The sequence below is a fragment of the Miniopterus schreibersii genome (genome assembly GCF_964146895.1).
Source record: "Miniopterus schreibersii genome assembly, chromosome: 6".
Lineage (NCBI taxonomy): Eukaryota > Metazoa > Chordata > Mammalia > Chiroptera > Miniopteridae > Miniopterus > Miniopterus schreibersii.
In genome coordinates this window covers 77,396,348-77,932,483 of record NC_138107.1, presented here as the reverse complement: position 1 = coordinate 77,932,483, position 536,136 = coordinate 77,396,348, and the positions used below count along the sequence as shown (strand labels likewise).

General features: G+C 42.5%; 8 protein-coding genes and 2 long non-coding RNA genes across 25 annotated transcripts; 3 read left to right on the top strand and 7 right to left on the bottom strand.

Annotated features, from left to right (window-relative positions):
• Positions 1 to 277: 277 nt before the first annotated feature.
• STX11 (syntaxin 11) lies at positions 278 to 30,040 on the bottom strand. The gene is made up of 2 exons (XM_081141494.1): positions 29,901 to 30,040; positions 278 to 3,459 (listed from the first exon to the last, which is right to left on the bottom strand). The coding sequence occupies exon 2, from the start codon at positions 3,452 to 3,454 to the stop codon at positions 2,591 to 2,593; it is 864 nt and encodes a 287-aa protein (XP_080997620.1). The 5' UTR covers positions 3,455 to 3,459; positions 29,901 to 30,040; the 3' UTR covers positions 278 to 2,590.
• Positions 30,041 to 36,397: 6,357 nt separating this feature from the next.
• LOC308559177 lies at positions 36,398 to 36,940 on the bottom strand. The gene is made up of 3 exons (XR_013999106.1): positions 36,859 to 36,940; positions 36,584 to 36,774; positions 36,398 to 36,498 (listed from the first exon to the last, which is right to left on the bottom strand). It is a non-coding gene; the product is annotated as an uncharacterized lncRNA (long non-coding RNA).
• Positions 36,941 to 52,243: 15,303 nt separating this feature from the next.
• On the top strand, positions 52,244 to 52,922 carry SF3B5 (splicing factor 3b subunit 5). The gene has a single exon (XM_081140587.1). The coding sequence runs from the start codon at positions 52,372 to 52,374 to the stop codon at positions 52,630 to 52,632; it is 261 nt and encodes an 86-aa protein (XP_080996713.1). The 5' UTR covers positions 52,244 to 52,371; the 3' UTR covers positions 52,633 to 52,922.
• Positions 52,923 to 72,439: 19,517 nt separating this feature from the next.
• On the top strand, positions 72,440 to 151,856 carry PLAGL1 (PLAG1 like zinc finger 1). Of its 6 annotated transcripts, none has more exons than XM_081141235.1 (10): positions 72,440 to 72,518; positions 83,014 to 83,410; positions 115,270 to 115,340; positions 122,178 to 122,219; positions 130,251 to 130,323; positions 133,526 to 133,557; positions 136,758 to 137,392; positions 146,914 to 147,051; positions 147,182 to 147,378; positions 150,150 to 151,856. In XM_081141235.1, exons 9-10 carry the CDS (start codon positions 147,227 to 147,229, stop codon positions 151,372 to 151,374), a joined length of 1,377 nt encoding a protein of 458 aa, XP_080997361.1. In that variant the 5' UTR covers positions 72,440 to 72,518; positions 83,014 to 83,410; positions 115,270 to 115,340; positions 122,178 to 122,219; positions 130,251 to 130,323; positions 133,526 to 133,557; positions 136,758 to 137,392; positions 146,914 to 147,051; positions 147,182 to 147,226; the 3' UTR covers positions 151,375 to 151,856. The 6 variants fall into 6 exon arrangements, with proteins under 6 accessions (XP_080997361.1, XP_080997362.1, XP_080997363.1 ...); XM_081141232.1 differs by lacking the exons at positions 72,440 to 72,518; positions 83,014 to 83,410 and adding an exon at positions 110,674 to 111,008 and having other exon boundaries at positions 136,758 to 136,800; positions 137,318 to 137,392; XM_081141234.1 differs by lacking the exons at positions 72,440 to 72,518; positions 83,014 to 83,410 and adding an exon at positions 110,674 to 111,008 and having other exon boundaries at positions 137,318 to 137,392.
• Positions 151,857 to 154,399: 2,543 nt separating this feature from the next.
• ZC2HC1B (zinc finger C2HC-type containing 1B) lies at positions 154,400 to 177,799 on the bottom strand. The gene is made up of 8 exons (XM_081140635.1): positions 177,745 to 177,799; positions 176,904 to 176,965; positions 174,454 to 174,573; positions 173,774 to 173,912; positions 164,650 to 164,789; positions 161,061 to 161,169; positions 155,162 to 155,247; positions 154,400 to 154,707 (listed from the first exon to the last, which is right to left on the bottom strand). Exons 1-7 carry the CDS (start codon positions 177,773 to 177,775, stop codon positions 155,177 to 155,179), a joined length of 672 nt encoding a protein of 223 aa, XP_080996761.1. The 5' UTR covers positions 177,776 to 177,799; the 3' UTR covers positions 154,400 to 154,707; positions 155,162 to 155,176.
• A 9,952-nt stretch (positions 177,800 to 187,751) lies between these two features.
• Positions 187,752 to 201,106, bottom strand: LTV1 (LTV1 ribosome biogenesis factor). The gene is made up of 11 exons (XM_081140230.1): positions 200,592 to 201,106; positions 199,492 to 199,623; positions 198,086 to 198,259; positions 193,960 to 194,047; positions 191,688 to 191,829; positions 191,087 to 191,342; positions 190,022 to 190,149; positions 188,963 to 189,102; positions 188,664 to 188,716; positions 188,271 to 188,471; positions 187,752 to 188,144 (listed from the first exon to the last, which is right to left on the bottom strand). The coding sequence occupies exons 1-11, from the start codon at positions 200,592 to 200,594 to the stop codon at positions 188,034 to 188,036; spliced, it is 1,428 nt and encodes a 475-aa protein (XP_080996356.1). The 5' UTR covers positions 200,595 to 201,106; the 3' UTR covers positions 187,752 to 188,033.
• Positions 201,107 to 215,005: 13,899 nt separating this feature from the next.
• On the bottom strand, positions 215,006 to 412,925 carry PHACTR2 (phosphatase and actin regulator 2; the record flags this gene model as incomplete). Of its 8 annotated transcripts, none has more annotated exons than XM_081141277.1 (13): positions 215,006 to 215,903; positions 223,412 to 223,488; positions 226,750 to 226,887; positions 229,563 to 229,624; positions 234,637 to 234,692; positions 237,129 to 237,285; positions 238,719 to 238,921; positions 244,099 to 244,633; positions 248,362 to 248,601; positions 254,022 to 254,180; positions 258,537 to 258,617; positions 280,579 to 280,746; positions 355,605 to 356,056. In XM_081141277.1, the coding sequence occupies 13 exons, from the start codon at positions 355,615 to 355,617 to the stop codon at positions 215,888 to 215,890; spliced, it is 1,905 nt and encodes a 634-aa protein (XP_080997403.1). The 8 variants fall into 8 exon arrangements, with proteins under 8 accessions (XP_080997403.1, XP_080997401.1, XP_080997407.1 ...); XM_081141275.1 differs by lacking the exon at positions 355,605 to 356,056 and adding an exon at positions 309,037 to 309,294; XM_081141281.1 differs by lacking the exon at positions 248,362 to 248,601 and having other exon boundaries at positions 355,605 to 356,064.
• A 3,039-nt stretch (positions 412,926 to 415,964) lies between these two features.
• On the bottom strand, positions 415,965 to 425,154 carry LOC308558503. The gene is made up of 3 exons (XR_013999021.1): positions 425,024 to 425,154; positions 424,274 to 424,477; positions 415,965 to 418,750 (listed from the first exon to the last, which is right to left on the bottom strand). It is a non-coding gene; the product is annotated as an uncharacterized lncRNA (long non-coding RNA).
• Positions 425,155 to 428,841: 3,687 nt separating this feature from the next.
• On the top strand, positions 428,842 to 443,092 carry FUCA2 (alpha-L-fucosidase 2). Of its 4 annotated transcripts, XM_081140520.1 has the most exons (8): positions 428,842 to 429,122; positions 431,926 to 432,113; positions 434,803 to 435,142; positions 436,676 to 436,886; positions 437,126 to 437,316; positions 439,264 to 439,372; positions 440,869 to 440,968; positions 441,749 to 442,024. In XM_081140520.1, exons 1-8 carry the CDS (start codon positions 428,899 to 428,901, stop codon positions 441,880 to 441,882), a joined length of 1,497 nt encoding a protein of 498 aa, XP_080996646.1. In that variant the 5' UTR covers positions 428,842 to 428,898; the 3' UTR covers positions 441,883 to 442,024. The 4 variants fall into 4 exon arrangements, with proteins under 4 accessions (XP_080996646.1, XP_080996649.1, XP_080996647.1 ...); XM_081140523.1 differs by lacking the exons at positions 440,869 to 440,968; positions 441,749 to 442,024 and adding an exon at positions 442,860 to 443,092; XM_081140521.1 differs by having other exon boundaries at positions 440,869 to 442,024.
• A 1,282-nt stretch (positions 443,093 to 444,374) lies between these two features.
• On the bottom strand, positions 444,375 to 470,373 carry PEX3 (peroxisomal biogenesis factor 3). The gene is made up of 12 exons (XM_081140519.1): positions 469,850 to 470,373; positions 461,939 to 462,070; positions 457,469 to 457,550; positions 454,797 to 454,840; positions 453,203 to 453,327; positions 452,841 to 452,907; positions 452,684 to 452,738; positions 451,980 to 452,148; positions 450,119 to 450,189; positions 448,066 to 448,188; positions 447,023 to 447,119; positions 444,375 to 446,198 (listed from the first exon to the last, which is right to left on the bottom strand). Exons 1-12 carry the CDS (start codon positions 470,364 to 470,366, stop codon positions 446,115 to 446,117), a joined length of 1,566 nt encoding a protein of 521 aa, XP_080996645.1. The 5' UTR covers positions 470,367 to 470,373; the 3' UTR covers positions 444,375 to 446,114.
• Between the last annotated feature and the right edge of the window lie 65,763 nt (positions 470,374 to 536,136).

Genomic DNA, 536,136 nt, shown 5'->3' with positions numbered 1-536,136 from the left:
GGGAAAACAGAGCAGGATATGGGAAAAGCCAACCACCTATTGTGTCCGGGCCTCCACAGCTGAACTCCTTCTGGGCTTTGTGACTCACAGCTTGGGAAGAATCGGGGGAAAGCACTTGCCAAATTGAGCAGAACAGCTGCTTCCTGCTTAACGTTTTTGAATGGAACATTTAATTTCTTTTCCAGAACATGTTTGGATATAAGAAGGAATAGAAATGACACCGTGAAAAATAGTTTTTTTCATTATAGAAAAAAAAGCCCTCATAGTCAAAGAAAATAGGGTCTTGGTTTCTTTATTCCACTTTATGAAAGACTTAACAGAACAGTGTTTATTTTTCCTCAGAAGTTAATAACTACTCATTTACTCAAGTCAGTAACAACTCTGTCTACGAGAAGGTTATTTAATAACAATAACAAACACATAAGCGCTGAGCATATGCCAGGCGCTTTCTAAGGGCTTTTATAGATTTAGTCATTTACTTCTTAAAACCTATGAGGTAGGTCCTAGTATATCCATTTTACAGATGAGGAAACTGAGGCACAGAGAGGTTAAGGAGCATCCCAAGTCATACAGCTAGCAAGAGAGTGGGGCCCTGAATCTGTGTTCTTAGCCACTGCCACTCCCAGGTGGTTACTAAAAAGCAGAAAGAAAAATTCTCTCCTTTTCCTAGGCAAGAGTTAATCTCTTAGTATATTAAAGTGCAGTTTTTACCTAATTCTTCAATGTGAAATATGGGAAATTCAAAAATACACAGAGCCTGCAAACTCGTTCACTTTTATGAATGGTTCTAAGCAAAGAAAATGCTTTATGGGCGTAAGCAAGTCAAATGCATGATTTATTCTCTCTAGTGGAAACTAGCTGGTGGTCTGTATGTACAGTATCTCTTCTCTTCTATGAAAGACATAGCAACGGAGCTGTATGAAGACTTATTTTGGGGGGAAAGGGAATTAGGCCAACTTAGGTCAAAGGTGAAACATCCCTGGAGTGAGCTGAGAAAGAAATCGGGAGAAATATGAGAAGAACCCGATGGGACTTGGTTTCCACAATTCTCATATTTAACCATGAAATTAAAATTAGGTGCAGGGCTAGGTTTTCACGGTCCTAAGCAGTTTAGTCAGTGAGTTACAGAGTTCACACACTGTTCTTTCTACTCCTTTTAAAACTTCACTGTCTGAAGGACCTGAGAATTATGACAGCCGAATACATTCTCATTTATTAAATAATGAGTAGAAAGAGTTCAGAGTTGACTCCGGAGAAAGACAGGAAACATGGTAAATGTGGGTAAGGACATTCCAGCGTTTTCCATTGAAAGCAAATCTCTAAAGCATGATGATTTTGCTAAACTATTGTAACTCAGGAGAGAAAGGAAGACACACCCCCATGTGAATTCTTTTTCATTTTTTTTCTTTGCTATCCAGATGTTGCAACTTTCAGCAGCTAGAATTATTTTTAACACAATTGAAAAAGTAAACTAAGACAAATACATAAAAGGGGTATTTATAATGCAATATTTATTAAACTACCTTAAAAAGAATTATTTTAATTTAAATTACATTGTTTAAATACATGAAAGGAATGGTCCACAGTAAAAACAAAAGTAATATTTGCAAGGATGTTATTTTATTATCTCTACTTCTGCATGCACTTCCAGCTGTTGACATCTGTCTTTATCACCATAACTGACACAGAGTTGCTCAAGATAAAATTTCAATCCAAACTGGACTGGAAATGCAGATGGAAGTGAGATTAAAGTCAAGACAACCAACACCAATAACCAGGAAACGTGTTTTTCTTGATATTTATAGTCTACATTTACAAAAGTAAAGTGAAAACCAATTAGTCATTATATGTATGCATTAGTGAACATTAATCCTTCACATTGACATGTGTGTCCGTGCATGTGTAACAATCAAGTAAAAAAGATACATTTAAATTATTTTTATTTATGAAAAATATATAAACTGTGACTGACAACACACCTCCAGTTGAGTACCCTGTTCAATACTCAGTGCTTAAAAATATTTGGGGAAAAACCCCCAAACTCTATCCCGACGGAAGAGAGAAAAGAGCGAGTGTTCGACGTGATTTTAACAAGCGCGGCGGTGAGCGGAGCGGACGCGCCTGGGCGGGGAGCGCACGGCCTGTGCGGGACGGAGCCTCAGAAACGAGCGGCTGGGGATCGAGCGGAACCAAGGGACTGCGGGGCAGGGTCAGAAACGAGTTTGCTTCATGAGTTCAGGCCCTTAGCCAATGCGGGGCTGACTTCCCCCTGCGGTTTCACTGCAAAACACGGCTGGGGACACGGACCCTACAACACCCTGCAGCGGTCGGCGCCTGACTCGGCTTCCGTGGGGGGGGGGGGGCCCGGCGGCAGCGCGCCCCGCGAAGCCCTCGCACAGCTGCGGGGGCCTCCTCTGCGCTCCCCGAAGAAACATCGACGGCACCGCCGACCGCCCCCGCATGGGCTGGGCTGGAAGTCTGGGACCTCGAGTTTCCTCTTCCTCTAAAGACCGAGGTCCCCCAGCGTTGGGGCGGCTCGGCCCCGGGGGGGGGGGGGGGCGAGCTTGGCCAGCGCGCTCCCGCGGCGAGGCTAGTTGAGGCAGGGACAGCAGCAGCAGCAGACGGCCCTGCAGGGGTTCTTCTTCTTGTACTGCACGGCCTTGCGCACCTGCGCCTTGGCCTGGCCCGTGTAGTCCAGCGTCTTCTCCACGTTGAGCTCGATGACGTTCAGGGTGTCGGCCTGCTCCTCCACCAGCAGGGCCATCTGCAGGAAGAGCTCGTGCACGTCGCGGATGCGGCTCTCCAGCCGCAGCAGCTCGCGGTGGCGGCTCTCAATCTCGTTGAGCGCCGCCCGCGCGCCCTTCACGTCGGCCAGCAGGTTCTCGGAGAACACGTCCCACTTGCCCTGCTCGAACATGTCCTCGATCTGGTCGCCCGAGACGTCCTTGCCCATGATCTCCAGCTGGCGCTGGATGCGGATCTTGCAGTTGTCGCGCTGCTTCATCTCGGCCAGGTTGTACTCGTGCATGGCGCGCTGGAAGCCGCGCGTGAGCGCGCTGTACTGCGCGCGCGAGATGCGCGCCACCGCCGAGTCGGGGCCGTGCTGCGCCTCGGCCGCCTCGCTCAGCGCCTTCATGGCGCGCAGCTTGCGGTGGACGCTCTCGCCGCGGGCCTTGATGTCCTTGGCGATGGAGTTGGTGTCGCGCTTGATGCTGCTGAGGCGCCGCATGGACGTGAGGAAGCGGGCGTTCTGCTTGCCCAGGCGCTTCACGTCCACCATCAGCTGCTGGTTCTCGTCCTGGAGAACCCTGATGTCTCGGTACAAGGACTCCAGGATGTGGTCCATCTCGAACACGATGTCCTCGTGGGGCGAGTCGAAGTCATCGTCCCCGTCTGGGAACTGCTGGTCGTACTGCTTGGTTACCTCCAGAAGCTCTGCCAGCCGGTCCTTCATTTTGCCTGCAAGTAGAGACACCGGCGTTAAATTCCTGTAGTGAGGGGCGAATGTGCGCACCCACGGAGCTGGAGCTGAAAGGCAAGCAGCGTCCTGCCCGGCCGCTGGGGCTCAGTCGCTGGGCGTCATCCCCTGCACGGAGAGGTGGCCGCTGGATTCCCAGGAAGGGCACAGGCCACGGTTGCACCGATGCTTCTCCCTTCCTCTCTCTCTAAAACTCAATTTAAAAAACCTTTTAAAAAAAATAAACGAACATTCTGCCCAGCACTCCCAATGCTTTATTCCTGGGTATAATACATGCGCTAGAAGGAGCTAAAAGTTCTGTGACATTTTGCTTACAAGTAAAGGATTAATGTGCCTGAGTCACGAACACGGTTGTATTTTAGAGCCTGCAGGCCTCAGTATTACAGGTGCCCAGGATTCAATCAGCATTGAAAACTGTAGATTTCATTTGGAACCAGTATTGTTCTTGATTTTAAGTTCTCCAATAATGGCAAATCAAAACAAACACAGAAAAAGGAAAAATAGGAGGGAAATACTTGCAAAGATCCTGATTTTTAATAAAGAGAGTCAATTTACAAGATTTTGGGGCCAAGTCTAAATGTCTACTTCGTGTCCATTTCAGCACCAGCTAGCATCTCAGTCCTGTGCATCATAACAATTCTTCAAACAGTGACCATATAAATCATGGCTTAAATATGTTTTTCTTTTAAAAATGTTGTAAAAGTAAAACGTGCCTTAAGTAAAAAAACAGCAAAATAGACAAAGACAAAAATCTAATAAGGAAGTAAAAACTTTGGAAGTTGCCATTTCCTTGTCCCTCTGTCCAATGTCATTGACACATACTTCAGTTTGTGTGCCTGTTCAATACCCAGTGCTTACAAATGTCTGAGGCAGAAAACCAAGATATATTCTAGTGGAAGATATTAAAAGTAAAGGAGCTAAGGAAATAGTTAAGTGTTTAATGTGATTTTAATTAGTAGGAGAGGTGAGCAGAAATAAGATATCTATTTAGGCAGGAATCACATAGCACAAGCCACATAAAGAATCAGTAATGAAAGACGAATGGTTTTCCCCAAGGTCTCTAGTAGTAAGCATCATTAACAAAGCTGCTTTATTTTTTAAAAGTACATGGAACATGGAAAATTTCAATCATACACAAGCTTAGTAGCAATAATAAAACCTATTCCCATTTATCAATCACGCAGCAGCAACATTTGCCCATTTCTAATGGCTTTTTGAAACAAGTTGGCAGCTCAAGTAGCATTTCCATGTTTTTATAAGGGTGGTTGTGAGCATTTCCCTGCTTGGCAAGGCAAAATAATCTTCTCTATGTCCATATTTGTTCCATTAGAATATCAGGTGCTTACATGGGGCCAGTAAACAATTTCTAGGCACTTTTCGTGTGACACCCTCTTTAATCTTCATAGAGACTCCATGAAGTAGGCATTGTCATCATCAGAGCTGGTAAACTGAGCACAGGATGATTAAAGACCTTACCCAAGGTCACCAGTAGGTGAACATTCGGGCTCCAGAGTACCCCACTTAACCACCATACGCAACTATCTTCAGCAAATGTACCAAAGGTGAGTCATGAAAGACTATACTATTAAACAAGGAAATGTTCCATCTGGAGCCTCTTGGGAGGGGCTCCAGTGTAGGCTGAGGCTGGGCCCCTTGTGGTTGCGCTTGGAACCGCTTGGTGGGAGCTACAAAGCAAGCCGAGGCCAGCTGCCACATGTACCAGGCTTGTGGCTGCTTGGGAAAGGCCACAGTTTGAGCTGCGGCTGGCTGCCACTTGTGTTGGCCATGGAGCTGCTTGGGAAAGACTGTGCTGTGAGCCAAGGCTGGCCTCCGCCTATGTGGAGGGTGAGTAGCGTACTTGGTGTTAACTCTGGCCAGGGCAAGCAGGTTGGGCAGGGGAGGACCACTGAAGAATGCCATGCCAGGACAAATGGTGTTAGCTAGCTAGTATGCAGTTGAGCTGTATCCACCTGTTTAAGTTAGCATCCAATTTATTCTACTATGCAAGGGGCAGATGGGAGAGAGAATGGGTAAATGTTGATGAACAAGGCAAGAAAAGGTGATACATGCCTTCCTTGCATCTTGGCCAAGACTTAGGAGGCACTACAATGGAAGGAAATGGGTAGTTAAGAGACAGTGCCACACACCAGAACATTAGGGATCTGCTTATTGATCTTCCACTAGTCTTAACAGCTCCCATGCTCTGTATTTCTCTCCTAAAGCCATGAATCGTCTCATTCATAACATGAAGAGCAAAGCATACTTCAATCATATAGAAAATGGCCTTGGGTGATGTTCAGAGACAGTCGTTCTTTCTCAAGACCTAACAACCATAAAGTCATGGGTCCTAAATAAGGTGAAGGCCTAAACATATTTGAAGGCACATTCCATAACCTGGTAAGGAGAGAGAAAGGAGCAGTGTGTGGAATTAAAGATTCTCTATGGAGGTGTAGGTAAGAAAGTAGCTTTCACCTTGCCTTCCTGGCCACCTTTCCTGGCCCAGTCCAGCCCCAGATGAGTTGGTCCCATTGACCTAGAAAGTCTCCTGGTTGCCAAGAAGCAAGCATTAGGGAAACTACAACACAAAGTCAGCCAAGAGGCTGCTGTTTCTAAGAATGTCCCCCGAAAGAGTCAGATATATTCCTTGCTGCAGCTATATCAAAATATAGAAGTAGGCAGAGAAAGAACATCAAATTAACCTACACAACCTGTAGGTTCACTCTGCACGGTGAGATTCTAAAATGGGAACTATGATAACTTAGAAAAATTGAACAATTCTATTGACCTTCCTATCTCACTGTGATAAAGAGTAATGTAATAAACTTGAGTAAACTGTGTTCATAAAGTTGCTAAAATAAACCCCGCTTTGATTCACACAGAGATGAATATTCAAAAGAAAATTTAGAACCAACTACCAGAAATCTGCCTCTGCTTTCCAATTCCCTTTTCAGGCATGCATGTCGTCTGTCCTGACAACTAGACCCCGCAGGGAAGGAAGGGCACACTGCACGGCCCTTCTCTCATTGGGCAATGAGATTTCCTGTAAGAGAAAATGTAAAAACAGACAAATGGTGGTAGCTCGTGGCTCTCAGACTTCAGGAAGCAACAGCATCTTCTGGGCAGCTGCAAACATTACAGATGTCTGGGCCCTTTAGAGCTTCTGATTCAGTGGGTCTAGGATGATCTCCTGGTGATTCAAATGCACACCGAAATTTGTGACCCACTTCACAGATACTTATTGTGGCAGCTTCTTATTTACAAACACCATGCAGTTCCAGACAACTGATAGTAGTCCCCAGGTTAGGGCCAACTTGATGAGCAAACAATTGACAGGGGAAGATTCACAAAGATAGGGAAAGAGAGGTTCAGAAAGCAGCTTTGTACCTACTTCAGAAGACCAATGAGTGGGGGTGATAACTACATAAATAACCCAAACCTGGGTCGATCTTTATTTACAAAGATCGACCATGAAAGTCACTGTTCCCTAATTGTTTCCAAGGGAACCAGGTATAAACACAATACATAGACATATCTCTGATCATAAGAGAGGCTTTGCACCTCTGTACCTTAAGGCAAACAAGGAAAAAATGTAAATATAGTTATGAACTGAATTGTACCCCTCACCCCCCAAATTCATGTTGAAGCCCTAACCCCAGTAACTCAGAATGTAATGGTGTTTAGAGATAAAATCTTTGAAGAGAGAATTAAATTAAAAGGAGTTCTTTATATAATGCATACATTAATATGCATTAAGCAATAGATGCCTTAAGCGAGTTTTTCCTACTACCAGGAAACAAAACCTTTCCCTTGTTTCACAGCAACATATTAAAGTATTTTTACAAGTCATAAGAAACTTCAGACATGGGGATACACAATGCAGAGCAGGGCAATGTGTAAGTCACGTGAAGTTTCTTATAGAGATGAACTTATAGAATTACAAGAGGGAAACAAATCCAAAAACATGGAAGGGCCTTCTTTTTGTAGTTAGGACAAAGAAATCTATTGGAGACTACTCCTCTGTAATATGAGTTCAGAAGGCTTAAGACTTTTGTTTCCTTTAGGAAATAAAGTACACATTTACACACACACACACACACACACACCATTAGTGAAACTAAAGAGATCTTGCTCCAAGATATACTCTCCCCGTGAGGACTTTCGAGCAATGTCTCCCCTACCTCAGTAATGAAGTTACCATGTTCTGATTTTCAGATTTTATCATCTATCTCTCCTATGTCCTGATTTTGTTCCAATTTTTAAAGTCTTGTTAAAAGAAAATGATGATTACAAATCAGAATGTCTTTATGCCCAGGTTCACCACTGGTCCATCTGGCACCTTAATGAGCCTTTGTCTAGGGGCCATATGACATCTTTGTGAAAGCCAGAGGGCTGGGTGGATGCACTCCTGCACAGAGCCTGGTGAACTGGGCCTAGATGGCTCTCCAGACCCTCTCAGCCATGCGGCCAGGCACCCTTGTGCTGGCACAACATGCACAGCCCCCTGTAGTCACCCTGAATACACCTTTCTCCACCACCTCATCCAGTCCCTGTGGCCCAACCATCACCACAAATATCTGGTAGGGGCCAGGAAATCCCCACAGGTTCCGTGTCACAATAATTAAGTGGTTACTTTTTAGGACATGCCATAGTAATACAACCTTTAAAGGGCAAGTGTACTTTCCCCAACAGTTGGATTCTGGTCCATAAATAAATGACAAATTTCATTCAACTGAGTAAAATCTGGTGATCTCCATTTTGTGATTTTAAAAAATGACACATCTAAAAGGAAAAAAAGCATTCTTTGAATCTCTAAAAATTATAGGCTAAAAAAAAGGTCTTTTCTTGCTGCTCTATAGTGAATTAAAAACCAAAACCAAAAACTTGTGTTGGATCTAAAGTGTGTTGGCAAGAACACATATAATAGTTTAATTTCTTGGGGTTTACTCAAAATGCAACTTGAGAATTTGAAGAGTGTTCATTGAGGTGGATTGTAATTATAAAAGCACGAAGACAGAAGGAATAATTTTTAAAAATGTGTCTTGTTTCCTCTCTCTTCTAAAGCAAAAAGCAGGAAGAAGGTCCTCCAAAGCATTTGGGGGAGCACCTAATCTAAGAGCAGCCTCCACTTTTCAATCCCTTTTACTCATTTGTTGCTCCCTGACACTTTCACTTTTCGGCCCCCTCAATCAGAATTTTCTGCCAATGTCTCAAAAGAAGAAGGAAGTTCAATACCCATAGTTAATAAACAGCCAGTGGGCAGCCGGGATTTTACTTATAGCAACATGCTTTTGGATGCATTCTGCAGAAATGCACTATAAATCGAAGCAGCTGTTCCAGTACTTGACCCATACATTCTGCTCTACAGCTAAGTGCCGTGCAGCCCCTATTTGGGAAATTAGCCTCATGTCATTTTATAGGTGAGGACATTTGAGGCCTAATGAGTTTAAACAACTTGCCTAAAGTCCCACAGTTAATAAATGTGAAGCTGAGCTGTGAATCCAGAAAGTCTAATGTGAGAGCCCATCTGTAAATCACAAAGCTATGCTAGCTTCTTTTCCTGAACCTTCCTAAAAAAAGGTTCCTGAAGTCTTTCATCTTACAGGGAACTTATTACCGTCTAAGTCCATTCAAGCTGCTGTAACAACATACCACAGATCGGGCAGCTTAGAAACAGAAATTTATTTCTCACATTTCTTGAGGCTGGAAGTCTGAGATCAAGGGTGCCGGCATGGTCAGGTTCTGTGTCACCTAGTGAGGACCCGCTTCCTGGTTCATAAATGTCCATCTTCTTCACGTGTCCTCACGTGGCAGAAGAGGCAAGCAAGCTCTTGGGGCCTCTTTTATAAGGACACTAATCCCACTTGGGAGGGCTCTACCCTCATGACCTATCATTTCCCAAAGACCCTACCTCCCGATACCATCACCTGGGGGGTTGGGGTGGCTGTGGACCAGTGGTTGCTATTTGTATCCTGTCCATGTGCCTTTGTTTCACATATTTTAGTTATCGTTGCCCTATTTCACAATTTATGTTGAGTGTGTGTGAGAGCATTTATTTCTAGTCCACTGTCTCAGGATGAAGAGGCTGCACATCTAAAGAGCTGTGTCTGAGGTGTCCCATCTGGATCCAGAATGATGCAAATCATGGATAAGCCTCTGGACTTAGAGGCTGATCCCATGACGGGATAGGACGAGACTTCTGGGAACACTAGGATGAGGGTCAGCATATTTTTCTTATAAGAGAAATGTGAATAAATTTTGCCAGAGGCAGAGTATACTTGATTACAAAAAGAATAACCAGAAATTCTTAGTAGTACCTCTGATCAACAAGTTGTGCCAGTTACCCTACCCTTTGACGCTGGGTTTGGCCATGAGACTTGCTTTGACCAAGAGGATGGTAGCAAACATGATACAAGCAGAGGCTTGAACAGCACCAGCACATCTGGGCTTGCCCTCTCTTCCTAGTGGGAACACTGGAACTGCGACGGGAGGAAGCTCAGGCCAGCCTCCTGGGGGGTGACAGCCACAGGCGAAGAGAGGCCAGCACCCAAGCGACCCACCGCTGCAGCTGTTTGACTGAGCCCAGAGGAACCGAGAGAAAGGACCGCCCGGCGTTTACTCTCTGCCGCATACTGTTGTAGAAGCTCCATATGAATTATCTCACTTAATCCTCATGACCAGGAGAAATAACATCATGACTTGGGGGGGGTTTGTTATACTGACAAAGCTGATACACCCCCTTGAGGTTAGGTTACTGTATTCCCCATACTGTGTGTTCTTTAAGGAGAACCTAGGAGAATGGCTTGGGTCATGGATAAATCATAATTTTGGAAAGTAAACAAAAGTTAATTGCTACAATCTTAAAACACAAACATAAGCAGCATATGTGTCACCCACTTTATGATCACAGCCTAATCACAGATCTTGATTCTGATGCAGTGTTATGTTTACAGTCCCCTACCCATGTTGTACACAAATGTTACAATAAAGCATACACAGAAAGGGAGCCTCTGTTTCTTAACAGGTCTGAGGACAGCCTTCCTTTCCTTTTGAGGATTGTGGTCATAACCAAGGCAAGAAATAAAAAAAGACGCTCTCACAGCCAGGCAGGCGCTGCAGGGGCTCTGCAGACAGTGTTAGAGAAAGCAGTGTGCAAAGCAGTGTGCGAAACAGGAGGCCTTGGGCAGCGGGGCAGGACAGCACAGAGACACCGGCAGCTTCAACCTTGGCTGAGTTTCAGTCTGATAAAGCTTCTGAAAACTGGAAGAGCCAGTTTTGAAGTGAAGGTGGATAGTTCTAAGTGTATCACAAGTCTACAGTTCAGATCCCCAAAATAAAGAACACCAGGCTAGCGAAATGCAACTTCCAAACACCGCTCCACTGCCAGGCTCCAAACCTTCCTTCGTCATCCAAGACCGGACCGCGCCTGTTTCTTGCTACTATTCTAAAGAGAATACGAATTAGTGGAATGTGAATTAAGTTGCTAAGAAGTTGATTATGGCCCTTTTAATCGTTCAGAAAGTGAAAGGCAAGCAGGATACTTCTTATCAGAGTCGTAGACTCCGCTCAGAATTCCCCATCTACTCAGGGAACTGGAAGAGAGTGGCCAAGTGCTGAGTCCGGGGAGATACTCAAATCCCAGCTCTGCCGCCCCGGACCCGGCCTGGGCTTCCTCGCTGGTTTCAGGGTTCCACAGTCAGAGAGGCCAGTTCCTAATGGATGAGTGCTTTTCAAACCTCTGCTTGTCACACTTCTCTGTAATCACCTTCTCTGCCCTTCCTCTTCCCCATGTATAATACCTACCGCTTAGGATGGGGGAGAGAATTCAGTGAGATAATCCACGCGGAGCTCTTAGAACAGTGCCCGACAGAGCAAGCGCTCTGTATACACGGCCCATCACCGTCTGTTCTGGGATTCTCACTCGCTCAGAAGACTAATGCGGATCCAGGAACTATTGTATAAATAGCGCATTTGCTAATTAATATACTACTAGCAGTTTATTACCCGTCTCATCTACAAGCACAAGTGAACACTAACACCTGTGCATTACTATATTATTTGGGGTTTTAAATTACTTTTGTTCTAATTCTGTTACTGTAAAATCTCTCTTTTGCTGAGTATGAAAGCAACCCATGATCTCTGGAAAAAAATAAAAAGGAGGGAGAAGAAGATGAAATTAAATGATACAGAATGGTTTTACATAAAAAGCAAAAATTTCACATGATCTAATACTACTATATACATTAACTATGTAAATTAACCAATGACCACGTCTGTTATATATTCTTCTGGATGCTTTTCTATCCTAAGGTTTGTGAATTCTTAAGAGACAGTATTCAGAAGGCCTGACCCTGATAACGTGAAATATAGAACGTTTCCTGGTAAACCACAGGAGTTCTCTGGCATTTCTCCTGGTAGGGGCATCTCAGGGATGCGGGGCCATGGGACAGGTCCCCTGTACTTTCCCACCACCGACATTTGTGCGCAGGTGAAATCAGGTACCAGGGAGCATCAGAGGGAACCTGGAATGCGAAAGGGAATTTTAAACTGGAAGGGAATCTTCGTGTTTTACTTTTATGTTTAAGGATCTCAAGGTGGTTTCCCCAATTCCACATGTCCCAGGGATTGTGAGAGTCTGGAGGTCCCTAGGCCAGCCTGAGGACAGCTGTCTTCAAGGCTTAGTGTTTATAAAGTCAGTGCCTAGGGTTTCTCTGGGGAGCAGGTTGACAATTTTAATTCAATAAGCACCCGTTGAACATTTCCCTCATCAATGTCTCACAAAGGTAAGCCCCATTCCCCACCCCACCCCACTAGTTAGATTTTGCTGTTGGGGGGGGGGAGGGTTGTTTTGTTTTCTAGTCAGACACAGGGAGATACAGGGAAGAAGTCTTGCTCCTCAGTTAACTGACATGGTTCCCAAAAGCAAACCTGGTGCCGGAAAAGGTGCTGTCACTCAAGAACCACGTGCAGATCATAGGATCTAAAATGACCCTGAAAACCAAACAACTATTCTACGGTCAGCTTCTACCTTATTCCTGTAACTCAAGGGACAGAATACTAATGCCCTATATTCACTCAGAACCTCAGGAAAGCATGAGTTGTTAATGCCTTGTATTTACTCTATAAAAGAGGGCCTCTGCTTGTCACACTTCTCTGTAATCACCTTCTCTGTCCCTTCTCTTCCCCATGTATAATACCTACTGCTTTGGATGGGGGAGAGAATTCATAATGAATTCTCATAATGAAAATTATCATAATGAAAATTTTTATTTCAAAGTGAATATCTCATGAATGTGGTTTGGTGATGCAGGAAGATCCTGAAGCCCCCCCCCCCACACACACCCCAAATCTACAACTACACATGAATCAGTTCCATCTGAAAAAGACCTGACAGCTATCTGAACAGCTCCCCTCCAACATAGGATAAAAGGGCCACAATGACATGTGTAGGTGAGGCAGAGATGTGGTCTTGCCCACCCCACCCCCCATGGGATGACCCACAATTAAGGAGGGCCCTCAAAACACCCAGCTTTGAAAAGCAACGGGGCTTACAGCCAGGAGACCCAGAAGGCGGTGGGGAATGGAAATTCCTCCCTCCAAGGGTTGGCACACAGACTCACTCAGGCCAGGACCCGTGCAAAAGCAGCAGTTTAAAAAGAGCCTAGATAGGGGAAGGAAATTCATTAGCTGATCTTTTGGTTTTGTGCATTTTATTTAAAGATTCAGGCCACGGAATATCTGTAACTTAAATCCCTTGCATCTACTATATGCATGTATCCCAGAGGAAACAGGAAGTAGTGCTAGACAGAAAATGCGTTTTCGTGACTTCCTTAAAAAATCCTCAGTTATCTCCTCTTTTTTACATTAGGGTTGTAGCTAAAGAGATCATCAACAGGAGACGCTCCTGTGGCCTGTTGACTTGGCACCTCCACTTCCCGCCTTATTCTATATTCTGTATTCTTTCGAGCACAGCGGGCTATTACTCTGATCCTCCGATGACCTGTGGAAGTCTTCCCACTCCAGGAAATGGGACCTTTCTGAGTTTCTTGAAAGTCTTCAGTCGACTATGACCGTCATGTACACTGGGTGCACTTCTGGAGGCAGGGTTACTGCCCACCAGTGATCACCCAGCCCTGGAGGCGGCTCACCATCCTGCAGCCTGGCACTGTTACATGGCTCTTCTTTAGTTAACTAGAGTAATTCTTTCTTGATCTCACATTTCTTCCCAATTTCATTTTCTTGAGATATTTCTTTATTTTCTGGTATTGTTTCATCATTAAAAGAGCCATTTGTTACTATATCCAATCTGGGCATTTTTCTGATTCTGACTTCTTTATCCAACAAGTATTTAGTGAGTACCTACTATGTTCCCAGCAATACAAGAGGATGACATTAGCTCAGTGAGCAAAGCGGACATGGTCTCAGTCCCTCAAAATATATTAGTTAGATAAGGAAAAAAAAAAGCTTATAGAGAGCATTTTTAAAGAAAGAAATGAAAATTTCAGAAATGTGAAAGAATTCTGAAATATTTAAAACAGAGACATAGCTAAAACCAAAACTGACTTATGCAGCTTCCTGATCTCAACACACTTAAAGACAAAACTATCAAGAAAATAAGGGAACTACACCTTCAGTTTTCTGTGTAATTACAAAAATTTCTTAATTTTAGTAACTGGTGTCACCTATGACACAAAGACATAATAACTTAGTGTTTAAAAGAGGCTGCAAAGCCGAATAAACCTGCACTGGGCTCCCAGCTCTGAGCAAACTGGAGTAACCGTCAACCGCAAGGGTGCTGGGCCAGGTGCCTGGCGCAGAGGGAGTGAATTCTCAACCCCCGCAACCCTCCTGATTTTACTCACGGTGGTAAACAGACACACGCTCCGTAACATCAGCGAGGAAATCTGCAGGTGATGGTTATTCCCTTTTTACTTACTGCCCTCAGTCTGTCCTGGCCGCAATAAACGCCACCATGGCCATCCTATCCTGCCTTCCTCCCAGACACACCCTCCAACCAGACATGCCTCAGCCTCCCCGACCACACTCAGGCTTGCCCAAATTCAGACATCCCAGTGCTGTGGTCCAGCCTCTGCTTTTTAAGGCAGCACATTTCAGCGAGTATGTGTACTCTTATATGCTGGTAGCCTAAGATACTACTCAATCCAGAAAACACACTTGTGGCAAAGTGAACATTACTTTTGCTCCCTTTCAAAATCCCACTAGAGGAACTTTCAAAAAGGCATGTGCGGGTAAGGACAAAGAACAGGAGACAAGAGAGCGGCAACGAAATTGTGGAAGCTGTAAAGCAAATGGACAAATGATAATTAGCCTGCAGAGATAAGAAAGCTGAATCCTAAGCGAACAGTGGAAAAGGCCAAGAAACAACCTAAGTTGCATCATAAAATAAATACCCAAAGGCTCTGAAATCAGAGATGAAGGCTGAGTACCTACGGAAAAGAAGGTGATAGTGGGGTGACAACAAATAGGATTTGGTTAGAAGCCTTTTTTTTTCAAATTTTTATTGTTGAAAGTATTACATATGTCCCTTTTTCCCCCTGTTAATCTCCTCCATCCCGCATCCACTCCACCCCCAGGCCTTCCCCATACCAATGTCTGTGTCCATAGGTTATGCATGTAAGTTCTTTGATTAATCTCTCCCCACCCACTCCCCCATCCCCACCCTCCCTCTGAGATCCCTCAAAAGCTGTGGGACATTTACACCATGGAATACTATGCAGCTGTAAAAAAGAAGGATCTCTTACCCTTTGGGACAGCTTGGAGGGGACTGGAGAGTATTATGCTAAGCAAAATAAGCCAGTCAGAGAAAGACAAGCACCACATGATCTCACTCATACGTGGAATGTAATAAACAAAATAAACTCATGAACAAAACAGATCCAAGGACATAGAAGCATGGAGAAGCCGCTTAAGAAGCCTTTTTAAGAAGTGAGAATATCCACCATCCCCTGTCCTACCCTGGCAGGAGGGTAGAGAGGCTAGACTCTGAATCTAGACTGGGCTAGAGATACCCAACTGAAAGGGGTTGGGTTAAGTGAATGATTTTAAGGAATGCTGGGCCTCCAAGCCCTCTTCCTTCATCTACTGTCCAACACACTGACCTATATCCTATAGGCAGGAGAATGGACGATCTTTTTCCATAAAGTAGAATGGAAAAAAGAAAGAAAAGAGAGTCAAAAATAACAGAAAATGTAAGAAACTTAGAGGTCTAGTCCTTTAAGTTCAAATTCTGAATAACAGGAATTCCTGTTATTCAGAGGGAGGACATCATAGAAGCTTAGAGAGAGAGAGAGACAGAGACAGAGAAGAAAGGGAAGAGAGACAGAGAGACAGAGGAGAGACATATCACCTACAGAGCACAGGCAAACTCTTTGGACTTCTAAATAGCAACAGTGGATGTGGGGGAAGCCCCAGCAGACATGAACACTTATCATAAGACAATAATTAAAAGATTGATATTTTTAGAAACATAAAAATTAGATAAATGGACATTAATAAAATACTGAGAAACAGAGCAATTCTATATAAAATGTTAGTATATGAAGAAGCAGCCAATAAAAAATAATAGGGGAGAAAAAAATTTAAGTGACCAGGCTGGTACAAGCAAATAGACAAATTCTAATTTATCTCTAATCCTTACCGTAGATCCCATAATATGCCTCAGGGATATCAAAGAATTAAAACTGAAAAATGAATAACAGAAACACTAATTGAAAGTAAAGCTAAATAGTTATCAGTACTCTAGGATAATGGTAACTTTCTATGAGATTTTAGACTGGAAAATTTTCAAAGGAAAGATAACCAAATTTGAGTAAATAAGATTTGAAATCTCTGTGCAATAAGAAGAATAACAAATATTAAGAATTAAAGCAAGGCACTGGAAGAAAATTTTTTCACAAAACATAACAGACATTATATAGGCACTCAAAATGATGTGAAGAAACAATCCAACTGATAAGACAACATGACCATAAATTACTGAGCAAAATATATAGAAAGACAATTCATGGGAGACAAAATATGCTCAATAAAAATATAAAACAATACCCACTGTCTGCTATTTAGCAAAAAATATGAACTTAAAATAATACTTTTTAGGCTTATTAACTTAGCTAAAATGAGGGGGAAGTCAGATTTATCTATCCTTTAGTTACTAGACTAAATGGAAAGAACAAAGATTAAAATACTTATTGTGTGTTTATGCTGATATCTAGATATGTGACTTCTTAGATACAGTCAGAAAGGAGAAAATGTCCATAGCATTCCAAGTTTCAGCAAAGGAGTGATTAACAACTTGACAAATTTTCCAATTAAACAACAACAAAAACATGCTGATGAAACTGGATTTTCCTCTATCAACTCTTGATCTTTTCACATGAATTGACACTATTATCATTTTGATTCTTTAGGGAACAAGCTTCATCCTCTAAGGGGTTCCACAATTTTTAAAAGAAAACATTTCACTTAACCACCATAGCCTTTTATTAAAAATTCCAATTCTTAATGAAAATATAAAAGTTGAACTAACTTACAATTAACAAAATATTCAGCCGCATTCACAGTGGCTAAACTCATTACCTCAGTAATAAACCAAGCTCAAACTACACGAAATAGAGTGTATCCAGAGTTATTTCCCTTGCCATTCATATATTCCTTATATACAATATTTACAGTAAAAGCAAGACAAAAAAAATTGAACATAAATTAAGTTATACTTGAAATAAACCAAGGAACATGACAAAGCAAACAAGGAAAGATGCAATAAAACATGACAAATAGTCATTTGAAGACATCACATGTCTACTCAAAGTCACACTTCAAGCCTGAGTTTTATTTTCACTTGTACTATAATTTTTAATTCCACTTTTTTAGTATCAGTGTTGCTTTAAGATGCTGTATGGTGCTGACGTGTTTAAGTTGACTTGAATGAGACGCAGCAGAACACTGTATGCCTCCATCTACATCTAATACTTGCTGCTCCCTAATGACTTAACCCACCTTCCTGGAATCAGCCAAATAGGTGGTATTCTTAGTAACTAAAATAGACTTTTACAGGTTAAATATGTACATGTTAGCGCTTGGCATATTTGCCTTGTGATGTCAGGTTAAACAAGAAATAGGTTCTCAATAGAGAACCAAATGAATCACTTTCTCAGCCCAAGAATTGCCTCGTAATTCAGATACTATATGCCAGGTTATTTATGTAATAAGTGTAAATAAATTGCCGTAGAAGAGCTGCAGGAGATTCCAATATTAAAAATCAAGAAAACACAATACCTGCTCTCAACCAGCTTACAACTTAGAGGGAGAAATGAGCAGATACTGAAATAATAAAAGAGCAAGAACTGGCCAGAAAAAGAGAAAGAGGAATCCAGCATGAGCTTCTAGGCAGGGTGGAAGCTGCAAACCACCACCTAGTGCTCTGTCCTCTCGCACCCGGGCCACCAGAGAGAAGCGGAAAGGTGGGAAGTACAGACACTCACCTCTGAGCAAATGGGCTTCAAACTTGGACTGCAACAACGTAAAAGCAAATCTGCCAACACCCCCCTATGCCAGGATCATCAGATTCTTAAAATTCACTTTTAAAAAGCTGTGAGATCATCTCATGATTTTCAGAGCTTTAAGTTTATCTTCTTTTGCTGTTCATTACATATTATAACATGAACAAAGTAACTTTTAGCAATGGCACATTGAAGGAGACGCACAGAAATTTCCTGTTCCTTGCTATTTATTTTAATCAGTAAATGAAGAAGTCATTTTCTGGTCCTGTCTTCGCCAATGCATGTGCTCACACACTGGAGGCGTGTGTGCGCAGGCACACACATACACGCACACACACGCACACGCACGCACACACAGGATTGGTTAGTTTTGAACTGAACAGACCAAAAGATCTTCCTTCATTACAAAGTGGTCCAATGTCTTGTAACCAAAGCCAGCCTTCTAGCTTCTATTTTTATATAAATTATGTTTCATGAGAATGGGTAACTTTCTCTGACCTTATACTCACACTTTCCAGTGCTTTCTCTCTCCAAATACTCACCATATTCTATCAATTGCTTTACTGCCTGTCTTCTCTGTTTGCCCATAAACTCCATGGGGTCAGGTTCTGTACTTGTTTGTCATGCATCCCGGAGCATCCAGGATATAGGGAGCCTCGAATAAATATTTGTTGAATAACTATGTTTACCACAATGATTATTTCTTGCAATCATTTTTTATGAGCTAGGTCTCCTGTACTCAAAGATGAAAAAGATGGTCCTGGCCCTCAAGGCGCCCAACAGGCTGGTAGAGTTAAAAATGATAATACGTATAACAATAGAGAGACACAGGAGAGTACTTTCTGAGTCCAGTGGAGGGTGGTGAACTCAATCTGGGAGAGGGGAGGGAAGGCTTCTTAGAGAAGATAGTGTGTGAGCTGATTCTAAATAGTTTAACAGGAGTTAGATGAGCAAGGGGGGGGGAAGGTAAAACAAATATAGACACCCGAGCAAAGGCACAAAGCATTGCAGGAACTACAGAAATCTGATGTTTAAGGCAGGAACAAAAACATAACAAAAGGTCCTAGGAGTTTATCAGATCATTCTTTTTTTTTAATTAATTAATTTTTATTTTTTTAAATATGTCTTTATTGATTTCAGAGAGAGGAAGGGAGAGAGAGAGAGAGAAACATCAATGATGAGAGAGTCATTGATCGGCTGCCTCCTGCACAACACCCCCTACTGGGGATCGAGCCTGCAACCCGGGCATGTGCCCTGAACGGGAATAGAACCCCGATCTCCTGGATCCTAGGTCGATGCTCAACCGCTGAGCCACGCCAGCTGGGCTATTAGATTGTTCTTTAGGTGACTAGTATTTCCTGCAATGACCTGACTCAAAATCGGTAAGTTTAAAGTACTTTTCCTTTTAAAGAAAGAAAGTATTCCCTGTGTCAATAAATCAAATAACACATTTTCCGGTCATAGTTCTCTCTTTCACCCTGTTGGATGGTCATTTAAGATTTTAAGGCAGCACCTCAAAACTTCATCTGGCATAAGATTTCCTGACACCTAGAAAATGTACTGATTCCTATAATTCTCTGATTCCCCATCCCCCTAACTCCCCTTATCTAAAACTATTCAAGGTATTTGGCATCTCTCACCCAGGTATCTAAGTTATTAAAGGGCCCAGCCAGAGATATCTCCCTCTCTCTCCAGGAATCTTGGTCAGAAGCCAGCCAAGGAATTCAGGCTGGGCTCTCTATTGGCCACACCAGGGAAGTGCTATGAAAGATAAGGGACGAATGTCACTGTGTCAAGCCTGCTGGGATTAAGGCTGAGGTATTACTGGGTTGTCCCATGGTTCCCATGGCTTCTTGCTAATTTGAAAATCCCAGCAGGCTTGGTCACCACTGAGGGCATAACAGTTTAGGGCAATGGTTCTGGAACTCTGGCACGTATCAAAATCATCTAGGGAAAATTAGTAAAAATGTCAATTCATGGGCTCCACTCCTAAAGATTCTGTTCCAGTAGTTCCTGAATATGGGCCTGGACTTTCCTTTCTGTTTTCTTTGTTGTTGTTGGGGGAGGGGAGGGGTTTTAAATATCCCAGTTAATTCTGATGCGTATAATCTACAGGCTTTAGTGAGATTCAATAAACTGGTTTGGGGCCTTTCAAAGGCGTAAGAAGACAAGAAAGAAGAAGGGAGAAAAGAGAGAAAAAATGTAGCCTAATATCACAAAACTGTTTACAATTTAATAATGTTAAACTCTAGAATTATAGTGAAGACCAGTATGCATTACACTTTAGTTATCTGGACAGCCGAGGGTATTAGTCTTGTCTATTACACACCACCACTCCACTTGTCCTGGTCTACCCTCTCCTGGTTCTTCTGCTCCTAGTCTTCCTAGGGTTAAGATTACCGTCTTCTTGCTGTCTGGTCAGCTATTCTAAATTCTTAAGGACCTTGGACAAAATGGCAACTTTCTGGCTCCACCCAGCAGGGTGATTGTTTAGGTTGGAAATACACAAGCAAGTTCTTGCAAAGGAAAATGCTCTCTTCCACATGAATGTTGTGGATGATGTGATTCTCAGATCCCCTTTAAGACCAAGGCTCTCTTTTCCCCAGTTGCCAGAAATATTGGTTGCCAAGGGCTCTAGCTCCAGGAATTGCCCTTGACTGAAGGAAGCTGTTAACCCAAGATTATGCCTTCAGCTTGGGTGTAGCCACATCCCAGTTGAGGGATACAATGACCAGCTCCCTTGCTTTCAGGTGACAGAATAATTTAGAAGGGCCACCCCAGCTCCAAAGTTCCCTTCTGTTGAGGCCACCATGGTACATGCACTATGGTTCAATTTCTCCCTCTGGGTAAACCTGCTGACTCCTCTCACTGCCAACTGTTGTTCCCAGAGCATCTACCAAGAAACTTCCTGTACGAAAATCTCAGAGTCTATTTCCAGGGAACATCATTGACCTATGGAGCTGAACTTGCCTCCTTCAGTCAAGTACTGACAACACAGTGTAGTCGGCCTCTGCACCTTACTTCTTGGGTAATATTGGGTGGTCACTCAATCTTTCCAAGTCTCTCCTTCATCTATAAAATTCTAATGCAGACAACAACAATAATAATACTTATTATTTCTATTTTATGAGGCTTTTATAGGAATTAAAAGAGAAAATATGAGGGGATCCAAGATGGCAGTGTAGTAGGTAGAAGTTACACTCACCTCCTCCCAGGACTAAATTGGAATTACAACTAAAATATAGAACAATCAACCTGAATAACCAACTGAAGACTGGCTGAACAGAGAGAAGACTTATAACCAAGGATTTACACAAGAAGCCACATAGAGACTGGTAGGAAGGGTGAAGATGTGAAAAGGGCTGGCCTTGCACCCATGTGCAGTGGCTGAGCATCTGGAGGGCTATCTCAGCAGCAAAGGTTCCACCTGAGGAGCATGGGGTCTCAACCCCATGCCAGGCTCCCCAGCCCAGGTCACTAGAGCCAGGTAGAGGAGCCCATATAACATCAGGCAGTGAAAGTCAGCAGGGATTCTGTCCACCAGGGACAGAGAGGGGTGTGCTAGAAACCCAGGTGCCCTCTTAAAGTTCCGGCACACACAATCTCATTCACAGCTACTTACCCTGGGCCCTGGCAGGGGGAGGGTGGCTCAGAGCAGACTAGAGTCGTGTGAGGAGACACTGGTTTGTGTGGCTCTGGAAAGAGAGCTGAAGGAACAGCCACCAGAGCCACTGTGCTGAGTCCCTCTACCACACCACAGATGCCATCTTTCCTGGGTGGAACATTCCCTTCCGTAAATCACCAGTTTGGGGAAATGCAATAGCCCCACCTTCTCAACTCCCTGTAGCCCCGCCCTGTGGCAGTCACACGCTATGAAAGAGTCAGCTGTCTGGCCCCAGGGTGTAGAGGTCCAGGCAGACTCAGAAGTTGTCAGAGACTGATTTGTGTGCCTCTGGGAAAGGAGGCCATTCCCCACAACTTCCCAGGAGTCTGATCGGTTCTGTCCCCCTTAACACAGGAGATCCGCTAGCTCCATCCACCCAACTCCAGGTACCCCAACCCCATTCTGAGTTCAGGATCTCCAAGAGGTGCTGGTAGAATCCAACACAAACTGAGTTGTGTGGCTCTAGGGAGGGGGACATTTTCCCCTTACACGCCTGACTGGTACCACCGTTCCTGTGCAAAACCCTCTCTTCACACGACAAATCTTGGTCTGTTTGGGTCTGATGAACTCTGATGGCTCACCCAGATGACTGCCTGAGACCCCGCCCCACTACAAAGGTCTGCGGGCACCCGCATTGGCTCTGAGTTTGAATCTGTATCAGTCTGGTGAATACCACTCGCCCCTACCTGGTGACTCATTGAGAACCTACCTCACACAATTCATGTACCGCCAGAGGCTCTTTCAGTGACCAAGCCTAATAGGCAACCAGCATGTGGAGGCAGGAAGAGGTGGATCTCAGGGTACTTTGGGCCTTTTGCTGACCTCCCCTGGGGCTCAGCGTTGGTGGAAGCCAGCCTTGGTGTGCAGCTTGGCCCTTAACATGCACACCCAGGCCTAGTAGAGGAAGCCATAAATTGTGATTTGCTTTATAGCTCCAAACAGGTTGCCCAGGGCAATTCACAAGTAGTACCTGACATTGACCTGCAGTGCAGTACCTCCCAAGAGGCCCCAGAGCCAACACATCCAGCGGCCAGCTTCAGATAAATACCAGAGCGGGATTCAATTAGCTCTACAAGTGGCACATCCAAAGGGAGATCTTGACAGGTACCAGACCCTACTGAAGTAAATTCTACTTTGTGTAGTCAGCACCCACACAGAAGTTTATACACTGTGGTTGGGGACAATCCTCACAGTCAGCCAGCCTGAGGGTTGACTCACGCATGAATAGACCAACAGCAATAAATTACAACAGAAAGGCTCACATAACCCACACAAGGGACATTCCTGGAGCACCCAGCTCAGGGGATCAAGGAGACTATGCCAATGGGTCTCACAGGACACCTTCTACGTAAGCCCAAGACTGGGAAACATAGCAAATCTATCTAACCAAAAGAAACAAACACAGAGAGGCAGCCAAAATGGGGAGACAGAAAAACATGCCCCAAATGAAAGAAGAAGAGAAATATCCAGAAAAAGAACTACATGAAATAGAGGCAAGCAATCTACCAGATACAGCATTCAAAAAAATGGTTATAAGAAAGCTCAAGAAACTTAGCAAGAACTTCAACAGCAGGAAAAAGAACACAGAAATCCTAAAAAGGAACCAGTCACAAATGAAGAACACGATATCTGAAATGAACACACTAGAAGAAATAAACAGTAGGTAAGATGAAGTAGAGGATCAAAGCAGTGATTTGGAAGACAAGGTCGCAGAAAACACCGAATCAGAGAAGCAAAATGAAAAAAACCAATATTTTAACAATGAGAATAGTTAAGGGACCTTTGGGACAATGCGAAGCATAAAAACATCCTCACCAAAGGGGTACCAGAAGACTAGAAAGGGCAAGGCACTGAGAACCTATCTGAGGAAATAATAACTGAAAATTCCCCTAGCCTGGTAAAGGAAAAAGACACACAAGTCCTGGAAGCGTAGAGAATCCCAAACAAAATGAACCCAAAGAGGCCAACACCAATACACACCACAATTAAAATGGCAAAGGTTAAAGACAAAGAGAGAATCTTAAAAGCAACAAGAGAAGGACAGTTAGTTACCTACAAGGGAGCTCCTATAAGACTATAAACTGATTTCTCAAAAGAAACATTTTAGGTCAGAAGGGATTGGCACAAAATATTCAAAATGATGAAAAGCAAGGACCTACAACCAAGGTGACTTTACCCAACAAGGTTATCATTTAAAATTGAAAGAGAAATAAAAAGCTTCCAGATCAAAAGGGGAAAAAAAGCTAAATGGGTTCAAGGAGTTCATTACTACCAAACCAGTATTACGAGAAATGATAAAGGGTCTTCTTTACGAAGAAGAAAGAAGAAAAAAGAGAATATAGTTATAAAGAATGAAATGGCAAAGGAAACCATCAACAAAATGAAAAGACAGCCCACTGAATGAAAACATGTTTGCCAATGATGCATCTGATACGGGTTTAATATCCAAAACTTATAAAGAACTCATACAACTCAACACGAAAAAAACAAACAACTCAGTTAAAAAATGGGCAGTGGACCTGAAGAGACACTTCTCCAAAGAGGACATACACATGGCCAAGAGACATATGGAAAAATACTCAACATCACTAATCATCAGAGAGATGCAAAATAAAACCACAACGAGCTATCACCTCACACGTGTAAGAATGGCCGTCATCAATAAATCAACAAATAACTGTTGGAGAGAATGTAGAGAAAAGGGATACCTTGTGTACTGTTGGTGGGAATACAGATTGGTGCAGCCACTATAGAAAACAGTATGGAGGTTCCTAAAAAAATTAAAAATGGAACTGCCTTATGACCCAGCGATTCCACTTCTGGGTATATATCTGAAGAAACCTAAAACAATAATTAAAAAGAACATATGCATCCTAAGTTCACTGCAGCATTATTTACAATAGCCAAGCTATAGAAACAACCCAAGTGCCCATCAATAGATGAGTGGATAATAGAGCTGTGGAACATGTATACAATGGAATATTATTCAGCCATAAAAAAGAATGAAATTCTTATCATTTGTGGCAGCATGTATGGACCTAAAGGCTATTATGCTAAGTGAAATAAGTCAGTCAGAGAAAGACAAATACCATATGATTTCACTTACATGTGGAATCCAAAGAACAATATAAAAGAACAAACAAAAGAGAAACAGGCTCATAGGTAGAGAACAGACTGGTGGTTCCCAGAGGGGAGGGGGTTTGGGAGATTGAGGGAAAAAGGCAAAGGGATTGAGAAATACGGATTGGTAGTTACAAAGTAGTCATGGGGATGTAAAGTACAGCATAGGAAATGTAGTCAATAATATTGTAATAACTCTGTATGGTGCCAGGTGGGTACTGGAAACATCAGGGGGAACACTTTGTGAATATGATTGTCTAACCACTATGCCATACACCTGAAACTAATACAAAATAATATTGAATGTAAGCCGTAATTTTAAAAAATTTAAAATTTTTAAAAAGAGAAAATATACATGAGATACTTTGTAAATAACAAAGAGCTATATCACATTGTCAGTTAATCATACTATACTTTGGTTTATCCTGCATAATCAGAGAAAAGGGGAAGAGGAAGTGGGATATGTAATGATATTATACAATTTGGCTTACACATTGTGTTCTAATTTATCTCAAGTCAACAGGCTTGTGTCACTAATCAAGACAGGCATGCACATAATAGAAAATTAGAAATAAAATCAGGAGGTGAGATGTGCATTGCTACAATGCTGAAACTGAAACAAGACAGAACAATATTTGTTCACTGTTTCCATCTGAAGATAGCAACAGAGCAATTTCCACTACTCTGTAAAGTCAGAATTCACATTATTACTCAACAAGTCAAGCAATGAGTAATGGAATGTCATTTTGAACAGAGAAACAAGTAAAATGGTTATATAAAATGAGGCTGACTTTTGTGGGCAATTTAGTATTTTCTGGATTACCTTGATACTGTATCCACTGAAAAGAGAAAAAGAAATAGCACACAAGTGAAGTTGAAAACATTTGATTAGATCAAGATGGAATACTTGGAAACTGCCAATTCTAAAACTCTGTTTCATATTAAAATTACCAAATTGTTAAGCCTTACGAAGAACTTGAATGAGATATGCAAATAACATCCGGTATCCACAGACCCAGAAGGAGTGACCAACAAATGACCTGCTCTGACAGATGGTTTCATTATCAGTAAAAGTCATAAAATGGTTAGAACTGTGAGGGCCTTAGAGACCTACCAGAGCCCCCAACTCTGCTCTCTGCCCTCAGGAAAATCACAAATAGAAGAGGCAAGACAAACCCACATGAAATAGTAACCAAAACCTTTCCCTTCCTCATTATCTGGGCAGTGAATGAATTATCAGGCAGGGGTATAGGAATTCAGACCCGAGGGTCAACATGTGAGCTGGATCATCCCAGAAGGCTTCATGTCAGTCTCAAATAATGGGAAACTATAAAGAAATATCTTGATTTCCTAATAAAGCTGAAGAAATGCTGAATGAAACATATTCACGTGTGGAGAAAACATGTAAGAACTTCAAGTTTTAGACATTTGACCATTTTAAAACTTCACACTTAAAATGAGGTTGCTGATTCAGTTTAGGCACAACATTCATTCAGTGCTTACAATCTGTAAGTGGTCCAAAGTAGAGGCCTCTAAGGAAAAGGTAATTAGACCCTGCTTGCTGAACAAAAATCAGAGTCAAAGTAGGCTGAGTCATGAGACCATGAGAACAGTGAAGAGTTGGGGCCAGTTTTGGGGGGAAAAAGGAGGTGGGGTTGTGAGTTAAAAATACCTTTATCAGGACCAAAGGAATCTTCCTGTAGCTGCAAACAGAAAGCCGGGCCTAAACCCAGGGAGCCTGAGCCATTTGGCCCAGTCAAACTCAAGAGGACAGAGGACACAGCAGGCCAGCTTCCCTTAATAAGATTCTGGAAGTTAAAGGCAGGAGGCGGCAGGTAAGCACCTGCTTTAGGGTAAAGCGAGAACAAAATAGGACCCAGAAGGCAGGTCACAAACCAAGAGTGTAAGATCTGGACTTGTTACGGACCTGCCTGCATTTGTTAGTGATTCTTCCACCATCGGGCCATGCTCTATTAATTAATTCCCTCAGGCCAGCCTTTCTGCTTCCCCTCAGGAGGGATATGACAGGTCTTAGCAACAATACTTTGAGTGCCTGTAAGAAACACAAAGCACTCAACTTCAGTGCTTGAGATGCGAGGTAACCAAGGCAGGTCTAAGGACACAGTTGTTGAAACTCTGGGAACCTTCAGTCACTGTGAGTCTCCATTAAAATGTTTAAAATTCCCAGGAGAAATTTTCTAATTATTCTAGGCTCATGCCTAGATCAACCAGGTATAGCTTGGGGTGGAGGGAGGGGCAGGGTGGCCATGCAGTACAGTAGGGTCACTGGGGGCCCATCTTATGTACTGGGCTATTCCTGGATGAGGGAGAATTGCTGGGATCAGAACAGTAACTCCAGTTTGAGTTTACCACAGTGTCCAAGAGTTCGTTCGTTCATTCATTCATTCATTCATTCATTCATTCATTCATTCATTCATGGAGTTGGCATATCATAGCACTATGGTTCAGAATACAAGCTCTGGAGCCAAGTGTTTGGGATCAATTTCTAGCTTTATCTATTACTAACACTGCATTTTCTTCACCTGTGAAAAGCAGTCCGTTTTAGTACCTACTTCATAAGATTCACGTAATGAGCCTAGAATAGTGCCTGGCACTATTAAGCACTGAATAGATTTTAGCTGTTATTATTATTCATTCACCAAAAATTGTTAATGAATACTGATTATGTGTGAAGCTCTGTATGTGGCCCTCACTACCTGCAGCTCATTACCCCACTCTTCAACGTGTGTTCCTACTTAGTCCGTAACTAGGAACGCGGGGTCATCCTAAACTCCTCCCTTGCCCTCACTGACGGCTTCGAAAGAGGGCCAGGTTCTACCTGTTAAACACCCGTCAGCTCTTTTCTGTTCCTCACTATCACTGCCTGACTCAAGCCTTCTTTAATTTCTCTTCTCAAACACGATCGTCATCTCCTCCGCGTCTCCCTAAGGGGAGTGTCACTCTCACCCAATCTACTCTCCATCTTGATTCTAAACTGCCTTCTGAAAACACGTATCTGGCAACTTCATTCACTAGCTTAAAGTCCTCTATTGAAAAACTCACAGCTCCTGCCTGGCACACAGGCCTTTGTGATCTGGCCCGGCCTGTCTCTCCAGCCCTTTCTCTAGCCCTCACCCTGTGCCCATGCTAAACAGGTTGGAGTCCCTGATTGCTGCTGCTGATCCTGCTGCTGAGCCGTCTGTCCTTCCCCGCATCACAGCCCCTTCTCTTACATTAAGGTTCATTCCTCAATCAATAAATACTTCCTAACACTTACCCGGAGTAAAGTCTGTGCCTAGTTCAGGGACTGTGATGATGAAGAACACACTCAACCCTTTATTCCTCATAGAAAAAGTGACTCTGAGGCTCTCGAGGGGGAAATGAAGTATGAGAAGTCAGGTAAAGTTGTCTCATATTTAACGCTGCTACTCTCACCTGTTGGGACTCTTACAGAATTAGAGAAATTGAATAGGTTTAGGCATCAAGTCCAAAAGTACTTCAGCAGATTTCAATCCCAACAGTAAAGTGACGCAGTGGATGTACTCATTTTGACACATACATACAGCCATAAGACAAGCAGATGATTAAACTCACAACCTTCCTCATTTTTCCAGCCATGACGACCCAGTTCATTCAAAATCCCAGACCTGCAGAGATGTCAGTCACATTGGAACAGAAGCCCTGCTCTGGGCATAGATTTGTCACAGTGCTCATCTCCTTCTATTGAACTTCCCAGTGCATTTCCAACCTTCCACACTAGTCCTTAGGGCCCTCGTGGGCAGGATCTTGTGTTATTCATGAGCTCAGGGAAGAGTCTGGCACAGACAGGGCACCCAGTAACTATGTGCTGGGCGGCCTCAGCTCAGCTCAGCTCCAACAGAGATGCTGTTCCCTCCTCTGCTGTCTTTTGAGATAATGCACAGTCCTTCCTCAGGGCTACTACCCAGCTGCAACAAGGCCTATCAGTTCCAACACTTTAATTTCTCGGCTCCAACTGGTACCCACCTTCTTCAACAATTTTCACGTGGTTTTAACACTAATTTGCTAAAGACAAACCATCTAAATACTTTGATGCAGAGAGTGACACACCATCACGACGTACAATGACCGTTCTCTGCCATACCATACCAGCGAAAGTAATGACAACTCGGCTACTGAATTATGAAATTAATATTCTGTTTGGCGTCTGGGGCAAAGCATGTGATTTAAATGGTTATCTTACATCAGCCTAGTGACCCTAGCTGGGACCATTTTCAGTTTCAGGAAACTGAACACTTGAACTGTTACTTCCTACACCACCTGCCCCGGTTGCAGTGTAACCATTTCACACCTTAGTCTGACTTCATACACAGCCCGAAGCAAACCTCACTTCTCAAAAGTTCATTAACAAAGTCTCACAGTTAAAAGAGCTGCCCTGTGAGTCATTTTTGGATATTTGTGTGGAAGTAACAGCTCCTCCCTTTGCTGAGAAATGGCTTCAGCAGTGTGTGAGAGCCGCAGGAAGTCAGGCGGATCAGCTGGTGGCGGTGGGCCCTAGAATTCCCTCTGGGACGGTGCGGTCCACTAGGCGCTGCCCCCACTTCTTGTCTTCAGGCTTCTGAAAAAAGTCTCCTGTGGGCTCAGGCGCTGTTTCAAAGCCCTATCAAGGTGCCTGTATTTCCTGGCTCCTGACTTTTATATGGTGAAATCAGAAAGTAACCACTCTGGTATTTCTGAGCAAGTGTAACCTAATAGGAAGTGAAGAGGTGATGAAACCGACGTAACGCCCCCCCACACACACACACACATTAAACAAAAACCAGAATACTCCAGCCTGTGGACTTCAAGCAAAAGTAGCATTAGGCGAATCCTTGTCTTAGGGAAGCCTGTCAACAGGTGCCTCTGGAATAATTTCTAGAAGCCCTAGATGCGCAGTCCCTTGCCCACTGGGAGGAAAACAAAAATCACTCTATTCTGTATGAGAAACCCAGTGCCCCGTTCCCGGAGGGGCCAAGAGGCGGCGGGAGCCCCGGGGTCCGGCGCGATAGGCCCCCCCCCCCCGCGCATCCCTCGCGTCCCCGCGCCAGGCGGTCCCCACCCCCCGCGGAGGTCTAAGGAGAGAGAAAGAAAAAAAACAACGAACCAGGACCGGGCCGGAGCGTGCGACCCGAGACGCCCTGTCCCGCGCGGACCGCCGTCCCGCGCGGGGCGCAGCCGGAGCGAGGGAACCTGCTGCGCCTCCCGGCGCCGCCCCGCGCCTCCCGCGCCTCCTGCGCCGCCGCATCGGGCGCCGCCCGCCGGGCCCTCGGCGTCGGAAGCGCCCACAGCTGGGGCGCAGGCCCCGCCCCGGGGGACAGCGCCGGGCCCCGCGCGCGTCCGCGCCCCGCCCGGAGTCGGTGCGCCCCTGCCCGCGGAGCGCGCGCCCCCCGCCCGCGCGCTCGGGGCTGCCCCGGAGGCGCCTCCCCCCTCCCCACTTCCCCGTTTCCGCGCCCCCAGGGCGGGAAGGTGACCTGGAGGCGCTGGACTTTCCGTGGGAATCCCCGCTGCGCCGGTGACGTTGGCGCGTCCGTGGATTTCCCGCGGCGCGGACGCCTGCCGCCGGCCTCTGTCTCGGCGTGGGCGTGAGCGCGCGGGGCTGGGCGGCCCTGCACCTGCCGCGACTCGGGCACAGGAAGGGAGGGTGCGGGTCACGGGAGGCTGGGCGCCGGCTTCCCAGCGCCCGCCCGGCGCGCGCCCTCGGGGGCCTGACACCAGCCGGGGTTCATTCATTCGCTGCCAGCTGAGCGTCCCCCCAGCACCGAGGCCACTGCCCTCGAGGACCCGGCGTGCCAGCGGGAATGAGAAACAGATAAAGTGCATGTCATGGGAGGTGTGATATGCCAGGTGTATTATGTGGTACCCTGGAGAATAAGGCTGAGGCTTAGAAGTTGTAAGTGCTCGGAGAAGAAAAAACCAGCCCTGACGTCAAGGAAATGCAGGAGCCCCCAAAGGCCAAATCTGAAACAATCTGAGCTACAAAATAAATAAAGTAGTGTTGGATTGCACCCCAAAGTAAATAAAGAAAGAAGTCCACAGGTTCATCATGTTATAAATAAATAGTTAAACAAATAAATAAATGGTGGGGAAGAGAGAAATCTCCCCTGCGGAAGAATTCCTGGTAGTTTTTGTGCAGTGTCCACCTCAGGGAGCAAACCTTCCCTCTCCTTCAGCATGGTTTGCCCACACCCGCTTTCTTCCCGAAAGTACGTGGCGAGGGAAAACAGTAGCTTTACAACAGACACCTGAAGAACACGACCTCGGCCAGGTGACCCACGTCAACATTAAGTCGGAAATCATGCTGATAGTGTGTCCTCTTGATGGGACGCGATAAAAATGGCTCTTTTCCTTTGGGGTCTTCCTCTCCCCAGACCCATAACCCTAGTCTCACCATGGGAAGAACATCAGACAAATTCCAACCGTGCGCCATTCTATGAAACACCAGGCCAGCACTCCCCAAAGCTGTCAGCATCCTCAAAAACAAGGGAAGTCTGAAAAACCCTTAGCCCAGCGGAGCCCAAGGAGACAGGACAGTTCATCGTAATGTGGCATCTGGGGCAGGAGCCTGGCACAGAAAAAGGAAATCTGATTCCTGAGTTGTGATGATGTACCTACTGCACTACTGTAAGATAGTAATGGGGGGGATGGGAATGGGGTTTATGGGAACTCTCTACAGTATCTTTGCAATTTTTATGTAAATCTAATACTATTCCCAAAAAAAAGCTTTGTTTTTAAAATAAAGCAAAATAAAATGGATGAGGGATTAGAATAAATTTATATATATGTACGTCTATTACAAAGTCTTCTAAGGTAAGAAAACACTTGAGGGAGGAGACAATGTGGCTCTTCAGGTTCAGGCCATTTCAAGCTGAAGGGTCTGGGAGGTAAAGGCCCTGAGGCAAGGGCAAGCCTGGCTTCTTGGGGGAATATCTGTGCGGGCGGGACAGGATGAGTCCAGGAGGAGCGATGTGCGGTGGTGGGGTGAGGGGCAGGCAACACTTTTTAGCTGAGGAGTCGTATGATGTGGCTTTTTTCCTTCTTTGGTCAACGGTTGTGTGGAGGGTAGATTAGGGGACAAAGATGGAGCAGGCCAACCAGTGAGGAAGCTGTGATGGTTAATTTCCTGTGTCAGCCGGCCGGGGCCGTGGGGTTCCAGGGGCTTTGTCCAACCTTACTCTGGATGTGTCCGTAAAGGCTCTTCTGGCTGAGATTAAAGTTGAGTGGGTAGGCTGAGTAAAACAGGTTGCCCTCCCAGTGTGGGTGGGCCTCATCTACCAAAAGCCTGAAGAGAGCAAAAGGCAAGGTAGCAGGCAGGGGAGAAGTTTTTCTCCCTTGGCTTGACTGTCTTTCATCTGGGACATCAGTTTGCTCCTGCTTTTGACTTGCCTTCCAACTGGAACTTAGACCATTTGCTCTCCTGCTTCTCAGGCCTTCAGACTCAGACTGGAACTGGATCACCAATTTTCCTAGGTCCCCAGTTTGCCAACTGCAGATCTTGGGACTTCTCGGCCTCCACAATTGAGTGAGCCAACCCCATGTAATTCCCTCTCTCTCTTTCTCTCTCCCCCTCCCTCCGTATTTATTTACTGACTGGTGGATAGAAATACATCCTATTGGCTCTGTTTCTCTGGAGATGCCTGACTGATACAAAGACATAGCAATGGAGCTGGTGAGAAGTGGGCAGGTTCTGTGTTCACAAGGAAGGTCTGACAGGACTGGCTGATTCATTGGCTGTAGGGTGTGAGAAAAAGAGAAATCAAGGATAAGCCAAGGTGTTTATGCAGAGCAACTACAAGGAAAGAGGTTCCTCATGCTGAGATGGGGAAGACTGCCTGAGAAGCAAGTTGTAGAGGGGTGAGGGAGGGTTGCTTGGGAGTAAGAGTTCCCTTTTGGACACTAGGTTTGGAGTTGTCAGGCTGTGGGATGGATGAACCTGGGGTGATGATATCAATCTGGAAGTCTTTAGCATATGGATGGTTTGCAGATAGAATTTAGATGTTTGCAGATAGAATGTGGAGCTCTGGGGTTACTCCAAAGTTCAGAAATCGGGAAGATCTATCAAGAAAGGAAACAAGAATGAATAATTGGTGAGATAGGTGAACTAACAAGGATGGGGTTCCAGAAGCCCAATGAAAAGTGTTTCAATTATGATCAGCTATCAAATGCTGCTAAAGTGGATAAAACCGGGACCCAAACTTGAACAATGGTCTGGACCATGTGGGGGTCAGTGGAGAACTTGATAAGGAGAGTTTTGGTGGCATGGGGTGATCACAGCCTCTTTGGAGTGGGCCCAAACAGAACACAAAGAGAGTAAATATTCAGAGAAATGTGACCATAGCTGGGAAGTAATGTATGGTCAAGGAAGAGATTTGTTTTTTAATTAGAAGATATACATATTTGCATCCTACAGGAATGAACAGAAAGGAAAGGAAGAAGTGATGACGCAGGAGAGAAAAAGGGAACATGGCTGGAACAATGCTCTTGAGTAGGTGAGCAAGAGTGGGATCCAATGCACAAATGGAAAGTTGGGGTGAAGTAAGACATAGACTTCTTCCCTCGTAACAACAGGAGGGGAGGCAGAATGTATGAACGCAGAGGCTGGTGAATGTACAGGAATGTGACGTATCATCGACTGGGCCAGGCCATCAGCTGTGAGGGGCAGAGGAAGTTTGAGAAGAGAGGACAAGGTATGAAATAGCATCTAGGGGCAGTGAGAGATTAAATGGACTTGAAAATATATTCAAATTGTTGGTTAGGACTAAGGGTTCATTTGAAGTCAGGAATCATGAATATAATGGGAGGCCAGTAAGTACAGTTGTTTGTTTTCACCAACCTCCTTTGCCTATGTGGTGCAAATAAAACTAGGCCAAGGTCCAGAGATAACCAGATGTTGGAGTTTCCTGGTGGATGTGCTGGAAGGGAGGGAGACAAGCACACTGAGGGTCTTTGCAAGGGAATGATTATAAAGAAGGAGCATGGCATCTGAACCAATAAGGAGAGGGGAGAGAACATGAATGGTGTTGAGGCCAAGTAAAAGGTGTTAGGTAAACGGATTGGAGGCACCAGCACACCAAGAAAATGTTGCATTTAAGTGGTTAGAGAGGTTCCATTAAAAAGAAAATACACGTCGGTTGTCAGAGAATGGGACCTTTGAGACTTGGATTAGGAAAGGATGCAGATCCAGGTAATGGCAAGGTCTAGATCGACATTGGTTCTCTGCAACTGATCTGCCCACCTTCACTTACACTCCCTAGTAGGTCCTCTATGTTTTATACATCTTTCTGGAGAGGTTGGCCCCCACGTCCAGTCTGGGTTTTTTGAGCCATGAGGACTTAGGAGGACTTTAAGGGAAAACCCAGGTAAAGCAGGGTGAGCATTTGGAGATGGGCACATAAAAATGTATCCCCTTGTAGACATTTGTATACCACTTGTATACCACTGCCATCCCTAACGTGAAGGGCTCATAAGCCCATTGAGTCTCAGCGTTGGAAGGTCATCTGGCCCAGCCGCCCCTCCCAGGTGCAACCGTCCATCACCCTCAGCTAGTCACTGTATATCCCCACACAAGGTAGTAGTCGCCAGCCACTCTCTCTCTTTCCCACACTAGTCTGCGAACTGCTTGAGGACATGTGTCTACCTTATCATTTTTAATTGTGATAAAATATATGTGACACAAAATTCACCATTGTAACCACTTTATAGCATAAAGTTCAGCTGCATTAAGTACATTCACACCGTAGTGCAGCCATCACCATCCATTTCCAGAATTTTCCCATCTTCCCCAAACGACAACTCTGTACCCACTGAACACTAACTCCATTTCCCCTTCCCCAGCCCCTGGCGACCGCGGTTCTACTTTCTGTCTCTGTGAATTTGACTACTCTAGATACCTTATATAAGTGGAATCGTACAATATTTGTCTTTTTGTAACTCATTTCACTCAGCATTATGGCTTCGAGGTTTCCCCATGTTATACATAGCATGTGTCAGATATCCTTCCTTTTTAAGGCTGGAAAATATTCCTCTTTCAGTCGCTGCTTTTATTTTTCTGGGATGTATACCCAGAAGTGGAATTGCTGGATCACACTGTAATTCTATGTGTAATTTTCTGTGGTATCACCATACCGTTTTCCACAGCGGCTGCACCGTTTTATATTATACCAGCAACACACAAGCGTTCCAGTTTCTCCACCTCCTTGCCAACACTTGCCATTTTCATATAACCTATCTTTGATCTACTCTATTGGACACCTTGCTGGGCACATGCTTTTGTTGTGTGAGTGGATGAATAGCTGTTATCAACCCTACCAAACGGGAAATGAGGTTAAATCAACTTGTACTCAGCAAGCTCCACCTTGTACCCCTTGCTCTGCATCTGCACTGTCTGTTACTGTAACCACATGTGGCTATATTTAAATTTAGACTAATTAAAATTAAACAAAATTTTAAATGCAGTTCCTCAGTCTCACTAGTGACATTTCAGGTGCATCATAGGCCCCATAACTAATGGTTATCAGTGGGCCACTGTCCTATTTCCACCTGCCGGTTTTTCTTTTTGTACCAGCTGCGACGTTTTCACAACATGTTCCTGCTCTTTTGCCACTGCCTCTGATTTAACCTCTGACCACACTGACTAACTCGGGCAGGTGTCTGGCCAGATGCCTGTTGAGGAGACACTGATCGTCTCATTACAGGTGTGCCATGGGCTATGGAAACAGGACAGAGGCTGGCATCACAGTAGGGATTGTCTGAATAACTACCTTGGAGTGGTTGCTGTTGTTGGACTAGTGCTGGTTATGAAGTAAGCTTAGAAATTTTACTTTAAAAAAAAATCCAATGCAACAGATAACTCTTATACAAAAGCAAATTTCTTGATCTTCTGTAGGCTTATTTTTCCGTGTCTGGTACACTTGGAGGGGCAGAAATCAAGTGGTGGAAATTGCATTATTTTCCCTGCCTATAATTCCTTAAATGACACTGTTATATTCTTATTTTAACCCAAATTGCAATTAAGTGAAAACTTTCCTCTGATATACTGGCATACTTGTAAGAGGCCTGAAGTTTAGCACGTATTGCCTGTTATATGCATACAACCAAAGAGAATGAGCTTAAAAATTCTGGTCTAGAGTTAGGAGGGCTGATCTACTGAATAGCTCTTAAGGGAAACCAATTTTTCTGCAACTGTGATTTTGCATAACATGTTGCAAAAGTATTTTAAGATGAGGCTGTTACTCAACAGTCATTTCTGGTAAAAACCCCTTTTGCACCATGGCCCTGTCCTGCGGAACTAATAAAAGTGAAACAAAGGGAAAAACAAAACAACAAATAAGCCATGCCTTTTCTAGACAACAGTTTAGTCATAAGCCTTTAAATATTGGTTTTGAGTTTGATAATTAAGTTAGTTCTCAGCAAATGTAATTTTCACAAATAGGCTAAACATTTTTACATCCATATTTTGTTCACTGGCATGAATTTGTGCCGTCTGTTTAGAAACGATGTATTTCTACACCACAAAGCCTTACTGTGGGGCTGAGAGGCGGGCTTCTTCCCTTCTCCCTCCTCTTCATCCAGCTCAGCCCCTTGCTGCAGCTCCATGTCGTTACCAGTCTTCCTTTAACGCACCTTCAGATGGACCGATTCCTTCCTTCTGGATGGTTTATAATTTCTCTGAGTTCATGGATCGTAGCCAGCATCCCTTTGTAACCCTAAAGAAAATTGTAAAGTATAATATTGGCACCACACAAAACAAAGATGTTTCAGAAGATGAATATGTTTTAAAGATGAACTTACCAGCCCGGCCCTCGTGGCTCAACGGTTGTGCATCAGCCAATGAACCAGGAGATCATGGTTCGATTCCCAGTCAGGGCATGTGCCCGGGTTGCGGGTTCGATCCCCAGTCGGGGGCGTGCAGAAGGCAGCTGGTCAATGACTCTCTCATCATTGATGTTTCGATCTCTCTGTCTCCCTCTCCCTTCCTTGCTCTGAAATCAATAAAGACACTTAAAAAAAACGAATTTACTAAAAGTAATAGTGAAAACAGATTGAAATCTGAGCAGTGAACTCACAAATTCAGGGGGCAAAGTCTTTCCTTGAGAATCCCTGCCTTTGGGGTGATGATCTTGGGGAGACCTTGGAGAAGCTGACAGATGTTCCTCTCGGTCGGCAGCTCCTTACCGTGCTGTGCAACCCGAAGGTGAGGAGGGACCTTTGGTAGGCTGACATGGCCTTGCATCACTCGCTCAGGGTGTTGAAAGCAGGCCACTCCAGCTAATTTCTTTAAACCCTATTTTCTACAGGTTGGTGATGGGCAAAAGTGATTTATGAAACAGGAACTTTTGCCACAACTCTATATCCCTAGTCACAAAGAAACAGTTACAAAACAAATGCCCCCATGCAAATCGGAATTGATTACAACGAAAATGTAAGTGGGGGACGTACACTATTCATGCCTTGTTTCATGGTCCTGGTACATCATCTCTCCAACTTAAGTAATGAGTAGACCCTTCTTCAGGGAAAGGAATCTATGGCACCCAGTGTTGATGGATTATTTCTACTCCAATGTTACCCAAATATAAATACTATAAATACAATGTTACTTACATAAATATGGTATAAATTCCTATGGCTACAGACTATAAACTCCAAACCAATCTACACATTAAAAGTATAAAATTAATAATATTAAAATAAACATTGACTTAATGTTGTTTTGAAGAAGTGAAACCAAAAATGTGTGTTCTAAAAGTAGAAAAGTGCATTGGGATATTTTGTATTTCACTTGTTATCTATATGATTCTCTTTATTTTTAAGACAAAAATTAATGGCATTTGTCAACACCAGTGGAAAAAAGCAAGTTTGACAAAAATGTAAACCCTACACCAGATTATCTATCTCCGTAACTATTTCAGGCTCTTTGGTAAAATGTTAGGAAGTTTGGCTGAATTAGATACCATTAGTTCTTCATCGTGTGTCCTGCCAGATCCATCTTCAGCCTTTCTACCCACTGCTCTGAGCCTCAGGAGGCTTTGGCAGGATGAGGCCGGGTCTGAGTATTTCTTCTCAACTCCTTGCAGGTGACACCGAGGCCCTGACAGTAGTCGCGTCCCTCACCACCACAGCTCCCATGGGTGTGGGAAGGAAAGGCTTCCTGCCGCTGCTTGCTCTGCATGCCTCAGTTTCCCTTTTTGGTTCTCTTCACCCTACCTTCACTATGTTATTTTAATAGATTCTCATCAAAATCCCACCATAAAGGGACTTGTGTTCTGCTGGGGCCTACTCGGATATATTCTCCATGAAGCAAAGTTTATGAAACTCTTCTGGAGTGTGGGCCCCGCAGTAAACTAGATCTCAACCTACCAACATGCATGCTGCTTTTTCCAGGTGATTTTCAGACATCTTCATCACCAGGTCCACTTCATTAAAATATTGCTAAAATAAACTGAACTGTCCCATGTGGTGGCGAGGCTCAATTCTGTTCCCAGAACGCCTCTTCCTGTATGTTTCTAATTAGGAAGGTTCCACGGGCGATCATCTTGAGTGAGATTTGGAGAAAACTTTTGTAGCTCACACCGTTGTTGTTGATCTGTGGGATGACCCTGTTGGTGTGAGGCATAGCCAGGCCTCCCAGCACTCCAGCTGACCCAGTATCCCCTTTTCCAACTCTTGAGCCAAGCAAGCGTGATTAGTTCTTTCATGAGGGGCCTCAGATTCTGCAGGACCCTCACCCCCTCAAGATCTGAGGCAATGGGAATGGACAGGTGTTCCAGCCTGTCCTTGTAAGCTCCAGCTTGTTCTCACTCTCCCCTACTTTCCATCCATCTTCCTGTCCTGTCTGCCTGTCCTCTGACCTCAAGCTCCAGCATCAGCCCTACAGAGTTTGCATAACCAGCAATCCAATTGTGTAAGGTCAACTCCGTGTGCTCGCGTGTGTGTGTGTGTAGGTAGATACATGAAAATTAAAATGTTCATTATTCCTTTTGTGCCTTCCCTTTCAGTACTTTAAACTCTGAATTTAATATTCTTTTCTTCTAAGCTCTTTTTAAGATTTTTCTTTGTATCACTAACTCTCAATAGGTTGATTATGATGGCAAGAAATTCTTAGATAGGACCCCAGTCATGAGCCATAAAAGAGGAAATGAATGAATTACAAAAATTAAAAGCATTTTTCCTGTTGAAGGCCTTTCAAAGAGAATGCAGGATTTGCAAGCCATGTCTCTGGCAAAGGCCTTATATCTCAAATATATAAAGAACTCTCAAAGCTCAACTGTAAACAACCCAGTTACAAAACAGGCAAAGGACATGAACAACTATTTCACCAAAAAGGAGTATTAGGATTTAATATGTGAATCTTGGGGGGACAAACATTCAGTCTATAGCATCACATTCTCACCATGGAAAGGAGAAACCCCTTCCTTCAATATCATTCGCAGAAGCTGCACAGGCTGTTTCCACTTACACCTGTTGGCCAAACCTTAAACGCATGCCCCCGTCTCACCGCAAGGAAGACAGGGATTAATCTTGACTCAAAGGCAGGGGGGAAATGGGTACTGGAAGACAACAAGCTGTCCTTGTCACGAGTGCCTAACATCCCAAGGCTCCTCAAAACTGGACCTTGTCGTTGGCCTAGATTATCATCACAGCCTAACTAGTCCATCTGTCTCCACTTTCAAATTCTCCTGAGTCACTGTCATTAGTCATCAATCCAAAGCCCCGGTTTAATTAAACGACTCCCTTGTCCCATACTGGTCAGGGTGTCCCTATTACTTACAGATCAAGTTCAAACCCTCTTACTCACCATGAGATGAGTGTCCCCCACAATACCTTCCTTCTCCCCCCAACTGGACATTACCCGAATGCACTGTGAACTTTCAGCTCTCTTGATGTCTCCCCAGCAGACCCTCTACCAGGACCATCTTCCTAAAAGCCCATCACCAACTTTTGAAACACAGCACAGGCTTCCAAACCTATCCCCAATGGAACTTCTTTTACCAACTCATTTTTCATCGTTTCTATTAAAAATAACCTACCCATTCTTTGAATAGTCACTTTCTTACATTATTAATAAATTGTAAATTTTCTTATTTGTGACCATGACTATATTGCAAATTACATACTATTATTCACCTTTATAGCCCTGGGAGCCCCTAGTCTCTGACTTTTTACCTAACAGCTGCATAACACATATTTGTTCAATGGGATTGTTACATAAGCGCTGAATTTATCGAAGGAAAGAGAAAAACTTCAGGTCAGCTCTCTTTAGACAAAGGCCTCATTTAAATGCTTTATCCACAACTAGTATTATTCATTATGTAATTCTCTGAGTCTATACGTACTCGTTTGGGATTGTTCTGAGTGATCTGTGTTACATACAGAACTTCACATGGACTTGCATCAGGACTTGTAAGAGCTATTTTCAGCTCTAACAAGGAAGTGACAGTGACCGTTAGCAGAAGTGTTACAACTTATCTCCGTCGAACACTGCTAGGTCATTTCGTGCGTCACTTATATTACTTTACTCTCTTTTATTAACCCTCAGGCCTATTCAGAAATAATAAAAGAAAATTCTGGTTTTGCTTGCTGCTAATTTTCTTGTGACCGAAGGTAGAAATAAAAGTAGTTTCAACATTGAATTGTCTGTGTGTTAAAATATGACAAGATCTATTTCATATTAATCTTGTCCATGTTGGCCAATTTCATTAGCTCTTTATTAGGTTCAGGCAGGAAAAGTACGGCTATAGAATTTGAAGTAAACAACAAATTTGTAATTATGATTAATAAATTATTTAAAAATCAACCCCACATTAGACTTAAAAGGACACCTGGTCCTAAAATATAGGTTTTCATGTTAACCTTTTTGTAATTTTATATTATTTGTCCCTCTGTGCCCTCTCTGGCCTCTTTTTGTGTTCATAGTTATCATTTCTGATCTGATTAAAACTATTTCGTGCACTTTGTATTAACCCTGGTCGTATGGGAAGAATTGGGACACCGACCAGAGCTCAGGAGCACACATCACTCCAGCTAAAAGAAGACTTAGGGAAGCATATGGGTGGGCCGAAAATAAACTATAAGGCTAATACTTTTCTTTCTGACTCCATATCCAATGCTGAGTCATTTTTTAATACAAGAAGACACAGTTAGCTTTCTAGGGCAGGAGAAGACAAAAGAAAAGACAAATCATTCGGGTGGTGACTCATGGACTCATTCAGGTGCAGTGAGTGCTGCTGAGCTCCCCCAGGATCAGGCTGAAGCGCACCTCCCACTGAGCCCACACCCTTGCTTAGCCCTTCCCCTGCCCTGTCCACCTGTCCTCACTCCCTTTCTGCTGAGAGCACTCTTTCAATACATCACTTGCAGGAGAGTCCTAGTCTGAAGCTCTGGTACTAGGAATCTCAACCTAAGACGACTGGTCCTGGAATTAATTCTAAGGAGATTCTGGAATGAGTTTCCGGAGTTGATTCACTTGCTGGCCAGATAGCAGCAAGAACCCCATTGCTAGTTGTAGGAGGAGTGCTGTCGGCTCCTGGCATGCCGTAGAGATGAGATTGCTGAGGCTTTCACCTGTGGTGAATTTGATGGCCTGTGAAAGGACAGAGGTACAACAGCTAGTGCACTGTCTCTGTAGTATGAGATTCCTGGGGGAAACAAACAGTAACTATAAACTCTGGAATCGGGAGCCTGTTGCTAAGTGACACTGATACACTGCAGAGAGAAAATAGCAGGTCTAATATATTAATCAGCAATTTAGAGCAAAGCGTGAACTTCAGAGGCCCTCCTTGGCAGCATTTAGAGAGATCTTCACCTGCAATCAGAAAAAAGTTCAGAGAAGGCTGAATTCACAGCCTGGTCCAGTCTCCTACTCCAGACTCAGGGTCCTCATCAGAGAGGAACAGGACCCTGAGACTCAGGATGGAGATTTCTGGGTGGCCTCCCTCAAGTTCCTTGAGCCCCTAAACCCTCCTGAACTCTCTGGACCTCTAGAAGTGGGCAACTGCACTTGGCTGGAAGATAGAGGTCATCTCTTGAAGATTTTGCAAATGCCTCAAGAAAGACAGGTACCTTATAAGACAATGCTTGCACTCCCTCAGGGTCTGTACCCACCTGTCTTTCTGTTCACCAAACTGATAACTAGGGCCACATTTCAGCATGACCTCACTGGAGTGCAGAGCCTGCTAGGGAAGGAGAGGGCTTACACACCCAAGTCACTGCACAATCTTACTAACATGTGCTGCCAGGAGCCTGTGGAGGATGCCTTAAAGTAATTAGAGGGTCCTGGATCAAGGAGGCAGAATAAAAGGGAAAATTTATCAACATGGAGGCACTCTCCCTTGATACAGGATTCAATATCCTTGTATGGGCCCCCAGAGATGGTTCTAAGGCATAACTGGGATTATCTCTGGGAGATCTGAAAAGCAGTGAGATCACATAGAGATGCCAGAACTGTCAGACCATGTAGGAAGGGATTGAAAGGTCAAGACATGTGGGCATGCTAAAGGGGGTCTACTATATGAGACTGGAAAACTTGCAGATAACTAAGATCATTGAAAGAGCATAAACGGCTCTATGTATCGAGCAATAAGAAAATTACCGCAGGAAGGGGGCACCAGTGCCATTGAAAAGCTCCTTGGTGACTCTCCTCTGTAGGCCCGAGTTGATGATGAGAGATGCCGCTACCTAATTAGGACTCCTAATAACCCTGGAGATGATAGGATCCCAGAATAACAGAAGCTATTTACTACCCAACTCAACACAGGTATAATTTCAATAATGAGCACGAAGTTTGCATTTTTAAAATGTTCTCAGTTGCCCAGCTGGGCGTGGCTCAGCGGTTGAGCATCGACATAGGATCCAGGAGATGGTGATTCAATTCCCGGTCAGGGCACATGCCCCGGTTGTGGGTTTGATCCCCAGTCAGGGGCGTGCAGGACACAGCCAATCAATGACAATGCTCTCATCATTGATGTTACTGTCTCTCTATCTCCTTCTCCCTTCCTCTCTCTGAAATCAATAAAGATGTATATTAAAAATTAATTAATTAATTAAATGTTCTCAGGTGATGCTGCTGCTGTTGATCCAGGCACCTACTTTGAGAACCACTTCTCTGAAGGACGTCTCCAGGAGTGGGAGTGGAACTGCTTGGACGCAGGGCATGGCTATTTTTAACTTAGATAATCCCAACTGTCTTCCTAAGTGGCTGTACAAGTTATAGTATGTGCCCACCAAAAATTAGAACTCCTCTCCAATGTGTAGTATTATAAAACTTTTAAAAGTTTGCTCATGTGGTGGGCATGCAGTGGCATCTGATTATTTTCATTATCATTTCTGTGCTTACTAATTGTGTTGAGAACATTTCCAGGTTTACTGGTCATCTGGGTTTCCTCGACTGTGAAATGCGTAAGGCTGTCAGTCTTGGGCGTGGGCTCTGCCCCTGGGCCTGGTCTGCTCTCTTCAGCCACTGCAGCTTTCCTGTCTGATTTTGGGTCTTCTCCTTCATGACCCTTTTTTTTTTTGGGTGTCACAAGGGTGAAGTGGCAGAGACTGGGGACCCAAAACATCACCGGTCTTCCCACCAGGTGGGTTCAGATGTCACTGATTTGTAAGAGATACTATTTCCTCTCCCTCTGGGGAATTTGTCCTTTGAGGTATGTCTGAGGTACTTCAGTTGGTTTAAAAAGAGTAGATGCCATCCTATTGGGCCTGCTTGAAGAAACAGCTTCTTCTGGACTTAAAATGACCCTGGAACTAGCCCTTGAAGTGTTGCCTGCTGCTGGGAGCCTTCCTCAGCTCTCCTAATCTTTACTTTTTGGTTAGTGCATTTTGGGTCTCATTTAAGAAACCCTTCTCTGTTGCAAAGTCATAAAGATATTCTATATTAATCACCGAGTGGCTTTATAATTAGATGTCATATCCACCTGGAACTGACTGTTGTGTATAATGTGAATTAGGAATCCAATTTCATTATTTCCACACGGTGCACAGTTGTCCTGGCTCCCCTTATTGGAAGGATTGTCTTTCCTCCCCCTTCCCTGCAGTATGTATGCCTCTGTCATGTATCAAGTATCAGTTTGTGTGTGGGCCTTTTTTTTTTCTTGTTGCTGGGATATAGAAATACCATTATTGTTTTTATATTGATTTTGTATCCAACAACCTCCCATAAGTATTTTAAACTGCGTTAGTGGGTTTAATATGTTTAATTTTAAGCATTTCAAATGCCTGACCAAGCAAGTCCATGTTCCTAGTAAGAAAAAGCTTCCAAAGCATCTCAAAGGCTCTTGTAAACCTAATTTTAACTTATAAATCAGGTAAATCCATTTCCCTTAAATATTAGAATACCACTCACACACTTGCTCACATTCTTACTTCTTTTCATTTGAAATTACAGGTCAATTACAAATTTTAAATAAACAGAATCACAACATTAATCTATCCAGTAGACTAAAATGTCCAAATATTTTAAGTATTACAAACACCTTAAATAACATACATAAGTAGATTATTCCTAAACCTCAAGTGAAACTTGAGGTTTAATACTAATGGTGTGATTTAACTTATCACCTTCATATTTAATTATAAATCTTCCTGTGATTGAAAAGTCACTCACCCTTTAAATAAAGCAGCTTTAATATGAAGGTGATCAAAATTTCCATTTCAGGATAACTGAGGTTACTACCCAGAACAAGCCATTATTACTACTTATATATAGTTTATGACTTTAAGATTACTTACCAGTAAGAAATTTGAGACTGGATGGGGACTTGGGGGGAATTTAAGAACAGGGTAACCTTTTTTGGGTGCTTCTAAATATCATTTCTAAGTTAAGAGCATCCTCCAAGCCCAACCTCTTCATCTGGAATTTCTCAACCTGCCTCTCTGAGTTCACGAGGTAAGCACCAGCCAGGGCCGTTCCTTGGGCACCCGGCAGGCCCGGGGGGGGGGGGGGGTGCACATCAGCAGCAAGGTCAGCTCTGGGAGGGCAGACCCAGGAAAGAAGCCTGCACAGGCCCCGGAAGTGGGCTTGGGGCCCACTGTACTTAGAATTTGTGTTTCAAAGCTCAGTCTGTCTGTGTTTGAGCCAGCAGTTGGGGGAGTGGGAGCATGGATGGGTATGTCTCCTTGACCCATGAACTTTCCAGCTCGTGGGAGGGTGTAGCTAGTGGGGAGACATAGCAGGACCTTCTAAAGTGAGGGGGCCCAGGGCAAGGTCCACTCATGTCTTGGTCTAGGGGCAAAATTGCACTAAAACTAAGAACAAGTGCTTTTCTTACATCTTTAAATAAAGTAATTAAGCCAAATATAAAGATTATCCTAGCAAATTAAGGGACACAAAGTAGAGATGAGAGGGTATGCCAACAGCATTTTGCTATCTTGAGGGCCCCATAGATGGAACTTTAACTGGAATATTTTTTATAGCTCTACAGAACAGATCAGTTCCTCAAACAACTAAAGCAGTTAACTCGCTGAAATTTATTATTGAAGCAATCCTCAGCAGCCGTCATGCTAGAATTTCTTTATGAGAGAGACTTAGAGGCAGGTTATCTCGTTGGAAATGGGGAGACTTGAAACTGCATTTGCACAGTGGTTTAAGTAAGCTGAAGAAAATGTGGGAAAAACAGGTGGGAGATGGCACCATTGGTACTTTGCCACGGCTATGTGTGCCAGTCTGTTCCACCCCCAAATTCTTTTTCTGCCTGAAACAATCATAAACAAATTAACAGCATTAAAATTATTAGGTCTGCTTCTGTGTCATTTTCTTTGGGGGCCACTATGCACAGCATATCAACACAGATGCTTCGTGTTTCCTAACCTTTAAGTTCACCTGTGACTTCTACTCTAGGTAGACCACATGGCTCATTCGATGCTTGAAATGTTGCATAGAAGGCGAGTCCCATCCATTTCACTTCTTGTTTTTAGATTTCATTTTCTAACCTGTAATTGCTGATGTGATCCACATCTCTTAGGCTTAGGGTAAAAGGTGGTCATGACTTTGAGGTGGCCAGTTCCAACTACTGGGGGATGCTCTAAGATGCTGGCTATCTCCCCGCCTAATCCAGTGTGAGAACAATATTCTAATTCAGCAAGTATTTATTGAGTGCTGATGATGGGTAAGTCATTATGCTAAATTAATAAAGAAAAAAGTTACATATTTCAAAGGAACTTACGTTCAAACGAGATATGCCATATAGAGCTAGATTACATGGTAATTTATGTAATTACTTCTTTATCGTTGGCACTAAAGTTGTTTCCAATCCTTCATTATCACTCAAGATGCTATCAGGGAAACATTTATTCATTTATTCAATAACTATTTAGGACCTATGATATGTCAATCATTCATCTTAGTGCTGCAAGATTTCATATCACTGTAACAAATGGAACATGTTTATAATACTTCAAAGCTCCTTTGTGAAATTTCTCCTGTGAGAAATCTTTTTTCAACAATTGGACAGGCTTGTGATTTAATGTTATCTCTAAAGGACAGAGACGGACCAGCTTACTTAACCTCAAATGAGTTGTAGAATGCATGCCTGTGACAATCATACCTGCCCTGGGAGAGATTATAAAAGGTGCAGAACCCTTTGTTCTTTTGAAGTATATGCCCAATTGGAGGCAAGTTCCTCCAAAAATTGAGGATTCTAGATCTGCTCAGAGATATGAAACTCATGATGGATGGGAAAACACTGAAGCTGAAGATATTTTTAACCACAGAAAAATGACATGTGTAGCAAACATTTTTAAAATAAGTTCCCTAAATTTAATATCACCTAAATTCCACAGCACTGCTGAAGCTAACTAAATATAAAACCCCAAAATATAAAATTTATATTGAAAAGGGAAAGGTTGTTTGCTTTTCTCCTAACTTAGAAAAGTCTTAATTTCTCTTCAAGGCGCCTAATTAGAAAACGTTCTCAACCACTTGTGTATTCGTTGGTGTTAAATACTGTTTGGGCGACCTCTAGTGTGAAACATGGTACCAGTACCTGTAATGTAGAAAATCCTTTTAATATTTTAAAACTTGTTTACAGACAAAAGTGGCATCTAAAATAATATTTCACCAAAGGAAATGTAACTTTAGCTCACTTCAGCTTGGAGTTCATCTTTTTCTGCAATTATAATAAATTTTAAACATAATTTCTGGATGCACAGGCATTTGACAATCAACAGGAGGGTGGACAGTAGAGAGTATGCTACACCTATGCAATGGAATATTACACGGCTGTAAAACAGGACACAAAATGAGGAAGCTCTTCACGTACTCATATGGGATCATCTCTATTATATGTCAAAGAAAACCTAGTAGAAAACTACTGAGCATTTGGCTGCTATCTGAATTTTAGAAGGCGTAAAATATCACATATATTTGTATTAGCTCATTCATCCATGAAGTATCTCTTCAAGAATACGCAAGATACATGTAGCAATGGGATGGGAATGAACAGATGTCAGGCACTGCATTCCTTTGTATACTTTTGTATTTTGAAAGGTGCTTTGGCTACTCAAAAATATTAAATGACTTTTTAAAAAAAGTTAAAGACAGCAGCAGCACAAGAAAGAGAGAAAATGTTGCCTTGCATTTCCAGACTTAAAAAACAGACTAGACAATATACAATTTTCTGTCTAAAACACACTTTTCATTATAAATCTTTAATTCTGTATCTTTTCCCATGGAATCTTTTCTTGCATATTTTTTTCTTACTCAAATGCCAAGCAGGGAGGCAGCATCTGATAGTTACGCAGAAGCAGCCCAACGGACAGGATTAACTTGAGGGTATATCTTGGAGCAGGAAACCGTAACAGCTGCTCTGGCATGTCTTGATAGCACGTCCGCTGGTTCCAGACTGAAATTCTTTATTGTCCATAGTGTAAAGAATTGTGATATTTCTTACTAGGTCACAATTTAAGACTCATAAGGAGTATCTTTAAGTAACCAGGGTTGTAAAAAAGTAGGCTTACAATTGTTCGTAAGGAAAATCATACAATAATTAATAAATAATAATACAAGAGTAAACTCTGTTTTGTGTACTCACAACTGTAAATCTACTTTTGCCCCGCGCTGTACATAGCAGATACCCAGGAATAAATCTAAGAGAAGATGTGAAAGACCCATATGAAAACTATACAAGCTTTATTTAAAGTCAAAAAGGTAGATGTAAGTAAATGGAAATACATGCTATGTGCGTAGGTGAGAAATGTCAATATAGTTAAGATGACAATTCTCCCCAAAAGGCCTATAAATTCAATGTAATTACAATTGAAATTGAAGCAGTCTGCTGTTGTTGCTGGGTGGTTTGTTTTGTTTTGCTTTGTTTTTTGGTGCCTTTGAGTATCACTTTGGGGGAATCATTTGAAGGAATGCAGAAAGTACTATTCATAGATTTATTTATGGTTGTAAAATTAATATTCAATTTATTAAAGTTATAAATCGAAAAACTGCCTCTCTCCTTAAGCTTTTAAGTTCAGTTAAAAATCCTACACTGTAAATCTAGCACATTTTCACAATCACTTTTAAGGGGCCTTTGGGTAAAATTTAGTTCTACTCCCAATTTCAACTCTTAAACATTTAAAATCACACTTGTTAATGTAATATATTACATTTTCTTGTAAATATTGGGATTGTCTGTTTTAACAAATAAAATCCTTTTGCATACCTAAATTATTTTTACAAAGCTAATTAATAAAATTTAAATTTTGTAAAAAGAAACAAGTTATCATATATTCCACAGCTGAACTATGTCACCTCACAATCCATATGTTGAAGTCCTGACCACCAGTAACTCAAAATGTGACTACATTTGGAGATAAGAGAAGGCTAAGACATAGACACACACAGAGGAAAAGCCATGTGAAGATGCAGAGAAAAAATGGCCATCAGGAAGCCAAGGAGACAGGTCTCAAAATAAAATCAACCCCACCCTGACCTTGATTTTGTACTTCTAGCAGCCTCTAGAACTGTGAGGAAATAAATTTCTGTTGAAGCCACTCTGTGTGACAGTTTGTTTTGGAAGCACAAACAAACTAATACACCTTGGCTCTTAATTAATACACATATATGTATTGCTTTGAATTTGAGGAATTCGCTCATATCCTTAGAATCATTTGTAATGATATGGAAATAATATTAATTTTCATGGCTTTGTTTAACTGGTCAATCTCAATTTCCATAAGAACTTTACTGAAAATTCTAAATTCACGTAGAAGAGCAAAGAATCAAAAATGTTAAAACATTTATGAAAGAAGAAAACTGTATAGGCTTTCACCCTGTCGGATATCGAGACCTATTATAAAGGTACAATAATTAAGAAGTTAAGGTCCTGGGGTACTACTGGGGGCGCAGACTAAGAAACTAATGAAACAGAATGCCCAGAGACAGGCCTATCCCTAAACAACAGAAGCCGAAAGGATGAGTAGGGAAAGGATGTACCGTCTAGTGAATGACTGGTTATCACTGGACTAGTTAACCATAGAGGGAAGTATTAAAAAATTAGATTCCTGCAGCAGCAATTTTCAACCTTTTTCATCTCCTGGCACACATAAACTAATCACTAAAATTCTATGGGACACCAAAAAAATATTTTTTGCTGTTCTGAAAAAAAAAAAAGGTGTAATTTTGATTCATTCTCACCAGATGGCTATTGTTGTGCTGGCTGTTGTCATTTTTTTATTTAACAATCTAAGGGAAAAGAGGTCAGTGCCCCTGACTAAATAGTCAGGTACTGCATGTGTTAAAAATTCCTGCCAGTGTTCCGGCTGAAAATAGCTGCCCTAAAGCAAAACAAAGCAAAACAAGAACTTATAGGTGGATTAAAACAATAAATATTTAAAAAAAAACCAAAATTGTAGAACTTTTAGAAGACAATGAAAAAACTCTTTTTTATGGCCCAAGGATAGAAAAGAGTTTTACTTGATTTCATTTTTTAAAACAAATGCAAAAAGCACAAAACATAAAGGCTGATACATTTGACTCCTTTAAAGTTAACTTCTGTACAACAGATGATGCCACAAAAAAAGGGACAGATGACCCACTGATTGGAAAATTATTTTCATATAGGCCATTTCAAAGAGTCTGTGGAATCAAAACCAGGAGCTCTGAACGCTGTGACCTAAGACTGAAGTTCTCTGTAAGCTGTAATAGACACTCATTAGAGCTCAGTTTCCTAAGGAGATAGAAGCTTTATAAATAAATAAATAAATAAATATTTTCATTGCATTATAACTGATAACCCAAGTGTCTTGAATATATAAATATCTTCTTTAAAAATTACTAAAAAAAATTCCCAATAAGAAAATGAGCAAAGGATACGAATATGCAATTCACAGAGTAGAAATATAATAGGTCAATTAGCACATAAAAAAGATACTCCCTAGTAAGCAGAGATATGCAAATTAAAGGCACAATGAAATTCCATTCACTCATCTGATCTAAAAACTTTTAAAATGTCTCAGGACACCAAGTTTTGAGAGGGATATGGATCAAAATGAATTCTCATTTCGCTGGTGGGAGAGCCAACTGGTGGAATTGGAGAGCAATTTGGCAATATCTAGCAAAGCCTGAAGACACTCATCCTTGAATCTCAACTTTATTCGTTTATATATTCTCCAAAGAAACTTCTTCACATGTATAAGATACATATAGAAGAATATTTCTTACAACATTGTTTCTTACCATAAAAATGTAAAATTAAATGTCCATTTTTGAGAAAATGGGCGTGCAACGGTAAGCTAATTCAGCAGCATACTACACAAAGGTAAAAATGAACTAAAGCTACATATATCAACATGGATACAATGAGGGGAAAAAATAACTTTCATAACAATACATACAGGATGTCATTTATATAAAGCTTTAAAACGTGCATAACACCAACACTATTGTTTATGGATGCATAAACTATCAGCAATCAATCAACAGGCTCAGGAATGATTAACTCTCAATTCAAGGTAGTATCCTGAAGTGAATAATTTAGGGAGGGGAACACAGAGAACTTCAAGTTTGTTTCCATAGTTTTATTTCTTTAAAAAGCCCAAAACAAAAAAACAAAGTTGAAAACAAAAATGGGAAGATGGCAAGGTCTGCCATGTCTGGATGGTGAATCCACAGGTATGCCTCATTAACAGTCTCTACGTTTTAGGAATGAAACGTTTCTTATAACAAGGTTTGACAATCCGAAGGATAAAAACCTTTTCATTTTTGGTACAGGCATTTGATCTCATAAAGAATATTTTTGTTTTCTTTTTTTGATCTCTTTTTAAAATAAAAACTTTATATTTAAAGTGTCCAACATAATGAAATGATTACTACTACAGTCAAGGTAATTAGTACATCCATTTCCTCACATAATTACCTTTTTGTGTGTGTCTACTTAGAAAATTTCGTTTTCAATACAGTATTAACTATAATCTGCACCTTTGTCTCAGAATAAAACTATTTTAAAGTTATCTTTCTCCCAGTAAAGAGTTCTTTCTGTTTGGCTGTCATACAGTTGTTCATCCATTCATCGGATGTTTTTCGCGAATCCGATCTCTGCTAGGCCACGAGGAGATCATAAAAGCAGCATATGATAAAAGCTATCAAAAAAGTAAACTTTCTCAAGTAGTTTGCATTCGCGTGAGAAAGTTGTTAAACCAAGAAAAGAGGGGGTGGGGGCGTGTAAAGCGATCAAAATGAAGAGATGACATACATGTTGCAAAGAGGAAGGAGAATTTACATCTGCCTGGGGCAGCCAAAGCCGATTTCAAGGAGATGCTTTAGAGCTGACATCAAGGGCGCGGCCTGCCGAGGGTGGTCCACAGGCGCTCCCGGCCCGGGAGCGGCGCTGGGGGGAGGGCGAGCGCGAGCCTTCGGAAGCGCGGGCCGGGCGGCCGGAGGCGGGGCCTCCCGCTCGGAGGCTCCCGAGGAAGGAGGCGCTAGAGGCGGGAGCGCGGCCGCGCGGGAACGGGTACCCGTTAGGTCGGCAGGCAGGGCACGGCCCCGCACGCGACTAGCAAGCACCGGAACCCGAGCCCGCCGACTTCAGGGTGACCTACCGCCCACTGGGAAGGGGCTACCGTGCAGCCACGTCAGCCCCGACATCAAAACTATAGCGAGTTCCTTTTCCAAGTTGCCCGTGGTGTCCCACTAGAGTTTCCCCTTTCCTGTCGGCCCCACACCGCCTATGGACATTACCCGCCGCCCTGACACCCCCTCCGTTAGGCCGCCCGAGGCCTCTTACAACGAGGCCAGGGCTCCCGGGAGCTCGTACGCAGGAGGCTTCGGAGACCACAAGTCCCAGCATGCAACCCTTCCTGTGAGAAAAAGGGCCGCTAAGTGGACCATCATGCAACGCTCTCCGGAAGGGGGCGGGGCTCACGATAGGGGCCGCCGACTTATAGCGTCGCCTAGGCAGCTCCAATTAGGTGACAGAATACACTTCCGCTTCCGTCTCTGAATCCTCGAACCGCGAGGAGGTGGCGGTGACGTCATTCGCCAGCGACTCTGCCGGTCCGGAGGTTCGGCGGCGCGGTGCCCCTGCAGCTTTACTCTCCAGAGCCGGCTCCTTCTCGGCCGCGGCCCCTGACCCGAGCGCTGCGAGGCAAGCGGCGACATGACGGACCGCTACACCATCCACAGCCAGCTGGAGCACCTGCAGTCCAAGTACATCGGCACGGGCCACGCCGACACCACCAAGTGGGAGTGGCTGGTGAACCAGCACCGCGACTCCTACTGCTCCTACATGGGCCACTTCGACCTTCTCAACTACTTCGCCATTGCGGAGAATGAGAGCAAAGCTCGAGTGCGCTTCAACTTGATGGAGAAGATGCTGCAGCCGTGCGGCCCGCCGGCCGACAAGCCCGAGGAGAACTGAGATCCGGCCGCGTCGGCGCCGTGCGGGAGAGCCGCGGTGCCGCCCCGCGTGCCTGCAGCTTGCCGGCGTTCCCGCGTGCCCCCGACCCGGTGGACCGGTTCTCCGCGGCTCCGGGCTCTCGTGTGTCCCTGCGCAGAAGTGCTTCGTCCGGGGGCCTCTCCCGACCTGCCGTCACGTGGACCCTTGGAGCACAGCGCTGGGGAGATGACCAGGACCCCTGAGAACTGTGACCGTGGCGACCCTAAAACACTGTCGTTGTTGATTTTTCCATAAAGTTTAGAAAATTTTCAGTCTCTTGGTGTGGGCTACTTGTGTTCGGGTGGAGGGGTTCAGGGAGGGTTCTGGGGAGTCCGAACAGGAAACCGGGGTGGGCGCGGGCCAGCGTCCTTTGCCTGACACATCCTCCCTGCACAACCTTAAAATATTCTCCCCCCTGACTTCTCCCAAGAGCCTTTTCAGGTCCATGATGCCTTCAGTACTGAAGTTTGTGATCATTGCATCCCAGTTTCTTTTTCTCCCATTCAAAAAATCTGTTCATCGTTGCCCTCCCCTCGCTCTGAAATTGCATCCTTTCTTTCTCTTGGGACTTTGTGGACATGCCATGAGGAATGACAAGCTGTCAAAATAGTTTTTTCATTAACATTCAACAAATAAAGGGTATTCCCCCAAAATGTATACACACACTTTGAATAATTATAAAGGCAGTGTTTATTAAAATACATTTCATTTTCAAAATTCAGCTACCAGCTGTTAAAGTGTGTATACATTTTGAGGGGGGGCACCCTGTATTCACTGGGCCCTACGTGGTAGGCACTTTTTCAGACTTTGGGTGGGGGGATTATACTGGTGAGGGGAGAGGGAGGCCATACAAACTGTAGACATAAGCAAATGTTAGAAGATGCTCTAGAGGATAGAAGTAGGTAGGGTTGCGATTTTAAATAGGATGCTCATGTTAGATTATTGAGATGGTGACATTTGAGCAATGACTTTAAGGAAGTGAGGGTAATAGCCATATAGAAAACTGGGGAATTTGCTTTCCAGGCAAAGGGAACTGCTGGTGTAATGGTCCTAACACGGGTTGTGTCTGTTTGTTGCAGGAACAGCAAAGAGGCGAGTATGGCTGGAGGGAATGAGCAAGAGAAAGAGTGGAGGGACAAGTAATAGAAAGGAAACAGGTTAGTCTGGTAGGCCAACATAAGGACTTCTTGCTTTTACCCGAGGGCGGTTGACAGCCATTGAAAGGTTATTAAGTGATCTGTCATGATTTAGATCAGTGGTTCTCAAACCTATTTAGGCCTTGGGATTCAATTACATTCTTACAAAAAAATTTGTATAGGTTTTCATTGATTTTTAGAGAGAGAGAAACATTGATCCGTTCCCTCCCATACACACACCTACTGTGCCCTCACCAGTGACCGAACCCACAACCTGGGCATGTTCCCTGACCAGGAATTGAACTGGTGGCCTTTCAGTACACCAGAAGACAACCAGCTGAGCCATGTCTGTGGGCCAGGGCTTACAAATTTTTGAAGACCCCAAAGAGCCTTTGTTTATGAGGTTTGTAGCTGTTGAGATTCACCAAATTAGAAGTTAAAACTGAGAAAATTTAAAAATATGTAGTAATTTATTTAAAATAACAGCAATAAACCCATTAGATGCTAGCAAAAACTAACTTTTTTTAAAACAATTTTACAGATGTCTTCAATGTCTAACTTAGTAGAAATTTGGATTCTCCTATCTGCTGCACTCGAACTATTGGGATATGAAGTTCTAGTTGAAGTATGAAAAAATCTACTCATAAATATGTAGTAAGGGAGAAATATTTTAATAACCATTTCAAATAACTGGATAGTCTTTGATACTCCAGCAAAACCCAACAAGTAGTAATTTCTTAAAACTTGGTTACGAAATGGAATTTGATCACCGAACTTTTCATTCTCTATTACATTAAAATCCATTCATCTATCGTAAACTTTGGGTCTTTGACCCATACATTATTTTGCAACACCATGCATCAGTCATTTGTAAAGTATTGGCTCACTGAGTTATACAGGCTTTCCAAATGTTCACATTATGCATATCAAGTCACATTTATTAATATCACCACTGGTCTCCTCAGGGAAGTATTGGGAAGCTGAAAAATTACAATGAAAGTATAAGTTTTTCACAATTTTAAGTTTTTTGTTGATAGCCTAAATTCTATCACTGGTAGCAAATATAGTAAGCCCTCAATTTTCTGGAGTTCAGATTTAACAGACAAAATTTCCAATCTGTATGTGAAAATTAACACCCTGTTAATTTTTAAATGCTTTTAACAAATATTTGCTTATATTAAATTAACAGGTTACTTTTTGTTATGAATTCACTGTTATTTTTAACAAATTTTAGCGAATAGGTCATATGTTGGAAAAAACACTTTAGTAATTTCTCTGACATAAAAAAAGATTACATATCTACAACTATAGTCTATATTGAAATCCAAGAGTCACCACCCATAATGTTTGGGGAACGATCACACCGCATCACTTGCGGTAATTGGTTCTGCTGTCTTGTGGCATGACTTTATTTAGCAGTTTCACCAACGTGCAGGCTGGTTTTCTGATGTGCTAAGCCACACCCCAGCCACTGCATTTGTTTACTCATGGTGGTGACTGGTGAATGCACGCATTTACTAGAATCATTCAGTATAAATTTAAAATTACAGTTCATAATTTTAAGTACACAAATGTGTCTACATAAATAAAAACAGGTAAACCAATTTGTCAATTTTTTAACAGACGCATGTGGATAAACCACTTTGTTCTATAACGGACTTTCAGCTTTAACAGGTACTCCCTCACCTCAATTAGTCCATTATTTTGAGGTTTTAGTGTACTGTCTGTTTTCCTTAGTATGACAGTGAGCCCCTGTCCCTGATTGGGGGCTGCAGCAGTAGACTAGGAGAGATTACCACCTGCACTGGAGATAGAGAGGAAGGCACTGGATATATAGTATGGGGCCGCTCATATAAAGAATCAAGAGAGAAACATGGACAGTAAGAACTGCAAGACTTTAAAAGGAAGTTGGTATCTTAGAGAAAGACCCCCATGGACTGGCTAGGATTTATATTATGTTTCACAAAGGCAAGGATTTTGGTCTGTTTTATTACCTGAACTTAATCCAGAGACTATGCTGGGCCCATGCTAATTCATGTTCTTAGGCAGTCTTCATCTTCACCAAAATAGGTAATACCAGAGAAAAGATATATTTCAAAACATGCTTCCTAAGTAGTAATACTAGGTAACATTGATAGCTTTTATGGTGTGCTACGTGTTTATCTTATGTGATGTTTGGGAGGTATTAACTTTGTTTTACAAATGCTATAGGTACAGAAAAGTAATTTGCTCAAGATCACACGATTACTATGTGACTAAGCCAGGATTTGAACCAGGTCTTTCCAGTTCTGAAGTACAAAGTCTTATATATTCTGTTGCCCAAATGTAAAAATATGTAAAAATCATATTAGAATAAGTTGAAATCAGTTATTGTCTCAGATAAAAATAGAAATATTAAAAGTTTAGTAAATTATACTAAAGGAATATCAGACCAATATGAAAGTTCTTATATAACTAAGTAAACATATAACTTGAAATATTTTAAATGAAGATGATTTTAATGGGAAGACTATTAATTTGTGTGGGGGAAAAATTGATTTAAGGACCTGAAAGTAAACAAAATTAGTCCAAATAAATTTAATTGAGCCAGTTATTCTTTTTTGTTCTGATCTAAAATTATATTTGTGTCAAACACAGGAGGGCAGCAGATGATGCTCTCATAGAATTTACTTTTGGAAAGAGCTCTAAACAGATTTTTGCTAACTTGGGAGAAAATCAACTCTATATTTATGTACAGTGATGTTGTAATTAGAAAGCCCCTTTGTGAACTCTAAAGTGACAAACATGGGATAAGATGTGGACCCTACCCTAGAAGGATGCTAGCTAGGGAAATAAACACAGCAGCACATAAATAACTCTGATCTGTAGGTAGTGAGTGGTAAGTGCTAAAGAAAAAAGGCTCTAGAGTTTACATGAGGAGATTACTGCAAACTGCCAGTGACGGTGTGCATGAGGACATGGTTGAGAAAGAGTCTTTTGAGCAGGACCATGAGTGATAAGTAGGATTTATAAGTGTTAAGATAAGGGCAAGGCAGAATGAGCCTTGGGAGTATTACCAGCTGCCCTAGGACAGGCAGGGGAATTCAAACCACTCATTCCTGTTTAAAACCTTCCCATCATTTGCAATGACTTATGGTTTGGAGGGTCCTCCACTCTCTCGCTCCTGCTTCCTTCATGAAGCTGGAAAAGCAAGTTAAGGTCTAAATCCTAAGAGTGTTAACTCAGTCTTCACAACTCTGGGAAGGTTATTAGCTCATTCTACCAATAAGCAAACAGACATATGAAAAATTAAGTGGTGGTGGTGGTTTTAATATCACTCAGTTTGTAAGTAGTAACACAGGGACTTACGCTCAGGTCTGATTTCAGCATCCAGGCTCTTTGTAGGGTTGGTCGGGGATTCCCAAACTGTCCCATGGGATTCTAATTCCATGAAAAGTTCTAGGTGGGCTTTTGAGGGGGAAGGTGGGTAATGGTGGTTGGAGGGGAATAAGGGTAAGGGACTATCTTGATTTAAAAAGTTTCAGAAATGCCCCACACCTTGGAAATTCATGCTTCAGGTTATTTTTTTTAAAGTTCAGCAGTAAGAAATTTTGCTTAATTCATTTCCTAAACTTATTTAATCTTGGAGTTCCTTTTCTCAAGAAATACCAAGATAATTTTGAGAATTTTTGGGGGGGGAGGGGGGTTGGATACTGCTATTGGCAATGAAAGAAATTTGAATAGAGAAATCATGTATTCAACCCTGAGCTTGAGGAAAATGAATTTGATGTCAGTGTGTAGGTGGAACCCATAACCACAGATGATTTTTCTGTCTCCTGAGACTAATGCTTTCAGCTGAAAATGAAAACCTTTGCAAGCGGAGAGTTCTTTGTTCCCAGTTTCGATTGTTTCCATCTCTCCAAGGCTAGTTACTTGAAGATATTATAAAGAAAAGAGACAATTATATTTTGCAAATTAGTTGTGAAGCTGAGGCTCGTTCTTTTCCAGGGCAAGGGCATGAAAACAACAACAACAACAAAACAACGTTATTGAGGGATTTGGACTTTTTTGTTCACTGAGTGTATCAGTGTCTGGCGTGATCAGTAGTGAATGATCTGGCAGGCCAACCAACCATTGGCCTACTCCAGAGAGATGACAATTTGTTCTTAATGTAACTGGCTTCTTAACTCATATCCCAAATTCTTTCCAGGCCCCCCGTGTCCTTCATTTTCCTTACCTGCAATACACACATCACACCTAACTGCTCACTCCCTGAAACAGTGAAAACCGGGAAAGGGTGAGGGGTGCTGGTAGGAACTCAAGAACTGGAAGAATCCATCTCCTCTCTCACGCTCTGCAAAGTGTGTGTCTGCTACAAATGACCCTTTGAAGCTCTGTCTCTTTGCTCGGTGTTAGCTCAGAACCCTCTGGCATCTCCATTTCTTATTCCTTCCCGCTGCTCCCAGCTGCTCACCTCAGGCCCCAGCTTCTCTTGTCGCTCTATCCTGCAGCTTGAAGGAACTGTATCCTTAATACCTCCATGTCTCCTCACAAATGCAGTGACCTTCAAATCAGAAATGTCTCATACCATTAAAAATGGGGGGGGGGGGGAATGTGGGGGGTTGTGGTTCGTAGCATAGAACAGTCCACCAGGTCACCTCCTCAGGCCCCCTCCCCTGTTCAAGCTCTCAGCTGGCAGACCAGTCTCTAGCTCTGGTTCAACATCGTCTCTCTCACAATCCTGCCCTTTACAATGAGGGTGTTATAGTCCTACCTCCATGAATTTTGCTATGAGGATCATTTTTTTAGGAAAAAAAAAAAAAGTACATATATATTTACTCTCCTGGTTGTAAGCTGACTTGCTGTTCATTTTTTCCCCAGCTCTTCAGTAATCTCTCTGGCTTTTCTTCTATCTCCCTTCCCTTTTATCTCCTTTTGATTCTTGCTGTGCTAAGAAATTTAACATTTTTCTATTTAAATTTAAATTTTTCTAATTAAAAAAAATTTTAAAGGTACAAAGAATACTATAACATGGGATATTCCACTTCAAATGAACAAATTTTGCTTCCCCCTTTCCTATTTTTAAAATAATTTTCCAAATAAGGAAGATCCTTACTTATTCCATCCCATCTTTTAAAAAGTATATGACCTAGAAGAAATTTTTCTAAAAATTAGTTTAAAAGAAAGCAAAATGTATATTTTCCCCGATGAAATTTAGGACTTGAACATCCCTTATTAATAGGTTAATCCGAACTTTAGATGATAAAGTGTTATTAAGCGAGGACAATGATTTGAGCTGATGTCCATCATGCAGCTTACATTCAACACACTATCAATGTTTTAAAATATTTGTTGTCTAACAACCCTAGTAGGGCCTATTATTTGACCATGTAAAGCACTGAAGAGATACAAAATGGTAATAAAAAAATAAATAAAGTAAGATCACAATTAACAAGGAAGACATAGTATAACAATGGAGCTCCAGATTCTGTGATAGTGGGCCCTCAATAGCTGTATTTGTTGACAGATGAATAGGTGATAAATGAACAAATGAGCAAACAAATACATAAGAAGCAATGGGGATTGGGTCAAGTTGAGATGGGCATGAAAAATGCTGATCATAGATTGATTAGGGATCTTTCTATCCCTAGGTTCAAAACAAAACTCTGATGTTTTGTAAAGTGTTAAAAAACCTCGCTGAAGTGATTTCAACCCTATCAAGTGCAATATGCACATAGATTTTTTTTAACCCCAAAGAAATGCACACTTGTTTTTATCCTTTGTCACATTAATAAGCGATGTGGAAAATATCAAATACCCAAATAACTGGACAAGTTCACTTAAAATGAAAGTTTCAAGCTAGGTAAATCTCAAAATATATTTCTGACTGAATAAGCAATTTCACAATATTCATTTTTATATGGTCACATGGGAGTTCTTAGTTTCTCCAGAAAGGATATTTTGCTAAAAACAAGATTCTCTCCTATATGCACAAGAAAATAATTATTGATATGGAAAATGAAACCTGAGATAAATACATTCAGTAAGGACCTAATTTGGGGAGGATGACTATAACGTGGTAGCACAGGGCAAAACCTGTCCCTTGTTTTGCATTAATTTCAATGGTCCTGTAATTATTGGAGTATAAACTGTGAAAAGCAATATATTTACTCTCCTGGTTGTAAGCTGACTTGCTGTTCCTTTTTTTCCCAGCTCTTCAGTAATCTCTCTGGCTTTTCTTCTATCTCCCTTCCCTTTTATCTCCTTTTGATTCTTGCTGTGCTAAGAAATTTAACAGATAATTGGTGTAGTGACGTCAATACATCTTTAAGCTTTTCTCTGAGCCCTCCAGCAACTTTAGAATTCGCATATCAAGGCATGTCATGCTAATTAAGTTTTCCATACCCTGAAGTCTGCGTCATAGAGACATGAATTTTTAAGGTAGTAGATAAGGAGTATTTGTGTGAAGGGTTCCATAGTTTGACAGCATGCATTTATTTTTGTAAAATAAGTGTTGTTAATGGAATTAAATGCTAAATAATATTTATATATTTTATGAGTGTGTGCAGTAGAAGAAAGTCGTGGGGATTATTCATGTGTAGGGAGCACCTGAGTATGTTAAATGTTCTCAGTATATGTGAGCCAGTTATTCATGCTTCTGTATAAAATCTCTGAAAAAATGTAAGGGTGATGAATTTATTTAACAAAAGTATTTTCATAATGAGACCATAGCTATGAGTTTATTCACTATTTAAGCCAGTAACTTTGCTCACTACAAATTCTATAGTGAGATGCAAACTGCAGCTCTACCCAGGCCAGGACTCTTGGAAATGTTTCTAGTGGGGAGGCAGGTGAGACGGTCTGGACACTGTTACCTGAGACCCATCTAAAGGGCATATCTTTCCAATAGCATCATATGCAACACGAAAGGCCAGTATTGTATTCTAATAGTCGCAGTTTATAGTCAAAGTTTGGGGGTAGTGGTTGTTGTTTCTGTACTTCTGAAAGGACTGTTTTAATTCTTAGAATATATCTATTTCTTGGTAGGTAAAAATAGAAACAGATATACAATTGTTCCTTGAGCAACATGGGGGTTAGGGGCACTGAACCCCATACAGTGGAAAATCTGAATAACTTTTGAGTCCCCCAAAACTTAACTACTAATAGCCTATACTCCGAAAGCCTCACTGACAACATAGTCAATCAACACATATTTTGTATGTTGTATGTATATCATATACTTTATTCTTACAATAAAGTAAGCTAGTAAAAAGAAAATGTTATTAAGAAAATACATTTACAGTATTTATTGAAAAAAATCCATGTATAAGTGGACTCACTCAGTTTAAACCTGCGTTGTTCAAGAGTCAACTGTAGATACAAAAATAGATACAGATAGCACCATACAGAAAGTCTCTTTGATATTAAAAGCCTGTAAAATTATCTCAGACTTTTTCTTTGACCTATTAGGTTGCTTCATGCCTTCATGAAAGTTATATTTGTAGGTATTCAACTGACCCTTACTCTATCAATGAGGACTCTGCCCTATATCTGAGTAATTTTAAAGATATTTAAGGTCCCTTTCCATTCTAATGTATCAGTTCTAGTTTATACAAAAGCCTACTTTTGCCTCAGACACAAGATCCTAGGCAATTACCAAGCTAAAAATTGGCTCTCGCTCTTTGTACATGTCCATTTTTAAGTTTCGAATAATAATATAATGCATGTATAGATTTCTGTGCTTCCACTTAGCCTTTGATTTTTAAAATTCCAATTAGCATTAATAACAACTAGTTCATTTTTTCCAAGTATACATAGGATAATTCTGATTTTTATGAGCTTTCAGTAGTATAACTTCTTCAGACCAGCTCTACATTGATGAAATCTTTCAATGTGAGACTATTTGTGGGAATGCTAGAATGCAGTTTTGTATGCCCAGCACCTTAATAATCAACACTAGTATCTCTGCCATGTCAAGCACTGAAGTGAATGCGGCATTTACTTGTACCCCAAGTGCTGTACCCAGAATGGCACACTTTTCTTTGTTCTTTGGCCTAATCTGCTGAATATTTTCTGTTTCAGATTTCCACTGAACCTTGAATATCAGCAGTGCACGGCACATAAACCTTAAAAAGCATTTAATTCAAACTACCCTCTGATTTCTACGTGGGTATCTCTCGTAACAGCTTCCTTGAAACAGCACTGCTGTTTCGGGAGATAATGTTAAGTTTATGCTCGAAATTGGTGTCATGGCTTAATTTTTTATAATAAGAGATTATGGTTTTCAAAGGGATAGAGTTTACCACAAATATGTGGTTAATAAACTCCAAACAGGATCTGTTACAGTGTACTTACAGAAATCCCTCCTGACGAAGCCACTTGCGTGAAATCTGTGTTTAGCGTGTTCGGGGTGGACACAGGGTCCAGGGAGAATGCCAAGCTGACCTGGGCGAGGCCAGTGGAGAACTCTCCCTTCCTGCTTAAGAGAAGATTGAAGGGAGAGACTATTTTACTCATTTTTTTTAGCACAGTGCTGGTACACGTAGGCACGCCACAAATATTTGTTGAATGTGTCTTTATGCCCAGGGCGGGTTGTCTTCTTTATCCTAAGCCTGGATTATATCAATTGCAAAACAAAAAAAAATAGCAAAGCTATTGAGGTCCACCACCCTGTCTGGTTCATGTCACTGACTAGTCCAAGGGCTTCGTGCTTCGCTCTTGGTGCGTCACGATCCAGGACTCAGATATGTGACCCCAGCTTTGTTTCTCTCTTTCTTCATTCCTTAAATCTGACTCCTCAGTGTTGCCCCCCTTCCTGAAGGCTGCCAATGGCTCCATGGGCTTTATACCTCCAGGTTCAAATTCCAGACTTTCCCTGAACCCATCTTTCTAGCTGGGGATAATAATAAATGGGCTATTTAGCCTTGGGTACGTGTTCCATCCCTGGGTTGCAAATGGAGTCAATGCCTCCAGGGGTACCTAACCCCTCACTAGGCAAGGGGGTGGGCCCATTGAGGTAAGAGGCAGATGGTTATCAGGAGAAGATCGAATGGACAAGAAATGACAAGTGTTGGCCAGGATGTGGAGAAAAGGGAACCCTGGTGCACTGTTGGTGGGAATGTAAATTGGTGCAGCCACTGTGGAGTTTCCTCCAAAAATAAAAGAATAAAGTTTTATTGTGTAAGCCCTCCAGTTTGTGGTAGTTACAGCAGGCCTAGGAAACAAATACAAACAGTTTTAACCTCAGTCTTCTAGATTGTGTAGCAGAGCTGCAGATACATAAAAGGGCTTCTGCAATAAAACAAAACAAAGCCCAACCAAAGCAATTGCAACTTTAATGCTTCTTTTTATTCTAGAAAGGCTTTTAAAAAACAAACAAACAGAAGTCTTTGAAGATCTAAAGTGAAGTATTCAGCATGAGAGATAAAAAGGCATGTGTGACAAGCAACTTTTCATGTAAGTCTGTTCCCTCAGAACTGATCTGCTGCATGCAGACCCCACTCCCTCAGTGCTCTTGGAGGCCATGGGGGATCAAGGCAGTGTGGCCTGACCCAGACTAGGTCTGCGTTCCTCCAAAGGCACATATATGCACTCTGTCCTGACCTCCTGCAGTCTCTGTAAACTAACTCTGACTAGTTCTGTCAGAAGAGACAGGAAGGTGTAGTAGGCAGTTAGATAGGCATGAGCAGAGCAGGAACGGTGGGCCAGGTACAGAAGGTCACCAGGGGGGAGAGCCCCGGGTGCCTAGCAATGGGCAAAACTACAAACCCTTGCATGACCACTCCCTTAAGCATTAACCCCTGGAGATGACATCTAGGCCTCAGCTGTGTTTCAGCTCCAGGCCCAAAGCAGCAGCAAAACCAGGCAAAGCGATGCCATGGCTGACATCAGGACCCCTGCCCTGGTGGAGACCACAACCCAGAGGAAACACACTGGGAAAGCTGGTGAGTATTCTATTGAGACCCTCCCCTGAGACCTCAGATAAAAGCCCTCAGGATGAAGGACCCAGAGCTGCTCTCTCTACGGAGTCTACTCTCCCCTTTCCCCAGGGCACATGCCTGCTCTCCCACACACCTCAAGCATGCCTGCACCTCTCCCCCCTCTTTGTCTCTCAAGGTCTCTCTCTCTCTCTTTCTCTCTCTCTCCTAACTCCCAAGGGCCCTTCTTTTGCTGTAACTTGTTTCCTGAGCCCATTTCTTCTACAGCTCACTTCTTCTACCTCTGTGACTTTCTAAAATAAACTTTCTCTTATAATTTGAGTCTTGGCTCTGAATTTTTCTCTTAGCCAGAACTCAAGGACTGAGGTTGCTGAACCGAGGTTAACTCCTGGTGCCATTTTTCTGCTGCTAACAAAGGGAAATTGCTGGAGTCTTTGAAATCTCTCAATGGCTAGGGACTTCTACTGCTCTTCAACAGTATTTTCAGATCCATCAAACTCTGCCTTACTTGGATGGGGATTCCCTGAATCCCCTGTGAAACAGGAGAAGTCCCCCGGAGCCATGAGGGAAGTGGGCTCAGGCCTGCACAGACTGAGAACTAATTAGTGACTTCCGCCTCACTGCCAGCTTAGACCCTGTTAATACGGGCTTCGCACAGCGTGGAGGTGAAGGATCTAAGGCTCAGGCTCAGGCCTCTAAGGATCAGGGGTTAAGCTGCCTAGATTTAAATCCTGTCTCTGCCACTTAGTGGCTGTAAGAAAAACCTTGGAAAAGCAACCTAATTGGTTTGGGCATCTGATTCCTCATTCATTAAATAGGAATAATTCTAGAACCTGTTTATAGGGTAGTTGCAAAGTTTAAATGGTTTATTACACATAAAGAGTGAAAATGAATAGCTGGCACATCGTAGGTGCACAATAAATGTAAATAATTATAATTGTGTCATAGCCTGTATAAAGCTTCCATAACACTGATAAATTGTCAATCTAGAGACTTGAGATATATATATATCTTTATGACAAAATATATGGTCTATCTTAGAGATATTATGGGTTTAGCTCCAGACCACCACAGTAAATTGACTATTGCAATAAACCGAGTCACACAAATGTTTTGGTTTCCCAATGCATATAAAAGTTCTGTATATACCATACTGTAGTCTATTTAGTGTGCAATAGCATTATGTTTTTAAAAAAAGTGTACATACCTTAATTTTAAAATATCGCTAAAAATTCTAGCCATCATCTGATCCTTTAGCAAGTTGTAACCTTTGTGCTGGTGGAGGGCCTTACCTTCAATTTGTAAAAACTGCGATATCTGTGAAACACAATAAAATGAAGCGCAGTAAAACAAGGTGTGTCTGATAACAATAATATCTACATAGACATGGCATAGACACTTCACCTCCCCTAGCTCTGGTTATTAATCTGTAAAACACAAGATTCTCCACATACTAAGAATAGCATATTTGCACACACATAAGCGAAATCCCTCCTATTATTTAAAAATAATTGCTTCTATACATCTATAAACTTCAACACCCAGCCCTCATAGTCAAGAAAGGTAATCGATGTGTGGTTGTATTTTGTTTCTTTTGAAATGGATAATTTTTTTTTTTTTTGCTTTGAATTATTTTTCTATCTTTTCGTGTTGGTGAAATTCACATAATATACAATTAACCATCCAGCGGGCGTGGTTCAGCAGTTGAGCATTGACCTATGGTCCAGGAGATCGGGGTTCGATTCCTGGTCAGGGCACATGCCCAGGTTGTGGGCTGCAGCCGATCAGTGACTCTCTCATCATTGATGTTTATATCTCTCCCTCTCCCTCTCCCTTCCTCTCTCTGAAATCAATAAAGATATATTTAAAAAAAAACAAAAAAAAGCATACAATTAACCACTTTAAAGTGTACAGTTCAGTGACAATTAGTGGGTTGAATTTTTGTAATTATTACTTTACTTCATTAATATTTTTCAGGTGTGCAAAGTTGTAATTCAATATCTGTACACACTACAGTGTGCTCACTACCAAAACACTAGTTTTTATCTGTCACAATACAGTTTACACATTTTGCCCTCTCCACATTTCAAATCCCTCTGTTAACTACCAATTTTTTGTCCGCATCTATGAGTTTGTGTTCATTTGTTATGTTTCTTTTATATTCCACATGAGTGAAATCACACATTTGTCTTTCTTCATCTGACTTATTTCACTTAGCATAATACCTTCAAGGTCTACCCATGTAGTTGGAAATGGCAAGATTTGATGGCTCAGTAGTAGTCCGTTGTAATACATACCACATCTTTATCCATTCATTCATTCACTGATGGACAGAGTTGGTAGAAAGAAAAAATGAAATATTAAAGCAGCAGATTAAATTACTAACAGATGAAACCTCCTTGGCCAGGTAGACTAAAATACTGCCCCAGGCTTTAATACATTTCAGTGATCAACCAGTGTAGCCCGTTGCCCCATATGCGGGACTGGGAACCCCTGATGAGACACCAAACACCATACAGGTATGGAAACAGCTATTGCCCCAGCTCTCATCATGGATCAGCTCCTGCTGTGCTGCTGAGAACACCAATCCCCATCATGCCTGGGAAAGTTAAGTTGTCCAGTGGAATTTGCAATGACATATCCCACCAGGATGGGTTTGCACCCCAGGGTGAGGGCGAACTACTCAATCTCCACTGGGGTCCCTCTGTCCTGCTGCAATCCAGACCTGCTGAAATGAACCATGCCTGGAATGGACCATGCACAACTGAAAGAGGGGAAAAGGTCAGGGTCCTGGTCTGGCATATTCCACCCCCAGTCCATCTGTTTTCCTCTGGTACAATCATTTGCCAGTGTCTTTGCCCCTCCACTGGCCGGGAAAACATTACAGCACAGGTAGAAGCCCTGACTAAATTCACTCAATGAGCCTTAAACGAGAGCCCGCAAAGCCTGTCTTTACTGAACACTGACATGTCTCTGATGAGAAAAGCTGTCCTCCAAAGCAGGATGGCCGTGGCCATTATTACTGCCTCAAAAGGAGGCACCTGTGCCATTAGCCAAGCAGACTGCATGTGTTCATACCTAATGGGTCTGCTAATGTGTCATTTTTTAAATCACAAGATGGCACAAGTGAACTCCCTGAGTGACCTTACCCCACCTCTACCTCCCCCCAGCCCAGGGTCTTAATCAGTGGTTCAGATCACAGAGCTCTCAGGGGAAAACATTTGTTTGGGGGATCATTATCTTAATCTGTTTTTTCTTGTTCGTGCCTGTATTGTGGTATCTGTCCTTAATGCAGCCAAATAGCTGCTAAACAAGACACTTCCATGCTAGAGAAAGCCCTTGCTGACCGCTCAGGTCACACTGGGGAGAGAGGAGTGGGCAAGATTTTAAGAGCCAGTCACAGGGGTGGAGTGTTGGGAGAGGTCATTTAGACATGACTGTTGGCTGCCCCTCAAGCTGGATCCAGTCAGTACGAAACTCCTTCCTCCTCTCCATCCTTGGAACATATACCCTGCCCACCAATCCCATAGTGGGAGCCATTTTCAAGGACATAGCATTGAGACAGTCAGGTGTTGTTAAGACCATCTGGACTGTGTACACGACTGAACCCAGGTAAGGACTCTAGGGTGCTCGCGGGCAGGTGCGAAGATCTACTCACCATGTAGTCACCCAAGACAAGCCTCATAAGTAAGTGCCCTTGCACATTAAAACTGCCGCCTACCAATCTGAAGTGGTCTGCCCCTTTCTTTTGTTTCTCCTTGCCCTCTGTGTATGGGCGTCAGTTTACAAACCAACTCCGCCGCAGTAGGAGATATCAACAGAATCTCTTTAAATTACTGTTGGGTTAAGCAGACAAAAATAGTAAGGATAGGAGAGGTTTGAAAAACATAACTGACAAGCTTGATCTATCAGACATACATAAAATAAAATAGAGCAAATTCATTCTCCCATCCCAGATTGAGAGTACAGCTCTCCTTAGTACACAACTAGTTAGGAAAACCCTTATATCCAAATTTCACTGGCACATCCAGCAGTCCTCAACTTGCAAATATAGTATTTTAGTTGTGAACAGTCTGGACAGTTGTACACTCTGCATTAATGCCCACCTACCCCACATGCATTTCATACACCAAATTCCATTCTGCACCATCATCTGCTAAGAGAGAACATCAGCTACTGAGTGCTGGGTGGTACTGGTCAGCTGCTACGAAAAAGTCTGTACTGTGAGTTATCCTGGGGGCTTGTGGCCCCAATGTGCATCACCCCATACGAAACAATGGTGTTTTAAGTAAATGACTCTCCAAAACCTTGAATCTTCATTTGTGGCAGCTTGAGCCCTACTATTTTTGCAAAAAGGCATGCTAAACTCTTCCATTTATTATTCTGCTCTTCCATCTTGGCTACCTGAAGCTAGCAGATTAGTGGACAACGGGACATCATTTCTAACCTCAGCTCTTCTTCCAATGTTCTAACTCAAGCTTCAGCCTCTAACTGGGCATCAGTGGCCAGCTGAACTGCGCACAGTAAACAAGGCCGCTGCAGCAGCCATTTCTTCCCTTTCTTTGCCACAGTGCGCTATGTGTAGTTTCTCAAACAAATACATTACAGCAGTCAGCATTTTCAGGGCGCCCCTATATTCACATGTCAATCCACAAACATCTGACATACAGCCCACTCCCCATGTAGAGGTGGATGGCCAACACAGGATCTCCCATGTGGGGATGCCTCTTTCCTAAGGCCCATTTCTCCAGTCTCCTGGCCAGCTTGCCAATTGTTCACTAACCCCAGGAGCTTAGTGTGTGTGATCTGAAACTGGCCCCCCATACTCACAGAGAACAGAGAGAGAGACAGGAGAAAGAGGCAGGCCACTCCAGAATTGGTAGGTGGCAGCTTTAATAAGCAAGAGGCTTGTTTGGGGCACCTGCTGCCAGAATCTGAAAAGTTTATATAGAATTCTTAACTGGGTTCAATCATGTACACCGTCCAGGTGGTCTCAACAACACCTTACTCTCTCAAGACCATGTCCTTGAAAAGGGCTCCCACAACAGGAACGGTGGGCAGAGCATATATTCCAAGGACAGGGGAGGCTGAGGAGCCTGGGATTGCCGGAGTCCAGCTCACGAATCAACCAGCAGTCACATCTCTCGATGACCTCCTGCAAGTAATGGATTTTTCAACTTTTCCTTAAATTCCCACCATTTCTGCATTTTACATTTTGATATGATTTTAAGAGTTCTTTGATAATTTTGACATAAAAAAGTTATGATACTTCAAGGTATATTGTATTATGACCCTTCCTCTTGAAATCGGTAAGTAGAAACAAGTATTCTTTGTAATTAATTAATCTTTCTTTCTTTTTCAGTAACACATTTATTCTTTGGCTTTGTTAGAGAATTATATAATAAGCAAGTGATATGTTATTAATGTATTAAAATACAAGAAGAATAATTGGAAAAATATGGTATTTCAATTGCTGGGCATCAAAGCTGATCTTGTGTGCAGAGGAAAAATGGAAAACAAGTTATTAGTTGGTCTCAATCTGCTTAATTTTATTCATTTGTGAGCTAATGCATACATTATGATAAAAATGGTAGGTTAAAAATACTAAATATTTATTGAATAGAAGTTGAATGAGTTAAGTCAATTCTATATGTTTGTTTTTTTATAAGAGATGATTCTGATTGGAGTTCAGCCAACATATTCATTCACTTAACAGTTTAGTTTTCTGTTTTGTTTGTTTTTACCTCTGACTCCTTTCACCCATTTCCTTAAACTTTAGGCTCAAGAATCTCACACCTTCTGCAGGTCATCTAAGAAAGCACCAGTTACTATGTATTGCCCAGCCTGCAAGAGCCAGATCAAAAGTTTTAACTTGCTCTACTTAGAAGTGCTTGACAGCGCGGGCTGAAGAGCACGGGTGCTGGAGCCAGCTGGCCTGGATAAACATTAAAATGTTAGCTATGATTCCCTTTATTACATCCCCCCTTGAAATATCTGAAAAATCACCTATTCCTTGAAAATTGCATGTGTGCCTCCCCCCTCGCTTCCTTCACTGAATTTGTCTTTGAAAGCTTTGCAAGCTCACTTCCTGCACGAGCGCTTGTGCGCCTCCGGGAGAGGCGGTGAACTCGCCTCCTCGATCTGAACGCGCCACCGCCCAGCCCCACCCCAGCCCAGCCGCAGAGCAGGCGCACGTGGCTGGGACGCACGTGTAATTTCTGCCGTAACAAAGTATTGCTGTTTTCACACTAATACAATAAAAACAAAACTATGGCTTCAACTTCACAATTTAGGTATTAGAGTTATCGCACTTTTGAATTTCTTTTTCATGTTTTTTACAGATGCAAAATATTTTCTGAGAACCAGGCAAGGGAAAGGATCTTCTTTCTCATTCCCCCTTCCCCTCCCTGGCTTGCCTATGGTCCTTTTACTAGTCTCTGCTCTTTCCTTCTTCCCTTTGCTCCCTATTAAAAATTGATTTGCCCATTTTATTGGCCGATAGGGACCCAAGAGTAGATACAGTGAGAAAAAATAGGTCAAAAAACCTTCTTTGCTATACTGTCATTTTACAAGAATTGCATGTATTGAAAGGTAACATTTAACTAATTCTTTTATGAATTAACTCATTTATTCAACATATAAACTGTTGTGTACCTGGCACTATACTAGGCACTCTTCCGTCCTTACTTTAGAAAACCAAGTTTTGGGTGTAAGCTTTAAGTTTAGTTCTTCTGCTATAGAAACTTAAGAAAATAACTACTAAAATTTAGTATCTTCTTTCCCCCCGCTTTGCCAGAGATAAATGACTTCACGTACTTTTGCTAGTTTCTTCTTTTCTAACCAAGGTGTGGAAAAGAATGCCAAGGTTTAGGATCCAAGCAAAATTGGGTTTAAATCCTGGCAGTAGGTGTGAATTTAGACAACTTGATATACTTTTGAGGGTGGGCCTGGAGCTCGATGAGGTTGGGGAGGGGAAGGTAGAATTAGAAGATCGGGTGATGTTGGAGTAGGATTTATCTTGGTGACTTTAGGATGCTGGGTCCATTGTCAGTATAATTATGCAAAGCTAAGAATCTAGGAAATAATAGAAAGAGAAGGAATTAAAAAAAAAAGATTTTAACTGAAAGTACCCACCTTGATCCTGAAAGAAGACAAGCCAACAGCAACAGCAGCAATTGAGCAGAGTGTTGAGCATAGAAACCCAAGCACAACTCACTAAAGTCAGTGTGAACAAAGTTGAGGTCAACTATGTAAAACACTGTATGTACCATAAGAAGGCTTTCAATCAAGTAAATAAAGTATGTGTAAGTTGTAAAGAACAGATTGTAGATATAGCTTTCATCAGTTAATGGAGGGTAACTAGCTACAGCAAAGATGTGGCGATTCAATGGGAAAAGCGGGTCAGGTACCTTACACAAGGAGCGTTCCTTTCATTATGTTTGTCTTAGTTTATCAGCCCTTTGGGGATAAATTATAAACCCATTAACCTAAATTGCAGTAGTATCGATAGCCTATAGAAAAAATAAACACGTAGGGCTGGCAGAGCAAGCAAATGTGTAACCTAAACACATATAAAGAAGTTTGTTGATTTTGCGATCTGGTAATTCACATACAGGGGGTGTAGTTTCAAGGCCAATCCATTCGCTGTTCTGAGCTGGGGAAATTTTGCAGTGAAAATTCAGAAATGCAGGTATTTCTGGTGCACTTTGATCTCTCATGGGGAATTTTTTGTCTTTTCTTGCTTAAACAACCAGTCATAGTAATAATATATTTTACACATTATTATTTGTAAGGTGGCTTGTGGGAAAAACGCGTACTTGCAATGTGGCAGAACTGAGTTCTGTGTGACCATGAGCAAGACATATGACTTCTCCGCTTCTATGGTTGATGTTTTTAAAATTTTAAAATATTTATTGTTGCCCCGCGTCCACCTGGCTCCCGCCCCACCCATGGGCTATGCCTATGGGAGAACATATTCACCAATGATACATCTGATAAGGGGTTCATTTCCAAAATATATAAAGAACTCATACAACTCAACAAAAGGAAGACAGGCAATCCAATTACAAATGGGCAAAGGACCCGAACAGACACTTCTCCAAAGGCCGCACAGAGACGGCCTTCCGTTGGCTTCTGAGCTGTCCAATTGGCATAACCTTTGCGCGTGAAGTAAGTTCAAGCGGTATCTAAAGCACCCGGCACGGAATTGAACCCATGTTCTTTCCTCCCCCCACCCCGTGTCCACCTAACCTGTCACAAGGACATCACCCCCATGGACAACACCTGTTGAGTCTGCCGGGCCCCACTCTGGAAGGTTCCCAGGTTCACCGGGCTTAATGCTCGGGGCAGCCTTGGGCAGAGCTCGCAGCGGCCCTCGACGCTTAAAGCTCCAGTTTCCGCCTCAGGCCTCTGTCCTGGAACGAGCCCCTCGCGAGGCCCTGCATCTAATTTTGTACTTTCCTTTAAGAGGCCCGCCCCCTGCCCATTTCAGGTTTCAGGCCCCACAAAACCTGGGTGCGCGCAGGATGGGTACCGGCCTTCCCTGCACTTCACAGAGATGGGGAGACAGGCCGCCCCGCCTACACCCCCGTTCGCGCAGCAGCGCGGGAGCCCAGCGGTCTGACCCTCCCCAGCCCCTGGTATTAGAAGGGACGGCGCGGCGCGGTGGGGAGGCGGGCACGGCTGGGGTCGCAGGGGGTCGCCCGCCGGGACTCCCCGCCCCTTCCTCCCCTGCCCCTTCCCCTTTTCCACCGCGGCCGCCGGGACTGGCCCGCTCCCCCCGGGACGGGCGCGGGAACCTTCCAGGGAGGACCAGGTGAGGCGCGCGGCGGGCGGGATGCGGGGGAGGCCGGGGCACGCGGGGCGGGGCCGCACCGGGAGGCGGGCGCCGGGCGGGGCGGGGCCGTCGCGGGGTGACCGCCCCTCGCCCAGGCCGGCTCACGTGCTGCGTGCGCGCCGGCCGCCCCGTGCGCTGCGGGCGCGCTTCCCCTTCCTCTGCCGTCGGGCGCTCCGCGCTCCCCGCTCCCGCGCGGGGCGGGGCGGGCGACGGTGACAAAGGACTGGGGGACCCGCTACCTCCCGCCCGCCCGGCGGCCCCCGGCCCGGGGGCGTGTCCCCCCTGACCCGGGGTCCGTGCGCACAGAGGCTGGGGAGCGGGGGGCGCAGGGCCCTCTGCGTTTACCGCAAAGTAACTTCGGAACCGCTCCAAACGTGTCAATCTCAAGTCCGAGCATAGCGCGTCCCGAGTGGTGGCGGGGGAGTCCCTGCAGGCTTCAGGGAGCAAAGGGACCCGGGACCGTGACGCCCCAAGGACCCTAGGGGACGCACAGAGAAGAGTCACGGGGGCAGGGTGCCCTTTTTCAGCTGTGGCCGCGGTGGCAGGCGCGCAGCTGTGTTGTTTTGGTGTCAGCGCGCGTTGTGTGGGTGCTGGGAGGGGAGGGGCCTCGCCGAGGACGAGCGACCCCCTGGGGCTGAGTTTTGTTTACGGAGTGTGAACAGGCCCACCGTTCGGCCGCTTTGAATGGAAAAGAAACGACTCCAACGTGTTCAAGGGAGGCACACGGCGTTACAAGACGCATGTCCTGTGGTTCGGGCTCCCTAACCTGAGGAGCCTCCCAGAAGCATCAGGAATTTTTCAAAGTACACCTGTGGGGCCCACCCAAAGGTCCTGAATCCGGAGTGCTAGGGCTGCCGCCTGGCCTGAGCATTTTTGTAAAAGCTTCCTCTGGGGATTTTGCTGGGGGCTCCTATTAAGGAAAAGCAGGTAGGAGAACTGGGCTCTACTCAGGGTGACCGCCGCACAAATTCTAAGCAGTTTCCTCACCTGTACACTGGCCCCTAAGAACTTGTTAGAAAGATCAGCTAGGATGTGTGGAAGTGTGTTGAAAAGGCAGAAATTGGTTCAGTGGCAACAAAGGACAGCCTGCTTTGGTTCTGCAAGTGATGTTTGGATTAAGGGAGAAGGAATTGGGAGAGAACCTGGCCAGGGAAAAGGGAAGGAGGGCTTGTTTTCAGGTGATCGATCATCCCTGTAACAGTGTTGGCGTAAACTGTAACTCAGAAAATCAGTATCATCTGGATGGAAAGGAAGCTGGCTGCAGACCAACCCGGCTGGGATGGTTTGGAAAATGCACCATTTGTATTTCCTCTTCTCAAGTACCAAAGGCTTTAGATTACTTTCATTTAGGCAAATCAGCAGCGGTCATCGTCCGTGTGCCCTGTGTTGTAACCCTAGTCCATTTGAAGGCTGCATGTTTTCCTGCTAAATGTGAATTTTTGTTCCATTGTTCAACAGAAGTGTCTTGAGGATCTTGATGTACTGGGCATCCTTGAAATACAAAGATGAATACAAGGCTGGGTTTTGCCCTAGCCGTCTCTGTCTCGTGGAGGAGATGGACGTGAAAACAGGCCGCAATATGACCTGGCTGTGATGATAGTAAGGGTAGAGAAGGAACAAAGTACCATGTGGCCTAGAGGACAGAGCAGCTGCATCAGCCTCAGGGGAAGGCCATCCTCGAAAGTGACCTAGGAGCTGGGTAAACAGCGCCCTTCTGTAAAAAGCTTCGAGAATCTAGGATTCTGTGTGAAGTCAAACTGGGTTCCTATTTTTAAATCTGGTAAAATTCTAGTGTAAGCATATACTGACAGCCTAAAGCAGAAATGACTTTTGGTTTCATGATGATGCTTAAAAATTTACTAGGCTTTCTGTCACCTCATTTTTGTAAAATATCTGAAGTTAATTTAAGAAAGGGGTTGTCAAGAAGAACCAGAAGAAAAATTTTACATGTCCTGAATTCTTACTGAATATTTAGTTCCATGTAAATATAATATTCAGGTAGACAGTCTTTTAATTACATGCACTTTCAAAAGTGGTGCTATTTTTGATGGCCTCATCATGTTTCTTATGAAACAAAGTGATTTAATAGAGGAGCGGGGCACACGGGGAAAATTGTAAGAGGAATGAGAAAGGACTATCTAGAAGAGGGAGATGGGGGGAGAAAGGAGTTCGATAAGGTTGGTGTTGGAAAGGAGCAGAAGTAAGTGCTTTTTGGTGCTGACCTAAAAATAAAAGGCTTATCAAGAGGCAACAAGCGTTTACTGAGATCAGTAAGAATAGCTATTCGGGAGTCATTCGAGAGTCATTCAGGCAAGAAGCACAAATAAAGTTCCCACTAGGAAACAAAGGCAGTGAGTACAAAGAAGGGAAGGGCAACAGTGATGTCACCAGAAGGAAGGCATTTTTGATGGTGCAGATAACATAACCTAGTGCTGTTCATTCTAAACAATTTTTTTTTTTTTTTTAAATTTTCAGTCCGGTCATCTTCAGTTCAGTAGTCATAATAATTGCTGTCCTGTTATCTTTGCAAACAGTTCTTCAGGAAACAAGGTTACTTAGGCCCAGTCCAAAGGTCATTTTGCCCCATCTTAACATTCCAAAGTTTGAGACATAGGACATGCAAGACAGTCGTGGCGTAGCAGCTCCGGCTCCGTTTTAAAGGGGCTCTGTTTATATTGCTTACCTCGGGAAGGAAGAGAAATGAGACGTGGGTGAATCAAACAGGGCTGCCAGCTTCAGGGGCCTGTTGTCTTTTACACATTGTGATTAAACTCGTACGTAGACTCTCTTCTAAGTTATTTCAAACCTATTTAGAAGGAGGCAGTTACAGCATGGGCTCAGCAGCCCTGCATTGGAATAGATTCCAGCTGGTGACTTTGGGCGAGGGTCTTAACTAGCTGTGTCTGCTCATTTGTGAAATGAGGATGCTGTCTCCAGGAGACCTGTGAGGAATAACTGCTATGAGGCTTAGGAGGCACCTGGTAATGATAAACCCTCAATCAGGAGAGGCCTCTGCTCCGGTTCTTATCTGACGTTACTAGATCCTGGGGAAGCACTGGTGAGCTGTCAGATAGCACTGACTTCTTGGGACTGGGAGAGGCTGACTTGCTAAGGTCCTATAGCTAATAGGTGACTGACCTGAAGTGAGAAGCTATGACTTTGGCAGCTCAGTCCTGTGAATTTCTCCTGCTCCACGCACACACTTGCTGGTCTGTTAGGACTGAGGTGGACTCTCCCCGGAGTTTAAAGGGGCAAAACTATAATCATGGGTGTCTGTTACAACTGTTCCACTCAGAATCATTCAGTGAATCCATTTCTCGTTGTTGATTTCTATGAAAATTACATTTTTATTTCTGAGGATTATGGGTGGGAGTCGATTTCTGCTAGGGGTGGGGATGGGGAGACAGTGGGAAAGCCATAAGGAAGCCATGTATGGGAGAGCTTTAAAGGGGGAAATGCCTCTTTCCAACTTCTAGTAATGTGTTATAATGTTACTTGAAAAATAATCAGCTCTATTGCTCAGCAACTTAACTGCTTTTATCTGCAGCTGATGGTTCTGGTCAAGAATTAATATTTTCTAGCATGTCCCCTTTCACACATATGTGTGGTCCCTGGAGAGGGGGGAAGGGGATCATGGCTCTACCTACTGACAACTCATGGATGTTGGTCAGATCTAAATTAGAATGTTGATTGGAAATTTGCAATGAAAAAGCCTGACCACGAATCTCTTCATTGTAAAACAAGTGTATAAAGGAAGAATGTTTTGAGAGTAGCCCCCAATTTTGGTTGTTTTTTATTATGAAGGATCATCCTTAGTCTTCTTAGATCACCTATCTACTTCTACATGTGGACAGTCCCAATTTTATATCTTTCAGTTCAGCATTTTTCACCTCAGTCAAGCAATCAAAAAATGCATGTGTCCAGGATTGTATTAGGTGCTACAGGTGATACTTGAAGGTAGAAAGTCAACATTTAGCCTAGGGAATAATGGATTTAAATGCTAGATGGGTGTGGCACAGCCTCCTGAAAGAAAGAAATCAGAAGGCTCTCAAAAGGTTTGAGAAAACTTCCTAGAGGAGGGAAGGGGACACACCCTTGCTGCAGGGGTGAGAGTGGCCTTTCAAAACTTGTTCACCTGGGGTTGCAGGAACCCTTGGTGGCCTTAGCATTAGAGATGAAAGCGTAAAGGAACAAATAACTGGGACCTTGAGGCTGATCCCCCAGAATTTCCCCAAGTATCCCAAAAGACTAAAGCAGGTTTGCTTGATGGGCAAGCTTCTGGGACCCGGATGATGCCTCTTGTCAGGCTCCCTGAAATTCACAAGACAACAGAAGATTTAGTGAGTGGCTATAGTAGGCGGTATCTGTTTGTTGAATACATTTGCTATATACAGGGTGGGGCAAAAGTAGATTTACAGTCGTTTGTATGGAAAATAATACAATAATTAATAAAACATAATACAAGAATAAACTGTGTTTTGCATACTCACAACTGTAAGCCTACTTTTGCCCCACTCTATATATCAAAAAATACCTGAGAAAATTAAGGTTAGAGTTAAGATTAAGGATGTGGATAATATTTCTCAAAATGTAAGTGATTTTTCTATATTACCAAGAAAGGGGGTTAGAGATCAAGAAGACACAAGGTGCCCAGGAAAGGGAACTGAAGTGGAAGCAACTGGAGATACTTTAATTGGGATAGTTGTTGATTGGACACAAACAAAGGTCCTTGAGTCCTGCCCAGATGTTGGGTGTGAGCCTTAGAAGGACCTGTGGGTCTGAGTCACACTAAGTAAACTCATCAAAATCTGTCTAAGTACCCCATTTCAGATTATCAGTTTATATCTGGAAGACAAAAGTGCCTAGCATACCCATCTACTTGTTTGGATAGCAGGTTTAGGCATTTTCATCAGGACAGGGGAATCCAGTTAAAGGCTGGAGGGCTACTTGTTTAGAAAACAGAGCAAAAGAGTTGACTGTCAGTGAAAACCTCACAAAGCACTGGGAGCCTGTGAAATGCCCTTCACCAGTCAACGAGCAGAGATGCCCTTGCTGGCAGACAGACCAGGCTCTCCCTGGCACACTGACTGATAAAATGCTCCTCTTAGGTTTCACTTTCCCAGATGCCCAGATCACCACCGGACTTTGGTTATATTTTTCAACCATATGTCAGATGTGCATGCTTTTGATTTACTTAGTTATGATCATTTCTCCCAAATTAGAGGTCATTTGTCTTAGGAGAAATTCTAAGAACTCAATTTACTTTTGAGTACTTATTTTGACAACACAGATTTTAGCTTCATTGTAGGTATGTGAATTTGGAGTCACTCTTACTAGAAATAATCAGGCATTGGCTCAGCCTAAGCTTGGGTTGACATCTGGCTAAAGATACAGCTGTAATAATAATAGGTTCCTTTGGGCATTAATTTGTATTAGTCCTGAAGACTTTGAGTTGAAGGAAGAGAGAAGAAACATCTAGAAGTAAAACAAATGGAGGGGAGTGGGGTGGAGGGGATGAAATGGGAGAGCACCCCCCGTTGCTATCCCCAACAACCCCTTACCCCAAGGGCCCAATTACCTAGACTGGGTTTTTGGGGAGAGGCGCTAAAAGCATGAACTGATGAAGCAAAGTTTTGTGGCATTTTTGTTGGAGGATCGAAAGAAATATAGTGTCTTTTAGCAGCTTGAAGGGTTGGACCTGAGGGTGCATTGAGAGGAAGCATCCAGCTCAGGGAAAGGGTACAAATCTCTGGAGCACTGTGAGCAGCGTGCTTGATGAAACGGGCCTGTGCTCCTCCAGCCCGGGACACAGGTGGGCTATCTCAGCTGCAGAGGTCCCCCCTGAGGAGTGACGGGTACATCAGCTCCACACCAGGCACCCTAGCCTAGGGTTCCAGTGCCAGGAAGAGAAGTCCCCAAAACTTCTGGTATAAAAGCCAGTGGGGATTGAGGCCAAGGGAGATGGAGGGCCTCTGGAGTCCCAGGCATTTCCTCTTAAAGGGCCCATAAATGGACTTGGACTCCCTCCCTCTGAGCTCCAGAGCTGGGGCAGCAGCTTGAAAGGCACCAGAGACATGCAGGGAGAAACTGAATTATCTGGCATCAGGGCAAGAGCTGAGGGGTCAGCTTTCTCTCAGACAGAAGTTCTGACAGAGGCCCCTGTTCCCTTGATGAACCCCCCTCCCCACATGCACAACCAGCAGGTGGGCACCATGCCTGAGTCTTTCCGTCAGCCTGTCTCACACTGTTTCCCTGTCCTGTGATTCCCTGCGGCATCACCCCACCCAGCTTTCACCCCACTCAAGCTGTTTCCAGTGTCTTTTCCATAGGAATGGCTTACCGTGGCTCATGCTTCAGATTTTTCTAAAATCTCTCAAACAAGCAGAATCTGGCCTCAGCGTGCAGCGTACCTCTTGCTATGTGGCCCCAGACCTGGTGGTGGCTGGTCACAGCCAGTCCTTGCAGCTGATCAGACTGGGGGTAAGCCCCTCCCATTCACGTGCCAGCAGCAATCAAGGCTCAACTATAAGAGGAGGGTGTGCACAGCCCGTAGAGGGGGTGCACCTCAAGTGCTCAGCTTGGGTGATGAGGGGGGGCTGTGCCACTGGACCCTACAGAACATACTACATTGGGCAACTCTACCAAGCCTGGGAGACACAGCAGCTCTACCCAATACATAGAAACAAACAGAGGGAGGCTGCCCAAATGAGGAGACAAAGAAACGTGTCCCAAATGAAAGGACAGAACAAAACTCCAGAAAAAGAATTAAACGAAACGGAGACAAGCAATCTACCGGATGCAGAGTTCAAAACACTGGTTACAAGGATGCTCAGTGAACTTGGCGAGACCCTCACAGGGTAAAAAAGGACCTGTCATAAGTGAGGGGTACACTAACTGATAGGAAGAATAGTTTACAGGGAATCAGGGGTAGAGGAGATGGGGCCAAGAATCAGATCAGCAGTTTGGAACATAAGGAAGCAAAACACACCCAATCAGAACAGCGAAAACCCAAAATCCAAAAGAAAAAAGATAGCGTAAGGAGCCTCTGGGACAACGTCAAGCATACCAAGAGCAAGAAATTGAAAACCTATTTGAAAAAATAATGACAGAAAAATTCCCTAACTTGGTGAAGGAAAGAGACTTACAAACCCAGGAAGTGCCGAGAGTCACCACTGGGGTGAACCCAAAGAGGCTGACACCAGGACGCACCATGAGCAAGACGCAAAAGGTTACAGACAAAGAGAATCTGAAGAGCATCAAGAGAACAACTGTCATTTAGAATCAAAGGGCATAGAAAGAGCTTCCCAGACCAGAGAAAGGTAAAGAAGTTCGTCACCACCAAACCAGTATTATATGAAATGTTAAAGGGTCTTCTTTAAAAAGAAGGAAAAAAAAGATTTAAAAAAATGAACAATAAAATGGCAATAAATACATGTCTGTCAACAACTGAATCTAAAATACAAAATAAAAAAAACAAGCAGAATAGAAAAAGACTCTTAGATACAGAGAATATTTTGACGGTTGCCAGCTGAGGGGGGAATGGGAGGGATGGGTGAAAAGGTGAAGGGATTAAGAAGTACAAATTGGTTGTTTCAGAACAGTCACGGGGATGTAAAATACAGCATAGGGAATATAGTCAGTAATACTCTAATAACTATGTATGGTGACAGATGGGTCAGGGTTTATTGGGATGATCACTTAATAAGTTATGTAATGGCTAATCACTGGGGTGTACCCCTGAAACTAATGTAATAATGTATGTCAACTGTAATTGAAAAAATAAAAGTGATTTAAAAATGAGCCCTGGCCCTGTAGCTCAGTTGATTAGAGCATAGTCCCCATTACACCAAGGCTGTGGAGTTTCAACCCCCATCAAGGCACATATGAGAATCAATGTCTCTCTCCCCCTTCTCTCTCTCTAAAATCAATCGATAAATAAAAATTTAATGATTTAAAAATGGAAAAAAACATTATCCAATGCAAAAATTGTCAATGTAAAAAAGTCCAAACCTGTAGAGAATTTTTATGAGTTTGAGTCAAACTGGCAACATATGCTAGGGAGCAAGATCTCCCGTGCTCCGGAGAATAAAAGTTCTGCAATTTCTTTTATGCACTTGGAATCAAGGGGACTTAAAGAAGATTACATTAAGGTGGGAGAAAGCAAGGCAGGGATTAGATTACAGGGTAGTTAACGAGATTAGGTACTCTCTGGAGGGTGGTTATGGTTTATTGCCAAGGTGTTTTAACCTAGATGCACAGAAACAACGGGTGGGGCTTACATAAGGCAAAGATTAACCTTTTACTGAAGAAGTTCTGTGCTGGAGGTGTGACTACCCACCGTGACCTGCCCGGTTAGGCATTTATGATCAGATCATCCTGTGAGGTTACTTTTCATAGAACTCCCCTTTTTTTGGTCTGCAATATTTATAAATAGCTATTGTTTCAGAAAAATAAGAGTATGAAGTTTTTAGCAAGCAAGAGATAATAGGACGCCCATTATTATCAACTTGCAATATGTAAAATGTCAGTTACCCTGTCTTTATATAGGTGTTGAAATTATTTAATAAAGATAAATGTGTCAAAATATATAAAGTAGTTCAAACTGATTCAGTGGGGTTCTAGGGCTCCTCAGGGATGCCCAAAGCTGGGTGCAGGCTGGGAAAAGGGGTAGAGGAAAAGTAAAGTGAATTTTGTTTTTTATCAGCTGCCGCTTCAACGCGTCTGTTGTGTTTTTATCTGTTTTATATTTGAGTTTCTGATATGGCATTGTGAAAAAGAGTGCATCTACTTTCAGAAGTAAGAGCACCACTGTTATACAAGCTTTCAAAGGTAAATTTTTAGCCCGAATTATAGGGCTGCCAAACATTTATTTGGAACATGAATATGTCTCTGTGAATGTGGTGCTCAAATCAAGACACTGCTTATGTAATCTTTTGTGGCGATCAAATTCCGTGTCCCAGGCCTCGTTACCATTAATAATGGAAATGTACCTTTGGTTTTCCTCACCGCACCTATGCTTACGATTTATCTCTCTGACAACCGTGGCTCCAGTCTGGAGATGGGTATGTTCACGTTTCACTTTTCTGAGCCTCAGGACTTTGCTAACCATGAATATGAATAGCAGGCCTCTGGGCAGAGAGCAGATGGGCCTGCAGGAGGGTCACCCATGAACAAGATTGTAGAATCCAGCCTGGAGCAGGGAGAAAGGATCACAGGCTTGAGGGTAGCTGGGGGTCCTGGGATGCAGGCACCCAGGCTGAGAAGCAAGATTTGGGGACAAAGGCAATTGTTTTTAAGCCTTATAAAGCCTCATCTCTATAATGCAATTCCTCGTGCTAGAGTGCCGGAGCAGTGTGGTTTTGTGTAGCAAACACAGAAAGAGACGTGGGTTGTGGCTGTGGCACTGTCTCTGTTCTTGGCCCTGTGACCTTTGAGTCGCTTCCTTATATGTAATACGAAAGCCTTCTGCTAAGTGTCCTGCAAACTTCCTTCTGTGATAAACAACTCGACTCGGGGCAGGTGTGTTTTCATGAATATCTATGGATATGAATATCTATGGATGTTCCTGCCAGAGCTCACCTCTCATATTTCTCATTTAACAAGAAATTAGATATTTCTTTTTAAATATATGTAAGTACCACCATATGGTCAGGATTTTATTTTATTTTTTCTTCAGTAGAAAGGTTTATTTCTTGACCTTCAAACATTTGGGGTGAATCTTTCATTATAACAATTCATGGTGAAAAGGTCGTTGTGATAATGCATCTTTCCCTTGTTTTATTTTGACACTGAGCTGTGTTAGATGCAAAATAAAATGGCATTAAAACAAAATAAAATGGCATTAAATTTTGCATTATCAGTCATCTATTATTTAAATAGTGTATTTCATTTATAAATTTGAAGTTTGCTAGAAATATTTTGGTAAAGAATGTAGCTCACGCATGAACACACATACCTTTCCTTTTTTTTTTTAAAACATAGCCATAAAATAATTTTTATTTTATTTTTTATTTTTAATCCTCACCTGAGGATATTTTTTCCATTGCTTTTTAGAGAGAGTGGAAGGGAGAGAGAGAGGGAGAGAAGCATCGATGTGAGAGAGACACATCGATTGGTTACCTCCTGCACATGCCTGACTGGGGCTGGGGATCGAACCTACAACCGAGGTACATGCCCTTGGCCAGAATCGAACCCGGGACCCTTCAGTCCAAAAGCCAGTGCTCTAACCACTGAGCCAAACAGGCTAGGGCCACACCTTTGTTTTTTATTATATAAATATAAAGAAAGTTTGGGAGGACATTTGCCAAAAATAATCATGGCTACCTCAGAATGGACTACCTCAGCGCTGCCTGTAAATGACCAATGTTTACAATGTTACAGTAAACATATATTAATTTTTATAATTTTATGTATGTGATATGTTACAGAATGATCCTTCATTATTATAAAGTATCTTATTTTATTGGATTTGTAGGTACAATCACCATTGGATAATAGTAATTTGAGACCTGAAGTTCAGGAGTGGCATTTTCTTAGACCACATAGAGAAACAAGTGCCTCTTCCTTGATGGACTTTGGAGTTGAAGGTGTTCTCTTTGGTGTGTGTACAGACGGGACTCATGGGATAGTTAATGTCAACAAAGACTTTTCTCCAACCACCTAAGAGGCTTGAGCACAGAGATGAAAAATAAGCTCCATCGTCTTTGATTATGGCTTCCTAGAGGGATGTGCGAGAAGGATCTCAAGGTCCCGTCTGTTCAGTGGGCAAGAGTACCAAGATCAGTAATGGCCTGACATCGGTACCAAGAGTGAGGACGATGGCTGACCACTTGCCTTGTGTTTGCCATCCTTGAAATCCAGAATTCTAGGCGGTAAGTTTCTTTTCTCTTTTTGTCCAAATCTCTTAAGGACTGTACTGTTTATTATACTTAATCAGATAACATTTTGCATAGTTAGTGGACATTTTAGTGATAAATCATGCTAAGATTGCAAGGACTGGAATCTTTTGTGTTCCTCATAAAGCTGGCATGATGCAATACCTGAAAGAACTACTCAGGAATTAATGACTAATGAAATAAATGACAAATTCATTTCTTTTCGCACTGTGAGGTTATAAGTAATAAACCAATACTACTGAGCATAGACTAAAATAAATGTATCCTTATTGGTCAAAATATAGATGTTAAGCTGAACAGCTGGGTACTATGACTTGTGATTTCTTTCTGTTGCCCTCTTTAATCATCTCAGTTGATGAAACCAAGAAAGAGTTAAATGGCTTACACGCATGAAGGAGCAGCTTAAATTTTACATTTGTGGTTTTAAAGGGCACCAGTGTGGCATATATCCTGGACATGGAGGGAAGGGTGCACATACTCTTTACTTTCATAAGGGCTAGCTGTTGGAGAGGAAAATTACAGAAAGCCCCCCCTTCCTTTTTCTCTTGGGAAAAAAAAAAAAAAGAGAGAGAAAAGCACTTAATCACAGGGTAATAGGAAGCTGCCAGCATATTGGGTCTCCAATGAAACAGGCTGAATTTTAAAACAAAGTCATGCATTTGGATGATGTCCCTCTTGCAGCCATATGGACAAGATGCTTATTCATCCACTCGCGCTGAGCACTGTTCCAGATTTGGGGAACAGCGTGGTGGACAAGACAGAGCCCCGCCCCATGGTATTCGGTACAGATGAGAAAATCCATTCTCTACAGGATGTCTTGACCAACATGGTAGAACCGGGACTCAATTCTAAATTCAGTGTTCTATCCTCCCTACCAAGTAATTTTGGAGGACCCTGGTTGAATGTCAGCAGGATGGTTCTGCCTGCCTTTTCTTTGCTCTTAGGACGCTCCTGCCTGCCTTTTCTTTGCTCTTCCCTTGGTACTTTTTTCCATCCTATGCAGAGTGGCATGGATACTGTCCATGAGGTTCACTTACACCTTTTTCTGGTCCTAGGGCAAGTCATATTCCATTTCTAAAAAGCAATCTAGGGTCATGTTATTAAAAATAATATGTGAGTAAAAGCAGTATTTTCCCAAAATCTTGAGTTTTAATTTGGTAGAATGAAACCAGCGTTTAACAAAATAGAAACAGAAGCATGGATACACGGGACAGACTGGCAGCCGTCAGAAGGGAGAGGGGCAGGAGGACTGGATGAAAGAAGGTGGTGGGATTAGCCAGAGAACATCTGTGCTTAACCCATGGACTCAGCGGTGTGGTGAGGGCCAGAGGGCAGGGGTGGCGGGGGCTTGGCGGGGGCTGGGCGGAGGCGTGCAAAGGGGGGGGGAATGGGGGACTTCTGTAATAGTGTCAACAATAAAAATAAAGATAAAAGGATAAAAAATGTAGAGTGCACCATGATTAGTAAGGTAAATATTATGTAAAACTTTTATTCCATGAATATATCTTTGTATTAGGTTGCAACATGAAGATTTCCCTTACTGTTGGTTGTGGTCAAAAACTTTTGAAACATATTGGTTTAAAGAGCATCAGGGAAGATATGGTTTGTGACAAAAATAGGGGTATATCTTTAGCTTTCATTTGCGTGTGTGTGTTGCTTACCTAAAGGGTTCATAGCAATAAAGTAGAATTTGTGTGATGAAAGTTCTACAAGTTATTTGTCATCTGAATATGTTCCTGAACATATTTTTTTTTTCACTAAACACTCACGTTGCAGTTACTGGTTTCCTTGTGTCCTATACTTTTGTTTATTGTGGTTTCCTGTATCGAGTGGCTTCATTATTTTTTGAAATATATTTATTTTGTAATTTAATTGCATGGTATATAGAGAAATTTGGGGAAATAAAGTATCTAATCACAACAATATCCTTTACATTATTTGATTATGATAAAGTCTACAGCTGATGAGACTTTAATGTAAGTTGTTAAATATTATGTAACTTATTTTAAAACTGATTTAATATATTATTTTTCATTTAATTTCTAAATGTCAGTGGATTTTGCCTGAAGATATGATTTATAATACAAGAATAACATACAGTTTTCTAAGTTGCAGTTTTTCATACACTGTAGGAAAACATCATTAATTTGGTGTTTGGGACAAGTTGGACTAATACTTTGGAAAGATGAGAGCTTGTTGCTAAAAAACAAACAAACTGCAAGTAGATTTTAAGAATTTAAAATCTGTGCAAAAATACATTTTTGGAAGCACATAAAAAATCTACTTTTGTATGTTATAATTTTTTTCAGAGATATATGTAGAATCTCAATTATTGAGATGGCCAGGACACACAGAGATATGTTTAAAATGTTATATGCTTATTCTTTGCAAGGCAAGAACTTGCTCCCTAGTATAAGTTTGTAATCTAATTACGGAGACAAGAAATGTAAAAGAAAGGCCATCCTTGAAAGACCATAGAGATCTTTCTTTCGACAGACAGACAGAGGACAGGAGAACATACAAAAGATAAAATTTCCTTGCAAAGGGCTGTGGGCAGGAAAGCCGAGCGAGCTCTGGCTGCTGGTATCAAAGACCTTACAATGGAAATGCGCTGCCAGCACATTTAACTTGCTTGAGTTCAAACAGTCAAGGTCAAGAGAAGGAAAGACAAGGACAAGCCAGCAGCGGCCAGTTAGAGGGGCCCCTGGCATTTGCCTGCGCGGTTGGCCATAGGTCCTGGAAGGGTGTGTGGCCTGGGGAATGTGAAGCTCCTTTCTCCAGCCGGTCTCAGTTCCACTCAACTCTCACCAGGCACCCCTTTGCTCAAGCCAGCCGGCACCCCACTTACTCTGGGCAAACAGCCTGACTTCCTACAAACACAGAGCGGCCGCTGTCCATTGTGAGCCGCTTCCTTCCCACTCGGCCTTCCCCTCCCTGCCAGCGACGCCCTGTCCCAGCCTCAGAGCTATGTCCCTTAGTCAGACCGGCCTCTCTCCTCCGGGACTTGGCTCCCTCAGTTCTGCTCTCGCTCTCATAGCACAGAGTTTAGATTAAAGTCCTGGCCGTGGCGCCCTGGCCGGTGTGGCTCAGCTGGTGGGGCCTTGTCCTGGGCCTTGTCCTGGGCCCTGCCAGGTTGCCCATCCCATTCCGGGGAGGGGGCACGTGCAGGAGGCAGCCAGTCAATGTTTCTCTCTCACATCGATGTTTCTCTCCCTCTCCCTTCCTCTGGCTCTAAAAATCAATTTAAAAAAATATATTTTTAAAAATCCTGGCTGTGGAACCAGAGCCTGCCAAGTTGGAATACAGCTTCCTACTATATTCGGAGGCAGCCAATCGATGTTTCTCTCTCACCGATGTTTCGCTCTCTCTATCCCTCCCCCTTCCTTTCTCTCTAAAAAAGAAAAAAAAAAATCAATAAAAACATCTTTTAAACAGGTTTGCTATGAAGATTCTCATACATATATCTTGGCACACACATACAGAAGATTTTCTAGGATACATACCTAGGAATGGAATTGCTGGGGCATTTAGTATATACCCCTTTATATTTGCTGTACATTAAAAATTGGTAGTCAAAGTGGTTATGCTATTTGACTCCCATCAAAAATGTAAACCCTCTGGTCAGACTTTTTAATTTTGGACAGTGAAATGGTATCTGACATTTTAAAATTACATTGTCTGATTACTGATGAAATGAACCATCTTTTCATTTGCCCCTTGGCCATATTTTGGTCTCTCCTTCAGGGAAGTGTCTCTTTATATGTTCTGCTGTTTTCTTTCAGGTTGTTTCTCGCTCTCTATTTATAGCCGTTCTTTATAACTGTGGGATAATAAGCCTGTCTCCAAATTTGTAGATTGTTCTTTGACTCTCTTTATGTCCTTTCTCCTTCCCCAGCTGCTTTTGGAATATGTTTGCTCGTTACCGGTTCCCAGCAGTTTGATTATGATGTGCCTCGATGTGGTTTTCTTCTCTTAAAAAAAACACACAGCTACTTACGGAGACATAATTCATATACCATCCGATTTACTCAAAGTATATAGTTCTATGGCATTTAGTATATTCGTAGTGGTGTGTATCTATCACCATAATCAATTCTAGAATATTTTCACTACCTGATAAAGAAACATCATTTCCCTTAGTCATCACCCCTAAGCCTTCCACCTCCCCAGCCCTAGGCAACCACTAATCTGCTTTCTGTCTCTCTCTGTTTACCAGTTCTGGGCATTCCATAGAAACAGAATCATATAATGCTTGGCCCTTTGTGACTGATTTTTTCCCCCATAGCATAATGTTTTCAAAGGCCATCCATGTTGTAGTATGTATCAATACTTTATTGCTTTTTGCTGCCAAGTAATATTTCTTTATAAGGCTATATCATATTTTATTTATTCATTTATTGAAACGACTGTTTGTTCCCCTATTGTATTGTTTTGCCACTCTTGTGAAAAATCATCTGGCCACAGATGTATAGGTTCATTTTGGACTTTTAGGTCTATTCCATTGGTCTAGATCTAGTCTTACACGAGTACCACATTGTCTTGATTACAGTAGCTTTGTATTAAGTTTTGAAATTGGGAAGGCTGAGCCCTCCAAGTTTGATCTTGTTTCTCGGGTTTACTTTCAATGTCCTGTTTCCCTTGACTTTCAGGAGTAGCTTCTCAATTTCTGCAAAGAGGTTAGCAGGGATTTTGATCCAGATTGGGTTGTACTTATAGATGAAGTTCAAGCGTGGCTTTCTTTATTTCCGGTAACATGGTCCTCATTTCCCTGAGTCCTCACTGGTAGCACTTTTAGTGTCCAAATTTCTATTAGCAGTCTGTTTAAGGAAATCTGGGCTTTTTCTATCATGTTTCTCAAAAACCCTTCCAGCCTTCACACACTGCTCAATTCTAAGGCAGCAAAGTTTATATTCATTTTCTATTGCTGCCATAACAAATTAACATAAACTTAGTGGCTTGAAACACTTATTTTATCACATCACAGTCTGTAGGTCAAGTCTGAGCTGACCCTTCAGTAGCTCTTCTGTATTATCTCTCACTATTTTTTGTGTATTCTAGGCTCTAGTGATAACACACACACACACACACACACACACACACACACACACACAAACTGCTGGTAGGGGTCTGTAGATATCAAGCTATTTACATATCTGTGCACTTCTTGTGGTCTCCCCTTTATCTAGTATTTGAGTCAGTTTGGGCTGTTGTAACAGAAAACCAAAGATGGGTGGCTTAAACGAACATTTATTTCTCACAGTTCTAGAGGCTGGACATCCAAGATGAGGGTACCAGCATGGTTGGGATCTTGATGAGAAGCCTCTTACTATGTCCTCACATAGTCTTTCCTTAGGACTTGCATCCAGAGAACAAGAGAGCTCTAGTCACTTTTTCTCTCTATAATTTTTTTTATATTCCTATCATCAGGGCTCTACCCTCAGGACCTCATCTAAATCTAATTATTTCCCAAAGATCCTCCCTTCAAATATCATCGCATTTGGGGTTGGGACTTTAACATGTGAATTTTGAGAGGACTGAAATATTCAGTACATAGCATTTTGCCCCTGGCCCCCCAAAAGTCATGTCCTTCTCGCATGCAAAATACATTCATTCCATCCCAACAGTTCCAAGAGTCTTAACTCATTCCAGGATCAACCTTAAAGTCAAAGCCTTATCTAAATATCATCTGAATAACCTGTGGGTGAGACTCGAAGTGTGATTCATCCTGAGGCAAAATTCCTCTCCAGCTGTCAGCCTGAGAAACTAGACAAGTTATGTGCTTTCAAACTGCAATGGTGGACAGACATACGATAAACATTCCCATTCCAAAAGGGAGAAATGGGAAAGTTGGAAGAGATGTTGGGCCTCAGTTAAGTCCATAACCTAACAAGGCAAACTCCCTTAGACTTTAAGATTCAAGGATAATCTTCTTTTTTGCTGGATGTTCTGCCTTAGGGACCCCCTGGGGCAATGGTCTTGACCCTTGGAAGGGGTTGTGTCTCCACTTTTCTGGGTGGCCCTACCCACATATGTCTATTGGGCAGTGGTCCCACCCTTTGAAACCAATGTTGGGGCAGCCTTGTCCCCACCCCGGGACCCATGCACTCTGGGTCTGGTGGGAGTGGCATTGCTGATCATCTCTGAACCGCTGAATCTTTGGTGTAATTCTTCCTTTGTCTTGAAGAATAGCTCATGTTCACAACTGAATAACTTCATGGTCTGGCCCTGTAGGATCTGAGAAGTCCAACAGCCTTCCTTCACTTTGTCCCATCTGTGCTCCCTTTAGTTCAAACTAGCAGTGTTCCTGCTGGAGTGGCTGATTTGGTTCATAATTCATGCTAATCTCCTTATCAAGTGGTTGGACAGCCCAGCCCTGGTGGTCTCTTCTGAACATGTTTTGTAATATGGATAAGCTGAATATTTTCTAAATCTTTAAGTTCTGGTTCCTTTTATGCTTAACATTCCTTCTTTAATTCATTTATCTCTTTTGCATTTTACTATAAGCCATTGGGAGGAACCAAATAGCTCCTTCAAAACTGCTTAGAAATCTCCTCAGATAAATATCCTCTTTTATTGCTTGAAAGTTCTACTTTCCACAAAACACTAGAACACAAACACAATTGAGCCAGGTTCTTTGCCACGTTATAACAAGGATGGCCTTTCTGTGGTCCAACAGCATGTTCCTCATGTTCATCTTAGACCTCATCAGAGTGGTGTTTACCATGTTCCTACCAACATTCTGTACATGATTACTTAGGTATTTTTTAAGCAGCTGGACAAAGGCTTCTCTACAGTTCTCTTTTCTTTCTGAACTCTCACCAAAATCTCCTTTAAAAGTGTCTTCACAGTAATATCAGCTTTTGTAGCATGCACCTCAAAATGTTTCTGGCCTCTCCCCATTCCGCAGTTCCAAAGCCCCTTCTGCATTTTTCAGCTATTTGTTCCATATTTTTAGGTATTTGTGATGGCAGCACCCCACTTCTCAATACCAATTTCTGCTTAGCCATTTGGGCTTCCATGAACGAATGCAATAGACTATGCGGCTTAAAAAACAAATTATTTCTCACAGTTGTGGAGACTGGAAGTCCGAGATCAGAGTGCCAGCATGGCCAGGTTTGTAGAGAGTTCTCTCTTCCTGCTTATGTCCTCACATTGCCTTTCCTTGGTGTGTGCAGGTGGACACAGAGGGACAGAGGGAGAGGAGAAGAGAGTGTGCTCTTGAGCTCTGGTTTCGTCATATCCTCACAAGGGCCCATCATGGAGGCTCCTCTCTCAGGACCTAATCTAAACCTAGTTATCTCCCAAAGACCCCATCTCCAAATACCATCATATTGGGGATCAGGGCTTCAACATATGAATATTGGGGGGACACAAACATTCCGTTCATAGCATCTAGCATGCTCATCCCATGCTAGGGATTGTTGACTAATATCTTTATTTTCTAAATTAATCTATAGAATAATTTCTTCTAAAAAAATTGGACTCTGCTGCAAGTTAGGCTAAGTGGCCTGACTGTGTGTGTCCATAATAGCACATGGTCCTTCATCTTCACTCACCAGGTTGTGTCAGAATTACCTATCACATGCATGCCAGCTACCCCTAATAGACTGTGTCTCTCAACTCTGTACTCCCAGGGCTTAATCACTGCCTGGTACATTGTAGTAACCAAAGAATGCTTGGAGCTAAAATAGGCTGAGGAAGTTGTAACTATCATTGACCATACAAAAAGTTAAACTTCTGTCAAATGGCTGAAAATCAAAAGACAGATAAAAACTGGTTTTTGAAAAGTTCTCTCTCCCCCGCCTTCCCCCCTCTGTAAAACAGAGAGAAGGTTGATATATGGTATAACATATTTTAGGGAAAGCATTGTCCCCAATAAATCTAAGGGAAGAGGTCATGACTAGGCATGTTACGAGTGGTTAAATACAAAGAGCTTTCAAAATGTGAAAAATGTTCCAACTGACTAGTAATCAAGATAAGCCAGTCAAAATGATGCTGTTTTTCTAATCACTTTATCAAACAGAAAGATCTTGCGTTGCCTATAATGCCTGTGAAAGGTACTCACAAACTGCTACCGCAATAGAATTTGGGAAATCCTTTGGGAAAGCAGTTCCACAGTGAACAGTCCTACAGTGTTTAGACTCTGACTGGATGACTCTACTTCTAGTTGGAAGTAGATATATTTTAGATACTTATCCTAGAGGAAAAATATAAATTTTATTTCTCTAGTTGGAATACATTAAAATGATTTTCAATTCAAAAGGCACTAAAGGGCCCTGGCCAGTGTGGCTCAGTTGGTTGAAGTGTCATCCCATGCATCATAAGGTCATGGGTTCGATTTCTGGTCAGGGCACATACATCAGTTGCAGGTTCGATCCCTGGTTGGAGCACGTATGGGAGGCAACTGATCATTGTAGCTCTCTCACATTGATGTTTCTCTCTCTCTCTCTCTCTCCCTTCCTCCCTCTCTAAAATAAAAAAAGAAGGCACTAAAGGGTATGTAATGAGTGATGAATCTTAGGTAGAGCTGCTGTGGAGGGACTGACATCCCAACAGATTGACTGTGAGGACTGGCTGTGACTACAGTGGAGCCATAGTACAGGAGCCAACCCTCCGGACCAGGACTTGCTTCAGTGGGCTTTGCTGCTCCCTGAGTCTTCCCCTTGAGTGTGTCACTCGTGGAGGTGATAGGATTGTAATCTGGCATGGTCTGAAGCTGTCCACCCAGGTGTACTGGCACTGGGGTCTCCTGGGAGGTGCAAGGTCAGCCACCGCCTGTGCCCTGCTTGACACCGTGGAACATGAACTACAGAGAGATCTGCAGATGGCTGCTACTTGTGCTGGGCTTGGAGGTGCCCAGGAGAGGCCAAGCTGCAAACCAAGGCCAGCTGCTGCTAGGGCCTGGCCTGGGGCCACTTAGCAAGAGACATAGGTACACACAGGCCAGATGCTGCTTGTTTGAGAGATTTTAGGAAACTGAAGCATGAGGCAAGAGAGGCCATTTGTATAGAAAACCCACTGGAAACAGCTTGGGTGAACCCATAAGTTGGGTGGGGCAGGATCTCAAGGAATCACCACAGTGGTGTGAACAGTGTGAGCCAAATTGATGGAGACTCCCACAAGGCTCTGTGTTGTTGTTTTTTTGGGTGGGGGTCTCAGAAAAAGAACAATGGCCTCTGCCAGCACTTTTGTCTGGCAGAAAGCTTCCTTCCCAGCGCTCGTCCTGATGCCGGACGATTCAGTTCCTCCCCATGTATCCCTGGTTCCTTTCAAGCTGCTGTCTCAGGGCTGGAGTTCAGAGGGAGTGAGTCCGAGTCAGTCCACGCACGGGCCCTTTAAGAGGCATGCCTGGGGCCCCAGCAGCCTCCCTCTCACTCAGCCGCGGTCCTTGCTGGTTTTTACAGCCAGAATTTATGGGGACTTCTCTTCCTGACTCTGGAACCTGGGCTGGAGGCCCGGCGAGGGGCTGGAATCCCTCGCTCCTCAGTGGGGAACCTCCGCAGCAGAGCGATCCCTTCCAGTTTTTACGTGGCACATCGGGTGTGGGACCAGCCGGGCCTGGGCCTCTGCCCTGCCTACCCGTCTCGATGTGGCTGCTTTAAATCAGCTAGATTTCAGGCGGTTCCGAACGACGGCTGCTCTGTAGATTAGTTGTAATTTTGATGTGCTTGTGGGAGGGTTTGCGTACTGCATTTACCTGTGTCACCGACCTCACTGGCAGTGTTTGCTGATTTTTCTGTTGAGTTGTTGGTCTTTTCCTTACTGATCTGTAGAAGGCCTCTCCATATTAAGGAAATTAGCCCTTTGTCATGAGTCACAGTTCGTTTCCCTAGCCCCCTTTGTTGTCTTTTAACTGTGCTTATAGTGTGTTTTGTTATGCAGAAAATTTGATTTTGTTATATGGTTGAATTGATAAGTTTGTTTTCTTTTATGGTGCTTCAAGTTTGTGTCAAACTTAAGAGTACTTTCCTTACCTCAGGAAATAATTTTAAATATGTCGAAAGCTTTATATGTAAAGGTGCTTATTGCATTCTTTGTAAGTTAAAAAAATTGATGACAACATAGAAGTTCAATAATTGTTGAATGGTTGCTTTAATTGTGATATAACTACATCATGGATTTCCATGCAACCTGTATAGATAATAGGTACAGGAAGTTCCTCATATGTTTACAAATGAATGTCATGAAAAATGTTTGTGTTCAGGCTGAGACCGGAATCAAGACCATATTTATTTCAGATCATTGCAATAACAAACAATGGAGAGGCAAAAAGCGCAAGACATATTAATAATTATAATTGGATAGTGAGGTGATGATTTTCTTTTCTTTATTATTTTCTTTATTTTTTGATGGTGATTTTAAATGTCCTCCAGCTCTTTGTAAACTTCTAAAAAAACAAGCATGTCGTTTTATAACAAGGAAAAATTTACAACGTGGATGGTCTGTAGTTTCAGTTGTATCATATACTATGTGCTTTGTAGGATTCACTTGTTTTGAGTACTTGACATTCTCCACACCCTCAGCAACCCAGAAGCTGGGCAAAGAAAACAGATTGTTGTTTGTGTAGAATAGAGCTAGTTTATCCAGATTTTCTTCTTTTTTTCCTTCTGTTGTTGGATATTAGGATCTCAGGGAATGTTCTCTTTTATGTATTTCACTGTAGAGAAGGTGCAGCTCAAATTACAATGGTACCCTAAAATCAGCACGTAATTGTGAATTTTTATTTCTCACTTTTAAGGTCTTCCTCCTAAAGTGGCCTGGCTCTCTTTTTTTAAATTAAGCCTCTTTTTTCTTTTCTTTTTGCCCTCTATATCCTCATAACATATGGTAGAGTCTCCCCCCCCCCCCCCCGCTCATTGGTTCTGTTGAGTTATAATTTCCAAACAGTAAAATGCAAACAATCTCAATGTGCAGCTTGAGTTTTGACAAATGTGTTAGCCCTTAGAGCTGTCACCACAATTGAGATAGAACATTTGCGTCAGGAGACTACAGAGACCTGACATAGTAAAAATATAATTTAAAAGATAAGATGTGGTTTATACTAATATATTTTGGAACAGTTACAAGAGTAACAGTTAATTTCAGATAGAGGATTCAAAAGAGGTAAAGATCTTGAAAAGTTAATGGTTTATACAGTAACTGTATATAGTTCAATAATTAACTTCACAAAGGAATTCTGCTTTGGTTATGGCATAAAATTGTAATAATTAAACGTGGTAAAGGACCGTATGAACCACTGGTTGAGTTCCTCCAGGTGCTGAGGCTTTAAAGGAACAGCCGTTTGCATCTTTGGAGTTTCGGTTCTTGACGTTTCCTTCCCTTGAAATGCTGGGAGACATTTGTTTGTTCTCATATCACAGTGATAGGAGCCACTGGGGATCAGCAGCAAGATCCTTTCTTTCGGATCTCATCCTATGTGAGCGTGTACACATATCAGCCACACCGGAGACACTGCGACCGCTAGAGTGGATATGTGACAGCAAATTGAGCAAACATGGTGCAGATTTCCCCAACACAGCCAAGTTTCCCAGCAAAGGGACTGTTTTCACTGTCCACCCGCATCTCCAAAGAGGAACCCTCACAGAAGCTTTCATCTGTGGGAGCAAGAGGTTATGTTGGTGGAAATCCAACCGCTGCACAACCTCAAGCTGAGTGTGAGACTTTTCTAGATTCTCTGCAGCGTGAGCAGCTCATGCCGGAGCTCGGTGGGAGCGGGCATTGGCGCGGCCACGTGGGCTGTTCTCCTTTCATTCCCTCGCGTTTGAGTGGTTTGTGCACCCTCCTGTCTGTCTCACCCACTCGCTGCTTCTCCCCTATTCCTTCCAAACAATAAAATGCCTGTTCTTGTACCCTGTTTTCTCTTCCCCCCTTGCCTCTTTTCTGGAAAACGTGGAAGAAACCAAAAGGAGGCTCTCGCTCACAGTATCACTTTTTAGCCTGGATCCTCAGATTTCACTTCTTAAAAAATACTTTGTGCCTCAGACCGTTTTATTCTTATGCTTAATTTGCATTTGGGAAGCCTAAGGTGAACTGGTCCAACCTGGAGCTCTTAAATTGAAAAGTTACTTTTTCAGTCTTTAGATAGAAAATTTCCCATCCTCTTGCCCATAGTTATAATGCTTTGCAGGCCTCCAAAGGCTTAAATGGTAATTGATCTTAGCATTGCTCTGGGCTTGTGGAAGTGATCTAGAGATGAGAAATGTGTGTATATTCAAATTCAAAATAACAGCTAAATAAGCTTAGTAAGCTGACCAGAAGCTTGGGTCTAATTGAGTTATTGGAAATATGGTTGTTTGGATTTCCATAAAAATATACCATCACATTTTTTAGTCCATTGGTAGAGAAAATTTGTACAGCAATTGACTGTTAAGTCCCTAAATTTCATAGCCTAGATGACTCTCTCAGCCAGTTAGCTGCCTTAAACTCCTTTTGGAAGTTAGTGGTGTGTTTGTAGGGCTACCCTAACAAAATACCATAGACTGGGTGGCTTAAACAGAAATTTATTTTCTCATAGTCTGGAGGCTGGAAGTCCAAGATTAAGGTGCTGTCAGGGTTGGTGTTTGGTCGGACCTCTCTTCTTCGCTTGTAGATGGCAGCATTCTCACTGTACCCTCCCATGGCCTTGTCTCTGTGGGTGTGGAGAGAGAGCTCCAGGGTCTCCTCCTCTTTCTATAAGGACAACAGTTCTGTCAGATTAGGGACCTAGCTTTAGGACCACATTTAGCCTTAATTACCTCCGTAAAAGCCCTGTTTGCAAACACAGTCACATTTGGAGTTAAGGCTTCACTATATGAGTTTGGAAGGGAACACATTTTAGTCAATAACAGGTGGAATGAGTGATAAATAATTATAAATATGCAGTGATGCTACTTTGGTTAAGATTGTGTGAACTGGTTAGCGCTGTCCTTTTTTTGTATGAGTCACAGAACACAGTTTCATTATGCTATAGTTAAAAAAAATCTTTTCTTCAAGATTTACTTGTCTCTTTTCTTCCACAAAAGGAGCATAACTTCATACAGTAACTTTCAAGTTTTTTTTACTTTAACTTACGTTAAGAAATTCATTTTCTGTCATAATCCAAGACGAGCCTATACATACTCAAAATAAGTTCCCAAACCAAGACCTTATTATGTAAATTGCATTTAGATATTTTCTTTTATCTTTTCATTTCGGTAGGGAAAAATGCTGGTTAGGACCCATTAGGTCAATTTGATGACCCACCGATGGTTCATGACCAACTGGAAAACTGTTGCTTAGGTTGTGATCGACGGTAGCTCGTAGAGTTCCCAGCACATGGTAGGCCTTCTGGAAGGGCTTATCAAATATACGACTGGTTGAGTTGGGTGTATGCTAAGGAGCTGAGTAGATTGGAGAAATTCTTTAGAGGTAGATTTGTTCCTTACTTGTTGACACTACTTAGTATTCCTGTTAGCTTCTACTCATGGCGGCATTCCTGAGCTTACAATCAAATCTCCTCAGCTGGAGCTCAGGCAACTGGGTTTTATTCTTTTAATACACTTTGTATTTTAGAGCCATTTTAGATTTACAAAAAAGTTGCAAAGGTAGTGGAGCCAGTTCCCAGATACCGAGCACCCAGTTCTTCCCACTTTTATCAAGCTTACATTTCTATTGTGTCTTTGTCATAATTAATGAGCCAATCCTGACATATTACTATTATTAACTAAACTCCATACTTTATTCAGATTTTATTATTTTTCACCTAATGGTCTTTTTTCTGTTGAGAATCCCATCCAGGAGAGCACGTTACATTTAGTCTCTCTAGGGACCTTGTTGGGGTGACTGCATCTCACAGCTTCCTTTTGGAGATCACCTTGACAGTTTCCAAAAGTGCTGGCTAGTTTTTTTGTGCAGAGACCCTCAATTTGGGTTTCTCTAATGTTTTTCTCATGGTTAACTGGAATTTGGGGGCAGAAGACCATAGAGGTAAAGGAAAAGGGTACATGATATGAATATGACTTAGCACTTGTTGATGTTCACCTCGATCACCTGGCTGAGTGAGGTTGTGTTCATCAGGTTTCCCCAGCGTGACGTGACCCTTTCCATAAGGTACCCTTTGGAAGAAAGTCACCGTGTGCAGCCATGCCCGGAGGTGGGGAGTTAGCTCTGGCTCACCTTCCTCAGGGCACAGTATCCGCACGGATTATTTGGAATTCTTCTGCACTGGATTTGTCTTTATTTATTTATTGAATCATTTACACAAGTCCGTGCTGATGTAAATACTGATATTTATTGTATACCTTGGCTTGGTTTATGGGAACTCTTTCAGGCTAGCTCCTGTGTTCCTTGGACACGCCACCCTTACTGTTTTGTTTCTGAGCACGTCCCTCCTTCCTGGCATTACGAGATGCTCTGGGTTGATCGTGTGTATTCTCCACCCCAGCCCTGGAATTAGCAGTTTCTCCCAGGGGGCTGATTCCTTTTATCGGAGAATGGTATTAGAAACAAAGATCAGAGGGCTGGCTGTGCGCATTGCTATGGGGTGTCATCGCATCTGGTTCTTCTCAACAGACAGAGCTGGGAAATGTGAACCTGCATATGACACAAACCTAGAACTATTTCTCTATCCATCTGCGTTGTTCTTAAAGCTAAACGAGCTCATAATGATGTCTTTGACTCTAACCCAGTAATACGTGTCTTATTCTAGCCTTTCCTTCTTTTTTGTCAGTAACTTCCATCCCCCAAAGTGAAAGAAACCTGGCTCCCACCATGGATTTTACTAAGATTTCATTTCCAGTATCATGGACAGTGGTTTCATAGCTGTTAACTAAATGGACCCCCATGGAAACAACTTTACCGACTGGAGTGCAGTGCTTACGTACAGTTCCTTTTTTCTTCAGTCATTTCCAAAGTTACTTAGGTCAGCACCCTTTTGCTCCCACCCCCTTCATTGAGATTATACCATACATTAATGAAACTTAGATTCTCTTGTCACGGTCTGCATTACATGATCTCCTGGTAGATTTTTTTTTTTTAAAGTTTGCATACATTATTTCCTTTTTATGCTGTATAATTCTGTGGGCTTTGTCAAATGCATAGTTATGTATCCACTATTACATTACAATACAGAATAGTTTCTCTGTCCTAAAAATTCTCTTGTGCTTCACCTACTCAGTGTTCTTCTCTCCCAAAACGGATGAGTTTAATCCATTTTTTTAAGTATACTTTTTTTAAAGAATTTTTAAATTGATTTTTAGAGAGAGAGGAAGGGAGAGAGATATAGAAACATTGATGAGAAAGAAACATAGATCGGCTGCCTCCTGCACACCCCCTACCAGGGATCAGGCCTGCAACCTGAGCCTGCCCTAACTGGGAGTCAAACTTACAACCTTTTGATAGATGGGATGTTGCCCAACCAACTGAGCCATGCTGGCCAGGGCTAATCTGTTTTTTTAAATCTCTACAGTGTTCCCTTTTCCAAAATGCTATGTGAATGGAATCATACAGTTTGTAGTCTTTTGAAACTGTACACTTTTACTTAGCAGTATGCATTTAAGACTCTTCCATGTTGCTGCATGAACTAGTAATTCATTTCTTTTGATTGCTGAACAATATTCCATAGTATGGATGTATCATCGCTTGTTCATCCATTAATCTATTGAAGGCTATCTTGGTTGCTCGCAGAGTTTGGTGATTAGGAACATGACAGTCCTAAACATTTATGTGGGGGTTTCTGTGTAGATATGTTTTCCAGTCAGTTGGGTAAATACCAAAGATGGAAATGGCTGGGTGGTATGCTATGTCTGTGTTTAAAAGCTTTGTAATAAACTGCCCAACTGTATTTCAAAGCGGCTGCTGCATTTTGCATTCCTGGCAATGATGGACTATTGTTCTGCATCCTGGCCAGAATTTGGTATTGTCAGAATGTTGGATTTTTGCCATTCCAATAAATTTATGGTGCTATTGTCTTCATCTACATTTCCCTGGTGACAAATAATGCTGAACATCTTTTCATATGCTTTTGTGCCATCTGTATGTGTCCTTTGATGAGTGGTCTGTTTGGATCTTTTCCCCATTTTTTTAATTGGGTTTTTTGTTTTCTTGTTGTTTCGTTTTAAGTACTCTTTGTATATCAAAATACAAGTCCTTTATCAGATATGTGATTTGCAAATATTTTCTCCCAGTCTGTGGCTTGTGGTGGGCATGTGGGTTTTTTAATTTTGGGGGGTGATTCTAAACCTCGGGTTCCAAGCCCCAGATCTGACTGAGATGGGAGAGTTGGATCACCCTACCTTCTCCTCTCCCTTTCCATTTCTCACTAGTCAGCCTCTCTGGCTCTTGATGGCCTCGTCTGTAAAATGACGAATATTAAGTTACCTTCCAGAGAGCAGGTATCTTTCAATTTTCAGTTCTATGATTCCGTGACCATCTGACCTTTTGAAACCCTCCTGGAAGGCTACCAATATGCAGTTAGATCCCCTTACCTTCCTAATTGCTTTCACAAAGGAAAAGAACAGCATGATCCAGACATCGAGAGTCTTTAATTTCTTTGTAGAATTTTATTACCCCCACTGCCTGAAAGCTCAACCGTTATGATGACATGCCAGGGTGCAATATATCTGTCAGTAACTTTAAAATGACAATAGGACAAAAATCCACTGGATCGTGCCTCAGGGGTGCAGCTCACAGCAGTGACCTCCATGCTTCCCATGGGTTACAAACTCTACGTTTATAGGCAGGTGAGAAAACAATTGGGCAGTTTAGAGTTTCTCGACATCCTTCCTCTGTGCAGTTACTACATCCTTAAAAAGCAGACCCCATTTTCTATAAAACTTGTTTGTGTTTGTTTTTTTTATCTGCAAGAATGTCCCTGGAATGGCAGAACAGGAAAGCGACTAGAAGCTGTGAGAAAGATTCACAAAGAGCGAGGGTCTAGGGCCTTGAGGATGGAACCATTTTAGAGAAGATATTAATAAACCTTAGGACAGTAACGCAAAAATAGTAATCATCACTAAAATTTCCTAACGAAATAGACTTGTAGAGGCTCTTACCCCGTCCTGTGTTGTTCTTAAATGAATGCAGAACGTGAGGCCCGTTTTCAACTCCAGTTTCGGCGTCACGCAGGCCTCACAGTCACCATGTCCTGGTGCCCGTTTACTTTCTCCTTCTGTGTTCTGCCGTTATGCTGATGTTAGAGTAATGATTTTGTGGGAATTTCATGGCACAGTCTCTGGAATCAAAGAGAGAGAGTTTCACGCTTTATTACTTACTAACAGAGATGGTTGATAAGTTCCTTACCTCCCTAAACTTTGTTTCCTCCTGTGTCCCACGTAGATAATAATAGTGGCACCTACTTGGATTGCTGTGCCAAAGAAACTAACAAAACTTAAAGGGTGCCTAGTGCCATGCCTGGCATATATTTGCTGCTGCTGCTACCACTGGTTTAGATGTTTTGAATGAGAAGGCCAGAGGGCCAAGGCCATTTCAATAGCCTGTAAAAAAGAATGTTGAAACTCTCTGGCAAAACAGTCTTGGTGGAGACTCTTACTCTACCCAGGAGGCTTGGAAAGGATGGTCGAGTAGTAAGAGAAAAGCCCGGAGAGCAGGGTCCCATTGACACTAAGGGGGGGTGTCCTTCTGCGCAGGAAAGAGTGAGGAATAGCACCAGATGCTGCAGAGAGATCCCGGATGATCAACTGCCCATTGGCTTTCCAGTTACAGACTCGAGTCAGGGGAGCAGCGAGGGAGACAGAGAGCCGACACCCGGGCCCCAGGCTTAGGCATGAATGATGCTGAAGATGTTGGGAGCCCAGGTGGAAGTTACCCTCAAGGAGCTTGGAGGGGAAGCAGAATTATAAAATGGAGCTGGAGGAGAGCTCAGGTTTGGGTTTTCAGTTTTTTTCAGGCTGGGAGAAACTTTAGTAATGTTTGTTTGTAGAGGAGAAAGAGCCAGTGGGGAGTGCAGGAGGGGAGTTTGAGGCGATAGAGGGGTGTGGGCTGATGGATCATGTGTTTTGAAGAGCTGGCAGGGCATGAGAACTCACAGGGCACCTGGAGGAATTAGCTTTGGGGCAAGAGGGGCAGGATGGGTGAGAAAGACCAGCTCACAGGTAGGGCGTCAGGAGTTTATTCTTGATATTCTCAGCTCTCTAGGAAGTAGGGACACGGGAAGGGGTTTGCGACAGTTTGAGGAGAGGCATGAAGGTTTAGAAAAGCTATCCAGCAAATGGGGTGCGAGCCGACGAGGCAATATCAGGGATAGTTTGGTGTTCATGAACGTTTTCGCTTGATGTTTTTAACAGCCTGAATATGGGAGTGTCCTAATCATATGGTGGAATCCAATTTGGAGTTTACTTTATGAATTTCTTGTGGTTTTAAGGCTTTTCAAAATAAAAAGTTGAAAGAGTAAACTCCCCTACACCCTTCGTGTAGATTTACTGACTGTTAATATTTTCCACATTTGCTTTATCACTTTCATATAACCCATATTTATGTTGTTGAGCCACTTGAGAATAAGTTCGACTTTGATGGTCTAATCTGAAATACTCCAGCCTTTATCTCCCAGGAACAGTGATATTTTTCCACATAACCACAGTACAGTGATTATATGCAATAAATTTGAGATCAACACAGCACTGTTGTTGAATGTATAGTGCCTATTCAGGTTTCCTCAATGGTCTCAATATCTTTATAACTTTTTTAAAATCCAGCACTCTTAGGGTCAAGCATTGCATTCAGTGCAGTGTTTTTAATCTTACTGAATCTGGAAGTTTTTCAGCCTTTGTCTTTCCTAACACTAATGTTTTTGAAGCACACAGTCTAGTAATTTTTTGAATGTTCATCAGTTTTCGTTTGTCTCATTGCTTCCTCATTGTAAAACTTGAGCTCTGTGTTTTTAGCAGGAACACTTCATACGTAATGTTGTGTCTTTATCGATGAATTACATCAAGAGGCACATGTCGATTTGTCCCATTCTTGGTGATATTAACTTTGGTCAGTTGGTTGAGGGACTTATCTGCTAGTTTCTTCACTTTAAAGTTACTGTTTTCACCTTTTTAATTAATAAGTGATTTGTGGGGAGATAGATGCGTAGAAACAATGGAGATTATGTAAATACCCTTTTCTTTCACTTTCACCCAGTGGTTTTCGCATCCATCGGTGGTTCTTGCGTGTGTCGATTATTACGATGGTTACAATATGCAGCGTTTCTGAAGTATCCCTTCTTTGCTTATGAGTTTTCTGAGCTGGGGCTTTGTGGGAAATTAGTTGCCCATATATGTGTCGGCCTCGTTCAGTTTTTGGATGCTCACGAATTCTCCTGTCTAATCCTCTTAGCGATGGGTATGAGTCTGTATCTCTCTCAGTTCAGTTTATCCAGATATTAACTCTCTGGCTTCCCTTGGGGTGGAGGAGGCGTGCTTGCCTGACTACCTAGGGTTCCAGAAGGGACCTGGTCACCCCGTTGGTCTGTATGCAAAATAAAGCCTCTCGCTGACACTTTGCACTGAGAGCCCTGCACGTGGACTCCTTGCCCTCTGGTACTGCTGAGTGTCTAGCTCCTAGGAGGGCTCTTCCCTACTCTTAAGTCAGTTAGCACTCCTGCATTTGCTTTTGGTCTTTCAAAACCCACTGAACTCTCTCAAGCGTGCTCATGTCTCTCCTCTGATGTCCTTGTTTTGGTGGAGGCCCGGAAAGGAAAGGACATGGATAGGTGCAGTCAGCCTGCCATAGCCCTTTGCTTTAACAGGAGTGGCTGGTACTCCCAAGTTATGAAAAGCCCCTACCACCTTCCTTTTCTCTTGAATCTCCTAGCCTAGTGCTGTCGATTTTTATGATGAAATTTTAATTATAGTAGAGTGACCAATAGAATATCAGTATTTTGCATTTGCACACTGCTTTTATATATATATATCTTTATTGATTTCAGAGTGAGGAAGGGAGAGGGAGAGCCTCTCAACATCAATGATGAGTCATCATTGATCGGCCACCTCCTACATGCCGCTGACTGGGGATCGAGCCCGCAACCCGGGCATGTGCCCTGACCAGGAATTGAACTGTGATCTCCTGGATCCTAGGTCGATGCTCAACCCCTGAGCCACACTGGCCGGGCTGCACACTGCTTTTATTTCTTTGCTCCAAAGGCCAGCTTTTGGTCAATCGTTGTCAGCTTCTTTTTGTTTTTTTTTTTTTCATGCCACATGAAACAGGAATGAACATGGATGACACTAATTCTATTTTACATCACTTCTGACTGGTTCAGGTGGCTTATGTATAAAAGGAAAAAGTTTGGGGGTTCTTCCCCCACATTTGATGTGGTATTTTCATTGCAAGCTAGACACTGAATTTTTCTACTTAAAAATTTAAAATTCATATCCACACTTTATCATTTGAATTGCTTTAGTACATTTTACTCAAAACAAAACAAAAAACAGAAAGCACACAGCTGCTTAAGCCAATGGGCCATCCTCACTAACTTCTTTGGGAGCCACAAACGGCTTTTCCATCTCACAAGACCACTTTGACCCTTGGTGTATGGCCAAGCTACATGATTGTTTTGAATGTATATATTATATGATCATATATTATTTATATACTTTCCAACATGCACGTGACAGGAAAACTTTACCACGTAATGTAAAAAGTGTCGGCAGAGGAACTATGTACCAAACATCGCCTTGTAAGTTTACCGTGTTCCCCAAATGTCAGTTGAAGATAGAAAATGGACATCAGTCAGTCTTTCTTTAGGGGAAAAAAATGTTCTCATGGGAGGCCTTTTTGGGGAAGTGATACCTGGATGGAGAAGTCATTTAAATAGTGACAAGAGTGGGGAAGAGGGGAAGAATCCTGTGAGCCAAGAATTATAATCTCTAAAAGAAAAGGGACCTGGAGCTTGAGGGAGGCCAGTGTAAGTCCTGAAAGAAGCAGCCTGGCTAGAAGCCATGGTTGGCCTCAAAAGAACTATATGTTTATATATGTTTTAAAGCGTTACTTATATTTTGGTTAGAGAAAGTTAAACCTAGGCACTTATGGGATACTTGTTGAGTTGAATTCACTAAAAGATTTTTTCAAGTTGTTACGGTTGAAATCTGTTAAGCAGGATGTAAACTGTGTAAGGCGATTGCTGCCCATGGCTGGCGGTGAACTTGTGAAAAAACACCAGGTTAGGAGCCAGAGGCAAGACTTGGGTTTGAGTTCCCTCTCGGCCACCTAACCCGTCCCCAGTGAAAATGGCTTTGATAATGTACAAGAGATGCTAATGGAAAAGCTCACAGTGAGTCAAAACCCTGCTTAGTGGGGAACTGAGTCGGGCGCGGCTTCGGAGAAGCAGGCGGTCGTGGGGTAGTGGGAGGCCCAGGCGTGGGCATGTTAGCAGAGGATTGATTGTCTGGTAAGAGGAGGGGACTGTGCTTTGCTTTCAGACCCTCCAAGAAAAAGGAAGGAAGAAAAGAAAGGAAGGGGGGGAGGGAGGGAGAGAGGGAGGAAGGAAGGGGGGAAGTTAACAATGAAAAAGCAGAAGGTAAATTCTAATTCAAACTGTGGATAAAGATGAAAAATCTCAAATAATTTATTTCTCCCCCCTTCCATGCCAGTAAAAATGGAAACATTTTAATGAACTTCATTGAGGTTTTGTTTACATGTAACCAAATGTACTTATTTTAAGTGTATAATTCATTGAGGTATGACAAATATAAATAAAATCTGTGCAATCATTTAGATGATCAGGAAATAGACTATTTCCATTACCTTACAAAGTTCCCTCATGCTCCCCCTCCATCCATTCCAGGAAACCACTGATCTGCTCTTTGTCACTATAGACTTTTTCCCCCCTAAAATAAATATAGTATGTTTTCTTTTATGTATGGCTTCTTTTACTCGGCATAATGGTTTTTAGATTTATCTATGAGATAATCAAAAGTTTGCTCATTTTATTACTGACATTCGAGTTGTTTCCAGTTTGAGGCTATTAGGAATATTTGCGTGGAAGTCTTTGCAGAGACATGTTATTGTTTCTTTCGGATCAGTACCTAGGGGGATTGCTGGGTCATAGAGTAAGCGTATGTTTCGCATTGTAAGAAATCTCTGTTTTTCAGAGTGGCTGTACTATTTTATAGTCCCACCAACAGTGTATGAGAGTTCTAATCTTCCCACAGAGCTGGCAACACTTGGCATTACCCTTCTTTTAAACTTTATCCATTCCAGTGGGTATGTAGTGCTTTGCTTTCAGACCCTTCAAGAAAAAGGAAGGAAGAAAGGAGGGAAGAGAGGGAGGGAAGGGGGGGGAAGGGAGGGAAGAAAGGATTGTGATCCTTCATTGTGATTTTAATTTGCATTGGGGAATGATGCTGGGATAATTCATTCATTTACTTATTGGCCATTCATATCATCTTTGGTGAAGCGTTGTTTGTCTTTGTCCATTTTTATTGGCGTTATTTATCATGTTATTGAGTGCTATGCGTTCTCTAAATATTCTGATTCAAGTCCTATATCAGATATATGTATTATGAATACTTTTCCCCCAATATGTGGCTTGACTTTTCAATTCCTTAATGGTTTCTTTTGGAGGACAGGAGGTTTTGTTTTTGGTAAAAATCCAATCGCCAACTTATTCTTTTATAGTCATTGCTCTTTGTGTCCTACCCAAGCAATCTTGGCCTATTCCTAGGTTTTCTTTTAGAATAGAAATATGGGGTGTGTAAAAGTAGGTTGATAGTTGTTCATATGGAAAATAGTAGAATAATAAATTAATATAAGAATAAACTCTGTTTTGTGTACTCACAACTGTCAGCCTACTTTTGCCCACCCCATATTATGTCAGCCACATATGTAACTTTTTATAGTAGCTACACTAAAAAGTAAAAAAAAAAAGTTGAAATTAAATTACATATTCTATTTAAATCAATATATCCCAAATATTAACATTTCAACATGCAATCAATATAAAAATTATTACATTCCTTTTTTAACTGAAGTCTTTGAAACCTGGAGTATAGTTTATACTGGAGCAGGTTGCAATTTGGAGTAGACACATTTCAAGTGCTCAATAGCCTGGCTAGTGGCTACCATATTGGACAGGGCAGTTCTAAAAGTTTTATAGTTCCTGATTTTTATTTAGGTCTATGATCTAATTTGATTTAATTTTTGTAATGTGGAGTACAAATTTTTTTTTTTCCTCCTTCTAGATAACCAGCTCCCCCACCATTTATCTTTTTCCAATGGAATTACATTGTACCTTTGTCCAAAATCAGTAGATCATATATGTGGGTCTATTTCTGAACTCACTATATCGTTCCATTTATCCTTATGCCAGTACCATCGTGACTTGATTATGGTAGCTTTATAGTAGGCCTTATAATCAGGTAACGTAAGTCTTCCAACGTAGTTTCTCTTTTTCATTGTTGCTCTTCTAGGTTCTTTTCATTTTTATATAAAATTTAGCATCCGCTTGTCAATTTCCACAACAAAGCTGCCTGGGATTTTCTCCAGTATAGAGGGTTAAAGGATGTCCCACCCAAATACATGTCCATGTCCTAATCCCTAAAGCTGTGAATGTTACCTTATTTGGAATAAAGGGTCTTTGCAGACGCATTTAAGTTAAGGACCTTGAGATGGGGAGATCATCTTGAGTTATTCAGGTGTGTCCTAAATCCAATGACAAGTGTCCTTATAAGTTAAACACACAGAGGAGGAAGCGACTTAAAAATGAAGGCAGAGTTTGGAGTGATGTGGCCAGAAGCCAAGGAAGCCAAAGAAGCCAAAGAAGCCAAAGAATGAATGCCCCCAGCCACCAAAAGCTGGAAGAGGAAGGGAGGATTTTCCAACAGAGCCACTAGAGGGAGTGAAGCCCCACTAATGTGGAGCTTTCGGGCGCCTGGCCTCCAGGATCGTGAGAGAGGAGCTATCTTGTGTTAGCCACACGGTTATGGTAATTTATTGTAGCAACCATAGGAAACAGAAACGCCCATTATCAGGTTGAGGAAGTTTCACTTTTCCTAGTTTTTTATTTTTTCCAAGAACGGGTGTTGGATCTTTTCAGATGCCTTTTCTGCATCAATTGAAAAATATTTTCTCCACATATTTTGTTAATGTGGTCATAATCTGTATAGGCTCTGTGCTCACATGGTATTAATTTTTAGCTCGCTCCCATGGCCACTACCCCTAGTAACACCTGTTCGTGAAAGTGTCGGCTCCTGACACGTATCAAATGGTAAATATGTCAGCATGAATCTTCTTGCTTTATATGTGCTAAAGTCATTTTAAGAAGTCATCGAGAAGTCTGCAGAACAAAACTGTATCTCAAAATACAAGAGAAAAACAGCGATCAGGGAACATATCCTGAGGGGTTCTCTATCATGGGTATCACACTGGTCACCCTTGGGCCCAGTTTGGCCTTGAGAGAGACTTCATTTGGCTTCTGTAGTGTTTCCAGGATTAGGAAATTTTATATTGAAATACTAGATAGCATGCCTTCCCGGAAAATTATACAGATTTGGCAACACTGCCCTGAATTCCAACATGGCAGCAGTTGGCCCGAGCTGCACAGCATCTGCTCCTTTCACAAGCAATGTTCTTTTCGCTTTACCATAATTTCATTCCTCATTGCTTTAAACCTCAGAGAGATTTGGGTTTGCAACTGCTGTTCTAGAACGTTTGCGGGGTACCTCATGACGCCAAGCATGTGCTACTGGGGGAAGGCTCAGGGAAAAGGAGAGCATCGCATCGCAGTTACCAAGTCAGCGTATTCATGGTTGTGGAGAACTTTGTGGAAATAACCCAAAGACGAAGAAGGGTTTTCACATAATTCATTATCAACCAGAGTGATAGACAGTCTGATCGGCTAACTTATGGGTAAAGAAGCACTAAAATATCAAAAATAAACCCCTAACCCACTCGAAGAAAAGAAAAAAGAAGTTCAACCTTATAATGTAAAATGTGAGAAGTGACGGTAAAGATACCAAAGATTCTGTTGAGGCCCTGGCCCGGGAACTCAGCTGGTTAGAGAGTCGTCCCTGTACGGCAAGGTTGTGGGTTCCATCCCTGGTCAGGGCACATACAAGTATTAACCAGTGAATGTATAAATAAGTGGAACAACAGATCTCTGTCTCTTTCTCTCAAATCAATTTTAAAAATAGATTCTGTTGATAGGTGATGTGCCTACAAACCTCCACCCCACCTCCCAATTATACCCAATCTCTGCTGCAAGACATACTGAGGAAAAAGATGAACAGACCAAATCCTGAGAATTTTCACAAATGTCCTCCAGCTGGGAAAGAAGTCGGTCTGAAACTCCAAGGAACCTTTACGTACCACTGGATCTTGCCAGGAGCAGCAGAGTTTGCCTCCTCCTAGGGCACTGTGCAGACGTGTGCAAATGAGCTGAAGCTCAGAGGCGTGCCCTCATCCTGAAACCTTCAGGTCACAGAAAAAGTAGCAACAACACTCAGCCCCAAACTGAAGCTCAGGGCGGGGAAGACAGACACGCCTCAGGAGTTCATTTGCAGTATATTAGCTCAAATACAAGGTCTGATTTTAACTTGTAAATACAAGTAAAGGTACAATACACGACAAGCAAGATTGCTGTTGTGCAAACGTCCTATCACATGGGAGGTGGGAGTGTAAAGCAAGGAAAATACCATGCAGAAAACAGATGAAGAACCAAGCGTGGAAGGAAACATAACCGAGGAACAGAAATGTATGTTCCTTCTATGTGGTTCACTCTGCAGAAAAAGAGAAAATAGAGCGGGGTCCTCAGAGTAGTGCAACGACAATATAAGAGGAAAGTGTGATGAAAAAGGACATTGCAGAGCTAAGAAAATTGAGATTCTAAACAATGTGACTTTAAAATCCAGTAACCTTGGGAAAAACAATGAACAGGATACGGAAAGGAGATGGATGCTGAAGAAAAAGACCAGGTATAAGGATAAATGGTGACTCTGAAGTAGAAAACCCAGCCAGTGAAAGACAAACTCATTCAGATATGATGTGAATAGGGCGCTGGGGGAAGAATGGAACCCGTAGGTTGGAAGATGATGCTATATACTTGGGGGGGGGGGGCTGATACAGAGTAGCTGACGCTGAGCCATAGCCCAGGTACGGATACAAAATGTACGTTAGTGGTAAAGAATTCAAGGCATCCCAGCAGAAAAACCAAATCGCTCCGTAGGGAAGATCACATCGTATCCGATCTCGCCACAGAAATGTGTCGAAAATCAGTGAGTCAGTTGCCTTCCAGTTCTGTTATGTTTTGAAGGCAGGTGTCAATCCAAAATATTTACCCTGCGCCGTTTTTATTTAGGTATAGAGATAAAAACACACACGCAGCTGAAATGTTAACCTATTCTATAGCCCTCCTTAAGGAAAGTGCTTGAAAAAGAGAGCAGCCCTCCAAAAATAAAGGAAAAAGACAGACTTTAGGAATGGATACTTTGTGATGAACCTTGAACTCATCTAAATATGGAATTGAGGCTGGCTGGCTGGGAGAGGCAGGGGCAGAGCCCTGGTCAACGTTGCAAGTACCGGGAAGCCCAAAGTAACAGGCAGGGGAAACGGGGGGCTGCCGCGTCCACGGCTGGGAGCGGAGGGGGCTGCTAGCCTCCTGTTTCAAAGCTGAGAGGCTCTGAAATATGCAGTGAATTCCTTATCTTTCTAAATCTTCTTACTGAAAGTTTATAGGGCTCTTAGGAATGTATATCGGTGACGAAGAAAGCAGCCGCTGGAGATCTGCTTTACTTTCTTTTTCTTAAATTCAGAAACATGGAAAACTTTGAAATTACTTAAAGCATAACCTAGTAAGGTAGCATAACTATTAAAGCCTTTCCCTCCGGTCTCTCCGTGCCTTCGTGGCGCCCTGTGTCAGACGGGAAAGCAGTGTTTCTCAGAGGGGTGCCGCGAGGGGCACGGCTGTCGGCCGCGGCGCGCTCAGAACAGCGCCCGGCGCGCAGCGAGCGGTCCCAGCGAAGCTGCCATTATCTGCACGCCCACGGCCGCGAGTCCGCCGGGCCCGGCCGCGCGCCCCGAACGCCGGCCGCGCTCCTCTCGCCGGGTTTGGCTCCGGGCGGCACATCCTGGCGCGGGCTGCAGCGCCCAGGCTCGGGCACCGCACGCCGCTCGGGGCCACCTGCGCCAGCCCAGCACCTGGGCGACCTTGGCTTTGCCCGCTCGGATGACTCGATCGATCGGGATCAGGCGTCCGGGCGCCCCTCCACTTCCTCCGCCCAGGCCGCCGACCCCCCGGCTCCCCAGCGGGGCCTCCTGGTGCCACGTGACGCCCCCGCCGGGGGGCCCCAGCGCCCTCCTCGCGGACGCGCCGTTCCGGCTCCCGGGCCCCGCCCGTGCGCGGCCTCCTCGCGCTGCCGAGGGCGGCAAATCCCACGGCATCTGCCATTTGTCACTCAGCCCGTCGGCACCGCCCCGAGCCTTGATTTATACGGGGCCGGGGCGGATTCTGGCCTCACTCTCCGGGCGGACGGCTGGACGCACGGACGGGGCGGCTCTCCACCCCGCGCAGCGGACACCCCGCGGGCCTTGGCGCGGGCGCTTCCCCTGGTCGCCGTCATGGCCGCGGAGGCGGCGCGCCCGGGCTGCCTCGCCTGAGTTCCAGGGCTCTCCACCCCGCAGGGTACGTGGTCGGGGGCCCGTGGCCGGGCTCCGTGGCCGTGGGGCCCCCGGGGCCAGGGGCGGCGGGCGGCGGGCGGCGGCATTGCCGCGCAGCGGGCTCGGTGCCGCGCCGGGAGGGTGTGTCGGTGTCGGTGCCGCGCGCCGCGTACGTGACGGCTCGGGCTCCTCGCGACCAAGTGTGAAACTCCGACAGATTGTCACCAGGCGCCGCCGACTTGCCCGAGTGAGCCGAGTGCCACTCTGCAGCGTTCGCGTTTGTTGGACATGCAGTAAGTAGACTCGATTCTTGAAACCTGGCACTCGAGGCTCGCCATCCCCCCCCCCCCCCAAAGTCTGTTAAAAGTAATAACGTAACTGAGCACGAAGTGTTTGCACGTTTGTAAATGCGCCGTGGAAAATGTGATTCTCTTAATGCTTCGCTCTTTTGGACCCGCTCCGACTGACTTGTAAAACTATTGTAAAATGTGGGCTCCTAGAGTTTTCCTAGATCGGGATCCCTGATAATGCAACTTTGGTTATGTAGCCTCAGCATCAGACTTGAGGGACGCTGGTGGAGATCCTTCCTTCTTAATAAATATTCTCCTGTAATTTTGACTCTCCCCCCCCCCCCCGCCCCTCCTAACAAATGTGTTACTTTTATGTTTTAGGAAACCAATAAAAATTAAAAATAGAAACACTCAGCTTAGGTCCTCCTTCTTCCAGGAACCCTTCCCTAACCCCTCCCTCTCCAGGCAGATCTGAGGCCCCTCCTGCGAGCTTTCTGGGGCCTCGCTGAGGTCCGGGTCCCCAAGCCCCCCCCCCCCCATTAACCCATCAATCTCTCGCTCCCAGCCCTGTGGATCCTCTGCACATGGTAAGTGATTAATACTGTTTAATGACCCAAGGAAGCGATAAAACCGCCTTAGGCTTCCCGGCTTTAGCTGCAGAATTGAAGAGTGGTAAAACTAGGTGAGAACATCCGTTTAGAAGTTAGGGGTCTGGACTAGCTGAGGACGCCCGGTGGCCCCGCTGGCGGCCTGGCGCCCCTCCCAGGTACTGCTCCTCGGGAGCGATGCTTCCCAGCGCCTGGAGCCCACGGTAGTGGGCTGCGGGACCGCGAAGTGGGTCAGGATCAGGATGTGTACAAGAATGGACAGAGCGCAGAAAAACGTCGGACCGCGGATCGGGGGCACAGGGCATTTACTTCATCAAACTTTTTTTCCCCCCCTCTCAGTTTTATACACACACAGATCTGTGTCACGATGTAAAACGTCATTCCTTAGTATGAGTCATGGTCAAAAAAGTTGGAAAGCCACTGCCCTAGATGAGTTTTCACACATAGGCACCCGCAGACCTGTGCAGGAAGGTGGGCTGCAGTGTCCTTAGGAATAACCCCCCCAGCTGGAAGCAACCGCCCCCCATCTGACAGGCGAAAGGGACACTGTCCTCCAGTCCTAAAGTGAAACCCACCCAGGACAGTGGGGAGTGAAGTAGTTCTGCATTTTAACACAGATGAGTCTCAATGTTGAGCCAAAAACCAAAACGAAAAAAAGCGAAAACTAGTTGCAGAAGAATACGGTATGACATCATCTATGTGAAATCCAGAGCCTGGTGACATAAAGCCGTCGTCAGGATGCATGCATAGGCATTAAAGGTAGTAAAGAAATGAAGACCATGAAAGTCGAGTTAGCAGTCATCTCCTGGGGGAGTGAAGGGGGGCTGCGAATGGGAGGGGACACACTGAACGCTTTGGGGTGCTGGAAATGTTCTATCCCCTGACCTGGGCAATGGTTACATGGGTGTTTTAGCTTTATAACTCTTTGTTAAATGATACATATGTCTGTATATTAAGTTTCCTCCCAAATATATTAAAATATGGGCATCTCAAAATGAAGAAACCTGAAGCCAGGGTTCTAGTCTATTATTCATATTTTCCAGCTGCTCTTAAAAAAAAAAAAAAAGTCATGATTAGGGAGAGGTATCTAGGGAATTTAATATCAGTAATATTTTATTTCATATATATCAGGTTCATTAAATTTTTTAGTGTTTTTCTGTCCTAAATAACATAATATTTTAAAATATTTAGAATAAAATGAAAAGCACTCACAGATGATATGAACATTTTGATGTGTTTGTTTTCTAAAATGTGATTTTTGTGTATCTTACAAAACGGAAATTCTATTTTATATGGTAATTTAAACTAAAATAAAATCATTTTATAAAAAATTATATACTGAAAAACATATAAAAACAACAGACTTTCATCAGGGATTTTAAAATGCTAACATGCTGTCACACTTCAAAAATTTCAGTTCCTCAGTCACTCTAAGCCACATTTTCAGTGCTCAGTAGCCAAGTGTGACTAGTGGCTATTATATTTTATGATATTTTATACTATACTATATTGTTTAACAGAACATTTCCGTCATTGCAGAAATTTGTATTGGAACACATTGTTCAAGATACAAACCCTTTGTTGGTTATATAAACTAAAGACAATCTTTCCTTTGTGCTTTTGTGTCTTAAGATATTCTCTACTATTAAGGTAATATATTTTGAAATTTTTTCCTAAAAAATTTTCAAGTTTCTAGCTTTTACATATTTAGATCTTTAATTTTTCTGACACATATATGCATATATGTATATGTCAATGTATAGTTTTTATTTATGTTGTGTGATTAAGATTAATCTGTTTTCTTTTTCCGGTGTGGAGCAGTCCTGGGACCAGTGGTCTGCAGTGCCACCTCCGTCATAAACATATTCACACATATGCTTGGGCTCGTTTCTCGGCTCTTTACACTGGTCATTGATCTGTCTCTGCTAATTCTACAGATTTTTTTTTTTACTGTTGCTTTATATTTAGTATATTTTTCAGTTCTAGGAATTAAAACTTTTTTCATTATATTTTTTCTTTTTTTATGAGATTTTTTAGAAATATTTTTTAGTTCCAAACATGGAAGTTTTTATGAGTTCTTCTTTTGTTACTGGTTTCTTACTTTGCATTGTAGTCAGCAGATGAGGGCTCTATGCTACCGATTCTTTGAAATTTGAGAATAGCTTTATGGCCTCATGGTGACTTTTTCAATTGCTCCTTGAATAATTTAGAAGAATATGTATTCACAGACTTTTGGGGCGAGATAGGTATGTGTATACACACACACACACACACACATATATACATGTATATATACACATATCCATATATACACATATATGTCTTAGATCAAGCATAAGAATTGTGGCTCTCAAATCTTTTTAACCTTACTAGTATTTTGCTTTGTTTGATCTATCAATTACTGAGATGGGTGTAATAAAAAAACCACAATAAAATAATATATTTTCTCAATTTCTTCTTTTAATTCTCTCACCTTTGCTTTGTAAAAGTTGAAAATATATGCAAGTTTGGAATTGCTGTATATTCTCTGTGAATTGGAGCTTTTGTCATTCTATAGCTGCCTCTCCCAAATGCCTTTTACCTTAAATCTGTTTTGTTTTATAATAGTGTAGTCACACCCTTTTTCTTAGTTAGCATTAGCTTAGACTGTCTCTTTCAAATAGGTAAAACCTGATTGTTTTTCTAATCCACACTGACAATCTTTGTGCTTTAACTGGAGCTCTCAGTCTAATTAAGTTTAATCTAATTATTGATATATTTAGAATTAAAGTTAGCATTCTATCTTATGGTTGTTTTTATCCTGCCTTCTTTGTGTGTGTGTTTTTCCTTTCTTTGCCACCTTTTGGATTTTTTATTATTCCATTTTCCTTCCTCTCAGCTAATATGAAAATTATATGTTTGATTTCTTTCTTTTAGTTTTCTTTAAAATTTTAATGAATAAACTTAACATACTCTAAAGTTTAATTCTATTCTTCTTCCAGATAACTCAAGAAACCTAGTTTGCTTTGACTCCAGTTAATTTCCTGGCTCACATATTATTGTCATCAGAGTTTTAATTCCATCTTGATTTTTTTTCTCCTATAAATTTGACTTTCTTTTTATGGATCCTTTGCTTGTCATTCCTTCTTGCATCTCAGGTCTTTTTTTCTTCATCAAGTATATATTTTACATGTTTGTTTAGTAAGAGGCTGTTGATAGCAAACTTTATCTGAAAGTCTTTTATTTTCGTTCTTGAATAATGGTTTTGTTTGGTATATATTTCTCAGCCCTTTAGAAGTATGATGCCATTGACTTTGACTTCAGTGTTAGAGTTCAAATAACTGCTATTTGTTGGTAACCTTTTTTTTTTTGCCTGATTTTAAGATCTCTTTTCTCTTGTGTTCTACAGTTCTACGACGGAGTGAGTCCAGGTGTGGACATTTCATCTGTCCTGGATTGATTGTGTTTCCTGAGTCTAAGGTTAGTCTTTCATCAGTTCTCGAAAGTTTTATTTTATCTTTCCGTTTGTTCTTCCCCCATTTTTTCTTTTCATTCCTTTAGGAACTCTGATTTGACTTCTGTCAGGCTTTCCCATTCTGTCATCCATGTCTTTTCATTATAATCTAGCTCTTACATATTTTTATCCATGTTGAATTCTAAGTAATTTTAGACCTGGATTGTGATCTTTGTCTAATTTTTGTTTTCTTCTCCAAAATGAGCTATAATCTACATTCAATAAAGGCAAAAATAAAATGTGTGTCTTAATGAAATTTATTCCTGTGTGAACACCACCAGATAAAGATTTTCATCCCTGCAAAAGTTCCCTCCTGTTCCTTCCTATCAGTAGAGCCATTTCTCTCCCCCAGTCAAGTACTCTCCTGACTTTGATCACCATGGGTGATTTTCAGGTATTGTTGAACTTCATATAAATGGAATCATATAGTTTATTCTTCTTGTGTTACTATCTTCTATTCAAAGGATATTTTTGAGATTCATCCATGTTGCAAATATAAGGAGGTTTTATGGTTTTTGCTTTATAACAAGGGGTGGCAAACTATGGCCTGTCGGCCCAGTCCGGCCCAGAACATATTTTATTAAAATTTTATTGGACATAGCCATTTCCGTTCATCAGAGTTGAGTAGCTATAACAGAGACCATATGTCCCATGAAGCCTAAACTATTTTCTCTTGGACCATTTACAGAAAGTGTTTGGTTTATATGGATATACACAGTTTATTTATCATTTCTCTTGTTGATGAACACACATGAGCTGTTTTTAGTTTTGGGCCATTATAAATAAAATTACTATAGATGTTCATGACACTGCCATTGGTAAGTAGATAGTCTTATTTCTTGAATATATACCAAGGAGCTGAACTGGTGGTCCTGGGTAAGTTGGTTGCATTTCTGTGAATATTAATAATGTTAAACATCTTTTTATATCTTTATTGACCATTCAGACTTTTTTTGTGAAGTACCTGTTTAAATCTTTTGCCCACTTTTTTATTAGGTTATCTTTTTGTTAGTGATTTTTAGTTCTTTATATACTCTGATCATGAAACCTTTATCATATTTGTGAACATTTTCTACATGTCTGAAATTTGCCTGTTCTCTTAATGGTGCCTTGGGGTGACCGAATTTATTTTTATGAATAAATAAACCCAATTTATCAGTATTTGGTGGTGGGGGGGTGGTGAGGTGTTAGTGCTGTTTTGCACCCTGCCCACAATATTTTCTCTCAACCTCATTTTTGCCCTCCTTCAAACTCCTAAAGACATTTGCCTATGGTTTCCTCTAGAAGCTTTATCATTTTAGTCTTCACAGTTGGGTCTCTGATTTATCACTGGTTGATTTTTATATATGGTGTGAGGTAGGGGTCAAGATTTATTTTCCATATGGACATCCAACTGCTCTACAGATTTATTGAAAAGACCTTTCTTTTTCTATCAAATTGCAGTGGGGTATTTGTTAAAAATGAATGATCATATTTTGGATCCTTTTCTGGACTGTTCTGTTCCACTTGAGGTATTGATCAATTTTCCATCAATACCACAATTTCTTAATTACTGTAGTTTATAGTAAGTCCTGACATACAGTACTGCAAAGCCTCCAATTTTGTTCTTCTTAAGGACTGTTTTAGCTATTTAAGTGCTCTGTATTTCTATATAAATTTTAGAATGAGCTCATTAATGTCTATTAAAAAAAAAGTACCAGACTTCTGATTGTGATTGCATTGACTCTACAGAATAAATTTTGGAGAATGGATATCTTAACAGAATCTTCCAATTTATGAACATGGTATATCTCTCCATTGAATAAGTTTTTCAGTTATTTCTAGCATTTTTTGTGTGTTTTTTTAGTGTAGAGAACTTACACATTATTAAATTTATTTCTAGGCATTTAATTTTTTGATGCTATTGTAAATATCCTTTTCTTAATTTTATTTTCCAGCCATCTTGCTAGTATATAGAAATACAATTGATTTTTGTATATCGAGCTTATATTTTGTGGCCTTGCTAAATTCACTTTTCAGTTCTAGTAGCTTGTAGGTTGTTGGGGATTTTATAAATGCACAATCACATCATCTGCAAAAAAAAAAAATTAATTTGCCTGTCCAATCTTTATTTTTTCTTTTTCTTGCCTTATTGCATTAGTTGGGAACACTGGCAGAATATTTAACAGAAATGTTTAAAATGGATGTCCTTGCTTTTTTCTAAACTTAAGGGAAGATAAATCAATATTTCATTATTAAGGATAATGTTTACTGTATTTTTTTGTAGATGCCTTTTACCAGATTGAGGAATTTTTTTCTGTTTCTGGTTTCTAGAGATTTGTTTTCACTAATGGGTATTAAATTAAAAAAACTTTTTATTATTAAATAATTTTAGATTTATGGAGAGTTGCAAAGATAGTATAGTGTTCCTACATACCTTCACCCACCTTCCTCTATGTTAACATCTTACATAACATGGTGCATTTACCAAAATTAAGAAATTAACATTGGTATAGTGCTATTAACTAAATGACAGACTTTATTCAGGCTCCCCCCCTTTTTCCACCAATGTTCTTTTTCTGTTCCAGGATCTAATCCATATACTACATTGCATTAAGTTGTCATGTCTCCCTAATCTACTCCAATTTGTGACAGTTTTTTAGTTTTTACTTGTTTTTCATGACCTTGCCACTTTTGAAGAGTCCTGGTCATGTATTTTGTACAGTGTCCCTCAGTTTGGGTTTGTCTGGTGTTTCCTTACTATTAGACTGAGGTTATGGACTTTGGAGGAAGAATACCACAGAGATGTGCCCTTCTGTTGCATCCTGTCTAGGGGAACATGATATCCACATCAGCATGTTTACCTTGATCACGGAGCTTAGATGGTGTCTGCCAGATTTCTCCATTGTAACATTACTATTCACTTTCTATCTATTCTGTTAGAAGCAAGTCCACAGTCATGGGGAGGAGAGGGGAAAGTATCAAATGATTTGTGGATATATGTTAAAACTACCACAGTCACTAGTAAAAATTTTGAGGGAGAATTTTGAGGGTTTGCACATGTCTTGTTTCTCCTTTAAGTTTGCTCCCTAATTTTAGCATTCAGCTTATCTTGCCTGCAATACTTACTGTTATGGTATTCTAATGGTTATTTTCCATTTCCTTCTTTCTTTCTACATTTATTAACTGGAATTCTGACTCTGGAGCCAGATTGCCTGGGTTGAATTCCTAGTTCTGCCTCTTCTTACTCTACAGTGTAAAATTGGACAATTACTTGACTTCACTATATTTCAGTTTTCTCATCTATAAAATGTAGGTAAAGGTGCCTACCAAGAAGGTTGTTGAGCTAATTAATTGAGCTTATACTTAGCAAGGGCTAAGAATTGTGCTTAGTCCCTAAGGATGTACTTATATTTCTTAATGTGGTAGATTATTTTAATTTTAATTATTTTAATATATAATTATTAAGTCATCTTGTACTCCTGGATAAACCTTGCATATATTTATATGATCTGGATTTAACTTACTGTTTATCTTTTTTCATATAATATTTATGAGTCATACAGTGGCTCTTCTCTTGCCATAGCACAAGATGCAATGAATGATACAGATTCCTTAAAAAAAGATTACACAAGAGCTTAGCAACTGAGGTGGCAACATTCCCAGCTTTCTAGAGCGATTTGTATCTGAGTCTTTGGGTAGAGATAGAGATCAAGATAGCTCTTGCAAATGAGTCTTTTTCAGTATTGAATTGAGCAAATTCAAAACTTGGCATATACTGTGAAAAATGGCCCCTCGACAGGAAGGAAAACGATCTTAACTTTTCCACATGTTTTACCTTGCACGTTTCACTGTAGAGGTTTCAATATTTGGAATACTCTAAAGAATTCATTTGCCAGCAATAAATATTGAGCACTTTCCAAGTGCCAGGCAATGAGTTTTGCTGGTGTGGGACTCTTTGCTCTTGAGCGTGTGGGCCATGTCAGGATCATTCCAAAAGCTGAAGGCTGGCCTCCTCGAGTCATTCGAGGAAACTCAGTATCTGTTCAGTGTTTTAAAAGTGGGCAACACTAACTCTAATACCTTTTCTCTCTTTTTCTTTCACTCATCTGAGCATCTTGGATTAGGCCCTTACCATCCTATGTTTATTTCTCTCTCTGTTGATGTTTTCCTCGCCTTTCTAGCATGGCTGATGACCACTGGGGTCAGTTCCCTGAAAAAAATCCTTCAGTGACAACCCAGGACTTAAGAAAACAGGTCTTTGACTTTTTGGCCTGACAATGGTCCCCCTTTGTCTAGTCCCGACTTGTTTTACCAGCCTCATAGTCTTCTCAGAATTAGTCCAGTGGCACAGTTGATCTTATCCACTCATCAGAATTTGAAGTCACTGTACTGTGTTGGAGGCTCTGCTTTTAGCCATTTCCTGTGCCTTAAGTGGGTTTCCAAAAATTTCCCAGGTTCTGTTCAGAGGATACTCACTGCAACCCTACTAGCTAGATAGGAACCCTATAACTTGTAATCTGTAGCCCTTGTCAAATTCTTATCTTTCAACACCAATCTTTATATCTAAACATCATTTCCAGTTGGTCAGGTTCTTAGAAATAGGGTTCCAGTACCTACCATGATAGTTTGCATACAAAGAGCTATTGCTAAATAGCTGCCATTCTTAAGTACCTACTATAATTGTACCACAATTTTGCAAAGTAAGTAGTATTGTCCCTGTTTTAAATTGTGAAGAAACTTAGTATCAAAGAGATTAAGAAATGTACCCAACACCATATAGTAAGTTGCAGAACTGGTTTGTCCGATTCAAAAGCTCTTGCTATTTCTTCTATGCCGTATTACGTTGGTACTAAAAATAAATAGTTAAATAAAACTATTTAATAGACGCATTTATGGTAAAAACACACTACTGAAATTACTTTGCTTACATTGTCAGTATGCTACTTGGAGTCTCAAGTACAAAAGCCTTCTTTTATTTTATCCCATCTAGGTTCCCTTTGGTCCAAATTGGCAGCATCTCTGTTGGTATAATCCCAACTCTATTCCTGGCTTTTGCCTACTTGGCTGATTAATTCCAAGGGTAATCTCACTGTGGAATGATTATCCAGCCACACCCTCTCCTGGACATGCTTTCTCTTTTTTTGCAGTACGCGTAGATCGAGGATTTTTCCAGATCTTCCAAGTTCTCCTTGCTTTTTGCTTAGGGATTTCTTCATCTGTGTCCTCTTACATTTTACAGCACATCGTAGGGAGAAGCCAGGCCACACCTTCAACACTTTGATTAGAAATCTCATCCACTAAATATTTAATTTCATCATTTCTAAGTTCTTTCTTCCACGAAACACTAGAATACAATTCAGCCAAATTCTTGGCCAGTTTATATCAATGTTCACCTTCCTTCCAGTTTCCAGTAGCATGTTCTTCATTTCCACTCCCCTTCTCACCAGAATCACCTTTACCGTTCACATTTCTACCAACAGGCCCTCCAAGGCCATCTAGACCTCGAAACTGTTTCAGCTTCTGCCTATTAATCACCCAGTGCCAAAGCCACTTCCACACTTTCAGGCACTTGTTAGAGCAGCACCTCACTCCATGGTACCGACTCTGAATTAGCTCGCGTAGGCGGTCATTAACAGAATACCACAGATTGGGTGGTTCAAACGACGTACACTTATTTTCTCCCAATTCTGGAGGCTAGAAGTCCAAGATCAAGGAACCAGCAAGTTCCGTTTCTGATGAGACCTCTCTTCCTGGCGTAGGGAAGACTGCTCTCACTGTGTTTTCATTGCAAAGTTTTCCTTTGTGCACTCTTGGAGAGAATGGCCTCTGGTGTCTCTTTCTTCTTATAAGGGCACCAGTCCTATTGGATTAGGACTCTACCCTTGACCTCATTTAGCCTTAATTACCTCCCTAAAGGACCTCTAGTCACATTGGGGGTTAGGGCTTCACCATATGAGTTCTGAGAGACCCAATTCAGTCCGTAACAATGGGTCTCGTAGAAATGCATGTAGCAGTCAAGTATTGGGGCTGAATACAGGCTACTTTAGCGTTCCTGCTACTCTCATTATGCCATGTTTTTTAAGCATAATATTAGCATTTATAATGCAACTAGTTTAGTTTAGCTCCCGCTGGAGATTTTGAGAGCTTGTGTGAAGTAGAGCTATTATGTTAATTCTCTCTGCACTTCTCTGAAGCATGAAGTCAGTGTCATACGTTTTAAGGGTAAAACCGTGTCTCATTCAAAGAGGTGCTTGAAACTGCAATCTAGAAAATTGCTTTTAAACAGCTGGGGGAAGATGTTCATAGTCTCAGAGGACATGATTTAGAAAATGATTCACCATGAGGTTTTGAAAAATCTACATTATATAGGAAAATTGTTGATTTTTCTGACACCTTTCTGGGAATATTAATATAATACAGATCCATACATAGTCTTTGGATATTGTAAATTATATTCCCAGTTTACTTTAGGGTTTTTTTTTTTTTTGGTTTGTGTTAATTCTAGTTTTTCCTCACAATGTTGGAGGAATAAATAATAGAAAATATTCTAATTTTAGAGCATAAACATATTACTCAGATTTCTAAATCTTAGAGTAGGTGGTATCTGTGTGTGTCTCTAAAACAAGAAGGAACAGCATTTTTTTTCTATTAGGTATCATGAAATGATACCTTTGGGCAGAAACTGAGTAAAGGGTACTCAAGATCCCTCTTAAAACCCCATATGAATCTGCAGCTATCTTAATGAAATTCAATTTAAAAATGAGTGTGAAACTATTATATAAAACTAATAACTTTGTATTTTAAATCTATTTTATTTTTAGGTTGTTCCTGCCTGGTTGGTAACATAATCACCATTGGCTTTTGTAAGTTGATACTTTAATTTTTTACCCCCCTGACACTTGCATTTTCTGATTACATGAGAATTCTTTTCTAGAGAACCTGGAGCCAAAATTAGAGCAAAACTATTCTGTTATGTGGTTCTTATAATATTTTTAGGTCTGTTTTACTTTTTATAAATGCCATTAGGTGATAAATAGTTGTTTTGAGGAAGTTTGAATCACACATCTTGAGCTGGGGCCAATTGTTTCTTTGGAGTGACTTCCTATCAGGGTTATGATCAGCAGAAGCAAAGTGCTGCCTGTGGAGCTGAAATTGTATGTGTATCCATTCTTCTGGACATCAGAGTCTTCACTGAGACATCTTTGTGACAGATGATAGGGACACAACTCCCTGGGAGAAGGCCACTAGTGTGAACAGTTTGACTAGTGAGGCAAAAGGAATTTGGTTTCATTTACTTGTGAAAATCTGGCAATTAGGTGATTGGGAGACTTTAGCTTTAATTCCCATTTTATCATTGGGAGTAGCAATATTTCTGTTCCATAACTTTTTCTTTTAGTATATTGAAAAATAATTAGAAATCCTGTTTTAGTAATTGTGTTTTTGTGTGTGTGTGTTTTGTTTTTTTCAATTCAGTGAAATCCAAACATTTGAAATAGGGAAACTTGAATAAACATTTTAACCTAATGAATTATTCACTGTATCACTGAAAACATTTATTGTATTAAGTGGGTTTTATTTGGTTATCTCTTAGAATAGAGACTGCATTACCAATATGGAAAAATAAGGTTATGAACCATAATATGCAGCCAGTAGTTTTGATTTATATGTCATAAATTTGATGGAGAAGAATTGAAATATGTTAAACTAATTTTAAAGACCTCTACAAGAAATATTGACTGAAGTTGGCTTTGTTTTTCATCATGTTAGCAATAATTGGAAACTTAAGATAATAGGTTCACTTCTTATGGCTAGAAAGGAACTAACATATTAAGAATAACTGAAAGAAGAAATGTGTATTTCAGGAATTTCTACACTAAATATATACAGCACTGTTACCAAAAAATAAACAATAAGATCTTAAGCAAGCAGAAAGTGTTTTTAATGTTTAGATGTAAGAAAGATCTGCTGAAGCTCAAGTTCAGCAGAATTTTGTCAGTTGTAGGCTTTCCCAGATTACTCAATAAGGAAGTCTGAATGCCTGATTTGAGAACTTTAATTATATTACACATGATTAAAAAGATACTCAAATCTCAATCACCTATATATTTCTATATACTTCATTTTCTTTTTCGTTGCTTGTTTGATTAGAAGTTTTTTGGTTTAAAAAAAAAAGAATAGGTCTTGATACTTTTAATAAGTGGTAGTCGTTCCTAATGCCATTTTGTTATTGAGGACTTGGAGTGTTCTATCAAAGTTTAGCTCCAGAAGCTCTCTTTTTAAGAGATATAAATTAGGGAGCAGATAGCATGTTGGAGAGAGAAAATTTTAGAACCAAACACAGCCTGGCTTGAATTCTGGCTGTTATGCCAGTAACTACATGGTTATGAACAATTTAATGAACTTTTCTTAGCCACAGTTTGTTATTTATAAATTTGAAATAATAATAGCTGTGAGATTTATGAGGATTAACTAAGGTGATAGACCTGGCCATTAGCAGCATTCAGTAACTATTAATCTTTTAACTAATTCTGTATTTCTAAGTACTGTAAGCTTGAGATACTAGTCATAAATAATTTTACAATATACTTTATAGAGAAGACAATATTTTATTACTTATTATATATAGTGAATTTTGAAAAATTATATATTTTTATAGAAGAGAAAATGACTAGGAGACATGGGCTGATCTGTAATGGACCTAACAAGTCACTTTTTGCATTTTTTTTTTAGCTTTAATGTAATCTCTACATCTTATCAAAGTAGACAAAAAGAAATGAGGTAATGTAGATATGTCAGTACTGTACTTACTTGTAAATATAAAGCACTAATGGAAATGTAAGGAAGTGGAACTTCATAATGAGGGGATTTCCACCATGACTTCCAGCCATGATGTAGTAACACGAACTGGATTTATTCTCTTGCCTGAGCAGCCAAGAAAAAGAACCCCATAAAATATATGAAAAAAAAGGTTTTCAGACACTGGACAAAGAATGTCAGAGTAGATTTTTTTCTTTTTTTTTTTAAAAAAAGCATTAACTATATACTGCCTACAAAAAATGTACTTCACGTATGTAAAGATACAAATAGTTTGTAAGTTAAAGGATGGAAAACAGTATTTTGAATTGAAATGAAAACATATTTCCAGATAACTAGGATGCAGCTATAGCAGTGCTTAGAGGAAAATTCATAGCCTTGTGTTCCTATATTATAAAAGAGGAACATTCTCGAAATAAGGGTTCAATATAAGGGATTGTTAAAGTCTCAAATATCAGAATGTCTTTTACTTGAAAATATGCTTGTTTCATGTTACTGAAGAAGACAATTATGGGTGGTTATAAGAGGGCAGCTCTTAGCTCTTCATAGGAAAGAAATAACCATCAGACTTCCCCAGCTATGTTCCCCTAGGTATCCTTACAATTTCTTTCCACCTATTTCTGAGATAAATGGTAGTAAAGGAAAAATATATTTTGCAATGTTAAGAGGCTATAGATTTATATACACACTTAAAACAATGTATTAAAGGTAGATAATGCAATATAAGAATGAGCAGTATTTTTAAATCACAGAACTATAGAATTAGAAGTACCCTTAAGTGGTGTTTAGTCAAACAAAAGTGGACTGAACTCCTTGCCTTTTTCGTATTTAAAGCCTTGAATTAAAAAAAAAACTTTTAAAGGGGGATTTATTTCCCAAGTTTGAAAACCAGCAAAAGCATTGAAGGAGAACTGAATCACATGAAGTGAGATATCTGTTAATTCTTTAAAAACTTTAAAGCACTAGCTGTATGCAATAAATATCTCTAATATGTATTTTTCTCTTCGTGTGGCAACAGTCTATGACTTTCTGCCTAGCACCAATGCATTTGAGGGATTTGCCTCAATTTGCTTTTTAAAAGACAGTTCAATTACTGTTTCTACATTGTATAGTAGCATATCTTTTATGACAGTTTGACGTTGGTTGGTTTATTAGTTGGGCCCATAAATTCCTCAACTTGAGTGCTAAATATTTAGCTCTGAGGGGAATCATGTAATCCAGAAGCTGAAAATTAAATTTTATGTCTTTTATTGAAAAGGAAGCATTTTCCCCATTTTAACAAGTTTTACATTGGTTTGATTTTCAACATCAATGGTAGTAGCTACCCTGATTAAGCACAAAGAGAAAAATACATATTGTGCTAACAGAGTTCGAGGTGCTTTATACAAGTTGCCTAATTTGATCTTTAACAGACCCTATGAGAAAAGACATTATTCCTTTTTTACAGATGAGGAAACTGAGGTTGTAAAATATTGTTAATTGCTTAATTTATGAAACTACGAAAAGGCGACACTATACTTTAAATATGGATCTATCTGATATCAGAGTGCAAACACTACCTTCTTGAATGAGCGATGCAGCACATTGGGTTTAGATAGATGACAACTTATTTCCTATAGCGATGGTGGGAGAAATCAGTGAATAATTACATGCGTACATGGTAGCTAGGTACAGTGGAAACAGCATGAGGTTTAGAAACAGAGTACTGCAAGTTCTAACCCTGCCTTTGGTAAATCAGTTTATTGCTTCTAAGCCTGTTTTCCTCATTCAAAAGTAGAAATTAATAAAACCGTCCATCTCGGTTGACTGTGGGGAAGATCACATGGATATTTCTAAATGCTCTGTAAATGCTCTTGAAAGGCACACAAATGAATCGATGAGTGCGTTTTGTCATTTGCTGTAGCCTTTAAGTAGTACATTTTTGAGTGCTTTTAAAAAATGATTTGCTTTATAGAAACTTAATGAATTTCCAGAACAGCTCTCTTAGATTTAGAATGATCTGTTATGTGAGGAGTTTCTACTCAAAAGACCAGCTTTTTTCAATGAGATATCTTTTTTGAGATATATAATTATTTCACAATACCTGGTAAGGGAGTTCTTGATGTTTCTGCCTTTCCTAAGTTCATCTCTGTCCCAACTTGAGTCAGTGAAAGTCTCCCTGAGGGCACCCTGTACGAAATGGAGAAATGGCACCTTTCAGTCAAAGGAGGAATCGTGACAGATCAGCCCTGAAGCTCCAAAGATGGGCATGTGGGAAGGTTATGCTCTGTCAAGGAATGAGTTCTCCATCCCTTCCATTCCAATGTTGTTTATTTTCTTTTTAGGCTAGGAATTTTGAAACTTAATTTATCCCTTCCCATGTTCACTCAGGATTAGTGACAGCAATGGAAAGGAGCTCAGTAAAAGTGGACACATTTTGTTACAGGTTTTCATGAAGGCTTTGTCAAAGGAGCAGTTCAGAATTCAGCGGAGACCTTGGCAACCTTTTAATTATATCTGCTCAGTGTAGGTAACCAATCAGGGTAGTCCGCGTCCTCTCCTAGGCCCGCCTCACTCCCGCAAACACACACACAGCTCATTCACACACAGACTGTCATTTAGGAGCTTGGGTTACCAGTTTGGATGATTCCCCAGCTCAAATCAAAAAGCTAACTGTTCTGTCGCCGTTCACGGTTTTGTTTTGCAAACAGAATTTACGCAAACGGACTCCTTTAGGTCTAGCGGTGTTTGCGGGAGGGCGGCCACGAGGGAAGCCCTGGGGACTGCGGCTCTAAATTCATCATCTGTCATGGCTCACTGGGTCCCCGCCAATAATAAGAGCTGCGCCTAGGGCCGGACTCCGGTCATCGGTAGAGCCATTGATTGAGAATAAAGTGTCCCCGTCGTTTGGGGACAGTGACACGAAAGAAATTGCAGATTAAGTGAGAACATCACTTGTAGGATAGCAAGATGGAAGAAGAAAGGGAGAGTGAGCGGGCGACGTTTATTTATGGACTGTCAGGGGCCACTGAGGCTCCGCAGGCCCCAGCAGCGCAGGACTTCCCTCGGTGCGGGTTTTCTCCCCCTGACCTTGGATGAACTAGCGCGCAGTATATTATGCCTGGCGATTGTGCTGGTTTGTCATGGTTAGCATTCTGGACTGTCACTGGAATGTAGGAAACGGATGAATCTGAATTGAACCATGAGGTGGTCTCGGGGCCTTCTCCCTTGTCTCGAGGAAACCTGTCGCTGTTTGTCTGGGCCTGGCCTAATGAAAGCAATGGAGGGAAAGAGAGGTGGGCCTTTGATCTCTTTGTTGCAGCTGCTCCCTGGGAACTCGCTGAAATCAATGCCCTGTTTTCCTGAAGGAGTGAATGGCTCTGCCTAACTAGCTTTGTGAAGCCGTGGGGGAATTCAGTGCCTCTGTTTATTGACAGCTGAAAAGGAGCACATGGGGTGGAATGGACCTTCTTGTGAAAACCAGGCACAAGGAAAATTAGAGCTCAATTTAACACAGAGGAATTTGGAAATTCACCCCGAAGGAGACGGTGGTTTCTCATGCTTGCATTAGGATTACTCAAGGTTGGGGCTAGTGTGTGACGAACAGTGGGGGTTCTGTCACAACTACGTGATAAGTGGGAATATGGGATACGTAATAAACGATGCTCAGCAGAAGTTGAGCCAACACACCCCTCTTCTTTTTTTAAACACAGAAGTAGGGAAAGACAAATATTAACCATGATATAATCAGGTGATTATTTTTGCCTGAAGAAAAAAAAGTGATGTTTAACGTAGGCATTACTAATGTAATACGAAGTCTCTAGAGTGTGTCTTCTGTTCATTTATGTTCCAGAACACCTTTGAACTTTGTATCTAACTTCCACGAATGCTACCTATTCATGCCATTCTGGATTTTGTGTGTCAGAGGGGAATCTTAAACACATGTATTTTTAAAAACTTGTATTTTGGGGATCTTTTAACTGAGAGTCTGACTCTGTCGCAGGGAAACCGCCATACCTTCTTTTTACGTCTCCCCACTTGCTTGATTTCCCAGGAAGAATTTATGGCTTCTTCCCTCGGCCTCCAGCCCTTTGTGCACACCTCTATTATAGCACTTAACACAGTGCCCTGTAGATCTTTGTTTAGGTGTTTTCTTTTAGCTGGAAGTAAAGCAGCTGTGCCGAATTCGTTTTTTTACCTCCAGGCCTCGCTAAACTCTTGGCTCGTGAATGCCTGCTGAATGAATGGGGATTGATAGCTCCCCTTACGTTACTTTGAATGTAATTGCTTATCCAGGCTTCCACTGCAAATACTACATTTTAAGAAAACCTGATTGATCTATTGTTACCTGATGGGGGCTATAGTCTTTTAAAGTCTTTCCCTTATGGAGAAATGTTAAACAGTTGTTCTGATTTGGCAGGTTTTCGGGGCAGTCCACCAGCCTCTGGTAAAAAGTGCATGGCACTCTCCTTTTCAAAGCCAAGATCTCTTCTCTAATAGTCTTTCCCAAAAATAAATCCCTGCACGGCATTTAGACATTTTCAGTATGAAGATGGAAAAGCTTTTAATTTAGAGTTGTGTAGAGTTTCACCTAACCAGATTCAGGATTGAGGTGGATAAAGCTTCCGTTTTACATGATTTAATTCTGTGATGTAATGTTAAATGATGCAAAACAAGACATCCTTGGACAATATCTTTAACCAGATTTGTTACCACTGTGTGTTATGAGCCCCCGTATCAAAGAAAGCAGACACCTTCACCTCTTGGTGAAAAGTGTGAGGGAAGTTCTGATTCTAAGGACCTTCTGCTATGATTTCACAGGGCCCCAGAACAAGCCCGACTTCTGAGCTATTCTCAAGTGAAAACCTATTTCTTTTTAAACCAGAGCTTTAAGTGGGAAATAGTTGTCAACATTCTTTGGGAAAATAACATCTTAAAATTATAATGGAAAATTTTAGAAATGATCAGGGTTTGGGGGGGTGACTATAGTTAAAAATTACGTTCTTGCTATGTAGAATCAGATAACTTCAACTACATGGTCCTACATCAGAGAGACTCTGTTTTCCTCAGGACTGAAGACTGCTACAGTATCCAAGAAGTAGTAATTTAAAAGAGTCAAGCCCACAAAATAGGTTTGGGGATCAACATATACTAGTCTGTATGTGTGTGTGCATTTATTTCCATAAACAAACCTCCTAGTAGACAGATATTTCCTTCTTAGATGGCTTCCCATCCATCCAGACTGACCAAAAAGAGCAGCCCCAATAGGGAGACATCTCCTTACTGTTAGATTGAATGGCAAGAAATACTATTCTGATATGTAGCATTATTAAAAATTACCTTTACTGGGTATGCTTACTGTCAACAAGTTTTGCCCTCTGGCTTCTCTAGTAGGAGCCTTGTCTTTGAAGAACAGAACTGGAGTTAAGCAAAGGTGCTTTTTGCTTCGGAGTTTTTGTCGTCTGTCTGCCTTTTAGTGGCCTTTCCTTGCTCCTTAGAATCCCATCCCCTCACTCCACTTCACCTTCAGCCCTGCTCATGGACCTGTTTCCTTTTCCCAAAGATTAGTGTAAGAACACTTTTTTCAGAAAGGTTTGTCATCTGATTTCTGCTCAAGGCTGTGAGGTACTTTTACTGAATTGGGGTCTCTGGAAAATAATCTCAAATGCATGAGGGCTCCTTGCTTATCATTTGGTGTTAAGCACTTTGCTCAGATGAATCATTTATTCCTCAAAAGGCTCTTGTGCCATAGCTACGATGATTGTTTCCATTTTACAGGGAAGGAAGCAAAGGCAGGGAGAGACTAAACAGAATGCATGGGGTTTCTGAGTGGCCCCAGGTGGCACCTGGATTCGGACCCAGGCATGCCGGCACCATAGCCCCCGGCGGAACCACATCACCGCATTCCCTCTTGAAAACTAAAAATCCTTTAAGGCGCAAAGGTGTGCCTCGGGAGCGTGGGAATTTGCCCCTGTGGCGTGTTGACGGGAGGCATTTTTGACCCCCACCCGTTTGCCATACGTTAATGTCTCCTTACGCAGGCCCAGGAGGGTTTTCCAATGCCTTTTTTTAACCTTTTGATTGTCCCCCCACCCCTCTAGGATTGCCCTCCATTTGATGTGGCCTGTGCTTCGTGTCACATCTGTAACTCCGCTGTGCCTCCGCCTTAGCAAGGTAAGGCCGCCTCTGCCAGGCCGCCCGCTCCTGCCGCGGCCTCGCCTTCTCTGCCTCACGGTGCGCACCCAGCTCTGCCTCCTTGCCAGTGGAAGGGCTTTTCTACGCTTGGGTTTTATTTATCATGACTTGTTTACTAGAAACTTTACGACCTCCCTCCCTTACATTTTAAAAAGATGTTTTAACATTGTTTTATCTCACAAAAAACAAATGCATACCAGGACAAAACTGGGGGTGTTACCCTCCACTTAGGGTCACATTTAGTATGTTGCATATGTTACAGTTCCGTTTCTAAATCATGCTCCTAAGATCGTAACGTGAGGTGATTCTCAGTTTGCATACGTTCTGTCCAAATTTCCTAAAGTTGTGAAAGACGTGTTAGGAAATAAGTGCCCCTAAATCCAGTGTTTATTTGAGGGAACTCGTGGCTGGCACGATCCATAGTTTTTATCTCCTATCGTTCCCCATACATCTGGAGATTACGATTTGTATTAAACACCTATTTCAAAATAATCATTCCTGCCTTAAATGTCATACTCAGCATTTTGGTTGTTTTTCCCATGTAACATACATTCTGTTCTCTGTTTAAGCCCGTTGCCTTTTTCACCCTAAAGCAACCCTCCCCCTGTTTTGCAGCTTTAGCGCTAACAGTGTTGCTTAACCATAACGCTTGGCCTCTCTCCAAACATTTTTTTACAAAATGTCCTTGACTGCAATATGCCATAATTTTTTTTAGTTGCTGTGTTCTTTGTAAGTTTTCTTATATTTCATCTTACACTTGCATTTTTGTTTTCCCTAAATCTCTCACTAGATAAACCACTTCCAAATTTATTTTACTCTTGGGGCTGACTTCTAGAAAAGCTATCCACAGCTGCTCCAGTTGGAAGCCAAAGTGGACAGAAAGTTAGATGGGTGTGTTTAAATTCCTGTTCTCCAGATAATTCTAGTTGAAACTAGTCCACTTCCCCACTAACGCATACAAAAGGAAAATTCTAGCAATATCCAAAAATGCCAGAATCACTTCTATATATCATTTGGGTAACTTTACAACACTGGCAAGACCAGTTCATGCCAGGCCCATCTTTAATTGTTTTCTTTAGTTAAACATGCTATTGCCATTAAAAACACAGCTGATAAGATTACACTACTTGATAATTTAGAAATCTTTCAAATGTACAACATATAAAACTTAAAGCACATAGGAAATTAGAAATTTCTTTTATAAGTACGTGTTAGGAAATGGAATTGTATCGTGATGGTCCAAATTAAGAAAGACTGCTGAAGCGAATCAGGGATGTCCCCTCTTTCTTTTCTACTGTATTCTGAAACACGTTATTAATGCTTTTTTTCTAATTGTGAACTTAACCCAGTTTGTAAAATCGTTCTTGAGACTTATTAACAGAGCACATCTACTTTGTGCATATACTTTAGACTCTGTACCAGTCAGTGGGCCTCTGTTTGTACATATGTAATGTATAATCTTTTAACAGCCCTGCAAGGTAGAGAGCTGTCACGGTGAAGAGAGGTTAGGAACTGGCCTCAGGTTACACACCTGGCAACTGCAAAGCCAGTGTTCAGACCTAGAGCCAGCTCCCTGCAAAGCCAGTGCTCTTCCTCCTCTACCAGCCCATCTTCCGTAGGCTGCACAGGCACTTTCTATTTTTTTTTTGGGGGGGGGGCAGTTTTTTGTTTTGTTTTTCCCCAAGGAAATTACCACTTCACTGATTTTAAGGTATAAAATGGATAAACCCAGGAACATAATCTGAATGTCTCCTGCCTAAGGTCGCTTTCTGTAGCACAAGCCTGAGCATATCGCTCTCCTGATGAAAACCTTTCAGTGACCTCGATTATTTAGGACTCTCGGTTGCAGTTGACAGAAACGAATGGGACTGTTAAAGAATTCCATACAGCCAGGTGACAGGAGCATATTTGCATGCTAGCAGGATCACTCCAACAGTAGGTGGTGGTTAGGATGAAGGAGAGTCAGTCTTCCATATGTGGAAATGTCCCTGCACACTGCCCTAATGAGACTCCAAGCTCTTGATTCACTGGGCTGGTAGGAGGTTTAAAGCAAGCCACGTGAAAACTGAGTTTTGGCCGATAGAGTGGGCTGGCCCTCCATTCTCCAGCATGCCTTCCCACAGTCCCCCATCCCCACCCCCATCAAGTTTTGGGGCACTACAGGTTAGAAAGCAATGTCCTGTACAAGGTTGCCCACTTTAGGGGATGGGCCTTGTGCATGTTCATTAGCTGCCCTCTTCCCTCCTGGGCCCCACGTGTCTGGTGTGAGGAGGGAGGCGAGTGTCAACAGAGGCCAAATTCCTGTGAGGACTGAGTGGCCCCATGCTCTGGTTGCTCTGGTTTTCTAAACATCTGCCTGCTTGCTTTTAACACACCCTCGCTTCCACGTTCCCTGCTTGCAAGTTCTCTTCTTGGGTGCAGTTTAATACAAACGTCTCAGCTTCCTAAAAACCAAAGCGGAGAGGGCAGTCTTGGCACACTTTGCCTTCGCAACAGGGCCCATGGTCCCCAGGCCAGTCCTCGTCTCCCAGGTCCATCTTCCGCCCGCACGTGCACCCCACATGCCGGGCAGACTTAGTGGGCGCCTATGTGGCAGGAAGATGGGATGGGGATCCCTGGTCACTGATTTTTGTACATCTGAAGCTCTCCCTGCCCAACTTCTGTTCTAAGAGTTTTCTTTGAACAGTGGCTCCCATGTCTTGAGTCCTCTCGTTTCCAGCAGGGCCTTTGTAAGCCTCGTCTGAAGGTCTCTGACATTCCGCCACAGAGCTGAAGTGGGATTTGCTTTGAGGACATGCCTGGCCTCAAAATCTGGACAGCCTTAGCCATTTCATTTGGTGCCACATGTACCTACCAACACTGCCACATCTTTGAATCAACAAATATGCCACATTAAGGACTTGTATTCCTTCTCCTGGGGTGGGAACCACCCCCCTCCTAAGCCGCCTCAGTTTCCAGAACACGGTCATTTCCATCTGCTGGGAGTCCACAGCCCCACTCCCCGTCCCTGCATGCGGGTCCCCAAGCTCGGGGAGCAGGGCTGCCCTTGCCTTGGCACCGGAGCACTGCCTTCTCTCTTTCCTTATTGACTTCCCTTTTTTTTCTTTTTATTTGGTTTAAAGCAATTTGGAGTTTAAGATAAAGTCCTTAAAGATAACTTTCTCTGCCTTTCCCTTTCTAGGTATTTGCATAGGAGTCAGAGGAGTTAATCCTGTGAGTAAAGCCTTAACATCTGCTTGTTTCTGTCCTCTGTCTGTCCCCCGGGGTCCTGAAGCACAGGCCGGACTCCAGCGCCTTTGCAGAGTCCAAGCTCCTTTGCAGTGTCCAAGCTCCCTCTGCAACAGGGCGGGGGCCTTCTTGGCACAGGAGTCTGGCTCCGGTGACGGTAGTTGCAGCCAGCCTGTAGCACAGATGTGCACTGGCCTAAGTCTTAGCGCCTGGTTGAGGCACCCGAAGTCTGCATCTCGCTCCATAGCTTCAAGTATGCAGGAAGTATCCCCTTTTCTTCCCCATAACTACCTTAATTCACACTCCAGCCCCCACCTGGCCAACCTTGAGGGAAAGTTCATGGCTGTCATTTTCAGGTGTCTTCCCTTCTCTCATGGGGTATGTCCTAGAACCTGGAGATTTTCACGTACCTGGTAGGTGAGGGACTTGCCTCTGGCCTTTGGCACATCACAGTAGTGGTCTCTTGAAGCCTCAGAGCCACCAGTGGAGGCTGGCGATGTCTTGCTCAGGTCTGGCTTCCCTGAGCGCACCCCACACATGTCCTCTGGAGGGTTCTGCGCTGCCTTGCGAGCATCCAGAACATGTTAGCTGTTGTTACTAGTTGGTGCCAGTGGCTAAAACCTGTAATTCTGGAAGAGCAGCAGCGATTCGAGTTAGCTGCCTGGAGCCGCTGCTTTAGAACAGGTGACCTTCAGGGGGCACTGCGAGACATCAAGGTAAGAGGCAGGTAGATGGGTTCAGGGCTCTGGAATTTGAAAGTTTAGGGTTGTAGATAGATATTTGGGAGACCTGTGACCTCAAGAAGTAGTTGAAACTTTGAGTTATGAAGAAGGTCCCCCAGGGATTGTGAGAAAAAGTAGAGGGCCAGGTGCCAGGCTCCAAATCTATTCATATCTCTGGTGACCCTTCACAACATGTCCCTCTGTGTCGTATGAGTATAAATAACCGTTTAGGGCCTTCACTTCAGAGGTATAGTCTTATTGTTCACCGTGGTCCATAGATTTCGTTGTCTGTAATTTACTGTATTGGGTGGGCTCCTTTCCATGTGCAATTACGGACTTTAGGAAGTAAAATTAAAAACTTAGTTGAGAAGCTTTTCAGAAACAAGCCTTGTCCATCTTCTTTCTAGAGAAGTCCTTCACTGGAAACCAAGGCAGAATTCCCAGTGTGTGGGGCTTGCCCAGTTCCTCCCCACCCCAATCACTAGAAATAAAGAGCAAAGTCAGTCTGAAGAATTGACTGAAGCAGAATCAGGAGTAGCTAGAAGTGAATGAGCTGAAACTGGAGGGAAATCCCTTTGTTCAATTTGGGTTTCAGTGAATGCTCAGCGGGCGGCTAACCCAGTTCATTAACAGAAAAGACATGGTCTTAAACGCTGCTCTCAGAAGTAAATGCCCAGAAAAACACATCACGACAACCAAAACACGCATTCCAGAAATCGTATGCTCTAGATTCGTGAAACTTTAGTTTTTGTCATCAATGAAGAAGCAGATCATTTCCCCCCAAATATTTCCCCACGTATTTAAAATCATTAACCTAGAACAAATCTGTCTGCAGTGTGCCAGCCCTCATTCCTAGAAAAATGTGATTTTTCTTGCTCTTCAGGAGCTCAGACACATTTGTATTTAGGGAGGTTGATGTTATAGGGCCATTTTTTACCATGTACATTTTTTTAATATAATTAACACAGTAAAACCCTTCTCTCTGATTTTGAAATCTAAATTCAGACCTGAGAAGCAGCCTGCAAGTCGCATCCTGCCAGACTCAGATGTGTTCTTTTTCTGAACTGTCTCTCCTCTGCTGTGCTAAGGTGCCCTCCACCGCACAGGATTTCCCCCAGGGCCATGCGAGCTTTCAGGTTCTCTGTGGCATTGTTAACTCTTTAAGCGTTAGACTGGTGCCCTGGTGGCAGGTGGGAAAGGCCGGGGACTTGATCTCCTCCCGGCCAGGGTTCTCCTCTTTCACTGGCGCTGCTCACATTGAACAGCTTAAGAATGAGCTCCTGTGTGAGCCCTCGAAGCCCAGGCGCATTGTTGAATTCAGAAAGGAATCGCTTTCTTGTAGTGACAATTTGAATATTTTGACAATGAAGCTAAGCTATTGCACTGCCTGGTTTGCGTACTTCATGTCATGTGCTCCCTCCCTAGTGGGGCGGAGAGCCGCCTCCTCTCTGAATTCATACGTTGGCACTGTCTGTGGGCGAGATGGGCAGGAGCAAGGGAAGAGTCATCCAGAATTTCACTCTCTTGCTTTAATGCTTTTTAAAGCCCTTTAAAAATATATATTTAAGCCAGGGCTTTGGAGAAACAGATAAATGTTGAGCATTTTGAGAAGAGAGCTGGACCGTGAAGATGATTTGTGAAGTGTTTATACATGCAAAGTGAGGGGTACACTTAAAACAAATTCTCTGGATGATTCAGACGACCTGCTCACCTCCAGGTTTTTCCTGACTTGTGACGGGTTATTTTAAAGATTTAGTTGTCTAAAATGGCCTTAGTTTTTCCCATTTTAACCTACAAGGATGTTCTTGTGCAAAATAAACAGACATAGCCTTTTTGGATCAAATTAAGAAGAGAGGCAGCCAAGTGAAAAAAATCCCTTAGATAGCTCTAATTGGCTTTGTTTTGCAATAGATTTACCTTTGTACTGGGTAAGGAAATCCTGAAAAGCTTCTCACCTAAGAGGATCAACTGGTTGGAATAGTCTTAGTTGGAAGAAGCCAAGCTTTTTAATTAATGGGTGAACAGAGATACCGGTTTCCGAATGCTTACCAGGGATCAGTAGTGCAAAGCCGGCTGCAGGCTCGGCCCTGAAGACTTGGTGAAAACGTAAATCCCAGGCCCCAGTGACGCTGTGTCAACCTGTGCCAAGGATTTCCCTGGCATTCTGACACACAGCCAGCGTTGGTGACCACTGAATTCGGAGCCTTCAGCCTTTCCACCCTGCCCATTTGATAAATCTATATGTCTATACAAAGCTTTTGTTGAAAACAAATGCCTGCTAGTTATTACTGACTTTTTTCAATTCGTCATTTCAGGTTTTGTTGTTGCCTAGATTTGCATGCCTGTTTTATGGTATTCTAATACTGTTGACTTAAAAAAAAAAACATCGTTTCCTCTGACTGCTATTTTGAATATTTTATGTAAGCAATTGCATGGGTTTTTTGTTTTTTTTTCTTTTTCTAGTTGCAGAACGCAGGGGAAATTTTCAGGTTTTTCTAATCCAGTTGTAAGTAGGACAAAGGATATAATGGAAATACTTAAAGGCCTTCTTGGGCAAGAGTATATGAAATACTGAAAATCGTCTAAGTTACAACATTATGAACTTTATGACACCTTTTAAATATATCAGATGGCCCACATGGTTTAAGGCTTTCGCCATATGGTATTTCCGAGACTTTTAAAAAATTTATCTTTATTGTTGGAAGTATTACAGGTGTCCCCCTTTTTCCCCCATTGACCCCCCCCCCTCCACTCTCGTCCCCTCCCTGGGCCTTCCCCGCAGTATTGTCTGTTCGTGCTGAGCTATTTTAAAGTTAAGGGCGGTAGGTCTGTTGAGGTATTGAGGATTTTAAAGTTTAAAATTAATCTGTCACTTGTTAAAACGCATGGAAAGCAGTAGAAAATGTCCCCTGTACCTTATCAGTGGAGTGTGTGGGCTCCGGAGGGGAAGCCCCTGGCAGCGGGCTGGGGGGAATGTTTTCCCAGCTGCATTCACTGACGACCTGCGAGATCTCTTCTTACAGGTGTGAATCCCCAGACACACTTCGGAGGAGACTCCCGTGACCGCTTGAAAGCTGACGTTTCCTGTCACCCAGTAGGTATGCAAGTGACAGTCTCTTTTTAAAATTATTTCTGACCGTGCATGCTTATGAATAGCTGCTTGGACACGCATAGTAAAAGTAGTCAAGGGTGAGTGGGAGGTGCAAGGAACTTCACAAAGGTTCTGGTAGAAAATAAGAAGATATTTCTCTCTCGTCGCAAAAATACCTTAGAACAGAATTCTTAACCTTTAGGAAAAAAAAAAGCGTCCGTACACTCTGCAGCTCAGGGAATCGGAGATGCCATTGGCAATTTCCACATCCCCTGCTGCACCCCCGCCCCAGCCCCCATAGCATCTGCAGATCCATGGACTTTTCTGCTGACAACCCTGTCAGTTCAGAAGCTTTGAGGCTGCCCTGACTACACCCCCAACTTGTATACATAGGGGGATGCCCTCCCCTTTGTGGGAGATGTTGACTGATAACACTGAGGAAGATGCTGGTCACATACCGGTGGCACTAGGGAATCCACCTGCAGATTCCGAGGCTTTATTTGGGGGCACTACAGTAAAAGCTCCTCGTGCAGACAGCTCAGCTAAGGGTGCAGGTGGGAGCAGTGCTCAGCTTAACTCAGACCCCCTGGGCTGGCCTCTGGGCTCCATCGTGGTCGTAAGGATGTTCATGGAAGCGAACATTTGGGGCACTGCTTGTGTGCTAGACGCTTTGCTTAGTACAGTTCATTACTTGTAGAATCGTATTCATCAGTGCCTATGGGTGAAGATCTTAAGTCTCTGAACCTCAGTTTCCTCATCTGTTAGATGGGGATAACAATGCTTTTGCCTCTCCCTGGCTGGCAGATGGAAATTATTAGACAAAATAGCACGAGAGGGCTTTATGGGTTCAACTGAAATATATTACTGTTTTACTACGTATTACTTTGGTTCCCTTTGAAATACAATGTTCTTACGAAAGAATATTTTGATCTGTTGGCCAAGAGATTGAAATTCATCCCAACATGCCAGCATATCTACTAGCAGCCGCGAAAGGCGCTGGCATTTCTAATGAGGCGGGGGCGGGGAACCTTGCATTGTATCTGTTTCCCTGTGATTGACATGAGCAGACAGGGCGCGATAGCCGGTAGGGTCCTGGGATGTGTCTGCCCAGTTAGTTGGTGGTGAGTCTGTGGGCTGAGGACAGGTAGGGGGTGGCTAACGCACCAGGCCGAGACACAGGAGCAGAGTGGACAGTGCAGTCACCAGGGAAGCAGGAAAGGCAGCCTGCGGGGAGACATCGCTATAGGCTACTGGGAAGGAGCAGCAAGCATGCGGCGGCGGGAAGTGGGGGCTTTTTGCAGCAAGGTGCCGGCCTCCAGGGCGACTGGACCCCTGCGGATGGGCTGTGGCATGGACCACACATGTGGACGGCGAGGACAGCTCCTTGGAGTGCACATTCCTGCCCATTGAGCTGGGTTTAATTGTAATGGTTTGTTAAACAAACAAAGGACCCAGAGCTGTGAATAGGGGAGAGAAAAGACTTCAGGTGAAAAGGAGAGGAGGCCCTGCTCGCTAGCGTCCCGCTCTTTTTAAGCATCTCCCCCATTTCCGTGACATTCCTCTCTTCCTTTCAGAGAAGCCAGCGCAGGAACTTGGAAAAGTGGCCTTGTGTCTCTAATGTCATTTCCTTTGAAGATGGAAACCTGATGAAATGTTTACCACCTTCAAAAGAAAAAAATTAAAAACTGGGGTCATCCTGAAGGATAAATATTTACATTTAAGTCCTAAATATAAACCTTTTTATATTTCAAACTAAGTATTTCTGGATGAACTCTTTGCGTCATTTGAACTTACATACGTGACATGGGACCGCAAAGAGAACATTCCCACTGAGGCATCGGTAGTACTGTGTCTAATAAACGAGGCCTGTGGCCTCCGAGGACGGCTTCGGAGGAAGGGGAGTGAGCGGGGGACCTGGGCAGCAACTTCACTTTCCCTTCTTAACTGTACACAGCTTATAGTAAAGTTAGTTCCGGATGCTCATCCATTGGCAGAGCTTGAAAAGCAATAAATAGTGTTAAGTTGTCATTTAAAACTGCCAGTTACATTTGTGTCCACTTGGGTAATCAGATTTGGTCTCAGGCTTGTCAAAAAAGACCATTTAGAGTTTCAGAGTAGTCCTTTCCGCTGGGCTGTGCCCTGGGGCAATGAAGCTGTCCACGGGGGAGGGGTAAGCGATTCCTTGAGCTGTTTTCTTGTGTAAAGCAATCTGTCGATGAACTGTCCTCACTTTCACTGGCTCCCGATTCCCTATAGGTAACCCCAGATTCCTCTCCTGGGGCGTGGGGCCTTGTGGGTTCGGGGCACAGCCCCCTCTCCACGCTTCCCTGTACTCACACCTGCGGTCCAGCCAGACTGGACCCCGAGATCCCTGTTGCCCTGTGCTTTGTGTCTCTGCTTTTTTATGTTCTTCCGTCTGCCTGAAATGCACGCCCATCCACCTGGTGCACTCCTAGGCTCAGCCTAAGTTCTCATTGTCAAAACTTAGAAAATACAGAGAGTCAAAAAGGAAACACAGAGAGAAGTTATCTCTAACTTCACCCCGAGATACTTCGTTGACTGTATTTTTCTCTGCACTTTCAGGCCTTGTTTTGTTTGTTTAGAGGCACTGTTGTTTTAGGATCAAACAGCCCACCTTTGAGTTTTTAAATTTCCTTCGAGAGATGTTTGACTCACGAATCTGGCTTCCCGTCTCCGATGAGACTGGTCTGCTTTTCTTGTTACTTTTCTCAGCTGAGCCTTTACCCTCACACACTTCCTGGGAAGGACCCGGGCCTTTCTTTTCCCTAGAATGCTAACCGTATTAGGACAATGGGCCCTGCTGCTAATTAGGTAGTTTTGGTTCCTCCGTGCCCTACTCTTAGAGTCCCAGGAAAAGAGATCACGGCTGTCAGCTATAGAAGCCTCCCCTAAAAGAGCCCAAAGGCCAGTGGCTGAGGATTTGTTGGGAGGGAGGAGGGGGATCTATTTTCAGATGTCACAAAGGAATAGTCCCCATCACTGACTTTAATGACTAGAAAATCTTCTCCTAATTCCAAAGGCTCTTGTCTGGGTTTCGGCTCGCTGCCCCTCACCCCCACCGTGCTACCTAGAGTTCATTAATAGTCTCCTTACAGCAAGGTCCTTTCCATTTCAGCAGACCCAGCTCTGGGCTCCACACACGCTTCGTTTGCTTGTTTGTGGACATTTGATATTCCTTCCTAAATGTTTATATTTGAAAATATAGTGTGTGTGGTGGGGAGAGGAGGCCTGTGGAAGATTTAAGAATCTATAAAGAGGCCTGCCCTCCCCTGCCTTTCTCTCTCCCCCACTCTCCCCCCCAGAGCACGCCCCCTAAAATCTTTTCCAGTGTACTTTCCTAAGCTCCAGGGACCCTTCTTTTGCCTCTGTTACTTGCTGCTTTAGCCCATTTCTTCTATGGCTCACTCTTACTACCTCTGTAACTTTGTAAATAAACTTTCTCTTATAATTTGAAAAAAATCTGTAAATATGCTTCCTTCCCTCCTTTCTGCAGGGTGGGGTTAATGCCAACCAACCCATCCTGTGGAAGCCCTCTGGTGGCCCTCTCCGGGGATCCAGCTGTGCAGACCCCCTGCTTCCACTCTGTGTGGAGGGAAGGGCTGGGAGCTTAGGGACCTCTTTCAGTAAAGGCCCCTGCCGTGAAGGGTCCTGGCTCCGGCGTCCTTCCACATTGGTAGTGTTGACTTCTGTCTGCTGTGGCTCTTTGAGGCTCACGTGCCTGGGCTTCTGCCTTTTCCATTGCTTCTGAGGGCTTCCTCCCATTCCAGTTCTGTTGTTACACTCCACCTACTTCTACCTCTTCCCTTCCCACCTTCCTTGTTTCCCCTCCATGTAGACTGGAGTGGCGAGCGTGGCTATTAAATAGGTTAAGTATCATCTTCAGTCGGCTCAACATATTCGAACAAAGAAAGGCTCCCACCTGTCAAAAGCCCACCTTCTTTCAGTAGATTTTGAGCTGTTGGGGTCTTGCTGTGTACTCTCACCAGTTAGAAATTAGTTTGGAACATCTTATCAAGTTTTTTTTTTAGTGCAAACTTAATTCTCATTTTTGTGTTTTTTTTTTAAATCACCATTAACTTGTTGCTACACTGTCTTACCCAAGAGGAACTGGGGGAATTTGGAGGCGAAGGCTTCTCCTGTCCTTGGGGCCTCTGAGACTTGCATGTCCCCACAGGCCTGCTTCCACCCTGTTCCACAATGCAGTGTAGATATCCTAAGGGAGGACCAGTCTAGCTGCAGCCTGCCGTAAAGAAAACAAATTCCTCCTTCCCCCAGGACAGCCCACTTTACAAACCACTCTGGGTTGATCATGTGAGCTTGCTGACAGGGTCTGAGGCCACCCATGTAGGGCTCAGTACTTTATAGAGTCCCTTACAGAAGCAAGTGACATCTACTCCCCTGAAGCGAGACAGCATGAGAGCATCGGTTGCTCTGTTGGGCTACAAGAGTCAGCTCGTCCATGCTGTAGGCCTCCCCGCTGGCCCGGGGGCCCCTTAGGCACCGGGACACTCAACATATCCAAAGGGGAACTTTGAACTCCAAGGCCGTGCTGGATTGTTCTTCTGGCTCTCATCCTTCCCTTCCCTGTCGGCCATCCTGTCACCTCTTTTCTCTAACCTAAGCCAAGTTCTAATCTAACTACTCTGTTTACTACTCTGTCATTTCAGCCTGCTCTCTAGGCCTGCTTTTCAGGCCACTGTTAATTCTTCCGAGATACGGCAGAAGCCAAAATGCTCTCCCTCCCCCTGGTCCCACCGCTCTCCAGTGTAGCTTATACGTCGCTGCCATAATTATTGTTAAAAAGTAGAATCTGACAAGTCTGTTGCTTATCATGGGCTCTGTCGCCTGGCCCCCTGGTCATCGGTGTTCGGTCGTCCTTGCCCCTTGTGACCTGGCTCCTCTCTCTTCTGGTTCTGTGGGGCTTAGAGCCCTGTGCTCACGCCTTTCCCGCTGCTGATCTTTCCCGTTGCGACAGTGTTTTGTGGGCTCCCCACCTGCCTCACTCCACCTCCACATAAATGCCGGGTTAGTGGTTCGTAGGTTAGTCATCTCCTAAAGCATTACAACAACCCCCCCTCCTCCTTCTCCTAGTGGGATGGAGCCAGACATCCCTAACCCTTCGTGACCGGCCTCTGCCTCTCTCTCCAGCCTGTTTGTCCGCACTGTCCCCATACTTGCGCCCTGTCCAGGTCATGCCCAACTCCTTATTGTCAGGAGCCCTGTGTTGGTTCATTCCCTTGGCCCGAAAGACCACTTCTCCCTCGAAAACCGGCCAAACTCGCAGGCTCAGCTGTGACTCTGGATTCCCCCATGAAACCTCTCTTGATGTCTCAAGCAAGAGGTGGTCACTCCTTATACAACCGCATTTTTACCTTTCTAGGCGTACCTGTCTATAGAGCAATTGAAAGGAGTCATGTCTGTAACTTCCTGAGGAAGCGCGTCCTTGAAGGCACATGTCCTGTCCCTGACTCTAGTCCTATGTGTGGCCTCTTTCCCTTTGTTGGTTTTGCCTGACTTTCTATTTTTGCCAAGCTAGTTGGTTTAAAAATTGAATTTTATTGCAGTGTGTTCGGGTGGTGGGGTGTGTGAAAGAAAACAGAAAATGTCAGATGTAGTAAGCGTGTGACAAAAAGGGAAAAAAAGCAGGGAAAGGGGACATGGGAGTGCCAGGGGTAGGAGTTGGGTTGGTCTGGGACTGAAGAGGCTAATGAGGGCTGGAGTCTCGCCAGCCAAGCACAATGCCGAGGGAAGGCCCACAGAGTACAAGCACAAGGGCTGAGATTTTAATGATGGACCCAGAACTCTGCCTCTCTCTAGGATATTAATGATCGTTGGTTTGAAGTTTTCTCAATAGAGGCCTTTTTAATTCTCTCCTTTAGCCTAGTTGCTTTTTTGTATTTGTTCTGTGTCAGTTTTTCTCCTGCTTTCTGGTGATCCTGGGCTGCCTACTGATTGAGGAGAGCGGAGCCATTAAAAAGCTGACGTCAGCTTTGTGTTCTTAGACGGGGCTAGTTGGCAAGGGCTTTGCTGTGGGCAGGGCAGGTAAATCCTGGGGACGCCGTTTGTCCTTGGCGGTAGCTCCTTTCTCTTGGGCTGGTCAACTTTCCAGAGAAGACTCCGTCAGGCTCCTGAGCTGCTTCAATCATAGGAGGGGTAACGTCTCCCAGGCTGTTGAGTAAATTGCTCTGGAGGGAACATAGAAGAGCCTTTTGTGGAGGCAGGGTCTCACCAAACACATTTTCTAATTTCCCCATGGTTGTAGTGATCTCAGAAACCGAACTGCCATTGTGTCAGTGGGGACAATGGAAATAGAAGCCAGAAGTCATGGTTTATTTTGAGGTTGCTGTAAAACATTTGTCCCCCCGTTAGATGATTGGGGACGCCCTGGAACTACAGCTGTGCTCTGGCCCCTCCCTCTCCCATCGTATACTCTCAGCCCGCAGGGAACACAGTCCTTCCTGGCTGTTGCCATATATATATGTTCTTATTCCAATCTGATCCTCTCTCCTCCCTAAAATAATCAGCACGAACAGAATGAAGCAGATGGCACAAGCCTTCTTTGGCATCCTGGCAGATCTGCATCACTCAGTCAGTATTTTTAGAATCAAGGGGATTGAAAATCATGTCCTGAGATGTTTTGGGGGAAGACTTACTATCTCTCTGTGGCGACAGGTGTTGAATGTTACTGTACTGAAGACTCATACGCATTCTGTGCGTCGAGTCACAGAACAGGCTGATTATGGTCAGGACCGTCCCTTTGTCAGTTCCCCGCTAGGATTGTTGGTGGTTTGCCAGATAATAGAAAGTTAATCACAAGTCTGTTTTAAAGATGTGGCCACAAAGCGCGTCAGGTTTCAACCAAAGATTGGAATCAGCAGCAGCCAGCCAGCTCGCTCTGGTCAAGTACGTGGTGATGGGAGATGTTGTATTACCCTCACGGTTTGTTTTTTAAAAATAGCTGGGCTTTGATCCTTGGCCACAGTGAATTTATAGTCTGTTGGGAAAGATTATCTTTGTAGAAGTTTGTGATTATATCAGGAAAATCATACAAATATTTAGATTTGAAGGTCCGTATTAATGAAATACACAGTTACAGTGCATGAGATAACTCTTTGTGAATTTTAATTCGTCATGTAAAAAAGACTTCCTGAAAAAATTAACGTTTACTATCATATAATTAATTCAGTTCAACATCTGAGGTGTATTTAACACACAGATCTAAAACTCAGAAAGATAAAGTCTTGGGAAAAGACATTTATGAAGTTAAATAATTTAACTGACTTGACTTTCTGTAGTTCTTTGGGTGAGAGTTAAGTGGGGGAGAAAGTTGGAGGGAATGCGCCTCCCATGTAAGTAAAATGTGGCCATGTCTGAAACTCCCTGGGTATGGATTTGCCATCATTGAAGGCCCCAGAGAAATGTAGGTAGTGCTATCCATGACTGTTGGACTCTAGGAAAGTGGCTGGAGATTGGATCTGGGAAAACTTTATTAATGCCAAAGGGCAGGCACCTCTTATTTTAATCAAACAATCTTCTGGGTGACTAGTGCTATTTTGGGTTCAGCCATGGAGACAAGGAGATGAGTTTCACACTTCAGACTGTGTGTACATTTTGATCATTTTGACAGACCTGGGAAGAACCCAGAGCGGTTTCGAGTGAATGAGCTGAGCATATTTCAGGGTGATCATCAGCTCTCTGCCTTTTATAGCCGGGCCCGTCTGAGCCAGACTTAGGCTGGAGGAGTAGACGCATCATGAGACCTGGCAGCAAGAACTCGGCCACACAGGGTAGGATTCCTGGAAGGAATTACTTTGTGGCCAGCGTTGTTGGGGATGCTTCAAAGCAGGGCCTCAGGCACGAACTCGGTTACTGGGAGGGAACGGAGTTGGGGAGAGGGATCTGGGCAGAGCCAGGACAGGGGTTCAGCTCCAGTCCCCACACTTAGACCAGAGGAACAGGGTGTGCGAGCTGCCCTCAGAAGGCTTGGTGCCAGGATGCTGGCTGAGCGCGTATGCCTGGCTTTGGATCGGGGCCGAGCTCCGGGTCGGAGTGTGCGCGTCAGTCCTGAAGGTTGCCGCAGGTGGGCGGGACCGCGAGGGTGTCTGCCCGGTGCCGGCTCCTGTGAACTCGGTCCAGACACTAAACCTCTGAGCTGGCGGGGGGAGAACACAGAAGTTCGCTGCAGCTTTTGCAGGCTGACATAGCTAAAGATGCTTGAACTATCATTATAAAGTTTCATCGAGTTAGGCTCCAGCGTTCCCATCTGAAAGTACCTGAAAACGTAAGGAAAGATGAACTTTCCACAACGCAGAGCAACTCAGACTTGGCAGTAAACGCACAGCCGCAGGGCACAGACTCCTCGAAGACCTGCTGTGATTGTTCCCTTGGCCATGAGTGCGCTGAGTCCTTGACAAAGTACAGAGAGGGCTGGCCTGTGTACAAAAGCTCCTCCAGTGTGTTTAATGTAAGCATATAGTACGCTAATTGGCACTTGAGAGGTTAGCGTCCCCTGCCTGGGAATCTCTCTCTCTGGAACAGCGCAGGGCTCCAGGTAGCCAGGCTTATGCTAAGTGTTGTTCGTGACGCCACCCCAGACTCTTAAGGCTCCTCAGATGATGGTCAGTTGGTAGAAAAAGAAGAGCCAGGTTTTCAGGGACTTTGCCTGGGCTGGAAGGGTGGTAATAATTTGGGTTTGAGACAGTTGAGGTTGAAAAGTCAGCAGGCCCACCTCCTAGAAGTGGCCGGCCAGCAGGAGCCGTGGTCCTCCGGGGTGGGGCTGGGGAATGAGGAAATGCCTCCACAAACAACAGGGGGCGAGGTTACTAAAAACAGTTTACTAGAGGATGGTACCTACACGTTTCAGGGCAGCCGGAGCTGTCTCCCAAACCGCCGTCAGTTTTGTTTCCCTGGGAGTATGTTGTCTCCCCTCCAGAGGCGCAGGGGTGTATTAAACTGGCCTTTTTCGCATTTTGTTTACATCATAGAGCTGAGCTCTTCTGCATGGTAAACTTACAAGCAAATGAACTTAGACGTATACAAATGATTTCGTCTCAGCCCCTGGAAGTTTAAACAGGTGTGATGAACAACATACGTGATGCTGACAGTGAGTGGAGAGGAATAGCCCCTGGTTTGAATAAGCAGGGATGACTGGGTTCTGTACCAGTGAAGCACTCAAACACCAGTTTGTTTCCGTTGGTCAGCTGAGCCTCACACTGACCTGAGCTCGTGGTCTGAAGCGGAGTCTGTGGAAATAGCCGCCTCTCTCACAAGGAGAGTGTGCGCGACTCCTTGCCACCCAGGAGCAGCACAGACAGGTGCATTTCTATGCAGAAGGGCCTCTTAAAGCGCCTGGGGAGGAGCGGGAGGAGCGGGAGGAGCGGGAGGAGAGCTGCCTTGGAGCCCTCCAGAGGATCACACAGAGTCTGGGTGGCTGGTTCTGAAGAGGGGGAGGAAAAGCATTGCTTTCCAACAGCTAATGCAAGAAAACGGTTTCTCTTCTCTCCACAGAGTCTGGTGACCCAGGACTAGCCCTGGCTCCAGTGATACAGATTTCCTTTCTCCTGGAATCTCATCTGCGCCCGATACCGCTCTTAAACTAGGCTGTGGGACAGCAGGAAGCAGAGCTAGTGACCCAGAGAGGCCCAGGTCAGAGTAGAGCCGGGCCCAGGACACCGCCTTTGCCCGGGGCTGGGGCTGGGGCTGGGGCTGGGGTTCCGCGGGGTGGCTCTGCCGATGGGCTCAGCACTAACCTCCCCCTTGTGCTTAAATGGCTCAGCATTTTGTCAGTGCGTCCGAGAAGGAAGGCGTGAGAACAGCACCCATGGCTGCCTACCCCTGCCAGGTGTGTGGCCAGACGTTCCTTACGCTGGAGAAGTTCACTATCCACAGTTACTCCCACACCAGGGAGCGACCCTTCAAGTGCCTGCATCCAGAGTGCGGCAAGGCTTTTGTTTCCAGATATAAATTGATGAGGTGAGAGGCTTTAGAATCGAGTATGTGCTTTTACGTGGCTTTGCTGGTCCTCAGACCAAACACTGCAGGGGAAAAGGGACACAGAACGCGGGTATATCACAGCCTGAACGCGGTCTCCAGGGATGACTGTAGCTGAATGGGCAGCTTTGCCAGGCCGGCTCAGTTCATGCTTTCAACAAGTGTGTCTTGTGCTCCTGGAACAATATGCCCCATCTGAGAACAGAAAGACCCACGGCTGGGGAGACAGTGCACACACAGACTCCTCGAGTTAAAATGCAGTGAACATTCCCCCTGCCTGGGGAGATCCCGGGAGGCTTCTCAGAGGGGCACCACGTTAAGCCGGGACCTGAAGAATGAACAGGAGGCAGACGGCGGGGAGGTTCTGGGAAAGCCCTGAGCCTTGGCCCTGAAGCCCACGTGTGCAGAGGGTGAAGGAGGAACAGGGTGAGGCTCACAGTGGAGGCAAGAAGGAAGCAGCTCCCAGCAGGCCCGGCCGTGCACTGTTCCCGAGGCTTGGTTTTATTCTGATGAGTCTAAGCGGCGAAGAGCATGATTTGATTAGGACGCTGGAGTCACGGCTCTGGCAGCCATTTGGAGAATAGAGAAGAGGCAAGTAGGCTGACTTGAAATCTGTCATAATGGTCCAGGTACGGGCACTTGGAGGCTTGTCCCGGTCCAGACACTGAGGATGCAGAGGAGGGAGCACCTCCGAGCATAAGGTTTCGGAGCAGTTACTCCACTCGGGTCTGAAAGCCACCCTAACCACTGGAAATCTGTGGGGTACGCAGACGTGGAGTGTGTCCACTAGTCAGACTTTCGAAAGCATCCACGATGCAGTGAGGGATAAAAACCACTGTTTTAGCAGGTTTTTTTTTAAATAGTACGTTTTGTTTAAATTATTTCCTGAGTGCCTGTTAAGAAAGAGGAGATGGACATAGGAGATGTAGCTTCTGCCTCCAAAGGGTTCTTACACCGTAGGAAAGACAAAACACAATGTCGGTGGGAGCTGCTCAGCACCCGTCAACCGTGACTGCTGCGTGCCGCTCCCACCGACGGGCGCTTCCCCCGATGCCTGTCACAGATCGCGTAATTACAATAAGCTAACATTTAAAATGAGGTTATAAATGCTTACGTTTTTAAAAATTCAGATGTGTTCTGGACCTAGGCCACTCTCCCTTGCCATAGGTGTAAGTCTTGAGCACCTACTGTGTGCACCTACTTTGCTGCCGAGGCTTCCCGTTTCGCGACAGGCCCCTCCCGTCCTCGCTCAGACGCGGGAAGCGGCGCCGGCTCCGCCACGCCACAGGGAGGGCACTGTGACCGTGGGCAGGGACGCGTGTAGGAGATGGAGCTAGCAGACTACAGGAACGACAGGAATTAGGCGGGATTACCGTGGTAAACCGCACTGAAGAGGCGTCTTAAGCAGTATTGAGGAGGTGGTGGTTCTCAACAAGGGAAACAGCTTGTTGGGTTGAGAGTGAAGTGAGCTGGAAAAGGGAAGCAGGGTCCCCGGTGCAGGGTCCGCCTCTCCGGCCCGAAGCAGCGGCCCGAGAGCAGAGCCGCGGTGGACGGCAGCCGCTGTGGGGTTGGCTCGGTAATGGCAGCTTTCCATCCCGCTTCCCTCCGCCGCAGCACACGCTCCATTTTCTAAGCAGAGGCTGAGGGAGAAAATAACTGACTCGCTTACGAGAAACGACAACATGGGTCCCAGTACGGCAGACGGTGAAAGCAGTTAGAGGCATGACAGCTGTGAAAACGAGCCTCTCTGAAATTTTAAAGATGACAAACTCAGGGTTCCCTTATAGCACTGAGTTTTTTAAAACCAAGAGTTTAAGTTTTAGGAATTCAGCGGAACTATGATGGAAATGAAATTGTGGTCGTTTTCCAAACCTGACGTGTGCTTTACAAGTACAAATATAAAATAGCTGCTTGGAAATTCCAGCTTGCCTGGGATGACTGTGGTTTGTCCCTGAAGCTGTTAAAGAAACATGTACAACCGCTGCGAGGAGTAGCACCGTGGCCCTAGAGAAAGTCCTTTGGGATGTTGCCAGTGAAATTACCAGGGATCTTCAGGGACCGGTTGAAGGGCTGTACCGGGGGTCTTGAGGAAGTGGAGACGGGCTGGGAGAGAGCCGATAGGAAAGTAGCGATAGAGGAAACCAAGACGAAAGCGTGACGCTCTCCCGGGAGGCGCGGGGTCCAGGGCACAGGTGCTAGGGCTGGCATTCTGGGGCCAGTTCCACGCTCTCTCTGAGGTTAAGGATAGACTTTTTAGTTTATGTCTATGGCCTGACCTTCTTGTCCAAATCAATACAGACCAAGCAGGAATTGTATTAGAAAGAAGAACCTAAGAGTGGGGGGTCCTGGGGTTCTGCTACCAGGCAAATCGAGTCACTTTGGAGATTCAGGAATTTTCAGTGCACAGAATACCCGTTTAACCCCTTTCTGAGAAATATTTTTCATGATCATATATTTTTAAATACTTGTATATGCTTAGCAGTCTCTTTGCACACATTAGGAAAATATGTACCCAAACCATGTTCTTACAGGTGCGAAACTGCATCCTGTCCTCAGTAGCGCCTGTTTCTCTATTATGACATTTTATGTATGTGTAGAGTCTGGAAACTTCAGAAGATTATTTTTTTAAAACTGAAAACAATTTCTTATACCGCCACCTAGAGAAAGCTGCTACTGACATTTTAATAGTTTCTATACCCCCCTTCGGCTCTTAAAACCCGAGTCCATTGTGCAATTCTCCCTTCTGCCCCTAGACACATGGCTACCCACTCGCCCCAGAAGTCTCACCAGTGCGCCCAGTGCGAGAAGACCTTCAACCGCAAAGACCACCTGAAGAACCACCTCCAAACCCACGACCCCAACAAAGTGGCCCACGTGTGTGAGGAGTGTGGTAAGAAGTACCACACCGTGCTGGGCTACAAGAGGCACCTGGCCCTGCACAAGGCCAACAGCGGCGACCTGGCCTGCGGGGTCTGCTCCCTGGAGCTGGCGAGCACCGAGGTGCTGCTGGAGCACCTCAAGTCGCACGCCGATGAAAAGCCCCCTGCGGCGACCAAGCTGAAGAAGCACCGCTGCGACCACTGCGAGAGATGCTTCTACACCCGGAAGGATGTCCGGCGCCACATGGTGGTCCACACAGGCTGCAAGGACTTCCTGTGTCAGTTTTGCGCCCAGAGATTCGGGCGCAAAGACCACCTCACCCGCCACACCAAGAAGACGCACTCGCAGGAGCTGATGAAGGAGAGCCTGCAGGCCGGAGAGTTCCTGAACGCCTTCCACACCATCGCTCCCCAGTTTCAGCTGAAGGCGGCCGCTCTCGCTCCGTATGCTCTAGGAGTAGGGGCTCCTGTGCAGAATGGGCTTGTAGGGAGCTTGCCAGCTGAGGTACACGGCCTCAATCCTGCAGAGCCACCCTGCCAGGCTGTCCCACCACTGCCAGAGCCCCTGGTGCCTCTGCACCCCATGGCACCTCCGAGCTCTCCCCCTCAGCCCCTCCAGAATCACAAGTATGCCACTTCTACCTCATACCCCCTGGCAAACCTGCCTATCAAAGCAGAAGGATTCTGCAACATCAATTTGCTGGAGGACTTGCCTCTGCAAGAGCCTCAGTCACCTCCCAAGCTGAACCCAGGCTTTGACCTGGCTAAGGGCAGCGCTGGTAAAATAAACCTGCCCAAGGAGCTGCCCATAGATGCTGTGAACATAGCAATACCCGCCTCTCTGGATCTTTCCCCTCTGCTGGGCTTCTGGCAGCTGCCACCGCCGCCTGCCCAGAACGCCTTTGGGAACAGCCCCCTGGGCCTGGGGCCCGGGGAGCCCCTGCCGCACCGGCTGGGCTGCCTGGGGCCGCAGCAGCAGGACCCCCCGCTGGCCGTGAGCACCATGAGCCTGGGCCAGCTGGCACTGCCTCCGCTGCCGCATGTTTTCCCCGCGGGCACTGGTTCCATCCTGCCCCACTTCCACCATGCGTTCAGATGAACGGCTTATAAAGCCCACTTTTCTTATTCTGGAGGGTGACTTCAGGAGCATTTTAAGGTTTTAAGGAGCATTTTAAGGTTTTAAGGAGCATTTAAAGTTTTAAAAAGCATTTTAAACGTCAGTTATAATACAAGGAAAGATTTGGAGAGCAGGCCTGGGATTGGGGCTTATTCAGTAGCGATGGCTGGCTTGATAAGAGTTGTAGAACCGCGTGTATCGTGCCAATCTGCCCTGAGTATTCACGCTTTGTACCAAATGTAATCAGCAAGTATTCTTTAATGGAACTGCAACTAGCTAGTGTCATAATCGACATCCACACGAGGGCCGCTGTGTATCGTCGTTTGTCCAATCGAGTTGAATCGTAAGCCATGATCGTAACGATGTTAATGAAAGAACTTTATGTGGCTCTGCCTAGTGAGGGAACTATGGAAAGTTTGGATTTCTCCAGAATGGGAGAATTTCTTTTTCTTTTTTTTTTAAAATACGAAAATAACCTTTATATTGCATATTATACTAGTCTGTGTATCTTCTTTCAGGGATCTTTCTACCTTTCGGGGTTGGGTGTAGTTTAGTGACTATTGCCATAGCCAACCTGTAGTTTTATAGAAACAATTACTTGTGGAATAGTAGACGCCTCATTTTAAACAAGCATTTTAAATGTAGTTTGAATATTTTCCACAAGATGCTACAATGTGAGTTATCGCTTCATTTATCTTAAAGACTAAACTGATTGTCAGTTATGTCTGACAGAAAAAAATCAAAAAAAAAAATCACTGTGTAACCAAGTTAAATGGTAAAATAATCCAGCGTCAGTCAAAATAAGCATTTTGCTGACTTTAATGTTGATTATATTTTTAACAGGAATTTAAGAAATATTACTGGAATTTTTAAAGATATATATCTATATTAAACAAGAATTTTCTTTACTCTCTTTGGCTTAAAGTACTACTCTGCTTAAGTATATTTTTAATCACCAATAAATAGAAGCATTTAAAGATTTATCATGTTAAGTCAATATTAGTTTTATTCAGAAAGAATAACATTTTGCAATGTAACTATAATCTATGTAATCTCTCTCTTGAATTTGATATCTAATGAGTTTTGAGAATATGCAACCTAATCTTTTTTAAAAGCTTTGTCTTTTGTGTTTAGAGGCTTTCTATATGAAGATATATCTTACATATAATAAACTTTACATATCCTGACAATGGCGTGTTTGATTTGTTACAGCTACACCGCCTAACCACCCCGACCTAGACACACATTCCCAGCTCCCTCGCTGGCTCCCTCATGCCCCCTCCTGGCCATTGCTTCCCCACAGAAACTACTAGTCTGACCTCTATTCAGCATCTACTAGAAACCAACTTTTTTGAGTAGAATTATGACTTAAGATAGAAGCTTGCGTGCGTTGGCTAAATTCACAACACTAAGAGCTTATTTCTAAAAATTACTGTATAAGATTCTGAATCCTTCTATGTTACAAACTTATTTCTGATATACAGGTCAGAATACTAGCTACTGAAGTTGAGTCTGCCCTGGGCCAGTTCTACAGTGGTGGTTACCATTCATTTCTAGCGTGAGTTAGAAATTTATTTATTCCTTAGTGCGATTTCTTCACAAAGTATTCCTCACCCCGAAATCCAACAAGCCTGTTTATTTTTGTTTGTTTTACCTCTAAATAAGCGGCGGTGGGGGGGAGGGGGGTAGAGAAAGGGAAGCCTTGAGTTCATTTGCTCATCAAAGAAGCCCAAGTACCACATGATCTCACTCCTATGTGGAATCGAATGCACAAAATAAACTGACAAACGAAATAGATCCAGACACATGGAAGCATGGAACAGACGGACGAATCTCGGAGGGAAGGAGGGGGGCAGAGTTTAACCAGAGAATTTAAATGCATATATGCGTAACCCATGGACACACACAACAGTGGGGTGAAGGCCTGGGGAGGGGCGGGAATGGGGAGGGGGGAGTCAATGGGGGGGGGAGAAGGGGGACATCCATAATACTTTCAACAATAAAGATAAATGAAAAATAAATAAAAGAAGCCTATTAGCCAAATGTGACAAACCTTGGCTTCCAGCCCTTGCCAGTGCTGGACAGTAAAGGGCCAGAGGCGTCTCAGGAAAGCTACCTGGGATGGGGCTGTCACTGTGGAACGGTTTAACCTGGGGGCAGGAAATAAGACAAAGGGACGCCGGTTACCTTGTCGGTGGAATTCCAGGCTCTGGGACGTTAAGTCAGCTCCCAGAGCCCCTCACCTCTCCGAGGAAGGCAATCTCCTGGAGCGAGAGGGAGAGGAGCGGCTCACCTCGGCTAAATCCCCTCAAGATCTATTTACAGAAGTGTCCACAAATACTTTCACCTGGCCCAGCAGTCCTCAGTTCCAGGACATACACCTGGGTTTCCTGAGCATGAAACATAGTATCTGACCCCCAAACACTGATCCCGGGCATTTCAGATGTGCTGTGTTTGCTGCATTACCCGTGGGAGTAGCTTGGGGGTTCTCCTACTTAAATTTAGGCAGGAAACGTGGCTTTTGGTTCCTAATTAAAATCCCCGAGTTTAAGAAGAAATAAAAATTATTAGATTAAAATGCACGAGTTAGGTATAAATGACTCTACAAAAAGAGTTTATTAAGCCCCAAGGCAACAAAGAAAAATAGTTGGGATACCACCTCCCCACAGAGCTGCCTACACCAGCGGGGAGATGAACAGCTGGCTTCTGATTGGGCCACGCTCGATCCGTGGCTTGAGGCGGCAGACACGCTTCCCACCGGGTGGGACGGTTACTGTAACCCGTTCCCGCCACTGCAGTGTCCCCCCAAAGCAGCTGTGTGCCCTGGTGTATGAGACAATTCTACACGGTATAGAGACGGACGTTAAAAACAGGAGTTGCTACTAATTCCAGTTTCATGCTTATTAGAAGCAAATATCAAAGCTAGGATTTCACAGCTATTAAGTAGAACGAAGCTGGGCAAAAACCAATTTTCCTAGGAAGTAAATAATGCTAATACTCAAAGACTGTTTCACTAAAAGTTTTAATATCAAAGCAACATTTTTGAAAAAGCCTATTATATGTCCCGTTAAAAAAAAATGCTTCAAGTGAATCTTTAAATCAAGTATTATCATACAGATTAATGCATTGTTTAATGATTTGGTTTTGAATATTTTGAAGGGAGCAAATAAGAAAATTGGAGGCTAGTTTTCCCGTGTTCTACATGATGTCTCCAGAGGAATCACAGGCATCTAAACAGACCTCTGCGGTTCCTTCCTTTTAGGTGGCATTCCGGGGACCCCAGCTGTCCATGCTGAGGAGGTTTAGGGAGCCAGTCTGAAAGCAGAAAGAAAAGGCCTTTCCTGCAACTCCGTTGCTTCCACACTGAGAAAGTTAAATAATATAAGCCTCTCTAAAGTTTCAATTGTGTTTAACAATTCACGGTATTGAAAATGTCTCCAACTTCATCCGAATCCTACTTCGTGTCAGTCTCAGGCACTGTCTTTTTTGAGGGGCTATGTGTCTGGAAAAGGGCCCAGGCAGTCGCCGTCCAGCTGAAAATGAAGAACCGCTACCCTTTAAGTCAAGAATCAAACTGAGTATCATTTCCAACTATAGGTTTAACAGAAGAGTGTGCTTCAAGAGCGTACATTTTGTTAACCTAACTCAGGGCTTGCCCATATTTCTCTTTGGTCTGCCTGCCACGGGGTCATTTCCCTTAAGGCCCACTCACTGTATCCTGCACGTTAGATGACCAACACCTGGATTAGCGTTTGTTTGTTTTTCTTACCTGGCCTCTAGGGAGTTAATCTTTTTTAGAAGATTTAGTAAATCCTTGTTTGAGTTTTGCTCCAGAAGCAGGGTCCATGGCTAATCCTTTACAGACATAAACAGATTTGTTATTATGTAAAAGCAAACATTAGCAAGGAAAAAAGAGGAATGATTGTGAAATCCGCGCACCGGCTCAAAGTCTTGTTTTGCTCTTGTAGCTATAGACAAATACTCAGTCTCTATCCTGGGCCAAATAACAGGGAAGACCAGGGGCTGTCTCAGGAGCCTTCTGCCCCCTGCCCCTAGCCCTTCACTTACCCATGGGTGGGCCCTTTGCACGGCCACCTCAGGTGGCCCACCATTTACACAAGCTGACTCCCAACACCTCTCCCCACCGCTGCTCTGACTCTCAGAATGTACCTTGAGTGGTCCCTGCCTCAGTTCTTTATCTGCTCTCATGCTAGAAAGGGTCTGAGAAGCCTTACGGAAGCATGGGGTGCCTCCTGCCCCCCACCCTACCCCCTCACCCGGATATTTTACGTAGCAATGGACTCACTTCACAAACAGGACTATTTTCCTTTGTGTCCAGCAGCTCTGTTAGGTATGGAGAGGTCGGTTTATGGATACAGGCACACCATAGTCTGTTTTAGATCACATGGTATGGGGCAGGATTCTCAGAGAAACCATTTTTTTTTGCAAAAGGGAATAAATCCCCTCTGTCCTAGAGGCCTCCCGTGTTGTATGAAGGGGGAGTAACCAAACAACCCAAGGAAACCGTGAATCAAACTATCAACGGACACAGGAATAGAAAGAGCTTTAGTGTTCATTTTACCCAAAGGGCTGCAAGTTTTATTTCTTCCAAAGGATCAGCAACGGCCCCTCTGACGCTCATTACATTTGCTGAACGGTGAAGCTAGATAAGGAGAGGAGGCTGGCACAGGGAAGGTGCTCAACTTGATCAAACCCACTGGCCCCAGAAACAAAAACGGAGCCCACCCAACAGAGTTAAAAAACGCGATTCACTAAATATAGGAAGCAGCACAGCTCTCGAACCCAGAACTACATCTTCGCAGTGACCCGCGTCTCTCTGTGTAAAGATACCGGAGGTGCAGATGCTCAGAGGCACCTTCCCAGCAAATCAGTTGCTCTTATGTCAAAAGCCCTGGAGAAAACGGCCACCAGTAGATACCTGCTGACTAGGCTATAAACTTGTTTAGCATCCGAACTTTAAACTCTTTGTGAAAGTACATGAAGAGCCAGAACTTAATGTCTATATTTTTTGACCCAGTTTTCCCCAAGCAAAGATTTGTTTGGCTCTACCACTTCCTATGTGCTTCTCTCATCTATAAACTGGGGATATGAATAGTACATTTACCCTCTTGTGGGGATTAAAGGAGGATTGATATGTGAAGTGCTTACAAGAGTGTACAGTTAAGTGTGCACTACTGTCCACGAAGAAGGGAGTTATTTAGTGTAGCAGAAAGCAGACACGACTGAGCTGTTCCACACCAGGAAAGCAGCTAAATAAGTCACATTGTATTCTTGTGACATGTTTTTAAAGATACTCTTTTGCCACAGGGAAATGTTCAAAATTTGTTAGTGAAAAATATCAGGATGTCACGGACTATGATCCTAATTTTGATAAAAAGAAAACAGAAAAAAGGAAGATTATAAATGGAAAAAGAAATTGAAAGACATATCAATGCTAACAATGGTCAGCCATGTCAGGATGTGCATTTTGGATGATTTTTTCCTTTATATAATTTTTTCTCCATTTTCCAATACTTTTTACAGTAAGCATTAATATCCGACAGGATAATTTTTGAAAATGCTCTTTCTCAAAATACGTTTTTGCAGGCTAAAATTAAAGTGGCTAGAAATGAAAAGTTCCTGGGCCATCCTAATTGCCTAACTTACAGTGTCAGCATGAATCACATATAGCCTGGGCGCCCGGCCGAGCCACCTCGGCCCTCCTGGCTCCAGGGCCAGCCTTCCACTCTAACCTTAATTTCTAGTCACACCCCTACTCCTCTCTGTGCTTTGGCCAAGTGGGCCATTCGTTTCCACAGTTTGTCCTCTGCAATCTCATTTTCATATCTTTGTTCAATCTTTTTGCAACTCTTCTCCACCGGTTAAAATCTAGCTCATCCTGAAAGCTCATCTCAAATGCCTCCACCTCCAGGGAGCTTCCTCTCTCAGGCTGTCGCCTCCTCCATAAAGCCTCCTGGGCAGAGTCGATCTCTCTCTTGTGTCCGCTTAGGACCTTTACATCCCATTGCTAAATATTAGTTTACATCCCACTGTTAAATATTGACTGCTATCCCCCTAGACTTTTAAGAACCCAGGGGCATAAGAAACAACTATGCATAATAATTATGTGTTGAATGAATCTTCTTAAACATCCCTGGCAGCTGTGTATCGGCTTCATCACATGCTCTCTCCTATCAGACTCTCCTGTACACGCACATCTTCTCCGAAGACTCCGGGTGGGTAAGGATTTTGACTCACACACATGTATCTCCCTTGACTGTGGATTTAGAACAAAATGTTATACCTGGGAGATACTAGATGCTTCTTTTACTCAAGAGAGTTGAAGAGTGAAAAGCCAGAGTTTTAGGGGGTTAGCTACCACCTAGATGAAAAGACATAGGACTTACGTGGAAGGCAAGTGACAATAAGTGGCCTAAACTACTGATTGTCACTCGAGGTATAGCAAAACTCAACAACAACAAGCTTTAGAGGACCCTCATCGATACTGCCGATAGAGGAGTCCTGACCAGAGCAAATACAGTGGACAGCACATGGGGATCCCATTCACACACTGGCCTGTTGACATTAGCAGAAGGCACTCAGCGCTTTTCTCCAAGCCTTCAACATTTTTGAGAATTCACTCCCTCCTCACCACCCAATATATTTCTGCTTCCTTCCCAGGCCCTGAATGAAATGTGCCCAATTTAAAAACACACCGACTCTGGTGATTTTTGTTTTAAATGTAAGCAGGTGAGGCTACAGGAAAGGACAAGAAATTAAATTGAAAATGCATCTTAAGTCCACCTGTCTTCTGCACAAAGTCAACCATCATTGCAAACTCTTCTAGCCATGCCTGGTGGTTCAAGCGAAAACACTGAATACACAGTCTCTAGTCAGTGCATTCAAATCAACAAATTCACCCCGACCCAACCATTCTCAAATGTATTCCTCAGGGTTTTCTTTTTATCCAATAAAAATTGTCAAAATCTTGAAAAAAAATAGGAAAATGTATCTTAAGCCTGAAATAAATCAAAATGCTATCTCTTAAAGCTAATTAACATGGTAATTCTATGCATAGGCCAATAACTTAAGTGAGAAATTACAGACTCAAGATACCTACTTTTTACCATACATTTCATTCAGAAAGTATTACTCAACACCTCACATGTGCCATGAACAATTCTAACAGGTAGGGATGTGGCAGGACTGTGCAAAATAGGCAGAGTACACAGATCCCTGCCTTCCTAAAAGTTACATTCCTTTTTTTGAGGGAGGGGGGACAAGCACATGAACACTGAATATTAGATGGTGAAAAATGCTATTTTTATAAAACTATCGAGGGATTAATTAATTTAAAAAAGCTACAGTGGTTGGGGGGCTTTACTGGGAGGTGACACTCAGCAAAGAACTGGAGGGAGCGAGGGGGTGAGCAGTGCAGATTAGTGGGGGAGTGTTTTGGTTCTCAGCAGCTGCAGCAGACAGTGCAAAGGCCCTGGACCTGGAATAGGCAGGCCTGTGATGCTTAAGGAACAACACAGAAGCCACAGGCGATGGATCAGTAGGAAAATGACGGGTGAGGTCAGGTGGTGGGATAGAACCCAGTGTGGGCCGTGTTAAAAACTTCGCCTTTTACTTAGCAACATCACAGTGGTTATCAACCACCATTACCTAGTCAAAAGCAAATACAATACCATTTTGCTTAGATCTACTGGCCTACTAATCTATTTTCTAGTGTATCTGAATGGCGTCTTTATAATGTTCTGCTTAATTTACTGAGACACAGGACTTCTGAGTTCTCACTTAGGCCTTGCTGCTGATTTTTTAAAAATTACTTAGTTCAAGGAAGGAAACTCTTTTCTTATTTTCAACACTGCACCTGGCTTGCTGTCCTCTCCCATTCCCAATCTCTTTCCAAGTTTACTAGGCCAGGGAACAGAGGTCTGAGACTCTGTTGCTGTACTTGGACTTGACTTTGCACGTTGTCAGAGTTCCCTAATCCTGATGAATTAAGAAATATTCCCTCTTGGCAAATAAGCTTTGACCTCAAACTCAAAGGAGTGCTTTTTACTGGAAAGGAAGCATTATAACATATTCTTGGAAAAACTAAGAAAAGCAACCATAATATAAAGAAACTGTCTTTTCTGAAGGACATTAATCATTATACTTTAGGGAAAAAAAAACTTGTTAGTGAAAGTTTTACCAAACAAATACATATATAATTTGATTTCTTTGTGGGTGTGTGAAAACTAAAACCTACCTCATTGTTAAGTTTTCACAGATCAGGAAAAAACTAGCAGCCTGGATTTACAGGTCTATGGGGAAATGTTAAGATATTAACTCAATTTTTAGCCCATGATAAGCAACTCATAAGGAATTTAAAAACTAATAATCAACTTTCTTGTGCTGTTTGTGAACTGTGAGACTGGCAGTTCTTACTCTGGTTCTGATAATACCTGAAAAATAAGACTCCTGATCAGAGGTGCCACGTGGCCATGAATTAATTCATCTTGCCTTCCCAGTGCATGCTTATCATAAATAAAGAAGCATGCCACATTTATTACAGCAGCTCGAAGAAGAAGGAGAGCACAGTAGAGATTTAACCCAGCTCTGCTGTTTACCAGTGTGTGCTTAGAACAAAGAACCTATCCTCCGAGCCTGTTTCTCTGTTCACAAGTGAAAACATTTGGGGGACTATGGTGAAGACTTCATGAAGTGGTCTAGCTTCTACGTAAGTCCTGTTGACGGGGTTATGCCTGCCTGTTGCTTTGAAGAAATTATTTAGTCCTGGAAAGGAAATTCTTCCCCTTTTCTTTTCCTTCTTCCAGCTTTCTTGAGAGATAACTGAATATGCATTGTGTAAGTTTAAGGGGTAGAGTGTGATGATTTGAGATATGAAGATACTGCGAAATGATTACCACAATGAAGTTAGTTAGCACCCATCAGGTCACATAGTTAACTTTTGTGTGAGATTTGCTCTCTTTGCAGCTTTCAAGTATGCGATACAGTATTGCTAACTAGAGTCACCATGCTGTCCATCAGATCCCCAGAACTTACTCATCTTGTAACTGGAAGATTGTATCCTTTGACCAACATCTCCCCATTTCCCCCACCCCACCCCCAGCCATGGCAACCATCATTCTATTCTCTGTTTTATAAGTTTGTTTAGCATAAAGTCCTCAATGTCCACCCACGTTGTCAGGGAAGACAGGACTTCCTTTTTACGGCTGACTATACCTCGTTGTGTATACTATGTGCCATATCTTTATCCATTCATTCGTCAGTGGACACTTAGGTTGTTTCTGTATCTTGGCTACTTGAAAAACGCTGCAGTGAACATGGGCGTACAGATATCTCTCCGAGATGGTCTTCCCTTATTTTCAATACATCTGATAAGCTGTCATCTCTCATTCTTCATCTCTTTTCAATTTTACTCATCAGAGAATGATGGTTCTAGACCCTGCTGCTGCTGTAATCAGATCGAAACCTGACAGTTTAGGAATTGTTCCCTCTTGGCAAATAAGCTTTAACCTCAAACCAACCCACGTATCTTTATATCCAAAAGCAAGCTTGGATATCACAGCTTTTGCCGACTGCCCACGAACCCCAAAGCCAACGGCGGTGGCCTCTGACCCTGTCCTTGGAGAGCTGAAGCGCTCACTCTGACTTACCTGGCCTCGCGGGGTTCACTCTCAGGGCCTCAAGGGCCCTGTTCTGTAGCAGGGTTCCCACGGCACTGGTAACGGTCGGTCCTTTTTTTGGACTCATCTGAGCCCTGCCCTACAGAGAGAGAGAGGGAACAGGTCTAGAACCTCAGGTAGCACACAGGAGTAAAGCTCCCCACGTACCCAGCAGCCGACCGGAGTCATCTCCGGGGACCTGCTGCACCCCGGGGAGGGGGCACACACACCCTGTGCCTTAGTCAGCCTGGCTCCTAACCTCCCTGCTGGCGCTCAAAGCCACGTCAGGGTCTAGGAGCTTTCGCTCCATAACCGAGCCTTTCGGGGAACTTCGATGCATTAACCCTGTACAAATAGTTGTATGCAGACAAGAAATCACTCATGTCGATAAGGACAGTAATGGGACATTTCAGTTCTTCATTACACTCGAAGATGCGTTTGTTTTTAAATACACGAACAGAGAAGAAAAACAGACACTGGCAGGCAGCAAGTGTTTTAAACATGGAATTCCAGCATCGCCGCACCACGCCCTCCCTGCTGGGCCGCGGCGGCAGAGTAGCTGCATTAACGCAGAGCGCGGACCAGGGGTTCCTTGGTCGCCCCTTGGTACCTCCCCACCCATCCCACCACCATCTCCATGGAAACTGCATAAAGATAACCTGTTACTCAAGTGAGAATTCTCGCTTAGGCAAGGCCAGCTATGAGAGGAGAGCAGGCAGTTCATCCCCATGCAAACAAACAGGGCTATTTTCAGAGGGTATAACACTTTTTTTTTTAAAAGTTGATTTTATTTAAAATAGAAACACATTTCAGCTGTGCTGTTAACAGCCCTTCAGAACTGAAACGGCCCCTCCCTCTCTGCCCCACTTCTGAATAGGCTCCACTATGAGGCAGGGCCCCAGCGTGGCGAGGCTGGCATGGGGAAGACAAGCCCTGCTGTTCAGACACACTCGACAGTGAGTTTACTCAGAAAGCAGGCAATTTTTCTTCTGTGTTCCCAATCACCACTTAGCTCTGGAAAACAAGGCGCGGAACGGGGCCAAGTCACTGGTTACAGTCAGGACGGCCAGCTGGCCTCCTTCAGGAATAAAAAGCACTTCCGTTGCTGCTTCCCAGTGCTCCCTTTGGCCCCACCAAACCCCAGCTCACTTCGTGGACTGGCCAGAAGAACCATTCGAAGAAATGGGCCGCACCCTTTAGTGCTTTAGAAAGCGGAGGGAGAGTTATACTGAGAAATCCTTTCCAAAATGAAGTTGAATTGAAGCCCAAAGCAATCATATCCCCTCAAAATCGGGGTGTCTATCCCACCCACAGGAAAGGACTCCCAGAGGGGGGAAGGAGGGTGGGGTGGTGGGGAAAGAGGAGAGTGGGAGGACCCCTACTTGTGTTATCCATAATCCTCCCAACAACTCAGGAAGGTACAGATGCAAGTGAGTCTCAAATAAATTTTTTTTAAATTTTAAATTGATTTTGGGGGGGGGGGGCAAGGGAGGGAGAGGGAGAGAGAGAGAGAGACAGAGAGAGATACACTGACCGGTTGCCTCCTGCATGTGCCCCAACCGGGGACCAAACCCACAACCCAGGTATGTGCCCTGACCAGGAATCGAACCCATCACCCCTTTGGTGTATGAGATAACGCCCCAACCAACTGAGCCACACCGGCCAGAGCCAGTCTCACCGAGTTTAACTTGACCGAGTTTACCTGCAGATAGTGAATTATAGGACTGAGATGCAAACCCCGAGTGCAGGATCTGGGCTCTTTCTACACGGCACAGCCTCCCATCCTATGTCAGGTGTAAAGATTGAATCTCTACAACTATATTTATCATAACCACCCTGCCTGCTCCCATCAACACACCCACCCCTCCCTCCTGTGTCCTTTATTTCGATGTACAGTATTACTTATCTGCCTAGGCTCTGGGGCTGAAAACCTTCTTGTCAATCCTGGTCCTCTTACCCTATGTCCGATCACCTTCGCAGTCCCATCAATTATTTCTTAAATTCTCCCCCCACCCGTCACCCCCATTAGTCCTCTCACTCCAGCCCTTAACCCTTTCCCTGTGGCCGTGGCTTTTAACCGTTCTCCTGCCAGTCCACCCTGACCACTAATCCCAAGGGTAGTCTTTCTGAAAAACCAATTCCATGTCACTCCCGCCGACGCTGTTCAACCAGCCAACACTGCCTATGAGGCTGACAATAGACAACTAGCCAGAAAAGCCAAGAAAGTCAGAAAGGAGAGAGAGCAGAAGCATAGTAGGAAGAAGTGGCGGCAAGAGGTCAAGGAGGACTCCTCGGGCCCCCGGGGACCTCACCGTGCCCGCCTCCTGGCCCTCGGGCTGGCTGGCCTCAGACTTGGGGCGCCTCTCCACTCCATTCCTCTCCTCCTCTCTGAACCGGCTTGACTCAAAGCCCTTGACTTAAAGCCCTTGACCTAAAGCCCTTGACTCAAAGCCCTTGACCTAAACCCTTCCAGACCCGAGGCCGGCCCGGCCTGTCCCATCCCATCCCTCACACACTGGGCTCCCAGGCCACAAGCCGGGTGTTTGGGCATAACGCCCTTCTCGACCTGACTCTAGGCCGGCAAACCCATTTGACATTGTAGGGGGACATGTCTGCTCCTCTCTGAAGCCGCCATGAATCCCCGTGACCTCTTTCTCGGCTGTGCTCCTATACTTGTCAACTGCCACATCTCCCTACTGCACTGTTCCCAAGTCCCCCTCTTCCCTTGAATCAGCCAGCACCCAGCACCCAGCACCCAGCACCCAGCACCCAGCACAGGGCCAGGCTCAGAGCAGATACTCATAACTGTCTAATATGTGCGCACTAGAGCGCGCACTCCTTAGCCATGGGCTGAGCTAAGGTTGGGGAGTCCCACTCCCATGAGGTACTGGATTTCATGGAAATCTTTCTGAACATATTTCATACTCTAAGTATTCAGACCAAGTTAATCTTTCCTGGTGTCTGAGCCATGTTTATGACTAACAGTTTTCATGCGAGACTGTAAGTGATGTCCCTGGGACCTGTGATGTGTACGGAGCTCTCCGCTGGCTCCGGTTCTGTTTTTATAAATCTATTGTCTTCCTGGTCAAGTTGTGATTTTACTCATTTGTCTCTATGACAGTGGCTGCCATTTCTCCACTTTGACTTGCTGATTCTGTGGCCTTTAACACCTTCCTCTAAAGAGCAACACGCTCGGCCTGTGGGACTGGTCTCCTGTGGTGGCTCCCGTCACTCGGGCCTGCTCCACTTTAGGTTCCCAATTCTTTTCCACGGGGTGAGGGCTGATAACCACTGCTGGACAGGCAGAGCTTTACCATAATACTATAGAAATATTACTTATATATTCAAGCCTTCATCCAAAGAAGCTGCAAACACCATAGAAATATTTTTTTTCTATAACAGCCAAAGGTATGGTAAGCTGGGAACTCAAAAGGAGCCCAGACCCATAAGGACAAGCGACAGTGATCAGCTATGGCGATGCTGACATTTCCCAGGATGGGTAACAGGTTCCCCACCAAACTACCTGCCTGCCCCTGGCATGCAAGGGCACCTGAGCCGGCCCCTGGGGAGAGCCATTTACCTGCGCTCTGGACGCCAGTTTGGCCGCCGTCTGGGCTGCGTCAAAGACTCGGCGAGAAGACTGATCCTTGCAGAAATTAATATGTCGACTGGCTGCATTTTCATTAAACCTCCTCAAACAATATGGGCATTGGATATAATCTGAATGTGAAGATAACAGCAAAAGGCAATTAGCGTTTCAAAAACAACTCTGAACCAGGCTAGAGGAAATGAAATAAATAGGATATGAACCCTGCTCCCTCATGAAAGAACAAGGTCCCAAACCCTGGTGTGAGGCCCCCTTCTCTGGGGGCAGGCAGCGAGGGCTCGAACGACAGACGGGGGAGAATGTTCCCCTGCGCACTTCCTCCAATTAAGAGTGCACCCTTAAACGTTTGCATAAATTATACTTAGGAACTTCCCAATTAAGTGAATTATTGAGTGGATCTTCATGTAAAAGGTAGTCGTGGAGTCACAGGATGTTAGTATCGATGGTTCGAAAGGACACAGAAGCTGCAAGAGCCCAGGCTGTGGTGCTGGGCGTGGCAGACACACAGGCAAGAGCTTATGGGGCTACGAGGGAGATAAGATGTCCCGGAATGTGGGTTTCGGGGACGGGATTTGAAACCAATGTCACGGGCAGAAAGACACTGACTCTGCAGTGAGAGATTTTTTTCACTGAACTCTGGAGAGAGGGGGTAAAGGAAGGAGGTTGTAAAAGGAGAAAATATGGGGATTCAAAAAAAGAGGAAAGGATAGGAGGCGTGATTGGAAGGTGGCCCCGGAACAGCTTCCGTTTCCAGGGCTAGAATGTCGCAGGCAGGGGGGCGGGGGAGGTGGGGGACGGGAAGGGGGATACCTGGTGATGGAAGGAGACATGACTTGGGGTGGTGAACACACAATACATTACACAGATGATGAATTATAGAATTGTCCACCTGAAACCTGCATAATTTTATTAACCAATGTCACCCCAATAAATTCAATAAAAAAGAAAAAAACAACAACGTCGCAGGCAGCTCTGTGGCGCCAGGTCCTGGGCGGGTCTGTGGCATACCCAGTCATCCCAACCTGGCTCTCATCTGCATCACTAGACAGCGAGAGGAACGGGAAGTGAGAACGGTCCACGGTCTTCTTAGAATGTGGAGATGCTCACGGCAAAGCCAGATTGGAGCCTACCCCTCCCTAAAGCAAGCAGAGGGAGATGCGGCGCTTGTTTTGTTTTGTTTTAGGTGCCTCTCCTTAAGGGAAGACAAAGCCGATATGAGCCACACGAGAGGAGGCTTCCCCCCAGGAAGAGTCTGAGACAGCACTGACTAGAACTCTGCATGGAGGTTTGGGTCAGTCAAGATTCCTGCATGTGTGATGTCAGGACACAAAACAAATATCCACAAGTTCAAGAAGACTGAAATCATATCAAGCGTCTCCTTGGACAGCTCCACTATGGAATACTATGCAGCTGTAATAAAGAACGATCTCGTACCCTACAAGACAGCACCGTGGCTCCTGGAGAGTATTATGCTAAGTGAAATAAGCCAGCCAGAGAAAGACAAGTACCACATGATCTCACTCATATGTGGAATCTAATGAACAAAATAAACCGATGAACAAAACAGATCCAGAGACATAAAAGCATGGAACAGACGGACGAATCTCAGAGGGAAGGCAGGGGTGGGTGAGTGGGGGGATGGGGAGAGAGTAACCTAAGAACTTACATGCACATATGCATAACCCATGGACACAGACAATAGTGTGGTGAAGGCCTGGAGGGGGGGGTGTGGGGTGGAGGGAATCAATGAGGGGGGAAGGGGGACATTTGTAATACTTTCAACAATAAAGATAAATTTAAAAAAATATATGATTCCTACATGTGTGGATGGATATTTAAGGCAGTGATGTCTTCAAAGTTAAGTCTTTTGAAAACGACTTGTAAAGCACTTTGGGGAGCTTTCCATTTTAACAAATCATTTCCTAAAGTGAACATTCATAAAATGTAAGGGTTGGAAGAAATTGGGAAGAAATAAGAGATTAGCGCTCACCCTAACCTTTTATTCACTCTGGAAGGCAGTGCTTCATGATTAACCCAATACATACTGAACACCTATTCTGCGCCAGGTGATACATACGATGTCTCTGTAACCAAGGCCTAGGCATTCCAATACAGACACACCATTTTCCCACAGTGATAAATTCCTTGAAAAAAATAAAATAGGGCAGCATTGGGAAACGGTGGAGGCTCTGACGCCTGCCCGACTGGTTTTCAGCCCCAGCTCTTCACTTGCTGTGTGTGAACTTGGGCAAGTTACTCAACCTCCTTAAGCTTCGATTTCCCCAGTACCCACATATCACCTACCTCATCGGGCTGTTGTGAAAGGTCACTAAAATAACCCCACCAGGGCTGGCACAGCGGGCGGGGGCGAGCACACCATTGCTGTCAGGAAACAGGCCCAGCGAGCTTGTGTTTCCAACTATCCAGCAAGAGTGAAACTACTTAGAAAAAGTAAAGCCCAAGGTGTCATTATCCTGCAGAACTCACAGCGGCGTGGGAAACCATCCAGAACTCGGCCCGTGGCTGGGTGGGTATTTCTTCAGTTTTACCGGCTGGAAAGTCAAGGCTTCCATCAGAAACGCTGCCACCATAGACCCGGCTGAGCGCAGGCAGAGAGGGGACTATGGCCACGACGGCGTCGCTTGTTCGCTCGTTCATTGCTGCCCGTCTGTGCGTGTGGCACTAGATGCCACCACGGAGACAAGACAGGGGAAGTGCATTTCCCGGCCAGTAGACTCAGAGGGGACTGAGGACGCGGTGAAGGAGCGGACAGTCACCGTCTGCGAGGTAGGCTGTAAAAGGAGGCGGCGCTGGGTCCCCCAGGAGCCCTAACTTAGGGGGCAGAGAAAGGGAGCCTCAACCACTCTGAGGACGGAAAGGGATTTTTCAGCAACAATAATCTGAACACAGCGTGACTGAGCTACACGCTCTACTCTCATCTCTGCCTGAGCCATCTCTGCCTCTATCAGTCACAATGTCATAAAAATCACTTTGGGCTATTGATTTCAATAGATGGTGGTTTTAAAAGTCTGATTACAGCCTGGCACGGTGTGGCTCAGTGGTTGAGCGTCGACCCAGGAATCAGGAGATCGGGGTTCGATTCCTGATCAGGGCACATGGCTGAGTTTCGGGTTCAATCCCCTGTAGGGGGCGTGCAGGAGGCAGCCGATGGATGATTCTATTCTCTCTCATCATTGATGTTTCTATCTCTCCCTTCCTCTCTCTGAAAGCAATAAAAACATATTTAAATTAAAAAGTCTGACTACAGATGGATTCTTATAAGGACTATGGGGAGGATGGTCAGATCTCATTAAAAATAAGTGAAAGTAGAAAAGCAAGCATCATTTTAAAATGCAAGCATTTTGTTGAGTACACATGTCTATGTAGCCCTGTGACAATGGTGACCCAATGTCCCAGGCCTCAGAGAAAATCCCACTTATAAATATTCAATATCATTGTCCCCATAAACTCTTATGACATCTGGGAAAGTTGAATGATTGGCAGACCTACTTAACTCAGTAAGAATTAGAATAAATATATACATGTCACAAAAACTGAGTCATGAAAAAGGGAATCATGCTGGGGAAAAAAAAAAAAAGGAAATTACTTGCAAACTTGTGCATCCTAGGCTATATAATATGTAACTCTAGTGATGGCTCCATACATTGCCTACTATTTAAGCCTGAGAATATATGAGCTAATATAAAGTCCCCAAACAATCAAAACTGAACGGTAATTAAAATGTGCTATTGTATATAATAATTTTGTTTGGCGCATACAAGTATAGTAAGGACACAGGAAACAATTACAACACTATATTTTAGCATGAAACTGTAAAGGGCAGAGAAATAAATTGTATGTTTGATTAGGCCTTACATAGGGAATTATTTATTTAAGAAAATAATCCCTGCATTTTAAATTCAATGTGAAAATGACAGAAATTCACACAGTGGGACATCTGACATGGTTTCACTTATTCAACTAACGAATCATAAGCAGTCGCCCAACCCTAGAGCTTCTGCTATTAAAATAAAGTATTTCTCATAAAAGTTGTTTTGTTATGTGAAGCTTGTTGCCAAATCGTTATCAAAATCATGGCCGTAGCTCTTTTACTGAACATCTTAAGACAACACATTATTTTAACTGCATTCTCATTAGCACCCAGCAAAAGTGAAGCACTTGCTAAAATTATTATCTGGTAAAGATATTCAAATGACTTATTTTTCAGATGATTTTTATAGCATGATTATACAGGAGTTTTTTGAACTTTAAAAAATAAATTTTGAGAAATAATTTACATGCAATAAAATGCACCTATTTTGAATGTACAGTTGAATGAATTCTAACAAATGTTTATATTTGTGTAACTACCCCAATTAAATATAGAACAATTCCATCACCTGAGAAAGCTTTCTTGTACCCTTTCAGGCAATACTGCCCCAAACCCAGTCTCAGGGAACCAAAGATCTATTTTAGACATTAAAGATGCTATAATTTCATATAGTAGAACATCCATGCTGCTGCATGTATAGTAGCAATTTCTTCTTACTGTTGAATTGTGTTCCACTTTGTAAATATTCCACAATTTGTTTATCCATTCCCTTGTTGATTGACATTTTTAGTCTGTTCCAGTTTATGCTATATAATGTTATGAATATTAATTTTTTAAAGAGGTGTTTTCATTTTTTTGCATAAATAACCAGGATTGGAGTTGCTATAGAGTTAAGTCTATGTTTAAGAAAATACCAGTTCAGCCCAGCTGGTATGGCTCAGTGGTTGAGCATCCAGGAAATCTTGGTAATTGATTTAAACTTTTTCCTTTTCTAATATAAACATTTAAAGCTATAAAATTCCTTCAAGGTGCTGCTTTAACTAAATCCCACCAATTTTGATATTTTTTTTATTACCATTCAATTCAAGATATTTTCTCATTTCTCTAGTGATTTCTTCTTAGATCCATGGGTTATTTATAAATGAGTTGCTAATTTCGTAAAAATTTCTAATTTAATTCTAATGTGGTCAAATAACATAGTCTGTATGATTTTAATCCTTTTAGATTTAATACTTGTAGACCCACTTTGTGGTCCTGCATGTGGTCTATGGGTGAAAATTCTGTATGCACTTGAAGAGAAAGAATTATAGTCTGTTCTTGCTGTGTGTCACAGTATAGTCACAGATACCAATTAGGTCAAACTGGTTGATACTGTTGTTCAAGTTTTCTATATCCCTGATTTTCCTGCTGCTTATTTCATCAGTTACTAAGAGAGGAATGATAAAATCTTCTAATATAATTGTGAATTTTCCTACTTCTCCTTCCAGTTTTATCAGTTTTGTTTCATTTTCTTTGAAGCTCTGTCACTAGGTACATAAACGTTTAGGACTGATAGATCTTCTTGATGAATATATCTTTTAATCACGATCTCTGCTAACCATACTTGCCTGAAGTTTACTTTGCCTGATATTACTATTAGCCACTGCAGTTTTATGATTATTATTGGATGTGTATCTTTTCCCATGCTTTAAACATGCTAGTCAACAGTCGTTTTGACATTGCTGGTGTTTATTTCTCTTTTTACCTTTTTATCTGAGAGGAAAGGCACAATTCATCAGTGCATGGCTCTGTGAAATGTTCACAAACCACACACACCCATGCGACCAGCCCAGATAAGACACAATGTCCCCAGCAATCCCCCGTGTGTTCCCTCCTGGTCCTTCTCACCCTCCAAGAAAACCAGCATTTTACTTCTAACCTGAGATTCAACCTTGAGGATTCTAAAGAGTTTCTATTTATAAATCAGGAAATCTGCATTTCTGCCATCCTCTGAGAAGTTAGATCTGGCAGCCTTGGGTGTGCGCTGCTTTGAGGCAGTGGCTGCTAGCTGTCCCTTAGGAAGGGCCTTGCCTCTCCTGGCCCATGGGGCCACCAATTCATCTGCCTGGCCCACTTATTTGTGTCTTTATATTTAAAGTGTGTTTCTTGTAGAAAGAATACAATTGGACCTTGCTTTTTTATTTAGTTTGACAATCTGCGCCTTTTATCTGAAGTTTTAGGTCATTTCCATACAATTGTCCATAGAATTAGTTCGAAGTCTACCATCCTGCTATTTTTCTTTGTCCCATCTGTCCTTTGTTCCATTTTCCTATTTTTCTGTCTTCTTTTGGAATGAGGTTGGTGGTTTTTTTTTTTTCATTTTATCTCCACTCCATATATTGTCTTATTAGCTATATGTCAATATTTTGGGGTGTTTACTCTAGGGTTTATAATAGGCATCTTTACAATATAATACTCTATCATCCAATAATACTATACCTATTCCTGTATAATGTGGACCTTTCAACAAGGTGTGTCCATTTTCCTCAACCTTGTCCTACTGGTTTCATACATTTCACTTCCACATGTTATAATCCCCACAATATGCTATTATTTATGCTTAAATAGTCAGTTATAACCCTCAGCTAACATTATTCTCCGTGGAAAACAAGACAAGAATGTCTTCTTTTGCTAGTGCTATTCAACATAGTATTGGAAGTTCCGGCCAGAAGATTTAGACACAAGAAATGAGAGGCATACAAATTAGAGAGGGAGAAGTGAAATTATCTCTCTTTGCAAATGATGTAATCATATATGTAGAAAACCATAAAGATTCCACACCAAAAAACAACTGGTGGAGCTAATAAAATTCAGCAAAGTTGCAGTATACAAAATCAATACACAAAAGTCAGTTGTATTTCTATACACTAACAATGAAAAATCTGAAAAGAAAGTTAATAATTCCATTTACAATAACATCAAAAAGAGTGAAATACTTAGGAATAAATTTAACCAAGGATGGGAAAGACTCTCATACATTGAAAACTATAAAATGTTGCTAACAGAAATTAAAGAAGACATAAATAAATGGAAAGACATCTCATGTTCATGGATTGGAAGACAATACCTAAACAATGAACAGATTCAATGCAGTCCCTATCAAAACTCCAATGTCACTTTCAGGAATTAAAAAAAAAAATTCTAAAAATTCATATGAAAACTCAAAGTTCCCCAAGTAGCCAAAACAATCTTGGGGAACTCGCACTTCTTGCTTTCAAAACTTACTACCAAAGCTATGCTAATCAAAACAGCGTTGTACTAGCATTAGGAAAGAGGGACATATAGACAAATGGAATAGAAGAGAGAGCCCAGAAATAAACCGTCTCACATATGGTCAATTGACATTTGATATGGTACCAGAACATTTCAATGGGGAAAGAACAGCCTTTTCAAAAAATTGTGCCGAGAAAACTAGATAACCACATGTAAAGCTAGATATCCACCTTCCAATGAAGTTTGGATCTTACTTTACACCACATACAAAAATTAACTCAACCTGGATCAAAGACCTAAGTGTAAGAGCTAAAACCATAAAACTGTTAAAAGAAAACATGGGGAAAAGGCTTTACAATACTGAATTTTGCAATAATTGGGGGGGGGGGGTGACATCAAAAGCTAGGAAACAACAATAAGAAAGATAAGTTGGACTTTTTCAAAATTTAAAACATTATTGTATCAAAAGATACCATCAAGAGAGTGAAAAGATAGTTCACAAAAATGGGAGAAAATATTTGAAAATCCTGTATGTGGTAAGGGATTAATATTAATATTAACCTATTGAGCATCTAGCTCTAATTTCCAATTTATGGAGAGATGGAGGACAGAAGAACAAGTTAAACACTCACATGACAAAAACAAAAACCCAGACAAATCCAGAACATGAGAAATTCTAAAAGGTAATCGGCCAGGTCGGGGTGTTGTGCAGGATTAAAAGAGACTAAATAAACAAAAAAAGACAATGCATAGACCTTGAATGAATCTTGGATTGTGGCTGGGGGATCAGAAGAGAGCTTTAAAAGACATTCTTAAGAAAATTGGGAAAATATGAGTCTATATGTTAAGTGCAATAATCATATTGTGGTATGCAGGAAAATGCACTTATACTTAGCAAATGCATACTGAAATAGTGTCATAAATTTTGAAAGTTACTATTAAATAGTTCTGCCGAGCCCTGGCCGGGTGGCTCAGTTGGTTGGAGCGTCATTCTGTGCACCAAAAGGTTGCAGGTTTGGTTCCCGGGCAGGGCACATACCTAGGTTGGGGGTTCAGTCCCTGGTCGGGTACAGGAGGCAACTGATCGATGTTTTTTCTCTCTCTCTCTGTTTCCTTTCCTCTGTCTCTCAAATCAGTCATAAAAAAACATATCCTCAGGTGAGGATTAAAAAAATATATTTAAATAGTTCTGCCAAAAAAAAAAAAGAAAAAAGAAAGAGAGACAATATGACAACAATGTCAACAACTGTCCAATTTCAGTGGAAGGTATATTGAGTGATCATTCCTTCCTCTTTTCTGTAGATTTGAAAATTTTCAAAATAAAAAGTTTAGGGTAAAAAAATCCGTAGGCCACTAAAGTATACAACTTACAATGGTTAGCCCTAGCCGGGTTGCTCAGTGGTTAGAGCATCGGCCCAGGGACTGAAGTGTCCCGAGTTAGATTCCGTCCAAGGACACATGCCTTGGTGGCAGGCTTGACCCCCAGCGCTGGTCCGGGGTGAGAGCGGGAAGCAACCCATCGATGTGTGTCTCTCTCACACCAATCGATGTTTCTCTCTCTCTCTCCCTCCCTTCCACTCTCTCTGAAAAGCAATGGAAAAAATATCCTCAGGTGAGGATGAAAAAAAGGTCAATATGGTGAAGTTTATATTATGAGAGTTGTATCTCAAAAAGTAAAAAAGAGCTGTAGGTATCTGACACTGGGGAGCTATTGTGCAACTGCTTCAATTGCTCTGCCCAGCTCCATCCTCATGAACCACGATGCAAACGGCGCCCCCTGGAGTGAGGCAATGCCATGACACTGGTACAGGGTTAGAAAGAATCTTTAGGCAGAATTGAAAAAAAAAAAGACAAGATCAATTGTGTGATAAAATTACTTTTATATAATTTAATTCCTAGTGCTACTTTTAGAGTAAATAGGAGGAGGCAAGGCATGATAATTTGGCCAAAAATTAAGCAGAGCCTCAAGTGGTTAAGAGTGAATGTCAAAAGCAACTCAAACTGGCCACACACCTGGGTTGATGGACGCAGGGGGAGGAGGCGGGAGAGGCCGCCCTTCTTTCATGGCAAGGGTACACTCCTTTGCTGATCGAATTGTATTAATAAAGTCTTCATGTTGTTGTCTCCAGTTAGCTTTTCTCACAGGCTGAGGCTATAAAAAAATAAAACCAACATATACTAACCTAGACTATATATCTCTCCATTATAATTTTCTTTTTTCTTTTGCAGCTGGGATTTGAATTTACAGGAAACAGGACTGTGAGATTTGGAGAGGGAAGGTGAATTTGTTTTTCAAAAGTACTAAAAGAGGTTTGGAAAATACAGTAATAAAACTTACAAGTCACAGTAGTGAAGGAAAACACAAAATAACAATCAGAAAACAAAGTAACTACAAAACTTTAAAGGAAGACTTAAATGTAAGATTAAAAGTGACTTTCTTCCAAGTTAATTGCCAGATTTAATGCTACTCTAATGAAAGTATAAACAAGATTCTTTTTTGCCACATCTGGAAAGTATCTGAAATACATTTGGAAATCTCAGTGAGCGTGATTAAAAAGAAAACAGTAAAGGTGGATTATACTTACATGACTTTACATTGCTCTATCGAGCAGGAATGAAACCAGAGAGCCAGAAAGAGGCTTTAATGTACTTAAGGCTGTAATCAAGAACAGTAAGGAAGATACTGCTAATACCTTGGATTGAGGAGACATCCTCACAGTGGGAATGTCAGTGCCCTGTAATCTTTGCTTCAAGGAATTGAAAGGATTACGCTTTTTGTTGAAGATTTTTTTACATATTGGTCCATGCCTTTCCTAGAAAAGAAAGAGTGGGGATTAATTTTTTTTAAATGTACAAATCACCAAGTTTGTAATGCTGCAGTGTACTCAGCCAGCTCCCACTACAGTGACTGAGTTGCACCTTCAGAGCCAAGTTCATTCTCCAACTCTCAAATCACAGCAGAGCAAATCCATCTGGCTCCCCCCACCCATGTTACACATAACTAGATATTATGTTTGGTCAAGGTCAATAAAAGGTCTCTACAGCTAGAGAGACTTACTTCAAATTTGGTTTTACACATTTAACTCTACCACTTGGGCTGTTTGAATGGTTCTTGTAAGCATTCACTAATGTTGAAAAGACAAACTTTGTAGCTGAAACTGAAATAAATATTTCTGACCGTTGAGCCATTTTCAGGTACTCACGGAAACCAATGAAGTTTTGCTGATTACTTCTTCCATTGTCTCCTGCCTTCAAAAGCAAGCTATCCAGTAATAGAACAGGAAATCTGAATCCCAACAACCTTAATATTCGGTTTTATCATCTTTTTGAATTAGCCCTTTGCACACCGCAAGGGGAAACATAGTTTCCTACCAATAGAACTTTCTCAGAAAAACACTTTTTCCCACTCAGCATTTCAAAATTGAGTTTAAATGGGCCACTTTTCCGCATACAGCAAATTAAACCACTTAACTCCTGAATAGGAGCGGAGAGGTTTCAGAGAAATAGTTGAGAACATCTGCAAAAGACAACTGGAACCACCACACAAATGCATGAAGACACACTGATTCTGTTTAAGTGATAAAAACGCTTTCCTTGAATTCACCCGAACGTTCCACATGATTAGGGAAGTCATTCAGTTTCCGAGCAAATCTAAGCTGATCATATTCAATTTAAAACTGTTACAGTATTTCCAAGACGATCGGCAGGGAAAACATTCTTTCTCCATCCGGCAGTCCTCAGGTTTTCTGGTACTGAGAGCAGGGAACCAACACACTGAGCCCTGCCCCTGCACCATCTTTACAGAGTCTGTTACGGCACCACTGTGAGGTTCTACCAACATCTTCGCCTTCTGCTCTAAATCGTCTTCCTTGGTGGCTGTGTAACTCATAAGAGCTGTCACTTACATAGCTGCTTTGTCCAGACCCAACAAAACACAGACCCATGGGAAAGCACTGCACCTGTCCATAAACAAGCCATACCATTTGAAACTAAAGGAGAGAGACAGAAAGACCAGATCAGTTGATCCGATGCTCTCTGTAGTCTAGAGATAGGCTAGGAAATAAAACTTGAGGGCACCCGAGACGTACTTGACATTTAGTGGTCCCCCTTCAAAGGGTACCTCCTAGGTCTCAAACCCCTTCCCGTGGCGGGGTGGCCCGGGCTGGCCAAGGCCAAGGCCAAGGCCAAGGCCAAGGCCAAGGCAGCACTCTGGTGGGTGACAGGCCACAAGAGGCCCTGGAGCGCCCCTTCTAGATTCAGGAAGCTCTAACGGCACTTAATTAAAAGAACAGATACTTCATGTTTTTAATTCCCCAGAGAAATAAAACTTACGAAACTCATTTTGTCGTCTTTTGCCTCAAACGTAGTCAGGCTTATAGTCCAAACCCTTGTAGTTCAGTGTAAGTCTCCTTGATCTAAAATGTCCCAACTAACAAGTGCATTATCATCTTAATTTTTTAAATCATTTTTTTTCTTGGGAGTCTTTTCATAATGTTGGGGTCTAAATGCCTGCTTGATCCCCTAACTTTGAACTAAATCAAGTTTTATTCCACCTTACAGGCATCCGTCGGGAAACGTGATATGCAGTTCGCTTGAAATTAGTTTAACAATTCAATCTTGAGAAAGGCCTTACGTTCATTTTGTTCAAATTACATTAAGGCCCCTGAAATCGGAGGGCTGTCTTCATACGTGGCAAAGCAGGGAACAGAGGGGAGTTAAAGGACTTGTCAGAATTAGTGACAAATTTGAAGCTTAAAGCCAAGTTTCCAGATGCTCCAAATTCAATGTTCATTCCTCTCGACTAGCTAATTTCCCTGGTGCTTTGGGCCTTAAAAATTTGGATTTCTGATGCTTATAGAAAAGGAGAAACAGCCAAAACCTCTCATGAGACACTCAGCTGTGCCAAGATACTTTTTCTGGCATCCTTTCCGTTAGAGAACCAGGTTTAATAAGTTCCCCTTCGGATGGGGCAGCATCGGGCAGCCTCAGTGTCCCCCGGTCTTGCCAGCCGCGGGTTCTGTGCTCCTCTCCCCTCGCTTTCCCTCCACATCTGTCTTCAATCTTTGCCACTGCGGCCTCCTCACTAACTTGACAGTTCATTTAACTCCAGTGAAACACATCTACAAAATGTCTTTATGTTTACCAGAACATCTGCTGCAAAGCGTCTTCCACAGACTTCACAGGGAAATAACTCCTGATTGCCATCTGTATAGGATCCAAGAGCACATTATGTTAGTTTCATGGAATTGCCTGCCTGAGAAGAAATGACTAACTGGAGACCTCAAGAGCTCGAGATCCTCACTCTTCTTTCCCTCCCCACCGACGGCTTCTCTCTCCTAGAAAGATCCTCTGTAAACTCACCTGTGTTTTCCTCTCGTGTCACTAGACAGGTAAACTCCATAACCTTCAGGCCACCAGTGTGTCATTATTTAATGGATCCTTAAACAATCTGCCTGATAGCTTTGCTTTAGACAGAAGCACAAAGTTAGTACCTTCGTATGGAGTCATAACTAATCCAATGGGAATGTCCTGAGGGTTCCTACTAGAATGGAAGGGCTACGGGTGTGCTCAGCGAAGGCATGCCAGTGTGTCAGGGGCCACAGGGAAAAGGTCCGCTCATCACTGAATGTGAGGCAGACCTTCCTGAGAATGGCTTCCTCTCTCCCGATAAACAATCTTTACTGGAAAATAATTCCTACCTGAGAAGAAGGAAATGGAAGAGACTGGTGGACGTTGGTGGAAACCTGGAGAGAGGGGCCCTTACAGTGAAGAAGCCTGTGAGAGTGGTGACCACCGTCCTAGGGGTCGCGTTCAGCATCAGACCTCCTGATGGGGCCAGTGAGTAACGCGCTCTGCTGGCATTTTATACGCAGCGGTGAATGAGCGAAGGGTTATAATCATCAAATGTTCACTGCCTGCTATTGCTTTTATTTTAATACTTAACCAGAGCAGTATTTTAAAAGTTAAATGAAGAATAAACTCACCCTGGCAGGGTGGCTCAGTGGGCAGGAACATCGAGCCGTACACCAAAAGGTTGTGGGTTTGATTCCCAGTCAGGGCCCATGCCCAGGTTGTGGGTTCGATCCCCAGTTGGGGTGAGTACAGGAGGCAACTGACAGATGTTTCTTTCTCACATCAGTGTTTCTCTTTCTCTCTCTCTCTTTTTCTCTCTCTCTCTCTCTCTCTCCCTTCCTCTCCCTCTCAAATCAATAAAAACATATTCTTGGGTGAGGGTTACAAAAAAAAAAAGGGTAAACTTAAATGTAAAAGAAAAAAACAAGCTGAAACTGGGCCCGCTATGTCCCAATGCCTCAAAGTACCTGACCCATAGAAAAGTGCTCAATAAATACTTGTTGAATGTATGGGCCAAACAAGAATTGAGTTTCCACCACAGGACCAATCACTCATTCCATAAATATCTGCTACATGCAACGCTGTGGGAATATTGAGAAAAACCATACGTGGGTCCGGCCTAGAAAAGAACAGTATGCACATAAATTAAGTGAAGTTAGCAAAGTGTCACGAGAAAAGGAAAACGTTATGGAATTCTAAAAACAGAGTTTCACTTCATAGTACTTCCTTTCTGTTCATCTGGGGTTGTGTACGTAAAGATTTAAAAAGCAGTTTGATCATGGGGAAGATTTCATATTAGAGTTAGATTATTATCTGGGCTTTTTTTCTACAAACCAGGGGAGCGATCAAGAACACGGGTTAGGAAAACCCTTAACTGTGGAAGATTTCATGCGACAGAGGGAGGAAAGATGAATGGATGGTGGGGAGGAAAGGTAGGATTTTAGTTAAAAAGCTGAAGTCATAGCCCTGGCCGGTGTGGCTCAGTTGGTGGGGCACCGTCCTGTGCACCGAAAGGTTGCTGGCTTGATTCCTGGTCAGGGCACATGTCTTGGTTGCAGCTCCATCCCGGGTAGGGGTGTGCTGGAGGCAGTTGATCGATGTTCTGCTCTCACATTGATGTTTCTGTCTCTGTCTCTGTTTCTGTCTCTCCCTCTCCCTTCCTCTCTCCCTAAAAATCAATAAAAATCTTAAAAAAAAAGAAAGCTAAAGTTGTAGGCCTGCAATGGAAAGGAAAGAGGAAATGGAAGACACTGTGGTCAGAGACTCGCCAGCGTGACTAGATTTGGGGGGAGCTGGGTGATAGCAAAGAGAGAAAGATGCCCAAGGATGGAGAAGATGGGTAGAGCTGTACATAGAGATGGAGAATTTGAAAAATAGGGCCATCTTAGTAAGAAAAATGACCTCAGCTTTGGAAATACTGAGTTTGAAAGAGAGTCAGCCAGCCAGCAGGATGGAAACGAGGGAGGTCAGGGCTGGAGACACAGATGCAGGCTTTGTTTGGAGAGTGATGTAAAGGCATGATATTGCCAGGGAAGAGGTCATGGAAAGAGAAGCACAGCGATGATCCCGAGGGAACTCCGTACTTAAGGGCCAAGAAGATGATGCTGATAAGCCAGAAAGAGAAGCAGGAGAGAACGGGGCCATGGAAACCGAGGGAAGACAGTTTAAAAAGGAAGGCTTGATTAACAGGAATCAGATGGCAGCTCATTACACACATTGTTGACTTAAATGATTTCTTCTCACATCTGCCAGATGGTATTGTATTTGCAACACAGGTCATCCATTACAGCACACAGAAACCCACTCATCCTCTGTTCTTTTGGCCTTCTAACTCTGCAAAACAGGGTCTTCATTTTTTTTTTTCCAGCAAAGATATCCCACCCCTCCACATACTTACCTGTTAATCAAAACTACTCCTTGTACTTATAAAACTGCTGCTTTTTCTAAAACATCAATGAAGGTTTATTTGTATAAATGTTACTTTAACATTTGTATATCGTTTTCCTGTTCCCCAAACACTTTTCCTATGTGATCTCACTTGCTCCTCATAGTAATCCTATGAGGCAGGGTTATTATTACTATTATTATTTACTGATAAGAAAATGCAGATTCAAGGTTAGGTGACTTCTCTAAGACCATAGGTAATAAGTGGTAACACTGACACTTGAACCTGATAAAAGTATTAAGGCTGTTTATTCAACTGTCACCATAAATATAGATATATTAAGTCAGGACTAACCTGCAAAGCAAATGGAAGTCTCAGCAGAAACAACAGCCTTTAGTTTAAATCAATGAGTTTTTAAATAATGACAGTGAATTTAAAATAATGACAGATACAATAGGATTCGACTGAACAACTGAAATATATGGACCATTACATTCTGAATGACATTCACCTTGGAAACTTGAATGCAAGGAGAGAAGGGAATACCTGCCCAAGTCAGTTGACCCAAACATGGAGACCAATGAGGTCTACAGTGTTTGTTACAGAATATGCTGAATCAGATGGGATATGCAAGCCCTAGGACCTTAAAAGAATTCTTTGAAATAACCAAAACAACCTTCAATAGGTGAGTGAGTGGTTAAGTAACCTGTTACATCCATACCCTGGAATACTGCTCATCAATAGAAAGGAAAACTGTTGATACGTGCAACAACCTGGATGGATCTCAGCACTGAGTGAAAGCAGTCAATCTCAAAAGGTCACATACTGGATGACTCCACTTGTATAACATTCTCAAAATGACAAAATCATAGAGATGGAAATTAGACGAGTGACTGCCAAGAGGTAGGGATGGTTGGGGGGGAGTGGGTTGTGGCTATACAGGGGTAGAAAGAAGAAGGCCCGGAGGGGATGGAATAGTTCTGTGTGTTGTGGTGGGTACACATGTATAAAATGGTACAGAACTCTAAACACACATATATTTCTTGGTGCTGCTATTGCACTGTAGTTACTGGGTCAAGGGTGCATGGGCTCTCTTGTACTATTTTGAAACTTTGTGAACTATAATTATGTCAAAATTTAAAGTTTTTAAAAATATCTAGGAGCTGGCAAGTTGTGGCCCATGGGCCAAATCTGGGGCTGCATGTTTTTGTAAATAAATTTGTCTTGGTAAACAGTTCATGCCCATTCGTTTGTTTATATAATATAGATTGCTGCTTTCACATGACAGTAGCAGAGCTGAGTAGCTGTAACAGAGACCATATGGCTTGCAAAGCCAAAAATTATACTTTCTGGCCTTTACAGAAAAAGGTTACCAACCAGCAAATGAGAATGTAGTAATTAAAAATTATTTTGGGAGAATAGCATGGAAAATGTTAATGATACATTAACTATACAGATCTCTCCCTCTCTCTCTCTATATATATATATGTATGTGTGTGTGTGTATGTGTGTGTATATATATATATGCGGTAATTACCTCTGAGTGGTAAGAGTAAAGGTGATTATTTCTTTTTCCTACATTTTCAATTTTTCTATAAGGATTATACATCACTCTTAAAAACCAGAACAAAATGTTTAACAAAACCCTTTGAACCTCTTTTCCCAGCTGTCAGTAAGGTGCTTGGTCCTTCCGAGGAAGCCAAGGCCACACGGGGGTGAGGCCTTCACTACATCCGGCCACGAGCACCGTGCCTGGCAGCACCCGCTCAGCACTCGCCCACGGCGTGGCCTGTGAGTCGCCCGCGTGTACTCGGACCATACCCCACATGACAATGAGGTGACCACAATGAGGTGACCGGGACGGAGGATAAGTTCAACGCCCTCATTAAACCACCTGGTGTAAATGTTGAACCTTTCTGTCCAGGCTTGTTTGCTAATGTCCTGGCCAATGTCAACATGGGGAGCCTCATCTACAAAGGAGGAGCTGGTGGACTGCCCCCTCCAAAAACTGCTGCCCCAGCAAAGAAGGAAGACTCTGAGGAGTTGGATGATGACACGGGCTTTGGTCTTTCTGATTAAACCTCTTTTGTAACACGTTCAATAAAAAGCTGAACTCTAAAAACCCCCAAAAAGCCCAACCCTTTTGATAGAGGATTCTAAAACTAGGAGTATCGATTTAGCTATTTCTCTTTACCCTCTCTCATTAGAGTCTTACTTAGTAGATTATTAAAGTGGCTATTACTTTTATACATTGGCTTTTAATCTTAGACAATTTTTAAAACGAGGAAAGAAAAGTGATCTGTAAGTGATGGACAGTTTTGTTTAGCACGTTAACAGTGAAAAATAAGCATGACACAGCTCTCAGTTCAAAAATTTTATAAGAAGCCTGGAGAGGATTATGGTGGTAATAAAATTAGGGGGGGGGGGGAACATTCTACTTCTGACTAGACACTCTTTCTGAGCTGGAAAAATGCTTTGTAAAAACACCTACTAATTCACATTTCCTTATAAAGGCATGAAAAAGAGATAAAAAAAAGATGTTTTCTCATTCCCTTGTTAGCAAGTCAAATAACTCTTAAATCCTTTACAATCCGGAACATGCAAACATTTAGCAATTTCGACATTTCCCAAGGCCATATGGCGAAGGTGGTGTGACCACAACTTATTAACTTATCTCAGGAACATGCCTCGTGAACAAGAAACGGAACGAGCCTGACAGAGAGAACACCCCATCAATATTTGCTTTCTCCCCAGGACCTAAAATACTAGAGTAAACGGACACAAGGACATGAGAGGTACAGAAAAACACAAGGACAGGGGGAAAAAGACAACATTAAAAAAAAAAAAAAAATTGGAATCTGGAAAGCTGATGGGCCTGGTAACCAACTTGGAGGACTTAGAGCTACATCAAAATCTACTTCCCAGGCAGCCAGGAGGGAAAACAGAGAACCCTCCAGATTTGCTCCGCAGAACCTGTCAAAGTCATAGGAGCCCCCGGGGCAGCACATCCCTCTGTAACTGAAACAGGGTCAGCGAGGAGGGGAAGAGACTGCTGAAGTATGGGGGATCAAGAGTCCTAAAAAGAAGTTAAGATCCCTTCCCAGATCACCTCCCTCACCGCACGCCCAGGGGACTGCCCCTCCCCAACTCCAGCACAGGTCTGCCCTCCAGAAGCGTGAAAGAGGTGGTCTGTGCAGGCGTCAGCATGGGCACAGTGGAAGGTGTGTGCACATCCATATAGACACACACACATACGGCTGATTCTCAGTATTTGTGGAGGTTACGTTCCATAAAGTCTCTGTGAGCACTAAGTGAGCAAACACTGGCCTTATTATTCTGAGGGGAAATACAGGGTTAGATTCCTGTGAGCCTCTGGTCAGAAATTGTTATCAATCTATCAATACATACCTTGTTTTATGTACTTCTGTTTAAAGAGAACTTATTTAAACAAATATTGTTGCTTCAATAACACTGACTCGCAGCCAACACTATAACTCATGCCCAAATGAAGTTTACCTAACAGACATATTTTCTCCGTAAGGCACATCAGGGCCTTCCTGTGCTTAGAAACACAAGATAACACTTCAGCGCTACACTGGGGAACCATTTTCAACGGTGAAATCACCAAGAGAAAGTGCAAAAACATGAAAAATGTGGCACTCCATGGACCGTGAAAAGGACACTTGTTTACAGCATGGGCTGAAACTAGGTTTGTTCTGCCTCAGCTGGGAATGAGCACGTCAGGCAACTCCACCGTTTAACTGCTACATGCACGTCTGTGAGTGAACTATGGAAGCACCATGAGTTTTTATTTTAGGGTTACAAACTTTGCGAGCAGGCAAATTTGCAAATAGGGACTCTCTGATTAATGAGGATTAACTGTATATGTATTTATATGTGCATATGTACACACACACATATATGTATGTATATAATCTAGTGATTAATCTCATGAATAGTGTTGCTGAGGGCAGAGAATACTCCACATGTACCTTCCTCTACTTGGCTCACAGAACTCTGCCTGCTAGTCCCTTACTCCCAAAGCAGAATAAAAACTTCTCTGGGAATATAACTTTTCCATGAGGAAGGAGCGAAGATGCTGACATTGGGGAGAGTCCCAAACAGCTCATCCAGATCACCCTACAATAAAGCTCAAAATCATAAATAAATGCTACTCATCCCCTTAGAGTTGCCAGTGTTTTTTCCCTCCAATCTTAATCATGGACAGACAGACATAACTCTCCAAAGATCTGCAGAAAGTCTCTAGCACATAAGCCCAAAACAAACAAAAAAGGAATTTAAAGGAAAATTAAAGCTCTTGGCAATTAAAAGACTTACAGACGACATTACAAACTCAATAAAAGGTTGGGAGATAAAATTAGGAAGATCTCCCAGAAAGCAAAGTAAAATGACATAGAAATGGGAGAGACATATAAGCCAATTAGAGTACCTGTCCAGAAGGTCCTACTCCAAATAACAGGGATTCAGGAGAGAAAATGAGAAAACACGAGGAATGAAATAAAAATAATTTTTAAACATTTCCAGACGTGAAAGGACATGAGCCCCCTGGTTGAAAGCATGGAAATAGGTCAACATCATTGTAAAACTTTAGAACACTGGAGGCTAGAAATTCTATGGATTTAGAGAAAAAAACAAAACAAAACACAGTATCATACGAAGTGTCAGGGACTAGAATGGCTTCAGGTTCCAAACAGTAAAAATGGAAATAAATGAGACAAATCCTTTAAACTTCAGAAGGAAAATAACCTACAACTCAAAATTTATACCCAGCCAAACCATCAATCAAATATGCAGGTAGAATAAATACATTTCCAGACATGCAAGGTCTCAAGTATACCCTGACTCAAGTATTACTGGAGGACGTGCTCCACAACAAGGTGAGCGAATGGGCAATTCAACACAGGAGGGAGAGAAGGAAACTCCCAGGACAACAGCGAGGCACCGAAACGAGAGAGCGACCAGTCCAGGGTGGAGGTGTGTGATTCAAGACACCAACATGCCCAGCCGGGCGTGGCTCAGTGGTTGAGCGTCGACCTAGGATCCAGGCGATCAGGGTTTGATTCCCGGTCAGGGCACATGCCCGGGTTGCGGGCTCGATCGATGGCTTTTTCATCATTGATGTTTCTATCTCTCTCTCTCCTTTCCTCTCTCTGAAATCAATAAAGATATATTTAAAAAAAAAAGAAAAAAAAAGACACCAACATGTTGAAGACTATCACGACCAAGATATTCACTGCCTTTGTAACCTGAGAACAGTTATGTCCTAGTATATCTGGCTCCCATTGTGCTATACTTGACTTGTTTGAACATGTCCCAATGAAATGCCTGCTCTCCCCTTCACATTCTGATGTCCAGATCAACTGAGGATACTCCACTCCATGGGAAGGTGCTGCACTGATCTTGAGAGATGGAGGTAGGTGAGCCTAGCAGCAGAAAATATAAAACAAGCATACGACGTTTAAGGATATTTGTACAGGAGATCCAAGATGCTCCATCAGACTCAGAGGCTATTCAACCCATCTTCTCAAGGATGTCTTCATCAAATGGTGGCAAATATTGCCTTCGCAGAGCTAGTTACACTTCTCAGTTCAAAACTAAACAAAATTCTGTGTTTAGGGATACCATACAGGTGATGAAATCTGTATAGTACATAAGAGGACAGTGGAATGAAACTGAAGATGGGCCCACAGGTGGCCCATAGGTTCTATTCCTTAACTTGAATAGTGAGTATGTTTATTATAAATTCTCCTGTTACGCTTCACAATTAAATTAAGAGGCCACTAGAATTTTTAACTTCTCCTGCATTAACTGGAACAGACAAGCTGGCCAAAACATACTAACATCAACACAGGAAGAAGGAACATGAAAGTATTGATAATGCATCAGTAAAGTTACAAGACGCTAGAGTTCTGTCCTTCACCTGAGGTGACTTGATGACATCACAATGGAGGTGTGGATACAATGTACCACAGGCCATATACCCAAATGTAATAGTTTCTGGTAGTTTGATTTGTAACATAACAGTTCTAAAATAACTGAAAAAGTGACTTTATACCACTCATGGACAGAATTTAAACAAAATAGGTCCTTAAGATAAAGCAGGCAAGTTCTTCATGATTTTGCCCCCTACCTGGGATGCCCTGGGCCTTCTTTTTCCTTGCAAATATTAAGGCTGTTTCTCATTGTTTCCTTCAAGTTTAAGCAATTCTTTTCAGGAAAGTCTTTCCTAACTACTATCCATTCATTTATATACTTAGTGATCATTTACCAAAAGCTAGGCCCTATTCTAGACCCTGGGAATAAAGTGGTAAACAAATTCCCTGCCTTGTTTTAGTGAGGGGAGAGTGAAAAATCACTCAGATGCCAATAGGTGCTATGAACATAAAGCAGGGAAGGAGCATAAATACAGGGTAGGCCCTGGCTGGGTGGGTCAGTTGGTTGGAGTGTCATCCTGTACACCAAAAGGTTGCCGGTTTGATTCCTAGTCAGTGCATACGTAGGTTGCGGGTTCGATCCCTGATCAAGGCAACCATCAATCTTTCTCTCTCTCCCTTCCTTTCTCTCTAGAATCAATAAACATCTCCTCCGGTGAGGGGAGGGATGTATGTGCTATTTTGAAGTACATGGTTAGGGAGAAGTTTATGGGAAGGTGACAATTCAGCACAGCCTTGAAAAGGTTTATTTGCAGTAAGAGCACTTTAGGGGGAACAGCACATATCCAGATCCTTTCAAGTAGTACTTTATCAGGGATTTGGCACTGCTAGTCCTATTTTGCTGCACACACCCTGCCTCCTCAGATGGTGCAGTCCTTGAAGGCAAATCCCCCTTTATCACTTTGGACTCCCAACACTTAGCATGGAGCTTATGTTAAGTTCCCAAGCATTGTTTATAGATGACTCAAATCATAAATATTCCAAAATGTTATGAAATCATTCAAAATACTGTGTAAGCATAAAATTAAAATCTTTAAGTTTGGAGGATAATCCACATAAATCACATTATGTTTCACCAAGACTCGTGGCTTATAGTCACATTCTCCAAATTGCAAAATATGTGTTGTGCTGATTTAAACCCTCTGGGGGAGGTACAGTGAAACTAGCAGCTCCTAAGATGGAATCTGAACAGCACCAAGCAAAGTAACTTTCCATGTCTATAAGATTCGTGCTGGTTTTGGGAACCTTCAATGGCAATAGCTACCAAAGTAAAAGGTCAATTCTTTTACGATTTAATACAGTCCCAATACATCACCTGGCCCTTTGCTTCTTCAGATTGGCATTTAAAAATATACGCCAGCATCCCGCTTTTGTAACAAGCTCTTCAGCCAAGTTTTTTGTATTGATGTTGGTAGAGTACCTAAAGCTATTGTTTTTCACAACTCTTTTAAAAATCCTACAGTAACTGTTTAGATTTAAAATTGGTAACATAGAGAACAAGATAATACCAACTTTGGAAAAGACAAAATGAAATGAAGTACAAAGACACATTCCAGTAACTTAGACATCAAATGCAGCTCACCTGCTAGAAATGGTTCTGCCGTAGCCATTCTGTTCCCAACTCAGATCAACAGTGTCCACAGATTTCTTTTCCAGAACGGTCCAGATAACACATTAGTCATGGACACATGAACAAGGGGCACTGACAACTTGTCTATTGCAAGGAAGTCAAAGTTTACCAAATAATTAACAATTGTGATGGTGTCATTGCTTTAGCCTTAAAATGTTTGAAGAAATTAAAGAACCACCACCACCCAACTCATTGAAAAGCAGGGAGTTTTCAACTATGTATTTTCATCAAGTATAAATAGTTCCAAGCATTAAATAATGTTTAAAAGACAAACTTTCTAGTTTAAATTGAGTATTTCTGGTTTTGAGCCAGGTACTCACTGAAGCCAAGGAAGTTTTCTTGATTATTTCTTCTTCTGTTTCCTGTCTTCACTGTTCCTGAATTCCAAAAGCAAGTCATCCAGTCACTGAGTCTCAACCACATTAATACTCAGTTTACCATCCTTTTGAAATAACTTTTGCACCAGCTTCCTACCAGTGGAACCTCCTCAGAAAACCTCTTCTTCCCACTCAGCATTTCAAAATTAGTTTAAATTGGCCACTTTTCCACATACAGCAAATTAAACCACTTAACTCCTGAAAAGGAGTGGAACGGTTTCAAAGAAATAGCTGAGAACATCTGCAAAAGGCAACTGGGACAACCATACAAATAAATGAAGAACACACGATACCATTTAAATTATGAAGACATTTTTATTTAATTTATCCAAACATTTCACATTCATGAAATCATTTATTTCAGAACAAACCTAAGCTTATCATATTAAATTTAAAAACATTACAGTATTTACAAACTTGCTGGTATGGTATAAATACAAATAGTGTGCTGTTTTCTTTTCAACACCAGCCAGGAAAAATGGCAGATCAGTCTGGTCTCGCTGAAGATGCTTGTTCACCCTTGAATGCAACGAGCAACCCCAAGGGGAGTGCACCTCACCCAAATGTCCCACCGTCACAGCTTCAGACCCTCGACATTCCTCTTCAGGTTCAGCAGCTCCTTTTCCTGCCTTCTTTTCTCCAGTTTGAAGGCTAATTTGTTAGCTTTCTTCTCTACTCTCCGTTCCTGTACAAGAATACATTCATGTTATTCAAATCTTCAAACTGGTGCAGACCAATTTTAGAAAAGAAAATTCCCATGACCTCCTGCCACCAGCTCTCTGAACTCTCACGGCTGAGGAAGGTCCTTTACCTTGCGCTCTTCCTTTACAGCTTGCTTTCTTGCTCGTTTATCTTCTTTGCTTTCATTTTTAGAGCGTGGCTGGGTTGACACCTTGGGCAGATCACCATCATTGATCATCTGCATTCGTTCAACTTGCTTTGCGGTGAAGCCTTTCTGAGGTAAGACATGGAGAGGTATTCCTGTCTTAGCAGATATTCGGATTTGTTTGGGCTGAAATAAGAATACAATGGCATTAGGGTTATTTCCCATTCCTAGTAAAAAATAGCTCACGTACGACACATTGTTGTTGCTTTTCCTAATGGTGCTGGCAGCCACTAGAGATAAGGCCACTGTGAGAAAATAACTTGTACACTTCCTCTCCTGCACTGTGTACTTCAAACAGGTCAGGACATCAAAACTTACCTTTGGTTCATACTTGATAAGCTGTGGATGGTTATACAAATTTGAATATGTACCTAAAAAAAAAAAGTCATGTATTACTAAGTATACTTCCAGTTCAGCAAAACATTGCCGAGTTCCTACTATATTTCCAGGTTTAGTGCTTTCACAGTTCAAATGAATACTGGAGTCTCTCTTACAAATGTTTTTATATTGTTTATAACTTAGAAATATTTCTTTTCCCCAATTATTTCCACAACATACATACTTTTTCAAAATGCTGATGTACTTCACAGCAGTAAAATGGACACTAAAACACTTACTGCAAATGGATTCGCAATCCCACTTCTCTCTGACGTCTTCAAGAACTACAGTAACCACCTCTTCCTCCTCAGACCCATCAAGTTCATTCACGGGCTGGTCCTGATCCTCGCAGGATTCAAGAGTACTCAGTTTTACACAACTTTTGGTTAAGTTTTCAAAAATGAAGACAGGAGGAGAAAAAAGAACACCACCCATGTTACTGTATGTTACTCAACTTGCACTTAAAGAGCTAGGGAAACAACAGCATTTTTAAAAATCCACACACTCAGGTGTCCTGTTTGTCATTTCCTGTCTCAATTAGTTTTATGTTGCCCTGCCTCTCGCTTCCAGCAGGTTCTGGACATTCATTCTGCTGACAGGAAGGAAACACCTATCTGCATCTTTGCAAGGATGTAACATATTACACATAACATCAGCTCTTCTAAACTATAATCTTTTTGAAAGCCTCAAAAAGCACTAGCCCATCTGTCTCCCCAAAGTATTCAAATAACTCACTCCAAGTATGCAGCTCTTACCCTGCAGCAGGATCTGTGTGACCACAATCATGGAACATCAGACCTGTCTGGCCCATGTAAACACCCCATTAGTTTCTCAGAGAAATCACCTAATGCGGGTGCTGATTCACCAAATATGTGGCTGGAAAGTTCTACTAATCCAGCTGGAGAAATACACTCTTATCTTTCTGTGAGCCATAAATATTTACTTTTCAGACGCCTGGCATTGCAGCAGGATGGAGAGCGGAAGTCAACTCACTCTCCAACCAGAGGCTGTAAGCACCTCTCTCACTCTCATTCTCTCTCATTCTCAAGAGGCTTGCGGCCCAGTCAACATCCCATAACCCTCAGTTAGGATCATTACTCTCAGGACAAGTTACAGAGAAACTGGTTCTCAGAATGGCCCCACTCACTGTTATGTTCAGCCTCAGAACTCTTAATGCCAAAGGTTATGGAAAATGTACCATCTTCATATGGATTCTGACTGGGTGATTTTCGATTCACGTGCCAATTACTTTACTTGAAAATGAATAAAAAGCAGGTAAACAAGGAAAAGTCCCATACTTCTCTGCTTTCTCTTTATAGTAGTCATTCACAACTTCCTCTAAGCGACTGCTGTCTATTTGAATGGAACCTTCCAATTCAGCATTATCCAGAGCTCCAATTTCATCATCATCATATTGCTCATAAAACTTGAATATAAAGAGAAAAGATACCATGAAAATGAATGTATTCAGGAAGAATACAGCATTTAAATGTCATTTTTACATTGATTTTATTCCTACACAATATAAGCACTACCATGAGATCACAACTACCATGAAAATATTAGCAGAGATTCAGCACCATAACAGTATGATGTGGAAGACATCCTACCCAGCACCTTAAGACTGCAAATAGGCTACTATTTAATATGACAATGACAACAGTTACTCCATTGGAGAGCACAATGCTAGGCAGAAATCTTTACCTCGGGATATTTTACAGATACTTTCAAATGCATTAATTATACAAACTAATGTATAAATTCATCCCTTTTTTAGAAGATGTTTACTATATCAGTGCTGTTCACACTATCAAACTTTGTAAAAGTAAGCAGGGGGGTGGTGTAGCTCCTGAAGTGAGGTTGTTTCTAGTCACAGTTCGCCTATTTCTTTGAGAGAGGAGGGAAACCAGTGCTTACTGAAATGCAGTGAAGTTAGAATCTTTATCTGAGGAAGCCACCCACCTATCCACCCACCATTTACTGAGCCGGTCAAAGTTTAAACTGCCACATGCCAGATACCACGTTAGGCCTTGGGATATATCAGTGAGCAAAAACACACACACAAAAATTACGGAATTTCGTTTATGCTCAGGCCAATGCTTGAGGAAATAGTATATCTCAGGAATTGTGACTGAGGAGTTTGGAATCAAAATGTCACCATTCTAAGAGCAAAGTCAGAAGGCGTAATTGCTATCTTTTGACCTACATGCATTCTTTCCAGAATTAAAATTAGGGTGGCTTTATGGTCTGTTTTAACAGAGGTTATAGACTGTTTCCAATGCTGAAAGTTCTAGCTTTAGGTTCCAGTGTCATATGTAATGTACTAGGAACTAATATGAAAAGGCCCTTAATTGGGACCTTACCTTCTCAAACCTTTCATCATGTAGGGTCAGCTGTTCATTTCTCCTCATGACTGAGGATGTCATAGAATACTCAGTAAAGCGACTTTTTGTCTCCTCTTCCCAGAACAAGTGGTGTTCTAGGGACCCCGGAGGCTTCCCACGGGCAGACACTCCCTCATCTGAGAACGAGCCTGCAGAGCCATAGTCATTGTCACCACTGCCTCCGACCTCATCGTCCGTATCTTCCCACTCACTGCCATCTTCAGCCTCAGCTTTCCTAGAGCCAGAGTCATAAATTAACTGTCAAAACAACCTGAACAACAACAGATTCCAGTCACTTTACCCAGTCAAACTTGAGACTGCTTCAGGGAGGATTCTTGTTTAGAGAACAGCTGTGCTGCCTGACCAGTCTGGCAGGGTTGGGAAAGGAATGAATTAACTATCAGGCAGCTTAGGCTTTAGCCCCACCTACTGATGGTTTGTAAAGAATTCACAGTGCACATTGTCTGCTGAAATACAGAATTCAGACTGAAGTTCCGAAGGTCTCCTTCAGTTATAATGTTCTACTGTTGTTATCCTATTAAAGCAACAGTCATCCTGTTTTGGAACAAGCTACACATACCATACATCCATTCCCTCTTCTTCTTCTGTTGGCTTATTGGCCTGAAGAATAAAATCATCTTCAAGTAGATTAGCTGGATCATCAAAGTCAAAATCATCATCAAGAGCTGCGACAATGTCAGGATCAAAATCCAGCCGAGGCCCTAGACAAAAAATAAAAATTAAATAATAATTCCCAAGAAAGTATCATTCCTTCCTTTAACTAACATAATCTGAGTACCTATTATATGCCAGAGCATAAAAGAATGATTAAGAACTCTAAGAAATTCAGTCTAGTGAGAGAAATAGAGCTGATGACTGCAAGGAAATAAAAAAAGGGGGAAAAAACCCTTCCATTATAGATCTACACTATTACACTGTCTATTAAGCAAAATTCAAAGCTTTGGCCTGCAAGAAGAAACTGGACTTTAAATTTACCTGTCAGAAATAACTCTAACCTGTTAGAAGTAACTCAAATTAAGTATCTGTAGTCTATTAAACCTAGTCTTTTCAGACGAGATTTTAGTAAATCCCAACCTGTTTCTTTATCTCCTATAATTAAAAAAAGTACAAAGCTCAAGAAAAAGTTTCAAGTCCAAACCTATAAACTGACATGGCTTCCTCACAACATGGCTTCTGCTTGGTTCTCCAGCCTCCTTTCATAGTGATCCTGACCCCTCATTCCAGGCCTGCTAATTGTGTGCAGTTTCCTCTACTCGAGTTGTCCTGTCTTTGCACACAGACCTTCTTCGGTCTGGAATATCCTCTCCTTTCCTCCCCACCCTGCCCTCCTTCATCTACCTCTTAATTTAGCCCCAAGAAATCAACTTGGACATGACTTCCTCTGGGATGCCTCACCCAACGCCCCCAGACCTGTTTGGTACTTTACCATTTACTCATTTGTACTGTAATCATAACTGCCCATTCACTGTCATCTTCCACAACTGACGGTAAATTCCCTGTGCTCAGGGATTATGCTTTATTCTGGTTTAACCCAAGACTGTCAAACAGTTGCAACTCAAAATCCTATAGAATGAATTAATAAATAAAGGCTACATGGCAAGGTTACTCAGTATGGGTTAGGGGGCTGGGTGAAAAAGTGAGGGGATTAAGGACAAATTGGCAGTTATAGAACAGTCACGGGGATGTAAAGTACAACACAGGGAATGCAGTAAATAATACTGTTGTAACTAGGCATGGTGTCAGATGGGTGGGTACTCGACATATTGGGCTGATCCCTTAGTAATGCCCAATCACTGGGTTATACACCTGAAACTAATATCATATTGTATGTCAATTGTAATTGAAAAATTAAAAATTATTTAAAATAAATTAAAAAAATAGTTCTCACCACAAAAAAATGTTGTAACTATATATGGTGATGATGTTAATTCACTATACTTATTGTGGTAGTCATTTCACAACATATACAAATATCGATTATGTCGTATACCTGAAACTAATGTAATGTTACATGTCAATTATATCTCAATAAAATATATTAACCATTGAAAAAAAATCTAAGGCAATTTAGGAGAAAATTCCAAACACTACCTCTGTGAACTTCTGTGTTTGTTCTAAAATATAATGTTAGTACTCACAAAAAAACCCCCACAGACATGACAATTTTCCAGTGTATGTGAAACTGATGGATAAATGGGACTTCTATATAATAATACTTCCATACTCTTGGGAGAACTTTTTTTCTTTTAATCCTCACCTAGGAATTTTGTTTTTTATTTCTTAAAATCCTTACCTGAAGATGTTTATTGATTTTAGAGAGAGAGGGAGAGAGAAACAGTGATCTGTTGCCTCCCATACACGCCCTGACTGGGGATCGAACCTGAAACCTAGGTATGTACCCTAACCAGGAACTGAACCCGCAGCCTTTTTTGGTGTACAGGACAATGCTCCAACTGAGCCACCTGGCCAGGGCTTGGGAGGACTTTTAAAAGCTAACTTATTAAGTATTTTCAAGATTACACTATATGTATGTAAGGCTAATTGAATATCACTTTCCTTTGTAAGAGGTTAGGTCAAGATTAAATTCCCCCACTAGATCACCAAAAAAAATCTTCCCACTTTCCTCTCTAAATAGGAACTTCAAAGACTAAGAATTGGATGACAATAAAAGAACAGAAGGAGGATCACACTCATCCCTTCTTAATGATCTCTAATCTAAATCAGACACATCTCTATTGTTTCAACACTTTATCAGTAGCAAAACTACACAGAAATTTCTTTTTGTAAAACAAAACTCTATCCACTTGAAAAAATAAAGAAACTGAACACACCTGAAACAGGAGCGGCTTTATTTAACAATCCGACATCTTCCTCAAACTCTGATGCAAACACTGATGAAGGCAACTTAATTCCAGTGGTCTTGAAAAAAGAAATTACACAATGGTCAAGTTTATTCAGCGATACTTCTGGTTGAAAAGTGTTCTCTCAATATTCATGTCCACCCAGAAACTCAGAATGTGACCTTACTGGCAAACAGGATCCTTGCAGGGGTAATCAGTTAAGATGAGGTGATAATGGAGTATGGTGGGCCTTATCCAATGACTGGTATGTCCTTACAAGAAGGCCATGTGAACATAGGAAGACACATGGGAGAACGCCATGTGAAGATGGAAGACTGGAGTGACACATCTTCTAGCCAAGGAACACTAAGGATTGCCAGCAAACACCAGAAGCTAGGAGATAGTCATGGAACAGATTCTTCCTGAGCCTCAAAGAAGGAACCAACCCTGCCGAAAGCTGAATTTCAGACTTCTGGCCTCTACAATTATGAGAGAGTAAATTTCTGTTGTCTTAAGCCACCCAGTGGTAATTTGTGGTAATTTGTCACAACAGTCCTAGGAAACTAATGCAACCACATTCTGAATTCTTTTACTTGTGCTTCAGTTACACACATTATACATGTATATTCCATCATCAGCTCCAAAGCAACTTCCCTGCAAAACTTCACAAAGTTTTCTCTATTATATTATTCCATTTAAGCATCACAACCCCTTGAGGAATCAACATGTTTTAGTGAAACAAAAGCTAAGAGGAATTAAATGGCATGCCTCCCTGAACTGAAACTGGTTAACTGAGGTTCTGGGATCCACAATACTATCTCTTGTGCCTTACTTCTGATTGGAATTTTCCTTCCTCTCTCTTCAATGGAACCCACCCATTAGTGGCCAGCTCAGTTCCTCCTACCTCCACAAAGCCCGATTCCTGTCCTAGAACTTCCTACTGTGAACTCATCTTCGCACACCATACAATCTACTTCAGTATGTGCTGGCACACATTTCCTGACTAGTCCTTATGCTTCAGTTTCATCTTTTAAACCAGTGGATAATGTGAGGGTCACCACCACGTTATCTGTATCCATGTACCTCACCACCCACTCTGTCCTCAGCTGAGCAGCAGGCATGAAGCTGAGATGCACACTGTCACTGGCTCACAGATAGCATGCTGAACTAGAAACCTCAGAAGAGCATGAGCAAAGGCTACATACAGTAGCACATATCTAGCAAGCTGTTATTGTTATGGCTTCCAAAGTGAGTTTCTCTATGGCATCAATTGGGCAAAGATCTGGTTTTCTGCTGTAGAATCTTTTTTAATGTAATTTATTTTATTTTTTAATTGATTTTAGAGGGGGGGAAGGGCAAGAAAGAAACATCTATTTGTTGTTCCACTTATTTATGCATTCAGTGGTTGCTTCTTGTATGTGTCCTGACCGGGGATCAAACCTGCAACCTTGGTGTATCAGGACGATGTTCTAATCAACTAAGCTACCTGGCTAGGGCTGTAGAGTCCTTTTTTAAAAAATAGACTTACTAGCCCGGCCAGGTGTGGCTCAGCAATTGAGCCTCAACCTAGGATCCAGGAGATCTCGGTTCAACTCCTGGTCAGGGCACATGCCTGGGTTGTGGGCTCGATCCCCAGTCAGGGGCGTGCAGGAGGCAGTGGATCAATGACAACTCTCTCATCATTGATGTTTCTCTCTCTCTCTCTGCTTTCCTCTCTCTGAAATCAATAAAGATATATTTTAAAAACAAACAACAAAAAAAACCCAGGTTTACTAGATATAATTCACATACCATACAATTCACCCATTTAAAGCCCACAATGTAATGATTTTTTTAAAAACTGCGATAAAGCGCAGCCAGTATATGTCTCAGTGGTTGAGTGTCGACCCATGAACCAGATCCCAGTCAGGACACATGCCCGAGCTGTGGGCCTGATTCCCCAGTAGGGGGCGTGCAGGAGGCAGCTGATCAATGATTCTCTCTCATCATTGATGTTTCTCTCTCTCTCTCCCCCTTTCCCTTCCTCTCTAAAATCAATAAAAACATATTTTAAAAATATAAATAAATAAAATAAAAATTGTGGTAAAAAATGTATGTGGTCTTTTAAAAGGTTATTTTGTGTTTATTAATCCTTGGAATTGAGGGGTTAAAAAAAGGGAGGGTCACCTTGTTTTTAGTGAATTTACTTTTGGAGATGTTTCCAAATCTTGAGAAACAGTCAAAGAATCATATACACAATTAGAGTTTAAATAGTGATTTAAAAGAGGAGTGGAATTCTTTTTATTGGCTGCAATAGTTCCTAAATACAAGGTGGGCAAAAGTAGGTTAAATTACCAGCCATCATTACCTAAAAGATAAATCATAAGTAAGGATACAAAATAACAATAAGTAACACAAATATTACTATATGGTGTACTCAGAACTGTAAGCCTACTTTTGCCCACCCCTCCCTGTATAATGAGTTTGCACAGCTGCTTTCTACCATGGCAGCACCAGCTTTCCCTCACGTGAAAATCAGGGGCTGCCCAAGCAGCACTAATTTTTGTACTGCCTTTCTTTCTGTTTGTACGGCTTATTCAAGATTTCTGGTTTATTTAATTTTGGTGGTTTGTTACAGATTACTTTATGGTTAAAACAGCTCATGGGACTTATCTACATTTTTGCACCATGGTACAGAAAACCAATGGCCATTCTGTTTCTAAACATAATGCACTCATCCTTGTAAACATCACTGAAGTGTCCATTTAAGAGCCTTATTCTGTTGAAAGTGAAATAAACCAGTCAGAGAAAGATAAATACCATATGTTCTCGCTTATGCGTGGAAGCTAATGAACAAAATAAAAACTGAACAAAATAGAAACCGAGGCATAGATACACAGAACAGATTGACAGATGTTGGGGGTGGGGAGAACTGAACTAAAGGTGAAGGGATTAGCCAAAAAACATATACATAACACACAGACACAGACAACAGTGTGGTGATAGCCAGAGGGAAAGGGGGTGGGAGCTAGGTGGAGGTGAGCAAAGGGGGATGAGGGCAGAAAGAGACTCTGCTTGGGGAGATGGGCGCACGATGCAGTGCACAGATGATGTTTATGGAGCTGTACACTTGAAACCTGTATGGTTTTGTGAACCAATGTCAGCCCCCCCCCCCGACCCCTGCCAAAAAGATGTCAATTAGATGGTGATTCTTTTTACACACCACGAATTAGGGAATAAAAGTTAATCTTGTAGTGGTCAATACATTCAGCCAGAAGAATGTCAGGACTTTTCTCTGTAAGATAAAGAGGCTGAACCACTACTAGACACCCCCCACCCCTGAATGGTTTATAGCAGGAAATCAGTAAGTACCCTACTACTTATATAAGAGCCTTGGGGAAGAAGGGAGAGGTAAGCTGGTTTAGCGATGTGGTCATGGGGTGTGTGACCTTACAAGAGAGCCATGACCTAGTGAGTGAATGAACAGCTGCAGTTACTACCTCTTCTTTGGATGATACCCTGAAATCTAACCTTTTTAACTCTCTTTAGGCAAGAAGCTATGGACTGAAGAAGCTATGATCACATCTTTCCTAGAAAAAATGCACTGATCATGCAAGGGTTAGAGAATGAGAAGCAGGAGAAACTGATGCCCTCTTTTATCTCTTCCCTTTTGTCAATAACCTAATTAATAAATGTCTTATTTTTTAAGTGCCAAGTGATACAAGTTTCACAGAGAAAGTTATACTAATACAAAATGCAAATACCAAAGCCATGCAACACGGGCATCCTTAACATAAAGAGGGGAAAAAAGAACTTAATTTGGTAGCACTAATTTCATACAAATATGTGCTGTCACTTATGCTTAAAAGATGAAGTATTAAAGTGCTAACTAACATGACCACAACTATCAAAAGTTCTAATCCTGCCAAAGGCTGCCACTTCTAACAGGTGCCACCAGAGAAGAGGCAGCCTACTCTCACTTGATTGTACAAAATACAACATGTACACACACATACCACTTTCAGTGAGAGCACGGCCTGCCACATTTCTTGCCCCAAAGTTATATTTATTTAAAAATGGTTTTTTCCCCACTCACCCCCACATAGTCTCTCATATTTAAAATGCTGAAAAGTCTTACTGAAATTATTGAAGTTTCTTCATTTTCACTTCTCCTGTTGGGTACACTGACGGTACTTGTGGGAATAAGCTCCGAGGGCCCAGATGGTTCCTTCAGGTGCTGCAGGTAGTCATAGTTGTCATCAAAGAATACTCCATACTTCCTCTGTTCTGCGCGTCTCTCTTCATCATTTATCTAGGATAATAAACAAAATGGAACTAGAACCTCTTCCAAGATTAAGGAACAAGAACCTACCTTAATGAGCACAGCTTTCAGAACAGGAGGCAGATGGCACATGGACACTTGGCTTATAGGAATGAGACAACGAATTCTTGACAAATTCAGGAAACAGAGCTTCTAAACCATGTGCCACATAAAATTAAAATGGAATGGAATAATTCCTTTCACTAGACATCTCTCTGCAACAATGAAAGCAGAGAAACGCGCACACACAGTAATTTATCATGTACCTGGAGGATTAGAAAAAAAGACTAGGGGGCCTTGAAAGGTTAAGTACAACTTCTTGTATTTGTATGAAAAGAAACTTCTCAATATACAACACAAACTGGCTTTACTGAAAAGCTAAATAGGCCCAATGTTCCCCAATACTTCCTTTCACATTACACACACTTAACAAGCATACTGACTGGTAATTACCAAATCAACCTTTCTAAGCAGGGGTGGGGGCTGTATATGGCCCTCAAAATGATTTGGTCTGGCCCTGCCAAGGCAACTACAGGCGGAACTCAAAATTCAATAATGTTAGCAGCTTTTTTCATAATTTTTAAGTTGATAATTTTGTATGGCCCGCGAATGACGTTTTAAATATTCAAATGGCCCTTGGCAGATAAAAAGTTTCCCATCCCTGTTTTAAAGGCTCCCTGGCATTTTCTAAAGCTAACTTATGAGTTTCAATGTTTTACATTTCATGAGATGAGTGACCAGGAGGCAAAATGCAGTTCGTGGTTATGAAATGAAAGGATGTCAGGGAAAGCAGAGACTGAGCATTTGGTTGTGCCCTAAATAACATCATGCAGTATTATAGCTGATGGCTTAGTAACTATAGGGTGTCCCAAAAAAGCGTATACACACATTTTGAATAATTATCAAGGCAGTGTTCATTAAAACACATTTCATTTCCAAAACTGAGCTATCAGCTGTTAAAGTGTGCATACATTTTTTTGGGGACACCCTGTATTTATCACAACTCTGTAGGATTTGCTCATTGAACGTCACAAATGAGGATGCTTTATCGTCTCAATCAAAATGAATATGCCTGATGTAAAAATTGGCACATTTACTGAAAATTAAGTCACAGATTTGGTTTCCTTCAAGATCAGTTATATGCATAGGAGCTGGCTAAAATAATTTATTAAAAACTGCCAACAGTCCACCTACAAACTCGTTGGCTGAAGAACAGCACCTACTTTCTGTGTAGGCAACAGAACCCTCTGGGGTGCAGTCTCATCTGCTGCTAAAGGATCTCGTTGGCTCCGATGGACCAGGTGGAAAGACACAGCTTTCTTCTTTTCTATAAAGGGCTTTTTCTTCCTGTGAGGCTTCAAAGGACAGAATCAGAACAAGTCATTAAAACAGAACCAAAACACGAGTGAACAGTACCATAGTCCACATAGGCATCTTCAATAAGTTATGTGAAGGATCAACAGATTTTTGAAACCTACACTTCTAGGAAGGCAACATCAACTGTGTTCTATAAAATCTACACTTACCTTTCTCCAGTACACATGTTGGCACCTACTCTGTAAGCAGATCTTGTTATGGACACTAGGGATACAGCAATGGGAAAGCCCGACAAGCCCCTATTCTTCTCAAGTAAATCATCAGGAACAATGATTTCAGGTAAAGAAAAGAAAACACAGTGATGTGCAAATGACCGAAGAGTTACTTTCGACTGGGTGCCCACAGAAAGTCCCTGACAGGCTGAACCAAAATGACAGCGAGGTTGCCACAAGAAAATCTGGGGAAGGCAGTTGCAAGCGGGGTACACACTTCATGTACCAACTATTACGTAAACCCAAGACACAACAGATGAAGTTCAGGAAGGCTCATCAGACATTTCTACATTTTTATTTCGCTACCCAGCCTTGATTTTCTAAGCTGAGAAAGCATCATCCAGTTGAGCAAGCCTCCTTGCTTCGGGCGGAACCTTAGACTCTCCCACAAGCTCCCCTCCCCAGAGCAAACCATGGGCAGACACGCCCCTCTCCGCCCGACCCCGCGGAACACGGGGTGGTGCGTTTGTGCCTGTGTCACCAAGGTTTTCAGGCCCTTCGGGGTGAAGGGGAGGCCACTGTCTAACGTCCATTCCCCAGGGAGGGGCTTGGCCATGGGAAACCCACTCTAAACTGCACAGTACGCCCGGGGTGGAGAGGGTGGCCCCCACTGGGCCCGTCGCTGCCGCCCTCCAGCCCCAGGGCGCGGCGGGCACCGGCACTCCAGGAACCGGCCCGGCTTCCGCAAACCCAGGGCGCCACGCCCCCCCGCCCCGCCAACCGGGCTCACTCACCATGTTGCAGCCGCACGGCGCTCGCACCGAAGAGCGGCGACTACACGCTCCGAGCCCCGAGGAGGTGACAGCTACGCCCCGGACGCCGCGGAGGCCCGGCTCCAGGCGGCGTCTTTAGCCCTAACTACACGTGCAAGCGCCGACAGGAAGTCAGGCAGCCGGCCCCGGCAACCGACCAATCGCTGGAGAGCTGAAGTCCCGCGGCCCGTAGTTGCGCGGAGCTCACTCCGTTCCAAAGATCGCGAGAAGCTCTTGGGAGGAGGGCTGTTCCCACTCCCCGGGGGCGGGGCTGTTCCGGCCCGAAGGGAGTGAGCGGAGGCGCGGGAACCGCCGGCGTCCGGGTGGCCGAGAGGCGCGAGGGGCCTTCGGTTTGGGGAGCGCTCCCCTCTCTAGCGCTCTCTGCGGAAAACAGAGGCGACGAGTCTGGCATCGCCACGGACAGCTGTAGGCCCTGCCCAGTTCCAACCGTAAAAAACAAAACCAAAAGCCCTGGGCTCAGACGGGGGCTCCCTGCCGCGTACCCCAGGTTTCCGGTTCCTCTCTTTTGGGCTGGCGCGGAGTTAGTTGCCTTAGCAACCGAGGATGCCCGGGCCTTGCAGTTATCCTTCTCGGCTGCACCAGGCTTCATCAGGTCTTTATTTTACTCCATTTAGTCAACTGTTAAAACATCCAGTTAAACCCCCAAGACTGTTGGCCGTAGCGGCATTTGAATTAATAACACATATTCATCATCTCTTGAGTACTTGCACAGTTTACAAAGTAGAAACACTAGTTTATGCTCTTTCGAGGCCTTGCTCCAATGTGTTCACGTGGGTTAAGCCAATAGGCCGGAGGCGCCCCTGCCGGGCGGGGGTCGGGAGGGCGTCGGGCACGTGCCGGGCGCAGGGCGGGGGTCGGGCACGTGCTGGGCGCCGGGCGGGGGTCGGGAGGGCGTCGGGCACGTGCCGGGCTCCGGGCGGGGGTCGGGCACGTGCCGGGCGCCGGGCGGGGGTCGGGCACGTGCTGGGCAGCGGGAACGGGTCGGGCACGTGCTGGGCGCAGGGCGGGGTTCGGGCACGTGCCGGGCGCCGGGAGGGCGTCGGGCACGTGCTGGGCTCCGGGCGGGGGTCGGGAGGGCGTCGGGCACGTGCTGGGCTCCGGGCACGTGCCGGGCGCAGGGCGGGGGTCGGGCACGTGCTGGGCAGCGGGAACGGGTCGGGCACGTGCTGGGCGCAGGGCGGGCGTCGGGCACGTGCTGGGCTCCGGGCGGGGGTCGGGAGGGCGTCGGGCACGTGCTGGGCTCCGGGCGGGGGTCGGGCACGTGCCGGGCGCCGGGCGGGGGTCGGGCACGTGCTGGGCAGCGGGAACGGGTCGGGCACGTGCTGGGCGCAGGGAGGGCGTCGGGCACGTGCTGGGCTCCGGGCGGGGGTCGGGAGGGCGTCGGGCACATGCTGGGCTCCGGGCGGGGGTCGGGCACGTGCCGGGCGCAGGGCGGGGGTCGGGCACGTGCTGGGCTCCGGGCGGGGGTCGGGCACGTGCTGGGTGCCGCGAGGCTTTTCTGGGCAAAGGGGCGGGTGATGCGCTCGGTTTTACCGGCTACTTTTTCTCAAATGTGTTTCCCCTCCCCGGTTCCCGGAGTCTTTCCCATGTCTCAGTTATCTTGGACTGCATCTTTATGTCCTGTTACCATTATATATATATTTATGGGATTTTATTTTTGTATTACAGTGAAAATTATAGAAACAATTTAGATTAGCACCACAGAACTTGTCTTGAGAAAATACTTTGTAATAGAAATAACACACTTGTATGTGCCAGGCATTCATCATCATTAAGCTTCATGAGGGCAGGTTTAATTTTGGCTTGATCTGTTTTATTTACTACTTTGTCTATTCTCGGGGCCTAGAATAGTGCCGGGCGCATATACTCAATAAATACTATTTGTGTACGTGAGTTAATGTTCTGGTACTTTACCTGAATTATTTCATGCCTTCCTTACCACAACGCTATGAGAGAGGTGCTGTTATCTTCATTATTTTACAAACGCTAACACTCAGGCATGAGAAAGTTAAGTGATCTTCTCAAAGGCACACAACTAGTCAAATGGCAGAGCAGGGATTTAAACTCAAGCTTAACCACTTAACCACATTGCTTGCTTGTTTTTTCTTTTTTAGTAATATTCTGTTACTTTATATATATGTATGTCTAATACTAACACGAAACACACTGTGCTATGCACTTTGGATTCGTTCTGTCCTTCAGTTCCTTTGATAAGCCTGCGAAGTGCATGCAGGTAGATAACAGTAAACCAATCTGACGGATGCAGAGTCTGAGAAATGAAGTGGCTCCCTAAGGTCATGTAGTAAGTGGAAGAGCGCAGATGTGTAGCCCATCCGTGTAGTTCAGAAAGGCCACACTCCTTTTTGTTTATTTGTTTTGTTAATCGTCACCCAAGGATATTTTTCCATTGATTTTTTTAGAGAGAGTGGAAGGGAGGGAGGGGGGAGGAGAGAGAGAGAGAGAGAAACACTGATGTGACAAAGACACATCGATTGGTTGCCTCCCCCATTCGCACGACCTACCATACCAGGGCTGGGGATCGAACGTGCAACCAACCAGGGTATGTGCCCTTGACAGGAAATCAAACCTGAGATCCTTTGTTGCGCCGGGCAAAACTCTAACCACTGAGCACACTCACCAGGGGAAAAAGGCCACACTCTTAAGCATATGCTACACTGCCTCCCTAAGGCAGTCAGCCAGCAATTTTTGTCGATTCTGCCTCCTAAATATCCAAAGGCATCACTTCATTGCCCCTTTTATCAAATTTATCATTTTAAATACTCTAATCCAATCAGGCAATTTTTCTGTATGGAGCTTTCAATATCCACCCTCTGGCCTCAGGATAAAGTCCAAGCCCCTTTGCATGGCAGCCGAGACTATGTCATCTGACCTCTATCCATCAATACAGCATCGTGTCCCCTTATTCCCTGACATACCGCTCTGTGACCCAGCCCTATCAAACTGTCTGCAGTTCTCAAATGCACCGGAAAGACACAGTATAGTAAGGACTCAATCATTACGGTGTTCAAACACTTTCATACATTTACTCATTAGACTCCTACAAGGATTTAAGGATATTCACTATTTTTGTCCCTTTATTTTACAGATTAGAAATTGAGGAACAGAAAGTCAAGTGACTTTTGCCCAAGGCCATGAAGCCAACATTTGAATCCAGGTGTAGCTAGAGAATCACAACCCCCTTAACCATTGCAATGCACCCCATTTCAAAAAGCCGGCTTACAGGTGTCAGACACTGTTCTGGGTTCTGTATATATGTTAGCTCATTTAATACTTGTTGAATATAATATCTAACACAATGCGTTCATTAAAATGGTTATATACAAACTCTGGCTTGTCTTAACACAGTGTTATTTCCTACCATTAAAATGTTATTTCCTGCCATTCAAAACTGAAATATCATAGCAATGATAATAAATCCAAGCCATACTTCTACTCTTATTAGTATGCTCTAATTAATGGCATCTATTTCAAAATGATTAAACAGAATTTTCAGCTTAGTTTAGGCTTTGAAAATGTTATTTTTTTCATCTGAAATCAGCTTGCCTATTGAAATTGTGTTTATCAGCTTAGCTCAATTATATCCCATTCAGGGGAGGTTCTCCATCAGCATCACTCAAGGATCCCAAAGCATCAGGAAGCTAGTACCCTAAAGTGGAGAAAAGTTGCCAGACCCTGAAGCAGTAACTTTAGGAATTATAAATTACATGCTTGACAATATTAATAGAGCTTATGGAGGTACTTAATTTATAAAAAGGGGAGGTGCATCAGAATGGATGTAATAGGATGGTTACTGTAGCTCCGTTTGTAATAGAGAAGGTAACTGAAATTCCATTAGTAAGGGATTAATTGAAAAAAACAAAAAATATTTATACTGCATTCTACTGTGAAGCTGTTCTAAGGAAGAGGCAGGTCCATAGCAGCAGCCACTTATTAAGTTGGGAAAAAAGCAGGTTGCAGAACATCACAGTAGATGTCATTTTCTGTTAAAAAAATATAAATAGAAAAACATTTTACACAGAAATATCATAGTGCAAGCACAGAAAAATATCTGGTTGACTAAGCTGCCCACAGCAATTCTCTAGGATGAGCTGGATTGCAGGCAAGTTTCAATTTCTATTTAGATATTTCTTCATTGTTTACATGGTTGCAGTGACAATTTGAAGTATTACATTTGTATAAAAAAAAGTAAAGATACTTAAATACAAAAACCAAAGAGGGGACAGGTTAGATACTAATATAATCTACTTTAGTAAATATTGTTAAAGGATATTTTTAAAATTGTAAAATCATGAGTCATATGTATATTTATATGTATATAAAGCGAGCACATGTTCAAGATTTTATGTAATACATCATTAGGAGGGAACTGGTAAGATGTTTCAATTAGTTCAGAAGGCAATACAAAGAACAGAAACATCAATAGAGCAGGAATATTGAAAAAAATGTGCAAAAGGAGACAAAATTGGCTTCTTTCCCAGTTATCTAGGGAAGGCAGCTGAGCCTTCACTGGACAGAATGTATGTACTTGTCTAGAGACAAGAATTATTTTCATTACTGTCAACTTTCTATGAATTACAAAACTGTAGAAATTATAGCTCAAAGGCAAGGAAAGGTGCAAAGCCACATAAAGTCAGAATTTGGAGTGCTTATCTAAAAAGTGCATCACTTTTCACCGAAGCACAAATTTTTCCCTATAATATTGAATAACAACAGTAGTATGCCTGGTATGCTGCCTGGAATTAGCTTCTGGTGTTTATTTCACTCTCATTGTATAACCGGGGCAGGGGAGCTTCGTTTACTCACCTCAGTGTAGAATGGGAGTGATAATGTTATTAATACTTATCTCACAGGGTGTGTTGAATTAAATGAGAGATTGTGTTCCGTGCTTGCATTGTTGCCTCAGGATGGCCATCTCCCCAAACCAGGGCCTCCTCCAGCATCTGGGACTTGTCAGGAAACACATGCTTTGCCTCAAATCAGGTTCTCATCACGGGAATCTGTTAGCTTGCATCTTGGTCCAACTTTCAGCTTCCCAGGATCCCAATCCTTTTGTTTTCCCTCAATTCCTGGTGCCTTTCATGTTCTTTATATTACATGCTTAGATTCCTTTACTTGTTTCCAGCCCCTAGTAATTTGTATGTTCTTTAAAACCCTTTCTAACTACACAAACTCTTGAAATTGGTTGGCTTTCTGTTTACTGACTCCTGTTCTTAGAGTCAAAAGTACATTTCATTTGTGAATACTCTTTGGAAATATTAATCCAAATTAATTTTCTTTACCGTGCTTTTAAATTATAAAATGAATTTAGATTCTTCGGTATGTTTTGGTCACATTCATTTTAGCTTTAGGCTATAAAAAGCTCACAAATCACTATCAGTCCCCTTTCTTTTAAGTGACAAAGAAACAGATGAAAACTTCTTACAGATATGGGGTAGTTAGATCAGGCATGCGTTTAATTATAAATTTAACTCTATGTTTACAGAAAAGGGGAGACGACTATTACTACTATTGCGGGATTGCATTACTATTGAGTGATTCTGCCTGTCACTCCGTCAATGTGCACGTTACCGCCTTTCCCTCCATCACTCTTTGCTCTGCGCTTACAGTGTCAGCATCTCACAGTGCCGAGTGTAATTCTTATGCTTAAAGTAAGGTGTGCGTGTGTTTAAACACAATAGAGCACCTAAATGTAAACTAACTTCTTAATCTGTGGCTTAAGTAAAGAACCAACCAAACATTCCATTGATAAAGTTAAAAAAAAAAAAAGGCTATGTTGGGCTTATTGAGATAATTTGCCCTTATATTTGGGGCAACATAAGGTATTTTCAAATATAATTCTTCCTTTACAACTTAACCCCCTCCATAAGGTGCCACTCCATTTTATTTAAAATTAAGCTAACCAGTAAGACCCAGTTAAATTAAAAAATATGTATATCATCTGAAGCACTCAGAGGATCTGTAAATGAAGTAATTTTACGATTTAGAGACAAACTCAGGCAACAAAAGTATAGCTCATTCAATTTTCTTTGTAGTAATTTCTTCGCAGTCTGCAGCTACATTGTTAAGGAGTTTGCCCGTTGCCACAGCTTCCGTTGCAAGTGCTGATGGTTCTCAACGTCCTCTCAGTAGACGTTTTCTTCGACCTTCAGACTCATTCAGTGGACTGTTCTCATGCGGATGTCCCAACAGGCAGGCAATTGAAACAAGCTGAATTACATGTACAAAATTGAATATTTCCCCTCTCCACACCTTGTACCCACTTCTCCCCCTTTTGCCCCCCCCACTTCCATCTTATAACAACATTACCTCTGCTGTTTGCTATCTCAGCAAGTGGCATTACCATCCTCCACCTAGTTGCCCAAGCCAGACACGTGGGTATCGTCTTTAATAAGATATTTGTCTTATTTCCATGTGCAAAAATCACTTCAACTGTCCCTTGATTATGTTTCTTCATTCCAATAGTTAATACCTTGGTTGAGGCCATCACCCCCCAGCAAAATTATAGCAACAGTAATGGTCTCCACTATGGTGTCAGATGAGTACTAGGCTTATCAGGAGGGATCACTCCATAAGTTATATAAATGTTTGACCACTATGTGGTATACCTTAAACTAATATAATATTAAATGTCAACTGTGAATGAAAAAATTTTAAAAAAGTAATGGTCTTCGCACTTCCAATATTGCTTCTCCTAATCCAGTCTCTACATTGTGGCCAGAATAAATTAGGGGAAATCTGAGAATGTTATCTGGGTTTAAAATACTTAGGTGGGCCCCTCTTGTCTTAAGGATAAATTCCAATCTCCTTTAGAAGGTTTACAAGGACTTTCAAGGTTTAACCATTGTTAAGCTCTAGTTTTCCATGCCTTTAGTCACTTTCTTCACCTCATTTTTCATAATTGATTGTGCCATCCTGAGCACAATGATAGCGTTCTGGCCTCAGGGACAAAGAAGACTGGACATTTAAATAGAATTGGGACAAACCAAATTGGATGTCCTTTAAATGAGTTGGGTCAAGTCAGAAAGAATATAGAAAAAAATGCAATAGCTGGAGAAGACGTCTGAATCCTTCCTAGAAAGATGGGTGGGATGTTAATAGAATTCCAGTTGGAGGAAAAGATGTGAAAACAGTTGTAATGTTGGAAGAAGGCATAGTTGGAAGAGGGAACAATGAGTTTCACTTGATTTGGCCCAAGTGAGGAAGAAAAGGAGAGTCGTTTGGAGCTGTGGTCTGTGGTGAAACTGCAGAAGACCTTGAGGCTAGATTAAGTACCGGGGAGTTTTTCAGTGGGCAGAGGAGACTCACTGGAAAATTCTGAGTTGGAATAACATGCGAGTTGCCCGTCAGGAAGGATAATGTGGTGGCAGGGTGAAGATGAACTGGTTGGGGAAGACTCGGAGAGGCACCTACCAGGACTTCAGGGGTAACTGGGGACGGAACTGAAGACATGACAAACTTTGGGGGGAAAGATGGTGGACACTTAAGTGTGAACTGCTGAGTGTGCCCACCTGAACTAGTAGGGGCAAATTTTCCCCAACGTCAAGTGCTGTTTACTCCAGATTGTCTCACATGGGCCAACCAAAGTCAAAAGTCCATCCAGGAACAAAGTCTTGGTCAATAAGTATGGAAAATGCCAATTCTCTCCTCCCTAGGATATTTGTCTAATTATAAAAAGCACATGCCAGGTTTTTTTCTCCTTAAAATCTCTAGAAATGGTACCCTTCTTAAGCAAAGGAGCAGGAAACGTCACATGAACTTTAGGTTATTAGCCTTTCTCTAGAAGTTTGTCTGTTCACGATAGCGACCATGTTTTAAAGGGCAGAGTTCAGAACTAAACTGAGCAGCACTTGTCCTGCCCGTGGACGGCAGAGCAGGAGCAGCATCTCCGCGTAGCTGTCGGAGCTGAGGTCCCGTGACGCGCTTCATTCAATCGCAATAAATGCTACACCACCGAACACTGTCCATTTCTTACCTCCATTGGGTTCTAGAAAGTAACGTTTCAATGTAATTTTTAATAGCATACTTGGGGCCAGCTTTTCAAAGGTACTTTTTAATTTTTTGGTCCTAATCTTCTCATCATATGTCATAAGTCGAGAATAATGGTACACAGATTGCTTTTCAATACCCCCTCTACCTCTGTTCTTGCCCTGGAGTTGAGGGAGCATAAGTTACCATTTGTTACCCCTGTTGAAAAATATGAAAAGTATACTCCAACTCTTTTTCTGGTCAAAATATGTTCCCAACCTTTTTCCTTGCTTATAATACATTAAATAGTAAGCATAATGAGGAAGTTTTATTTATTTTCTATATTATAAACTCTAAAGGGACTACCTTTTATTTTTATACATAATAGTGTCAAGAAAAACATCAATATCAAATATCCTCAGATATAAAAAGACAGCAAGTTTAAAAAATACACTGTAAGTTGCTGTTTAAAGCAGTAATTCTTAGATATTTTAAATAAAAAATACAAATCACAAGGCCTTCTATAAAAATTTTTTCAGTTAGGTGGAGCTGAAATAACAGGCAATTAGAAAGGCCGTCTTATTCTTGCTTGACAGGTGAGAACTCTGCACACTTTTAATTTGAAAAGACTGAGCACTGTCTGAATACAACAGAAATTGGAACAAAGTAGAGCTGGGGATTTCCCAACGATTTTATTGAGGTAACTTTTCCCAATTTTATACATATATGCATTTTTATATACTTAAGAAAGCTAAACAATGTTCTAAGGCACTTGGAATTGTGCACAGCAAGGTATCCTATAATATAATACAACTAAATAGAGCATAACTTTGCTTTTTAAATAACACAAACACCAGTACAGAATAAAAAAGATAATACATAGTCTTTCTTTCAGGTTACAATAGTAGAATACATATACATATGTGTGTATACTTGGAGATATTTATACCCACATACTATAATACAGTACAGATCAAGAACAACAGCAACAAAAAAGAGAAACTGTCATGTTAATTGGTGTACAGTTCCAGTTATTTACACTCATAGATAGTACACCTGTGCAACATGTAGGATCAGATCACTCACTGGAAATCAGGAGTCAGTCAGTCAGTCTGATAGTGGTCACAGCTTCCCACCCATATCACTTTAACCAAAGCTTCAAATAGTCAAAGAACGACTATGTCCTTTATTTTAAAATGACTGTCACATAGACAAAAAAAAAAAAAAAAAAAAAAAAAGTTTTTGGTAGGTACTAAATCTGGTGAAGTCGGTTCAGAATGTTGTGAACACATTGGCACATTTCTAAGCCACAGAATATTTAAAAATATATAAAAAATATTAGTGCCTATATTTTAAGTCATGAAAGTGGTTTGACCCTAGATTCATGCAGATTGTTTTTGAACCCTTGTTAGCATTGCAATGGCGACTTCTCCTTGTGGAGGCTCCCTAAGCGATGTAATGGTATAGTCAAACTATAACAGAAGCATCCAGTAAGGGAAAAGCACCCCAACCCCCGAAATTGGCAAGTGGCACAAATATTATTGGCATTTTACATACCATAAAATTGACCTGAGGGTGGAGTGGCATTCTGCCTCATTTAGTCCCTTCAACTTATTCTAAAAAAAAAAAATACTGGTATTTAACAAGGTACAAATTCTTAAGCACCAACTAAAAGTTCACAATATAACCACCTTTATCGACTCTGAGTTGCTCTTTCTCAAAAAAGATTTTTAGAAATTTGAATATTTAAAGAAATTATAGTGGCTAAATTAATTCCATTCTATTAGCTACAATTCATCCAAATCTATTCAAGACACATTTACCATTCAGGTTTGGTCATAAAAAGCAACAAAGAGAATAAGTACATTTAGGTATTGGTAGTGCAGTGTAATGTTTCACCTAGGTAAAACTCATCCTGTTTCGGGCACGATCGCCACTGAAGTATAAACAATGTAGATGCAATCCACGTTTCCTTCGTAAGTCAATGTTCACAAATTTTGGAAAAGTTGAACCACATGACTACATGTGCACAGGGGGAATGTGAACACCTGCATGTGGATTGAATACTTCTTTAACAGGATAAACAGGCGATTGTTTTGGAATTCATGGGATGCAGCTTCCCAGGTAACATCTCATGGTGAAGCTCAGAGACCACAGGTTTTGTTTACGTGGACTGTCAGCCACCATGTTCGTGGTTAGGCCATGCAAGGGTCCTCGTGACATCAACAAGGGTTATGGGCAACAGCATAGTTCTGAAGTAAAACTGGTCAAAAAATGAGCAAGTCTGCTTCATGTGAAATCTCTCCGTTAAGTCCATCCAGGGACCACCCAGGTGAAGATGCCCCTGAGAACTGCCAGGCCTGCCCAGTAACGTCCTCCCCAAAGAACTGGCAAATGAAAGCTGAATCGAAGCAGAAGGTTTGAGAAATGAAGGGAGATGAAACCATTCAGGATCCAAAGAAATGCAAGGCAGTCGAGACAACGTTTAGGGACAGAAACTTCTTCCTGTGTGCCCTAAATTGTAGTAGACAGTGGTATTCAAGGGAGGGACAACCACTGTCCTAGGGGGTGATCTGACCACGGGGGAAAGCTTTGTACGTTTGGTTTTTACAGTGACTGAGCATGCTACTGGCATTTAGTCAGCAGGGGTCTGGGATAGCATACAGCTTACAAGGTGTGAGGCACTGCTGTGCAAGCTCCAAATGCCAACAGCACCCCCACTGAGAAACACTGACCCAGGGTGCTTTGCTCATATGCACAGCTATGCTAGCAACACTAGCAAAATGACTGTGTGTGTGTGTGTGTGTGTGTACAGCAAATCCTAGCATAGCTCAAAATGACCCTTGCCTGTAGGGTTGGCTTTCAGCAGGAATAACTGCCATAGGAGTCTCCTTTTAGTGTGTGCCAGAAACCTTACAGTATATACAATGGGATTTGTTAATTTGGGATGACACTGTCTTTGAAAAAGCTTAAGTGGACTATGTTTCTGTTGTTTTCTAGAAATACTAATGGTGGTGCACATTTCCATACAAAGCTAAAGCTTAATGATTACCAAAAAAGTGAGAATGGTTTGAAACTATTCTACCTTTGTTCCCACCACCCTTTGGTCACTGCCAAATTATAGCAGAGCCCCATGGTACTCTTTGAAACTTGGGTTTGAATTATCTGGAGAGGTGCTTTTTCTCAGAAAGATGGTCCTGTGAATCTGATGGTTACTTTTCCCCTCTAGGATATATTTCAGTACTGGAAGTTCATTCTGCTTTGTCAAATAAAACAAAGTGATACAGCCAACCCACAGTAGAGAGCAAATACTCAGTAGTGGAAGATGAACTATTTCAAGAGGCCAAGAGAGAACTTTGTAATGAATTGCATCTAAGGTTCCTTAGTGTTCACAGCACACTCTAATGATGTGAAGAAATCCATTTTTGTTTCAAAATACATACTTTTACTAGTAAGGTTAGGCTTAAAAATATGACTGAAATTTAGGAATGCTCGAGCTACCATACTGATGAAATGACATAAATTTATATGTCATGTACGAATTTGATTCCCTCTCACCTGTTCTGAAAGAGATTTCTCACTGTGAAATGTGCTGCTGAGACCACTTAAAAAATATTAACACTGAAGAAAATGTTGAGCAAGAAAGAAAGAGAGAAAAGAAATCCTTCCTGTTTAAATGTGGGCATACTACTAGGCGGTAGACAAGGTTGCCCTTTTCTATTGTGAAGATAGTACAATTTTTGAAAGTTGTGTCTGTCTCACTCCATTAAGTATAAATGCAATGCCTGTTATGTGTTAAAATGTGGTACTTATCAGGATAGGCGTGTTAATGAAGACTTTTCTCTCTTATAAGTGCAAGCTACTGTATTTTTTTTAAAGTGCCAGCGCAGCACTGAATTAACTGCAGCATGTAAAACCTGAATTATGGGTGTGAAGAGCTTACCTCTCATTTTCAATATTGGATCATTTTTGAAGGGCGTATTCAATGCCTCTGCTTCCTTAAACAGATCTTCACTTAAATTTCAGAACTTTCTACTTACAGAATATATTTACTAACAACAGAAAAAGATTAAGTGAAAAATCACTGTGCTAATAAAGGATATAAAAATGAAACCAGAAAGTCAGTTTTTCTGGGTAAATCAAAGAGAGAGACGAGTTTGTCTTTTCCTGTATGTAAAACAGTTATTGAAATACCCAAAATGGTTCTCTGAATATTATAGATTTAATGTAAATAATTTAAGGAATTAACACAAGGGTGAACTATTTGACCATAAAAATGCAAGACATTTCACATACACAGGAAACCATCAGGCAGGGTCGCCTTAAATTAATGCTGCTCACCAGAGGTCTAATTTGTCAGACTGATTGGTCATGGCCACGAAAATGCTGATAAGCCCAGGGAGTCTTCTTACTACCTCAATGTCAATGTTCCTTTTCTCCATGTTAAGAATAATGGAAATGGCCACTTACAGTCTGTCTAGTTCTTTCCTACCTGGGACCATCCTGGAGATGGGTTTTTTGGGGACTCAGGAAAACCCACACACTTCCTCTACATCAGCCTAATGTCGTGGTTTAAATAGGGAAAAAGATTCACACACACACTTATTTTCTTGCTAGAACTATAGCTTATGGGTTGGATTGTAGAACTGCTGAAATTGCAGAAATGCTCTGGCAGAGGCATCAATATATGGGGGGGCGGGGTTCACAAGACCTCTGGGTGGGCTGTCGGGGTGGATATGCAGTGTTTCTGCATTTTAGTTAGCTATTAAAATAGAGCCTATTCTGCACAGTATAGCTTACTTCACAATCTTTTGATTCTTTCCACAGCTTTTTATTTAAAGAATCAATCTAAGAAGTAACTGGTGGTTCCAATTCTTATATATTGGACTAGCAGCGGTTAGTTTTTTTGACTTTTAAATTTGTGTTGTTTAAACTTTTCTCTAAGCACGTAAATCAGTATGGAGAAAAAAAGTGAGTAGGTTCCTCAATCTGACCTATCATACAAGAAAATATATCGAGGCACCAGATTCTCATTTTTGTCTGGGTGCACCTCAGAGTAGGAATAAAAAAATTGCATTACATGCACCACTAGAGGGGAAAGAACTGTTCCTTTTATCAGCTAAATAGGGACTTTCTATGACATGTATATTGAGTGACAAAATAGTGATGTCTTATAGTTATCGTTTTTATGGAGGTGAGGCTTTGTGATTTGTTCAAAAATCCTAAGTATAGATAATTAAAGTAACATTACATTCCTTGGTACTTTTCCCAAGACAATAAACTAATAATACAATAATGTAAGGAAGAGGGTGACTTCAGCCAAAAATTAGGACATAGGTAATGTTATGTCTATGGCTGGATTGAAACCCTATGAAATGGACTAAACCTCAGCCAGAGAAAGACACCCAGGCATCAGAAACATTTTCCAGAGCAAAACTATGTCTTACCCTGTTAGTGAAATGATAGCAGTGCAGAAATCTATGTTTGTTTCATTAATGCACGTGGCTAGTGTGGCAAGAGGTGCAACAGTGCTGGTCACTCTTCTTAGTTATAAATGGTCCTGTTTTTTTTGTAATAGACTAATTGGGGCCAAATATTTTTACTTTTAAGCAAAATCATCTAATTTCAAGTGGTTTTTTAAAATATCAATAAATGGCAGGATCCAAATTTATCTACCAGATGAAATGTTTGCTTTTTGGTTGAAATTGAAAATTACAGTCTTCCACATTATGAACCAGAATCATTTCAGAAAATTCTTGTCCAAGCTCTGAGAATAAAATGAAGTCTATTTAGGTCTTGTCTTATTATACAAATCATGTGTTTTTAATAAAAGGGGCACAAAACAATTGTGAAAAACAATTAAGTGCAAGGTAGTATTTACATGTGGTCGTATGTGTCTGGGCGCAGAAGCCATGCTGTGCCTGTGACTCCATGGAAAATGCAAGATGACAACAGAGGGTTTATTAATGTAAACAATACAGACTGTAGGCGCAGAGGGACACCTTCCATAATTTTAAAGTCACCTATTTTTTTTGCAGTGAAAGTCAATGTTATATTTATGGATGCAATCTGCACACTCATAAAACACAAAATGAGATTCTCCTCACTCTCGACTTAGCAACAATTTTCTGTGTTCCTTTATGTCTTTGGGTGAGTATTTCTTTGATCCCTGTGCTTTATCTTTTTAATAGCAGCGATCCAACTGAATGCAGCACTGGAAATAAGTAGTCCTTTGCAGTCCCGCTCAAAGCTAACTGCTGGCAGAACACTTGCATTTTGCTTAAGTTTTAATTTTGGATTCAGATTTTTTTTAAAAAAGATGTGATTGTCGATATTATCTTCCTTATATCAAGTATGGTTGTTTCCACCTTGGAGATAATCAAGCGAGGGAAAGACCAAAAGATTTATTTCTAAAGCTTGCTACAGATGAATAGGGTCACATCCTGTGTGACTTCATTCCCAGTCTTGTTATCCTTCTAGAAGGTTGGTCATTAGGAAAAGAGTATAAAAAAAGTGAAGTGTGTATAGTTATGCTACTTAAAGCATGCAACAGAATTTGGGTAAGCATGCTTGCTAAGAGTACATAAAAGCCTCTTGCATTTAAGAAAAAGATGCATGAAAACACTCAGACTTATTTGTGGCAATTGGATTCACTGGCACAACATAAAATAACGGTACTATACTGTACCAACATAATGGTGAAAGAATATTCTTCTAGGATCAGGTCTGTAAGAATCCACAGCGGGTGATTAGATCCCCCAATCCCTTAATAAGTTCTCAGCTATCAAAAGCCTACTTCAAAAATACATTTAAGCTTCAATTTTCTCTTTTTCATTAACATAATGAAAAATTTCTCTTTCTGTTTTTCAACCCCCACCCCTTGCCAGTGCCCAGCCATTCCATTCTCCACTTTTTTAAAACCCGCACTTTAAAATTTGGCTTTCTGGTAATAGGGAGCCAGCGATTGTCTTCTGCTCATCTTCTTTGATTAAAACCCCTGATGAAGAACAACTCATGTAACCATTGTGTCCCTTACCATCAATACATATGCTGAACAGCAGGGTCACTATACCTGTCCCTTTGCTTGTTGGCCACATGTGGGCTGTACAGGCGGGGAGCACTTTCTATGCGCTTCCACTTTCCACACGCTTCCTTCACCACAAGGTACACGGAAACACACACAATCAAATCCCAGTGCAATATCAGGTGTTCGGGGAGCCAGGCTTCCCCCAAAGATGATCAGTCTATTTTCCAAAGGGTCTCGCACCTCATTACGGACGATGGAACCTGAAATAAGAAAATGGAATCACTGAGTCTATGGTACAGAAGCAGAGTCTGCATTCAGTGAGCTGAATAAGGAACGGGAATGTCTGTAGTTAGAGGTGGCTCCAGACATCCCCCAATGAATCACTGTTATAAATTACGGTCGTAACAGAACACTGCTACACACGTTCGGTTGGAATGCTGGGCAGCCCTGCACAGAAGACGCCGGTTATATCATCCAGGATGCAGAGCGATCAAGAAACAAAACACCACTAGCCTCGTGGATCATGCTCTAACCTTTATTGAGCAAAAGGAGATGTTTCATAAGGGTTTTGGTTACCCCCGGATTGTGGTTATACAAGGAAAACATCAACAAACAGGGACTATTTCATTAACTTCATCCCCTCATCACCTCCCGTGCAGGACTCCAAATCTACTTTCTACACCTGAATTTCCAAATGCCTGTTGGGAATTTCCCTCCAAACATTCTATAGGCAGCATACTAAGCATGTGCACAGCGGCACAGATTATCTTTTCTTTTAAACCTGCCCTTGTACTTTCTAACTCATTAAACATTCTACCTTTTAAAATCCTTTTAGTCTAAAACCTCATGCTGGCAACTCAGATCTCTGGGCCCTACACAAACTTCTTGCAATGACTAGAAAAGCACGTCCAGCAATGTCCCTGGGTTTGAAACAAGAGCATCACTCCCTCCGTGCAGGAAACACAGCCCTGTCCATACCACACGGAGGGGGGAGCCTGGGGTCCCTGTCGATACAGACAAATACACTGTCCCTGCAGCGTGTCTATACCACGAGCTACCAAAGGTCCCTCCCTGTTAGGTCCAGCTTTTCCAGGAATTACAGACTCATGTAACTTAGCATTTATTTTAGGCCTCTCCTTATTTGCTGGGCTTCATACACCAAACACCCCACAGTGTCTTAATCTTCATTTGGTCCTGGATTCAAAGGCCAAGTTTGGGGAAACATGACATGAGGAGCTTTCTCTTCCCATCAGTAATGTCTGTGGGATGAAGTAGGTAAATAAAAATTTGGGAAGGGTAACAAGGTGAGTAGTCAGTGGACCAGGAGAGATTTAGAGCCTTCCAAAGCCCAGCATTTTTCCTGGAAAGTATCCTGTAAAAACATTTCTAAAATTTGGCAGGATACTATAAGGTTGACACTGTAAGGTTTTTTGTTTTTTCCGCAGACACAATTTGCCCATGGGTCCCATTAGAGAGTGAGTCCCACAGTCTGGGTTGCATGGAAGATCACAGGCCATCAGCATAGCTTCAAGGGCTGGCTAAGAAGGGAAGGTGACCAGCTAATGTGTGATCGCAATAATATGCTCACAAAGCCCAGGGTCAGAAATGTGGGCTCTCTTCATATGGGCTGAAAGGTCTGGTAAAAAAACCAAAACAACTCACATATTTTCCCACACTATCCAATCAGAAAAGGGCATTTACACTGTGTTTAAATTAAGCATCTTATCTTCAAACTAAGCTCTAAAATTTTATGCTAGAGGTACTGAAATGCAAAGCTTTCTTAAGTTAGTTACTATTCAGTGGTTTGCATCCATTTTGACACATAAGAAGTTCAGCTTTGCCTCCTGAGAAGTTCGCCTACCTGGCAGAATGACAGTTTTGGCTCTAGGCTTCAAGCCGATGGAGCAATAAATACATCTACTGTGCCCTAAGGATACTTAAGTTTTCCTGACTGCTCTTTTTTTTCCAGAACTTTCCAGAGATTCAAATTTGAAATTATCTATATTTTATCTTCTTCTTAAAATTGCAATACATTTTTCTTATTTCCATACTGTTGAGAGGGAGTAAACTGGCGGAAAAGCTATTTTTAAATCATGGAATTCAGGAAAAAAATAATTCTTTTCCATAAAAAAATAATTTGTTTCCATATGGTTCCTTCATAATCTATTTTTTAAAATGTACTCCTGTATATTCGTTCATAAAATATAAAATATAAAATCACTCACAAATGTAAAATATGAACTTTCCTATGCTTCCTATTTGTGATATACAGAAATCCTGAATAATTCATTTCCCCTTTATTTAAGAGCGTTTACTTGTCCCGGCCCACACACTTATGTTAAACAAATGAGGAGGTTCTCCTAAACCACAGCTCCTTGCTTTGCCCGAGAAAACAGACCACAGGTTGGGTGGGATTTTATTACTTCGAAAGCTGAGCCATGATTTCAGCTCTGGTGGTCATAGCAGCATTTTGCAACCCTTTTAAGTTTCTGTTCAGGTAGCAAGTAAATGGCGCGCCCATGAAAGAAAGCGCCACTGCAGAAGCACCCTTCTCCTTCCTCGGGGCAGGATTCTTAATTAAGCTGAAAGAGGGGTTTATTTTATCTGTAAACACACCTAAGATAGTGATACCACAAGATGGCACAGAATGAGATAATTAAACACACACGCACACTCAACATAACCACATCAAGAAAATTTGAAAAGTAGAGAAATGAAAAAAAAAAAATATCCCTACTCTTAAACCAGTAAGAGTTTTTTATATCATTTCCTAATTTTTTTCTATGCATCTGAATTTTAAATAGAACATACCACTGCTGTATGTACATTTAGTTAGTATCCTGATTTTTCCACTTTATATTATGCCAACGATCCCTCAAGGCTCGTTTTCATTCTCAGAGCATCAATTCAATGGTTTCATAATATCCCTTAATGGAAATACTACATTGCACACTCTAAAATTGTTCCTATTTACAAGATTCAAAGTTTTTAAAAAAAATAATACTCTCTTGATTATAAATCTGATACACATTGAAACTTAAAAAAATTGGAAAGCAGAACTTTCAGAAGAAAAATATGATTATCCCTAATCTTAACACTCAGTTGTAACCATTTTAAAATTTAGTTTTTAAATAAAATTTGACCTTTCATACAATTTGCCTTTATGGTTTCGAGAATTATTTTAAATGGTAGAAATTCCATTTACTATGGAAAGGGAAGTGGCTTTCCTTTGCCATGGAGATCTCCTTCCAGAACGCAATGGCTCTGCAAATGGTCTTGGGAATTGGAACAGTGGTGTGGGAGGACAGCTGCTGCTGGGAGAAGATACAGGAGGTGGCCGGGTAAGCAGCAAGTGTTCTAAGGGACAAGGTTAGGGCTTGGTACCTAACAGGCCACAGAATAAATTCTCAGAGGGCCCACTAGTCCTCACACTTGTTACATGCCCCTAGGGTGCATTCCAATTCCAGACAGCTACCTGTAAATACTGGGAGAAACTTGGGGAATTGGGTGAAAGAGGGGATCACTACAATTCTTCCCCCCTACAGATCAAGCATGTCCCAGAATGTATTCATGATGGGGGTTTCCAAGGTGTCTTCTTGGTATACCAATAGCAAGAGTGTCACATGATGACTACTCAAGAAAAGTCATCGTGCTGAAATTCTCATTTACAAAAAGAGTAGGGAATAGATCCTTTATTTAAATTTTTTTTTTTTCCTGATTAGGGAATAAATTCTGATGTTTCACAAATTCAAAAGGTTCAAAGAGTAGTGAAAAGAATCCCTCCCATGCCAGCACCTAGTCACTCAATTCCCCTTCCCAGAGACAACCAATGTCATCAGCTTTTTGCGTCTCTCTCCACAGATACAGAAGCAAAAAAACACAAAAAACCCCACAAGGCTACATATGGGAACGGGTCCTTCCAGTGTTGACCGATACATCACTGTGTGGGAGATTATCTCCAGATAACGAGGGGCCCGGGCAGAGGGAACAGGGCCGCCTCAACCCTTTTAACACCCCCAAATGCCCCGGGAGTTAATAGATTTACGTTTTACAGGAAAAGTTTAATTGATGTAAGGAGATAATGTCTGACACTAATAAGAAGAGCTAATAAGTGAGCTGCCCCGTATCCAGGTGGCACTGGAGAGGCTGGGTAATGATCGACAGCGTGTTTATTCCCTCTGAGGGTGGCTGGCACTAAGAACACCGCAATCTTCTACATGAGCAATTTTCTAAATGTAAAACATTATCGTATATTTGGATTATTTGGATTAGACACAGCAGTGTTTACCAAAACTTGTTCCTCCTGAAAGAAACACTGAAAACAATTTGATAATCATACACAGGATTTTTGTAAGTCTCAGAGCCAAAATGTTTCTGTACTGAAAGGCAAGTCTGATAATGTAATATAAATGAATGGAAAAACAGCAGATCTCTGCTTTACTGCCAAGTTTTTAAGAATACTTAAGCAAGGCATATTCATCTTAGTGATATGAATATTTAATTTTTTTTCTTATCAGGAAAGACATTTGAAAGAGTGTTAATCAATATTGTTTTTGAAAAACTTTTAAAGCTTATCCTCAATATCAGCTGTTATCCTCCAAAAAGTCTGTAATTTTCTTTTGAAATACAGCTCAACCTTATTTACATCCATTAATATTTACTTAAACAATGAAGATATTAATAGACTATTTATGGAACACAACAAGCATACTCTAAGTTTCTATAGATGAGTAAATACAGAAAAATAGCCAACAGAATTTTCAAGGTGAGAAAATACCCTACCAGATATAAAAATATACTACGAACCTATTCTAATGAAACAGTAAGACACAGCGCAAGGCTAGACAATAGAGCACACTAAAGAATCTGAAAACTGACCCACGTGTACATTAAAGGAAGAATTTCACATTGAGGGGGAAAGGAGTGGCAGTGGGAGAACTGACTACTGATTTAGAACAAAGTTAAGTGTTTACTCTCTTGAATCACACACTCAAAGAAAAGCACAATGGATGAAAGATCTAAGTGTAAAAAAAAAAGGCATGTATAAAATTAAAGTAATACTTTCATAATCTTGACCTTCCTCCATAGGACACAAAACAATGAATTAAAAAACGACAATACAGACAAATTTAAGTATGCAAACATTTAAACAAAGGACCATAAAAAAGTTAAAACGCTAGCAGTAAACTGGGGAAAGTATTGTGACATGCAGTTAAGGACGGGTATCCACAATATTTGAATTTTTACTAATCCATAAGGAAAAGACAAACAACCCAAAAGAAAATTGGTCAAGACAAATCAAAGAATAAAAAATAACTGGTTAATAAAGGTATGAAAAGATGTTCAACTGTACAGAAATCAGTGAACTAGGATATTAATGTTCATCCTTTATTTTTTTTATTTTTTATTTTTTTAAAAAATATACCTTTATTGATTTCAGAGAGAAGAAAGGGGAGAGAGAGAGAGAGAGAGAGAGAGAGAGAGACAGAAACATCAATGATGAGAGAGTCATTGATCGAGCCCACAACCTGGGCATGTGCCCTGACCGGGAATCAAACCCTGATCGCCTGGATCCTAGGTCAATGCTCAACCACTGAGCCACGCCTGGCCCGCCAATGTTCACTGTTTAGACTATAGACCCCCCTCTCCCCCATCATCACCCCCAAAGCTGATAAAGGTGAACAGACCAGGTATGCTTCACAAACTGTAGGTCCCAGAATAGTGTCTTCCAAAGCATAAAAAATATATACCCAGCGACCTAGCAAATCCACTTCTGTGACTAATACATAAATACCGGTGTGTGTGCACAAAGACATATTTATAAAGAAAGTCAAGGCAACATTGTTTCACTAACGAAAAACTAAAAATTCCATAAACATCAACCAAACGGTCCAATAATTTACAGCATATAATCTATGAAATACCAGAGTCATTCAGATGAATGAGGTCTATACTAATATGGAAAGATTTTCTAGATGCTGTTTTGTGTGTGACTGAGAAGGTGCACATATATGCAGATGTATACACACACACACACATTTGTAAGTGCACAGAAAAAATGTCTAGAAGGATCTACACCAAACTTTCACCAGTGGTTACCGGTGAGAATGGGAATGAAACTGGGGAAAGGGTGAAGGGGGTTTTCATTTTTACTTGATACATTTTCATACTGTTTGAATGCTTATTTAGACTCTATTATTTGTTTTCACTAAAAATACACATATAAAAAAGAAATGACCTTTACATTCCCATGCATCCTATTTTCTTTTTACTTGTTTATAGTGCACAACAGAAGAGAAAGACCTTCTTTTGGGTATAAATGCTTACTTTTCATAAAATGAGGACTTCCACAGAAAGGCATTTTAAATTTTTAATTATTTTTTATTGTCATTTATTCTTTATATAATGCCATCAAATGAAATGAGAGGTCCAATTACTACAATTTCTAGGAGAAATACGGAGAAGTAAAATTATCCTGAATGACAAAGACTGGGTTGATGCAGTCACTACGTTCAGGGGCCAGGTCTCAACGACAAAAACATGCCACCTTCCCAGTTGCCTGGCGGTCCCAGCCAGCTCGAAGTCACCATAAATATCCAGCCACCTTATTATGATCAATTTTACTAGAGAAGTATGACCACAGGTGTCAGATATTAGCATGAACTTCTCCTGACTCTAGAAGTAGGAGGGAGAAAAAGAGAGGACTCTCAGGTCTGGCTTGATATTGGCATGGGATGGGTCTATGTGTAGATTATGATAGGACGAAGCCTTCAAACTGAGAAAAGCCCTATACACTCAGGATGTCTGAAAGCCCTACATGCATTCACACACACACACACACACAAATAATAAATAAATCAACATGACATTGGAGAAAACAAAACAAGAAACATCACTAGGAGAAAGGGGAGTTTCTTCTGCACACCAGACCTTACTATAGGAGCAACAGGCTCCATGCACTGCAGGGAAGAGGTTTGCTATTAAATCTACTTCTATCATGTGACATGCTCCCGAGCAGGGACACCACCGTCAACAAGGGCCTCTGCAGAAGCAGTGGCACCCTGATGTACGGCTGCCCTCCAGAGGCTGTTTCTAGCCTAGGGGGTCAGTACATGTTCTCCAGATAGAAGTCTTCATTTAATCATGTCTTGGTATATATTTAACAATTCAATTTTTAAGTTTTGATTGGCATGCAAATTTTTAGGAACACACCTGTTATATAAAGCAAAGTATGTAGATAGAAACATATAGAACACCTGTGAATTGTGGGGTCAGACACGATCACTCAGGGATTATAAAACTGAAGGTGCTGGGAGGAAAAATGGTAGGATTATAGTGAGCTTCTGTGGCACCAGTAAAAATTGGATTGCTATTTTAAGTGACAGACTCTGAAAACTGAGTTTCTCTCCTCTCTAAGTATGTCTACTGTGAGTCCAAAGCAGACACATATGTGCCCACACCAGCTCCCACCAGCATCTGTTCTGGGCATAAAACTTTAACTGAGTCTCTTCAAAAGCAGAGGAAACGATACTGGAGCTTGTCTTAGGCCCAGAAAATAAAGCTAAAAAGAAACCAAAATGTAGCCCTTTAGAATGACTCAAACTTCTCTGAAAGAAAACCTTAATTTTAGAAATGTTCATTAGATGGTATTATGTTAAACTGTGTTTTTTGTGTTTTTTTAAAAATTTAATTGTGGTAAAATCCACATAACATAAAATTTACCATGTTAAACCTTTTTAATATGCTAAAGTGAATTTTGTCTACCTACCTTGTAAACTGTCGACTCTCTTCGTGAACTTCCATTTCTGTGCTTTTAAATTCATTTAGTTCTTTCCTTATTGCTGCCTAAATAGGAAAAAATAAAGATATACAGAATTGTTACTTAGGTCGCATTTCCTCGGCATGTACTGCATCAACTAAGCAGATCTGCTAAGGAATGTCCTCAAGAAAGGGATTCCTAATTCCTACCAGGTAAAGGTGCGAGAGACGCTCAAGTCTGTCAGGTCGAAAAGCTGAAATGCTCATTGTTAACATCAGTGATCTATTAACAATAGTGGCTGGATCATGGATGGTTTTCACTTTGTGTTTATCTTTATAGCCTAATTTTTCTACAAATAGTTTCCTCATGTAAATTTAAAAATACTAATAAAAACAGCACCAAAATCTCTTTGAAAAATGGACACTTCAGCCAAAACATAGGATGACGTTACAAACCAGAGAGAGTAAGTTTACCGGCAGATAAGGAAAACTACGAGGCGGGAAAATGATGACTATTAGAAAAGGGAAGTGACAGAAGAAAACCCTGAGGCCTCTCTCTGGCTTTCTCCTGTCGCTGTCACTCTGCAATCTACAAGTTTTTCTCCCAACGCCCCTTTCAATGTGGTATTTAAATCCTGTTGTCTCAGCTTGCCTTTTCTCCTCTCAAATATATTCCTCAGCCCCTATAGGTTCTATCGGGAGCCTGTGGCTGGGAAGCGATTGCAGGGATGGTTTTTTTCTTTGAAAAGCAATTCTTGCTACTGATTTTTGGAAGAGATGAAGTAAGCAGAAAGATTTGTGGGCCTGGGTCCCCTGTGACAAGAGTATACATCTTGCTGTACAAGTGAGGTAGACTGTGAGGATACTTTGTTTTAATCACTATAAACCTTGGTACCTGGAACTGAAATAGTCGAGCTGTTCCATACTAATCGCCAATTAACATCTATCAAAAAGTCTTCCTTAAAAGGAGGTATTTTAACATGGATAGTGGCATAAAATCCTGTCTCTATGTTCATTTAAAATTTCCCCTTTGAACATTCAAGTTTCGGTGGAGGAAGTGGAAAGTAGTCCACTCGGAGTCAGAAGTCATGGGTTCTAATCTAGTCTTACCTACGCCTTCAATAGCAGTGTGACCCTTAGTGAGTTACTTTGCTCCAAATCTGTTTTCTCATCTGGAAAATGGGGATAAGAATACCTCACAATATTATGAGAATCAATTAAGAGCATATTTGAAAGTGCTTTGTACACTGTAAATATTCAATAAAATGTCATTACCGTGATACTTTCAAAAAATGAATTACATTTTAGTTTGTGATTGTGACTACTAATCCTCTCATTTTCATGTATAGAGAGTCTACTATGTGCAAGAAGATAATGTCACTCAAGGAGCCTTGGAAACAAGGCAAAATCCTCATTCTCAATGGTAGGTTGGCTATGATCTAAGAGTCTGGCAAAAATCAATTAAAACACTCTTTGAGAATCAACCGGGATGTGGAATCTACAAAAAGAGTACTGTATGGTTTATATTTAATTGTAAATTGTGTGTTACCCATTCTTTATATTAGTAACACAACTCACTTATGACCATATACGTAGACAGCCAACTCAAGACACATCCCACATGCTCATCTGCACTGTGACCTTGCCATTCCCTCATCAAGAGGTGGAGTCTACCTCTCCAGCCTTGGACCTCAGTGAGACCTATAACTGCTTTGAACAACAGAACACGGCAGAGGTGAGGCTGTGCCAGTTCAGGATGTAGCCCTTAACTGGCCTACCAACTTCTGCTTCCTTCTTCTTGCAAGCCAGCTGCCATGTAAAAAAAATGTGCCCACCCTCAGGAAACCACACTGCGAGGAACCCAAGGCTCAAGCAGAGGCTCCAGAGATGCCCGGTGGATACAGAGAGAGAGCAAGGAGCAATAAGGCAAAGATGTGCTAGTGAAGAAGCTATCCCAGAAGTGGACTCTGTAAGCCCAGGCACCACCCTACTTGACGCCACATGGGTCAGAAACAAACTGCCGAGCTGAGCCCTTCCGGAATTCCTAGCTCACAAAATTGTGAACAAAAGAAGATGGCTGTTTTAAGTCACCAAGTTTTGGGGTGGTTTGTTACAAAGCAGTTGATAACCTGAACACTGTTTCAAGACTTTCATCTCACAGATGATGAAATGGAGACCAAGTGACCTTCTAGATATCAAATGGGCATTAAGGTACAAAGATGGGGCTCAGGCATCAGCCTTCTTACTTTGAGTCCTCCACTCTTTCCAATAAAAAGAGCTTCAGAGCCTACGTCATCCAGATAATAGCCTCAGATCTCCGCGCTGTGTGTGCTGGTTTGTAATTAGAAATGATGAGTCAGTTACAGGCAATGAATGTGAAGTGAAATGATAGGAACTGGTTGCTTGAAAAAGTATGTCAGCAAGTTGTTATTATAGCCAATTAAAGAAATGTAATACCTATTTTAAAAAAATTCACTAAAGAATGACCACAGTTTTATTCCAAGAGTTACTTCCTCTTAGTATCTAAAGAGATTTCCTGAGATTGTTAAGAGAGGGAAACAAGTTCCCCCCCCTCTCAAATGTTATGTTAGTGAGACACATGTACAATAATCTTAACTCTCTTCTACTCAAAGAAGAACCAAAGTTTAGGCCTAATAACTCTTCATGTAAGTGTAAATGGGGCTGATTTTGTTGACAGATACAGGACAGAAAGAAGTAGGTTGATGTAGTGGGATTGGAGCCCTAATGGTACTGTGTTGGACCAACAATGGGAAGTAATTGAGCTGAAACTAGGTATTTCTAAGATTGAAACAAAACAGGCCGCCAAGAGATAGCACTGAGAATACATAGTATTTTTTATTATTATCATTTAAATCTTCACCCGAGGGTATGTTTTTATTGATAGTTAGAGAGAGAGGAAGGGGGGAAGAAAGAGAGAGAGAAAGAAAGAGAAACATTCATTGATGTGAGAGATAAACACTGATTGGCTGCCTCCCACACACGCCCCAACCGGGGATCAAACCCACAACCCAGGTATGTGCTCTGACTGGGAACGGAACCCGTAACCCTTTGGTGGATGGGGCGATGCTCCAACCAATGAACCACCTGGCGAGTATTTTTGATACCATGAGAATTACAGTTTTTTCCTGAGGCTTAGTTGAAAGAACTTCATTAATATTACTAAATATATCACATAAGTGGCTTAAATAATCAAAGGTAGAAAATTATTGGGATAATTGGTAATATCTAGCTTCCTAAGATGGCTGAGAGGGGATCAGTGGGCGCTTTTAGAAAAGCAATAAAATCATAAATAAGTGAAATCATGGCTAAAGTCACTGGAGTTCTTGCCTTGTCTGCAGGTGTCAACCTGGCCCAGGGCTTGTCTGCCCGGCGATCGTAGTCGGGAGAATCGGTGACTTCTACATACTCGTTAAACCGCAGGATCCTTCGAGCCTGTAGCTCTGCCACCGTGGGTCTCAGGCTGAGCTGCAGGAGAACAGGGACAAAGGACCAGTTCAGTAAACCATTTACAGCCTCGTGGTGGCAAGTTTTCCATAGAGAACTTCAAAGTTGAGGTTAAATAAGGTCACTTTCAGTTATCAAAAGAAAAAAAGGAGGCAGCAGCATCTTGGGAGTTTCTAATAAGAACTAGAAAGCAGAGTGCCCTAATTCTGAGACTATAAAAATCATCATTTTTAGATAGGTCACAGTCTTTGGTAAGTGTCTGCATTATGCTGTTTTTTCCAACTTGCCAGGCATTGTGATAAAGGGGCCTGTCGTCGCTGACACAGGGAACATGAAGCCACACAGATACGACAAAACTCCAGATACAGGATGGCTGGTTTGGGGACTGAATTATGTATCAAGACAAAAAGTCCTGCAATTTTTAGAAATGAGAATAAAAATCCTGATTCCTACTTTTATTAAACCTGTACACTCAGAAATGCACAAAGTTATGACAAAGAAATGGTCCAGTGAAGGGTCTGTCCATGGCCTTCTTCCATGGGAGGCTAAGGCCCCAGGCCCACATCTGACATTGACTCTTGGCCACAAAAGCTGATATGCAGGAGGGGGACCTTCTGAAGAACTGCACTTCAGTGGGGCCCTAACTGCTTAAAATCAGCTGCAACCTTAATTTAAGACACTTCTAATACCGTGGATTCCTCTTGTGGTCTTTGTCAAATTTGAATTTATAGTCTTATTTAATCTACCCAGCCCTTGTGTGTATGTGCTTTCCTCTCTTGGTCGTTTCCCAAGCCCAAGATTAAGGCAGAGATGGTTCTGAGACTAAAGAAACATGCCCGCCTGGTCGACAGGCATCACCTACTCTCTGCTATTGGGGTCCATGCTTCTGTGGTCTTTCTCGCTTGGGAGGTGTCACTGTATTGTCACACAGGTAAACCCAGGCCTCTGTTTTTTTCTATGGGGTCCATTTTCAGTGTCTTTTCTGTCCATATATGCACTCTGTACATAGCCAGACTACCCACTGTCTAAGTAGTCCTCTGTGGAAGTGTTCCTTATTTACATAGGCTCAATGTTTGGAAAAATTAAGCACAATCACAAAAAAATGTTTTTGTGGTTAAAAACATCCCCTTTCCAGGGCCTTGGTTTCCTCTTAAGTAAAACCAGAAGCTGAACTCAGTCAACACTCTAACCTTCAAGGCATTCAAAGACTCTTAGAAGGCTTGGGTCTGCACCCTGAGCCCACCTGAGCTGGGATATGACCATTTCAGTTCCTTCCAGGTTCGTGAAGCTCTGGTGGGCAACGGACAAAGGAAGGAGTAATCTAAGTGGTTCTGTTGTGCTCTCAGTGACAGTCTAATCTATACTGCTAGATTCTCACTGCCTCTCCAGGACAGGTGGGGTTACGGAGGTTTCCCTTGCCTCTGAGGACTGCCCAAAAGGCCAGTGACCAAGGGTCACACAGGTCAGAAATTCTCCATCCACCTTGCCCTTCAGGACCAGTGCTGGTGACAGTGACATGAACTGTCCTGCACCTACGGCAGGGAGCTCTGTATGGAGGAAGCAAATGGGGACAGGAGGTAAGGCAGGCTCTGCTGCCTCCTGGAAGGGCCCAACTGGATTAAGAAGACTATACGCGTGTCAGGGGTGAGCCTGGAGCAATGAGGAGAGGCTACATCTTATCTGTAGCTGGAACTTAATGGCCACTGAATGCCCGAAGAGCCATCTCTAGAAATTCAGTTTGCAGAGTCTTTCTCAGCTTGATCACTATTTGACATTTAGGGTCTTTAAGAAGAACACAGATGAATAAATGAACTTTTCCCCTAAAAAAAAAAACCAAAACCTCTCAAAGTACAGTCTCTGACTTTTCCAAGGGAAAGGAGTGTTTCTTCTACCTGCCTTAGAATGCTTCCACGTGGACTCCCCGGCCAGCCCGATAAACGTGGGTCAGGCCACAACCTCACTGCAGAAGTCATGTCTTGCTTTACTCATCTTGCCTTGTCCAAAGGTGAAAGGTATATCTGAACAATTACTGAGCAAAGATTTATGATGAAATATAAGCTCTGATAGTGCTTAATTTTTCCAGACTGTTACTATTTTAACACAGAAAAAAGTGATAGCTCTGGCGTCAGATTTATATTTTCATAAATGGTGGAAACAATTGTCTGAGTTACGCCATTTGTCAACTTGGGTAGCACTGCAGTAGGCAGGCTAAGATCAAGTTCACTTAAAAAATTACTCACGTGGCCCCGATACAGAATAGTGGCAAAACTTCAGTGGTAACAAAATATTTATTTAATATTTCCAAGACTACGTGGAAACCGTGAGCATTTTAAAAAACTAAACATTGAAATATTAATAATGGATACCTCTAAATGGGAGAAGTCTGTGTGATATTTTTTTTCTTCTTTTAATTCCCTTTTGCATTAAAAAATTTTTTTACACAGACTGTGTTATTTTCATAATCATCAAATGTACTTTAAAACTTTCGATTGCTAATGTCAAAATCAATATATGTAATTATCCACATAAACATAGCTCATGATGTATTCATTACAATGATTTTAGTTTCTGTCATTATTTGGTAGACAAACAGGAGTAATTATTTTTAAATTCAGATTTACATGGAGAGAGTTGATCTGCATTTAAACATGAAGTTTATCTCAAGACACACACGCTCGGTAACACTGTTTCCTCACCTTTCTGCTGAGTCTGCGTTTAAGTTCCATTTTTGCTTCCTGTTCTTCCTCTTCATTCTTCTCTGTTTGTCAGTGGGGGGGAGACATGAAGACTTAGTTACTATAAGTGATTCCATAATCGGAAAAGTAGATCAGGCACAATTATTTGACTGTAACGGATATTGATTAAAACCCCAACACCTTTATAAAGCTGTCAAAAGATTCTGCAGATAAGTCAATCATGAATTTACATATGTCTATGTACCATTAATTTATATATGTATATATACACATGTATTATTTTTTCCTTATATGACCACCTTATTTACCAATTGTAAACCTCTTTGCTTCCCAGCTTCTTGTTCTATTTGGGAAAAACCACAAGAGTGTCCATATTCTGGTGACAGCCTTGCACTGCTGATCATCTCACGGGCTTACAAGCGCAGATTATCAGAATTCAGAGAACAATTTACTTCTGGATCTGGCTGCCATGTGAAAATCCGAGACATATCAAAAGAACAAATTAGAACCATCTGATGCACGTCTGAGTTGCTGGTCTCCATTCAAATCCAACTAAAATACTTGATGTGTCTGCTTTGGTTTCCATAGAAGCAGAATGTAAGCATTTCTTTGGACTTTGCTTTTGAGCCAGAATGTTCTGAATGGGGTTATGGTGTACTTTTGGTGGAGATGATTTATTTTCTTATGACTGTGACTTTCCAAAGTCTTCTCTTGCCTCTAGTACTTCACCAAGTAGTACAATTTAATGGCCAATGTAAATGAATGCTGCCCAACAGATGGGATTAAGAGAAAAATGTCCAGGACTTTTAAAGAAATAAACATCCCTTCGGGTTTAATGGTTGCTTACTTGATGAATTTTTCTCTGTTGCTTCCTGTAGCTCATCATTTGTTCAATAAATGAGCACCGATTTTACTCATTGGGTATTAATACTTACAGGAGATTATCTTTTAGAAAGTGCTGTTATGAATTCTATTGAAGGAAAAATCACACTGTATAAAAGCTCAGCTAAAAGGGTGAACAAGAAGTCTCCTCTCTGAAAAGATAATTATATTTTTAAAATTCAAATAGACTTCTTACCACTAAGATTATTTTTATCATTAATAAAATATTAGCATTCAATATTTGCAACATCTGAATTTGTTACTCGAACATGCTAAATCTCTAATAATTTTCCTTATCTCGACAGGGAAAAGACTCTACAGTCTTCTGAAACACTCATGTTAATTTATAAAAAAGAGAATGATTAGTCTGGTTTTTCGACAAAGAGTGAACGTAAACTGAAATCATCCTGCAAGAAACCAACTAGTTAGTATGCTTTTATTAAGTGTAAAAAAAATTTGGTTATGATTCAGATTTCTTCCCACGAAACGACTATAGGTATCCTTAAAATACATCCTTAGGGTCAAATAATTACCGTTTGTGAGTTGGATAAGGCATGTGGATTGTACAATCCAAACACCAAACTTATGGTTCAAGCCATTCAAATTAGGGTTTTACAAGATCAATCCTCTGCTGACATTATTAATAAAAAGAAAATTATCACCCTTAAAACATTTTAGTCAATTCTTCCTATACAGTGATTATGCTATGTTTTTAAAGGTACTTTTCAAAGACAAAAAAAATGGATAGCCAATATACTCAAAACTAATGCTCCAATTTTCATGAAATACACAAAATGTCACTTCTTAGGGAATATTAGATAATTTTGCCTTATTAAGCATATTGTACATCTACGTGACAGCCAGTTAAGTTTTAAAAAAAGAAGGGCCTATTGCAGTTAGGGAAGTGAAATAAACACCATTATACCATTTGGGAATTCTTTTTTAGCATCAGAAGCTGCCTTCCTTACATTCCCCATATTTGAAATTATGCTTCTAACAAGTTAGGGGAAGAGGGTTAGAGGTGGAGGGAAGCCAACATCACTGTTCTTCTGAATCTTATTAAATAGTCACTGTAAAATCTCTTACAAAGAGTCAAGGTTAAACTAGTAAACTTAGTTTTAAAAAATTCACTGAGTTTTTAAATATTTATTTATTAGAGGGCTAATTATAAAGTCGGACGTAAACCTTTCTGGTCCCTTGAAACAGACTGGAGGAATATTCATGAAGGAAGTGATGCGGCCCATTGACAAATCTTGCGCTCAGTAACTTTCATCAGAGCAGAGGGGGCGGATATTTCAGAATAGCCACAGGAAGCATTGGCCATAAACACAAGCAACACAGGAGGCCTGGGAGGAGGGAGGGCACTACAGGAAAGCTGCCTAGCTAGTGTGTGTTGCCCAGAACATTTGTGGATGAGCTAAAACAACGGAGACAAACACGGAAATACCAGCAACTGGAGTATTATATTCTTGAGTCATCAATTAAGATAAAATGGGATTTAAAAAGGCCAAATATTTTTGTGGATTTGTTTCTCTTTTTGCTGTTTTACATGTTTCTGTATGGGAGTTTTTAAGAAATGAAAATACATTTCTAAACCTACTTGAAATGCCCCCCTTCCAAAAGAGATGGATCAATGGATGAACAGATATGTGATAAAGCAAGATGTGATAAAGTAGATGTTAATGGTAGAATATAAGTGGTAGATATATAGGTGTTTACTGTAAAATGGTTTCGACTTTTCTGTATGATTAAAAAATTTCATATAAAGTGTTATATGCAGAACTCAAAGCCTTAATATATTTATTCCCTATAGAAGACACAAATGGAATTACAGTCACAGCTAAAGAGTATGAGATGATTTTTATCTTTTATCCCTGCCCTGAAAAGATGTTCCATATATATCACTTTTTTCTGATAAGCAAAAGTTGACCTTTTAAGCACCAAAACGTGCTTTCCATTTTAACAATTTTAAGGAACTGGTTCAAAAATGTACAACTAAATATAACTTTGTATGTATTTTAAAATGCTAGATGCACTGAAATAGCAAAGAAATAAAATAGGTTATGATAGCAGGAATGAAACGAAGAAATAAAATTTGTCCTGTGTTCCAATTAGAGTTATCATCTGACTCATGTTTACTAAACAATTAGAGCTATCATCTGACTCATGTTTACTAAACTAGTGGACTTGGATCTGAGAACTGCTGAATGTTTTATTCTGTAAATTCGTTCCTTAATTTGTCAAGAAAAAGTGACCTAGTTAAAATAAATGTCCTTAAAAACCACACCATGTCACGCATAGACTTTTCTTCAAATAGACAATCATACTGCTTTTGAACAAAAGCTAGTGAGGAAACATCAAACAAGAGCCATCTACGTGGAAGAACCGAGAGGCAAGCAGGGGCAGAAGAAAGTGTCACACGTATGCTCTAGATGACCTCCACCAGTCCTCTTTTCTGCTTCCCTTGGCCATACAACATTATGTCAGGAGACCATAGGCCAATTATCTGCCTCTCCGGACTGCAAATGTGTCTTTTGTTTCCAGAAAAAGCATGCTTAACCAAACTGAAAAGGAAGTAAATAAGGGCTGAAGTCAGATCTGAAGTTGACTTTGGCGTTTCACTCTTTTCCGAACCTCCAGGAAAATGGGGGATAAGAGCCAACACAGCACTTAAGATCAATGTGGGATAAATTTCTAGATCTATGACACAGTTCGTCAAATAACTGAACACCAACGTGGTCTGGCACTATTTGTCTCCCAGGAGCAGGAAAAAATTGCCCACAATTCGCTCTTCCTTTTTTTCTAGGTATTGCATCAGGCATCCAATAAGAAATAATCTGTGTGTTAGGAGCTCAAGATCTGCATTTGAGCTTATCTAAAAGGCAATTCAAACAAAAAGCCAGGAGCCTTTCTGGTGTTGTTTTGTCTAAATTAGACATCGCTCTTCTCCTATTTTAGAAAGCTAAGGCCTTTTCTTTTTTTTCTGGCCATGACTTTTTCCCTCTCCAAACTGGCTCTTATATACATTGATGGTCATTTAAGTCCTTTCTTGGGTTCTATCCCAGTAATACTCACAAAGAGCCAGGAAAAAAACACAAAACTTTCCAAGGGAGAAAATCCCACAGACTGGCAATTCCTCTCTCTCTTCAGCCCTCACTGATGAACTGTCTTAGTAATAGTAACTGTAGTATAACTCTGCTATTAAAACCCTTCTTTCCTTCAAGAAAGCAAACAATTCAGATTGGAGAATGGGGGTCACCCGGACAGGCCAACTTGACCCTAAAAGCTTGGTTGAAAAAGATGCAGCGCATGCCAGTGGCTCGTTACTATGGTAGCACTATCCGGAGTTTGGCCCATCCCTGCTTTTTGATATTTCATACAACAAAAAGCTCTTTGGAAACTGGGCTAATAATATATAAAACTACAAGCTGAATTTTAAAATATCCATTACTTAACTCACTGTAGTTAGTAACCACATTGATACACTATAGGACGACAAACTGCTTCCATTCGTTATATAGCTTTAACATATGAACTTTAATACTTTAAATATGACTGGACTCATGAGTGAAAAGTCGAGTCAAAGAAAATAGAGAAAAAAAATGAAATGAGAAAATAAAGTTGGAAAATGGAAGGAGAGCTCCATAAGTGCTGAGAAATCATAAATAACTCAAGAGGGAAACAGTTATCATAACAAGGGAAGATGAAATGCATTGAAATGAAATGGATTGAAAAATTGTTTTTACCAGGATTCTGTTTTAAATAGAATCATCTGTTAAACCTGGCAACAAATTGTATTATTAATAATAATATAGGAAGGTTTGATTCATTTCCTTGTGGATTCTCTGGCCTTCTCTTTGACATGTATTTGCAAGCTGACCAGAGGATTTTCTTTTATTTAATTGTTGAGTGAAAGAATACATGGACTATATTTCATCTTTCTTAAAAACAACTGTCACAACCATGACTCTGGTCTGGGGGATGTCAGGCTGAAAGCCACAAAATGAAATACAAATTTCAAGAAATTATTTTTTAAATTATGTAAACGATGACACATAAATGTGACATGATTGGGCCATTTCAATCCTTTGTGAATAAATATACTAAGGTTTCCTATTGATAAATGGGTCATGTCTAGAGTGAGCTTGTTAATGGTTAGTCAAGGGATCACTGTATAGTACAGGATACTCACGTTTCAGGATATTTCTTTGCTCTAATTCCTCAGTTGTGGGCCTCTGGCTAAGTCTCCTATGATGACAAAAAGGATATATTGCAGGTTACAAACAAGGCCCCCTTAGTGGGAGACACAGAATAAAACAAAGCTATAGTTTTTCATGTTTTGTGAAACAAAAATCAATTTTTAAACTGACAAAAGTTTGGAGACTAGAGATTGTGGCTGAGACTGCTAACTACCCCCAATTACCCATTCTCTCTCTTCCTTTCAGAAACGGAATCCCCCGAGCTTTAGCGGTGACCCCCTCCCTCCGGCCCCCATCCACCCCAGCTACAGACTTCTGTCTCCTGAGCAGCAAGGTGTGGCTATAAGACCAAGTTCTTGCAATGGGATGTGAGCAGAAATGGTGTCTGTAATTTCTACTTTTTACCCTTAAAAAGATGGTGTGTGTATGTTCTCTACCTTCCTTCTTCCACAGGCTGGAACTTAAACATGGTCAATGAGCCAGCTAGGATCATGTAGACAAGAGTACCCATGGGGATGGCAGAGCAACAAGACAGAAGGAACCTGGGTACCTGGCTGGACTAGAAGGAGCAATGCTTCCAGCCATGCTGAACAGCCCACCTACCTTTGGACTTTTATGTGAAAAAGAATAAACTTGTGGAAGTGTGTGTTTGGGCCACTGCACATTTTGGTCTCTTAAAACAGCTTAGCTTTTTGGCTAATTCACACACAGTCATTCACATCTACAAAAGGCTGCTGCTTGAGAGTTCATATCAACTTGGGAGAAGATCCAATCTACACCACATAGTGTTTTAAATGAAACTGTGCTTTTTTGAGCTCAAATGAATTCCATTATATATAGTTCTCTTGAGATACCTAGGCCCTTCTCATATGCCTTCAAGACAAGCCAGGCTTACTTGTGATTAGTAGCTAACTATTTGTTAGCTGAAAGTCTTGTGAACCCTTTCTAACTTTGTTTTTGGTCTTGTTTACATTACTAATTTGTTGTTAATCACAGACAAAACCTTTCTCTAAATGTAGGCTGAGTTTGTGTGCAAATTAAACTAATATACACGACAGGTAATTTTAATATAGATACTATCAATTCTAAATTTTTATGGCTGTGACAGAAATTGTATTAAGAATTAAAATCAGTATTTTAAATAACTCATCAAAAATTTTGTTAAAGTTTAATCTTCCTCAGAGCTTCCTCGAAATTAACTTAAGTAATTGAGCCCACAAAAAAACAAGCGACCATCTATGCCAGCCTGATGTGCCATCTGTGCATCCATGTATCCTGTATGACATATCCATACTATGTCACCCCCCAAACACACCATCCTTTGATTATTTTTGTTTTTTAAATATGTCTTTATTGATTTCAGAGAGAGGAAAGGAGAAGGGGAGAGAGAGATAGAAACATCAATGATGAGAGAGTCATTGATTGGCTGCCTCCTGCATGTCCCCTCCTGCATGTGGGGACTGAGGCTGAAGCCCCAGCATGTGCCCTGACCAGGAATCGAACCGCAATCTCCTGGATCCTAGATCGATGCTCAACCGCTGAGCCACGCCCGGCTGGGCCCTTCCTTTGTTTATGGAGTTTCCTCCCTCTAGAATGACCTTTTCTCTTTCTCCAACTACTGATATTTTATAAATAATTAAAATAGTAACTTGAAGGTAGGTGTTGGACTTCTCCCAAAAGTGAGAATTAAAGGCTCCTGGTTCTTTGCCCCTATACAGCAGTTATACAAATCCTGCTCTGGTCTTCCGGAATGTTCCCTTCTCCCAATTTACCCACCCTGCTGCTTATGCAGAGTGAGAGAAGTCAGAAAAATAACTAATACTTAAACAGGCTTGGACTGATAATAAAAAAGAGAGCTTCACTGCTCATTTCTATTAAAACAACCAGTTCAATGGATTTCCAAAGTCACTAGTGGCAAAAATAAAAATCATACAAGAGCTGGAGGCAGGAAGAGAAGTCAGATGATCACTTATTTGAAGTTAAAAGAGGGAACTTTCGATATCGGGGCTGTGGTTACCTGTCTTGGACGGAGCTGACCACTGAAGCTAACTACTATTTTCACAGTCTCAGTGCCCACAGGCCCGAGCTGCCTGGAAACCATGGAACACTGCTGAGTCCATGAACTAGGCCTGCCTCTTATTTTGATCAATAACGTTACAGTGGAATACAGCCACACTCATTTGTTTATATACTCTTTACGGCTGCTTTTGTTGAGCAGCTGCAACTGAGGCCTTCTGGCCAGCAAAGCCTAAAATATTTACAAACTGGTCCTTTATAGGAAAAGTTTGTCAACACTTGGATCAGGCTTTGGCCACCTCAATGCCACTGATGAGCTGGACTGAAGTGCAGGTTCTCTGAGTGGTTCACCATCCAGGACCAACTTTCAAAGACCGGATAGGCCAGGTATGCCCAAGGAATTCATAATGACCTCAGGTTGGGGGAAAGCATGCATTAGTCAGTGCAGCACTAAAATTTCAGCCATTACCTGACTAGCTTGGTTCCAATTTGCTGTCGGATTTCCTGCCTCTCTTCTTCAGATGTCCGCTGCAAGATGTTCTTGTCCTCTAATTCTTTTTTGGACGGTCTGTTGCCAAGTTTGATAGCAAGGGTATCCCTTCGACGGATTTTACTTGCCAAAGCACCTGAGGATTAGAAAAGGCAGAAATGCAGAGAAAGAGGCCCTTAGCAGGTGGCACTCAGGTTACAGGTGGCATGGACTTCAAACTGAGTCCAGACCTAATTCTTTGTCCACATGCAAGAGTGGAATTTTAATTAGCTTAAGGGGAGGAAAAGTTTTTAGTCGAATGTAGTTCATTTTGGAAAACTGGAGAACTATTTTTTAAAATGTTCTGAAAAATGTTGAGCCACCATGAAAAACTTGGAAGCATCACCTCATCATTTGGAAAGTGATATGTGAAGTTTATTTTGCTGAGATGGTGCATCATGGAAACCACTGATTGCATAATGCCTTTTCTTTCTTTTCTTTTTCAAGTTTTATAAACTTAGCCCCTTTACTTACACTGTACAGGAAATCCTTGTCTTCCCTCTTCCTCTACTCAGCAACCACTCTGGCAAAAGTCCACATCTGATACTAAAGTTTTAATCCTAAATTACCCAGAGAACCCTGACATCCCTATAGGTGATAGTTAATATCACATGGATAATAATCTGTTGTTGTTGTTCAGTACAAACTGAAGGAAATCTGACAAACTGATGTTTAATCATTAATATGCCAATAACTTTTCATAATCTAGAAACTTAACTCTACAGTGAATCCCTCCCAAGTGATCCTGCTTAGAAGACTAAAAAAAAAAAAAGGCCCTTCCCAGTTCCCTAAGTTACACATAAATGGTTAGCTTTCTCTACTTTACTTTTATTCCTTCCTAGAAGGCATACATTTTTTTTTTTTTTTTTAAATATTTATTGGTTTCAGAGAGAGGAAGGGAGAGGGGGAGAGAGAGAGAAACATCAATGATGAGAGAGTCACTGATCGGCCGCCTCCTGCACGCCCCCGACTGGGGATCGAGCCCGCAACGCGGGCATGTGCCCTGACCTGGAATCGAACCTCGATCTCCCGGATTCTAGGTTGATGCTCAGCCGCTGAGCCACGCGGGCCGGGCGGCATACAATCATCTACTGTGGATGAATGACTGTTTTTAATTCTTAAAAGATATGTGTCATTTTTGACTCATTCCTCCCTCCCCTCTCCTTAAACCGCAGCATAAAAATAAGTGAAACTCTCCAATAGTTCCCACGAGTAACCCAGGGGATCCTGCAGTGATTCAAGAAAGGTCCCCAGGAAGGGCTGTCTGATCGTCCTGAGAAAGGCCTCCGTCCTCAGAAAGCTTTGCCTCTCCGGACAGACACAAATGTGCGATGTGCCCAACAGACGCCACCCGCCCCTCATGGACCCGTCCTCAGGAAAGGCCTGGCACCGAAAGCTAAAGCTAAGGCCGCACTCGTCTCTAACCCGAGGACGGAATAGCAGGGGAAGGGCACATCAGATGTCTGGTTCCCGATGCGGCTTTTGCTCTGTCCGCCACCCACCTCCCTCCCTCCTGGGAGCCAGTCTTACTTTCTCCACTGCCGTCCTCGCCCTCCTCGTCGTCGTCGTCGTCGTCGGTGTACAGGATGGGCCCATCGGAGTCCGAGTCGGTGGCCCGGGACTCCCTGTGGCCTTCGTCCTCTGGGGCACTGAAGGATTCGGAAGAGTCCCCCATCAGCCCAGGAGCCAGCAGCTGAGGCGCTGCCTTTCTCAGCTCGTCTTTGGCTGCGAAACTGTTAAGGGCACAGAAACACAGGGGTGGCGTGATGCTCGGAGCGACCCTGGGGGACGCCCCGCCCTAAGGAGTGCTGGCTGTGTGAGCACCTTCGGGCTGGCGAAGGCAAAAGCACAGCGGCCGCTGTCACTGCCGCGGGCGAGCAGCGTGCCCGGTGCTCAGAGTGCTAGACTCCTCATCTGCAACGGGAAGGCGACCGACTAGCTGGGTCTGACGCAGTCACACGTGAGTACAGTACAACTATATTTTGCATTAGTCCTTCCGTAGCGACGGGGGTTCCGTGGGAAGAACAAGGGGCTAGAAGTTCCCGAGCACCTGACCTCCTTTCTCCCTTCTCTCACGGTGGCCTGAGGACAACCCCGCTGCAGCACTCGGCACGGTGCACCTCAGTCACCACTTACTGGCCTTCCCCACCCCCAGGGGGCCTGGACAAGCAGGACTCACCGCCTGGAAATGGAGTGACACGCAAAAGTACATCTTTCACTGACACATGAATTAAGCCTATTTTCATCACAGCCAGTGTGTCAACAGAAAAAAAAAAAATAATGCATCCTCTCTGAGCCTAGCTTTTCCATTTGTAAACTTGCCTGTCTTAGGACTATATTAAAAACGTGGGGTGGAAAGCGTGGGAGTTAAACGGACTTTTTAGAAGAAGTTTATGTGTAAGGATGCAATCATTTCTATTACCGAATTTGGTAAGAGTCTCTGGTTTAAAGCACATATGTACAATGGAATATTACTCGGCCATAAAAAGAATGAAATCTTACTGTCTGCAACATGGATGGACCTAGAGGGTGTTATGCTAAGTAAAATAAGTCAGGCAGAGAGAGACAGATATCATACGATTTCACTTATATGTGGAATCTGAAAAACAAAATAAATGAACAAACAAAACAGAAACAGACTCATAGATACAGAGAGGAGGGAAGTAGGGGGACTAGGTGAAAAGCGAAGGGATTAAGAAGTACAAACTGGTAGCTACAAATAGTCCTGGGGATGTAGAGTACAGCACAGGGAACATAGTAATATTGCATAACTACGTATGGTGTCAGATGGGTACAAGAAATATCGGGGGACCATTTTGTAAAGCATAGGATTGTCTAACCACTATCCTGTACACCTGAAATGAATATAATACTGAATATCAACTGTAGTTTAAAAATAAAATATAAAGTTACTATAAATATACAAAGCTTTCCAGTCTTCATCAACTAGAGTAAAAAATATATACTTTACATAAAAAATATATTGAAAACAACGTAATCTTCATTTTAAGACGGAGAAGATCCTCAAATCGCTTTCTGATATAAATAAAAGAATCCAAATTTGGGTGTCACACTTCTGAAAAAACGTTTAGTGGGAAACATGTGCTTGCTGTCCTCATTAACTACAAAAAGCCAAAACCAGTTCTCTGTATAATAAAAACAAACTTTGCCCAAATCTGAGGTATTGAAAATTCTTTGTGGTTACAGGCCCAAGTGCTTTCAAAAGTCTCATTTTTCACATATTCGAAAAATTCAACAGCCAGGATACTTGTTTTCAAAGGGGGAGATATAAAATTTCATTTATTGTGTAAGATATACATTTTATTATGTAAAAAATGGCATAACATTTAACCATTTTTAAGTGCACAGTTCAGTTGCACCAAGTATATTCACACTGCTGTAAAACTGTCACCACCATCTTCCCCATTAGATAATAACCTCCTATTCCTCCCCTCCAGCCCCTGGCAGCTGCCATTCTTTCTGTCTTTATGAATTTTACTGTTCTAGGTGCTTTGTATAATTAGAATTATGCATTTGCCCCGTTGTGTCTGGTTTATTTCACTTAGTATATCTTCAAGGTTCATCCATGTTGTAGCATGTGTCAAAATTTCCTTCCTTTTTAGGGTTGAATAATATTCCATTTTATGTATAGGCCACATTTTGTTTATCCATTCATCAGTTGACAAACATTTGGGTTGTTTCTACCTTTTGGTTATTGTGAATGATGCTGCTGTGAACATCAGTGTACAAATATCTGTTTGAGTACCTCCTTTCAAATTTTTGGCAATGTACACAGGAGTTACAGGATCATATGGTAATTCTATGTTTAGTTTTTTTGAGAAACCACCATACAGTTTCCATAGTGTGAAATCTCATTTGAAATGAGAGGAGATCTATTTTATGGGAAATCTTTTCCACAGTCCGGATTTCTAGCCGATTGCCACTGGAGGCCATTCTTGTCTGCCCCTGTGGATGACCACAGCACAGTGAAAAGATGTGCCAATTAGTAACACATTCTGAAGAGCAGAACAGAAGATACTTTAGAGTTAAGCCCTGGTATTTGCTCATGTCATGATTCAGTAATTTATTATGTTATCGATTACTATTTTAACCTTATTTGTATTTTATGTTTTACAGTTTTCAAAGACTTCTGCATACATTTATAACTTATAATTGTCCTATAGTATAAGGAATGCCATGTGTGAGTTGCCCAACCATGGAAGCAAATCCAGTCTAGAATCCAGACTTCAGTCTCTTAGTCTACCTATTAAATGTTATGCTATATTATATTTTATTTACACTTGATATTATAAGTTATGTTAATATATTATGGGTTATATTTACTGTTAAATATTACACTCCACATTTATATCAGTTAACTCATGGCTTGGTTCTTACATTTCTCGAAGGTTCCCGGGCACACTGGACAATACAGTGCACTCCACCAATGTTTGTGGAAATGAACTGAACAGATTCAAGTCCCTTTTGAGTATGGGCTCCAGACGGGCTTATTAGCTTCTGCCTTCAATTACACCAGACACACACGGTACTCACAAAGCTGCCAACGGACAGAAATCTACCAAACAGTTACTACCCTGCAACGTGTGAACAGAGGTGGGTATTTTTACACATGGCCACTTGTCTTCTTTAAAGTCCTGATATTTGTGTTCCAAACAGAAGCCCCTTCATAAGACGACAGGATTTTCACACACTCGTTGACTAAACATAACTGGGGAGAGTTCTAAGTAAAGCAAGTGACTAAGCGCCAGGAATTCTAATTCAGATATCCGCTTCAAAACACAAGAAAGAATTTGGAAGGAAATTTGGGAGACTGCTTATTCCAGGCTCATTAACTCGAGAGCAAACGCAAACCATCCCTGTGGGATGAACTGCAATTTAACTTTTTTATTTTGAAGAATATATGAAGAAAATCTCTCTGCCCTCTTCTAGGAAAGCATGGTGGTTACCCTGAGCGACAGGAAAATCTATTATACAAACCTCGATGTCTAATTATGTCCTAAGCTCGCTCTCTCTGATCACAGTCCCAGTGGAAATGCAGAACAGATGCTCAGCCCTTTTGCCTGACAGTCCTGCGAATACTTGGGCTGAAGCCTGACATTAGGCCCCAGCGCGCAGCCTGGAGCTTAGTGCAATACAGTGTCCTCCCTCAGTGTGTGTGGCAGTGGACTGGCCACCTTTGGATACGGGCCCCCTCACGTACGCTGGATATTATTTTGGTAAGAAATAGTGTTAACTATAATGCCTTGCTTACTTGTGTATCTTTGGTGCTTGGTACACTGCCCAGCACACAGAAGGCAAGCAAAAATATATGCTGAACGAGTGGCTGTTTAGGTCTAAAGGTTGGAATTGATTTTGAAGCTGGAAAACACTCACTATAAATAAAGACATTTGCTAAGTGCTGGAAGTATGAGGGATACCATAACCATTCATTTCAGTATCTGCTTTTCCCATAGCATTTATTAACATGGCAAACAAATAATTTGCAATTTAACATTTATTTATCATCCCTTGGCTTTCCTTTGAATGATGGTGCTCAAGATGATAAAAACAAACAAAAACAAACAACAAGAAATGAACACACACATACACAAAATAGCAGAAGAAGTGAAAGCAACTACTTCGGAAACTTCTAAAATTACTTAGGGCATGGAATCTGCTGTGCAACTCTAGGTCTGCGTTCTGGCTCTGCCACTTGCTACCTGGGTAATTTCGGGCAAAATTTACTTCTCTCAGCATCAGTTTTTTCACCTATTAAACAGAAATATTTCAAGGAAGTCCTATGTGAATTTAATAACTGAGAGTTCCTGACATTAAATAGGTATTCAATAAATGAAGATTATTATCAGTATTTGAATAAACTTAGTATTTTAGTCTATTGGTACAAATCAATTTAAATCAATGTACTAATTTCTGTTTTAACACAACTAAAATTTTCTTGGAAGAAGAAACATTAAATTAAATGAGTTGAAGTGTGAACTTGATTTTATTCTTAAAAACAAGAGAAAAGAGGCTGGATTTAAGATGTCCCAGCCTTCCCTAGACAGAATTGGTTATGGCATCTACTATACACTGTGACAGCCCTCCCTTCTTACCTGTGGGACAGGAGAGCTAACATGGCTTATTTACCTTTAAGTAGAAAATTCAGAGGACTTGGTGAATAATTAGGTGCAGTGAACAAAGGAGACTGAGGACCCTAGGATGAATTCCAGGTTTCTGGCTTGGGCATGCCTATGGCATACCAGCTTCTGTACTGGCTGCTGGGGAAACAGAGGTAAGTAAGACATGTTGGTTCATTCTGTCCCTCAGGTAGGAAAAAGTGCTGTCAGGGTAGAGTAGATGCAATAACCAATTCTGTCTGGACAAGCATCGCAAGGCTCCACAGAGGAGATAACATTTAGTTGGGTGGGGAATTAAAGAAGCAAGAAATGGAGCCACTCTGACGCTGGAGAAGGAGCTGGAATTTGATAGGGTTCTTTCCTGATGGTTTTTATTTTCCTGGAGAGGGAGGAGGCTGAATAACTTGTTGAAATGAAGGTAGCAGGAGTGGATGAGCAACCGAGACAAGTGGTAAAGATTTAACATAACCACGGCAAGGAAAGAGAAGGGAACTGCTTAATGAAAGGAAAAAGGACTGCTGAGCAGTGACCAGGCAGCTCTAAACGTCCTTCAAAGGCCCAGGTCACTGTTTCCAGCAGCCTGTGGCATTCCTGGAGCAGGGCCATGAAAAACCAATGGTTGGATGACCTGTGTATTGATCTAACAATCACTAGATTAAACTACAAAAGAAATCAAAGTAGGTTCCTTGTTTCCAGCAGAATGCTTTAGTGATCTTTAGTACTCAGCTTCGTAGGGAGCACAGAGGGAATAAGGGGCTGGGGCCCCGACTCACCATTTTGCATTTTCTCTGCTAACACTTAAGCCAGGGCCTGCGTGGACAGTGGTTCTGTTGGTCGACTCTTCAGTCCAGAGAAGCTGACTTGGGTCTAAGGCGGGGACGGGCACGTCGGCTCCATCGCTGACCAGGACAACAGGAGTGTCAGAGGCAAAATCGCAATGATCTTCCAGAACAAGGTGAGGGGCGGGCGGAGGAGGCGGAGGGGCCCCCGGGGGCGGGGGGACTTCAGACTTGGATTTGCCTGTGCTCGGCTCCTCGGCCCCAGGGCCAGGCTGCTCGCTTTTGAGGCTCTCCACCTTGGTCTCCGAAGGCTCTCCTTTAAGGTCGGACGTCCCAGAAGTGGTTGCATCTGTGGATGGCCGAGACGTGGGCCGCTTGCCAGTTTTTTTCTTGCCCTTTGTGGTTCCCACCGTCCCTGTTTTGCTAGAAACTATCTCCTTTGAAGTTTTGAGAAAAGATGAAGTGGAGGAAGTAGATGGTGAAGCTGATGCTTTGGAGCCCGTTGTTTTTTTTGAATGAGAGGAACCAGCTAAAATAGAGAGATTTTGCATTAAAAGTCAAAGAAGACAACACCTTCAAATAAACTAAGCAAGTTGCAATCAGCAATGACAACATTCCCTTTAAAATTTTAAAATGTGTTGAGTAAATGACTGAAAGAAAATAGGCCAATATGATAATGGTTTTGTTTTCTGCCCCCTCCCTGAGTCCAATCAAGGAAGGAGCAAGTGATGCTTTTGTTTTCTCCCTCCTCTAGTATTTACCTGGGTCAGCCAAAGGGAAAATCCTCAACTCCTTGTCCTTTGGGTCCCCTGAAAGAGTCCCTGAATGATCCAAAGGAGGGAAATCATCGTGTGTAGGGGACAGACAAGGGCGACTGTCTGGGGACAGCAGAAGGTTGAGCTCATCACAAGTTACACAAGTTCTATGGTGACACAAGTCCTGGGACCGGCGTGGTCCACATCCAGAAGAGGCTGTGGTACAGAACACCAGCTACTTCCGTGCCAAGAGCCAACGCTCTCATCTCACTAAACCAGCTCTCCACGCGGCTCCAGAGGGAAGCCTGCCACGCTGGCCTGGGTCTCTGTGGGCAACGCTCATGGGCAGAGGGAAAGCTTATGGCCACGTATGAAAGACAAGTCCCCTGCAAATGATCAAAAGGCAGAAAAAATTCTTCTCTACAAAAAAGCCTAAGTGGGTACTATTTGAATAATTTGAAGGAAAAGAATATCATTCTCGGATCTTCCGATAACTGCTTATGTTCCTCGAGGGACTTCGTCAGTGGTGTGTTTGCCTACTTCTGGATAGGGCTGCCTTTAACCAAACAAAAAGGTTAGCTATCTTTTTCTTTATACCATTTTAGGAAATATATTTAAACTCCTATGAGAACATACTTTTATTTCATGACCTTTATAACCTATAAATTTCTCATTGCTTTTTCTGTTATAATGCTGTATGTTTCTTCTTTTTCATGAGGGGTTAAACTGTCTTCCACAGAGCTATCAGGGAGTATCTGGTTAGTACTGTGAAGCCAATCTGCACTGCATACAGATGTTATTGTAACTTACCTCTGGTTATAACCTTATTGAAGTCAGTCGGGAGGGTCATGAGATGAAGAACAGATAAAGGAACAGACAATGAGATGGAAGACTTCACCAACTCTGATACACTACAAGCCAGTCTCACTCAGTGACAAGATCCAGGCTTAGAAGAAGTCTATAGCTTGGGGCTTTATTATTTTAGATATACATAACTAGAATTCCCCTCCTCCAAGTCTGGGCCTGTCAATACTATTTTTTTCATAGTTAGTTCTCTCTTTATAGACTCTGGTTTGTTGAACAGGTTGCCTGCAGCCGGCCAGCCACAGTTAATACTACGTTTTGAAGTTAACAATCTTCACTTGCTTATAAGACAAACATATTAAGCATAAGCCTACTACCTAAGTCCATTCTAAATTTATTTTCCACAACAAAGATGCTAAGGATCTGATGTCTAGACATGTTCAATTATTTTCTTAGATAAATTGAACATAATCCCTTCCACATATCAATTCTAATAAAAAAAAAAATCTTTAAAGAAAATGTTTTCTTTTTTAAGAGCAAAGTTAACTTTAGTCTGGCTTAAGGAAAACGACTTTTTTCCCCAATGCCTGGAGAGCAGACCCAAGTCATATTATATTTTTTCCTCCTAAAGTGACAGGACTTTGCTGAGATCAACCATGTTGCTTAAGTCATCTTGAGTGAAGACCATGACTAAAAAGAAAAGCCACCTCTCCCCAGTTAGCTACTTTTGTTGTTAACACAGTGCATAACACTGATGAGAAAGAATAAAAACTGGGAGAGTTTGTCTTATTTCACTGGCAAAGCAGCTTACTGTGCCAAACAGCTACCTGGTCACCTGGAGGTGTACACTAATTAAGTAACAGAGGAAGAGTCTTAACTGATATCTTTTTTAGGAACTTAAAACATCTGACTGCAAACCAAGAGCAGCATTTTAAGAAACTTCCCAAAAGGTCAACATTTTTCAAATTAAATGTTACGGTGTAGACAGCTGTAATAGTTACAAGTGGAATATCAGTTGGATTCTGATGGGGTGTTATCAGTATTTGAAAAAAGCATCCCTGTACGATGGGCTTGTTAGTACATTGCAGTGCGACCCATTTCTTGGTGGCAGTCCCACGAGTAGCAACATCCTTACATACACTGTGGACCAGTCGAGCCTCTTGTAATACAATGGATAACACGACTGTACTATTCTCTTAGGAACATGAGTCTGTAAATAAATCAAGTAAAATATCTGGAAATAACCAAAAAATATTTCATGGAAGCTGCCCACTGCCCTGCATTAACCAGCTTTCTTATGAGAAGGAAGGTGGAGTCTAAGCGAGGCACCAGCCAGCTGCTACCATGTGGGCATGAGGAAGCGGGAAGGTTTGTGTGAGACGGGCTTTAATTCCCAAGGAGAGGCAGACAGGTGGGGGCTTTTCTTCAAGAGGTGGATCTGAGCCCACCTTACGTCAAGCACTGATCCCAGGGTGCGGCAGGCAGTCTGGGGAAAACGCAGACGCCAACAAGGATGGACTCTGACGTGAGGGCAGCTGGTCCCTGAGGAAACGGCCTGAACGCATTGTTGGCATGGGATTCCGAGACATTTCACTTTAACACCCTTATGAGAAGAGACCCAGACGCTCAAGGCCAAAGGCAGAAGACGGGGACACAGGGAGAGAGACACCTATCTACACTCAGGGGTTTGACATACTGTCAACCAAGCCATTCTCTGAATCTGAGCATTATGCGTATGAATTACAAAGGGAAAAAGGTGAATACGAGGCAAATCCTGGTGGCCAATTTCGAGGACGTTGCTGCTGATTTTGGGATAAGGTTTGCTATAACAGGAGGATTTTTATGCATGTGCTAAAGGAAAAAAGCCACCTAGCACACGTACTTGAATGTCTTTTAAAAAGGCTAGATGGCATGGTAGCCTTCCTCATTCCCGTTCTCTAGAAGATGGGAGCTCCCTTTGGGTTAAGCATATCTGAATTGAAAGGAGAGCTGGATATACATCACTTACAGATATTGTAGGTCACCAAAACATCCCCTGGGGATTTGCAATAGTGATTTGTAACCACACCACTAGGATGCTTTCCTTCTAACAAATTGAAGTCTTTTGTTTGGGGAAGGGGAAGCACTGAGCATGTAACTTTTGACTCTGCTGAAACAGTAGACTCAATACAGAGTGGTGGGCTGAACCAACCTTGGTCACTTATGAATAGAGAAATGACTAGCTATGTGGACAGACTCAAGACATTACAATACAGCAAATATGTCAAAGATGCACGTGTCATATTCTCATGTGCAAACTTAAGACATCTTGAAAGAAAATCCAAGCCAAAAATCCACCCATAAACTCAAACAGGCAGAGGCCAGTTGATGTCTAAATAATGTCATCTCAGAGCATCGCCATTCACCAGGCACACTGCTCCCTGTTTCCTTCTAATGGTTCTCATGTAGACCGTGGCCACTCAGGATGAAAGAGGTGTATTCACCCCCAAACTAATGAGGTCAACTAATCAACTGGTTGACTTTCTTTTGATAGAGATAGCAGCAAAGGAATCTCCTGGGCATTCTTGGTGTCAAAGCTGAATCCATTGGTGTTACATCCTAAGATACCAGACATCCAAAAGGCCATGATTCTTAGAAGCAATTAGCCCCACCCCAGAGCCGAGTACCCTAGACTCAACCCCACCGGGGGCATACTCACCGGCCTCTCGGGTCGTGTTTCGGCTTGTTGGCTTGGGTGGAGGGATGGGGGCCTGCTTACCAGAAGCCTTGGTATTTTTTTTAATAGGAGGCACTTCGTCACCCTTGGGGCTGGCCCCAGCAGCAGCCCCTTTTGGAGGCACGGGTGTTTTTTGGGGCTTAGGTTTGGGTTTAGGCTTAGGAAGAGTTGAAGGAGGTGGAGCAGGAGCTGCCGGTGTTTCAGAGTGGTTTTCAGTGTTCTCTACAAACGAGAAAGTGAACAGAAGCAGACTGATACAGACACACACCATATAAATAGAAGGAACAAGACATACGGCGACAGGGATACAAACATGTGGCTGCTTGGCCCTTGGGAAACAGGGTGGCATTCTGCACCAGGGAGAGCGTCATTTGAGGTCAAAACAAAGGCCAAAGCAGGGCACATTGTCCGGGTATGCTAATCATTCCTGTGATGACACAGGGTTGCTCAAGTTACATTGATGAAGTTATGTTGAAGATGAATATAAATGTCCACTCTCAGGGGCCAACACCAGGCTTGAATTGGACGTTGCTGGATGCTTATGTGAGCATGATTGCTACACTGAATTTCACAAAACTGAAGGGCTCCGGAGAGGGACTGACCAGCACATTACAGATACTGCCATGGGGTGAGGATTGACTACACAGAGATGGCTGGACTCACAGTTACCTTTGTCCCCTCCACAGAGGGACTTGCTCTCAGGAGAACTCAAGCCCCATCAACCAGAAAGGGACTTGTGCTCTGCCTCATTGTGGTCAAAACCCAACAATTTCTAAGCTAAGGGAACCTCTGTGGAACCCTTTACAGGAAGCACAATACACAGAACGAACTGTTTTCTACTATTTAAGTTTTCTCAAGCTCTCCCGGTGCAGTTGGGCAGCTTCCTGTTTTATAACAACTTCCTCTGGCCTTTCCTAATGGTGCCACAACTACAGGTACAGAATCCAAAAAAATACCAAACTTGTATTGTGATGTAAACACAAGTAACAATTTTGAAAAGACAAAGGTTAAAATTTATTTAAAAAAATTCATACCTAAGAAAACGAAACTCTCACAAGGTTTGGCCTAACTGAAGGAGAAATAATATTTGTCTCTCATTACTGAGAGTGAAGATACTGAATGTTCATTCATATAGTCGCATCTGTACTTTCCCTAATAGTGGTCAACTGAAATTAAAATACAGTTCTGGTCCAAAGAGCTAAGCAGCATTTCTTTATAAATGGAGCACAATAAAAAAACATAAGACAGTGTTAAGACAAGTCTAAGCCTTCACTAGATATAGCCTCCCATTATTGAATGACAGAGAATGGGTTGAATATTAGAATGCATCCAGTTTATTATTTCCTTTGTTTCATTTCTTATCCTAGTCTGAATGAAGTGAGGACTTCACCCTCCTCTTTATTCTACATCCCCATCAACCTACATATATAACCACCATAAAAATGACTCAAGTGATGGTAGGTAATCAGCACAACTTTTCTTTTACCCTGCCTCAGCCGTGAAGCCCACTCGGTCACTGTAGCCCAAGTTGACCCCTCCTGCATCGAATTTCATCGTAGCTACTGATTCAACATTTATCAAAGGCCACTTTTTGTATGTGCCTTTCTATTTATACATCATATCTCCCCAAAGGAGCAGTGGCTCTCCTAACCTACCTGGTCTGAACCTAGAGGACACTTAGTCACAGAAGTCAGTTAGGGTTGAGAACAACCTAAGTTAATGCGCACCTACAACATTTTACATACAACGTATATAGACGTTGACTTGCCAGCCTTTTGACACTGGACAGAGCCTAGTCTTTTAAAATCCTTAGAAGATTAGCTCCTAGCATAATACCATGCATGGAAATTAAGCCCAATAATACTGTCTGGTGAGAGCCAGCGAAAAGGACCGGCAACCCTTCCTCTCTATTTTCCTTCACACCTCGAGCCCTCACAACCTTTCCCTCTGCCTTCCTGGCAGATCACTGAGGGCTCTTTTTCCTTTCTGCCTAAGGTTTTAAATTCTGAAGTTATACCCCAAGGAATCCAGCTTCTGGGTTTGGGAAGGAGGAGATGATTGGCTCGATGGCATCTAAAAATGACAATCCCTCCTGGGTGAGAATGAACACGGTGCGTGCAAGCTCTGGGCCGGCTCTTCGAGAAGCACGGTCCACTCCTCCCTGTGGGCTCCACCAATTGCCGGTGTGTGTTTGCCACATGGCCAGTGTTTATGTTTAGTCTGTGGGGATGCCTGGGGGGGAGTGGTGCACACACACAAACAGCATGCTTTTCTGACTAAGTTATAAACGCCTTTTGTCTAAAATTTCTTATCCCATTAAGCGTAACACTTTAAACACAGTGTCTATTCAACGAATGTGACTGATTGGCAGACAGTTATTAACAACACACATTAGTAGAAGACAAACTCCTCCTTTTATCTGGGAGATAATGAATTCAGTCAAGTTATATTATTGTCCTATGATCTGAAGACATGGTTAAACTGATGGTGTCCATGAGTATTCTCTTTTCCAGAGGAGGTTAATTAATAAAGGGCTGCCGTTCACTCTGGCTTGACAAGGACAAGGCTCCACGAGACAGTCTGGAGGACGGCTGTTTATGTTTGGCTCCTCCCACCACATGGAGAGTTTAGTTCAACAACACGGGGTAAACCTGAGAACTGCATGCATCTCTGCCTTGCCTAGAATACACCTCTGCCCCCATTTCTCTCCTTCACCAGGCCGCCTCTTTTGTGTCTCTTTCAAATCTTAGTTAGAAGTATCTTCCTCTGAGGACCAATTTTGGTCCCCGTTGAGAGCTCCCCTGACTTGCAGCACCCAGGCCTTCCAGAGTACTTGGCACCTTGTATTGCATGCTGGGCTCCTCATAGGCCATGATCTGCTTGCAGGCAAAGGCCATTTCTCATTCACTGCTCTCTGCCTGGTCCCCAGCAGAGTCCTACCCATGGCAGGCCTTCATTACTGTGTTGGCATAAATGCATGAAATCATTTGTTACTTCATTGAAAGTCTTCTATAACTCAACAGAAATACATCAAACAATTTTCAGATTTCTCATAGTTAATTCCAAGCTACACTTAACAAACTGCAGATCAGTTTTTCTGCCTCTTTTATGTTTAAAGGCACTTGTTGAGAGACTAAGCCCTGAAGGTCTTAAGGGGAAAGTCTTCAGTGTTGGGCATAGGGGGCCCAAGACCACTGTATCAACTTCAGAATCAGGAGCCTTTGGGAGCCTCAGGAACACCCGTGTGTCTTAGGTGAAACCTACCCACAGAGCAGTGTGAAGACCACTTGTTATTTGTCTTTTTTGACACTGATGTTTTAAATACTAAAGTACAGACGTACTGTCTTAAAAAGAGATGTAAGCGTCTGGAACTTTAAAGGCACAGGACGTGGTTTTACGAACATAACCAATTAATAGATGAAATTATGCTCTCGGATAAGCTGCATAAATAATGTTCTTGCAAAAGGAAAGGGAGTGCTGCACCCCAAAATAAAGGGGGAATTAAGAACATGGGATGGTGGATTTGCAAGGTAGTAAGCTCAAACAGGAAGTGAGATCAGAACTGAAGATGTAAAAGTGAATCTTGGGGTGTTTTTAGAATTAAACAGTATCTTTACAGAGAATTAAGTGGTAACCTTTGTTCACAAGGCATTTCCTAGCAAGTTAATGCTATGTAATGCGCACTATGAGTGACCTTCACTTTACTCCTGGAAGTGGCTTCCGTAGCGCATGCTTCCTCTCACTGAGTGGCTCTGGTGCCCCAGCCGGGTGCACCGGGGAGGGAGGCTATGTGTCTGATGAGCGGTGTGGTGGCATGTCCAGCATTTCATCTCCTTATGTACAGACCAGCCAAGCAAGATGCTATCTCGGACCTTATTTGACCAAAAGGAACTGAATGTACCAATTCTGAGAAAAGAGCAAGCAAACAAAAACATCTCTCAAATACCCACGGACCCACGAGGCCTGCCATGGTCTTTCTAGAACATCAAGGCCTGCTGGTTTAATTAACATAAAACTGTCAGCAACTTTTTATTAAGGTGATAAGGGACACGAATCCTTTGAAGTCTGGCCAGTCCACTGACTGACACCCCACATGGACCAAGAGAGCACCAGAGACGGCGCTGTTACACAATAAAGGATGTGACTTCTCAATGCGCAAAGGCTGTTCAAGGCACACACCACAGATGGATTTGAAATGTAACAGTTTGGTGAAACAGGACAGTTGGAATAAAAAAATAAAAATAAAAGAAATCACTATTTGAGTTAACGCTTTCAACTGAATCCCCTTAAAATCTATTTAGGTCTGTTTCTCTTTATGTTCCAGGAATAGATAGCATCATGGAAAACTTTAGTTAATTTCTCATCATCAGTATTCATAAGCTTAGGCAGAGTCCTTCAATGAAACAAGACTTAAGAGTCCTATACTATACTTAATATTGAACAAAGAAAAATAATAAACTTCTAACAGATGATTAACAGAGGCTTCTAAAAATTTTAAAGGCTAATTTACATGCAAATAAAAGGGGGGATGGACTTTCAGAGTAGTTGATTTTTAAGTTAGGTCTGTAAGATGCTCTTTTGTTCTCTTTGTCTTTGAAGGATTTGGATCAAGAACAGAAGAGAAGTTTGCTTCCAGCAGATTCTAAGAGTTCCCAAAATGCCTACAGAACCTAAACTAAGTTTGACAAACCTTTTGCCATCTGCCAACTGAGAAGCAGACATTGTAGAACAGGAAATAGCCCATTTCCTGAGGATTCATTTTTATGCTGCATGGAATCATCTAGAACCTCCCAACAAAGCCTTACTTGTGGGAGTTTCAGTTCATGTTTACATAAGTATGAGGCTTGGAGGTGTTTGCCCATAAAAGCGGTGGTATGGGGAGGTGATCAATCATTGGCCATGAACTTGTGAATGTTCTGGGGGTTCTTGATAGACATGTATTTTGCAGTCATGCAACTTAGCATTGCATAGTCACTCTAGAAAGTGGGGTCTCTAAAGAAGCTTTTGGGGAATGGCATAATTGCCTCTGGCATATTTTGAAATTTCCAACTGCATAGACAAATCACTGAGTAGAGGCTATGTTCAGTACAGCAACCCAAATCCCAGCATCTCTGGGGACTCTTCCTGGGTCTTAGAATAGTCTAGAACCTGGTCTAGAACCTGCGGTATTGGGTGTGTGGATGCACCAGCCAAGCTCCCACTGCTGGAGGAGAGTCAGTGCTGGGCTGAAAGAGCCACCTGTTTGATAGTCCTCTGAGCTGAGCTGCTCACAGGGGCCACTTCTAACCAGCAGAGAATGATGCTCTGACTGCTGGCACTTTTGTTTCCAAAGAAGGTACTGAGAAAAAGCTCCTGAGGAAAAGAGAATAGTCCCAGACATCTCTAATGACGGAAGAGGCCATCCCATCTGATTCTTAACGGTAATTAGCCCTCTTTAATAAAAAGTTAAATGACGTGCTTATAAAATGGATGTGTCTCCTTGAGGAAATGATCCAACCTTTCTTCACCAGTTATCATTTCTCTCTTCTTTGTGTTTGTAAATTTCCTCTCTACTGGTCTTAAGGTCACTCTGGAGCCTAAGACCTGATTCTCGCCCTTGAGCTACAGTGAAGTAAAAGAATAAGGGGTTCTCTTGGTTTTACCTGTCTTCTCTTCTGCTTTTTCCTCCAGAGGTGGCGCTTTTTCAGCGACAGAGCCATTACCTTCTTCAGATTTTACTACATTTTCCTCTCGGGTAGACTCCTCTCCGATGGGTATCATGTGCCCGTTTGAATTTTCAAAGTTAACTGTTACATCTCCATCTAAAATAGGGAAAGAAACACCTAGATGTCTAATTGGATGGCTTTCTTAAAACCCAGTTTTCCAGTTACTAGGACTGTAGGGTTCAGGTTTCAGGCCCTGGGAACCAAATACATCCTGTACTGTTTCACTGTATTTTACTAAATAATTCATTCAAGTGAAAGAACTACAAAATCTTAGTCTTGGGGGAATGCAGCTATGGAGGGGCATCTCGGTGCCACTTCAAGACAGTAGGAATGATTATTCTAATAATAAAATCCCCCCGGGCAGCAGAGTCCCTCTCTTCTTGAGCTTAGGTTTTGTTGAAGTCAACACTAGGAGTTTCTTTGTCATTCAGAAACGGAATCTAAAAGGAGTAACCTGAAAAATGGAACAAACATTTTAACAAGCACCAAAAACACAGGGTGGATGCAAATACACAAGTAACATGAAATGTAGTTACACACACAAACAATTAGTGGGAGGATATGGAATTTTACCTCTATGATATGTTAACTTTATGCAATAATACAATTGCTACTTTTATATTCAAGGAATGATGGTAGCATGGCTAACTGTATTTTCATTTTCCTATTTATGAAAATATTAACATGAACTCACATAATTTATTATATATAACTGATCAAAGAGTCTTTAAGTTGGCCAAACAATAACCTGAAAACATTAGGGGTAAAAAATGTGAAAAAAGGTAATTATAGAAGAAGTTTTAAAAATCCCAACTGAAAATAATATTTCTAATACATTATATAAGTAATAAATAACCAATTTTAACCCCTGAGTTTCACAATCCCTCGGAGTTTCTAAAGTGGAAGAGATTTTGCAGAAAACTCTTAATTCAGCAACCAAAATGCTTGAAAAGATTAACCCTAGTTCCTACTTGGAAAATTTTAAGAGGTTTTGCTACCACTGTAAAAGAAAAATTAATGAACTGACATTTTTACTTAGGAAACTTGAAATGCATAATTACAGCTGATTTATGCAATTTTGATTAATCTTATTTTGGCAACCATTATAAAACAGAGACCATCTTCCAAATTTTCATTAAATATGACTGAATGGCCTTAGCTCCACAATAAAACCTACTGGCCTTATTGACAAAAACAAGCAGGACATTTCAACAAGTAAAAAATATATATCATAAAATTATATCACGTTCAAAATGCAAAAGTGGTTGTTGCTTAGTCGTGTAACTTCCAAGCACCTCTAATCCGACTCGTGTGTAATAATAAAAGAGACATAATGGAAGGCAATGTCATTGCTAGTAAATCTTAACTATTCCAATAAAATTAAGGCAATACATTTTTAAAGAGTATGTGTCAAACCAAAACAAACCCAAAAGATTTTTTGTTATTATTACAAGAAGAAATTGGATTATCACAATAGAGAGAAATCGTTGACAATGTGAAGGGATACTTACTTTGAGATATGAAATAAAGCTAGTGATTATTAAAAAAAAAACTATAGAAAAAGGAAACATGTCTGTAATAAATGTGGAAGTTAAGAATAAAACAGAGGAAAACTGAAGTTACTAACAATTGGTGTATGATTGAGAAGGTTTTCTAGTTTTGTATATTATTTTGGAATTAAAACAAGTTAAGTCTTTCATATAGTTTATGTATGTCCGTAAAATACAAGCTCTGCAAAAGAAGTCAAAAGAAGATGCTGAGCCAGACTGCAAGTTACAGTAAGAGGCCCACACCAAGTCTTAGAGGAGCATTTATATGCAAAGAAAAGAGAAAACGCAGGAAAGAGTTGTGAGATTAAAATAAACCAAGAGCTACAGCAGACATGGAAATAAGTGGTTAAGGAAGGAGTGTGAGAGGGTCTGAGGGCTTTTCCCTCCTTCTGGTAAACAAGTGTACGTGAGATAGTTACTGCAGGAACACAGACCAGGAGGAAGTCATGTCCGAACAAAGGTGAGTGACCCTTTAGAAGGTTAGAGATGCGCCATGAGAGAAAAGGAAGGAGGCTGGCAGGCAGGCAAAAACATCTACTGCCCTCCTGTTAAGGGAGAGGACGGAAGGAAAGACCAGAAGATGAGAACTGAGCCTGCACTAGACCACGAACTTCTCAGGAGAGAAGACCAGTCGCTGAGCTTTTAGACTGAAGGTAGATCTTGGTGTAAAAACGATAATTTAAAAGGGGTAATACTAACAGCTGAGAGGGAGGGTAAGGAGTGGGATGGGGCAAGGTCAAAGCCAGGGTAGCCGGAGAGATTTAAAAAGTCTATCTGGCTCACTGAATAAAGGGCATAATTGACAAGCACTGTCAAGAGCTAAAGCAAGGTCAAGAAGATCAAGGCAAAACACGAATCCTCACTGGCAGAAAACAGGCGGCTGTCACCAAGCACAGCAGCTTCCAGTCTCTGGCTAGGGCTGAAAACAGAATGAAATTCTCAAGATAATTGTTTATGGGGAAATGACAAGAATTTCTTTTTTCCAGCTCTTGGCAGAAAAGGGGGAAAGACTCTATTTCCAATAGGCATCACTGGGAATGTCCAAGTATATTAGGTAATTTCTATAGCTGTGTACAGGGACTGTGCAAAAGGTGGGAAGTAAAATTCAGTAATTTATGACTTCCCAAACATTAAAACCTATCACACTACGTTAGGTTAAAAACTGTTTTGTTCTTCCATGGTTTAAACCTTTTAATGTTCAGTCTGCAAAAGTTAAATAGAAAGGGCAAATAGGTCAGATTTTGGGGGAAATAAGTATATGCAATTGTAATCGGCCATAATGTAACAGGCAAATAATGTAACAGGTTAGAAGACTAAAAAGGAAGCAATACAAAGCATTTATTTAGATTGACAGTTGCCACTTGTTTTTAGGAAAAGTAAATTCTTTCCTAGCTATAGTTTTTAACTGGATGAAAAAACGGGGTCTTTAATCAGATCTTTAATATCCAGTAACGGTTTCAATCATAAATTTTCCCTCCTTTAAAATAGAGGTGACTGTAGCATTCAGCTGTTAGTGGATCTGTAAATCCTCTCCTGCCTCCAGAGATTTTACTAGAGAGGAGACAAATTTTGATACTGTAAGCCAACCTTCAAGGGAAAAAACATTTAGGGATGTGCATTTTTTATTTTTAAAAGTCCCAGGCAGGAAATAAATAGCTTCAAGGTAATAGAAAATTAGGGGAGACAAAATTCATTCATAAAATGGAGTGAAAAAAGCGTAACAGGCCAGAAATCAAAGTAAAATACCTAAAACTGTGAGGACTTAAAAAAAACACAAAAGAAAAGGTAGTATTCACTCCAAAGAAAAGGTAGTATTCACTCCAGACTGCCCTGTTTCCTTTGAAGCAGGAATAAAATAGTAAAGCATTTCCTAGTTCCGCTCGGATTATTCAGACTTTGGAAAAAGAGTGTCATTTGGATTTATAAATAGCGAATGCCAAAAGGTGTTCTTTGCAAGGACATAGATCCAAGTATATTAAGAAAAGAGAAGTACTACTATTTCAATTCCAATTTAATAGCTTTTTATTTGTTCCCATAAAAGTCTGATAATAATAATTTACCCCAGTAAATGTTGGGGGTGGGTAGGGCGAGGAAGGCAGGAGGTAAATCAATGATGTTACAACAGAAACTTTCTTAAGTTTCATTAGTAATGGGAACAATAAAATTTTTAAGTATTATTTCCTTGGAGCAATAACCGATCTTGGTGTCTTCTTCTGCGGGTCTATCTCAGTTTCCGTCTAATCTTTGTCTTTTTTAGTAAGATTCCCCCTTGTGAGGATAGAGGGGAAAGGGAAGCAGATAGAGGCAGAAAAAAATACTTGGAAATAATCGTTAGTGAAGAGGTGAGAGACTGAGAAAATTACTTGAGAGAATGCGAAAGCAAATTAATTTAATGTGCCCATTCCCGCCTTATTGATTATACATTTGAGTGCATGTCAAAGGACAAGAGAGGTGTGTTTTTCATCTCTTTTTCTCTTTTCTTTTACAGGTAGACTTAAGAAACCAAAGTCATGAGCCAAGCGAAAGCTCAGCATTTACCCAAACAGTGGAGTTAATTTGTATGGAAAGGTTGTAGCTCAAGAGCAGAGAGGAGAAGCAGCCGTGCAAGCATTTGTATCTTATCTGTACCTGCAGCTACAGGTACCTTTGTAGAGCTGCAGGCTTAGAGTGACACCTGGTGAAGGACTCACCAAAAAGGTCACTGAATTTCTCTTCTTTTCTAGGAGACCTTGGGTTCTCTGCAGCCCACAGAGGCATTCTGAATTCAAGCAAGATTCTCGGAGTGAGGGCTCACTGCTTTAGCTCCCAAAGACCACGGTCATCTTAGGTTTCAAAAGCAAATGAAAGAAAGACCAAAGGACGAAGGATCAGCTTATTTAAAATGTACGATTAATGTCCTCACCTTGATCAGGCAACTCCTTAAGAACTCCCCTTCTTATCAGCTCCTCTCTACTTTGTCTTGTGGATATCTTCCTTTCTAACACTTTTAAAAAGAATAAGCACAAGTGAGAATCAAGTCATTGCTTAAAACAATTACTAAAAGCATTCCAAGTAGAACTGACACATTCATTCCCTTCACGTGAGGGCCCAAACCCCAGCTTTCCTTGGGGTCTAGCAAAACATGTGACTGGCGTCAGCCTAATTAGGACGAAGGGCCACGACCACAGGCCATGGTCTGAAACCCAGCCACGGTGCCTGGTCTTTCAAATGAGGGTGAGGGGCCAAGAAGCCACCTGGTCTTTCAAATGAGGGTGAGGGGCCAAGAAGCCAGACAAATCACTTCAGATCCACGACTTCTCACTTGGGAATATCCCTTTCTTTAGCAATGATGCACTCTAAAACATAGGTCTCTGTGAACATGCAATGTATATAGAGAATATATATGTTTACAGTAAGAAACAACAACAAAAAATAAACAAACTTTCAGTAAATAGGTAACCCTTGTCACACTCAAAAATTCTAGAGTGTTCTCCTATCCCCCGACGCATCCCAAGTCTTATAAAGATGAAGTCAAATCATGTAAAGGGATGGGAATTTCCACACCGCTTCTTTCTTCTTCTGGAAGAATCAAAATTCCAGTTACGACGTCAGGAACGAGCTTAGGAGCTCACAGTGCCACTTCAGTCCTCCCCCCGTAAGTGTCTAATACTAGTTCCTGAACCCTCCATGACACGGAACCACAAACTTCATTCCCCACTTTCAGGGCCCACGAAGGTGTATAAAATCAGTACATGGTCATGCCATCTACTGATCCTTTGAGCTAACAGTCCCCAAAGTGTATTCCACAGAACTCTCTTCCCTCTGGATGCCCTGTTCAAAAAAGCACCTCGACGCAGCAAAAAAGGGCCAGAGGAGGGGCTTGGGGCTTGGGGCTCTGTGGGAGAGGGGCAGGGACAGTGGTGGAGGCAGGGTAGCCACGGCAGGACCAGCTTCCGACCCTCCCTGCAATTCCGACTCCTGTCCTTGTGGTCTGCAAATCCTAGAGACACCTGGACAACACAATTTCATCACCCAAGCTAAACCCCTTATCCCAAGCCACGCACTGACACACACAAACAGAGCCAATGATAACACTAAGAACATGTGGGGTTTTTTAGGAGGGGTGCTCCAGGTGGCCTGAAGCAAGGACACTTGGAAGAGAGAGGAGGGAGGGAGGGGTGTTCTTGAGCTGGGAGCTTTGTATTAAGCACTGGAAAGTTCTAAGTGTTTAGTAACGCCACGAGCCCCAGAATAGCAACACTTAGTCTCTCTTGAAGAAATTGGAATTTTTCCCCCTTGCTGATAACTAGGATTTGTTTATTTCTTTTTTATTCTGGTTGCCAGAAAGGCCAGAGTAAAAGTTGATATTTAACACAGATTTCATAGGTCAATTCACGGGTGAAAAGTTTCCCCCTCCTCAGCGACCTGACTTCATGTCTATTCTATTGACTGCGTATATGCTCTTTGCTCTAGGTTTTGTCAAACTTTCTTTGGATAGAATCAGAATACAGATCAACAAGAAAACGAATGAACAAGTGAATGAGGGAACAGTGACAAAAACAATAATTGACAGCTTATTTGTTCAAATGGAGACACGCAAGAACAGTCTCCCCTTCCTTCAGGTTACCCACCCCCCCACTCTCTGCCCCCTGCCGCAAGGAAGTAACAGCAGCTCACTGAAATGCTGGCAGTTTTAATGAACAAAGTTATCTGGGAGTGGGCGGCCAGCAGGAGCTGTTCTTTCATGGGAGTTCTTTTATGTAAAAAGAGTGCTGTTATTTAAATATAACTTTAATTTGTTTAGGCTTTTGTCAAAGAGGAGGGAACCGGTCAGCACAGGAAGCCAAACAACACCCACTGTGACACTGTGGGACGCTGCTGAGAGGGCGCAGGTGGCTAGAAGGCCCCTGACCACAGCAGTCTCCCCAGGACCCCACACACCCGTTCAAGCTTGACTGGGGTCTGAGGGGAGGCAGGCCTCTTACAGCCAGGTCTCAACCCCACTGCTGAGGCCGGGAAGAGACTCCAGGCTGTGCTGCTAAGTCTGAGGACTCAAGGGGCCACATTCAATTGTCTGCTGCTTCTATAAAGTGGTCGAAAACACAAAATGGTTGTCAGGAGTCCTGCACTCTAACGCCACAACTTCCACAACTGGTTGTGTGACATCGGGCAGTCTCTGCAAGTTCCAGGGCTTCTGATCCGTTATCTGTAAACCAGGGGACGAGATTCGATGATCCCCAAAGGACGCCCCACCCAGCTCGAATGCTGTGTGATCCTGTATCATGAATCAAGGCCATTCTGTGATCTCTGCTTTAAGCACCTTTTCATTCTTGCCCTGAAAAACCATCTGAGAGCCCAGAACGCGTCTGCCTTTCCATCATGGAGTCCAGAGCATGCTTTAATTTCAGCTTTAAGTTTTCTATTCTAACTTCATCTCAGCTAAAAAATTCCCCCCTTCTTCCTTGTAAATCCTGGAGCTTTGAAGCAGCAGCTTGGCCTCCTGCCAAGACTCAAAACCAACAGCTTTGTTTCTTGGCTCTACCTCCTACCAACCGGAGCTGATAGGAAAATGCCTTTAGCTATTTGTTTGGTCTTTGGCTGAGCACATTTTTAACGCATAAAGCAGATAGCTGTGTTCGGGGCCAATGAGAACAGACTGCAGGCGACTGAGCGTGGAAGGTATGCTGTTAGGGCACCAAGTTCCAACCACTGCCCTCCCAGAAGAACAAGTATTTCACTCTTCATCTTGTAAAATATTTGCCTCCTGTTTATATAGTGTCTGTATGTTTGCAGAGCACATTCACTGAACACTTTTCATAGGCTCCGAAGGGTTTTGCATTGGAATGAATCAGAGAGTTCATTCTAGTCCAACAGGCACACAAAGCAAGAGTCATTTCATTTCAGGAACATTCCTGAGATGTGCTACCTGCGTGCAGACATTCAGAGGCAGGATGGGCGCTATGGTGTAGCCCACTCTATTATCCATCGCCCTCATTTTTAGGAAGATAGTTCTCCTAAGGAGTCGAAATCACCTTAACCAAGCCCATGCTCCTCGTAGCTCTAGGCTAGACAAAGTCATCTGTGCAGGGAAAACAGCCTGAGTTAGCTCCAGGTTCCCCGAGAGCAAAGTGGGTTACTGAAGCCTCCTAGAATGATTCTTAGCATCCCACCAGCTGCTCTTGGACTCTGAAGCCCACACTAATCTTTGCAAGAACAGCAGTAATGTTGGGAGCCTCACTCACAACTCTAGCATAACCACAATGCAGCCAGAGAAGAGACTTCACATGACGCTCATCCCTGGCGGTGGCAGCCAGGTCTGTCCAGGAAAAGTACTCCCACCAGTTGAGTAAATGGCTCACGGTTACTCACTTCTGTCCTCATTTAAAAAGCATGTGTGATTTTTACACCAACGTCAAGCCAAGCTAGCGGTTCTGTTTCACGCTCTGCCCCGGGTGAATTAAAGTTCTGACAGTCCAATCCTGATGACAACAGCACTCATTCCTTTTCTCTCAGACGTGAAGGGTGTGTGGTCCCTGTTATCCTGACTTTATGCTCAGACTCTGGTTTTTCAAGTATTTCAAAAGGATCAACCTTCCCAAAACGTCCAATGGCTGTCCATCTCCTTTTCAATAGCATCTCAGCTCCTTGGCATGGTCTCTAGATGAGCCCTAGGCTAGTCCTCCCCCATGTGTCTCCTCTCCTTACTACTCCCTTCTGGCTCTCTCTACTCCAGCCCCTCCACCCCCCACTGGGCTGCTTCTCACCTGAGACGTGCCCCTGCATGGTGGCCTCTGTCTTTACTTGAGATGCAATTTCCCCAGAACCCGCATGGCTTGCGCTATCACTTTCTTCAAGTCTCTTCCCAAAGGTCCCCGTAGTAGAAATCCATTTCTGCACACCTGGTGTGGAATAGCTTGTTGCCCTTCCTGCCTTTATCCATTCTCTCACCCTGCAAAATATGTCATCACCTCCTGATATAGGGCCTACTACTTTGTGTCAGTGTAGTCTCAAGAATCAAAACCTTGTTTTGTTTACTGCTTTATCCCCAACAGTGCCTTGCAGGTAGCTGACACTCAGAAAATACTATGTGTACTTGTTGAATATATGAATAAAAGAAAATAGGCAAATAATGATCATGGTCTTAGAGAATTTCTGCTCCTTCCCTTCCTCCGATCTAGGAGAAAGCAGGTGAGGCCTGTGGCAAAACTCAAAGAACAAGGGTCTTCTGTCTTCTCCTTCCTCTGCTCCTTGGCTGGGCCCGCCAAGGGGAAAATCCTCAGCTCTCTGTCCTATGGCGCATCTGAAAAGGCCCCTGTATGGTCTGGAGAAGGGCGGTCATGGTGTGTACAGGACACCGGCCAACCAGCAGGGTGTAACACACGACTGGGCTCATCATAAATTACATGTGATTTATGATGTCCTCCGGGCGCGGAGCCTGCATTCAGGAGGGGAAACTGGGGCCTATGGCACCAGCTCCTCTCTGCAGACGCATGGCCAGGATTTTCTACTCCTCTGGAAGTATCTGTGTGAGTAAACGTTTCAGTCCACAAGCCACTTGTGTTTTCTTTTGGCCAGAAAAAGAGAGTCCTAATTTTCAATTCTAACACCGTTTAATGACGGAACAAAATAGGAGAGTAAATAGAAAATGAGTAAATGAGCGTGCCATGCTATCTTCTTGGTTCCCGGCGCTGAATGGCCTTACTGTAACACTGTCACGGGAACAGAGAGCTGCTTGTCTTGTGCTGAAAGTGTTCTATAAGCCAGGCTTGGCTTTACCTCTCAACAGCAGTGACAGAAAACAGAATGTCAAGAAATGGCCTCCTTTTTCAAAGACCCTTCACTAAGGCATAGCTAAGTCGTTTAAAGAAACAAACACCAAAATGCCACCCAACAGGACATTTGCAAGAACCTTCTGAAACATCTCAAGAATGCGAGGCAGAGAAATAAAGCCAACATCCCCACCTAGAAACGCTCCGGGGTCTGGCCCTTTTCTTGTTTATCGGCGCCGCTCCCCGCCTGCCAGCCCTACAGCCCACGCTGGGGCCCACTCGGCACAGCAGCCGGGCTTTACACCTGGTCCCCACCAGCCCGGCTTCCTCTCCCTTTTCATCTTTCCTTTTCGCGAGCCCGATGTTCAAGTCAAACTTCACTTCTTGCCATTTCCTAAACATCGCCTGCACCCCATTGGCTCCGTTCCTTCTTTTCTTATTTCTTCCTCCTAGAATGAGACTGTCTCTCCAGCCACCTAGCGTGAAATTTTCCCCAGATATTCCATAGTTTCTTCCAACAGCGCCCCCCTGTGTCGGATCTCACTACCTGTCCCGGCAAGAACGAACAGCTCTACACTCCTCACGTACTTCTAAGGAACTTCTGTGCCTCAGCTTCCTATCTACAAAACAGAATAAGAGCTGCTATCTTTCTGGCTCTTTTGGAGATTGAATGAGTGAAAGCAAGGAAAGAGCTTAGACTAGCACCTAGACTCTAGAAAGCATTCAATAATGCTAGCGATTACTATTATTTCTGTTACTTCACTTTTACATTTTCATTGCTACAGGTGTACATAGTTGCATAGTCACACGACTCTAGTCTAAGTCCTATGAGGGATGTCTTGTCTATTATTCCATCCTCATAATACCAAAAATAATTTGTTTCAGAGTAGGCATTGTGCACTTAAGTGTATTTGGGGTGGGAGAGCTTTGGGGGGGAATGCATGCCTTGTGTTCTTTTCTACTTCTTTTAGAAACAGTCCTGAGTTTTAGCCTTTGAGGAACCACCTTCCCCCTCTCTTGGTCCATGTCATTGGTGTGAGGCGAACCCCATCACTGGGCTCTAGGGCTCCCGGGCTTATCCAATCAGAGCCCAGTTATTTCCCTGCCACTGGTGCTTAGTTTAGAGACGGGTGTGTGCCAAGTGGAACTCATGAGATCCTGGCCCAAGAATTTTGCTGGAACAATAGGAAAGGAAGACTTTCTCTTTCTTCTGGAGCTATTAAAACTAGCTGAATATAAGCTTAGAGTTTCTAGTAGTCACTTTGCACCCACAAAGGGAGAGCCCAGCTTAACACACACACACACACACACACACACACACACAAATACAGAGGAACACAGGCTGAAAAGAAAGACACAGATTCTTAATCATAGTTTCTAAGCACCTGGATTCAGTCACACTTAATGGTGGTTTGTCCCCGGCTTTTCAGTTACATGAACCAATAAATTCCCTATTTGCTAAGCCTGTTATCATTCATTGGAAGTGAAAAGCTCTGACTAATCAAAAACGGTGTTCGATGCTTTTTAAAAACTGAATATTTTTCCAGTACAGGCTAAAGGTTCTGTAGGTACTCAAGGCAGAAATATGAAAGAAGAACCACACAGGCCCTCTTCCCCCCTCGAACATCTGAAACTTGACCAGGCCTTAAGCAAGAGGAAGGTGGAGAGATCTATGTTCTTCTCTTGCAAAATCAGCGTCGCAACTTCCTCTAGAAGCCTGACAGCAATCATCATTTACTTGGTGCTAAGATAGCATTTTAATATTTATTTTCTCCTCAACCCTCCCATTATTCCTGAAAGATAAGCTAGGCAATTACTTCTATTTCCTTAGAATAGATAAGAATATTGAGATTTAAAGAGGCTAAACACATTTTCCAGTCACGTATTTAGAATCTGGTTGAACCCAGATGTGTATGACCAAAAGCCCACCACGTGCATTCTCGTCTGAGATGATTATTACAAAGACTTCAACTTTCCCATGAGACGTACAGTGCTTTCCAATTTTCCTTCAAGATGTGAGACAGAAGGACAGCTTTTAACTGTTTATTTTGAGTGCCCAATTTTTAGATGGTAGGCCATTCTCATAGTTCAAATTATAAAAGGCTACGGTAAAAATTCTCACTCTCCCTTTGCCCCCCACTGGCTCTCACCCTGTCCCCCACCTATTCAGATTGAATCTCACCCTTACTCCACAAGCAGATAACCACTTTTATTTGTGTCTTGTTAATCCTTCCAGAATTATTTTTTAAATCCTCACCCAAGGATTTGTTTTTTTAATTGATTTTAAAAAGAGAGGAAGGGGGAGAGAAAGAGAGAAACATTAATCAGTTGCCTCCTGTACAAGCCCCAACCAGGGATCAAACCTGCAACCTAGGTATGTGCCCTGATCAGGAATCAAACCCACAGCCTTTTACTATACAGGGCGATTCTCCAACTAGCTGAGCCACCCAACCAGGGCAAGAGGTGATGATCTCTGTCCCATGCAAACAGCAGCAGCTGAAATCCCTGTATTTCCAGACGGGGTGAGCTGGGAACAGCCATGGCAAATCAGCCCACGGGACTCACGATTATTGCTCCCAAAGGTTGTTCAGGGTGAGAACAATGGGCAGGCCCCTGATCCCAGATGGGCCAGGAAGTACAAGTAATCCCAGGAGAGTGATCAGAGGACAGGATTTGTGAGCTACGTGAAACACTGTGCGTCCTTCCTTCTAGTCTGACTCCTATAAACTCATGAGAAACACAAATGCATAAGACAGGTGCTTTCAGATTTATCCAGTGGGATGAAAAGTTTCCATTTCTCGCCCTGCCGGGCGTGGCTCAGCGGTTGAGCGTCGACCTAGGATCCAGGCGATAGGGGTTCGATTCCCGGTCAGGGCACATGCCCGGGTTGTGGGCTTGATCAATGACTCTCTCATCATTGATGTTTCTGTCTCTCTCTCTCCCTCTCCTTTCCTCTCTCTGAAATCAATAAAGATATATTTGAAAGAAAAAAAAAGTAAACCCACCCTGGAGGTGTGGCTCAATGGTTAGAGTGTTGGCCTGCATACCAAAGGGTCCAGGGTTTGATTCCCGGTCAAGGGCACATACCTGGGTGCAGGTTTGATGTTTCTTTCTCTTCTCTCCTCCCTCCTTTCCATTCTCTCTTAAAATCAATGTAAAAAATATCCTCAGGTGAGGGTTAACAACAACAACAAAAAAGACAGCAAACCCAAGACAGGATGAGCCCACAAAAGGGACGGAGGTTTAAAATTAAGATAACGACAATTTTTTCAGGTGGTTAATGTAGAATCTTTAACAGTCTATTTTATTTAGTTATCCTATGAACAATACATATTAAAACATCACCACTCAAACTAAGAGGTGTGAGTAACCAGTTTTAGTTAGTAAGATGACTAGGTGGCAGTTTCCAAATCTATATTTCACATACACATCTAATCAGAACAGGTTCCTTAAGATAATTAAAAAGCTTGTTTTCTTGCCCTGGCTGGTTTGGCTCCATGGCTAGAGTATTGGCCTGTGGACTGAAGGGTCCCGGGTTCTATTCCACCCAAGGGCACGTACATCGGTTGCAGGCTTGATCCCCAGCACTGGTCAGGGCGCATGCATGGGAAGCAACCAATCAATGTGTCTCTTTCACATCGATGTTTCTCTCTCTCTCCCGTCCACTCTCTCTGAAAGGCAATGGAAAAAATATCCTCGGGTGAGGATTTAAAAGAAAAGCCTGTTTTCTTGAGCATTTTTAACATTCCCCTCCTTTACCTACCGTCTTGCCCACACAAGAGAATATACAGCATTTGTAAAAAAACCAGTATTTCTCTGGTAAAACGGGTCCAGGCCAAGACTAAATCAGGAGGGATAATCAACCCAATTCCTGCTTGACCCTGAGCCAAGGGTAACTTCAACTAAGGGTTATATCTTCCAAGACAAAACACCAAAAACGTGTTTGGGAAAAGCACTTGTTCTTCATACCTGCAACTGGAATGTGTACGGAGTGAGCGCAATGCTAACTTCCCACTTTGACATAATGCCCTTCCCCGACTCTGTTTCAAAATCCCTGGTTATTAAGGTGCTATCAGGGCCTCATAATTCTTCTTGAAGATTGAAAAAGCTGGAAAATAGAAACTCGATGAGGAAGTACACAGTCTAGCCCTTTTTTCTTTTTTTAAATCTTTATTGATTTCAGAGGGGGGAGGGAGAGGGGGAGAGAGAGAGAGAGAAACATCAGTGATGACACAGTCATTGATCGGCTGCCTCCTGCAGCCCCCAACTGGGGATGGAGCCCACAACCCGGGCATGTGCCCTGACTGCGAATCGAACCACAATCTCCTGGATCCTGGGTGGATGCTCAACTGCTGAGCCACACCCGGCCAGGCAATCTAGCCTTTTTAAGAATATGGCTTGAGTTCAAACCCAGACCTTGCAGCTTATTAGCAGTGACCATAGGCAAGCTGCTAACCTCCTCCCTGTCTCTCAAATGAAAACAGAGGCAGTAAAACCTAACCTGGATGGACATTAGGGTGATTAAAACATCTTGCAAAGGTGGTGGGCACACAGAGCAATGTACAGATCTTGTAACATAGAAACCCACACCCGAAACCTGTATGTTCACATTGACCATTGTCACCCCAATAAATTTAATAAAAAACATCTTGTACAGTGTTTGATACAAAGCAGGGGCCGCACAAATGTGAGTCTTTTCCTCCCCAACTTTCCATTTTCTCTTATCTATATGTGTATATATCCCTTTGATAATATTCTGTTGATAATTTTCATCTAGATATGCTACGGATCTAGAAGGCAGCATAGTACAAGCGTTAAGAATGAAGGCTCAAGCCAGGCTTCTGAGGTTCAAAGATGGGCTATGATGCTCCTAAGCCCTGGGATTTAGGGTAAGTCATTTAACTTCTGTGCCTCCCTTTACCCATTAGTGACTCGGGGTGATAACAACAACCTACCTCATAGAGCAACTGGGGAGATTACAAGCAGCATCTGGCACATTACTGTTAACATCCACATATCTTATTCTGATTTTAAGTTTAATCCCAAATAAAACTTCAAATGAGTAACAGAAATAACTGTTTTTTTAACTTTATTTTTCAAAAAAACCCACTTTACTTCATAGGTTTACATGTAGCAGATTACGGAAAGTATTCAAAGGGAACATTTTCAAACCTCCTGGGGTACTAACTAAATTGAACTTTTTAGCACTGAACTGAGAAGCCCCGCAGACAGAAAGGGCTACCTAATGCCGGCAGTATGTCAACGTCAGATTTAAATAGGTGATTAAGTCTTAGTTGGTGTCACTAATGTTTTATACTTGATTTACTTGAGGTTTTCTTTAAAAACAAATGAAAGCTCTGGCAGGGAGAGGAAATGGGGGCTGCTGTTAGGTTTTTCAAGATGAAAAGTCCTGGAAATGGGCTGCAGTTCAGAAGACACTTAAAAATGGTGAGGATGATAAATTTTATGTTACGTGTTTTCTACCACAGTTTAAAAATAAATAAAACTTTAAGATATTTTTGGGCTATGTTAATGCTGAGAGCCATATACCTAAGATGGAAAATAGATCACAGGAATTTTCGACGAATTTTAACCACACTAATGTGCAATGTGTGCTCCCTATTTTCCAATATCCAGTCTTCTCTCTAACCTTGCCTTTTATTCTCTTATATTTCCCACACAGCCTCTCATGTCCTGTCTTATGAAAGGTATAAAGGAAACACTTATGCTTCGGAATAAAGGAAACTTCAAGAGTATCCGTTTCAAAACCTAGAGAGTCTGGGTCTGGGAAAGCAGTTGAAGAACCCCACCCAGGCTGAAAAAATGTTGTAAGCCTAGAGGTGCAAATTCCTTTCACCTAACAAAAGAAATCAGAATTAAAACTACAATTTACACTCCAAGTGGAAAACAAATCAGGAAAATGTCTAAGCCAAAAAGCAGTCACTTTCCAGGACTGAACCCTTAGTGATAAAGACCGGATTCGTATCACAGGATGAAAAAAACCAAAACAAAGCCACCAAGGGAAATAATAGGCAAAGGAAATAAAATAATGGACTTTCCTGACATGAGCTCTCTGACCCCGGCCAGAAGGAATTCTGTAGTACCTTTAAAAGTGTTTAAAAGTGGCACCACTCCAAAGGAAAATGAATTTAGGAAATTATCCACCCAAGTAAGGCGTATAAACAATCAGATCCTCTCTTAAAGCAATACAGGCTCACACGGTCCCATCCCAGTCAAAGCCCTTTTTGTTAAGAGATTGATGAGAACATTGTTCCTTTGCTCCATATTCCACTTAGGAATTAAATGTGGCAAACAAACAAAAAAAGAAACTCGAGTTCACAATTCTACATTTCAATACAGTGGGTGTGATTCTTTATTAAAAAAAAAAAAAAAAGGTCACTTAAAATCAGAAATCAGCAGAGTCTATAGCATCATGGCTCCTTTGAGAATATTTTCATAGACCACTCAGTGAAAATGCCCTGCTTCTCTGAGCCCACTTGCCCCAGGAGAACCTAACTCACCCGGGGCAGGGTGGAGGCCTGAGGTTCTAGTCAGCTCTCCAGCTCCACACATTTCAACCTAAAGCGCAGCGTGAATGACACACCCACCACCGTGTTTTCTAGAACATACAGGAAGCAAGGGAGTCTCCATTTGGAAATCAGACTCTATGGTTTATATTTATCTGTAGAAGGTGGGTCTTGATGGTGTGGCCGTTCATGGTGCAGTTGGCTATTTTAAACCAGTGATGGAAGGTTTTGATATTTATGAAACCACTAATTTCAATTATGACAAATATACAAAAAGTTAATACTCTGATCATTCTTTCCCATGAATGGGTTTTCCCCCTATGGTGGATAATAAATGCTCCATAAATAAAATAGTGGGCCATAATGATTCTTTCTATCCACCTGTGTGTGCAAAGATTGAACCAAGAAAAAAAATCCATTCTCCTGGGGCAAGAGACTGAGGAGGGTTTACCTCCTTCATACCTGACGCACAGAGAGGAGGTGTGTTTCAATGCCATCGTGTATACTTGGGAAAAGAATAAGAGAATTTAAGAATGTACGTATGATAAAATCATTATAGTTTATCTCTCTAGCCACAGAATTTCTAATGCTCATTTGGGCTGATTAGGCTCAGTAATAAAACACACAGGTATGAAAATGGTTGAACTGAACACAACGCCTATCTGCCTCCTTTTTGTGTCAATGATGCCTCCACATTGACCTTGAAAACACTGCTATATACAGGGCAGACAGTAAGTTACTTAAGTTCATTATCCATTCATGAGGGAATGGGCCACCACCCTGTCCATTATATTTGGTGAAATATTCATTTTGTCTATTTTGGCTTTTCAAGATTCCTTAAGGCTCTTAAGCAGCTCTCAATGATATGAACACAAAGGACAAATTAAAAATACATATTGTCTTTCCCTTACCCCCCAAAATTCCAGCATTTTTCAAATCAGAAACACTTGCGAAACACCCAGTATATGGGATGGGATAAGGCTCATCCAACGCCTTTCATTAATGCATTCATTCTACAAACTGAATGTTTAACATAAGCCAGGTACTATTTATTCTAGTTGCTTTGGGATTTTTATCAGAGAGGAAAACAAAAATCCCTGTTCTCAAGGAATTTATAATCTAGTAGGAAGGGGGACCAGATAATAAACAATAGACATAATTTATAACTGTTAGAAGGTAAAATGTACTATGGAAATTTAAAAAGGCAGAAAAAGAGGAACCAAGAGTGCCGGGGGCCCTACTTTATACCTGCCAGGATGGCAATAATAAAAAAGACAGATAATAACAAGTGTTGCCCAGAGTGTAGAGAAATCGGAACCCTCACACACTGTTGGTGGGAATGTAAAATTGTGCAGCTGCTTGGGAAAACCGCCTTGGCAATTCCCCAAAATGTTAAACACTGAGTTACCATGTGACTCAGCAATTCCATTTCTAGATATATAACCAAGAGAAGTAAAAACACGTGCCCACACAAAAACTTGCACGCAAATGTGCACAGCAGCATCCTTCATGATAGCCCGAAGTAGGAACGACCCAAATGTCCATCAACTGACGGACAGATAAATAAAGTGGGGCACATTCATACAACAGAATATTATTCACCAATAAATGAACTTAAGTACTGATGCAAGTTACATGAATGAACCTGGAAAATATGCCAAATGAGAGGGGCCAGTCACAAAAGACCACATATTTATTATATGAATTTATTTACAAGAAACAGAGAGAACAGGCAAACCTACAGAGAGAGAAAATAGAACCGGGGAAAGCGGGGAGTGATGGCTACTGGGATGGAGTTTCTTTTTAGGAAGATGGAAGTGTTCAAAGTTGATACTGGTAATGATTGCAGAGTTGTGATAACACTTAAAACCACTGAATTACACACATTAACCGGGTGAATTGTATGGTATATAAATTATATCTTAACAAAGCTGTTATAAAAAGAGTGCTGGGGAAGAGACAGGATGATCAGGTTACACCTAAAAATGGCACTAACCTACGGTGAAAACAGGGATGCACAGAGAAACACAGATGCCCCCAGACTCGGCCAAAGCGATGGGGCTTGATGCCAGGATGCTGAGTGCGGTTCCCGGGGAAGGGGCCTCGGGGGCCACGCTCACTGCCTCCGTAGCAGCTGCTGCAAAACAAATGCCGAACGCTATTTCTGCTTTTTGCCTTCCGAAAGGCCTAATGTAGGCCCTTTGTAAAAGTAAAGTGATGTAAAGCGAGTTACTCAAAAGCGGGGGTGCCTGCATGTGCATACAGTGAAATACTATGCAGAATGATAAAGGAAGGACACGCCTTCCTGTGCTTCTGCGGGAACGAACCTGAGGGCGTCATGCTAAGGGAAACCAAACAGTCATCGTAGGGCGACTGCCGTAGGACTCCACTTACATGAAGTGTCCTATACGGTCAAATCCATAGGCGCAGGAAGTAGAGTGGTGATCACCAGGGACCGGGGAGTTGTCTGTAAGATGAAGAAGTTCTGGAGACCTTCACTACAATGTAAATACGCTTCACACCACGATGCGGTACACTGACAGATGATTAAGACAGTAAATCTTAAGATAAGTGTGTTTTTACCACAACAGTTAAAAAACTCATGACAATATCAAGTGCTGACAAGAATGTACAGCAACAGGCACAGGAGTATCACCCGGCAGGAACGCAAAGCTCTGGGAAACAGTTTGGTGGGCGCTTACAAGGTTAAACATTTAATGTATGACTCAAAGATCACCCTCCTGCATCTTTCCCCCAGAGAAACGAAAACTTTTATTCACACAGAAACCTTTCCATGAGTGTTTATAGCCGCTCTCTTCCTAATTACCCCAAGCTGGAAACCACCCATACGTCCTTCAACAGGTGAATGGATAAACAAACGGGCACATCCCTGCCACAGAACCCGACCTAACAATCAACCTCAGACGTGCTACGCTGGGTCAAGGAAGCCAGTCTCCAACGATTTCATGCTGAAAGGTTCCAATTTTTATGACATTTTGAAACAACACGATATGAAGAACAAGGCAGTGGTTGCCAGAGGTGAGGAGAGGCGGTGGCGGGAGGAGGGGACGTAAGGTGTGGCTACAAAAATAGCACAAGGAGATCGGGGGAGTGACGGATCTGTGATATATGCTGGTTATAATGGCAGCTACACAAAACTTTACATGTATTAAAAAATTTATAAAACTGAACAGACACACAAAGAAAATAATACCAGAGTGATGAACAGCCCAGAAAATGACGTCTTTTGAGAAAGTCGTGATCACAAACGCAGCGACAGAGAGGGACCCGGTTGGTGGGTCCCTTGTGTCTCTGCCTCCCGCACCGGCCAACCGCAGCTGCTCCTCAGGAGACCTCAGGAGTCCACCACTGGAGCGGCCGGCAGGGATGCAGCCACCTCCCACAGGCCCAAACCTGGTTCCCGGGTTTGATTTTAACAAGGAAGCCCTAACGAAATGTTTATATTGCAGCTGAATCTCTTTCCCGGACGTCCGCTCCTCTTCGGTAGAACTGAATGGAGCGCAGTCGCGTGACTTGTCAGGAGCCCCAGGGGGACCGGCAACACGGGTGGGCAGAAGGAGGGTTACAGGTGTGGCTATGAGGACGTTTATTCTTGTATTATTATTTATCACTCATTGTATTACTGTTGTATTAACTTTACCCTACTTCTGCCCACCCCTGAAGATATTAGAATTAACCATCATGAGGTTCCTGAATGTGGGGCATTTTAATTGCTAAATTATTGGACCGAGAACAGTTTACAAGGGACTGCAGTCACAGTGCATTAACGTCACTGTTAGACAGAAGGAAATGCATGACTATTTAGCGTTTCTGGGAGTGCTCTTCTGTCCCTCCTCCTCTTTGCTGCAATGCTGTTGCCTTCCCGATAGAGTTTTCCTGACCACCGGATTTTAAACGGCAACTTCCATCCCACAGTCCCTATTTCTGGCTTTATTTTTTCTCTTCTTACTTTCTAATACACTGCCCAACTTACTGCGTTGGCTTTCTGTAAACCCCGCGGGCACAGAAGCTCCCTCGGCAGGGCGGCCTGTGCCCCGTGTCCTGCTGTCCCACTGTGGCAGTGCCTGGCGTGTGACACCCGAGCGTCGTCTGACACCCAGCGAGGCGCCCCACCGCCCCGGCCGCGTGCCTGTGGCTGCTTAGTACCTTCTCTCGCTACACACACTGGGAAAGGCAGAGATCCTCTGCTCTCCCTTCGATGTGGTGTGAGGCTGAGTGATACCTGAAAGTACTTCTGTCTTCTCAGGGGACACAGATAAATAAAGGCAAAATGACGTCGTTTATTAATGCAACCAGGCCAGTTCCTTAACAGATATCACCCTGGGCAAATCCTCTCACTTTGCCCTACTTTTTAGGTATAGAAAATCATCCCTAACACACCTCTGTGGTTACAGAGAATAGGATCTTTACTAAGACCAAACATATTTTTGTCCTTGCCAATCATTTTTCTATGTGTACACTGTGGAAATCAAGCCAGTCAAGAACCAGAATAATTCCCGAGACCAAATCCTTCTTACAGCAAAAACTAGTATTTGATGCAAACCAATGTATCAGATTGGTCTTTCAGTGAGCAGTCCTTACTGATCTGGCCATGAACTTAACTTCTAGACATGCAACAGAGTGTGACGGTCTCAAGTGCTGGCTGTGGTGCCAAATTGCTTGGGTTAAAATACTGCCTTTGCTTCCTACCCGGTGTGTTTTCTTGAGCAAGGGATTTGAATTTTCCTGTCTTGGTGTCTTCATGAGTAAAAGTGGAATAATACTAGCACTTAAACTTCCTAAGTTTTGATGATTAAATGAGTTAATGTGAATAAAGTTCTCGGAGCAGGACCTGGCACATAATAGCATTCAATAAACATTAGCCACTATTATTGAGATTAGGAAATGCTGAGTACCTTGGGTAAATTAAAGTTTTTACCAGATGGCTCTACAAGTTACTCTGATTCATAGAAAGCCGATAACGCGCAACAATGTTATAGAAAAATCTAGACTGGCATTTCTTCCCCATTTCTAACAAAACAAATAAAAGTCACAATTTTAATGAAGATAAGTTGCCTTGATTTTCTTTATTTAGGAGTATAACTTACTTTTAAAATAGGAGCAAAGATAAAAAAATTTCCTAGTTATTTTATTGGCTTCTTAATAGTTGTCTATGGTCGTAATTGTGAGTACAGATGTATTTGACTGGCATTTTAAATTATTCTCTTTCTCTTTCCATTATGATTTTTAAATCTTTAGTTTCTTTTATAAAGTCCTAAAGCAGCCAGTGCTCTATTTTTAGTTATAGTGGATAGTCAATAAATAAGCTATTCAAGGCATGTGCAAGTGTACACACCGGGTACAAATTATTATACAAAGCACCTGAAGTGGGGCAAAGGTGAGTGAGGTAGTCTCTGCCCTTAAATACTTTACATCGTAAATTAAAAGCAGACACAGAAACTGGAAAAGAAGTCAAAATATACGTCATAACAGTTGTACAAGCAAAGGAAGGGAGGTCCCTACCCAGCTGACGCAGAATCAAGGCCGCTATCTTCAGCTGGAAGAGACATGTTATGACCCTGGCGTAGGGCGCAGTCTTTCACCAGGTGTGGCTGGGGAGGAAGGCGCCCGGAGGAAGAGGGAAGACCATGAAGCGTGGCCCGGGGACAAGCAGGCTTAGGGCGCGCTCCGTGTGACTGGAGTCTAAGGCTGTGAGCGACAAAGACAGGAAAGGCAAGGCCAGTCTGGGTTACTCTGAGGAGAGCCGAGGAGCCCGGGGTTCATTTAGGAAACAATGTGGGGCCAGTCGCACTTTCTGAGTGAGATGTGACAGGCCCACGTTCCACCTGCAGAGATTCCCGGGTGCTGGTACCAGGGTGATCTGTAGGGAAAGGGCAGAGATGGGTGCTCTGTCTCCCTATTTCCCCAAATCCACAACCTCTGCTCTCTCTTCCCTCCCAGGTCGTGGGCTGTGCCATTCTAGCAGCAGGAGCCCCAGCATCTGAGGTTTGGGGTCTGAGGAAGCTACTTCCACAGACCCATCTGTGTTCCTCTTTGTACAGGGAGTTTCTGTCCCAAATCCTTTGGTAACTTCCTGTCCTAGTTACCAGCTCTATCCCTCAGTTCCTTAAAAAAAAAAAAAAGACGGAGGCCCTACTTAAATCCTTCTGTTTCCTTACACCCAGCCCCATGTGCCCACGAGTACCCCACTTAGGTAAAGCAGGCCCTGGCTGCCACGCGCTGCCTGGATTTCCCAATCTCACTCACCCGATGCTCTGTTATTCTACCCTACCTGGGGAACACGTGCCATTTGGGTGTGGGGTACCCCTGTTCTACTTGCCTGGCCTGAGACTTGGAAACGTGCTATCTTGCTTACCCTGGGGTTCCTGACAGCCGGTGCCATCCTGCACCTTCTGTCAGCCTCGCCAGCTAGTCAGGTTCCCTCGTGGGCTTCCTGCCAGAACCCAGCCTCGCCCTGCCTTCCCGGGCGCCCCACAGCTGCCACAGCCAGTGCAGCTAATACCTCGGACAGCAAAGGGGCCACCTGCAGCAACCACACCGGCGGTGATGAGGCCCAGGCAGCGGGGACTGAGAGGAAAGGCTGATGTTAGACACCACCTAACCAGGAGGAAATCAGTAAATGGTTCTTGGCACTAACCAAGTGTGAAGACAGTAACAGGCAGGGAAGAGCCAAAGAAATCCACGGTTCAAAGTCTGGATGCCAAACAAAGCCAGGTCTGCAAAGCAGGATAGCCGGGGCTGGCAAGGGACCTGCTTGGTTTGGGACACGTTTGTACACAGTGCCTTTCTACTCCTAGCCCCTCGCTCTCTGTGCTCTTTCGCAGCATCTACCAGCCCCTGACTCTGTAGAATGAAAGCTCCATGAGAGTAGGAACCCCGCTCGCGTATTCCCTGCAGAATACCTGGCTCCGGAGCAGGGCCTGGCATGTACCGTATTTTCAGTGTAGATGTATGCAGACCACATGAATGGATGTTGGTTACCATGCAGTCCTCAGGCGTTGCTGCCCATTAGGTGCTCGGGCAGAAGGGCCTGGGCCTTGGCTGGACCCTGAGTTTAAGAGATGTGGGTACTGAGAAGAGAGGGTGTGATGAGGAAGGACACGTTCAAAGAATGAGAAGTGCTAAGACATGTAGCCACCCCCCTTCAAAGATTCAGGGGAGATGAGAAGGGGGCGAGAGGGGGCAAAAGAGAGCAAGAAACGTCAAAGACAACTAAGACAATGACATCTCTCTGAAATGAAGGAAGAACTAATCAGCGACGGCAAATGGAGAGGCTGAGATGGGTGAAAATGAGACAGGAATACTAACTTCATGATTGGGGGGCCTGGAGTAGCCTCAGTGGGGTGCTGGGTGCTGGGGAGGCCGCAGTGGGAAGGGGAATGAGAGTGTGGAGAGAAAGTGGGAGCAGCGGGTACAGGGTGGGTTTTCAAGACACTTGGTCTCAATGGCAGCAGTCTACGCAGAAGTTAGAGGAACAAGTGTGTTTAGATGGAGGGTTTGTATTCTTAGCTTTGGGGAGATGAAAGCATATTTAAAGATCCAGAGGGAGGAGCCTTAGTCTACCTCCCATCCCTCAAAGGAAGAACAGGAAAAAATGATTACGTCGGGAAAAAAGTGTAGATGACATTTTGCATTCTAGAGACAGGGAAGGGATCAAACCTAGAGATTAGGTGGTGCCACGGCGGAGAAGGGCCCGCTCACTCAGGAAGAGAAAGGTAAAGGCAGGCACCTGGGGGTAGTATATGGAAAAGGGGGCGATTCTCAGCACCACATCCTGTTGACTGCCAATTAAAAAGTCCTCCAGCAGGAACCCAGACCAGGAAAAGTGGTATTAATCAACGCGTAGTGCACCACAGAAAGATTCATGGCCATGAGATTATAAAGCCAGGAGTTTAGGAGACGGAAAAACACAGAAGAGTTACTTTTCTTGGAAGGAATTCGTCTTCTTTCATATCCCAAGATACTGTGGCTGTTGCCTAAGGTGTACTTTATAGTTTGCCAGAGAGCACATGACCTTGGTCATATGCAGACAGCTAGTTTTCTCTGTTTCTGAGATAATTTAGAAGAAAACACCTTTCTCTTGGTTATGTCCAACCGCATCGATTTTCCTCTGGATGTGATGTCCTTCCTCAATGTGAAAAAACCCATGACCTACCATTTTGTGCTGCCCTTTATTTAAAAAATTTTTTTATTGATTTTTAGAGAGAGAGGAAGGGAGAGGGGGAGAGAGAGAAACATGGAACAAATGTTAGTGCGAAACATCAAGAGGCTGCTTCCTGCACGGCCCCTACCGGGGACTGAGCTGCAACCTGGGCAGGGGCCCTGACCAGGGATCCACCTGGCAACTTTCCGCGCACGGGATGAGCCCAACCAACGGAGCCACACTGGGCAGGGCTGTGCTGCCCTTTATTTTAGACCTTACTTATTCATTCCACAAAGCTCAGCGGGCATTTAAGCCTTAAAAGAAACATACATTTAGGGTGATGATACAATACTTTATAATTGGGACACCTGATAAACTCTTATAAAATGCAAGTAAAACATCAGTAATAATGCGGGTTTAAAAATAAATCGTGCAAGTAAATGTAAGAGGCAAATTTACAAAGAACTGTTAACACATCTACGTGGCTTGCTTTTATTCTGTCACAATTTTGATGGAAAACACACACACACCAATGAGGCATCGAGTAACTTGTTCGGGTTTTTAATGTAGTTTGGTAGTCTTTACGAACTGGGGATATAGTATCCACCACGAACTTCTTGGAGCTGAACTCATATAAAATCCTGTGTGAATCTGAAAAGGAGAAAGAATACAAAGATGGCCGGGCCATCCTCAGTAAATACGGGACAACATGAAATAACACTTGAGTGTTTAAAATCACTTTTCTTGACTATTCAGAGCAGGTGGAAATATGTTATAGCCCCCCTACTGTTAAAATGATTAAAAAGCGGTGACAAGGTAAGATGGAGAGGCATTTCTTTGCAGCTGTCTTTTCTGCTTTAGGGAGAGAGAAGTCAGCAGCCCAGGTTCAGCTAAAGAGCAAGAGAGGCAACTGAAGGGATGTCCATCCTCTCGTCTCGCCTCAGTATCTCCTTCCCGCTACTGCCCAGAGCCCTCCGCCCTCGTGGCAGCCGTGGCGACAGGAGGAGCCAGATCCTCCCACTGCTTAGGGCACCGCGAGAGGAGGCAGTTAAGGCGAGTGTGGTGCCTTCACATCTGAAGAGCAGGGGAGAAGAGGGTGCCCCCAGGGGCTGACTTGCTCAAGGTCACACGACACCTGGTGTGAAGGAAACTACTACAACCCAGAGGTCCTCACTCGGCACAGCACTCTGCCCACCACTTCTTACCGCCTCTTACCCCAAGAAGCCAATTAGGAATCAAAGAGGGTCCAATAACCAAGCTATCATTATTTCCCCCTAAACCAAGTTTCTCTTCTGTTTCTATCTTTTTATTAAGGAAATTTTCCAGTATCTACAAGTAGAGAAATGAGAATAATAGACCCCACATACCCATCGCTCAGCTTAAACCATAAGCAACTTGTGGCCAATCTTCTTTCATCTATACTCACTCCTTTCCCAGGATTATTTTGAAACAAATCCCAGGTAGAGTATCATAATTTCTTTTAACGTAGTAAGTACTCAAAGAAATTATAATAGCTACACATACAGCAGAGACCATTTTCTTTAGGAAACTTTGTGGTATTTTTTATCTTATTTCATAGCTCTAGAACTAAAGGCCAGCTCTCACCTCGGCGCAGACCAGTAAGACGTACTCTGTGACCCTGTACACACACTGACAATATTAGACTGTGGTGCAATGAAGAATTTTGATGAAGTGACTGTTTTGGACTATGAGCATGGAAAAAGCTGAACTTAACATTAAGATATATTAACAAAATACCACTGATATTGGACACTTGTTTAAGTTAGGCTTAATTCTGGCCTGAGATTTAAAGTGAGCTTCCTCCATGAGTCCATCCGAAAGGTACTAAAGGATATAATTCTTAAGGTTTAACACATCCACAAATTAAAATAACAATAAAAAACGTTCATACCAATGGGGTTATGACTCCCCTAGGAAGGAGACCAGTCCTAAAGACATGATGGAAATTTAAACTTAATAAATATAGCAATATTTTTCTTTTATATACAGTCATTCAAAGTTTGCCCACAGAACAAATACATTAAAAAAGTCATTAAAAATTTTTTTTAAGTTAACAGATAGGATTATACTACTGGAACTAAGTAGACAGATATATAATCGAGTCTGTGTTTGTGTGTGCGGGTGTGTGAGTGTGTGTGTATGTGTGAGTGTGAGTGTGTGTGTGTGTATGGATTCCATCATTGCAGCCACAATGTTGGCAAATAACATTTCCACTTTTAATTTTCCATTTTACCTGCCCCTCCCGACACACGAGTTTTTAGACGAACTTACAAGTATGTTTTTACAAGACTATCTCAGAAAGCCAACATGGTAAAAATAAGAAGGCAGATCAGGATTCCAAGTTGTCACACCCTTAAGTGAAATAATTTCATTTTAAATACAAATTAAGTTTTTTTCCAGAAAAAACTTGCACGCCCCACTTGTTTACCTGTTGACGAATTCAACAACTTATCTTCTCGTCTGACAAAGTTATGATTCTCATACCTGCTGAGGTTTCTCTGAATTTGTCACTGGTCTTCTTTTTCCTCCACTTCCAAGGCTTAAAGATTTTACCAATGGTGGAGAGCTTCCCTTTCCTCTTGAAGGGCGGCGTTTGGGAACCTGCCGCTGGGCCATCCGAGTTCGCTATAGAGGCTTTGTCCAGTCCGTCAACTGTAGGAAGAAAAGGAAGGTCAGAGGAAAGCTGTGCGCCGGTTTGAGACAACACCGTCGACTGCTTCTGGCACTAACAGCCCCATGCTCCCCTTACCTGGAATCTCAGATGCAGCTTATCTTGCCCGCTTCCCAGCTGGTACAACTCCCCTGGTATCAATCAGTGTAAGTGAATCAGAAATTACAGTCCCCTTAATGGTTTTGTGGAAACAGCCAAGAAGCAAGAGGCTTCCTTAATAGGTAGGGACAGACAAGTATGGGTCTCTGAAACAGCTGAATCCATGTGCAGCAATGACATCGATATTTTGTGCAGAAGCAGAGTATTCTAAGTATTTCTGAAATAGGATGTTTCCCCATAGGCCAGTTTGGCGTTCTCAGTAATGAATATTACAGCTATGGTTTCTCCTTCACACATTAAAATTTAGTGCCAAGAAGCTAAATTCTAACTTCCACAATGCTAAAACTCTCTTTTGCTTCTATTACAAAAAAGTTTTCAGCCTCGAATAAACGATAGCTATCACCACTGACAAGAAACGTGAGCAGAATGTGGGTACTGCGTGTGACAGAACATACCTTTATGTGCCTTGGTCACGTTATTAATGAGAAGGCACAAAACCTACGTCACCTCACACTATGTTCAAAGCAGATGGAAGACAGTGATGACTTAAATTACCCCAACTATCAAATTTTAATGACAAAAAACTGGAGGCAGCCCATATTGTATAAATACAGTGTTATTTCTGTGGGGAAATAGCACTTTGCAGTTAAAAAAAAAAAAATAGCCCTTGATACACATACAACAACATGAATGCATCTCAAAAACATTGTGCTGGAAAATAAACCGACATGCAAAAATGTGCATACTGTGTTGTTCTATTTATATGAAGTTCTAAAAGAGACAAAATAAATTTATCACCACCTCCCCGAAAAGAAACAACAAAAAAGAAGAAAGAAAGAACAGCAGAACAGTAATTGCTTCTTGGGAGTGAGGGGCAGTAAGAATTGAGAAGAGGCGTGAAGAACTTCTTAGGCTGATGGAAATGATCTCAATAAGGGATGGGTTATACAAAACCCATCAAATGGTAATTATGATTACTTTGACCTATGACTCTTACTACTACAATTATGTGCACTTTGCTTTATGTAAAATTTACCTTTAAAAAACCCGTTAAGTAGTGAAGTCCAATTACTAATATTATGCTGATGTGTTTAGGGGTGAAGTGTACTGATGTCCACTAAAAAGAGTAAATGAAGGGACAGATGGAATGGACAGATAAATACAGGGTGGGGAATCCTAGGCTTACAGTTGAGAGGACATGAAACACAGTCTCTTCTTGTGCCATTAATTAATTATTGTATCATTTTCCATATGAACAATTGTAAGCCTACATTTGCCCCACCCTGTAAACAATAAAGCAAAATATAGCAAAATGTTGTGTTGAATCTAGGTGGTGGATATGTGGCGGTTGACTGTAAAACTGTTTCATTTTCCAAACTTTCCTAACAAATATTGGGAAAAGGAAAACAAAAACGGAGCGGCAAGGGAGATGGAGCAGACTTATTATTTCTTCTTCCTCCTGCTAAATGCAGTTAAAAAACCCTGGGTGTTATATACGAAACCAACCTCAGAAGACGCAAGGTGAAAAAAAAGACCAGGCGGGACCTCAGGACCCAAGACAACACGGAGGTAAGAGCCCTGGGTTTTCTTTTTTGTCGCATATATACTAGGCTTGTAGTTGAAGGTCACCAACTTCGAAACGCCAATGGTCACAGGCCAAAAAGGCCTCAACAAAAGCCAAAGGGGTGGGAGAGGAACAGCCTGGCAACACAGAAAGCTTTTAAATTTTATTTACTTATTTATTTATTTTTATTTTTTTATATCTTTATTGATCTCAGAGAGAGGAAAGGAGAGGGAGAGAGAGAGAGAGAAACATCAATGATGAGAGAGAGTCATTGATCGAGCCCGCAACCCGGGCATGTGCCCTGACCGGGAATCGAACCCTGTTCGCCTGGATCCTAGGTCGATGCTCAACCACTGAGCCACACCCGGCCGGGCAGCTTTTAAACAGTAACTGCGCTCCTGCAGCCGATCACCACGGAACAAACGATGACCATCCGTGGCCACACGGGCTGAGTGGGGCGACTAGACTGCTACCCTCACGAACCTAAGGGGAGCCTGGACTTCCAACCAGGCCTGGCAGTAACGAGGTGTCTCTCTTTCTCCCTCCTCCCAATACCGGGGTGGTATCAAGCCACTGCCCACGGGGAACAAGACCATTCCCACCCACTGCGGTGTCAGTGGAGGCCACGTGGCGATCCGAAAATCTCACCATGCCCAACAATAACAAGGAGTTACCACCCCCCCCATTTCCACCAACAGGTGTCAACAGAGGAAGAGTGGGAAACCTGGAACTTTCCCTCCACCTGGCAGGCTTGTCCCTGGCCCTCACGTGAGGATTAAAAAAAAAAGAATGGTAAATCGCATTCTTCCCACTAGTGAAGCCTACCCTAATTTAAGGGAGACATGCAAGTTCTTCTGCGTATGGCTCCCAACCTGCTTTACCTGCTCATGTTGGCCATAGCGCAACAGGCGGAGAGAAAGGTACAATGAACTGATTTTGAAGCCAAGCCAGAGTAAAGAAGTGAAATCCTTATTTATTTCATGTACACTACTGTCCAGCTGCCTTCCTTAAACGAGAGGAAAACCCAGGGAGGAACTAAGTGTATGGCTTTTTTTTTCCACTGAGGCTTTATGCTGAAGGGCTCAATTTGAACAATTTAAATGTTGTGAAATATAAAAGGGCTATTACCAACATAGAAAGTTAAGTTTCCATCTCAAATTCACCTCTGTAGCTACAGACACATATCCTAGCTCTCATTTTCTCTCAACCCACATACCCAATTCTTCGGCTCTCCATAAAAATTCTGCTCTGCCCTGGCTGTGTGGCTCAGTTGGCTGGAGTGTCGTCCCACACACCAAAAGGCTGCGGGTTTGATCCCCGCCTGTGGCGCTCACGGGAGGGCAACCAATTGATGTTTCTTTCTCACACTGATGTCTCTCTCTCTTCCTCCCTCCCACTCTGTCTAAAATCAATAAAAACATATCCTCAGATGAGAATTAAAAAAAAATTCTGCTTTGGACCTGAACCATTTAAGAATCGTCTGTTTGTCTCCTGAGAACAAAAATAAACAAAAAAACACACAAATCGAGTAACGCCCTAGGTGACAGAGGGGAGACTGAGTGAGTTGATGAATGAAAAATGAAAGCCTTGATGCTAAATCCATTGCTGCGTAAGAATTCAGCCATTCTCTCTCTCTATTATGTGTTTGCAGTTCTACTCTGGGGACAGCCTGGGCCAGTGCCAATGACCACAGCGACACTCACACACACAGTTTCCTGACTGAGTGAATCCACCTGTAATTGCATAATTGTTGGGCTATTATAGTAAACCACACTTGCAATTAGAAACCACGTGCTGGCACAGTTGGCCAAACTGCCATTGTACTTCTCTTACACCATGACCACAAAGGGGACTGTCACCTGCTTTTGAGTAGTATAAACAGAACGTCAACTCTCTTCTTTCCTCCAAACACCTAAGATACCGCCAGTGCCATTGATATTTCCATAATCTTTCTTTTAGACCAATTTATCAGTAAAATTAGTTTGAAACTTCCTAAAAAATTTTCACAAGTCTAGTGAATTTTGTATTTACATACAGACAAGAACAAATTGCCAGGTTAATCCCAGATGAAAGACTAAATTCCGCGAGGGCTTTAAATGTTAATTTTTATCCACTTTTATGTTATCAAGGGTGATCTGCCATTCATCAGAACTTTCCTTTTCCCACCTGAGATCAACACTTTAAAATATTTTAAATGTTACTTAAATATTCAAATGTTTTTAAATATTTCAATATCTTGCATACAGTCATCAGTTGTTCAAATGCAGTAATTTTAAATGACACAAGGCTCAGTCTATTTTCTCATGGAAATAAGCTCACACCAAACAGGACTTCTCCACACCACCAACTGCTAACAATTCAGAGAGTATGTGCAGGTTTTATTTTTCATTTAAACAGAAATTTATCGCTTAAGCAGTCCCAGTGCAAATGTGACCAGAGAAGCCAAATATCAAGAGGTTAGAGAATTAGCATATAAGATAAATTATAGGTTTGAAGAGTTTTCCCTCTGAGATCTGAGGGCTGACAAGGATTCTTAGAAATATCAAATCAAATACAAGAGTTTGTAGTATTTTTTATATTTTGTAGTTATGTGACATTTTAGATATTTATTTTAGATTTTTCTCAACATAATTATTTCAGTCTCTGAGGAAGTGAGACAAATGTGGCAGAGTATTTCAACTCACAAATTTTATAGGTAAAAGATCATTTAGAAAAAAAAAACCCTCAATAAAACAACTCCTGGTATTGATTCTATATAAACTGACAGCCACTCTGTGCAAAAGTAGACAGCAAAGATGGTCTCAACATTCCTCTAAATATCCTTAAATATCTAAAGGTTAATGAGAATATATTTTTTGAAGCCCAATAGGGACGAAAACAGAGAAATCAGATGTGGTTTAAAAAATGCTCTGACAATACTCTGCTGTACTAAGTCTATGCTTACAATAGTACTCATGGTGATTTTACTGTACCAAAGAAAAATATTCCTCTTAAAAGGGCATAGTACAAAAATACCTGACATTTAAAAAATCAAAAACTTAAAGGAAGGCAGCAAAAACAACAATAAGCAAACCAACCTTTATTTCCTTAAAATATTGTTTCTAGGCTATTTGTGCCTTCGTAATTTATTATGCTTACATAATATTATCACTGCATTTTAAATTTGTATTCAAGTTTTTGTTTCCATTATAGTTCTGCCACTTGTCCCTTTAGAGGCCATGGAACACATGGCAAAGTAGCATGAAAGCAGTACTTAGGGAAGATATAACTTGATTTCCTACACTTACGTGAGTCTTTTTTCCAAACTGACACGATGACTTAGGAAATGTGTTGTCACACACAGGGGCATATGTACAATTTCTGGGCACAAAAGGCCAGAGTGAACCGATTCTATGGACAAGGCCAGAGTGAACCGATTCTATGGACAAGGCCAGAGTGAACCGATTCTATGGACAAGGCCAGAGTGAACCGATTCTATGGACAAGGCCAGAGTGAACCGATTCTATGGACAAGGCCAGAGTGAACCGATTCTATGGACAAGGCCAGAGTGAACCGATTCTATGGACAAGGCCAGAGTGAACTGATTCTATGAGCCATCACAGATGAGATGATTTCTAAGGAACTCAGGTGGGTATCCTTGTCTTGAGTTGCCCGAAGGGGATCCTTACATTCTTGCTAATGAGTGTCTACAGTGGGTTGGATCAAATCTCTTCCTTTTGGAAGGTAAGATGAATGACTATGGAACCTTATAGTTTCTTTCAAATGACAGAAGAACAGAAATTGGCAAACTTGAGGCCATGTCCTCCAAGGAGATTAAAATTCCTTCATTTAACTCTATTATAGCAATATTTTTCCATATTCCATTCTTTTCCTTTATATTTAATTTCTTGTTTACATTCTGCTCTTTTTTACTCTTGCCAGATTTAAAAAAGACAATGGCTAAATAATTTAAAAAATGTTGTTAGCCATGACTTTCACCTTAATGCTGATTATTTTTTAAAGGAACTATCAGCTGACGAAAAGCAATTTTCTTCTGCGCCAACTAAGGTCATTTCTAATTCTAAAATTCTATCATTCTCAGATTTTTCAGTAGTGGTAGATCCATTTATACATAGAAAGTTGAAAAATTCTCTAACTGCTTTTATTGGAGAGTGTTATTAGAACCGAAGACGAGCGCTCAGTATACTCACAGGGGTATCATTGCTTCTAGGTCCTCTAAACGAACAGCTAGGAAATACATGTGTGTCCTGAGCCAAAGGTACACATTATCTCTCTGTCTGTCTGTCTATCGACCTACCTATCTCTTTGTTTATCTGGCCAAACAAAAGTTCAGTGTGATGTCTCCAACTCTAATCCAGTACCACGTGGCTCCCTCTGGCTCCCTGGCCCTTGCTTATCTGTAACCTTTCTTTCCAAGAGTGAGAAACCTGGCTCCCAACATTCGCTGTCCATTTGTTCATCCCAGTATATATGTAGAGCAGTGTCAGAATTGCTAACTCATACCCCCATGTAATGACACATGTTCAAAGACAAGACTTTATAAGTTTGTTTTTGCCTTTTTCCAGAAATATGTCTGTCTGTCTGTATGAGCACAGCACTGTGATGAGAACATCTTTCTTGGCATTACTTTAAAAGGTCGGCCACCTTTGGTTTGTTCACTTTCAGGCCATTCCCTTCTTGATTTTCACCAGAAAGCCTACTCATCTTTGTGGCCCCAGTTCAAGTCTCCCTCTCCCTGTGAAATGTTCCTGAGACCCCCACTCAGAGTTACTGCTCTCTCCTGGGCAGCTCTGCTTTTGCCCTTGTTCCAGCGCCTCCCCCCTTGGCTGGCATCACTGGCCACGATCATGTCTGCTTCCCCCTCATGCTGTGAGCTCCGTAAGGGCAAGAATCCTGTCTGTAGTCTCCCTGGACCTTACAGGGTGAGTCAGAGCACCAAGTTAAAGCAGTGGGTAAGGGGCCCATCTCTGGAGGCAGACAGACCTGACTTCTGGTCCAGGCTCTGCCCGCTACTTGGCATGTCACTTGAGGAAGATATTTATTCTTTACTCAGTTCTATAATTTGACCAATAAATATTTACTTACTCTTTCTCTATATGAACACACACACACACACACACACACACACCATCCATATCAAGGTCTAGTTCATTTCCAGGCCCAGAAGCTTCCTTGTGCTTCGTCCCAATCAATACCCACCCTCTCCCATCCATACCCCCAAATAACCACTGTTACAACTTCCATCACCACTGATTTGTTTTATGCGCTCTTGAACTTCGACTTAGTGTAATCATACAGCAATTCTTTTGTGTCAGTCTTCTCTCACTGAACATCATGTATGTGGATTCATCTAAATACATGTGCATTTCAAAGAGAAGCTACTGAGTTACAAAATGAGAAACACGCTATTTTAACAAGACCTCAGACGACAGAGTACTTGAAAACGGTGAGCTTTACAGACAGCTCCTTTTTAGAGAGGCTATCATTAGCACTTTGTTTACCTGGAAAATGTAAATAATATCTCCTTTCCCTTAGTAGCTTCTGGGAGAGCTAATCTATCTTTCTACCATCTTTTGAGGTTGCCCTGAAGCCGTGCTAAATTAGAAGACTAAATGTGGGGAATTGTCTTTTCTGTAATAATGACAGTTTTCTATTCATTCTTACTCTGCATAATAGAGCAGGCAGTCATTCTGAGAAATGCAATCCACAAAAACATCGAATACATTATCATTTATAAGAAAAACGATCATGTTGAATAGTCTACATTACTATATATATATATGCCCTATATATGAGGAGACTAAAGCCTAAGAAGGCCATGTGGCTTCCCAAATCATTAACTTGTGGCAGAGATAGTCTAGGTCACCTGATTTTGATCAAGGCTTTTTCCCCACTCTCCAAGGCTATCCTCATTGGAATGTGATAGCTGAACGCATGGAGAACCAGCAGCACCTCCCAGTCACTCTGAAAGAGCAGTAAGGCTGTAGAACAAAACTGTGCAAAGAAGACATTGTACAATCAGGAGAGGCAATAAATGTCAGCTAATGTTCTGGGTTTTGACCATCCAATTGGTATGGTTAATTGGTAGCCAAGAAGAAAGCTGAGTCCCAGACCCAACTCTGCTACTTAACTATCCCTGTCACCTTGAGCAAGGACCCCAATATTTCATTGCTGAAATTAGGAGGGTAGGTTCAATGATCTCTAGGCTTCTTTGCAGCTTTAAAAATTCTATGATTCTCACACTGCTTGGTGCTGATTATATCAACCTCAGGTCTCCTTCAGACCTCTCCCAAGTGCTTCATGAATACTACCTCATTAATGGTCACCACAACCCTATGAAGTAGGTGCTATTAGTATTTCCATTTTATAAATGAGGAAGCTGAAGCCCAGAGAAACCAAGCAATTTGCCAAAGTCATGGACGGTAAATGGGATTTAAACTCAACCGTTTGCTTCCAGAGTGTCCTTTGTACAAAATGGGTCACAGGGTCGTGGGTGGGAATAGGATCTATTTTAAGAAAAGGCAAGACATAAACCCTAATGAGTAATAACTTAATTCTACCCCCAACCACTTCCTTGGACTAATCCAAGAGCTGGGGCAGGTACTGCTTTGCTCTCTGAAGCCATGCCAGTGTCATCACAGTCAAGTTCACGGTGGATTCAGGCAGAGTGCACGCCTCACTTATATTGACTATAGTTGTTTGGATTGCACAGAATCCTTATTTACCGTAGTATTAATTTTAGAAACTTGATACCATCAGTTTTTTAACTTGTTTTTCTAACGGAGGCATCCATTATTTTTAAACTCCCAAAGGGAAAAGCAACTAAAGACTTCCATGTGTCCGCAAGCCCTCACAGAGAATTTCGGAGTTTCAACTTGTGCTGATCGGCCTCAGAATGAGAGTGTTTGTGCAGCTGTGTGACATCTTGATGCACCGACATGAACAACACGCCCCAGACTTGCTGCAGGATATTGAAAAGAGTAAATAATGCCACTCGGATTTGGGGTTTACAGGAACTCTGACTGAGTGGGAGTCACTTTGCAAATGGAAAATCAATTTTAATGTAAACCAAAGCATCTTCAGTTTTGAATATCACTGTTACTACTACAAGCAAAGGGCTCTATGAACAGACAGGATGGCTGTGCTCAAGAGTAGCAAGAAGTCTGCTACAGAGACAAAAACGAGGAAGGAGCCACTTTCTACCTTCCTTCCCTTCCCCAGCCCTCGACCACGCCAAGAGCCCAAGGTGGGGGCCAGGTCTGGGAGTGTGGAGGGTGCACTGTGTTTGTGAAAAGGAAGAAAAAGTTGATACATCTCCAGTGGACAAACTACCAAGTGGGAGAGAATTCTACCTTCGCTGTTAGGACAATGACCACTGGGTTTACGCTGCCCGCGCACATGGGGATGGAATTTTCGGGGAGAAGCTGGCAGACCTTATATAGAAATTGTAAAATAGAATCGAATGCAATTTCATGTCTTTTAAGAAAGCAGCTAAATATTGCCTCAGACAAAATTATTAAAAATTTCTCATAGAGGATGAACGTAACAGAAGTAGTATTAAAATGACACATGAAATCTGGACCAATATCTTCAGGTCAATAGGCTGATGGATAAATAAGAGCCCTCAGAATCTACATATAATGTGACTAACCCTGTCATTTTTTTTTTTTTTAATATGTCTTTATTGATTTCAGAGAGAGGGAGAGAGAGATAGAAACATCCATGATGAGAGTCATTGATTTGCTGCCTCCTACATGCCCCCTACTGGGGATAGAGCCCACAACCCGGGCATGTGCCCTGACTAGTAATTGAACCTCGATCTCCTGGATCATAGGTTGATGCTCAACCGCTGAGCCATGCCAGCCAGGCAACCCCAGTCTTTATTCCAACAGCTCCCTAGAAGTCACACCAAGTTCCCAACGCTGGTATCTGTGAAGAGACTGGTGGCCACATGTAGAATTCTGGACTCTCTTCCCAAGACAGAAATGAAACTTACAGGCTTATCCAATGGAAGGCAGGGCACTGGGAGAAGAATTTATGTCAATTAGTCATAAAGAGTCTCCAGGGCACCCAGATTGATTTCCTTGTCCTTCAGTTAAGGGGCGACTGTGACAGTCCAGGCATCTGAAGTTGGACTGGAGCAGTGAAAATGCATTGGAAATGGCGAATCGACTCAAGGGACACTGAGGGAGAAGTGAAGAAAGATAAACTACCTAGAGGAGTCACAGAGAAGTCCACGGCCTGAACCTTTCTGAGGATGTGATAGGATGTCAAGACGAGAAGATGGCATGGAGAAAAGATCTATGGCTTGTGTAGGCACCACGAACCCCAGGTGTTGGCAGGACATTCAGGGGAAGCTGTTCAGCAGACAGTCAGAAATACATGACTGGCACACCAGCAGCAGCTGAGGACCAGAGGTAAACTCTTACATTTGGGGGGGGCAGCAGACATCCCACAATAAAGAACCTTTGATTTCTTTTATACTCAGAATCACCAAATACAAGGAAGTGTTTCGTTTATTTGTTTTAAATTCAAAAGTGTGGGGATACTGAAGCAGGTTTATGGGCGGAGGGGAAAGAGCCCGGTGGGAGGAGAGAGTGAAGATGCAGGAGAGAGCAGACTAGCACGTGGGCCTGAGTTTCGCAGGATAATGCCAGGACCTGGACATCTGGTGATCAGAGGAACGACCGGGAAGTCAGGAGATGGGGACAGCAGCAGAGAGAGGTGAACAGAAACTCAGCAGGATGGCTCGTCCTTTAAATGAGAAAACACCCCATAATGGAAGCAAAGTGGGCAGGGCTGGATCGAATGTCAATGGTGAGATAGGAAGGGGAACAGCGCCTCCAATACAGACAGTTACCAGGGAACCACCGAGGAAAGGTGGGGTTCAGACAACATGAGAAAGGGGAGCAAGGAGAAGTCCAAAAAAGGTGAGGAAGCAGGAAAATCTGCTTACTGTGAAATGCAGTCATTCACTTATAATTACTTTATTGAGCAACTATTATAAACAAGGCAGTGCCGGGGGCGAGAATACTGGGCAAACCAGGACTGGACCTCTGCCCCGAGGCGGCTTACAGTCCACGGGGAGGCTGATGTCACCATTCAAGCGCCCATGCACCCCAGTGTAGAAGCAGGGCCTGTCAGGGAGCCAGCGCACCTGGGTGACGGGACGTGCTCACGCGGTGCCAGGAGAGCATGAGTTCTAGTGACAGGCATGGCATAAAACAGTCGCAAAGTTCTGAGGTCGAGTTCAGGGTAAAACTGTTGAGGGTTAGAGACGGTTTAGTCTACTTTCCTAATGTTGCCTAAAAGGTGAAAATAACCTGTCCAAATTAAGCAGGCAACCATTTAAAAATCACTGAAAAGCAAAGGATTAACATTCCTTCGTTTACACACTTGAAGGGGAGGGGAGGGGGAGAGAGAGAGAGAGAGACAGAGAGAGGGGGAAAGAGAGAGAGAGAGAGAGAGAGAGAAACAATTCCATTAGTTGCTTTCTTCAAAAATAATTTTATAGTAATGATGCCTTCAGGGTTGCTTTTGATTTTTCCCTCCGATACAGTCACTGAGGAGATCCCACTTACAAGATGTTCTATTTTGGTTTCGTTCCTTCCAATAACATGTGTGCGAAGCGAGCATTCCAGAGAACGAGCTGTACCAGCAGGACTTGGGTAGGACACCGCACGCAAAGCCTCAGAATCCAATTAGGCCACCAGCGGGCCAACCAGCCTCTTCCAAAATTCTTCTCCGATATAATTTTTATGAAGATTTTCAGTGCTGGCCTGAAGGAATGCTGAATGCAGACTAGAATGAAGGGGGGAAAGCCTGTAGCTGAACTTCAGAAGTACCTAGCTGCGGTGCACCAACTTTCCAGAAGCCATAAAAATAATTGTTAGTGAGTAGGGGGAAAAATTGCCTCTTCGAGGAGCAAGTATGAGAAGGAAAATAATAGTCCTCTCTACCTCCCTACTAGACCAGGAGTCCCGTGAGGGCAGGGACCAAAAGGGTTTGGTTCCCGGTGGGTGGTGCCCCCACCCTGTACCTAGGCCACAGAAGGTACTTAATAAATATTTACAAAATGAGTAACTAAATCATGGACAAATGTTTGCCAATAATGTGCGAGGCCTGGCCTAACTAGGCTGTGATTTATTTTAGCTTCAGATTTTTCACACAGAGGAAACTGTTTCCAACAGTGCCTTCCTGTAGAATTCCAAATATTTTGAAAGATAATACAACAAACACTGAAGTTTGAAACAGAGAAAATATCAAAGCCAGCAGGAAGGATGATTAACACTCCTAAGAATGGGCCAGGCGTTTTGGCCAAATTTTCCAGGGGAATGAAGGCCTAAATGCTGTTTATTGTGTAATTTAAAGACGAATCACTGGGAAACAGTTGGAATAACTTATCTGTGAAATAAGCTTTTAAAAACTTTCTATTTTCACACGGCGATGAATGGGGAAAATTAATTTTTTCAAGAGCTGCCTGTCCACACACACACACTGACATTTCCTTCTCTAAACATTTCAAAATGTTCGGCATCTCAGATTTTTCGTCAGTCTTCACCTTGTTCTGCTAACTGGGGAAGTCAGAAAGGTAATTTAGTTTCGTTGTGGAAAAAACTGAGAAAGGCAAATTATCTAACTAAACTGGAACTTAATCCAAGTTGCTTTTATTGTCTCCCCCATTCTTTTCAGGCATTCCACACGAGAATTTGCATCTCTCAGAAAACGAGGGAACCACATGGGAAACTATAACCACATTTTTAACCTGAAATCAAATTCTTTCGGAACATAACATTATTGTGGATGTTTAGCTCTATATCAGTACCTTGGACCTTTGATTCCCTAAACACATCGGAAACTGGTAGGATGATCAGGCCTTCGCACAGCAGCCTGGTGCTGTGGTGGCAAATATCTCACTATGTAACGTAACCTGCTCAGTTACTAGGAGTTATTAAGACTGGCAACCGGCAGCAAGTTTCTGTTCCAGTCTAAATAGAAAACACCACCTCTCCTATCTCAGCTTTCAAGCGGGAATCGAATATCTTCTGTCATACCAGTTATCGTAAGGGAAGCTAACACAGATGCAATGATGACGGATGCTTACTTTATACGTTGCTCTACATTAAAACTTCCAGAGAAGAAAATGTTTTGTTTTAGTTCTTTAGTTTATGTGACACCCTGGGAACACTCTATGCATACTAAAGGGAAAAAAAAAAAAGAATTAGTCATTTTAAGGATAAACACAGACCTGTCTGTACTACAGAGGAAAAACATGGGCTCTGGGGCTAGAAAGACTGTAATTGAATAATCTCTTCCTCTATATCCTAGCTGGTAACCTTGGGCAAGTCATTCAACCTTTCAGAGTCACTTCTTCATCCACAGAATGGGAGAATACAGTCCACCATTTGGGTTGCTGCTAAGGTTAGCGGAGATAACACAGGGAAAGGGCCATACCTCAGCAACATTCAAGAAAACTCAACTCCTTCCACTACTTCTGCTCCTCCTGCCCACCCGAGCAAGTGAAAAGGGTGTCATTAAAAGGTTTTGAGGGGGATAAATGATAGAAGTAGATTATTTATAATCTGAAGCAACTGGGGCAGTAAGTTTTTTTTCTTAAAGATATTTTCCTAGAGGTCTCTGGGGGAGGAAAACGCCCCCTCCCTCACCCCCCAAATAGACTCCTGCACAGAGCCACCTGCATTCTCCTTTGGTCTCAAGACAATTGCTGGTAGCTGCTGACACCCACTAGCACTCAAGGGAAATCATCATTATCCTGCCTCAGAAATGCCCTGGACTAAGGAAAGAAACAAAGCAAGAACTGAATTTGACTCTATTTTCTACCAGCTGGGAAGTTGCAGAATTTCTTTTTATACTTTACCTGCAAAAAATTAAAAAGTAAAAAAAACACACCACCCCACTATTTTATTCAAAAGACTGGTTGCTTACTTGGTCAATACATTTAGTGAATCATGTTGAAAATACAGTTATGGAACTTTCAACATTTAGTTGGGCTAATAAGTTGTTGTTTTTGTTTTGTTTTGTTTTTTGAAACTCCTGAACTATATAAACTGTCATGCTAAAGCTGACAAACACAGGAAGTTGCATTTACTCCTGTTTCCAAATACACCTAATGTCAAAATCTAAAGAGAGAAGAAAAGCTCTGTTTTAGGAACTCTGAATCTCAGCTCCTTTACAGTTCAGGCCACCTTTAAATGCAAAAGAAAGACCAAAGTCTGAGGACCCTTGCTGGGCTGGCCAACACATCATTCTCAAAGATGCCTGTTTTGCACCCTTTCTTTTTTAAGATCTAACCAGAACCTTGTGCTCTCTCTCTTTGCCCCTAGCACTGGAGTACCCAACAATAAAAATAAGGCTGGACTGACATTGCAAACTCACAAGGAATTAGTCAAATCCTTATCAGTTATTTCCATTGTATATAGTAAGACTTCATTTTTAGGCATTAGGATATTGAATTTTGAATCTGAAATATGAGGGTCTTGGATCCAAGCAAAGTGTTCTCACTTGGGAGAACATAAATGTTCTGTGACTTTTAACCTTCCTTAGATCGAGTGTTCAGCAGATTCTAACCTGCAGAATGCCTTAAAAAACTAAAGTGACAGTCACCACTAGTGGGTGTGGAGGCATGGCTAAGCATTTCTGCACCCCCTCCCCCCCCAATACTAGCCCATCAGTATGCTGGGTCTTGCATGCAGCTTTTGGGAAATGTTTATTTGTTTTCATCTCAGCCATCTCCAGTCTAACTTCTAGGAAACTTCTGGTCTGAAACAAAAGCTTTAAAAATTAAATCATTTCTGAAGTTACTGATGAGTTTTCAATCCTAAGAGAAGATCTAAGAATGCTAGATTCTGATGCACCCAAATCTTGCATGCTTCAATGGCTTGAGGGGCCTGTTCCATTTAAATTAGGGAATTTTGAACCTAAAGAAGGTGGGGATGCTTTTGAAGCACTATCTTCATGTCCTGGGACAAGATGACCAAGTCCACCCACACTGTCCAGCCCTGTGAAGAGTTTCCTGAAAAATTTACGGAGAAGTAGGAAGCCATGGTAGAAAGCCTGCTAAGTGTTTTGCAATGCGTATGGGACATGATACAAACGCATTCAGTCACCTGTGAATCATCTTTGAATTGTCAACCTGACTCAATGAGGCAGCTGCATTTTCTGGCAAGAACATTCTTGCTTTGGCTTTACTTTGACAGGTGTTTAAACACTATCTTTCTTTCGCTTCCTTACTCACTTTCTTTCTCCTTTTAGCAGCTCTTTGTGAAGAGACATGCCACTCTGCTGGAGAGCAAACACATCGAAGCCAACAAAAGCATACAGGGCCAAAAAAAATCAAACACAGAAAGAAATAATATGTATGTAGTGACATTTGGGAACAAAACATTTCTCTAGATAGACTGCCTCACATTCAGGGGCCTCAGCAAAGACATAAAAGCAGCCAGGTGGCACACAGTTGGCAACCACGCTGGGATTAGGATCTTGATAAGCATTTTTGTTTCTCTTAGGATTATGCAATCAATTTGGTGCTCCAACCACAAGATCATTATTTCTTACATAATTATGGCAGAAATGTCATGTTCACATAGACTGTTTTCTAAGTTTACCCTTTATGCTCTTTATAGGCTATGCTTCACTTGCTAGGTGGCACTGTTTGGTGACTTTGGTTGATTCCCATTGCTAAAAATAACCTTCAATGCCTACTCTTCCTCAAGTCATAACTACTAAATATGTGGCACTGTTGGAGAAGAGCAGGAAGGGGCTGTGGTCTATTTAAGAAATGGAATTGAGGAAACCAGAAAAATGACCATAGATCCCAGTTTGTTAACTTGCTTTAAGGACATGGTCATGGGCTGAACTGTGTCCCCCAAAATTAATATGTTGAAGGTCTTAATCCCCCAGTACCTCAGAATGTGACCGTATTTGGCTATAAGACCTTTAAAGAGGCGATTAAGATAAAATGAGGTCATATGAGTGGGCCCTAATCCAATATGACTGGTGTTCTTATCAGAAGAAAAGTTTAGACACGGGCATGTGCACGTACAGAAGACAGACCATGTGAGGACACAGGGAGAAGGCGGCAGTCTACAAGCCAAGGAGAGGGGCTCAGGAGAACCAAACTTTGCTCCTGGACTTCCAAGTCCTAAGTTCCTGGACCCCAGAACTGTGAGAAAATAAATTTTTGTTATTTAAGACACCCAGTCTATGGTCCTTTGTTATGGCAGCCCTAGCAAACTAATACAGACATTCACTGCTGTCTGTAAGGCTATTTATTTATACATTGAAGGGACAGTGAAAATGTCACAAGGCTTTCAAGCTCGTCTCTAATCCACGCCGCCTGAAAGACGGGAAAAGAACGGCTCTTTAAAAGCTGCTGCTGTGATTGCTTTATAATGGCTTTATAAATAAAACATCGTCGTCTGAAAAGTGAGGTATATGCGTTTTCTGACATTCTGTGGTTGGATGACTAAAGGGGGTTGGTTTTTACAGAGTGCAGTTCTCGATTTTCTTTAAAAATCTCAAGTTTGGTCTTATTATTTTTGTTTTCTTGAATAAACTGGCAGCCAAGGACTTTCCATGGGACAGAGCACCAGTTGCGCACCTACGTATACAATTCTGCTTTAGTAGATTTTAGGAATATGAAACTTTGCTCAGTTAGGCCCACACAAACATTGGACGTGAGCTTAGTTAATTCATTATGGCTTATCCCAAATTTCCACCTCAGGAAGCTCCCCCATAGGCAGCTTGGCAGGTCCCACAAGCGAACTTTGCAGATAGAGATTTTGAAAAATGCAAAATCCCTTCGAAGAGAGGAAACTGGCAATAGCAACCCTGAATTGTCCTCTTAGGTTGCGGGCTACCCAGGTTGTCAGAAACATTCCTTCTTATCTGCAAGAAAGGTCCAAGGCAGCGCTCAGCAGGCCTCCTTGGAACACCTTGGACAAACAGTGGCCTTTCCCAGGAGGCTGGGAAACTCTTCAGAAAAAGCTTTTAAGAGACCCCAATTAGCACCGGCTGGAATTTACTTCACACTGGGCAAGGTACGCAAATAGGCACCACATTCAAAGGAAAGACCCTGCAGAACAACGGAGGCGAAAATAAAAAGCCAAATATTGCCCAAAAAGGAACATATGAAAAGAATTTTTAAATAAATGATTGCTTCCTTTTGGCATTTTCAGGATTTGCTGCCCACATTTCTAAAAGAGAAAAGGGGCTCGGCCTCCTTTTTAGAAATCTATTTTACTAACATCTTTCTTGCAGTCCCTGCCACTCATTAGTAAACACCTATTTTCACTGAACGCCCTGTTCTTTGACTTTGGTTCCTCCCTAATTATCACGCGGCTGCCTCAGATGAAGTTCGCAGGGGTCTCCCTGAAAAGGCAACAGAGGTGAACTTCTGAGTCCTTTCCTAAAACAGTAATTACCATTCTGCTGATAACCCCTTTCTCTTCCAATGTAATTATATTAGGCTCACACCTGGCTATTGTGGGAAATGAATTATTTTGCAGCTTATAATACTAACAAAATGTATGTAGGAGCAAAAAACTCTCTGGCAATGAGATTTTGCCAAAACTGTACTAGACAATGGAAATACCTGCTCAGGAACAGGACATATTAACGACCAAATTCACTGAGTAGAGAATACCTTTGTCTTGAACTGGACATTTTGTTCTACAAGTTAAGAGAAGATACACATTATTAGTGAAGAGAAATTTTCGTCTGAAGCCACCTTTTAAAAACTGCTGATTACCAGCAGATGTCTCTCAGAAAACCCAGATCCTGAGACTCCTCTCCAAAAGACTGATTTTGCTAGTCTAGAATATGGAGCCCAGCAATGAGTATTTTTACCAAGCATCCAGGTGATTCTCACAATTGGCAAGTCTGTGAAACACCAATGTTCAGCTTGTACTACCCCAGGATTCCTCAGGGCCAGGACTCTATATGGATGATCTGCCCTTAAAATAAAATTCACAAAAATAAAGGAAAAGTATAATTATTCTACACCAGCGATTTTCAACCTTTTTTGATCTCATGGTACATGTAAACTAATTACTAAAATTCTGCAGCACACCAAAAAATATATTTTTTGTTGATCTGAAAAAAATAGGTATAATTTTGATCATTCACACTGGACGGCTATTGTCACTTTTTTTATTTGACAATCTAAGGGAAAAGAGGTCAGTGCTCTCACTAAATAGGTACTGTATGTTTTAAACATTCTTGCGGCACACGAGTTGAAAACTGCTGGTCTATACAGATATTCAATGCAAATCTTTAAAAAAATGTTAGCATACTATTATCACTATAAACATATGTTTAGTCTATTCAGCTATAAAACTTAAACTTTCATAAAATTTTAGATCATATCAACAAAAGCAGGTCAAAGTTGAGTTGTGTGACAATCATCCAAGAAAGTCAATTGAAATTAATTAAAAGCTGTGTGAAAAACACACAGTCCTTTACATAAAGGGAGAATGTGAATCATGAAAAGTGACAGTGGGTGTTAGTGCATATTACAGCAAGTTTGCTTTGCTACCTTATGGCCCAGCCAAGTTACGAACCAAGCAGGGAGCCAGAATAAAGACATTTTCTAATACAAAGTCTCAACAAAACAAAACAAAACAATAAAGAACATACCCCATGAACTTTTCTCAAGAAGCTCCCTCTGTGTCAAAATAAGGAAATCGACCTATAAAAAAATAAGACATGAGGAGCGATCCCAGGGCAACAGCTGGGCAGTAGGCGCAGAGGAAATCCAGTCCAAATTGGAACAGGGCAAAGAACTACACAAATGCTTCTTAAAGACGAACTTGAAAGAGTAACAAAACTGAACGTATCGATCTCTGCGTAACTGGGGAAAGGTTTGGGGATGAACATTTAGGATCCTTAGCAAGCAAACAAAATCCCAAGTGAGTAGGGAACGCAAAAGCTCTGGAGGAAAGAAAAGGTCATCACGGTGTGCACAGGTTTGGCTGCTGTTGGCTTTCATGTCATGACACGGGGCACCCATCTAATCAAAAGTGCACTGTAGCCTGGCCGGGCGTGGCTCAGCGGTTGAGCGTCGACCTAGGATCCAGGCGATCAGGGTTCGATTCCCGGTCAGGGCACATGTCCGGGTTGCGGGCTAGCTGATCAATGACTCTCTCATCATTGATGTTTCTACCTCTCCCTCTCCTTTCCCCTCTCTGAAATCAATAAAGATATATTTAAAAAAAAAAAAAGTGCACTGTAAGCACATCGGGGAAATGAGAACACAGGAGGATGGGAAACGTGTGACTGGGGCCAGAGGAAATGGGAAAAGGGGAGCCGCAGGTTCAGTTTCCATACTGTGGGGTCAGTAAGAATGTGTCAGCCGAACGATCAATACTTAGCAAGGTAAGCATGCTAGTCCGAGACTGGAGGTACCTACTGAAGAATCAGTTTAAACAACACCAGGCATGTCTAGGAATAAGATATATGGGGGAAAAGACTACTAACTTCCTTTAGTTCCTGGAGCTTAGGTTCTAGAGAAGGGAGACAATGCACAAATAAACACGTAAACATGATAATCTGAGTGGTAAATGCACTGAAGGAAGAGAACTGCGGCCTTGAGGGCCGTAGTAGCAGATCTGGATTTCATTCTAGGTGCGATGGGAAGACACAGGAAGGTTCTGAGTAAGGAAGAGTCATGATTTATGTTTAAAAAAATTAGCTGCTGTATGGAAAACAAATTGCTGAAGGTTGAGAACAGAAGCAAGAGGCCAGCCCGAGTCCACCGCTTGACCAAGGTTTGGATGGTGGCAGTAGAGACAGAGAGAAGTGAATAGGTAGGAGTTACATTTTGGAAGAAAAGTAGACAAGACATGCTGGTGAATCAGCACGGCGGGGACAGGAGAGACCCAAGGAGGACTCCTAGATTTCTAGCTGGAGTGAGTGAGTGGTGGAGGTATCGTTGGTGAAGCAGAAGTCAGGCGAAGGACTGCTTTGGAGAAGAAAATCAAGTCTTCTGTTTAGATCTTAACCTGTGAGCCACCCATTAAGGATTCAAGCAGACCCGCCAAAGTAACAACAGTAGCCTACCTGAACCTGGAGATCAAGGAGGTGGCAGAGATGCAGAAACAACTTTGGGCATCACCCTCCCCATTTCTCCCGCCACCCCCCAGGTCAGTCATTCATCTCCCCTGGCTGGACCGCGGCTGCCTACACCCCCTGGTCCTGCCTTCAGTCCCCCCGCTGAAATGGGTACTGCAGGCAGATTCACACCCTTGAAGCAAAGCTCTAAGCATTTCTCTCAGTTGATAAGCAACCTTCAGTGGTTCCTATGGCCTGTGTCTTAGAGTCTTGCCTTCCACCCCTCTCCATCACAGAGCCTGAATTCTTTCCCCCCTTGGATACTTTCCGGCTTCCCAGATTTGTCCCCACAGTTCTCTAGGGGTCCCTCCCCTTTCGCCCTCTTTTCTGCACATCTCCACTTAGTGCTTTCTAGGCTCGGACCCCTGCATATGGTTTACCCCTGGATCTTTCCCTGTGGCCTGGCACAGCCACCTCACACATAATTAGTTCCGGAACTGTTTGCTGGAAGGAGGTGCCACTCCTTCTCCTTTTTAATATCCCCTCAAAAGTGAGGGGATTTGAGGGATATACCAGCCAAGCACATACCAGCACAGCTTTCCAGAAAATTCTTAAACAAAATTCCACTTCAATCTGTCGTCAGCCAAATGTTCTCAGTGTTAAGGGTTGGAGTGTTATACTTGCCAGAAGGTTTATATGAATAAAAACATCCAGACCCTTGAAATGAAAATGAATGGGGGGTAGTTTACAAGTATAAATGATAGTGGTTAGACCAACCTTTTAAAAGTGATGTTATTTTGTTCCCTTCTGGGGAACAAAACCTGTTGTTTTTGTTTTCCGTTCCCCTGCCTCACGTGGCAGTGGGGAGAACTGGACCAAGCAGTGTCTGTTTTCGGGAGACCGTTTCTACCTCAATATCGCTTCTACTAAGTTGAGTCCTCACTAAACAGGATTCTTTAGTCCCAAGAATAGAGACCCCCAGTTAGCTCGCTACACTAAAGTCCCTTGAGACAAGAGAACGTTTGGGAGCTTGTCCTCTATTAAATCGAAGAGGATCGCTGAGCCTGATTAGGGGACCAGCAATCCCGGGTTCTAGCTCCTGCCCTACCGCCCGGGGGGCCCCGGGAAGCCGACTGGCCACTGGCTGGCCCGCTCTCAGGCTGCCCAAGACAAGGAGCCGGGGCTAAAACTACGCGACCCTACTCCTTGGCCACACCGACTGCGCCATGGGCCAAAGAGAAGTCACTGAAGTTCAAAGTTTTGCTCAGTTTCTTTCTCTCCAAGTGAGTGACATTCACATGATAATCAAACAGACAAAGGAGGAAGGTAAACCTAAAAAGCAGATGGCTATGTTAGAACCTATATTTTTGTTTTCATCATTGAGTTCAGAAGGAAACAAAGGTTGAGAAACAGCCATGTGAACTGAAAACTGAGTCCGACGCCCCCGCAGCTGCAGGTCAGCTCAGGGCTTTAACTCCAGCGGGGGCCAGGTGGACACTGGATACGGGCCCTGGCTTTGATCATGTCCAAAGCCGGGGAAAGCCGTCACCGTCACACTACCTCCACCTAAACGAACCTCCTCTCTCTGTCCTTTATGCACATATTTAAAACTAGAATCACATCACTTTAAATCTAATGCTTCACATTTTTATGTTATTTATTGTGAAAATTACTTTTCAAAATCATATTAATTTTTAAATGGCTTATACTATTACATGATTGAATATATCCCAATTCATTCGAAGTCTCTTGCTGTTTGACTATTAGTTATTTCTAATTTGATAAACGGTCAACAATGCTGTAATAAATATATATGATGCCAGGTGGGTACTTGAAATATTGGGGGAAATCACTTTGTAAAAGTATGTGACTGTATAACCAAAACTAATATAAAATAATATTGAACGTCAACTGTATTTGAAAAATAAAATGTAAAGAAATGGTAGTTACCGTACATGGATGTTGTGAAAACTAAAACGTTAATTCAAACAAGCACTCAGAATAGTCATTATTCTGAAAAATGCCTGTTCAAATGCTTCAATCATTTTCTATTTGAGTGTTTGCCTTTTTCTTATTGATTTCTTTTTCTTACTAATTTTAGGAGGTTTTACTACATTAAGATACCAATCACTGTTTCCTTGCACAATACAAATATTCTGTGAATTTTATAATTTCCTTTGTCAATTTGCTGATGATACACTGGTTTTTTGGGGTTTTTTTTCTGCCATGTGGGAGTTTAAAATTTTAATATCATTAAGTCATTTACTTTAAATCAGAATGATAGACATCAAATATTTAAATATGAGAAAAACAGCAAAGTGAAGCATGTTTCTTAGTCACTCTAGTTTGCAAAAGAGAAAAGAATTGATAGATCTGACTCCATAAAAATTCAACATTGTTACATAAAAAAACATAAGCAAATATAGAAGGTAAGATATAGATAGAAAAATATTTACACTATATGATATACATAAGGCTAATGTCCTTAACCTACAGATCTATAAGAAAAGAAAACAAAAAATAAGGAAAGGCTATAAATAGGCAATTCAGGGGAAAAGAAAAACAGATGCCCTACTTCACTCATGATCAAAATGAGATATTACCTTTTTACAAATAGATTTACAAAGATTTTTCAGTTAATTCTGCACAACACAATGGTCACGTACAGTTGTGCACAGTGCTCACTGCACAAGGACATCGAGGCAGGGGAGAACTGCAACTGAATCCTGCTGATGTTCCACTTGTTAAGCCATGTGCCTGAGAATCGCCTCACCCAAAAAGAGTGACTTCTACTTCTCAAGAAGCGCCATATAGATGGTCTAAGAGAGACCCTGAAATGCGTGTTGGCGAGAGAGTGCAGGAAAAGGAATTCTCATACACTGATACAGCCTCTGTGAGAACAATTTAAGTCTATCAAAATAAAATATACAAATCTTTGACCCAGCAATTCTACTGCTAGGAATTTACTGGTACACGTTGTTCAAGATGTTTAGATAAGGGTATTTATTCAGCATTGTTCGTAACAGTGCACACACACACAAAACCCAGAAACAATATAAAAATACAAGCATAAAATATAAACACATAATATATTTTTAAGGAAACTACGATATACCCCTTTATAATATTGTTTGCTTATAAGATTAAAGGGATAAATATGGAAATATGTTGAAGTTACATCACTTGAAAAACTCAGAGTCTCGAGCAGAAAGTATAATATGTCTTGCTGTGTTTTGGCAAAGATACACACATAAATGAAAACTATCTGGAATGAAAAAAAGTTGTACGTTTTGGGTTATAATTGGAAAAAAACTGGAAGTCTACGAGGGAGTAAAACTCATTTTTATCCTGAACTATCTTGTAAAGTTCGACCTTTGATCACGTGCATGCTATTTTCATTAAGGACAATAAACTCTGTCTACTTTTGCCTTTATGATTTGTTCTTATACAAGGTTTACAAGGAAATGAGTAAATATCCTGAGCATGATAAATACAGGGCCCCAACCAAAACATGGAAACCGAGAAACACAGATAGGCCAAGGCTCTCATTGTGGCCGGGGGTAATCCTGCACATTTTATCCACTTGTGTCCCCTTGTCTCCTAAACATGAGAAGAGTGACGTTGCCTGTGCTTTCAACTGAAGGGCCAAGGCTAAGCGGTCAAGAGCTGGTCTGCGGCACAGCGGGAGAGGGCTAGGGCTGAAGAAGACCAGAAGAACCAGTAACTAGACTCAGACACCCCCCTTCAGACAACAGAGCCAGAGTCACATGCAATTCTTGAAGTAAAAAAGAAAATGATACGTATCTCTCGTTCATATAGTCATTGGCTTAAAGTATGGCTGTTCGTTGAGAACATCTGTTGAGTCACTCATATACTCAACAAACATTTATTGCACCCAATCTACTGTGCCCTGCACTGGGCAATGGGAGTGCTGTAAGTCTCAACTCTTCCAGAGCATGAGACCAGAGGATATAGAAACCACATTATTTGGAAGCGTATCTGTTTAGCCTGTACTTAGAAATAATAGATCCAGTCCTCAATAAAACACTAGCAAACCAAACCTAGCAAAATGTTAAAAGTGTTATATACCATACCCAAGTAAGAATGAAGGATTAGCTTAACATCCAAAAATCAATTAATGTGATATGCTATATTAATAAAGAACAAAAACCATTTGATCATCTCAATAGAGCCCCCTACTCCCCCAAAAAGAGCCTTTGACAAAATCCAACACTTTCATGATAAAGACACTCACAAACTAAGAATAAAAGGGAACTTTTTCATAAAGGGCATCTATGAACAAAACCACAGCTAATATGACATTTTATGGTCAAAGACTGACAGCTTTCTCCCCCAGATCAAGAGCAAGACAAGAATGTTCACTCTTACGACTTCTATCTGACATTATACTGTGTAATGAGTGAGAGCAGTTAGATAGGGGAAAAAAATAAAGGCGTTCAGGCTGAAAAGGAGGAAGTAAAAGGATCTCTGCTTGCACATGATCTCTGCTTGTATACAGACCTTGTATACAGTATGATACAGTTAAAAAAACTATTAAGACCAAAAAAAAAAATGAGTTCAGCAAGGGTCCAGGCTACAATTTTTGTATATCTATAAACGAGTAAGGGACATTGTGAAAATGAAATAAGAATACAATTCATTTATGACAGCATCAAAAACAATAAAATCCTTACGCATAAATTTAACAAAGGGAGAGCAAGACTTATACACTGAAAACTATATTGTGCAAAGAAATCAGAGATCTAAATAAATGGGAAGACTTCCATATTTATGGGTTGAAAGATTTCATATTGTTCAGATAGCAATATTACTCAAATTGATCTACAAGTTCAACACAATCCTTATCAAAGTCCCAGGCTGGCTTTTTTTTTTTTTCCCTGCAGAAATTAAAAAGCTGATTGTAAAATTTATACGGAAATGCAAGGAAACCAGAATAGCCAGAAGAATCTTGGAAAAGAAGAACAGTGTTAGAAGACATACACTTTTCTGTTTCAAAACTTACTACAAAACTACAGAAATCTAGACAGTGTGCCATACTGACAGACATACAGGTCAATGGGATAGAACTGAGAGTTCTGAAATAAACCCTTACATATATGGTCAACTGATATTTGATAAGGGTGCCAACGCAATTTAATAAAAAAAGAACTGTCTTTTCAACCAGTGGTGCTGGAAACTGGATATCCACATGCAAAAGAATGAAACTGGAAACCTACATCATATCACACATAAAAATTAACTTAAATACATCATAGACCGACATATAAGAGTTAAAATTCTTAGAAGAAAACATAGCTGTAAATCTTGATGTTGGTTAGGCAATAGTTTCTTAGATATGACACCAAAATTACAAACCAAAGGAAAAAAATAGACACAATAAAAATTTTAGAACTCTGAGTTGTAAACCATACTATCGAGAAAATAAAGACACAATCCAGAGATTGGGAGAAAATATTTGCAAATCATGTATCTGATAAGGGACTTGTATCCATTATATAAAGAACTCTTATAACTCAATAATAGAAAGGCAAATTACCTAATTAAAATCACCTTCTTTGGGCAACTGCACTGTTAGATATATACCCGAGAAATGAAAATGTACGTTCACCAAGAATTTGTACATGAGGTTCACAACAGCATCATTCATAATAGCCAAAAAGTAGAAACAACCCAAATGTCCATCAAATTGATGAATAGATAGATAAAATATGGTAGATATATACAACAGAATGTTATTTGGCAATAAAAAGAAATGAAGTACTGACACATGCTACATGGATGACCCTGGAAAACATCATGCTAAGTGAAAGAAGCCCGTCACAGAAGACCATGTGTTGTATGATTGACTCCGTTTATATGAAATATTCAGAATAAGCAAATCTACAGAGACAGAAAGCAGATTAGTGGTTAATTAGGGGGTGGCGGTTGCAAAAGATGAGAACAAGGACTGATGGTTGCACAACACTGTGAACGTACTAAAAAACAACGAATTGTGCACTTTCCGTGGCTGAATTTTATCATATGTTAATTACAGAACAATAAAGCTACTTTAAAAAATAGAAATAACTGCATGTTTTCAGAAATAATTATTAATGGTTTTCCTAGATCCCAGAGAAATAGATGCAGCATTAAGCTGAAAGTTTCAAAAGAGCTTGAAATCAAGAGAGCGAAAAGCAAGCCAACTTATAGCCTAAAATCATGATTCTTACAAAAGCCCAAATCCAGTAACAAGGGTGAAATACTGGATTCCGTGATACTGATTCCTTAGACTCGCACAGATTCCCCGCCGCTAAGTGCTTAAGATGAGAACCATCTTCACCACTGTAATCCTAGCAGCTACTCTAGGCTTAAACGTCTAGTAGATGGCTGAGCTCAAGCAGAACATGGATCTTCACACCTTTTGCAAGGCCACAGTTAAATGGCTAATAAGGAGTGAACAAAATACTTGGGAGAGTAGAGGGTAGGGCATTCTCACACTCAGAGAAGAACAACATGAATGTAAGACTTTGATGTGACAACCAAATATTCATTTGTTGTTGTTGGTTTTATATTTTCATTTAGAATCTCATGGCAAAACTTCAGGGAAATGGAGTAATAGTAATAGACTTAGAGAACCCAGGTGGATATCATGCGAAAATTACTCCACTCTTCCAATACCAAAACTTAAGTCATAACCACTGTCATCCCTTAACCAACCAAACAAAACTAGAAAAACCCTCTCTAATCATGATGTCTGGACCAGTCACTTCAATACATACAAACTTTTAAGCAACTAAACTGAGGCCCTGCAATTTAAGTATAACCACACCGTGAGATATTTCTCTGAAATATCTTTTATGGTCAAGAATAACATTTTGTCTAAATTACTTTTGTCTAAATAAATTGTACAATCTCTTGACATCACTAGCCATTTTATTAGGAATTATAGCAATCCGGGTTTTGTTTTTGTTTTGTTTTTTCTGTACTGGGTAAGAGCTAGGACAGTCACATTGTAGATCCTGCTCTGCTTCTTAAGTCATTCATCATTTATGGAATATTCCTTGATTTTTGTAAACACAACATTCACTCTTCTAACAATAACGTCCCCTTAATATTTTGTGGCAAAAGAATTAAATTCATGGTGGTACTCTATACCTGATGTACTGGAGTCCTGATATAACCCTCTGCTTTGCCAGTGCAGAAATTTAAAAATATAACTTTTTCTCGACATGAAAGAAGTCACACTCCTTTAAAGTGAGACAAAGGAAGCTAAGCCTATTTGCACAAAATAGTTTTCTAAAATTAAGACCCAAATCAATACCCCTTCCTCCAAATCCCCCCAAAGCCATCCACACGAAGTCTCTGATGTCCTGGAGCGCTGTACAACCCCGCCACTAACAGTAAGGGGAGGTGGGATGTTTGAGGGGTTCGGGGCTCTCCCCTTTGCAGGGGGTTCCTTCTCTGAGGGCATTAACATAAACCCAGGAAAGCTTATGATGCTTCAGGGAGGGCAACTGCAGGATAACACACAAACCCATGCGGGGCGAGGCTGGGATGACAGAACTCCATCCAGAGACATCCTGGAGCTGATTAAAAAACCTTCATCTGCGCCCTGTCATTTCCTTTCAGTAAGATCCTGTTGACGTTTACACAACGTTGAAAGCGTGTGAAATACCTGAAGGAACAACGTAAATGGCCCCTTTTAGGTATTTAACTGTCAATCAAAATAGTACCGTTTAAATGTATGTCATCCTCCAGCCACAAGCACCACCACCAAAAAGTTGTTGATCCCTACACCGCTGGAGAAGCGCCAGCCGTGCCTTCCTTCCCCCTTTTTTTTTTTTTTGTTCAAGAAAATGAAAAAGAAGAAAACAGGGCATTATAACTCAGACGCATCACACAGGCGTGCACAAAACGAACTTTAGCCCGCAGCGGGGTTCAGGAGAGGTGGTCCCCCAAATGTGCGACTGCTGTGTCTCTCACATCCACGACCCAAGAGCCGTCCGACACAGGTCAGCCACTTTTTGTAGTTAGTTACTGAGAATTCAGCGTCCGGCCGGGATAAGAGACAGCAGGCAATCGGCGCTTCTCCTCCGAAAAAACAAACCATAAATCAGTTGAAAAGCTTGAAAGAATGCGGCTCTGTCTGCTCAGAAGCCAAGCGTAAACACAGAAAGACCTGTTGGCACGTCCATCGCACTAAGGTCCGCGCTTTAAAAACACAGCGCGGCGCCAACGCCGCCGCTCGCGCGTCCCGGGTTCAGAAGCAACTGAGATAAAGACGGAGGACGGCGCCCGCGCCGAAAATGGAGCCTGCGCCTTTAAGGTACAGCCGGCGGGGTCCCAAAAGGCATCCGCTCCTCCGCGGCCGCGCGGGGCAGCGCTGCCCTCGGGTTTCTCGCAGGGATCCGCCGGGCGGGCCAGGGCAGGGCTCGCGGGGAACCCCGCCGCCCCCCGCCCGCCCCCGCCGCCCCGCGCCGGCCCCGCGCCCGCCGGCGCCGCGGGAGCGCATCGCGCGCGCCCGGGACCCGGGACTCACCGCTGCCGGGCTGCGGGGACGGCGTGGAGACCGAGGTCTGGCCCATGTCTGGGGTCGCGGGGCCAGGTGGGGCGATCACGCGGCTCTCCGGGTCCCTGGCTCATGGGTCCGCTCGCAGGCGGAGTCCCGAGCGCCCCTGTGGCGGTGGGCGCGGAGCTGCGCGCCCGGGCCCTCGCCCTCGCCCCCGCGCGGGTCCTCCAGCCCGCCGGCCGCCGCCGGCACGGCGGATCCTGCCCGGCGGATGCCTGTCATTCCTCTATGCAGATTAGCCGGGGTCAGGGGTCACGGAGGAGGAGTGCGGGGGAGAGGGCGAGGGGGAGGGGACGGCGGGGAAGTGGGGGGCGAGGGCGCGGCGGGGAGGGGAGCGGCCGCGGGCCGCCGCGCCGGGGTCGTGAGGCCGGGCCGGCCCCCCTCCCCCGGGGCAGCGGGGAGGTCGGGCGACTCCCTTTTAACTTAAAAGGTTCAATGTCAAACGATCCTTAAGGGCTGGAAGGAAAGGAATTAAAGTACTTAGTCACGGTACTTAATTTAAGAAAATTTGTTTCTTTAAAGTTAGTTCCTTCCTGCAATTGTGTTTGCAGGACTGCAGCCCTGTTAGATGGCTCTGTGCGCGCTTTTTTTTTTTTTTTTTTTTTTTTTTTGGTTAAAAGCGATCTTCCTTTTAACAAATACAATTAAAAACATTAGTGGCCTCAGTCGTGTTGGCCAGTGCACCTGAATGAGGGCTCTGTGTGTGAGATCAATAAAACGCACGCTCCACCACCGAGCGCCTAGGACGCTCCCCTCCCCTGCGCCAGAAGGAATCACTGGGAGGGCTCGGGGACCACGTGGGAGGGGCTCACAATACACCAAAGGTGAGAACAGCAAGAGCAACAGTCATTTAAAGTTGAATTAAATTCTACTACAATATCCCATTAAATCTGTTTTCTTCAAAATGTGAACATGAATACTCTTGGTACTTACAACTGATGATTAGTATAATGAGTAATCTGGGCCTTGTATTTATCCAGGGTTGGCAAAAGTCGGTTTAGTTGAGTACACAAAAGAGAGTTTATTCTTATATTATTATTTATTAATTATTGTATTAATTTGCATAGGGACTTTCGCCCCACCCTGTATTAGAGCTAGAGCACGCTGAATAGCAGCTGACGCATCACCATGAGCCACTGGAACCCGGAGAGAGCTCCAGGTACTTAAAAAATCCTCTGTAACCTCAGGAATCCACAACTTGTGGAAATAGTTCAAAAACAGCAAAGCAATAATACTTTCATATAAAAGGTAACTAATAAATTTCAACACCAACACAGATGCTCATTATAGAAAATGATAAAGGAAATTATTCTAACTAAAGGAAAAGATAGAAGGTGGAAACTGGGATCCTTATAACAGCACGATAAAATTAAGAATGATTAAATATCTGGTTAAATGCAAAAGATTTATAATTTTTTAATTTCCCCTCCTCCTTATGTATACACATATATACATATACGTATGTACATGGCATTATACTGAATGGTGGTTACATAAATGTGTTCACTTTAGGAAAATTCATTGAGCTGTGTACTATGATTTGTGCACTTTTCTGAATGAATATATTTCATTAAACAGTAAAAAAAAAAAAAAAAAGTGCAATATATTTAGGTCACTTGCCACAGCTTTAATGTTCTAGGTTTTCCTAAAGATTCAACTTGAAACTCTTAAAAAGCTACAAAGTATATATATTTTATAAAATAATCTAACTTATTTAATACTTAAAACATGACAATCTTTTCCCTAAAGTTTGTGTTGCTTTATTTTTTGAAAGATACCTGCTTGTTTGTTCCATCATCATTGCCCTGATTTTTAACACCCAAATAGCCCACCCTCGATCATGGGAAAGATTTTTCCCACTAGAATAGTGTGATCAATTATCTACTTTTCTTTGCCTAATTCACTCTTAAGGAACCCTAATTTTTTAAAATGAAATTAAGGATTAAGTAAGACGTGAGTTCTAATTAGGATATTGAAAATTAATCCTAACTAAATTTCCTTAAAAGTGTAAAACTTGCATTTTGGGAACACATCCCAGCAGGGAGGTTCAGCAGTGAAAGTAAACAATTATAATGATTTTTCCATTTCTTTGCTTTAAGTTGCCTTAAAACAACAACAAAAAGCCCTGGTTAAGTGTTCTCTCAACCTAAAGTGAGAGGAGGGAACTTCTCACTGTGTCTCCCATTGATGGAGCTTAATTAATAGTGAAGATCATTGATTAGAGGAAATACACATTAAATGTTGCACATTAAAATACCTAACTGTAATGATTTTTAAAAACTGATTAAAGTTCAACTTTGAGGTGCCACATTTTTGCTATTGTTACTTCTTTTCCTTGAGAAACAATAACGTGTCTCTTTTTTCTTCTACAGATTCTTATTTCAAACATCAAAGTGGTACTCTATAGTTCTAGTCTTTCAGGATTCCCTAAATCCATCTATATTTACTTTATTCAAATCCTTTCATGATTTGCTAGTTAATATAATCTTAGCCTCATCTGGGATTCTTATAATCCCCTGATCAGGTTACGAAGTTTTCTCTGAAACTTTTCCAGTTCTATTACATTATCCATGAAGCATGTCAACCAAAGCTGCAGGAAGTGTGCACTAGGGTTTCTTTAGAAGGGTGGGACAGCTATTCTATTTGATTTCCAGAGCTTCTGATGGGGCTTGGCGTGGAAGTAGCCTTTTTATCACAGCTAATAAATTATATTAATGACCATAGAAAAAATGTACAGAAATCCCTAAATTTCATTTCTAGATCACAACACAAAGGTTAGAACTTATCACTTAACGAGGGTATTTAAAGATAATTTCTCCTAAAATTGCCTTAGTCTTTCCTTATTCTGCTATTATTCAGCCAACTCACAGTTTTCTAAGAGTTTTGAGTGTTAATCCTATGGGCCTATAGTTTAAACTGTGGGAATGTTTAATGTCACCTGAAAAAGATGGATAGTTCTCCGTTACCTCCTTCCAGGGAATTTATAAAAATGCTAAGCAAGATTAGTGCCAACATCTAACCCTTAGGAAGCCATCTATAATTCTTCGGCATTTATCCCATTGGTTCTGCTCTTTGGTCCATATTTGTAAACCAATTTCTTATCCAGTGATATCCTGGTAAATGTTCAATCAGTTTTGTCTGGGGGTAGGGGACAAGACTGATTTGCAATCTGTAGTGTTTGCCGGTTTCCAAGATATCAACACTCCTACAATGGCCAATTCAACAAGTGGTCAACCAACTTGCAAAATTTATGTCAACTGGTTTGCAGAATTCCTAGACATATAACAACTGCACTGTAGGAGCTGCCTTCTGCATATCGCTGCTTTCATATTTTGTAATATGCGGTCACCAAATCATACCAGGACTGAGTTTGAGGAATCATTTATGCTAAGCCTTCCTGAAAATACAGAGTGCTGGCATCTACTGATTTTTCCACTAGACAGTCTAAATATTTTTCAATCCTTGAGAAACTTCTGTGATTTATTCATTTAATTCTGGAAAGAAAGGAAGAGTGGATTAGATAGAATTTCCCCTTCCTGAAACTGTTTTGCCATTTGACAAAGAGGGGCACTTACTGAGATTTTCAAGCATTCTACCCTAGAACACAGATTTCACTGGTTAGTCTGATGTAGGAGTCATTAAGTTCACCCAGCTGAGGTACCCAATGTCACACTTGCACTCCTAATGAATGGAAATCACTATGTCTATTAGATAAAAATTAAAAGCAAACCTAAACTTTGGCATCTATTTGTGGAAAACTCCTTTCCTACTAGGTCAAAGCCCAAATTGCAGACCTATAATTTGGTAACTAGAGGAGATGGTTTATAATTACTACCATCACCACTACTAAATCCCGTCACTTAGGTCACTGCCAGCCTGTTCTAGGTGCCAAATCTAAGCTTGGAGTGCGAGAAAGACTGAGAGCTTCCTCCTTGAGAGCACAAATGCCATCAACACACAGCCTGGGTGTTGGCTTTGTCCAGATGCTGACAGCTGTGCTGAGGCCCATTGGAGACACCAACAGTTAGGAAGAGGAGGCTTGGGAAGAGTCCCAGGAGATAAGATGGTTGATCACAGCACTGGTGGCTCAGGAAACAACAGTGGCTGGTGGTGGCCATGTACAAGTAGGTGAAGATTCTTTTACTTGGCACCCTTATTTCTGAACTTAGCCATGGAGATCCAACGAATTACCGGCATTTCCTTGAGTAATGGAAATTGCGGTCTCAAAAAACCCTTTCTTAGTGGAAAGGAGATGGAATTTAGTAATTGAAACTTAGTAATTGTCCAAATAGGATTTTTAAAAATATAGGTTTGTTTTCCAGATCTAATGGTCAGATGAAACAACAGAAATTCACAGATCATCTAAAGCATTGTTTTAGCTAATTATTTTCTTTCTACTTACTATTGTCAGGTTTATTAAAAAGCAGGCAACTGTCTTTTCTCCCTTCCTCTGATGGAGGTGCTAGAGGGCAGTTTTTAAACTTAGCTCTTTTAACACAAGAGTTTCTAATAATCAGGTAAAAGAATATATAACTAAGAAACTAAAAATTGATGTGCAAAATATTGTAAATGTTAAGGTAGTTTTTTATTAGATTATCTGCTGGTTTTTAAAAATTTTGTATTACCTCAAAACTTGGCTATAGTTTGTAAAAGGCAGTAGTTTACTTACAAAAATATAACTACTAAAAAGCAAACAGTTTAACTATATCTTATCATTTCACTTGAAATTCTGTATATGTAGCTACTGTTTACTTTAAAATATATTACTCTATAGCAATTGCAACCAAATGTTTCTATGCCTTTTATTTTGACAATTCTGAGAGATTTTAAGTCTTAACATGAAAATATAAATGGATCAAGGAGAACTTTGGTTAATAAAAAATTTACAACTTTGGACATTTTAGTTATATTAAGCATCAGTAGGAGAGAAAACCACATTCCACAAGTATTAGCACAGGAAACAAACCTGTAGGACAGGCTTTGCTTTCCTATTGTTCTCATATTTTTATATGATTTATTTCCTGAGTTTTCCTTCTGCTGCTTGCTCAAGCTAAAAGGATTAACAAAATACCTTGGTCCTGCCTTTGTGTGGAGGGTGTGCTGTGTCTCACGTGTGCTCACTTACTGATTGAGCTGGACAGTTGGAAGATTTACTCTGGCAAATAAAGACCTCAGGGGGTGGTGCTGGAATTTCCTTTTGCGAAAACTTTCCCCCACCGAAGGAGAAAAAGTGTGCAACTTGCTGCACATCATTTCACAAGGAAAACAAATTACTCAACCACTGTACATAAAACTCTGACAACTGTTATAAAATGAATAATCTTTCATTTACCAATAAAAACTCTATAGAGACATCTTGAATAATTATTGCCCAATTTACAGAAAATAATTGCATTAAATAAGGTCCAAATCGCTGTTTTATTAACCATCATATCCCACTCTAGAATATAACAAAATGTTGGGCACACAGAGGGCATTTAATACATATGTAGTAAATAAAAGAATAAGCATTTAGGTTATGTCCTTAATCATGGCAATTTGAAGTATGGATTGAAAAAAAAGCCCATTAGCAATATATGTATGATTTTGGTAACAGTATGTAAACTCCACTGCAATACAAAATCAAGTCCAGCAGTAACTGTAGATTTCCTTTTACATGACATTTTATTAACAATTATCTAGACATTCAAGCAGAATTCACAGAGGACCTCCCAGGGGGACCAGCACCTCTAGCGCATGGACTTGAAGATAAGGTACAGACTCTCCCCTGGTGGGACTCACAGTATGTATGGGAGGGGGGGCAAAAGCAGGTTTACAGTTATTTGTATGGAACATTATACAATAATTAATAAATAAAAATAAAAGAATAAACTCTGCTTCACATACAACTGTAAACTTACTTTTGCCCCTGTACAGCATCTCCTTGTCCTTGAAAGATATGTTCCAAGACACCCCCCTCCGGTGAATCCTTAAACTGCAGATAGTACTAAATCCTATATTTACTATGTTTTTTCCTATATATACATACCTATAATAAAATTTAAGTTATAAATTAGGCACAATAAGAGATTAACAACATAACTAATAATAAAATAGAACCATTATAACAATATACTATAATAAAAGTTATGTGAATGGCTTTGGGGCCATTACTAAGTAGAGTAAGGATGACTTGAACACAAGTACTGGGATTCTTTCCAGTCGACCTGATAACCGAGAGGGCTACTCAGTGATTAACAGGCTGGGAGCACGTACAGCCTGGATATGGTGGACAAAGGAATGACTCATGTCCTGGGCAGGATGCAGTGGGACAACTCGAGACTTTATCACACTACCAGAATGGCAGTCATGTAAAATTTATGAATTGCTTAATTTTGGAATTTTCCATTTAGTATTTTTAGACCACAGCTGATCGTGAGTAACTGAAACTGGGGAAAGAGAAGCCATGGATGGATAAGGGGGGACCACTATGCATGTAAAGGGTGGGCACTGTGGCTTACAAGTAAATGATGACAGTAGTGAGCACTGGTAGAGGTTTGTTCCACCAAGAGTTATGGATGAACAAAGGGCTTACAGAGGGAAGGCTCTGAATTTTATTAACTTTCCGATACAGAGTCAGCAATTTTTTCCAAAGATACCTCAAGATCATGAAGCACTTCCTAAATCAAAGAAAGATTAAACTCTGATAGTAACTGTATTTGTTTACTTACTGCTTATAGGTTTGTGAGGAATAGTTTTAAAACCCTAACATCTACCCATTTCAAGTAAACAGTTCAGTGAATCATATTGGTGACTATGTAGTACAGCCACGACCACAATGAAGTTTTAGAAAACTCTGAGAACCCTAAAGAGTTCCATTATGTCCTTCTGTGGTTAATCCCTGTTCCACCCTCTGGCATCAGGCAACTACTGACCTGCTTTCCATCCCTATAGTTTTGACTTTCTAAAATTTCATAGAAATGGAAAAACACCAAGTGCAGTTTTTAACATCTGGCTTCTTCAACTTAATATTTTTGATACTCATCCATGTTGTGTGTATCAGCATTTTGTTTCTTTTTGTTCTGAGTAGTGTTCCCTTATATCACTATCCCAAAGTTTATCCACTTACCAGTTAATGGGCATTTGGGTTCTAACTGTATTTTACTGTTCTCATCTTCTATGAAAACACACAGGATCTATATTATATATGCATAATAGTTCTATATAAATAAGAATTCATTTTTATTGGTTCATCATTCAACTAACAAATATTTATTATGCATATCCTTAATGCCAGGCTCTGTCCTAGATCCTTGAGATATAAAATTTAAAAGTAAAAATACCTTTACTGCATTTTTGAATAGAAAAAGTTATTGGAATATAGTTGAAGGGAATTCAAGATGAAGAACAAAACTACCCAGTATTTATAAGACATGAAACATCACTAGGAAGGCAAACTTAAAACATTATTTTGCATTCAGGGGAAAATACAGATGCATTTTTAGTGTTATTTAAACCACTTCCATTATTAAATAGTTTAGCATTCTATAACTAAAAACAGATGAAGCACTCATATCCACTGCTTATTTTTGTTTCCTTTAGATTAAATACCTGTCTGTAATATTTTTTATCTGTAGCACAATGGTATCTTTAAAACTTCAAGTGATATCTTAAGGGAACCACAAACAAACCAGTAGTTTCTCATATTTAACAGGCTTAACTTCAACTGTACTTTTATGCTTCTGGTATTTCAAAACAAGAAAGAAAAGAAGCTATGAGGTTTGTTCCTAAAAACATATTTAGTTTTATTAGAACTTAAATCTGAATTTAAGAAATGCCTTCAAGTAAAACAGCCCTCTAGAGAAAGCTGTACACATTGAAGAGACCTTATAATATGAAATGGGTTTCAGTAACTACAAATCACTTCTCAATTAAGGGAAGTTGTCACATTCTCCAAATAGGTGAAAAAGATGGGAGCCAAGCAGGGGTGTGAGGCGACTTGCAGGTGTTCAGACATAATCTTTCATCAAAATGAGATTTATTCAGGGAGAAATCACACAACTAAGAAGCAGACATACCAAACAGGCTTGGAACAGGGCCACTTCAGACCACACGCCACCCTCCAAGCAACCAGCCTTTCTGACTGGAGGGTTTTCACTCTCCACTTCTCTAAGCTGAGGGCTTTCAATTATGAGAAGGCACAAGGGACATTTTTACAAATTACAGAGGGGCCCGATATATAATAAGCAAGCTTTACCTGAAATATTTATGGTTAGACTTTATTTATTTATTTATTTATTTATTTATTTATTTACTTAGCAGGAGAAAATGCTGTGGATTTTGCTTTGCTATAAATATCCCCAAAACCAATAAAGTCCCAAAGATTTCCCTGTTTCTTCAGATTATCTGATTTCTTCTTTATAGGTGGATACACAGTGTGAACCTGTGCTGACAACGATGTTCAGCTACATTTATGAATAAAACAGTCAACATTAATAAACATTTCCCACTTGAGTCTATGATTTTTAGGGTGATAATTTTTGCTTTGTTTTCAAGTTAAATGCTAACCTAGAATTTTTCATCTTATGCAAAAGCACTATGGATATTTAGGTGCATTCCATTATTTATGTCAATATAGAAATACCTAATACCTTACTCTGAAAATGGAAATTACTATCTGAAGAGTGAGACTTTCTTTCCCAGCTGGCCAACACTGCACTTACTAAAACTTCATGGCAAATTTCTTCCCCATCTTCTATCTAGGTTTACCCTAAAGCCTTGGTTCTCCAACCTCTGTTCACATCTAGAGGACTCATCCTTCCTCAGGTTTTATTTTCTATGCCTGCTGGGGTTGATTGATTCTCAGTATCTGGCCTCCAATTCTCTTATATTTTATGCTTTCAAAGACACGTTGGCTTAGATGACAAATCTTCTGAGACCCAAATGTACATATTCCACAGCAACCTTCACCATGGAATTTATCCCAAGGCTCTCTCCTCAAATGAATCCTGCACTGGACTACATGTCATTGGAGGCCATGTCTTATTTACCATTATAAGACCAGCACACAGTTAGCATGTGGGTAAGAGCTCAGTGAGCATGTACATATGAATGAATGAATGAACCTGATCTGTATCAATGCACTCTTTAGATCTTCTTTCAGGAGAAATAGGAACAGGAAATTGAGGATGCAGTAAAAGTGCTTTGGGGTTCACTGTTAGGCCTAGCAGTAACCAGTAGTGTCAACAGAATACCATTTACTGATGAGCACTTACGTTTTTTGATTCAGTAATTGAAAAACATAGAATCTGAATATTGCCATCACCTATTTAATACATACATTTATATTTCCAATACCCCCAGTTAAAGCTTTGTTCAGTTTCTCCAAGTCTTGTTAAAAATTGGTTTGGTTAAAATATAACAGTGCTTAGCGTGATAATCTCCAGGCCCACCTATGCTGTCACAAAAGGTAAGAGTTCCTTCTTTTTTATAGTTGTGAAGTATTCCATTGTGTAAATGTACCACAGCTTTTTTTATCCACTCCTCTACTGATGGGCTCTTGGGCTGTTTCTAGATCTTGACTATTGTAAATAATGCTGCTATGAACATAAGGATATAAGAAATTATCATGCTAAGTGAAATAAGCCAGACAGGGAAAGACGAATACCATATGATCTCACTTGTATGTGGAATCTAATGAACAAAATAAGCTGATGAGCCAAACAGAACCAGATGCATGGAAGCATGGAACAGACTGACGGAGGTCAGAGGGGAGGAGGGTGGAGGACTGGATGAAAGAAGGTGAAGAGATTCGCTAAAGAACATATATGCATGGCCCATGGACACAGACCACAGTGTTGTGCTGGCCAGAGGGAGGAGGAGTGGGGGCTGGGTGGAGCTGGGGAAGGGGAAAGGAATGGAGGACATCTGTAATGGTGTCAACAATAAAAAATAAAAGCTACTTGCAAGGTGAAAAAAATATAACAGTGCTAAAGGTAAACAGGAATATTTGTCAATGCAAAATCACTGCATACAGGTTAACCGAGGGAGGGTTCTAGTTTACTCTGCCTTTGCAGGAAGGACACATCTGACTAACTAAGGTAATAGAGAAAATGTTTCAGAGCATTGGGTGTGGTGGACAGATGTCAAGGTGGCTTCCTGGTATCCACACATGTGTAAGCCCCTTCCCTTGAGGGTGGATGGGATCGGACTTTCTTGTAACCAACAGACTATGGCAAGGATGTATGTGATTCTGTGCACGTGCTTACATTCTGTAAGATTGGAACATCTGTCTTAGGAGACGCTCTCTTCCTGGCTTCGAGGAAACAAGTTGCCGCGTTGTAAGCTGCCATGTGGAGAGGGCCGTGAAGCAAGGAGCAGGGTATTCTGGCTCACAGCCAGGAAGAAACTGAGGCCTTCAGTCTAGTGTTCTGCAAGGAATGGACTGCTGCCAGCAGCCGGACAAGCTTGGAAGCATATCCTTCCCCAGTCAAGCCGTAGATGAGACCACAGCCCTGGCTGACACCTTAATTGCAGCTTTTGACACCCTGAGACTCTAAACAGAGGACCTCATTAAGCTCCCGACACACGGAACTCCTGACACAAAAACTGAGAGATAATATGCTGTTTTAAGTAGCTAAGTTTTGGATAATATATTGTTATGAGGCAATCGATAACTAATACGGGTGGGAATATGGATTATTTGAGAGGAAGCAGGATATACGAGAAGTTTCATTTGAATAGAAGGAGAGGAACAGCATGGACCGGCAAGAAAAGGCCTTAGCAGCTGAGCAGAGAGCCAGATGGTTAAGTCCACACTTGCCCCTCTAATGCATCCAAAGAGAAGCAGAGCTAGAAAAATAGACTATACACAGTAGTTGAGAAGAAATGTAGTTTGTATATCAAATATATGGCTGTTATAAATATAACATTTTTCACTCAAAAATATTATACCGGCACAGCTGCACTGTCCCCCCACCCAGTATATGTGAATTGCAGAAGCAATTGTTGGGTAGTCACTTAAATCAGTGAGAGCCCGAAGTGTGGGTCTAAGCTCCAAGGTCTGTGACTGTGATCCATTCTCGATGCTCCAGCAATCCATCTGGACCCGTATCTGCAACTCTTACACAGCCAGCTGTGGGTGCCTACTGTGTGTAGTATAATGTCTAGAAGTATAGTAATACAGTATAATGTATGAATATTATATCATTCTATCTAGTTACTATACCAAGACAGAAAACACAAGAGTGAAACTGTTCTTATTGTCTGTATCTATCAGCGATCTATCTATCTCCTGTCCCCTACTATTGGAATGCAAGCTCCATGAGCAAAAATATTTTTTTGTTCAGTACCTTGCATGTTAATGGCAATCAATAAATACTTGTTGAATGAATGAAGCAGCTCCATCTTTCCCTATTGTTTCCTCATTTGTAAGATGAGGGTGATAATTATAGTATCTACCTAAATTAATTGTAAGAACTCTAACACATGTGATATGATTAGCCCATAGCCTTGCATGTAGTAACTGACCGGTACTACTAAAGCACATTATCTAAATATACTTTACTGAAGGAATGTTAGGAAAAAGAACCTGAGCATCATCATTTGTTTTCTAATACAGAAGAATCTTACCATTAAGGAGGTTCAATTTCAGATTAAGTTCATACTTAAGTTTAACCTGAACTTCAAAAATGCAAAGCAATTTTGAAATAAATTTGGATATGGCAGTACACCTCCAAAATAACAAAGGACTTAAAGTCAACAGGTTAAATGTGAATTTTGCTATAAAATGTATATGAAGTTACGCCTTTTGTATATCATAAATTCAGAATCTGTCTAGTCCAAACTCCAACCCAAGCAGAAACCTCTTCTGACATTCCCATCCAAGTGGTCAGGAGACTTGTCAAGTCTTTCCTATAATTAAAAAGACTAGACACCAAGTGTCGGTGAGAACATATAGCAACTGGGACTTTCATTCACTGTTGGTAGGGGTGTGAAATGGTAATCTGGAATTTGGAAATTTGGTCTGGCAGTTTATATTAGGTTAAACATACACTTACCCAATGATTTAGAAATTCTACTTCTAGGCATTTATCCAAGAGAAATGAAAACATATATCCATAAAAAGACCAGTTCAAGAATGTTCATAGCAGCTTTATTCATAACAGCCAAACATCCATCAACAGGGGGATGGATAAAATATATTGTGTTATATCCATCACTGGAACTCAGCAACAAAACTTGATGACGTGCTGCCCAAACCCTCTCAGAAATTCAGAACTTCCCATTCTGCTGGGGTGCTGCTGGAAGACAGCCCTTGGCAGCCAATCCTTTCGGGGAGAAGCAGCCCACATCCAGTGCCTGGTCAATACAGAGTGGGCAGAACTTGCCACAACTTGAGACTACTCCAGCTCCAGCGCTTCCACTGGCAGGAGAGAATTCCACCACTGAACGACTCAGGCACCGAGGGGTCCCCGAGAGCACCCACTGGGATCAGCTGAGGCTGGTGCAGGGCTGCCTCACAGCTCCACTTTTCCCTCTGCTCAACCCTGTTTCTTTTGCCTCCCTTCCAAAACTGTAGATCCCAAGAGGCCTCTGTAATAAATGCCCTGCAGGCTAATCTTTGTCTCTTTCCGGGGAACCCAATCTGGGAGAAACTACTGATAAACCCAACAAAATGGATGACCCTCAAAACCATTTCACTGACTGAAAGAAACTAGACACAGAAGAGTATATATTGTATGATTCCACTGATAGAGGTCTAGGACTGGGCAAACTAATGGATGGTGAAAGAAATCAGAACAGAATTTCCTCTCTGTGGGGACTGACTGGGACGGGCTGTGAAGGAAATTTTTGTGGGTATGTGAATATTCTATATCCTGGGTTGAATGGGTGTATGCAATTGTCAAAGCTCATTGAACTCTCTTAAAATTGTGCAATTTACTGTATGTAAATCATGCCCCAATAAAAAAAAAATTAAAAGCAACCACTTCCAACTTGGTTCAGACTGAACTTCTGGTCACCTAACATTCAAACTATTTAACATTTCACTGCGGTCAATCAAGTCTCTGTTCATGTTGAACCTGCCTGGTAGTTTTTTGAACCCAAGTTTGGAAGTCAACATGTCTGTTCCGCTCATCTTTCTATGGATTGCAAAACTGATAGACACGATCTTTCTACTTTAGTCATTTATCAGAAATGCTTCGCAGTTCAGTTATTGCTACAGAAGCCTGTGAGAAAAATCATGAAATTGCTTCTTCTAAGAGTTAGTTTTAGTTCTTACATATAGATTTTTGTTTAATTTTGAGTTAATATTTGCATATGGTGTGAGGTAGGGTTCTCACTTCATTCTTTTGCCTGTAAATATCCTGCTGCCCTAGGACCTTCTGCTGGAAAGATGGTTCTCTCCCCTCATTCAACTGTCTTTGTAACTAAGTTATCCTTTTTTATTGAATTTATTGGCATGACATTGGTTAATAAAATTACATAGGGTTCAGGCGTATAGTTCTATAATACATCATGTGTATATTGCATTGTGTGTTCACCACCCCAAGTCATGTCTAATTTATCCTTGATGAAAAACCAAATTTCCATAAATGTGAAGGTTTCTGTCCAGACTTTCAATAGTCTACCATTTATTCCATATATAAACTACTTCTAAAAAATAAACTTGGCATGTGGAAAACTACATTAATTCTTTCAGGCCATTAATAAACTCTGTCTGCAAAGCATTATGATAAACAGCCTGGAGATTATACCCTCAACGTCTCAGGGAAGATAAGGGGTTAGACACAGCAGTGTGAAGCATCCCATTGTCTCACTCCAGGCAAGAAGGTGACGTTCACAGGCAGGAGCTAGAGCTAGAGCAGCCTGCATTATGTGAGGGTGGAAAGACCAACTCTCTGGACACCTTTACCGAAGTCCGGAGTGAAACCTCAAAGCAGCCTGAGTTCCTGAACATGAGTTAGCTTCCTGATGCGTCCTGTGACTGGCCCTGTCTCCAAAGGACCAAAGTATAATTATACGGGACACATCGGAGGCAGCTGGGTCCAGAGGCATCCAGGACAAATGCTCCTTCATGGAGACAGCAGTCACATCCTATGCACCCAAAGGCGCCTCTCCTGCTTTGGGAAACCTGCCAATCACAACTTTTAAGGGAGAGGAAGACTGCTGCTGGAAACACCTGGTGCTTTTCTATTGTCTGCCAGGAGCTTCTGGACTAAATCTTGCGGGAAATAACATGGATGTTCCTGAGAAGGGGCTGGTACTGTGCCTGCCCAGGGCTCATCAGTTACCTACCCTACTTAGACAAGCTGCTGAAAAGCAACTGAGTTTCATGCAACTATGATAGACACACACACACACTCACACATTCTCAGTCTACCAGAGTAGACCAACAGTCCAGGTGTGACAGCCCAGGCTTAGTTCCAGGTGGGCGTTCAGCCTTATTTCAGCCCCTGGGTGTGCATGTCACTGTTGATAAAACCACCCTCAGCTCTGCTTACCTCACAATAAACTTTCTGTTTATCCAGGAATTGTCAAGGCTGCTCACCTTTATCAACAGGAATTAGCAGCCCACTTGGATTCCTGAAACTCTGAGCTTTGTAATAAGAACTGAAAACAGACCCAGCTTAAAGGGAATCTCTTTGCTGGGGAAACAAAAGCAATGCATGTATGTGTACCCGCAACATGGACAGGTAAATCACATGTCCCACAGGGAAAACCACGGCCGCAGTCCCTGTAAGAGATTTTCATCTGAGAAATGCTGGCTCCAGTGCCCTCTGGCAGAACTAATCCAGCAGATAAGGGGAAAGGCAGGAGCTCCAGTGCCCTCGTTTGGCTCAAGGCTGCTAGCTGATGCGGTTAGCTAGTGTCTTTCCTTGGAAGAACTTAAAAAATGCTTTTATTGGGGATTTTACATTCAATCACAAAAAACCCCAACAAACTCATCTGTGTGGAATAAATACATTTCAAGGCATGAGCCTACCAGGTGGTGGCTTTCTCACCTTTCTGGTCAAACACTCGGACGTTCTCTAGTAAACTCTTGCCCCGCACACACACCTCTTTAGGTGGGAATGAGAATCGACAGTCTGTCAGCATCTTAAAGCCAAGGCAACAGCCTGGTTCCTGCGCTTCTGACTTGCTTCTGACTCCGGCCCGCTGCACACTCTCCTTACCCCTCACTCCCTGGGCGTGAATGTTACTGTTCACAAACATACCCACAAAAAGGAAAGACAAAAGGAAGGAAAGGCTGTTGACTTGGATGGCGGCTGGTTGAATGTGGGCCATTTAAAGTCAACAGCTCAAAAGCCACGAGGGGAGGCATCTAGTAGCCACATAGGCCCACATGTGCATGCACGCACATGCACACGCACACGCACCTGCTCTGGGCGGGAGAAGCATGATCCCCAGTCTGCCTACCTCAGGAAAATGGGGAGCTGGACGGCATGCACATCTAGGATCTCGCCACATCTAGGATCTCGGTGCTCAGAGCACTGGAAAGCTCTACCGGCTCTCCACTCCCTCCCGCATCCCGTGGCTCAGTGACTTCAGATTTCCCTGCCACTGTGCCTCTTGTCTTTCCTTACCTACCCCGCTGAGCACAGCCTTCTCAGTGAGCTCTGCCTTGCTTTTTCTGTGCCTCACCTTCCTACCCTCTTCAATTATTCCCAATATACAGACAATCAGATCTTATTTATTATCCTCTGGTCCTTTGGATTTAATTCGTTTGAGAACTCTATCTAGAAGTAGGATGAACTCATGAATTAATAAGGCAACTTGGTGGCTGATGAGCTCTCAGGGAAGTGCAGACAAGGCTGTAACAGCTTCCCCCCGTCTCACAATACCCAGCGGTCACCAGTCCTGCCTTCCCCAAGTACTAGGTAGGAGACACCTGGAAGAATGTGCAGCTAACAGTACAGTACTTAATTGGACACTGCCTTTATTGTCCCACCACTCTGTTATGAGATTTGTCCATGTCCCCAGTTAGCTACCAAATCCCCTGACCCTGAATTCTCAAAAGAGACCCCAAATGCAGCCCTCACCAGCTCCCCCACTGCAGCATCCCCTTACCTGCACTCCCTGTTTCAGCTACGGCCCCTCCAGAATCTGTTCTCCTTACAGCCAGGGTCAGTGAGGCCCAAAGCCTAACCTTTCATTAGGTTCCCATCACACATTTAAGATAAAAAATTGTAAATCCTTGCCATGGCCCACAGAGCCCCCCTGAACTGGCCCTGGCTGGCTCTCTCTCCTCATTTCCCATCATGCTCTCCTTCACCCTCCCCTTTTCCAGCCACACTAGCCTACCCTGTTGTCCTCAAACACAAGCATATTCCTTCCTCAGGGCCTTTGCACTTGCTGTTCCTTCTGTGGTGAGTGCTCTTCTCTGCAAATATCTACATGGCTTCTTTCTCCCTGGTTTCATCCAAGGTCTCCCTTCAGCTAACAAATTTTCAGCGAGGCCTTCCCTGCCCCTACATGTAGTAGCACCTCTCAGGAATCTCTGTCTCTCTATTTCCTGTATTTTCCCCCCCATATCACTTAACTAATATTAAGCACTTATTCGTTTCAATCAAATTCGTGCCAAGGAGGGCAGAGGCCTAGCCTGTCTTCACCACTATATCCTAGAGACTGCACTAAGGTCTAGCACTATGTAGGTGTGAATGAACGAACACATGTTAAACTGTTTCCACTGAATGCAGAGTGTTTGAAAGAAAAAAAGTCATTGGTTCATAGTGGGGTTTGGACTTAGATTGCTCTAGGTTTGAATCTTGCTGTTGCTTATTAGCTGTGTGACCTTATCAAGTTTTAAAACCTCTCTGAATCTCAGTTTCTCATCTGAAAAATGGAGGTAATATCACCTGTGTGAGAGAACAGATGTCAAGTGCACATTACAACAGATACCACTTAGTCCTGGTTCAGTAAATTGTAGTATTTCCAATTACCAGTGGTCACCAGCAACCAGTCACTAAAGAATGTTCTACATTCTAATGGGGACCTAAAATAATTCTGTTTTGTGTTGTACACCCCTTAGAAAAATGTCATTAGTGACAGCAAGGTAAAGATCCCATCTTTAGAGCCTTGCTAAAAGCACATTTTAAAATTCTTAAGAAGCAAGCCCCACCCCACTGTAGACACTTAAGAAATGTTGACTAGAGAGAAAAGTCGTCATCACAAGACTGTTATTTCAGCACAGACATTACAAAGAATAGGATCATGTTGTTTGCTGTTCTGAAACTAAGCTCTGGCTTATAGTCAGCATGCTGAGCATAACTTCGTGTCAAGAGAGAACATGGCTTTGCTTGCATAGTTTTTCTGGCTCTTCAGATATTAGTGCTTGAGGCAAAATTCCTGGGGAAGTATGCTGAGCAGCCGCAAATCCTCCCATATTCTTGGTTAAATTTAAAGATGAGGTCAGAGTGCATCTGCCCTTCTTGACATTTCAAGAAAAGTGGAATTCTGTCTTCCCTGCTTGTTCCATGAACACAGGAAAGGGGAATGGGGCTCAGTGGTAAATCATGTAAAATGGGACACATTTTCAGCTGCAGTGGAAGGATTAGGTTATGCCTAAGAAGTGACTGTATTATATTAAAATGCATTTATGTGTGTAGGCATGTGCCTGCCAAATCAAGTTAATTAGATCTTAAAGGTCTGTCACTCATTGTATTATTGATATTTGGAAGCTACTTAATTTAGTTATTTTAAATAGTCAATAAACTTTAAGGATCTATGTTATACTATTAATATTAGATAATGCTTGCTCTATTTAGAGGTTTTTTAAGTGGCATAGAGTTTTATAATTTGAAAATAACTACTTATTGACATAGACCCTCTAAGAATGGAAATGAAACTCTAGATTTGGGGCTCTTGGAAGGACCCTCTCTGAGTCTAATCTGTATCTGTCTTGTGTTTAGCCTATGACTTCAGACACGTTAGATGCTCATTTAAACCCGTTAAAGAGCTTGAGAACATACATTTTAATATAATAGGTTTAAAAGAGTGTTTATGGTATTGTTTCTGACATGTTTATCTCTGTATAAATATTTCCCCCCATTTTTTAAATTTATGTTTTCTTATAGAGTGTTGCTTTATAATTATAGGTACTCAAACCTTTCAATCACTTCTTTTATGGTTTCAGATTGGCTTTCACACTCTAATGGTATAAAAATGCACTTTTTCATATTCTGGGGCTTTTTATCTTTTACATATAAAGTTTCAATTCATCTCTAATTTATTTTTGTGTAATGTGTAAGGTAAGATATATATCATCTCCTTGAAATTGTTAATTACTAATGCCAAACACTACTTATTAAAATTTATTTTTTCTCTGTAGATTTAAAGCACATTACCATACAACAAAATTAGGTCATATATCTATATTCTCAAAAATGGAAAGACAGAGAATTATAAATACCAGAACAATTTCTTAATATACCCACTAGAAATTATTCCCTTCCAATGAGCAATTCACCCCTCAATGATAGAAACTCACAAATGCTTTCGCCACATTCACACTTCTCTTTTAGTTTGCAGATGCTGGACCTATAATATTAAATTAGAAAGAGCACTTTCCAACACTAAATCTAACTTTAAATAAAAACACGTAAGTTCTCTTATGCAAACAAAAGGGACTTAAAATATTCATGAGTCCAAGTAAATGCCACTAAAGTCATTGGGGTCTAAATACTTCATAATAAAACAGATTGATAACTGTACTGTTATGCAAAATTTCAGTGTATTTTAAACAGTCTTCTTAAATAAGCTGACTTTTACTTTCAGTACAATGGAAAAGGTGTGAATAACAGCTTGAAGCATCAGCTATTAAACATTTATGGAACACTGGTTTCTTAAAATTGCATTTTATTTAGAATTCTGTTCAGTTACTTTTCTTTAATGAGAATTTTTTTAAAATTTGAAAACCTTGGAGTAAGCAGATGTGTATTCTTTGATCTGAAATCATGCTGCCTCTAATCTCTTGATATCCAGAAACATGACAGGAGGTGCTTGCAGGGGCTTGTACAAAGGCGAAGAGAGTTGTAATAGATTACTTCTCTCCAGTGTTTTGTTTCATATCAAATATCAATATCAATCATGGAAACAGAATACTCAATTGTGGCTTGTAAACAAAATATGCATTTCCAGTGAATTAACATTCACTGGAATGTTAATTAACATTCTAAAGAGCTAGATTAAAGATACCTAAAGGTCTGATTTTAAATGGTAAGAAAAGTGAGAATTACATGTCATTATTTAAATCTGAACAGTTATGAGCTGCATACATCATGAGTTTTTATGTTTTTACTTCTGTTTCCCTCTAGTGACACACTGCTTTGTGGAACTTATTAAAGTTGGCTGAGGTACCTCAATGTCCATGACACAGATATAGATAAATGAAACAACTAATTATAATCAAGTGTCAATCGATTGAAAGTTAGAACACTGTTAGAATCAATAACTTGATGCCACAAAGGAATGTTACCAAAATTTATTAAATTCCAAACTGAGCTAAACCCAAATGATAATGATTTTTGAGTTATAAATCAACCAATTTGCATAAGTAACCTGGTCATAATATACTACCACCCATTGTTTTTTAAAATATTTCTGAATTGAGCCACTAAAATACTCTCCAAATAGAAGTGATGTTAAGTTTGATTTGGAATCATATCTATTTCAATAAAATTCTGAAGCCAATCAAAGTCACTGGGTAGATTATTTATGAAATATTTTGCCCTAAAAAAATACCTGTTTTAAGTAGAAATTTCTATAAATTGTTTGCCAATGATGTGTCTGTAAAACAGTGATATATTCAATTCATTATTATATATGCAATATATAATAGTGTTACTATAATGAGTTTAAAATAGTTTAGGATGAAATCACCTGAAATATAATCTGAATCTTTTCCTTTCTATTGTCCTGAGCTGTCTTGGTACTTGTGATCATTTCTCAAGCAAATTAATAGGGAACAAACGGTACTATACTTGTTTGCTAGGACTGCTGTAATAAAGTACCACAAACTGGGTGGTTAAACATCATAAATTCATGGTCTCACAGTTCTGGACGCTACAAGCGCAAGAATCAGGGGTCCTGGGAGACAGAACCTGTTCCAGGCCTCTCCCCCAGCTTCGGGTGGTTTGCTGGCAATCTTTGGCATTCGTTGGCTCATAGGCGCATCAGTTAATCTCTGTCTTTATCTTTACATGGTATTCTCCCTGTGTGCATTTCTGTGTCCAAATGTCCCATTTTTATAAGGACATTAGTCTATTAAAATTGGGCCTACCCTAATGACATCTTAACTATTCCATCTACAAGGACCTATTCCAAATACGAGCACATTCTGAGGTACTAGGGGTCAGGTCTTTAACCTACGAACTCTGGAGGGACACAAGTAAATCCAAAACACAAACCATTCAACAAGTCGTGCCCAAACCAGAACTTCAGATTGCAGTAGAGTCATGACGATACGAAGGTTCAAACCCTCAACGCAAATGAAATGCTTGTTTTATTTGTGAATTTCATTTACTTGTATAACTTAGCTATTCTTTGCTCTGGTCAACCGATCACTTCTTTTAGGCTCTCAAAGTGCTTCCAAAGCAAGCCTGTTTTAATTCAGACAAAAAAAGAGCTGCTCCCTAATAACAATGTGTTAGAGAAACAAGATCTGAAAACAATAGAACTTTGATGGAAATACTTTTTATTTTATAACAGAATTAGTACACCACCATATCTGACTTCACCTAGGGTCTGGGGTACAGTATGTGAAAGAGAAAGGACATTCTGAGTCAAGGAACTTGTGGCAATTGTAGTGACACTGCAGGGCATCTGACCCCAGAGCTGCTAACACAACTTATCACAGTGTAGCTTCGGCCACACATGGGTCGAAATAACAAACACTGTTATCTAGTCATGTGCATAAATCTCTAGGTCTTCTTCAGCATTACAAGAAGAAAATGTAAAACTAAATTTCATCAAAGCAGCTTGTATCAGTTTTCTGTGGCTGTCATAACAAACAATCACAAACTTGGTGACTTAAAACAGAAGGAATTTATTCTCTACAGTTCTGGATGCCAGAAGTCCAAAGCCAAGGTTCTGGAAGGGCAGTGCCCGTCTGAAGGCTCTAGGGGTGAATCCTTCCTTGGCTGTCGCAGCTTCTGGTGGCCCTAGGCATTCCTCAGCTCGTGACCACAATGCCCCCGCCTCTGCCTCTGTCTTCACACGCCTTCTCCCCTGTGCGCCTGCACCTTCTCTTCCGTCTCTCAGAAGGACACTTACTTAATTTAGCACCCAGGAGGCTTGCATCGTAAGAGCCTTAACTTAATTAGATCTGCAATGACCTTTTTCCCAAATAAGGTCACATTCACAGGGTGTTAGGACATTGACATATCTTTCTGGGGCGCACAGTTTAACCCACTACACAACTGCCCAAGAATGTCCCTTGTATTTTAAAAAATGTCTTAATATTTTTCAAATTAAGCTGTAGTATATTAGTGTATCAATAGTATATTAGTTGTCAGAAAACAAACGGGAAGTTTGTTCTGGGGCTAAATCAGGAGGAATACAAAATCCATTAAGTTTTTCTAGGTTGTGACCAGTTCTACTAGGTCTGCTTTACCGTCTAGCCTCACCTCCGGGCTTCTCTCTCTTCTGTCTCTGCACTTCAGCTAGCCAGCAAATTGCCCTTCTCGTGTCTCTCTTAAGGGCTTTTGCCCGAGAATCCTATTTTATTTTGTTGGACTCTGAGTCTCCTGGTTAACTTTGGTCCCCTGTCCATCCTTTCGGTTTCAAATCCAGGAGTCACTTTTCTAGGAAGCGTTCCTGACCCAACAATTCTGTTCAATGTCTTTCCTATGGGAATTTATAGCATGAATCTTCTGATCCCACAATTTCACTTCGAGGAATTTGTCCTGTAGACATATTTAAGAGAACAAAGATTTCTAAATATGTGCTCTTTGTGTGGTGTTTTTGTAATAAAAAACGTGCACACACAGAGAAACATCTTAAATGCCCCCAACAAAAACGGACTGGTTAAATACATTTGGGTATGTCCAAATAATGGAGTAGTATTTAAAATATCCATACATACCAATATGAACAGTTAGCCAATGGAAATTTTAAGTTAAAAATGATTATTACATAACAATATGTATAATCTAATGTGGGCTAAAAGAAAAGATGTTGTATATATAAAGGGGATAACACTTGCTATCTGCAAATAGCAAGGCGGAGAGGGTAAATGTCACACTTTGGAATATGTGACACTGTCTACCATCTTGATGATAACAGTGAAACTAAAAAAGGTTCAATTTCCTTTAGTAAATAAATGTCCTGTGCATAAAAACTACTTCAGTTTCTAGGATTACCTCAATTAGCTTGTCCTTCCTGAAAAGAATTTTTAAAAGATTTAAAATATTGGTGCTGATTTTAAAATTTGTAATGACCCATTAATTTGTGGCTATGACATCCCACGGGGACGAGACCATGTTTTATAGCTGCTGCAATATCGTGTCCTTTGCCTGCCAGATCCAATGAGCAAATATCTGCGGCATGCAAATCACCCAGGGTTTGCCTGCAGCGATCCGCACATGCCCAGCTGCACAGTCATCAGCTTGACACCTTATAAAGCAGATGCCGTTGGCCTTTATCATCTTTGGCATGAATCCAAGGCTCATTCTCCAATGGAACAGACAAGAAATAAATCATCTAACTGGCTCGGCCTCGCTAGCATCAGACTCCTTTATTGTGAGCACTTATCATACAATGAACACAAAACTGATCAGTAGCATGAGTCACAGCTGGCCCCAAGACCTCAATTTAAAAACCAGAGCACTTCTTCAATAGTCCCTGAGTATATAAATACCATCTTCAAATCTACAGAATATTATATATCAAAATAAAAATGCAAGTCTCATTTTCAGCAAAACTGCTCTCTCATTGAGTAAACAGGACTGGGTGTCCTCCTTCTGGCAAGATCACACAGCAAGAAAATGTATTTGTTGAATCACAGCCTTTAAGAGGATGGTACATTGTTAGGCTGTAACTCTCTAGAAGAGAAGTGAGAACGTATATGAAGAACACCCCTGAAAGGAGTAGCAATTCACTAATTATATTGTACTGTTGAATTATCTGCAAGGAAAAAAAATACTGTTCCTAAAATTATTACATAGAGCAAGATGAACATGGGACTTGGACCTTAAGGTTTTCTAGGCCATTTTCTACATGAGCTTATTTTCCTTCCCTAGTGAAGACATAGTATAGTACAGTAAGAATGAGGTCTACAGACACATCTGCACTAACCAGGGTTTTCTAAAAGTGGAATGAAATAGAACTGTCATCGTCATTTCATGATACTGCCTTGATAGGTAAAATATCTGCACCTAAACCAAGACTATTTCTATTTCAATCTTAAACCTACAATTCACCTTAAGAAGTTAATTTTAAAAGTTCATATTAAAAAGAACTATGGGATATCCAAATGCAAAAAATAAAATAAAAATGAATCTAGACACAGATCTTACATCCCTCACAAGAACTAACTCAAAAAGGATCATGGACCTAAGTGTAAAACACAAAACTGTAAAACTCCTAGAAGATAACATACGTGAAAATCTAGATGACTTTGGGTATTAGCGATGGATTTTTAGACACAGCATTGAAGTTATAATCCATAAAAGAAACAATTGATAAGCTAGACTTCATTAAAATTGTTAGCTCTGTGAAAAGGCAATGTCAAGAGAATGAGAACACAAGCTATGACCTGGGAGAAAATATTTGTAAAAGATACATCTGATAGAGGACTTTTACCCAAAATATTCAAAGAACTCTTAAAACTTGATAATAAGAAAACAAACAACCCAATTTAAAAATGGTCAAGAGATCTGAATAGACACCTCTCCAAAGCAATACAGATGGCAAGTAAGCATATGAAAAGATGCTCAACATTATATCATCAGGGAACTGCAAATTCAAACAATGATAGTTTTTGCACTTATTAGAATGGTTACGACCTCAATCACTGACAACACCCAGTGCTGGCGAGGATGGGCACAGCAGGAGCTCTTGTTCATTGATGGAAGAAATGCAAAATGCTACAGTCACTTCGGAAGACAGTTTGACAATTTCTTACAAAACTAACCATGCTTTTACTGTACAATCCAGCAACTGCACTCCATAAAATCCTCCCAAATGAACTGAGAACTTATGTCCACAAAAAACCTACACATAGATGTTTACAGCAGCTTTGCTCATAAGTGTGAAAATCTGAAGCAATCACGATGTCCTTTAATAGGTGAATGGATAAAACGTGGTACATCCAGACAGTGGAATATTATTCAGCGCAAAAAGAAATGAGCTGTCAAGCTATGGGAAGACATGGAGGAAACTTAAACTCAAATTATGAAGTTAAAGAAGGCAATCTGAAAAGCCTGTGTATGATTCCAACTAGACTGCATTCTGGAAAAGACAAATCTAGGGAGACAATAAAAAGATTAGTATTTACAATTTGGGGGGGCAGTGAAACTATTCTGTATGATAACAGATTTCATTACACATTTGTCAAAACCCTTAGCATCCACAACACGAACAGTGACCTGTAATGTAAGCTATGGACTTTGGGTGACGATCTGTCAGCGCAGGTGTGTTGATTGTAACCGACGTACCAAAGCGGTGCAGGATGTTGGCAGTGGGCATAGCTGTACATGTGTGGAGACACTGGTACATGAGAACTCTCTGTACTTTCTGATCAATTTTGCTATGAGCCTAAAATCACTCTAAAAAATAAAGTTTATTAGTTAAAGTAAGCCAAACATTTCAAAATATTTATGTCTATATAAATTCTAGCCAAATTATTTTAATAAATGGAGGGTCTAAACTTTTTTTTTAAATAACATAAATATTTAGGTAAAATATAGATACCCAGAATAAGCTATAAAAACATACTTGTCCTCCCCCAAATAGAAGCAGTGTAAATAACAGTATTATGTGAACCCCAAAGAAATAACTGTCTCTACGTGAGTTTTAGCCAGTGCTTCAGATGCGGGTAAGAAAACAGCTTAAGTTCTCCTTTTGGTGGTTTTGGGGATGGGGGCAGGCCTGGGAAGTGAACCATCTCAGTGCCTTTCTCGAGCTTCAAAGGCCAATCTATGCCAGTGTGTTTCTGGCTTGGTTCCATCACTCCTTATTTTCACATATTAGTTTCAATTTTCCAGAATAAATGACACTGGACCATAACAGAGATAGATTCATCATCCGAGAAACAAAGCAGATCTGAATCAAAAAGCACTGCAGAATAAAGGAGCGCAGGGCCTGCATCACTGTGTTCCTTTTCCACTCCGTCTGTCTCTTAACGATGCTTTTTCGAGGGCAGGCGTTTATGAGCAGCTCAGTATTTCTCAGAGGCACGCAGAGTTCCAAGTTTACCAGGCTGCAAACTCGCCTTTGTTGCTGAAACCCAGCGTGTGAGGTTTGGAAAGGAAACTGGGCGTTAGAGGTCAGGAACCCAGGTAGGTTCAGGGCCCTGACTTTTCCCTTTCAAGTGAGACAGTCTTCAGTTTAATGTAATCATACTAACTAGGTGTACCGCAGATGGGGCTCCACCGTGGGCTGTGCCGATGGGGCCAGGAAGGCCCTTGAAGTGAGCCCGCACGTGGGAGGGCAGATACTCTGTAAAACCCCCTTCTATTAAAGCCTAACATGGGGGTTCAATTTTCATGCGAAGTACTTTACTGAATTCCCTGCTCATGACTTTCAACAAGGAAGGCTGGTGCTGAGGGAGAGAGGACAGGGTTTGTGGGATGATGATTGCTACAGCTTGTGTTGCTTGAAGCAGCCACTGAAAACATGCTTTGCTCAAGGCATTGGTTATTCAGACCACCTATGAGCAGCTTCCTGTGAGGGAGGCTCAGGGTGCAAAAGACCCCTTCTTTGCCACCCCAAGTGAACTGGCATGCTGTAGACCTGCTCTATTAGGTTTAAATTAAACAGAGGAATTCAATTTGCCTCATCAAGAGCATTGAGTAAGTGGAATTCATCCTCATGATCTTAATTTATTTTATAAAGTAATGTGTAAGGGATGGGGCTTTACAAATACTAACTCATTCAATCTTTGTAACAACTCATAAAGAAGGATCGTTGTTTATGAAGTCAATAATAGTTATTACACATTTTTAAGTTTATTTTGAGCCATAATTAGGGGATCGATGTTTCAGGTTAGGAATAAAATTTGGGTAAAATGAGTCAGAACTGGATATACCGTATTTATAGGGATTCTACTACTGCAGTTAATTTAAAAACATCACCAATTCAAAGGTTTTATATATTAACATGTATTTCTTAAATTTCCTCTGAAAGTAAAGTTAATATTTTATAAATTATGCCTGACTGTGGCTTTCTGGACAGACGGCATTTCCTGAATATTTGCATCGACACAAAAAAGAGCATTTTTTAAATGACAGCAAAATAAAGACTTTTAGTCATTTCATCTTAAAGTATTTATAAGGACTCATCTAACATAAGAAAGACTCGAATCCCTTTGTTGAGTCATTTTAGCCGCGTAGCCAAGGCTTTCACCTTCCTCTTGTCAGAGCCCACCTCAGCAGAAAACGCAGCCCGCAGGACGGTGAAGATATCTGAGCAGCAATCCTGCTGCCTGCCTGGCAGAGGTCAGCCAGATCACGCCGGCTGTGGGCTTGCGAGGCTGCGATGCCACATGTTGCAGGTGGCACATCTTACAGGTCATTCTCAGTGAGGAACAGCACCCTGCAAACACTGCAGAGGAAGCTGAGCAGCAGCCCGAAAGCGCCTTCAATCTGAACTTCATTATCTCAGGGCTAAGAATTCTCATCCTAAAACAGCACAGCGCTCTGCTCTGGGCTCCCTTTCAGTAAGCGTCCCCTCGGGATTTTCCCCCCTCTTGACAGCACACTCAACAAGTAAACAAATGCACAGCATTTATGTGCGGTGACAAAACCCTTCAAGCTAAAGGCCACCTACAAGCGGTGGAGCCTGCCGATGCCCCACAAAGTGGCTGGTAGAATCTCCAGCTCTCACTAACCTGTCTCACCTTCCATCCCAACACTCAAGGACATTTTGTGGAGGTACCGTTATGATGCCAAAATGCTTTTCTCCATCACAGAGAGGTACTTTGGAGTCAAGCCCAAATTACCTACTTTAATATTTAGCTGATTCCTTGCCAAAAGTGGGGCTTGATATAAATTCAAATGCTGAAACTTCACTTGTTTTTAAAAATACCACTGAAAGGAAATTTTAGACTGGGTACCAGAAATATATTCTGCTCTTTTGGAGATGGGGAAAAGTCTGTCTCTCTCAGCAGACCTGGATGGCCACCTTCTACATGTTTCATTTCCACAGACATATTTAGGGAGAGGGTATGTGGTCAAAATGATTGTCACATAATAGATTTGTATTCATACTTGGAATTAGAGAACCTTATTATTTCCATGGGCATTTTTAAGAAAACTTTAAAATGGCATCCTCCCTCTCTGCACAATGTAACCATCACCGCCACCTTCTACAGGGATCGAGTATGTGCTTTGACTTCTGTGAGGCATTAGGGGAAAAGAGATGAAGGTGGCCATCTCAGCTGCCCTCAAGGAATTGCAGTCTAATGCAATCTTTTTCCATTTAAACATATATCTTCTTACCAGAAAGTGAAGGCAAAGAACTTAAAAAATGAAACCTTCAATAATCAAAATACAGCCTAAGAATGTTGGGACCAGCACTGCTAAAAAACAAAAAAATCAGACTGTGACCAGGTGGTCTTTGAGAAAGCCACTATGACAGGCTGAATAAAGCCCCCTGTCCCGCTGTCCCCACCCCAATCCCTGGAACCTGTGACTATGTTACCTTCTATGGCAGGAGAGTCTTGAGACGAGATTTTCCTGGATTATCTGGGTGGGCCCAGTGTAACCCTAAGAGTCCCTCTGAGGGGTCGGCGAGAGGGTCAGTCAGAGGGAGAAGGGGGAAAAGCAGGAGCAGATGTTCAGGATAAGAAGATGCTGTGTTGCTGGCTTTCAAGAGGGAGAAAGGGGCCAGAGGGGCCACGTGCCAAGGAATGTGCGCGGCCCCACAAGCCAGGAGGGAAAGAGAATTGATTCTCCCCTGGCGCCTACTGAAGGAATGTAGTCCTGCTAGCACATTTTAGGCTTCTGACCTCCAGAACTGCAAGATAATGAATTTCTGTCGCTTCAGCCACTACGTTTGTAACAGCAAAAACAGGAAACAAATACAGACACTGAGCCATAAGCTAGGCTGGTTCCCCAAACAGGGACAGATAAACCCGGTCCCCGTAATTCTGGGTGTGTCGTCAGCACTGGCCTGTTTTGAATGGGCTTCTTTGGCCTTACCCTGCCACTGTCCTTTGAAATCACACCTGGCCACCTGGGTAAAGCCTGCCCATCACATTCCGCTCCCTCCCCTGCCATCTAGCTTCTGCATGCTCGCACTTCCCAGAGCGCCCTTCCTTGACCACCTTTCCTTCAGCGGCAGCCGTCAGGCCCCCTCCCCGTTTTCTTTTGTTTCACAGCGCTTACAGCCACTGACACACTTGTGCTTAATCATTTCCTCTGACGGAAGGTAAGCTCCGTGTTTTGTTCTGCGATAGTCCCAGGTCCTAGACAATTTCTGCAACATTGTCGGTGCTCGATGCAAAGTTTTTGAATACACAGAAAGCACCAGGGGGGACACTGGTTGCTACAGCAAATAGTGCTGTGGTCATCTCTCTTTCTCTGGATAAAGAACATTGGCTCTAGGCCTTTCCTTGTCCCGAGTGCCTAATCTTCGTATAACTGTGGAGCTACGAAGAAAAATGAGCAGCAGCTTTCACTGGGAATATTAAAAAAGATGTAGAGTTTTGTTTCTGGGGAAGCAAAAGAACAAATATGCTGTATAGAAATAATTATTGAGTTGAACTGTTGAAATCTAAGTTCAATATCCCTTCTAGTCCTGAGGCACTATCTCTTTATACGTGTGCATATTTCATAATTTCTATACCAGCCAAACATATACGTATCTTTCGCAAATGTTTGGCTAGTATAAAATTTATGAAGCGATATCCCACAGGCAAAATCTATAACATCTCCAAATGCTATGAAGAAATGGGTAGATCATAGATCTGGCTCAAATTGAGTAACTTCTTATCAGATCCAAGCTATTGCAGAGGAGAAGCTAACGCTTATCATTGAGAAGACACTCGTGAATTCATGTTTTAACCAATATAGCAACAGTTGTGCATAACATAAAAACTATAAAAGAAGATTGGTTTTTAAACCATCCATCCATAATTTTCAGAGCCAAATGAGTACTGTCTGCCTAAAATCAGTCCCCTTGTGAGGTGCTTCAGTTATTTTGCCATGGCTATCATTGCTTGGAACATTTATATAACTTTTGTTTGGAATTGCCATCAAAGTTGGAGGAAAGAAGATATACAAACGTCCAACAGGCACAAGAAAGAAAGCTCAACATCATCAGTCATAAGGGAAATGTAAATCAAAAACACAATGAGATAATTCTTCACATCCACCTGGACAGCTATTATTTAAAAAACTGGAAAGTGACAAGTATTGGCAAGGATGTGGAGAAACTGGAACCCTTGCATATTGCTGGTGGGAATGTAAAATGGTGCAGCCACAGTGGAAAACAGTTCAGCAGTCCCTCAAAAAGTGAAACATAGTGATACCATATGATCCAGTAATTCCACTGCTAAGTATATACTCAAAGAATTGAAAGCAGGCATTCAAACAAATACATGTCCACGAATGTCCACAGCAGCACTATGCACAGTAGCCAGCGATGGAAAGAATGCAAATGTCCATGGGTGGGTGACTGGATAAACCAAATGTGGGATAGCTATACAATGAAGAGTTGTTGAGCTGTAAAAATGGAATAACACACCGATACATTCCACAATGTAGGAGAACCTCGGAAACATTATGTAAAGTAGAAGAGGTGAGACACAAAACGTCTTATATTGTATGATTCCATTTATATGAAATATCCAGAATAGGTAAATCCATAGAGACAGAAGGCAGACTGGTGTTGTAAGGGGTGGGGGAGGGGGAAATAGGGAATGACTGCATTATGGATACAGAGTCGTCTTTGGGTGATGAAATATATTGGAACTAGATAGAGGTGGTGGTTATAAAAAACTGTGAATGTGCTAAATACCACTGGTTAATTTTATGTTATGTGAATTTTACCTCAATAAAATATTAAAAAATAAAAGATGGGAAAAGATTTTGTTGAGCTCTCCAAGGCTACCTACATAATGGCATAGCATATTGCCTGTGGCTAGGTGCCCAGTATTTATGAAATTGAATGGTAGGAAATATTCATGTCCTGTAAGTAAATTTATTTATTTTTAATTAGTCAAGATCATTCTAGGTCATCGAGTGGAATAAGACAGGTTATCAAGCTGAGTCATGCTATCTTAGTTTTGAAAATAATGATGTGTAAATACAAAGTAAGAGGCTACTGCCAGAAACTCCTATTTCCCTCCGCCTAGCAAACTTGAACCTGTCCTTCGAATACTTCGGCCCAAAGGCCATTTCCTCTTGGAGCTCCCCCTACCTTGCCAGGCAGAGCTCTTCCCTCCTGGCCTTACACCTTGTACTGTTCACGGTCATCTAAGCACCTCCAGTTCTTATCTGTCTCCCCATAACAGCATCAGCTCAGAAGAAAGTAATGGCTCTAATTTATTGACACACACTTAGCAAAAAGCACCACACTGGTGGATAGAAGTCTTCACAAATGTTTGTCAAATGACAGAATGAATGAACTAATGAATGACTAGATAAAGTTTTGGTCTGGCTTGCAAACTGGCTCAAAGGGCATTTCTAAAATCAGAATTCTGTATTTGTTTTCGAATAATACTAAAATTTTGAAATGAATGTATACACATCTAATGTGACTCCTGAAAGACACTCTCTGGCTGTTGAAATTCTAATGTCTTTGCTAAAATCCATCTGTCCTTCTTTAATTGACATGTCTTATACATTCTCCCTGGGGTGACTGGTGTACACAGCAGAGTCAGGCAGATGCTACTAGGACCAAAGATTTTTCAAAATAAACATGTTCTAACTTGTTCTATACAAGGGTAAACAACGAGTCTTTGTCACTGAGGAAGAAATGTTTTACAATTTTTGTAATCAAGCTGCCAGGGTGGCTCTGCCAGACCTTTCTTATCTCCTGGGAATATCCTCTGATAACAATGTAGTTTTGTGCTAAATTTCAAACAAATCTGGGCCACTGCAGGTTTGTCAGGGGTGGGGACGGTCATGTAATTATGTGCCTTCATTCTGTCCTCACACAAAACAAGATGGAATTCTTAGCATTTTTCTTTGACCTTGGGGCATTTCTGGAAACTTGACACAGCACGAAACTTAATGGATTCAAGGATATGAAATAAGGAAAAATAGTGTTCACTTGAAACTACACCAAGTTGGTAAAAGAAGATTTTTAAAGCTATGCTTAAAAATCCCCCAGGTTTTGAAACCCAGTCTCATTTTTATGGTCAACCATTGGGATAAATTCACTTTACTTAAAACAGCATTTCTATGACCCCTGCTCAACCTCTCTGCTTTATTCTCCTCCAGGTTCTTAGCACTACCTGGTGTTTGACCACGTATTCGTTTGACCATGTATTTATCTGTTTATGGTCTGTTCATCCCAAGAGAGTGTAAACCCCATGGTAGCAGGGATGTGATGTATCTTGTCACCACTGTGCTCTCTGCAGCTAGAAGGATGCCCGAGAAAGCAGGTACTCAATTTCTCTTTGTTGAATATATCTTTCATCTAAATTATACTCAAAAATTATGATCATTAACGGAAATAATAAAGGGCTATTTTTAAATAAGGCAAAACAATAAGCTTCGCTCAGTCCTGTTTAACAACTGCAAAATTCACACACTCACTAGCAGAACTAAATCTATCAGAGACACAGTGATGTGACTGACACAGAGACACTGAAGAGCCTATATCTCCTCGCACAAGGTGAAGTTAAAATCAATACATGGCACAGACTTACTTGATAAGTGATCAAGTATTATTTGAATGAACTGCCCCAGTAGCAGTTCAGTTTAAATTCTGAGTCACCAAGTATAACTTTGATATACCTCAGAATAAACAAAGTTCTGGCACAGAACTTGTCCCATTCTATTGTATGTATGTATGCGACTGTATTTTTAACACAGGACAAACAATACACTCATCAAGGATTCATAACGGGAGCTCCCACCATGTTCCTTGACTCCTGCTTTATTATGATACTGTTTCCAGCTCTTGACTGTGGTCTCCATCTCTCACTTCCACCACTGCTGTCAACTCTTGGAACCAATAACAGACTCAGCTTCACCTCCCAGGTGGAGCCTTTACACACTCACCCTGTGGCTTCTTGGCTCAGCCCCTCTAAGAAGCACCTCACCTGATTCCCTGCAGCCCTGGGGTCCTACCACAGGCCTGGAGCTCTTCTGAGGCAGCTTGAACACAGTGCCGCCACCCAGACAGACACAGGGTGGAGCTCAGCCATGTGAACACAAGTACATGCTATGGGAATAAAATGCTTCCTACCACATTAAAAAATGACTGGTGCTATACTCCCAAATTGCTTATTTTACCCATATACCTCAAGTCCACTCTCAATGTAGGAAGACAGAAGAAAATCCAATTAAAATGTTTTTGTTGTAATAATTTTGCATGCAAGTTAATCACTGTGACCAAGTCTTGGTCATAATAATTAACAAGATTTTATAGCTGTTCTGACTGATAAAAGAACAATTTCAATAACAGCTTGTACTGGGGGCAGTGTGGGGAGTGGGTGGGGAGACAGGACCTTCAAGCCATTCACCCCAAGTTACTAGGGGGTTGGCACCCACATCATGAGCATTTGATGTGTACCCAGCATACAATGCGCCTCACATGGGAAAGCAGTGTATATGCTATTTTCCCGTTAACTGATTAAAACATAATTTATTGGCTTTTCAACATTTCTAAAAGCAGTGCATGCTTATGGTAAAAAGCAAAACCAAGAAGACCTCAAACAAAATAGAAAAATATGAAGTAAAATATAAAAATGCCCCTTTGATTCCCCAGGGAAGGAGAACAGCTTGGGTATATTCTTCTCAGACATTGCTGATGCACACACAACATATTTTTATAAAAACAAAACCATCTTTATATGCCATAATCACATTAACGTATTTTCAACAATAGTTCAGAATTATTCTCTCTCATCTGGATATTATGACTAAGTTTTTCTTTCCACCTCCGCATATTAAGAGCAGGGGATAATTTAAGAATATGATACATCTGGGGTATTTTGAAAAAGAATTTCTCTTTCTAGAAGAGGTAATTGGAAATGTTCAAAGAAAATGAATTAAAAAATCACTAGGCTGCGTTGTTTTCAGGTTGAAGGCTGGTTCCTTTTTAGTCCCCACTTATGGCCAACTTTCACTCATATATCACTCATGCCTGTGATATAATCAAATCTCCCTTGAGAAAAACATTTTCTTTAGGTATATACTCCTTCCTTCTTCATGAGATAGCACATTCAACATACTTGTTGCTGTAATTATCACATGTTCCATCTTCCCCTGTAAGGAATCCCTACCAAAATATGCATTTTAAAGTTCTAAATTTGGTTTAATGTCAGTCACACAGGAAAAAAAACCCAAAACATCAATAGTCACAAGAACTATTTCTGGGTGTATAAGGATTTTACCAACATCCTCAAGCTGACAGCAATGTTTTGCATATTTGCATCCAACTACATTTCCTTCAGACAATTCTTTTCACCTTAAACTTTAAAAAACTGACGTAGTGAGACTGTATAAATACACCATTGTGCTACATAGCCCATTCTGCAGCTTGGTAGCGAAGGCCTAAGCAGTGAGCCAGCCAGCATGTATTGAGTCCCTACTGAGTGCCACGTACTGTGCTAGGCCTTAAGGAAACCAAGGAGAAGGTAACTCTGCCCCTGAGCAGTTCCCTGGCTGGTAGAGAGAGAGGACATGAAGGACTCATGACAATGCAATGCTATGTGTGCCAGATGAGCTCAGGGAGTGACTCGGCCTGCACTGGGTTCCCTGGTGGTGACAGATTAGCCATGTGTCCTGAAAGACAAATGCAAACTCACCAGGTGAAGAACAGGGAAGGAACAGTGGGCAAGGAGAAGACCATGAGGCACAGGAGCAAGAACCCAGTATACGGGGTAGAGTCTGGGGTGCTGGGGCCCAGGGCTGTATGACTAGAGGTGGGTGATAATGTTGGTGACTCGGGTGGAGATTTGTGTGAGACCTTAAGTTTCAATTTTATCCTGAGGGCACAGGCAGGATCACTGAAGATTTTGTCAAGAGCTAGGAAATAAACTGAACGGCCCCTTGGTCCAGGTCCAGGTCAAATTCATGAGCTCCAGCCCATTCATGAGCTCCAGCCCATGGACATAACCTTGTTCCAGGACAACAATCTCAATTGTCTGGTTTCCCGGACCACAAATGATAATAAACAGCACATGTAAACATTCTTTGTATCTATATGAGATAATAGATGTTAACTAAAAATCTTATGAAATAATCATTTCACAACATAGGTAAATCAAGTCATTATGCTAGCCACCTTCAACTTATACAGGGGTGTACATCAATTATATCTCAATAAAACTAAAAGGAAAAAAAAAAAACTAGCCCATGAAAAGGGAAGGAAATGGAAGCTGCCAAAAGCAAGAACCCGGGGAGTAGCACAAGGGCAGCTGAGGGTGTGAGGACACACGGTGGGAATGCAGGGGTCACGGCGGGCTGCGGGTGGGGCCCTCACAACCATCTGCGAGGTGACTGTGACGATTAAATGCCTTAATATTTGTAAAGATAAAACCCAGGTAGGCATTACACGAGTCTGCTTTTATGTCATACTTCTAGCAGTGCCAAGAATAATCGACCCTCCGCTTAGAAGGAGAAAGGAGGCCCGTGGATGCGCCCCTGGCCCCAGGCCAGTAAGCGGGCGAGGCTCAGCCAGGATGTGTGTTGTCCTTTCCTACTGAGTCTAATTTCTTTGCACTTTTCCACACTCTCCCAAATGACAGAGGATGTTCCATTTGAGTTTGCAGGTAAACGTGACTAGAGATGAGAAAGAGCTGCGATTTAAGAATGATTCTCATGCCCACTATGAATTAAAATGAAATGGTGGCGGTTGAAGGGTGAGTTTCTCCCCAGGTGCTGGCTGCCTGAGTCCTGTGCTGCCCCAGGGAGAGGCTGGACTATGGCAATAAGCTGCCCTTCCACACGGAGGGGGCCTGAGGGGACTCGGATGCATGGGAACTTGCCTCTGATTTCAAGTTTTCTTTGCTGCCAGCTCACATCAAATCAAATAAGCCAGGATAAAACCCATGCAGTCCTCTCAACATCTTCCATCGACCTGTCTCATAAACTAGCATCTACTTGGATCTCTCTCTCATCTGTCCAAATTCCCTACCCAATACTCCAGCCCCTACGTTGGAACTGGGTCTCCACTCTCAATCTCTGTGGGAAAATGCTAGGGCTGCTCTAATCCGCCTACTTTTGTTATTTCCATGGGGGGTTGTGCTGTCCCCTCATCATCTGCTCCCCACCTTCCATATAAACATGTGCCCTTCTCAGGTGTGGTCCCAAGTTCATGAGCCTCTCCTGAAATTTCCAGCTGATTTCCAATGCATCATCACCTGAGTGCACATCCCAGTACAGACATCAACGAATGAGGACAGTTGTATTTGTGGACGCTGTGACCAAAGCCATTTGGCTGTCCTCCCCAGAGACAGTCTTTGTACCCAGGACAAATATAACCACATTTCCCTGAAAAACAATATTGCATGCAACCCTAAGGGTAAATTGTGTTTGGCTTTCCTTCTGCATAAAAGTCAATGGGAATCAGATTTGCCATGGCCTGTGCCTCAGGTGTTGGCCAAAGGCCAAGCACATACTCACGCAGACATGCTTTTTCTATGTCAATGCAACGTTTTCCATGTGCAGTTAAGTGGCACATGAGGCTGCTCCCTGAAGTAAATAAGTAAACCCACTTCTGTGCCTTACTTTCATATCTGTAAAAGCAGAACCGGTCATTTGAAATGTTTACATCATTCACTGGAGAACTGTGAGAAGTGAACTATATTTCTAAGCATTTTGGAAGATGAAAGGGATGTTACTGAAGAATGTACAGCATTCAAAAAAAAAAAAAAAAAAAAATCACTTAGTTCTAGTCCTGCATTTAAAACATAGTTTTGTGGGACATGATTTTGTTTTAAAATAACCCAGGTGCCCAAAAGTACGTTAGGAGATTTTATAGTTTTAAGGCTCCATGTAAACCTTCTCTGGAACTGCTGGGGACAGAGCCCATGTCTATTAGCGTGAGAGACACCTCTGTTTATAGAATGTTAGCGCTGCGATCAAAACTGACACAGGCCAGGACATGTGAAGTTAACGGCAGTGCTTCGTCCTGAATGTGAGCTACAGGGCTCCTTCTTTTCCACAAAGTCTGGATTTTAAAGACAGACTTGGCTTTAATTTTCAACTCTCTGGCTTTTCTCAATTAGAGTTATAGTCACACAGTTATTTAAACAAATGTCTTTGAACTTCCTTAATTTAAAAAAGTGACCCTTAGGTTAATGAATGTTGTAAAATGCTTATTGTTTGAGCAAATGAATTGACTTCCATTCTGTAAGTGGGTGTGGTGGAGGCTGAAGTCTCACAGAGGAAACCGAAGATATTTTTACTCTTGCACGGTGCCGACCGTCCATAGGTCAGGACAGGCAAGTTTTCCCTTTATCCCCTTATTACAAATGCCCTAAGTTAAGCTGCTCATAAAAAATGGATGGGTGTCGAATTTCCATTACTAAGAAAACAACACCCAAGTATATAAAATGCGAACGGAGGCACACGGCACTTGATCAATTAAAGGCAAGTTGGGTGGATGAAGTTCTTAGCGAGTCTCAGTTAATGACAAGGACCCTAGAGAGCATCTCCCACAGTAAGTGGGTGAGGGAAACACAGAAGTCACCACCCTTTTCAGGCACCATCTCAATGAGAGGTGCCTCTCCACTTACTGGTCAATGCAAGTCTCCAACAGGGTATATCAGAGCATTTTTGTAAATGGCACAAGATCTTAATGATTCTAAATAATAATGTGTTTTCATATTGGTGACAATCAGTTATCTTAACACAAAAAACAGTAGAACTCCGCTTTGTCTGAGCAGCTTTATTATATGTACCTTAGACTGACAATGAGTCTCACAGAGGCGTGCAATGAATCACCAGGAAACTTTTTTTTTTTTTTAATAGAGCTACCTCTTTTCCTCCATGGGAGATTCTGGATTATAGGTCTGATGTGGGGCTGGGATGATGCTAGATAGATAGACAGATAGACAGATATAGATGATAGATGATTGATAGATAGATAGATAGATAGATAGATAGATAGATAGATAGATAGATGATAGATAGATGATAGATAATAGATGAACAGAGACAGATACAAATAGATAATAGATAACAGATGATAGGTAGGTAAATAGACAGATAGGTAGACAGACAGGGAGATAGATGGGTAGACAGACACACACACACTTTAATCCCACAAGCAGTTCTGATGGGCTCCCCACTACTTGTCTTAAGTGGTATATGGCCACATCACTCAACTGCCAATAAAAATTAATTCATAGTTTCTATGTAACTATTAGTGCTGGAGAAAAGATACAACTCAGGCTTTATTTCTGCCAGTTTGTTCATTCGCCCTCTTAGCCTGGCCCGGCTGCACTAGGCAGTGACTCATGCAGGAGACCAGGCCCCGTCCCTGAGGAGTCTGCAGTCTGGCTGAAGAGGCAGACACATAAAATAGCATCACAATTCACCTGGCAGGTGCTGTAACAGGAGAGGAGAATACAGCTTGGGAGTGGAGGCAAGAGAACATTAACTCCATCTGGAGGAATTGCAGACGGGCCCCGGAGCTGGGTCTCATTCGAGGTGGAGGGTTTTCGAGGTGGCGACGGGGGATGCGGTCAGTGCTTTCCATGTAGAAGGATCAGCATGTTGAAACTGCCTGTGTTCCTGGGGTGTATTGGGGAGCGCAGAGCAGCCAGACCAAGGTACATGTGCTCGAAGGGGACGGCAAGAAGGAGCAGGGGGTGGAGCAGGGTGGGCAGTTAGGGTGGGGATATAAGGTACATCCATGCAGGAGTGACACTACAGGCAAAACAAACAAACAAGAACAGAATGTGGGGCCCCTGGAAGTCTCCTTTGTAATCCCTGAGGGCTCCCCCAATACCGAATGCTTCACTTGCAAAAACATTTAGAGGTTTTTTTAAAAAGCCCTCTGTCAATTACACATTTTCAAATGATCCTTATGACCATATTACATAAAATATTATACAAGATAAGTTATTTTAATTTTACTGTTTCCAATAAAGGTATATACTGAACCTAGTGTAAAAAGCATCATTTCCCAAAATACCCAGAAAAACAAGTTATGAAACCATCCCTGTGCTTCACTATTTAAGGTCACTGATCTGAAGCTCATTCTGAGGGGTGTGCGTGTGTGTGCGCGCACGTGTGCGTGTGTTTGGAGGGGGAAGTATCAGGTGGGACAGGACCTACTTCTCCATCACTGAAAAGCAGGCCGCCTGTGGCGAGTCACATGGATCCAGCAAATATAGCATCGTGTCTAGCGGCGGCGCTGACCCAGCCGCTCGGCACAGATCCACGGTTAGCGATGAGAAGTCACTGCGGTGCTATTTGGGGACTAATAATGTATAAACTCTCGACAAGGGATGTTTAGCATCTCTTACTAGTTTAAAGCTTTACATGTTAAAGTCTCACCAGAAACTGTTTGCCACTGCAGCGAATCTTCACTCGGTGTTTACTTTGCCTGAGACGCTGGAGGGAAAGCAGCCCCCGTCGGAAGCAGGGCCTGGCCCTCTCTGTGTCCTTCTCTGGTCAGGTCCGCACGCTCCGAAGGGCTGGCGTACAGAAAGCCTGCAGCCAGCTAACTTGGTTCCTGTTCTGACGCACTGTCCAGAGCCTCTGCTCTTTTGTTTTCAACTTACTTCCTCGAAGGTCTCAGTCACTGTCACAGCCTCACATTGCACCTGGAAGCAGACAATTCCCCAAGCACAGATTCTCGGCTAGCCCAGCCCATTCAGAGACAGGGGGAGGGCGAGGGCAAGGGAGGGGCAGAGAAGAGGCAGGGGGGAGAAGCTGGGTGCTGGCTCCTACTTGGTAGCTATTTCTGAGTGTCTGTAACAGTGGTTCTCACCCAGGTTGCTCGTATCAATATTCTGGGGAGCTTTTAAACACATACCAATATGGTGACCCCACTCCAGGGACTCTGATCTAACCTGCCCAGAGCCGGGTGTATTTTGAAAGCTCTCCAGGTGATTCTAATGAGTGGCCAAGTCGAGAACCAGCGCTCTAGCACTTCGGAGGGCACAGCAAGCGTCTACGATGTGTCCACTGCCCTCAAAATGCTTAAAGTCCGGTTGGGAAGCAAAGACTGAAATGGAAGATCATCTCAGGTAGACCACCACCGAGTACCAACTGTGTGGCAAGTTCTGCTAGTGCCCTGAGAAAGGCAGGGCCAGAGACCACTCGGGAAGGTACCATGAATATGAGACATGTGCTGGGCCTTGAGACAGCGCCGGGCTTTCCTTACATTTCCTCTCCCGTCCACACCATCGCCTCACTCGAGAGCCTTCTACATGGATTTCATTCTTAGGAGCTTCCGTTCTTGCCTCTCTCCCATCCATTCTTCTTATGATTTTGCTTTGAAATCATCAGTCCTATCATGTCACACGTCTTCCTAAAACCTAAGGCTCCTAAGGTTCCCCAGAGCCGTAGAATAGAAGCCAAGTTGCGCATGAGGCCCCTTGCACATACAAAAATGTGTGAATGTTTATGAAAGAAACACTCAACTACATTTTTTTCTTACCCATGCACTGACTTCTATCTAAGGATGTATTCGGATATTCAGATGTGGTACGATCACCTTCAACACTAATATTTAAAAAGGAATTTCCCTTTGGAAAAATTGCTCTCCATTAATGAAATGGCACATTCGACTTAATTTTAAAACATATATTATATGCTGACTACATCCCAGGCACTGGGAAGATACCATTGAAGATACAATGATGAAGACTCCCCATTCTCAGTGGCATTAAAGATGCTGGGTTGAATTTTGCTATTGTCAAAAAGAGCTGGATTCCAGTCTATAAATCACCCACTTCTTTATTGAGTGAGCTCTTACTCAGCCTCAGTTTCCTCATGCGTAACTTGAGGAAATTATATTTACTTACAGAGCAAGTAAGAGTGGCTGCAAGAATTAGTGATGTAACATGTGAATACTGAAGTTGGTGCCTAGGACATAACAGACATTCCAAAAAAGTAAGCTCCCTTTCTTTCAAGACACTTAATATTTCGTTAAATATGACTTGCCTTTTTAATATATGTTTGTGAGGCTTGACTTACACAACATTTTACATATAAAATCTCTTATCATCAATTTTCGATACTTCATGGGGAACGATAGTTTGGGTTGTGAAATCCGCACATTACTCCTAATCTCACAGGTGTAACTGACTTCCAGTCGTTTCCAAGACAGGTCTGAGTCCCAGCTCCCTCTCCCTCTTTCCGTTATCAGATGGGGGTGCCAATGACCAATGAAATGCCCCAAAGGCCAGAAACAAAGAACAGCAAGAGAAATCCTGGGCATAGATGACTCAGATATTTAATTCCTAAATAATCAAGCTTTGCTATTTATGCAAACAGTTTGCTAGTTCCCAAAAGTGGCTTTCTAAATCCGGAAACAGGAAGCCGAGAAGAATTCGAGAGAGGAAAGGAAGGTGGAAATGAAAAGCAAGAATAAGAATAAAGCAGTTCTCAGTGATTTCCAAATCTGAGTTATCCACCTCACAGCCAGGCATCCCCTGGAGGGCCCTGGTTACGGGACTAGGAAGAGCTGCATTCTATACTCTGTCTTGGGGATTTGCAACACATATCAGCACAGGAGAGGAATCACATGCTAATTCCACTCGCATGTTACAAAACCTGTTTTATATTGTTAAACTCAGCCATTTCCCAAATTGCCTGAACACTAAATTCTTTATGTGTGTGTGTGTGCATGCCGCTGTGGCTGTATCAAGGGCAATTAATTAACACACTATGGAACTGTTACGGAATGGCATATAATTTAGAAAATGTTGGATTACTGATTTCTCTGCCACCAAAATGTATTCTTTATTCCTATTCTCCATATCTCTTCCAATGGTTCTTCTTGATCCAAGCACGCCATTTCACAAGAACTCCCATTTTATCTTATCAATATAGAAAAATCAGAATTCAGTTCGCCTTGGGAAAGACGAGTGGTTGCAAAGAAAAAACCACTCAGAACTAATTCCCGTTATCTGAAAACACACACACACACACACACACACATACACACATACACACGCAACTTTGTTTTAGAAACAAAGACTTTGTCCTGCTTCGCCACACTCTTAAGCCGAGTCTGTTGGTTTACTCTCAGGAGGTCAAAGTTGCTCTACAATTAGAGTAAAAACTACTAAGAAAATTTAGTGCCACTTTTAAAGAACTTTTACCTTTTAACGTGAACCTATTTTTCCTTTTAAAGGGATGGTGATTTCCATAGTAATACTGTCATTTTGAAAGCCAATGTTCCTAAAAGCAGATTATTTATCAAATTTTAGTCTCTCCCTTAGAAAAAATATCTACATGAACCCTGGGTGTACTTGGTGAACCATAAAGTGCTGCAGCAGCACAATGGGCTTCACAATAACTTCAAAGGAAAACACTGTAATTACTTGTTTTATAACTAATAAAATGTTCAATAGTAACTATTTTTACAATATAAGGGATATTTCAGAGAAAAAGAATAAATTTCTTTTTTAATTAAAAAGAAAATCTGTTCTATACTTTTATTAAGTTCACTCCCCTGCATCAAGGCTGGTAATACGCCCCCCAAGAACACACACACAAGCACACACATAAAGGCCTTCTAATGCATGCAATGTATGCATATATATTACATAACATGTATATGTCTATATAACATTACTATATTTATAAAAAGTGTCATGGTTAACAAAATTGCAGCTACTAAGACCAAGATATCATGAAAGTAGGATAGAAGAAAAAGTTTTAAATTGTACCAAATATAGTTTTCAAACATAGCCAAATGCCCTAGAAAGCATTCCTTTCCAAAGCAAATTAATTCACATGAAAAGTGTACTCCATTAGGTAACCATTCTCCCGAATCACCATCTTCTGAGTTCAGGAACTCTGCTGGGGCAGCCTGAGCTGTTCAAGTAGCTTCTCCTACTGGAGTTTTGAACCAGTCTGAAATAAAACGTCTCTGTGCTTACATCTGCTTATATAACAGCCTGGTCTTTACCAAAACCATTTCAGTGTTGAGGGACATGTTTCTCTGGGCCTGGTCTTATCTCCACCTGTGTTGGAAAGATTTTCAAGAAGCACTGAAAAGTCTTCCTTTCTCTATAGGCTGGAGGGAGAGGGGGCAGGGAAGCATTAGCTGCTGTGGGGTTTACTGGGATGAACTACATCATACGGAAAATAGAAAAGATTTTAAACTGGGGATAAAACAAAAAAACCAGAAAACCACCCTGTATTAACTCAAATCCATGGTTAGTAAGGAATTTCATGTGTGCACATGTACCCATGCCCGTGTGTGTGTGTGTGTGTGTGTGTGTGTACACCTTTTAGTGAATTAAAAAGTCATCACTGAACAGCTACTAGGGTTAGTGGGTCACATAGAACTATTTCAAACCCAACAATTCCAAAATGGAACCCATTGTCTTTCCCTTAAAACTCCTCTGTGCTCCGTAGTGCAAGACTATTATCTTAGATTCTCAAACTAGAAACCTCAAGGGTCCGCTGTGACTGGTCTGCTTCCCCTGCTCCTCATGCTCTACTGACGCAGATCCGATGCCTCCCTCAACCCCGTTCCCGTGGCGCCACCCACATCCATTTCCCACTACACCCCTGGGACAGTCGCCTGACGGCCCTCAGCTTAGAACTGCTTACCTTTCCACAGCATCATCTCACTGCTGCAGCCATCTGCTAGGGTCTGTGTTTGTCCATAATGCAATCCTGCTTCAATTTTTTGATGGTTAAACAGCCAACATGCATTGAGTCTTACCATAGGCCAGCTATTGTACCAAAAGCTTTATACGTATCATCAAATCTTCTCTTCATAACAATCCTGAGATGGGTACAATTTTTGTTGCCACTTATAGAGGAGAAAATAAATGGCTACAGAGTTTATAGACCTTGTTCACAGTCACTGGGATGCAGGTGGCAGAGAGGGTTTCCATCTTGGATTATTTAATGCTCTTGCTCATCCCATTATAAACCTTTCCTCTACTGGTTCCCTGATCATTCCCCAGTCTCTTTTGCAAGGAGCTGGTAGACTGTCAACTTCTCACATTCAGTGATTGTGCACCAAGGCTCAAAAACCTTTAAGCCACTGGGACAGAATGCAAGGTGAGGACACAGTGGCTCTCACAGATGCCACCTCTCCTCCCAAACGAATGTGCCTCTTGTGACCCGCACACAGTAATGGAAATATCTTGGTCTCAAGCAAGATATTTAAAATTAGCCCAACAAATGCTACAGAATGTGTGATGCTCTTCTGCCCCTGTAGAATATGAAGTTACATTTCAAAACATTGGGCCTTCTTACATGTTAATCACACTACTAATCAGCTTTGCCTCGGCACTCCTTTCCCCAGCGCATCCACGAGGACGCTTGGTGAAGGCTGGGTGGAGAAGCAGCAGAGGCAGAAACACAGGGGCGGAATGACAAGGACTGCAGTTGGAGCCATAGCCTTGCTTGATAGGAGAACATCCATACCAGCCACAGAATTCACAAGAAAACACAGGCACACGAAAAAAGGAGAAAAGCTTAGATATTGCTAAAACTGCCCTGACATATTCCACACACACCGCTTGATAAATATTTTATTGTGATTCCAGGAAAAGCTTTTAAAGGAATACATGCGCCAGCAGTTATGGGCAAGGGATGCCTCCTTCTCAGAGGTGGGAGGACTGTCAGCTCTCACCTGCTAAGGAGAGGGTGGGGAAAAGCCCACCAGCATGCCGGCTGAGATGTCCTCACTGACAGATTGAGAACAAAAGTCAAAGGGCCAGAGTCCCAGGCAGCAACTCTTCCTTACGTGTTAACGGAAAATGCACACAAATACCTCCTAGGCAGCCCTCCGTGTGATTTGAATAAATCAGAGGCACTGGGCTTGTGCGTGCCCACTGTTGTGTTTTGCATAACAATTTATTGCCAAACCCCTGCAGGAGGAGGCCTGGCTCCTTGGAATGGATGGTGCAACCGTTAGGGCTGGTGCTGAGCTCTACACTGCTGGCCTCTCATATCCAGGCCTCGACCCATTTCTGACTGGAAAATTCAGGCAGGTATTTAACATCATTCTCTCGTTCAAATTAAACTGGAGAAGTTGCAGTATTCCAAGTTAACTGGGAGTCCGGGTAAAATGTTAAAAGTATTTTGAGCTTTGTTTTCTTTGTTTTTGGCCACTTACTAGTACCATCCTAAATGCCTTCCTTACAATCAATACAAGTTACTGAAGTGTGTGTGTGTGTGTGTGTGTGTGTGTGTGTGTGTGTGGTGGCGGTGGTGGTGGATATCCACATGTCCCTGCTAGACAAGGCTGCTTACATCATCAAAACATTACCATGAAAAGTGATCACTGACAGGCAATTAACTATGATGAGAAAAGTGTTATTTCTGAAATATTCAAATAATTTAATTTGAAAGCCTGTTGTTCCACTCAAGGGTTTACATACTTACATTTGGGATTTCACCTGCGATTGGAAATGATATAGAAATTGCAGCTTTAAAAGCTACTCGACACAGTGTGTAGTCATAAACGTGTCAGAAGCAGAGGTATTTTATTAATAGCACCTAAAAGCATAAATAGAAGTACAAATTGTGAAAACACTTATCTCCCTAAGCTACAGTAAGCTAAGAAGTAAATCCTAGCCCTTGGCATTTTTTTAAATCTACAAAAGGACTGCTATAGTAGGTTCCTTCTTTTCTTAAATGGCCTTTAAATAAATACAAGAGTTAAGAAAGGCATTTACTTGAATTCAAGTGATTATGCTGCCAGGACCTCAGTATAATTAATTGTGGGTGGCAGAAGTTTTAAATGAGCCTAAATTAGGGATTCTAGTTTATTTATTAATTTTTTACTCTACTGCTGTAATTAGAGAAGCCTTGGGTTGATCTTGAAATTGTGCCTTGTCATGGAACATCATTCCTACATGCTTTTATGACAAGCCCTATTGGCATATTTTTTTAATGACCACAAATGTGGGATACAATGCAAATATACATCAGTCGAGCCTCCTTCCACCCCCCCCCACACACCCTGTTATATCTGTTTCCTTTCGTTCACAACCCTCACATTTTCACCCCTAAGATTGTACTGTTCCAATTTTTGCCAATGTCTTCAATGTCAAAGAAAATTATTTTAGTCACAGAGTCTGGTAACTTATTTCATGAAAGAACACAAAACACTCTGCCTCCAAAATCTCCGCTTGCCTACGCCGCCGGAACCAAGGGCTGAAATAGCCACATTTCATTTCACAAACAGTTACTACAAACGGGTGGTCTTATTTTGTGGAATGTGCTGTAAGCGATGCCTCCTCTGCAGAGCTGAGCGTGTCTCCAGGCTGCGGGGCATCCCTCTCTAAACCTGCAACCAGCTGAGCAACTGAGCTAATGAGTTGCAGGAGGCAGAGGATCCATAACACGTTTGGGAGAATTCTGCGTTTAGGATCTCTAACACCAAAATGGGGAGGAATCCCGTAAAAGTTCAATACAGCAGAGAAAAAGTTCTACCTGAGGAGCAATTTTATGCTAATCATTTAATTGGCATTAGAATATTTCCACAGTCGTGTTTGTCTAGCTGTCGAGATATTAAAGGCAAATATACTTTTAAAAGGCACCTGACTGGCCACTAATGCCTATACCCTGAAATTGAAATATCAGAAGATATTGAGACATTTTCCACCCTTCATCCTAACATGAAGACTAAGCCTCAGACAACAAGCATTCACCTGCTATTACACAGTTCATACTGCTAACACTGAAAAAAAAAATTGTGTTCAGTTCATTAGCTCCATCTATCTTTTGCCACCCTTTCGCAAGTTGTTTCATTAACTGCATGCATTCTAGCACACTGTTCTGAGCACAAAGGGATCCAACGGCACACTTCTGCAGCCTAAATAAAATAACAGCGCAGTCTCCCCAAAGGTGACTGTGGAATTATCATCTGCCTTCCCAATTCCCGAACTTCAAAGCACACACATCGCCTTGTGGACAATGCGGCAGGGTTCGCACATGCCATGCCTCCCGGTTTTAACATTAAAGTACAGAGCAAGACTCGCACATAGACAGACATCCTGCAGGGAAGGACGCAGACGGCCAGGGAGCCGGAGGGCGGGAAGGGTCCCCGCTCGCTTCACCTACCGGCATTGTCCATGTCTCGGGAGTGGCGAGCGAGCTCTGCAGCCTGCGGCCGGCTAACGAAGCACCCTGCCCGTCTGCTGATTACCGGTCCCCGCTGGCACACGGAGCACACTCCATGCACTGTCTGCAGGAGACGCCGCCAGGAAATTTATATCTCCAAGGATGACAAACAGCCATTAGGTCCATTACAGGCTGATTAAGAGAGACTGAGCCTATCAAGTGGATAATTGAATCCACTGGGGTTTTCACCTCTGTTCTAAGCAAAGGAGAGGAAAAAAAAAAAAAAAATCACTGCAGCGTGGAGTGTGTTGCACGTTTCAGAAAAGACGTGCACAGGCTATGCAGAGCGCAGGGCTGCTCCCCAAGATGCCAGAGCGAACTTGAGCAGGGAGGCAGAGGTAATGAAAGGTAGAAAGGCATCTTGAAAACACAATGCACGATCCTTTCTCTGCAGCTGGTCGAAATGGGGTCCGGTCTTCGTCACTCATCTCACGAATGACTGGACAACTTTTCAATGTGAAATTTTACAGTTTACTTGTAGTTGTTATTGCTGTTGGGGACAAGCAAGGAAGAGCAGATAAAACATTTTAAGACAAAGGCTATCTTCAGATTTTCTGCTCCAAGTACGTGCTAAGAAGCCGAGTCCTGCATTTTGGTTGTTTTCTTCCTGACCAGTGTTTCTATTTCTGGTCAGGATTCCTGCCCACCTAGCCTAACAGAGAAAGTCAGAGGACTTTTAATAAATGTCACTAATCATACAAGACATGATGGCCATATATATCAAGGGGCGCTAAAGTCCGTAGGCATTTCCGTAACAGGGATCTGAGGATGAAGAACACTGCTTTGACTAACCCAGGAAAACCCATTTCACTTCTTTTCTTTAATTTGGCTATAGAAGGACGACCCTCCAAGACACCTAGAGCTGCTGACACCACCAAAGCACAAGGACGGCCAGAGTGCCGAGGGAATCAGAGGTCACGCCCTGTGGCTGTTATGATGGGGTTAGAGGGTGGGGAGAGCATCTCTGTATTTTCTGCATTTTCTCAGGGAAAGTGAAAAAAATTTACAATGGCCTCATTTGACCTCTGATACAATGAATCCCAGTACAGTCAGATTCTACAGGTTTTTTACTTTGACGAGTTTTTAAAAAACAGTTTTTGGTGTTATTGTTCCGCAGGGTTGTTGAATCTAAAAAGCAATTCATTTGCTTAGCATTTCTTTATGCCATTGGAATTTCTAGTGACAAACCACTTGTAAATTATTCAGAATCTAGTCTTCCATTTCAGTAGCTTCTAAATATTTTTCCTTTTAATGTAATTTCATGTTTACCTATGGATTTGGGGCTCCTTTATTGTTTAAGCAAAATACTTCATTTATGATATCATAAGTAGTACAGAAGTATTTTCCTCCCAGAAAGGTTGACTTTCTCAGTGATTTTGCCCTGAGATTTTTATTCCTGTTCTTTTAATTCTGTCACACAATTTTGAGGACATATCACTATTAATTTCAAAAAAATTCTTCATATGTTTTAAAAAATGCTTGGATCCCTTAAGATTGAAATCACTGTGGCTTCCATGCCTCATCTTCCTGCCCTGATTAAGACTGCTAACTACCCAGAGTGTCATAAGGAGAAAATCTAGGGCAGACTAACTTTTTTTTTTTTTTTTTATTAAAGAGAAGAGTTAGGAAAATACAAAATATAAGAGAAGGAGAAAATACATCATGAAGACTGAGATTCTGGAAAGGAGTAGCTAATAAGTGTCATCTGCTGGCAGTGTACACTAATATAAATGTATTTCTATTGGCTGTGTACAGTTCAAAATGTGGCTTTTGGTTATTTTTATTAATACAGTCAGTCCCCAATATTACAAATGGATTGTGTTCCAGCGTTTGTTTTGTTGGTCATTTGAAAAACACTTTTTCTCATAAACACTGATTGGGTTCCAAGGCCAGACCATTAAACATTAAACACTGCTTAATTCATGATATGATTTATGTAAGATCCACAATCTCATACACAATTCTAAAATTCAAAACCTTCTGAAAATCTTAAGGTTTTTTTGGTGGTGTTTTTTTTTAAGTTTGCCTCTTAAATGCATCAGTGTTACAACCTGAGCAGAAGTGATGTGAGGCTATTTAAAATCTCTATTTATCTCACTTAGGATATTATGTTTTGCTACAGAAATTCTGATGTTATCGGTTACGGGAATCTGTTCAGATCCTGCTGGGGGTGATCCATAATATATAATATAGGCATATGTTACCTTTCTAATTTTGCGATTTAAAGGGGTAGAAAATAATCCTTTCTAGTGTTTTGCCACAGGGCCCCCTTCCTTTTTTAGGAACTCCCTCTCTCCCTCTCACACCTGCTAAGTACCCGAACCTCTCTAACTATTGATGACGTCAGACATAAACAAGGGGTGGGCAACACAGAGAGGGGCCTAATTAAACGAAACTAATATTGAGTGTCTGTTAGAGATGGGGGTGTTTAAAAACTGCATAAATTCCCACGGACACATCTGCTTCCTGTCTCCCTGCATTTGCCGCCCAGCACCACCACTGTCCCTACCTGGCACCAGAAAGGCAAAGTGACAGTGAAAAACCCCACTGAGTGGCCTCAAGCTCCAGGGAGAAGCCAGGCCCGTCCTGGATTTAGTTCCGACCCATATTAACATGCACTCATTAGGGAACGTCTGAGTAGAAAGCGTTCACCAGGCTCTTTCTCATTGGCCCAGAGAAGCTGTATGGCATAGCAGCAGCGTCAATAAGCCTAATGTTCGACATCATGTTTTAAATATGAGTTCAGTTCCCATTTTTTATTAACTTCCCCATAGGTATATTCCTCAGCTTTCTTAGAATCAGGCTGATCTGCTTGAGGCTAATGGTATCTCGGAGCACTTGCATCCAAAATACCCTCAGTGAGATTCCACCGACAGAGAGGAGGCTACGACCTGCCCCCGGCCGGGGTTTTAAGGGACGGTTTGTCTGAGGTTGACCGTAAGGTGTTCGTGACTCTGGGTCTGACCAGCTGAGGGGGCAGGGGCAAGGCTACCAGGGGCATCCAGCACCACCTTCAGATGCATCACCGAGGACCTGGTGATCAGCTGGCCATTCTCATATCTTTCTCCAAAAAACTATTGGTCTCTCTCTTTCAATTTCAAAGAAGAAGAGAAAGTCTTCGCTTCCCAGAGAAGTTTTTCTCATTTCATAATATTCCTTAACTTTTCTGTGAGAAAGTTACCTGGATTTTGGGGACACAGGGAAGAGCTGAGGGTAGGTGGCAATCATGCTCTGGCTCTTCTGACTGAAATCTGAGCCCAGGTAGACCCAGAGAAGTTCAAGTGGATGCTGTGCAGAATAAGAGGCTGGAACACTTTCCAAGGGGTGTGGCAACTCCAGGATCACAGGCTAAAAATAAAATGGTTTGGCTTTCAGGGGGCCAATTGGAGTCCTTTTCTACAAAGCTAAGACTCTGTTCCTTGCAATGAAAAAATTAAGAGAATGAATTGCCCACATAATTATATTGCTTAGCCCAGCAGATCTCCTGGACACCTGGGTGAGCTCATCAGACCTTCTCCCTTTCTGATTCATACAAAGAAATCAAGTGCCAGAATATTGATTACCGATTAGGAAGTAGTCGAGCTCGCTCCCAAGTTCCTTTGGGAACATTCTACTGGAAATCTGTTCTGAAGAGATTTGGCCACTGCTTTTACAAGAACTGCTATCAGATAGAGATAGTTGCATGGAGCAAAGTGCTTGGTAACTCTCCTAAGTACTAAACCAAATCCCTGAACTATTAAAAATAAAAAAGTGCACAGGAGAAAGTTTTGCAACAGAGAGTAGTTCCAGGAAAAACTGGGCAACCCCCTCCTCAAAAAAAAAAAACCAGTTACACATTTAACTAATATTTTATTATCTGGATTTTAGGACAATAGTTGCTTGACATGCCCTGTTTTTTATTATTCCCATTTCCCTTTGAGATTTCTCTTCTGGTGTCATGGGGAGGAGGGGTCTCCTGAATTACTCATTAAAGTGCTTCTCTTCCTTTGTACATGGTCCTTAGAGTATGTCTTCCGTTCACACAGACTCAATAACATCTTAACGCAGAGGCCACGAAAGCTCCCCGCATACTCGGAGCTTTGCCTGGCACCTAGGCCTTAACGAAGCTGTAGCCTTCAGACACAGCCGTTTGACATGTCTGGACTTTTGGTCAAGGTGGTCTGGTGAGTCCACGCTTGGACACCACCCTTCTGCTCCAAACACATAGTGATGGCAGATCAAATATTAAATAGGTAAGTCACAGCTGGGCTTGAAAAGTTAGATAACCACTTAAATGAATTAGAAAGGAGCCCAAAGCTCTTGAGCTGTAGACTGAGGCCTGCTGTGCTCACAGTGCTTTGTGCTGGAGGCAGGAGGCCAGGTGCACGGCTCCGATGTGGAGATGGGTTTAAAAGAGCTCCACTCAAGGAAGGAGGTGTCAAAACCAGGCTGCAGGGCTGCTTGAACGGGGCTCCCCAACTCAATAACATAAACGGGGAAATAAAAAATGACTACTGATCTATTTCCAGAAGCCATGTCTTTATAAGGCCTGGATGGGCAGTGGGAGTATAAATCCCCAAAACCAAGAATGGAATAAGATGTGTATGAAAAACAACAGAAAACTATGAAATAAAAAAGGTGGATACGCGACGAGACTAGATGGCTGTGGAAAATAAACTCCAAGGCAATCTCGGAAATGAAAGAGAGAGATGGCATTTAGACCAACACAGACTTCTCATTAGCAATCGTAGGTGCCAGGAGACAAGATGCTGAATTTAAAAATTATTTCCGAAGGGAAGCTAAGTTATAAATCTATAAATCAAAGCAGAATAATCTATGCTTACCGTTATCCAGATCAATTTATTTATCACTTGGAAGATTTTAAAAACAGTTTTCAGCAATTTCACATACACTTTATTATGGCTAGTGCTCAAAAAATTGTCAGCAGACAACCAGGTCACCGGAATGTAGAGGAAGGCTCTTGTCTGATTTGGTGCTGAGTAATTGGCAAAAGGGTGCTCTTGACTCCATCCATGGGCCTGTTGCTTAAAGGGCAGTTACAGCTGCTTGTGGAGGAGCCTACTGCTATAAAACCAGCAAACAAAAGGAAAAACTACTTCACAGAACCCGATCCAGGGATATACAACCTGAACAAGTTTTCTCCACAAGCCATCACTTAGCTGAAAGTATGACAGGTGCCCACCCAAACCAAATAGCAAGTTTCCTTCAACCGGCAGATGGCAGGCAGGTGCATGCTGGCTTGATTGAGAGAAGCCTGTGCCCCAAACTCACAAAGATGCTTGTCTCTAGAAGGCTTTAAGGGGGTCAGACTACTGTTTTCTAAGATGAGCAATCAAGGGCTGCCAACCGGCAGTCTATAAAAAGCTGGCCTTCTCACATAATCATTTGGTCAGGCCAGACCTTGAAAGTGTTAGTCAAGGCATATACTCTCAATTTGCCAAAGTCCCCACCATACCCTATTGCCTTAGATTGAGTTGTACACACCTACAAGACCTACCTGGCTCCTGAAAGCATTTGTGCCCAAGTCAGTAGAATAAACTGATACCCTCTCAAATCCCTCCTGGACTCATGATTTTATAAAGAAAGGGTGTGGTGTTTCAGTTATCTAGATAGCATGGACAGGGGAAAAGGTTTAGGCTGGGTCTTAATGAGCTGTTCCTATAGGGTGGCAAGGGCAACACCACCTAGCTACCAAAAATAGTCCTTTCATGGGATATCTTGCTGGGTTTCATCAGGCAAGGTATCCTAGGCTCTGAGTGACTGGAATTTAAGTGGCTAAACATTTCTTTGTAACAAGATGTTTCTTGGAATGCCTTATTAATCATAAATTGATTACCTCTGCTGCAATATACAGCCCATGAAAGCAGGGATCTAGTCAGTCTTCATGACTCTGAGAACACTACTAAGTGCTCAGCAGTTGTGTTTAGAAGGATGCATGACCACCTAAGTGATGTGTGGATAAATAAACAGACATCGTGGTAAGACAAGGCCCATTCTCAAGTTCAGCCATTTCATATTTCACCAATTAGAAAATCCCATCATGCCTCTAAAGTACTCATCACTTTTTCACTCATTCATCAATTTCCACTGGATGTCTTTAAATAGCCGGAAGAAAACTGTGGTTCCTCCTACACAAGTACACTTTGCCATCTCTTAGGAAACAATGGTAAGTACTGATACTTATTTAGCCAGCAAATTAGAGAAATGATTCTGTCACCATGCTGCTATTATCTTCTTTTCCAGGCATTGAAGAAGAAGTGGAGGCACCTGAGTCTTTGTATGACCCCAGGACACCTAGAGCAACATGCTGAGTACACAGAAGGTAATCAACACATGCCTGGCTGATTTAACTGGGAACTAAGCTCTCAGGATTTTCCCACTAAGACCACTGTTCTAAGGAAGTAAAGGATAAGATCTTAGCTATTAATTACTAGGGAGGAATCTCGGGTACTGGCCATTCAGGCCACCAAACTTGGCACAGGTAACAGTGAGCATCAACACCAGCCACCTAAGGATTTGTTAGGACCCTAGCAAACATCTAGCTACATATAGTCTTTGAGGAATGTAAGGCCAAGTCATTCCTCCAAGACAATTGCAGGGAAGTTCCTGAGAGCCATGGGGGGGAAAAATGAGATAAACATTTGTCTCTGATATGAGGGGCAAGACAAGGAAAGGCACTGCATCACAATCAGGGGCTAACCAAGTTCTAACTAAGAGCAGGGAAGTGGGCCAAGATGGGGAGCCCCAGTGGTTGTTCCTAGAGAAGTAATTAGCCATCCTCTGGCTGCCTTCTCTACTGGATTCACAGTTCTGCTTTCAACTCACTTTTCCCATTGTATTTTCATCTGTATTAGCTTTATTCTTATAGCCCTGGAGGTCAGAAGTCTGAAATGAGCCTTACAGGGCTTGTCAAGGTATCAGCAGGGCAGTTCCTTCTGGAGGCTCCAGGGGAGAACCCATTCCTTGTCTCTTCCAACTTCTAGAAGCAGCTGGCATTCCTTGGCTTATGGCCACATCACTCCAATTTCTATTTCTGCTGTCACAGTGCCTTTTCTTCTTCTGACCTTCTTGCCTCTCTTTTATAAGGACCCTTGTGATTTTATGAATAACATACAGCTTCCTAAAGTCAGTCTTTTCTTATAACCTGTTCAAACCAGGTTTTAGAAGCAAGCCTATTTTAGATTCTTTCATCTCAGGGAGGCTAGGGTGAGTAAGTATCTTCCTGGAAGTCATTCCTTTTCCTCTCCTACAATGATAAAAATGAATGTGCTCTTCCACATTATGGACAATGAGAACACAGGGGAAAACCAAACACAAGGGGTAGAAAGAAAGATCCAGAGTATACAGCAGAGTGACGTGGCCTTCATGTGGATACCAGGAGCAAAAGCAAAGGAGGGAAGAAGGCAGGAGTGAGGGCAGCTCTGAAAGCAATGGGACCTGGCTCAGGACACAAGACAGAGACAGAAAGGGTGTGGGCCAGCTGAGTGAGTTCATAGGACTCGCAGCAAGTCCTCACCGTTGGATGCCGTGACTCTTACAGAGAGCTTTGGTATTTCTATAGCAAAAACCATTCACTGCTTGAAAACCTACTATATTATCCGCTCAGGAATGTTTGCTGTAATTATTTATTACTAATACTCTGATACAGACATACATAAGACCATCTCTTTGCTAATGAAGCCCAGGTAGATGGGAGCCTCTACGACAGGAATAACCACTAGTTGGTAAACCTTCTGAGGAAGCATGAGCCGCTCAGTTAACCACCCCCAGCTTGGAAAATGGAACATATGCTAAAAAGACTAAGACATGACAAGAGTGATACCCAGATCTGTTTTGCTGGGGACAGGAAAAGTATTTTCCATGGTCAATTTTGCAGAACCGACGGGTCAAGATTCAATTACCATTTGCATAGTGCTATAAACTATCTGGAATTCGCTTGGGATAGTTAAATCACTTCAGTTTGATGATTAGCAAACTGTGTTAACTTTATATAATCTCTGCAGACTGGATAATTCTCAGATATGCTCTTATTCTCGAAAGTACTATTTTAAGAGCCCCTGGTAGCTACTGCTTACATAAGAAATAGTTTGAACCACGGGGAAACTTAAAAGGAGTCTGATAGGAACAAACTCTTCTCTGAGTGAGTTTACCTATAACCCACCTACTCATAGACAGGCAGGAAATAGGAAAAGGTTGCAGAATTAGCATTAAAATAGCAACATCAGCTTGCCATGATTCACCAGCCTGTTTATCTTTAGAGGGCTAAATTAAGTAGAACGCCCTGGCAACATTCTTTTTCTTTATTCTAACAGCGTTCCTTCTCTCTTCAAAAAACAACCAAACTCTGGTCATCTTCATGGAAGCCTTCACTGGGGACTAGAATTAAGGTAGGGCACTGTTCCCTTAAAATTTGAATTAAGTTTTAAATTTACAATTTAAAATGTGAACATCAAAATACAACACACAGCATGGAACTCTCAGTTCGCATGAGTTCATCAAGGCAAGTCTGCGGTGTTTGCTTCGGGCACAGCGTATGGCTTGCTCTGTGAAAGTCCTAATTAAAAATATGTTAGCTCATCAGTCATTTGAGTCTGGAAACATTTAAATAATTAAGCTCCAAAGCCAGTCAGCAACACAGAATGCTCATGACCCTGGAGATGTCCTGGGCCTTGTCTGCTCTGCTCAACAGACCAAAAAACTCCCCTAGAGCCGAGTAAACGTAACAACCTCCACAAGTAAACGTGGCACAAACCCCTCCGTTTAGGTTCATGCCTAATAAAGCCAGAATGTCAGAAGTTTATCACCTACACTCCTTCCTTTACTAATTAACCCTGAGCGTGCCATTTGACATAGTTACCTTAGCTCATATATATTTTAGTGGCCGTCACCTAATTGTACCTATTAATGAGGAACATCATTCCTTATCCAGCTAAATTTTGCATCAAATGTGTCACACCTTATAGCAGTTTCTAAGTTTGTTCTTACTACAAGAATCTAAAATAAGCTTGCTTCTAAAACCCGGTTTGAAAAGGTAACAGGAAAAGACTGACGTTAGGAAGTTTATGTTATTCATAAAATCACTATGTAATAGTCTTCATTTCAGACTGTCTTCCCTCAGCTGATGTGTTTGCAGAGAAGCTCGGCTAAAGCAAGCGAATTGGAAGAAGGGAGCCCAACGGTGTCAGGCAGCCCCACAGACCCACTCACCCCACCCACCGCCTGGTTAATGAGAGCAAAGCAGGGCCGAGTCCAAGTCCTCTGTCACGGCGCCAGCACAGTCTCCGGGCACAGGAGCAGGAGCCAAGCCTGGCATGCCCAGAAGCACAGGCTGCTGGCTCTGCAGTGGATGGCAAGCTCTAGAGGGTGTAGAGTGTGGCCAGCTGGGTTTAGCCAAGGCCAGTGCCGAGGCCGAAGCCGGGGCTTACCCCCTGGACCATATTCAAGCCGAGGGCTTTCCCTGTCTCACTTCCTCGGAGGCAGCAGCAGCGACACCCTGTCTTCCTGTGGAAGACGATTAGTGGCATTCAATCTATGCCAGTTCCCGAGTATTGTATCCAAATTCCACCAGAATATTTTCATTGGTTCTAAACACGGGTAGTTAACCTTGAATGGCTTTTCAGATGAACAGCTGTCAAAAACACACACTTATTTTACAAATTCATTCAATCGGCACTCATTGAGACAGATGCAGGCGGGGCACTGAGCAGAGTGACAGGGGCTCAACGGCGCACAGGCCACTGCCCTGAGAAGCCACCGTGGGGCAGAGATAAAACAAGCGCATGACACTGGTGGAAGTCCACACCCCACGTGTCCAAATACGCAGAAGCTATAAAATCAAGCTAACAAACCGTTACTTAAAACGCATTCTATCGCCGACTGGTGTGGCTCAGGGGTTGAGCATTTATCCACGAACAAAGAGGTCACTAGTTCAATTCCCCATCAGGGCACATGCCTGGGTTGCAGGCTCCATCCCCAGCAGGGGGCGTGCAGGAGGCAGCCGATGGATACTTCTCTCTCACTGATGTTTCTCTCTCTCTCTCCCTCTCCCTTCCTCTCTCTCAAATCAATAAAAAAAATATTTTTTAAAAAATGTGTTCTACCCTCCAAGACAAATATACCTTCATAATGACCTGGAACATGGCCATGCTGAAAGCCCGCTCTGACCTGAGGCTCACCCTCCTCTGCCCACCCCAGGTTTGCCCTGCACTGCGAGGGCTGCAAGCCACACTTGCATCCACATTTATGTCAACACACCAGACAAACAGCCCCCCCCAGGAGACCCCAGTGGTCTTGGGGTACAAACGCCAGCAGTACAGTCTGCCCACGTCCTCATAAAGATGGGGCTGGGGCACCAGCCCAGGCGGGCCCTGGAAGCGGTCCGATCAGGAGTTTGGACCAGGAGTTCCAGGACCCCAGGTCCCAAGGCATGGCCTCGGAAAGGGTCAGGGCTCCAGGCAGCACATACCTCTCCTAGGACTCCTCGTCTCTGAGGGTAGCGCAGCACCGGGCCATCCTCTGTCTAACCAGAGTCCTGCGAGCCGTCCCTAATCCACTTGACCTTCACCAGCCTTAGGCCAGAGGCCCATGGAGGCGCTGCTGTGCCCTGCCTCCCTCCTGAACTCAGCCTCCTCGGGTCTGTGGCCTGAGTGCCACATTCACGCTGCTCTTGGTCGGGCGCTTGGAAGCGTTCTGCTGCTCTCACCCCCCGGACGGGAGAAAGGCTGCGTCAGGGCCCCTGGCTGCACAAGCTTGTCCTCTGCTCCTGTACCGGCCTGCGGGGCAGGGCGCCTGACGACACGCTCAGGCGACCGGCCTAAACACCAGGCAGATGTTTCTCTTTCTTCCTCATCGTGTTTGATGCAAGGTCACTCCAGAGTGTCCTAAATGTGTCTGGGTGTGCCTGCCTCCAGGATTATTCTCAAGCAATTCTTTCCAGTCTTTTATCTCATGCCAGGCCCAGGCTCTCGAAACTCACCAGCCAAGAGCTGGCCTCACTGTTCTCTGTACCCTGCTCTGTCCCCCTTTCCTAAGGAAGTGAATGCAGAGGCCCCAGCTGCCAGGCTAAAGGGGGCATCCATCACAAGGAGCAAAGAATTACAGGAAAAAATATGTTCATATTTCAAAATACTGTCTCAAAAACTTATAGACAATTATTATAAGAAACACTGTCCTTCATGTACAAATATAATTACACTGGCCTGCTGGCAGTGGGATATAAATGTAGAGATTTTTCTGCCAGTGGGTGTGGATTTGTTCCATTTCTTCTGTGGTCTCAGCCAGTCCACCTAGTGACAAGCACATGGCAGGACGGCCATCTGGGCTTGGAGGACAGGATGAGGCCACACAAGGGAGCAATGAACCCGCCCACTCAAAGACACCACAATAGACCGGGCTTGTGAACGGAATTTCTTTACCACATTAACCTCAGCTACTAAGACGCAAGGCCTTTTGTTTCTTAGATCTTCAGATACAACATATAAGACAGCCTGTTCCTGTTACTAAGTAAGTAAATAAAAATAAATCCCATTAGAAAGCTGAACTCCTGGAGTGATATTTAAGCATAAAAAGTTTACTGAATGGCCTTTGCTTGGTGGTATTTCCTTCCTTTCTCTTCTTCAATAGCACCCACTTGGGATCACAAATGCCTATTGACTGTGCAACCCAGGATCCTGTAATTAGCTTCGAACACTGTTTCATGTAAAGTCACATAAATAACATGGGGGAGGTGAGACGCTATGTTCTTCTTGATTAGCGTCTTAAAATAACAGATGTGAGCAGCCACACGCTGGTAGATGTTTGTTCCAAAATTACATTTAAGAAATCAGAGACTGGCATTCTCTCTGAGCAACTCAACCAAAGGACTTGTGTGAAAACTATGATGTGTTTCTGAATGCGGATCCTTCAGCCTCATGGCGGTGAGCTCCTCAAAGTCATCTGCAACACATTTAAAATTTTGGTATCTTCCCAAATACAGGGAAGACACCACAGTAAAAATAAGTTTTATTAAAAATCCATAGGTTTTAATGAACATAAGACCACCCAAATTCCAGGTCTTATGTAAATTAAATATATTTTCAAATAAGTACATTTTTTTACAAATCACTAAGTACCAGCAAACTAATCAATTTTAAACTGTTACCATGAATTTTAACGACTGAGAATAGAGTTTTAGTGACTATAATATTCTATAATAAACTCAACCTGGGCATGATTATTATATTTGTAAATACATTGTTGGGTTCGGTTATAAACATTTTGTCTAGGAATTCTTCATCTACTTTTATAAGTGAGGTTTGTCTGTCATTTTCTCTTCAGGCTTTAGAATGAGTTGGGATGTATTTCATCATTTTCTATAATATAAAAGTTTGTGAAATATTAGCATTATGGGCTGAATTGTGTTTCATATGTTGAAGTTCTAACCCCCAGTACATAAGTATATGACTGTATTTGCAGACTAGACCTTTAAGGAAGTGACTGAGTTAAAATGAGGCCTTTAGGGTACAACCTAATCCAATCTGGCTGGTGTGCTTATAAAAAGAGGAAATTTGCACACACACAAAGATACCCCCAAGTGGGAGAAAGGCCATATGAGGACACAATAGGAAGGCAGCCATCTGGAAGCCAAGGTGAGAGGCCTTGGAGGAAAGCAAACCTCCCAACGCCCTTGATCTTTGACTTCTAGCTTCCAGAAGTGTGAGAAAATAAATTTCTGTTGTTTAAGTCATCCACTCTGTCGTATTTTGCGATAGCAGCCCAAGCAAACTAGTACAATTAGAATGACTTGTTTTTTGAATGCTGAGTTGAATTCACTAGTAAAATCTTTGGGGTCTGGTGAAATATTTTGATCATTTATTCAAATTAGTTAATAATTATAGGACTTTGTGAATTTCTATTTCTTCTTGAGCCAGTTTTGTTAAGTTAAATTTTTTAGGGACATGTACATTTAATCTGTTTTCAAGGTTATAAATTGTTATATTCTTGCTATCTTCTAATCCCTATAACCTCTATAGGTCTGTTCATTTTCCATTTCTAATATTGTTTATTTTTGTGTTTCTTCTCTTTCTCTCATGGACATTTCCAGGTGTGTCACAGCCATTAGTCTCTTCATAGATCCAACTTTTGGCTTTGTTGATCCTCATATATTCGTCTTCTCTTTCATTAATTCTTACATTTATCTTCACTATTTCATTCCTCTGCTTTCTTTGGGTTGATTACAGGAAAGTCTTAGTCAGAGGACTGACATTTGGGGCATCTAGTATAAATTAATGATTTTCAAACACTACTCTGCAAGACCCTATGATATTCCTTGGTGGTGTCTCAGAGATAATCTGACTCCCATTGAGAAAGCTCAACTGTTTTAATCAAAGCAGGTCTACTTTGATTAGTTTTACATGTAGGACCCCAACGAAGTTTAGGGGAAAATTGGCTGCATTTTCTAAATTAGAAGTCTCCTGAAGGACTGGGCCAATGAGGTCTATTTCTTCCATATTATATAACTTTAGTACTTATAGATACACATATTTCTACTGACAATGTAGTGAGTTACTAAGTACCAATTTATAGCTAGGACAATTTTTCCACATTTGTCAATGCCAGAACCCTTCTAAACTGGGATCTTGTAATTCTATCTACACTTATAAGATCAATGATATTAAGTATAAAAGGATTTACAAGATCTTTCACTGCCAGTAATATTTGGAATTTGTGCTGAGTATTGGACTAATGTTTTACTCTAAATAACCCCGCAAGTGAAGTTCCTATGGGATGGATGAAAGAGTAGTGTTTCTTAATTTCAAAACAACTTTCTTGCTTTCAAATATTTCATTAGTTTGTTGATTATCGCCATGAAAAAGTATCCCGGCTTTTTGTAAACAGACTCCAGACTTAATCTTTCAACTTGATCTTGCATGAGTTGCTAACAGGCTTTTGGTATAATTATCCCATTATAGATCACAACCAAAAACCATTTCATGTTACTGAGAAATGAGTTAACAATGACACCAGATTGCATTTTTTTAATAAAAGCTTGGGTAATATTAGTTTATCTAACATACATATTTGATTACATGGACAGAAATAATTTATAGACTTACTTATGTAATGGGGCACAGATAGTCCATAAATGTTTCTTTAATGTTTGCATCACATTCATTGTCAAAAAAAATAAAGTGTGATTTCTTAGAAAAATAATTAAAAACTCAAATGCTATAGAACAGAACTGAGTCTTCATTATAATTCTCTCTTTTTCTATACTTGCAGCTAAGTAATTTGATTTAAAATTTAGAATAATCACCATGTCTTGCCACCATGGCTAATAGATGATTATCTGTCTTCATGCAGATGTTGTGGACTTCACAAACCAAGAACAGCTAATGAGTTGAAACTGCTAGCTAATTAGCATCAGGAAAAAATGACTCCACAATTACAAAAATCGCAATATGCTGATTTGGACAATCTTTACTATTGTGACACAGGGTGCCAAACACAGGGTGCAAACTTCCAGAACTTCTGAGGAAGACAGGTTTCAGCAAATGCAGCATGAGGGACCCAAGTGAGGTCTACTCACAATCAGACATACCATGGTTCCTTTGAGCTGTGGCCGATTGGTACTATTTGCTCTTAAAAGTATCCAAAAGAAAAACTCCTCTACCATTTAATATGATGCAAAAGCACACGATAATGTGTTCCCAAGGTTTATATTTTGTTTTAAAGAGAAAAGAATCTGCTCCTTCCATGATGCAATATTCGTCCCAGCTTAAATCCCCTGCTGCTGGGCTCATCCACAGCCCCCACCTCCAGCCCTCATTTGGACATTAATTCTCTGGCCCAATCAACATTTGAAGAAGTCTCATTCTTCCACATCATTGTGAGGGTTTGGGGGACAGTCACTAGTGTAATTCATTCACTCACACTTGCCAAGCCCTTATAAGGTGCCCAGCTTGTTGATAACAAGGGAAGAGCCCTGCCTTCATTGTGCTTGCTTTCCAGTCCTGGTTAGTCTTTTTCTGGACCCAGTACCTCCAAGGTGACACCATCAGCCTCCTGTATTGCTCCCTGAGCTACAGGGTGCCCATGTTGTACCCTGCTTGGTAAGAGGCTCTAGCAACTCTGGTTCTGATCCAATTCCCCACTCCTTCAGCCCTAGGTTAATAGTGAACCTGGTTCCTCATTTCCAATGTGTTCTCCTTGCCTTGTCTGCTATCTCAGTTTCTACTTGGAACAGAGATTTTCGCCTGTGTTAAATCAATCTAAGCCCAGACTTCAAGTTGCCTTCCAACCCCTTCCTGGTGGCTGGAATCCTGTTCCAAGGAACAGACCTGCCTCCTGACACTACTTAGCTGGGTTTCCAACATCCTTCCTTGCCCGGATACCCTTTCCCCGCACTCCACCTGCATCCGGGTGCTGACATGGTTCCCACCCAGCTGAGCCCCACTCTCAGTCCCTGCAGCCTATGAAGACTCTTCTCCAGTTCCCCTCAGTGTGTAGGCTTAGTGCCAAATCCTGGTCCCGCCCATCTACCACACAACTGCTGATTAAATATTCATATGTTTCTCTCACTTGAGTTCTGACTAGCAAGCCTAGAGAGGCGGGACTTCCTTGATCTGGTAAAGACCAGTCAGGCTCTCTATGTTTAGAGGAAAATGCCAGCATCTCCCTCTCCATGGCTCCCAGCCATACCTTCTGTTCTACCCTGGTGCCGGAGTCCTAGTCTTTATTACCTGCCTATTACTCTGATCCCCAAGAAGGAATTTGTTGCCCTCAACTCAGGCCCTCCCTCTAACCCTGTACTTACTGTCCCCATGAGAGCAAAGACAAAAATGATCATCCAGAGCCTGACAGTCACTGAGCCAGGTTTTGTCACTATGCTGATAAATAGTACACATTTGCTCATTTCTTACATTGTCTAGTAGCAACTGACCAAGGCTTGGGGAATAATTGCATCACACCCCATACATCATTTGAATCTCCTGAGGTCTTCCAGGCCAATGAAATTCTGCCTCAGGGTCTCCAGGGAAGCCATCCAGTAAAGCCAGCCTATCTGGTGCCATGACTGGAGATAAGGTGGTGCCTTAACCAGACACTGCTTGTTTCTCTCTTTACCTTTTTTCCTCCAGAACTGAGGCCACTTGATCTTCCCTTGAAGTGGTAGCTGGGACCAATCCTTTCTATATGTACAGTGGAGGGAGTCAGATATCCAACACTCTGAGATCAGACAGCAGGTCACTTTTCCACTGATTGCTGTTCATATCTGTGTCTCCAATTTTCTGTCCCAACTACTCATTACTGCTTGGATCCCAAGAGCTGATCTACCTCAATTCTAACAATTGGTTCCTAAGGTCAAATCCCTTTCTTAATTACCTGCCTAATACTGTAATTTTTCTAGAACTGATAGTTTAATTTTGCAAGTTCCCCACCCAAAAGCTTTGAAGCTTAGTCTGGAAGCTTATGTACTTAGCAGATGTTAGATGCAAAACAGTCATTGACTGGATGATTGATGATTGATTGATTGAAAAATACCTGGACTACAATAATAGGTGTCAGACACTATACCCAGGGAGGGACCTAGAGTAACCAGAATTCCTTCAAAGGAGGCTTCCAGACTTCTGAGGGGTCTAGAGGGCAGGGGCTGTGTCTACTGATCACTGCTCCTTCTCTGCCTGGCCCCCAGGATATTCTTAATAAGAATTTAATAAAGGAGTAAATTTACAAAGGGCAGCTGAGGCTCTTTTTCCACTGGCAGGCTCTCTCCCTGAAGCTGCCTGTCTCCCTGCCTGCCTATGAGTATGCCTCCTACACCAGGACTTCCCTCTGCTTTGCTGTACCAACCTGCCTTGACTCATGACCACCTCCAGTGAGCAATATAATCCTAAAGGGAAAGAAAACTAATCTTCATTGACCCCCTACTACCTGCCAGTCTCTTTACATGTATGGCTTCATTTAATCCACATTATCTCCTTAAGGTCAAAAACCACATCTTTTGAAAATTTGTATCCATGGTACGTAGGATGTTTGACATATATTAAGGCTCAAACTCAATAAACACTTGTTACAAGAGTGAATTAAGTGGTATGGCAGATGTGAACCTATTACTATCTCTTGCCATTATGACATGCCGCCTTCCAGTCAAGACAGAGGTGACTTACAGCTCTGTTATTGCTCAATTCTATGGTGTTCATATTCTATAGTCAGTGCCCTGCTTTTGTGATTGAGCAAAGCACAAACATATCATTGTGTCACCTGGCAACTTCAGGATAAACCTCGGGAGTGTAAACCAATGTTCTGACCACGTCAAAAGTGAAGAGGGGTTTGTGTTTTCTTTGTAGATGGTTCTTTGCAGATGGCAATCTGAGAATAGCTGCTAGCATGCATTTCTGTAATCCATCTTTGTGGGGTATGACAAGTGCTTTCATTAACCAAATCTCTGTTTAGTAAAAAATATTGAACCTTCTCGGCTCATCAAGATGGGGAGATTGTGGAGGAATGCTCTTTATTGCTACTGTGAGTCATGGTGAAATCATCGGTACCTAAGTGGCCCACATTCTGGCTCCTATGGCATAAATAGTTGATACATAATTACATTCAAAGACAGGAACAGAAACTCACTGACTCCTACATCCTGTGAGGAGTTTTCATATCCAAAATAGAAAGATTCAGTATGGTGTTTCTAATTCAAGGATGTGAATGTAGACTGCATGTTTTAAGTGCATCAGAGTTTGAAGTTGAAGTCTATCTGTGCAAACTATTACTTATACATTTTTATACTTCAATTCCTTGTAGACTTTTCTCTTTCAATACAGCTGAATCCTTCAACAAAATCTTGGCAAGGCCATCGATTTTCCTATGCCCTTTCTTCCACTGCTGAATACATTAAATACCTATTTAAACAATAAAATATTTTTGTTTAGCTAAATAATTTGGGGAGCTGGACACTGCCATGTGTAATAAGCAGTTTTTGATCTTGCTCTTAAATCTTTGCATGATATTGTAAGCACATTCCCATGTCATTAAAACTGTTTATAAATATGAATAATGCTTTATAATTTCTATTACTTATTCACTGCCCAGCTCTAGAAGAGGAAGATTGTTTCCAAGTTTTTAGCATTATGAGTAACACTATGATGAGTATCATTATATATCCATACCTGATCATTCGTTAATCGAAAGTTCCAGGAATCAAATCATTAAAGGAAATAAAAGCTTTTAAGGTTTTAAAAATTCTTAACAGCAAAACTGATTTCCAGATACCTGCCATTGAATCAAATTACCTGCCTCTTCCTGCTGGTATACACTGTCTGTACCTGATCATTTGGAACCTGATTTCCTATTACCTTAATTTCATTCTGATGGCCTCTCCTTGAGACTTGTTTGCTAGTGTAGTTTGTAATTTTGATCTGTGAACTCATGTTCAGTTGAGCATTGTGTGGGAATAGCATGAAAGGAGTTGCAATGGGCTGTACCAGGGGCCCATGGTGCTCCAGTCCAGAACCACTTAAAGTGATTCGCTTGGCGTGACATTTACAGACCTAAAGAAGTAGCACAGCCCGGCCGGGCGTGGCTCAGCGGTTGAGCGTGGACCTGGGATCCAGGCGATCAGGGTTCGATTCCCGGTCAGGGCACATGCCCGGTTGTGGGCTTGATCAATGACTCTCTCATCATTGATGTTTCTATCTCTCTCTCTCCCTGTCCTTTCCTCACTCTGAAATCAATAAAGATATATTTAAAAATAAATAAATAAATAAGTAGCAGAATCTCTAGCCCCAACCTCTGAGGATGGGACTTCGGTCCCATTTTCATGGGAGGTCTTTTTCCATCGCAGCCTAGGCGGAAACCAGTAAGTTTCCTTATGTCCCTTTAATGACAGATTTTTTTTTCTATCTCTCTCTATTACCAAGGGTGCAGCCCTTTGTCCAGGGTTTATGTGACATATCCAGGTGTTAAAACCCAAGATCCTGGAGCCAATGCCCAGGAAGCTGCCTTGCCATCTCCATGTCTAATTGCAGAAACAGTGTTCATCTAAAGGGGACCTGGTGGTCAGCAAGTGAGGGGCAATGGCTTGTTATTGTCATCGTCACACCTCACACCCCTACTCTCCAGGCCAGTTAGAGACATCTCTAGGGCTTATGCCATAGTCAACAGAGGGAAACCAGATGACCGCATCCTCTGATCGCCAAGAGACTAGAGAACATCACCCAAGGCCCCAGGACGTCGATGGAGGGTGGAAGTGGCTTCAGTGGGGTCCAACTCCCTTTGGTTTCGGCCCCTGAAGGATTTACCACTTTTTTGGAAATTTCCCCTAGACATTTCAAAGGATGACTCTAATTTTGACTCTCTGATTTGCAGGCATTCTGTAACAGAGTGTTTTTCAGGATACCCAGTCTGCCGTGTTGCCAGGAGTGGTGCCACCTGTAGTCTTTACACCTCTTGTCACTCCCCAGAGGTGCTGGTGCCCAGCTCAGTGTCACTTCCACTCCAAGTCCGCTCGTCATCCTGGGCCACTTCAACACGGATGTGGGTCACCCACCCAACACCTCGGCCTCTCAATTACTTGAATGCCTCATGTTCAGTGACCTTTATCTTCACATTCCCTCAGCCACCCACACTGCGGCCCTTTTCCACCCCACCGCTTTTAAACAATATTAATCCCATCACGTTACTCTTGGACCTCGAGCTCTTCTATTTCTAATTCTCTTACTCAGTTACCTCTTGGATATTTCCAGACCTGCAGTTCTTCCTTTTTATTTCTCTTTTTATCACCTCCAGTCTTCCCTTCCCTCCCTACCCAGTTTACACCCTAGGATCCATATTTCCCCGCTCTCACTCCATTGGCCTTGCCCTCCTGCCCTTCAGTGGCACCCGCCTGAACAACCACAACGACAAAAACGATATGAATCCAACTGTCTGCCCTTTTCTCACCTTCCCCTGAGCTGCTGGGAAAATCCACACAAGCCACGTGGCTTGTGCCTCTTACATTCAAGGTCTGTACCTGGCTGCTCTAAACTGCTTAGCACTGCTTTGAAGTCTCCATGGTTCATTCCCTCTTCTGTGACCTACAATGGTCATTTCAGCCCTTCTCCAGCAAGCTGGGACCCTCTCCACAGCCCTTAACAGAACTGTCCTCCTACCTCACAGAAGAAATGGGAGCCATCAGACAGCTCCTTCTGCTTTCCTGCCACCAGATTCCCACCTAGCCGCGCAGTGGTAGGCAGCCTTACAAGAAGGTCCCCATTGATCCCCGTTTCCTGGCATTCACACCCCTGTGCCATCCCCTCCTTTTGAGCGTGGGCTGACCAAGGGACTTTCTCCTAATGAACAGAGTCAAGCAAAAGTGATGGGAGATCGCCTCTGAGGTCAGGTTACACAAGGACCAGGGCTTTTATCCTGCTTGTCCCGTCTCGCTTTCTCTCTGGGAGCTGCCCTACGGAGAGGCAGGCCCATGTGGCGGGAAACTGAGGGTGGCCTCCTGAACCACCGCCAGAGAGGCACCGAGGCCCTCAGTGCAACAGCTCCCAAGCTCAGAATCCTGCCGACAACCCTGTGAGTGCGGGAAGCAGGTCCCCGCTGAGCCGAGTGTGGAAGGGACGGCAGCCACAGGCCTGCACTCCTGAGCCGCAGAAGTAACAGCTGCATTGCTTGAAGCAGCTACGTTTGGGGTTGTTTATTACACAGCAGACAGACAATGAACACACACCCCCATCCTTCCTGCATCCCTCCTGTTGCACCGGGAAAGGAGCTTCTCCTCCAGCCTGAGGCGGGTTCCACTGTCGGCAGTAGAGGTCCCTTCCCCTCTCCTGCCCCAGGTCTTACTGTCCCTCACGAACAAGCTTCTCCTCCAAGATCTCGCCCGACCTGTGGGCGCCCCATGCTTGCTCACCGCGCTTGTCCACTGGCCTCGTTCCTTGTCTCTCTTTGTCCCAAGAGTGTAAACTAAGTGAAGACAGGAGCCATGAGAACCCACCTCACTGTTTTATCTTCATTTTCTACCATTATCCTTTGAACACGGAAGGCCCATGATAATAATATGCTAAATGAATATATCATGAATGGATGTTAAAAATCGTGTGGCGCCATGCCAGTGACGCTCAGTTGGTTGAGTGTCATCCCATGTACCAGGAGGTCGCTGGTTCGATTCCCGGTCAGGGCATATGCCTGGGTTGTGGGTTTGTCCCCAGTAGGGGACATGCAAGAGCAGCCAATTGATGTTTCTCTCTCATCAATGTTTATATATCTCTCTCCCTTTCCTTTCCTCTCTCTGAAATCAATAAAAACATCTTTAAAAATTTGTGGAGATAAATCTAGTAAAATTTCTTTGGTATTGGTTAGCATTATCATATCACCTGTTTTAAACCTTAAATAGAAATGAAATAAAATAACATGGCAAGAAACTCTAGTTAAACACTATACACATAACAGAGTAAATGGCTAGAATATGTGTTTTTGCTGGGTTTTGTTGCTTTCTACTAAAGAATCACCTACCTCCAGCCACCCACAAATGAAAATACTTTCTTTCCTTCGATCAGAACCTCCCTGAAGGCTTCTTTCTATGCAAAACTTTTTAAAAGGTTTGCGGAGCCTGCCAAGCAGCGTGCAGGCTGACCTTCAGGTCATACTGCCATGGCCAATGCTCCAGTGCAATGAAAAACCTGCACATCCTCACGTCACTACCCTACTCAACCCTATGCACAGGGAAGCCTGGGGCCAGGCATTTGCTGCCTGGCCTCCCTGAAGAAAATCAAGAACCAACAAGAGTTGAATTAAACTACATTATCCAAGAAGGGGGCAGATGGTGGATGATGCCTGGCATTGAAAAGGGGGGTCAAATAAAGCTGGTGATGGCTTTTCCACCCTAGAGCGTGAGGATGGCAGGGCTGGGGGGCCATCTCCAACAGTCACCGAGCCCCGCACATGACTGTAATGGCCTGTGAAGGAGCAGCAGTGACAGTAACCACAAGGGCAGAGAGTGGGGCCCCTTCCCCATCGAGCGCCCTGGCAAGCAGACTGATGGTGGGAGTCTCACCAGTGTTGGAAAACAAATGAGGGATGGGTGTCTTGGACCAGACTTAGACTAATTTAGAAAGATGGACAATGAGTCCTCATCTGCACAGTCTGTTATATTATAACATATCTGTCTCCACAGATCCCTCACCACGCCTCCCATGTAGCCCTTGTTTCCGGCCGTCCTCCTTAGGCCTTTGCTGACGGCTGGACTGTTTCATACTTAAGCTACTGAGTAGGTGGTTCACAGCTCTCTGGGAGTCTCTCTTCTCTCACTTTCCCCCCATCTATTACGTGATTACCAGAGTCATGTCTCACAAACATGACTTTTCAGGATAGCACTGGCGTCTGAACATTTTCAGTTGCTCCTCACTGCTGAGCAGCTGTGGTTCAAAGCCGCAGCCTGCGTTTCAAGGCCTCGCACAAGAGTCTCGGGGTGTCTGCTTGGCTCCCTCCTCCTCGCCTGTCATTCCAGCCAAACGGAAAGTTCACCTGGAACTTTCTCATCCCAACGAGTCTGCCCATTTCTTCTCCTTGGTCTTTTTTTTTTTTTTTTTTTACACCTTTTTTAAAAAAATCAAAATTTTACACAATCTCTAACAGATTAAGGTTAACACATTAACATCAAAATGTTCCCTTCTCCCAAAGACTTTCCTACCTTGTTTAACTCACCTTTCATATTGTTCGTAATCATACTTTAACTTCCCCACGTTATGTAATAGTTTATTTCAAAATGTTGATGCCTTTGACCGTGAGTTTCTGGGGGGCAGGAACCAGACCAAGTTGCTTAGCTCAAGGTTTTGCACAAAAAAAAATTAAAAATAAAAATAATTTGATTGGCTGATTCTTCCTTGGCCAGAAGAAGATCCACCATAACAATATTCTTGGTGGACTTAAAATATGACTTTTAAATAAAAAATTATATTTAGATTCCATTCAACGTCTCAAAAAAAGTTCATCTAACTATGAAGTTTAATCACAAACTCTGAAATATGCATCTTATCAAAATTAAAGGACATAAATATATAATTTGACATAGAAGTTTTTTGTGTTGTGTGGGGAGGGGGGGCGGCTTACGGCTTTTAAAGTAGAATATACCTACACTATAAGTTCTGGCACAGAAAATTTGGTCTGTCTCAAAGAATTTTAGGTTATTAACTTTAAAAGAATAAATATTACCTCTTACAACATATGTTCTAAAACTGAAAAACTAAATATTAGAAATAAATCTTTCACTTGAAGCCTTTTTGGGTAGTAATGAACACTAGTCCAAAAGTTAATAAATTTAAAATCTGGCAAACATTCTGTTTTCTTGTATTTTTAAGCACGGGTCCTTTATGAATGAATGCAATTCAGCAAACTTCCTTTTCAGGAATAGAAAATTACCTTCTGACTTGTAAAATGTGTAATCCAAAAATGCAGGAAAGGAGAGCCCTCCCAAGCTCTGTCACAAGAGCCTTGGGTCACACAACAGCATCTCTCACTGGTGCCCCCTGGGTGTTGTCTGAGTCAAGGGAAACAGGTTCAGGCTTGGATTGCAGATCCTGCCACAAAGAGCAATCTAACGCAAAGACATCAAGTTTGAAGATGCTCCAAATTTCCAGCAAAGATAAAGAAAAGCCCTATGGACATATACATTATAACATCTGCGTTAGCTCTGTTGGCCATCAACTTAAAAGACACTCAATTCAGCCAGGGCGTTGGCTCTCTCTGACATATCTCATTCCAGAAATGTGATTATGCCCTATTAGCTAAAAACAGCGACTCTTCAAAAGTTTCTAAAATCTTTTTGAACATTTGTTCACAGACTGTGTCTTTTAAATTGAAAACAAATGTCCACTTAGAAAGACTTAATGTACTTAAGAATCAATTGTACTCTGAAAACAACTGACCCCAAGAGGGACTGGATTTTTCATTTAACAAAACAGCCCAATAATGGTTTTAATAGATTGGAAGATAAATAAACATTAAGTAGTTAAAAACAAAAAGGAATTCATCTAATATTGCTTCACAATGGCTGTAGTATTTTACAAGAGAAAAGAATTCGAATCACGTATTTATAGGTACATCTGTCTTTTGAATAGAAGCCATTAAGTGCGAACAGTCAGCCTGTGTCCGAGGGACCGGACGCTTGCTGATCAGTAAAACCACTGCTCCATCTAGTGTCCCAACTGCAAACCGCAGCTGGGGAGAGATTTTTCTCCAAATCTGTCTTTCTGAATGCCATTTTATAAACTGGTGTTTTTCAAAGCAGTTTATTGCCAAGACTATAAAAAACAGATTGTTGATATATAAACTATAAATCACTATTCTATTTCCAAGGGTATTAAGAAATTAATGCCTGGTGCCTATAAAATGTCACAGAAACTGTATAAATTAACCAAAAAAAATCAGGTAAAGCTATAAGTTCACCAACTTACTTTTTAAAGACTTTTCATAAAAGAGAAAGCTAAGATATATCATTGAATCATAAACTGTGGCTAGGACTTATGCCATTCATGGACTATACAAACAAAATGGGGGAAAGAAATAGCAGATATAAAATCAAACATAAAAATATGAAAATATATGCAAAAATAATTTATTGGTTGGAAATGTTTTCAGAGTTACTGATGACTGTTTGTTTATTTGCCTAATTACAGCTCTTGATTATGTTCCAAATGGATATTTTGTTATAACTAACCAGCCAAGTAAATATTGAGAAATCTAATCTGATAGTCAATCTAGCTATTCTGCATAGATAAAGAAAATTCTGGCAAAATGTCACAGGGCCCTATCTTTGTTAATTTTTGCATTTGGGAAGGGAGTTTTGTGTGTTTTTTTTAACACCATTCTACAAGTGAAAAAAACAAATGGCAGAAGGCCAGCTGTTGGATTTAGGACTGAAAGAAGTACCTGTAGGAGACTGCATCAACTTTTGTGGTGTTTGTCAATATCGCTATTGAGTGGGTGCTGGTTCGTTTGGTAAATATTTACATCAAGCTTCCAGTGCAAGCAACCCTAGGAGGTGCTGCTTTTTTTTATGTCATCAAAGGAACATAAAAATATTTTGAAAATTTAAACATGTCCTCAAGGATCATTTTATGAATAATTATAAAATAATTCAACTTAATGAAAAGTTAGCCCAGAGAGCGAAGAAGCTACATGGATGTGCTATGTTCTCTACAAAGATCAGAAAGGCACGTTGGGTTTAACACACAGTTCCAAGGATTTCATAATCTATGGAAAACTGAACGCTAATTAACTATGAAGAGTAACTAAACTACATTCTAATACAGGTACAAATAACATGACTGGATGGACAGAGCAGGGTCTGTGTCAATAGCAATCTTTGCAAGCCACACAAAACCCACACCAAAAATACTTTGCAAAGAAAATAGAGGAAAGAGGGGGAAGTTCACTGATTCACAAAACTGAAGTCTTAAGGTAGGGTTAGTCTTAGGTTTAGTTGCATCATCTATCCTCAAGTCTCAGAAATTCTCTAGGCTCTTCCCTCCTAAGGGTGTTACCTTCACACTTGGGCAGCCTGCCCTGCCCCCCACCCCATGTTGACAAATACAACTGTAAGATATACCATCGGGGGTTTCCGTGGAACACAGAGGAAGCTTCTCTTCTGTAAGCCCCAGTGAAAGTCTCCTTGCATCATCCTGACCTGGGATGGGTCACGTTCAAGTCTCCAACCAAGCTCCATGCCAAGGCTGACTGGTCAAAGTCAACTAGAGCAAAGAATAGGTCATTTTCTCTAAGCTACATGGGGAATAATGCCACATAGAGTTGGTTTCCCCACAGGAAAATCCGAGGGTTATTGGTGGGGGTTGAGGACAATCAATGGTTAGGTAGTCACCAACAACTGTTGACCACACGGCCCTGCTAATTCTGAGTGGGAAGATCATAAATGGAATACAGAATTAAGTACGTACAACCTATAAGGAAATTATACATACACCTGAGTGAATAGTTTTGTAAAGCATAAAGTTATTTCTAATTAGAAACTTAAGAATATTTCATTTTGTACTTCTGGATTAGATATGACCAAGACTGAACTTCCACAGATTAAAGAAATTAGGTTTTTTAAATGTGGTAATAAAAAAATAGATTTGTAGCAGTAAGGCTTGTGAATTTCAAAAGAAAATAAACCATTTCTGGAGACTAAACTTCATCTCTATAAGAAACACACACTCTCTCTCTGGACAAAAATATGTGATTGGGATACAGTTGATGTAAGAGGTATTTAGACCCTCTAGTTTCGGCCAAGACACTTTCCCGTCCACCTCAGTGTTGAGCTGTATGTATTGATTGAATTGACTAGGAAATGGGTACAAGGGTCAGAGAAACAGAGATGCTATACCAGGAATCCAGCAAAGAGCAGAGGTGTCTGGATGAAATATGAGGAGAGGGGAATTTAGCCAGTAAGGAGCTAAAGAGAAGAAGACAAATGTGACCGAAAATTTATATGAGGAAGAAAAAAATTCTTTTTGGCAACAATGAAGTCTAAAAGCAAAGAAAAGCCTAAAAGATATTGACTCTGTGGTCAGGTGCAGAAAAGAAATACAGAACCAAGAAAGAAACAGCAGATCTTTTCATGAAAACCCTAATTGTGTGGCTTCCTTTTTACGTTTTTTACCACATAAAACAACATAGAATATATGCTTTTGTAATCTGACGTTAGTGGACCTGCTTCATAATTAATTAAGTACTGTAGATGGTAGGAAAAATCTCCCACAGGGTGAATATTAATTTTCAAAGAATATGAATAGAATGTTATAAATATAACCTTAAAACAATACTTAAGTGAGGGCTTCTAGGAAAAGTGGCTGATTCCGGAACAGGGGCCGGGAATGCAAGATAAGCCTGGAATATCTTCTGGTGCCAGAAAATAAGGAAATGCTTTTAAAAAGTGATGGGGGCAAGTAAAACAAGACAGAGGAGTCAATTTGAAGGAGCCCTCAATAGCCAAATATGCACTGATGAGGGCGATGAAATAAGTAACAATAGTACTGGGTTATAACACAGAATAAAATAAATACCCATGAGTCCATATTGATACAGAGAAATAATTTAATGAATAATAAATAGCTCCAATGAGACAGCTCGGCCTTATAGTGGAACTCCAATGAGTGAATGTGGAAGGAATGACAGAAATAGAAAAATCATCATGTAGCAAGGACCAGAGTAATCACTGTCCAGGCAAGAATTACTGAAGGCCCTTAGTGGGAGAGCTGGATGGACTCAAATAAACTCTGTAGATCAGTTAGTATTTTATTAACGTTCCTTAGCTGGTTTCAATATTGGAGTGTGTTTTTGTAAGATGTTGTCATTTGGGGAAGCCAGGTGAAGGGGTAAAGAGAACTCCATGTACTAGCTTTGCAGCAGTTATTGTGAATTAGAAAGTCCTTAAGTTTTAAGGAAGAAAATATGAACATAATTGGACTCTTCCAATCTCGGGGTCCCACGACAAACGTCAGTCACCACTTTCAGAGCCGTCACCTAGGTCAGCGCAATGAGCCTGGGAGTTGGAGGAAGGGGAGGAGTACAGGGGAGGGCTCTGGGGGCTGGGCAGAGACAGACAGACAGACAGACAGACAGACAGACAGCCAGCACAAGAGGAGAGCAGCACAGCACCCTCCTGTGGGCTCTTTCCGCGGGCGTCTGCAAAGCTGCTGCGAACCGATGACTCCCCCTAACGATGTGAGGCTCTCGGGGCGGAGGAGCGAGGGGGAGACGGACAGCTGGGCTGAAAGCCTCAAAATGCCACTCAGTGGAAAGCTACTAACAGAACACTCTGGTTACACTCGAAATGAAAGATATGACGCCGCCACACAGGAGCAATGTTTATTGTCCGCGTCCTGGATAAATATGTAACTTCTCGTCTCACATTTTAGTATCGAGCACAGCGAGAGAAGTCAAGGTGCCACACTGGACAGTATGAGGACTGGGACAAGGCTGTGTGTGGTGAGGGCCCAAGGGACAGCAAAAAGGAAGGGTCAGTCAGACCCATGGCAACGTCCCTTCTGAATATCTGCTCAACAAATCTGTTTGAAAAATGTCAACTATGGTCACATTTTAAGTTCTTAAATGTCATGATGCCACAAATGCTAATCTTTGGTTAAATCTGATTTGAGTCTAATGCACTGAGAAAAACATCGCCGCTGACCTCAAAAGACTTGGGCTGGGCTTTAACTGTTTACGTTCCTGGATAAAAATAATTTATAATAATATCCACTCACTCCAACACATTTACTGAATCTAGTGCCAAGCACTGGATGTCAAAAAATGAAAGTCTCTCTGTCTGGTGGAGAGCGTCTTTAATAGGCATTCTACCAAATAATTTACCATACACAGTGCTTCCCAACTCTCCGGTTGCTTGAACACCACCTCTCTGATTTTTGCTGAATCTGTATGCTGATTACACTTTTATCTGTTGTATATTTCTCTAAATCATTTCATTTTCTCCAAGGTTATTTTTAAAGAAAGATTTTTGTAACTACTATGAATGGAAAATGAGAATTACATGCTGTACATAGAAACAAACTGTAAATAAACATCTAACATACAAACAAGACTATCTATGTTCTACATAAATTATCTCACAAACTACTAATGGTAAGCATGCCAGAGCTTGGGAAATATTTTGACATAATCTAAAAAATACACATACATTAAAATTTTAAGGATTTACTATTCACATTCAGAAAGGCTTAAAAATGAAAGAACAGGTTAAGGCAATTTTAGAGATGGAACGTACAGTAGTCAGGAGAGGCTAGCTTGTGCCAGCGTAATAAAAAAAATCCCGGACCTCAATGAATTGAACCCACCAAAATTTGTTTCTCAAGTCATACAGAGTCCTCTGTCGGGGCAGGTAACTCTCCTAGGAAACCATCCTCCTGAGATGACTCAAGGTTGTCATGCCCCAAGGCTGATGGAGGCTGTCCCATCACGGAGCTGCAACATCCTGAGCCGGTGACCTCCCAGTTGAAGATGAGAGGGAAGAAAGCAGGGAGACTTAGGCTCGAGCTTCTCCCTGCCTCAGCCCACAGGTGACACACATCTTTCCCTCACAGCACACTGGTGGCAGCTAATCACACGGCCCTGCCCAATGGCCAGGGAGGCAGGGAAGTGCAGGCATTTCTCATGGACATGAGTGAGCACTGGGAGTCTCTATCAAATAAGGGTTGGGAAGATTAAGGGACTAGTCCAGAAGAAAACAATCTCCAGGGAGAAATATATCTGGGGATAGGCACCGAGGAACAGCTGAGGGAGGAGAGCTGAGTGATAAGAGGTATCATCAGCCCACGTCTGCACTCTGGTTAATAAAACCCAAATGTGCATATTGATCTACTATACTGCAGAAATGCTGTGATCACCTGTTCAGTGATAAGAGAAATATAGGTAATTACATATCTGCATGCACAATTCTCCTCTGTTTATTCCTTAACTCAGGTTAACACAGATCTTCTGGTCTCCTACAGCGTGCAAGAAGCATGCTAAGCTCTCAGGACATTCATTCTAAAGTATAAAAGTACAATGGCAAGTGACGGATGCAATTGCACAAATCTCCATGAAAATATCAGAAGCGTTTGAGATTCTCAGCTCCATTTAGCATCAGAGCAAAGATTGTTCCAGTATTTCTTGCATTCTGGACTTGAGACCTCATTTAGGCTTTAGCAAAGGTCCACTGCTTATATGTGGGAGGGAGGAGATGAGCACCTCCCAGAAGGGCAGCTTGGCAGCCACTCACTGAGCCCCGGCTCTGAGCTACCACAGTCTGAACAATCGCCTTCCCTCCCCTTGCGGCCAGACTCTGCTCCCAAGGACTGAGTGCCTTTGGTCAGCAGAGAAAATCACTGTTTCCTACAGCTTCACTCTCTGCATCTGAACACAGACATGAACACATTTTTTCTGAATATTAATTTAGAGTTTACAAGGGCCCCATGAGTTCATTATTTCATTTTTCATTTCATCTCTGTAACAACCCTGTGAAATGAGAGATGTCGTCCCCATTTAATGGAGAGAAGTTAGGGACAGGCCCTGGTTATAGTTCTAGTTATGGCAAAGCCAGGCCTGGGACACAGTTCCTGACTCCAAATGTTTCTTGTCCTTCCCAGTGGATTCATCTTTCTACCACCAAAGAATGCCTTGGATATCATGATTCTTTGAACAAGGAAGGTAAAGGAAAAGACGTAATAACAGAAAAGAAGTGTTAATGACATCACGGTGAACAAAAAAGGGTAAAGCTGTGTATGTGATTACAATTTTTCAGAAGGTTCACAGTGACTGGACCAGAATCTTCCTGCCACGGCACTGGGCGAGCCGCGGGAACTGCTGAAACCTCTCTAAAGGTGACACGGTTTGACACGTAGTGACCATCTGTTCATATGTGTGACCTCTGGAGAGGAAGGGATGCTGGTGAGACAAGAGCTCTCAACCCAGCTTGTTCTTCTAGGTGTCTATCTCCTCCCCTCCCTCCACCTCAGAATAGTTTAAATTCCAAACATCACATCGTTTCTCCTGTAAATATTTTCAGTGTGTAACACTACAGACCGGAACCCTTCTCTCCAGCCCTCACCCCCAGAATACACCTTACGCCCCCAGGTGAAAAGCCAAACCCACCGCAGAGAGGGGAGCTCATCCCTCAGCTCAGCAGCGCGCGTCCCAGCGAGGCCGGGGGCCCTCAGCGAAGGCTCCACCTGGAGCGGGCGAGACTGGAAACAGGCACAGAGCCTGCGTGGAGGGCAGGAGGGGACAGCTTTGTTTCACCTCCAAAGGGGAGAGCAGGGCAGGAGGGGAAGCAGGGCCGGACAGGAATGTGCGGATTTAGCTCTTTGGAGGTTTGCAAAAGCCAAGCTCACCTAACCCACATCTGCCTCTCTCGAAATGACTCCGGATGCTTTCTGAGCTGAAGCCACTTTGGTGCCTAGTGGCTGTGAATTAAAGAAGTAAAAGGCCTACCGTCACAAGAGAAAGGGAAGTGACCTGGTGGAGATATTATAATGGGCACAAGGAATGGATTACGAGGAACATGGGACTGAGCGTTTGTCTGCTAATTGCTTTAGACAAATAATCCATAATTTCAGAAGGAAATTATGGATCAAACTGAACAGATCAGCCTTATTTGGGTCCTGATTCAAACCAACACTTATGAGACAAGTGGGCAAATTCGAACACTGAATAGTTAATGGTATTAATGTTAAATGTTTTTAGTGTGATGATATGATTGTGATTGTGTTTTTAAAAGAGTCCTATGCTTTAGCGTTATGTACTAAAATATTTACAGGAAAAATGGTATGATGTCCGGAACTTAAAACTATTCTGAGGTTTCTCTTGGGACCAACAGTCGCCATCCACAGGGGTGACACTGAGGCCCTATTCAACTGGCCGGTGATTTAATCAGGCCCTCTCACAGCCCCGTGGGATTTTATTTGTAGGCCCCACAAAAAAAGAGGTTCTATATTTTCTCTGGCATTTTCACTAGGATGATTCAACTTGGGGCCGCTGGCTACCGTACTGAATCCTGCAGCCGCAGAAAAAGGGCCCATCCCAGACACCCAGAGCCAAGATAATGGGGCTGCGCAAGGTGGGATGAGGAATGGGGGGAACGAGGAGGAGAATTAAAGATATGACAACTATTTTTTGATCCCAGGATCCAGCGTTCAATCCCACCCTGCCCTAAGTTATGGGAGCCATTAAGTTCCCCCATATGGGCTTTAAATGCCAGAGGTTTACTCCAGACTGGATGTCTTACCAGAACTCCACACTCGATTTTGCAGGTGTCATTAATTTGAGGACCTTGAGATGGGAACATTATCCAGGTGGGTCCAATACCGTCATAAGTGTCCTTACAAGACGAGGGCAAGAGGGCCAGAGAAGGGGAGGTGGAGGTGCGTCACTCTGTCCTCTGTGAAGGGAGACGAAGGAGCCACAGGTCGAAACATGCAGGTGGCCTCCGGACGCCAGGGAAGGCAAAAAAACAGGTTCCCCCTACACCTCCAAAAGGGACACGGTCCTGCCAGGGCCTTGATTTTAGGACTTCTGCCCTCCAAAGCTATACGATAATAAATCTGTGGTCTTTCAAGGGAGTAATCTGTGGTAATTCATTTCAACAGTAATAGCAAATGGATACACAATGGTCCACTCAACACATCCCCTTGGATGCCTGATAGATGTCTCAAACTCGATGTGTCCAAACAGAGCCGATCTTCACCCCAAACCTGCTACACCACCCACAGCCTTCCTGCTTTCCACGGGAGGCAACTCCATCTTTCCACTGCTTAGGGCAAAACCTCGGGGCCATCCTACACTCCTCCCCCACGCCATGTCAACTCCATCGAAAATCATGCTGATCCCACCTCCAAAATATATCCAGACCGGGACCCTTTCTCAGCACTGTCCTGCCACCACCGCCTGTCTCCCTAGAATGTAGGAATAACTTCTGCACAAGCCATACATCTCCCTGTACCTCTCTAGTCTATTCTCAGCACAGCAGCAGAGGGAATCCTTTAAAATTGAAATCAGTTAAGGTCACTCCTTTGCTCAGAACCCAGCAGGGGCCACCCAAAGCAGACGCCCCTCGGCCCTTTCCTGCCTTCTCTCCAGCAGGCCTGCAGCATCCACATGGCCTGGAACCAGCAGGGGGTGCTCCTGCCCTGAGGCCCTCACACCTCCAGGGCTGCGAGGCTCCTCCTCTAGTAACTTCCCAGCTCCAAGTCTTTGTCCTGCGTCACTGTCTCCACAAAGCTTAACCTGCCCACCCTGACGCAGCCACCTGCCCCCTCGCACACCTCCCTTTGGCGCGCTTGAGTTTCCTTTTCCTGCTCTACTTTTTATTTTCCGGTAATATGGCTTTCCCGCATATTACATATTGCACTCCTGAATAAGGTTTATTTCTTACTTTGTGACTCCCTCTGCTAGAACACAAGCTTCACGATGGCAGAGAACTTGGTCTTGATTTGATTTACTGATATATTCCAAGTACCTACCACAGTGCATGGTATATATAGTAGGTGCTCATCAAATATGAGCAGAATGCAAGAATGAACACATGAAAGCTGATTTTAATTCCACTCCGGACACAACCAGAAACTCCTCACACACATCTATGGATCAGAATTGTCAGTCTTGCTAGAAGACTCTTCTGCTGACCGATGTTTTATAGCCCCCTACTTAGGAGAAAAGGTGAGTAGCTCAGCTTGTGATCACCAGTCCCTCATCTGGACAAAAATGCCAATCGATACGTTTCCCATTATACTTCCCACATGTAAGGGCTTTTGTCTTGCTGGGGTTGCACTGGTTATTTTTAGGGCCCGTTACTCTTTGTGACTTTGCCATTTAGGCTCTGCCAGAGCCTCTGCTTCTGATCAGCAGCCCTTCCGAGAACTGACGTCGGATCAGCCAGTGGCATTTATCAGGCACCTTCTATGGGCCCTGCCCCTGTGTGTTCCCAACACAGCACAGGCCTCCCTCGGCATCAGCTCTGACGTGCTTCCTCGTGTCCCACACAACGTGCCTCGTGTTCTCTAACTCTTCATGGAGGGACATTTTAAATACAGACCTCCCCCTTTAATGAGTCCCCATAAATGTGCACGGGAGTTAAAAATACAATATCCAAGCAAAAGATTTATCTGACATAACAGAGGCTCCAACCCCAGGAAAGTAAAAATTCATAAGACCACTAATCATGTTATCACTGTTGATTTAATTTTCACCTTTGAGTATTATTTGTCTGTAGGTACATATAACATATATATTATATATATATATATGTAACATATGTATACATTATATACAAAAGGTAATATTAGCAAGTGGTTTACTTAATTATGAAGGGGGAAAACAACACAGTAGCATGAGGATCACAACTGCCGTGTGTTAAATGACTGGCCAGGCGTCGGGACCTCAGGTGAGCTGTAGCCAGGCCCTTCTTCAAAAGCCCCCTGAGAACAGAACCCCTATGTCCTTACCCTCCACCCCACCAAATTCACAACACATGGCCCTGTTTCATATGCGTAATTTTGTCTTTTGACCAGAACCTCCACAAAAACTGAATGGATTGAGGGTGAGAATGTTTATATGAAGAGCCTATAAATGTCACTTTCTCAGAATCACAGAAATAATATCAGACCCAAGTTATGAAACACATTTTTAATAGTAACTAGTATTAAAAAAACCAACATGCTACATACTAATAACATTCCCTGTTCAAATTAGATTAAATTTTTTTTCCACCTTCATTTTTTTATCTCCAAATGTGATAAAAGCAGTAATACGTAAATAATAGAAGGAAACACTTTTGGTCACTCTTTTCCTTGATGGCAACTCCTTCCTTCTTACCCCGTCTATGTCTGATGTGAGGTGACCCCGTCTCTTTGGACAAAGCCCCAGTGTGAAGCGGTCATCTTGGAGAGGCAGGGACCACAGCCCTTGTAGTACTCTAGAAATCCAAGAGCCCTCTGCTGGTGTCGCAGGGTTTGAGGGTCTTCACACCCACCATGCTCGGAGAGCTCGTAAGCATTGCAATGGGCCCTCTAGTGCCAGCAAATCACAGCGTCCCTAAGTGCTAAGACTGTCGTCACATGGATAGGGAAACGGTGCTCGGGGGCACCAGACCCTCTGGAGAGAAGCAGGATGGCTCCCCGGCACACACACATCATGCCAAGGTCAGAAGAAGGTCAGCCCTGCCGCATCACCTCCGGAAGGGGTGCTGGGCTGGGGCCAGGCCAGGCTGGCCGCCAGCTAAGCCAACGGCCCAGGACTGATGAGCCCAGACCGGCGGCCAGGTTCAGGAGTCTGGCCAGAGCATCACTTAAAGCTCCCCAGAGTCTTTACTGGTCCTCAGCCTGAAAATCCTACCAACGTGTGACACTGTCCCACTCACCCCTGATCTTTCACACACACACCCCTTCCATTTTATATGCCCACCGCCCAGAGTTGTTTACTGTTTCCATGCCCCCTGTGTTCCCTTCCATCTAGGTGCCACGCTGCTCACCTTGCCTGGAACCACCTCCTCTCCCTCACCTGGTCAGTGCCCACTTAGTCCTTCGTGACTCAGCTCCGGTATCCACCCCCCCCTTCGGGTGACTTCTCTTAACAGTTCCAGTCTAGGTCAGGTCTCCCGTCTTTGGTGCCCATACTACACTGTACTGAACTATAAGGGAAATGAACTAGTCAAGTCGGTTTACGTCATAGCAATACGCTCCTAGGTACAGGGACGAAGGATGCCTTACTCATTTGTGTGCCTCTAGCACTGTCCGCAGAGTCGATTCTCAATCGGAGTTGATCAAATGAAAAAATCAATAAATGGAAAAATGAAAGTGAGAAAGCTCAAGACAGTTGTTCCAAACGGGGTTAAGTTTCTGGCCATCTTTAATTGGCTGCTAGTCAATGGTTTATAGATGAATTAGCCTAATTTAAGGTGCAGAATTTTACAGTTGCTTCAGTTTCTAATCAATTAATTGATTGGCTATATCAATCAAAACTGGAGGGCTCTTTATAAATACAGATATTCTGCAATATACTTCCCCCCCCAAATCTCTCTCTTCATAAGTAGAGTTAAAGGATTGATTTTTTAAAAAACTCAATGAATTATATTTTATAATTCTTTTTTTTTTTTTAATATATCTTCATTGATTTCAGAGAGATGGAGAGAGAGAGAAACATCAATGATGAGAGGGAATCATTGATCGGCTGCCTCCTGCATTCCCCCTGATGGGGACCGAGCCCGCAACCCGGGCATGTGCCCTGACCGAGAATTGAACCCCAATCTCCTGGATCCTAGGCTGATGCTCAACTACTGAGCCACGTCCGGCCAGGCCCAACGAATTATATTTTAATAAATAATACTATGTAATATTTACTAAAAAGGTTAAAAAATCAAGTGTTTATTTTCTTCAAACAATTCCCATCCATACAAGAACTCTACATCTTGATAATGTTTTATAACAATTCTAACAATCGCTGTCCTAAATTTTTTAAGTATTTGAAAATAATTGGCAAGGTTTGCTACATGGCAAAGTACGAGAGGGAAGAAAAGGAGCTACCTGACATGCTCATGAATGAATTACATTCAATTCCTTCCTCCACTGTCTCTTCCTACTTCAGACCCAGGAAGAGTGAGGGGTGGAGGTAGGAGGGACAGATATCAGGACAGAGTTACCATTGATACACACAGAATCACACACTAATAAATAACGCACCCATCTTCCGCTTCTCCCTCTCCTTTCTTTCTCCTGATATTTCCTCAGTAGGATCCAAAACAACTTCCAATTGGGCTGGTCTTACATTAGATCCCAGGGATTCTACCTCTGAATTCACAGTGGCCCGAGAGACATGGTTGGAACTGACTCACCTGATCAAGATGCAAATAAAAAGCAGATGCCTGCAATAAGAATGTTCAGCTGAGATCCAAAGACACCCCTGAAGGAGTACAGCCCACGGACACTTGGGGAAGCCTTGCTCCCATTCCGGGATATCTTCACAGACCACTGAAAATTAGGGTCTTAGATTAATTCATTCCCTACTTGGCTCAGCACCCCTCCATACACCCCATGTCTGGCAGAAGTTAAAGATGGGCCAGGAGGGACTGAAAGCTACTATGATCTCCTTCTGAATGTCACCTGTCCTGAGTGCCCCTTCTTTCCTTGGCCTTTGTAACAGAGGGACTGGGGGAGGAGAGGCCTAGGCCACACCCATGCATTCCAGCCGCTCAATCATCAGAGAGGAATTTATGGGCTACCAGCTACCGATCACCGATCACCACTACTGGTCCACAGTTTGCAGCAAGGTCCTGAAATTCTCTCCAAAGGTCTGACAACCCAAGCACACCGGTTTACAAAAACAGTTCCCAGTTCAGAAAGTTAACTAGATTGGGTCAGAGGACCGCTCACTACCGGTCTGCGCTGTAGAAACAGCATGAACCCACCTTGCTGCTGCTCATACACTGTCCTCACCTTCCTCTGCCCAGAATATTACTGAGAAAAATGACCAAGATGATATGAACAAAGAAAATGTGAACTTCCTAATTCACCACGTGGCCTAAAAGTGAAAATGAACATGGAAACATTTAACTTGCTTCTTATAATACATCTGACACTCATGACTTATTTTTTTAAAACCTAGTACTATTACTATGTATGAACTTAGAAGTTTTATTATTTCTAATGCAGACAGAACATGTTTACAAGGTAAAGGGAAGAAGCTAAGTGAGATCTGAGCATTTTAGAGAAAAAATATGATACTATCATATGCAAATGTGACTCTTACTTTTTTTAAGAAACATCGCTGCAGTATCATTTCAGTATCAATTCCTTAATATCATAAAATATACAATATTAACTTATTTTGTCCATTTTGCTAGAAAAGGAATCCAAATAAATGGGAGCAAGGCTTCCCCTCACATGACACATACATTTTGATTGTACAGTGTTTCTCTTCTCTGTCACTCTATAGGTTTTCGACCTGGGGCAAAAATAAAGACATGGGACATGAGGTGAAAAGGCAGAAGCCCGAGCGAGGCAGCACAAGGGATGGGCCAAGGGGAGGCTCAGAGGAAAAGTGCTCACACTGGGGGTCTCCTGAAATAGGTGAGGCTGGACTGGACACGAGGGACCCTGTCTACCCTTCACAGGCGTTTCTGAGGAAGGAGTGAGAAAAATCAAAAGCGGCACCAAGGGAGGGTGCTTCTGGCAGCTGTGTGCAGACTGTCCTCGCGATGGAAGGTGGTTCTGTCAGCAGCGAGAACAGCACCAGGGGTCAGACAGGTGGGTCAGACCGGACTTCAGGTCAGCAACCTCAGGCCTTGAGTTCTGGCTAAGAATTCAGAGCCAAGACTCAAACTATAGGAGAAAGTTTGTTTAGAAAGTCACAGGGGTAGAGAAAGTGAGCTGTAGGAGAAATGGAATCAGGAAACAAGTTTTTACAGAGGCAAAAATAAAAGGGGGAGGGGATGGGGCTTAGAGCTCAGGAGAGAGAGAGGCCAGGAAAATGGGAAAATGCGCCTGGGGGAAGGGGGCGGGGAAAGGCACAGGCACCTCCCAGAGAGAGCCCGGCTGGGGGCTTGTCTTGAGGGTATTGCTCCAGGGAGGGTCACAACAGAATTCTCATCAGCTTCCCAGGCCTGTCCTTTCAGCGTTGTGGTCTTGACTGATTGTCCGGCGCCAGGGCAGGGGTCATTAGTCAATGCAGCTGGTCCTGATGTCAGCCATGGTGTTGCTTGTCTGGTGTTGCTGCTTTTCTGGGCCTGGATCTGAAACACAGCTGAGACCTAGATGTACCTGATGCAGGTCAGAACCTCATTGTCCTGGGGACTTAATGCTTAAGGGCTATCCTCTGGCCCCCTTTCTGTTCCCCCTCTAAGAGGGTCTAACCCCTCTAGCACCATGCCAGGGGAGGAAAGGTCGGGGTGATACTGAACTCGGGTCGGGCTGCCTGCGGTTTCGAAAGCCAACACTCAAGAGACAGGTGCTGCTGCAAGAAAAGACAGTTTATTCAAGTGCTGGCAGCCTGAGAAGATGGCTTGACTCCCATCCCAAAGACCATCTTAACATCTCAGTGCAGGCAGAGGTTTCTATTAGCAGGGAAAGGAAAAGTAGAACAAAAGAAATCATGGGGAAGGGAGTTGAAAGTTCTCTACATGTAAGTCAGCACAGTCCATTCTGATGATTATCTTGAAACTGGTCCAGTGGAGGTCCGGTTTTTATGGCTGAGAGTCAGCAAGTCTCTTGAAGCCAGGGCGTCCAGTTGCTGGGCCCAGCCTCCTTCCCTGAAGCTAGTTCATAGGACTCTTACACAGATATGCCGCTTACCCACGATTCACCTTTTAGTTCACAATTCACCTTTTACAAAAGCACTTTTAACAGAAACAATATTAAAAGAATAGATGGGTGAGTTACAAGGGGAGGGTCCAAACCACATGATCAGCAATGTGCTGGGGAAGAAAACGTCACCCTGGGGACGAGGTCCTTGTTTTCCAGCTTTGCCCATTGCTAGGAATCCAGGGCTCTCTGCCCTGGTGACCTTCTGTACCTGGCCTATCGTCCTTGCTCTGCTCATGTCTGTCTAACTGCCTACCACAGTTACAGCTTATTCCATGGCCTGTGGGCCTAAATTTGACCTGTTCAAGAACATGACTTATATTTCCACTCTGTTTTCATCAGAGTTGAGGCAAAAGAAACTACATGTCTGTCTACGTTCCCAAGGTGGCAGCATGCTAACCGGAGGTGGTGGGTAGAATAGGCAAAGAATCAGTACCTTCTGGCCTGGATGAGACCATCTGGAGGGAGAAGTTGGCCACGTTAAACGGCTGGAGTCTGGAGGAGTGGCCCAGGCCCGCTTGGCCGATCAGTTCCTCGCACATAAAGACCCTTTGTGGCGAGAGAGCAGTCTCAGCATCAGGCCCAGTCTCTGGCTGCCCACACTGCCTCTGACACCTCCTCTCTAGCCCTCAGCCAGCACGCCTGTTCCCACAGATGTGGGATGTCACCGATCTGATTATCTGGTGTGGTTACAGCAGGCCTAGACCGGGGATCAGAAGACCCGGTTTGAATTCTGTCTGGCATTCACGATTATATGACCCAAGGCTATTTACCTGCCTCTCCCTTCCCTCATCCACAAAATGGGGTAAGAAAGAGTCAAAGGATTCAGAAGGCTAGAAGAATAAAAAACCCTAACAGTGAACTTCTCTGCAATACTATGGCAGTGACAATGATGATGATATGATGATTAAAGTAATCTACATACATATGGATGCGAATGACTATCAGACGGCCTTTACCCTTCAGGTAATGCTTGTTCTTCAAAAGGGAAAGCCTGTCAAACCCAATCAATCTCTTATTGGTGTGCTCCACGGAGAACTGAGAGGGATGCTCAGCCAGTTCTTCTGACCCCCCCCCCCCCAAGTGACTGCTGGTAGGCTAGGGAGGCCCTTTCATTCTGGCCTTGTTTTTATTTTATTTTTTTAAATATATCTTTATTGATTTCAGATAGAGGAAAGGAGAGAGGGAGAGAGAGATAGAAACATCAATGATGAGAGAGTCACTGATCAGCTGCCTCCTGCACATCCCCGACTAGGGACCGAGCCCTCCACCTGGGCATGTGCCCTGACCGGAAATCGAACCCCGATCGCCTGGATCCTAGGTCGATGCTCAACCGCTGATCCACGCCCGGCCAGGCCTGGCCTTGTTTTTAAAAGACAAATGTAGTTTCTAGGAGGAAGGGGGAGAGGATGTCTCTGGCCACTGTTTCCATGATCTGCTGGCCCAGTTTTTATACCTGGCACCCATGACCACTGGAAGTGCCCAGACCAAAAATTCCACTCTTAAGGTCCTGAAATAGGTTTAAGATCTAAAGTCCAGGATAAGCTGGGGTTGGATTATATAGTTGCTGGTGTTACAAATTTCTGTGTCGAAAAACCAAACCAAAGCTGGAAAATTTGGTTATCTACAGAGAACAGAGGCCTGCCTGAGGTCCCTGAAATTCATTAATTTCTCATCTTGAATTTTCACTGTGCCTTCTACTGTGACTTCAGTCTAAGACCACAAATAGAGGAATTAAGAGTAAAAGATTTGGTTTCCTCCCTTCCTTTCTTCCTCCCTCCCTTCAGCTCTTTATTTCCTTTAAAAAAAAAAATAATTGTGAAATAGTAGCTTAAAGACATCAGTTTAAGAACAACAGTTTAAAAAAAACACCACCAAATGTCAAAGTGCCCTAAATTCTTTTGTGCCTGCGATTATATTGTCTGACGAGAAACCATTCTTAGGTGATAATTAGATTATATCTGTATATGGAGGTGGGAGGAAGGTTGTAGGTGGGAGCATCAACACTTACCAGAACAGCAAGGCAATTCACATGATCAGTTAGGAAAAAACACACTCAAACAGGTGGCTGGGCTTACCAGCCAATCAACTAAATTCTGACAGTCCAGTGAGGTGGTTGTATATTTAATTTTCATTTCTATGGCCAGAACTTTAGAAATGCAAACTGGAGCAAAAGGAAAAGCAGAAAATAAACTGATAAACGAAATATAAAACATCTCTGTTGGTGATCATCCTTGTAGAAAATAAAACAGACCTGAAAGATTGCCCTTCTTTTTCCTCCACAAGTTTTCACAGATGGTTATATTAGTTGTTTCAGAACTATATCAAGGATCAGGGTTAGGGACAATGAAATTTAGCAGCAGTACTGGTATTAGGCTCCAAGTAACACCTTCCAATCTGCCAACAACAACAGAAATTTGCTTCAGGGAAGGTGGTGTCCCACATTTTAACTTACCCCAAAGAAAATATCCTGAATATCACAGGCCGTTGAAGTAATCTGACCTGATTATAAATCTCTTCTGCATTCCCCCCGATGGCTAAATGAAGCTCTGCAGGCCCAACCCAAAGGCACAGACAAGAGCAAAGCAGGAAGCCTCCCACACTACACGGGAAGATAAGAATCACAGATGCCAGAATGGCTTCTATCGAAGGGCATTTCAAAGCAAATAGAGACATACCCAGCACATTGTAAATCCTCCTATGTGTCTATCAACGCGTACCTGCACACATCAAAACTGATTTGTTCTTGAGCAACAGAAGCAACTGGGAGCAAAGCGAAAGCAACTGAATAGCAGAAAATGTTTACAACATATATGACAAAGAATTATTACCTTCACTACACCAAGAGCTAAGAAAGTAATATAACAGAGAACTGGGCAGAGGGTCTGTACAGGAAGACCACAGAGGAAAGCAATTCCATTGGCTAATAATACAAAATACTTCCCAAGTTCAAAAGTGGTCAGAGAAATGTAAAATTAGAGACACAACTTAGACCTCGCAGACTAGCATAAGCCAGAAAATGTTAATAGTCTGTGGTCCTGGCAAGGGCGTAGAGACAGGCACTCACACTCTTCTAGAAGTGTGAATTTGTACAGCCTTTTAGAGAAAAACATGGCAGTACCCTATTAGAATTGGAAAGCTGACCACCTTCAATTTGGGAATCTTCTCATGGAAATATGTCCACATACACAGAAAGATACCTATGTCCAACTTTCCCTGAGCATTTTTTGTCATATCAAAAATATCCAGAGAAAACAATTTTTATCAACAGGGAAGTGTTTATACAAAATACAATACAACTAGACTGTAAATTTTTTGCAGACTTTAAAATGAATGAGATAAAAGCATGTATATTCACATAAAAGAATGTTCAAGAAATTTTTGAGTTAAAAAAAATAGTGTGCAAAGATTATGCAGAGCATCATCCCAAATTTGTGAAGGGAAAATACTGTTCCTGTACATTTCTGTGCGCTTTCACGGAAACTGTCTGAAAGGGCACAAGCTGAGGACACGCGAGGACAGGGAATGTGAGAGCAATTATACTTTTCCTTTCACACATATCTGTAATAGTTGAGCTTTCCACGTTAAGAATGTAATATTTTAATGATAGAAGAAATATAATCTGAGTTTGCCGAGGCCGGAAAAGTAGAGAATTGTTGTTTCAATTACCCTTCAATATGAAGGCGAATTGTTGGAGGTTAGATGACATTCTGAGAGTTGGGGACTAGTTTAGCTACTTCCACATAATGTTAACTTTAGAGTCTCACTAATTTGCTAATTTCTGGCTATTAACTAAAGGAAGTAGGAGAGAAGAGGCAGACACCATAGCCCTGTCATACCCATGGGTTCACTCTTAAGGTGACGCTGGGTTAATGAAGCAGTTATCTCCCCAACTTTGCTTTCCACATTAACTTCATAAAAAAACATGACATCCCTCTGCCCAAAGTCTCCACTCACATGCCAGCTCATTCAGAGAAAAAGTCAACATCACTGCAAAGGTCTGTAGAGGCCCGTGGCCTTCTCCCCTCTCTGAACTCACATCCCACCCCCTTTCCCCAACTCACTCCACCCTTCACGCCTCTTCTCTGTGGCTTAGACACAGAAAACATCCCTGCGTCCTGGATCAAACTCTAGGAAGGCTCTTCCAAGCCCTCTTCTTGACTGGGCCTCAACTTTGGCCTATATATATTTGAACAAACACTAACATAGTTTCTAATAGCTCAAGGTCACATCCCTAGGATGACCACTGCCCCCTTTGTCATGCCTGCCTGAGGAAACTCAAGGCTGCCAAAATAATTTACGATTTGTTCCAACCACCAGTTGAAGATAGGGCCTCTGTCTCCCAGGCTCTGCGGGAGGAAGGAACCTGAGATAAGCAGCAGATAACAAACCCAAACAGGCTTCACGTGGACCAACCGGCTCATAATTTTTCTCTCCCCTAACTCTACTGTACCCCCACTTACCCCCCTCCCTATCCCCTCACTCTCCCTTTAAAATGCCCGGTCACCTCTGTACAAATGGAAGTTGAGTCCAGCCCACACTAGGCTCTTCCTTATCACAGTAGCAGGTTACTGATTAAAACCTGACCTTTCCGCTTTAACTAATGTTCAGCTTTGTTTAGTTTTTACATTCCCCACTACAATGCAGGCTCCATGGGCTGAATTTTGTTTCTCACTGGCACATAGTAGAGACTCAGTAAATACCTGCTGAGCATCGTGATGGACCAACAATGGTACATGGGTGTCAGTGCCTCAGTTACACTTTTGGGATGGATATAGCAAGTTTAAGCTTGTGGATGAAATGTCACTGCTCACGTCACTCCTTAAGTACTTGGCAAGTGACAGGTGGCTGAATAGGACAGATCACGGCAGTCTTCCTAAACTTCTCTTCAATTTGTTTTTAATCTTGATAGGGCACCATTTGCTACCTGCTTAATATTACCCGTAGATATAAATGCAGCACACAGAGGACCACGGTAATGAAAGATTATTGAAAAGTACTTGTTTCACAGGAAGACTCCTACTGTTGATGGTTATTTCCTCCACTCCCCACCCTCTATTTCCACCTGTGGTCCTGGTCTGGAAACTCCCCTTCATCTCCAACTCCCCCAGTTCCTCTCTGGGTTTCCATTCCCAGGACTTCACTGCATGTGCTTTGGTGTGAAGTCCAGTCACTTCCTTCAGGTGCAACCCAATGGTGTCTTTTCAGCATTTATTCTTCAGGGTCTCTTCGGTGACTTGAGCGCCACTAATAACCACTCTTACTATACCCTTTCTCCTTTATTCTCATTTTTTTTTCCAGCTGTGGCTTCTCACCATTTCTAGGTGACTACAAAGAGTCCAAGTATAACCTATCATTTCCAATAAATGCTTTATAGGCAACTACTCTGGGTGAAGCACTGTGGAAATGACAAAAATCTAATACTCAAATGCTGCACCCAAGACAGTCTATCCTCATATGCACACTTAAAATTTACTGCATAGTGGTTGCTTTAATAATTATTTGTTGAACAAATTGTCATGTATGAAAATTCTGGTGCTATGCAAGGCATAATAAACTGTCACATGACAGACCCAATCAGTAAGTCAGCTCTCCACAGCCTCTGTCCATTGTTATTTTTCTCACTTCCACGGGGTATTGTAACATCAAGCACAAATGTTGACAAAACTAATGTATCTTCTTTCTGCATCCTCAAACCTGCCTATTTTCCAACATGCTCTTGATTACCAGGGGCACCACCAACAGTCTGATACTGAGGTGCATCTTGGCATCTTCCGTCTCCTTCAAAGGAGGTCCCTGCCCAATCCGTCTCCACAGCAGTCCCTGAGGTCTCCCTTCCATCTCATTTCTATGATCGCAGCCCTGGTCTGTGCTTCAATAACCTCGACTCCAGTCTCCTCAGCCTATTCCTTTCCTGCTGTACAGAAGTCATCACAGACACGGAGGGATGAAGAATTAACACCTTTCAGAAGTGTATATTCATCTTTTACTCGTCTTTACATGTTTTGCGCAATGTCATCTTTAAAAATGGATTTGAATTTTGAGTTTCCAGTGAATTAGGTGCTTTAATCTTTAGTTAAAAAATATATATAGGTGAAGGTGGTCAAACGGTACCAACTTCCAATTATAAGATAAATAGGTCTTGGGGATGTGACGTATGGCACGGTGTCCATAATGAACAATATGCATCGTATATTTGAAAGTTGCTAAGAGAGCAGATGGATGTTAACTAAGCTTATTGTGGTGATCATTTTGCAATATATACAAATATCAAATCATACGCTTTACACCTAAAACTAATACAATGTCATATGTCAATTATATCTCAAAATAATTCTCCAGCTCCATCTCTTGACCCTACTCTGAAAACCCTCTAGATGCTAGACACTGGAGGGTTTACAGGTAAAGTCTCAGGAGCCAATTCACATGGGTACTCTTGAAGCAAAATATCCCACATAAGTGGGAGTTCTAAAGGCTCCCTCTCTCTTAAATCTTTCAGAGCTTCCACCTCCTATAAATAATATATAGTAAGGTTTATTAAAAAGGAAAGCAAGAGTAGGCTTTAAAGCAGGACAGAAGTTTCCATGGATGGAATTTTAAGACATTAGTGCAAAAGGAATCTGTCCTTAAAATAGTTGACAAGCCCAATAAAAGCTATCCCTAGAGGATTTCTCTTCAAAGTGTGGTTCATGGACCAGCGGCATCAACAAAATTTAGAAGCCTGTTAGAAAATGCAAAAGCTCAATCTGCACCCCAAACCTACCAAATTTCAACAAGATCCCTGGGTGATTCATAAGCACAGTAACATTGGAGAAATGCTACATTAGATCACCTAAATGCTACTTTGTCAGCTAAATCAGATGAGAACTCTGGTCAGCGGGCCATTAGAGTTTGAACTGTCCATCAGTTTACTGAAACATCACCCCAGGACCCACCCAGAAGAGAAAGGTGGACTTGGTGCTTTCTGGTGTGGCTGACTAGGACTCTAGTTTTCCATCCTTTGTGGGGTGCCTTTGTTGCCGTTTGACTATTAACCAAGCAGTGAAGTGATAATGACTGAAAACCACAGCCTGGGATTAAGGGCTTCCTCAGTGGGGCCCAGGGCCCAGTTGAATCATATCGAGACACCTCCACCCCCAGTCCTCAGTAAAACTTTAACACAGGTGAGGGGCTGCAGAAATGAACATGAAGGGAAGCCTTGGGGGAAGCGTGCTCACAGAGCAACAGTTAATGTAGGCATGAACAGGAGAAGGGGGGCATGGCAGCCAGGCAGCCCACAGGGGGCGGTGGGACAGGGACATGTGCACGCAGTTTTTGATGTACAGGGTAGGTTTTTCCAGAACCAGGAAGTTCAAAACACCTCTTCTTCTGCAGCTGCGTATCAGGCACAGGCAAACGACCTCATCTTGGCACTGCCTAAGGCCATGGACTTGTATTGCATCCCAGGTCGCTGGGAATTTGTCAGCTGCCTCTGAGCAGTCATCCCAGTGAAAAACTACCAATCTTGATCTGGATAATCACATGGGACCTGGCGCCAACTCTAAACCCTTGCTGAGAAATGCTTAATCAGACCAGGAATGCCAACCCACACCCTGAAAAATCTCAGAAGCCAAAGTCACCATCTGGGAGAACATAGTCCCCAGACAGCCAGGGTTTGGATCAGCCTACCACTGGGGCCCACTTGGAAAGAAGCACAGGCCCCATCTGCTGTGCGAGGCCCATTATGAGTGTAGGGACAGGGGTCTGGCAAAATGACCATTGAGGGTTGAGTAGGAATTAAAGGAGCCCAGACAACACCATGGTAACATGCACCCTACAGTGGGTGTGATGGTGGTTGGAGGAGAGATTGGGCAGCCACCCCCTCCACTGGGTGAAAGAGAAGGAAACCTGTCTTCATAGCCAAGATTTCTCCCCTGTATCTTTATACTTCTCAAGCCATAAGATCTGCTCCCTGTGACGCCCCAACAAGTACCCCCACCCTGCACCCCAACCAGTGACTTCCATCGCCCTTGCTATTCCTACCTTGTTGTTCCTAAACAAACCCTCCTGCTTGCTTCCTCCCCAAAAACTCCATAAAACCCCGCTGTGCTCCAACATCCACCCCACTAGTCATCTTCTGTATCATTTTATTATCCCACCCTTCTCCTTCTTTCTTGACAGGCATTTGGCTTTTCTCGGGGACATTTTGCATCCCAGGAGCCCTGGAGTTCCTCACTTCACTCCTCCTCTGCTACACTGAGGCAATGGGTAATTTCGGTGTGTTTTCCCACCCCACCCCCCATCTCCTATCTAAGAACTGTCTTCTCCACACCTACAAGGGTACATGCCAGCACCTCACTCGTCCCACATAATGGATAGAGCTCACACAGTAGGAATCCAAGGAGCCCAGACAGTTTCTGGGTACAGGAATGTCTATCTGGCCCAGGCGAGGCCTTTGGAATTGGGATCCAAGAGCACAGAGGAGTCTCTCTCTCTGCTGATTTGAACTGAAGATGTGTAAATTTAGGAGGTAAACATGGGCTCATAATGGCAGAGGAATCTGATACGTCTGGGTGGGTGGATGGATGGATGAATGGAATAATGGAAAGATAGGTTACATTAGATAGGTAGATGTTAGATGATAGATAGATGATTGATAGATGATAGATAGATAGATAGATGATAGATAATAGATAGATAGATGATGATAATAGATAGATGATAGATAGATAGATAGATAGATAGATAGATAGATAGATAGATAGATGATAGATAGATAGATAGATGATAGATAGATAGATAGATAGATAGATAGATAGATAGATAGATGATAGATAGATAGATAGATGATAGATAGATAGATAGATAGATAGATAGATAGATAGATAGATAGATAGATAGATAGATAGATGATATAGACAGACAGATCCCTAAGGGGAAAAAGTGATGGAGAGATAGAGAGGGTCTTCCTTGCCCACGGGCAACTTATTGGTTCCTGGTTCTCTGGCTTCACGAGACTCCTCAACTCTACTTCCTGGTTTGGGGCTGCTCTTATATCCTTAATTTTAAAAACTCTCTTCTTTCACTCAAACAAGGAAGCCTCTATTACTGGCTATGAAAATGTGTTCATTTTGATCAAATCCTTGCCATCACTCAGTAACCTTCCCATTGACATCTTCCTGAGCCTCTCCCACAGATGTCACAGTGGCCTTCTCCAGTTTCTGAATCTCATAGTCCTAGTTTAAGAGTCCAAACTGACCTGTTTGGTTAGCACGTGCCGCCCTTGCATGGCTAGGTATTTTCGGGATATGATGTATTGTTTAAAGTAATATGAAGGACTTAGGTGTCCAAATGATTGTTATTCCCACCAAAAAAAGTCATGCTGGGAGACAAATGAATTCCCACAAGGTGACCACTAGCCTGGCAATTTCTAGAATGCCACTTCAAATCTCCCCTGATGACAGTGTCCGAACAGCAGATATGATTTTTATAAAGAGCTACAATTATGCTATAATCAGGGCAGGTAAATAAATGAGGGATCAAACATTTTAGTCATACAACTTTTTAAAATGTTTTTTATTGATTTTAGAGAGAGAGGAAGGGAAAGGGGGAGGGAGAAGGAGGGAGGGAAAGAGAGAGAGAGAGAGAGAAAGAGAGAGAGAGAAACAGGGAGAGAGAAATATTGATGTGAGAGAGAAACAGCGATTGGTTGCCTCCCACACGTACCCCAACCAGAGACAGAACCCGAAACCTGGGTATGTGCCCTGATGGGGAATTGAACAGGCGACCTTTTGGTCCATGGGATGACACTCAAACAACTCAGCCACACCAGCCAGGGCAATCATACATTTGTTAAACACTATTTTACCCAGCAAGATCATGCTCTTCCAATAGAAAAACTCTAAAAGATAACAAGCATTTAAAAACGTAAGTTCTATTACATTTATTATACATAAATCACATTCTTTATCATTATCATATATTTCTGTCACCTTCATTTAGGTATCTGGAGCAGAAATCAAAGATTTAGAATGCCCAGTAGGTGGAAGAAGGTGTTTGTTATTGATGTTTAGGGGACTTAATTATTATCTAATACAAAGTATACCTCCAAGGAAGTATGCCAAACATTCAGGTAGGTTAAAACATACGTGAAGATAAAAGATTACAAACCAGCAGGGATGACCAGAATTGTGGCCATGCATTATATATCACACACTTAAAATATGTGAGCCACTGATCCAAAACTGAATCACCACGCCTGTGATATTCCCGCCCCAGCCATAGTCCCGCGCTCTCAATATTGCTAACGTACTTTTCTTCAAGTTGCAAGTGTCTTCCTGTTATGAGGGAATAAGCAATAGCTACTTTTACTCAAACCTTCTCAGAGGCATCAAGAAACTGCAAAGTAAGCTATATAAATGTCAAGTTTTAGCCAATAGGTCACAAAGAGGGCTAGATCTCAGAAACTTTTCGAAGGCAAGCTGGTGCAACCTACTTCTCGGTGCAAATTTCAGCTACTGTGATCAAAGAGAATGAGTCACCCGGAATGGTATTTTAAAAACACTAAAGCTGCTTCACTGTTTTTTCCTGAGCTTCACTGTAACTGAAACTACACTTGTGTACTTTGAGCCGAAATATGCTTCTCGCGCATGAATTACACACCTGACTCCAAGACCGAGAGGTCTAAGGTCAGAAGGATGGACCCTAGTGAGGATACCTGAAGTGTGCTACCCTGTAAATACTGAATTCCAGAATCCCATCACATTAATCCAAATTTGCTGTTTATGCTAGAAATCTGATGTGTTTGGTGTACTTTGAAATGGACAGACAAGTGGTTGGGGCCTTAAAAAGATCTTTTGGTAGAAAGAAGTTTTTTCTGATGGTCTCTCTAAATATGGTGCTTGTAAAGTGTGATGCGATTTCCTCCCTGTTGATGGGGGTCCATTTAATGGTTTTCATCACGGCGACAGATAGGCACCAAGGTACTGTGCAGTAAGGGAAAGCATGGGAGCTCTGAGGTCATAAAGATTTCAGTTTCGGTTCTACTTCCCTGCTACCTGTGGGACACTCCACCTTTCTAAAGCCAGGTTCCTTATCTAAAAGTGACATATACAGCTATGTCACGCGGCTGCTATAGGGATGAAATGTCAAGCACGCGGAAACAATGCAGCACTGGGCGGGCCTGAGAGTTCACTTCCTGCCAACCCCTCTGGCCTGCACTCTCGCACCCAACGTCCAGCACTAGTATTCCCAGGAGGCTGGGGAGTCCCTGTTACCTGGAGGCCACCAGCACCAGCGTGAGGCTGGACTGACATTCACCAAATCCCTTTCACAATTTCTATACATGTCACAAAGCGCGGTTTGCCCCGTACCCCCAAAGAAGCTCTCATTATCTCGTTTGTCACACTTTAAAAACACTTGTTAGTTGTTTTTGTTTGTTTAATTTAAAAACATTTGGAAATAATAGCTTTTACTCAATCTTCCATTTATATTTTTTATCACTTTGTCTATTTTTTTTGTTTATAAAAATGTATTAAAATTGAAAGTTGTTGATCTCCTGTCCATGTGCATCCATCCAGCTGCCTTTCAACTGCTCAGCTGCGTGAACGCTGCCATCAATGCCTTGAAATCTCTGGGGTAACAGGCCTGCCTTTGCTTAAAACTCTGCTCCAGGTCTTGTAGCCAACCCAACTCTTCACACAGAGCTCACATGCTTTCCCTTTACATTAAAGGTCTCCAAAATCTGCACCCCAAGCATGCTTTCCACAGATAAAAACATATATCCAACAGCAAAAAATAAAATAAAATAAAGCCAGTCCAGACATGTCAAAGCCTTAAAAGTCTACCATTCCAATGCCCAGGTAGTTCTTTTTGATGCCTGTCGCTCATGGCAAGAGTGTGGTGTTTGTGCTTTAGGACCTGGGAAGAAAATTTCATGTCAACTTAGGTGCAGCCTTTATTTTGTCTAAAACACCATGATTTATAGGCACTCAGTGTCAAAACTCACTTAAGGAATTCACACATTAATTTTGTAACTATCTAGCAGGCACCTAGTATATACCAGGCCCTGTATTAGGCACTGAGAATACAAAAATAAATAAAACATCTATCTGATTTCAATGATTTTACAGTACAAGGAAGGAGACAAACCCATGCATAATTTGAGTATAGCACAGGAGTTACCCTAACAGCAGTGTACAAAGGGTGCCACCATTTACATGACACTTCTCACACAAGAATGCTATGAGCTAGGTATTGCTGTCACTAACCATTTCCTTAAGGTCAGAGATAAGGGAACCAAGCAGGAAACAGAGGGAAAGTAAGTTGACCAAGATCACACAGATAAGGACCGTGAGTCTGTGTCTCAAATCTTAGTGGTCTATGTTCTTTCCTCCATTGTCCCTCGGTGTCCATGTCAGAAGACACTAGAACACACCCCATCGAGCTCACAAATACCACCAAAATAGTGTCTCCCAAGACACAGTAGGCACAGGAACCTCTTATTCTCTGGCCTTGGCCTAGCACCCTAATCTCCCTTTTCTCCCCTCTCCCCAGGAACCCTACTGAGAGCCAAAGGAACTGCTGGGGGTTTTCTGATGATGTTGGGTTGTTTCCACCTTGGTGCTTTTTCGCGTACTGTTTCCTCTGCCAAACACTCCTCCACCTCACCCAAATCCATCTACCTGATCCTCATTTTGCATGGAGATAGCACAGCTTTCATCTCCCCCAGGAAGCCCTCCCTGGTTGCCCTTCCCCAAGCCATTTCTTATCCCCCAGGCCCAGAACACGGCACAAGTCATAACTCATACTTGATTGCCCTGCAGTTGTCTGTTTACTTGTCTTCCCCCCACTAGACTGTGAGTTCTTTAGAGATGTATTTGTAGCCTTCATGTTTAGCCCATTAGCTGTTTGTTGAATGAATGAATGAATGAATGAATGAATAAAAAATCAAGATATGCTCCCTCACCTAGTGTATCCCCTGCAGTAGCTGGAACTTAAATTCACGGCTTCACTATCAGTCTCAGAACTACCACTGAATTTTGATACAAACCAGAGCATGCCCAGTTCAGGTATAATTTGCAATTCATGCATCCTCTAAAAACAAAAACAAGAGTAATCATTGTCATCATCATCATCATCAGTCAATTTTTTATAATCATGTCAAATAACAATGGCTTAGCTCACTAGACATGCTGCTGTATCTGGCCTGCCACACCTTTTCTGCCCCCAAAATTGCCGAATCATATCCTGTTACCTCTGTACACCCAGTGCCTAGAACAGTGACTGGCACAGAGTAGCCCTCCTCTCAATAAGGACCAGTTGAATGAATGAATGAATGAATGAATGAACGAACGAACGAACGAACGGAAACTCCCCTGACTCAGTCCTTTCTAAGTGGCACTGTGCGATGACTTCCCCTTCCCGGCCACAGCGGGTTGGAGTTAGGGTAGGTGTCATCAGATCAAGGACAGCCAATCCGCAGGCTTCACTGTGACCTATGACCTGCTATGAAAAGGTGGTTTCAAACAGTAGGTCCTCTCTAGGACATCTGAACTAAGAAAGACAAAGAGACTTTTCCCGGCAAATGTAGAGACGGGAGCTCAGAGGGAGCACAGGTAAGGATGGGGCAGCGCAGACAGAGCCACGACGTGGTGTTTGTAAGGAGAAGCACCTGTGAGGAGAATCTCCTCAGGTTCTCCCTGTAGCAGAGGGTGTTCCAGCCTCTCTATAGGTGAAGATGAATTTTAAACTGTACCAGCCTCGGGTACAGGACTCCCGTCAGCGTCTACGGGTGCCTTTGTGAGAATCAGATGAGAGGCACCCCTTCTGGGATGAAGCCTGACCGATGGTCAGCTTCTAGCTGGCTAGAAGCCCATGGCCTTTGGGCAAAGACAAAGGTTCCCTCCTTGGGGGAGGAGGAGGGGGAGGGGTTCATGTGCACACCAGGGTGCACAGCTTGACCAGGCCTGGGCACCGCTGGACTCCTTTGCACTCCCAGCAGGGAGGCTTTGGTCTCCTGTGAACAGGCACAGACGGAAAGTAAACTTAGAGCCATGTGGTCTTTATTTGGCAAAAACCACTCTGAGTTAAGCAAATGGAAAGTGAGCAGACACCCATTGTTCCCGGCCTAGGGCAGCTCCAGCCCAGCTGTGACCGAGGCCCCTGGGGACCCAGCCTCCCTGGCGCAGCATCATGCTTTCGGAACAATGTCCAAACATGCAAGCTTCCACTCCAAGGGCTGTAACCCTGGAGGTCAGTGAGAAGCGCTCTGGGCAGGACTTCTCTCAATGGGACAGGTGCTATCAAGTGCAGAGCCTGTCGCGGACAGCAGCACCTCGTGGCGGTGGCCAGAAAGCCGTGGGTGAGGAACGACAGAGCACCCAAGTTTGCTAGATTTCTCACTTCTTCATCACTGAACACACCAGGGATGAAAGACTCGAGAAAACGATACTGGATTTGCAGTTACCTACACACCTTTATATACCAGGGCGAAGGGAGGTTGGAGAGATGAATCAGGGTACCAAAGGTCTATGCATCCAGTTAATAATGTGTTCCATTCATTCATACCGTCCTTTTATGAGGTGGCTCGAATAGTTCTCCGCTCTGTGCAGCCCAACATGCGAGACTAAGAGTCATCACTGGAAGACTGCATGGCCTGACGAGCCCAGCACAGTGCCTGGCACACAGCAGGTCACAGTCAGCACTTGCTGAAAGCTTACAGCAGAAGTGTGCCCTGGGTTGTGTCCTAAGGTTCTTTACTCGTTAAGCATTGGGTTTATTAGACGAGCACATCAGAACCTACTGAATAAAGTCACTAAGACTAGAAAAGATTGGTCTGAAAATTAAGAAAACACCTATCCAAAAGCTTATTTCAGGATTTTATACTTTTAATGATAAAATATCACTAGATTTACATAGAAATGCTAGGTTTTTAAAATCTAGAACTTTTGTTGAGTTCCAGAACTGTGAGTTCAAACATCATAAAGCAAAATCAATCTGGGTTTTTATAAAGCAAAAAAGCCCTCAGTTTTTATAAGATCAATAAATGGGCTTATGTATCAATTCCAATGTTATTTAAGGAACATTTTAAAAATGCACTTACACAAAAATATTTGGTTTTCTTCATATTTTTTTAAATGGGTTTTAAAATACAAAACAACATATAGGTTTTGCTGGCAATACACATGCATTTTTATCAGGTGGAAAAATAACCACTCACATCACAGGTTAAATGAAAGCCACTGAAGTCTGTGGTACTTTTCTTGACAAAATCTAGCTACAAAGCCCAGACGGGGAAAGTGGATTCTCTTGTGATATCCCCACAGCATCTACACAGTGTGAGCACAGAGCAGGGCTTCAAATATGTTTCCTATTGGAGTGAGCCTTACTGCCATAGCTGATAAAATTTTCAAGGCCAAGTTTCAACTTTTTCAATTATTTTTTCATGGGAGATGGGTGAAGAGGCTGGGGTGGGAAGTGGGGTGACAGATGGGAGTAACAGGGAGTGCACAGTTGTTTTGGAGTGAGGTTCTTCTGGACCAACCCTTGGAGAACACCTGCAGTCTTCCTTCCCCTCCACTCCTCCATCCCAGACACACATCATTGCAAAATGTGATGTCCCCTCCCTGCCATCAACATCTTCCCAAGGACTCACACCAGGCAGTTGACTCATTATTAGAAATTAACCCTTCGGGGAAACTTGTTGACAAGAAACTGGAATCAAGAAAGGGATTGAAAAAAGCTGCTTGGGAGTGGCAGGAACAGGAGAAAGCACCAATAGGGATGTGAGAAGGTACTGTACCAAGTTCATCAACCTTACACTTGCTCAGGCCAACCTGGCCACAGCACCACAGTGCATACTGACATATACGCTACTAGATCATGGTTCTCAAGCTTTGTTCCACATTAGAATTACCTAATGCGATGCGGCACCTGGCGCCAATTAAATCAGAACCCCCTGGGGGTGGGACCCAGTCATAAACTGTTTGGCTGTGGTGGTTGTTTTGTTAATTTCCCAGGTGACTCTTATGTGTACCTGGCTCTGAAAATAAGTGTCAGAGAATCATGCTTCTCACATGTGAATGTGCCTAAGAACAAATTGGGGACCTTGTGAAATGCAGATTGGGATTAAGTAGGTCTGGGGTGGGGTCTGAGATTCTGAGACGAGGCAGGTGCTGCTGGTCTGGGGCCATTCTGGCAAAATTACATAGAATCTAGCTCTAGACTCTGCCCACGTGTGTGTCCAGAGCTTCTGGGGAGGGTCTAGAACTCAGGCTGCCCACCCCCAGGCCAAGCGATGTTTTACAAGGTGGCCTAACCTTGCCAGCATGCCTGTGGGAGAATTCCGTTCTCCCAGGCCAGTCGTCTGGCTGAATCTCATGCATCCTGCATGCCTGCGGAGGCTACAGGACTCTGGGAAAATACTCTGTGTGTGTCCAAGAGGGACCAGGTCACTTTTTTCTGAGTCTAGGAAAGGCAGGGAGCTCCTGGTCACGTTTAGCCTGTTCTTACAGAATTCCAAGGCTCAGTTCTGAAAATGGAACACGGTCACATGGGAGAAGTTCGCTCTTTTACACATGGGTCAGCATCCAGGGGCACAGGGGACAACTCAGCTGAAAGTTGTCATTTCCAATGTCCTTTAAGAGCATGCAGAAGACACAGGGTTCTTGGAAGTAAAATAATGTTATTAAATGAAGCCCACAGCTCACATGTACACTGTGCACACTCACATTTGAGGGTTTTAGTGCCCTTTTTTTTGCTTATGTCTTAATTTCTCTATGAAAATGAACAATGGTGATATGAGCTATGCTTATTTATCTACAGTCACCAACTGGATGACTTTTCAGTTGTCTCCTTAGAGTCATCTGAACAGTTAATGTTTGTAAAAATCAGTCGAGATTATCCACGGGCTAAGTTCAGTTTGGCCAAGACATAAAAAGCCGGAGGTAAAATACTTTCCAGTCAGTGCTTCCACAGTATGAATTCCGCAGGAGAATCTTTTCACAAATCCCACCGCCTACCTTCCATTACCTGGAATGAACAATTTTAACCAGCTTTATCCAATGCGATCTGCAATCTCAGATCAACAGTACCTTGAATGTTTTCTAAGTATACACGTTGTGGGGCAAAAACAATATTACAAGAGTAAGGAAACAGAGGGCCTCGGTGGGACACAGAGCTAGCTAGGCCGAGGGGAGTCAGACACGGAAACGTGCCTTTTCTGACCAGGAAACTCGGACTCAGGTAGAAGGGAAGTTGAGTTAGAGCTTAAAGGCCGGAGCCCAGAGCCTGACGGGGTCGTGGGGTGTTGGGGGGCGGGGTACACCTGCGCACCCCTGCAAGGGCCTTTCGCCGCTATGCGCACTTTTGACGTCAGTTTTACTTCCAGCTTGCAGTTCCTTGCCGTTCCCACGCATCTGCCCAAGACTGAAAATGAGAAAACAATCTGTGGGAACTTCACGAATCTGGTGGACTTTTTAAAAGTTCTGCAGTTCTTAGGATAATGCTTTGCCGCAAAGCATTTAAAATGACCAGTTACTCAACCCTCCCAGCCTCCCCACGCGGTCGTTCACGTTCCCACCCCACTGTCAACACGGAGGGAGGGCAGACGAGGCTCCGCGCCCCCCCCCCCGCCGGCCGGGCTCGGGCTCGGGCTCGGCGCCCCCGGGTCCAGGGCAGCGCCCGCCGCGCACCCCGCGCAGAGGGGCCCGGGTGCCAGGCGCGGTGCCAGGCGCGGGCCGCCGCGGAGGTGCTGGCTCCAGGCTGTAGCCAGTAACAGTGAAGGACCCGATGCGCAAACAGGCTGCCCAAACTCTCCGCGCCACCCGCACGGGTTTTTACCGGGAGGAAAAACGCGTATCTCGAGTCCTCTGACCAGCACCCCACCCTTCCCCCCCCCCAAAAAAACCCCCCCACACACCGTTGTTGGGAGGGTTTCCAGGACCTGCACTGGCCCAGCGCCCCCAGCGACAGGACCGCACCCTTCCGAGGGGCAAAGTCGCGCTCAGACCGGGAGGAGGATCCTCCTCGCGACGCCGAGCCCCGGAGCCCGAGCCGCGGCGCCCCCGCCCGGCGCCCCAGCTGCGGGCCTCGCGCACCTCGGACCCAGGGCGCCCAGCCGCGGGCGGCCTCGGAGGGGGCCCGCCCGCCCCCCAGCGCCCCGCCGGCGGCCGCCAGCCTGCGGGACCGGCGCCCGAGGACGCCCGGCGGCCGCCCAGCCGCCGCCACCTGCCCGCGCGCCCGCCGGCCCCCCGCCAGCGCCCCCTGCGCCCCTACCTGAGCCGGAGATGTGCACCCGGAGCGGGCGGCCCCTGCTCGAGCACGACGACAGGTCGCTCTGCGAGCGGCCCCGCGGGCTGGGCTCCCCGGGCGGCCTGCGCAGGGCCCGCGGCGGGGCGGGCGCCTCGGGCTCGGGGGCTCTGGCCGCCACCTGCCCGCCCGGCTCCGCCCGGGGGCCCGCGGGGCGCCGGCCCGCCTCGGCCATGGGCTCCTCGGGGTGCGGGCCCGGAGCGCGGGGTGGGGCCCGCGCCCACGCTGCGCCGCCCGCCGCGCCGAGACCCCGGGCCGCGCGTGGGGCCGGCGGCGGGAGGAAGGGGCTGAAAAGTTTGCACAGGAAGGAGCCGCCCACAGCCCGTCCTCGCTCCCGCGGGCGAAGCCAGGGCTCGCCGCCGGCGCCCGCAGCCCGCGAACCGCCCCGCCCCGCCCCAGCGCGGGCTGGCCTCGGCCTCGCGGGGCGCAGCCGGAGCCCCGGGCCGCCCCCAGCGCGGACAGGTGCGGCTGGGGCTCCGGAGCTGGGCTTGGGCTGCAAGGTGGGGTGAACACCACGGTTTCCATTCCCGGGGGTGGGGGTGCCACGTACACACACTTGAGCCCCCCCCCCCCCCCCCGGGAGGAGCGGGCGTGACCCAGCCGGGCTTACAGGTGTGAAGCTGCCAGGCCCAGGGGCGCGCGGGCGGGCTCCTGGCAGGTCCTGGGGCCCCTTCGGAGGAGCCTCAGGGCCTCCCCGTCACCCCTCGTCCGAAAGCTTCTCCCCAGGTCTCATCCCTGGGTTTCTGTCCGCCGGGCAAAGGCCGGGTTTAAACGACGAGCCCTCCGAGGCCCTGGTGAGGAACCAGAGGCGACGTCCGAGCCGGTGCTTCCAGGCGGCCGCCCGGCCTCCCCGCGTGGGCTGGAGGCGGCGCAGCTGACCCCCCCCCCAGCCTCGCAGGGGTTTGCAGAATGGGCAGCGGGGCTCTGCGGGCTCAGCGGGCGATCCCCCCCCCCCCAGCCTCGCAGGGGTTTGCAGAATGGGCAGCGGGGCCCTGCGGGCTCAGCGGGCGATCCCCCCCCCCCCCAGGCTTTCTCAGCTTCCTGATGAGGCCCCAGGTCAGGACCTGCCCAGGACCCAAAGGCTGTAAGTCAGGCTCGGAGTCGCCCTTCCCGAAAGCTCAGGGCCAGGGAGGCACTGCCCAGGGTTAGATGGGCATCGGGCAGAGGAGATGGGGGTGCTCGTGGGGGGAAGGGGGAGCAGGGTTAGCAGTTCAGCTTTACCGACACGCGCGCGCCCATGCTCCAGGTGCTGGGTCAGACACTTTGCACGCATCTCTTTCAATAAGAAAAACCACCCAAGCAGAGGACATAAGAGGAAAGAGGCACAAAAATAAGGGATGGGAGCTAGAGGGGTTCGTGAGAAACACCGAGGCCTTTGTAGCAAGTAGGTCACAATAACAACAGCTCACCCCTGGTCGTTTCCCGGGGCTTTCACCTGAAACTCACAGCCACCCTGCGGGGAGGGTGTGAGGATCCCAGCTGTGCGGGGACAACTGTCCACACAGGTCCCTGTCCAGAGTCCGCAGGCTCCCGGGTCCTGCCTCGCAGTAGCTCCTGCTTTCCCACCTTTTTAACTTGGCTCCACGTGTTACTTCCCTCTCTGGCTACCTGGTGTCCTTTAGGACAGAGGAAAGAGGTCTCTGTTTCACAGCCTCGACTTGCATTGTGTTAGTGGACAGGTCACTCTCGGGTGGAAAGGACACGCAGACGGGGTTCCCACTGCCCTGGATAATCAGCGTGATTGCAGTGGCACCTCTCATCCCCGGTGGCCCTCCCGGGTCTGGCGGGGGGATGAGTCTGTACTCCTTACATCCACCCCCTGCAGGGTGCCTTCTCTCCGGAGCAGGCACCCCTGTTCCCTGCGCCCCACCTTCCTCTCCTTATTGCCTGCATCGTCGGTGCTCCCACCATCTTCCAGGCCCCTGCTTCTCTCTTCTCTGGTCTATCCCCTCTGCCACCTCTTCTGAATATAAATAACTGACCAAATACTTCAGAACACTTGAAGTCTCCCCTGGCTCTTAGTCACTCAGCAATTCATTATTTCAACTCTTATTCAATAAATAACATGCCTGAGTGGGCCAGGCGCCGTGCTAGGTGCTCCATGCCCTCAAGGAACCCCTCAACCCTGCACTCCTCCGTTCATTTTCCCTCCACGGCCAAGTTTCTGGAGAGAATAACATGCACTTGCTAGTTCCCTGTTCTGTCCATTCTCCATCTGAAATAAAAATCTCCGGATTCAGTTTCCTGCCTGCTCTCCTCCGCCCCTTCTTTATCTTCTACCTCTTAAAGGCAGGGACCTGCCTCAAGGCTCACTTCCTTGCGCTCTGCCCCCGCAGTGCCCCCATTCCCTCTGCTGGCACCAGCATTCGTTGCCTTTCACTCCTAACTGACGGGCCATCACTCTCCTTCCAGCCTCAGGCCAAGCGTCTCAGCCTGAGTGAGGCTTTTCTGATACCTTCCAGCCTCAAAGCCCGGCAAGGGCCCCTCCTGAACAGTGCCACATGTCCCACCTGTATCTCTATTATGTCACTTTTCACACCAGATTGTAGCTGTTGGGATGCTAACCTGTCTCTCCTACCCCCTGTGAACTACTTCAGGGCAGGAAGTACCCAGACTGGCCTTGTCCCCCCAGCACTGCTGTGTGTTGAATGAGTGAATCAGTGAATGATGTCTCTTTGTGGGAGACAGATATTAACAAATAATTACCTGGAAATTCATTGCAAATGGCAAAACTGACAGGTCCGTGGAAGGCACTCTGGAAAGCCGGAGGAGCAGGCACCTAACTTGCCTGAGGGGAAGGATCAGGGAAGGCTTCCCAGAGGAAGTGGCATCTGAGATGCTAAGACACCGCAGGCTGAGGGAGGGCCTCTGCAAGGACACAGGACTGAGGAAGTGGGGCTTCTCAGGACACTAATGTATGGCTGGAGAACAGGAGTCCATGGTGGGGGTGGGGGGAGGTGGTAGCTAAATTTTGAAAAGGTAGGCAAGAAGGAGATTAGGATTCACTTTTCAGAAACCATTATGCTTGTACAATCCTAAAATCATTAGTCATCGCATTTATTTGGGGTTTTGTTTATTTCCAGTTTTGTTTATCCTGTCTCACTCCTGCTATAAGATTTCTATTTCCTTAGAAACAGATGCTATTAGCTTGCTTTTCATTCAGCTATTTTCATTCAATGTTATTTCTGAAAGATTAGAAATAAAAACTGAAGATGAAAAAGGAATGACTTTTAATTACGGAGTGTCTTAACAGTGATTGAACACTTCAAAAAGAATTTCATAGTTTTGCCATTTTCTTTGAAATTAGGATTTGTGTAAGATGATACAAGATATAAATGAAAATGTATTAATTCATTTCATTTATCATTCATTTCATAAATGCAAATTTAGTTTGCTCGGCCCACTGGTGCTGAGAACACTCTGCCTTCAACAGGAGCAGGTGCACGGTCTGTGGAGTCTACCTGCTCTGCGGCCGGTGTCTTCCTCTCCGACAGCCACAAGCAGCAGGAAGGGCTCTTTGTAGGATACAGTTTAACTTATGCGAAGAGGAATTTTTATTCAAATACTTTAATGCATAGTAAAAGGTACTGATAGTTTTTAAAATTAGACACACTAGGGAGTTGAAGATATTTTGTAACTGATCAGTATTTCATTGTCCGGCAGTCTTTAGACATGAATGACATGCAAACAGTTGTGCTGCTCAAATTAAAATCAAACTTCCTAAAGACATTTCTTGAAGACAATACTAATTCTCTTCTAACTCGGGTTACTTTTATGATTGCGATTTTATTTTGCTGTCTTCCCCTCCCCCCACATTTATACAAAGTTCTGTTTATCAGACTTTATATGTAACACACACACACACACACAAATACAGTGTAAGTTTTTTTTTTTAGGAAACATGATTCCAAAATTAAGGCACTAGAAATGAGTGTCTTTCATGGGCAATATTGTTTCCTTAATACAGGTGGATAAAATCACCAGGAATGAGAGAAGTAATATTTGAAAAGAAGTGGCAGAGATCAGAATGGGTGATATACACAATCAAAATGAAATAACAGAAAGGTAAGGAATTCAGCCCACACACAGAGCTTGGTAACAAAGGAAATGAAACTAATGGACCACAATATAGTAAAAGTAGGCCAGCATTTAAGGTCACATATAAAAAAGAAAAAAAGAAGAAAAAAACACACACAAGAAATAAAAAACTAGTTTTGATGATCTCTAAGGTTTCTTCTGGTCTGAGAGTTGATGGTTCTGTGACACTTTTATTTGCATTCATTTTAAAAGTGAGTAGGAAAACAAGAAAGCGAAAAGCCTCCCAGGCAGAGGGAATGGTGTGGTCAAGGGCCCAGGGCAGGGAACAGTGGAGAGAAATAGGGGGGTGTGGGCCTGGAGCCTTGGAGGTGAGTGGGGACATGGTGGGATATGACACAGAGAGGCTGACAAAGGACTTCGCGGAGTAGTAACAAGATTAGTCTTTTGCTTCAATTCTGGTACCTAAATTTGATACCTAAGTGATGCGTATACTGAATTTGTTGGGTTGTTTTAAGGATCGAAAAGTAATGTATCTAAAGTGCTGAGTGTAATGACTGGCATATACGGGAAGCTCAATACAATACCCTAAGACATTTGGGATGTGCAGTCTATTTCTCTGTTTCTATAAATCATACCCAGCTCAGCTTCATCTGCAAAGGCTGCCCCAAAGACATTTTCCTGAATTAATTCCTTCTCCTTGGATCAAACATGAACTCTAGTGCTTAAGGCTTTAGGAAGAAGGGAGGGGACTCTTCTCCTTCTTAGTCCAGTGGTTGCCGAGGTCAGCTGTAGGGTCCTTCACCTTGACTTCCAGGGCATCCTCGTGTAGCGTCCAGGACACACAGTCAACTCAGGAGCCGCCTCTGCCAGGCCCCGAGTCCTCAGGGACTGTCTGAGAGGGGGTGTTAAGGAGCCCGTCACTCAGATGTCGAAAGGTTGGAAGTACCCGACACGCCTGGGGACTGGGTCCTCCTCAGGTCAGCCCTCAAAACGCTAAAAGCAGTTGTTGGTGGGAATGCAAAATGGCACAGCCACTGGGAAGCTAGCTCGGCAGTTTCTTATCGAGGGAAATGCTGTGACTCAGCAGTCCTGCTCCTAAGTATTTATGGAGGGGAAATAAAAGTTATGTTTTCCCAAAGAGCTGAAAGCACGGCAGCTGCATTCATAATCTTCAAACACTAGAAACAACCCAAATAAGTACTTTCCCACCGTGGAATATTACTCAGCAATTCAGAGGCACGAACGACTGATGCGTACATACGCCCCGGAGGAGTCTCAGAAGCACTGTCGTAATTAGAAAGAAGACTCAAAGGACTTCACACAGTGTTGCTTCCCTTCAGTGATATTCTGGAAAAAGCAAAATTCTAAAAACAGAGAACAGAGCAGTAGCTACCGGGGAGGAGAGCGAGGGGATGGCATCTTGTGCTGATGGTACTGTTCTGTCTTGATGGTGCTGGTGATTACACAAGGGCATTTGTCCAAAGTCAGAGACTTGTGTGCCATAAAGAGGGAGTATTTTACTGTGTGAAAATTATATCTGAAGCAAAAAAAAAAAAAGAAAGAAAGAAACCTCATCAAATTGCTTTCCTTTTCCTTCCCTTTGGAGACAATCCAGCCTCATTTCCTTGAATGGCCAAGACTTTCAGCAGCCAGAGACCTGCGTAGAGATTGTTCTGTGCTTAGAAACTTCTCTGGTTTGGAGGCCTTGTACTCACACATAAAAACATAAAAAATGTTCAAATGCTACTGCGTGGCTCCCAGGAAGCAAAGGTCTGCCCTTCTGGCGGGGAGACAAAAATGATCTCTTATCCCTTCTTGCTGCATCCCCAGCTGTGTGGGGTGGGAGGGAAGGTTTAGGGGTTGTCCTTGAGACTTGGCAATTCCTGGTTTGTTTTTAAGCTTGAACTCCCAGCAGGGAGAGGAGTAGATAAAAATTACCTTCAATTCCTTGATGAGAAGGCCCTGTGGAGAAATTAGACAATGTAACTTCTGGTAAGGTTTCTGCTCCACTCTGTCTCACAGAAGCATCCCAGCAGAGGATCTCCTCTGAAGGCTGGTTCTGTGGGATGAGGGGGGAAAGGGTGGGCTGCAGGGAGCTCGCAGGGAAACAGGGAGGGCCGCAGGGGAGGCTGGAGCATAGTATGCACACGAACAAGGTGGTTTGTCACTGGCAGGATACTTTGAAGAAAATAAACAGGGTGGTCTGGTGGGAAGCAGCTGGAAAGAGGGCTCGTTTAACTAGCAAGGTCAGGGAAGGCCTTTCTGAAGATGTGGCCTTTGTCCAGACCTGAGAGATGAGGCCTCACAGGCACCAGAAGCACAGAGGACACTGAGGGACTGGCAGGTGTGAAAACCGCAGGAAGAATGAGCCACAGAAATGCAGCAAGGGAGGTGGGGATGCGATGGGCAAGAGGGAGGAGGTGTGCAGGGGCACAGAGAGGCGGGAGGGTAGCCAGGTGCTCCCTGACCCGAGTGGAATGAAGTCCACGAAAGGCTTAAGCAGGAGAGTGACACGGTCTGAATTATACTTTAAAAATCTCTGAATTTTTTTTTTTTTGGAGGTGGGGGATGATGGAAAGCAATGAATCACCGACCACTGCAAGGTTTTTGGCTCAAAAAAGTAAAATTAGCTAACTTTTTAAAGGAATAGAAAAGAGGAAGTCTTGTTTTACTCAATATTTTTAAAATAAGACAGGGCTATAATAACTAAAACGTGGTGCTGGCATACTAATAATTAAGACTCATTTCGCATGTATAATATACCAACATTAAGTGCTTTAAATGTATAACACGGTAAATCCTCACAGAAACCTACTAGCACTGTTTTGCAGATGAAGAACAAAGGCTCAGAAAGGATACATAAAACGTCCCAAGTCCCAAAGCTCAGAGGCGGCCTGGCTCCCGAGCCCCTGTTCCAACCACACACCCCTTTACCCATGACTAGGCCAGTGGAAGAGACTATGGAACCCTAAAAATAATCAAACATCTCTAAATCTTAGTCTACCATAAAGGCATCATAACAAATCAATGGGAATTAATCAATAAACAGTGTCTGATTTTTTTCCAAAGTATTTGGAAACTATTTTTAAAATCTCCCTTTGACATTCGCCAATAGAGATTAAAGAGTTAAATTTAAAAGGATACACACACAAACCATAAAAAGTTAGAAGAAAATATGGGACAGAAAAGCACTTTCTAGAAATGAAAGTAATGGAAAAAATTATGAAGGAAAAAATCAATAAATCTGACTTCATAAAAATGAAAAACTGTAATGTAAAATCAGAGACAAAATGAAACGTAAGTTGCTTTCCAGAAATACTGCACGCAGTTTATACCATGGCTGGCAAGATTGTAGCAACTCATACCCCGCTGGCAGTGTTTGCGAGTACCCATCACACTTTACCCGCTTTGGCCATAAAATTTTTAACAAAATTTTCTAGATTGACAAAAAAGAAAATGGTAAACTTCTGTTGTTACAATTAGCATCGTAAAGGTGTGGTCACTTTGCACCTGTTTGGTCTCTGTCTTGGTCGGTTGTATTTCCTGTTTGTGAAACGGTTGTTTCCCCTTTCTCGATGGGGGTTTTCGTCTTATTGATTTTTGTATGAGCACTTTATAGATTGAGAAGAGTACAGGTTTTTTTTTTTTTTTTTTCATATTTGCAGAAAATGTATTTGCTCAGTTTGCTGTTTACCTTTTAGTTTCTATTTCATATTTTTTGTTGCTATTATTAATGGACTTTTTTTTCATTTTTCAAACCAGTTGTTGTGTATACAGGAAAGCTATTGATTTTTATATCTTTGTAACCTAGTACCTTATTGAACTCTTTTTAGCGCTAAGAGTTGTCAGCTGATTCTCTCGGGTTTTTAAAGTCTACAATAATATCATCTACAAAAACAAGGGAGGAACCGAGGTGAGGAAAGGAAGGGGGATGTTTCTCCCTGCTAATAATAAACTCTTAGGTAGGCTTGATATGTTAATTTTTTAGCCAGAATTTCCAGCAATTTTGGTGGTAATAAATATCATAGTTTTTTTCCCTTATTCTAACAGGAATGTCTCTAGAATTTCATTCTTATCTGTGAAGTAATGATTATCTTAGGATCATCCAACCTAAGGTTTTGTTTTCTTAAGGACATATATGGCAGGCTATCATTCCTATCTATCAAAGATGATAACAGAAATAAAAGCAAAAGTTTAAACCTCAGGCAGAAACCACACCAGCAACACCAGTTTTTGCAGTTTGAGGGCAAAAAAAAAAAAAAAAAAAATGTCCTCAACTATTTCTCTGTATTGTGGACAACCATTTATTGATTTTTTTGTTGTTGTTTTTTACCAGTCCCTTGATTTTCTTTGGGATAATACTCATCCTTTTTAAAAAATCAACTTCCTTGAAGTTTAATTTACATACAATACATTGTGTCTATTTAAATATACACTTTTATGGATTGTGACAGATGGACACACTGGTAAAACTCTCACAATCAAGATACTGACCATTTCTATCACCCAAAAGGTCCCTCCTGCTTCTGAATTGTAGGCCTTCCCTCCTTCTGCCACAGCCCCAGGCAACCACTGACCTGCTTTTCTGTCATTAGGGAAGAGCTGGCACTTTCTGGAATTTTGTATAGATGGACACACAATATGAACCCTGTGTCTGGCTTCTTTTACTTAGCTCTGCTCCCACTTCTGGAAAGGAAGGGGTGGCCCCTTAGGAGGAGAAGAAACTTGGCGCTACTGTAAGTAACCTTCAGAATGAGCCGGGGCCTCCTGGAAGCACCGAGGCCGACCCTCCTTCAGGGACTAGAGCTCACGCACATTCGGGCGCCTGGGCACGCGAGAGAGGGCCGCGCGTGGGAGTCCCGGGAGCTAGCCACGGAGGGCAGGCCACTGTGGCAGCCCGCGGGTGGCCGCACGTGGGAAGGAGAACAAGGAGCACCCCCCTCGGAGAGCCCAGGAGCCAGCCCAAAGGCCCCACAGCACAGAACCGGATCATCTGCTCAGCTCCACGGGCAGCTCAGAACCGATTTCCCAGCAGCCAGGAGAGCAGCAAGAAGCAGGCCCTGTGGGCGGCCCAACACCAGCGCTCTCCCCACCAGGAGGTGGAAACTGGACTTTTTTCCCCCTAAATATCAAGAGCACCTACAACAGCTCATGTGGAAAGGAGAAGATATTAAGCTTTTTGCCACGAAGATAAGTGAATGCTTGGGGCAGAATTAACGAAAAGAAACGAAACGCAATGAACAAATAATCAACATTTTAAATATAGACAAATCAATCCTCCACTTAAGGGAAAAAAAGAGTAGATGGAAACTCCTTTTAATTCTGAAGATGAACCCATGCCCGTAAGATTATGTTGCATTTGCTACGCTGCTCGGTTACCAAAGTATATGGATCCAGATACGGATCTTGCCTTCAAAAGCAAGCCGGAAGGTTTCACAGTAGTTTCTGTAAAACTGTAACGAAGATTTCATTTTTCAAATCCCATGTTACTTGTCGATGAATAACTACATGCTTTAAAGTTTAATTTTCTGTGAAGAAAATTGGGGAAACATAAAATACGGAGAATAAATCTTATAGAGATATTTGAGGGAGTCTTTCAGTTTTCGGAATGAACATTTGAGCAGTTCAGTGGTCAGATAATAATATGGGCTTTACCAATCTTCACACTGATGGGTTTTTCTCTCTCTCTCCCCTCTCTCCCTTCCCTGCTCCCCCTCCCCCTTCCTTTCTTTCTCAAAACCTATCCTCAGGTAGGATTAAAAACAAAACAAAGCATGGCCTTAGTCTATTTAGGCAAGTTCTTTAGTCTCTCGGTGCCTCCTGTCCTCATCTGTAGAATGGGATAATAAAAGTGCCTTACGAGGATATTTAATTACATATATATACACACACATATACTGTGTATATATTATCAAACACTTAGAAGAGTGCTCAGCATATACTAAGCACGAAACAGTATATACCAGCACCTTAAAAAACCACCTCTCTGCAGCCATGGAATTTTCATGATCATCACATTCAGCTGCTGCTATTCTAATGCACTTACCCTGGCTCACATTAATATAAATATTTCATCTAATCTCTCTGTATATTTTTAGTGCTTGTCATCCTGTGTCTCTCAGTTCTCCAGGGCTCACTTATCTATCCACGCAGGAGGCATAGTGCCCAGGGCCCCACAGCACTTGGAAAGGTTCACAAAAATGTTTAAATTTCTTCTAAAGGCTGAATAGGGGAGAAAAAGAACTTTCGGGTTAAAGAAAATGTTTTAACATATAATAGTAACATATTTGCCTCTATACCAACATAGTCATGAAATACACTCCTTAATATGTGTGGGTTTTTCACGCAGGAAGAAGGGCCCCGCGGGGGCTCTGGCCCTGACCCTCCGCACCCGAGCTTTCACCCTGCAGTTAAAACAAATGGGCACAGGGATAGCCTTGCGGCAGCCGCCGGCCCCAGTGCCCCCAGTGAATGGTGCATGGCAAGGGCAGGTCGCTCGCGAAAAGGCCTCCCAGCAGTGGGTCATGTTTCCGTGCAGGCTCTGCCCTCAGGAAAGCAAATCTGCTCAGCGAGAACCAGCAGGAGGGAGGCCTCCCCTCTCCTCATGTGTCCCCTCCCTCCCACTGGTTCCCCAGCCTCCCACTTGCCCTCAGCCACAGATTTCCTGCCCCCGCCCTGCCGGCGCTGGAGCTGGAAGGAGCGTGGTCTCCTCTCCCCCACCTCTGGGATGACCCCGCGTCTGTCACCTTGCTGTGTCTGTGGCGCCTCGTTTTTGATCACCCCCTTTGCCTCCCCTGTCTTCCTTCTCACCACAGTCTGCTTTTCTTTGCATTGTAGTTTCTTTCTGTTTGCCTTTTGTTTTTATTAGCTTCATGCTCTTTTGAGTTGTTTTTCGCTTCCTCCTGTGTCCAGGGACGTGGCCCCTTCTAACCAGGGCTGTGGAAACTTCCCTCTCTGCTCTGACCCACGCAGCCCAGAGCCGGTTATCCCCCTTGGCCAGGGGGGCCCGGGGAGGGAGACTGATGTGGGACCAGACCTCTGCCCCTGAACCGGGCCTCTGTGCACAGGCACCGATGAGACCACTCATTTTTCATGAAGACGTTGGGAAGGAGTGAAAGCGAAGGCAAATGTGTTGCACATTTGGAAGCTCGGGGTCCTCAAATTACCTGGGGGTACCCACTGTTGTGCTGAGAAAGTGTGGCTCCTTTGTTCTGCGGACAGCCGGCCTGCCTGCCTCTGCAGACTGGCACGCTGTCCCTCCCCATACACACACCTGTTGGTTGGTAGCCAAAATGAATTGTTCCATCTGGACTAGATGCAGACAAGTCCTGTAAATTAAACAGCCTCTTTAGCAAATATTGAGGGTCTCCTTTGGGTAAAAACGCTCCGAGTCTCAGATGCTTCCCCAGCCCTTGCTTTTCCCGAAGGTGGGAAGGGGCTGCAGGCCGGAGGCTTCGGCGACGCTCTCAGGTGCTGGGTACTCACCTGTCCTGCTGGTGTTCCCGGATGAGGCCTGGAGCGGCTATAATTCACGAGCTGTCTCTCTCGGGCCCGCCTCAGCTTTTGGTGGTAAGCTGGGGTCCTCTGAGTTTGGCTGCAAACTCTGTGTACTCGGCGGCACAGAGGCCTGGCCATGCAGGGAACCACTCCGGCCAGATTTCCTGTGAGGTTCTCAGCGACTTCTGGGTCCTGCGGGTATTACTGAATATCAGGGTCTTTGGGGAAAGCTAAACGCAGCCTCTCCTTTCGCCTAACAACACGGCTTCACCCAGTGAAGTCTGCCAGTCAGCCTAGGAGGCTTCCTCTGGAGTCCTCGGTGGGATTTCAGGCAGAAACGCCGGTCCCTCAGCCTCCCCTTACTTACCTAACATGTATAACACTAGTCCACACTTAGATGAGGCTGACTGTGTGCTTTGCATGATTTCATTTTCCCAGCAATCCTATGAAAGGATGCACTGTTATCATTCACAGCCAGTAGGTGCAGAAACTCAGGTCCAGAGATGTGGAGCGACGCCCCCGGGATGGCACAGCCCCGTGGCAGAGGGGCAGCCGGCATGGGAATGGGGTGGCCTGGCTGCGAATCTGTGCTCTCAGACTGTGCTCTGCTCTGCGGCCTCCCCTGAGCCCTGTGGCCTCCTCCTTCCTCCCTCCTCCTTCCTCCCTCCCCCGCCAGTAAAAGGGGGATGTCATTGCCCCCTGTCATCTGCTTGTTCTACCCTAAACAGGCTTATTTACCACATAAAGAATGAAGTAGCCTCAGGTTGTTTGGACGCTGCTCTTCTGCATTTCCAGAGAGAGGCTGTGCTGATGTCAGTGCTGAGCAAATGTTTCACTTCCCTGTCCACTGGCGAGGAATTCTGGTATCTGCTCAGGCTGGTGGGTGGCAGTCATCCGGCGCCCTCCTGGAGATAGGAAACTGTCCTCGAGCCTCACTCAGCTGTCAGCTCCCCCTGGGCAGCCAATGGTATCCCTGGGAGGACAGCAGGGGCGTGGCGACTTCCTCCGGCAGCGACAGCTTGTGCAGGGCTAGCCTCCTGCCCTCTTCTGCCGGGAGATCAGGAGCAGCGACCGTGGCAAGCACCCCGTGTACCTGCCGCCCAGCATGTGGCTGCTGACTGGGATGGCTTCACAGTGAGGAACACCTGTTGCTACAGGGACAAACACCTTTTAATTTCTTCATCTGCCATCTCACGGTGACCTCAAACAGGATAGGATGAGGGGCTCCTTGCAGAGTTCCCCACTGAGGCCCAAGCCCCCCAAAATGAGCCACGTGCACCTGGGGAATCTGTCATTTCTCAGATATCTGGGTCCTCTATCAAAACCTTTACATACAGAGTTTAAGCCTTAATGTGCTGTGGCCCCACTGCTCACTGAGCAGCGGCTTTAAGTGCAGAGACTGTAGGTTTGTAGCCCATTATCTTATAAAGTATGAGGTGCAATCTATTGCATGCTTTTCTCTCTGTAAGTGACCATGTTTTAAAATAGTTCATAGATATTGCCCGGCTGGTGTGGCTCAGTGATTGAGCGTCAGCCCATGAACCGGGAGATCTTGGTTCGATTCCCGGTCAGGGCACATGTAGGGGTTGCCGACTTGACCCCCAGTAGGAGGCGTGCAGGAGGCAGCCGATCAGTGACACTCTCTCATCACTGATGTTTCTAGCTCTCTATCCCACTCCCTTCCTCTTTCTGAAATTAAAAAAAAAAAGTTTAAAATATTTTATAGATTTCATTCTTTTAGTCATTTAACAAATACATATGGAGTAGAGTCTTTTATTTCCAAATAAATCTCCTTCTTATTTATTTCAAAACCTGTATCAATGGTTCCCCATGTGATATTCTGGGATTCTTATGTGTCCTTAAGGGCACTGAGGAAGGTCTTTAATCTACTTTCAGTATTTCCTACAGAAATTGTAATTTTTATAAGGTTGTACTTACCGACTAAAAAAATTTCATTGCCTTCAAATGAAATGATAAATGACCCAAGTGGCACTTAGGTAGATCAGAAGGTCTGATTAGCACCGATTAACCAAAATACATGAAAATGTAAATAATTATTGAGTGATAAGTAAATTTGTTTGAAAAATGGAAACCTCAAAATGTGGGGTTCACACGGGCAAATGCTCGATGGGAGGACAGGGCCCCCCTGCTGCACTATCACCTAAATCTACCGTCCCTTTGCGCACTCACCATCTCATTGTGCTATAAAAAATGTCTTTGGCACTTATTACACAAGCCTCTGTTTCAAGGGACGTCAAGGCCCAGTGACGGAAAGGCCCACCTTTTTGTTAAAATGTGCCACTGAGGTCCTAGGTCATTCTAGGATCCAAGACTAAATAATAAAAATCGTCACCGACTGTATCGCTAACTGGGGTTATTGTGGTTGGTAGTGCATGTTCAGCGGATTCCTTGAGCCCTCTATTCCAGGGGACCCTCCACCTGGGAAAACCGGGGTCCTTATGGAGCAGGTGTGGTCCTGGGGTGTCATTAACACTGCATCAAGGGGGTGAATGCCCTTATACCTGGGGTGCCAGCGGCAGCTGCTCCTCCTATGTCTTTGCAGAGATAGGACAGTGAAGGCAACAGCTACTAAGTGTCATTTCCTTTGTTAAGAAAAATCCCAAAAGGAATTAAGAGTTGTATCCATATATGATTTGCAATCCAGGGAGGTAGCTCACAGTATGAACTGAAGAAGTGCCAAGGTGGGAGGGGGAGAACAGGATTTGTTTGTTTGTTTGTTTAAGGTATAAGTTGTAGCAAAGGGATGCTTGCTAAGGGAAACAAAACCACACACTTGCAGTGCTTGTTTTCTAATTGGTGGGCAGTGGGACTGTGAGATGGGGACCATGGGTAACATGATTAGACATCTGTCAACGTCCCAGTTCAGGTCCAGGCTTGTAAAAAGAAACCTCTGGGTTACTTACCAGCAGCAATCAGCACAGACAGGCCGTGGGTTCTGCAGGCAGTTTCCAAGTCCAAGGTGCAGAGTCATGAGCTATTAAGTAGACTCAGATTTCAAACTGCAAAAATCCAAATGTTGGGCCACAAATTATGATGCTAAAGTTTCTGTGAGTCCACATCTTGTTTGTTCTTTCATAAGACTTCACGATCAGAACTTCAACAGACATGCTTTGAGCGCCGCCCTGCGCTAGGCTCTGCTCTAAAGGCGGGGACCACGTAACTGAGGGTCAGGGTCCCTGCCCTCAGGAAGCTCACAGCCTAATGAGCAATGAGAGCTGTATGCTCCTAATTACAGGCACTTTTTGGATCCTCTATTAGAGGCTGGGATGAGGTGTTAATGGAACACACAGCGGGAGCAAACTGCGTGGGAGGGAGGTGGTGACGCGAAGCAGGGAGGGGCGCCCCGTGCACTGGCCCCCAGGGAGGAGAGGCTCTGCAGGAGCAGAGGGGCGGGGCTGCGCCTTCACCGCGGTTTCTGATTCAGTCGTTCTGAGGCTGGAGCCTGAACCAGCAACAGCAGCAACTAGAACTGGTTTGAAATGCACGTCCTGGGCCCCCGACCTGAATTAGAAACTTGGAATTTCACCCGATTCCGACTCGGAAGCTGGGCGCGATCTGGGTTGTTTTCGGCGCCTCCCGCCTGGAAGAGCCGGGATGCCCCGCTTCAGGTTCCCGTCTCGGCCTCCGGGTCCACGGTTCCACCCGGGGGTGCTGCTCGCGTGGTCCCCTCGGGAGGTTTTAGTGACGGTCGCGCAGCTGGAGGAGAGAGTCGCTCCCGCAGCCCCCAAACCAGAGTCACTCTCCTCGTGGACAGAGGGACAGAGGGACGGCCCGCGAGCCTCGGCCCAGCCCCCAGGGGGCTGGCGCGGGAGTAAAAGAAAGCTCCGGAGACGCGGAGCGAGGCTGCCCTCCCGGGGCGTCCGGGGCCCAGGCCGCCGCCCCTCCCTAGGGGGCTGGGACCTCGCCTTTCCTCCCCCCCCCCCCCCCCCCGGACTGTTCGGTCAGGTGACAGGGGCGGAGCGCGCTTCGCGGGAGACGCGGAAGGACGCGGGCGTGCAGGCGGGCGCGGGGAGGCGGCGCGGGGGCACGGGGGCACGCAAGTAGGGCGCGGGCGTGCAGGCGGGCGCGGGGAGGCGGCGCGGGGGCACGGGGGCACGCAAGCAGGGCGCGGGGGCGCGGGCGTGCAGGCGGGCGCGGGGAGGCGGCGCGGGGGCACGGGGGCACGCAAGTAGGGCGCGGGGAGGCGGCGTGGGGGCACGGGGGCACGCAAGTAGGGCGCGGGCGTGCAGGCGGGCGCAGGGAGGCGGCGCGGGGGCACGGGGGCACGCAAGTAGGACGCGGGCGTGCAGGCGGGCGCAGGGAGGCGGCGCAGGGGCACGGGGGCACGCAAGCAGGGCGCGGGGGCGCGGGCGGGACGCGGGGGCGCGGGCGTGCAGGCGGGGCGCGGGCGTGCAGGCGGGGCGCGGGCGTGCAGGCGGGGCGCGGGCGTGCAGGCGGGCGCGGGGAGGCGGCGCGGGGGCACGGGGGCACGCAAGCAGGGCGCGGGGGCGCGGGCGTGCAGGCGGGCGCAGGGAGGCGGCGCAGGGGCACGGGGGCACGCAAGCAGGGCGCGGGGGCGCGGGCGTGCACGCAGGGCGCGGGGGCGCGGGGACATGCTGGCCCCCGAGCTCCCCGGGATCGCGCTCCCGGTGCTGCTGCTGCTGCTGCTGCCCCCGCCGCCCCCGCCGTGTGCCGCCGGCCGCGCCGCGCGCTTCGACCCCACCTGGAAGTCCCTGGACGCCCGACCGCTGCCCGCGTGGTTCGACCAGGCCAAGTTCGGCATCTTCGTCCACTGGGGCGTGTTCTCGGTGCCCAGTTTCGGGAGCGAATGGTTCTGGTGAGTGCGCTCGCTCGCGTGTCCGCCGACCCCCTCTCTGTCCGCTGCCTGCGGCCAGGACCCAGCCGCTGCCTGCAGATTCGCCTCCCAGGGGCTGGAAGGCCCGGGGGCTAAGTGCGTGGTTCACTGTGTAAGCTTTCGTCCTGGAAGAGCATCGGCTCTTTCCTCCGCGGGACTACAGTTATTGTCAGACACGAGAGGTGGCCCCGAGTTCTCAGCTTCTGCAGAGTTGCAGTCACCGACTTGTATTTCTCACACTTCAGCGTAACGGGGACACCACCAAGCTGGCAGAAACGCACCCGCCTGGCTGGGGTCAGATGAGCGCGGACGCTCGAGCCTGACTCGTCCCCGGAGACCCGACGCCCGTCTGCCGCCTGCTCGTTTTCAGTCGTTGCGCCATGAAGCGTGGTCACAGCATGAATTCATCGCTGTGGGAAACGTCTGTTCGCTTGCGCGGGCACTGGCTCTCCGGTGTTACCATGTGTGCCTCTAGCAACTTTTAAAAAAAGGTTCTAGAATAAAACAAAACAAAGCCCACCTTATTATATGAAAGGTGTTGCACAAAAAAAGTGTCCTTTAGATTTTGCCTTGGCACCTGTGTAAAAATGTGCATGTAATCCCTAACAGCTTTGAAGTGCTTCACCTACCTTTCTTTCCCGATTGAATACTTCAGGTGTTAAGTTCTTCAAGATAAATGTAATCCTAAGTAAAATAAAAATGAGTATTTACTTAAGTCTGCTTTATACTACATGTATTATATAGTATGCATAAAATTTAATATATGCTATATGTAGTATATAGCATAAACTCTATATTGTATTAACATGGCATAGTATGCATTGTACCGTTTTCTACAAAAAGATGACTTTCTACAACCAGTAACCTTCCTTATTAAGTTAGGCTGGTTGTGTAAGAGACGGGGTACTACTCTTTTGAAATCCACTTGTAAAACAAGTGCTTCTTTCTTCCCTTACCATGTATTCCCAAACATACAGGGTATCCCCCCAAAAACGTATGCACACTATACACAATTTAATAGCTCAATTTTGAAAATGAAATCTATTTTAATAAACGCTGCCTTTATAATTATTCAAAGTGTGTGTATACATTTTTTGGGACACCCTATATTTACTTTAGGATGCTATACATCTTCATTGGCAGGTTTTGTGCTGAGGCATTTGGAGGTTCTTTCTGAAATGTCTCAGATTTGCCAGGTACATGAATTAGCAGATTTTCTTCATCTTTTATTAAATATAATGCATTATATTTTAAATTATCATTTTGTTCAACCATGAACAAATAATACATTTGGTGCTAGAAGAGAATTTGATGTGTGTTAGTTAATTGAGACTAGTGCTTTGCCACAAACAGCTAAGTTTTGAGTAATTTTGTCCTTTGTAAACTTTTCATTTTCTACCAGTGAACACAGGGTTGTTTGTTGTAACCTAGAACAATACAGATACTTCTCAAACAAAACAAAACAGAGTATATTTCTGCTGGCCTGGAAGTACATTAACCCTGTAGAACATTCTTTAATTACCACGGTTTCCCTTTGTGTCGTTTCTAAACTGCCCCATCCCAGTTTGACTCTGGGGCAGTCAGCAGTACCCGTGAGTATATCTGACTGTCCTTAAAGGCCATTCAAAACCAAATATAGGTGATAGACCGTTCAAGTGCCTCTTTTCATGTCTATTAGTATGAAATCTGAGAAGTGGCTCTAGACAGTCTCGAGAATGCAGGTTAGAGTCAGAGTGTGCTAGGAGAAAATCGGAGAAATCTCTTAACCTTGTTCAACTTTCAGACTGTGTCCATTTCTCTTCTGTAGTTCAGTTTAAAAGGTAAAAGTGTGTCGTGGATCAATTAGGATACTTTCATTTCAAGGTATAGAAAACCCAAAGAAAACGTGTAATAGGAGGGGCTTGTTATCATAATAAGAAGAGTTAGGAGCAGTTGGCTCACTGACAACATCGAAGACATTGGCTCTTTCTGCCATCCTCAGCCTGTTGACTTTTCCTTCACGGTCACAGGATGGTTGCCAGCCAGCCATAGCTTCACACAACCTTGTCCAAAGGCAGGAAGACAGAGTTCTTGTCTAATTCATTTCCCAGAATCTCCTAAGCTGGCTTCCCCTTAAATTCCCTTGCCCAGCATGGGTCACATGTCCATGTCCAAGCTGCCATGGAAGCTGGGAAATTATGTATCTGACTGGTGGTGGCAGAAAAATTAGAAGATGGGTCCGAGATGGAGCTTGGGACTATTTCATGAGGATAGTTACTGCTATGTCTACCTAAAATGTATAATTATATTTTTGATAGTTTTCCTCATGAAGCCTTACTTAGGAAATTTAGACCCCCGTTCAGAATAAATGCATATAACAAGGGCCCCTTGAAGGTTGAGTCAATATATTAAAATAACAGCATCTTCTTAATTTTGCTGTTGCCTACGCCCCCACTTGTTCTCTGTTAGTGAACATAATAGATCCATGTTATGTTTTAGGCATTTAGGTTTCCCTTGGAAGCCTTCCTCACTTATGTTACAAAGATGTATACTACATGTTGCAATTTAAAAGTAGGGAATTAATAGCAAATGGGTGTTGGGTTGTCTAGAATGTTCTAGCTTATGAGTTGAGTGGATTTCACAGAGGGATAGATGGAAAATGAAGCTTTCTTTAAGGAAAAGTTGAACTAATGGGTAAGTGAGAAAGAGTCTGGGTAATATCTGAGTGGGGGAATTAGTAAGGGGAGCTGATTTAATCATTGCAAATGTTTATATGTTTATATGCTGTTTCTGTTCCTCCCCTTAGGTGGTATTGGCAAAAGGAAAAGATACAAAAGTTTGTGGACTTTATGAAAAATAATTACCCTCCTGATTTCAAATATGAAGATTTTGGACCACTATTTACAGCAAAGTTTTTTGATGCAAACCAGTGGGCAGACATTTTTCAGGCTTCTGGTGCCAAATATGTTGTCTTAACTTCCAAACATCATGAAGGTAAGTAACAGCAACATTTGCAAACATGGACGATGGTTATGAAATGTAAAGTAGTTCCTTTGGAAGAAGAAACTAAAGCAAGGTCATCCACGTGAAATCAGAGTTTTCTCTTGGGATCAACTGTATGTGGCTACTGGCATTTGCTTGTAATTTAAGGGACCCATGTTCCACCCAGTTAAGAGGCATTAGGTATGCAGAAAGATCATACCTAATTACAGAGAAAAAATAAAAAAATGATCACATTTTGTTATATGCATATTTAACAATATTTCCAAAATTTGCTTAAAGCTATTTGAAGTTGGATGTGGGTTGCAGGTCCACGTTTATAGTTGGAATTCTGCTGTTTCCCTTCCTTTCATTCCACCTCTATAATGCATTCTGGGAAGGCACCATGGGGGTGATGCCACTGTAGTCTTACGTCATTACCGACACTATGGCTGTGCTTTTGGCCAGCTTTTACTTGACCAAGTGGTTGGCAATTTGCTAGTGATGCAGGTGACACAGATTACCCAAGAGGAAAAGGATTATGGGACCGTTATGGTGCACAGAAATATCAGAGACGGTGGAAGAATATCTAAGAGGAAACACAGTGGTGTATTAGTCAGGGTTCTTCAGAGAAACAGAACCAACAGGAAGTATACTAGATATAAAAAGATTTATTATAAGAAATGACTCACACAGTTATGGAGGCTGAGTGGTCCAGACCCATGAGAGCCAATGGTATAGTTCCAGTCCGAGTCTGAAGGCCTGAGAACCAGGAGAGTTAATGATGTAGGTTCTAATCCAGGTCTCGGTTCAAAGGTGGGGAAGACCAATGTCTTAGCTGAAAGACAAGCAGAGAGCAAGAATTCTTTCTAACTCAGCTTTTTATTCTATTTAGGCCTTCAACAGATTGCATGAGACCCACCACACTGGGGAGGGCAATCTGCTTTACTCAGGCAATCTATTCAAATGTTAATCTTATGCAGAAATACCCTCCTAGACATACCAAGAATAATGTTGAACCAAATATCTGGGTACTCTGGCCCAGTCAAGTTGACACAAAAAGTTAACCATCACTGTGGGTCCTACATTAATAAGGTAGTTTCCACCCATTGCCATTCGAGTATTTATAAGATCAAGGAAGCATCAGTAAATTGTTACTGTCCCAACTTCATGTTAATTCATTTGACAATTTCCTTTGCAAGATCATCTTTGCCTTGGTATAAGAAATTTTGCCTCATTACTTTTTTCAGGGGTGGGGAGCAGAGTATGAGGGAAGAACCAAACCACAAATCTGGAATAATCTTAGAATATTTTCCTCTTTGGCCACATTCTAGTGGTTTTATGATTTTTTTCCTATAGATGTTTCTCCTGCTTAGATGAATATTTATGAAGTGTATTTGTTTGTGAACGTGTTGATTTCCTTGCTCTAGGAACTTCTCCAAGCTGTATGGCACAAAGTATTACATAGTGAGCTTATTAAAAAACAAACATAACAACTCTTAATCATACTGTGAGGACAGAGAATGAAGCTCACATTTATAAACTTTCTCGGACCCATGTTGTCAGATATTTTCATTGCTAATGGAAGACACCCTGCTGAGCTTGGTTGGGCAGGAAGACCTGAACTGAAGACCCATGTGGTCTTAGCACTGCCTGACCTTGGGGCTTGTCAAGTTGAAACATTTTGAATCAGACTCTAAAATATCCACACTGCTTTGAAGCTTACCACAAACATCTTTGGAACAAGTGTGAGCTCTTTTAAAAGCTTCTTAAAAATGAAACTGAAGAGTCCATCTTAGACTTGTCCTAATTTACAAGAGGTTAGGTGTTTCACCAAAGTGCCTCATGTGAGTGGGATAGTAACAGTGTACCTATGTTACTAGGCACTCATTAAAAATGTTCAGATTTTATATGATTTCTTAAGTAGTTCAGTTTATATATCACATCTGATATTTTTTAGATAGAACACCCAGCAATTTGTTTGCAAATTCCTTTAAAACTATGAATTCTATTTCAAAGTGCTTGCTTAAAGGTAGACATTTTTCTTACCCACTTAGTTGGTAGAGAATTCACTTTTAGGTAATTTAAGAAGCAACGTCTAAGCATATGACTATATGTAATAGGATGAGATTACAAATGGTGGGTATAGTATTTTAAAGTACAAACTAAGGTCTTACCCAACCCCGCCCCTTCATTAAATGAATTATGAGGCTAAAAGAGATGTACTGCCATACATGGATTGCCAGTGTTCTAAGAATCACACTATCATGAAACAAATAATCCTAAAACCAGGGACTCTACTTTAATCTTAGCTGTGACCGCCTTCCTAATGTTGAATGCTGATTTCCTGGTAGGCCCAGTGCTTGCAGTTGGCAGGGGCTGTAACAGGGAACACAGCAGACATGATGCTGTTTCTCAGGGAACTTATATTCTAAGAGAAAATACAGAAGACAGATCAGACTATGCAGACCTTGTCAGTACCCTGAGAGTTACTTTTAAAAACTTCAGCTTACCTTGCTTAAATTCTCGTTTGTTGCTTGTATAAAGGCAGAATATATACCATGAAAAAAACTGCCATCAGGGCTGTTGGTAGAAGCAGTTATTTATACATCACGTGCACGATCAAATTTGTTTTGGCGTTTGGGTAGAGATTTACCTAAGATAAAACGCACATACTTACCCAGGCTTTTACCTACCTGTGCAGGCTTCACCTTGTGGGGCTCCGAGTACTCCTGGAGCTGGAATGCTGTGGATGAGGGGCCACACAGGGACCTCGTCAGGGAACTGGAGGTGGCCGTAAGGAGCAGGACTGCCCTGCGTTTTGGCCTGTACTATTCCCTTTTCGAGTGGTTTCACCCGCTCTTCCTTGACGATGAATCCAGCTCATTCCAGAAGCGCCAGTTTCCAGTGTCTAAGATGCTGCCTGAGCTCTACGAGCTGGTGAACAAGTACCAGCCGGAGGTCCTGTGGGCGGATGGCGACGGAGGGGCGCCGGCCGGCTACTGGAACAGCACAGGCTTCCTGGCCTGGCTGTACAGCGACAGGCGAGTGCGCCCGGGCCCAGCCACCCCGCCTTCCCAGAGCGTGTAGCATTGCCGTGCCCTTGCTGCTTGAAGTATTGCCCTTCAGGCTCCTGTGTAGTATGGGGGGAGCATTGTAAATAATGCTTATTACATGTGTCAGTAGTTACTCAAAATAATCAAGAGTGAACTCCAACTCAAAAGTCTGATTTTGAAAACAGACTAAAAATCACAGATTGCAGAATTTTTATTTTTTTTTAAAATATATCTTTATTGACTTCAGAGAGATGAAAGGAGAGGGAGAGAGAGAGAAACATCAATGATGAGAGAGTCATTGATCGGCTGCCTCCTGCCCTGGGGGCAGAGGACCGAGCCCGCAACCCCGGGCATGTGCCCTGACAGTGAATTGAACTGGGACCTCCAGGATCCTAGGTCCACGCTCAACCACTGAGCCACGCCGGCCGGGCAGACTGCAGAATTTTGAAGACATTCATTTTGTGGTCCATTGTCTCCTTCTGCTGGGACAACTGTTTATTCATGACTATTTCTGATCATGTGCTTTTCAGTTCTTCTAACTGCTGCTTCCTTTCATCCTCTTACCTTTTGACAACCTTTGCTGCCCGGTCAGCGTCCCCCAGGTCGGTCTCCCTTTTCCCTTCAGCACCATTCTCACCTCTTCCTGCTCTTTCCCATTGCTCTCTAGCATGTTCCAGCCTGCCCCGTTAGCACAGGGAGTTCTGCCGAGCTCCTCTGTTAGGTTTAAACTAAATGGAACCAGCTTATATTTATAACTAGAAGGTACTAGGTACTGTGTCAGGAAGTCAGGGAGTGTTCTGCTGTGTCCCTGGGCCCACAAAGGGCGCACATACAGAGGATATACTCCGTTCAGCTCTCGATATTTAAAAGAGCGGTCTCTTCAGGTACCCCTTCCAACAAGGAAGACCGGGAGCCATCCGCTTCAATTCGTAAATCAAAATCGCCCCCTCTAAGTAGAGAGGTGCTGCAGGTACCACCTGTTATGATAGATAACTTTGTAGGGATATTTCCCACCACAGTGAATTTTGTGATGGCAACAGTCGACTTTCTTGAAATTTTTCAGTACTAGACACAATTGTAAGAGAAAGAGAAAAGCTAGATGGATGTATGAGATGATTCAGCCATGGGCAAGAACGTCTTCATTGTAAATTCAGTTTCGGGTATCATTCACAATATTGGGGGGAAGCTTCAAGTAATAGTACAGTGCTCTTATTGGTGCTGTATGTGCTGGGCACTGGGTGAGGTGTCTTACAGAAGCTATTTCTGTTCTAATAAGAGCTGAGGAAATTGTTTATTCAGAGGAATCAGGTAACTTGCTCTAGGATGGGGAGCTTAGAACATGACAGAGACAGAACCGCAATCAGCCCAGGTCTGTTTGACTTCAAAACCATGGGCTTTGCGTTATATTACACTAGGTGAATTTTCAGGAGTGGATTGCAGTCAGATCTCTTATCAGTGACATTTCCTTTTGTCTTGAAAAATTTTACTTTTTGTTTATAAAAAATATACTTTTCATTTCAGCCCAGTTCGGGACACAGTAGTCACCAATGACCGCTGGGGAGCTGGTAGCATCTGTAAGCATGGTGGCTACTATACTTGCAGTGATCGTTACAACCCAGGACATCTTTTGCCACATAAATGGGAAAACTGCATGACAATAGACAAGTTTTCCTGGGGCTATAGGAGGAATGCGGGAATCTGTGACTATCTTACAATTGAAGAATTGGTGAAGGTACAGTAAAATGTCTAGTAACAATTATAATATTCTTAATAGTGTGGGTGTGTGAGAATCATTTTTTATTGTTTGTATAGCTCGATGGCCTATCAACACGGGGCATTGTTCTGTCTCCCATGTTTGCTCTCCTAGACGGTGACCATACATTCATGTACAAGTCTATAAATACAACATATTAATATATTTGTGATGGAACTGTTTTCTCCAAGAACTATATTTATTCTTAATTTTTTTAGCAACTTGTAGAAACAGTTTCATGTGGAGGAAATCTTTTGATGAATATTGGGCCCACTCATGATGGCACCATTTCTCCGATTTTTGAGGAGCGATTAAGGCAAATGGGGACCTGGCTAAAAGTCAATGGAGAAGCCATTTATGAAACCAACACTTGGAGATCCCAGAATGACACTGTCACCCCAGATGTGTGGTAAGTTACTCTCATTATCAAGTACTCTTTGATAGAGGAAAGCACTTAAATTTCCTCAGAGATGTAAAGAGAGAAGTAGGATGAAAAAGGAAATGGGATGAATTCCTGTCTGTGCAAAATACTTTCTAAACTTTATGTAAAGGGAAGGAAGGGGAAGACATATGCATTTTTTTGACACATACTATTTAGCAAATTGAGCTTAAATCATCTCTAGATACCTCATAATGGTAGACAGATTTTAGTGAAAAGTAGTCAACTCTTTTAAAAATTATAAGTCATTTAGAAAAGTGGAGTGATTAATCCAAAAGAGAGACTTCTGTTTAGTCAGTTAAGTAAATTCTAACTTTTGCAGATGTCTTATCACATCAAATTAGCAAGCACGAGGTGCTGAAGGGCAGAAAAACATATTTAACATCAGCCCCAATGACAGCATTATTTTAGTTGATTAAAAAAATTGTAGTGTTCATAGTATTCAAGTAAATCTAAACCTCAAGTTTCTTTAAAATGAATCATCTTGCTAATTTTTCTTCTTACTGTATTTAAGAGCCCTCAGGCTTCTGTCTGAGCTCTGGAAGGTTCTGTGGGACAGTGGGTACCTGAATCATACTCTGTAGATGATGGGCTCTGATGTGGGGTCTTATATGTACGTAAGAGTAGTATGAGTGAAGCCCGAAAAAGTCACCTTGTGTTGCTGCCAGAGTGAGAACAGCCTGATCAAGTAGAAATCAGAAGATTAGACTAACTCTTCTCCTTTGATTTCAGTTGAATTATGGCTTGAAAAACTGGTCAGCTCATTGAAGGAAATAAACTAAGGCAATGCAGATAGAGGCCACGGTTTGTAGAATTTTATAACTTTGGGTCAGTGAGAAGCCATAGTGAGAACTCAGTACCGAGCCTTCATTTCACAGAGGCCGGTGTGGAATTTTTTTCTGTGCTTATATTTGACTATGAGGGTGTCTGATCTGGGACTTCACAATCATTAACTGTTCCATTAGGTTTTCTTTAAATAAGTAAAGATAAAGCTGAGGAATTTGACAAGGCTTGTATAGCCTCATGTCCGGCTCCTGCCAGTGTCACCTACCTCCAGTGGCCCTGCTCTCCCCTCCTCACTGTGAGCTCCTTCGCTCTTGGTTCCATTGCTGTGCCTCCCCACCTTGCAGCTGTCATCTATAGTGTCGAATAAGGAATGCCCAAACCTGTAGAGAGTTTTAATGAGTTTATCTGAGCCAAAACTGTTGACAAGTGGTGGGAAGCACAATCTCAAATGCTCCTGAGAACGACAGATTTGCAGTTTCTTTTATGCATTTGAAATTCAGGAGGGGATGTAAGGAAGATTACGTGATGGTGGGGAAGCAAGGCAGGGATTGGATTACGGGATAGTTAACAAGATTATGTGCTCTCTTAGGATGGTTATGCTTATTTCAAAAATGTGTTCACTAGATGTACAAAAACAATGCACAGTGCATCCTTGCAGCAAAGTGAAACCTTTTACTAAAAGAGTTACGTGCCTGGGGTGTTGACTGCCGCGACCTGTCCACATTTGTGATCAGCTCATCCTGAGGTTACTTTCTGTGGCACCCCTGTTTTGTTCACTATGCACTCCCAGGACTATCCTTAAAACCCTTTCAGATTTTAGCCCCAGAATTACTCTTAACCTATGGAATCTCACACTATCTCTGGGTGGATAGTGTCAGAATTGAGCTGAATTGTAGAACCCCCAGATGGTATCTGAGAACTGCTTTGTGATATGGGGAACCCCCTCCTTCCCACTGGAATTGGGATCAGTACCATTTTGGGTGCTTTTTACACTACCATGGGCTATTTTTCCTTCCCTCTATTAATGAAAACATTGGTAAATATTTACCAAATGAGAGTATCTCTGTAAATTCCAGACCCAACCCATAAATAATGAGAAATTTTACTATGCTTTTTCCCCCTTTTAACCAGGTACACATCCAAACCGAAAGAAAAATTGGTCTATGCCATGTTTCTCAAATGGCCCACATCTGGCCAGCTGTTTCTTGGCCAACCGAAAGCTACTCTGGGGTCAACAGAGGTAGGAGGGAACTTTATCTTTATTCCTTTAAATTGTTGACTAGACTATCCCTGATGAAAACATAACTTTTAACCTCAAGGAGAGCTTTATACCTGTTCCTCTTATTACCCATAAGAGTAATTTTTAAATCAGTGTCATCAATGACAATGTGTGGCCAGAGCATTTGAAAATTTTCATTTCCCAGAAAACTAAACTTATAAAACAGATACGTCATGTCCATGTACATCAATGTAAAAGATTCTTCACAATCCTTCTATGTTGTTGAAGTTCACTGTATGCATCCAAAATGATTATTTTCATAAAACTGGACTCTGTTTTCTTCCCCTAACATTTACCCCAGAACACATTAGAATAAAAGTAAAAAGTCCTGGCCGTATTATTTTAAGTTCATAAAATACTTTGGAGAAAGTTAAAGCTTAATCTAAGAATCATAACCACTAGGTCTGGTATTGAGTTCATTTTGATACATTTTATAGCTTATTTTAAAGAAATCGACAATTTCCTTGGAGGTGAATTGTCCACATGCTGCTTCTTGCATCATCATCTCATGTTTCATTCCTAATGCTCATGGCTGATTAGGCAGAAAAGAAGATGGAGCTCAAATCTGATGGTGAATTATAGCTGAATGGCCTGAGTCCGACATTATGTTTTTATTTTATCACTGTTCTCTTTGGCCCTCATTAATACTGTTACTTAAAGTTCACGGATTTTACCCAGCCGGCATGGCTCAGTGGTTGAGCATCAGCCTATGATCCAGGGATCGAGGTTTGATTCCCGGTCAGGGCACATGCCCAGGTTGCGGGCTCGATCCCGTCGGGGGCGTGCAGGAGGCAGCTGGTCAATGACTCTCTCATCATTGATGTTTCTGTCTCCCTCTCCCCCTCTCCCTTCCTCTCTCTGAAATCAATAAAGATATTTTTTATAAAAGAAAAAGATTACCTATAAAACATATTCGTGGATTTTGTTTTTGTACTGCTCTACATGATAAGCAAAATTTATGTTTCAAAATAACCTCAGATATGTAGAAAACTATTTAAATTCACTTAGTATAAGACTAAGGATGTAAAACCATTACTGTAATAACTGATCACAGTTAAGTATTGTTGAGCAGTGGAGGTTACTGGAAAGTCTGGGGAGGAAGTCTCTCTGGATGAGGGGGGGCCCTTTCTCCAAACATTCTGTGTAAGAACTTAATTTGGGCAGATTGGCTCCAGGGTCATTTTCCCTGATCCCCTCGTCATTTTCTCTGCTCTGACACTTTATTCAACCTTCTTCTTCCCCAACTCCTTCACACTTTTATTTCAGAATAATATGGGAGTAAGACGGATATATGCCCTCTTTGATCAAGGGTTAAAACAGCTTGTGAACTACTAAATAAAAGTAAAAAATGAATCTTCTGTGTACAGTGCTTTTAAGAAACATCAACCACAACCTTCTCAATAAAGTGGGCAAGTCAGAGATACATTTGGAGACATCTGTGTGTGTTTTCATTTCAGGTTAAACTACTGGGACACGGACGGCCACTTAAATGGACCTCTTTGGAGAAAAATGGCATTATGGTGGAGCTGCCACACCTAACCTTCCATCAGATGCCCTGTAAATGGGGCTGGGCTCTCGTACTAACTAATGTGATCTAACCTACAGCGAGTGGTTCATGCTGCAGCTACAGCTAAGACTAGAAAATGTCAGGTTTCTATAATTATAGCACACGGAGAAAGAACACATAAAAAAGGTCAAGAAAAGTCAAGTACTTATTTAGGCACTGCAGCCCTTTCCCCCTCTTACTCCCTAAATTTCTTCCTAAATTACCCACTAACTGTTTCAACTCTGCAGTACACTTTGTGCTCAGAACGGGCCTCGCCAAGATGCGCCACTGCCTCAAGTGCATTTTTTCGAGCTGAAGGCAATCGAGATCCTGTAGGCTCACGAGAAACTTTTACCTCTCCCTTCAAGCATTTAAACTTGGGGCCTTGAACATAGAGTTATCACCACAAATAATTTTTAAAAAGTATATTTCTCACCATTTTAACATTTCAAGAAAACTGACAGATCTACAAAGTAAACACAAAGAGCATCTTAAAATCTTTGACAGGATATTTAATTTCATTAGAATACAGAAATTAATATTAAAAACAAAGGAGAAAAATCCACAAAATTCCAAGAATAGTCTTGTTTCAAACCTTCTTTGGTCATTTAACAATCTATTTTCTCCACTTAATTCTGCAATTATAAACCTAACACATTCTCCAACCTGACTTAGGACACTTCGACACAGAAATGTTGTTGCTGTACATATCTTGGAAAGAAAGCACCTTTTATGACCTATCTGTGGGGCAGGGCAAACTTCAAATTACTGAACATCTGACTTTCTTTCAGTCCTGCAAAGACCTTCCTCCCCTCTAATGCCTCCGTGCGCCTCACCTCACCTCAGCCTTAGCTCAGGATGTCACAGATGCCTCATTTTAACTGTCTCTCATCCTCTCATGTACGTGGAGTTCCCATATGTATGAATGGAATTAAATTTGATTATTTCTTGTTTACCTGTCTCATGTTGATTTGATTAGACCAGCTGGAAAAACCTAGATGGGTAGAGGAAATTTTCTGTCCCCCCATATTTGCTATTAAAATTTCTTCACATTGAATTTAATTCCATGCGTGATTCAGAGGTGGAAATTTTTGTTTTAGAATAGCTAGGAATTGATGGTGTTAAGGACTGAATTGTGTCTGCTGCCAAATGTTGAAGCCTTAACCTCACAGCGCGGCTGTATTTGGAGATGCGGCATTTAAGGGGGTAATTAAGATTAAAATCATAGGGGTGGGGCCCTAATCCAAAATGACTGGTGTCCTTCTAAGAGCACGAGACACCAGGGATGCACAAGTAGAGAGGAAAGGCAATATAAGGACACGGTGAGAAGGCGGACCATCTGCAAGCCAAGGAGGCCTCAAGAGAAACCAAACCTGATGGACACCAAGTTTTCTGCCTCCAGAACTGAGAAAATAGATTACTGTTGTTTAAGCTACCTAGTTGGTAGTATTCTGTTATGGCAATCCTAGCAGACTAATACAAGTGGTAGGTATAGAATATATTTGGCCTAATATATTTCCAATGCTTACAGTAACTGTTTTTATTTAAAAAATTGTCTCTCCCCCACCCTTGGTAATAAAACTAATAAATGTTCACTGTAGATATTTTAAAACATACAGAAATGCTCAAAGGTAAAATCACTGTTCAGATCACCATTATTAACATTTTAGTACATATTACAGGAATCAAATCTACGATCCTTTGGTACACAGGACAATGCTCCAACTGAGCCACACCAGCCAGGTCTATTTATTTATTTTTTATGATACCCTGTTCTGGGTTAACCAAACAACTAAGGGTCCCAGACAAGAGGGTTCCTATTGTACTAACAGAAGATAAATTTGTAATGTCTAAGGCCATTAGCTTCAAATACATGTGGTTTTTACCTTGTAATCTCTTCAGATGCCATAACTACAGATGCAGATGGCAGGTGATAATTTTCAGCTGATCACTTTGAAGACTTAGAAGACCACACCCGTTCAGCCTCCAATTTTTTTGGATGAAATCCTGGGTTAATGCTGCTGGAAGAGATGCCCTATTATACACACATTCACTAGTTTTCCAAATGCTTTTTTTTACATCTCCTTATCAGAAATATCATTATATTGTCACATTTTGAAAAGAAGCATTCGCCCTCTACCTACATCTATCATCTATCTATCATCTATCTATCTATCTATCTATCATCTATCTATCTATCAATCTATCTATCTATCTATCTATCTATCTATCTATCTATCTATCTATCTATCTATCTATCATCTATCTAATCTATCTATCATCTATGTATCATCTATCATCATCTATCATCATCATCTATCATCTGTCAATAATCATCTTTCATTATCTACACATTCTAGACATAGACTCCCTAGCGGTTGGCTTCGGGCCTAGCCTGGACTTAGAATTCATTTTCTGCCTTCCACTACTGATCTACATGTATGTTGGAGGAACATAAACTGATGTCACTGAAAATATATTACTGAAAATATATCTAATATATTAATGATACATGATTCATTTATTTCTGCCCTAATTCCCCACCTAAATTTACTATAGGTTTACTGGAGACAATGAATTACTTCTTTTCAGAAGGAAATGCTGCTTATTTTTTCTAAACAAATTAAAAGATATCAATTGTTACCAGTTAAAGTGAAACTTGAAAACCAGCATCTTCCCAAAGTAACAGCAAAAATACTATGGATATTATACCAACCTTGCATCTCTGGAATAAATCCCAATTGATCATGGTGTATGATCTTTTTAACATATTGCTAATATTTTTTTGAGAATTTTAGCATCTATGTTCATCAGGGATATTGGCCTATAATTTTCTTTGTAGTGTCTTTATCTGTTTTTGGAATTAGGATAATTCTGGCCTCATAAAATGAGCTTAGGAGTCTTCCCTCTTCTTGAAATTTTTGGAATAGTTTTAAAAGGATAGGTGTTAGTTCTTCTTTGAATGTTTGGTAAAATTCTGGTCCTGGGCTTTTGTTTGTAGCGAGTTTTTTGATTACTGCTTCAATTTCATTAGCTATAATCTATTTAGATGTTCTGATTTTTCCTAATTCAATTTGGGAAGATTGTATGTTTCTAGGAATTTATCCATTTCTTCCAGATTGTCCAATTTGTTGGCACATAGTTGTTCGTAGTATTTTCTTACAGTCATTTGTATTTTTTGGTGTCAGTTGTTATGTCTCCTCTTTCATTTTCTATTTTATTTATTTGAGTCCTTTCTCATTTTTTCGTGATGAGTCTGGTTAAAGGTTTGTCAGTCTTGCTTATCTTTTCAAAGAAGCAGCTCTTGGTTTCACTCATCTTTTGTATTTTTTTTTAAGACTCTGTTTATTTCTGCTCTAATCTTTATTATTTCCTTCCTTCTTCTCACTTTGAGTTTTGTTTGTTTTCTTTTTAGTTGCCTTAAGTATAAAGTTACATTGTTTATTTGAGGTACACTTACACAGTGGAATACTACTCAGACTTAAAAAAGAAGGAAATCTTTTGTGACAGCATGGATGGACCTGGAGAGTATTATCCTAAGTGAAATAAACCAGTCAGAGAAAGACAAGTATCACATGATCTCACTTATATGTGGAATCTAAAGCAAAATAAACAAAATAGAAACAGATTCATAGATACAAAGAACAGACTGACAGTTGTCAGAGGGCAAGGGAGTTTGGGGGGGTACGTGAAAAAGATGAAGGAATTAAGCAAAGGGAAAAAACCTCACAGACACAGACAACAGTAATGGTGATTACCAGAGGGAAAAGGGAATGGGGGAGGTATAAGAGTCTAAAGCAGGGATAAATGGTGATAAAATGAGACTTGTGATAATGAACACACAATACAATATACAAATGATGTATTATAGAATTATATACTTGAAACCTATATAATTTTATTAACCAATGTTTTTAAAAATGGGCAAAGGGCTTGAATAGACAGCATGACAAGATTATTTACTTACATATGGCCAACAAGAATTTGGAAAGATGCTCAACATCTCTAATAATCACAGAAATGCAAATCAAAATCGTAGAAATATCACCTCACACTCATTAGAATGGCTACTGTCAAAAAACAAAACAACTAGGAATAATTAGCAAGGATATAAGGAAACTGGAACTCAGGTGCACTTGTGGTTGGATGGTAAAATGATGCAAAACCACTATGAAAAACAGTATGGCAGGTCCTCTAAAAATTACTACATGATCCAGAAATCCCGCTTCTGGGTACATACACAAAATAACTGAGGGAAGGGTCTTGAGATATTTGCACATTCAGGCTCACAGCAGCATTGTTTACAATAACCAAGAGGCGGAAGCAACCCGAATGCCCACCAACAGAGGAATGGATAAACAAGGTGTGGTTTTTTTAAAGAAAAAAAAATGCTATGGAACAGAATACATTAACGGCTATAAAGTATTAACAAAACCATATTTTACTAAAATATTTTATTGCAATATCCACTGTGCTTAAAATCAATACAAAGTAAGTTATTAAAATTATTTACATACAAATGAATGACACTATGTAGTTAATAATAGCTGCAAATAAGTGGCATCAACACGATTTAGCCTCTAAATCCCTATGTAATTTTCTAAAGATTAACAGTAAAGAAATGCTGATCATGGTTGTTAATTTCACTGATTTCCATAAAAAGAAAAGTCCTCCATCAGATATATTTAAGACTCATAATTTTTTCCTTTGAAGAGTAACTGGAGAAAAGTCTGATTTCTGTATGCTGCAGCCCAATGAACTTTATGATTCATTAAACAGCATATTTTCCAAACTTCACACCTATTTCCCAAAGAGATTTTACCTCAGTATTAATGTCAAAGTATACTGAATTTCATATTATACAAAAAAAGTATCTACATTAGTTTTCAGTCAGTTTGGAACTAATATCCATGGTGTAACAAATTCTGATATATGTGCTGTGTATACTCAGATATGCCCAAAAAACTAGTCCATTGATGACTTTAAAAAAATATATTAAGATGACAAATAAATCTGTTTTATTATGAACGAAGACTTTAAGAATATTTTTATTAGGCATTTTGGTAACAAATCATTACCCTATATAGATAGCTGACTTATTCAGTGTATTTTTAAAAGTAAATTGATTCCACTATAGGTTTTTTTGAAAGAAAAAACTCATTTCTCCAGCTGTTGAGGAGTACTAAAAGCTTCGTAGACATTAGCTGCAAAGTCTTTCACTTGCTCCATCATCAACAGATCCTAGCAAAGATGACAATAAAATGTTAGTTTGAAAAATGTATAGATAACCTGAATCCATTTCTGCAATCAAGACAGGAATTTAGCTCTAAGTTTTGTGGCGTTAAAGCCAAAAAGGAGTATTTTTTTCTTATAATAAATTCTAGGAGATATTTTTTGTTTAGGTTCTTACATGAGGGATGCCATCTTTACACTTAGGCCTAGGGACTCCTCTCACGGTACAGTTTCCAAGTTTGCAAATGTCTCAGAAAAAGAAAACGTATGTGATTCACAGTTGCCCATTTAATAGCATCAGTCTCACTGAATGCACTCTAAAATGCTCTCCTAAGAAGAAGGTGGAGTGATGCGTAGTCTAGTGAAAATTTAAATGACCTACTACTGCGTATGCAGCTCTTAGTGAGCAGATTACTGGTGTACTATTGATATTAATTATTAAAATGCTTTACTTTTCTGCAAAAGTTTTTTGATTTTTCTCAAAGTTTGAGGGCTTATATCACTGATCTGCCTCAAGGCTCACTATTCTCACTAGCACAGCTTAATGCAAAACATTAGCACTGTAAACTTCCCTGACCACTAGAATGTAACTGGAATAAAATGCAGTCTATAGGTGCTGGACTATAACATGGAGAAAGGTATACCCAACCTCATAAACTTGCCATGATACATTACTACTCTCTTGGGGCATTCTATCACACTCAACATGTGGTTTCAAGCTTCTGGTTTCTTTGAACGAATATCACAGGAGAGAAATTCAATTTTATGTTAGACAAGCAGGACCATGTCCAAAAATACAATCTGGTTTTAATACCCCAAAGCCGCCTTCTTACCTGAACAAAATGACTAGGTGTTTCACTGCAAACCGAGTGGATCTGTCCATTTACTATTGGTATTATCTTAGCTAAAGGCAGGCTGACACTGGAAAGGCTGAAACATCATCACAGTAATAAGTATTCTCTGAAATTTATTGTCTATGTATTTAACATTTTAATTACAAATTATTAAATAGCTATTGAAAAATACTTCTCACACAAAATTCTATCACCTAGAAATAACAACTATAATTCACATCATGGTTAATTTCTTCCAGTAATTTTTGCATATATCTGTTTTTATTAACATACGATAAATTCCCAAGCAATACTGTTTTGAATTTTTATTCTTATAAGCATGTTTTCATCTGATTAAAAGTTCTTCCACATTTTTTGTCTGTTTTTAATGATTAATAATCAAACTAACTGTGACAATTTATATTATTAGCTCCCTAGAATTAGGCATTTAAGTTTTTGCCTAAGTTTCCTTAATATAAATAACTCTATGACTAGTAACAGTTATAATTAAAATCACTAACAACCGCACTAACTAAATATTCTCAATCCTACAATAAGGGCTGAAAATGAATACGCTTATGTAGTTGTAGAACTAGGAGATAATTCATCAAATGGAAATCTACAACAGGAGTGTCTGGCTATTACAATGACCAAAGTATTGAATTATATAGGCCAATTACGGCTTGCAGTACTGGAATAAAATTAGAGAATGCATTAAAACTTAAAACATTTTCAGTTTTGTATTCTAAAGAGTTAAAATACACCAATGATTGGAATTTGGTCTATAGAAAGGTAGTTTTACAACTTAAGTATTTATCTATAATGGGAAAATCTGGGGGAGAAATGAAAGTTTTAATACTGAGTTCAGAAAGAGTTCTACTAATGAAGGCATAATTGGTTTAATGAAGTTTAATTTGTTGAAAAATGAGGATTCAAATTTACTCTCTAAGATTTTTTCACCTGAAACAAGAAATAAATAGATCCAAAGCACTATTTTATTAGAGTATTCATTAGGCTGATAACATTTTTACCTGTCACCTTACCTATTCATGGAGTTACTGTGCTGCAGGTCCTGTTCAGTAGGTCGAAAGAACTCAGCCATATTGTCTAGCAGTCTACTAAAACCTCGGTTCAAACAGGTATTCAAGACTGTACTAAAATCTGGACTAACAAAATAAGGATAAGTTACTCTTTAGAGTCTCAATGGAAAAGGAAATAAATTCAGTAACTGGCTACCGCTGAAGCCCCCGTTTCTAGTCACAATCTAGATTTTACAGCCTAAAACACTATATAAATATATCAAGGAGTCAATCTTTAAAAATCAGTATAAAAAGAGAGTTTCTTATTTAGCACAACACAATGAGAATATTCATCCATTTCTTTAGATTTTCTCACATTAATCAGCATTTTTATAATGTATTTTTAAAATGCCAATAACAGTATCACTTCTCTGGAAGAAACTTCTGAAGAGAGATCCCCTTACAGCCACAGATTACTGGTTTGGTTTACATATTAAATCATCAAATACCAGTAAGTTAGGAAATTTAATTACCCTGTACAGATGAGGAACTGGATACTTGAGGGGTAAAGAAACTTGTCCAATGGTATGAAATGAGTAAACGGGGGAGCTAGAATTTGAACCCAAGCCCTTTTTAAAGTTCAAGATCTTTTTGTTACACCATATTAGCACTTCACAAAAACTTTGATATAAAGAATAATATATGTGTGCTATGAAAGTCAGAAAATGCCTAGTTGAACAAATTAGTTCTAACTTCGACATGCAGAAATCTCAATCCACACCAACTCATAGAGTGGAGGGCTAGTGCTATAAATTTGTGAATTAGCACACAGACAGTAGTTAAAGCAGTGGGAGTAAATAAATCTGCTTGGAGCAATTAAGGATGAAATAAGAACAAATACCTGGGAAACTCTAATGTTTAATGGAAAGACAGACATAGAGGAACCTAAGAAAATATGATGTGAGAAAAATTAAGAAATTATACTGCCATGGAAGCCATATGAGAAAATAACTTCAAGAAAGATGAACATTAGGAGTTGACTGGATTTGGTAAAAGATCACTGATGACCTTTTCTAGAGCTTCTAGAGTGATTTGGTGGAAACTTGAATAAGAAAAAAAGGGGAGATCACTACTGTAGAAAGTCAAGGGACTAGAACTTGGTGAATTCAGATTGTAGATTCAGTAGCTGAGTTAACCTAAAAATTTGATGATTTTCTTCAAGATCATGAAAAAATATTATAAGCAGAGGATATAATTTCCTCAGAAAACAGAACTAGAGAAATGGTCTTAAATTATCTTTAAGTTAAAAGAAGTTTTTATTATTTTAGTCACTTAAGATAAAGTGGGTTAGGCTGGCATTAGTACTCAGATTTTACAATGATAAAACTACTCGAAAGAGTTTAAGTGGCTAAAGCAAGGGTGAAGAGCCAAAAAAACAAGCAAGCCAATCCTGAATCTAGATTGGGTCTTCTAACATACAGTCGGTGCTTTTTCTACTGTTAGCACCCTGGCTCTCTTCTGCGTGATTTAAAATAGTAATACTCAATTTAGGGAAGATGTGAAATTTTTATCACTCAAAGTTTTAGGAACATTATATTCTATCCTAAAAGGGTTCAGGGGAGTAGTTCTCAAATTGAGTGTGTGTGTGTCTACATGAAGATTAGCTGAAGCAGGCTAGCTTTGGCTTGAAAGAGCTTCTCTTCCCAACTCCCCAAATAAGCAGTTTTAACAGAGCTGGTTTATAAACATTTACTATTTACTAGTGTACACTGAGTATACCAGAATCATCCTTGAGAGCTTTATTCAAAATATAAACACTACCTTCCAGTCCCTCAACTAATATACAGAATCTCTAGGTTAGGGAAGTAAGTGGACCAGGCATGGGTATGTTAAAAAAATCTCTGCTTCCCTCCCTAACCTAATAAGAGAACCACTAGTTTACGTAGGAAATCCTAAGTAAAGGCAGGGCAAAAGATTCAAAGATTATGTTGAATATGTTATTCAAGAAAGACTAAAAAATGGTCATAGTACAATCAAAATAGAAATACATGATTTCTGTTACATACAGTATACATACCTTTCCAACATGTCTCTAGTTTCATTGAGTAGTTTAATAGTGGTAACATCTCTAGGAGAAAGCCCACAGGCCTGTGAAATTAAAATGCCATACTTCAGGTTTCACATATTAGCAAGGGGTTATGATGCAACTAATCATATTAATAAACTCAAGAGTTGACAAAATCTAAAAGTCTGTGTTCTACCAACTATCAAAAAATGTTAAACTGAAAAGAACTGTAAAGATTTTTGTGTTTTTAAAGGATGTGTCGCCTGGCCGGGTGTGGCTCAGTGGTTGAGCATCGACCTAGGATCCAGGTGATCGGGTTCAATTCCGGGTCACGGCACATGCCTGGGTTGTGGCTTCGATCCCCAGTTGGGGGCATGCAGGAGGCAGCTGATCAATAACTGTCTCATCACTGATGTTTCTATCTCTCTCTCTCCATTCCTCTCTCTTATTATATCAATACAGATATATTTAAAAAAATAAAAAATAAAGATGTGTCAAAGTAAAATTATACTGTGTAAGATCTTTGTTTATCTGGGCCTCTTAAACACATTTCTAGTATATATGTACAAAGAAAAAAAACACTCTTTGAGGTTGCAGAGGCCTGTGATTTTCTTTTCTTTTACTGGAAAGACATTTTATCAGGATATGTGTCTTTTTTATCAATCTACCCTAGTCTGGGGCTCTGTGTGTCCTTTCATTCTGAAGTTTCAGGTTTTAACGCAATTCAGATAAGATCTGGTTCACTATTGCCACCTTCACCTGTTCTTCTGAATAGTTTTTTTTAAAGTTCCATTGTTGAATTTTAAAATTGTGAAACTGTGTTATCATTGCCGACTACTTTTTCAATATTCCTCTCACCCTGAGATTCTAGTTTGTAAGTAGGTGTTCTCCTGTTTCTTTTATTAATTCTGCCCCCTGTCTGCTCGCCCCTTTTGGCCTCCACCCCTCCTGCAGGATGCCTTAAAGGGGTTGTGACTTTTCTTTGGCCTACTTACGAATGCAGAGCGTCTCAGCACCCAATAGGTCTATCTCTGGGGTCGTTAGGGGAGGGGAAAACCTGTAGGCAATGAAAAATATGGCATTCTTTGTTCTAATGCTAAGGTATGGTATAGGGGCCTTTCTGGTCTAAGGCATCTCCAGTTGTTGAGTGAGAGAGATTCTTTTCTCAACTGCAATGCATTGGTACAATCCACTTACATGTGAAATAACCAATAATTATTTTAAGATGAGGTATATAACCTGCAATATCTGGCATTTTTATTATTTTTAATCAAGGAATAACTTAAATCACAACTGCCCAGGACACACAGGTGTGCGGCAACACCATGGTGGATAACTGCTAGATTAGGCCTCTCTGTTTCTCAACTGGACAGCTTCCTTCAGTCCACTTCGATACTGCCATAGTGGTACTGGCCTGGTTAAAATTTACCTTTCTTTGTCTATAAATTTAAGTTCAGACTCTTTATCTTGGCATACAAAGCTCCTCAGGATCTTGCCCCAGCTATCAGCTCTATCTTCAGCTATTTGATTTCACAGGAATATACTCTAGTCACATGAGCTGAATTTGTCTCCTGAGCTCCCCCATGCAATGAACATGTCCTGTTCATTTTATATCCTGATCATATATCATAGTATCTGTCACATAACTCATACTTAATAAAAATTTGCTCAATATCTAAAATTATAAATGTTTCTAACTAGAAATCAGTCATATATGAAATTTGTTTTTTAAATTAATGAGGTCTTAAATTATTGAAATATATATATTTTTCAATTGCTTATCTTTTAAGACTCAGAAATCAAAATTTTAAGAAACAGTAAAAAAAATTTAAATATATAAAGTGGTTTGGTTAAATGGTTATGAATTAAGCACCTGAGCTGCTAATGGAGTTTCCTCATCTGGCATCATATAATGGCATAACAAAGATTTGGATCCATCGTTATTAATCCAAGAAGAAGATTTATGCTGCTCAGTGAGATTTCTGATTTCTTTTAGTTTTTGCTCCAAGTCCAAAAGGGACAAAGAATGTTTAAGAGAGACACTAGAAACAGAGAAAAGGAAACTGGGATTAGTTGAAACTATACTATACACACACTATTACGTTACTATCTGAGATCCGGCTTCATCCAGCCAAACCTGAAACTGCTGACTGTGAAATCACTAGAGTAGATTAAGAAATCAGCCATCAGTTAAGGGGCATTATTACAGAGTCAAGAAAAATCTTGCTGCAGATTTCACAAGAAAATTCCCACTGTAATTACAGATACTACCAGTATAAGTGGGAGATAAAAGCCTCAGAGTCAGATTTTAAAGTAGATTTTTATCTCATGACCCAAATATTTCTGGTTTGGAAATCAATCAATAAACATTGAAATACTGAGAGTTTCCCCTTAGTATCAAAAGGTCAATACTGATGAAGAAGTGGATTCCACAAGGCAGCATCCAAGGCTGTGTCTCATTAGCTCACCAAGAATTTCATGGATGACTGTCTAGTTACTAGCTTCACTAGCACAATTCTAAGTTTTCTTTTATTCATTAGGATCAGAAGTCAGAAAAGCCAAAGCAACATGCCTCACCTTCCTAAAGTCCTATGCACAGCTTGTTTAATGACAGTGATCAACTCTGTCAGGCCTATTGAAATAAAACAAACACAAAAGCCTGTTTACTTTTCAAATTCCTCAATAATACAAATGAATGAATTACACTTCGTTTACAGGTCACAAATAATCTTACCATCTCCAAGGAGGTGCTGAATACTTGACAAATACTGCTGTTGGACCTCTGGGGGAGCAAGGACTGTCTATACAAAATAGAATAACATTAAATTACCCAATATTGTTAGTAAATAAATACTATTTTCAGTGTAACTTGAGCTGAGATTTTCAGGACATGGACTTATAGGCAAAATGATATTCTTTAATATAACAAAAAAAAGTATAGTTTCAAAATATAAAAAATAGTAATGCTAAAAGTTTACAATCACATGAAATAGAAAGATATCTAATTTATAGAAATGATCAGAATAAGTAATATTCGGCTACATTTTGAACCTCTTGAAACTAAGGACAATATCTATTTAAGTCTATTAAACTTACGGTGCCATTTTTGCCAACTGCTGCATTATCCAGGTAAATATATCCACCAATAATGTTTAACTGGACTCGCAAAAGAACAACCAGCATACAGGTACTATATACAGCTACAATACTTCTTGTAAAACCTTCATAGAGAAAAGAAAGCCATTTGGTACCACTATTAAAAAACAAATAAATGTGCAAAATCACCATTCCAATCACCAATGGTTACTTTTTCGTAAGATGACTTAAAAATACATTTGTAACTGTTTCAAGTACAAAAATGTATCAATTCAAAATATTTCAAAATCTATCTCCTTACAACTTTTTAATGTATATTAGGTATGATCTCTTAATTAAAACAATAACCACAATATTGAGTGAATGGTTATATATTATTATCTTTAAAAAAAAATAAGAAAGGACTGGGAAGCACTAAGAGTTGCAGCCTTAGCCTGGCTGGTGTAGCCCAGTGGCTGAGTGTCAATCTAGGAGCCACGAGGTCACAGTTTGATCCCTGGTCACGGCCCATGCCCGGGTTTTGGGCTCATTCCCCAGTAGGGGGCATGTAGGAGGCAGCCAACTGATGATGTTTCTCTCTCATCGATGTTTTTCTCTCTCTATTCCTCTCCCCTCTCTAAAAATCAATAAAAACAGATTTAAAAAAAAGAAGAAAAAAAGAAAAGAAAAAGAGTTGCAGCCTCAGAACTCTGGTTTGTCCAGGGAGCTAGTTCAGAGTAAAAGAGGGCTACGCCTGGAAGAACTCCGGCCTCCAAAGGCAGGCAAAGGAGCGTGAGCCCATTAAAGGGCTAGGGGAAGGTACAGAAACATAGGGAAACAGCTGGAGATGAGGTTTCACAGCAGATAGAACAGAGTGTTCAAAACAGAAGAAAGCAAAGGTGCTGACTGCTGCCATGAGGTCTAGCAGGAGAAAAATGTCCAGTGGATTTAGCAACAAAAAGTTACTACTAAGGTTGCAAGACCTGCTTGGGTGGAGACATGGGGGTGGAAGCCAGGCTGTAGTGTGTCAAAGAGTGAGTGGAGTGAGAAGGGAATGTAGAAATACTCGGTGTGAGAGTAATACAGGGGTGTGAGAGTGCGTAACAGCGCAAAGGGAATGCAGGGTACTACAAAGGTTTAATTTATTTTCAAACAGGAAGGCTTAAGCATGATTCATTTGATAAAGATTAGTTGAATGGATAGGAAAATGTAGGAATAAATGATGGTATGAAGTTATAAGACATCGACACACACACACACACACACACACACACACACACACGCCCTAGGGAACTCTGTACACAATACAAAGTAAAGTTACTATGTGGGCTGGAACAAAAACTTCTTTAAAGTATACTATTGAAGAAATCAGTACCTAGTGTAGGCATATGTAGTCTCGGGCAGGTTTATATATTATCATAACATACCAATAACACCACCTCCACCATTAACACCCACTAAGTACTTTCTGTGACCAGCCATTGGCCTATTCGCTGTATGTGAATTATTTAACCCTGACGACTCTGTGAAGTAAAGAGCCATCCACACGAGCACGAAGGCTCCCCTTCAGAAACACTCTGCGGACGCGCTGCCCTCCCAGCGTGCGCAGGCTTACTTATTATCTTCAGGTCCTCCCATATCTCCAGCTTGTTTGAAGGCCTGAAGAAAAATCAGAATATATGAAAACAATAATCAGGTAACCTAACAGGAACCTTTAAGTTTTACAGCTGTAGTTTAGTACAGGGTAACTTCAGAAAACAAAATATAGTAAAAAACAACTATAATTTCAGTAGCCAATGATGACAACAATTGGCACTAGCACATTGGTACATATCCTTCCGTCTTTTTTCTCTTTCTCAGCACCTGCATGTATGTATTATAAAATCATATAAGAAAAACAGAAAAAATGTTTGTTTCTTTCCTTCATTTACCATTTTTACATATAATGAAGTAGGTCCTAAAATCATTCAAAGGTAAATAATGAAGTATTTTTGTTTTAAAGTACCATTACAAACACATGAATTTAAATATATATTTGATGTACTTCAACTCACTGTAGTTATTCTTATTGATGTTCAAATTGTCCATCTTTGATAAGGGGAGACTACTCAGGTTGGTTCCTGAATCCTTTGGACATAACTCCATTTAGTCTTTGATGGCTTCCTTGCTTACTCACTCACAAAGCGGTCTGTGTTTATCGTGTTCATTTCTTGCTGTAGACCTAAAATCAGCCATTGCTCCAAGAGTCCTACTCCCTGGTAGCAGGAAATGGTAGTCTGAGATGGCAACCTTCTATTAAAGATATTCATCACATCTAAGCCTTTTCAGTAGACTAGCTAATAAATACGTGTATTTACATACTTATATGAACATATATTCAGAGATAAAATACATCATGAACTACTTTGAATTCTTCAGTGTCACTAAAATATCTGCTTAAGAATTAAACTAATCCTTTCAAAGTGTTCTACCTCTCTTATGATAAAAGATGTTTAAGAGTCTTTGTCACTAAAACATCATTGCCATTATTGATAAGAATGCTAAGGACTAAAAACAGTGATGCATGTGTATCTGCTATTATAAAACTGACAAAATAAGACTACCAAATCTTTTATTTATTTCTGATTAGTTATCATAACTAGCTTAAAGAGAAAACTGACTTGTTTGACAGGCTTCTATGAGACCTTAGTTGACTGAAAACTAATACAAAAGCAATTAGGTTGGAGGCCTTATTTAATCACACTTTGTAAGGGCTCAAGCTCCTCTTTATGCCAATATCTTTCCAACGAACATTTTTTGCCCCAAACTGCAAATCATAATTTCAAATCAAAAGAAAGGCAAGGAAAAATAACACTGAGATATAAAGAGGAAACAGTGAATAAGAACTGTTGCCAGTCTTAAACTTTAAGTGTAAGTTAAGCGTAGGAACTGAAGAAATTCTCCTGTCTGCGAACTGAGTAAGAAAAGAGGAATGTCACCTTTTCTTTAAAGCTGTCCAGGGTTAGCCTTCAACATTAATCCCTGGCTTCTCTAGCCTGCTACATTTTCACCCCACATTTTGCTTTTACTTTTTTTTTAACCACAGATCAAACATAATATGTCTTGAATTAGAATCTATTTCATCTACTTCCTTCCTTGGATGACAACATCTTAAAGGGAAAGAGACCTCATGTTAATTATCACAGGGAATCTGGGGCCCTGCAGGAAACAGTCACAAGAAGGAAGAATGCCACTATGTTTCTTGTGTGTGGTTTTATGTTGCTTTTATTAAGGTGCTATTCACTTATTTCATTTGTCTTGTCTCCCCAATAAGACGAAAACTTAAGACAATGAAAATGCATTTTTTATTCCCTACTTATGAACATATTTCTTTAATTCCTATTTATGTACATACATGTAACAATTAAGCATTTATCTGAGAGTAATCTGCTTATATGTTTCTTCTTATATAATTATATAAACTAACTTATAAACTGAACCTTACATCTGTAGGTAATGGTGAAATTATGTCAACCTCTAAGAATGATGAAATTTAGAAGGAAACCCCCTTATCACTAGCATTACACTTTAATAAGATTAAAAAAAAGATTTCAAGTACACAAATCCATTGGTACTTTGGGAGATATTCTCTGAATATAGAAAATGTTTCAAAGAAATTTTCCAGCTTGCTATTGAAGCTATCTGAGCAGTAAATTCCTATGTGCAAAATAAACGATAATATCTGCCTCACAAGGATATTGTGAAAATTAAATGGGAGCAAGTGTGAAAATTAATTCAATGTGAAAATTAAATGGGAGCATGTACGTAAGGTGTCTAGCACTGGGCCTGGCACAGAGACACAGCGGAAATAGCACTCCCTTCCCCTGGGTATTGGAGAATGATTATAAGGAAAGTGAATATTTCAGTAAGGCCACAATGATTAAAATTTATTTATTAAACCCACTTCCATCTTGTTCATTAAAATAAGAAGCCATTTCCTCCCGGAACTCTTCTCAAACTTATACAGCATCACATTAAATGACAATATCCAACACACACTGTATGCCACATACAAGGTCTTCTGTGTGCAAGTGCTATGTACCCAGTAAACTATCATGGCAAGATAAATGATCATTACTGTGTGCTCATGGTATATCTGTACTTCGCATAGTGGCATTCTAATATAAAGTGTAAACGTTAATTAGAAAGGAAAAAACAAGGAAACAGAGATGTTTGAAAAGTATTTCAGTTGACTGTATACACTTTAATTGGAGTATGTAAGTAAAGAATGTTGTAACTTGCATTTACCTGTTTTTTAGCAGAGCTGTGAGGCTCTCAGAATTGAGTTGCTGCATTAAGGCCTCTCTTAGTGTTGGAAGCATGGACAGCACTGCAACACAAACAGAAAATAAAGACGGTGACAAGTGCTATGACTGCCCTCACTGAGAAATGCACATTGTTTTAAGCTCTATGACAGAACTAGCAACTAGCAAGGGTTGGGAGGCAAGGGCAGGACTAGAGTTTTCAAATTATTGTTATTAATAGTAATAAAAATGGATTATGTACTAATAAATCATTTATCTGCTTATGTTAAGTGAACAAAATTTTATACACACTATGATTACAGCAATATAAACAAGTACACATAGAAAAAAGTATGAGAAGAATTATTCCTAGATGCTAACAGTGGTGGTCTCTTGGCTATGGATTATGGATGATTCTTTCTTTGTCTCTTCTTTTCTGTACTCTCCAAATTTTATGTACAATAAATGTTTATTTCTGATATAATAAAATAATTAAAAACAACATTTTTACCTTTATCTAAGCTTTTTGCTTCACATTTTATTTCCAATTTTAGAAAAACATTTATTAAATACTACAAAGTGGTAAACTAGGCAAAAGGGCATAAGGCTAGAATGAAGAGCTGCTAAGCTGCAGTTCTTGTTTTGCCAAAGGCTACTGCCTGTAACTCCCAAGAATAACATGGAGATAAAGTAAGATACAGTACTCTATGGTAAAAAGATTGCATGTAATTTATAGGACTATTACAGCTAAAGCAGCAGCTCAGAGCCAACTAAGTAAAAGGTGACTTATCTCTTAGTGTACTTGGTGTCTATCTATATTTGGCCAAACATGGTATGTTAACCAGAAAAAGCAAGGCTAGAGTCCTATATTCAGCACATAGAGTTAGTAGGGAACTGGCTTAAAGATTGTGTGGTGTAACAACATGACTTGAGAGGAGCCTCTCAGTAATTCTCCTGAGCCCGGCCGGGGTGGCTCAGTGGTTGAGCATCAACCCATCACCCAAGAGGTCACGGTTTGATTCCTGGTCAGGGCACATGCCCAGGTTGCAGGCTCCATCCCCAGTTAGGGGCGTGCAGAAGGCAGCCGATCAATGACTCGCTCACCATTGATGTTTCTATCTTTCTCTCCCTCTCCCTTCCTCTCTCTGAAATCAATAAAGACATATTTAAAATAATAATAATAATAATTCTCCTGAGAGGTAGGAGCTTTTTACTTTCCATTTCAGCCTTCTGAGCCAAAGACAAGTCCATTCTTCTCTTCTAGCTGCCTGTATGAACACTGAACAAATATGCTTCTGTATCTAGTTGAATACAGCATTCATATCTTTTTTAGTCACATGATAAACATCTCCAGTCCAATCACAAAGCACAAGACAACCCTTCATCAGCCATGAATCTCTGTGACTCTGAGCATCTCACTCAACCTCTCTGTGCCTCAGTATCCTCATCTGTAAGCTAGGATAACACCAGATCTACCTCACAGGGTGGCTGCGAGGACAGACATACAAAGCACTTAGAACAGGCTTCTTTGCACATGGAAATGCTCAGTAAGTGTCAGTGCCTATTAGCATCCTTACTTAGCTGCTTCTGACACATTCCAGTTTGTATCTTCTTAACATGCGAGAGGCAGACATGGACCTGTTCTCTGACTGCTGCAGAACTGCTCTAACTGCCTTTGATCTGAACCACGACTTTATTACTGAAGTCTAAGATTAAATTAGTATTCCTTGAAGTAACAGCATACTACTTGTTCATAATAAACTTATGCTCAATTAGAACTCCCAGCCCTTATTCATGTACCTTGCTTCCAAGCAAGCTCAGATATCTAACTCTGTATCTGTACAACTGACTTTTAAAAAAATATATGTTTTTATTGATTTCAGATAAGAAGGGAGAGGGAGAGAGAGAAACATCAATGATGAGAGAGAGTCACTGATCAGCTGTCTCTTGCATGCTCCCTACTGGGGATTGAGCCTGCAACCCTGACCGGGAATCAACCCCTGACCTCCTGGTTCATGGGTCAGTGCTCAACCACTGAGCCACGTCAGCCAGGCTGTACAACTGACTTTTAATGCAGACAATTCACTTATCCCAATCTAGCACTTATATGAGATAAAACTATTTTGCATCTAGAAATTTCATTTATGGTGGCAGTTATGCATCCAAGCACTGTGTCACGTGTAAATTTGATAAGCACTCCTTCTAAATCTTTAGTAAAATCATGAAGATGATAAAGCCAATAGTCAGGGCACAGAAGTATTTTATTAGATGCTATATTTCAAGTTGGGGATAATTTATTAGGCAGAAAAACTAGCTATATTTACCTAAAAGTACTAAATTTGTTATAGTATATCCATCACATCTCATTCAAAATGATAGAAACTTAGTGATATGATTTGTAACCCCATTATCAATGCATACCAGAAAGCTAACTTGGAAGGTTTTTCAGTGAATATATTTTGGCTCCTAGTGATTACCATATTTTATTTTTAATTGCCTATAGTCAGCTATTTATTCATCTGAGGGCTTGATGGTCATGGAAATGTGCCACCACATCTGCTGGGAGGAGACTGTTAGCTGACAGCCCCAGCAGCCACCTCTCTCAATCCATTACCATGTCTGAATGGCTCCCAGCCAAGGAGAGTGCTCTGTGAGGGTACTGAAGCACGCCCATTCCTGCGGGACTCCTCCACCAGGAACTCTGGCTTGAGGACTCCCCACTAGACTGCCAAAACTTTCTTAGAATTGTGCTGTAGATGGAAACTCTTCTTAAGGAATCTTCCTTCCTTCTCCCTTTCCATTCACAGGTCAGACCTTCACTGTGGTCTAAAGGATTTCCTTGCCTGCTTCTGCTCCCTTCCCTTCATTTTTCCTAGGTGCTTCCCCCATTAATCTCTCCCACATCTAATTCCATTTTTAGCATCTGCTTCCCAGAGGACACAAACTGATACAAGGGTCCACGTCAAACTGAGATGGATGTATTTTGAGACTCCAGGACTTTCCTTTTTCTATTTTCTGAAAATTTGAGTGATAAGCAAAACTGGATTGTTCTTAGTGTCTAAAAATGCATTAAAATGACCTTGATAGCACCACTATAAATGCTAAATATCAACTTAAAGAATTATGCCATTTTTAAAAAGTTATTTACTGAGCATTATATGCCAAGCACTTTATATGTATTATCTCATCACATTCTCACAAAACATTTATGAAGTGGGTTTTATGATGAACTTTCATAGAGGAGAGAACTGAGATTTAGGTTTGCCCAAAGACACACAGATATTACAAGGCAAAATGGGAGCTGAGCCAGATCCGCCTCACCCCTGAGCCTGTGCTTTTACTCACTGTGCCTTGTCCAGTATTCATGATTACTATTTGCTTTATAGAATGAAGTATTATCATTTTAAATATAAAAATCATACTCCAGCCATAACTTTGGATGTGTCTCTTAACCTCCTAATCTTAGCCTCTTTATCTGTCAAATGAAACTGAACTAAAAATAATGTCCTTTCAACTCTGAAAAAAATTTTACCTTTAAAATTCAACAAAAAGAATTTACCTTTATAAATTTGTTCTAAATTAACTGTTTTTAAAAAAATGTTACGAGAAAGGATTAAGCTTTAAATATTTTTTAAAAAACCCCCAAAACCAAAACAGGTTTGACATGGATTTGAGAACGAATTCTTTCAGGGGTTATGCCAGTTATAACATGACTGGTTCTTTTTAAATGACTTTGGTGTGGCATTTTCCCAGTACGTTTCTAAATCTGGAGGTTAGATTGCTACCATTAACTAACACTGCTTGAGTATGTAACATTGTACTAGACTTAGAGGTCTGTAGTTGCCTACCGTAAATTTAACACACTTATCACTCTTTACTATGACACATAAGGCCCTACAGGATCAGGCCTACCTGCATGCAGCCTTACTTCTCCCTGCTCATTGGCTCCAGCTACACAGCCTTTGTGGTTTCTCCTCAGGCACTCTGGCATTTTGCATGGCTCCCTCCACTGTATCATTTGGGTTCTCCTCTTCACCTCTTCAAAGAGGCCTGGCTCTCCCCACTGCCCTGTCGTAAGGAGCATCCCCACCCCTCCCACAGCTTTAGTCTCCTTAGAGCAGCCACCACTGCCCAAAGTTATTTACTTGTTGGGTATCATGTTTTTCTCTTACGAGCACATAAACTTTGAAGTTTGGGGATTTTTTTTATTGTTCACATTCTGCTTCCCCAGTGCTGGGTACCGCACATTATGTGCTGAATGAATAAATAAAATAAATGAATAAGCATTTATACTGTATGTTGATTTTTAAAATCCACATTAAGTAATGTATTTTAGTTAAATCATATAATAAATACTTGCTACATTTTATCATTCTTCCTTTGCCTTTTCTTCTAACTTTGGTCCAGGAGGTATACAATTAATACAAATGATCAAATAACTTTACATATGTATAAACAGTTCTCTTGGCTTTACCTGTCATATTGCAAGTCCTCTGGTTACTTTCAAAATGATATTGTCGTCGTGCTTGGGCAATATATTCTGCAGCCTCCTTTTCTTGTATTTCTCTGATTTTCTTCTGTCCATATTTCCCCAGGATATATACTCCTAAAATTGTATATTTAAAACGAGTTAGTAAATTAATACAATAATTAGTAATATTAAATATTCCATACAGTATCTTTAACCCGCTTTATTCAAATATAAGGCCTATATTAGCAAAATGCTAAAAATTACAACTTTTAAAAACCTAAATTAAAGAATTATATAAGAATTGTGACCTAAAGAGAAGGAAAAGGAGATTGTCATTTTAACAGCTAAAGATAGACAGGTAAATAAGTACTAGGTCTGAAAACTAAAGGAATCGAATCTGGAGATATTCTAAATCACCAGCAATAGGGACTTGCTTAAATAAATTACAGTCTATCCATACAATTGAATCTGATGTAGCTATTAAAAACCACATTAATAAACAGTCAATGACTCAAGGAAATATCCATGTTATGTTATTAGATGATAAAATAAAATCCCGGAAGTTTTGTTTTTTAATGTAAGCAGCTACACAGAAAAACAGACGGGTTTTCATTTCTAACATATAATAAATAATGATCATTATTGAATAGTGGGATAGCAGGTGAGTTTTCTTCTGTTTGCTCCTCTATATTTTCCATATTTTCTTCAATCAATATATAATACTTTTTAAAAATATAAGATAAAATGTAACACCAAAAAGGACATTGGAACTTCAATGAGCTCACAGAACAAGTTTATAATACAAGTTTTATCTATGCCTGCTAACAGATGTTTTTATGTGTGCTGGTATGTTTCATTATAACCTGGCAACAAGGTTGTAAAGGAACAACTAATCCTCACCTACCTCCAAATGTCTGGGGCACCTAATATCTACCAAAAAGAACCTAAGAATTGTGCATGGCCTAAATAATGGAATTTGGTCTGTTTGTCACAGATGGGGAGGAGGCATGCATCTAGGGCCTGTAAAGCAAACACATATCCTGAAATGTTTTCACTAAAATAAGCATTATAGGTGAACATGATAACATATTGTATACTCTTAAAAATCATAGTTCATCAAAAGGGTGTGCGCTACAAATAATTAGGCAGAAATAAAGTATGATTGTTGTTAGGTTTGTATACAAATAAAGGCATTATAATCATGCTCAAAGCACAAATAAAATTTCATGTGACTTCATAGCTACCTTTCTTTTTAATCCATCTTAAATAAACTGATAACAGTGCCACAAAACCAACAAAATGAAGAAATTGATGTTTCACAAAGTAACCCTTTGACAGGCAACTGTTACATAACAACTACTTCTCAATGAACTGCTTATATTTTATTTATACAACAGACTGCTAAAAGTTATGTGTAAAATTATTATTTCTCGCCTGGCCGGGCGTGGCTCAGTGGTTGAGCGTCAACCTAGGATCCAGGCGATCAGGGTTCGATTCCCGGTCAGGGCACATGCCCGGGTTGCGGGCTGCAGCCGATCAATGACTCATCATTGATGTTTCTGTCTCTCTCTCTCCCTCTCCTTTCCTCTCTCTGAAATCAATAAAGATATATTAAAAAAAAAATTATTATTTCTCAAACAATAATAGTGTAAAGTGAAACGCTACAATAATGCCCTTTGTATACCTAAGGTTTTTCAGGAATAATAGTAAATTTGATTAGCATATGTGTTTTCCAGGAAGAAGGTCCACTGCTTTAATTAGATTCTCAACGTGTCTGATTAAAATTCTTTAGGGACTACTGTATTTGTTTGATAAATGTAGTATAGTCTAACTAAAGCTAAAAGAAAAAAATGCATTGTTATGGGTTGAACTGTGTGCCTTCCCAAATTCTGTGCTGAAGCCCCAGTACTTCAGAATGTTACCTTATTTGGACGCAGGGTCTTTACAGAGGTAATCAAGTTAAAGGGAGGTCATTAAGGTGGCCCCTAATCCAGTACGTCTAGTGTTTTTATAATATAAGAAGAGAAAATTTAGACACAAGCATGTGTAGAGAAGATGATGTAAAGATACAGGGATATAGATGAAAAGGGGCTCTATAATAAATCTGACTAAAAGTAATCTCACAAGGTTATCTGGTCATAAATTCCTAACTAGGCAGGCCAGGATGGGTAGTCACACCCCAAGCCTATAAAAAGGTTTATCTTTGCCTTAAGCAAGCCCAGTCCATTGTTGTTGTATCTAGGTTAACACACCTTTGAAATGTCAGAGTAATCCTCTTTTTAGATACCTCAGAGGAGTAACCACGCTGGAGGAAGCACATAGTATTGTTAACTACCCTGTACCTAGCTTTCTCCTACTTTCATGTAATTTTCCTTAGTTCCCTCCTTTATTTTAAATGTATAAAAGAAACTGTAAGACTGTCACTATGGAACATCTGAGATCTTGCTTCCTGGCACGATGTCAGTTTGGCTGAAATAAATCTTACAAAACTTCTCTCCAGGTTTGAAGGTTTCTTATGTCAATAGGTAGGAGATGGCCATCTAAGCCAAGGAGAGGGGCCTGAAACAGATTCTTCTCTTAGGGCCCTTAAAAGGAACAAATCCTGCCAACACAACGGTCTTAGACTTCTGGCCTTCAGAAGAGTAAGTTTATGCTGCTTGAGCCACTCAGTTGGTGGTACTTCATTATGGTAGTCCCAGCAAACTGATACATGGAGTAAAGCTGAAGTCCCACAACCCATTATTTACTGAAGGAAGTTCCTACACAAATTCTAACTTACCCAGGCTTTCATTCCCAAATTTCCTAAATTTTGATTTTGTCAGATTTGTCTCCCTAGGAAAATAAGAATGAAGACAATTAATTAGCTAGGTTGTGGAGCTCAGGAGCGCCCGATTCTGACCGGGTACCTGAGTTCTGGGGGGAAGACGGTACTGACGGCCATGGCACGACCTAGGTAGGTAACTTTGAGCAAGTCCTGTCCTATCTTAGGGCCGAAATTTCTTCACTTGTAAACGGAAAGGATGGGATTATATAGCGTTAACATTTCCTCTGTAGCTATGACTTTATTTATGAATAATGAAAAAATTCATTAAATACCTCAAAAAATAAATGTGAGATGTTTTGAGGTTTCCGTGCGGAGCACTGTTGGTGAAGCGAATGTCTCCTGATGCTTCCCTATCATGTATTCAGTTTTTAAAAAACGTTTCAGCCTCCTCTCCCTGGGTGAAAACCCTTTCAGAATAACTATTTCACTAGGGTAATGATTTAAATAAAAGCTTGAAAATAATGTGTTAACACTGCTCCTGATCCAACAGACTGCCCAACCCTGCTGTTCTGATTCTACTTCAGAAATACAGCCTAACTTTGCTGCCTGATTGCTCTACCACAGCCTTCAGACCCTAAGTACCAGTGCCTCCTTTAACAACCTCCTAACGCCCGTCTTGTTCTTGGTCTCACACCTTCCCAATCCACCTTCCATACGCAGTGATTCTCTAAAACTTAAATCTGACTACTTTATTTCTGTGTTTAAGATTCTTCAACGCCCTTGACCATTTCTTAACACGGATTCTCTGTTCTACTTACATCAGAATTACTTGAAGATCTTGTTAAAAATGTAGCCTTTAAGGAAGTTCCTTGAAAACACCTCCAGTAAGAGCTCCATAAATAGTTGCTGAATGAATTAATGATCCTGGAAAGAAGGATTCTGTATTTTTATTAAAAATATACTAAAGCCCAGCCGTTGTAGCTCAGCGGTTGAGCAGTGACCTAGGATCTAGGAGATGGCGGTTCGATTCCAGGTCAGGGCACATGCCCGGGTTGCGGGCTCCGTCCCTAGTGGAGAGCGTGCAGGAGGCAGCTGATCAATGACTCTCTTATCATCAATGTTTCTCTCTCTCTCTCTCTCCCAGAAATCAATAAAGACATATTAAAAAATTAATAAAAATAAAAATATACTAAAGACTGAGATGCACTGATACATGGAATAACGTACAGATTCTGTAGACTAGTCCAGTAAGGAAGGCCCTTGGCAGTCTGCACTATCGCTAGTTCTCCAGGTTCATCTGCCATTCCTTATTTGTTCTCTGTAGTTAGCCAGAATGAAAGGCACTTTGACTCATCTGAAGTAATGTCTCTGATCTGTTGAACACCCCCTTTTCCTGCTGTGTTCCCTTCTCCTTTGCTAGCTGTACAACTTAAGTGGATTCTTGAGTGAAGCTCACCAGACACCTTCATGCTTCTCTCTCCTCTATGTTCCCCCACAGCATCCTGCTCTATTACAGTATTATAACACTATCTATCATTGTACTACTTTTGTTTATTTCCATTTCTGCTTTCTGGACTCTACGTACCATGAGTTCCTCAAAGTCAAGGACACTGTCTCATTTTTTTGTACTTCCAGAGCCCGATACAGAACACAGTGAGAGTAGGCACTATTCTCATTAGAATGTTTGTTGAATGAATAAATGAATGAAAAACTTAAGAGACCAGAAGTTACAGGGATTAAGATATAAAGTATGTCAATGCTCAGGGACTTGTAGAAATCGCTAAGCCAATAATATGAATCTGGCTGTTCTCTGTTTTTTCTCTAGTGTCGTGGTTCTCAGAGTATGGCTTGGGAACTACTGGAGGTGTTCAATACGCTTTCAGGGGATCTGAGAATCAAAACTACTTTCATAATAACACTAAAACACTATTTGCCTTTTTCATTCTCATTCTCTCATGAGTTTACAGTGGAGTATTCTAGAGGCTACATGACCTGTGGCACTGCAAATGACTAAGTACAAAATGAGATACAAGAAACCAGCTTTCTTCAATTAAGCCAGACAGCAAAGAGATTGGCACAAATTTAAAACAATGCCACTCTACACTAATTTAGAAAAATAATTCTGTTAATGTGTTATTAATGAGACAGTGATTATTATTTTTAAATTAGCATTTTAAAAATTTCTTAGTTGTAATTTCTAATATGGCAGCTATTAATTAGATAGAAAAATTAAAAGGATCTTTAGAGTCCTTAATTTTTAAAAATGTAAAGATCTCCAGCCAAAGAATTTGAGAGCCAAAGCTCTAGTATTTGCATAAGCTGTTCAAATTGTACAAATTGGTCTAAAGCAATTACTCATTTAAAATGTAGTAAATTCTTACTCAAGAAGGCCTGTACTTCAGCCCAGCCAGCATGGCTCAGTGGCTGAGCATTGACCTATGATCCAGATTGCAGCTGGATTCCGGTCTGGGCACATGCCAGGGTTGCGGGCTTGATCCCCAGCAGGGGGCATGCAGGAAGCAGCTGATCAGTGACTCTCTCTCGTCATTGATGTTTCTCTCTCTCTCTCCCTTCCTCTCTCTAAAATCAATAAAAATATATTAAAAAACAAAACAAAAAAAAGGTCTATACTTCAAAGTTTTTACTTAGGATTTTTTCCTACCACTGGATGGCTAACCCCCTTGGAACACAGATCTTACCTAGCTTTCAAACCTGTCAATATGTGTCTTCCATAAAGTCCTTTCCTGATTTTTTATAACCTTACATGCTACATGCTAGTTTCATCTATATAACATTTCTTCAGCTCTTATTGTTTTGCATTTTAATTATTTGTGTACTTGTTGCTAGGTTGTGAATGTTTGTGTGCCCCCCTGCCCTGAATTCATATATTGAAACCCTAATGCCTGATGTGATGGTATTAGGAGGTGGAGTCTCTGGAAGGTGCTTAGGCGATGGGCCCTTCTGAATGGGTTTTCGCAGAGCCCCTTCTGCCACGTGAGGATCCAACAAGTGTGCAACCTGGAGTAGGCCCTCATTTAACCATGCTGAGACCCCGATCTTGGACTTCCAGCCTCCAGAACTGTGAGAAATAAGTTTATGTTGTTTATAAGCCATCCAGTCTGTGGTATTTTGTTATAGCAGCCTGAATGGACTAAGACACTTATTTTTCATTCCTACCAGACCATGAAGTCCACAAAAGCAAAGCGGTATAGTGTGGAAAGAGAATGTGCTTCGAGATCCAACACACCTGGGTTTGAATTCTAGCTTCCTTCTTACCAACTCTGAGACCTGAGCAAGTTTCTTAAATTGTTAGGGCTCTAGTTTCCACATTCTTGAATGGGGGTAACAATAACTATCCTGTTGTCATCCCCATTGACTACTATAAATGGTAACTATTACTATTAGAAATCTCTGTAAATCTTCTATTTCCAATCACATTAGCTTCAATACTACAGGCATTTGATAAATATTTCTTAAATTAGATTAACTGAAAAGTAACATGTTATAGGACCTTTCCCTTGAAGCAAAAAACAACAACATGAGGCTCAAATGCCGTAAGGTCATCTACTTTTTTCTTTTAGATTAACCTTTTTTTTTTTTTTTTTTTATAAAACACAAAGATTATTTTCTCTTTCTGTTTCTATGAACCGTTTTTTTTTCTTTCTCGTTCCTCTTAATTTGTAACTATTAAGCGCTCAACAGATTTTTGAAAAAAATCTATAACTATCTCAACTGTAATCTTCTGCTTCCCCTATGATTACTCCTAATCTACTGGCAGATTGTTCTGTAAGTGGGAAGGGGTATGCTAGTCTTTCTGAGATTGCTAGAGAGGTTTTCTCATTTCCTTTAGTGGTGGCAAAAATACTTTATTTATACTTCTTCCATCACACATACATCTTTAGCCTCTATAAATAAAATGGACTCAACAGTCTTAGCTTAATCTAAATATACATTAGATGTCAGTGGCTGAATATATTGGAAAACGCACTGTATCTGTAAAGAATTTCTGAAATATTTAAATGAAAATTTATATCTGCTCATTATCAAATTATGATAGACCCCAGAGACGAGGAAAGGCTCTCTCCTTGCCTCATCAACAAGATGCCTGTTTCAAACTTTCAAGAACCAACAGATCTAAATCACTGATGCTAAGAGTATTGCTAATTTCAAATTGTTTGGGGGATAACAAGAATATAATCTAGTAATAGTAAGAGAAAAGCAACCAAATTCTTTGGGAAATTTCCGTTCCTGATTTTTAAGCACTTCGGTAACGAAAGCATGTAGTTAGGGATAAGAGTTCCCCAAAACCTCAAATTCTAAAAATTTCTTAACATTCCTACGTTTTCTTCTCCTACATCTCACAAGGCTTTTCACTCTCCCCTTTAACACCCCTGCTCATTATGACATGACTGCCCTATGAGGAAAAGGGCTCTCAAGGCTGCTATCTTCTCTAAATCTCTTTTCAGCTTGTGCAACTCGGTCACATCAGCTAGATGGGCGCTGATCCCAGCCTGGCAGATCCCAAGGAGGCCTGCACATCCAGAGAGCGCTGTCTTCCTGCACAAACACCGCGCAGCTCGTATTCTAAAACAGCAGAAACAGAGCTAAAATACTGGTGGTGTTTTCTGTGTTTCTGCCTAGTGTATACCTTCCAGTCCTTCTGTGCAACTGTGCTGTTCTCAAAGATGCAAGGTAACCTGAAACACCACTCGACGTGCAGACTTTGGGTAACTCCTAGATTATTATTACGAAACTTGGAAGGGCGAAGGCCAAGCAAAGTACCAGGAGGGCCAAAGAGAAACAAAGAATCTCAGGAAAACGAGAGAAGCGCGTTGAAAAAAAAAAACCAAAACAAAATACACACGACAAAAACAAAACACGTGTCCGTACGAGAGGGATGCTTGGAAACAGACACTGAAGTGCGGCGGGTGGTCCCAAGGACGCGCGGCGAACAGAGCAAGGGGCAGGGCCAAGGCCCCGGTTCCAAACCCGGGGAGCTGTGCAGAGCCTGGGGGGCTGGTCGCCCCGCTCCCCGCGCGACGGGCTCCCCCCCACATGCGGGCTAGGGTCCCGGCCCCTCTGTTTGTAGACGACAGCCGCCTCTCCCGCCCCTTCTCCCGGGGCCCAGTTCCAAGAACGCTGTCACCCACCTCCGAGGACCGTGCCCAGGAAGATACATTTCTTTTTGTGACGTTTGAGAAAATTCCACATAGATCTCAGCATCTTCAGGCCCTGGGGTGCGGGCTGCCTAGGGGTGGGGGTGGCCCCAGGAAACCGTCTCTTTGTCACCCGACCTGGACGACCCGGCAGGAGCGCCGCCGGCCGGCTCGCCGCTCTCCAGAGTCCACGAGCGCGACTCGGCGCGGAGACGGTCCCGGGGGCGGGCAGGGGCGGGGACAAGGCGGAGCGGCTGCGCTTTCCGCTGCTGCCGCCGCGCGGCCGCCGCCTCTCCCTCGGCCCGGGCGCCCGGGTCCGCCCGGAACTCGCTCCCGGGTGCGTCGCCGTTCGACTTCCCCGGAAACGGCGTCCGCCGCGCGCCGAGTTCCGGCGCAGCGCTCTTCGGCGGCCCCGGCTCGCTATGGAGGCGAAGGAGTTGCCCGCGCCGGCCACGGACGGCGGGAGCTGGGTGTCGGCGGAGGAGATCGAGAAGTGGATGGAGGAGGCCATGCAGATGGTGAGGAGCCCGGGAGATCGACGCCGCGGGCGGGAACTTCCCCGGCTCGCTGCCCGGCCGGCTCTGTTGAGCCAACGTCCCAGGAGCTTCCTCGCCCCGCGGCCCCGACGGCGCCCGTTCTCCGGGGAACCGGCGGGCCGGGGCCGCTCTCACGGGGCCGGGGCCGGGAGAGGAAATGCAGAGATGGTTCCTCGTTCACGGGCGCGAAGCGCCCCCTGCGGCTGCCGCTGGCACGTGCGCGGCGCGCCCCTTCTTTCCTGGGAACACTCGCCCGCCCGCCGGGCGCCGGCGCGTTGCCTTCACGGCCCGAGACCCGCCCAGGGGGAGAAGGAGGGAAGCGGGGGTCCGGTCGGGAGAAAGACGGGGCCGTGCGGGCGGGTTCCACCGTCCGTCCGTCCTACTGCCTTCTGTTCCTTTACTTAAACCTCCCCTGGCTGGGACAGGACCGTCGATGGAGGGCTCGTGTGTCATCCACGCTTTTCCCGCCCTTCTGGGCGCCCCGAGCTCCTTAGTGGGGACAGACGTGTGCTGGGCGTGCGTGCGTGCGTGTGTGTGCGTGTGTGTGCGTGCGTGTGTGTGCGTGTGTGCGCGCGTGTGTGTGCCTGTGTGTGCGCGTGTGCGCGCGCGCGCGTGTGTGCGTGTGTGTGTGTGTGTGCGTGTGCGTGCGTGTGTGTGCGTGTGTGCGCGTGTGTGTGTGCGTGTGTGCGCGCGCGCGTGTGTGTGTGTATCTAGATCTATCTAGAGAAAGCAAGTGTTCTAGAATAAATCAGTTCTATATTATTACAGGATTCACTTCCTGGGTGTCTGGTATTAGTATAACATTGTACTGGGCCTGAGGGAAATTCTTAAGGAAATCAAGCACAGATACTTATCCATTTCAACAAATGTGGTGTAATTAAGTGTTTCTCATGTTTTAGGCCTTGTGCTGGCTGCCAAGGCTGCAAAGGTGAGCAAGTCAGGTTTGCTAGTGCCTGGATCTAGTGCATGCCCCCCAGGAACACACTGTTTAATGGATGAACCTAACCCATGCACTAATGGAGAAGTTAATAAGTAACATGTCCAGGGTCCAAAATAAGAGACAGGTATAAAGTGCTCTCAGATAATACGCAACAAAGTCCTGAGCAAGTCAGTTGAGACCAATTTGGGATGCTCACTGAATTTTTAAAAGAACAAAAGGCATGCGGGTTGGTGGAAAGGAAGGGAAAGGCTGATGAAAGCAGAGGAACTGTCAAGTACCAAGAAATGGGGGGCTTTGTCTGGGGTTAGGAGGCGATCCAGCTATCTGTCTAGAAAAGGGCTTCCTAACCTGGGGCCCTGAAACTATATATAACAACGTTATGTGCACCTGCCTGTTTGGTGTGAGAGAGTCCATAGCTGTCATCAGATTCTCACAGGGGATTTGACTGTGAAAAGGGTAAGAACCAAGGGCCTAGGAAAATAGTGAAAAGTTAGGCTGGCTCAGTTGGCTGGTGGGGATGGGTGATAGTTGGGAGGCTTTCAGTGCCAGGCTGAGGAATTTAAAGTTGATAGAGGAAAACGGAGCTTCTGAGTGTCATTAGCAGTAACTGTACTGTCGTAATCTTTAGTGTAACCTTTTGGATGTTATTACCTAAGAGTCATTCTGGCTGAATTGCTTTTCCCCCCAGCTTTTTCTTTCTTTCATAGGAAATCTATCTGGGGGTTCATCAAGAGTCTGTGCAAACTGCAGTCTGCCCCCGGTCTCCCCGACTTTACTACCACCTCACTAGAAATTAATCTATAGAGTGATGGCTTTCAGGAGACTGACTCGTCCGTCCTGGAGCTGCCATCATCTTTAACCAGCAGGCCCTGACTAGAGCAAAAGAAAGGACGCATGAAGGCAAAGCGGAGGCCAGTGTTTGGGAAGAAGGGAGATTCATTCTTCAGTTCTGAAAGCATGTGGAAGACCAAGTGGCCATTTTACATAGTAACTGAGCCTTGGCCTCTCTTCCAAAAGATGCGATAGTTAAAACCTCCCCGCACAGCTCTCAGAGCCAATTTGCCTGAGCTCTTTTGCATTCATAAAGCAAGGATCGGACTTGCCAGAGGAGTTGGTGGGAGCATTGGGAAGTATGAGATGCGATGGATAGAAAATTATTTTCAGCCTAATTAAATCTATTTTGAACTTGACGGCAAAGCAAATATGTATATTTTATCTGTGCATATATACACGTAGACAGTTGACCCTTGAATAACATGGGTTTGAACTGCACAGATCCACCTATAGGAGGATTTTTTCAGTTGGTCCTTGCAGTTCAAATCCATGTGTCTCAAGGGTCAGCTCTGTGGTTGGGAATCTGCAGAGAGGAGGTAGGAAATAGAGTAAAAGGAGATAAATTTGCTGGCAGGAAAAAAAAAAAATCCACAAGAAAGAATGAAATGCACAAGCCCAGTCTCTTGGAGGCCTGGGTGGAGAGAGGCTGCCAGGCCTCTGAGGGTGCCCACCCCCGTGTCCTCCAGGCGAATAAGTCAGGACCTGGATCCCCCCTGGGCAGTACGGGTTCTCCCTCTCCCGGGCCCCAGGCCCAGCCTCCCTTCCCTCTTGGTCTTGGTTTCTCTTCTACATGTTTGAAGTAGATAGTTTGACAGAAAGTCTGTCACGTGGCCTCTCCATTTGTTTATTCTCTTTCAGTTCTGTCAGACTTCCTGTGTCTCACTCTTGCTAAGTGTTCCCTCTCCTTTTGCCTCTTGAACTGGAGCTTCTTTGACACCACACACTGAGAAAGTAGCTGATCAGGGGTGACTGGAGTAGAAATTAGAGGCAGAGCAGTGGTGAATTGCTGAGGAACCTGGCACCGGGTAGCTGCTCCACAAACACTGTTGAGCAAATGAATGAATGGAGCCCGACTGCCTGGGCCCCAGTCCCAGCCTCTCACATGGGCAGATTCCACAGCCTCCTATGTCTCAGTTTCCTCATCTGTAAAATGGGAAAGATCATCGAACCTATCTCACAGTGTTGTAAACGAAATACATTAGTATTTACAAAGTCCTTAAAATAGTCTTGGTTCAAAGTAAGTTTTTCATTAAATTGTAAACTCTTATCATTTGCAAGCTCAGAATCAGAATGCTTGAGATGTCGCCATAGCCGTGTGTTGAAATAGAAGCTGGACGTTTAACTGTAGATAAGTCACCCTTCAAGCCACTGGTTTTCATTGCCACCGTTCTACTCAGGTTGCCTCCACATCACTGGGTCATTCATAACACCAGACGCTCCTGGTTTTCCCCCTACCTCACTGGGCATCTCTTAATCTGCATTCCCAGATACTTCTCATTCACTGCACCTTTTTAAACATTTTTCATTTAGAAATAATTACAGTTTCACAGGAAGTTGCAAAAAAAGTGCCCAGGGAAGGTCCATATGCCCTTCACCCAGTTTCCTCTAATTAGGTAACATTGTACGTAACACTCGCAGTATCAAAACCAGGCAAAGAGCAATGCTGCAGCCTGAGTGTACCCAGGCCGCGTCGGCGCTCCGTGCACTCGGGTAGTTCCGTGTAATTTTGTTACATGTCTGCTTTTGTGTAATTACCACCAGAACTGCCCCATAACCACAGGTTCCCTGATGCAGCCTTTTTATGGCCACCATCCCCTCCCAAAACCCTAAACCTGGGCAGCCACTAGTCTGTTCTCCATGCCTATAATTTTGTCATTCCCGGAATGTTATATACAAGAATATGTAACCTTTTAAGATCATGTATTTTTTATCCATTCAGCATAATTTCCTTGAGATTCGTCCAGGTTGTTGAGTCAGTCAGTAGTTCATTCCTTTTTATTGCTGTGTACTTTTCCATGGTGTGGCTGTACCCTGTTTAAGTATTCTCCCACAGAAGGACATTTGGGTCATTTCCAGTTTTTGGCTATTATGAATAAAAGTCCTATGAACATTGGTGTCTGAATATGAAATTATGCATTGTAGGAACCTAAGATTTCATTTTCCCGGGTAAATATATGCCCAAGAGTACAATTGCTGGGTTATACGTTCAGTGCATGTTTAGCTTTTTAAGAAACTGCCAAACTGTTTTCCAGAGTGGCTGCACCATTTTACATTCCTACCAGCCGTGTGCGAGTGGTCCTGTTTCTCCACAGCCTTGCCAGCATTTGATGTTTCTATTTTCCATTTTACCCATTCTGATAGGTGTGTGGTGCTGTCTCATTGTAGTTTTAATTTGCACTTTCCTAATGGCTAGTGATGTGGCCGTCTTTTCATGTACTTATTTGCCATTTGCATGCCTTTTTCGGTGAAATGTTTGTTAATATATTTTGCCCATTTCTAATGGGCTTGTTTGGAGTTTCTTGTTGAATTTTTGAGAGCTCTTTACATAGTCTACATACTAAGTCTTTGTTCAGTATGTGGTTTGCAATGACCTTCTTCAGGTTATAGCTTGTCTTTTCTTTGTCTTAATGGGACGTATTAGTTTCCTGTGCCCTTTGTAACAAATTGCCACAAACTTGGTGGCATAAAACAACACAAGTTGATTCCTTTACAGTTCTGCAGGCCAGGAGTCTGGAATCAGTTTCTCTGGGCCACGGCCAATGTTTCAGCAGGGCTGAGCGCCCTCTGGAGGGTCGAGAGGATATATTTCCTTCGTTTTTCCAGATTTCTAGAGCAGTGATTTTCAACTTTTTCATCTCATGGCACACAAATTAATTACTAAAATTCTGTGGCACATCAAAACATATATTTCTTGCAAGTCTGACAAAAAAATAGGTATAACTTTGATTCATTCACGCCGGATGGCTATTATGTTGGCCGTTGTCATTTTTTTATCTGACAATCTAAGGGAAAAGGGGTCAGTGCCCCTTACTAAATAGTCAGGTATTGCACGTTTTAAAAATTCTTGCAGTGCACCAAGTACTGAACTGTATCTGAGAAGAGGGAAAGGTCAGTCCCATTTCTTTGTTCCAGTATTTATACCTGTGTTTATGGCTCTTGCTGCATCTATTTTTTTCCTATAGTCCTTTCAAGTACTGAACATTACACCTGAGGTTTTCCACTTTGTTTTCCAGGCCAAAGAAGCCCTAGAAAATGTTGAAGTTCCTGTTGGCTGCCTTCTGGTCTACAACAATGAAGTTGTGGGGAAGGGAAGAAATGAAGTTAATCAAACCAAAAATGTATGTGAGTTCAGTGGTATGATGTAGGCAAAGGGCAGGGATGGTAGGAGTGGGGGCCCCTGCCACAGCTGGCGAGAAGGTGGGTGTGTGGGCGTCCAGTAGGTGTCAGCGGAAGGGTAGTTTCCCTAAACATCTCTTTTTTTTTTTGACTGATTTTTTTTTCTCCGATTCTAAAAGTGACACATGTTGACTTTTTAAAATTTGGAGAATTCAGAAAAATTTAATGAACCAATAAAACCTTCGGAGCTGATTTTCTATTTGATGGAGTTTTACTTTAATGCTTGAGTACAACCTAAGAGGCAATTTTATTACGTGGGAGTGTCAGTGTGGAAGAAACTGTCAATCTCAGTTTTAAACAAATCTAACATATGAAAATTCCACCTTACAAAACATATCACATTCTCGAGTAACGATAAAAGGTGTATAAAGAAGCTATTTCTATTTCAGATAATTTAACAGAATGAATTCTCCACTGCCCGCTGTCTCTGTACCTCCATGAAGTATGTTCACTTTAATGGGCTGTGGGACTTTAAATTTATTGTGGTTAGGTTGAAAAGTTCATGAATTAAGGCAACACTTCTTGAATATGTATCACAACAGTGTGTCACAGTAAGTATAGATGAAGAGTCAGATTTTATGATTATAAGAAGTGCTAGGCGGGCTCAAAGAGAGCATAAGCCCACTCACACAGACTTTGACCTTGTTGTATGACCTTGGGAGCCAGGGAACAAGCTGGTGTTGGTACTGGTGCTATGTGGGCTTTCAAGTCATCCATCCTGTCCATCAAAAACAAACTGAGGCTTAGCAAAACACATGCACAGTGGGAACCCGGATTCACAAAGCAGTTATGTGGGTGTCAAAATACCTGTGAGATAAGTAATAAACATAATACAACAATTAGGGAATATATAATACTTACACTTGGGAGGAGACTTTTGTATTTTAGATCATTGTCATCTCTCCCCTACCTGTATTTTGTGGTTTGGCACAATATCTTTAACACAGGAACTCTGCATGTCCTAACAACACCTATCTACCCTCCCAGGGGCCTTGGTTTCTTCTTTACTTTGAAATTAACCTGGATTTTTTTGGCATTCTGTGTTCTATAGAAGAATATCCTATAATTACAGAGAAAGACTTGACCCCAAGTGAGGAGACCTGAGTCCTACTCTTGGCTTTGATTCCACCACCACCCTCTGTCACCACCGTCATCCCCTGTCCCCTTGTGTATCTTTAGTCCACCGTATCCTAGCTTGCGGCTCTTCAGCCGTAAAAGAGGAGGTTGACTGAAACGATTCAGTTTAGCAGTTACTTATTGAGAACTACGAGGAGATTTGATTTAGTAAATCTGAATCTGATTTTTAAAAGGCACTCGAGTTGGGGGAACTTTTCAGGCTCCCCAGTTGGTTCTGGTGTGCGGCCCGGTTTGCGAGCCTCTTCTCTAAAGCGCCCTCTGGCCCTGAGTTTATAGTCCTGGCTTTCATGGTACTCGGGCCACTGTGCCAGCATTTTTGACTCCCTGCCCTAGTCACAGGTAAAGGAGCACCTTTCTGTTTACCCTACCAGACTTTATTCTTGTTGAGGACAGAGACTTCTTATTCACACAGAATTTAGCGCAGTGGCTTGTACATAGTTAACGCTCAGTATCAGTTTGTTGATAAATGTGATGATCATGAGTATTATAAATAATTGTCACGTAGCAGGGTACATATATAGCATTCTACGGCATGCGCTTCCTTAAAGGAATTCAGATTCCTTTAAGACGTACAGACACCACTTTACGTATGGGTAAACCAAGGCTTAGAGAACATACGTAACATAATTGGTAATGTCATGGTCCGGATTCGAATTTAAATGCGGTTGATTCCAAGTGCTGTGTGATTTCTCCTGTGTTCTACTGCCTGCATGAAGTATCTGAGACCTATACCAAAAATCTGCTTCTCTTTAAGGTCTGTCAGAATATAAAATCTCATCCCAAAGAAAATGTGAGACATTCCAATAAACTAAGTATAGATTTGCTCAGAGTGAGGTCAGTGACAGCCTTGGAAACCCATTGGGAACTGGAGCGCATGCTTATGAAAATTTCAAGTTTTCCCTAAAATATTTGGAAACACCAGGCTCATCTTTTTTTTTTCGGACAGATCTCTCTGCTTTGGCATTTTAATTGAAAGAGTGTCTCCCAACTTCTTAGGTACTTAACCAAAAATACAGCATAATTCGTAGGGCACTTCAGTTGAAATGTGTTGTGTTGGTGAGGCCGCGGCACTTGACCCGGGGAATGCGTTGTCCACTGCCCAGGGTGCCCCGAGACCTCCATTCTTTAAAACGTTGGCAGAAACAATAGGCCCGTTTTTCGTTTTTGGTTTTCGCATTTGTTTTTGAGTATTTGCAGAATACAGTTACGCGTGGCGGAAAGCGTGAAGGCCAGCTGCTGTCTCTTCCAGGCGACTCGGCACGCGGAGATGGTGGCCATCGATCAGGCGCTGGCCTGGTGCCGGCGCGGCGGCCGGAGCCCGGGCGCGGTGCTGGGGCGCGCGGTGCTGTTCGTCACGGTGGAGCCCTGCATCATGTGCGCCGCCGCCCTGCGCCTCGTCAGTATCCTTGCCCCCGTGCTTTATACCTGTAAACGTACCTCGTTATGGAAGGGTAAATCATAACTGAAGCCGAAGTAGGTTATAAAACTGCCTGGGGGAAGGCCTGATGACTGTGCCCCAAGCCTTTCCTTTGGACGGTAGGTTTTGGTGATTTAAACATTTCCTTTCTCTGTTTATATGTTTCTGTTGGTTTATTTTTTGCCACGAAGTCCTGTTACAGTATATGAAAAACTATCAGTCAGAAGTCAATACAAAGTAAAAATAACAAACCAATCATTTGTGGTTTAATTGTAACTAGAGGGGAAGTTGCTAAAGTTACAGCTCTTTGAATTGTTTCATGAAAGAGCAAGGGACACAAATACTGAGTGCTGCAACTTAGTCTCTAAAGATTTTAAAAAATTTAATAATTAAAAAACTCAGTTTCACACTTGCATATTTTTGTCTACTTATTTTACTATGCATGTGTGAATCATTTGATCATTTAAAAAATAATACAGAGGGTTTTGAGTGTGATAAAATGTACAGTCTCTAGAAAGGGCAGTTATGGTCAAAAGAATCCTCTCCCCACTGTGCCTTACAGAGTGGCTCAGCTTCAGTCTGCTTTGTACGGGGGTTCAGGTTATATTTTATTTGGGGAAAGAACAGGGAACAATCTGTTATTTTTAAAAGGTGAAAAATCTCTGGATTAACTCTTGCCTCTTTTCTGGCTCCAATTCTCTAATGATTCCAAAAACACTGATTTAGGAAAAACCAGAGAGAGCACCAAACTGTGAACATTTGCCAGCTGCATATTTAGTTTTCACTCTGTTTGCGATTGTGAGATATTAATTTCTAAATCCTTTAAACCTCTTTTGTGTAACTGGGTTGTATGATTTTTAAGCTTAAGCCTCAGCTTAGTTGTTTTTAAGAGTAGCATGAGCTTTCCTCACCAGGATGGCTGCTGTAAATCCTGGTTTTGTCTTGAACTGCACATTCTCCGTAGAACCTTGATTCTCTCTTATAAATCCCGCTGGTGGTGTACGGCTGTCAGAATGAACGTTTTGGTGGTTGTGGCTCTGTTCTGGATATTGCCTCTGCTGATTTACCAAACACCGGGAGACCGTTTCAGGTAACATAAACTGTTATGCCTTTTTTTTGTAATTACTTTGATCTCATCGTGGGCTTGCAAAGAGTGAGCGTGTGGTGGGTATTCCAGAGGCCCTGGGAGAACGAGACGCTCTCAGGACTGCTGGTCGAGTTCATTTGTGCCTCAGTGTAAGACGACAGGCAGTCATTTCCAGCTGGGTGCCCAGCTCAGAATGGACAGAATCTCTGTGGAAGGAGAGTCCCCTGCCTCCCGAGGTATCTTCTGACGATCTTTACCCAGGCCTTGAGGTATGTGTGAAGACACTACCGCTGTTGGTGTTTCCACCCAGTTAGTGTCCCCGGCTTCATACTATACCAAGTTCTTGTGAAGCTTGGCCTCTGATGGTGACAGTAGATGCTATTTACCTTAAACACAATATTTTTGCACAAATTCAATATTTTTGCTTAGTTGCCACGTACTATTTTTGGTGTGTAGCAATCAATACCTGCATTTACATTATTTTTTTTCCTTGCCCTTGAATCTGAGAGGGTAGTTTCAGTGGAGTCCTGGGAGCACAAGCCAGTGAGAAGGAGGTTGAGGAGGAAATGAGAGCCCCAAAAATGAGGGCCACAGTTCTGGAAAATTCTCAGGGAACAGCAGGGGGGAGCAGCTTGCCTGGAGGCAGGGTAGAAGGAAAGTCATTGAGTTGTTTCCCCATAGCTGTATTGAGACAGAATTGACCTATAGTATTGTGTAAGTTTAAGGTGTAAAACATGATAATTTGAAACATGTATATGTTGTGACATGTTTACCACAATAAGGTGAGTTAGTACATCCATCACCTCACATAGTTACCATGTTGTCGTTGTTGCTGTGGTGGGAACATTTCAGCTCTACTCTCATAGCACCTGTCAGGTATACAGTATATCGCTGCTACCTGTAGTCACCACATTGTATCTTAGATTCCTGGAACTTAACCCTCTTATAATGGAAACTTTGTACCCTTTGGCCAGTGTCTCCCCATTTCGGCCACACTCTGCCCCTGGCAACCACCATTTTACTTTTTGCTTCTAAAAATAAAATATGATACATAAATGCACACACACACACACAGAATGTTATTCAGCCATAAAAAAGAAGGAAATCCTTCCATTTGCGGCAATAAGGATGGACTTCTAGGTCATTATGCTCAGTCAGACAGAAAAAGACAAGTACCGCGTGATCTCATATGTGGAATCTAAAAGCGCTGAACTCATAAAAGGGTATTTGTTTTGACGGGGAAGGTTTATGCAGCCTTTGCAGGCCCAGGAGAAAGGGGGGCTCATTCTGAGCAGCGGACCGTGCCTGCTAGTCCCTGTGCCGGTGCTCGCTGGGTCCTTCCGTCTGGGTGGCGCCTCCGCACGGGCCTCCCTGCAGTCTCTGCTCTGTATCATTTCATGCACCTCAGAAGGGTGCAGCCTATCAAGCCCAAACTCCTGTGACAAGCCTTCAAACCTATATATTTTGACCTTGTTTTATCCCTTTAATTTCTCTCCTTGTACTCCCTTAATAATCACCCCTGCGCCCATCAGCTGGTTTCTTCATGTGCAACCCAAGCTTGTCTTATTCTTTCCCTGGTGCTCTGGTCAGCCTCTTTATTATCCGTCATGAAGGAAAGTTCAAGTTTCAGATCCTCACTGTTCTCACAATGTCGTATTCTTCCACATGTTGCTCTCTTCTCCCCAATTAGATACCAAAGATAGCTCAAACTGAACACTAAAAAAACTCCTTCATAGTAAGAATTGACAAATTTTTTTTTCTGTAAAGATCCTGATAGTATGTTAGCCTTTGTGAGCCATTTATGCCTCTGACTCATATTCTTATTTTTTTCTTAACAACCCTTTAAAAATATAACAGCCCTTTTTAACTGACAGCCAGCCATAGCTCTATAGCATCGAACACTTAATGGGGCACAGTAAATAAGAGCAGATAAAAATAACTCATGCTTAATGAGCCTTTATGATGTGCCAGGTACTTCACAGGTATTATTTAATCTCATTGAACCCTCACAAATCCTTCTGGGTTAATTGCTATAATTTCGTACATTTTACAGATGAGGAAACCGAGGCATAGAGAGTTTAAGAATCTTAACCAAGATCACATAGCTCATAGCTTCAGTAGTTGATTGAGAAATAATAATTAGTTGATTGCAAATGATGTTTGGCAGGCCATACTGTGTATTCTTTTGGAAACATACTTCCCGTGTTACTAGTATCCACAAAGTATTAACATGATCTGAAAAATGTTTATGTAATTATGTATTGTTTTCTGTGGGATGCAACACACATTATGACAGGCCTATGTTCATTCTCAACTTTAACTCTTCACCAGTGCATTCCGGGGTATCGGGCCGAGGAAGCAGTGGAAATGTTAAAGAACTTCTACAAACAAGAAAATCCAAACGGTCAGTTGTCCCTACTGTGTATAATATACCTCACTTCAAACGAATCATGATGTAGGGAGTGCGACATGGGCCTGCCGCTTCATCTTCTTTTCTCTTCTGTCCCTTTCACAGCACCAAAATCAAAGGTTCGGAAAAAGGAATGTCAGAAATCCTGAACGTGTTCAAAGGAAGGGACCAGTGCCCCTGGATGAAACTCTTGCCTGAGAGCTGGTGACATCATCGAACCATATGTTACATATTATCCTTCACCCGTGGGAAAATGGTCTCTCATCATTTCCTCTGTTAAAGAAACAAATGAACACTTTGAAAAAGTTTGACCATTGTAATCATCTGTTAGTTTTTCCAAAAGCAGAAGGAATATTTTAAGAAAGGGACAAATGAAAGATGAAGGTTTTAGAAATTAGTAAGCAATGCAGTGCACTTCCTGCCAACACCATGGTGCCCAGCCCAGGACAGTGCTGCCAGAGAATGAGCCTGCAGGCCCGGTTACCTGGTGTGTCTGGACCGGGCTCTGCCACCTCGGACACCTGCTCCGCCCCTGGCGTTGCAGAATCAGGTTCTTCATTCTTTGCAACCACTGTGTTCTTCCAGCGTGTCAGGGGCCTGTGACTTCTTTGGAAATTGAACATGAGTCGTATTCATATAGACCATGATTCTGTGGTCCTTTGAACAGATTTTTTTACCTTTATAAAGCATTTAGAGAAAGTGCACATTTTAAAACACGTGCTTAACTGTCATTTTAAATCGCAACGTATTGCTAAAATAAAACTGTATTTGTGCCTTTTTTGAAGATGGATAGTCTTAAAAATAAAAGATAAAAGCATAAATGGGACAATTCCTTCTTTATTACTGAACAGATGTACTGGGAATCAGTGAACAAAACAAAGAGTCCGGCCCTCATGGAGCTTATATTCTAGCAGGGGAGACAGATAATAAACAGAATAGATTATGCAGCATGTTAGAGGGTGATCCGGCTCATGGAAAACGAAAGGGCGTGCCATGAGTGGTGGGAATGCTGGTGCGCCATGAAATAGAATGGTTAGTTTGATCTGAAATCGAATACAGCCCTTTCTTTTTATAAAAATCCAGGTTTAGAATTTGAAACCTGAACCTGTAAGACGTGAACACAGCCCTGGAAAGGGAATCCACGGTTCAGGCTGGCCGCCTGCGGGCTGCCCGGCGCCGAGGGAGGGCGGCTTTGCAGAGCCGGCTGCAGTGCCGGCGCTGCCCAGCAGGGGGCCTCGGCGGTCCACCGGGAGCCGCGCTCCAGGCCCGGCCGCAGCTCCTCAAGTTCAAGTCCTCAGGGGCTGGTCCCCGTGCAAAGCGCCTGAGCCCGCGGCTCGGCCGCTGAGCGATGCCTCCGACGCGCTCGTCCCAGTTACATTACCGGCCGGGCTGCCGTTGCGGTGAAAGCGTTTTTATGTTGCCGAGAGTAGCAGCTAATCACAGCGACATGCTCCAGAGGCCTTATAATTGCTCTTTTGTACGTGTGTGTTTTTAACTGCGTTTGAGTTTTATGGAGAGGAACAGGCATGGTTTTAAATCTATAATGATGTGATACGTAACTTCAGTTTCACCTGCTTTTAAAATTGTCCTCTCATTAAATTTTAGTGCTTTGACTAGCTTATTCCTGTTTGCGGTGGGCCCTAAGTCATTTCTGGCTCCTCAGGCTTTTCGGGGAGCAGACTTCATTGCGCTCGCTGTCTTCATATCACTTTCTGGGGGATTCTCTGTAGACAGAAAACCTGGAATCTTTCCTCTGGAGAGTCCCGCCCCGTATGTCTGGCTAAGCATCTCATGCCAAGTAGGTTCTTCGTAAGCGTGTTAAATAAAATTATTGATTGAAATTTTGGGGGAAAATGAATAATAAGGAGAATCTCTAGGGTAAAAAGCCAAAACCGAAAATAGTATATGGCTATTTTAACCCAAGGATAGTCGCCACTTAAAAGGACCTAGAAAATAATAAAGCGATAAACAGGGAAGGATAGAAAAGACTTGCCAGTATACATGTGTTCTGTTTTTGCTGTGTCTTGGAGAATGGGTGTCTCCCGATTCCTAAGCATGGCTGAAAATTTTAAGTTTGGTTATGACCTTTATGATTATCCAGTGATTGACTTATAGAGAAGTCTCCTGAAGTTTTAATCTTAAGCACAGTTCCCGGCATTACTTCAGGGGGGAAACCAGCTTAGATGGTGCACTGCAGGTTGGAGGTTGACACCTTAGTGCTGGTAAAGGACCATCACGGAGTCAGACATGAAGGCGGGATTCTGCCAGCCGTTTCGAGGCGGTGGGGAGGAGCCGTGGATGTCCGATGAGGTGGTCCCTGCTTTCTGAGTACCACTTTCTCCAGCTACTTCGCCTGGCTTAAAATATTCAGATGCTCCAGTTCAAAGGATTGGCTCCAGTTGATCGATACTGATAGTGCCTATCTCAGAGACTAGCCGAGAGACTCGCTTCGTGTGTGAGATCATTCCGGAAGTTGTGGGGTGTCAAAGGGTTTCAGAATCTCTACCCTGCATAGAGAAATTGCTGGGAAGTGACTGCCTAGAAGTTGCTAGAGTACCCAGCATGTGCTGGGTTTTGCAGTGGACTCTGCTGAGGATGGGTGGTATGTGATGCTTTGGCAGGCTTCAGTCACTGATAAAAGATCATGTTAAAATATCTTTGCACTTTCTTGTTACTTGGGCCAAGCATCTCTTCCTGTGTTGTATTTAGAATATCATGGAGAGAAATTAGACAGCCAAGAACTCCAATGTAAGCAAGAACTGTTCCTTTTTGCTTAAACTCTCTATTTGGAAATACTTTCAAACTTACAGAAAAGTTGCAAAATACCCATGTATCCCTTATTCTTCAAACCTGTTGTTAACATTCTACACCTTGAGCTTTATTATTTGCTCTCTTTCTCCCTCTCTATTCATAGATAATCATTTTTCTGAATCATTTGATAGAAAGTTACATGCATCATGCATCATGGTTCTTTACCCTGAAATGTTTCAGTATTTCCTAAGCATAGGATATTCTCTTGTATAATCTCTTGATACATTACTTTTATCTAATACGCCGCCCCCCACATCCCCACACTGTCAGATCCATTCTAGGGTCCAACATCACATTGAATTATCACATGTCTCATGGATCTTTAGCTTCTTTTAGCCTAGACCCTTTCCATGGCCTCTCTTTGTCTTTTATGACATTTAAAAACTCATACAGTCCTTCTGCCTTCCTCTTCAACTTTTTCTTTTTAAAAATAATGATGTTTTCTCATGGTTAGATTCAGCTAATGCCTTCTAGGTGATGTTATATTCTCAGAGTATCATTCCTGGAGGTACCCCAAAGCCACCTTCCTTTGCTGGGTGAAGATGTTACCTGTTTCTACAATACATAATTACTGCTCCCTTCCCCCCTTTGCAATGGGAAACGGTTACTTTTTTTTTTTTTTTTTAATGTATTTGACATTGATGGAAAGGAGGGGAAGAAAAGTAATGATATAAATTTCACCAAATACTAAAGCAACTATTTTAGTATTTGATTGCATGCTTTGTCTTTTATTATGATTGCCAAAATTTACAAGATTTCCTAATAAGACTGTTTTAAAGAGGAATGTCTTAATAAAAATTTAAAAGAAGCTTCAGGAATAAGTTCTTTCTCTCTTGATCTCCTCAGCAAAACTAATAATTATATCAACTTAACTATATCTGATAAAATAGAGTTTGGGAAAAATAGGTCTAAAATGTTTCTGGTATCACAGATGGCCCGTAGTGATCCAATAGGTTATATAATTCTAGGTAGGTAGTCATTTGGCCATAAAATAGTTTTCTTGGGTTTCCATAGAGACATCTAGACTTAAAATGTCTCAAACACTGCTACTTTTAAAATGAGTGTCAGTAAAAATAGCAAAAGGCAAAGCTCTTAAAAAAAAAAAAATCATTAAAATTTTTTTAAAGTAGTGAAGTTCCCCGTTAAAAACCCACGTTTAAGCCAAAGCTTGTCCTTCCCAGTCATCCTGCATCAGCTGGAGAAGAGGCACCGAGAACTGGTTTCCCTGCCCCTTGGCAAAGGAATGAGACTGCATTGACTTCATCCATGGAGACAACTGCCAACTGTTTTCTAACTCCGCAACTGTGAACTGTATGTGCTGAGGAAAGGGGTGATGGGTGACGTTATTTTTATGGTATAAGTAAAGTCTAACATCTTTAGGACCTTGTGTTTTTTCAAGTGGAGCTAATAAAAACAGGCCCATGATGGGATTCCTTCTTACCTGATTTTTAAGTGAATGTTGTGGTTGAAGAAGCATGAACTTGGGCATCTAGTGCAGGAGTTGGCAACGTATCGCCTAGGGGCCAAACCCAGCCTGGCGCCTATTTTGGTACCACTCACAAGTTAAAAATGGTTTTACGTTTTTAAATGGTTGGAAAAAATAAAAATAATTTAGTGACCTGTGAACATTAAATGAAATTTGAATTTCAGAGTCTATAAATTCTTTTTTTTTTTTTTTTTTTTTAATGCAGCCACACTCACTTGTTTTTCTGTTGTCTAGGGCTGGCCCTGTGCTACAAAGGCAGAGCTGAGCGGCTGTGACAGACACCTACCTATGGCTGCCAAAGCCTAAAATATTTTGTTTGGCCCTTTAGGAGAAGATTTCTGCCCCCTGTTCTAGAGATGATAAAATGTTGAGGTTGGATCTCTAAGGTGCTTAAGTTCTGTGACTTTGGAGCTGGATAATGTGGCTCATTGGGCAGCTGTAGAGAATGAATGGCTCCAGTACCATGATTTTTTTAAGTCGGTTTATAAATATGAAAGAGAGATCCAAGACACAAAAACATTTATTCTGCCTTAAAATCTTTTGTTTCCTTGTAGACACTTTAAGAGAGTGGCAAGGAGAAGAGATGATTTATCATTTTATTTGGGTTTAGAATAAACAATACATTTTATTTACAATCCTAATACTAAAAACATTATCAAGTATTCATCATCTTTAAGAACAGTTGCTATAATGTCAAAAATCTATTGGTCTCTTAAAAACCAGGATTAAATAGAATCTGTCTCCACAGCATTTCCTCTCTCCAGATACTCTCCCCTTTTCTCTGCAACAGGTTCGGTAACCTTTCGGTGCTTAGAATCACGTACACTGAGTTTGAAGAAAAGACAAAAAATAAACATGTATTAGGTGTGTGTGTGTTTTTTGTTGTTGTTTTTAACCCAGCATTGAGTTTAGGACCAAGCCTTATGTGTAATAGGCAAATACTATGTCCAAATTCTAAATTGCACAGCAAAGAAGCATTTGAGGGGGACTGCCTGGAGGAGGGACACCAGCTGTGTCCCGAAAGGCACGTAGGATTTGGGAGTAAGACGGTAAGCCAGAGGGCAAGGGCCAGCACATGCAGTGTTAGAGCAGGAGTGACAATGATGGGAAGACACAGGTGACGAATGCTTGGACCAAGTGACCATAATGAAGATCCCCAACTTCTTTTTGAGGAGTAATTTTTCATTTTCTTTCTGATGTGTGACTTCATACTCGTTCCTGGGGTGAAGGATGCCAGGGACAAAGGTGTGGCACCCCGGTCACCAGGGTAAGCAGACTGGAATCTGAGCTGTGAGATGGCTGGCGTGTATCAACAATAGAAGCCAGTGTTTACCTATTACTAGGTGCCAGGCTCTATTCATATGTTACCTCATTGACCCCCATAACCATGCTTTTTGAGTCAATGATATTATCTCCATTTTACATCAGGGAAAGTGAGGCACAGGGAGATTAAATACCTTGCTCAGGGTCACAGAATACTAAGCGGTCATGTGAGAATGGGCTGGGTCATTGCAAGGCAACACTCTTCATGGTTTACTGGCTTGGAACAAAGGTTTAATTCTCTCACGCTTCACTTCTTGTCCATCGCAGCCAGGCCAGGGCGTAGGCTAAACTCTCCCATCTGCATCATCACCAGTCACAGCGGCAGGAGAGAGGTGGGGACGAATGCTCCGTGTCTAGAGAAGAGCTTCCCAAACTTGAGGGCACATCTGAATCGCCTGGGGAGCTGAGTAACTGCATATGGTGACTCAGGAGGCCCGGGAGGGGCCTGAGAGTCTGCATTTTTAGCAAGCTTCCAGGTGATGTCTGTACTGCTGGACCATGGACCACCCTTGAGTCAGGAAGGCTTACTAGCTTTTGCCCAGAAGAGACAAGTCACTTCTGCTCACCAAAGAATTAAAGTCAGTCACATAGCTGCGCCCACCTCCGAGGTGGTGGGAATGTAATCTACCGTCTGCCCTGGGGGAAGGGGAACTGGACCATTTGGGAACAGCCCCAGTGAGGAGCAAAAAAAGGGAAGCTGGGATTTGAATTCAGGCAGGCTGTCCCTCCATCCAGTCAGAGGCGTTGGTGCCTTCTCCGTCAAGCAAGGGCACTATGGTGGCACCTGGCCCGCTTGGCAGGCTGCCAGGTGGGGAGGCTGAGAGACTGACCAGTGGCAGTCCGTTTGTGTGACATCGATGCGCTGTGGTTTAGGCAGCTTGGTGTCAGGCAGCAGTCCTCGACAGCCTTGCAATTCTGAAATGTTTCAATTAGTTTTTTCTTAATAATGTGCTGCCATCTATGAATTCTTTCTTTTTGTTCAAAGCATACCTTAGAGTAGAATCAAGTCTTTCCCTACGACACTGTCTCCCATCTGATATTCTGCCACGCTTCCTTGTTTTGGAGAAGGGGTGAGGTTAGAGCCATCATTCAGGGAGATGAGCATGATCCTGGGAACTCCCGTGGGTGTGTGTTCACACACGCACACACCATTCGTCACGTATGTTTGCTGCAAAGTGCTGGAGTGGCTGGTCTGGAAGAGTCCTGGGTGTGTGGTGAGCACAGCAAACTCCATTTCCAGATGGTGGTGGCTGAGAAGCAGCTTCCCTGAGCCTGCGGCCGATGCCCTAGCTGGGAACCTCCAGCACGGTCATAAACAATTGAGAACGTGCGAGTGAGCGGTGGGTTCCAGCCCACGTTAGAGTCTTCAGTGGAGAGCAGCGGACAGGGTTACTTACAGGGCTGAGCGGACCCACACCTCCTGTAATTGATGTCCACGCCCTGCATTGGGTCCCAGGCTGGAGTGTCGACAAACTGCTCAGAAACACTACAGGGTGTCCTCCCAGAAATGTATACACACTCTTTTCTGATAGCTCAATTGATGTTTCTTTTCAGATTCAGCCCATTGGTATTAATTAAAGCGTGTATACATATTTGGGGACACCCTATATTTTAAGCAAAGCCCCTGTCTGCCTTATGGAAAACCTGATCTGCAAATGATACTTAGAATGAAATAAGATTGTTCTTCCTCCATTAAATACAATTCCTCCCAGAAGGGAGCTAGAGGTACATACATTTCTGTTTTATGTAATCATTAGAGACAAGAGTTCAGAAGTAACCCACTACACTAATCCATCCATTCAGTCAGCAATTTAGACAAACATGAGGGAGAAAATGGGCCTTGAGAGTTTTTCTTTCAGGAAATCAAATTTGCCAGGTTGAAAAATGCCTTCACCCTGCCCACCTGCTCTGTCATTATCATGGGAAGAGCTGGAGACCTGCGATTGTTCCTCCAGAGATACTTTTGTCCTGTGACGCATGTAGTTCAGTGAAAATATGCAGATGAACACAAAGTAAATAATTAAGGGAAAATAAAACAGAGTATTGCTGTTTTCCTTAGTTACTTAGACTGAAACCTGCAGTATGACTTTTACATTCATGGAAGTGAATTCTTCTGCTCCGTCATTCTAACCCTAATCCCAGAAGGTGCGTCCACTGATCTTCCTTGGCTGTTTGTGCCCTTTGGAAAAAGCCCCACCGCTCCACTAGAGATCCTGATTTCACATTAAAGTGGCCTCAGCTTTTCATCTAGCCGGGACTGGCATCGGTAGAAAGCCATTTCTTTCAGTGACATTTCTATATTGGAGGGCTGAGTAAGTTAAGGATGCCAGCTTGATCTTTCCATTGGCAACATCACGATCCTGATTCACATGCTAAGCAATTTCAGGAAAGATTAGATTTCTTCTCCACCTGAGAGCAAAACCATTTTCTTTTTTTATTATGATGAATCAATACTTTATTATGATGAATCAATACTTTATTTTATTTTTTATCATTATTGTTGAGAGTATTACAGATGTCCCCCATCTTTCCCCCATTGCCCCCCTCCCCCCCCTCCCACCCTATCTCAGGCCCGTCACCACACTATTGTCTGTGTCCAAGGGTTATGCATATGTGCATATAAGTTCTTTGGTTAATCTCTTCCCGCCCCTCTGAGATGTGTCAGTCTGTCCCAAGCTTCCATACCCTGATCAGTGACACTGGCAGGGTGCCAAGGAGAGCCTGCATCTTCCTTCCTTTGGGGACCTCCTCCTCAGGTAAGCTCCGCACTTACTCAGCACAGTGTTCTTCCATCCTAAGCACATTTCATCAATGCCAGAAATCTCAAGCCTTGTCTTACCCTTCCTTTCAAAGTCCTGCAATCTCCGTGAAATGTTTCTCAACGACTCCAGCCCACAGTGATCGTTTTCTTTAAACACTTACTTAGTGTCACATAGTTTAATGCTCAGTGGGTCTGTAATTATAGTAATTCTACTGTAAGCTCCTCCAAAGCCAGGACTTAGCCCAGTGCTAGGCCCAGAGGCGGTTTCAGTCGATGGCTGCTGAGTGACGGATGTGAGCTCTGGATGGTTTCCAGTGAGCAGGACAAATGGTGGCTGAGCACCACCCTGAGAAGGAGAAGGCCATCTCAGCTGACTAAGCAGGGCCTCTGTCCCCGTGCCTGCCTGTGAAGGCCATCGCTGCCAGACAGCTCTGGGCAGCCAAGGTCGGGCAACCTAGACACCCAAGGTTGTCGGCCGGCTCATCTCTTCTCATCTAGAAAGGGACATTTTGAACTCGGGCATGCAATTTCCCATTTTTAGGTTTGAGAATTCAGAAAGAACAAGCAGTAGAGAGGGAGAGAGATAAAAATTTTATGTCTGCTCTGCTAGACCCTGCAACTTTCCTGTGCAGGCAGAACAAATAAAAGGGAAGACACGTTGCATGCTGAAGAGCAAACATTGCTGCGTGGAGACTGATTTATATAACTTTTTTTGCTAGGCTAGTCCAGAAGCTGGATTAATATTTTAATCATATCCTCTTGGGAGGAAAAGGCAGCTGGTGAAATTGTTGGAGGTGACATGCCAATCTACATAGAAACCGAGTGTGGTTTGGAGACCACCATGGAAATAATAACTTCAGTCATTAAGTGGGGAATGAAAGAAACCAGATAAGTTTTCCAGGATCAAGAAGTTATTTTTATTATAAACTAACTTTAGGGAGACCATAGACTTTATTATTATTCTAACATTTAAATTCAAATACTGATGGTTTTATCTTTTCACTGTTGATTACCCTTGGCAACGACACAGCTAGTGGAATGCGATAGAGCATCCTTCATTTTTTTCATTTCGAAGTTGCCATTTTAATTGTGTGCATAAGCTCAGCTGTGAAGGCAAAACATGGCAAGGAGCACACAGTGACACAGTTCAGGTCCCGATGTAGGGTTTCTCTCTCCCTTGAACTTGACTTTCCAGGATCCGGATTCTAACAGTTGGTAAAAATTGATTGGCATTGGAAGGAAGAGGTCTTTTCCCTTTTTTGTTTTCTTGCAGACCTGAATAACAGCAAATCTTTACAATGGTCTGTAGCTCGCACTAGCAGTAAGCGTCTGGAATATAATGTGTTGGGCTCTGGGAAATGCTATCTTTTGCCTAGATGGAAATAGATAATTACTGAGAATTTGTGTTTCTGGATTTTGTGGGATTAAGGCTGATGCTGTGATATTCTCACATGTTCTGTTGACCCTCAGGTATTTGAGAAAAGAGGGGAAAGGGTGTCTTAGGCTTGAAATAATCAAATTTTGGAGGTGCTAAGGCTTTACTCCAATTATATTGGCAGATGGCCCAGGGTGCAGCTGCTGGCAAAGGATCCCAGATTGTACCCGAAGGCCCAAATACTGTCTCTCCTGTCTGGAACTGAGTCAGCAAAAGGAAATAGTGTAGGGCAGGATTTTGGACTGAAATTTCTCTGCGGGAGCAACAGATTGAATTGATAATGGGAGAGAGTTTGTATTGTTAACTTTTATAAGGCGGCAGTGATTTCAGGAACTATACAGTGCCGGCAAATTATTTTCTGCTGGTGCTCCTTGTTTGCTCAGCTTGGTTGGATGGCATAGCCAAGCCGGATCCAAGGTGACAGAACGGGGGCCGACTGTGGCACTGGGCTAATGTTGCCACAGCTTCTGGGAACCACGGCAGAGAGCCATTTATAAAGGCCCCAAGGGGTGAAATAGCCATCTCTTTGACACCAGGGAGAAATGGACAAGAGGGTAAGAGGGGATATAGAGGCAGGGGCTCCATGAAAGAAGGAGTAATATGTTGTTTTTGTTTTTACTTCTTTTCTGATCTCCTTTCCTGAGCAAGACAGCAGCCCTTGGGGTAGACTATGGCTTTGATGGTTAATTTCACTGGATTAACAAGAGAAATAGCCCAAAAAGGAAGAGGCTGGTGTGTAAGGTGGGGAGAATGGCTTCTCTATTCAGGCCATTGATCAGTCAGGCGAAGGGCATTTGATATGTCTCTGTTCTAATGGACAGAAATACGGTGCAAAGTCAGAAGTCACTTTGAGCTCCCCTTATCATAAGAGGCTAGATAAGATGGCTTGGGAGCAGCTGCGAAACACCACTCCTGGCAGGTGTCCAAGCCCTGTTTCTTCTTCTGCCTCGTGGGTGTGGCTTTGCCTTCCATTGGAGTATGAAACCTGGGATTCAGTTTTTCGTCTATCCTTAGGGTGGGTACTGGTAGTCAGTACTAATGGGCTGTTTTGAACCAAGGCCTATTAGGCCCACCTTGTACAGATAGTCGTGTTCCCTATAATCTAGCCAAGTTAGAAATGCAGCTGACAGAACACAGATTCATTCATTAGACTAACTAGTAATAGCTAATAGGTACTGACTGTTTACTGGGCACCAGGTACAGCTCCAAAGGCTTTGTAGATATTATATGATCCTTGCAGCAACCTTAGGAGGTTACTGTTCTTTTCCCCACTCAAGTGAGTTTATAGAGGTTTATAGAGTTTAGCTTGCTCAAGATCACAGGGCTAGTAAGGGACAGAATCAGAATTTAAACCCTAGAGATCACATTCTTCAAACATCATACTAAACCATTTCAAGATTACCCAAACAGGCCAAGAGGATGGGAAGTGTTGCTTCCCACCAAGCCCTCCACCGAGTGTATTCATGAGGCTAGTCAGTACTTTAGGAATTTGAATGTCTTTTTCTACTCTGTGTGTGTGTTTTGTGTTTGTTTTTAAATTTTAACAAAGTAAATCTAGAAATGAAAGAGGTGTTTTACTTATAAGAACAGATCCCAGGGTATTTATAAGCTTAAACAATTCAGTTGGACCATCGTCTTGGTTCTTTACAAAAACTGGAAATAAAATTGCCTGATTTTGTAAAAAATTTTCAGTGAGACAGGTCTTGTTCAGGATCCACAGATGAACTGACTCGCCAACACCTTTGCATATCCTGTAATTGTTTCTCTGAAAGAACAGCACATGTTGTCACTGTGGTTGTTATTATCATCAGGTACTGTGCTTAGTGATTTATATGTATTTTGCTATGTATGTGAGAGGTGCTATCATCATGTATCAGTTGTCTATTGTCACAGCAATGATGCATAACAAAAGCCCAAAAAACCCTCAGTGGCATGCAAAAATAACTACTTATTGCTTGCACATCTAGGATGATTGGTTCAACAGATCTCCCAATCGTGGCTAGACTGGCTCACCACACATAGGGTTTGGCTCACTGAAAACTAAGCTAGTCTGGCCTTGGTTGGAATGAATGGGGAGATTTAGCTCCTCCATGTGTCTCTCATCCAATAGACTGGGCTGGTCATATTCTCTTGGCAATTGCAACTGCAAGCTCTGTACAAGCTTAGTTGTGTAAGTCCATTTCTACCTTCTGCTTGCAACATGTGTGTTAATATCCCATTGGTCAGAGCAAGTCACACAGCTAGGCTGTGGAATCACACACTCCATCCTTTGGGAAGGCCCTGGAAAGCAGCATAGCAAAAGGCCTTAGATAAAAGGAATGGTAAACAATTGGACCCCTTTTTGCAAGCTAACACATTCTCATTTTATAGATGGAGAAACTGGGACTTAGTAAGCGGCTTGCGTGGGATCACATAAACATTAACTGATGGAGTTGGAATCTGAACCTGGGTTTGTCTTTTCTCAAAGCCAAAACTCTTAATGATGTGCTATAAATGCAAGATTTAGAAACTATCTGCCTCCAACTCCCTTCCAGATCTGAGCAATCTTCTAATTCCCCTTTTATGCATCTTTGCCAATGAAGACAAAATGCAGCTGTTGATATTATGAACTGAAAATGCTGTGAGGAGTAAATAATGTTATCAAAGTCTCTGAAAAGTGCTAGGTATGATCGAAGAAATATACAGATTTTTAAATCACTGCTTGACCTCATTTTACAATTTGTAGCTTTTCAAATCTCTCTCACCTGTCATGGTTTAGAAATGTACTGAGATTAAAATCTTTTCATATTCTTACTTTTTCCCCCTCAAATCATCCTAGCAGTGCCCCAATCTGCCTCCATTAGCAGTAACTATAAATGAAAATAATACCCTATGTAAGTTTCTTTGTAAAAAGTGACAGTAACATCTTTAAGACTGTCCATAAAATTGTACACAACTGACAAATGTGAGCTCTAAGCTGGTAAAACCCAGTCTTTATATCAACTGCCCTTTCAACAGATGTGTCCTAGTCTAGTTTTGCATTGTAACTAACTACTAGTGTTGTTGTTTCTTTTATTAAGTCAATTTCATGGCACACGTTTTGGAGCAAGTTGAAAAGTTTTATACACCTCTGTTGACCCTAGAGGCAAAACAGCAGAAGGACACTGCAGTTCAGACATACTGTTCGCCAAAAATCCATTCCTAAAGAAGAAATTTCTGGTGTACCCTTGGACTCTTGGCCTTCTAGTCCTGTCCTGGACCTTGGACAATAGAACAGAGACAAGTTTCTGCTTCTCAGGAAGGAAATTTTGTATAGAGCTCTGAGGACCATTGAGGATCCACCAGCATTTTTGGGAATGCTCTGTGGGTCCATAACAATGTTGGAAACCACCTTAGAAATATGGAATTAAGGAGACTATAAAGAGGAAAGGGAGAAATTTGGAGAATGGTGATCCTGTGAAGATGAGGGGCCACTGGCTCTGAAATGAAGGGGGAGGACAAGGCTGCTAAGTTTCAGCCAATATACAAATGAGTGGGCGAGACCGAAAAAATTAAATTCAGAGTCTCTGTGAACATAACATTTGGGGACCTTGCCTGTGTGCTGTATTTCCTGTCCTGGCATCTAGTGCATGTATGGTGCTCAGCTGTTCTCCCACGAGACTGTAAACTCGGTGAGAGCAGGGACGATGTAGGTCCTGAGCGGTGTTCCATCCCAGGAGGGCCAATGCATGCACTTAGCATGCGCTACGTAAATATTTTAGTCCAATGACCCAGAACCAGCGAACACTTCTGTTGATTTCCTTGAGCAAAAACTTAGAAACTGTCTTTATCTTATGCAGCAAAAGAATAACCTATGAGTTGGATGTAATGTGGGAATTAAATAAAATATAATACCTGTGTTTAATTGTGTCCTGAAGGAAACGTTTCTCACTGTGGTAGAGAGGGAAGGAAGGAACATCTCTGTAAGTCAGGGGACCTGTCTTCTTGTTGCAGGTCTGGTTTTGATCTTGATCACATGACCCAACAGCAGTTTACCCTGAATACAATACGAACAACAAATGATGCATTATATTTGAAAATATTTCCAAAATAAGAGTGTCAAATTAACACCAAGTACTAATATTTTATAAGACACAATTTAAACTAAAGAAAAGAACTACAGATACAGGAGCCAGGGCAGGTGACTGTCTTTTGTCTTTTGCATCTTGTGCACGACTCCAGTGCCTATTGTAGTACATGGTCAGTAGCTGACACTCGAGATGTGTTTATGGATTTAACCAAGGACCCTAAACTGCCACATAGAATCACAAAGATGCTCTCAGGTAGTTATTCTTGTTTACGAATGATGATTTTCATATAGGATTATTGTCATGCAGTTGAATTGTTAAATTTTATATAAGATATATAGTTTCTTCCCTCAAGAAACTTCCTATCCCACTGGTTCACAAGACTTAATTAGCTCCTCTCCCCTCATATTAAACAGCAATAAAAGGAAACAAGAGAGCCCTATTTCAGTTTATTTGGATATAGGGAGAGACATTTATTTTGGCCAGCTTAAGGGAAAATGAGAAAAAGGGTAGGTCCGAGAGACGAAGGAAATGTGGAAGAGCCAAGTCCAGGAAGACCGGGTCCTATACCTCCCAAGATCAAGGGGGTGGGACTGGGGCACAGGCTTACCAGGCCCCCGCAGCCAGGGTGGTTTAGCTCTGTCCGTTTCCTCCTTGGGTCACTCTATTCAACCTTCATATTCTAGGGAGAGTCCAGTCGGCATGACTAGGGTGCATCCTCACTCACTGGCCAAGAATGAGCAGTTAGGCAAGACTGCATGAAGCAGGTAGTGTGTCCAAAGCACAATTTGGGCGCACCTCTGAGATGCAGTGGGTCCTATTGACAGTATTACAAGATTTCTGAGAAGGCCGGTTCTGGGGAGACTTCACAGGGCTCAAACTGGACCGTCAAGGATGGGTAGGACTGGGGTAAATAAAGAAGAGGGGAGATTTCAGGTGGGGCCGCATGAAGAGCAAAGACTTAGAGTTAGGACTGAGCCCAGTGGGTTCACCAAACTCCCAAGGGGCAGAGACAGAGAAGACAGATGTCAAGAAAAGGTCCTTTCATTTGTTTCAGTAGAGAAGTGAGGACAGATGCCAGGTTTAAAGGATAAGCCAAAGGTTCAGGCAGGGAAACTGTTAGTGTAGAGCTAACTGAATAGCAGATATTCAGGGAAAGCATAGGGGAAGCCTATGTATTTTTGAAAGACAATCAGAAAAATCAATGACCATGAGAAGAAGCTTCTGTGTATGAGATTGAGAACCCAAGGAAAGGGGTAAGCCTTGAAGAAGGCTAAGGCTGCCACTTGTTCAGAGGCTGGATGAGTAGTGGGGACTGATGGGGGTGGAGATATCAGCCCAGTGGTTTAGATGACACGTTCTAAATATACCAGCTCTTAGCAACGTCAGGCAGAAGCCATGGTCTCGTGAAGGGGAGCAGTGTTGGACACGGACCCAAAGATGAAGATGCTCTGGAATAGCCAACGTGGCCAGAGTGCTTAGGAATCAACCAGGGGTCAGTGAAAGATCACAAAACAACATCTCTGCCTTGGTTAAAGTCAGCATGAACTTGGGTTGTGTTTCCAAACGACTGGATGGAAACTCTTTTTGCTTAATATTGAAAAGCTAGGGCTTCCAAAACCTTGGAGCCGATTTTAAAGATAAGAGAATTTATTCAGGAATTTAATGTTTGTTCCTAGACCTAAAGGATTATTGGAAATATTTGGGAGACAGCAGATTGGCATATTTTGTTTGGGATGGTTTGCATCCCTCATTTATATATGGAGCAGTTGCCGCAGAGGTCTCTTGATCTTATACCCCTTTCATAAAATAAATGTATTACTAGAAACATCAGACACGTTAGTGTTTGACTTAGCACTGAAATAGCACTGAATAGAATATCTTTAGCCATTTCAACCTTCTTCTGTGCCTGCCCATTATTTATGCTGGAGTTATCTCAAAAATGGATTAAAGGAGAAAGCACGAATCTACAAGCAATCCTTAACCTCAAATATTGGTCCATGTCATCACATTTAAGTAGTTCAGAATCTGCTGAGAACAGACAAACCAGGGTCTGGCTCCTCTTTATGCCTTTGAAAGAGTCAACATTTAAAGCTTGTTAGTGAGCCTGCTTCTCTCTGTGCCTAAGTCATCCACTGGTGGCCCTTTCTGTCTGCTTAAGGCCATGCACAAATAACTGCTCTATGTCATACATCTGTTTCTGTAAAATTAAAAGTAAACCAAATGCTCTTTGCTCCAAAAGAGGCCTATGAATTATTTTTCAAGAAAACAACAATCACTCATTACTTGCCTGTTTTGTAAGTTTAAAATTCCACATATTGACTTTACTTACAGTGAGATGCATCAGAATTAGAAACATAGTCTGTGGGGTATCTACCTGGTCCTAAAGGGGCCCTTTAGGGCACAGTATGTAATTGCCCACAAGGAATAGCCTAGTCATTGATATGGCTAAATGTAACAACCACAACAACAACTGCTGCAAATTCTGTTGGTTGAGTTTGCACTAATTCTTTACAAATAGTCTGTTGAATACAGATGATCATCATATAGATAGTAATATAGATAATCATAGTCATATGAAGTAGGTATTATTATGATGACCCATTTTATACATGAGCAAACTGAGGCTTAGGAAGATTAGGTAACTAGCCTGGCATCATACAATTGGTGAGTAACTAGGCCAGAGTTGAGCCTATAACCTGGATGGTTCCAAAGCCTGTGTTTGTACCATGAATTATCATTTCCTGACTTAATAAATGCTCCTGTGAGAGACATTATGCTATACTCTTGACCAGAAGCCTATACCCATACTTGCTGTTTGTCTTTAATATTTTTTAATTAAAACCTTTTTAACTTTTTATTTTAAATGAATTTTACACTTAAAAAAGTTGTACAAGCAGTATGAACAATTCCTGTATATTCAGAAGCCTCAAATGCTAATCTTACATAACTACTGTCCAATGATAAAAATCAGGAAATTAACCTTGATACAGACATTATTAAAATGTCACTAGTTTTCCCACTAATGTCCAGGATCTAAACCAGGATGATGTTTTGCATTTCACTGTCATGTCTCCTTGGTGTCTTTCAGGGCCAGCTCTATGCTCCCATGACCCCAAGAATAAGTGACTCTTCAAATTTTGCACTCTAACTGCTTGGCTTGTTTCATTCCAGGCCCTTTAATGTAGAGCAGTTCCTCAGCCTTTGACTTTCAGAACCTTAACACTTTTTAAAAACCACTGGCCAGTTATTTTTGCAGAGTTTTCCTCAATTTGAGTTTGTGTGATGTTTCTTCATGAATAAATTTGGCATATTAATTTGGGGTAAAAGTGCTATACAACTTACCTATGTCCTTCTCAGCATATCATTCCAAGAGGCACATGGTGTTGACATGTCCCATCACTGGTGATATTAATTTTGATCATTTACTTGGTTAAGGTAGTATCTACTAGGTTTCCCCACTGTAAATTACCCATTTTTCTATTTTAATTAGTAAGTATTTTGTAGGAGATCTACCTTGAGACTATGTAAGTATCTTGTTTCTCATACTATTTTTTTCCCCCTCATTTTTATCATTCATTGGTAATTCTTTTCTGAAACAATCATGCTATAGTATTTAGAAATGGTGACCTTCTTTTTCCATCTTTAATTCTACACTTACAGAGTTTTACTGTAAAACAGAGCTTCCTCATCTTCCACATTTATTTATTCAATTATTTATTTATCAGTATGGACTCATGGATTCTTATTATATTCTGTGGGTTATAATAGATTACTACCATTATTCATTTTGTTTGTTCAAATTGTCCCATATTTGGCCAAAGAGCCCCTTCTTGGCTGCTGTATCCTTTTGACATGTTGCCATCATTTTGTTCTGAAGCACTTACTTTCTGGCACCACAGGATGTTCCAGACTCATCTTGTACTTTCCCTGTCCAGGAGCCCTGGTCCCTTTTGTTGGACAACGGTGCCCAGAAACCAAGGATTTGGCATCAGGTGCACTTACTGCTACTGCAGCATCATTGCTTCTAGTTTCTCTCAGTAGAGAGAGCTGGGAATATATGCGAATATATGCACATTTCTATAGCTATCTGTATATCTCTCTTCCTGTAAATGTAATAAAAATCATTACCTCATAATGATGCCTCCAATTCGAATAGAACAGTACAGGTCTATCCTAAACTTTTATTTGTAACTCCTTCCCCAGGCAGGGATAAAACCGGCCCCGATGAGAGGCGCGGGCTGTCGTCTCCTACGAATGCAGTGCCTTCCTCTGGGGTGCCTCCCGAAGGACCCGCCGGAGGCTCTTCTTGAAGAGGTCTCATCAGCGCTACTCCATGGTGGTTTGCTTGGTTTTTTATTTTTAATTTTTATCATAGATTTGCTTGTTAGCAGATGATGCACCATGAACGTTCCTCTCTATTAATGAAAACCTTTTGGCGTTGGGGGGGGGGTCTACGTTTTCAGACTTTTTAAGGAGCTTGTAGAGGTCTTCGAAAGCCCATTAAACCCTTCGCTGGGAATCTTCGTGGAGGTCCTTCTTCTCCATCTCTTCCAGTTTCCCCTCTCTTGCCTCTTTTTCGGCTCTGTGTTCCCATTCCAGTTCCAACGGCTCCCCTTTAGTCACGACCTCAGGAACCACTTCCAGCAGCTCTTCGACGCCACCCTCATCGCCACCCGGGTGAAAGGCGTTTGCCGTCTTCACCCCGGCCTCGCAGGTCTTTGCAAGCTCCTCAGCCTTGGGAAATCCTTTGAGGTCATGGGTGAACCTCGTGAGTGTTCCCGATGCCATCGTCAACTACTTGGTGACATCACCATGCAAGGCTGCTGGTGCAGCCATAGACGTTGTGTTCCTTCCAGAGTTGCATCAGTGTTGTCTCAGTTACAGCAGCAGGCTGGGCAAAGGTCTTTCTCAGGTGGTGGGACTTAAGAGCTGCTCTAACTTTGTGAAAGGTACACTATCCTCCCAATAGCACTTCCCCGCGTCCCTGGCAGAGCAATTCAGGACGGCATCTTGGAAGAGGAACTGGGTCATCCCTGACTCCTTACTGCTCCTGCAGGACACTGGCAGTGCCCGCTCATTGATATGCTGGAAGGCCCTGGGGTTCTCATTGTGCCAATCACAAAAAGTTTCAATTTGTAGCCTGCAACATTGCCCCCAGGCAAGACTGTTACCCCGTCCTTAAAAGCCCTGAGACCTGGCGTTGCCTTGGCCTTCTTAGGGATGAAAGTCCTTTTCAGGCATCCGTTTCCAGGATAGAGAGGTTTCACCCATATTGGATATTTGCTCTGGCAAGATATTTTCTTCCACATCAGCTTATCTAGCCTTTCCAAAAATTCCTTAGCTGCCTTCACATCAGCACTCACACTCACCACTCCCTTTCACATTATGCAATGCATAGCTGTTCTTGAATTGTTTAAATCACCCAGAGTTAGCGGTAATGCAGCACTGTAGTTGGGTCCAGCCTTCTCTGTCAACATTGCAAACCACCTTTTTGCTTTGGCCGTGATCTTCACAGCGCCGAGAGGGATATGCTTCTGTGTCTGCTCTTCAATCTAGGTCATTAGAAGTTTCTCCATGTCTGATATAGGCCTTTATTGAATTTCTGTCAGTTTTGTTGCCTTCAGTGAAGTAGGTCTTTTAACAGCTTCCATCACTTTGTTCTTGCTCTTCAAGATCATAGCTGCGGTGGAGTGGGACAGGCCTGGCTGCCGATTTCCTACCTTCTTTGTCCTTAATCACTTTTAATTTTGTTTCCAGGTCAGTCACTGGGTGTGACCTCTTATTGGCAACATCAGTGGATTTTGTAGGCTTAGGGGCCATGATGAACAAAACACCACAAAATTAAATCAAGTACAAGAGAAATTGATGCAATCCAGAGACACGGTAAATGCGAGATATATGAGGCCACTGCCAGCATAACACAGCAAACTATTTTACAGCAGACTTTTTTTAAAAATTAAATTTATCTTTATTGTTGAAAGTATTACAGATGTCCCCCCCCCACCCGATCCCCTCCATTCCGCATCCACCCCGCCCAGGCCTTCCCCATACCAATGTCTGTGTCCATAGGTTATGCATATAAACCTATAAGTTCTTTGATTAATCTCTCCCCACTCACCCCTACCTTCCCTCTGAGATATGTCCATCTGTTGCATGTTTCAATGTCTCTGGATCTTTTTTGTTCATCAGTTTATTTTGTTTATTATATTCCACATATGAATGAGATCATGGGGTATTTGTCTTTCTCTGACTGCCTTATTTCACTTAGCATAATACTCTCCAGTTCCCTCCATGCTGTCCCAAAGGGTAAGAGATCCTTCTTTACAGCTGCATAGTATTCCATGGTGTAAATGTCCCACGGCTTTTTTATACACTCATCTGCTGATGGGCACTTGGGCTGCTTCCAGATCTTAGCTATTGTCAATTGCGCTGCTGTGAACATAGGGGTGAATAAGTTCTTTCTGATTGGTGTTTTGGGTTCCTTATATTCCTAGAAGCGGGATCACTGGGAGATCAAATGGCAGTTCAATTTTTAATTTTTTGAGGAAACTCCATATTGTTTTCCATAGTGGCTGCAGCAGTCTACAGCAGATTTTTTTTTATAAGCAGAAAGAGTACACTCTAAAATAATGACAGAAAGTATAACATAGTAAATACATATACCAGTAAAATACTCATTTATTAGCATTATCAAGTATTATGTGCTGTACATAATTGTATGTGCTATACTCTTATAGCACTGGCAGCACAGTAGGTCTCTTTACATCAGCATCACCTCCAACACATGAGTAATACATTGCACTAGGACCTTATAATGGCTATAATGTCACTACAAGGGCTACAATTATAGGAATTTTTCAGTTCTATTATAATCTCAAGGGACCACCATCATATATGTGGTCCGTTTTTGACTGAAGCATTGCTGAGTGGCTCATGACTATACTTAAGCCCTTTCCAAACAATGTTGCAATGAATTACCTATGCATATATATTTTCCTATTTTTGGAGATGTATCTTCAGGGTAGATTCCTAGAAGTGGTATTGCTCAGTGGAGAGGTAAGTGCATGAATTGTTTTCTTAGTCATTGCCAAGTTCCCCTCTCAAAAGGCTGTGCCAATTTGTATCCCTACCGGCAATGCATGAGAGCACCTGTTTTCTCCCAGCTTAGCCAACAGGATGTGTTGTCAAACTTTTAAAATTTCTGCTTATCTGATAGGTGAAAAATAGTATAGTTCTAACTTGTACTTCTTTAATTATGAGCTATTTGAATATGTTTTTGTATGTTTAAATGCCATATATATGTTTTAAAGTAAGCTTTCTGTTTATATCTTTTCCCCATTTTTCTGTAGATTTTGGTTATTTCTCCCTCTTTAAGATTCTCTAAATATTTAGGACATTAGCACCTTATCTGTGGTATAAGTTAGCAACAATTTCCCTAGTGTGTCAATTGTCTTTTGACTTTGCATATGGCTCTCTTGCCACACAAGTGTTTTTATAATTTTATGTAGCCAAATTTATTGCTCTATTCTTTTATTTTTTTTCTGAATTGTGAGTCATGGTTAGAAAGACTTTCCCTCTAACATGGTTAAAGAGGAATTCACCCATGTTTTCTTCTAGTACTTGTATATTTTAAATGTTTCCATCAGATTCCCAATCCATTTAAAGTTTATTCTTGTGTAAGGTGTGAGACACAGACTTTGTCTTTTTCCAGTAGCTACCCAGTTTTTCCTATCTTTGCCCCAGCAATTTGAGATGCCCCCTTTGTCACACATTAAATTTCCATATGTACTTGGGTATCTTTGGTGGCTCTTTACTCTATTCCATGGTATGTTTCCCTTTTCGGTTGCCAGTACCAGAGTTTTTCGGATACAGAGGCTCTATAGTAGGCTTTAGTGTTTAAAAGAGCTCGTTTACCCTCACAGATGCTCTTTTTAATTGACTTTCTGGCTATTCTTGCATGTGTATTTTTCTACACTAATGTTAATAACACCTTGTTCTTGATAGTTAACGTGATTCAATTATGTGATGCCAAACTGAGGGAGCAATTCAGGAGTCCAGAAGTAGATTTGCATTAACAGTGAACAATTCAGCCAATGGGCATCCATGGCAGAGACCTCGATCCTGGAAGAAGACTGAGGACCAAGCGTCAGTAGCCCAGGTGGGGAGAGGAAAGTCACAGAGGTAGGAGGCTAACCCCAGCTAAGGGCCGGAAGTCACGGACGGCTAGAGCATCGGATCAGAAAGGCCGAAGCAGCGACCAGCCCCAGGAGAGCTCAGGAGTCATGACCTTACATAAAAGCGGTAAAGAGGTTTGATGTGGTGGCAGCAGGTTTAATGTGCAAACCAACAAGTTCTGAGTCCCAGGTGAAGTGAACTGATATTACCCACTTGGTAGGAAAATTCTCAACTCTATTCGGATAGCCAACAATGCGGCTTGAAACGGCATTCGTGCCTGACATATTTCTGGAGTAAGTTTTGTTTTATTTTGTTCCTAGGAAATCCAAGTCCTTTCTTGCAGACTTTAATAACTGGAAACTAAAAGTTTTAAATGCATTTTAAACAGCCATTTTCCCTCCTCTACCCACACATTTACCAAAATAAGCAAGGCCCGTCTACAAGCCGCTCTTTGGTTTGCATAGCAGTGAGAACTGATGCAATTTCTCACACTTGGGGCTATTTCAGAGTTTGCGGAGATGGCAAAGGGTTCCTTTCCTTAGATAGTCCTGAGAATGGCACCCTTGGACGGGTGCTTTTCTAAAGCACTGTTGCTATAAATGGAAGACACTAACCGAAGTAAAATACTAATGATAAAGGTAAATTTTAGATGGTGTGAGGTTTGATTTTTGCAGTAAGACAACATCACATCCCTGAGTGGAAGGTTAAAACTTGTTGTTGGGCTGTTGGCTGGGGCTCGAACTTCATGTCTGTCCTGCTCCCTGCCACAGGGGCTCCACCAGGCCTGCCATCCACACAACATTTCACTTCTTCCCTCCCACGGAAGAGCAGGCCCTGAATTCCCTTTGCACCCCCACCCAAGTCTATTCCCCTCAAAAGCATATGAATGCCACATGCCACGTTTCCCTTTTTCCCAAAGTTAACTCAAGGGATTTGAATTTTAGTTTAGTGTTTATGTAGACTCCAGCACAGCACATGCCCACCTGGTGGTAAGACTGTGAAGGAAGCAGAATTTGTCCTGCTTCCCCCCCTTTCTCCCATGGAACCATCTCATCCTGCCCCACTGCCTAGAGCAGCCCAGTGTCCCCAATTCTGCATGCCAGCTCCTGGTCACTGCTGGATTCACAAGGACGATAGTGGCAAATCACCTGTTAAAGGGAACTGGAGGAAAGGGGGAGGGAATTCACATCTGCAGAGCACCTGCTTTGTCCAATGGGGGAAAGAAATGCCTTACACGCCTCATTTCATCTAATTATCATAACTCCCCATGAAATAACACTTTTCACGGTGCCATCGGCGAGCCAGGTCTTCTCCCACCTCCGTCCGGCCCAGAGCCCATGCTGAGCTACGGTGTCTTTAGACTTGGTCAATGTCTGTGGCCATGTTGAGTGCAGAGGGGGCGCTCAAGAATATGGTGGCTATTTGAAGCTTAATCGTGTCCTTTCAAAGATTCAAAGCCTGACCCCCAAACAATGCCTCTCAAAGACTCGGCCCCAGCACAGGTACCTTGGCAGATGGAGATCTTTCAGCATCACCTTTTATCCCAGTCACGCAGCTGAGTAGGCCGCCTTGTCTGACCTGGAATCAGAGTTCTCTGAATTCTGATTCTGTTTCCTCTCTTTTCTGTGCTTTTGGCTGACCCCAGATTTAGAAACTCTCATAGCATCATGTGGTCTCTAGATTTTCTCAAGGGTTTGTGGGTCCCTGATGACTGAACTCGCCCTGCACTGCTCAAGTTCCAGGGAAGTCTGAGCTCAGCTGCGCGTCCGCTCTTCCCGAATGAGGATGTCATTCATGTTTCTTTTGGGGATTCTTCCCAGATGCAGCCAGATACAAAGGCCGGTGAATGTATGTAAATATGCTTGACCTCACTAATCATCAGGGAAATGCTGATTAAAATTAAGAGAAGCCATTTCTTTCATCCCACAAACTGCCTCCAATTTAAAGATTGATAATATCCAAAATCAGCTTGGATATAGGAAAACACTCTTCTATTTTGATGAGAGTGAATACTGGTAAACATCTTCAGATGACCAATTAAGATTGCTGATCAAAATTTGAAATGTGCATATTTGCTAGTTTACTTTCGGTTGTTTTATAATCATTAAAAAATTTTTTTGGTATCTTTTCTTTCTGTATTAGTCCATGTTCTCTAGATCTAGTGTCTTCCTGAGATCAGAGAGAGGGACAAGGCAAGGGAACAGATTACCTGGGCCTCTCTCATCTACTCTGACCTGATGGAACAAGCTGGGCGCCACTGCTCTGAATGGTGACCTTTTAACCGGCATCCATTAGGCAACAGAGAGTGGGGTGTTGTCTCTGCTGGGCCCCGGAGCCATCAGAACTGATGAATAAGAACAATTGTGATGCACTCCTGCCAGGCAGGCTCCGGTTGGTATTTGCTATGCTCTCTGAATTTTACAACCCTCCCCCTTATCCTAAAAAATCTAAATTCTCTTTCTGTACACTCCAAGATGACCTATGTTTAATATTTTTCTGCCCCTCAAATCTTGCCATCTGTATGCTGATATGTGAAGGGACATCTCATTCTGAAAATCTTGGGTTAGTTTTGTTTTTTAACAAAACTGCAGAATTCATAAAATTTAAAAGGAAGGAGGAGGGCAGGAGGCACGTTTCACTTTCAACATGTTGTCAGAAATGAGTGAACTACAGTCTGGAGAGCAAATCTTGGCCATGAAATGATGATTTGATACCCATGGTTCTGATCTGTCACAGTGATGGGAACAGACAGGCTGGTTTCTCCCCAGGGCCCTGGGTGCTCTGGGGGGTGGGAGCGGGTCTGGATTCAGAGCCGAGATTTCCCTCTCTCCCCTTCAGGCTGTGCTCCCAGCATACTTGCCAGACAGGGAGCCTTAGGAGAGCCTCCTAGACCACCACGTGCGATACGTAGCATTCACTGTCTTTTAAGTTCGGCTATCATTCACAAGCACACACATGCCTAGGAAATGGAGTACGTATGTGTTACTCAGACAGTTGTGCTACAATATGTATACACGTGAAACCATTTCTGTGTAAGGTATTAGAGATTCTTTCAGGGTCCACAAATTACCATGTGGCTATGTCCACCTTATAGATCGCAGGTACACGTCTGGTCACTAGACAGCTGCCACCCATTCACTCATGTCCCAGGTGCTCTGAGAGCTTCTGGGATTGCCCATGAGGGTCTAATTCATACACTGTATTTATAGGTTGAATTATAAGCCTATTCTACCTAAGTTCCAACTTTTCTTTCTTATTACACATAAAGTCAACTTCCTTGCTAAGAGTTGCAAGGCCCCCTCTGACCTGGCTCCTGCCACACCTCTCACCTCCTCTCCTGTCTCTCTGTCTCCCAACCACTCTCTTTGGCTGCTCTTGCCTTCTTTCTGCCCCCAGCATACCCCAATCTCATTTCTTTGGGGCCCTTGCACTTTCTGTTCCCTCTGCCTTGAATGTGTCTCATGCTGCAAGGTTGGCTGCTTCTCGCCACTTAGGTCTCTGCCCACGTGTCACGACCTTGGAGATGTCTTTCCTTACTCCCCTAGCTAACGCCACTCCCTCCCATGCCTTCGCCATAGAATATTTTGTTTCTCTTAAGACACATCACTCTGAACTAATCTCTGTCTACTGAACTTGCTATTTGCCGACCTGCCCAGTACTGGCTCTGTGGCTGTTGGGACATGGTTGGTGTTGTCCAAGGCCCAAGGCCAGCTCCTGGCAGAGCACCTGGCACAGAGGGTTGGCTGGAGACACACTGGTGGACTCCATGGCCGCACATACACTGGCTACAAAGTGAAGTCTATGTTTTCAGAGTCAGAACAATACCAAAAACTAAAAAAAAAAAAAAGGTCTGCTAAACAATTGTCCCCACCATGTCATAATCTGTGTTTCCTGGTGGATTCCCTTTAGGGAGATGAAAAAGTAAAATCCTATTATCCCATAGACGTTTCTGCATCCACTTGCTTGCTTCTCTCCCTGAACCTTCCTAACTCACCCTCTTGGCTCGCCACGCTCCACTGTTGGTCTCTGAAGCCCGATTCAGGGCTCACCACCCCGGGAAGCCTTTCCCATCACCTCTGCCTCCTGCCTCCCTCCATGCTCCTCAGCGTGCCCTGGGTGCTCAGGTGCCATCCCATGTGTGAATTTGCGTTTGCTGATACCCTGTTCTGGAAGAGTACTTGATCGTTTGGCGTGTAAGGTGGCAGGGAGGGAACAGGCCAGGGTACTTCCCAGTCATATTTTCAGGTCTTTGAAAAGAAAACTTGGCGATTTTTCTCTTTTGCCAAATTTTTCTTACTTTACGAACTGACATAAGAAGCCACCTGAGTCTTCTATTACATGGGCCTATTGTCATCTTAAGAAAGGTAAATCACTGTCTGCGAGAAACAACGAAGTCATGCTGTCTTGCTGCCTAAAATTTAAACCACCAGTATGAGTGTATCCTTTCAGAACAGACTCACCCTTTCCAGCAATGACACCCTGCTATTCCATGGCCCTCGACAGCGGGACATCGCGACAGCTCTTAATCCTGAGAGCCCCAGGGTGGAAGGATGTCGGGGTCTCCTCTGCTCACCACCCACCCTAGGAGAGATCCAGCTGAAGCCATTCAGTGCTGCAGCAGAATGAAGGTAATCTGGTTAAATCATCCAGTCCTCTCTCCTGCCCCAGGCACCAACAAAGCTAACCTACCCTAGTCCAATAGCGGGTGTTTACAAGACCCTACCTCCCCTCTCTTCTCGGAAGGCATGGGGTGGCGATGAGAAGTGACAACGCAGGAAGTCAGTGTGAGGCCAGACCAGCAGGGATGCTCAGTTCACTTTCCCAGGCTCGAGACCAGCTGCATTCCTGCAGTTCCCAGGGAGCAGAGAGGCCTGTGTGGGTTTAGTCATCTCCAGGAGACGCTGGTCCTGAGGGGACGGCCTCCTCCCCCCCTGGTGCCAGAGATGAACCCTGTGACTTCATGCGGCAGGCGTTTCCCGCACGTCCTCAGTTTTCTAACCCTGAAGGTTTCCTAACTCACCCTGACTCAGAGTGAGCTGTTGCTCCACAGCATGATCAAACAGGGATACATACTTTGCCATGCTCACACCTGTGGGATTCTGAATTCCAAGAACAGGAAAGGAGAAAGCGCAGAGGCCAGGGAAACCTTATAAAGCATTTTGTTTCTCACCAGCCCTGTTTCTGAGACCCAGGCGTTTCTTTCTTCTACCATTTTCTCCTCACTGAGTCCTCACTGCTCAAGTAGAAAACAAGCCAGGAAAAGAACCAACAGGCAGGATTCAAGGAAAGACATTTACTGGGAGGCAGGGTGTAGGACTTGATCAGATCTCCTGTTTGTCCCACCAGGGCCTCGCTGCTTCCGTCCGGTGGGAATGCACCGAGCACGGGCCGGCAGCCCCCATCCAGGCCAAGCAAGCCCTCACCCAGGACTGATGGATCTGTGCAATGTGTGCATGTGTGTATGTGTATGTGCATGTGTGTGGGCATATGTGAGCATATGTATGGACATGTGCATGTGTGTGTGTGTGTGTGTGTGTGTGCAGGGAGGAGGCCCATGATGGGGAGGGTATGAAAAAGGCTCGAAATTCAACCTTCAAAGAGGATGTGTTTTTTTTTAAAGATGCATCTTTATATACATATTGACTTCAGAGAGAGGAAGGGAGAGGGAGAGAGAGATGGAAACATCAGTGATGAGAGGCTCATTGATCGGCTGCCTCCTGCACGCCCCCCACCGGGGATCGAGCCCACAACCCAGGCATGTGCCCTGATTGGGAATCGAACCCCGATCTCCTGGATCCTAGGTCGACGCTCAACCACTGAGCCACACCCGGCCAGATGCAAAAGGGATGTGTTAATCCAAGATGTCCCCACCAAAGAATTCTAATACAAAACTAGAGACAATGCATCCTTATGTCACAAGTTGTTGCCAACAAACATGTCAAATACTTGTGCTTTTCATTCAAACTTAGAGTTAAGTCAGTTAACAGGCTCATTAAGGCTATTAAATAAAAATTCCTGCCGGGACAGAATTATCTGGAGCTCCACAAGAAATCTGCCACGTGCTGTGTGTAACTGGCTTTAAGATGCCCGGTTCCGCTGACATCACCGTGTCCTGGGTGTCTCTCTGAACTTGTTATAGCCCATGTTTACACTGTCTCTTTGTTCTCCATCCCCAACCAGTCATTTTGTTTGATTCATCTCTCATATCATCTTCCAAACACAAAAGGGGAAGCATCCAGTGCCCTCTGATGGAGTGTGACAAAACCATGGCTGTGACATCTGAAGAGCAGCAGAGTTGTCTCTGCTTTGCTAAGTGACAGGTCAGGGGAGACAAAAATGACTTTCTCTCACCTCCCAGCTGCTCTGTACTTTAATGCATTTTCAGCCAGATTACTCAGAATTATTAACATTGTAAAGCACATTGGAAAAGTGATTGCCAGGCCATTTTCTAAGGCCTGTGTCTTCTGGATTTTATCCCCAGTCAGCTGTTGACCTGGTAGTGCAGAGCCCTCTCAGTTTTCCTGTTTATAAAGAGGGGTAAGTGATATGGGCCTTCAATGTGCTTTCAGAAAGACATGACTTTTACAGGCATTTTGAATAATTTAGAAATGAGCACAGTTGCTTTTTCTGCCCTTCAGCTGGCTGATAGAGAACAGGGTTTTTTAAGCTAAGGTGGGGACTTCTGGAAGGATCATGAGCTCTATGGCTCTGATTGTAACAGGTAACACAGGTCTGGGGTGAAATGGATGGCTAAGCCCCAGCTTAAATCAAATGTGGGGGTGGGGGGCTGGGGTGAGAACTCAGACATAGTTAGGAGTACAGCCTCTGGAACATGACACGTGGAGTGCCAATTTCAGCTCCACCCCTTCTGTGTGACCTTGGTCAAGTAACTTAACATCACTCTGGATTAGTGATAAATAGCAGAATTATATGATCAGTGGGATAACAACAGTAGCTCCTCATAGGGTTATGGTAAGGGACACATGAGCCCATCCACTGGGGTCATTACTCTGGTGTATCATGGTTGTAGAGAGAAGAGACTGATTAATCCCTGAGAGATCAGGAAGATGAAAGTTTAAATAAATTCAAAAGGCATTGGAAGAGGGCAGTAATTTTGTGTAATTAAGGTCACATTTTATTTTTATTTTATAAAAACTCTAAAAACTTATATGCATATGTGCGTGACCTATGGACACAGACAATAGTGTGAAGAAGGCCTGGGTGGGTGCAGGGGTGGATGCCAGGTAGAGGGGATCAGTGAGGGAGAAAGGGGGGCATCTATAATACTTTCAAAAATAAAGATAAATTTAAAAAAAAAGAAAAAAAAGAAAGGTAAACCAAAGTAGTACATCATGTTTAGGAAATATTCTCATTTTTGTTGATGTTAAAAACAAAACAAAAACAAACAAAAAAACTCTTTGGGTTCTTTGCATGTGTAGGGGTGGCTCACCTTCTCTGTCACTCCTAACACTTGTCCTAGACCAAGGCAGCTTCCCCAAGGACTGTGTTTTGTCACTTTAAAGTTGGTTAGATGCAGGTAACATTCATCATATTTAAAGTGACCTTGGCCCATTTTTGAGGTCTTGGATGGATGCTTAACTATTTTCAAATGCTGTGGGAAGTTCTCACCAAAAATGCCCCGGTGCATTCTGGAATTACAGAAATTTCTTCCCAAATCATATTCAAAGAACCAATTACGCAAACTGCCAATTATAAGATGAACAAGGTATGAGAATCTAATGTATAACACGGTTATTGGAGTTGATAACACTGTATTATATATAACTGAAATTTGCTAAGTGAGTAGAACGTAAGGCAGATATGAGAGGTGATGGATGTGTAATTAACTTGATGAGGGATCTTTTCACATTGTATGTGCAGAGCAAATCATCACGTTGTGCATTTTAAATACCTTACCATTTCATTTGTCAACTATACCTCATAGTGCTGAATAAGTAAGTAAACAAATAAATAACTTAGAACAAATGGTTCCACCTCATCTCAAATGGAGGCTTTTTTTTTTTTTGGCCAAGAAGAGGGGATTTCTTTTCCTCACTTCTCTCCCCCCTCTCAGTTCAACTCTAAATAAAAATTGTTTAAATTCTCACAATTTCTTGGTGGTCTCCCAATGGGACAATCAGCCACGCTGACACATTTAAACACAGTCAGTGCTTTTTGTTCACCCATGATTGAGCTTCTTTCTGCTCAATTCCTTTCAAAAAATGGAAATTAAGTGGGGAGCAAAGTACCTGCCCGTGAGCTCTCCCTGTGTCCAAGGTCGGTAGAAGGATGGAAATTTGAATGACGCTTTTGTCTCATGGGGAAAAGGTGTGCATGTCTCATTGTCATCAGCTTATAGCAGGTAGGTACCCAGTGCAGAGGAGCTAGAGGTGGGTCCTGGCAAGTATTGCCTGGCCCTAAGATCAGGGGCACAGCCCTTGGGGCCAGTGCTTCATGCTTATGTCACCATACAGGCTCCAAGAGGTGGGGCTGGGCCAGGGACCATGGCCCCTGCTGTCACAGCCCTTCCTCCAAGTCCCCCTCCTCTTCCTTTCCCCTCTCACCTGAACTGCCTTGAATTTTCCCTAGTGGCTCCTCTGCCCACGAGTGTGGGGGATCTTTCTCTCCACCCTTATTGTCTGGGCAGGAGGAGTAACCCCAGGCCTGGTGGTGAGGGTGAACTCAGGACAGTCTTTTCTCCATAATTCTGAATTTCCTAGGTTTCGTCAGCGTAAGCCAGACTCCTAATACGATTTTAATGCAGTTGTTTTGTGCGTGAATAATATGCTCGTTTTGCCAAACCTCAAGCCCTGGGACTAAGATCTCATAAAAATGCCTAGAGTCCAAAGCTAACGGCTGCTATTCAGCTGGTATGGGTAAGGCCCAAAGAGTTTCAGATTGATGTTATTTTCACCAGGGCAGCAGTGACGTGAAATGATCGAGGGGTGGCTGGGACTCCAGATGCCTGAGGCCTGGGAGGAGATGCGCCCCATCAGCCTGTCCCAGCCACCCCACCGCATGGAGGCCCCTGGAGTTGATTTTTAAAGTTCATTCTCTTTGCAGCTCCTGGTTGCAGTTTCCCCTTTTGTGATCTTGAACTCAGTGAATAGCCTCACATCCCACCCACGATGAAAGTTCTGGAAGTCATCTTTGACCCCTGTCCCCAGCCTCCATCCCCCCCACCCTTTTTACCACACCTATCCAATTATCCCAACATTCATTCAACAAGAATTTATGGAGGGCTTACGCCTGCGAGCCATTCTTCTGGGTGTGATGACAAGATGGCAGTCTGCTGAGAGAGAGTGTAGGGTCATGGCCAAGAGTTCAGGTTCTGAAGCCAGAGGTCACAGGTTGGCTCTGTCACCTATTAGCCCTGTGACCTTGGGCAAGGCCTTCCTGTCTCCCTAAGGGGTGATAATAGTACCTTCTTCCTACATGCTTTCTGATACCTAAATGAATTAAAACTTCGAATGCACTTAGTGCCTGTACTGTGGTAAATAGCATGTGTTTGAAAAATAACATAATGGGGGAGAGGGGATTTGTATCAATCCTTCACACAGACCTGTGAAGTGGCTTCCGGGAGAAGGTGATACATGTGAGGTCTGAAGATCCTGGGCTGAGATGCAAACGGCAAGTGGGCACTGAAGTCCTGTGGGCTCCACCTCCTGCTACTCACCTAACTGAAGCCATGGTTGCCTCTCATCTGGACCACAGGAATGCCCTTCTTAGTGGTCTTCCTTCCTGTTCCCCTCTTGTCCAGTTTTTCTAAATCTTAAGTCTGATTGTGTCATTTCCTAAATGATATTCTTCAGTGGCTCCCAAGTAACCTCAGGTTTATGTCCAAGTTCCTCAGTGGCTCCCAGACCCTCATCATTTTCCTTCCAGCATCATCTCTGTGCCTCCAGTCTTCATCTCCTTAATAGATAGGATACACCCTCACATTCCATATGCCAACCCCCATGGACATTCTTTTTGTTAACTCCACCTGGAATATCTGTCTGCTTCACCCCACCTTTGCCCTGGCAACCTCCTATCATCCTGCAGACCTCAGGCCCAAACTCACTTCCTCAGGGCAGCCTCCCTTGGGCTCCATGCCTCGGATGGGTGCTTCACTTGTGTGCTCCCACCACCCCTCTTAGGACTTTATCACAGTGTCGGTAACTTTATTGATGATGCCATTTTTCTTTTATTTTCTCTGTACCCCTCCCCCATAATATGTCCTGGGAGGTAGAGACTGTCTTTCTTCCTCGAGAGTATATCCCCAGAATCAGCACAGTGCCTGGGCTGTGATAGGTTCACAATCTATTTATGGGTTAAACTTTTTCTTCCCCAAATTCACATGTTGAAGTCCTTCAGTACCTCAGAATGTGACCTTATTTGGAGACAGGATTGTTGCAGATGTAATTAGTTAAGATGAGGTCATGTTGGAGTTAGGTGGGTGGGCCCCTAATTCAATGTCAGTGGTGTCCTTAAAAAAAAGGCTGCCTGGTGAAGAGGAAGACACTCATAGAGGGAGGTCAGTGTGAGGATAATCAGGGAGAGGAGGTCCACAGCTAAGGAGAGGGGCCTGGAACAGGTCCTCCCTCACAGCCCTCAGAAGGAACCGATCTTGCTGACACCTTGATTCAGACTTCTAACCTCCAGAAGCGGGAGACAATAAATTTCTGTTGCTTAAGCCACCCAGTGTGTGGTATTTTGTTACAGCAGCCCTAGAAAATGAATGCAACACATTTCTTCACAGGCTGGGTTTCCAACTCTTTTAAATGCACTCCTCCAAGTGGAGCTTGTGCACAACAGTTCCATATTCCACAAATAGATGGATCCACAAGAATGGTAGGCCCAGGTGGCCATTAGTCAGCGCAGCAAGCAGCCAGTTTTGGCTTTTGAATGACCCCCTTCCTGATGGGTATTCCAAGAACGTCATCCAAATAGGCAGGGGTGGTGGCCCTCTCAGCAAGCCCTGCAGCAGGGGGATGTGAGTTGATGGGCAGGCAGGTGCTCGCTTCTCAGGAGAAGCAGCTGAGGAGGAACCAGGGAGGTGGGGGTGGGCAGAGCAAAGGGAAGAAGAAAAGTGAGAGCAGGAATCTGGAGCCAGAGTCCTGCTCGTGCTGGACCCAGGACCATACCACAGGATGTCAGTGCAGACTGTGCAGAAGCCAAGATGTCAGGGAGGAATTTCCCCCCTTCCTAAGGAAAGTTCTCCCTTGCCATTTGATTGCAGCCTCTAATAAGCAATTCTTCCAAATTTCTTCTGACTTAAGAAGTTCAGAGTGTGTTGAGCTAAAGAAACACCAGGATCATAATTATGGTTATTACGGAGAGTTGTTGTGTGCCCATCACCGCAGCATCTGGCTGTAATCACATGCTTAATGGAATGCAAGACGATCCACTGCTCATAATGGGCACTTTCCAAGCAAGGCAGCCACCAAGTGCCCACCCTCCCACTCGGGGGCCCATCAGAACAGATGTTTGTGGAAAGGGAAGATGCTTGTGTCTATCTGGAAGGCCAGTGACCTCAGGGCGGTGCTCAGGGAGTCAGTTCCATCACCAGGTCTTGGAGCTTGTATCGTTGCAAGTAGCCAACAAGGTCAGGAAATGGGCTCTCCCCACCTTTGGGTGGCAGGGAAGGGGCATGTGTAGGCAGATCCCATTGGTTACCTGTGATCACACTGAATCTCACTGATGGTGAAGTAGAGAGGTGTGACTCTGGGATATGGGCCCACATTTGCTCTTGGTAACCCCAAGCTCCTGGTCCCATTCTTTAGCAACTAGGATATTCCAACTCACTGCAAAGGCAGAATGAAAATCCCTCTAGTCAATTCCTCTGAAGCATAATTGTCTTAGGCAGCTTGGGCTGTCTTAAAACACCATAGACTGGGTGGCTTAAACAACACTTACTTCTGACAGTTCTGGAGGATGGGAAGTCCAAGATCAAGATACCAGCAGATTTGTTTTTTGGTGAGGAGCCTCCTCCTGGTTTGCACAGGATGCTCTGGTGTCTCCTCTTCTTGTAAAGATACTAATCTCATCATGAGAGCTCCACCCTAATAACCACATCTAAACTTGACCATCTCCCAAATACCATCACACTGGGGACTTTGGCTTCAACATATAAATTTTGAGGGGACACAACTATTTCATTTATAACAATAACTAAACTTGCTCTATTATTTTTATATCACCCATTTCTTTCTTTATATTCAGTTTTGAGAGCTGAGAAACCCAGTTATAGGTCCCTGAGCGGGTCCCATTCCCTATAGACGGAGCCTTGGGCTTCTTCAGGCCTCCCCTGCCCCAGCTTCTAGACACAGTGCTTACCCATCACCCTGTGCTCACTGCACCAGGTTTGAGTTTTGCCTATAGTGGAGTCTTAGCTCATGCTTTTGGTAGGTTCTTTTAGATTGGTACTATTAGCAACCTCAAGACCACTTGATTTTACTGTGCCCCATACTTCTGGGTATCTTTGTTGACTTCCCCAAACATAAAACCTTATAGCCATCTCACCTCTCCTGTGGCGTCATACTCAGTCTCTATGTTGCTTCTCTTTTATTCTAATTTTCTGCCGCTGCCTTCCCTCTGCAGTTCCAATGCAAGTAAACTTTCCTATTTCTTTAACTCACTTCATATCCAAAGATCTTCTGTGTGCCCTTAAAAGCCTCTCAAACTCAACATGGCCAACAATGAACTTTTGATATCCCTTTGCCACCCTTTGCCTTGCAAACCTATGTCTGTGCCATTGACTAGGTCAGTTGGTAATATTACCACCCATCCAATGGACTTGTCCTTTGTCATCCAACATCCTATGTATGATGTCCTTCAGGGTTTACTCTCAAAACACTGAAGATATCAGGAAAGAACGGAAATGAGCATTTAAAGTAGGTTTTATCAATTAGATCATCTCTCTGAAACTCAACCATATTTTGAGGGGGCTATTTAAGCGTTATATAGTCTATATTTAAATGATTATTTTAGCTTCACATGCATACAGAAAATAACATGAAATACAAGATACTAACTTAGAAATGAATATCCCCACTTGTATTTCATGAAACAGTTTTATTCAAACTTCTTATGTGCAATTTTGACATGTGGGGGTGTCTTTGCCATCACTAGAACCAAGTCCAGGAGAATTAAGGTGGTTTTCTAAAGCAAATCACGGTCAATTTTGCAATGTTTGAGACACAGCATTTTTTGGAATCCAGATGTGATTCTGTCTCTGGAAATGTTTCCGAAAGTCACAAGAATCTATGAAACAGCTATTTTTTTCAATTGTGTATTGTAATCCGCACTATGTAATCACTTAATACGTCATTTTAAAGTAATCTTTCAAACACTTGTTTATAACACTCTCCAGCATTTGTGAATGTGAAGCCACAATCCCAGGAAAAATTACTGCAACTCTATTAGTTGACTTTGCCTTATTTAACTGAATCAGTCAAGAGACTCTCTAATACCCCAAATTAACATTGATTCAAGCCATTTCAGGCAAATGTGCCTTCTCCAAGCATAGGATGACCATATGCCTAATTGGCCAGGACAGTCCTGGTTTAACAAGTTGTCCTTGTGTAATTATTAATAGAACCATTTCCAAAGGTTTCAGTTTAGATGATCAATCACATCATCAAATATTAGTTTGCTTTTCCAATTAGAGTAATTGAGAGAACTCCATTAATAAGGACTTACAAGGATTCCAATAGAAGGTTACACTGTGTTTTCTGAGGGATTATGTGGGGGTGGGAAGCACTTTGTCTTACATAAGCAGTGCTTCTCATTGACTCTCACAGTAGCTTCCCAAGTGGTTTCTCTGCCTCCAGGTGCCCCTCAGGTCAGCTTCCGCTGTCCTGTCTGTCCCCTGCTTATAACTTTTCAATGGTTCCCCACTGACTGCAGGGTTATACCCAGACTCCTAATGTGGCTTACAATGCCCTCCTTTTCTGAGTCCCTTTCTGCTTCCTAAAACACATTTCCTGCCATTCACTATGTGAAAGGCTGAATCGCAGCCTCCCAAACATGCCCTTGTCTTTATTCCTAGTACCCGCGAATATTATCTTATAAAAAGGGAGTTTGCAGACTTGATTAAGTTAAGGATCTTTGAGATGGGGAGATTATCCTGAAGCAATATGAGTGTCCTAATGAGAAGGAGGCAAAAAGGCCAATGAGGAATTAGGAAATGGGAGGGATGTCAGAGGAAAAGGCCATAGGATGATAGATGCACAGGCTGAAGCCATTTGCTTTGAAGAGGAAGGAAGGGGCCATGAGCCAAGAAATGCAGACCAACAGCAGAAGATGAAAAAGGCAAGGAGCCTCTGGAAGGAACCAGTCCTGCCCACACCTTGACTTGAGCCTGTTGAATCTCAGTATAGACTTCTGACCTCCAGAACTATAAAGAAAATAAATTCATGGTGTTTTAAGCCACCATGGTTGTGGCAACATGTTACAGCTGCCACAGGAAATAGTACACCCTAATAGTGCCTATGTTCCAAAACACCAGCCTGTCTGACACTCACCCCGCATCATGCTCTTTCCTGCCTCTGCTGATTTGCTGCCATCCCTGCTGCCTGGAATGCCCTTTCCTTCCCACCCACCTTCCTGCCTCACTCTAGCCCCTCATTTGTTTGGTCAAATCCTACTTACCCATGTGACTCAGCTTGGGTGTTCCTACCACAGAAAAGAGTTCACTGACCTCAACACCTATATCCACATAGGTGGGATCAGTCTCCTTCCTCTGACTCCCATGACCCCTTTCCCATTTCTCTAGCCTTTCTTTTACCATAGTTCACTAAAATTGTCTATGTGATTGTTATCTCCAACAGTCCAAGAATGGAATGTGTGAAGGGACTGTGTCTGCTTTATTTTTCTATCTCCATATTTAATAGATGCTCAATAATTTTTTGTGGAATAATTGAAAGAAAAAAAATTCAAATAGCTTAACAAATATTTCTTAATTAAGAAATATTGGGTATTCCTTGCCATTTTCCAAGTGAATTGAAGAGGAACCATCTATGTTCAGTATTCTATTATGTATTATCTTAGAAGAAATTGTGATTTGCTGGCAATTGGAGAAATCTTAGGAATGAAAATGGAAGAGTTCCAGGTCTCCTTCATCCCCTGCAGAGAGGGCTTTGTGGAAACCCTGGCCCAGCAATAGATATTTGGTGTATCAGAGGAAGCTGTCTCCTCTGATGACCTTGCTCACCAGAATCTAGGATCCCAGGCTCTAAGCTCCATTGGGTAATGGGGGCTTACCTTCAAATTGTTATATGCCAGAAATGTCTCTTCTCACACCTTAGCCCAACTGGACTGTACTTGGCCTCAGACACACCTTCCCATCTTGACACCTGTGCCCACTCCTTCTCCTCCCCCTTGAATGCTGCTCTCTCACTCTCCACATTTTCAAATTTCAGCCTACTTCTCTACCGAAGTTACAGCTTCTAAAACTATCTCAAACCCTGGTTGGCCATTTCATAGTTTAGATGAATGGATAAGAAGAATTCAGCCCAATGCATCACTACCATAAAAGTGGGTGAAATTCAAGTTCCTCCAAGATGGAGCCAATATTTCCCTACAAAGGAGAGCACATTTTCAAGGGAAAGCAAGCATATCTTCATAATGTTGTGGACTCTGCCATACAGGCCTCTGAGCATTCTCTTGTGCATATTCTGTGGCCCATTATGGTAATTTCTTTTCCTCTTTACCTTTCTTTGTAACTGGGTGATTATACTGCATATCCCTGGGCACTATAATTTGCATTGCAATACTAGGCTTTATTTGATGCTTGCAAATTATGGGCCCAGGGCTGGGGCTTTGATGCGGGAGTTGCTTCTACATAAGTCAGAAGAAGTTACATATATACCAGTGCAGCTCTGGGAATAAAGAACCTCTTTTCACAATCACAACTTAGTATTTAAAAATCAAATCTCAGTTACAGAAAAATACCAGGAGCAGGCCCACCCTCAGAGGAAGAGGAGAACTGAGATGAAGTGCTCTCATAAAAGTTTCATAAAATACAGCCACACACATATTATACAGTTGGGAGGAATGCTATAAAATTTCCGTTCAGGAAGAAGCAATGTTCCCTCGGTCTCTTCCTGCTCAACAAGGATTTGTTCTGAATTGTGAAGGCCCCACAGGTGAGTGTTCATGGGCATCATGCATCTCAGAGGAAAGAAGTTATAATCACTGGGCTGCGAAGATGGGAAAAGAGAAATGAGCTCCATCCAGGGAAATCACAGGTTATTGGAATCAGAGGACAGGATTTTCATACAGATGTGTTCTTCTTCATTCAGGTTTTATAAGAATGCATAGTTTTTGCTGATCTTGAATTCAGGAGAGGTGAGAAGAGCCGAGTTCTGGTCTCATTTCACCTCCCAGTTACCTCGTAATCCTCTAACAAGACCTTGGTTTCTTCATCCTATTTATCCTGGAGGCTGAATGAGGGTGTCTTCAAGGTCCATTTTATGTTCAGTGTTCTAGTTCTATTAACCAGGACTCACTGGCATGTGAGGACCGTTTTTGTCAGGGTCACTGTCTGTAGCAACCAAGGCCAAAACTGAACCTGGAGAATATTATTCCACATTAATCTCCATAAAAGAGCTGGTGAGACACCACATCCAGAGCCTGGGAGTTAGCCCATCTCTGTCTTGTTGGTCTAAGCAAAAAGCATTTTACTCTGCCCTCGAAATCTTCCATAGAATTGATTTCTCTGTGGAAGGTGTGTGTGTGTATGTGTGTGTAGAGGGGAAGAGAGAGAGAGAGAATACTCTGAGAAGAACAGTGTTTAAATTCATAGATTTGACAAAACCAAGGCAGGGAGGTAAAAATGAGGCAGTCTTGAGCTAATATCTATTGGCAGAAAAATAGCAACAGAAAAGTACCCATAATTGAAGATGACACTCAAACAATGCTCTGTTCTCTGTACTTCAGCTATAGGTTAGTGTTTAAATAAGATTTATATAGAGTAAAAAGATTTCAGGTCCTAGGAAAAACATCTATGATAAAGTTCTTCTAATTTTCAATTAAGGGTTACTTATTTCAAAAAATACCCAATGTAATAAATGATGATACAATACCAAGACTGCTTATAACAAAATGGCTCAGAGGTTCTCCTGAATTTCATTATAAAATCTGACCCATATGGAATTTCACATACAACAAAACTGGTAAGAACAATCTACAATGACAATTCTGAACGTCAGTCTTCTTTTTCTAGTCATTTGAGAGGCAGAAGGCAAAGAGTTCAACCTTGGAGTCTGGCAGTCCTGAGATGTTCTTGATTTGTGACTGTTGTAGTTTTAGCTAGTTTCTCCTTGACATACTCTCAGGCAGTTGTAACCCCTTCCCCCACACTCCACCTTCTTTTCCAGGATCCTAACAACATAAAATAAGTAACACTCTGTTTGGAGCCATTCTTGCCTTTATTTAAGCAGGTGTTAAGTAATTATAGACATACTTAGCATTTAAAGGGTGTGTTGCTTTTTAAGTCTTTAAAACATATGCTCACGTTCATATTCCCAATGTAAAAACAAATTCCAAAGAGAAGAATACAGTCTCAGAAGTTGCCTAGTTCTGGTAAATAGAAATGGGACAGGTGGCTTCACCCTCCTGAAATCAATATTTTATTTTGAAGGGAACGGAAGTCATTCTGGCTTAGAACCTCTTGAGAAACAACTCGGGCTTTGAACTCTTTTTTCTTCAAGTACAGATGTGAATCACATATACTTTCTCGGGAGGCACACACAATTGGTGGATGTGCTGACATCCAGAGATGAGTTCTGTCATGCATCTAATTTTCAGGCTCATGGATTTGAAATATCCTGAGAACAACGAGAGTTGACAATGAGGGTTGCTAGACATTGAAGACGTTTTTGAGTTTTTGTTGTCCTTATGTCCCTAGAATGTATTTTCGTGAAGTTATACAAAAATTTGATAGCACCTCATATTCTCCAGTGGTTCTGCCTAGAGACAGAGAACTGGATTTAAATGGCTTTTTAAGACCCCTTTGAGCCCTAATGAGTCTGAGTTTGCCGCTGCTTCTGCAGCCCACCAGAATCATTAACCACAGAAAATTCTACTATCCCATGAAAATACTAATTAATAAGAGGCATATTCAAAGCCTTTATGGGATCTGCTCACCTTTGTCTCCTTCAATGTCTTAAATGAACTAGAATTAAGTTGAGCGATGTCTATAACATCCAGAGGATGGATTTTTACAAGGACTAATTAAAGAGGGTGCCATTTTTCTCTGATCTTTTTAGCTGTACAATTCCTAATGAAGCCTATGAAGATCCATTGATGTGTTCTAAAGAGCTGTGATTGCAGGAGCTTCAACATCTTTAATCTGGAATTTGAGTTAAAACCACCGCCAAATTAGAAGAGTGCTAATTCTCCTTTTTAAAAAAAACACACACAACAACCATGTAGATGAAATGTAATCCCAGTAGGGTTTTTCTTAGAACACATCTGGATGCCCAGGAAAAGAAATATAAGGAACCCAAAATGTGCTTGGGAGTAAAAATAATGAGCATGTTTTGATGTGTTTCAACTCAGTTAAAAATTTTTACTCCATGGGTGTAAAAGTAAGCTTTGACTTGAAAAGTATTTCTAGATTATAATAGGACTGCTTTTTTTTTTTTTGGATAAAGCTAAATCTTTTTAAAAATTGTAATTGTATGATGATACAGAGAATTGAAACTTGCGCTGAAGTAAAATCTTGGCAATTGTATAATTAAACAATTTCTTTTTTTTCCAAGAGGCATGTAATAACAATAGTCTCAGAATCACTTAACGTAACTCTTCATTCAGACATTTACTCAACATTTCTTTCTGTGGTTCAGTTTCTTGTTAATGGATTATTCATGTTATCCTGATTTTACTTTCACATTTAGATTCTAAGTATTATAAGAACAATTAAATGGCTATGGAAGCACTATTTGTGAAATTTAAAGCAAACATCTCTCTTTTCTAACATCTTTTGAGAAAGCACAAAGTCTTAATATTTTTATATTTACTCTCCTTGTTTAGTTGGCTGTCATTTTAATTGACCTCAAGTCTATACTTTGTGCGTAAAAGGTAAGTCAACATGCTTGGACATTCTCTTTGTGCTCAACTTCATGTTTGTGTGCCTGGGGAGGCACAGATATGTTTAAAGGCCTCTAGTGCTTATCAATTGGCCCAACATATTCTGTATGTTTCCAGTTTAAATATAGTGAGTTTTCAGTGGACAAAAAAGTGTTGGTAATACTCCATGTTCTATATTTTCCTTTCCAGGCTGGTCCAATTTAGGAAATAGTACCCTCTCAAGTCATAAGTGAAGAGGAAAAGTCTTCAGTTGCTTTTGTTTCTGAAATCTTGAGGAAAAATATCAGGCATTTGGGCCCTGGATTATGCTCTTTTACTCTCTTGTCTCTTGTATTTCACGTGTTAAGTCTCCTCTTTCTCATAACACTTGAGTTTTTCAGGTCAGAACAATGCCTCATTTTTTTAAATTTTATTTTATTTTTTTTTGTATTCCTCTATCTGGGTTTCTAATAGTTGTTCAAGAAATACTTTGTTAAGTGGAGCCAACTGTTTGATGGCAGTTACCATTGCCCAAGAGTTTGGTATTAAAGTTAGTGTCTTTGGGTCATCTTGACAATCTGTATTTCTCTACAGCAATCCCTAAGGCCCAGTAAGTTACTCTATCTGGTAATGGAATTCATTCACTTACTTTCAAGCGATTCACTTTTAGTCTTCCTGAGTCAAGTAGAACCCTATATTGGCCTTATTTTCTTCATATTTACATTTTTTTTCAAACTTCTGTATCCCAAACTTCTCTGTCTTCCCAAAGGTCTGAACCTCTGAACTTCAGGGGGATTTTCCATCATTTACCCTAAACAGTTGCTGGGTACTGTGTGCTCATTGTTTGGAGCTCCAGACCACAACGAAGCCACTTGTATTTGTTTTAGATCCATGGCTGCCCAGATCTATGTGATTATTACACTTATTCCTAGCTAAACACATGTTGGGAGGTAGGTGGGAATTTGGCGGCCATATCAGTCTTCATGTGTATTCAATTAAGTCAGAGAAACCACTCCTCAACTGCTGTTGTTTCCCAATATCTGTTCTCCCTCTTTCCATAGTAATACAGTTCCATATTCTTAGCTGGACTAATGGCCACTCAGAATAAAGGCTACTTGCCCAGTCTCTCTGTGGCTAAGTTTTGGCCAAAGGAATGCAAATGGTTGTGTCATGTGGCAGCTTTTGAAAGCCTTTAAAATATAGCTAGGATCTTTCCTTTGCCTTTATTTCCTTTACTCCTTCCTCCATCCTGCTTCCTGGAATGTGAAAGTGATGACAGGAGCTTGAGCTGCCACATTGGACCACAAGACTGAGACCACAACCTTAGGGATACTGACTTATATGCAGGAAGGAGACTGGGTCTGTGAGGGCTTCAAGGGGCAGAGCTGTTCTAATATTACATTGCCAACATCTGGACTTACATACAAGTGATAATGAGCTTCCATTTCATCTAGCCTTTGCTATATTTTGTCTTTGTTACTCACAGCCAAACCTAATCCTAATTGATATATCAGCCAAACCAAAATCCTAGAGTAATGCTAGACAATCCCCTCTCTTCCAAAACCCACAATCAATCAATCACCGTGCTCTATTAAGTCTTACCACTCTGGTATCTTTCTTTCTTCTTCGAAGCCTTTATTTTTTTAATCTTAATCGTCAGTTTCACTCTTTTCCAATATCTGCTCCACACTGCCACCAGAATGACCTTTTTAAAATTAATGAAATCACTGCTTAATTTCCTGCAATTGTCCCTTACTTTCTACAACTCTTAGTATGGAAAGCTCTTCATGATCTGTGTCTCTTCATTTATCTTCTGCCACTCTGCCATATTCACGACTCTCCAAGCTCTTCATAGTTCTGGACCGGGACACCCTATATCATATCTCTGTGCCTTTGCAAGTGCTGGTCCTACAGTTTGGTACACCCAGTCCTTCTTCTTCTTGAACCTTCATCTAGAACCTTGATGCAAAACTCCTAATTCCCAAAGAAAGGAGGAGGGCTGATAACATCCCCCTTTGTGGCAGGAATGAACCTTACACGTTCATCTGTGTTGCAGTTTTTATTCTGTTCTAGAATTAATTGCTTATATCACTCTTTTAGACTGTGTGCTTTCTGATGATAGGAATCATATTTTTTCTTTTTGTCATTGGCATCTAACCCAGTGTCTGGCACATGGTGAGTGTACAGTGACTTAACTGCCTCTCTGCTTCCACCTTTGCACCCCATCTGTATTAGTTTCTTATTTCTGCTGTAACAAATTAGCACAAGCTAAGTGGCTTAAAAAAACAAATTTATCTTTTAGTTATGGATTTGAGAAGTCTAAAATGTGTCGGCAGATTGCATTCCTTCCAGAAGCTGCAGGGGAGAATCTATTCCCTTGCCTTTTCCAGCTTCTAGAGTCTGCCTGCACTTCTTGGCTCATGACCCCCTTCAGTCTTCAAAACCAGCAATGATGGTCAAGTCTTTTGCATTACATCACTCTCACTCTGACTCTCCCATCACCCTCTTTCATTCATAACAACCCTTGTGGTTACACTGGGCCTACCCAGATAATCCAGGATAATCTTCCCATCTCTCCCCATTTGATCAGCAACCTTAATTTCATCTGCAACCTTAATTCCCCTTTGCCATGTGACGTAACACATTCAGAGGTTCCAGACATTAGGAGATGGACATTATTCTGCCTGCCACGCCAAGTCAAGTCTATTCTTACCGCTGTAGCCTCAGAACAAACCATTAAAAACAAAACAAAACAAAACGTTAGGCAACATTTACAGCTCTGCTGGAAACTTGCCAATAACTTCTGATTTCAGTTAGGGTAAAAGTCATTGTAATAATACTTCCTGCGCCTTACATGCCTGAGCCTCTTCTTTCTCCTTGATTTCTGCTTGCTCTGCTCCAATCAATCCCCAAAATACCAAGGAAACTCTAGCCTCAGGGCCTTATCCTCAGATAACCACATGGTTCACTCCCCCATCAGCTGCAGAAATCTGATCACATGTCAACTTGCCAATGTAATTGATAAAATTATATAAAATAGCAACTCTCATTCTTCTGACAATTCTTATCACCTTATTCTATTTTATTTTCCCTATAGTTCTTACTTTTGTATGACCTACTGTATGCATTTACTGCTGTTGATTTAAATTTTCTGTCACATCCAGGTCATTTAGGATGAGAGTAGGATTTGTTGCTGTTGCTGTTCACTCTTGTATTTCTGGTTCATAGGAAAGTGCCTGGCGCATAGGAAACTTTCCAGAAAATGTTCAGTGAGTGTAATGAATGGATATACGGATGCACAGAGCACTGCTGCTCTACCCAGGGCTGGGGGGAGTTAATGAGGTGAAGACAATGGAAGGCCCGTGTTAAGTAGAGTGCCTGGATTTAGCGCAGGCCTATTTTTTAGTAAAAGAAATTCTCTCATCTTTATCATTCAAGGAAGAGGCCCATATCAGCCTCTAAGGAGGTTTCATAAGTTAACATGACTAATTTTTCAAAGATGTATAAAAATTTGTTTAAAAATATTTCAAGAGAGTGGAGCTTGCCCAGGAGCAAGCAGGTCCCGTGGCAGATGCCATGTAGACTGGAGCGCTGGGAGCTCTGGGAGCCTCAGTCAAGACAAGAAGAAGAGCATGTCCTAAGATAGACATAGTTTAAAATTAAAAAGAAATCCTCATTTAAAAAGGTAAAAATGCTCTCTTATTGGCTTTCTTTCACATTGTTTTCTTTCTTTTGCCAGGAAATGTTGAAAATAGCTAACTCCCCCATATTAGCATGTGTCCGTTCTTAACAGAAATCCTATGCCATGCATGTGCTTAAGTGGTAAAACCTATAAAATGAAACACACACACACATATTCAGAAAAATCTTAAATCTCCGAGGACAATAGAATACTCCAAGTGTAAGCTTAATGGTAATTTATTGAAATTTCATGCAAAAAGTGTTCTAGAAATGGTGACAGCTCCTCCCTGAGGCTCAGCGAAGAACCCTGGTGCAGAAACTACCTCAAGCTTTTCTGTGCCCCGGACCACTTTCTGTGTCTGAATCTATTTCTCCCTTCCTTCCGTGTGTAGAGTATCTCCATCATCTATCATCTATCTATCTATCTATCTATCTATCTATCTATCTATCTATCTATCTATCATCATCTATCTATCTACCTACCTACCTACCTACCTACCTACCTACCTACCTATCATCATCTATCTATCATCTATCTATCTATCTATCTATCTGTCTGTCTGTCTGTCTGTCTGTCTGTCTGTCTGTCTGTCTATCTATCATCTAATCATCTATCATTATCTATCTATCATCTATCTATCTATCTATCTATCTATCTATCTATCTATCTATCTATCATCTATCTATCTATCTATCTATCTATCTATCTATCTACCTACCTACCTATCATCTATCATCATCTATCTATCATCTACCTATAGCTTTCATCTATCAATCATCTGTCATGGGGTGGAGCCCTCATGAATGGGATTACTGCCCTTATAAAAAGAGATCTTCCTCTCTCTGCTCTCCACAACGCAAAGATACGACCACAAGAACAGGATGCTATAAAGCAGGAACATTCAGGAAACATAGATAGAACTTTTGAAATTAAAACCATGTTAGCGGGAGATAAAACAAGATGGCGGTGTAGGTAGCAGCTGCGCCCGCCGCCTCCCACAACCACATTAAACTTACAAATAAAACACAGAACCACCGTCACTCAGAACCTCCTGAGATCCAACTGAACAGAAGCCCCACAACCAGGGACCTGAAGAAGCACCGAGACCGGGAGAAGGGGCGGAGACGCGGGCAGATGGGGGCAGAGACACAGAGACGCGACCGCGGGCCCACACCCAGTGCCTCGTTTAAACCCGGGAGGACATCTCGGCGCAGAAGGTTTCCCGGAGGAGGGAGGGGTCCCAGCCCCACAGGAGGCCCCCAGCCCAGGGCTCCAGGGCCGGGAAGAGACGTCCCCACACCTTCAGCTGTGAAACCAGCGGGGACTGTCCCTGAGGGTCGCGGAGGCTGCGGGAGCCCCAGCAGCTCCTCCTAAAGGGCCCGGCACGGACTCACTCGGACGCGCCCTCTGAGCCCAGCGCCGGGCAGCAGCCGGAAAGGACCCGGGACACCCAGGGAGGAACTAACCTGCCTGAGATCCGGGCGAGAGGTGGAGGGCGGCTTCCTCCCAGGCAGAAGGGCTGGCGGAGGCCATGGCTCCTTTGGCGAGTCCTCCCCGCACACAGCCGGCAGGCAGGCGCCATGTTTGAGTTGCCAGCACCTGACTCACACCTTTGGCCCCGCCCCGTGATTCCCGGAGGCCCCGCCCCTCCCCACCTGCGGCTCATCCAGGCCATTTCCAGGGGCTTTTCTGTGCAAGTGGCCTCTTGAGCCTCACGCTTAGGACTTTCCTAAAATCTCTCAAACAAGCAGCAGCGGGCCCCATACAGCTTGATAAGCGGCCCCAGGCCTGGCACTAGCGGCAGCTGCATTGGCTCATAGCTTGGCCTCTCCTGGGCACCTCCAAGCCCAGCACAAGTAGCAGCCAACTACGGTTTGCTGTGTAGCTTATGCTGGGTGGCCCCGGGCAAGGCACTGGCAAAGGCTGACTTTGCAGCTCCCGGGAGGCCCCAGAGACAGTGCACCTGGTGGTCAGACTCAACCACGCTGGATTACAGCCCTACCACAGCCATGAGTGATACACTCAAGGGGCGCACTTGGTGAACACCAAAGCCCCACTGAAGTAAATCCTGCTCCACAGGGGTGTCTCCAGCACAGCAGCTCTTTGGCTGTAGTTGCAGCTGGTCCTCACAGCTGATTGCCCTGGGGGTCAGTTCCTCCCAGTGATGCCAACAGCAACCAAGGCTCAACTACAGCAGGACAGTGCACACAGCCCACACAGGGGAGCACCTAGCAGGCCCAGCTCAGGTGACTGGGGAGGCCGAGCCACTGGATCATACAGGACACCTACTACACAAAGCCACTCTACAAATTCCAGGAGACATAGCAGCTCTACCTAATACATAGAAACAAACACCTGGAAGCAGCCAAAATGTGGAGGCATAGAAACATCACAAAGGAAAGAATAGAAGAAATCTCTAGAACAGGAACTAAATGAAATAGATCCAAACAAGCTAACAGATACAGAGTTCAGAATTTTGTTTATAAGGATGCCAAAGCATCTTATTACGAAAATAACTGAGAAAATAGATGACATAATAAAGTACCAATTTGAAATGAAGGCTACACGAACTGAAATGAGGAATAATTTACAGGGAATCAGCAGTAGAGTAGAGAATCAAATCAGCAATTTGGAACATGAGGAAACAAAAAACACCCAACCAGAAGAGCAAAAAGAAAAAAGAATCCAGAAATATGAAGATGGTATAAGGAGCCTCTGGGACAACTTCAAGAGGCCCAACATTCGTATTATTGGGGTATCAGAGGAGAAGAAAGGGCAAGAAATTGAAAACCTATTTGAAAAAATAATTACAGAAAACTTCCCCTACCTGGGGAAAGAAAGAGACTTACAAGTCCAGGAAGCACAGAGGGTCCCAAACAAGAGGAACCCAAAGAGGCCCACAGCAAGACACATCATAATTAAAAGGCCAAAGTTTAAAGACAAAGAGAGAATCTTAAAAGCAGCAAGAGAAAAACAGTTATTTACCTACAAGGGAGCACCCATACGACTGTCAGCTGATTTCTGAACTGAAACTTTGCAGGCCAGAAGGGAGTGGCAAGAAATATTCAAAGTGATGAAAAACAAGGAACTACAACCAAGATTGCTCTACCCAGCAAAGCTGTTATTTACAACTGAAGGTCAAATAAAGTGCTTCACAGATAAGAAAAAGCTAAAGGAGTTCATCACCACCAGACCAGCAGTACAGGAAATGTTGAAGAGTCTTCTTTAAGAAGAAGCAAATGAACAAAAGAATCTGACGAACTAAATAGATCCAGAGACATTGACACATGCGACAGACGATCATATTTCAGAGGAAAGAGGGAAGGGGGGTGGAGGGTGGGAAGAGACTAACCAAAGAAGTTATATGCATATATGCATAACCCATGGACACAGTCAATAACAGGGTGAAGGTCTGCGGAGGTGGTAGGAGCGAAGTGGAGGGGGTGAATTGGGGGGGAAAAAATGGGACACCTGTAATACTTTCAACAATAAAGATAAATTAAAAAACAAAAACTAAAACCATGTTAGCTGTTGAAAAGCTCCAGTGAAAGATTGGAAGATAAAATAAGAAAGTTCCCGAGAAAGTAGAGCAAAAGGCAAAGAGATAAAACAAGAGGAAAGACTAGAATTATAGGACCAGCCTAGGTTGTCTAACATTTGAAAGGCAGGATTTCCAGACACAAAGAACAGAGAAAAAGGAAGGGAAGAACTTACCAATAAATAATTCAAGATCCGTTCTAGAGCTGAAAGACATTAGTCTCTTAATTCAAAGTGATTTGAAAGGGAAGGCTGCCCAGCACCATACATGGAAACAACGCATTCCAAGGCACTTCCCAATGGAATATAGGAATATTGGGAATGAACCGAAGAGTCTACAAACCAAGGGAGAGACTCAAATATGTATTAGACACATACAAAGTACCAGGAGTCTTGAGAACTTCTTCCACTTTCCCCTTTTGATAGGATTCCCGTAGCCATGAGGGCAAAAGGTTAAGACCAGCCAGTTTCAATATGTGTAGTGACAGATTTTGTTATCCAAAATCGCATGTAGCTTTCCACTGTCTCTGAACTTTAAGGATGATGAAGATGGTATAGAAATGGCTATACATTAAAAATGACTGATTTCTTAAAGTTAAACAAAAGTTCTGTGCCCTTTATAGCATCTTGACCTCTTCCTCAGTGTTCACAAGTTCCTCCTGTCTTAGAACGGAGGCTACTGCTTACATACTGACCTTTTCCTGAATTATATATTATTTATCTTTCATGGTTTTTTTAAATTAAATTGTGAGCTCCTGAACAGCAGCAAATACCTTCCACTCCTAATTTATCCTTTAGTTCCTATCACATTGCACTGAGAAAAGTAGTACTGGCTTCTACTTCTTGAGTTTATATTAAAGCTAGTCAGTTGCTGCATCCTTGCATGTCTGCAACAGCTCAATAGGAAGGGGACGTTGTTATCTCCACTTTGCAGATGAGAACAGCGAGGCTAGAAGGCCTAATCAGGAGGTCCCCCAGCTAATGGATGGCAGAGGTGGGAATCCGAGTAGCGCCTGCCTGAATCTGCAGCTCGAGATCCCAGCACCATGCTACTCGACTCACAACTCATTTCCTCTTTGTTTCAGCCAGAATAGTTTTCTTTCAGCTTTAGGAAGGTAAACTGGGGAATTTGCTACAAAAGGCAGCGAACGCTGTTATTCTGTCCGTTTCTGCCTTTTCTTGTCTCTGTGCTCCCTATTATGATGGTCCCTTTACACTAATTGAAGGGCCCGTGGCTGGGGCAGTGACGGGATGAGGGAATGCTAAAGGATCTTGGGGAGATCCAGAGTTTGGGGGACTGTGGCAACAATCAATATGCTAATCACCTAACAATCCTCAAACCATTTAGTGGTAACACTTCAGTGTCCTGGGACCAGTGCTTTCCATTTCTATTCCTCTGTGATGGGGACACAAAAGAGCAGTGTTCAGGTTAGCAGGGGGCCTGGCAGAATCCCAGCTCCACTCTCTCCCCACGCCCACAGCCTTGTCTCAGGGCCCTAGCCTGTCATTTCTCTTGATGGAAGGGATCAAGTCTCACAGCGGTGGGGAATTCTCACTATTCCCGTTTAGGTTATGAAACCCACTGTCTCAAAGAAGGAGAAAGAATGAAAATTGCAGGGGAAGGCGCTATGTGGACAGAAATAAAGAGAGGGGCCTGAAGGCTCATAAATGGGCAAAAATAATGAGTTGAGAAACCGCCTTGCTAGAAAATGGCCAGAAATCTGTGAGAGGGAGGAGAGGGGTCCCTGTGGATATGAGGAGTCACACGAGAAAGGAGAGAAAAAATTGTACACAGCCACTTTTAATGCAGGTCCATGCCAGGGCCACTGCCAAATTATTTTTCCTGTATTGTCTTTTTAAATGTAATATTTGATGCGTACAAAAGAATATGAACAATACCTCAGGTTATTTTTAAGGTGTCAGAATTTCATGTCTCCGTAGAGTGTGAGAAAACACACAGTAGGTAAAACAGTTTGTTCTGCGCCTGGGGGAGAATGCAAGAGGAGATATGTCTTCACCTGGAGTCGGGCATTGAAAATGTCCCCTTTACTGCTTGAAAGAGTACTGCACATTGCAGGTAAAAAAACAGGTACTTTTAAGGAAGTGGAAGCTTTGCCCCTTTTGAGGCCCTGCACCCACATCCCCCGTGCAATGAGACTGGGAGGGCCTTTACGTTCAGGCCCTCCGGCAGGGAATCTGTCTTTTCTCCTGGTCGTAGTCTCAGTTGATGTTCAAATAATAGAGCATTCTGTGCCCCAAATAACTCTTTTTTAAAAATTAGATCGTGTAGCAAGAGATTAACTTAGGGAATGTTATTTGCGCAAATTAAATAACTCCAAAACTTTAAAAGGAATCTGTCAAGAGTGACCTGCCTGAAAAGGAGCCTGATTAGGATTTTGGCCCGTTGATGATGACTCCTCAGGAATGACAACCCGGGTATTTCGGCTCCTATTTATTGAATTTCTCCCCTTGTTCTCTGGGACTCTTTGCCCAAGTTAAAAAGGTGGAATTATAACATGCTCTTCTTTACTCCTGGTAATATTCTTTGTTATAAAGTTTATTTTGTCTGCTATTAATACAGCTACTCCAGATTCTTATGACTCGTGGCGCATGACATGTATTTTCAGTTCTTTTACTTTTAACTTGTGTTTTTATTTTTAAAATGAATTTCTTGTGGGCAAAATATGGTTTGGTCTTGCCTTTTTATTCAGTCAGAAAATTCTTGCCTCTATTGCAGTATTTAGATTTACATTTAAAGTAATTATTAGAATGGTTAGATTTAAATCTAAAAATCTTTTTCAAAAAAATATGTTTTTATTGATTTCAGAGAGGAAGGGCGAGGGAGAGAGAGAGATAGAAACATCAATGATGAGAGAGTCATTGATCGGCTGCCTCCTGCATGCCCCCAACTGGGGATCGAGCCCTCAACCCAGGCAAGTGCCCTGACTGGGAATCGAACCGCGATCTCCTGGATCCTAGGTCAACGCTCAACCACTAAGCCACGTCTGCTGGGCAAATCTAAAAATCTTATGATTTATTTTCTATTTGCCCTACCCGTTTTGTGCTTCTTTTTCCTTTCTTTTTTGCTTTCCATTAGATTATTTCTATTAACTTAATTGGGAAATAATGCATGTACAATAAATTACATTCTCTCAAAATGCACAATTTGATGAGCTTTGACAGTTGTATACATATGTGGAATCACCACCACAGCCAGGGTACAGAACACTTTAATAATTAAGCATTTTTAGTATTCCATTTTATCTCCACTATTAGTTTATTAGCTATTATCTCCCCTTTTTACTAGTTGCCTTTGGTTTAAATATTGCTTCTTTAATTTTTGACAGTTTACCTTAAAGAATATTATACCAATTTATGAATTATGGGAGAACCTTACAAAATTCTCTCCTCCAATTCTTTGTGCTATAAATTTTTTTATATATTTTACTCCTACATGTATTTTAATCATGTATTGTTTATATAGTTTTATTTTTGCTTTAAAAATTTATTATCTTTTAATGAAATTATAATATGAGAAAACCTTTAATATTTGTCCTCAAATTTGCCATTTTAATGTTTTTCATTCTGTGTGGAAATCCAAGCTCCCAGCCAGTATCATTTGCCTTCTGCCTGCAGTACAAGGATGCTGATGAGGTTTTCTCAACTTTTGTTTGTCTGAAAAAATAATCTTTATTTTTCCTTAATTGTTGAAATATATTCCTCTGGGTATGTAACTCTACATTGACAGTTACATTCTTTCAGCTCTATAAAGATGTCATTCCAAAGTCTTTGGGCTTGCATAAGTTCTGAGAAGAAATCTGTGTTTCTTATCTTTTTTCCTCTCTATATAAAATGTGACTTTTAATATGCATACTTTTAAATTTGTCTCTTTATCTCATTTTCAGTAATATTATTACTTCTCTTGGTGTGATTTCCTTTGCTTTTATCCTGCATGGGATTTTTGTTAAGCTGAGTTTTGTGGATTTATATTTTTCAACAAATTTGGAATGTTTCCTGCTATTATTTATTCAAATATTATTTCCTGTCTCCCCTCCCCCCTTCTTTCCTTTTTTATGGACTTCAATTACATGTGTATTGTTTCACAGGTCAGTGAGGCTGCGTTTATTTCTTCAGTCTCTTTGTTCTCTGTCCTTCAGTTTGGATAGTTTCTACTGCACTGTCTTCACATCCACTGATCCTTTCCCCCCTGAAATCTCTAATTTTCTGTTAATTCTATTCAGTGTATTTTTGATATCTAAAACTTCCATTTGCTTTTTAAGGTTTCCCAATCATATTAATTTTTCTCTCTGCCTTCTTGACATAAAGAGTATATTTATAATAGTTGTTTTAATGTCCTTGTCTGCTAATTTCATCTCTTTATCAATCTGGGTCTATTTTTGTTGACTGACTTTTCCCCTGGTTTTGGATCAAGTTCTCTTGACTCTTGGCATGTCTTGAAATTTTAATTGTATGACAAATTTTCCAGGCATGACAAATTTTGTCTTACTACTGAATTCTTTATTTTTGAAGGGTTTTCCTTAAAGAGTGTTGTGCTTTATTCCGTCAGGCAGTTAAGTTACTGAGGATCAGTGAAATAATTTTGAGTCTTCTTTGAAAGCTTTTTAAAAGTGGGTCTAGCATAACCTTTACCTAAGAACTCTGACAAATACCTGACCCTCTGAATACCTGCGTGTTCAGTGAGGCCTCTTCCCTCTGGCCAGTGGGAACATGAATGACTCCTGGTCTTAAGTGAGCTCTTGGCTTTGTTCAGTTTATAGCTTCTTGGTAAGTGTTCTTTCCCCCAAATTGTAGAGTTTCACCCAGTTCATGTGCACATTGGTATTCAGCCAAGGCTGGCGGGGATTCTTGCAGATTTCTGGAGCGCCTTCTCTTCATAACTCCCTCATGTCTAGCACTCTGCTCCACAAGCCCAGTCGGCTCGTTCTTCCTGAACTATGGTCTCCTTCACTCCGTGAAACCAAAAGCTCAGTTTGGGGTTTCCCACCCAGTGATGTGGCAATGCTCGAGGCACGAAGCCAGAGTGATCATAGGGCACATGGAGTTTATTTCCCTTTCTTCAGGGATCATAGTCCTAAGCAGCTCTGTGGACCAATGTCTGAAATTTAGTGTTTTTATTATATTTCACCAACCTTTTCTAGCTGTGTACAGTTGAATGGGGGGTTTCTCCCAGACCTTTTAATTTCTTCATGGCAAGAATAATAAATTCGCCAGACACAATATAACCTTCTTTCAACTTTGCCTTAATATTCTACTGGAGTGCAGAAAAAATGCTGCTGATTGCGAGGCTGTCTCACAAATGCAAACTCTATTCATTCTTGGACTTCCTCCCTTTGTCGCTCCTACCCTTTGTTCTCAGAAACTTTTATCCCAGAGTTACAACTGGACTCTTGAAATGAATATAGTGACCTCCTAAATTATAATTTAGTTAGTGCAAAGATTGTACTCTCAAACTGAACCAGCTTAGATAGAAAACTCACTTCAAAACTGCCTCTAGGACAGTTTATAACAATGTTATAAATTGAGGATCTGTCTTGGGAAAATCACCTTGTAATATAAAAATTCCAAAATTAATGATGACCATAATACAGAATTAATATACAAACAGTGGTGAAGTGGTGATGAGGGACATTTGTGCTTCTCTGGAACTGTCAACTAGAGTCCATGGTTCAGGATAAAACTTGTCAAGTGTCTCACCTTTTAAGTTCAATGAGATAATTTCCTGATGCCAGTCCCATCCTATGATCTTTACTAACAAAAGGCACCTAGCAGAACCAGTTTCTTAAACCCTACTCCTTTAGTCTTTATAGAATAAGACACAGTGGGGGCAAGGACATTAGACCTTTGAAGGAAGGCTCATGATGTATTAACAATGCCTTTTCCCTCTCCTTGCCTTGGTGGAGAGCCTGGGAGGCAGGCAGCAGGGAAGTTTCTATGTGTTCCTACCTCTTCTGTTGAAATCTGTTTCCCAAGTTCCCTCCACTCCCCAGGAAGAACCGTGGGGGTGGGGTGGGGATGGGGCTGTGTGCCACGAGCTGACAGAGCATTTGGTGGTGGTGTTGATGGAGGGGTAAGAGAGAGCGCCCCAGGGCAGCCTGTGTTTCCACTCTTGGCTTGGAAAGGACTGATGGGTGCATGCCATGGAAGGTAGCTGGGGCTTGCCAGAAGCAGAGACTTTTAGATGTATTGCT

Coding starts and splice junctions, on each gene's coding strand:
- STX11 (XM_081141494.1), bottom strand. CDS start 3,454: ATGAAGGACCGGCTGGCAGAGCTTCTGGAGGTAACCAAGCAGTACGAC.
- SF3B5 (XM_081140587.1), top strand. CDS start 52,372: ATGACGGACCGCTACACCATCCACAGCCAGCTGGAGCACCTGCAGTCC.
- PLAGL1 (XM_081141235.1), top strand. CDS start 147,227: ATGGCTGCCTACCCCTGCCAGGTGTGTGGCCAGACGTTCCTTACGCTG. Junction 147,379..150,149: donor TCCAGATATAAATTGATGAG/GTGAGAGGCTTT, acceptor TTCTGCCCCTAG/ACACATGGCTACCCACTCGC.
- ZC2HC1B (XM_081140635.1), bottom strand. CDS start 177,775: ATGTTCCTGCCCACTGAGCCACCCTGCCAGG. Junction 173,913..174,453: donor GGATGTCTCCTCAATCCAAG/GTATTAGCAGTA, acceptor ATTTTTTTATAG/CCTCAGCCTGTGAGAAAAGC. Junction 155,248..161,060: donor AGTGAACCCCGCGAGGCCAG/GTAAGTCAGAGT, acceptor ATGTCTGTAAAG/GATTAGCCATGGACCCTGCT.
- LTV1 (XM_081140230.1), bottom strand. Junction 191,343..191,687: donor GAAGAGGGAATGGATGTATG/GTATGTGTAGCT, acceptor CTCTGGCTCTAG/GAAAGCTGAGGCTGAAGATG. Junction 188,472..188,663: donor TTATCAAGTATGAACCAAAG/GTAAGTTTTGAT, acceptor TTCTTATTTCAG/CCCAAACAAATCCGAATATC.
- FUCA2 (XM_081140520.1), top strand. CDS start 428,899: ATGCTGGCCCCCGAGCTCCCCGGGATCGCGCTCCCGGTGCTGCTGCTG. Junction 435,143..436,675: donor GCCTGGCTGTACAGCGACAG/GCGAGTGCGCCC, acceptor TTTTCATTTCAG/CCCAGTTCGGGACACAGTAG. Junction 437,317..439,263: donor ACTGTCACCCCAGATGTGTG/GTAAGTTACTCT, acceptor CCTTTTAACCAG/GTACACATCCAAACCGAAAG.
- PEX3 (XM_081140519.1), bottom strand. CDS start 470,366: ATGGCCTCCTCCATCCACTTCTCGATCTCCTCCGCCGACACCCAGCTC. Junction 457,551..461,938: donor GAGGACTTGCAATATGACAG/GTAAAGCCAAGA, acceptor TTTGTGTTGCAG/TGCTGTCCATGCTTCCAACA. Junction 446,199..447,022: donor CACCTAGTCATTTTGTTCAG/GTAAGAAGGCGG, acceptor CATCTTTGCTAG/GATCTGTTGATGATGGAGCA.